This window comes from Microcebus murinus, chromosome 28 (assembly GCF_040939455.1).
Source record: "Microcebus murinus isolate Inina chromosome 28, M.murinus_Inina_mat1.0, whole genome shotgun sequence".
Classification (NCBI taxonomy): Eukaryota; Metazoa; Chordata; class Mammalia; order Primates; family Cheirogaleidae; genus Microcebus; species Microcebus murinus.
This window is the reverse complement of record NC_134131.1, coordinates 11,625,390-12,202,105: the sequence shown is the minus strand read 5'-3', so window position 1 is coordinate 12,202,105 and position 576,716 is coordinate 11,625,390. Positions and strand designations below refer to the sequence as shown.

General features: G+C 41.5%; 1 long non-coding RNA gene across 1 annotated transcript; it reads right to left on the bottom strand.

Annotated features, from left to right (window-relative positions):
- Positions 1–101,346: 101,346 nt before the first annotated feature.
- On the bottom strand, positions 101,347–553,126 carry LOC142865012 (uncharacterized). Its single transcript, XR_012915302.1, has 4 exons — positions 552,981–553,126; positions 397,023–397,096; positions 256,621–256,712; positions 101,347–103,482 (listed from the first exon to the last, which is right to left on the bottom strand). It is a non-coding gene; the product is annotated as an uncharacterized LOC142865012 (long non-coding RNA).
- Between the last annotated feature and the right edge of the window lie 23,590 nt (positions 553,127–576,716).

The following is a 576,716-nucleotide window of genomic DNA, read 5'->3' as shown; positions in this document are numbered from 1 at the left end:
CCCATTCTGTAAAGTGTTTAGATTTAAATCTGGAATATTCCAGCCGCCTGGGCTATAAGAGGCTTCAGGGAAGATGTGTATGAGTAAATCCTTTGGGAAAAATCTCCTCGTCCACTACATATTATTAATGGCAATTTCATAAATAAAGATTGGCTCCACTTTGGGAAACATAATGAGGTGATATCATCGTATTCTTTGTGTGGCTAATGTTAGAATCAAGAGAAAGTGAAGTGAAAAATGTGTGTCATTTGCCAGACTAATACTGTAACTGAAAACCACCAATTCCTGCAGAGCATTTTGTATCCTTCCAGAGCTAGGCACACGGATGATAAATTAATACCCTACAAAGCAACAGGCTTCCAGAACGAATGCCTACGTTGTTTAAGGAAAAGACAGCTTCAAGCATTATTTATAAGTATGTATATTTTCTTCCAAATATTTAGTGACTGCCACTTCTTCACTGAATTTCTAGAAAACAAAGCAATTTTTAAATCTACAAGTTAAATGAAACTACCACTGTGTTTATGCAGAATTGAAGGAGGCCGGTGTCAAAATGTTTTAACAAGATTGTCCTGGCTTTTTCTCCAAGTATTTCTAGAGGACTGGAGTGAAGGATGAGTGGACTATTTGGTGCTGTCTTGCCACCTTTTATGTTTTCCACCTGCAAGCATTATGGTGGAAATTCAACCTGTGAAGCAGAAAGGAGCCATTGAGGTAAAGCTGGCATCTAGGGTACTACCCTGGCACCTTGGCTTTGGCTATAAATAAGAGGAGGGTCCTGTAAATTCAGCAATGGACCCAAATACACCAAAAAATTCAATCCAGAACTTCCTTCCTTCTGAGCCAGTTTTTTCCCACTACCTGAACAGAATTTGTCAAAGACAAGACAGAAGAAAGATGAATAGCAATTTTTAGAGGCCACGAACTAACTAGCACAGACTATGTGGTCTTTTGCTTTCATAAAAGGCTTCCTTAGAATAGCTGGCTAGGTCAATACTATTCTTGTGGTGCACTTTTGTCTTGTGGTGCACTTTTTTTTTTTAATTTTAGCGTATTATGGGGGTACATGCATTAAGGTTACATATATTGCCCATGCCCCCCTCCCCCCTCGAGTAAGAGCTTCAACCATGTCCATCCCCCAAATGTTGCACATCTTGCTCGCTGTGGTTGCATATACCCCTCCCCTTCTCCCCCGTCCCACCTGCCCGACACCCGATGGATGTTACTCCTATAATGTCCACTTAGGTGCTGATCCGTTAATACCAATTTGCTGGTGAGTGCACGTGGTGTGGTGGCACTAATATTATTTTTCAGGCACACATTTATATCACATGGTGAGTTTCATTAGGTATCAATAAAAAAAAAATACTGGTTTACATTTGCATTAGTAAGTTGCAAAGCATGTTTCTCTTTTGTAAGATAAACTGCCCGAAGTAGATTGTGGGAATCCCCCTCCACGCAGACAACTAGAGGTCCGAGAGGTTAAGTGCACTGGCCAGGCCCCCAGGTAGCTGCGTGTGGACATGCATGGCTGCCTCCCACTGTGTGCTCTTTGTACCTCACACAGCTGCTGCTGAAGGTAACTGAACTGTCACTGAGCAGCATACATCATGTAGCGAACATCTAGGACATGAGTCCTTTTAATGGAGTTTCAAGTGGCAATGCATCTCGAATCAGCTTGGATTCACAAGGATTACGCAAGGATTTTGCAAAGCCACAGATGCATGGATCTCATGGAAAGTTTCCCTAATGTGCAAATAAGGACAGGTACGGCCAAGCCCACCCAGACTGGAAGCATGTGATTGGCTCGCTTCCCCTGTTCTCGTTTTGGTCTAAGAAGCAGGCAGACCAAAATCATCCTCACCTAAATCGGTTGCTCCTGTCTCAATTCAGCATCCCTGGCCTGTCTGACCTGCAGCCAGACGGTCATAACTTGTATCTAAGCCACCTATAAGACTCGGAAATTTCAGGCTTTAGCCTCATAACGGGGGATTTTCTTTGGAGATTTATCACTCTTACTGTGCAGGCCCTTGCAAGAATGATTTACCCTGTTGTTCTAACAGTACCTAAAGACCACAGATAAAAAGAAAAACATCCCTTTATTTTCTTTGGTCTGGAATTACTGAATTACTAGCCAGTAAAAGGAAAAAAAATTCAATTTTTATCCCAACCTCATAACAGTGGTCAGAGGTTACTGCATAGTCTTCAAAATGAAGAGTAACCTTGGGTGCAGAATTATAGACAGTGTTGGCTGACAGGAGAGAAACACTCCCCCCCCCCACACACAGACCATTTTCCTCTGGATTCATCCTCAGACACAGAGAGAGCTAAAAGAGCTTAAGATACAACTGAAATAAATGCAAAACTTTCAAGGAAAATCAACAGGAGTGGGGGAAGTAGAGAGAACAGATGGCAAAAAAAAAAAGAAAAAGAAAAAAAATAGAGTGATAAAATTGGACACTGCTATGGACAAAACTGCATCTGTTCTAACTTCTCTGGAACCCTCCCTACCAGATCGGAATATCATTACTTTCCAGATCATCAGGCAAGATTTAATGCATATCTGCTTAGCTGTTACATTAAGACAAAGACATATTGGCTGCATTGACTTCTTGTAATAGTGATTAACCCTCCCGTTCTGAAATCTATGTACTTAGAAAACTAGTAACAAAGTCTCTTAGGAGGCATTATGGGAGGCATTGATTAATATTTGCTGCCATGTAGTCAATGTTGATTATTTATCACGGCCACCTTCTAAATCAGCATTCGAGTGGATACGCGTACTCCAGGGGCCCTCTGGGTATTAGGTGACGGGCAATAAAACTTTGCTCTAACACAGAGTTTCTCAGGATAAACAAGTTAGTTTCTTTTTAAGATAGATTAGGGCTCTGTTTTTTACCCATCAGCAATGCCTGCTGTTTGTTAAGCGCTACCTATTAATAATAATATTTTGTCTTGCACATGATTTCAGGCCAGATAGCATTTTCTGACTTGAGTTTAAGATGCGATAAATATACCTGGGTACAAAGACAAGCACCGCCATTTATCATCTGGGCGACCTTCTGTAAGTCGTTTAACCTTCTCCAAGCCTCAATTTTTTAAATCAGTAAAATCTAGACAGTCACCACCTCTTAAGGTTCCTGAACAGATGAGTGGAAACACAGAAGATGAAGCCCTGAGCACTGTGCCTGGCGCACTGGAGAACCACCATGTTAACCGTTATGGGGGGCTTTGGTCGTTATTAGAAGGTCAACGTCTTGCTGCAACAGAGGTTTTAGTACACAGTGAAACTGAGGCTTCAGGCCGGGCGCGGTGGCTCACGCCTGTCATCCTAGCACTCTGGGAAGCCGAGGTGGGCGGACTGCTCAAGGTCAGGAGTTCGAAACCAGCCTGAGCAAGAGCGAGGCCCCATCTCTACTATAAACAGAAAGAAATTAATTGGCCAACTATTACATATAGAAAAAATTAGCCGGGCATGGTGGCGCGTGCCTGTAGTCCCAGCTAATCGGGAGGCTGAGGCAGGAGGATCGCTTGATCCCAGGAGTTGGAGGTTGCTGTGAGCGAGGCTGACGCCACGGCACTCACTCTAGCCTGGGCAACAAAGTGAGACTCTGTCTCAAAAAAAAAAAAAAAAAAAAAAAAGAAAAAAGGAAACTGAGGCTTCAGCACATGGATGACCTCATCAAAATTGATTATCAAGAACCCTTTATGGCTATATAATTTTCCATCCTGTATATGTACCACAATTTCTTCATCCATTCATCCACTGACGAGCACTTAGCTCAGTTCTGTGTCTTGGCTACGGTCAATAGCACGACAACAAACAACAGGAGTGCAGATATTTTTCAGTGTGTTGAACTGGGCGCTTGTTACGTCCTGCCCCATGTCTAGGTTATCTTTTCATCAGACCCAAGTTAGACTCCTCTGCTTTATCCTCCTGTCTGCTCTTCCTTTCCCGTCAACTCATTTCTCCCAAGGGGTCCAATTTCATTCCTTTCCTGCCTTCTTTTTTCTGGGATACCAAGTTCTTACAGTCCTGCTACCTCAGGTTTATTTAAGGTTGAGCCCTGTTTTTGCTTGAGATTCAGATTCTTTCAAACTGATCACCTTTAATACAAACAGCATGTTGACTCTTTTTCCCCAAACTCATCTCCTGGATGAAGGGTTTTTGAAGCAGAAAGAGAGAGACAGAGACAGAGAACCAGAGACAGAGATACAGAGACAGGGAGAGACAGAGAAAGAGAGACAGAGAGATAGTGAGGAAGAGAGACAGAGAGAGAGAGAGGAAGAGGAAAAGCAAGAAGAGGAAAAGGAGGAGGAAGAAAGAAGGAAGAAAGCAAGCTATACTTTTATGAAGTGTATGAAGACCATTGCTATTAGGTTTGAGATATAAAATTAATCATACACTCTCACTGTCCATGTGTAAAAGAAGAATGAGAACAAGCAAAAATTGCTTAGCTTCTTGCTCCAGAAAATCACTTCTGGATGATAAGACTTTAAATAAAATGGCATCCTTTTCAAGACTGACAGCTTGCTCACCAGTAGCCACTTCAAGAGCCTCAACTCACTATGCCCACAACGCCAAAGCCATTATGTCATGAACTCAGCCCAATGTCAAGGAGTTCTTTACCTTTCAAGATCCACCTTTAAGTCACCCAGGGCAGACCCTAAAACCCTATTACCCCCAAAACTCCTTTTCTAAGACACAACAGATGCTCTGTCAATATAGTGTTCTCCCTCACGCAGTAGGTTTAATACTCTGAGCTTTGCTTGATCCACATGTTTTTCTAGTGGTCTTTTGGAGAATGGGGATGGGTAGCCAGACTTTACATGTCAAAAAATAAAATAAGAAAAACATAACAGAAAAGGGCCAAGGGCATGGATGAGCTATTCACAAAAGAGAAGACTTTCAGTGCCTGTGAAGTCAAAGAATACATTCAGAAAAGGGAGAGCACTTCTAAGTAATGCAGAATGCAGAGGAAAATTCCTGGGGAAAAAAATTGCATCCAAATTCAGACTTTTTTGAAGAGCAGGATTTCCACAATCCAAATCAGAGGTGGAAATCTGGTACAATGCCAAAAAGGTCAGGACCACTTTAGGAAATTCAAATATCTGATGTGATTGGTAGACACATCTTGCGGGTCGAGGAGTATAAGCAAAGAGAAAGCTATACAAGGAGCTGAAGACCAGAGTGTAGAGTCTGGGGCATTTTGGAGACACGATGTCAAGCATATGACAGTCCTATATTGGTGATTCACTCTCAGTCGCTGTGTAACTCCATAAGGACCTCTGCCTCGTTTGCTCAAGTTGGCTCTGAGCTCCTCCAGGGCAGGGATTTTGCTGTGAACTGTATCCTCTACAGTTCCAAATCAGTGCCCTAAACATAGAGATTTGCAAGCATCAATTTAAAAAAATAAATAAATACAGGCCGGGCGCGGTGACTCACGCCTATCATCCTAGCACTCTGGGAGGCCGAGGCAGGCAGATTGCTCGAGGTCAGGAGTTCGAAACAAGCCTGAGCAAGAGCGAGACCCCGTCTCTACTAAAAATAGAAAGAAATTAATTGGCCAACTAAAATATATAGAAAAAATTAGCCGGGCATGGTGGCGCATGCCTGTAGTCCCAGCTACTCGGGAGGCTGAGGCAGGAGGATCGCTTGAGCCCAGGAGTTTGAGGTTGCTGTGAGCGAGGCTGACGCCAGGGCACTCAGTCTAGCCTGGCCAACAGAGTGAGACTCTGTCTCAAAAATAAAAAATAAAATAAAATAAATACAATAATCATCACTTTTTTAGTGTCTGATATTTGTGCAAGAAATTCATAGCAGCTCTGTGAGTCAAGGAACGTATCATTCCTTAACATATGAACAAGCTAACAAACTGTGCTTCAAAGAAGAAGAGGGAAGGCAATTATGGATCACCTACAATGTGGCAGTGTGTGCATGTGAACTCGCATGTGTGTAACTTATATGTACTGGTATGTACATGCATACACACACACATACTGGTCTTGTCAGTGCTCACGACTCTGTAAGGCAGGTGCTGACATTAGTGTTTCAGAAACAAAGAATCTGATGCATAGATTGAATATCTTCCCAACATCAGTTGGTGGGGCTGGTACTTGAACCCAGCTCACCTAAACTCTTAGTACGATGCTCACTTCCTTAAACCACGTTCTTGTCCTTCATTTGTCATTTCCCTGAGCTCTTTTCTGAGACTGCTTTTCTGACCCTTCCGATAGAGAAGCAGCAGCCCCAACTGTTGAACCCATCTCCCTTGACATGCCCTGGGTGATACTGTCAGTTGTGACGACTTATTTACAGCTTTTAATAGCAATGACCTTTCTACTGAGTGCAGACGTAAGATTCAGGAATACCTTGGCTTAGACCCAGTCCCCAAAGACAGCTGTGTGTAACGTGTAGCTCACAAGTAGAAAGGTAGGATGTGTATGTGCTATTCCTGGTGAGCTTAGACAAGATTCTCGTGGGACTCTTGTTCAAATCTCTGCCAACGCTCCTACCAAAAAAATATATATTAGTTTCCTGAGATGACAACTAACTCAAATACACCCCACTTCTTATAAAACTGGAAATAATTTACCTTCATTGGCATTGCAACAGATTTGAGCAGTAGGTCCTCTCTTTTAGGAGGGATATAAGTGCTATTTTAATAAGAATTTCTAATCACAGCAGCGTCAAACATCCTACTTATGAAAGAGCTTAATCAGTGAATCTCATGGATTCCACCTCTTCCTGCCTTATCTTGTTCTCATTAACTATCAGCTCTTTTATCTGCATCTTAAATTTTCCCTCATGAATGCATAATTCTTGGCGTATGGTAGGTTCTCACATATTTTTAAGTGGTATGATTAAAAAGCATACTATGATAAACTACCCTTTTCCTTTCCTAATTGAGCTCTTGAGATGATGGGCATTTCTCTATACCAATGACCTCAGTATATAAAAAAAAATGAGAAAAATATATGTCGATTAACGAAAAGGTTAATTTAGAAATGGCATTTTGATTCAGAATTTTAAAATACTGCCCAATGCATTTAAAAGACATTGGCCAACTCATCAACTCAAGGTCAATAATTATTTTGAGCTACCTGCTGAATATAGCCATAAGTAAACTTCAGTGCAATTTCAGATAAAAGCTGAGAATTAGAATATAGAAGGAGAATAGGAAATCTGATTCTCATCTATTTTTAAAACCACTGTAAGCTTTAATCCACACAACAGCAAAATTCTTTCTATATTCAAGGTTGTGTCTAGGCATTCAAAGCAAATTAGAAAATAGGACAGAGTTGTTGGATTTTTCTGGCCCTTCCTAACCTTGACACCTAAAATATGTAAAATATGAGGCAAAAAGTATAGGTCTGGAAGTTGCTAGAAAATCAGTTTTCTTATATACTTTATTGGGAGAATGCAATCTTTGACCACATTGCCACTGAGAAATTTTTGACAAGGGCAAAAACTTCTTTTGCTCCAGCATTTGTACTTGAAATTAAGACCACAAATACTTAAGCTCTGCAGCTAGACCCACATGCTAACAGGCAATGAGAAGTAAAGCTACCTCTACCAATCTGTGCTTGCAAACTATCCTGGCATTCCCTTTAATTTCCTGTGATTAGTCAAGTTAGTAGGAGAGCAATTTGACTTCTGCACTTATGTGTTTGGCTCAATACATTCATAGTGGAAATATTCATTGTGTACCTGCTAGATGCCCCTCATAGTTTTAGGCATTATTGCCACAGACTTGGTTCTTGTCTTCATGGCAGCAAACAAGCCCTTCATCATGTCTAGCACAGGTCTAGGGTTAGAAAGACAGTACAGCTGATGAACTCTTCTTCCCAGGCTACTTTTTCATACTTTGAGCTACTTTAGAAAGGCAAAAAATTAGTCCTAAGAGCAAAGAGATTCCAGTGGCTCCCATTAAAGGGCTATCTTAGGCTGATAATCAAGACTGGTGGGCACTTATTCACAGAAGGCATGCTAGTCCAAGAGCATTCGGAACCAGTGGACGAAGAAAAAGCACGCCACGCATCAGGCTTTTTGAATTGATTGAATTTACAATACCAAGAGTAGAATACCAAGAATTCATGTGCTTGTTTTTTGGGGGGCATTTTATGCAAATGGTGCACACACACACACACACACATGTGCATACATCTACACTAAGAAACACTGAATTGCAGGGAAATTTACTGCTCTCATGTGAGGGTACTCCCTGGTGGCCACGTGTAGACACTGGTTAACATATCCATGGATCACTATGGCCAGTTAGAAGCCCTGTGGCTCCTCGGACCACGTAGGGATAGTATATCCATATTGTAGCTCATACAGAAAAATGGAGATCACACACTACCATGTTTCCCCAAAAATAATACAGGGTCTTATATTTATTTTTTCCTCAAGAAGACACCCTAGGGCTTATTTTCAAGGGATGTGTCATTTTCCCCTCGAAGCCTCAGCTTGCAGCACACACAGGATGGCTGGGACCTGACAGGGGATCCGACCTTGTTGGTGAGGCTGCCCGCACCTTTCCCGTCACCTCTGGGCTAGCAGCTGTCACAATGGGGCAGATGAATAGGGCTGCTCGTGTTCTTTCCCGCTCCGCGACAACACGCATGGGTTGTGCAGACGCTGCGCAGCCACGCCCGTCACTAGGGCTGATTTTCAGGGTGGGGCTTCTATTGCGCAAGTGCTCAGACATCCTGCTGGGGCTTGTTTTATGGGTAGGGCTTATTTTCAGGGAAACACAGTACCTGGAGTTGCCAAGCAGAAATATGGGGGGGGGGGGTGCGTGTAAAAGAAAAATAAATCAAAGGTGTGAAAGGAGGGGCAAGACCTGTTTTGTCTAAACCTGCCATCTTCACACCAATTACAGTGAAAAGAAAACATGCAATAATGACATGAGCCGGGAAATATCAAGTCTATCATTTTTCACTTAAAAGGGAAGCCATTGGTAAGCTCCTACGAATTTCTTCCATGTAACAGGGCGAGTTGAACTAAGAAGACAGGATATTCACGGCCCTATTTAGCTTCAGGATTTATTTCTGTTTCCATGGCAATTCTGCCACATAAAACTGCATTACTCCTCTTGGTAAGATGCTTCTCATTTGTCATATAAACCTGTAGTAGCCCAAATGGTGCCTTCGACATCTGGGTCCAGTCCTAAATGCACGGCAAACTGGCTAATATATTTATTTTAAATCAATAGTGTCACTACATTTTAATAACAATGGCATTCTTATTTGGCATTTTATTTGCTACATCAATTCTAAAATCCTATTTTATTAGCTAGCATGGGCCTTCTGAGTACAACTGTGCTGGTGCTGCAAAAGTCAATAAAAGTCATAAATTAAATGTACCAGTCAGTCATTTTTCCTTTGCTCAGCTCAACAAATCCCCTCGCAACCCTGACAGCCTTGGAAAACCTATGCTAATGTTCTCCACTTATGTCACTGTTAAAAATAATAATAATAGAAGGAGACGCTGTTAGACTGGAGTGCGGCTTAAGAGCTATTTGAACCTCCACTGACATAAAGGAAAATTGCCATCAGGTTATTATTAATATTCTCCTGGCTCTTCCTCCGGTGAATGCTCACAATTGACCATTCCATTGTGAACCTCTGTCCGAGGGCCATTTGATCATCATTGTGAATGACATAAGTCACAATCATGGCTTTAGAGCTAAAGGGAGCTTGGGGCCTGTAGACTCCAATCTCTTCCTTCAAAAGGGAGGGTAGAAACCCTGTGAGATTAAGTGCTTTATGTAAAGTAAAACAGTCAGAACATTTATCGGGTGTCGGGCAGGTGGGAGGGGAGAGGAGGGGATGGGTATATCCAAACATAATGAGTGCAATGTACACAGCCTGGGGGATGGTCACACTTGAAGCTCTAACTCCAGGGGGGACGGGGAAAGGGCAATATACATAACCTTAACATTTGTAGCCCCATGATATGCTGCAATAATAATAAAATTAAAAGAAGCAAAGCTTAGAGGAGAACACAGGATTTTTTTTTTCACATCAGGGCAATCAATGCTAGATAACCCACAAGCACGCTGCTTTACTCTTGGGAAGGAGAATTTTAACATTCCCCCGGAGATATTTTCCTATCATCATCGGTAAGCTTTGAAGTTGTAAATACATTGTTTTGATCGGTTGAACCGAACTGTGCATTAGCGGAAATTGTTTGAATATCACTCAAATATAGAGTTTAATTGCATAGCGTAATTGCATGTATTAAATTCTAAAATAGAGTAATTGTGTTTATTGAATCCTAAAAGATGCTGAGTTTCCTATTTAAAAGTTGACACTTCCGGCAATGCTTTGTGTGACTAAATGTTTGGGTTGTATTGATGATGAGTATATATGAATGAGTACACATGAATTTGGTGATGAGTACACATGAATTTATTTATTGGGCTACCCTTGGGAAGCCCTAAAACTAGAGGCAAGACTACGTATCTGGCTGGCTAATAAGTCACCTTGAATAACCCGATACAAAGGGGACCCAGTCCCTATGAAAGCATTACACCCATCTTGACTAGATCTGTAAGCCTGGTTTAGATAACTTCACCTGATAAGAAATTCTTTCCTCTAACCCCTCTTAAGCCACTGGTGGCCAACTGCAGTATCCTTTGGAAGAGAGCAGTTGCCTAAACTTCGTGTTCCAGGGGAATACCATCCAACAAGCACTCATATTACCCTGGCCCCCTAATCTGTCTTCCCACTCACCTGGAGCTAGTTTCAGTATCCAGGGATGGTGGGTACCCCCATGCATTTGTTTGCTGCAATCAACATCATTTTAAAGGGCATCACTCCAGTGAGAAAGGCCTTTATCAAAAAGTCCCCAAACAATAAATGTTGGCGTGGATGCGGAGAGAGAGGAACACTCCTACACTGCTGGTGGGACTGCAAACTAGTGCAACCTCTGTGGAAAGCAATATGGAGATACCTCAAAGCGATACAAATGAATCTACCATTTGATCCAGCAATCCCACTACTGGGCATCTACCCAAAGGATCAAAAGTCACTTTATGAAAAAGACACCTGCACTTGAATGTTGATAGCAGCACAATTCATAATTGCAAAGTTGTGGAAACAACCCAAGTGCCCATCAATTCATGAGTGGATTAATAAAATGTGGTATATGTATACCATGGGGTACTACTCAGCTTTAAGAAATAATGGTGACAGGGCACCTCTTGTATTTTCCTGGATAGAGCTAGAACCCATTCTACTAAGTGAAGTATCCCAAGAATGGAAAAACAAGCACCACATGTACTCACCAGCAAATTGGTATTAATGGATCAACACCTAAGTGGACATATAGGAATAACATTTATCGGGTGTCGGGCAGGTGGGAGGGGGGAGGGGATGGGTATTTACAAACACAATGAGTGAGATATGCAATGTTTAGGGGATGGTCACACTTGAGGCTCTGTCTCAAGGGGGGACATGGACAATTTATGTAACCTTAAAACTTGTACCCCCATAATACGCTAAAATAAAATAAATAAAAACAATAAAGGGCATCATTTTGTAGGGGTGTGAAATGACTAAAGGCAAGTCTATAAGATCTCTTGGTACTTTTTCAAATCTGTGATTCACTTAATGTATCAAGATTCATAGCCCCCAAACAGTGAATATTTTATTGGGCATTACTGTGTTTATGGCAGCCCAATTCACAATTGCAAGGATGCGGAGGCAGCCCAAGTGTCCATCAGTCCATAAGTGGATTAATAGAATGCGGTGTATGATGTAGGCCATGGAGTTCTACTCAACTACAAGAAACGATGGTGATCTAGCACCTCTCGCATTATCCTGGATAGAGACTGAGCCCATCCTTCGAAGTGAGGGATCACAAGGAGGGAAAAGCATGCACCACACGTACTCGCCATCAAACTGGTACTAACTGACCAACACTAAGATGTTCACATGGTAGTAATTAATACTCACTGGGTGCTGGTCGGAGGGTAGGTTGGGGGGTAAACCCACAACTAATGGAAACGGAACACACTGTATGGGGGAGGGACCCACTTATAGCCCTGGCTTGGGTGGTGCAAATGCATTACATGTAACCAAAATGTTTGTAACCCCCATAATATGCTGAATAAATAAAAAAAAATTTTCAAAAAGTCACAATGTCACACAGAGGTTTAAGTTCTCAGCAAATAAATCCTAAGTAGCATAGACATCAATTCACCCCAAAAAGTACTAACTTTCCCCTAGACCCCAGAGAGTACACAGGAAAACACTTTTATGGTGCAAGATATTCCTAGTTTCTAGAGTGTAATTTATCTTTCGAATGTAACAATTTCTTCATCGGTAAAAAGGATTAATAATGATACCTGTATCATAGGTGGTTAGGAGGACTAAAGAGCGTACCATGTTTAGGGAATATGATGAGGGTTGTGTTAAGGTCATGCAACTAATATTGCTATTATTATTTATTTTTTCCTTGGGCCTCTTTTATACTTTTATGTGCTTCTGAAGCTGCACTGAATTAATTTGTATAATGTTTTTGTTTTATTGCTATATAACTCTATGACATTTGCAGGTTGTGCCACAGTTTATGTTATGCACATATTTAAGTAACAGTGGAGAAAAATAAATTAACCTGGATCTTCAATATTTTTCCACTAAAAAGGGCCTAAATCTACCACTTGACCATAAAAACTCTAGGAATGTAAAGATACATTTGGGTTCTTTTTGTATTCCCCTGTGCTTTATAGACTTCCTGGCACATAATAAATATTTGTGGAAAGAGAAAAGGAAGAGAGAGAAGATGATAAAGAAGGAAACTCATAGAACATCTTAAAGTATTAAAATGTTATACTGTCTTCCTTCTGCATTGTAATGTGGGAACCAAAGAAATGACTCTTAGCTGAGGTTGTGCAAAGCAATCTTAATAAATAAAGGAGAGAAATTACAATGCTTCTGTAACTTGTAAACATTTTTGTCAAAAACTCTCTTACTATCATTTATTATATAAATTTATAGAGAAATTAAAAACAGCAAAACTAATACATTGTATTTTAAAACATTAGAAACACTGAGAATTAAAATGTTCTATTTATTTATAAATAAAATGTATAAAGGCAGGACCTCCCCTTCTGGGAAGACAGAGTGGATATAATTTTTTCCATTTCCCCACTAAGTGCAAACAAAACCCCTGCAAATTACATATAAAGCAAGCATAAAGAAATTCTCAAAGGTGGTGGGAATGTAGGCCAATGTAGGCACCTTGCTACCCAAAAAACAACGTGGTGCAAGTTTCCTGGGTTTTCATATTGCCTTATATACCTCAGCCTGGGAGACAGAGAAGCCATGGCAAAGGCAAAAAACAAACAAAAACAAAAAATACACAGAAGAAAAAAAAAGGAAACGAAACGAAAAAAAAAAAAAAAAGGAACAGAAAAGGAAAAAGGAAAGGAAAAAGAAAAGGAGAAAGGAAAAGGAGAGAAGAGGATAAGAGAAAAGAACAATCTGTTCTCTCTGTCAAAGGATTAAGAAAGGGTCAACCTAGCAAGAAAGAAAGCTTTTAGACAATAATCATGCTACTCGAGCTCAGAAAAATCTATGACCCTTACAATTATAGCATCGAAGGCCAAAGGACAGCTTAGACCTCCACACTCAGGAAACCGTACCAAGGAACTCCAATTCTCCAATGAGGGTTGAATCAGAGAAGATCAACTAGGAAGGTGGGATTTCCATCCCACCTGGGAGTATGGCTTGCTCCCCTTCTCCCCACTGCTAGGATGAAGTCAGCAGAGAACTGATGGAGAATCAGAACTTTCACCCCCTCCCACCAATAAAAAGGAGCCTCCCCACCCTGGTTAGGTTCCAATAGTGGGTGAGTCTCCACTTGTCTGTGTGCAGCTGGACTTCTCATGGCAGTTAGCAAGACACCAGCCCTCCTTCCCTTGCCGGACCAGTGACAAATAAAACCACGCTAAGCCAAAAAAGTCTAAGTAAGATCCAGAGTGTCATGAGGAAATACACCAAACATCCACGTTTCAGTCAAAAATCATGCATCACATCAAAAACCAGGAAGGCCAGAGATGGAATTTGAAAAGGCAATCAACAGATACTAATATCAGGTGACAGAGGTGTTAGAATTATCTGACCAGAACTTTAAAGCAGCCACGATAAAAATGTTTCCAGAAGAATCTATAAACATGGTTGAAACAACCGAAAACAATAGAGAGTCTCTCCACAATGTCACAACACCGAAATTGTTTTATTTCAGTAAAACAATAGAAGATATAAGAACCAAATGAAAATTTTAGAGCTGAAAAAAACACAATAACTGAAATTTTAAAAAAAAGGAAGTTAATTGGATAATGGGCGCTGGCAGGAGGGAGCGGGTATCAAAGAACAGAGTATCAGTGAACTTGAAGACGGAGCAACCAACATTACCCTATCTGACCAGGAGAGAAAAAAATAAACTAAAATAAAAAGTGAAGAAGCTTCAGTGACCTGTGGAAGAACATTAAAAGATCTGATGTTTGCGCCATTGGAGACAGAGTGCAAGGTTAAAAAAAAAAATGCTCAAAGAAATGACTACTATCACTTCCAAAATTTGGCACAACGGATAAATGAAATTTAAAAAAACTGAGTGCATCCGACACATACCTAACTCAAGAAATCCACACCCAGATGTAGCTATCATGGTAAAACTTCTGAAAACTAAACATAAGGAACACAAACCCTGAAAGCTACAAGAAAGAAGTGGAAAATGATTTGAACAACAGAGGATTTCTCATCAGAAGCCATGGACGTCAGAAGGAAGAAAAAGCATGACATTTTTTTTTTCTTTTTACAACATTTTAAAATTTAATAACTGTAATAAAGAATACAGATATGGTTCTTCTAGTTTAACAGGAGAGGGATTCTCTTTGGGTCAGACAGAATTCAATTATTATTTTTTTTTTCATTGCATTTTTTTTTATTTCAGCATATTATGGGGGTACAGATTTTAAGGTTTCAATAAATGCCCTTCCTCCCCTCCCCCCACAAGTCTGAGTCTATATGCGCATGACATTTTTTAAATACTCAATGGAAAGAGCTATCAACCCAGTTCTCTTACACCCCACCCAGAGAAAATATTCTTCAGAAATGAAGAGGAAATCAAGTACTCTCAGATGGAGGAAAACCAAGATTTGTCAACAAAAGACCTACTCTAAAATACTGGCTAAAGGAATTTCTCTAAAAAGAGAGGAAATGATGAAAGAAGGGGTCTTGGAACATCAGGAAAGAACAAAGAGCACAATAAACAAAAATGTAGATAAATAAAATAGACTTTCATTGTCCTCTCGTATGATCTAAATCAAATCTGACATCGAAAGCAAAAAATAAAGCATTGTTTGATGTGGTTCAGATGTGAAAGAAATATTTGTAAATAAACATAATGAATGAGTGGTAAGGTTTTAACTCTTTACTTGAACAGGTCAGATGACTAAACCATACGCAGTGATAAGTTATGTATATCTAAAGAAAGTCTGTATATTTTTAGAGCAAGCACTAAAAAAAAAAAGCCTGGCAAAGAGAGACACTCAAAAACACTATAGATATTTCATAAAAGAATTGTAAAAAAAGAAAAAAAAAGTTCAGGTAACTCATAGGAAGACAGAAAAAATGGGATGTGCAACAAAACAGAGATAACAAACAGAAAAGAGTTAAACAGAATGACAGACTTAAGTCCCAATACATTACAGAAAATAAGTGAATAACTATGAACAACTGTACGTGCATAAATTCAGCAACTTAGATAAAATTGATCAATGCTTCAAAAAACACAGAACTTATCTAGATAATTTTAACAGCCCTAACAACTATTAATGAAATTAAATATTTAACTTTAAATTTCCCCAAACAGAAGCATCTAAATTGAGATGACTTCACTAGAGAATTCTATCAAATGTTAAAAGAATAATTGACACCAATTAAACACAATTTCAAAAAAATAAGAGAGGAGGAGTATACTCCAATTTATTTTATTCAGCTAGCATTACCTTGGTACCAAAACCAGGCAAGAGAGTACCAAAAAAAACCTACTGACCGATATCCCTCATAAATATGGAAGCAAATATTATTAACAAAATACTAGCAAATACAATTTAGTAATATATGAAAGTAATTATATACCATGACCAAGTGACCATGTGTATTCCAGGTATGCAAGTCAAGTTCAGTAATAATGAAATAAATCAATGTAACCCATCACATGACCCAGCTAAAGAAGAACCACATGATCCTATCAATCATTACAAAAAAGGCATTTGATAAAATTCCACACTCCTTCATGACTGAAAGTCTCAGGAAAGCAGCAACGGAGGGGATCATCCTCAACTTGATGAAGCACATACAAAGACTTACTTCTGACATTGTAATTAAAGCTTTAAGACTTAATGATTTCTCCTGAGACTGGAAGCAAGGCAGGGATATCTGCTCTCATTATTATTATTCAACATAGCTCTGGAAGTTCTGGCTTCAAGAAGCAGAAAAAAAAAACAGGCATACTGATCAGAAAGGAAGAAATAGAACTGTCCCTATTTGAAGATGACATTACTGTTGACATAGAAAAACTCAAGTCATCTACCAAAAGATAAAAAAAAATATATCTTCAATAGGTAAGTTCAGCAAGATTGTAGTGTGTAAGATAAATATCTAGAAATCAATTGTATTTCTATACACCAGAATGAACATGTGCACCCATGAATTTAAAAAAGAATACCATTTACAAGTGCTCAAACAATGAAATACTTAGATGTAAATCTAAAAGACTATGTATAAGCTTGAACGCTGGAACCACAAAATGCTGATTAGAGAAACCAAGGAAAACTTATACATAATGTATTCATGTATTGACTGGAAAAGTTACCGTAGAAAAGAAGATGCAAAGACACTAGGTCATTCAGAGAGTGCTAGTTGGCATGTAAAATGATATAGAAATTTTGGAGAACATGTTGGCAGTTTCTCAACAAACTAAACATACACCTATGGTATGACACATTCATTGAACCCCGGAGATAAATACCCCAGAGAACTGAAGACTTATGTTAGCACAAAACCTACATACAAATGTTTCTAGTAGCTTCATTTTTATTTGTAGTCGTCCCAAACTGAAAACACCTCCAGATATTCTTCAGTGGATGAAGGGTTAAACAAACTGTAGAAAGTTTCGCAGGGGCAGTGGCTTACGAAGTCTAAATATTGAGATGAAAGCTGGGAGATAGTAACAGAAAAAACAATTCGCTGTTTGCGATATTTGTCGAGAAGGTTCTTTCTGTGCAGTGCCGCAGCACATCACAGAAGTAATAGACTAGACATCGTGACCCAAGTCCTTGTCCTGACACTGCCATTTAACACCCAAAGGAATTTGGTCATGACATTTCTTCTCCTATAGCCTCAGTTTCCTTATTGAAATATAAGAATCATCATCCCAATCACTTCTAAATTAGTGCTCACACTTTAATATGCGTGGTGTGCCACACATGTCTGCACAGATGCTTCAGATAGGGGATTAGATTGATCTTTGCAGCATGTACACTTGGAATATACATCCATATTCTCCAGACATCCATGATATTACATTTGAAATACCTCACCCCTTCTAATTTGGAATACAACAAATGTAGCGGTTTCTGGACACATCCCATTCTCACACAACATCTCACGCCTATCGGAGATCTGAGAAATCTGGAGGCATGAATGTGTGGACAAGTTGCATACTTTATTCTGTTTAGCTTGGAGGAAGAGAAAGATAACTCTATGTGTTGTTTCAATCTGTAAGAGTAAATGTATGTAAATTAGCTAACATGCATAAAGAATTTAACAGGGAACGTCGCACCTAGTGAGCACTGGGTGAGTGGTGGTTATTACTTATGACAGTCTCTCCAGTTTTTGAAATGATTCTTTCTCACTGTTCGTCACCGGCTCTGACTCTGCGGTGCTCTCTCCCACGCTGCCTTTCTGAGAACATTTTGACGTGTCAGAAACTCCTCTTCCCATCAGTCAGCGTCTTCCAGTATCTTCGGCATTCCACCATCGCCATGACACAGAACCCGGTGGTGACCCACCACGCCCGCTTGGCTGATGACAGAAATGATGGTATGGAAGGAATCCTTGGAAAACTTTTAAATAATTGATGCTTCTTCCGTAGAGAGGAAAAGAAAAGAGAAAGCAGCTAATATCTCAAACTCTGGGAAGTGGAAATCGCAATGAATTATGCCAATCACGTAATGAATAAAGCATGAAAATGACTTAGTGATGAATGAAAATGCTGTAATATCCATCTAGTCATTTACAATGCTGATGGCCTCGTCTCTGTTATTCTGTCAAGCTTGGATGTACAGGATATATATAAAAAAAGGGATCTAGCTTGCAGGGAGTGGTAATGGGTGGAACGTCATATATATATGATGTCTATATGAATTTACTTCTATATTGTACACAAAGCAAGAGAGTGCTCTCTCAAGTTTTTTGTTGAAATACCTGGTGCAACAACTAATCCATGATATTTTCATCTTTGGCAACTGTAGTCAGTCTTGGATGGCTTCAACTAAATCAAGGAAATAATGATAACAACCACAAGGAACCATTATTTATTGGCAACTCACAATGCTTTGTGAACTTGAGGTCTGGTATTTCCTTTAAATAACAAAATGCTTGAGACGTATACCAAGAATCAGAGAGCTTGAACACTTTCCTGAAGATCACTCAGCATGTGATTTTTACATGGACTTTAAAGTTCTGATTTGACTCCACTTTAAAGATTGTGCTCTTAACCTGTACACAGTCCTGCTTTACATAAACCGTAACTCTCAGCCCAGATAATGAGCACTGAAGATTTGACTCTATTTCAAATAAATTACTGTATTCCTTAACATGAGGTCTTTATATATAATGTTTGTTTGTTTGTTTGAGACAGAGTCTCCCTCTGTTGCCCAGGCTAGAGTGAGTGCCGTGGCATCAGCCTAGCTCACAGCAACCTCCAACTCCTGGGCTCAAGCAATCCTCCTGCCTCAGCCTCCAGAGTAGCTGGGACTACAGGCATGCATCACCATGCCCGGCTAATTTTTTCTGTATATTTTTAGTTGGCCAATTAATTTCTTTCTATTTATAGCAGAGACAGGGTCTCACTCTTGCTCAGGCTGGTTTCGAACTCCTGACCTCCAGCAATCTGCTCGCCTCGGCCTCCCAGAGTGCTAGGATTACAGGCGTGAGCCACCGCACCCGGCCTATATATAATGTTTAAATTCTCAAGTCACCGATCTTGCCATTATAATAATATGTTTTAACAATTAACAATTGGGGACTATTCATTTTTGAGAAGCAAAACTACATCTTATCTTCTGCCAGTTTGAAATAATTGTTCTTATTTTTAATTCCTGTAACATTCTGTCCATATGCTCTTAATGGCATTTACTTTATTTACACCTTCAATTATGATGATTCATGTTACATGAATCTCTTCCCCTGGATTTTAGGCTCCTTTATATTCCCTCTTAGAGGCAAACTCAAACCATTGGTAATAGTTAGCTGGTCAAGAGAGAATGAATAAATGAAAATTATTTTTGTGGGTTTTTTTCTAATTGTGCTTTAATTATAATTTATCAATGAAAAAACTCTCACAAAATTTTAGCTGAGGCTTCAACTTGAATAATAAGTAAAATTCTCCAGCAAATAGAAAAATAACAACAATAAAAAAATTTTGTCCTATAGAACTGTGCATTCAGAGAATAGCTTTTGAAATATATTTTGAGTCTAAGGATGCTAGTTTTTCAATGGTTCAAGTCTGTCTTACACTAACTTAAGGCACTGTGCAAATCATTCCTCATCTGGTTAAGTCCCTAAATAAAACTTACGCTGGGTTCAATTTCTGAAATAAGTAAATAAATAAATTTGATATTTTTCTTCATAGCATAAAGAAATGGAATTGAAAATATGTTAAAACCTATCCAAAAAGTGACAGTGTGATAGCTCACAAACAATAAAGGATAATAGTCTTAGAGGTACAAAGATGTTCCTTCTCATTTGAACATTACCAATATATTGTATCACCAATCATGGAGATATATGGAAGTTCGTGGCACATTTATGTCATGCTATATATCCAAATTTTGGAGCTGTCTTATGACTGATATACCCAGTGGCATATTTTTGAACATGGACAAAGTAGAACCCATATTTGTTAGAACAGAGATTAAGACTAGATCACGTGAACTTTGAAAAATCCACCTGGGAAAGACTCTTATCTGGGAAAAACTTCCTACCTGGGAAATAAAAATGGATCAATTGCCACTAGTAAGGATTACTGAGTGGTTAGAAACACAGAAAATACGGTTGGGGCAGCTTTAAAATGCTAAGTAGAGGTTAACTTCTTAGGAACCTGTAGTGGGAGGGCTAAAAAATGTGCACCCAGGGTTTGGAAGCTAAAGAGTTGGTCTGAAGCTTCATGTTTGTAGGAGGTTTTGTTCTCCAATAAACCCAATTCTCTCTGACAAGTCTCCTCCCCAAGCTAGATGGCTGCGCCCTAATATTTTTTCAGTTTCGGGAACTCGACGATATTGGATTAACTCTATGAAATTGTGCTTTACCACCAATATTTTAGGAACTGCATCTGTTTCTCAGGACGGCTGTTCAGTGGAGAGAAATAACCAGTTGATTCCGTCATCATCAGACAATGACTGAGAGAAATGAATAAAGTTGACCGTAGTCAACTTTAAGGCCAATCTGGTATTGTGCAGGAAAGACAAGTAGCAGGAAAAATAGAAAACAATTTTTATTCCTTCTGTTTCCAATAGCATGAATAGATCGACTTAAATCCCAAGTATGTCCAGAATAGACTGGTAGGATTTAAAGTCTACATGCACTTGATTATTAGAGACCACTCTGTACGGACATCATTAATAAAGAACCTATGGGGAGAGGATCAATATTTCTGGCTTTCATCTGTTGAAATTTATGCTAATGGCTGTTAGTGGACTTGCTCGATAATTGAACTACAACATTAATGAACTGGTAATGAATGATCATGATACATGAGGCTGTAAAATCATAATTATGAGTGTTTATTGAGGTGCAGAGTCAGGCAATATACACTGATAGTGGCCAAAAGTGCATAAAGAATTTGAAGACGCAACCTGAATTTGGAGATCCACTGAATGAAGAAACTAGGGACGTACAGGGAATTGGAGGCAAGGGAACCGGCCTACATAAGGCAACAACACGGCTTGGTTTAGATAGAAGCTGACAGTCCCAGGGAAGCAAGTTAATATTTTAAGATTGGCTGAAATGGGCATTTCAGAGCTAGAGCGGCTCAGTGGGCGTTGGAGGCACTTAGACAATGCCACGGGGTCCCTGGCTCTCTGCTACCGTCCACAATGTCAGCTTCATCCTGAGGATGGCTGCACTCACAGGATTAGAATGGTTTTCAGCAGCAGTTGCGTTTGTACATTTGCTGTTTCACATGCGGAAAGAGAATATGTCACTCCCCACAATCTTTAAACAGAAGCTTTGCTCTTGCTGATCGGCTCACCTCTGATCCTTCCCCTGGGACCGAGTGAACAGCATGCACAGAATAAACCTTAGGCTTGGGTTGACTGCTCCAGTGATGACCCAGCGACCAGGAGGTGCTACTATGTTGGTAAATTTTGACCAGTTAAGTTTCACCTCCGTGACACGGAGTGGGTCCAACTCTATCACAAACGAATGCGGTAGGCTATTGATTTCAGAGAATATATTTCATAATGTCAATGATACTATCCCCTTCTACTCTCCAAGACTCAAGAAAATGTACCTGATAGAAACTTAAAGAACTGAGAGGTGAGGTGGGAGATATTAGCTATGCAGACGTAATTAACATCCAAAGGTGGTTTCTGCTACACGACCTGTGATTAAGAATGTCATTTCTCCCAACAATGTTAAACTCATACACATTCACAAATAAACGAATACATTCAATTAGAGGTTTAAACAAATCCACAGTTCTCAAATATCTTAAATGATATATATTTTTTTAATTTTCTAAGTGTCCCCTAGTTGATTTTATGATTTATGAATGAATAACTTCATCTCTTAAAAAAAAGACATGAATAGCCTACATTTCTGGGGATAATCACTTGAATGAACGAGAGATATCTGCTCAAATTATTTTCCAAATATAACCTAATATGACTAAGCAATATCCCATGGGAGACGTTTAGGAAATGTTTCACTTATAGCTCACATCAGTGAACACAGCCATGCGATTGAACCATGATTGGCTTTTCTCTACATGTTTTAGTTTGTGATTCAAGAACAGATTGAAAATGATTACTTTCTTCTTCAATTTTTATCAGACTCTCAACATTGTTATCCCTGGGTCAAGCTGTTATATGACTAAGTTGGCAAAATTGGGAGTTTATGGACACTACAGTGGAGCCAGCTCTTTCCTAGTTCTGGAAGGAATTATCTAAGAACAAAATTCTTAGATAGTCTAGCATCTCTGTCCTCCAGAGGTAGCCAACCGTTCTCAATCGAGTCTAGTGAGAATGAAGTCAGCACTTATCAAGTACTAATAAGTGGAGCTTAGGCCATTTTGTTTTTTGGTTGAATGAAGATTGTGGAGAAGATAAAAACAAAGAGCAAACACTGGCAAATTGAGGCAGCTTCCCTAATAAAATTTACGGTGAGCTACAAAGAATCTTAAAATAATTTTCGTTATTATGCAATTTATTTTGAGCTCTGTTGGATTTTTACCAAAGGACTTTAGGCTTCATTCTATCTTCCTTTATTTATTTATATATTTATTTATTTAGGAGACAGAGTCTCACTCTGTCGCCTGGGCTAAATTGCCATGGCATCAGCCTAGCTCACAGCAATCTCAAACTCCTGACGTCCAGCGATCCTCCCTCCTCAGCCTCCCAGAGTGCTAGGATTACAGGCATGAGCCACCATCCTCAGCCCATTTATTCAACATATACTTAAACACACTGCACCAAGTACCAAGGGGAAAAGTTATAAACCAACAAATTACTTGATTACATAAAATTTATAATTTAGCGGAGGAGACAGTTGTTAACAAATATCACAAACTAAATAACCAATTGCAAAACATATTGTAAAAGAAAAGCTGAAGGTGTTACAAGATAGTCTAACACAAGAATATAATTTTGATTAGGGGCAAGAAGAATAACCCTTAGAAAGAGTAAAATTTAAGCTGAATAAATAGTAGATAATAATGCGTAAATAATAGCTATTTGGGGTCAGAGTTTATGTGAAATGCAATTGATGAAAATAAAATTGCATGTCAAAGGGCCTCGAATGGGGAAGAAATTTGGGAACAAATTAATCAAGGGCATGGCATCATTCAGACAAAGTGACTTTTTTTTATGTTAACCTAATTGGTTATCCTAAGAGAATCCCTCTCTATTTTACTCCATAAGTCATAACAACCTGTATTCACTCATTCTATTTTAAATAGTTGATAAAGGCATTTAATGTTAAAAAGCACTTTACTTACAAATTCTGGAATGTTACAATTAGACTAGATGGGGAAAATAAGTAAGTGCTCTAATGAACTTGTCACGTGAAATTATACTTATGATGAATTTTAAATTTTTATGGGATATACCTTTTAAAAATGTTTCTACTAGTACAGCCCCCATAGAAAACAGAATGGGGGTTCTTCAAAGAGTTAAAAATAGAGCTGCAATATGATCCAGCAGTCCCACTAGAGGGATATGTATGTAAGGAAGATATATATATATAAGGAAATGAAATTACCATGTCAAAGAGACTTCTGCACTCCCACGTTTATTATGGTGTCATTCACAATACCAAGATAGACGATCAGCCTTAGAGTCCATCAGTGGATGAATGGATAAAGAAAATGTGGTATATACATGAGATGGAATACTATGCTGCCATCAAAAAAGGAAATCCTGTCATTTGTGACAACACGGATGAACACGGAGAACATTATATTAAGTGAAATAAGCCAGGCATAGAAGGACAAATACCACATGATCTCATTCATAAGTGGAACCTAAAAAAGTTGATCTCATAGAAGTAAAGACTAGAATAGTAGTTACCAGAAGCTGGGTTGGTTAAAGGGGAGGGAGGGTTGAAGAGAGATGTTGGTCAAAAGACACATAATTCAAGTTACATAGGAGGAATAAATTCGAGAGATCTATTTGCACAGCATAGTGACTATAGTAAATGATGGCGTGCTATATTCTTGAAAAACACAAAAACAGCAGATGTTAAGTGTTTCCAGCACAAAAATGATAACTGTGTGAGGCGATGCATTTATTAGCTAGATTTAACCATTCCACAACATACATGTACTCTTCAAAACATCATGCTATACATGATAAATATAATTTTATCTGCCAATTAAAAAAAAAAGACTTTAACAAATGTTCCTAATTCTTTCCATTGCAAAGATCTAGAGTCAAGGTAAACTCAGTAGCAAAACTCTTAACACCTGGAGTATGGTCTCTGCCATTTCCCATTATAGGAATTGGGGACCTTTAGAGAAATAGCCAGGGCAGAGAATGTACTAGACAGGACTGGAGAGTACTATTAAGCCAGAAAGAGAAGACATCAGCAAAGCTACTAGGGCCATGCTAAAGAACTCAACATCTAACTTAAAGAGATTTCCCTATGGCCAAAGATGTAAAATGTGAGTATAAATAAGAATACTTGCAATGATTGAAACACGTCAGATATTTTGCAATCCTTCAGTTCAAAATAATAAAAAATAAATCTCTCTTTTTTTTCTTTTGGAGAGGAATGATAGTGAACCAACTCATCATTTCAAAAAGTGGTAAAAAAAATGTTAGGGGCTAAAAGGGAAAGAATCAAACATGGAACCCATCCTACCTATATGAACTATATCCTAGGGTAGCTAAATACTTAATGAGGGAATGCCCTCTTTACAGATTGAAATAATTTAGCAGCCAGATCCTCTGTATAAACAGGATATTACCATACATGGTAATAATAATTGCACCCAAGAATTAGTGAATTCCTTACTAGGTACAGGAAACTACTAAACACTTTGCATTTTGTTATCACCTTCAAACTCCATTACAAATGGTAGGTGTCAGTCTCATTGTGAAAGTGAGAAAACTGTCATGTAGAGAATTTTTTCCAAGGTCATACATCTGTGAAATACTTGGGGTATGAATTAAACCCTTTAAACACTGATCATCTAATTCGATGGCCTTCCTTTTAGCTATCTGAAATAAGTATGATAGAAACAAGTTGAGAAAGTTACAAAAGAATGATATTGACCTGGTGCAGTGGCACAAGCCTGTAATCCCAGCACTTTGGGAGACCGAGGCAGGATTGCTTGAGGCCAGGAGTTTGAGACCAGCCTGGGCAATAGCGAGACCCTGTCTCTACAAAAAAAGAAACAAAAAAATTTGGATGTGGTGGTGCACACCTGTAGTGCCAGCTACTGAGGAGGCTGAGGCAGGAGGATCGCTTGATCCCAGGAGTTTGAGGTTGCTGTGAGCTATAATGAAGCCACTGCACTCAAGCCCGGGAGACAGAGTGAGACCCTGTCTCAATAACAAACAGCAGCAACAACAAAAAACAAAACAAAACAGAGAAAGTTATAAAACAAAGAGAAGCAGTACCTAATCCATGCTTGTGGGATAAAGAGAAGTTTCCAGAAAAAGTGAAGTCTAAGCTAAGATATGGGCCAGGCATGGTGGCTCACACCTGTAATTTTAGCACTCTGGGAGGCCGAGGCGGGCAGATTGCTCAAGGTCAGGAGTTCGAAACCAGCCTGAGCAGGAGTGAGACCCCCGTCTCTACTATAAATAGAAAGAAATTAATTGGCCAACTAAAATATCTACAAAAAATCAGCCGGGCATGGTGGCACATGCCTGTAGTCCCAGCTACCTGGGAGGCTGAGGCAGGAGGATTGCTTGAGCCCAGGAGTTTGAGGTTGCTATGAGCGAGGCTGATGCCACGGCACTCACTCTAGCCTGGGCAACAGAGCGAGACTCTGTCTCTAAATAAACAAACAAACAAACAAACAAATAAATAAGCCAGCCAGCCAGCAAGCTTAAATAAATAAGCTAAAATACAGTGGATAGTGTTACTTACTCACATAAAAATGGAGTGAGGGAGAACACAGAACGAGCCCCCCCCCAGGCAGAAGGAGCATGTGGATGGAAACCCACTAGCTTGAGAAAGGATGACGTATCAGCTTGTTATTGCTTGTGTAAGAAACCACCCCAGTTCTCAGGAGCACACACCAACAAAGTTATTCCTCCTACGCATGTGGATGCATCTAATCCACGCTCTACGCTGCTGATGTTGGCTGCGGACAGTCACGTGCCTGTGGGTTGACTGGGGTCTCTGCTCCTTGTGTCTCTCACCATTCACCCGGGGCCACGCCCTTCTCTTAGCCAAGGCGGGAGAGCAGGAAGGAACTCAGAACCAAGCCAGCCAGCACTCTTGAGGGCTGGAGCTGGAAATAGCGCTCTATCCCTGCTGCTTCACCCTGTTGGCCAAAGTCGAGAGTGGTGGAGAATTGCACTCAAACTACAGGGAGAAGCCCTGCAGAGCGTCCCAGAAAGGGTGCGGATTCAGAAGGGGTACGACTGGGGCCACCACTGGTGCACATGAACCACACAGAGCTAGGAGCTGCAGGTGGCTCGAGATGGCCATCACTGGAGATTTGGGGGAGCTTAGAAGCAAAGTGACAGTAGAATTTACCCCCAAGTGTATCTTAGTGATATTTGCAGGGGAACTCTAAGATGATAAATACAAATGTCGCCACGCCGGGGCTGTTGCCTTTTTGCCATCTCCAGAGTCCTTCTTCTCTCTCTCTCTTCTGGTAATGAATGATCGTCCTATTTATTTCTCGGATTTCTAAATTCTCCAGAAAGCAAAGAGTCCTTGAGGGCCCTGATTTACAGATGCACTTGATTGTGCAGCACTGCTAATCAGTGTCTCTGTCCTCCCCCTTCCACTGAGGGACTCTCAGCGTGCTCTTAGCGATGGGAAGAGGAGAAGGTATTTTCCGTTCCAACGGTGTGCACAGTATCCCCTAATTCAGAAAATGTCAGCCTCTTCCCGTACAGCCAGGTCTCCTGACCACACGCACCTTGGTTTGAAAATGACAGCACGACCCCTTCTTTCCAATGACTTCAGTTTGGGCAGGTGCTCTTTGATTTATCTAGATTACAGTGCGCATGAGCTGCAGGACCCAGAGTGTGATGAGTTTGCTCTCTCCCTCTCTCTAGCTGTCACGATGGAAACCAGCTTCTAGGGAATAGTAGCAGTTTAAGGCGGAGAATGAGAAAAAAAGATCCAGTCAAGTGTCATTTTCTGGGAGAAAATAGATTTTTTTCCCCAAAATATGTGCTATGCTTTAAACTCTGCAAATTCTATCACTTGTTCTGTGCAGAACACGAGCTTAAGTTTTTTTTAAATTATTATTATTTTTTATTTGCCCTAATGATTTCAAAATATCCAGAGATGAATGGAATTCCTTTCTCAAAAATCACAATACTCATCTGAAATCTTGGTCTGTTCCTTCTACACAGATCATTACACTGAAGCTGATTCTGTGACATTCCATCATTATTTGTGGTTTAAGGATGGAGAGATCGTCTCTTAAGCAAGGGATATTTTCTTTCCAGAAATCATTTCATGTTATTGTTTATGAAAGCAAAGTGAGTACAGACACATAGAACTGGGTTTAAAAACTTGTTACTTATGAGCTATTGAGCCATGAAAAGACAAGGAGGAAACTTAGACACTTATAACTAAGTGAAAGAAGCCAATCTGAAAAGGCTACAGACTGTACGGTTCCAACTATAGGGCATTCTGGAAAAGGCAAAACTAGAGAGACAAGGATAGGATCAGTGGTTGCCAGAGGTTGGTAAATGGGGAGGGATGAAGAATTAGAGCACAAGGAATTTTCTGGGCAGTGAAAATGCTCCATATGATACTATAATAGAAGATCCACGTCATTATACATTTGTCCAAACCCACAGAATGTACACCACCAATAACGAACCCTAATGTCAACTATGGACTTTGGGTGATAATGATGGATCCATAGGTTCATCAATTATAAATGTACAACTCTGGTGGGAGATGTTGATAATGGAGGAATTTACGCATGTGTGGGGAGAAAAGGTATATGGGAAATCTCTGTGCCTACCTCTATTCTGCTGGGAACCTGAAACTCCCCCCCCCAAAAAAATAACGTATTAAAAATGATTACTCCGAAGTTATATGAAAACACTTGAAAACATAGGCAAATAAAAACACATGACTAAGAGAAAAGATCAGAGTAGCTATCAGACATTTTCAAGCAAATTGTTAAAGCAATTCTAAGATATATAAATAAAGTGAAACCTGAATAAAACTTAAATCCCTGCATTTTTACACTCTTTTCTTTGTTCTAATTTTTTTTATTTTAATAGATTTAGTGAACACAGTGTTTTCTGTTACACGAATGAATTGCACAGTGATGACATCAGGGCTTTTAGCGTACCTGTCACAGGAATGACATACACTGTATACAACAGGTAGATTTTTATCCCTCATCCCCCACCATCCTTCTTCGTTTCCAATGTCTGTTACACTACTTAATAACCATATCTACCCGTCGATTAACCAGTTCACCAGTCCTGTTCCCTTCTCTACTTTGATCTAAACCAGGGGTCCTCAAACTTTTTAAACTGGGGGCCAATTCACTGTCCCTCAGACCACTAGAAAGTGCACACTGTGGGCCTGGGACGAGTCGGCTGCTAAGCAGGACAGGCAGCAGCAGCAAAAACACCCGGCGGGCCGGATGAATGTGCTAGACAGCCCACATGTGGCCCACGGGCCTAGTTTGAGGTCGCCTGGTCTCAACCTTCCCTATCCTTTATTCTCTTGCTCTTGTCTTTGTTTTGCTCAATGTTGATTCCACTCAAACTGTTTTCTTCATTTTAAGGCCCTGCCCCAGCCTGAATCCCAGCTGGCTCTTTGGTATTTCTCTGTTCTCAAAGATCTCGAGGCCATCAGATACTCCATTACTCCCCTCTGCCCCTTATTACCCTGTAGTATCGATGATTACCCATGCTTGCTTTTATCCATGTGTATTTTGGAATTTTTGAAAAGCCTCTCACTTGTCTTGTTTATAAATATTATAGGTTTTGTTATTTATTGGCACGGTATATTTTTATATAAGGATTTAGAGAGTGTAACAAACAATGCCTCACTTTTCACCATTTTCCCAGAATCCTGCTCATTGGTTTCTGAAAGAATCCAATTTGTTTGGAAAGGACTTTAAAATGTGTATATGCAAATGTGACTACTTAGAAATAATCGAGAAGACTAAATTTCTTCGAAGACCCGTATTTCAAATTTCTCTGATCAAAACTTAGTGAAAAAAGTTGGAATTTTAAACAATTTCTAGAAACGCAATCCTTATTTGAATTTCTACTGGCCACGTATGATATCCTCCAAAATAATCTAATTAGTGATATCCTATGATTTACTTGATGTAATGAACATATCTGGAAACTACTCGTGGCATAATTGATCATGTTTTCTGCACTGTGAAAAGAAATTACAGAAAAGTTTTGGAACAACCATTTAACTTTCCCCAAGTCATAAAATTTAGCTCTGAATAAAAGAGCTTTCTACCCCCATGTTGGTGATACCGTAATTGCTTTCTAAGTTCCTTCAGAGTTTTTTCTTTGTGTGTGTTTTCCTTTGTTTATGACTCGGTTTCCTGTTCTACAGAGTTACTTGTACACTTTCAGTAAACAAGATAGAAATCCTTAAATCTTAATTTATAGTTCTATAAAATGCAGATGGCAAAAAAAAAACAAATGAAATAAATGAGCATGACACTTCTGACTAGAAGTTAAATAATAGACTCGAGACATTGTAAAATTATTAAATACTTAATAGAAATGCAAGTAATTTCTGCAAGTGGCACTATTTCTGTTGATAATGGATTTCATGGAGTTCATGTTTATGTTCAATTCTTTTGAAAAGATGGCTTTTTGTAAATATGTTGTCATTTTTTCTGTGGTACCTGCTGATTCCAAATGGGGCGTTTCTAACTCACCTGTTTCTAAAAAAAATGTATCTTTATGTTTCTATGGAAACTTCTATAAGGAATTCAGGAAACCTTAGAAATATCGAAATCACCACAGCCTGGAAATATGGGGGCATTTTACATTTTGCCAGTGTCCTCCTAAGAAGTCAACGGCCACCACTGCAACTGCGATTTCAATAGAATTCTTTTCCCGTGTTTCACCGTGAAATCTCAATCTGCCCCCTATTTTCTATCTTCCGCTGTAGTGTAAAGACAGGTCAAATGAGTTTCTTTGACTTATGCTGAGTTCTATTCCATCCGTCTTATACTGCGTTCCCACTCGCCTCGTCTAATCAGCTATCCGCACACATTCTGCCTCTTTGTACATCACAGAAAAGACCTTTCTTCCAGCTGCTGTACAAATACTGCCAAGTTGCTCCCACGTAAAGACAGATCCCGTAAGAAGAATTCTCTGGGCAAGTTATCACACAGTCCCAGGACCGAGGAGTGGAAGAAAAAGCCATCAAGGGCCAGGCATTTGAGCAGGGGAGATACAAGCCCTCCAGGCCTGTGCAGACTTTTATGAGACAAATTAGACAGGGAGTGAACTGTTAAAAAGGGAATTCCTTTCTGGGTTGTTTTTACATGGCAGCTAAAAATGGAAAAAGCACCACTTTTTTAAAGTTCAGGTTCATAAACTCAGAAAAAATATATAATAAAGCAATCACCTAATGGATGGGTTTGTCTACACACACTGTACCCAATAAAACCAAATTCCCCAAATAAAAACATTAAAGTTATGTTAGATGAAAACCTAAGGAGAATGGTGGTGTTAACCCTTAGGGCCTCTTCCTTCCTTTCATTCATTCATTCATTCATTCATTCATTCATTTATTGGGGATTTAGGGAAAGTAGACTGGATTATCTTCCAGAAGCAGGACCTTTGAGTAAAAATAATCTTGCTTTATATACAGTGACAAGCGCTGAGTTGAATTCTTTTCCATCTATTAAATAAGATCAGTGAGAGTAAAAATTTAATTGTGATATTTTTTAAAAAAATATTACGGTCAGCATTCAGTAAGTTATTGCAAGTATGTGAATAATTTATCACTGATATGAACTTTGCAGTCATAGTTAAGTAACGCCATCATGCTAGTTCAGTTGAAAGCATGAGAGATCACAGCAAAAGTTTCTTCATTTTTAACCAGTTGGATGCCACCACTTTTTCCTACCAGAATTTTTTCAAGTTCTGCTACAAGCCACTCAGGCTCCATTGGCAAAGAAAATTCTTCATATTAAGTTACAAAGTAAAATTCTGTAGGACAAATAGTCCTTTATTTTCTTTTTAAATTTTGAAGCATAGCACACACATCCACTGGGAATCAGAGATGTTTTTCAGCTCAGTCTATTTAAGTCACCGTGGCAGCAGATCAGACCAAATCACCAACGAAACGGGAAACTGTGAAGCAAAAACAAGTATGTTATATAATACAACCTCCAGGCGCTGACCTTGCAAATTTTCTTTTGCACAACCTCTGCATCTTGCATTATTAATCTATCTCTCTGGTCATCACTTCTTTACATCAAGAGCAAACCATTTTATTATTATCCAGAATTTCCTTGAAATGTCACTCTCTTGTCCAGGTGAGATAAGCTTGCATAAAATCTCCCTTGAGGAATTTTTGTAATGCTCGGTTTCCCACCAGAAAAAGCGCATCCTCAGTAGGTAAACATAGCTAAACGTAGATTTCAACTGTCTGGATTGCTTTATTACTTGAAAGTGTTTCTTAAATCCTTCAGGCAACTTAAACCACTGTGATGAAAATTACTAGTCATTCTGAAATTTAACTCTTTTGTGCCAGAGCTCTGGACAGTAATTCCTTTATGAGACCTAGGAGATTCCTATAAAATTACCACATACAGAAATATAAAAAAAGAAAGCAACACTCTAAGAGGTAAGGATCACGCAGAAAGGCAAGTTCAGAGCCCGAATCTATACTTGCTGCTCCAACATTGCCAATATTCAGGGACTCACTCACTGGCTGATGTTTAAAGATCAGAGGAAAAGACTTCCGGGGTCAGAACATTAAGGTTTGACTCTTAGCTTTCCCACTCACAAGCTGTGAGTCTTGAGTTAAGTCTCAGCTTTCTTATCTACTGTGTTATAATTATAAAGAAATACAGATAAGAAATTAGGTTTTCCTACCTTTGCTCAAACAAGACATTCATATAGTCATTAGTCTAAAGATAGCACCCTCCAGTGGCATTTTTTCTGGAGTCCTTAACAGAGATCCAGTTGGCTTCATTGTGTTTTCGTCCTGCCATGTTTTTGTTCCTTTGAATATGCCTCTTCTCTTGCCAACAATGAGAGCACCAGGTTTTTACATTTCCCAAGTTCCTCGAGGCTGCCTTACTGGGGCCCCATAATAACCAAAGGCGACATTTCTTCTAGTTAACCACCAGGCCTGTCTTTAGAGGAGTGATTGCAACACTGACCTATGAAGGTTAAATCTCATCCACAGACATGATTCACTTTTGCCTTCCACAAAAGTTTAGAACTTCTTTAAAGGATTTCATTCTTTAAAACTTGGAATATTTTTTATTTTAATTTATTGCTTTACTGAAGTTTAAAGTTTTATTTTCTGTTAATTGAATTAAAAATATATATTCAAATATTTCATTTAAATTGATAACTTAAACATTTTTATTAAGTATGGATTATAAATTATTTAAAATAACAAAATGTGGTCCACTTTCTTTGGTTACCCTACATCTTAGTAGCTATCATTATCGATATGAAAAAATCTCAATTTTCAGCTTCTTTTGAAAAGTCAAAAACTCAGGCAACATCTTCCATGACGGTATAGGGCTGGTTCTACTTGGCTTTCATTCTTAATTTTTTTTATTTTTTTTGAGACAGAGTCTCTCTCTTTTGCCCAGACTAGAGTGAGTGCCGTGGCGTCAGCCTAGCTCACAGCAACCTCAACCTCCTGGGCTCAAGCAATCCTCCTGCCTCAGCCTCCCAAGTAGCTGGGACTACAGGCATGCGCCACCATGCCCGGCTAATTTTTTCTATATATTTTTAGTTGGCCAATTAATTTCTTTCTAATTTTAGTAGAGACGGGGTCTCGCTCTTGTTCAGGCTGCTTTCGAACTCCTGACCTCGAGCGATCCTCCCACCTTGGCCTCCCAGAGTGCTAGGATTACAGGCGTGAGCCACCGCGCACGGTCCTTGGCTTTCATTTTTTCAGACAGGACGTAGACTCTGCAGTTGCCCACGCTCTTCACCTGATCAGCTCCAGCATGGACATTATCTGTTGACTTATACGGACATTCGCATTTGCAGTATTCTTTTCAAATGGTAAGAAATGAAAGCCAAGCTAACTTCCATTCTGCATTTCCATTATTGCTCACACTTTTCCTCTTTGGAAAGAACTCCTAATTAGTTCATGAGGAGAAAATAAAATTTTTTAAATGTCAAAGCACGTTGAAAACACCAGATATTAGCAAAGGCTTCTTGTAGTGCCGACATGATGTACACAAGCTTAATGGTAACCTGTACGATTCAGGCTCGATAAAGACGGTAGAGCATTTGTGAATGAGAGATAGAAAAGGAAAACCTAGCCAATAAACCATCCAAATAAAATCAGGCAATAAACTCAATAGCAATTTTTAAACAGTTTCAATTCTAATGCTAACTATTTGTGTTAAGAGAGAGAGAGAGAGAGAGAGAGAGAGAGAGAGAGAGAGAAAATAAAGCCACAGGCCCTAAACCATCCAAGGACTGCTTGTGTTAATGTGGGCAGCACTGAAACATTTTCATGCATTTATAAATTATACCCATTTCAGAGATGCTGCATGACATTTAAAACAAATGAAACTGCCTTCAGAGAGACTTTTTGTGGTGCTTTAAGTAACACAGCAACAGTCAGAGATTGTCTAACAGAGACAGTCTCTGCTGTCTCTGGAATGCAGTTGGTGTGTGTTCACGTGGGGGTGTGTGTGTGTGTGTTGGTTCCTACGAAAATCCAGTTACTACCAGCGTACCAGAGTTGCTGTGAAGATTAGAACTTTTTTTTTAATGATCCCAGCATTTTCTGTTTACAATATACTTAGCTCTACAGAATTATGTCACAAGAAGACATTTGTAATATGGAATAATTTTGTGAAGCACTGTTTGCCGAATAAAATGAAAAGCCTCATTAGTAAACAGAAATCTAAGGATTCCCAGAAAGAGAACTAGGCATTTTTAAACATCTTCATTGAGATATAATTTACACACTGCACAATTTATCCATTTAAAAGTGGATAATCCAGTGGTTTTTAGTATATGCGCATATTTGTGCAAACTTACCACTATCACATTTAGAATACTTTTCATTGCTCCACAAAAGATCCCCACATCCCTCAGTGATCAACCCCTATTCTCCCTGTCCCCCAGGCCTAGGCTACCACGAATCTATTTTCTGTTTCCATAGATTTTCCTATTCTAAGTTCTTCGTATAAATGGAATCATATAATATGTGGTACTCTGAGACAGGTTTCTTTCATCTAGCATCATGTTTTCAAGGTTCATCTGTTTTAGTAAGTAGCAGGAGGTATTCATTTTTATTTAAATTTAAAATTTCTTCTTATATATTTCACTCCTTAATTTTCCATGTGTGAAATTGTGTGTGTGTGTATATATGTATGTGTGTGCACACATATATGCAGATATTTCAATTTTTTAATTATAGGAGACATTTTAGTTGATTTATGCAGTTATAAAATTAAACAATTAATGTATGATAGTCTCACATATATTATTATGCAAGATGCAGAGGAAAGAGTAATATAAATATTTAACTGCAAATAACAGATGTTGCCGGTGATGGAATGGACATGGACAATCTATGTAAAACAAAATAAAAATAAGAGAAAATACATCTGCAAAATGCAAATGGAAAACAGCAGGTGCCACGGACTTCAGTTCTGCATGGACTCTCGTAACGGTGATTAGTTGGGTAGAGGGTTCCATTCAAGGAACGGGAGGAGATTGTGCTATTCAACACCTGCACAAGCATCTCCTTCTGTAAATCACAGGATGTTTTCTGTTTAGAGTCTCATCTCTAGCCCAGCACTTTCAGTGTGTCAGAGCAAACGCAAACCACCTACACAAAATAGCTTTGATGTGCTATTGGATTAGAGAGATTTTTCAATTGCTGCTTTGGCCAAAGCTTAAACCGGTTTCAAGAAATTACTGATGGATACCTAGTATCATTTGAACTTAAAAGACTGTTTCCAAACTAAAGAAAGAACAGATAAGCCACCATGTGAAGCCAACTTTTACGTGTGTGTCTGCCATCCCGGAAACTGGTTCACGAGTACAGATTTTTTCAAGACAATAATACTTTGCTCATATTGCCTAGATATTCCAAACTAATTGAATTTTTTAAAAAAAATACCATAAAAGAATGGGGGAAATTGACACAGGTTGCAAGACATAAAAATTTACTTTACAAAATATAAAGCAAAGCATATTCTTTTTTGTTATTTTAAATTAAAAGAATAAGCAATAAAACGTGAAATGATTCAGATAGCTGGATCCATGGTCTAAATCATCGCCTTTGAAGTGTGTTCTGCAATTCGAAACCTGGTCACTTTCTGTTACCCACCGATGTCTGAGACGAAAAGCTTTCCAAGTGTGTCACTAGGATGTCCCTCTCTCAGTTGGAGCTTTGCTTTGACCGGACTCTCCCCTGGGATTACTGGAGCAAATGCTGGATGTTTTTGATCCAGTTCACACTCCAGTGTCCTTGTGAAGAAAACCCACTCCCGTGGTGGACTTTTGCTTGCGGGATAGTGGGAAGGTCTTTCATGAAGCCAGTGGAAAACACTGCTCTCATGAGTTAACCTGTGGGCTTCCTTTGAGGTCAGTTAGGCAAAGCCCGGGGGGCTCAGTGACCAGTTAAACTCACTCAACCGAGAATCCCCAAGACATCCTGCACTGATCAATTTCGGGTCAGTCTTTAGATGTGGAAAATGGGGAAACGTTTCATGGGTCATCAACTAGACAATTATCAAATGTCAACCTAATGAATTAGGCATGATTTTCCCCTTTTCACAAATGTGAATACTGAGGTTTGAAGTACTTGGCCCACAGCTATGCAGAAAAGAAGAGGTGTGGCCGGGCGCGGTAGCTCACACCTGTCATCCTAGCTCTCTGGGAGGCCAAGGCGGAAGGATTGCTCGAGGTCAGGAGTTCAAAACCAGCCTGAGCAAGAGTGAGACCCCATCTCTACTAAAAATAGAAAGAAATTAATTGGCCAACTAATATATATAGAAAAAATGAGCCGGGCATGGTGGTGCATGCCTGTAGTCCTAGCTACTCAGGGGGCTGATGCAGGAGGATCGCTTGATCCCAGGAGTTGGAGGTTGCTGTGAGCGAGGCTGACACCACAGCACTTACTCTAGCCTGGGCAACAAAGCGAGACTCTGTCTCAAAAAAAAAAAAAAAAAAAAAAAAAAGAAAAGAAGAGGTGCAAATATACATTTGTATCTAGGTCTGTAAAATTTCAAAACAAGCAAGATTATCATGTCCTACTTCCTCTCAAGACATTAAAAAAAAAAATGTCCCCATGGATAGTTTCAATTTGATTTTGCCTGACCTCCAAATTTGATATTAAACTTAAATTTGGTTAAGCTTAAATGTAGTAGTTTCTTCCATACACATACATATAAAGACCTTATAAACCAACTGGTCCAAATTTTAAACCCTTAGCCTGGCTTTTGGTTGAAGAATCAAACCATATGTGGCAAGGACTGTTGATCCCCTACATAAATCTATTCCTCCTCTTCTCCTTTAGACAAAAACAAAAACAAAAAAATTCATGACCCAGGACAAAGTCACCAAAGAGTAAAGCCACATTAATCTAAATCAATTAGCTCATGGATTTCGCTCCCATTTGTTATTGATTTGGGTGGAAAGAAAGTGGATAGGTGTTTTAAATTGACTCAGACTGAACAGAAAGAAATGCTATTGGCAGCTGTCTTGCAACCATGAGAGGAACCAGCCTTGGAATGAAGCCAGAGGTGAAAACAGAAGAACAATCTGGGTTTTAGTGATATTAATATACTTCAGCTGGTGACATGTCTAGTACCTGCTTTACCTCTATAACTCCTGTTTGGATATAACACCTTGATTTACTGCTAGGTCAGTTTGAGTCAGGATGTTTTGTTACTTGCAGCCTAAAACATTCTGATATGTCATAGATCAATGTTTGTTTTAGAAAACATAGCTGTTGTTTATATTTGCCGAATCATTTGTCTCTGTCTAGAGATGTTAAGAAAGAGAATTTTTCCCCCATTTTCTGACTCTTTAAAAATATTCAGAACACACTGCACAAAATTTAGCTGAGCAAGGAAACACTCAAACTATCAAACAAACAAGTTCTAAGTTTCTGATTCCAAGGTAAGAAATAAAGAGCTCAAAATAAAAAGTTGGCGACTCTGAGTCAGTACATAAATAATGGCCCGGAATGGCCTTCAAGGGGATCATTCACCCAGGCAGTATCTTTCAAGCAAAATATAAAACCAAAATTACTTAAGCTGCCATAATGCTTTCAGAGTTAGATATTAGCTAAGGGCCCTTGACAAATTCCTAGCTTGGGTATTCACAAGCCATCCACCAATAGTCTTACATATTCTCTTTTGAAAGTGACAGTATGTTGTTGATAGAAAATTATCCTCTGCATACAGATATTTTTCTGGTTACATCAATTCCTGTTGAATTGGGCAAAGCTATAGCCCTATATATTTCTACGCACGAATGGTAACCTTAACAGAAATAAAAGAGAAATAAAAGGGAGCAATATAGCATGTTATAACTCTTGCACCAAGTTTTTTTTTAAATCATAAACTGATACATAAACCACATTGAGAAGAGGAAGACAAATGATCCCTCCCCTCAATCTCCCAGTCCCCTTTTCCCCAACCTTGGAAACTCTCTGTTAAGCAAATATCAAATCTCTCAATAAAACTGTGGAAGGTGGATTTACTTTTAGGCCTCAGGGCCCCAAACCTATTACCTGGGATATAATAGGTAATCAGTAACATCAGACAATAGGCTCCATGTTCGTGGCAAACATACGTGTTCTTCACTGTGGTATTCCAAAGGCCTAAGCAATGGATACATGTAGATCCTAATAAACACATGTTAAATGTATAAGAACACTTACATCTGAGTAGATTCTCAATAATATATATTAGATTCATATAATATTCAGGGCAAAGCTTTCCACATTTACAAATTTGCTTGGTTGCTTTGACTAAGTTTATTAAATATCAACTGGCTTTAAGAACCAAATTGTTTTACTAAATATGCTAAGGATTCAAATAGTGTGTGCAGGGGGTGATGGCAATGAGATAAAGGTATCACGGTGTCTGGCAGGAAAGAGAAGACAGTTGCATAATAACATCCTTTTGTATATCCTCTCATCTTTAGAAAACTGAGATGTAATTCATAAGCCATATAATTCACCCGTTTAATGTGTACAACTCAATGGTTTTTAGTATTTTCACAAGGTTGAACATGCATCAAAAGTATCTGTTTCCAGAATATTTTCAGGACCCCCAAAAGAAACTCCCTGTCCATTAGCACTCCATCCCCCAGACTCCAACAAACATCTAGTCTACTTTCTATCTCTACACGTTGGCCTCGTCTGGACATTTCCTATAAATGGAACCCCATATGGACTTTTGTGTCTGGCTTCTTCCGTTTAACATAAATATTTCAAGGTTCATCCACGTTGTCAAATTCATTAGCACTTCATTTTTATGGCTGAATAATGTTCAACTGTATGTATATCGCACGTTTCTTTCCCTGTTTATCAGTTGATGGAAATTTGGTTTGTTTTCATGTTTTGACTATTGTAAATAAAGCCACCATAAACATTTGTGTTCAAGTATTTGTATAGACATATGTTTTCACCTCTCTTGGGTATATAAATAGGATCGGAATTTCTAACTCATATGGAAACTGTATGTTGAATTTTACTGAAAAACTGCACACCGCTTTTTAAATCAGTTGCACCATTTTATATTCCCACCAGTAATATATGAGGGTTCTATTTCTCTACCATCTATCTCATAAATACTTATTATTGTCTGTCTTTTTTATGGTAGCCTTCATAGTGGGTTAAAAGTGTTTGTCAGTGTGGTTTTGATTTATATTTTTTACATTTTCCTAATTACTAATGATGTTAAGAATTACTTTGTGTAGCTATTGGCTGTTTGTACTGTGACGAAATGTCTATTCAAATGCTTTGCCCATTTTTTAACTGTGTTATTTATCTTTTAATTTTGTCTAGATTTTAAGAATTCTTTATATATTCCGGATACTAGGTCTTTATCAGATACTTCACTATGTACCGTAGAGCAACAAGGTCTTGAACTGTGGGGTTCACTTGTACATGGATTTTATTCTGCCTCAGCATCCTGAGATAGCAGGAGCAACCTCTACGCTTCCTTCTCTTCCTCAGCCTACTAGACATAAAGATGACAATGAGGATGAAGAACTTTACAATGATTTGCTTCCACGTAATGAATAATGTATTTTCTCTTCCTTATGATTGTCTTAATAACATTTTCTTTTGTCTAGCTTACTTTTTTGTTAAGAACATGGTATATAATACATAAAACATACAAAGTATGTATTAATCAACTGTTTATGTTAACAAGAAGGTTTCTAGTCAACAATAGGCTATTATTAGTTAAGCTTTGGGAAAGTCAAAGTTATATGTGGGTTTTCTACTGCACAAGGGGTTGGTGTTCCTAGCCCCTGCACTGTTCATGGGTCAACTATATTTACAATTATCTTTTCCCGTTTTGTGGATTATATTTTCAATGTATCAATAGTGTCCTTTGAAGCACAAAAATTTTCAATTTTGATGAAGATCAATTTATCTATCTATTTTTTTTAAATTTGTTGCTTGTGTTTTCTGTGTCATATGTAAGGAACCATTGCCTAGGCCAAAGTCATGAAAATGTATATCTCTGCTTTTATCTCAGTGCTTATACTTTACTATAATGTTTAGATTTACAATCCAGTTTGAATCAATCTTTGTGTATGGTGTCAGATAGGAGTCCAGCATCACCCTTTCCCACATAGATATTCATTCGTCCCAGCATAGTTTGATGAAAAGACAATTTTTTTTTTCATTGAATTATTTGGGCAGCCTTTTTGAAAATCAATTGGCCATAGATTTATGGAATTATTTCTGTACTCATAATTCTATTCCGTTGATTTGTATGTCTCTGGCATAGGATAGGATGAGACTGTATTAATTACTATAGTTTTGCAGTAAATTTTAAAAACCATTAAGAATGTGTCATCGAAATTTCTTCTTTTTGTTTCTAAATTATTTAGGTTAATACGTGTGCATCAAATCTCCATAAGATTTTAAAATCAGCCTGTCAATTTCTATATAAAAGCAATTGTTATTTTGCCAAAAGCTGCCTTGAATCTTTAGATACATTTTAGGAGCATTGGTGACTTAACAATATTAATCTTTTAACCTATAAACATGTAATATATTTTATTTATTTAGGTCCTCAACATATGCTGTATTCTGGGGAACATTTATACACTATGTGTGGGTGTTTTTTTTATGTGTGTGGTCATATATGTGTCTGTTTTCCTAACAAGTTTAGGAATCACTGTGTCATAGGTTTGACAGGATAACCCATGGTACCATGCTAAGCACTTTTATGACTTTACTTGTTTCATCTTTTCAAGAACTCATAAAAGGTAGTATTATTATGAATGAGTAGACTGGAGCTGAGTATGTTTAAGTAACTTTATTAAAAGTATACATCAATTAAATCATGGAACTAATATTTGAATTCAAGTCTAACTTAGTGTTCCTCAGAGAAATCTCAACTGCTCAAGAAGAAATTCTAAGAACCCTCTTTTTTGAACACATTAGACTTCATTGATTTGGAAACTATAAAGAACCTACTATTGTCAAAGTTGAAATCTTAGAACAATGAACAAGATTGTTTACAGTACGGTTAGGGAGACAGATGTTATGCAAGTAATTATGCAAACAGTGTTGATATGTGCTATATAGAAAGAATGAGACATAAATGTGAAGACGTAATGTAGGGACCTAATTTAGATTGTGGGGTTAGTGAATGATGAGCTGAATATGTGACATTAATACTGAGATTTCAAGGGCAAGTAAGACAAAGCATGTAGAGAGGACATTGGTTTGGAATGAGTTCTTGATAGGCAAGAAAGAGAAAACTTCAGGATAATTGAAGCATTAGTGAGAGGAAGAAGGAGGACCAAGAGGAAGATGAAGAAATAGACAAGCAGAGATTATGCTGGAATTTACAGGCCAATATTTACTTTCCTAAGAAAATTAAGAAAACTCTAAAGGAATTTAAGCATGACGGTAACAAAATTAGGCATGCACTTTTGAAATATTACTGTCAAATACTTGCTGGAGTATTTTTGCAACTTCTTGGAGGTCTATATTTATTTCAAAAATCAAAGTTGTTGTTGTTATTGTTGTTTTAATGAGACACAAAGAAACAGAACAGAAAATATTCTTTTGAACTGTGAGAAACGAGCTGGGGGGGGCAGATAAAGTGGACTATGCAAGACCAATTAAGAAGCCATTGCAATGGTCCAGCCAGGGATAAAGATGACCTGGCCGAAAGTGCTAGAAATAGAGGTGGGGAGGAAGGGGTATATCTGAGATCCATGCCAGAGGAAGAAGCTGTGTAAAGAGGACTATCAAGAGGAACTGTCCTGTCCTTACATGGGTACCTGAATGGTACTCTTTCTCGAGATGGAGAAAAACTAGAAGATGGCCAATGTCACTGGAGGGAAACTAGAAATTAGACTTTTTCATGTACGATGTTTGAAATGCCTCTAAAACATCCAAACATTGATGCCAAGGAGACAGTTGGAACTACAGGTTTTAACTCAGAAGGCATAAACTTCCAAGTCTTCAAAGTATAGATGTATTTAAAATCATGAGAGTATATGAATTTACCAAGGATAAAAAAGCAGAGTGGGAAAAGAGACACAAAGCCAAGTTTTAAGGAACCACAATGCAGTCACGAGCTGCATAATGATATTTCAGGCAATGATAGGATAGTGGTCCCATAAGATGATAGTATTGTACCTTTTCTATGGTTAGCTATGTTTAGCTACACAGATACTTACCATTGTGTTACTGTTGCCTACAGTATTCAGTACAGAAACATGCTATACCTAGCAGCAAGAGGCTACAGTCTATGGCCAAGCTGGGCAGTAAGCTATGCCATCCAGTTTGTGTAAGGACACCCCATGATGTTTGCACAAAGACAAAGTAATCGCCTAATGATGCATTTCTCAGGATGTTTCCCCATTATTAAGCAAAGCATGACTCTGCATTTAAAAATGAGATAGATGGAGAAAGACCATCAAAGGAAGCTGAAATGTTTGGCTAGTAAAGGGTTTATATTCTAGGGCAAAAGATTCACTAGCCACAAGCAACCACTGGCCATGTCTAAAGGTTTATTTACCGTGATTGCATAGGAACCGAAACACGTAAAAGGGCCACAGGTTTTACCAGTATGTGTCGGTGTTCAAGATCCACAACGAAGAGCTTTCCCAGTGGGCAGAGTGGAGGAGGCTTTCATCAGCCTCTGGCTCTGGCAATTGTTCCTCAGAAGCACGAAACACTCAAGTGCCAACATCCCTTCAGCTGCTAAGAGTCCCTTCTGCTAGAACAGATCGAGAGATTGGAAATTGCTAATTTATTGCTTCCCGAGGCATCTTTGGACAGCTGAGGCTATTAGAAAAACTCTTCCTTGTGCTCAACTAAAATCTGTCATCCTGTGGCTTCATTCACCATCCTAGTTTTGCTCCTTGGGGCCACACAAAGCAGGATTCCCTTTGTAACGTGACAGTGTTTCAAGTGTCTGTACAAGACTGGTGTGTCCCACAGGACTTCTTTTCTCCAGGCAAAGTGTGTGACTGGTCCCTTACATCATCCCCCATAGGACACAGTTATGAGACAAATCAAGCATGCTGCGCTCCGATTTATAAAACAAATGCTTGTTGTGAGAGAGAACTAACCCTATCAATAGGCTGAGTCATAGTGATTCAAACTATTTACATTACAAAGATCACACTGATCTAGTAGTTTGACCAAAAGCAGGTAAGAATAATTTTTCCCCTCATGAGATTCCACTCAACTTAAAATATAAAACTGGCTTAATATGTTAGTATTATGCTATGGTAGGGGTACAAATAGGTAAACATAAGGAAAAAAAATGATTTGAAAGATAACTTAATGTTTCATCCCCTAGAATACACGAACACACCCTTATTTAAAACACAGTTAAAAATATTATTTATATATGCATATCATTAAATCACTTTCCTTTTTTATATCAAACATCCCTTCTCAAACATTCCATTTAGTTTGGTAGAGTAAATTACCTTTTGGCTCCTCTTAGCAATCTTTATCTCTGGTCTTTACAACTTACAACACATAAAATTTCACATAGATGCAAAAGTTGAAGTTGAGATCACCATGTCTCTAATTTTATTCCAACACACCCTAGAAACTTAGCTTAAGCTCCTCTACATCATATTCAAGGCAGCAAAGATCTGTGGATCATATGCTATTTTTCAGGCCCTGCAACTAGTGCTGAAAAATGCATTTGTTCTTCCTCTTACTTTGTTTCATTTTTATTCTAAAAACAGGCATTATTTTTCCCAATTTACAGATCAGATAACTGGAGCTCAGTGATGCAGAACTCAAAATCCTATCAGCCTTTATAATGCAGAAGTTGCTACAGTCTGTTCTGGAAATATATTATATCAGGGTGCAGGGTGTTGGCTAGTACTTAAAAGCAACAGCTTAGAAATATAAATGTTCTGTTTTTTAAATCAATGATCTAACAGTTGGTTACTGTACAATCTCCATCAAGTCACTCAACCTCTCTGTGTCTCAGCTTCTTCATATGGTGAACGGACTCCTAATATCTATGTCTTCATTTACTGTGTGGACTGATTTGCATGTGTGTAATGCAGTTCCAGACATTAAATTTCTCATGCATAGTAAGCATACAATACATGGTAGCTAAAAAGAATAAAAATTAAAAATTTTAGCCCTCCTATTGAGAAGTCTATTTTACATGCAAACACATAGAAAAGAAGATATAATTCCATGTCCCATCTCAGAAGCAATTCTTTTGTACAACATCTCCTTTTCCTATTTAATTCCAAGTCACTTCATTCTATCTTCTTAGGCTCTTACCTTAAAATATTTATGGGTACAACTATGTTGAAAGACTTTATACAAATTCACCCAAACTATTAATTTTTCCTTCAAATACTACATAATTCAGTGAACATAACTTGTTCCGAAGCATAACACAGTTAGGTTGTGTTGAAGTTTTGTTAAGTTCACTCCCTGATACTTAAAACAAAGGATTGAAATGCCCAAATGGAAAGTGAAAAATACAATCTAATCCTTTGTTTGGTATTCCATTAGGTTCCCTGTTTTAACTCAATCAAGTGACCAAATCTGTGGCTGCTCAATGTCCCATACATTCATCCAAATTAGGTGAGAGGGGAAACACTTAAACTGACTACTTGCAGTCTGTTAAACAAAACAATCTGGATGTTTCAATTTTCAACAAATGACACTGACATGAGTTAAATGCAGCCTGTCTAAATCTGTTGAATTGTGTTCCTGTAAATGCAACAAGACATTTTCGGCAGGTGTAGCCAAAGACTGCTACTGCAACCAGCCAATCATCTCCCCTTGCTCTCCTCTCAGGAGCTTTTTATAACTATTCCTATCCTTGGGAGATTTTCCTAGGTAACTAAAGGAGGAGAAGGGAGGTTTTAGTCAGGTTTAGGGCAGGGAGGAAAAGAGAGGTAAATAGACGGGTAAGTTTAACATCCATGAAGTCAGGGTCTTGCCTCTTTTGTTTGCTGCTATCTTCAGCACCAAGGACAGCGGCAGGCCGCCATAGTGAATGCTAGATCGGATTATCTATAGAAAGGTCCTCAGACTGTAAAGCTACAAAGATGAGGGGCTTGAGAGATGGATGAGCTAAAAGAACCAATTAAAAGGAGCTTTAGGTTCTATAGACAGAACTACTCTGATGCCCAGATAGCAAAGTATATCACACAGTTCATGAGGAAGCTTATCTCTCTACCTCTGAATAGAACCCATCACTCTTCTGATGTCCCTAAATTTAAAAATTTGGGGGACCATCTGGAAATAGCACCCTTCATAGAGATGTTGGCATTCTCCTAGTGGCCCAAGTTATAAGTTCTCTCTAACAGTCTTGGCAAATGAAACATGGAGTAGAGCATGAGTCAAAACACAGAGCAGACTCATGTTTTACTACACACATATAAGCATCCTTTGAGATAATCTCCTTCCCCCATCAAATTATAAGATCCTCTTAGGGAACCATTTTTTGGCAATCAAACTTTAGAAAGAGTGAGGGATGGCTCATGCCACAAAAATTGGAGTATATGAAGAAATAATAACCAAGTTTTTCACTACATCTAGCAATTTCTGGAATCCGGAGGCCTCATAATGTTTGCTCTTGGATATCCAATGACCTGGGAAAGCAAACCTGTACTTATTTTCAATTCTCATAGTGGAGCCTTGTGAATTTCTGAGAATTTCTAAGATAACATTCTCTGAACTGCCCGACTTTCCCTTTTGAAGCTCTCATGTTAATTTGGTGCAGAATTCATGCCTTAGTTCTATAATTCAAAGAACATTGTTACAGAAACAGTAACATTCCCTCAATGTCAAACACTTGAAAAACTTGGTTAAAATGTGGAAAGCATTTCTGAACTTTCAACTATAATGGGGCTATTCCTAGAAATACAATGTCACAAATGTTTTTTCTTGTTGTAGGAAACTTTTTTGCAGCTCTGCATGGAAAACATTGTTTTCTGAGGTTCTGTAGTGTCAGTTATTGGAAATGATAACTGACACAGATTAGATATGCTTTCAAAGAGACAATTGCCATTGCCAGTCACTAATTATAAGCCAGAAAACTTCATTTCTCCACCCAAAAGTTTGGCATATTGAGAACGATCACAGATTCTTTGCAGTTCTTCAAGAAATGGATATTATTTTCCCATCACACATTCAATATCGTGGCTTACAACTTTCTTTGAAGAACAGAATGGAGCATAATTGACTGTGTGAGGTCTGAGCCTAAGCCTCAAAACACCTTGAATTTTCTGTTTTTGCTCTCTTGGAATACAGAGGGCTGGCACATAAATAAGCCTGAGTGAACCTTCTCACATACAAAAGAACATGTGGAAAGAAACACAGCTGACACAGATGAGGCCTGAAACGTGTAAATGTGCACCTCTTAAAACTTCCATTTCCAGCTAAGCAACCCCAGACCAGAATAGCTACTCAGATAACCCATAGGATTGTGAGAAATAATGAACGTTGTTTTAAAACACAAAGTTCTGTGTTAGTTTCGTATGTAGCAAAAGCTAACTCATATCAGAGGTATAAAGAAAGCAAGGAAAGTAGGTAGTCAAGAATAGTTAGGTAGCTAAATTCTATTTTTTTCTTTCCTTCCCTTTCCTTAATTTTCCTTTCTCTTCTTCTCCTTTCCTTTTCTTTCTTTGCCTGAGAGTTTGAAGCACCTCTCACAGAAAGAAGGAAGGAAGGAAGGAAGGAAGGAAGGAAGGAAGGAAGGAAGGAAGGAAGGAAGGAAGGAAGGAAGGAAGGAAGAAAGAAGACAGACCAAGGGTGAGAGAGAGGAAGGAAGGAAGGAAGGAAGGAAGGAAGGAAGGAAGGAAGGAAGGAAGGAAGGAAGGAAGAAGACAGACCAAGGGTGAGAGAGAGGAAGGAAGGAAGGAAGGAAGGAAGGAAGGAAGGAAGGAAGGAAGGAAGGAAGGAAGGAAGGAAGGAAGGAAGGAAAAAAGAAAGAAAGAAAGAAAGAAAGAAAGAAAGAAAGAAAGAAAGAAAGAAGACAGACCAAGGGTGAGAGAGAGGAAGGAAGGAAGGAAAGGAAGGGAAGGAAGGAAGAAAGAGGGGAGATAGAGAGAAAGAATGAATTGTTGTTTTTTTCTCCCATTTTTGGCACCTACTTGATCCTCTCTTCCCGATAAGTGATCCAACATCAATATCAAGATGGTCTGTGTCCCTTCCTGTCCCACTGGCCTTCTCAAGAAGTACTTCAACTATATCCCTAAATCTCATCATTATTCCTAGTTGTTTGTCTAATTCTTGTTGGGATTAGCACTTCTAGAAGGATCTGAAAAACGATAAACTCATCTGGGAGAAGATACTGATTTTCTGTAAATCTTACATCTTTATTTTATCAGCTAGACTTCAGTTGATTGGGTTGAGAAAAACACAGTGTTTATCATCAAATAGATTTTGATTCAAATTTTAACTTTCCATGACCACTACCATCATTCTACCCCTCAGATGAATGGATTTGGTCAAGAGGCCTAAAATCCCTTAAATCTTAATTTTCTGACTTATAACAATGGGGATATTGTCTACATTTGGGGGGTGTTTGTAAAAATTAAACATGTTGAAGAAATATCCCAAGGGCCTGGCACCTTAGTGGTGATCACAAAATATTATCGAACTGTTTTCCAAATCAGTTATATAGCCATTTACTTTTCTATTGTTGCATACATAGTTTCCGTTTTCCCTAGTTAGATGGTAGGGTTTAGACTGTGATCATATTTGCTGTCTTTGTATCCCCAGTGCTGAAAAGTAACGGACACTTAATAAATTCTCAATAAATGTTTGTTGACTGACATCTAAAAATAGTAGAAACTTCAGGCATTATCTCCAAAGATATTTAAGCCTAATTATTTTCTGCTTCCTCCTGAATCGAGGATCCAATATTCGCCAAGACACTGCTCAATAAAAGTCACCACCATCGCATTTTCATTGACACTGACAAAGCTCATGTATGTTCATGTGTGCACATCCCACATACCACTTCATGCTGGTAGGGGGCTATAAGGAATTATAATGTGATTAACTTGTCAGGGTCAATAAATGCTACTGCCTGCATGATTTTGCTGTAAAGAAGCTGTGTCATAAATAAGCTATATGACACTGAACATGGAGAATAATTGGACAAGCTAAAAAAAGGCAGGCATTTTTTCTAGGTTATTGAAGTGAGGAGCAAATGTCAGATTCATAAAAATAATTGATCACAGTGAGAACAGACAGAAGCAAAAAGGTGTTTCATCTGTGTGATTAGACAAATCCATCTGGAGGATTACCCAGATCCTCGTCATAAAAAAGAAACGATGCTGAAGGGACTCTTGGTTCTGAGTATTGTCAAATGGTAAGCGATGTGATCTATAATAAATGAGGTTTGAAACACAATACGTGAGTGACAATATCCAATGTCTACTTAATTACATTTAAGCTTCAATAGGAACCTATCAGTCAGTTTCTAAATCCACACTCCACAAACCAGGAAATTTTAGCAAGTTCTTGGCTCCCCTCTGTCTGGTGATTAGTAATGAGACACGTTGCTTATAAATATGTCTTAGCTGAGTGGATTCATTTTAAGAAAATGTTATATAAGAAAAAAAATTAATTGGTGATAACAAGTATATTCACAGTGGGATTCATTTAAGCAGCGTTTGTGCAAATGAAGTATAATTCGATTTAACAAAATTGATCTACACAGAACATTTTTAGACATATAGTGCCAAAGTAACGTAATTGTATAAAAGAAAGAAATGTCAGACAGCGCCTTGGAAACCCTGTGATCTATGAGGGATCCATTAGAGACGCCTGCCATACTTGTAGGGCAGGGAGTCACGCTGTGGATTTTCTAATCCATTAAAAGTCCTTGCAAGTTTGCTATACTGTGGAGCTGTACCTATTATGACTGGCGTTCAATCTTTTGGTCTATTAATGCATTTTTAGAAGAGCATCCAAACAAAAAGCCAAAAAGGAGAAAGCCATCACATGACTAAGTGCTTGGGGTGGAGCATGAGCTCCCATTCTCGCTGGTCGGCAGACAGGGACAGGAGAGGCGGACATTGACCTGCTGCCGTGTGTGAGACCAGAGCGACCACACACCCCAGCTGTCCCCATGCCGCCACACCTTGCACTTGTTCTCCGGGCATTTGACTGGAATCATTCATTTTATAACAAATAGTATTAGGAAGAGTGGCATTAAAATAATCGTGGATGGCTTGGATAAACCTATACTTCACACCTCCAGCTTCTGCCAGGATTTGTCTAGTGTTGTGTGAATTGACCAGTGATCAAAGTTGTTGCCTTACCACGGACTTAAATTTGAAAGACCAACAGCATAACCCATCTTAGTTGCAAATGCCATTCATTATTTTACTTAAATGAACTCCTAGCGAATAATTTGAATACACAAGGAGACAGAGCCCAGAAGTCGAAATACTTTAAAATAATTGAAATTTAATTCAAATTAAAAAAATAACAAAGCCCAAGGCTGGACTCACCCAGGTTTGTTTTTTTTTTTCTCCAGAGATTAATTATCCTTAGGGATAAAACTAGAAAGTTCCACATCCTTGCTAAAACCCTTGAGCTACTAACCCTGAAGGACAGCATCCACATAACCATACTCTAAGCCAAAGGCATGTCATGTTCCATGCTAGGAATCATATTCCAAGAATGAAATTTTTGAAAGTGGGGCATTTCCAGACACGGGAGTCTGGATGTGTATCGTGAAACGACCTAAGTGCATACAACCTGGAGAACAGATTAAAGGATCAGCATAACTAGAAAAAAAAAAAAAAATTTGGACCCTGATCCAAATCCAACAGGCCACCCCAAAGTGCAATGCAAAGAGTTACTTTCTTTCTGTACTTACTCACTTGGCCAGCAAATATGTATTAAGCATGCACCACATGCCAGGAATTGTTTAAAGCCCTGAAAATGCAGAAGTGAACACGGCAAATGGGCCCCACAATTTCATGGAACGTTCATCTTAGTAAGGAAAAGAATGAACAGGTAAGACAGACAGACAAACTTCATTCATACCTAGTGCAGTGCTATCAAGCATGCAAAACAGCCGATGTAACACAGACAGACTGGCCTATGGGGAACCCTCTTCCTATCAGTGTTGTCAAGGAGGATGTTGATGAGGAGCCAACATCTGGGCAGGCACCTGCATGAGAAGACAGAGCCCGGCATGCAAAGATACGGATGCCAGTGAGAAGCATTGCAGGCGGGTGGCCCAGCCAGCCCAACAGTGCTGAGAAGTGTTACATAATTCAGAAACAACAAAATACTCTATCAGTTTAGGTAAGGTTTAGATTCTTAAGTAATAGGAAATATGACCAAAAGAGGAGAAATAATAATTTTCTTTTTCTTCCACAATGGTGTTTATGAGCTCCAAAGATATCTAAGACAGCTGGAGCGTTCGGACTATGCCTCTTCTAGAGTTCACGGGAAGCAAGATGAACTGATATCCAAAAGGCAAGGGCTCTGAACGCTTAACTTCTCTACTGATAAAGAGAAGCTTTCCCCTGCGTGCTCCCCTCTTTTATTGAACTGTCTCGTCCAAAAATCTCCTATTAACCCTTGCAGAGGTGGAGTTAACCGTGGCAAGGTTAAGGGAGAAGTTGCTGGAGCAATAGATGCTGGAGTTGGAAAACATGTCCCCTTGCCTCCCCTGTGGCCTCCACCCAGATTCACATTGTGGGACCCTCCATATAAAGACCACAGTGCTGGCCGGGCGCAGTGGCTCAGGCCTGTCATCCTAGCCTCTGGGAGGCCGAGGGGGGTGGATCGCTCGAGGTCAGGAGTTCAAAACCAGCCTGAGCAAGAGTGAAACCCCATCTCTGCTATAAATAGAAACAAATTAATTGGCCAACTAAAAATATACATAAAAAATAGCCGGGCATGGTGGTGCATGCCTGTAGTTCCAGCTACTCGGGAGGCTGAAGCAGAAGGATTGCGTAAGCCCGGGAGTTTGAGGTTGCCGTGAGCTAGGCTAACGCCACAGCACTCTAGCTGGGGCAACAGAGTGAGACTCTCTCTCAAAAAAAACAAAAACAAAAACAAAAAAGACCACAGTGCTCACGCTTTCACAAATTGCCTTGGCTGCAAGCACTTAATTCCATCACTACTGAGCATTCTTTTCAAACTCATGAGGGGCTGTTATATAGGGGAGCGAAGACAACCGACTCTACTAATGGTAAATAAATTTAAGCTAGAGGGTAGAATTTAAGTGCAGGCACTTTAGCTTGACCTTTCCAGAAAAGATCATCCAACACTGAAAACAAATTGTCTCATATGCGGCAGTAAATTTTCCATCCTTGGAAGTGGTAATGCCACAGCTTTTGGACTTATTGTTGATGTTGCATGAAACAATATTAACCTGAGAGAAAGGTTGTTTTAGATGAACTCTGTGGCCATTTCCATCTCTAAGAAGCAAAGAAACAGTTTATTATGAACTAGTTTATTGCAACGGAGTGATTCGTTGCTGGAGAGAGAAAATACAAATTTTCTGGGATGCCTGGGCTGTTGTCAAGACATCATAAACGCAATCTTTGTTTATCGATGATAAAGAAGATGATACTGGCTGGTTTGGAGGTTAATAAGATGCATGCAACACTGGATTCAAGTCTCGGTTACATTTTTTGGGTTCCATTGGGTCTTTCTGAAATGTGAGCATCATAAAGCCATGATGACAATTCCTGGTGCTTCTCTATTGGGCCAATGCCATCCTTTGATAATAAACTTCTTAGAAGTTTCCTCCATTTTATTGAAATGAGATTCAATATAACGTATCCTAGCCCATATATGTAATCTCAAAAACAAGTAAATAATGCTATCACTTTACTCAAAGGAGAAAAATAACAGCAGTTTGTGATAAAAATAATATGCATTTCAATATGTAAATAAATGGACACAACTACTAAAGACACGAAGTAGTCAGATGTATGTCCTACATGTAGAATCACCATGAACATGGCAGTCACAAATATAGACTGACCCTAGAGGGTTAGATTAATGATTTAAAATCCACAAGGAGGCTGGTCCAAAGGTAGTGAGTTATCTCACTTGATTGTTCACAGTCAGTTACAGACTGAACTCCTTGTTCTACTACTTTCCCCACTCCTCACTACTGCACTTGACTAGTCTTAAAAAAATAAAAATAAAAAATAAAATAAAATCCACAAGGAGTACTGCCATTGATAACTGATTTTTCTGTAATGATGAACAACTCTTGGTAAAAATTCCCAAACAAAACAAAATACAATCTCCTCTCAGTAGTTAGACTAGTTCCATTCTCAGAAAATGCAGTGTATTTTGAAACTAGGCAAAAATAGTTTTTCTGTTTATAGGCATGATGGACTTGGGTCCAGATAATTAGATAGAGTAGTTCAGTTGATATTCAAGATAGGGGAAAATTCTTTTTCATTCCTGGTTGTGCCATTCATTGTAGAACAGCTGGTACCCCTGGCTTCCAACTATTCAATGCTTCTCCACCCTGGTTATTGTGAAAACTAAGGAGAAAAATGCACACATTTCCAAAATAACACCTAGGTTGAAATACTATACTGGATAGTACAGAATAGCTGCATGGTGATCACCTTTGTTCCTTTCGCTACTGGAAGCTGCTAAAACCAAGTGGTGTCTGAAACAGGATTTACTGTACGGAATCACTGAAAGTCAACTGCAGCCAACGTACCACGGGAACACTAAGTCTCTAAAGTGATCCTAGAAGGCCCTTCCTTGGGTAAACTGCCCCAGATGTCATAACTCTGACCCAGAGATCTGGAGTTGGGCCCCTCAGTTAAAGGACTCGTGCTTGACATCAGCAAATGAGGGTTCATGTTCGTTCATGCAAACCTAGAATCCGGGCCACTTTGAAAATCATCTCTTTGCCTAGACCAGTTAGGTGTTTTATAGAGTGGTTGTTGTAGAGCTGAAAATGGGGACAGCCCGGCTTCCGCTGGGTTTGACTCGGCGACTTGATTTCATATTAAATTTAACCACAGCAAAATGTTTATTCCCAATGGGAATGTAAAGTGCTCATGATTTACTAATTTCAAAATCACCGGATGTCAGTTTTCTCAGTGAAAACACCACTAGGAGGTACAATAAATAAAAAGTTAATGTCTGAAGAAACTGCAGAAGATACAGGGGTGCAGGGAAAATTTGGGAAAAGAGTCACATTTTGCCAATATCTCATTCTCAAAAGAGCTTCAGAATTAATGGCCTACCACCCACTTCCGATTGCCTCTCTCAACACAAATATACTGTTTCAAACCGATGACTCCTGAAACCATTGGAGAAACTATTTTATTTTGCTCTAAATTCTGCCTGTTAGCAAACTGAGTTCTCCAGATTTGCACAGAAGGAACAAAACTTCAATGAATGCCTGCCAACGTTCAGTCAGCTGTTCTCGTTTTCAGCATTCCTGTCCAGATTTCTCCTCATTCCACCCACAGAGAAAGAGGAAATATAGTCAGAAGTTGCTTTTGTAGCAATGGACAAAATGTTTCTCCCAAAGGAGCATCATGGTGTGTGGGGGGGGGTATGTGTGTGTGTATGTGTGAGAGAGAGAGAGAGAGAGGGAGAGAGAGAGGGAGAGAGGAGATACACACACAGAGACAGAAAGACAAAGGAAGAAATCGACAGAGAATTACTTAGATAGCTCTTGGAAAGCAAAACATGTATTGGTATAGGACTGGATTAAGGAAAACCTTATAAAGTGCTAATGTCCTTATTGCAAAGCAGCTACTCACATAATCATGGTGATTTGCAGTTTACAAAGCAAATTCACAAACATAATTTCATTTCATCATCACTATATAACTGTGCTGGTGGTATTATTGTCTCCAAATTACAAGTAAGGAAATTGAAGCTCAAAGACATTTGTAATTGGCCTTACACCCACACATCCAGTAACAGGGCACCAAAAGATCAACTGTCCTGATTTCAGAGTTAATGTTCTTTTTACATGTTACTTATTCATACAAATTGAGTTTTTTTTTTAAATCAGCTGAGCAGAAAGGCCCAAATAGATAGAATATGTAAAAGTGTCTAACCAATTTTCAGATTATCATTTTATAAACACACTTTGAAGATAACTAATGTCTGTATCTAAGTAAGTAAAATAATACAACTATAAAAAATAAAATTGGAATTTGCTGAGACAACTAGTTGGATTAACTTGGGAACAAGACTGAAGACTTCAAACTCTTCCTATAGGGAAAGACAGGAGTAGGGTCACAAGTGTCCTGTGACCTTAAATAACATCCAGTAATAACGGTTAGCTTTGTGAGATTGTGCATGAAGCCAACAGTAATAAGATATGTAATGTATTTTTGTTCATATAAATCCTTTTACAATATAGTTCTGCAAAAGGCCATCGGGTGTTTTACAAAATACAGCTGGTTTCACTTAGTTTTCTACTCTACACATACAAGATGTCTACAAAGTATAGAAATCTCCTTGATCACATCTTGAATATGAGCTTGAGTAGAAGGGATGGCTCAGTATGGATGTAAAGGAAGAGAGCTTGGCTGATCTATTGGCTACATTGCATCCTAGAATTATAGGATCCTGAGGTTTCCCTCAACAGAAGCTTATTTTAAAGAATTATCATCCAAATGTCTGGTCTCTGGGACATTCCTAATTCAGGATGGGGAGAACTTCCAGTGGATAGCTGCTATTAACAGGGCACAATCTTCTCCAACGTGGCATGGGTTCTCAGAGTCAGCAGGTCTACTGCTCTCACAGGGACTTGGCCTGCTCTGTACATCCAAGAATTGTGCATCCAACAATCCCCACCACGTGCTGGGCATAGCACTGAGCACTTTCATGCATTTTCCCCTTATTTTTCCTCTCATATTCTTTTGGGGGTGATGTATTAGTTAGGGTAGCGCTAGCAGCTCTAACAGATAAAACCCATCATTTTGAGCATGATAGGATAGAGACTCATTGCTCACGGCAAAATCAGGCAGATGTTTCTACCATGACCAGGTTTCCTTCACAAGGGACTCAGAGATCAAGACTCCTGTTTTCAAGAGAGTCCAAAATCCTCCAAAGCAGGAATCAGCAAACTCTTGCCCATGGGCTGAGCCTGGCTGCCACTTGTTTTTCATGACCCATGAGCTCAGAATATGTTTTACATTCTAAAATAGTTTTTAAAACGCCAAAAGAGATATATCTTTGTGACACATAGATGAAATTCAAAGTGGAATGTCCTTAAATAAAGCCCCATTGGAACTCGATGTGCTCACTTGTTTGCACGTTGTCAGTGGCTGCTTTTGCACGCAAGGAAGAATCGAGGAGTTGCCATTAGAGATTGTTTGGGTCACGAATCCAAAATATTTACTATTTGGCCCTTAGGAGAAAAAGTTTGCTGACCGTGACTCCGGAGCCTCTTCAAAGACTGAATTCTACACATGAGAAGAGAAAAGTGGAGAAAACACTCCAGCATAAAGCTTACAGAGAGCTCCGTGGCTTGTCCAAGCACCTGTGACTCTCAACTGTGTACGCAGCATTCAACTACAGCTTTCTCTGACCTCCTGACCCCGAATCTTAACCTTATTTTTTTTACTATTCAATTCTTACATCTCCCCACCAGTGTATTTATTCATAAATTCTCATAATGTATGCATCTTTGAGAAACCAATGATGGCAGGCAAATACGCCCCATCACATTAAATTTAATTTAATATGCATTCAGCCCTAGCCATGTTATATTAATAACGCTGAAAAAAAAACAATGAGAAATATTTAGTATGAAATATAAGAACCCAAGTGTGGCCCTGCGCACTAAATGACTAAGTGCCAGCCAGTTAATAAATCTTCAGAACAATAGCGCTGCTTCCAATAATGTGTTATATTTCAAAATGATTCATTTTTAACAGTACTCTCTATCCCTTGTGTATAATGTCTCAGATCCCATGGGATAAGCAAACCGATCTCCATGCTACTCCAAAGCAGAAATAAAATATTATAGGGTTTTCTGATGACTCTGAGGAGTTGAATGGATCCTAAGGGACTGCAGAGTTAATTAAAATGAGCACAGAATTGCTATACTCTATTATGACACAGTTATGTTCTTCTTCTTTCCCCCACCTCCTCTGGAGAATTTGCAATGAGGTCAGAGGGAGAAGAATATAACTTTTTCCCCCAGATTTGCTTTTCAATGGGATGACTTTAGCTCTTTCTAAGGTACACATTTCTCAGAATCCAAGTCTTGTTTCCTTGGAATTCTTTGGCGATAGCCAGCTAATGTATCAGGGGATAAACTAATTTGGAAAGAAATGATCCTGAAATACTTGTCATCACCATTGCTTTAGGTATCCTCCAAGTTATATTTAGGCCTGCAGAACAAGCTTGGACACATCAGTGTGATAAAGTGGTAGAGACGGCATCCTGATTGTGGTGAGCAAGAACTGGGCACCTAAATAGGACTCTTTCTTTAAAATACTGTATTTAAAATTAGACTCCAGCTGTCTTTCCAGCATTTATAATGGCTTCCCCACATGCATGCTATGTGCCCCATAAATAAAATAAATGAAAGAAGGCTTTTATTTATTTGGGATAACTTATTTTAAGGTGCAAAGTAATAGTGGTTGCATGCACTTCCTGACATATACTCTAAGGTGCAAGTGATAAAGTGTCTTCAGTTTCTTAGCGCAGAAAGGCTGGGACAGAGGCTGGCTTCAGAGAAGAGCCAAGGCTGTTTTACAGGGAATGCTGTGCTGTGTCCTTTTGGGATTGGGTGAATTCCAACGTTCATGAGTGAAAAGAACTTACCTTCCATTCTTAGATGTTTACATGTCCTCTCACTTATTACTTGCAGCAAATCATCACTATTTTACACACGGGACAGCCAAGGCTCTAAGAGCCTGAATAACCCTTCTAAGAAAACACGCTCGATTTGTGGCAGACAGTGTGTATTTCTTACTTCATTCAGCAAATATGTGTCACATTCCAATCGTGCTTAGCCGATCTTGCAGGAACTGGGAACAGAGTGGTGAATAATGAAGATGGGAGTTCATTTTTTAAAATTTCTTTCTTATATAAGCGAGGGTCCTGGGAGCCCAACCTGGGCTTATATCCTGTGAGCTAGGACCGGGTGTAAAAGTGGGCTATAGATTTTTCATGGCCGGGGGGTTGAGACTCATGGAGATCCCAAAGTCAGCGTTCAAGGTCAAATAAAACGTTGGAACCACAGAAAACCCTGGAAGAGAGCAAAGGTCCCATGGTGCACCATGTTACCTCTGCCATGATAGACACTCATGCTCCGGCCGTGTTTCTTTCCATCCCACCCGTCAATCACAATAAGGTGTAGCCCGCTTTGGGGGCAGGTCAATGGTACTGCTCTATACCATTCAAAACCTAACCCATCAGAGAGCTCATGCTTGAGCACTATGTCAGTTGACATCATTTCAGTTCTAAGTATTGGGAAAATGAGCTCAAAGTAGATAAAATGATGAAGCTAATTCAGTGGCAGATGTCATTAGCAGAAGAACATACTTCCAAAAGGCTTGACTCTTGATGTCTCCAAGGACCTGGTCTTCTGTCTTTCTTCTCCACCTTCTGCAATGCCCATCCCATCCCAAAGTATAGTCCCTTTAACTTTTCAAGAAGAAAAGTAGAAACATCCAGAAATATGTGGCACCTATTTCACCTTGAAGAAGAAAGGAAGCAGCTGCATCTCAACAATCTTCACGAATCTCCCGAGATGCGTTTTGATTAGGCAATCTTAGATCACGTGCTCAAGCCCGAATTGAGCATTGCCTCTTGGGGATAAAACATGCCACCTGTTTGTGCCCCAGCCTTGAAGTGCAGGGAAATTCAATTTTCTGGAAACCACATGGACCCACAATAAACATCGGGGACTACAGGGAAGAAAAAAATGGGGGATGGATGCTGAGGAGCTGTATCAGTCAGAATAAGGGAGATGCTGCTGCGGTAACAAATGATCCCCAAATCTCAGGACCCTAAAACAGTGAATGTTCATCCTGTGCTAATTTTCCAGCCTTGCCCAGTGGGGGAGTTCTGTTTTATGTCATCATCACTCTCATTCCAGGATTTAGGTTGACAGAGCAGCCGTCTTCCAGAACACCGACAAATAGGCCAGGAAAAGGAAAAGAGAACGGAAGGAAGCAGCACCCACTTTTAAGGGCTACCCACATCAAATGTCACCTCAGATCATCGAGCAGAGGAAGTCACATGAACACAGGTAACTTCAAAGGGAGCGAGGAACCCCTGTGCTGCCGTGTTCCTGAAAGTGGAGCGCTAGACTATTTGTGAACAACCTTTATGAATGTTCCAGAAAATAAACAGAAAACAGCCACCATATCCACCCTGAGTTAGAGAAAGAGATGCTGTGAGTTCAAAGACCACCAAATGACATATAAAGAATAATACTAAAGACCTGAAGAACGGCAGCCCTCTCTAAGAAAGAGGGCGAATTGCTTCTTACCCTTTGCATTGATATTTCCATTGCATGATTATAGTGCATCACGTGGTTTAGACCAGGAGAACAAACTAGAATGAAAGAACTATATGAAGCTAGGACCACATCATAAAACTACTTTATCTCCACTGATATGGCGAGGCAACAGATTCAAGTACTCGACTGACATTTCTTTAGAACACATAAGCATTCCACTTACTCAAGAGCTAATGGGAGAGATACAATCGTAAGAAACCTGGGGCTAATTTTTAATTTTCACTCGAAACCACTAGTGATACCAAGATTTAAGAAGCTTATTTGGATGTTATCAGAGTGCATTGTTAGAGATCTTTTTTTTCCTGTTCTAACAATAACTGGGGAAAAAAACCCTCCTTTTGTGAAACCCTAGTCAAAAAAATTTAAGCTCTGTAATTCTGATTTAAAATCTATCTTGAGAAGCTATTGAGAGGATAAACAAAAATAAATGAGAAAAAGAATGGCCTAAAAAAAAAAAAAGAGGAAGAGTTCTGTGATATTGCCCAACAAAGAAATGTGGAGAGTAGCCTCTGATGAGATAAATAGGAAAGGAAAATTCTGGACTCAATCCAGTCTTCCTTTAAAAATAAGCAATAATGCCTACACAAGAACAATTTGATTTTCAAAGTTCCCATTTCCTCTCATAAAGGGAAATGAGAATCTTAATGACTTTGGGATGCCCCATCAGTTGAATGATGTCATACAGTTTTATGAAGTGGAAAATAAAATGATCAGAAGGTCTTCCCATGTATATGCGCTGTATTCAGGGTCTTAAGAAGTTTGATTATGTACTCTAAGATTCTTCTTTAATGATATCTATCTAATTAAACTGTAATAGCTTCCCCAAGTCTAGGAAAAATATTGTCTCAATCTTAAGCACTTAAAAGTGTGTATTTTTTACTTCATTCAGCAAATACTTGTCACATTCCAATCATGCTTAGCCAATCTTGTAGGAACTGTGGACAGAGTGGTGAATAATACAGATGGGAGTTTCACTTTTTTAAACTTCTTTCTTATATAAGCAAGGGTCCTGGGAGTCCAACCTGGGCTTATGTCCTGTGAGCTAGGACCCAGTGTAAAAGTGGGCTATATAGTTTTTTTCATGGTTGTGGAGTTGAGACTCATGGAGATCCCAAAGTCAACATTCAAGGTGAAATAAAATGTTGGAACCACAGAGAACCTTGAAAGAGAGCAAAGAAAAAAATCTAAAGGTCCTTGTTATTAAGATGTATAAACCTAAGCAAGAAGGCACAATAATAATATTAAAAATAGCCAATGATTACATCAAGCTGAGTAGGAGCTAAAGTACTAACTTGCATAGTACTAACCTTAGCAGAGCAACTCATTTCAACCTCACAAGAATGCTACGAGGGAGACACTTTAATTATCCCTACCTGGCAAATGAGAATACAGGTACAGAGACACAGAAACTAGGAGAGGAGATAACTTACCCAAGATCACTTCCATCAGTCTAGCCCCAGAGTTTGTGCTCTTAACAATGCAACTATCAGAAGCAAAATTGAGCAAAATGGTTAATTTCTCATTTGCCAGGGCTGGCCTCCATTAAACTTGTTCTAAGGAATTAGAACATAAGCCAGTTTTTCTCTTTCTTTTTTTTTGTTTGAAGTTGCCCATATTCTTTTTCCCCCTTTTGTTGTTTGTTTATTTCAGAATATTACAGGAGTACAAACATTTAGGTTACATATATTGCCTTTGCCACATCTGAGTCAGAGCTTCAAGCGCGCCCATCCCCCAGACAGTGAGCCCTGCACCCATTAGGTGTGAATATACCCATTTCTTCTACCCTCTTCCCACCTGCCTAACACCCAATGAATGTTATTAATGCTTCCATATGTGCACATACATGTTGATCAATTAGTACTAACTTGATGGTGAGTACATGTGGTGCTTATCTTTCCATTCTTGTGATACTTCACTTAGTAGAATGGTAGAATTAGTAGAATTATCCATCCAGGATAATACAAGACGTGCCAGATCACCATTGCTTTTTCTGGCTGAGTAGAACTCCATGTTATACGTATACCACATTTTATTAATCTACTTATGTATTGATGGGCACTTGGGCTGTTTCCACATCTTTGCAATCGTGAATTGTGCTCCTATATACATTTGGGTGCAGATGTCTTTAATACAGAATGTCTTTTTTTCCTTTGGGTAGATGCCCCGTAGTAGGATGTCTGGATCAAATGGTACTTCTACTTTTAGTTCTTTGAGGTATCTCCATGTTACTTTCCATAAAAGATGTACTAGTTTGCAGTCCCACCAGCAGTGTAGGAGTGTTCCTCTCTCTCCGCATCCACACCAACATTTGTTGTTTTGGAATTTTTTGATAAAAGCCATTCTCACTGGAGTTAAGTGATATCTCATTGTGGTTTGAATTTTCATTTCCCTGATGATTAGAGATGTTGACACTTTTTCATATGTTTTTTAGCCATTAGTCTGTCTTCTTTTGAAAAGTTTGTGTTCATGCCCTTTGCCCACTTTTTAATGGGGTTGTTTGATTTTTTTTTTCTTGCTTATTTTCCTAGTTCTCTATAGATTCTAGGTATCAGCCCTTTATCCGATGTATAGCATGCACATATTTTCTCCCATTCTGTAGGTTGTCTCTTTGCTCTAGTGATAGTTTGTTTGGATGCACAGAAGCTTCATAGAACAGTTAGTAATTTTTCAATGAGGCGAAATAAACAACAATTTTATAATTCCTAAATCAATTCAGAATGTCTTAGGATGCATATGGAGATATACCACATTGCTTGCTTCCCCTGTTTTGGATAGGGGTGGGGAAAATAGGACAGTCATACAGTGGTGATTCATTGAGAGGATTCATAAGATAAATCCAATGCTTCTCATTGAAAACCTACTCTTGGACACTCACAATTAATTTTACAACTTTTGCATTATTGCTAGTGCTCAAGCCCTGGAACCAAAACTAAGTAAAACAACAATAGCAACACAAAAACCTCATAGATATAAAGAAAAATGTTCAGGCTTTCGCTGTAGTCAATGGTACACATTTAGCCAAATGCACAAATTAACTATGAGCGCAAAGTTCCTGTAGTCTTAGGCTGTTCTGCCAGATGAAATACAGGATTCCCAGTTAAATCTGAATTTCAGATAAGCAATGAATACTGTCTTAGGCTAAGCATGCCCAAGCATCATGTGTGTTTTTATTTTCCATATCTGGCAATGCCAACACCAAGGCATAGGAACCCTGAGCATCACTGGGAGGGCATTGCAGTGCCAATCATGTGTGTCTGCCTGCAATTCTACCACCACCTGTAATTCAGCTACTCTAAGAGACATGGCCCTCCCTGAATCTCAGTTTCCTCATTCGCAAAGTGAGAAGAGTTTAACTAGTTGAGTTCTGAGGACCCTTTCTTCTCTAAATCTCCAGGTTCTGGTAGTCTACAACACACTGGGAGTATCTATGATATGAAGTAATTGTTTTTAAAATGCCCTGGGAGGCAGAGAAATACCTTATGAATCATGCACTTACCATTCTCTCCAAGAAGAAGTGAAAAAAAAATGACAAAATGAGCAAATGAGACAGAGGATGACACAGCTGCTGTCTACAGAGATTCAACCAGATAAGAGACTCACCCCTGAGGGGTGCTGATCTCAGGAAGTCTCCTGTTGCCAAAGAGATGGCAGTTCTCCTTGGAGGTTACCATTTGTTCCACCCACAGGGCTCCAAAATTAAGAACTGGCCTCTTTTGTGGGGAAAACATGATTTCAATGCATTTATAAGGAGCTCACAGATGCAGAGATGTAAGAAAAATGCTGTTCAAGACATATTTGCATTTATTTAGTAAATGGAGAACTGAAGGTAACTGCTTTAGCTCAAATTTTATGAGTTTTTTTCCTTTTAGAAAATTACAAAAAAAGCTGGTGGGACTGCAAACTAGTTCAACCTCTGTGGAAAGCAATATGGAGATACCTCAAAGCAATACAGGTGGATCTACCATTTCATCCAGCAATCCCACTACTGGGCATCTACCCAAAGGATCAAAAGTCACTTTATGAAAAAGACACTTACACTCAAATGTTTATAGTGGCACAATTCATAATTGCAAAGCTGTGGAAACAACCCAAGTGCCCATCAATTCATGAGTGGATTAATGAAATGTGGTATATGTATACCATGGGGCACTATTCGGCTTTAAGAAACAACGGTGATCTAGCACCTCTTGTATATTCCTGGGTAGAGCTGGAACCAATTCTACTAAGTGAAGTATCCCAAGAATGGAAAAACAAGCACCACATCTACTCACCGGCAAATTGGTATTAACGGATCAACACCTAAGTGCAAATATAGGAATGACATTTATTGGGTGTTGGGCAGGTGGGAGGGGGAGGAGGGGATGGTATACACAAACACAACGAGTGAGATGTGCAACGTTTGGGAGATGGACACGCTTGGAGCTCTGACTCGAGGTGGGAGGAGGGACAAGGGCAATATAAGTAACCTTAACACTTGTACCCCCATAATACATTAAAATAAAAAAAAAATTTAAAGAAAATTACAAAAAAGAAATTGTGGGGTAGTAGACTGTGGCAGGATACAGCTCTGCCACTGCCATTTGTCTAACTTGGGGAGGCTGACTCAGCCCTTGCGCTGCTTTCCCTGAGAGTCCCGTGAGAAAGATCGCCCCAGTGTCTTCATTGCTCTGCTGTTCATAATTGCCCTGCATTAAATTTCCCCATCCTGGCTTGGGATAAATCAGAAGTGCAATTAATTATGTGGAATATATATATATATATATATATATATATATATATATACTGAATACCAGCCATCCTTCCTTTTCTGAGCATTAAAACCACAATTCTTCACTCTCTATGCACTGTCAGCACCATTTCTTTTCAAAAGATAAAAGTACAAGGCAACCTCACATGTGGCAAGGAAATCTGGGGAAATCTTTTCATAACGAGACCATGCACACAAGGAGATGGGGCTAATTTGGGAGACTCGCTGTGTGGCCCAAAAGAGACCCTGTGAATTTTTGTATTTCATTAGGGAAGTACGTCCCAACCAAACACGATGTTTCCCGAGCTAGGTGGAGTCTTCCTCCAGAGACCATATTTTTTAGTGAAAGGTAGCCAGCTGAACCACGAATGAGAGTTTCTGCAACAAAAGGCCCCACAGCTGTCTGATTATCATGGAATAAAAGTTAAATGCAGGAGGCAGGCAGGGTTCACTTCTTCCTGGCCACTGGGGAGTGACGAGTTAAACCACGTACTCTACATTAAGCTTGTACTATTAGAGGATTATAATTTCATCTAATCTGATAAACTGCCCCGCAATTATCTTCTGTAAGCCTGCAACTCTGTTCATATTTCCTGGGCCATACACACAGGACAACTAACGATTCAGAAGATATAATTCTAAAACCGGGTTTCTCAATCTCAGTACTGTTAACATTTGAGGTCCAATAACTCTTGGCTAGGGGGACCACCCTGTGTATTGAAGGATGCTCAGCAGTGACCCTGGCCTTTACCCAGTGGGTGACTGTAGTACACACACCCCTGGTTGTGACAATCAGAAATATCTTCACACACTGCTAAATGTGCCCCCCCAAAAAATGGAAGGAAAACTCAGCCCCAGTTGAGAGCCACTGGTCCAAAGTGATGATCCTGTAGGATGGGTTTCAGACATGGAAGGAGGGATTTAAGACTATCAGAGACGGATTCAGACTCAGTTAAAATAAATCCCCAAAACAAATACACAGAAGGTGTCCATGTTTCTTTTCTCTGTGTTGTACCTTTGCCATAGTGATAAAGACAACTCCACAGAACTTGTACAGTTTACTGAGGCACCGTAAGTATTTAAAGCAAAAATGTATTAAGGGATTATAAGCGTAATTTTTCTGCCTCTAGCCCAATGCTTTATTTAAATATTGTCTTGATTATTTATCTTCAATTCGACCTATAACTCTCAATACAATAATTGCTTTGATTGGCCTGTACATTTCTCCAAGATCTAGCCCCTACCTACTGCTCCTTACCATGAGAACAGATGAGTTTGTTGAGAACAGATCCAGTGTGTTTCGTCATTTACATTCAACACTTCGCAGTCTCCAGCATGGTAATAGTCACTAGTTGCTAAAATAATAAAATAAACTAACCTTAAATTTCCCTAAACAATTGTTAGATGACATTACTACTTCTCCCAGGATGCAACTCATCTCTGCTTTTTTCGAGCATTTCCTCCTCGTAGTCAAATGTTTGGAACTGAGTTGATTCAAAGGCTAAGGTGTTCCCCATTTGCTTCCATGAAAACCTAGGACTCTACTTACTCATTAGAAAATAAAAGTGGGTTGCTTGAGTATTTACTGCCCTGATCAATTTCAGGTTTTCCATAGAAGGATCTGTTGTATAATGAGTCAGAGGTAAAGAATGAAAGGAGAAGCTCTAAGAACTCAGGTGCTTTAAAACTTCTCTGGAAATAGGTGGCTTGCATATGGCAGTAGAACAAAGAAAGCAGAGTGATATGAAGACAAAATGATGAGGTGTTTAACTTAAATAGAGCACATCAACCAAATACATGTAAATTTCCCGTGGAATTAACAGGAAAATCATTGTGAAAAATTAAGACACTTTACTAATTTGTTAGAATGGAATTCTATATTTTTCTTGTCAAAAAGGGCTCCCCTCTGAATTTCAAATTTTGAGAGCTATGCAGTGACTTGTGAGAATCCAGTAAAGCCAGTTTCCTCCTTTGCCCATGCAGGAAACAGGACATGCAAAGATTCTGGTTTTCAGATATATTAACATTCATTTTCCTCTCTCTCTGCCACATTAACAATATTTTGGTATAAGAGAGAATGGACTATGCAGTCTTCCTATAAATTCTCTGTAACGGTTATGAGCCAAGAAAATAATCTAAATAAAGTCCAGTGGCAAAGGAAGCATGAATCGTGAAGCACGGGAATGCCAAATGAAGCCATGTTTCATCAGTTCCCAAAATTAATCCTGAATTTCATCAACTCATGCAGACTGTGTCCAAAGAAATGTACTGGGAGTCACAGACACTAGAACAAGGAACTGAAATAGAATGCCAAAGTTGTGTTTTCCTTGTTCAACATGTGTGCTTTGCATTAGTAGGCAATAAAATGAAGGCCAACCTCCAGCTAAAACTAGGTTTGGCCTAAGAACCACTAGAGAATACTGTAATACAAACAATAACCTTTAATGTAGAGGTCAGTGAACTTTATCTGTGAAGGGCTAGTAAACAATTTAGGCTTTGCTGGTTTATGGCATCTGTTCTGACTATTCAACTCTGCACTTGTAATGGGAAAGCAGCCATGGATAACACTGTAATAAGTGAGTGTGGTTATGTTCCAATAAAACTTTATTTACAAAAACAAGCTGAGGGCCAGATTGGATGTGAGGGCCACAGTTTGTTGCCCATTGCTTTAATGTACCAGGTGATCAACACCGCAAACACTGATAAGGAACAGCATGTAGTTTGTTATTCAGTTCCTAATTTCTCAGTAGATACATGATTGCATTTAATGCCTTGCAATCATTAATTTAAAACAGAACCTTCAGTGACTCTGAACTGGCAATTAGTTAAAACAAGGTAAGCTTGTAAAGCACCTGTCAGTTAACTAGCTGCTCTGCATCAATCCACACATGTTAAGTCAGCGAGAAAGCAGGAATGTAATTTTCCAGAGCATATAACTCTACCGCTCTGCATGCTTCTAATGAGAAAAAGTTAATTATTTTATTATCTTAACATAAACCTCCCCAAATTAAATATTTCCAGGGTTATAAACTGTTTACCTCCAAGCTTCATTAAAAGCATAAAACCAGCCATTTTACTTTTGCAAACAACAGTCTTGGTCTCCTCAGGGCTCAAATAAAGCCTTAACACTTTGCAGAACCTAATTATTCTTACATAAAAAATAAGGCCCTACCCATGTTGTTCTCCTCATTGAGAAGAAAGGTCAATATCAGGACATCCTGCTGCTAGAAGGGTCCAGAAATGGGAAACTGGAACGGTCTTTATGGTTATCCCTTTAAGTTTACCCGTAAACTCATTACTTTCAGCTAATTTTTATTTGTACCTATTACACATTCCCATCATGCACATGTATTTATATCCACACATATATATTCTCCTCATAAAAGAAAACTGCAGCTATTTTGATTATAACTTTTTCTTCATTTTCCTTTCTTCCAAGCTAAATAGTCCAACTGTTTTTATTCTTCTTTCCCAATTCTGTGTTTCAAGATCTGCCAAAATTTGGCCTGACAACACCATTTGGGTAAGATGATGCTCTTTCTTTTTTAATCTCTTGGGATGAAATTTCAGGACACATAGTTGGAGAGATGAACCAGATAATAAATTTGGCTCTTCCATTTTCTGATCTATTATAAACCCTTAAAGCCCAGCGATACTCTGTTTTTTTTTGTTTTTGTTTTTCTTCGCTGCTCAAGAAGAGCCACACTTCTCTTAAGCTAACAAGCACATCTAAGTCATAAATCACTGTGCTGTGACCACCAGAGTTCAGTTCTTTCTACTGGGGGAGATACCAACTTCCAACTCTAATTCTCTGTTTCTGATAGCATGCAATCCTATTCTAATGTTTTCATTTCACCAAACTTTAAAACACCTTTCACTTGTTCTCTCTTTCTTTATTCTCCCCCCTCACATTTTGCTTTTTTGAGCTGCTCTTTATTTTTCAAAGTATTCAGTGTCAAGCCATGACCAAATACTACTGGTGCTCCCATTCTTGTTTGAAGTTTAAAGACTTCAATTACGTAAACTGCATAAGTTACCTTGGAATGTTGATGGCAGAGGACAGAACCGTGATTGCTACCTGCAACAGAGGCCCTGTCACAACAATGGGGCTACCATCCAAAGACGGGGTGTGCTCTCACCTACTTGATTGCTTTCCTCAGAGAAGAATTGTGGGCCAGGGGCAATCTAGTGCCGTGTTCCCCCGAAAATAAGACACGGTCTTATATTTACTTTTCCTCAAGAAGACACCCTAGGGCTTATTGTCAGGGGATGTGTTATTTTCCCCTCAAAGCCTCAGCTTGCAGCACGCACAGGATGGCCGGGACCTGACAGGGGGAGCCGGCCTTGTTGGTGGGGCTGCCCGCACCTTTCTGGTCACCTCTGGGACAGTAGCTGTCACGATGGGGCGGATGAGAAGGGCTGCTCGTGTTCTTTACCACTCCACGACGACACGCACGGGTTGTGCAGACGCGCTGCGCAGCCATGCCCATCATTAGGGCTGATTTTTGGGGTAGGGCTTCTATTGCTCAAATGCTTAGAAATCCTGCTAGGGCTTATTTTACAGATAAGTCTTATTTTCGGGGAAACACGGTACTAATTCCTTTACCTTATTTTAAAGAGAGGCTCATGGCAATGCCAGAGGGCCCCAATTTCTCCCATATAAATATATGTTGAGATTATCCATTCCTTGTCCAAATCTTCAGGTTTATTGTGTATCCTCACATGAGGGCCTCACTAACTGCTTGCAGGAGGAAGGAAGAAAGGAGGAAAAGAAAGGAATCACTTATGATTCATATGATGACAGTCCCCGTGGACCAGGATCTGTGCTACAAGACATACAAGACCAGTTGTATGTCTCCTTACAAGTTGCTTTAAAGTTTAAAATGCATGCGTGGCCATCTGGAGTGGCTTTTAGATTAAATTAGAAAGGAAGGACACGATGGTACACTTGTCATCATAATCTCATGAGTGAGAGTAGGTGATTTAAAGGAGGATATAAATGAATATCATTTTAAGACTTTCTCAATGCGTTACATTTTTGTTTCCAAGTCATTGAATGTTGTAAGTTAACCAAGCACCCAAATGCCGTGTCTTACTTTTTGTTGGTTTGTTGGTTTGACTGTCAGAAAAGGCCTCAAATTCGGGACGAGATGGGCACCAGGACATGTTTGAGGACAAGTGCACGTTGTTGGCAGGTTTTAGCATACTCAAGGTCAAGGATACACATCATTTCTGAATGGGAAGAAAAAACAGATGCTGGGAACCCAGCCTTAGCGTCCATTGCCCTGTCCAGGTGAAGTGGCCGCAGTGATGAACTTGCAGCCGTTTGTGAATCATGGACTGTTAAAAACTAAAAGGAATAAAACATTTTTTTTAAGTTAAGGAAAAAATAAAGAACTAAGAGGAACTTGGTGTGTAGTTTTCTTAAGTTCAAAGGCTTTATCGGAATTCATAAGACAATGTGAGCTCCTAGCAGGCAGAGCTCATGTCCCCCGGGGGTCCAGGGGGGCCAAGCTTTTGAAGCTGCTGCCGACTCCTCTCCACGAGCCCAGGCTTAACTTTAGGTAGAAGAAAGGAAAGTACAAGAGAAAGAGAGAGAATTATTCTTTAAATGTTCAGGAAAGTGGAGAGACATTTGCTTTATCATTATGAGTACGTCCACCAGCTGCAGGTAGTAAAATATAACACTTGGCCACACAACTCAAAAAAAAAAAAAATCCCTGCAGGGTCAGGAAGCCAACCTTGGAGGAAACTGACAGTTGGCTGGTCACGGAAGTGACACTCAAACCTCAGCCATGGTCCTGGTTCAAATACCATGTTTCCCCCAAAATAAGCCCCACCCACAAAACAAGCCCCAGCAGGATGTCTGAGCACGTGCGCCCTAGAAGCCCTACCCCGAAAATCAGCCCTAGTGCCGGGCGTGGCTGCGCAGCATCTGCACAACCCGTGCGTGTCGTCGCGGATTGGGAAAGAACACGAGCAGCCCTGCTAATCCGCCCCGTGACAGCTCTAGTGCTCTAAAGGAAACAGAGTTGCAAGACATTCAGGATGGGATTCGGGGTTTGGAGAGTGAGGATGATGTTCCAGAAGAAGATGACTTCACTCTATTAGAATCAATGTGGATGTTTGTCCTGTCCTTAAAAAAAATAACACATCCCCTGAAAAGAAGCATTAGGGTGTCTTCTTGAGGAAAAATAAATATAAGACCCTGTCTTATTTTCAGGGAAACACGGTACGAGGGAGATCCACCCCCGCTCCCCCACCACCATGGAGAGAAGAGAAGGTGCAGTCACCCTGTGTTTCATGTGTGTAATGGCAGGTCAGAAAATGCAGGGACCAAAATTGACTTGTAGAAATGATCCTTCATTATGAAATTAATCAACACAGGTCAAATCCATATTTAAGGGTAGAAGGCTCATCCCTGGGAACTAGAGAAAACATAAGATTATTTCCACCAACTTTTGTGAAATTGAACATGTGGTCAAGTAGTATTTAGAATCATTGGGAGGGAAAACAAAAACAATTTTTACAGACTAGCCTAGCACCTGGAATAGGTGCTGGAGGGAGGGGCGTGGATGTGAAGAAAAGAGGATAGACATGTTGGGATGATTTCAAATAATTATAAGACATGGTTCTTATTTGTAATGGGTCTGCATGTGATATATTAATAGCAGAGGAAAACCATGTGTCTATGCTGGAAAGCAACGGCCACACAGGGGAGGAGAACAACTTTAATTGGCAACCTGCCATGGGTCAGGCACTGCACTGGGCACTTAATATACATTATCACATTGGAACTATCCTATGTGTGGGTAAAAAAATATTCCATTTTTACTAATAAATAGAAATACCATTCAGAGTTGTTTAGGAAACAAATATACTTTGCAGGATGGACTAGATGTCAAGAGAATGTTACAGACTTTTAAAAAGAGAAAAGAAATTGATTCAGAGAGGAAAAAAATATATATATATGTTTTTCCATATATAATATGAATTCTGTGAAATATGCTTCTATCTTCTTAGTCATATAGATTTGGAGGGTCTTTATAACAGCTCTTTGCTATATGATAGCTCTTGTGGAGGCAGCAGCATGCTGCTTATGATACAAGTCACACCCTGTGGGTTCAAATCCCAGCTCTGCCACTCACTAGCTATGCATCTTTGAGTCAGTTATTTAACCTCCTTAAGTCTTAGTTTCCTCAACTGTGAACGAATGCTAATGGTTTCTACCCCATAAGGTTTGTGAAGGCTGAGTTAATATATTTAAGCCTCAGCCCTGTGACTAGCATATGCAAAATTAGTCAATAAAGTTAGGTATTCAATGCATCTGTTTTCTTTTCTGCTCTGTCCCCAATACTTTGAACGGTGTCCAGCACACAAGACACAATCAATGAATATTTGCTAATGGAATTTGTGGTTTATTATTCTCTCCCAAAAATATATGTAATATTTTCTTGTGGTTTTGCTTTTGCTGTAAAGATTGCTCACCGATTGCCCTGCATGGCAGACATGTGTAAAAGGCATTGAAGGGTTGCCCATGTGACCAGCTTTGTGTGAGGAGGTGCTAGCCATTCACTCTGGGTGAGAAAATAAGAATCAAACAACACATGAAGACAGGCAGCAGGCCTCAATGCTGAATGCTGGCTTCCCTGGCAATGTCTTCCGGTTCAAAGAACTCAGATTCCATTAACTGGAGGCCACTTTCTCTCACTGTTCTTCTATATATCTCCCCTCCCCAGGTCTGTATTTCCTGGACATTGCAGAGAGGAGAAGAGAGGAGAGGAGAGGAGAGGAGAGGAGAGGAGAGGAGAGGAGAGGAGAGGAGAGGAGAGGAGAGGAGAGAGAGAGGAGAGAGAGAGGGGAGAGAGAGAGGGAGAGAGAGAGGGAGGGAAGAGAGGGGAGAGAGAGAGGGAGAGAGAGAGAGGAAGAGAGAGGAGAGAGAGGGAGAGAGAGAGGGGGAGAGAGAGGGAGAGAGAGAGGGAGAGAGAGGGACAGAGAGGGAGAGAGAGGGAGAGAGAGGGGAGAGAGAGGGAGAGAGGAAGAGAGAGAGGGAGAGAGGGAGAAAGAAAGAAGAAAGAAAGAAAGAAAGAAAGAAAGAAAGAAAGAAAGAAAGAAAGGAAGGAAGGAAGGAAGGAAGGAAGGAAGGAAGGAAGGAAGGAAGGAAGGAAGGAAGGAAGGAAGGAAGGAAGGAAGGAAGGAAGGAAGAAAGAAAGAAAGAAAGAAAGAAAGAAAGAAAGAAAGAAAGAAAGAAAGAAAGAAAGAAAGAAAGAAAGAAAGAAAGAAAGAAAGAAAGAAATAGGGTTGTAACTGGCCCCATGAACCAACAGGACACCTCAACCTCATTATTTCACTCACAGGAGACGCTGGGTGAAGGAAGAGCATGTGATCATAAAATATCCCCAAGCCCAGAGTCCATAATTCTAATTGTTTATACAGAGATAATTAGCTGTCTTCCTTTGTCCTATTTAAGGGATTATAGGGCATTGCAATGAATTCTATTAAAATGTCTATTTAATAGAATTCCAGAATTCTATTAAAAACTCTTGGCTGGAGAGAAAGATAACATGTATTAAGAAACTTCCATGGGCCAGCATTTGTTTTGCGCACACTGTTGCACTGAATCCTCACAAAAACCCTTGGAAATGTTATGACTCCAGTTTTCAGATGTGCAGGCTGAGGCTCGGACGCATCACGTGAGCAGCTTGCTGGCCCAGCTGGCGAACGGCGCTATTGCTACAGCAGGTAGCTGGCTCCAGAGGTCCCATGGCTTAACTTTGTAACATGTGACCACGCAGGAATCTTGCGGTATCAATTAATTACTGTTTGAAAAGAGCAAACCTCCAGAGGATTTGACCCTCTTTCTCGGTATATGGAATTTTTATTCATGGTCATATTTGCGGTGAAGGGATGTTGATCTATACTTCATCTACACTCTACTCATTAACGAATGTTTCCTTGAGTGCCTTTTAGGGACCTACCGTGTTTCCCTGAAACGAAGACAGGGTCTTATATTTAGTTTTCCTCAAGAAGACACCTTAGGGCTTATTTTTAGGGGATGTGTTATTTTTTTATTTTTATGTATGGTACAACAATCTACATTGATTCAAATCTAGTGAAGTCATCTTCTTCTGGAACATCATCCTCACTCTCCAAACCCTGAATTCCATCCTGAATGTCTTGCGACTCTATTTCCTTTAGAAGCATGGCCCTGATCTCTCCTGTCGAGCCATAGAGCTCTCACGGGGCAGATGAGAAGGGCTGCTCGTGTTCTTTCCTGCTCCACGATGACATGCATGGGTTGTGCGGATGTACTGCGTAGACACACCCATCACTAGGTCTCATTTTCGGGGTAGGGCTTCTACTGTGCACATGCTTAGACATCCTGCTAGGGTTTATTTCATGAGTAGGTCTTATTTTCGGGGAAACACGGTAGGTGCCTGTCTAATCCCATTTGACTCATTAAATAAATCTGTCATTAAATGGATACACAAAACATTTACTATACATATATTCCTTTCATTTAAAGCAGCAGTTTACCATTCACATATTTATTATGATGGGCATTAATTCATTTAATTCCTAAAATGAATCCCTAGGGTAAATTTGGTTTTCTCCTGCCATTCTCTCGTGGAAAGCTTAGGTATACACACAGTTTGTTGATAGCGTAGCCAGTACCCAACTTCTTGTGCCATTCTACCTCGAAGCCCAGTGCTTTTTTCTCTGAATCACAGCAACCTGCTACCGATGACATTGCACTTGGAACCCGTCCAGCATACACCGTCCTCTCTGTTAGAGATGCCCTGTCAGCACAGGAGTGAAAGCATAGTTGCTGGGTTGGTGCTTCAGTGTAGCTAAATATTCACCATAATCCTGCACATTAACAGCCACACACAATAATTAAACCCAAATTAATATCCTCAGTTAATACATACCACCAAATTAAATTAAACCTCAACAGAAAACAGGGCAGACTGTAACTGTCAATCCTGCCAATGAAGTAACAATAATTATTTTGGCCTGCAGTTATTTCATTTGCATTTGCAATGTTACGTCGAAAATTTTCCCATGCTTGTGACCATTCTCTCTGCTTTGCCAGATCGAGAATTAAGAGGTATTAGTTCAGATTATCTGTCAGCAGAAATTTGCAGGGACCCAGTTTAGGAGCAAACCATTAACATTTGGAGTAGCCGGATTCACTAACACTGGTGCTGGAATTCACAATGGAATCCAGTAATTTCAAATGTGTGTGCGGAGTTAACAAATAGTCTATAAACAGCAAAAGACTAACTTTGTGATATATAGAATATGCCTACAAGTTGCATATGAAAGACTTCAAAAATTAATGTCTATTCTATGTAATTATTTTGGGGATCAATCATAGTTTTCTCTGATTAGAAAATTATGTTTATAAAATTAATTGCTTTATTTTTTCAATAAATTCTTATTAAAGATAGTGTATGTGTCCAGAATCATGCCAAACTGTGGAAATATCACAGTGTAAAAACAGGCAGAGCTTCTTTCTTCAGAAAGCTTGCTTTCAATGGGAGACAGACCTTTACAACTGGTAACTAACTAGCTAATACCAAAAGTGTAAAGCCAAATTCATGGGGAAAAAAAAAAAGAGTTTGAGAAACTAATATAAATCTGTCACTCTTTAGATTGCGAAATACTGGACAAATCATTCAACCTCTCTAAACCTCAGTTTCCTCATTTGTAAAGACTGATGTGATAGATCAAAAGAATAATGATAGATATATTAGCTTCACTCATTGTACACTCTCTATATGCCAAGGACTATGCTACTACTTTGTGTGTATTTCCTCATTATTTTCCTCACAGCAATCGTATAAGGTACAATTAATATTATCAATATAGCCAGTTTTTAGGGTTAGAGAGGTTAGTAGTACTCACACAGCTAGTACAAGCTAAAGGCGTGTTTAAGATTTGGTTAAGAGGACTCTAGAGATATTACTCTTCATTACTATTTTTGTCAATTAAGTACAGAATTCAGATTAGATATTAGCATACTTCTTCCTCTATGTAATCAGCAAACAGGACACTCATTGAAAAATTGAAGTGAGTAACCAATCTTTTTCCTTCCCAACTACCAACTGACTTTTTATGTTTTAACTGATAGCTCAGCTACAACCAAAGAAAAAGCATAATGAAACTTTTAATAACAAAAATACTGTCTCTAGTGAGTGCAGTGCTACAATTTTCATTCAAGCATATGTTATTTCTAGGAGAAACATATGTGAACTCCAGCACAGAGCTGTTTATTGGCAACTGATTAATATTTCCTTGGCTGTGAGTTTAATGAGGAGTTGAGAGTTCTTATAAATAGAAACTAAAAGATTGTCATCCACTCACTATTCAATTACCAAATTTTCTTAAGGCAGTAGAAAAAAAATCTGTGATTTGGGCTAGGAATAATAGCTAATGAGTCAATAAAGGGATTATCTGTCTTTATGGTGTCCTGCCAAATAAATGATTTTTTTTTTTAAGAAATGGTTAACTATTGAATTGGTTAAAAAATGGACATGGAAAAAAGAATACAATAAGCAAATCCTGGAGTCCTTTGACTGAGTATTTCACGGGTTGCAGGACATTGCTAGGATCAAGGTGATGCTTACGTTCAATGTTCCTATGAACCCTTACACACAAATCGAAAATGCGGCTACCTCATGGCTGAATCACTCTGTTACAGCCTATCTGTAAATGTGATGGCTCCCAGTTCTTATCTTATCAGAGGAGAAAGAGCTGACCTTCTGGTCCTATGCAGCACTTCTGCCTCCTTGGCAAGTCCTCTTTCTCCTTTTGAGTGTTTATTGGGGGACAATTATTCATTGTCCATGAATCAGACTTCCCCCAGTGGCTCCTGGCGTCTGTGTGGGAACCCATGTGGCCTCAGGCAAGTAAGTTCTTTTTTCTGGACTCAGGTGTAACGCAGGCAAGATGTGCCTCTCATCCTACTGGACAGCAGCGACTTAGGGCACGTGACCTAAACTGTTTTGAACAACACCGGGATGAAGCCAGCCATCCCGAGGTCAGATTGGCTGAGACCCAAAGTCAGCAGAATGGGAGCCCACTGCTTGTCCCCACAGTTAGCAGGACGCGGCTTGTGGACCGGCTGAAGGACCGTTTCTCCAGGCAAATCACCGAGGACCTGCGGTCTCTTGAGCGAGCCAGGGCTGTCTGGCATCCTGCACGTGGTACCAGGCGCTGCAAGACGGCTGAGGACCTGCGGTCTCTTGAGCGAGCCAGGGCTGTCTGGCATCCTGCACGCGGCGCCAGGCGCTGCAAGACGGCTGAGGACCTGTGGTCTCGACGCGAGCCAGGGCTGTTTGTTATCTCCAGCAGTAACAGACATCAAAGGCCCTGTCTTGCAGGAGGCCGTGCTTTTTTGCTTTGACTGGAAAGGCAGGTGCTGTTGGACCGTGGGATGTCGCGTACCAAAAAGTAGCTGGGAAAGTCGCTGGCGTGAGAAAATAGCTGCAGGAAGCTTGCCAACTTAACTGTATATAAATAAAACGACCGGCGCATTACAGTGCTGCAGTCTCTAACTGCGTCTCGTGTCTGTGTACTTTACTTTCTGGGACTGCAGCCAGCTGTCTGTCTGTCTGCATCGTGTGTATGTGTCTATGTGTTCATCCCCTGTCCTGTAATCGGGCCATGACACTGAGAAGTTCTTTTTCTCTTTTAATACTACTTTTTGTTTGTTTCTTTTGTTTTCCCTGGAGTGCAGGTACAGAGGCATTCTCTTTTTCCGGCTATGTGTGCAAAGGAAGCACTTGGCTCCAGGAGACACAGAAAACCTCCTAAGGACCCACAGAGAGCTAGCTTTAAAATGTAACCAAGAGGAAGAAAAGCAGAGAGGTACAAATATTAATAAAGAAAACAACAAAGGAACTACAGCCTCACTGTAATGTTCGATCAAGTCTAAAAGGCTAGAGGAACCAGTAGGTATTTTATTATTATTATTATTATTACATAAAACAAAAAATTTCCTTTATTGTTAAGCCAGCATTAGTCAGCTTGTCTGTTATGTGCACCATGGATATTCTTACAGATACCACCTCATACAAAAGTATATTTGAAACACCCATGAATCCGTAAATCCTTTCTTGCCTGGGATGAGCTTCCTGTTCCAAACTCTCAGATTCCAGAAGCCCATTTGATCTCCCCCCTCCCAACCAGTGGGTGAATTAAAATATCTGACCCATATAGGGCCCCAGCCTGTGTTATAGTCATGGAACATTGATGTGAACAATCAAGAATATTGATCTGCTTTCCAATCCAGCCCTTTTGAGGGACCAGCTTGTGATCAGCTTGTGTCACCTGTCTCTGCCCCAGTTCCTCCTCCTAAATGTATTAATATATTATGATTGTCTTAACTTAGTAGCTTAAACCTCGCAGATATCTTCTCCCCTCTGTTGGTCAGAACTCTCTTTTGGGTCTCACTGCCCTAAAATTGGCAGGGCTGCATTCCTTTCTTTCTGTAGGTGCTGAGCCGGGTCCATTTCCTTTCCCAGTGTCTAAAGGTCTCCTACTTCCTTTAACCCCAATCCCTTATTCCTTCTTCAGAAACAGCCTCATCTTTTGCCTCCTTCTTTTACATTTAAGAACCTTTGTGATTATGTGGGGGTCACCCAGGTAATCCAGGAAAATCTCCCTGTCATAAGATCAGTTGATTAGCCTAATTCCATTAATTAACCTAATTCCATTTTCAGCCTTAATTCCTCTTTCCATGTAAAGTAACATATTTACAGGTTCTAAGATTAGGATGTGGACATCCTAATCTTTGGGGGCCATATCCTGCTTACCACAGTAAGATGTACTTTCTTGCAGGCTTGTTATCTGAATTAAATGGTATAAAGCATGCAAAGAGGTTTGCACACAGTGAGTGTATTATAAATTACAAGTGATATTATTAAGCCATGATGCATTCATGAGGGAAGAAAGAAAAAATGAGATTCAGTTTGTTATTCAATCTTCCTAATACACCCTGTGGATTGGGGTCCTAAAATCCAGTGAGAAGTTTGCAAGGAGTTAGCACTAGTTCTCCCTGCCTTGTATGCTTCACGTCAGTCCTATTCCCAAGTGGTCAGCATCTTTGGGTTTCTCTCTCTTCCCAGTGCCAAGATTCCTTGCTGCAGGTCTCACCTGACCCCTGTTCAAACCCTTGGCATGCTGATTACAGATCTTTCCCGGACCTTAACAAAGCAAGCCTGAATTAATTGCATGCACTACAATAAATTATGAATCCAACTGGTTCATGATGATGACTGCTAACACCCTTAGACATGTGAATTACTACTTTTTAACAAAAAACACCAGGGCTATGGTTCCCTTGTTCCTTAACTCAGCTATCTGAATTTCACCTCTGTGATGTTTTCCATGGCATTACTATTACACTTCTGTAATTAGTAAGGATTTTTAAAAAGATTTTTGAAATTATTCCATTCCAATCAAACTTATTTTTAAAGAAAACTGTATCACCACCTAAAATAAAAACAAACAAAAAACCACTGTAACTTTCCATAAATAGAAAGCAACAAATAAAGATCAGAAAATGAAAACAATGTCAAATCCAGATGGCTGCTGTTGCCTGCCAAGGTTCTATGCTTGAGGGATATTAGAGTGGTCTACAAAGCCCACAAACCCAGAGATTTCTTAGGATGAATTGATAATAAATTGCTGTATAGTCATACAGTGGAATATGAAGTCCAACCCTAGAAGTCAGAGAGAATGCGTACACCACAACCCTACCATACAACACAGGTGAAACGCACAAACATAAAATTGGCTCATAAAAGACAGGCGCAAAAGAATACAGGTTGTATGACTGCCAGGCACTTGCACAAAGTTCAAAAACCAGGAAAAAGCCATTTGTAGTGGTAGAAGTCAGGATAGTGTTCATTCTAGAGGTGGTAATGCCCAGACAAGCATGCTAAGGACACATCTGAGGGTTGGAAAGGTGCTGTTTCATAACTCAGGTCCTTGTACACAGACACCGTTTATTTTATGATAATGCATCAGTTGTACACTTAAGATCTTTGCACTTCTCTGTATGTATGGCAGATTTCAAAGAAACATTTGCTTTACAAACATCATTTCCACAAATACACACTCTACCAACAAACTCAGCTGTACCCCTGGGTGGAACTTAAAGAACTCATCACCACATTTTTAAAAACACTATCTCGAATGAATGAGTTCTAGTGTTCAATAGAATAGTAGGGTGACTGTAGTTAACAATAATTCATTGTATATTGTAAAATGGCTAGAAGAAAAGGTTTGGGATGTTCCCAACACACGGAAATATAATAACAAATATTTGAAGTGATAAATATCATAATTAACCTGATTTGATCATTACACATCATATGCATGCATCAAAATACCCCATAATATGCTGGAAAAAATATCCCATAAATGTGCATAATTATTGTGTATCAACAAAAAATTTTTAATACAAAAAAATTTTAAAAAAATTAAAGACACGACGTCAAGTCTGAGAAATGCTGACTTGAGTATATAAGCACGGACCAGGGGACTGTCACCTCTGCCTACAGCCATGGCACCTGGGCTGGGTGGTCACTCCCCTCTGTGCTTTCAGAGGACACGGGGCTTGCTTGGATCATTGCACATGTCTCTTCGTATTCAACAGGATTGTCTCCTGGCCCACTTCTCTCCAAACGGTGAGCCCCATGAGGACAAGAACTGAGCTTGTAACTGTAGGGACTTAGCACCTACTGGAGCACCTGACAGATGGGGGCAGGTGGGGCGTGTGCTATAAACACCTGGGGAGTGAACAGATGAGAGAGTGTGGCTTCATCGCAGGCCAGGAGCTGGATCAAACTGGAAGAAGAGAGAGGGTAAGGGGGTACATCCTACTGAGGATAGCAATTGCACATACATTCTGACACCAGCACATTCATGGGCTTGAGGAGAAAAGAGGACTGGAGTGCAAATGATCAGCTCAGAACCCTTTGGAGGACAGCTGCTATTTACTTTGATTTTAAGGAGCCTTGAGTGGAACTGTACCGGGTCTGGTGCCTTCTACCACTTAAAGGGCCCGAGACGGTGCTAGAGCTATAATGAATGTCTGCAACAAAAGCGAATGTGAGGACTACTCAGACCTATGAAAGAGAAGTCAGTACAGGTGCTCTGAGAGTAAGTGCACATGGGGAGATGGAGCTGTCCATTTTTTGTCCTTGCTTACGATGAGCCACAGAAATAAGGATGTCTGAATTCCTCAGGTAAGAGCCCAAATGCCTTTCAGCCACCAGTTTACAATATTGTGTACTAGATGGAGAACCAATGCTTGGTGTGTGTAAAAATGCCGTATTTTATCTGATCTTCCCCTTTTCTGTTTCTCTCCCCACCCCTAGCAAGGTGCCTGGTATCAAGTAGACACTCAACACCTGCAAGACTCTGCCAGTTCTTACTCCGGTCTGCTCGCCACTGAGAACCAAAGGAGAAACCAAAGGAAGGGAGGGAGGGAGGACAGGAGAAAAGAAGGGCTGGGGCGGGGGAGAAACAGAAAGGGGGAAGAAGAGTGCGCATCAGAAAGTCAGCGGCTTCAAACAAAACATTTCGCAGGTTTTGCAAAAAGGAAAATAAGAAATCAAACTAACAGAATGAAGTCTAAATGTGTCCCATCATAAGAGATGATGTTATTAAGCGAAAGCTAATGATGCCAGCGCAGATCGAAGAGGGAGACACAAATGCTGATGGCACCTCATCGCTTTATTGTCCTGCACTGAGCAGATTTTTGCTCAAACGCTCCGATATCTGCAATGGCCTGAGCCAGGGCCAGGATCGAAGGAGGAAGCAGACTGTGGAGAGAGGCGCCAGACTGGAAAGCCATCAGCAATGAGGGTGGTTCCATCAGTGCTCTGTCCTTCAGGTTTGGGAAAACGTGAAATCAGAAACAAAGTTATTCATGCCACACCACGAGCGAGAATGTCTATGTCTTTATTTCATAGTGAGTTTTTTCATAAAAAGCGTGGTTCAGGTCATCAGAAAGAATGTCACCTATACTAATTCACAATTCCATACATCCTTGCTTTTGTATCCATTGCAGACAACCTGCTGCTGACCTTTGAAAGGAGCTTTCTTTTTGTTGTACATGATTTTGTACTACAGTTGAGAATGTAAGATAAATACAACAAGCAGAGTGATTAAATAAACGTGCTAGATGATGTATGGTTATGTTCCCGTGGTGGATCGTATTACTATTTGCCAAAAAATTCCTTCTTTAGTGTGCTTTGCCCTGAGGGGGGATTATACATTTCCACTCTGCTGAACTCAAGATGTTTCATTTCAGTTAATTGAAAGAAAGCAGAAGCAGCATATGCCTTTTCCAGGCTGAAGCACTGGGGCCAAGCTGTGGGTGCCATGTTTCCTTTCCCACTGACACAGCACTCAAAATGTTCCCCAAAGAGGCCGCTCCATCAACCTGGATCCTAGAGTGAACAGGACGTGTAGCAGACGGAGCCTAGGCTGAGCCACCAAGAACGCTGAGTTTCCTTTGTTTTTATCGGCCTCTGAGACTATCTAATGTGGCAGGATGACTTGGCCTGCTCTGAATGGCACCCAGATGCATGAAACAAAAATAAAGGCCAAACGTATAAATGCATTCATTGGTCCAGCAAATAGGTATTCTGCATGCTCCCCCATGCTTGTCTCTAGGTATAAAATGACAGACAAGGCAAGGACTTTATCTTGAAGGGCAAACAGACTACAATTTTAGAAACTCACAAGTAAAGAATCAACACGGATAGAAGAAATGAGATTTGCTGTTTGATAAATCAGTGGGGTGGCTATAGTTTACAATAATCTACTGTGTATTTCAAAACAGCTAGAAGAGAATAATTTGAATGTTTCTAGCATAAAGAAAATACAAATGTTTAAGGGGATGGATATCTCAATTACATTGATTTGATCTTTACAAAGTATACGAATGTATTAAATCATCACATGTTCTCCAAAAAAAATGTGCATCTATTATGTATCAATGAAAAAAAGTTTCTAAAGAAAAACAATTAAAAAAAGAATCAACATGGTTTCGAGAATTCTGGCGCAAGACAACACAGAGATGTGCATCTTGAGCAAGACTTTATTCGATAGGCGTGTTTGAGGAGGGCATTCCTTGAGGTGCTGGTATCATAGAACCACGTAAGCGGAGGCATAGCTAAAGAGGAGAACCTGTGTGTGGAGACAATGGGCAGGAAATTTAGAAACAATCAGGGTTGGGTCAGGGGAAAGAAAATATTATCAGACAAGCCTCTGGAGGCAATCGGACATTAAAATATTTTGGAGCATAATAAAATCAGAATTTTTAGGTGCTTGTGAAGAGATAAAAGATAACCTGATTGGGGTAACAATCATGGGACTGGAGCCAAGTCCACTTTTTTGTCTTAATATGATTTTATCAGAATTTTTGGTGTCATCCATTTAAAGCAAAAAAGTCATCCTGTTAAAGTTATATATGGAAGACAACATTTCCATTCTCATATTTCATAATCATTAACAATGTGTGTTATGTGAGATATCTATCAGTGCACTCTGTCTACCATGAATGCACCACATATGTTCAATGATAGCAAAAAATATCATATAGAAATATTAAAAGATACTAATTTGTACACAAGTCCTAGAAAACTGCAGTTTTTCCGGAAAAATTAATTTTCTTAAAAGTTAATGCCTTCTTTGCTCCCTTGAGTACAAATGTTCTGTGTGAAAGAATTGATTGGTTGCTTTCAGCATAAAACAAATTTAAGCGTGCTTACTCATTGTGTTTGTATATACCCATGTCCTCCTCCCCCCTCCCACCTGCCCGACACTGATAAATGTTACTCCTATATGCCCACTTAGGTGTTGATCCGTTAATACCAATTTGCCGGTGAGTACATGCGGTGCTTGTTTTTCCATTCTTGGGATACTTCACTTAGTAGAATGGGTTCCAGCTCTATCCAGGAAAATACAAGAGGTGCTCTATCACCGTTGTTTCTTAAAGCTGAATAGTACTCCATGGTATACATATACCACATTTTATTAATCCACTCATGAATTGATGGGCACTTGGGTTGTTTCCACAGCTTTGCAATTGTGAATTGCACCACTATAAACATTTGAGTGCAGGTGTCTTTTTCATAAAGTGACTTTTGATCTTTTGGGTAGATGCCCAGTAGTGGAATTGCTGGATCAAATGGTAGATCTACTTGTATCGCTTTGAGGTGTCTCCATATTGCTTTCCACAGAGGCTGAACCAGTTTGCAGTCCCACCAGCAGTGTAGGAGTGTTCCTATCTCTCAGCATCCACGCCAGCATTTATTGTTTGGGGACTTTACACTTGTACCCCCATAATATGCTAAAATAATATATATATATATATATATATATATATATATATATATATATATAAAATATATCTTGAAGTACTAGGAAAAAAAAACAAATTTAAGATCGGTATACGAAAGACAAGTAAGACACAGCGTGGGCACCTTTACCACGATGGGTGAACAAGGCAATGCTAAGTGTCCACTGCGTTGCTTTGTCAGGGCCCAGTGGACATTTCTCAGATCCCTTCACAGTTAGGCCAAGGTCATATGATCAAGGCAAGTTCATTGGAATCAACACAGCACTTTGCTTTTGTTGAATTTCAAGTCCATGAAGGAATCTCTTCTCTTACCCCGCAATTCCCTGGACCGACTGCTCAAGAGCATTAACTCAGAAACCTTACTTAGCACGTTGAAGGGGCCCAGGTAAAGAAAGACATCGAAGGCAAATCAAGAGAAAATACCTTTAGCAGAGCAAGAGTCAGATACCAATCAAAATAGTGAGGCTACTTGGATTCTAGATGTCTAAACATCTGGTATGATTCAAAATGAAACGTCATGCTTGCAAAATTAAAGAGAAGCAGCTTTATTTTAGGTACGTATATTTGTAAATTATAACTGTAGTCTCTTAAGGAAAAATATGTTTGAGGATTTCTGGAACCCCAGAATTATAACAAGTACTGTATTTATTGAATTCCAAGAGCATTCCCACGCTCCATCTCTTATCTTCGGAACAGCCCTAGCTGACAGGCATAGTATCGGCATTGCACGCTTGCAGCTCTGGCTCGGGTGAGGCAAAGGCAATATATGTAACCTGGACATTTGTACCCCATAATATGCTGAAATTAAATAAATAAATAAACAAACAAAGGCTAAGCTAAAAACAAAACCAAAACATAAAGCAAATAGAATCGTAGAGAGCTCAGGTAAACTACTGAGGTCCATGCAAATGGGAAGACGTAGAGATGGGACTCCAGTCCAGCTCATCTGACTCCAGAGGCTACACAATATAGTCTATCTTGTGGTCCCCAAGCCCTGGGCTGTGGCCTATTAGGAACCGTGCTGTGCCCTGCCCATCACCTCCTGAACTGCCCCAGACCCTGCCTTGGCCATCCATGCATAAATGGAAAATTGTTTTCCATGAAACCAGTCCATGGTGCCAAAAAGGTTGGGGACTCCAGGATCCGACCACTCTGCATTTCAAGGTCAGCTAACCTTGAAAAGCTCTTTTATCTAAACAGATGAGCCATTAATTCTCAAATTATTTAATAGTTTCTTCAGCATATGCTAAATAAGTGTCCAGAATATGATTAGGCATGAATTGTGGCCACTGATGATCCAGTTACATTCCCTGAATACATACAGCTTTCTGAATCACCACTTTGGCATAAAAAGTGCATCATCGTAAAGTCACTCAAAGGCACTACAACATGATATTCAGATACAAGGTAAAACACTCAAGGAATAAAAAAGCAGTTAACTTCAGATGGGTTAGTCTACAAGGGGGTGGGTGGGGAGAACACCAACAAAAATGGGAACTTTTGGGTACCTTATGGACCTACCGATTCCCAAGACCTCTATTTAGGACCAAAGAAGAAAGCATAGGGAACATAAATTAGTAGCATATCCACAATATTCAAGAAGCTGCAGCCATGATTTAAACACGCCCTTGCAAATGCTAAGTGGTTTATGCATTTTTATTCCTGAGCTCATGTCCCCTAGCAATGTTCAGAATGCTACTCTCACATTCACGGTACAGAACAGAGTCTCGGTTTCTATTTCATGGAAAGATGTGGGGCAAAGAACTCTATGTTTGGAGTTATATGGCCCTTTCGAAATCTTACAGGCAACTAAAACCCAGCTGGTTCATGAAGATGTGGTTCCTTAATGAATAGCTAAATTCAATCCAAAGTAGAAAGTATTTGGAAGGGCATCACCAACACCATAGGACTACATGTACCATTTGAGTGTAAATTCTGTGATAAACTTTCTGTAAAATCTTCTCCTTCCTTCTTCTTCCTTCCTCCTTCTTCCTCCTTCCTTCTGCCTTCTTCTTCCTTCTTCCTTCTTCTTTGTTTTTTTTTTTTTTTTTTTTTTTTTGAGACAAAGAGTCTTGATCTGTCACCCGGGCTATAGTGCAGCAGGGCCATCAATAGCTCAATGCAACCTCAAACTCCTGGCCTCAACTGATCCTCTTGCCTCAGCCTCCCAAGTAGCTGGGACTACAGGTGCTCACCACCATGCCTAGCTAATTTTTTTTCTATTTTTTTGTAGAGAAGGAGTCTCGCTCTTACCTAGGCTGACCTCAAACTCCTGACCTCAAGCAATCCACCCAGCTTGGCCTCCCGGGTTGCTGGGATTACAGGCTCGAGCCACTGCACCTGGCCTTATAAAATCTTTTTTAACAGTACAGTCAGTGACAGCATCTCCACTGGGATTTTACTATGACATGAAGCATAAAATGTGAAGCATAAATTACAGCTGGCTTCCTAGGAATGGGAGGTCCTTTTTCTCCTGGGTAAAAAGATATAAATGTCCAAGAAGTGCTTCCACTGAAGGCCACAGGCTTTAATGAGCACTCATACTATAGCAAACTTTCCTCTACTTTTATTCATTCTCCAAGAAAAATAAAACAAAAGTTTCCTTTAATGGATCAAGGCTTGAAAAGGTCACAGGTAAAAGGTCCCATGTCTTCATCGATTTTCTATTTTAAAATCATAAGAAGAAAACGACACTAACACCATTTTCAATGCCTTCCCAGGAGCAGACTGGGTTCTTTGAAAACTTGCAATGGATAATCCACAAAAGGATGCACCGCATATTGAAAATACATACTTTTCTCCGATTAATTGTAAAAGGTTGCCACACTCGTTTTCGGACTCCATCAGGGAGTACTTGTAGCCAGTGAGGAACTGGTGGCTGTGACGAACGTGAAAACATTGGGTGACATGGTGATAGCACAAATGGATCTAGGGGGACAGGAGTGGACAGAATCTAAATATGCCTACACCTGGCACCAGGTACCACCTGCTATAGCTTTTCAGGCCACGATTCACTCGTGTGTCCAAAAATTACAATCAGCTAAAAAAACCTGCTCCAGGTAACTTTTTTCAGATGAAAAATTTCTGCAGTTTGTGAATGCTTTAGTATCATTTAGGAACTCAGAATAAATTCAGTTAATTCTGTAATAAACATTTCCCTCATTCGCTCTTAGTCAAGTATGCCTTTTTGAGCGGGAGATTAAAAGGATAACACTGCAATCTTATGATGTGAAGGGAGTATATCTGTTTATATATGTAGATGCCAAAAATTATACGTATCACATTAGACAGAGTGCTTATTCAGCAGAGCAAGCAGCCAAGGGATAAAAGCCAGGACACATGGAGTTTGGAGTCTAAAAGGGCACAAGTTGTCGACATTACTCCACCACCCTGGACAGGTCAACGGCCATTCTTGGTCTTAGCAACATCCATTACACACTTGAAGCTCTGACTCAAGGGGAACGAGGGGACAAGGGCAATATACGTAGCCTTAACATTTGTACCCCCATTCTATGCTGAAAAAAAAATAAATAAAAATAAAATAAAATGAGAGCAGAAAAAAAAACCAAAAACTAGATATTTGGACCAAGGTTGCCAAGCTACGCCCAAGGGCCAAATCCAAATTGCTGCCTTATTTTGTAAATAAAGTTTTATTGGAACAGGTTGCACCCACTATTCACATGTTGTCTATGGTTGCCTTCCAGCTACCATGGCAGAGTTTAGTAGTTGTGACAGAGACCTGACTGGACCACAAAGCCTAAATTATTGACTATGCAGCCCTTTCCAGAAGAAAGATTATAGACCACTAAGGTAGACGATGAGTCCAACAAAATCGATGCTGGAAATTCCTTCAGTGTAGAAAGTAACAGCAAAGAGGACAGAGTGGTTTCTTCTCCTTAGGGGAAAAGACAGAGCTTGTCCCCTTTACCAGAATGTGACCCCTTTCTTAGGGGCATCGAGAGATGACAAGAGTTAGAAAGCTTGGCCATGTTATCTGGGACTAATTTTAACAAGTTTTTGCCTAAAGTTTATAGTCTCTAAAATTAGGGTGCTCAGCCCCACAAAATCACCATCTCCAAGTGCTAACTTCTACTCTTAACATCACGGTAAAATGCAAGATTGAGGGGAATCGTGAAATGACTTCCATAAAAACCCTTGAGCAACACCATTTGAGGCAGAAGAGTACAGGAAAGTCACCGACAATCTTGAAACCCTATGAAATCTTGATCTACAGGTCCTGCAGCACAGAACTTCAGAGTCAAGTAGTGCTCATGAACCTATTTTCGTGGTGTCTGTGATATTCTAATAATAGCAGCAATTTTTTTTCATCCAATTAATTATTGCCTGACCCATGGTCTGCCTAGAGCAGTGGCCTGACGTTTCAGGAGATCCATTCAGGCTCCCTGGATCTGCCAGGAAAGACTGTGTTCATTTACCTTGTATCGAGGGAAGGTTCTAGAGGATAGTCAAAGAAAAGAAGCTCTTAGGCATGTGACTCCAAGCAGAAAATCTGCACAATATTTGCTTCCATTGGAATGGGCAATTATCCTATCTGACTGCGTTGAATTCACTAGTGCAGTCACACTGTCATTCAAACAACTGGCTGAACTCTCTCGTTTTTGTCCCCAAGAATTGCTCATCTCCCTGAATAAAGCATGTTACTTAATAGGCCATCTCAGCTGCTACAAATATTGCTTATGTGATTCAAAGTAGAGATTCAGGAATTCGCACTGCATATAGATATGACACAGGTGCTTTTCAATTACTTCTGCAAGTATGTGCTACCAGTTCTTGCTCCCTTGGGGGAAATGGAATTTGGAAGCTCCTAATTATTTCTAAGACAATTCACAAAAGCGTTTCGATAAAGCCTGGCAAAATCACACACAAAACGTCGGGTGATTTCCTTCTACCACTATCCCTATTTATACACCACTTCCAGGAAGAACTTCCTAAAGCCCATCTCTAATTTCATCAGTATTAACCTCAGAAATCAAGGGCTCTTTAGTGTCTACAAATTAAATAGTGCCATAAAATACGGAGATGTAGTACAGTATAATGGTTAAGAATGTGGCCTCCAAACTCGGACTGCTTGCTTTTAAATCCTGTCTTTGCCCTGTATTGTTTGTTTGTACTTAAGCAGTTCATTTTATTTGTATTTGTTTTTAGTGTCTTTATCTGTATAGTGTGAGAAATTAAAACAATCTGTACATTGTGTATATATAATAAGCAAGTTGTATATATTACATATATATTTTAAGTATATATAATAAGCAAAACATGTATTATAAATATATAACATAATAAATGCATTAATTAATATGTTAATATATTAATTAATTAATATGTTATATATTAAATGTATAATACTTATATAATATGTAATATGTCTTGCTTACTATATATAATATAGTGCATGTGTGTGCATGTATTGCTAAAACATTACATCATTACATTGCTGGAAACAATGTAACAAACACTCAGGGAGTATCAGCTACTTTAAATTTGTAACTTTTGTGCCCAGCATTCAGTGTGGCCCAACTCTGGTTTCCTGGTTTCATCTGTCATGTCTTCCTCATACCCAGTCTGCATTCCAGCCAGACTGGCTAACTACTGTTCATCAAGGTCTCCACACCTTGCAGCCCCACACGCTTGTTCCTGCGCCTGGACTACCGAAACCCACAGTTCCCCATCAAGACGCCTCTGAAAACTCATCTATCCTCCTTAGGCTCACTTAAACATTACTCTTCCAGGAAGGTTTTCCTGCTCCGTTGGTCAAGCCATAAACTTTCTCCCGCCTTAGATCATCCACTGAAGAATGGCAAATGTGCTGCTACCTTTGATTCGCTGACAGTGGCTTCATCAAGACCCAGCAGAGAAGAAATCAGAGGCCAGATCTGACTAAGAGATAAACAGCAGCAAGATCGATTAGTGATGTCTGCCATGGGTGCCAGCAGGGAAGACATCACTCGTTTGCCACCTCTGCCCATTTCTCCAAGACACTCGGTTTTTATTCAGGTGCTGTTCGACTTTCATATTGGACCTGTCTCGCATCTCTTTGCTCTCCATGAAGGCACAGGCTCCACCTTACTCAAACCTGTATTCCCTGCCACTGTCTCGCACACCCCATGTCCTCCCATTTTGCTGAATTCGTCTGAGTTGTCCAATCACACATTCCCCTCATTTAAAATCTTTCACTTTTTATTTCACCTTGGGACTGATTCAGGTCTGAGCCAGTAAGCTTTTTCTCAAGAGACCATGTGGAGCCACATCACCTCACCTGCAGTCCTGCTTCCTTGCACCTGTGCCATCGAATGTCGAAGGTCGGGTTGATTCTGACAGCCTCCTAACACTTCTACTCACTCATCTTGTCTTTCTGTCCTACATATGCATCTCTGTAGTTCTCCTGGCTTATTTGTGTATTAACTGCATTTTCTTATTTTCTATACCGTGTTTCCCCCAAAATAAGACAGGGTCTTATATTTGTTTTTTCCTCAGGAAAACACCTAGGGCTTCTTTTCAGGGGATGTGTTATTTTTTTTAAGTACAGTACAACAATCTATATTTATTCAAATAGAGTGAAGTCGTCTTCTTCTGGAACATCATCAAAGCTCTCTAAATCCCGAATTCCATCTTGAATGTCTTGCGACTCTATTTCCTTTAGAACTGTTGGCCCGATCTCTCATGTCAAGCACTAGAGCTGTCACGGGGCAGATGAGAAGGGCTGCTCGTGTTCTTTCCCGCTCCACAATGACACGCACGGGTTGTGCAGATGCGCTGCGCAGCCACGCCCATCACTAGGGCTTATTTTCAGGGTAGGGTTTCTATTGTGCACATGCTCAGAAATCCTGCTAGGGCTTATTTTATGGGTAGGTCTTATTTTTGGGGAAACATGATATTCTTGATGCTCCAGCATCTGGGGTCTTGCTGACTACGGAGGAGTCATTTGTCCCAGTGCTATCGAGTCCTTAGAGATAGCAAATGACTTACTAGGAGTGTACATTTTCTGTGCAAACCAACCAATGCAGAGCCTATACTTCAAACCACCTCGTTCATCTGGCTCTTACACTCCAGGAGGCAATAGTCCCCTGCCTTAATCATCCCAGGGCCAGAAGCCAGAGAACGAGGGATAGCCTGTGTACCCCAGAGTCCGCTAAAATGATTCCAACTAATCAACTAGCCACCTCCAAGCCTGCTTACCCTGCCTTGCCTTGCCTTGCCCACGGAAGTCACAATAAAGGCACATGCCATGCTTTCTCCCCACACTGCTTTTGCCACCAGAGCATCCCTGGCACTTCCCCAAGTGGCTCTGCACAGGGTGACACTTGCACCCCCTTCCTCGTGGGAACTGGGAGTAACCAGTTGTCTTTTTCTGCTGGCCTCACCATACCCAAATAATCGTAAAACCCACGTTTTACAACAACTTGCCATTCTATACTCAACAATCCCCCTTTCTTTACCCAGTCTCCTAGTCCTCCTTTCAGGACACGTGAGAGAATCATTATGTTCCTTGAATGGCTGATTTTTAAGCCCTTTCTCCCACTAGCGAGGAGATAACCATACGCATCTTTCTCTCTAAATCACCTTAAAGGATTCTCTCGGCAGGAGCCCCGCCCTGGTTTATTTCCTCCTCAGATAATGCCATTAGAGATAATCACATTTCGGAGATACCATCTCCAAAGAACAATTGCCTTAAGAGTCCCTACTAAAGGATTTTTCATTTATAACAAGATCTTATGATAGTTAAAATTAAATACAGCACAGAAAACTGAATACCTAATGCCCTGAACTCTCATGCAGATCAACACACACAGCGTGTTTTTGGAAAACCTTCCATGAGATGTAAAAATTTTACAATTCTCTTTCTTTTTTCTTAGTTTTCAGGAGAAAAAAAAAGTGTGTTATTCTAACAATTAATGGACTTGTACATTTTAAAACAATTTTTTATCTGTAGTAATATGCAGAATGATTAAAAGTCAGTAAAATGTAATAAAAAACATATTGGAAAGGAACATTTATTTCCATTCAACCACAGTTCATCCCCCACCTAGTTCATCATGTTTAGCTCCTCTGGTATTTATTGCCATAGATCATAATATGTTCATATTGCTAGTTTTTAAATTTATTAAATTTAAACATTACATATTGACTTTATGTTATAATAAATAGTAATAAATAGGCTTTGCCTTCCTTAGGTACATCTTCTGCATCCTCTCTTTGAACGTCTGCTTATCTTAAGCCCATTCTTCTAATTTATTTATATCATAAATCATCAATGAAAGAAATCATCCGAATTTGGTTATATAACACTAAGCAAAATTCATTTATGAGCAAAATTATGCAGTATTATTAAACTTTCTTTTCATACAATGTTTTGATTACTTGGTGTTCATAACTACTTTAAAAAAAACAATTTTATATGTTTTTATGTAGCTATGTTAGATCTTCCTACAACATACACAAAGCATCTCCATATAGTTTCCAGTGATGTCAAATATATCATTTCCACTTTTGCCCTGGAGACTCACCTCCTAGAGCCTTCTGCTTTTCTGTTCCAAAGTGGACTGGTTTTTCTCCAGGCCTGGTAAAAAGTGTTTATCCTGGGTCTTGGTACTAATGTCAACTGGAACTTCCCTTGAAAATGCCTTTTCTTGAATGCCATGCTTTCCTTCATCTTCATTTATTCTCCTGTTTTGGTAGAGAGCATAGCCACGTCTTGGAGAGAAAAATGCAGGGAGTAAAAATGTCTGAGATCTTGCTTGTCTTACAATGTCCTTATTAAACTTACTCTCAAGTGAGAATCTAAGATTCTCCCTTAGTATAGTGAGAGCATTGCTCTGTATTTTTTTTTCAGTTTGCTGAATGTAATTCTGATACTTAATCTTTTGTATGTAACCTGTTGCATAGTCCTTCTTTCCTGTTTTTCTAAATAAAAAGTAGAATCTCTTTAATTTTGTTATTTTCAACTGAGAGAGATTTTCTTATATTATTTCTTTGAAATTTCATCATTAGGTTTTCTTCATTCTCTTTTCTTTTAAAACTGTTAAGTGGTTGTGGAGCTCTTTGGTTAACCCTATACATGCCTCATCTTTGCTCTGCACTAGTCCCATTGTATGTTTTCGACATCATTCTCCAAACTTTTTTACTATTTTAAATTTAAGTTATTACAATTATCATTACCAAGAGTTCTTTGTCATCGTTGTTCCCTGGTCTTCTTCTTATTTTTTGGTGGAAGATCTCTTCTTATTTCTCCAAAGATTTAAAATTAATGATGCAACTTCCTTTGTTACCTTTATTCCTCCAAGTTTCTTCTCCCCCCCCCCCCCCGTTTCTTTGTGTGTTTCTATCCCACTCACCACAAATATTTGGTGTTTTTTTGCCTTCCTTAATTTTAATAGGAAGGCACTAAGGCTATTTGGATCCTCATTGAATGTTGGCCAAGCTGTGGACTCTATTTCACTGCAGAGTGATCAGCAATGTTTCTGCTACTACGATTGGAGGGGACTCTCAATTTCTTTGTTTATATAATACCTCTATCTCTAGGAAATATGCGTCTGGCCATGGCATTTAGGGAAAGAGGTTTACGGAATCTCAGAGCTTGCAATGTGTGCTTAGTTAGTTACTCTTTTATAATACTGGTGCCTCAGCCATGCCCTCACCTGTACATGGCATCTCTCAGCTTTTCTGGGAGAAGAGAAGGGCAGACAATTATACTCAAGGAGTGGAGCTGTAGTCTTGGCATTTAACTTCTCCTTGTACCAATTTTCCTTATACAGATTTGGTGCTTCTAATTCCCGAGCATTTCTATCAGGAACTTCCCTGTAGGTGCTTAATCTTCTGCTTTCTCTCCTGAGTTCCATTCTCATCAGGGGCCATTCCTTTATTCTCATTTCATCTTCCAATACAAGTTGACAACCCTCATTGATATTGTCTCTTCTTCCTTTCTTGCTGTTTTAGGAGGACTATATTTACTTAATGCCTTTACTCTCATTTTATTAGGGTGTCAGCAGTAACCAGAGGAGATAAATGTGTATGTTCTTATACCATGCTCGATTCAAAGGTAGCTGTGTACATTTTAATGGCTAGGTTGTTAAAGAAATGAACTATAACCATGTTCGCCCATGGGAAATCAATGAGGCAAATGGAGAAATATCCATTCCAACTCATGGACCAGGGAGTCTCAAAAACAAGATATGGACCATTACATAATATCATTTAGGCAATTTCTTAAAAACAGAGTCCAGAGTCCTGGAGTTTAAGATTCAGAACATCTGGGCAATATCTAAGGATCGGTATATTTAACAATTCCTGAGTGATTTTTACATTCAGCCATTGATGTAGACAGGCTATCTTATCATTGAAAGCAAGAGAAAATTCCCCACTGAATTGAGTCATGCAATGAACAGAATAAGAATGCCTGTCATTGATTTAATTTTTTTCCACTGAGGTTTTTTTTAAAAAAGGTAAAGAAATTAACATTTATTGAGCCTTCTTCTATGTAACTTGTTCTATGTTACCCAAACACCACAGTGATGTAAGTAGGTTCTCAATTATATGGATGACTAATAAATGATCAGAGATATTAATAGGGCATTTGTCTAAAGTTATAAGACTAATTAGTGTTAAAGTTTGATTTATATTCCAAAGGCAGGGTCATTCCTTAACATACTTCTATTCAATCAATAAGATGCATCTTCATGCTTTAAATAATCAATTACAGTAAACTGATTGCATACTACATTTATCCAATTGAACTAACTGCTGTCAAAGATCAGAAAAGAAATGTGGTGTGTCCCTTGCCCTTTCTAACCTTGAGGATTGATTTGAGACTCAAAACAAATAGCCGTGAAATACTCAGAGTTTCGGTATCACATAACAGTTTCCAACTTAGATTCACAAGATGTTAGTATGTTTACTGAGTGGGGGGGAAGGGGGTAGTTTCCACGACCAATAAACTACAGGTCACAATGAGTTCAACAACTTTAAAGAGATGTGTATTTGTTTACTGTAGGGCTTCTCAGGATCTCAAAAGCAAATGTCTATCGTAAATTTCCACGTGGAAGATGGAACGTTCCCTACGTATACTTGGCCTGATAACTCCCATTCACATCTAAGACAACATCCCATAAAAAGAATTGGAAAATGCTAGTGTAGCACAGAAATATGTTGGCTGTCCAAAGAAAGTAGAGAGCTGATCAGGAGAAATCCAAGCTGATGTCCAGAATGAAAACATCCATGGATTTTTCTATCTAGCCCTTGAAAGAAATTGTCTAATGACACACAGACGGGAGTAAAGAGGCTGTGGTGACATTGGCCTGCTTCAGTTGAAGGGCTCTTAGTACCAGACTGAGAGCTAATGCACATGCCAACTAGAAGGACACCCAGAAATCTGGGGGCATGGCGAATGGCATGGAAACTCAAACAAAACGAATATGGAAAAATGATGTTGATAATCTTCCAGGTTAACCTTATCCATAATATTCTAGTATTTAAAGGATTGAATATGGTAACATAATAAGATAATTCTCTTCACTTACCAGGAAGCTACTCATGGGATCATTAATGTATTTTGAAAACACGGGTTTTGAATGTGTTCATTCACATTAGAGCTATATAATAAGTTAATAATACAGCAAATAGATATTGTTATTATTGATAATACTCTACTTTCTCAAAATAAAGAACATGGCCACTCATTATGTTTTACTTTCTTAATCTGTATGAAAACCTCTTGAGATGTATAGGACGGTTGTTATCATCTTTGATATTTCTGTAACTGAGAAAAGTTATGCATTTCAGAATTCTTTTGGTTGCAAGTGACCAAATCCAACTTAAAGCAGTGGAGAGAATTTATTAGCTATATTAGTTCAGAAGGGTATTAGGTCAGCTTAAAGGATTGGAGGAAATGATATGTTGGGGGAAAAATTTAGGGTTTTTTTTCTTGTCTTTTCCCCTTTATAAAGGGCAGAGATTTTGTTGGTCTTGTTCATATCTTAGCACTCCAAGTAGACCCCAACACTTTTGAGACATTAATTAAATTCTTACTGAAGAAATAAATGAAGAAAATATATTTCGAGTAACATAGCAATGACCATCTCCATAGACACCTATCTTAACCATAAACAAGATATACTTGTGTAAAAAATATTATGAAAAGAAACTATAAGCTTTTTCAATGAAAAATATGATACTGGAAAGGTATATGTGTTTTATAGAAATACTGATTTAAAACTTTCTGTCAAAAAGCTACACAACAATCAGTAAAGCTAACTGGAAAAATCATTAAAAAACTATAAAATGGGATAAATGCCCATCTTATACATCTGGCAATGATTGCTTACAGATTGTGAAATATCTTAAACACAAGAACTTTGCTCTGAGTGGAATTTAATTATAGTTGCAAGAAGATATTTTGGATTAAACTTTGCTCTTCCTTCACATCAATGGGAGGTTTAAGGTGGGCATTTCATGAGAGGAATGTTATCTGGGAGGGAAAGAAGAAGAACCAGAGGAGAAATGGAGAGAGAAAAGCTCCAGTTACATTTAGGTCCTGACAAGTAGCTCAGTTTCACAGGAAGCTTGAGGAACAGAGGAGAGTGAGTTCCAACAATGTAAAGAGAGTCGTTCTTCGGAAGGTCTTGAAGGCGAGGGTGACAAGACTGTTCTTGGTGGCTGTTCTTCACGGCCACTGAAAGATTTTCAAGCAGGAAATTGCTATTTAGGAAGAACAATGTGGCCAGGATGCTTGCAAAGGATTAATGTGAAGGACACAGCATCTATTGAACTAGAGACTATAGACCGTGGAAGCCATAATTGATTTCTGGGCTAGGGAAACTGGAGTGGGGAGCAGACAAGGAGATGGTTTTAAGAGACTGTGAGGGGATGGGCAGGGATGAGAAAGAAAAGGCAGTAGATGTTAGGTCAGGTGAGGATCTGGATGTTGGTACAACAATGGCCCACAAACTAGTCACCCTGGACTAGACACTCGGCGATTTTCCTCTTCCCAGTGACTTTTCACATGATTCCAGATCAGTGACTTTCCAATGATTCCAGATCCCCAATCCTGTTCACATAGAGAGCACATGACCCAGGCCTGGCCAATCACAGTACCATATTTCCTTGGCCTCCATGGTCACATGACCCAAGCAGAGCCAACTGGCAGCCTTCCCTGGGATTTTACATATTGTGCTAAAAGAAATTCTCTCCTCTTAGAAAAGGTACCTCTTCAGTAGCAAAAAACATCACAGGTAGAGGAGAGAGTCTTAAAAGAATTGAGTTACCAGATTGAGAACCAAGGTTCCCCTGCCTATAGCTCTTCCATGATCTTGAGATTTGCCCCCATATCATTCTTAGCTACGTGAGCTAATCAATTTCCTTTTGCAAGTTTAAACTTAATTTTTGCCCCTTGAAACCAAAACAATTCCCAATAAAGCATAAGCTCACTGGCACCAATTTCCTCCACTATGACTGACAGGACAGGAGTGTACCCCACACTCCCATTGTGAGGTGTTGCAAAGCTCACAATAGAAACCACACTCTAAACTAGTAAATACTGTAGGAGCAAAATTCTCTATTCTGAGTAGATGTTATTTTTTTAACCACAATTACTGAAAGATATTGTAGATGCACATTTATTTTGCTTTTTAAAAGGCATTCATGTACCTCAGCAAAGAGAGTAAGAATGATAATAAATATGATTTATTAGAGCAGCTTTTATTTGCACAGTGTTTCGTAGGGAAATTTAGCTAAGAAGTTCTAGAGCTGAGATTAACTCTTTGCACTCACTCGCTTTTTTCTCGATTCCTTTATTCTACTCGGGATTTAATTTTTTAAATACCCCAGATTTTACAAAGCGCGGCAGTAGAATAAAAAACTGGAGTTTCTTTTCATACAAACTTATTTATTTGGAATTTTTATATTTCAAACTATTGATACATTCAAAGAGTAATTTTAATCTCTATAATTTTTGCTAACCATGCCGAGTCACACTCGACATCTGAGTGCAAAGGGTTAAAACTAAGGAAATTTTATTAGAGAGTGGACTATTAACCAAGACTCTATCCAAACCATCTTCAGATGCACAATTTTTAAAAGGCTAAAGCATAACATTTTTTTCCTTAATATACATCCTGACTATATCAGATGACTTAGACTCTATAGTTTCAGTGGCTTAAAGATTAATACAAGTCTTGTATCTAGGATAAAGTTAAAAGTTTAAAGTCGTGACAAATGGTCTATTATAGTTTTTTTTAGCCTGTTCATGATATTGTTCAATTAGTAAGAGTAATTGGAATCAATACTCAGCTATCTCAGATTCTATTTTTTTCTTTCAATACAGGTAATTTCACCCTAGACCCTTTAACTAAGCACAAGAGATCAACTTATGGAAGACTAACTCTAAAACAGAAATTAATTAATCTAAAATTGTGTAAAACATTCTATTTTGAAGTACAGGAAAATCACCTATTATAGTAGCACTACCTAAATTTAGAGAACACAATTTATTCTGTCTGGTGTGTCTGCAAAAAGGGCAGTAAAAAAAAATAAAGTGTTTTATTGTTAATTATTGGGCTTGCTTTGAGATCTAAAATAAAGTTTTTGGTCAAAGAGGTATTGTTAAATAGCAAAATAGCAGTCCAAACCCATTAAATGTATATATATTTTTTCAATCAAACATTAAACCTCTCCTCCCTTTGTTAATTTTACATGCTTGCACAGGCAAAGAAATTATGAAATATTATTTGAATTGCTAATACAGGCAAACTAATTGTGCTAAAGAGAACAAATTCAGCCTGATGGCAATTATCCATGTGAAAAATTAGTTTTCTTAGGAGAAAGCATTGTGCAATTTGGTTCCTAATTGGTGTATGGCACCAATTAATGTCTAACAATGTATCTAGCAAATGAAAGAAAATTTACTGAAAATAACTAAGTAAAATGTCATGCTTTAGTAGTACATAATAATGACGGTGTTTGTCTCTCAACTCTTTTTTTATTAATATTTTAAAATATCTAATTTTTTTGCCTTGTTATTTCGGACTCATTTGCATTCTTTTCTGGCCCTGGTGATTTTTTTCTTGCCTTTGGTGGGTTTCCAACTTTGGTCAATTAACAATTGATAGGCATTCAACCTTGCTTGCTGTGTGCAGGCTCTGTGTTGATCCAATCAACATTTATTCTTGCTGTGATGTTTCAAGATCTCAACTCTGCAATCTCCCTTTGCCAGAAATTCTCCCTGCCACCCTAAAGTTAGTCCTGCCTCAGTGTTTCCAAAGTAAATTGTGGTTAGGTTTTGTAGAGATGATGATGATGATGATGTCTAATATTTGTATAAGGTTCATTATATGCCAAGTATTTTTCCTAACAACTGTATATACATTAACTCATTTAATTCTCGCAAACGTGTGATGTTAGTATTATTATCATCACATCCTCACTTTACAGAATAGAGAACTGAGGCATAGAAAGGTTAAATAACTTTCCCAAGGCCATGTTAGTACGTGAGAGAGTCATGCTTCAAACAGAGATTGCCTTCCTGTAGCGTCTGTGCTCTTAGCTATTGCTTTATAATGTCTCCTCTAATTCAGCCCCTTAACAAACCTCCACCTAACTGAATGGATAAACTAAATATATATATATATATATATATATATATATATATATATATATATATATGTACAAATGAATTTGAAAAGAAAAAAGGTATCCACTTCATGAGAATATAAATTAACATGAATGCTTTGGAAAGACAAAAAAAAGCAAATTACCAAAATATGCAGTAAAATTAATAAGAAAGAGACAACTAGAAATGATATGGACTCCCAATCAGAAGATTCATATGCAAAAAAATAACAAATGATCTCATATACGTTTATTTTAACCTGAAAAAAAACATAACATACATATATTTCTTAAGGTATAGATACATAATACATATATATGTGTATGTATATGATTTTTATGAATCCACTCTTTTTAACCAAAATACAATGAAATGACTCAGTTCCCATTCTAATCATGTTGGCTAACAGTGTCTTTACCTTGCTCAAACTAATCTGCGTCCTTGTGTCTTTCTCCCATGAGACTCTACACTGCTCATTTACACAATGACTAGCAATGTTTCTGTTACTATTTCTTTAAATAATTTTTCTACTCATTTGTTTTTATCTTCTTCCTTCTTAACTCCTATGTCTTTAATATTTGCTCTCTTGATGCTGTCTTAAAAATCCCATACAATTTCTTCCTTCCTTTTCACTCTTTACTTTTTTCCATCTGTATATATTTTTTTCTTTTCTTTTTTTTTTTTTAATTTCAGCATATTATAGAGGTACAAATGTTTAGGTTACATATGTTGCCTTTGCCCCACCTGAGTCAGAGCTTCAAGCGTGTCCATCCCGCATGATCATGTATGTTCAAATAACTTGTCTTCAAGTTTAAGGATTCTTTCTTCTTTTTGTTCTTCTCATTCTATTTAATTGTTACTCTGTATTTTCTTGAAGTTCACTGAGCTTTCCTAAAACAACTATTTTGAATTCTTCGTCAGGCTGTTTATATATCTCTATTTCTTTAGGGTCAGTCACAGGCAGTACTAACTGGTCTGTTTGGTGAAGTCATGTTTACTGGTTGTCCTTGATGCTTGTGCTTATGTGTTAATGTCTGTGAATTTGAAGAAAGTACTTACTCCAGTCTTTGCAGACGGGCTTTCTCTGGGAAAACCATGCAGCAGGTGCAGCACTGGGGTATGCCAGAAACCCAGGGCGTCTGCAGTTGCCATGGTGCTGTTAGAAACCCAGCACTTACTATAGCAGGCATACATAGTGCTGGGGCAGTCCAGAAGCACAAGGCAGTTGTGTCTGGCATGGCAGTGAGGCATCAAAGAGGCCACTGAGGGCTGTCTGAAGCCAAGAGCCACTGGCACCGGCGTGGCAGTTGTGTAGTTGGAGACCAAGTCCAACAAGAAGCCTGGAACTGCTGTGTGGTCCTGCCTGGCACCTGTGGGGAGTCTAGAGGCTCAGTAATCACCTACTGTCCTTGAGCACGGGCCATGGAGGTCTGCCCAGGGCTGGGTCTTACCGAGACAGGCTCAGTGTTGGAGTCCAAGGTATAGTCCTGTGCTCTTTTCCCTCTTTTCCTTCCCTCTCTTTTTCTCAAGTGAATGTTTCCTCTTTCTGCACTATGCTGCCTGGGCTTGGGGACATGGTGATGAAGGTAAAGTAAAACTCCCATACCTGCCCTCTTCAATGTATCCCTTCTTGTTATTGTGCTAAAACCAGGTGCTTTTATATCATCTGGTCTCCTTAGCTCTTGTGAAGGTATTTTGTGGATAGACAGTTATTTAAATTGATGTTTCTGCAGGGGAACAATTGCTGGAGGTCCTGCTCTGCCATTTGCTTCACCCCTGTCCAATAAAATATTTCTTTAAAAAAGAAAAAAAATATATAAAATGCTAATAATAGAGTTGAACTTAAAATATAAATCTAATTCAATTTCAATACCATAAAGATGAAAACTGAAGCCTAAATTTGCTCATCCTTACATAGTTTAATAACACTTGAGATAGAATTAATTTAAGAAAAGTAAAATAGAACAAAGTAAAAATACTTTGTAATCTACAAGAAAAGATAGAATGATACAAATTTGTACTTCCAAAGCCACTATATTTTCCTAGTCTTCTTCATTTGCTGTTTTGTCTAAACTGATGTTGGAATAGAGCTCTTTGGAGAGGAAAGAAAAAAATCAATATTGCTTTTGGACACATAATTTATTTCAGTTCTATCTTCATACATCTTAACTTAGACATCTTATATGTCAAGTTAAAGAATAAACCAAAACGGTGTTGCCTGAGCTGCCTGTCTGATGCCTCAGAACAGAAGTAATCTGAATGCTTCTAAATAAAAACACTTGCTTTGGGATTCAAAAGAAATCATCCAAATTTGGAGATGTGTGACAAATGTTTTGCATGTTATTTTCTCTAACAGGAAGCTGAGTCACACCGTCACAGTGGTTTCTAGACTTTTATTTGTAACACCTCTGTGATGCTCCATGAAATTTTCAAAATAAAATTTACTTCATCTCCATTTTTAAAAAATACAGCACTTTTGGGGCAAACGTGATTGGTAAAATAAAACCCTATTATGTTGGAATAGAGGATTTGAAATAGAATGTGAATCACTTCTGTGCTGAATGACTTTCTCTAGTCTTAGAATTAGGGATAACAAGGACATCAGATGGGTATCCTCTGATTTTATCTGCTTGTCTTTTGGTTCCTGCCTGGATCTTAAATTTCCCCCTGGCTGATTGGAAATGTAAAGTGTTCTCCAGGGCAGTGGCATTCCAAGTGTGGGCCTCAAATCAGCAGCATCTTCTGAAAAGGCATTTGAAATACAAGTACTTGGCCCTAACCACCAACCAACTGAATCAGAAGTTCTGGGGGTAGACTCGAGAAAACTGTGGTGTAAACATCCTCCAGATGAAACTGAGGTACAATAAAGGGCAAGAACAGCTGTTATTGTTCCTGATATGTGGGTATCTGATGAGATCTAAGGAATGAGCTAGGAACTTGGAGCCTACCAAAAATGTCCTATTACACAGGAAACAGATATAAAGTAACACAAGTGCATATCTATCTATACATATATCTATATATACATATAGATATCCAGGAAAATAGAACATGCTACTTTTCACCAGATGTTTCTAAATATCCAGGTGTGCATAATTGGATAGTGCAGAATTCTGAACAACTACGTCGATTTTTCATCTATCAGAAATAACACAAATGAGGAGTTACTTCTTATTAACCTATTCATTGTGATACCTGCCACCAGGAGTATTCTCTGTATTTATTTGGCCAGAGGGCGTTCCTTTTTGAGAATGGAGTGATCAGCTCCAAGTGTGCCCATCCTCCAGACAGCATGCACCAAAGGTGTACGCTGTGCATTTTGCTTAAATTGCAAAGGCAATTTCAGTGACCAAAGCGTGTGTACCCACACAATATCCTGAAATATAAACAAACAAATAAAAATAAAAGCTTGCGAAGTTGTTCTGCCAAAAAAAATGGCTATTATTTTCCTTTGTGTTATCTTGATGATAATAATTTCTACGAGTTAAATCAGAAACTGTCAGAACTCGTATTTCGCGAAGTTGCTCTGTATGCCACCATTTTGTTTGTCAATATAAAAAATTCACTGTCGTGGTCGTTTGCCCTATTTGTGCATTTGTTCCTTAATTCCAAGGACCCCCCCTTGAAGATCCGAATATTCTATAGGCACAGCCAGAACACAAGCAGATTGCAAAGGGACTTGTGTTGACTCATTAAATCCATGCTTGGTTTAAGTGCAGTTTAGGTTACGCTTGGATAGGGACAAGGGGAGAGAGAGTTGAGAAAATTCAAATTCATTTAAATAATGCTGCACTTGAGGAAAAGGCAAAGGTTTTGAGCTGATTTTCTGGTCTATTTCTATGCATGCACTCATGCATTCAATAAATTTACTAAGCTTATTGAATTCAGCACTGCTAAGGACTGCAGAGTAAAAGAGAGCTTAGACTTCAGTGGACTTAGAGAATCTGTAATTTGTGTTATACATCCATTGTACAGCTTGCCCTGAACCATATTTTTCCTAATATGATCCAATGATCTTTTGAAAAGTTTCTCCCTCTTAAATCATACTCATCCCACATTCTTTGGAGAAGGACTGAGCCTTCTTTAGGGATAAGCACATGACCTAAATCCTGCCAGTGATTAAAAGAATCACTCCAACCAGTCACACACACATACCAGAAATAGTAATTCTTTTAGGGCAGCATGGGATCCAAACCAACCTACTAAGACTGATTCCCAAATGTATTAAATAGGGTAATAATCATTGCTATTACTAATTAACCCAAAAATGTTAGAATGAGTCAACTAAGCCAACAAAATTTGATTCTTATACAAATGAAGTTCAAAAAGGGTTTTCCTGAGTGTTGGATCGTTCTTTTCCAAAGTAGTGATTCGAGGAAGTGGGTTTTATCCATGTTCTGGCTCCACCATCTTTAATACTTGTTTTCCAACATCATCATGTGGATGTGAAGCTAGAATTAAGGAGGAGAGTATGGAGAATTACAGTTGGAGGGATTCTAGGGGCTATCCTGGAAGTGACATGCATCACTTCTGCTCATTTCCCATTCACTAGTAGGCTACCTCCTGGCCTACTGAGGGAGGAGGTGGTAAATGTAGACTTCCTGTGGACCCACGGAAGAGAGGAATTAGATTTGGGAAACATCTAGCCAATCTCCAACATAGAGACTTCTCTAGGTTTATTGGCAAAAGGAAGCATCTTTTTGGAAGAGTTTCCAAGCTTGGAGATCATAGATCTAGAAACACCAATAACCACTGTTGCCACCTACACAGGAGAAAGTTAACATCACAGTTAACCTGAGATTGCTTACCCTAAGAAAGGCCTGCTTGCAAAGTTGGCCTTAGCATGTGGAGAACACCTGGGAACTTGGGTTTCAGAGAGTTCTCACCGCATCAGTTGGTAAGAGTGGCTCCATGTGCCTCGACCGCTTGTATGAACAACGCAGTTTCGGCTGATCGCTTACTTCCCTCTGGAATTTTGGTCCGTGCTAGGCAGAGTGACCAGCCCCTGGCAGAATCTTAGGCATGAGTTTCTGGTGAGTTTCCCTGGTAGACGGCATTTCGTGCCTGTCGTCGCGACTTGTCACTGGGGGAACGAAGGGCGTGCTGTGTGACTCCACCGGGAGGGGCTCTTGATGACTCAGACCTGGTTCCCCAGGACTTTCCCCTGGGCCAATCTTGCATTGTACAGTTTAAAATAAAATATAAAATTAAATTAAAATAAATAAATAATAAATAAAAATAAATATATAATAATATATAAATAATATATAATATATCTTATATATAATAATAAATATAAATAACATATTAATGTAAAATAGTAATAAATAATAAATAAAAATAAATATATAATAATATATAAATATAAATTATATATATCTTATATATAATATATAATAATAAATAAATATAAATAATATATTAATGTAAAATAGTAATAAATAATAAATAAAATAATAAATATATAATAATATAAATATATATCTTATATATAATATATAATAAATAAATATAAATATATAAATGTAAAAATAGTAATAAATAAAAATAAATAAATAATAAATAAAATAACAATAAATATAATATATAATGTGTCTTATATAATATATAATAAATAAATATAAATAATATATAAATGTAAAAATAGTAATAAATAAAAATAAATAAAATAACAATAAATATATAATATAAATATAAATAATATATATGTTGTATATAATATAAAATAATAAATAAATATAAATAATATATAAATGTAAAAATAGTAATAAAAAACATAAATAAATAACAATAAAATAAAATATAAAATCACTGTAATAAATTTGGCCGTGAGGACAAAGACATGCTGAGTCCCATGAGTCCTCCTGGGGAATCATCAAATCTGGAAATGACCTTGGGGACCCTCGATATACCACACCGGGAGAGGCTTCCTGAGATCAAAGCTAACGCAGAGGAAAATAATTAAGAGAGGCGGTCTCCTCCTTGCATTCTTTGGTCGCCCAAGTCAATCTGTATCCAAAGCCGAACTTAATCTCTCTGCACTTTTCAGTTTTCTGAACCAATAAATTCTCTTTTGTGCTCAAGTCAGTATGAGTTGGATTTTCTTTTACCTGGGTCGTAGGCCAGGATTGACCTATACAACTCGTAATCTAATATCTTAACATTTGAAAGTGTGGTTAGTTGCTTTACTCCGTAGGTATGGACTTAAAAAAAACCTCGAGCTCCCTGGAGCAGAAGTCTAGGAAAAGCCTCGAAAAGTGAGTTCAGACTTGGGAGATGGAGAGAGAGGTCAATAGCAGTCATAGAAAATGAAGTCACTGGAAAATTGGGAGGAAAAAAAAATTAAGAAAATCCAAAATCAATTCATGGCAAAAACAAGAAATCAGGAGACGGGCCAAGGGAATCTAGTGGCAGAATGACAGAATCTAATTGGTGCATAGAATCTCTAAGTGGAGAATCTAAATTCACTAGAATGTAGGCTTAATTAAGGCAGGAATTTTGGTCTATTTTATTAACAACTACAGTCCAATACCTAGAACATTGCCTGGCACATAGTAGGCCTGCGAAAACATCTTTAAATGAAGGAAAGGAAATGGAGTTGAAGAGAAAATGCAAGTCACCAGCTACTTTGAAACTGTGTCCTTAAAGCTACAAGCTACCATACCATGTTGTGTTAATTCTCTGATTTCTTCAGTGGTAAGTAAGAATGTCAGACAATGTCTAAGCTACATAAAACAGTATTAAATATCAAGAGACTAAGTTATTTGGAAAATAATAACATGTATGTAGAAAAAAATGATCATGAACAGAACTCATTGTAACATGGCAAGAGAAATAACGAACCACACCCATTAGATTCTCCTGGATCACTGAAATCCAACCATGACATGTTTTTTATCAATGAAAGAAACCACTGAAATCACATAACGCAGGGATTGCCAAACTCTTCTGCAAATCAGAACACTCTGGGAACATTTAAAAATCCATATTCCTGGGTCCTACAGAGAACTAGCAAATCAATAATAGTTTGGGGTGAGTGGTTGGAAGGAGGGACATGATACCAAGAGAGCAGTACCTTTAAGTGACTCTCACAGGGAATGCTGATGATGAATCAGTTTAGGGTACTCTAAATTTTATCTACTCCCTTAATAAGAAAACCAACACCCAAAGCCAAAGCTGGCTTGTGAGGGAGAAGGGATGGCATTTTGGTGCCACCAGGATCTGAATGCAAAGGTTCAGATTCACCTTGCATTGTCCCTGGGATACTTAAAGGAGCTCAGGAAATTTCACCCCATTATATGACTCCTTGATAGAAAGAGCATTTTGAATTAAAGGCCCTAAGAGATCAAGAGGCCTTTGGAAAGGGGCTTTCCTTCTATGTGCATAACCAGAAAAGGGCCCAGCAAAAGAACAATTGATTTCCCTTCCCCTCCCTGTTATCTCACTCTATTGCAGAAAAGAAGATCAAGAATGCAACAAGAGCTGGCCCAAATCATTTCGAACATAATACCTGTCTCTTAGGTTAATTTACAAGTCACTCTGCCCCCCCCCCACCCATTCATCTTCCCTAGCAACCATTTATTGCTCCTAGATAGAATCATCTAGATTCCCCATCCCCTCCTCCCCTATAAAAGGAGTGTATAAAAATATCTGGATCCCATTGGGATATTGGATAATCACTCTAAGGTTTTCACCTTGCACATAGCAAATAAAACTCTTCCTCTTATTAATCTGCCTTAATTGCAAGTTGATCTTTCAGAGAGCTTTGGGGGGGGGGGAGTTTTCCCTCACCCCAACATACTTCAGTATGAAACTCTGGGTCAGTGATCAGAACACTCAGACTCTGCTTTTCATGGGGCAGGAAACTTACAAGGAGTTAATGTGACCTCTCCAACCCGCTCAATCCATTCATGCTCCAGAGTTTAAAAAGACAAGACAAGAAATACAGATGTGAGTGATTCAAGATCTCTAGGAGGCCGTCCTCAACCAGGGATGCTAAATTTCTAATATCAGCATTCAAATGGAGGCCCATTCTCGGTGAGTGGGAAGACCGAGGCAAAAACATGAGACTAAAGCAAAAGTCCTGGACCACCGTGTCCCATCCCATCCTCAGACACCCGCACGTGCACACTTTGAGCAGTGCTCAGGGGCAGGTGAAGCTGGAAGGCACAGCATCACAGTGCCCTCATCCTGATTTTAATACTCACAGCCTGAAAACCCACTCCTCATTTACAAATTCATGTGCTCACCCCTTTTCCTTGTGGCTCAGTCCTAGCGTAGCTGATAAACCTCTAGGCATATCAACAGTTAAGTATCCTTGAGAATCTCAGAATATCAAATTTCAGGACAGGGGAGTCTATGAGTCAAACACTCTGAAACTGTCAAATCCACAAGAGTTACTGAAAGAATCTACTTCCTCTTACCATCTGCAGCTCCACGATGCTTATCCACCTCCACGATTAGAAAAGCAACAAAAAAAATTATTTTTTTCTTAATTCAGAAAGCCAATTAGAGGCCAAACAGATTGGAAGCCTTTTATTTTTGAGACTCAAATGAAAAATTGTAGTCTCAGTTTCTTGCTCCAACAGCACAAAACAAATAAGTTGGTCGGGGCCTCTTTATCTAAAGATTGGGTATTCCATTTTCCTTGAATATTAATAATTGTATTCAGTACAGGATAGTGCATCTGAGTTTTCTGAGAAATACTATTTATTCTGAGAAGGGAAAAAAAATGACATCAAACCACTAAATTAAGTGCTTACAAACAGCTCAACAACAGAAACAAAAGGCAGCAGGATTATGACTTTGCAATTGACTTATTCTTATGAAATTAGCACTTAACGTGAAAAAAAGATGAGGCTTGCCAGAGCCAATTCCACTGTAGACGCTTAATTCACCATGCCATCATCGATTATCTCATCAGAGGTCGTTCGGGTATTTCTTGTCATATTGTAACTGCTGGAATGTTCAGTTCTATCTTTTGTTCCTTGATTTACAGCCTAATTTACTTGCTATGAAAACGCATGTGTTCATGCATCTATCTGCCTGGCTAAGAGCCCTGGAGCCATTTGTCTAGCATATTCCACCTCTTCTTTGTAATTCAAAAGGCCCTTGGATAAACTAAGGGTCACTTCAACTCCTCAGTTTTGTATTTATGAACCACATCAGTCCAAAGTCATTCATAGGTGACACATTTTCCTATTCCTTTCAGAATCTAACACGATATTTGCTCACCACTCATACAGTCTGCAATATACCATCAGCCTATTATCATGTGCTCTATTGTATTCTCTAATTATTTTATTAATACATCTGCTAAGTTTTTTGGCCTAAATAAATTTTAAACTCCTTAAGGACAAGAGCTATTTCTTTGCCTCTTTTCCAGACTTAAGCAAGGGCTAGCTACATCATACATAATAAATAAACATCTATTGATTGAGTTCAGGCATTGCATATTGATCTAGATATTCACTCATTGGACAATTATTTACCAGAGTATACCACAACCCAGAATTATTCTAGATTAGATTTCACAAACTTCACATGCATCACCCGGGGATTTTGTTAAACTGATATAGGTATAAGGTAGGGCCTAAAATGCTACATTTCCAACAAAGTATGCTGGTTCATGGACTGCTCTTTGGAAGCAAGAAAGGTTAGAGGTAGGAAAATGTTTCCTATAAAGGGCCAGATAGTAAATATCTTAGGCTTGTATGATATCTTAGCCCTAAATATCTTAGGGCTATATGGTCTCTGTTACAACCAACCAATTCTGCCTTCGTAACACAAAAGCAGCCATAGATAATATGTAGATAAATGGGCATGGCTGTGTTCCAATAAAACTTTATTTACAAAAACAAGTGTCTTATCAGATGTGTCTGACAGGCTATAGTTTGTGTACTCTTGGCTCCAACAATGAAGCCACAGAAGAGATGGGCCTCCTGAAGTTCAAGTAGAGAATACTGATGGGCATCTACATTGTAAACTTTTTGTAAAATGAAATAGAGATTTTTCTCAGTGCCAGAACATCTTAATTTTGTCACATGATTAGCAATTTGCATACTGGTTAGCAATTTACCTGATGCAAATTGGTTTGCATTGGTCTCTCTTAGGTTGGGGTAGACTAGCAAAACAGAAAAATCATGAAACTGGTAACTTTTCAGTGTATCCAATCCATGACTCAATCATCTGATTTCAGGTAAGCATGTATTTTTTTTCCTTTCTTTGTTGTTGTTGTTGTGGTGGTGGTGGTGGTGGTGTGTGTGTGTGTTGGTTTAAAGATAACATCTACTTGACTCACCTACTACTAGGAAGAACTTTCATATGGTTGAGAAGATTTTGCGTTTTCAACTGGTCCAGAAAATGCCCAAGAAATTAGCCCAGCACTCAACCACCTTGTTTTATTTTTTTATTCTCTCCCCTGCATTTTGTAATATTTCTAGGCTGTCTTCCTTCTTCCATTCCCACTTTTGAAAACCTGGTAAGTGAATGTCAATACCTATTCACACCTCCCTATTCCCTTATTATAACTGATTTCCTAAGATCAATTATGTAAATGGACAGTTAATCTGGACTATTAACATGACATTGTAGATGATGTTTTAATCATCAGAAGTTGGTTCTGTATACACAGTATTTATGTTGTTTGTACTCATATTTTGTTCCTCTCTTTCATTCTTTTTCAGTCTCTTTCTCTCTTTCTCTGTCTCTCTCTCCTTAACAAATGATTGTTGAGCATTTACTACATCTTAAGTCCTGTAAGCAAAGAAGGAAGGAAGTAAAGCCTACCAAACTAAGTGTCCTGACATTCTAGAATCTTTCTCTTTGATTTCCAAATAACCACAAATTGTTTCACCTGCCAAGTGACTGATTAATCCAGTGCCCTCCCCAAGTGCTTTGGGCCATCCTTACAAAGCAGTTTGCACTGTCCCAGTTGTGTCCTCTCTTGTGACAAACTTCTGCTTTCAGCATTTTCTCTCATCACTCTGACAATCTCGTAATTGTCACCATATGCTTCTATTTTCTACTTAACTCATTTTGGACACACCTTTTCCTTGAATTCCTCAAACATCACTGGTACTTGATGGCCACTAGGTTGTAGGAAAGCCACAATTTACAGGAGGACAAAATTACAATGCAATGCTCCAAGCTATGTCTCAGAGAGAGGAAGATAATGTCAGGATTTATTGGAATTTGGAACTTCTGTTTATGGTGAGTCTTTCAACGACAGAGACTTAATTAGGATTAGGTATGAATCATGCTACAACAGTTCAAGATTAATGGACACAGCAAGATGAGTATTTCAAGGTGAGGAATTCAAAGAATCTTAGGGCAGCAACTTTTGATGCTTTCCATTGAATAATAAATACATATTTTGGAAAATTTCTATAATGAACAATCAAGCCATTTGCTTAGGCAGGAAAGTTGTTGAAGAATAAAACATGCTGATGAAGACAAAGAAATAACAAATGATGTCAATGTAGACAGCAGGGTCTGGTTTTTGTTCTAGATGTCTAGTTTGAGTGTATGGATGGATAGTACAGGTCTTACGGACCAACCAACCTTTAGAATATTTCTGATTCAGTGCTCTATATTAGTCCTCATGTAGATTCTTTGAAATATTTTAACTCTCCTGAAAAAATACCCAAAGGTCCTTCTGAGCCTGTGTAGCAAACATTATTTGCACATGGATTAGAATGTCAAAGTAGTACTGAGGTTTCAAACAATGGAGGAGAGAGTGCAAACACTCTGAGTTCCATATTTGACCATTCTTGGTCTGGTGGTGGAAGGCGATATTATGAGTTACCTTTGTAACTAAACTCTGCAGTGTTGTCGTCATGAGGACACAGGTTCATGACATTAATTGCTGTCATTAATTCCTTAACTAAATAAAGATGTGCTATGATTTGAATGTGTCTCCCAGAAAGCATGCGTTGGAAACTGAATCCTCTATGTATCAGTGTTGGGAGGTAGAGCCTAATGAGAAGTAATTAGGGCATGGGGTGGGGGTGAATAAATTAATGCCATTATCAAGGGCGTGGATTCATTGTAAAAGGGGAAACCCAGCTCTCTTTTACTCTGTCTCAGTCTCTAGCCCTCCTATCTTCCACCATGAGATGATGCAGCAAGAAGCCTCTCACCGATGTCAGACCCTCAATCTTGGACTTCCCAGGCTCTGGAACCATGAGGCAATAAATTCATGCTTATTACAAATTACCCAGTCTGTGGTATTCTGTCATAGCAGCATAAAATGGACTAAGACAATTTTTTTAAAAAATTAATTGCACTAAAGCATAAGTCCAAAATCTAGTTCTGATATCCCTGGATCTGAAGGCTCTGCTCTCTGTGAAGTCTAATGCAGGCTTGCCCCAGTGTTCTGAAGTTCCCACAGGTCCCCACCCTCTCCTTCCACGTGACAGTCAAGAGTGTGCTACTCCTGCAGTTACGCATCTAGGGAAGAGGTTAAGATCAAGCCTCTGCAGTCAGGCAGTCCCGGGATTAAAACCCAGCTCTGTTACAAACCTGATATCTGACCTTAATATCTTTACTTGAGCTATCTTATCCATCACATTGGGATAAGAATGCAAACTCTTCTATAGGGACTTGTAAATATTTAATAAATTATACTTGTAAAATAGATGTGAGGAATTAAAGTAGGCATCTATTGGTTTGGGGCTATCTAGCATATATTGAACCTATTTCTACTAGTAAACCTGAGATTTTACTCTGAAGAATCACCCATCCCTCATTTCTAGTCCATAGTTTTCAGGCTGGCCCTAACCTCTTCTTCCAGGGGTGAAGCGTGAAAACTAGGTATAAGGTAATCATCTCATTCCAGCATATTCACAACTTGCTCCAAGGATTTGCACAATGATCATGATCAAAAAGCCTGTCAGAGCTACCCCCGGCTTGTTCTTTAATTGTAAGGAAATGGCATTTGTCACTAGGTTTAAGCCAAAGCTGTGATGTTTAAGCTGCTAAAACCATCCTGGTCCCACACCTTCTTGTCCCTAAGTCAAGCTTGACATGCACCTGAGCCCTTGTTATGTCATTTGAGCCCTCAGTCCAGTGGTCTCTGATGTCTGTCCTATCCATGGCTTTTCAGTTCTCTGAGCCAGAAAATTCCTTGTTTCATTTGTCTTACTTGCAATGGCTAGAGACATAGCTGATACAAATGCCTGGTAAATAGTATTTAATGCCTTCTTTTACCATTATTATTTATAAGATTTCTTTGTATCTTTCAAGGTCTCTAACTTCAATTGTAACAACCTCTATGCAAACAACCAGAAGAAAATGTGTTATTTCTGTGTGTCTCAGTAGAAAACTTTCATTGCTAATTCCTCAGCTATAGATAGACACTTGTTGGCTTGGAAAACGAGACAGGAAGTAAAAATTACTTATACTTTCTCTACCAAGAAATGTTGTGGAAGGGGAATTTGTATTTTTGTAAGATATGACATTACCAAAGTTTTAATCAGATGACTCTACTTTCTGGAAATGGTGAAATTATAAGGTTCATCCTTTTACAATCTCTTAACTGAAAACAGAGCTTATTAATTACATTATTGATTTGTGCCCTTTCCGTTTTTGAGTCTTCTTATGTAAGTAAGAAAACCATGCACAGTTAGCTTCCCACGTAATAAATGCACCAGTCTCCTTGAGGTTGGATCCCATATTGGAAATTCTCAGCATTCAAACAGAAACTTGAGGACAAACTTCACTTCACAAGTGGATTTGTTTGCTAATTCTGCAGCAGATTGTTTTCCCTGATTTTCTCACTTAGGTTCCCACTGTGTATTCTGTAGATTTTATTTTGGTTAGAATGGGAGATATTAAGGAAATCTAAGGGAAGCAAGTATATATGCTGGGGATTTGGTGGAGTGTATTTGATACGGATTGAGCTGAAGGCATTTGTTCAACTGAATCAGCAAAGAAGTCAAGCTACTCACTGTTTAATTATCTACTAATGTGCTAATGTAATAATGGGAGGCAGTCAGGGGTCTTCCAATTATTAAATACAGGCCATCCCTCACTCTTCATTTTAGAAAGCACAAAATTTCTTAGATAATACTTTTCACCCAAGACAGCAACATTGTATCTTAGAATGTCCCACTTGCAGTGAAATACAAAATAGCAATTTCTGAGTTTAGACAGGGCCGAGGCAACCTCAGTGTACAAGGAGGGTGGGAGGAGGTATTCTTTGCCTTTAGGTTTCTTGAAAGAAAATAAAAAGTCACCCTGCATTTCACGCAGTGTTCGGGGCAGGGCCAGGTGTGAAAAGAGATAGCAACGCTCTAGCAGCCACGCGGCCCTGTTGACAGAATCTGCATTTACAGCTGAGAATGACGCTGGTTCTCCAAGGAATGCACTGTGGAAATAAAGCCATCCTTTAGAGGGGTCTGAGTTTTGCTCTCTGTCATGGAACAGAATTTTCAGGGACTCCCTTCAGTCCTATCCGCAAGTCTGTAGAAGAATAAGAGTCTGGTTTCTAATTAAATCGAATTGCTCATGTCAGTATGACAATGTTGAAAGCACATTAGAAAAGGGTAGGGTGACATTTCCTGGAGAGTCTATAAATCTGGAGCCCCGAATCATACTTTGAATTATTCAACTAATTCTGGGTTTCAAAAGTTAACACCTCTTTGTCCAGCAGCTGTTTGTGTGTGTGTGTGTGTGTGTCTCCAAACAATACACTATCTTAGTCAACTTTTAGGGATCAATAAAAAAGGCAAGTTGTCACACCTGTCATCCCAGCACTCTGGGAGGCCAAGGTGGGCGGATTGCTCGAGGTCAGGAGTTCGAAACCAGCCTGAGCGAGAGCGAGACTCTGTCTCCACTAAAATAGAAAGAAATTAATTGGCCAACTAATATATATAGAAAAAAAAAATTAGCCGGGCATGGTGGCGCATGCCTGTAGTCCCAGCTACTCAGGAGGCTGAGGCAGGAGGATCGCTTGAGCCCAGGAGTTTGAGGTTGCTGTGAGCTAGGCTGATGCCACGGCACTCACTCTAGCCTGGGCAACAGAGTGAGACTCTGTCTCAAAAAAAAAAAAAAAAGGCAAGTTAGCTAACATGATGAATTAAAGCAAAACTATATCTGGGAAAAATCTTATATGTAAATGGTGTTCAATAGGGGAAGCTTCTAAAAACCAGAAAAATGCTGGCTGCCTTTTAATATACTGTAGTCAAATATTGGTAATCCTAAGCACTTGGGTTCAAATAGTAGCTCCTATCAAAATAACTTGTGTTTGGATTGATATTTACCTAATGTAAATAAAGTGCCTGCTTAATTCGGCAATCCTTTGCCTTCTTGAGCCCAGGACACTAATGAAGAAAGAAAAACCTCTATCTTCTGTGTGAAATGAGTAGTAGAGTTTCTACTTAATAGAAAATCTGCTCATAGATAATCAGGAGGCAATTTCATACATTATTTAGCACGTTGGAGATTTGAGTATAAGCCCTTTTAAAATATCAAGTATGTACCCAGTTAAAAGACAAAGCTTTAACCACATTGGGCCCAAATAGCATAATTTTTAGGGGCAAAGTAGAAGTATAAAATTAACGTTTTTATGACTGTAAGATATTTCAATGTCCTTTTAATTTAGAACGTTGAGATAACTTCATCAAAGAAAAAAATCAAATAGTGAGCATTAAAATTATTTAAATATATAATTGAATATCCATCTAAATGGAATTTAGATTTCCACATTGGTTAGCAGGTCAGCGAGGGAGTTAAATACAAATAACGATCCGTGTGATTTAGTCTCCTAAATACCTTAGGCTATATAACGTGTTATTTGAATATACTGCTAGTTATGAAGTTTTAAAAGGTTTATTAACATTTTATGTTATTCACTGTGAACTAAAGTAACGGACCAATTATTTATATGGGACAAAGGACTTAAAGTGATTCACATTCCGAGTGACTGCTTTAAGACAGTACTAAAAAAAACACAACATGTTAATACTCTGATGTTAATACTTCTTTAGAAATGCTGTCTGTAGCACCCCAGAGCTTCGCCTCATTAAGCTTGAACTTCAGGCAAGAAATCTGACTTTATTTCCAAGTCTTCTTTCCTGGGTCCCGTACAACTGTTAAGTTGGGCATTGTTCCTTCCCTATTTTGACTTTACAAAAATTGATTCTGAATCGGGATCTTCTAGGTCTGAAGCTTCTTTGTGCAAACTGTGGTGTTTTGTTTTTGTTTTTTTCTCAGTCCACCTGGCAGCAATTGAATTGTCAGCTCTCTGAAATGCTGAGCTTTGCCTGTAAGTGCAGGCCTGCCAAGGCTTAGCTTCTGCAGAGGCTGGGTCAGCAGGAGAGTGGGGCCAGGGCACTGTATGGATTTGTGACAAGTACACAGAACGGCCTGGCTGTGGAATAGGCTGTCTCATTGCGCAGTCTCCAGTGGCTATCCTTCAGCTCCCAGATGTCAGCAGTCAGCTCCCAAATCTCTCTCAACTATCTAAAAAATAAACTTTCTACTTGGGAGGCAGCGTAAATCCAAGGTAAAGGCTCAAGCCTAGACCCAAACCAAACCTAGGTTTAAATCCACCAAGAACTAGCTGTGTACTCGCAGGCAAGTTACTGAACATCTTAGCCTTAGTTTTACCATCTATAAAATGGGAATAAAACTGGTACTTTCCTTATAAGACCTTTTCGAAGATTAAATATGACAATGCATTTAAGGCATGTCGCATGATGCCAGGCACATAGTAACCATTCAGTGAATCTGTATGTTTTTCAATAAGCGTGTATTATTGAAATCGATGATTTCAATAAATTCAAAGAAACCAATGATTTCTTTCAAACTCTAATTTAGATAGCCCTCATCACAAATCACTACTCTGTATTTCTTTTACTACAAATGTGTGTGGTATCGTGCTTGGTTTGAAGTTAGCCAACAAATTAATTTGAACGGTATCAATACTTGTTGCCAAAATAGTAGTCGTGAAATTAATTTAAAGCCAAAAGAAAATGGATGTTTAGATCATTCCCTATTTTGTCACTTGGTCACTGCTCCTCTCCCACCACTATGGGACTTGATAGTTAACCCTATGTCGTATAGATATTTGGGGAAATTGTATCCAGATGGGGACAATCCATGTCCATACCACCATGTGGGCACCATCTTGGCAAGACTTCACAGGTTCACAAGGGCACGAAGAGGCCCACAAACTCAATTCTGCATCGTTAGATGAGAGAGAGGTATGAAAAAGGACAAGATGCAGAGGGTACTAATTAGTTGCAGGATAGCTACTCAGGACACAAACACATGTCTCTGAGCATTTTGCCAACCCGAGGCACATGGGTGGAAATCAGTCGCAGCCGAATGTCCTATGTCTGCTGTCCCTGCCTGTAGCTGATTAGATCAGAGGCAGATATTTAACCTGAAATGGACAGTGGATTGGGGTGGACACCCTTTGGGGAATATTTCTAACTATGGATAACAGAGTCAAGGATCTTTTTCGGTCTCAAATTAAAGAAATGTGGACTCAGGCTCTAGGGGCCCACTCTCAGCTGCCTCGAGGCAGCGTGGGAAAGCAAAGAAAGCTCTTCAGAAAGAGAAGCGTGAAGAGTAGAAAGGAACAGTGTGCAGGGAATCTGCGAGAAGGCCAGCCTTTGTTTCTAAGGTGCCTGGGTCCTTTCCCTGCCCTCAACGGGGCCCGCCGGCAGCTCTTGTCTTGGTTCAATGCAACAGTCTCAAGTCCTCATGACAATCTTCCCCTCTTTTTGCCTTAAACCAATTTAAGTAAGTTTCTGTTTCATTTGACCAAATTTTGATACGACCAAAACACTTGTCCTGGCCACTTTCCTTTGCCCCACTGATTCAGAAAGTTGAGTGCTTCATTCGGGGATTTTGTTTGTTCAGTCCCAGTAAGAATAAATTATGCCTTAAGCCCTACATAAAAATGCAATGGTGGTGGTTTTCAAAAGAAAAGAAAAAAAGTGTGAATATATCTGTGCGTGGGTGTGTGTGTGCACCTATGTGTGAGTATATCATAGCCACAATAGGGAAGGGTATGAAAAATAATATGGAATGCATTTAAATTGTTTCCCTTATTTTGTAAGTTCTGGAGAAATATACCTCAAAAGAAAATATAATGTAGATAACTTACAAATCCCTGGGCTTTTTTCTCTATGCCATTATCTTTGTGACAGTTGACCCTCACAATGGCCCTAGGAAGAGGCCTGCTACATCCAATTCCAGGGTGAGGCATGAAAAGGCAAGTGAGCACACCAAGTCACAAATCAAGTAAGTCACCTGTCTAGGACATGACTCCAGGATATAGGGTTTTAAAGCCTTATTATTTCTTCCCTTTCTGTTGTTGCTTTTCCCTATGTTTGCCAAAATGTATTCTAGATTACACTGTTCACAAGGGACATTCCATGGTCCAATAAATTTGGGAACTGCTGAAGACTCAATCCCCCTCTTGGAGATTTACAATGTTCATTTATATATAGTCTGTAACCCAGGGCTTAACCAATATGTTTTCTAAAGAATCATTTGTCAAAATTATTAAACTTGTGTTGCCAAAAGAGCTATTAATAAATCGAAGCATTAAATCAATAGTTGATTAAAAATTAGCAAATGTTTTAAAATAGTACATGGCCTCTTTTCCTATGTATAGCTGGTGTTGCTTCTTAACAAACTATCTCCTAATTCTAAAACAAATGCTAAAATATATTCAAGCATAAAGACAAAAATAAAAATCAGCTAAAATCCCATGGATTTAAGACAACTATTAGCACATTTCATTGATCACACTACCACATATCCTTGTACATATCTTCATTCACTTGTAAATAACTTTGCATAAATCAAGTATCACAGGATGTTTCATCACGGCCATTCCCCCACCTTTGCTATTTTTCTCTGAATCCACCTGCACGACATACACCCTTGGATAACTGATGTTAAAAATTTGGTGAATATCTTTCCACGATTACACAGATGATAGATAAAGGGAATGGGACTGGTGGCTTTATAAGAAATAAGAGGAAGTAGAGGAAGAGAGATCTGAGGTCCATCACCACATGATGTCTTGGGCTATGTGGGATGCCACGGAGAGTCCCCACCGGCACAAAGGCCCTCACCAGCTATGGCCCCTCGACCTTGCACTTCTCAGCCTCCACAATTGCAAGGAATAAATTCCTTTCTTTATCAATTACGCTATTTCCGACATTCTGTTTGAAGCAACAAAAAGCAGACTAAGACAGTTTTGTATTAAAATGGCAGGTCTGTAAGCTCGGTGGCCAAAGTGACAGTTTCAGACAAGGACTCCATGGATGCACTGAGTGAAATAGACAGTGGAAGCCAAAATGAGAGTATCTCCATGATTTCAGGTCTTTAATAACCCAAAGAATGGGGTCTGGAGACTGAGGTGGACATTGAGGGCAGAAGTCCCTGGTCCTCATGTTTATGCGCCCCCAGCTGACCTAGAAGCTGCCACTTTTCACACTAGAGAGATCTGCTCCAGCCTTCAACGAATTTGTATTCTTCAAAACTTCTCTACTAAGCTTCTAGGGCTTTTGGTTCAATCAACTTTACGTGGAGTGAGAACGTGCCCCACTGAAAAGCGGTGGGCGGATGAAGCCCAGCTTGACTTATCCTCATTAAGGTAGAGAGCAGGAGGCGAGAAAGCCAATGACAGCATCTGGGAGCCCTGTGCCTCCGGGCTCCAGATAATGACTTCAGGATGGGGATGTGGACAGATAGCCAGGCTCAGCTTCTATGTCGCAGCCCATGAACATGAAAGGCGGCAGATTTCAGAGCAGCCAAAAGGTCCTGAAAGCAGCAGGGAGATGAAGTACTGGATAGGTGTGTCCTTCTAGTAGGCGGCTGTCAGGGACAACAGTCCCTGGTTGCTCGTTAACTGTTACCAAGGCATTGAAGTAGCGACGGCAACAGAGGCCACGTTAGAACTCAAACGCCGTTTCGCAGTCGGGATGAGTGGGTGAGTTTTATGAGAATAAACTCCACACTATATCCTACGAGGTCTAGCATTCTGAAGGCATCTCAGTCATGGAATGAAATGACAAAGAAAGTCAAGGAACATTTCATAAATTCACAAATGATCTTCTTAATAAGGGTCAAAGTTAGAAAAAGATGGGCCCACTGTCACTTGGGTCTATGGTCATTCCTTTCCAGAGGCCAATAAAAATAATCTTTAGTGTTGATAATATAGTTTGGAAAGGACCTCTGATGGCTTCCAATGTATAACCTCCTTTTGAAAACCAACCCACATATAAGACAACAGCATGATGATGTAAATAAAAGATCAAACAGGGCCTGGCATACAGTAAATATTTAATAGTACCATCATGCTTTTTTTTCTCTTCCTTTCCCTGAGTAACTGCCCTCTGAAGAATGCATTCTTCATTTATTAATTTACATTTATATTTATCTGACATGCAAGGATATTGTGTAACTATGTGCCAAGAAATCTTCCCAGTGGTTTTTATATAATAGCTACTTGAATACTCATCATGAGTATATAAGTTAGGCTCAATTATAATCCTCGCTTTAATTATAAGGAAACTGAACTATACAGTTGTTAAGTAGCTAGTAAATGGTGAAGCCAGAATTTGAAGGCCACTAATAGTGGCCTCTTTGGTTGTTGAGGACAGAGGAGAAGGATGTTTATGTCTGTTTTATTCAGGCACGGGCAGGCCCTAACATCTACAAAGGCATTTGGTAAATGCTCACTGAACATCAGGAAGACCCAGCAGTGAACATTTCTAGGTCCTGGAACCTATCTAAAGGGATTCAGATACCCACTTAAGGACCAAGAGAAGGAGCTTGAAGGAAAAAGCAGCCTCTTACTTGTTTGCTTCTTCAATCCAGATGCAGGCTGGTGAGCAAGTGTAATCATAGAAATGTATAGAGTCCTCATTCCATTTACTAAGCACAGAACCAAATTCAACTATATTCCATGATACCAAGTTGTGTGCAAATTGGATGAAACACTGTATACTCTCAACAATAGTGCGTATGTTTCAGTAGATCCACATTCTTGCTAGCATTGATGTTGAAATACTTTTCTTTTAATTAAATTTGCATTTTAGAAAGGTTTCAGATTTGCGGAAAAATCATGAAGAGAGCACAGAGAGCTCCCAGTATACCCCTCCCCCAATTTATCCTATTAACATTACTGTGATGTATATGTTATATTTAATAAGATATTACTGAAACATTATCATTAACAAAAGTCCACATCCTATTCATATTTCTCCATAGTTTTGCTCTAACATTCAGGATCCTATCAGGGACACCACATAAAGTCAACATGTCTTAGATTTTCGGCTGTGACATTCTGACTTTATTTTTGACAACCTTGAGAGTTTGGGGGACTGTTTTGTAGACTATCCCTCAATGGGGATATGTCAGATGGTTGTTCTCATGATCTTGTGATTACATCGAGACAATGTATTCTTGGGAGGAAGACCACAGAGGTAAAGTGCCATTTTCATCACATCCTATCAAGGGTACATGACTTGTCGCTGTTGATGTTACACGTGATCATTTGGCTGAGGTAGTGCTTGTCATGATTTTTCACTGTAGCATTATTCTTTATCTCCCTTTCCATTTGATACTCTTTGGATGGAAGTCACTATGTGCAGCTCATACTCATGGATTGGGGAGTTATGGTCCACCTCCTTGAGGGTGAAGTATATATAGACATAAATTATTTAGGAGTTTTCTGCATGGGAGATTTATGTATTTGATTAGTTGTTTACTTATTCAAACATTTATGTGTATCATTATGTATCAGGATAGAATCATGAATATTTATTTTGTATTTTGCTTAAAATCCAATGCTACTTTATTTTGTTGCTCAAATTGTCCCAGCTTTGGCCAGTGAGAGCTTTTTGAAACAATTTTTAATTTTGTCAAATTAGCGGGGGACACGTCATCTCCTTAGGGTTTCAACTTGCATTTTGGTGGTCTCTACTTTGAGGATCACTTTTGATAATTTTTCTATCGGATTGTTTTCCTTGGGGATTTCTTATTCTTTCCCTATGCTGGATACAATTTTTTAGTTACATGTGTTGGAGATAATAGTCTCCCAATTTTTGGCTTCTCTTTTATTTATGGAGTCTATTGATTTACTGACGTTTTCAGTATTAATGTAAATAAATATTGATCTTTCTTTTTATGTTTTGAAGAAGTGAAAGATTAAGAAATTCTTCAGCTCCTGAGATCACATGATATTCTTCAAGATATTATTCTATCATTTGTCTTTTACCTAAGTGAAATTCATTTGTGTATATAGTGTGAGGTAAGTGTCCAATTTCTATTTTTCTTACATAATTAATTGTTATAGCACCATTTATTGAGGAGTAACTATTTTGCCAATGATCTAACAATATTTTAGCTGTGTCATAAATTGAGTCTCCACATTTGTATGAGCCATTGTCTAGAATCTCTATTCCCTTCTTCAGTTGTTATCCATGTTGGAATAACACATGGACTCAATTATTACATCTTATTTACTTTTAAAATTTTATTTAATGGTGCAAGTCCCTTAAATTTGTCATCTTCAGGAGTGACTTGGATATGCTTTGTCATCTGCTCTACTGTATAAATTCTAGTATCTTTTTGTCCCACAAAAATCAAACCACAGTGTAACAAAATAGTTGATGGAATTTAATTAAATTTATAGATCAACTTGGGGGAAAATTGATCTCACTACAGTACTGACCTCCTTACAATGTTCCAACGCATATTTATGGCACACCTCTCTACAAAGCTAGCCTTTAATGTATTTTAATAAAGTTTTAGAATTTTCTTCCTAATACTGTTCTGGGTTTTTTCCTATCTCTATATACCTAGTACCTATTGAGATGATCTGAACCATAGCAGAAATTAAATAAATCTTTGATAAAAAGGAAGAAAAAGAAGAGAAGGAAGGAGGAAGGGATGGAGAGAGGGATGGAGAGAGGATAGGAGAGAGACAGGCAGAAAAGTAAATAGCCGTCATGTCTTACAGAGCCTTGAAAGCTAAGCTTGGATTTTGTCCAGTGGGTGAAAAATCAGTGAAGACTTTTAGTCAGTAAATAAAGAAATTCAAATATATCTGGCAGTCTTGAGAAAAGTGAACCAGGGAGGAGCAAGATTGAAGGTAGCAATACCAGTTGAGAGAAAATTGCCGTGCTCAAGTGAACCATTTGTAGAAAGTCTACCCTGTCCAGCAGCAACAGAAAGAAGGTGATAGATTTTTATGTATTTGGTATGAAAAGAGAGTGATTCATAGAAAAAGCAAATAATTTTAGTAGTATTTTACAAAATAAATGTTCTATAATTTTTAATCTGTTATAAATGCATTTATAAATGCTTAGTCATTCCCTCCATTCATAGTTTCCAGTTCTTCACTGACATTTCAAGGATTTGGACATTCATAGGATAAAACAACTTTAAAGGTGACCCAAGCAAAGTTGCTTTACCTCAATGGACTGCTTCCTCACTTTATATGAAATAAAGGTTTGATTAAAATGACTGCAGTTCCTCTAAATCATAAATGGTTATTGCTAAACATTTCCAGGGACAAGAATAAGCATGGTATTGAAATCCAAGACTGGCCTAATAGGAGCTAGTGAGGTTTAGAGTTGCAAATGTGGAGGCCATTCTCACTTTCTTTGGCTAGGAGGTATGGGCAAAAGGATGAAAATTCCTACAGATATGGGTGCATACCTATCTATTCCTGTAGATACAGAGAGGAAAGGTGTGTATCACACGTAGACTCCTATCCTTCCCTTACTCAAAGCTCCCATAATAGTTTTGACTCATGGCCCAATTAACATTCCAGTGCTGTCAGACAGCAGCGTAATTCTGCCATTACCTGAAACTCACTAAAGCAGGGCATCCATGTCTTATTCATCTTTGAGCTCCCAAGGTCTAAAATGAAGCTTCAACACGTAATAAGTCCCCGGCACAGTTGATGTTGCAAAGAGAACAGTTCCATCCTTTTACTTAAAAGAGCCAATCATTCATATAGCACTTGCTCAGTCATTCTCTGAGGGTAACTTCAGCTCTGCAAGTGGCTATTTCTGCATGGGCTTCTGGAATCCCTACTAGGTATAGAAGGGATCTTATTTATATCTGCTCAAAAATACCTTCAGAAGTCACCAAAATCGGGTCATCTGGGTATTGAAAAGTATCAGGAAGTGGTGACAAATTTGTGTTTGTACCACTTGCACAAATATCAAAAACTCCTTTGCCAGAAGATCAAAACACGAAGTACCAGATGTTTTTTCTTTTTTCTTCTTCTTCTTCAGAATTAACCTTCCACAAGCAATTCCTGTGTTGGTAGCCATGTAGTTGGAGTCAGAGCTAACTTATATGAGACAAATTTTAGCTGTTTTCCCCTCTTGAAATGAAATATTCGAGAAGCAATGTCACTACAATGCAGATCAAGCCACAGGACTAGAATGTTTTCAAGATTAAATTCTCGGCCAGGCGAGGTTGGCTCACGCTTGTCATCCCAGCACTCTGGGAGGCCGAGGCAGGCGGATCGCTCAAGGTCAGGAGTTCGAAACCAGCCTGAGCAAGAGCAAGACCCCGTCTCTACTATAAATAGAAAGAAATTAATTGGCCAACTAATATATATATATATAGAAAAAATTAGCCAGGCATGGTGGCACATGCCTGTAGTCCCAGCTACTCGGGAGGCTGAGGCAGGAGGATCACTTGAGCCCAGGGGCTGCAGGTTGCTGTGAGCTAGGCTGATGCCACGGGACTCACTCTAGCCTGGGCAACAAAGCGAGACTCTCTCTAAAAAAAAAAAAAAGATTAAATTCTCAACATTTTCAAACGTACAGCAAAAATGAAAGGATTTCACATTGATGCATAAAAATACCTACCCTCTAGATTCTACCATTAATATTTTACTAGATTTTATGACATAACTATCCATCTATCCATTTCTCCATCCGCCGTGCATTAATTATTCTTATCTGTAAGCATTACAAAGTCAGTTGCAGATATCAGTCAACTTTTCCTTAAACATTCCAGTATGCATATCACTTTCTAGAAAATTGTAGGGTGCCACATTGATCACCTCGGAGTATAGTGAGTAAGTGGTAGTTCCCCAAGGTGGATTGTTGGGCAAACAACATATACCCATCGCCAGAAAGGGAGGCAAGATTTTCTGACCCCTTAACCTTGATGACTAACACTGAGCCTTGCTTGATGAGTTGCACAGATCATAGTTACTATTGTGTTTCCTAAGATAAAGCAGTTCTTTGAAAAGAAGGAAAAACTCTCATGTACGGTATGTAATTTGGCTGATTCGTGACCCATGAGTAGGATTTCAACATTAGCACACATAGAATGGTGCTCTGCTCACAGGAAATGCTTGATTACTGAATCTTCAAATTTATTTTAATATTTTATATGCATTTCTCCCATATGCAATATTCGTCTAATATGGCTAAACTGAATTTGTGTAAACATCCTTTACTCTCCAAAGTTCTTGCTCACCGCCTCTTTCTCTGATGCTCAAAGATTAGACAATATAAAATGAATATTCAAATCTACTCCTTTCCTCCATTAGCAATGTACTTCCATTCTCTGCTTCTCATGCTGGCATATTAATGATTGGGTGTACGTATTTTAAGGTATAATATGTGTAATCTGATAACTTTTCCTTCACACCCTATTATTTTCAGAAGTTCTGGTTTTTGAGTAAAAGCAGAATAAGTATTAGGATAGAAATCTAGCTAGTTGTTTAAAAAAAAATCAATGTCCAGGAAATAGAGTTTGGATAACAAGGTTTTTTTTTTTTTTTTTTTGGCTGGCATGTTGACTGCACCTTTCAAGTGACAAGATGTTAATCCGTGCCTTGTCTGCCGCCGTTATGACTCCCAAAGTTGCTTTTAGTTTCTAGAGAATAAAATCTAATAGGCTGGCAGGGGACCCATCCAGAAATTGCCAGGTTTTTTTTTTAAATGACTGGGCAATACATTGATACTGAGGTAAGTCTTAGATACTCCAAGGTATGTGCGCTAAATTGCCTATAAGATAAGTAAGAGCAGGGACCGAGGCTGCTTTTGCCTATAATTGCCTGCTCAGTAGCTAGCAAATGGCCTGGTGCATAGCAGACATTCTATAAATACCTATGCATGTGTGTGTATTTTAATTATTATTTACTCTGATTGCAAACTCCTTTTAAAATATATAAATGTAACATGCTTTAATATTATAATTATATTGCAAATATAATAGCCTATAATAGTAATACCTGAAACCAAAACCTACAGCAGTACACAGAATAGGCACTGTTGTTAATTTCCTTAGGCTGCCACAACAGATCACCACATGCTTAGCAGCTTAAAACAAACAACAAAAGAAATGAAGTCTCTCTCATACACAGCTCTGGAGGCTGGGGGTCTGAAATCTAGGTGTCGGCAGTCCAGTGCTGCTTTCTGACGCTGGAGGAGGGGGGCCTCTCTTGCCTCTGCCAGCTGTTGGTGGCTCCAGACATTCCGTGTGGCTGTATTATTCTGATTTCTGCCTCCACTTTCATCTGGCCTTCTTCCTTGTGTCTGTGTCTCACTCTCTTCTCTCTGTCTCAATTTTCTCTCTGCCTTTCTCGTGTGAGGACACTTGTCTTTGGATTTGGGTGACCTGGCCCACCATAAAATAAACTGCATCTGGAGATCCTTAACTGATTTACATCAGCAAAGACCCTTTCCCCAAACACAGGCACATTCACCGGTTGCAGGAATTAGGACATGGACATCACTTTTGGGGGGACACCATTCAACCCCACTACTCAGTCGGTATTTTGTTATGTATTCACAATACTTGTTGTGTGACATAATGCAACTCAAGAGAATATAGTGCAGCAAAGCTTTTAACTTAACATATTATTATATTTAAGGAACTGTTGGGAAATATAACCAATATATTTTTAACTTAAGCTGCAATTTCTCTTTCTTAATATCTTTGCAGTCTGTAGCATATCTATAACTCAAATCATCCGAAAACGTAACGAACTGTTGCTGTAAGGAACATTCCACAATTTGCCACCAACAAAATTAAATTACAACTCTTCTAGATCCTAAAGCTACATTTCTAATTAAAACAATATTCTTTGGGGCAACTCCCCTAAGAAGCTGGGATCACGCAGTCCATCTTCAACAATTTCTATATTCACGGTTGTTGGCCATGGGGCCGAAATCAGCACAGTTAGAACATAGAGAAGTTAAAATAAAAACCATGTATCTGATGGCATAATTGATGCTTTTTGCTCCCTTCAATTGGAAGCATCAAGTGAAATGTATAAATTGAATACCTCTTGAGCAATTTTAATGACCGTTGAACTTGGCCCATTTTTAAAATTTATATGTAATCAGTAGTTTGAATTCAGATTAATTTAACTTCAAGTTTTTCTTCTTACCTTTTGACATTTTCTGAGCTACCTCTGGGTTAATGGCTCTATAGAAACCTAACACAATTGTTTGGGTGGCTAGTCAGAAAGCCACAGATGGCATGATATGAATTACATTTGATCTTAAAAAAAAAAAAAAAACTCATGATTTTTGAGCTATGTGACAACAGATGGCTGTATTTCATTTGGTGGACATTGGTCCCCAGATTGGTGCCTCTACAATGGTTGACCAATCATCTTAGTTTTTCATGCCACTCTGAGCTCCTTTTTCTGATCCTCCCTAGGCATTTGAGAAGGTTGTTAGCCAGATGCTGTCAAAATTTAAGCTAAATTTGTAGGGCTTTGATGTGTAAAGATAGGGGTAAGGTCTTTTAGGTGCAACAGGACAGAGAAACCAAAGATATCCAAGAGGCCTGGGCAAAGGAGACAAAAGGTGGAGGGAGGTCCGCATGGGTTACAATGCTTCCCTGCAGAACACACAGAGAAAAGGCTGGAACGTGGGGGATGGGGAGGAGGGGTGTGTGGGGGGAGGAGGGGTGTGTGGGGGGAGGGGGATGGTGAGGAGGATTGCAGAAAACGTGTAGAGTGAGTGTCTACTCCCTTCCACTATCAACCACCAAATGGTTGAAATAAATGTTCTATTTGCAAAGCTCAAAGGTGGACATTTATGTCAACCATTTAAAGTAGGGAGAGGTGGACATTTATTTCAACCATTCGAAATACTTTGTAGGGAGGACTACAGTCACTTTGTACCAAATGGTGTTCCAGCCCCATTGTCTAAGATACGAGGAAGCATAGTTTGCAGGTAGTAAAATGAGTTTATTCATTCAAAAGACATTTATCAAGTGCCCACTGTATCATCTATCTGGGAAAGAAAAAAAAACAACAACAACAAAAAACTACACATTTCTCCACTTTCTTCCCCCAACCGCCCCTCACTGGATGGGAAAGAATGACCCAGATCGTGGTATCTACATGTACAAAGGAACCAGGAGAGTGGGAGGGAGATGCCTTGCCTGGTTCAGCCCAAAGTGTAGCAGAGTTCAATTAGACAAGAGATAGAGTTTTTATTTCAGACCAGGCTGGACTTTTCAAATCCTAGGAGCTATGTGATCTCCCCAAGATTTGGTAGTACCAAGTGACGCTCGCAAGAAGGCACTTAAGAACAAGAACAGAGAACAACGAAGGAGCTGCTTGTTTGTATTCTACTGAGTGAGGCCCACTCTTAAGCACTGGTTACAATTTGCAATTATAACTGAAGATGAGTGCTATGAGGGAGATGAACGCAGTCCCAGGAAGCAGTGGCAAAGGTACTGGAGTTGGACTGGAGCTAAGAGAAGCCTTTGCTGAAGACGTGACTGTAGAACCGAAATCTAAAGAGTGAGTAGAATTTAGCAGTGCCAGGGGAGATTAGGGAGTTGGATGAGAGAGAATGGCCCTATGGCAGAAAAGCATGTGCAAAGGATTGGCAAGAAGTGGGAGATTGTTGGAGTCGAGGAACTGAAAACGACCAGTGCCACTAGATATTAGATAAGGGGTAAAGCAGCAGGACAAGAGGCTAGCGAGTTGGCAGAGACCATGACCTGCCTCTACCTTTAAGCCTTGAATAAGAATATCTGTGCCTAGAGACAGTACACATTTGCATGACAGTTCCTTTGAGCAGACAGTGGGATGGACCAAGTTAGGAAAACAATGCTATTCATCCAATGCATCTTGCCAAATACCCATTCTCCTTCCTTGGAGCCTTTAGGATAACTCGTTGTATTACTTTTAACTCACTTCATTTACCTTAATCTGTCTGGTGTTAGAGTTTTTTGTATCCTTGTCTAATCCCTTTCATTAGATCGTAAGCTCTGGGCCTAGCACTCTTATAATAAATATTCTCTGAGCTCAAAGAAAAGGCATTACAAATGCTGAGCTTATCTGTGGCTTTAGCAGGAGATCCCTGGGTCCATGGGGCCCTGGTGTCATTTCAAATTGCTGTGAAAATAGGGTGGAGTACATTTTTGGTCTTCAGAGTTTCTTGTCTTTTCACATATCAGCATTTTTCACAGTTGCTGTAATTATCTTTGTGGTGTTGGTTTTCTTTGTATTTTATGACATCTTTTCAAATATTCAATAACCCAGACTTTACATTTATTTATTCATTCATTCATATTCATGCATGCATTCATATACACGACACTTGGTACTAGAAAGTGTTTAAGGCACCACTGTAGTAATAAATTAAAAGTTCTTCCATCAACATGGGCATGTTACCTAGCCTTTCTGAATCTCAATTTCCAGATAGCAGCAGTAATAGCACCTACCTCTATCAGTTCTTGTAAAGGTTCCATGAGATCAATACTTGGAATATAGAAGCCCTGGATCAATGCCAGTAACTGTTATTTCTTGAAATGTTGGGATGATAATGTTTGTATTACTTAGGGTTCTCCATACCAACAGAATAAATAAGAGTTATATATATATATATATATATATATATATATATATATATACCATGTTTCCCCAAAAATAAGACCTACCCATAAAATAAGCCCTAGCAGAATTTCTAAGCATGTGCGCAATAGAAGCCCTACCCCAAAAATAAGCCCTAGTGACGGGCGTGGCTACGCAGCGCATCTGCACAACCCATGCGTGTCGTCGTGGAGCGGGAAAGAAGACGAGCAGCCCTTCTCATCTGCCCCATGAGATCTCTAGTGCTTGACAGGAGAGATGGGGGCCTATGGTTCTAAAGGAAATAGAGTCGCAAGAAATACAGGATGGAATTCGGAGTTTGGATAGTTAAGATGATGTTCCAGAAGAAGATGACTTCACTCTATTTGAATCAATGTAGATTGTTGTACCATACTTAAACAAAATAACATATCCCCTGAAAATAAGCTCTAGGGTGTCTTCTTGAGGAAAAATAAATGTAAGATCCTGTCTTATTTTCGGGGAAACACAGTATATGTATATATACAGGTATGTATGTGTGTGTATATATGTGTGTGTATGTATGTGTGTGTACATACACACACACACACACACACACATATATGAGAGAGAGAGACAGAGAGAGAGAGATTTATTTTAAGGAATTGATTGGTTCATGCAATTATAGAGGATGGCAAGTCCAAAATCTGGCAGGGTAGAGACCCAGGGAAGAGCCGGTGTTACAAGTTCAAGTCCAAATGCCATCTGCTGGAGAAATCCTTCCTGCTGGGGGAAAACCAGTCTTTTGTTCTAGTCATGTCTCCAAATGATACATGAGGCCCACCCACACCGTAGAGGGCAATCTGCTTCACTCAAAGTCTACCAAATGAAATGTTAATCCCATTAAAAAACACCCTCGCTGAATCATCCAGAAAAATATTTGACATAATGATCTAGGCACTGCGCTCCAGTCAAATTGTTACATAAAATTAACCATGACAAGTCTTTTCCATCTCAAATTGGCTCCCATGTATATTTTCTTAAACTGTACCCATACATAATCTCAAAAATATAATGAAGACAGTAATAAGGCCATAATCACACCTAGCATGATACAACCATTTTGCATACAACCAAAAATGCATTAACCCTTTCCTGAGAAGAGGATACAAAGTCTTTGGGTAGCGGTTACTCTTTTCCTTGATAGCTTGTATCTTAAATATTATTATGTAAGCTATGTTTAAATACTATGATGTCAAATCAATATAGCTCATGTAGCACGAGGAAAGGATAAAAGGAGGAAGAAAACAAGGTGTCTTCTTAATACACACACTTATTTATGACAAAATAAGGAAGAAATGTTCACGGCAGTTACAGTTCTCTCAACCCTGCAATGGTCACATGCATTATTTGATGTGGTATTCAAATAATACCTTCTTCCACCACCCATTCCTCATTACCTTTGCCCTCGCTGGTCCCGGTTTTTTTACCTGGCGGAGTGACCAAAGCCTTCATTCCTGAAAGGGCTGGCCATTTGTAGTCCCACCTGCATTGGGTGGCTGTAGCTTTCCACTGACCTTAGTTACAAGTCACGGCAATGCCAAGAGATGACCTCAGGTGTCTTCTGTATTCCAGACATGCCTTTCTTTACACCTGTTGTGGAGTGGCAGTCCAGTTTTCCCTGGGGTCAGGACCAATCACCCCAGCCACTGCTGTACCTCACTGTCTTGCCTGTTGACTCAGAGGCTTAAGGAACCCGTAGTGACTGGTCGGCCAGTGGTCTTAATTTCTTTGTTTAATAGAATCATTGTTATGTTTTCTGATGGAAGCATTCCTCCCTTTGGCACTAAGACTTCAAAGGTCAACAAAGCATAAGGCTCGTGGGGATGATGAGGAGGAGGAGGATGGCATTGACAAGGAGGTGGCACCAGTTACAGAATTGGTGTCTCTTCTGCGTACTTTATTGTTGGTGATGAAATAGGCAATCCTCGGTCCATCAGTAGTAATGAGCATGGCACTTTGGGCATTCTGAACCCCACAATTACTTAAATGATTTTAAATTACTACTACTAATAATGGCTACCATTTATTGAGTGCCTACTAAATGCATCATTTTGATCAGTGCTTTATATACATTAATTAATTTGTTTCAAGACAGAGAGGATCAGCCCCATTTTATAGTTTAGAAAAGTAAGGCTCAGGTAGCAATATGCCAAAGGCATATTACTTATAAATGGCAGAGCCAGGATTGGAAACTATGTCTAGCTCCATTTTCAAAAAAACTAGAATAATGAAATTTTGTGATTCCTTTAAACCACTTCAGAAAACACTCTCTATGTCTTCCTATGCTAGTGCACGACTTATTTTAGCAAGTTTCATAATATTAATATGTTAATATCTTCTGTTGACCCATTTTTTCCAATATTCTGATACTTCCTTAAAGACAAAGATTCTGGGACTTGCGTACACAACCTGTTTTATTTAGGAAAAGGTCGAACACATTGATCAAATGAGTGAGTGAATGAGGAGAAAGAATGACTAAGAGCCACATAAATAGCCATTCATACATCTAGTTTAATAATGTTACCTAGAAATGCAAATTTAGTCACTCGGTTCTAATGGCTTAGAAATCGTTATAAAAATGGTATGGTTGGAAGGCAGGGAGATATATTTCTTAACTGTCTTTCAGGAAAATTGGGATCTGGTCCTGGATCTTACTCATAAATATTTGTGATTCCAGATGAAGTTTTTAGCATCTATTTTCTTAGCACTAAACTAAAATCATAGGACTAGTTTAACTCCAGAAACCCTTCTTGTTTTTAACATTTTATAATCTGCAATTTAAAGCAGTTCCTCTCTCCTCCTTATACTTGCAGAGTACTCTACCTCCCAGACTACCTTGCAGATGGGTGGGAGCTGTGTGATTAGTTTTAATAGTCATCAGGGAGGAAAAAAAAGGATCAGATTTGGGATCTGCTCTCCAAAGCTCAATAACCTCATTAACTTGAGAAGAGTGGGCATGCAAAAGCAAAAATGAATAAATAAATAAAATTGTTTAAAAATCTGAGAACAAATGCTACGTGTGCTCACCAGCACATGGAATTAACTGGAAGTGGATGTATGAAAATCCTGCCAAGACTGTTGAGATCATTTTGTTGCAGAGAAATATGAGCCTGGAAGGAAGAAAAAGAAGAGAAAAGAAAAAGCTGTGACTTACTATGAGACTGAAGAAGGTTCTTGGCCCACCGGCCATTGCCATGAGATGAGAAAGGCATGTAGTCGCCAGTGAAGGCATATGCCTCAAAGTCCACTTTGAATGTGGCCAGGAAGTATAATGGGAAGAGTTTCAAGAGCAGGGATCCAGGGGCCATGCAGAACAATGCCAACTTTGAAAGCCAAGCGAGGAGATGGAGTCACAAGATGGAAGAGGGCGGGGACTTCTGGGAAGATGGGAGAACCACAGTGGCCGGACCTAAAGCCAACATCGCGAGAGCCGGGAACGCCCTTTGATGCGTTCAGGATGGATGTTGATGTGCTACTCAGCATAGCTTAGCTTAACCTGGAAGGTACTGCTATATCTTCCATTTATATGATAACATAAATTATTTCTTATCGACTACTCAGTGAGTCTCTGATTTTGTGCAACCCAAAAATGACAGCTAGTTCTCACAAGACCAGAAGATTCTCAGATAAAAGAGGAAGGAATCAATCCCTAAGTAACATAAAGCACGAGAGTTAGGTCTAATACACTTTTCTAAAACATCAAGGCTGGGAACATGTTTATATGTTACATGTTCATTTAAAAACAATTTTTTTTTTGTTTCAGCATATTATGGGGGTACAAATGTTAAGGTTAGGAATAAGCCCCCCTGCCCCCCCACCGACACCCGATAAATGTTATTCCTATATATCCACTTAAGTGTTAATCCGTTAATACCAATTTGCTGGTGAGTACATGTGGTGCTGGTTTTTCCATTCTTGAGACACTTCACTTAGTAGAATGGGTTCCAGCTCTATCCAGGAAAACACAAGAGGTGCTATATCACCATTCTTTCTTATGGCTGAGTAGTGCTCCATGGTACACATATACCACATGTTACTAATCCACTCATGTATTGATGGGCACCTGGGTTGTTTCCACACCTTTACAATTGTGAACTGTGCTGCTATAAACATTCGAGTGCAGGTGTCCCATTTGTAGAGTGTCGTTGGATCTTTTGGGTAGATGCCCAGTAGTGGGATTGCTGGATCAAATGGTTGATCTACTTGTATCACTTTAAGGTATCTCCATATTGGTTTCCACAGAGGCTGAACCAGTTTGCAGTCCCACCATCAGTGTAGGAGTGTTCCTAAAAACAATTATAATAAAACCTAGGTGAACTTTATGTAATTCTTTCTGAGATCAGGGCACATGAGAGAGTGTGTGTGTGTATCTGTGTGTGTATGTGTGTGTTACAGGAACTATGTTAATAAGTCTATTTACAAGAGGTGCTATATCACCATTGTTTGCACATATACTAATAACATTTATTGGGTGTCAGGTGGATGGGGGGCGGAGTGGATGGGTATATATATATACCCACTGGGTGCAGTGTGCACCGTCTGGGGGATGGACACATTTGAAGCTCTGACTCAGGTGGGGCAAGGGCAATATATGTAATCTAACATTTGTACTCCTGCCATATGCTGAAATTTAAAAAAAAAAAAATAAGTCTATTGACAATCTTTTAAGTCACTTTCTAAGCTAAGTCCTGCTACCACAGCATTCCATGAAGACATTACAAGATCAATGTGAGACCCACGTTCTAGCTATTGGAATGCAGCTCACCCTTTGGTGAGCATCCAGGTTTGTCACTCAGCAGTGATTAAAAGCTTAGGAGCTGCAGTGCTTACAAGTGGCAATGCTTCGAAGATGTCAGACCAAGAGCCTACTGGAGACCAAGCCCGTTAGCATGCAGAGAGCTCCTGAGACTCAAAGGTGGAACTCTTTCTTATCTCGCTGATGGGAAGCCCCAAAAGACTCACTTTCCAAAAAGTAAGGCTTCTCCCATTTATCACTGGGATCAAATGCATTGTCCCTTGTCCGCAGCAACTGGTGGCCTTCCTTGTTTGTCTTTTTTTCCACACGGCCTTTGAGAGGTTTGGGATATTCGCAGATGGTCAGTCAACGTCTGGGAAGCAAAGCGGGAATCTGTGTGGCAGATATCAAAGATTCGGCTGCACGAGTGGGTCAAACCAGATCCCTAGACTGTGTTTTAATTATCTTCCTTGAAACTGCACATTTCAAGGATGGGGAGCTTGGCAGGCCGGCTCATTTCAGGCTGCCTGCTTGTTGCAATGCTAACATCGTGCACACAGAGAAAAGCGTCAGCTTAGAATCCTCACTTTTCAGAGAGCAGCAGAATCGTAGCTACCACGTAGTGAGTGCTTAGTGCTGGCCACGTGTTGTTCTTCTAAGGGCTTTAAAATACATATTTATTTAATGATCATATTAACCTTAGGAAGCATTTGTAGTCACACTTTATAAATGAAGAAAAACACCAGCATCCACACAGCCAGGATGCCAGGCCTTTCTCCAAAAAGGTATCCAAAGATTAAATATGGAGCTGCCACAACAGATAGTATAAAAACAGACCGGAGAGTTGCAAGGATCGTGGGGAAAAAAATCTTTCTTTAGCCAGAATCCTCTGCACACAAAATTCCAGTTGTTTTAACCCAGATCAAGTATCTGTACCCTTACATCCTGGAAGAGAATAGTGCCTCGGAAAACTGACTGCAGTACGGTAGGCACTGAATGACTTCAGGAGCCTGAGACTGGGTAGACAATACCCTTTCTGAGTTTGAAATTGGCCTTAAAAAAAAAAGGTTTGCAAACATGCATTTTCAAAATAATTTATTCAGAGGATCTCTAAAGAATGTAAACATAAATTAAATATATTTGCTATTCTGTTCCCTTTAAATCAATCTGGATCTTAAATATAGGATGAATATTCCTTACCTGAAATGCTTGGGACCAGAATTGTTTTGAATTTCAGATTTTTTCAGATTTTGAAATATCTGCATATACTTACTGAGATATCTCGGCGAGGGGTCTCAAGTCTAAACACAAAATTCATTTATGTTTCATATCCACCTTACATACATATCCTGAAGGTAATTTTACCCAATATTTTTATATAATAATTTTGTGCATGCAAGAAAGTTTTGACTGCATTTTGACCACGGCCCAACACACGAAGTCAGATGTGGAATTTTCCCTTGTGGCCTCTTGTTGGTTCAAAAAGTTTCGGATTTTGGAGCATTTCAGATTTTGGATATTCCGATTAGGGCTATCCCTAATTAACCTGGAGACTGGAGGTAGGAGGGCAAGTTAGATTAGTGTGGCTTAGTTTTCTAGCAACTTCTCTGTGACATCACCTCCAGTCAGCTGTGTTTTTTCACTTAACTCAAGGTTTCTTTCTCTGTGTGATTACTTTTTTTTCCAGGTTCTCCTCCCGGGCCCTCATCCACTTGCATTTAGATTAGTAAAAGTGCCTCTGCTTTTCGACCACGCATTTTAGTACAATGGAAACTGCATTCCAGGATGGGCGAGGTGGCTCACACCTGTCATCCTAGCACTCTGGGAGGCCGAGGAGGGAGGATCATTTGAGCTCAGGAGTTCGAGACCAGCCTGAGCAAGAGTGAAACCTCATCTCTACTAAAAACTAGAAAGAAATTAGCTGGACAACTAAAAATATACAGAAAAAAATTAGCCAGGCATGGTGGCGCATGCCTGTAGTCCCAGCTACTCGGGAGGCTGAGGCAGGAGGATCGCTTGAGCCCAGGAGGTTGAGGTTGCTGTGAGCTAGGCTGACGCCACGGCACTCTAGCCTGGGCAACAGAGTGAGACTCTGTCTCAAAAAAAAAAAAAAACTATATTCCACCGCATCTTTATCAACAGTACCTTTGTAAATAACAACATCTGAATTTATTCTAATTTGAGTACACCATCTATCTTCTGTTGGGATTCTGAAAGGGCAACAAATATTTGCGAACAATAATCAAGACTTCGACATTGTCTTGTGATGACACAGTGGTTAGAGTAGGAAAGAGGGATTCTCAATGAGACTCCAACTGATCTTCAGTGACAATATCAAGAGCTATTCTATGTAATTACAGACTCTATTCACCAAGTGATTAAAACCATTGTGTTTCTCACCAGCAAATTCTCCCTGACAGCACGGAAAGAATTTGAAACCTACAAATATCCTTTATCACATTTCTGAGAATATAAAAATGTATGTTGTCTTCTCTTTTCCCAAATATTCCCCACTGATAATTTGCCCAAAGTAATTCCTAAATAGTGCAGCAGTAATACACAAGATGTGCTTTTGGATAGCCAACATATTAAACATTGATTATATTGGAGGGTTTATCTAAAAATCACTTAATCACAGCTTGTCATACTATCATTATTGATTTGTTACCAGCCATTGTTCATTAAAATGCTGGAAAGCAAGGAATTCATTTTTGGTGCTCTCTTCCAGATACCAGATTTTTATCTCCTAACAGTATAATTCAAGGTCAAGGGTATTTATTGTGTTTAGACAGAAAAGCAATCAATGTAGTTTGGGATTTAAAACACACACAGAGAGGGAGGTTTGCAGTTTTTGCTTACCCTGAGGATTGCTGCTTTGATCACAAAACTCGATCTGAAGAATCTCTGAATATTTGCTGAGGCTTTAAGGTTTAGAGTAGGAGGTGGGTTTTTTTTCCCCTCTTTCTTTATTTCACTAGTTACAGAAAGAGTGATAGTAATTATTGCCTTTTATTCCCAAGCAATTTTGCTTTCTGAGTGACTGCATTTTAAATTCTGTGATCTATCTCCAAGGTAATCTTAAAGTCAACAGACTTCTTAATTTGCCACTTTCTGGGGCAGATGAATCAGCTTAGTAATGTCAATAGCCAGGTTCTCGCCTAATCTTAACGTTCTCCCAAATTAAGGTGCGTAGCATTTCTGTATATGTCTGATCTCTATGAATCTCGGTAGACTTTTATTTGTTTATTTTTAATCTCTTTTAATTTTTTAAATAATATATTCTTCTTTCTTTTTATTTCTTAGAATTGAGTAATATTCCATTGTCCAGTAGGCTTTTAAATATATCAAGTCAAGGGTGGGAGGTGGGTGGGGGTGGGGAATTACTTAATAGGTACAATGTACACTACTGAGGTAACGGCTACACTACAAGTCCAGACTTCACCAATATGCAATATATTCCTGTAACCGCACTTCTACTCCCTGAATTTATACCACAAAAAGTATAACAAATCAAAAAGGTGGTGAAATAAATACCAGTACTCTTATGAAGAGACTATATCGTGAATTTCCCAGGGCTAAATGGATTAAAATTATATTTCCCACTTTGTGCAAATTCCAAACACGCCCTATAAATTGATTTAAAAAAAAGAGAGAGAGAGACACATCCCCATAGAAAAGGTTACAAGTAGGCAATTTTCAAAAAGAGAAGGTCAATGCATATATTAAGTGCTCAGGCTCATGAACAGTAGAAAGATGGATATTAAATGAAGAATAAGATAGTGTTTCTCTTGCCCATCAGAATGACAAAATTCATAAAAACAATAATCCAGTTCTGGGGAGGACACAGGATAATGAGTAATTTTGTCCACTGTTGGTGCAAAATAAATGTTATCCCTCTTTTGAAACCTGCTAATGTCTATGGCAAAAGAAAACCTAAAAATCTATTTTCGATCAGGTATTCCCACTTTTGGTAGCCTCTATAAAGACAAGAACACACATATGCAAGAAAGCACATATGAGAATATGCATTACTTTAGAGTGGCAGAAAACTGGAAACAGTAAGGGTCAAACAAGGGTAGAATAAATTTGATTTTAATGTCAGTTAAAATGTAAGGAGTGACTTGAGTCTATCTGTATCTACCAGTCTGGAGGAAGGGTAGTGATGTATTTTATGCAGGGGGGGGGGAAGTTGCAAATAAATATATATAGCATGGTTACATTTTTACAGAACCAGTATCAAAATCTCTCTCTGTGTGGGGGGCAGTTCGCCTCCAAGATGAGCCCCAAAGACCCCTGCCTCCTGGTATTTGCCCCCTGCGCAATGCATCGTGCCAGACTTGGTCTCTGGACCAATGGAACACAGCAGAGGAGACGGCACGTGACTCTCGAGCCTGGGTCATAAAGGGAACTGCAGTGACGCCTCGCTCTTCCTACCGAAGTATTCGCACTGCGGGGAACTGGCTGCCATCTTGGGAGGCCCCTCAAGCAGCCGTGTGGAGAGGTTTCTGCGGTGAAGCACAGAGGACTCCGGCTGAGAACCAGAGAGAAACTGATGCCTCGGCTGACAACCATGGGAGTGAGTGCCCGCTGAAGCAGATCCTCCGGCTACAGGTCAACCTTCAAACAGCAGCCATGATCAACAACTTTAACTGCAACCACGTGAACCAGAGCCACCCAGCTCAGCTGCTCCCGGAATCCTGACTTTCTATAATATAATACGTAATAAATATTTTTTTTTGTCAGTGCTAAGTTTCTGGTTGATTTGTTATGCAGAGATGGCTAACTAATACAATATGGACAAAGTTGTGGAAGGGCATATCATGGCATTATATTGTTTACCTCAGTGAGTTAGAGGCGAAAGTGGTTTTAATTTCCATTTTTTATATTTCGTGCTCTATAGTTGCCATGTGTAAGCAGTTCAAAGCTCCAGACGGCACCCTGGTGCATTTAACCAATAATCTATGCATTTAAGTATGCATTTATGCATCTATGCAACAATCTATGCATCTATGCATTTATGCATCTATGCAACAATCTATGCATCTATGCATCTATGCAACAATCTATGCATCTATGCATTTATGCATCTATGCAACAATCTATGCATCTATGCATTTATGCATCTATGCAACAATCTATGCATCTATGCATTTATGCATCTATGCAACAATCCATGCATCTATGCATTTAACCAACAAATACTGTAAATACCGACTAACACTCTAAGTCAGGCAATGCTATATGTAAAGCTTTAAAAATAAATACTATACTAACTGTGTCCTGAAGAAGACCACATTTTGATACAGGAAGTAAAATCTGATATCTCCCCCACCTTAGATCATAATAAATGTTATAATAAAACTACTATAGAATGTCATTGGAGCACACGGAGGGAAAAAAGGATCATTCTGTGGGCAGAAAATCACTGAAGCTTTTGTAGAGAGTCTTGCCTCTCAGGTACATTGATGTGCCAAGAGGACTTTTCCAGGAAGAAAACAAAAAAGGAGAGAGGGGAGAACAATATTGAAAAATACTGCAAGTTCGAGATTTATGTAAGCTCTGCTACTCTTTCAACACATACTTCTGTTCAGATCTTCGCCATCACAGAGAATGATAATGAAAAACCTGTCTTAAAAAGCATAAGACACACACTACCAAAACTCAAACAAGGAGAAATAAATGAGTAGGACTATATCTATGCAAGAAATTGAATCAATAATTAATAACCTTACAAAAAAGAAGGTACCAAGTCCAGATATGTTCACTGGTGGCTTCTATATTACTCTTCTTTTTATAGCTTTCTAAAAGAGAAACCTGGACTATTTCTTCTTTTCTAATATATGCATTCAATGCTATAAATTTCTCTCTACATACTGCTTTAGCTATATCCTACAAATTTTAATAAGTTGTATTTTCATTTAGTTCCAGATATTTTTAATTACCTTAAAATAATAAGGAGACTTATAATTTAAAAAAGAAAGCATAAGACAGGTTTAGCCTATTTAATTTACATATTGATTTCCCATGAGTGTTAACATTAAAGAAGAAAACCTGCTCTGTTATTCAGCTATAAAATCCATTTTGCTGGAATCTGATCATCTAGAGCAGAATTGTAGGACGTGGAGCTTCCTTCCCTCTGAGTCAGCCCCTGTACCATGCATGGGCAATGTCCACACAGAAGAAGTGTGCACGGATCTTACCACACTGGCTACTTCGGGGGCTGTGCTGCAGTTTGAATGTTTCCCCTTCAAAATACAGTGTTGTCAGCTTGCTAGAAGTGTTCACAGGTGGGGCCTGCAAGAGGTGATCAGCCATGAGGGCTCCTCCCTCAGGAATGGGTTTATAAAAGGGTTTGGCAGAGAGTTCACCCCTGTTAGCCCTTTGTCCTTCTGCCACATGCCATTTGAGGACACAGTGTTTCTTCCCTTTATATGATGCAATACTCAAGGCACCATTTTGGAAGCAAAACACGTGCACCCTTAAAATTCAACATAGACACGCTGTTGGGTTTTGTTATCATATTATACAAAATGCTATCTCCTCAAAAGATCATCTCTCCCTCCCCCCCACACACACAGAAATGTTTTAACTTTTGTTTATTCTCAATTAATTATAGTGTCTTAATAATTTAGTGGTGTGTGGGTAACAAGGTTATGAGTATATACCGTTGCTATGCATTCTGTTTTAAACATGTTGTGACCTTGCAAGTCATTTAATCCCTTTCCGTCTCACTTCTTTAAATTTAATGGGACATATTTCCTAAAATAGTTTCCAGTGCTAATATTCTCCCATTAAATGTTTATTTTTGAGAAATTCTGTTTTTTCAAACAAATTCACAACAAAGAGCATAAAAGTTTCAATACAAAAAAAAAAAAAAAACCATATACCCTCAGCAGACACTGTTGGTGCCTTGACCTTGGATCTTTCCAGCCTCCATATCTGTGAGAAACAAACTGATTGTTCATAAATTACCCTGACAGTAGGAAGCAGCACAAAATAGACTAAGGCAAAGCCTGAGACTAAGCGACTTGTAGGGTAATGGTGCTAAAATCCAACAAGTGGTGCCAATGGAGTGTTGCTTGTGCAGCTAGGCAGTTTGGCTGAATTCTGCTCATTGTTTTTCACAGGTCTTCTGGGGTTTCAAAAACATCAGTATTCATAAGCATCCCTAAAGTCATAAGTGTTTAAAAAAAAAAAAAGCCCTATTTGTAATTAAGTCACAAGTGTGCAAACTCTGGGCTCATGTTTTTAGCAAACAGAAGCTTGCATATCATATAGCACAAAATGACTTAAACACGTGAAAAGCTGCCATTCCTATTCCCATCCCAAAATCTCACTCTGCAATAATTAAGACCTTGGGGATCCATCTCTGTAAATTTTATTTTTTATGACATCCAATTTCTGAATTTAATGGAAATGAGAATCGTGTCTATTTTTATCGGCCTTATGCCATTTGGATAGGAATAATGGACCTGGAAATATAATAGGGAAATTGACATTGCTTCTCTCAATGCAGGTGTTACTGTTACATCTGCTAAATTTTGGCCATTTCGGCTCAGGTGAGTGCTACGGAGAACACCTGATTTTATGGACCAGTCACTTGAACAGGTGGTTCCCAAAATAGAGAACTGTAGGATGTTTGAACGCCAAGGAAGGAATTAGCCAAGTTTGGTGGGTCCTTTCTGTCCATAATCTGCCCCCCCCATCAGTTGGGTTGACTTCAAGACACTTGACTATGACAGTACCCAGGTGGCTGCTAAAGTCCCAGCCTTGTAGTCACTGAGGTTCAAATCCAGCAGCACACAGGACCTGCCTTCTTTCCCAGCATCTCCTGAGTGAAACAACAGGGTCGTTGGTTCTGATAGGATCGTTACATCCAACCCACCACCAGTCATGTGGCCCAGGGAACAGACTTCAGGCACGGGCCAGTTGTGGGGCCAACGTTCAGGTTAATACCACCATCAGAGAACTAGAGGGACTTCCAAACCGGAGACCCTGAGTCTTCTCAAATCGGCACTGTCTATAATGTTGATGAAAAGTACCAAAAGCATTATGAGGCCTCCAAGACTACATTAAGAGTTTGATTTCCAAACCTGTGTGTGAGAGACTTCCGTACTGCTTGTTTCATTTTGTCCATTTCTGTACCATGTCCTTACCTCCTGAGCATTCTATGAATAGATTCCAAAAAGGAAGGAGGAGGCATTTTAAGCCTGAGACACTCTGCTCAGATCTTGGATATCAATATTGGCCGAGTGCTCACACTTCTGTGTACATACCACTCTCTCCTTCTTATAGACAGTCTTGGACAGACAGTGGCAAACTACAGCCTGTGGGTCAAATGCACCCTGCCACCTGGGTATGTGAGGCATGTGGCTTAGTCTTTCAGTGGTTAAAAATAAAGTAAAAGGATTTTTCTCATGTCCCATGACACAGGAAAATTATATGAAATTCAAATGTCAGTGTCCATAAATAAAGTTTTATTGGAACGTAGCTATGCTCATTCATGTACATATTACTATGGTTGTTTTTGTACTACAGGAGCTGAGTAGTCTTGACAAAGACCAGCCAGCTATCTAGCTCTTTATAGGAAAAATTTGCCGACCAGGGTCTAAGGCAGTCCTTACACTTTGGCTACAACAGTTATCAGAGTTGCCAATATATGAGGTCCCTCTACAGAGTCTGATTCCAATAAGACTGGTTTATGCATTAAAAGCCCAGGAATATGCATTATAAACCTCTATGGGTGACTCTACGTACATCTTCTGAGTCTCACATGTCAGGAAAATCACAGCTTCCTCATGAAACGCTTTAAGCGTCAGCATGTTGGCACTGCTTGGGCTTTTCTTCAACACAGCATTGGTGCTAGAAGGCAACTTAAGGGCACTGGCAATTATGAAGGCAAAAATGAAAGCCAGAGGTTGCTTTCATTTTAATAATACCCACCCCTCAAGGGGAGTAGAAAATCGCTAGCTTCTTTCCTGTTCCATTCAGAGGGGTTTTTAGGGATGAGACCCAGACAGGCTGTGGTTTTCAAAATCGATCTTTTATGCTCCTCAGGAGCCAGGGGTTAAACAGAGGGGAGAAGACACGTTGACCATGGACTAGAGATGGTGGGGCTGAAGTACTGCAAGGCAGTCAAGAGAAGGGTCAGAAAGCCCTGAGCTCAGCTTCCCTAGGAACCACGTCAAGTAAGGGACAAGCATGCCAACAGCCACTTGGAATGACAGTCAGCCCAGCAAGGTGTCCTGAAAAGGCAGGTATCAATGGTAAGGAGCACAGTGGAGTCTGGGAAAACAAGAGGTCGAATAAATGGATCTTGGAAATAGACATTCCGTGCATGAACACGATCATCTGTTCACGGAAACAGTGGGGTTTTAGCCTACATTTTTGATTCAGGCATCTTCCCTTTCAACAAATATTTTGGCACCGCGTGCCAGTTCCTGAGCTATAGGAAAAGATCCGCGAGTAAGACAGACATGGACTCTAGGGTTTACATCACCTCGCTGCAAAGGTAAACATTAAGCAAGATGTACTATACGTACAACGCTCCAGCAGTTCTCAAAGTGTGGTCCCTACACCAGCAGCACTGATACTGCCTTGGAACTTGCTAGAAATACAAATTCTCTCGCGCCACCCCAGATCAAGAATCAGCCATCAGAAATTCTGGGGGTGGGGCCCAGCCATCTGAGTTTTTAATGAGCTCATCAAGTGATTCTGATGCAAGGATAAAAGTTCCGGTCCTCAGTTGCCACCTTTGGAACATGGGGTTAATAACACTTTACGTGCTTACAGATATAGCCCGCGTCACATGGGGCATTTTAACCAGGGATGCTGGGAGGACCCTGAATGGTGTTATGCACAACTATCCAAAGGTTCACAGAAGGCCATTTTCAATTCTCCTCTGATCCAAAGAGCCTCTCTCTACCTCAGGGACTTAAAAATAGCATCCTATCAACTCAGCACACAGAGATCACAGCCACAGAGCAGAACAACTCCAATCCATGCAAGAGAAAACAGGGAAATGCCAAGCTGCTGTTTTACAAAGTCAGTGTCCTGCTTAAAAAAAAAAAAAAAAAGACTCAGAACCTTCTGGAATCATTCACGAACCCCTGATACACAAATCAGATGTCCTGGTGCACGTTGTATGAGAAAACAGTGGTATCACATTTGTAGTTGAGTTTTATTCCTTCTGTCACCACACAGGTGAATGAGAAGCAATTGGAGACTGGAGCAGAATCCTTCACAAAGCAAATCCAGCATTGTTTTGTCCATGGGTATTGTACACGACATTGTAGAATATGCCACATATAATTTTCCTAACAAACTGACCCATCCTCATAAAAATCCTTTGATCATGTATGTAAACACCTGTAGCAGACACTGTCAATGCACATCTCATATCCCTCAGCTCACCTCTGAGGTCCCCTGTCCTCACTGGTGCCCCCTCCTCCCCAATCAAGTGTCAGTCTCTCTCTGATCCTCCACCTGGGGGCTGTCTGGGAGCTTGCGCATCTCCTAAGCAGGGCAGCTGGGCAGAACCTGGAATTCCACTCCCCGGGAGAAACTCTCGGTCCATGAGGAACAGGGGTCGGTGGACACACAATCCAGCTCCCCCATCCCTCCAAGGGGGCAATTCCAAAGCACATTCTACAGGGGACCTCAGAGAGACCCTGATGGATTCAGTCTCAGTGGCCCACAGCACAAACCAGTCACTAACACATCCCCACTGGGTTTTCCTTTTCTTCTTTTCCTGCTCTCTTGTCTGTGTTTTCTGGGAACACTTGCTAGATTGACTTCTTGCACCCAAGTTCATCTCTGGGTCAGCTTTCCAGAGAATGCAAATGCACACAGCTAGAGGACAGTGGACCCGTGATCCAAATCAAGGCAGCTCAGCCCCACAGCCTGTGCTGTTTTCTAGCACACCACACTTTCTAAAGACAGCACCTCCTTGAGTCTGCAGAAGCACAGATCCTTGTCCTTCGTAACCCAGGAGCTAAGAAGTTCAGTCTCCAGTAATCTAGTCCCCAGAACTTCACGAACTAGATAAGAAGTTATTGGGAAAATGCAATGTGTTCTTAATCACTAACAGAAGAATCACATTTTTTATTTATAAAACTATTGAGATGCTTCAAACATAAGAATGCCTCTATGTCATCAAACCAACCCACCAACAAGAGCACCGTTTGATGCATGTCTCTCAGGAGATTAGAAAGCACTGTAAATGCATTCCAGTTTTTCAAAGACGCTCAGCGTAACAAAGGAACATTCAATATTTCAACCCATGGAAACGTTGCTGTTTTGTTATGCATCTCTGCATTGCAGAGATAGCCATTTAAAAAGCCAACTTGAATCACACATATTTTTAAGAAGCTGAACTTCAACTCATCTAAATAGTTTTTATTGTGCAAACCTATAAAGTAAATAGCAGATTTCAGTAAGCAGAATAATCCCAGAGGAAAGTACCAGGAAGAAATAATGCTCTCAGCCATTCTCAGAGACAAGAAGATTAAAATGCCTTCTGAGATCCCTTCCATCTCTGTGATCCTATGATAAAAAGAGAAAGTGGAAAGAAAGCCTCCACATCCATCCATTAGCTCTACGTGAATCCCTTTTCTTGAGAAATCTTTCACTCGGAGACTTAACGAATCTCATCAGTCGACAATAATGGATTTGGCTTCGAGTTGGAAATGGCATACAGAAAAAAGAGTAGTGTGGACTCACTCTTTGGAATAGTTACCAATTATCATGTACTCACTGCCATTATTGAAATAGTTAAGCCGTTAATTTTACTCTACCGTATTATTTTTCTACATTACATTAAATCTGACTTGGAGATCCTTTAGATCGGGGTCGTAAGAAATCAATTTAACTCTCCTGTTGTAAAGTATTAGTTACCCTCGTTAGGTTGAATAAGCACCCAGGGACGTTGGGTGGTGTTTGGAAAAATAGATGAAGGGTCTGATGTCTTTTTTTTTTTTAAGCCAATCATGGTCAATGCCATGGTTAACACCAACCACCAATCATGGTTAACACTGATATGTAAAACATCCAGTGGGGTGCACCGGACACAGGCTGCTCCTCTGTGCCTGCTGTTGATCCAAGGGCTATTCCAATAAAGCTGTCAAAGCCACATCTCTTATGGCGTAGAGCCCCGGCAGCCCCTGTGAAATAGCGTGGTGTGGGAGTGAGAGAGTGGGCACTCGTGCTCTGCACTCCTAGACCTAAGTACCCTTTGTGTAGTCTGCAGAAGGCTCCAGAATCCCTGCTCCATTTCGGCCTCCTCTTTACTCAGCCTTTTCCTTCATCAATTCCCCTGGTTAAGAGAACTCTTCTTTCTTCTCCGTGAGCTTCTAGAAACACCAGTGCTAGCTCCCTTTCCTATGGTGGGAGGGAATAGTGAGAGAAGAAATAACAAAACAATCTTTTTTCCCCTCCACCTCACCCTGTTTCACTTGCAATATCTAATAATAGTCAAGAACAGTGTCTCATGTTTATTGATGATAATAACATGATAGGCACTTAGACATGCAGATATTACTTCACTTAATTCATGCATCAGTAACTACATAGTATTATCCATGCCATTTTGCAGATTACACACTAAAACCTAGAGAAGTTGAAGATGTGTGCAATTTTGCATTGCTAGGAAGATCTTGAGCTGGGATTTGATCACAGACTGCCCGATTCTAGGTATTTTATTCTTATTGATTCACCCTTAAGTCGAACCAATAATAGCTAACAATAAAATGTCTTCAGATTTAATAAATACTGAGCATTCTTACAGACCCTGAGGATACAGCAAGAGACTACAATTCTGCCAGCCTTGTGCAATACCAAAGACAACGCTTGGGGATCTCTTGAGAATTAAATCTAGAAGATTCTGATCAAAGAACTGCAGGGTCCAGCCCATGTGGACTCTCTAGTCAGGTGCAATGTAGAGGAAAATACGAAAGACATGGGTAAATAAGACATGGGCCTGGGTATTTTTCATTTCCTCTGAAAGAATTATACTGTTACTCTCTCTTTAAGTTTCTAATTAATGTATTTATCAATCTCCCAAAATACTTCATCTATGCGCTTACTTAATTTTTGCCTATTGGTTTCTATCACAGAATAAGCCCCATCAAGTCAAGAATGATGTTTTGTCCACTGCTGCATCCCCAGAACTTAGCACAGGGTCTGACACAGGACAGGAATTCAGCAGATACATGTTAGACACACGAATGAACGGATGGAGTGATGTCTGCACTTCCAGCACTCAAGTGCTGTTCACTAGTCATTCCAGTACAGCAGGAATGGCAGGCAGACGGCTCATTTAAGGACAGAGTGCAATCTACACACCCCAGGGGATCAGATCCAAACCTAACACAGTATTTTGTTCCAAAGTATCAGCCTCATCAAGGACAAATAACTGGTTTTGCCAAATGTTTACTTGACATGTGTTTTAGGTTTTTGGTTTTTTTTTAAACATATCAAAGGTGTTTCACATCCCAGTTTCTTCTACATCCTCTACCACCTGGGGTTTCAATTAGGTGGTTCAAGTTTTGTTTTGTTCTATTTTCTTCTTTATCTTTGCTCTCTTTATCTCCAATGGTTACAGTTTTCAGTTCTCAATTTTTTAGGCTTTTTGAAAGACAGTTCTGTTGCATCCATTAAACATAACACATTGCTAGCTTTTAGGATGATAGTCACTTGGTGCAGTTACTGGGCAATATGAGCTTCGTAGATGGCAGAATTTCATGACAATCTGCCTGTGGTGCATTTAGAAAACCGTGGAGGTTGGAAGGAATGATCAGTCCAAAGAGGCCATGCACTGACTTAGGCAGGAGAGAAAAGAAATCCTGATAAATTGCGGGAATACTAGGGAGTATATAAAATCCAACCTAATGCATAGCCTTTTAATTAACAGCACATGTGAGTCATTAAAATCACGACATGTTTATTGTGAGGATATTTATAGTAAATATACAAAGTGGATCATGGATAATGAGAACCAAATGAGCACAATCTTTTTTTGCTCGTTTTGTAAAAAAAAAAAAAAAAAAAAAAATTAATGTGATTTTCTGATGAAAAAATAAATAGACACAGATCAAGGATACAATAAGATTTGCAGTCCAGAATGAAAGAGTGCTAAAGTGAGTGAACTTGGACTGCCTGACACTTGTGAAGATGAGTAATGATTTGCATGGCTTTCTGAATGTCTGGCGATTGATAGAGCAAATCTTCCTCTTCTTAAAGTCTAGATGACAATGATGTTGCCTTTTATGCAGAAGCAGGTTAGAACATTTAATGTGCTTACTTGCTAAGCCATTTTCTGGCTTAGTTGACTGGACAGAATGCTTAAATGATGCTGTCTTAAAAGCTACATAAGTTCTATCCAAGGGTGCTAACAGCAATAGGTGCATGGGTAGCAAATGATTAATAAGTAAGTCTCCCACCTGAACACCAGGAAAACCAGACAAAGACAGCACCATGATCTCCGGCCCTGTAGGACAACGGCCCTCTGTTATCCCTCTATGTATGCAGAGGTTATGTTCTTCTCTGCTCTGTCTTGTTGAGATAAGGAACCAGCAGGCCCTGCTTGATAAGACCCGAACCAAGGTCTCTGATAAAATAGAAGTCGGTGGAGAAACTGGCCAAAACCAGCTAGAACCAAGATGGCCGTGAAGGTGACCTGTGGTCACCCTCACTACTCCTTATACGCTGGCCACAAAACCTGAGCGTGCTGAAAGAAACTCCCACAGCACCGGAACACCTTACAAATGCCATGGCAACTCCCGGAAGTTGCCCCACATGGTGTGGAAGGGAGTGGGACCCTTGGTTCCAGGAACTCCCCACCTCCTTCCCAAAAATCTTAGAAATAATCCTCCCTCTGCTTACCATGAAATTGAATAGAGGGATAAAATAAGACCCTGGAAACTCACAAAGGGCTAATCTCTGCTCTGTCTATGGGGCAAGCCTTCCTTCTGTTTCTTTGTTATTTCATTAAACTTGCTTTTGCTTTACTCTGTTGGCTCACTCTTGAATTCCTTCCTGTGCAAAGCCAAGAACCCACGTGGCCTTTAGGCTAGACCCCAGTTTTGGGATCTACTTTCCTGTATGATTATTTCCTTAAGCCTCTGATCTTAGAACATCAAGCTATGACCATTGAGAGGTAGAGAGAAGATAGAATTTCAGTAAAAGAGATGGAAGGAAGGGAGGGAGGGAGGAGAGAAGAGAGGAAAGGAAGGAGGGAGGAAGAAAAGAAGAGAAGAAGAAGAAAAAAATCCCATTCTTCAATTAAGTTACAAGCAGGCTTAAGCTAGTAAGAGTCTCAGAATACTTCCCACCTATTTAGGGTCAAGTTAGTTCTTAACTTAAAAAAAAAAAATAGCATCTGAAGAATGCATTATGCGGAGGAATCAAAATAATCCTTGTGTCTTTGGTTTAAGGCCACTTTAAGAAATGGTAAGTAAATGTGTCATTTGGGGACCAACAGGGTGCCAGTCCTTTTTTTGAGAGCACCTTCATGCATCTCACTGTGTGATTCTTTTTACATTGCAGAGTTTACCCAGGGAGAACTGGCTGTGTTAAAAACAGACTCTTTTTAGGACCCACAAAGATATATAAACATCTCACTTGTGTGTTCTTTAACCATACCCAGTGTGACTACACCCTGGTAAGACCTGACTGATGTGGAGGCCTTCACAGTTTCCCTTGATGGCCGGAACAAACCGGGAATTCCTACTTTGCTCCTCCCTTAGTCCTTATAGACCAGCCTTTGAGTGATGTCAAGTAGATCTGGGGGTTGTAATTGTTTGCAGGTTCGCTTACATGTCTGGGAGCTGATACCAGCTGTTCTCTGGAACCTCAGCTGGAACTCTGACCGGAACCCTGACACATGGGCTCTCCGTGTTGCCTGGGCTTCTTCTCAAGATGGTGGCTGGGTTCTCAGAGCAAGTGTCCCAAGACAGAAATCTAAGAGAAAGCTGTATCACCATTTATGACCTGGCCTCGAACATCAAGCAATGCCACTTCTGCTCATTCTATTCATTGAGACAGCAAAAAAAAAAAAAAAAAAAGGTCCAACTAGCTTCAAGAAGAGGGGAAAGAGAATCCATATCTTGATAGGAAGTGACAAAGTTGAAATGTGGATAATAGTGCTGTGATAAATATAATCTTCTACAAAAGCATTATAATCAGGCATCCTCAAACTATGGCCTGTGGGCCACATATGGGCCACCTAGCACATTTATCCGACCCTCCTGGTGTTTTTGCTGCTGCTACCTGTCCTGCTTAGCAGCTGACTCGTCCCGGGCCCACAGTGCGCACTCTCCAACGGTCTAAGGAACAGTGAACTGGCCCCTGTTTAAAAAGTTTGAGGACCCCTGCATTATATTATATTGGTCACTATAAACATATGATAATACTTTTCATGAAAGCTTCACATGAATGATGCCAATATTCTGACTCTGCAGACAACTTGTGCAGCGGTCAAGATTTCCTAATGGCCCCAGGACTGATGGCTTGAGTCCTCAGATCAAGGAAGTCACAGCCACTTGCTTTTTCTGTTTTTTTTCAGATTTTTTTCCAAACCTAATATGAAATGTCTATATTCAACTGCCGACAGTTCACTTTTTCAATCAGAGAACCTGTGTGCTATTATTAATAGAAACTTGGAACCAACTTGTAAGAAAAACCATTGGAAGAAAGCTGGCTAATCAATCTAAACCAAGCTGGCTAATATAGCTCATCTTTCCTGGGTAGAGTTTGGAACAGAGATGCCTGGGAGAGACATCCACAATGCTGCAACAAGTCCACCATGGATGGATTTAGGGACCACCAAAGTGGAGGGCAGATTTACTTTTGCTGTTACTCCTGCCTTCCCTGATCATAGAATGGCATACACTGCCTGCTTTTCTCCTGTCCTCTTCTACATAGACTTGAGAAGCAAAGAACCCGGGGTGAGAATGAATCTCCTCCTTCCCCCATGAAGGAAATAAAACACAGGAAGCTCCCAGGAAAGAGGAATAAAGCCCATCATTAGTTCTGCCAGGATGTAGTTTGGCAGGTGGTGTCCACAGAAGACAGACCCATGAAACACAAGCACAGAGACTCACTGTGCAGGGAGACAGACGTTGGAGACACAATCCTGAGTGTGATAAGGAAAGCGGGATCCGACTGTCCTTGCCACAAGCCTGGTTATTTTATTGGTTCGACACAGATAGTAGAGGCTGGGCACGGCGCCTCACGCCTGTCATCCTAGCACTCTGGGAGGCCAAGGTGGGAGGAACTCTCAAGGTCAGGAGTTTGAGACCAGCCTGAGCAAGAGCGAGACCCCCCCCACACACACCATCTCTACTATAAATAGAAATTAATTGGCCAACTAAAAAATACATAGGAAAAATTAGCCGGGCATGGTGGCACATGCCTGTAGTCCCATCTATTCGGGAGGCTGAGGCAGGAGGATTGCTGGAGCCCAGGAGTTTGAGGTTGCTGTGAGCTAGTCTGATGCCACGGCACTCTAGCCCGGGCACCAGAGTGAGACTCTGACTCAGGAAAAAAAAAAAAAAAAAGACAGATAGTAGAAAGCCAAGATAGGTTTGGAGAAAAGTTATGTTTCTCCCTGACCCTCTGGAAGGAATCTGCCATGTAACAGAAAGCTGTGACCTTTATATTAGAGGAAGGTCAGCGTTATCTGAAGGATGGAATGAAGGAGGTCCTCTCTGTGAGTTAAACCCAGTTCAGCTTATTTACAATTTCACACAAATCGTACTTAATCCGCATTTCTTTACCACATGGCCCGCCCTGGATAGACCATCAATTTTCTTTATCCTAAGGAAAACTGGAAAAGGCTGTATAGGGTGATGATGTGGGGACCTCTGGCCTTGTAATAGTCTCCATAGAGGCTGGGAGGTGTCGAAGAGAGAAAACTAGTATGCATGCTATAGCTATCACCCATCCACTCGTTCCTGCTCCTTTTTGATAGATCGGCTGTATGTAAACTTCAGGCTTCCTCTGCACGTATCTAGATTTTTTTCTGTCTTTTTAAGCTAGCCTCTATGCTCTTAGGAACCCACCCCTTGCCCACTCTTATGCCACGTGCTCGGGTGGTGGCAGGGCCTGCGACCATCGCTGATGGGTGTGTGATTCAGTATATGCTCAGCACGCAACACAGCAGCTCAAGTCAGAGCGAATCCTTTGGCTTTCTGGAGTGAATGTTTAACTTGATGCCGTGAAGAGGTAGACCTGAAGCTTCCAGAGAACCAAGGAAAACAGGCGAGATAGAGACTAGGTCCATGGAGCCTTTGGATTCAACTAGATCGGAAATTGCTCCCTCACGAATTAACTCCTCCTTCATACCAGTCTGAAATGTGCTTATTCTATTATTTGTCATTTGCAGAGCAGTTTATAGCCATGCCAGCCCTGATGGGGTCAGACCCGTTGGCCTCTGTGTAAATCCCAGCTCTCACATGATCCCCTCGTGGCTACGCTGGGTCTGATCCCATCTCTAGGGTTGAGGTTATGATTATAGCAGCAACAGGGTCTGGTTTTTTTCTCCCCTCATATTTAGACTTCAGCTTTGGCAACCAGACAATTCAGGGTCAAACTTGGGAACAAGCTTAGTTCCTAACTGCTTTTCAAACTTAGGAAATATTTGGAGTAATTGCGACCACAGGAAATAAGAAATGATGGCAAAAACATGGTGGAGCAAGCTTTCCTAATTGCTTATTGATTATCATAGCTAATTTGGAGAATTGGGTGCTATAATAGGAACAAAACAAAACACAAAACTCTTTCCTAATCCCAGTTGCAGATTTGCAAGCTGCATGATCTGGGGCAAGTCACTTGGGTAAGTTTCAATAACATGTTCTGATAAACTATGTATTGCTAGACATTAATGGTAACATCATGACTAATACCACTCTTGCTATCCAGTTACTTCTGACTATTTCCCTTTGGTCATCATTTTTAAAGTGTGGAAAATAATTTCACATTTTCGTTGGTTTTGTGATGAAAATTTTGCCAACATAAGGAAATCCGACATTGAAATGCATGAAGATACCACCTAGATATCTAGTTATTGTTCTATTACCAATAAAGTTGTGTTCATCTATCTGTTACCTATTACTGTCTTCAGAATCTAGAAAATACTGCTTTACACAGACATTGAGTTATTTTATTTTATTTTATTTTATTTTATTTTATTTTTGAGACAGACTCTCACTTTGTTGCCCAGGCTAGAGTGAGTGCCGTGGCATCAGCCTTGCTCACAGCAACCTCAGACTCCTGGGCTCAAGCGATCATCCTGCCTCAGCCTCCCGAGTAGCTGGGACTACAGGCATGCGCCACCATGCCCGGCTAATTTTTTATATATATATTAGTTGGCCAATTAGTTTCTATTTATAAAAGAGAAAAAACAGCCTTGCTCTTGCTCAGGCTGATTTCGAACTCCTGACCTTGAGCAATCTGCCCGCCTCAGCCTCCCAGAGTGCTAGGATTACAGGCGTGAGCCACCACGCTTGGCCCATTCAGTTATTTTTATGGGATTTTGCAATGTTCCTGAGAACCAAAGGAATCTAAAAGACCACATGACTTTGGAAGCAGACACTTTTTTTTTTAAGTAGACTCGTGCTAGTCTACACCATGGATCATCATACGGTATCATAAAATCCCGGAAACAGAACAAGACTTTTATCAGAATAGCCTAGAGACAGCATGACCCCATGTCTGCTAAATGCACGTCCAACGGGCAAATCATATTCTGTTTATGCAATTGCTATCTAATGAGAGGACCAGATAGGAATTATTTTCTGTAACGCTCTGTCTTTTTATATTTACTTGATTGGAAAGTAATTTCAGAGGAGCCAAAGATAATTAATGGCTCTGAGTGGGTGCACTGTATGTTGATTGAAGCAAGAAAAAAATAAAAAATAAACAAAAAACCCAGCCATATGAAGCCAAGATCTGAAGGGGAAGGAATAGCAGCTGCATTGCTCCCTCGGTGACTTTGGGAGCGTGCACGCGAACCTCTCCCGGCGCAGCGCAGACACGATGCCAATGGCAAACGACATGACATGCTTTCCTCTCCAGACCTGAGACCCGTCGGTCTGTGCGGATGTCGTCATCAAATAAGGCTCCCAAGCCTCTCACTCACCGTGAGAAAGCGGACCCGACGACTAACATCCTTCTGATGAGCCTTTTCTTTCACCATCAAAGAGGCTTCAATCCTTCAAGGAAGCAGTTTTTAAATAAATGAGGCACCTGTATTTAAAAGTCTCGGGACTCTGCTCGTCTCATGCAGTCAACTCCGTCTACAAAGCACACTCCCGCGTCTGCTCGCGCATGCAGGTCGCACAGAGCTGATTCTCGACGAAGACTGCTGACCCTCCCCCCTTTCCTCTGAGCTCAGGGACAACTGTGAAAGGCTGAGCCCTTTCTGTGACTCCACAAACCCAGTTCATCAGATAAACCCTCCAAAGCTCATCTCACCCCCTGCTACTCCTCTGGCTATATCCACCTTTACTCGCTAGTGCCCGGCTCTGTCCTTTCTCAGTGTCCCCACTGTTGCCAAAATCTATCCTCTATGCATTTCGTTTCAAATACAAACTTCTCAATATGATCTCTAAGGCCCTTTTGTGGTCTAGATCTTACTTTTCTTTTCCTTCCTCATTCTATTCTTGCTTTCTAACTAGTCTATTCCCTTTCTTTTGTCTCTTCGCACCGTTGCTCGATCACCTTCTCAACCTTCAGGATTCTCGAATGCTTTGTTTCCAGAAGGGACTTAACTGAGCCGTCTTCACGGCAAGCCACTGTGTTCTGCCATGGTCTCCCCGACTCCGCTCTGTTCCTTCATTGTGCTCACGTGATCTTTTCGTGTATTTGTTTCTGTGTTCATTATATGTTCCTCTCTAGACTCTGTTCCATGAGCTAAAATCCACCTGCATTCGATATCTAGCTACCTACGCCATGCTCAGCAAATGCTTGTTAAACTATTAGAATCATTTGCTCAAGCAAGGTCAAGCTCTCAGTCCTGAAGGGGAAGGGAGCTATGTATTGATATAGATCCTGTCGGTTCTATTTTGAAATAGACGGCTGTCTCACGTCCCAGGACACTAAAGCCAACCTATACCTCTCTGTCACCTCTTCTCCTGTCACCCCAGTTCATTTCTCAGTCTCCCATTTAGTGCCAGTGTGGCCGGGACAAGCTTTATTATCATTCTGATTGCATCTTTGGATACGTGGCAGTCGCATATCTGAGCTATGATGGTTCATTTCATGTATTAACTCGGCTAGGGATGATGACCAGGCGTTTGGTCAAAAACAAGTCTACGTGTTGCTACGAAGGCATTTTTGTCCTTGGTGGTGTTCTTGTGTGTCTAATGATATTCCACTTTTTCTTGCCTAAGATTTTAATAGACTTATTTTATAGAGCAGTTTTAGATATACACAGCAAAATGGATCAGAGATTTCGCACGTGCCCTCTGACCCCACAAATGCACAGCCCCTCCCACTGTCAATATCCTGCACCAGAGCGGTACGTCTGTCATGCCACTCCAGTGAACTGACAGGGACACATCATTATCTCCCAACATACATAGATTACACCAGGGCTCACGCTGGGGGTGTGTACGTTCTATGGGTTTTGACCTAAAGGTATTGCACGTGGTGCCCCTTTCCCTAATCTTTAGAGGCATTTACTATTTGTATGGATGAATAAGCGAAAGCATGGATATAGATGAACGGCAGATTATAGGTTGAAAGCTCTAACCCAGGGGTCCTCAAACTTTTTAAACAGGGGGCCAGCTCACCGTCCCTCAGACCGTTGGAGAGCGGGGCGCACATTCCACACATGCGCACTGCGGGCCGGGACGCGTGGGCTGCTAAGCAGGACAGGCAGCGCGGCAATGACACCCGGCGGGCCAGATGAACGTCCTCGGCGGGCCGCATGTGGCCCTCGGGGTCGGTAGTTTGAGGACACCTGCTGGGGGAGTTAGGAGAGGTGGGCATTTACACAGGCAGGAACACAGATGGGCGGATCTTCCTGCAAACTCAGGCTGCCCCGGTGCTGACTTGAGGACCACTGCGCCTTCATTTCCTGCGCCAGCTGCTGACAGGCTGCTCCTGGCACCGCCAATCGCGGGCCTCTTCGTGTCTGAGCCTCTTGCTCGCAAATGGGGAGCTTTCACTCTGAGAGAAGTTGCAACGGTCAGGCTGAGAGCTGATCAGAGAAAGGAGGACCGGCAGGTGTGCTGGGCCACAGCGCCCTGTGCTCCGCGGGGAAGGAGGGAAGGCGGCGGTCAGCGGTTCGGCTACGCCTTTAACCAAGTCAGTCAGGGCTGGCGGCTCTTTTGCCGTCAGGCACTTTGGAATCACCTGGGGAGTATTGGAAATATCATTACCATTTCATTAGACTCTCTGAAGTGGGCCCCAAGCATAGAGGTCTTGTAGAAGCTTCTTGAGTGACTCTCGTAAGAAGCCAGAAATGAGGATCTAGGGTAATCGGCAGCTCCTCACTTCTGATATTTAAGAGAAAATATCATAAGAAGAGTATCTCTCCTCTGCTGAATTTTTAACTATAGCAGTATAATAAAAATATACATTAAAAAAGATAGCAGCTGTGAACCTCAAGTTTGCAATTCTGCTATTATTTTGGGTTTCATATAGCCAAACGAGGAAAAATCTGAAGGGAAAACAATACATTGATGTGACAGTATGCATGAAGACAATTTCTCCTCATCAGCCTGCAATGACAACAGCTATAAAACACGAAGAAAACCACTTGGTCCCAGTGAGATGGTAGGCAATGGCTGTGATAGTAAGACTCACTCCGTGAGTCATGTTCTGTGTCAAAGAGAAGAGTTTTACTCGTGACGACTTTGTTCCTGTAGTTCAAAAAAATGTAAGTTCAAAAGGAGTTTGAGGCCGGGCGCGGTGGCTCACGCCTGTAATCCTAGCACTCTGGGAGGCTGAGGCGGGAGGATTGCTAGAGGTCAGGAGTTTGAACCCAGCCTTAGCAAGAGTGAGACCCATCTCTACTATAAATAGAAAGAAGTTAATTTGCCAACTAATATATATAGAAAAAATGACCTGGGCATGGTGGTGCATGCCTGTAGTCCCAGCTACTTGGGAGGCTGAGGCAGGAGGATCGCTTGAGGCCAGGAGATTGAGGTTGCTGTGAGCTAGGCTGACGCCATGGCACTCACTCTAGCCTCGGCAACAAAGTGAGACTCTGTCTCAAAAAACAAAAACAAACAAAAAAAAGGAGTTTGAGATCAATATGTCAGAGCTATATTTAGAAACCTGTCAGTTGTACATTTCTTCTTCACTAATCCTAAATTTTAAAATTCCTGAATTCTTGCATGTGTGTGTATGTATGTATATATACATGATTGGATAGATTAATGTCGAATTGTATTCAGTGGTGGTATATGGTCCAATTCTATGCCTAGCTTTCCACTACAAGATTTTTTTGGCCATTATAGAACTGATAGCCATCTTCCTTTCACAGAGATATACAGCCAAGTTACAGCAGATTAATCTTACATGAGTCACTAATTTGAGAGTAGAGAGCCACGCTCTGCATTTTCTTCGAGTACCTCCTGGTGACTCATTCTTAACAAGAGCAAAGCAACGTATCAGTGAAAGATGGTCAGCATGGGTTTCCTTTCCACCGAAATCCCAGCCAGCCCCCTTCTTCAAGGTACACAGCCCAGTAGAGGAGAGAGAAAAATACTCAAATGACTGGGTCACAAAACATATTTCACAGGACAGACAACGATGTCCAGCTCATCTCAGCCAGGATGGACAAATTTTTCTACAGGGACCTGGAAAATTCCTTGGGCCCCATAGCAGGCTTCCAGGCTTCCTTTAAAAAAATCAATGCAAGTTGCTGGTGCCTGATCATAACTCACCCTCTTTGCTTTTCTCTGCCCAACACAAACACACATGTGAGAGAGAGCCCCTGCCTGCTGTGAGAGATCCAGACAATCACAGGGATTTATGAAAGAGGAAGATTAGAAATTGCTAAAGAGTGAGGGGTGAAAAACAATAAATAATACATAGTAACACGCAGAGAGGCAATAAATTCCCTAAACAGTGAAGTCTGAAAAACCTGCCATATCACAGCCTTACCATGAATGGACTCTCTAGAATCTACTGACCAACGTGAGAACCAGATCCAAATACTCATTTTGAGAAGACATGCATAGTTTCTTGGATGTTTAGGATATTTACACGTAAGACATAAAAAAGTGAAAGATTGACTACAAACTTCTAATTCCTATATCTGGAAGAAAAATGGAACATCAAGATTCTATCCAAATCAAAATAATGATGAGCCATCCAGTATTGGTGGATGTATCAGTAAATTGTTTGCTTAATCCATTTTCCCCCAGTCCTAAAAATTAATAAACTCAACTCAATATATTGTGTAATGTATATCTTCCTGAAAAAGAATCATAGGAACAAAGTAGGGGAGGGGACTTGCCATAAACAAGTTTACAGAGCGGATCTTAAAGTTTCTTGGCAATGCACTCATTCCAAATTACGAATTTGTAAGTTCTAAATTTTATATATCAGATTGTTTTAACATGGGATACAACAGCACTAAGAACACACCATTTTTGTTTCTTAGACAAGTATTCAAATGAGGGGACTTAAGTAGAAGAGATTTGTCTAAATGTTTTGAAATATCAGGACTTCTGTTATTTCTAGGGTGCCATCCTTCAGGAGGAAAAAAAAAAGTGGCCATGTGACACTTTTCCTTTGTGTAGACTAAGATCATTCTCCAAAATAATTATTTAGTGTGTGTCTTCTCCAGGGTGTGGTCTTCAGCTCCAGGAAGGAAATAATAAGGAATGAAGCAGTGACTCAGAGCTTCCGGAAAGGAGTGCAGATACTTGCTGTTTCTTACAAAGTTAAATGCAGGTCTCCTTCTATCTTAGCATGCTTAGGTTGGAAGGACAGAAAAAAATACGGAGCAACATAGCATTGAGGAGAATGCCATTTAGGCTTCTCACCCAGATATGTAAATTATCTTTACTGATGAACTAGATAAAGAGTTCTATTAAAGGAGGGGTCAGTAATGCCCAGCACACAATATATTGAACACAATATATGTGTTCAATATATTTTATTTGCTTGATCCAATTACCATGGCACATGCTCTATTTCTGCTCCATTTTACACATCTAAACAAAGAATGAACTCTTCTAAGTATATTTTTAAATATCAAATCAATCAAGGAAAAAAGTGGAGGAAGAGTAAAATGAATGTTTTATTTTATTTAATTAATTACCAAGGAGTGCTATTTATATCCCCAGTGACTCATGCTATTTTTATGTGAAATGTTGGGACATAGTTTTAATAATATATTTAAATATTAGATTAGATAAATATATAACAGCATTCTGTACTTACTGCTGCAGATGCCTTTTAAATTAAATCTAGACAACTCAAAAATGATCAGTCAGTTTAAAGAAAAATATTGCCTTTATAATAGTGGAGACAATATGCTCAAATAATAGTGATCATGGTGGTGATTTGTAAATGACTAAAGTTGGAAATATATGTCTCAGTGGAAATAAGCAGGGAAACAATAGAATCTATGCAATAATCATATGTTTAGACAGGATTTGGCCAAAAATGTCCAGATTGTGACCAACAGAAACACAGGTAGAAACAGGTTTGTTCAGATTCTTAACAAACTGCTATAATCTCCTTTGGGTGACATCTTGCCTAGCAACCTGCAGAGAACTTCTTTCCATGAGCATGATTTTGCCATGGTATTCTTATCACAGAAAAACGACGTCAAGTACTTTTTCCCCACATCAAATCACCCCCCTGTTTCTTTCTAAGTAGGAAAACAGGAAACAATATTCTTAAATTCAACCACTGACATTCTGTAGAAGACTAGCATGCCACTTAGTTGAGCTGACTTAGCTCCTACCTTGGTAGTGAAGGCCAACTTTGTTTCCCTCTCTGAAGTCTCTCATGTGGCACAGGAGGTAAGAGATACCACTCAATGCCAAAGGATTACCTGCACTAAAATAATTCCCTTTAGGAAGTATAATGTCAGCAAGATAATGGAAAAGCAGGCTCCTTGCTTAGATTGCCCTGCAAGAACAATAATTTAGCAGCCATCCATGGACCCAGGTGGTTTTGTCATAGCTTTGGGATTAAAGTAGAAGGTTGCAAAATCCCTGGTTCCACCCAACATAAGTAAAGCCAGTTTGAGAAGGCAGCCACATACCAGGTGGTAGGTTTGGTGAATATGGTCCTACCTGTGGGTCCTGAAACAGGCTGGTAAACTCAGCTCCAGTCCCTCTAAGCCACAGTCCAGAAGCAGTCCTGCCAACCCAGACATCTGCTAGAAGACACACCCATCCATGCCTGCAGAGCTGGGTCTTCCAACATTGACCGGACTGCTAAATAGTCATATAGTTCATTGAAAATGATGATTTTAAGTAAATTAATACTTTAAAAAATTCTATCATCCAGGACTAGAAAGAAGACAAAAATGTCGCATGTTCTTATCATTTTTTTTGGTCACAGATAAATGTGGTGAAGTCTACATATATTATATCATATGTCTATATATTATATTGTATGTCTACATATTATATTGTATGTCATATATGTCATATGTCTATATATTATATTGTATTATTAATACATATATGTCAATATATATTGACATATATGACATACAATATAATATATATGTCTATATATTTCTATATATATTATATTCCTATATATGTCATATGACATATGAAAAAAGAAAAATAAAATGATTAGGATGAGGCCTTCCCTCCCCCCTTCCCTCATCCTAATCATTTTATTTTTCTTTTCTTTTTTATTTCAGCATATCATCATCCTAATCATTTTAACTCCTCAAGTTTACCAAAAAATTTAGAACATCCTTAATAAAGTCTCTGCCCATCCTTCCCAATCATACTACCAGGGCCGGCTTCACATTCTGCTGTTGCCATGCTGAAATCCTTACATTTTTATAAAAGGGCCCCAAACTTGCATTTTTTATTGGGTCCCCCAAATTAGGTAGCCACTGGTCTTACCCGCCCTATATCATCAACCTTGGTTTTGTTTTTGTTTTTGTTTTCTTTGGTCTTTGTATCTTCACAATTATAAAAATGTATTATTTTTTTCTGATGAAAATATAAACTCCATAAGAGCAGGGATGGAAAAAGTATTTGCTAAGTGGAACTTTAGCAATGAGTTAAGAGAAGTTTGCCTTTGTTTGAACGTCATGTCGCCAACCTTAGTACGTCAGGTCTGGGAACAAAGACAGAGACCGCACAGTGTCCTTGCTACTATGGTCAGTGTTGAAGGATTCTCTCTGGCTGTTCCTGAATTAAATGTAAGTGACAACAGATTCCAGATTTTTAGCCAACACATTTAATGCATGACAGAAATGGAGTTCAAAATCTCCCATGCTGTCTTCAAGATCAAAGCCAGCAACACATATACGATCAGCATTCCCAAGACATATGTGGCATTGCAAATACAGATGATGAATTATTCAAGAAAACGCAGCCTGAAGCTTTCCACAAACACAGAGATATTATAGTGTGCCAGTAGGCTGGGACAGTCCCATTACGTGAGAATAATCAAAAAGTAAGTTGTTACAGTTCTGAAAACTAAAACAGGGGAAACAATGGTTTAATCAGGAAAGAACCAATTCTTTGATCTATTAGTGTGGGAGGAATGCTAATTCTTAGAGTGAAAAAGGAGCTCTACTTCATACTGTATGCCATAATAGCTATGTATAATGCAGTTATTAAATATTCTGAGTCTACATAGTAATTATGTGATCTTATAGCCTGCTTATTAAGTAAACGTATTAGGGCCCAAATTAATGACTACATACTTTACTACTAAATTATGAAGTAAGTAATGTTATACTTATTTGTCCAAGGTCTCATTTTTCCCTTTCATTTCAGACTTATGACTCAGTCTTCAATTTCAGATCAGAACAAGCGCCTGTGGCTAAATTATACCCTAATTTAACTATGTCTGCTTCATGCAAATATGCATACAGGTACTACATTAGTTAACTTCAGAGACTTTTTTTTTAGCTCACTTGATTGGCATAGCCAGTAATAAATAAAATGAAAGAATAATAACACCTGGCTATTGTCAGCCTACTTGTCTTTCTGCTCACAACAGCAGTGAGGATGAGGCTACCAATCCAGAAAGGAAAGAGTTTCCAGAAAAGGTGGCAAACAGAGGTGGCATGCTCAGCTCAGCAAAGCGGCTGACAATGATAGAGTCTACAATGCCTGAGTCTATATGTCAATGGATCTTCGTGTGGTGCAAACTCTACTACAGGGAGTTTCCATATGTACTGATATTTTCCCAAGTTGCAGCTGAGCACCTGCTATATTATAGGCCTGTAATAAATACTTGGGTAGATATAGAGAGGGGCATGGAAAGGACCTTAGGCCACTGAAATACAAGGAACTTGGTACTTAACAGAATAAAAAATTGTATATTTTCAAAGACTGCTTTTTATCTAGCTAATTGGTTCTGTTTCTCTGTTGGAACGACAACTGATATACATACAAGGTTTAAAACTGAGCATATGGGAAGATACACCAAGCAGGCACTAATAAGCAATTCAGTGTAGAGCTATGTTAATTTGAGACAAAGTAAACTTCAAGACAAAAAGTACTGCCAGAAAGAAATACTATATTCATAATGATAGAAGGGTGAATTCAGCAGGGAGATATAGCAATCCTAAATATGTATGCATTTAACATAGTATTTGATTCAAACATAAGAAACAAAAATTGACAGAACTAGAAATAGACAAATTGATAACACAAGCATTTAAAATATTAATTAAAATATAGATGTGCACAGAACTACTAACCGAAGTATCTTATTCAACATTTTAGGACACTATGGCCAACAACTTCAGAATACAAGTTCTAGTCAAGTGCCAATGAAATTTTCACCAACACAGATGAGTGCTGCTCCATTTGCTGAATGATGCCTCAATCAACATGTGGAGCATGATCTCTAATACAACACGGTTCAACTAAAATCAATGACAAAATAATATAAAATAATCAAATGATAAATTAACTGATACACTTCTAAAAATTTCATAAATCAATGAAAAAAATTATAATAAAATTAAAATATATTTTGATCTGAAAATAATGAAAATATAATGTATCAAAATTTATGAACAGTTCTGTTTGCTTTAGATGCAGAAACAACAGAGAACATTGTTCCATTCTAACAACAAGAAAAAGTTAGATAATTTTTAAAGACATGACCTTTTTAAAGTCCATCAAAAACTTCATGTCGCAAGGCATACAAATGAACCAAATTCTGAAGAGTGAAAAGTTCGTCTCAGGTGAGACAGGATACACACATTGTTTTGCATTTGGCAGAACTTGGGAGCAGAAGGCAGGCACCATAAAAGTGGATAGCAAGAAAACAGAGAGTTTTAACAGCAGCAGAAAACGTCCCTATTCTAGATGATATAAATACCATAAAATGCCTGGAAATAAATCTAACAAAACACATCCAAAGTTGCTTTCCTGAAAACTACAAAACATTGCTGAAAATGTGAAATACCTGCACCAAGTTCATGTGATAGGAACACAATATTTTTCTAATATAGAAGTTTTCCTATAATTATTCCATAGGTTCGATGCAATCCTAATCAAAATTCTAGTAGTCTTTTTTTAAAGAATATAAATTGATAAGATAATATCAAAATATGGACAGGATATAGTATAACCAATATTATTTAAAAATATATAAAAGAACAAAGATAGTGGGCCTTATATGACTTTAGGCTTATTTAAAAGCTTCGGTAACCAAGATAATTTATGAATAGTGAAAATACAGATTAATGGAAAACAATAAAGAGGCTAGAAACAGACCTATAATGATATACCAATTACTTTTGGCAAATGTACCAAAGCAATTCAATAAAAAAAAGAAAAGATCTCTTAACAAATTGTGGTGGATCATGGGAATATAAATACAGAAAATAGTAAACATTGATCTTTGCCTGTTACCATGTAAGAATTAACTCAAAATGGATCATAGACCTAAGTGTAAAACCTATAACTATAAAACTTCTACACTAAAACACAAGGGAAAATCTTTACAACCTTAAATTTACAAAGCTCTCTTACATAACACCTAAAAGTCAAGAAACAACAACAAAAAACAATTGAATTTCACCAAAATTTAAAATGTTATCTTTCTAAAGAGCACATTTGGGAAACAAAAGACAAGCCACAGCTTGAGACAAAATATTCACAATTACATATATCACATAAAGAATTAAGTCCAGCATGTATAAAATACTCTGGCAACTAAAAAATAAGGCAAACAACCAAAAATGTGAGGCAAAGGATTTGAAAAAGCACTTCCCCCAAATGAGAAAGAGAGACAGACAGAGGGACGGGAAGAGAAAGGAAGAGACATTAACAGTCATTAAGTACATGAAAAGATTCCACACTGTTAGTCATCAGGGAAATACAAGCTACCCTAAAATTAAATACTAGTACACAACCATAAACTATCTAAAATTAAAAAGGTTGAGCATACAAAGTATTATTGAGGTTGTGGAATGACTATAATGCTCATGCAATGCTGTGGGAATATAAAATATTCATTATTTACAAACACTTTGGAAAAGAGCTTAGCATTTTCCTTAAAAAAAAAAAGCTACATATATACATATACCTCCCACACACACTACATAGTATGTAAAAAACTACATATGTAAATATACTGTATATGTAAATATACCATATTTACATATATATTCACATATGTAAATATACTGTATACTATATGTAAATATACTATATACTATATATTTACATATGTAGTTTTTACATATATACATATTTATGTATGTAAATATACTGTATGCTATATGTAAACATACTATATATTTACATATGTAGTTTTTACATATATGCATATTTACATATGTAAATATACCGAATACTATATGTAAATATACTATATACTATATATTTACATATGTAGTTTTTACATGTATACATATTTACATATGTAAATATACTGTATACTATATGTAAATATACTATATACTATATATTTGCATATGTAGTTTTTTAAAAGAAAAAAATATATATGTATATACCTAACATACAGAGCAGCCATTCTATTCCCAAGTATCCCCTCAAGAATAATAACATTTATCATCTAAAGATTTATAAATAAATGTTCATACTGGCCTTATTCCTTATAACTAAAATTTAGAAAAAATAACACAAATATCCATCAATAGATGAATGTATACACAAATTGTGGCATATCTATATAAAAGGCACTCACTCAGCAGTAAAAATGAATGAAATTTTTATACATGATAACAATGTGGATACATTTCAAAGTTGTTATGCAGAATGAGATGGTCTCGTGTTTTATGTGAAAAAAACTTCTCAAAATAAAAATTAATTTAAAAATGTGCTTCGATCAACCATAAGCGAAGATAGACTGACATATCTGATATCTGGCTATGTTATCTATTTAACATGAATATGCAAAGATTAACTTCAATAATGTTATTGACAAATTTGCAGAAGTCTCAAAAATTGAAATTGAAATTATTATCCACAATATATAAATAATAATACATAAGTGCAGGAGCCCAATTTGAAGTATAATGTTTCCTCTGTTTTACAACATATTTCCTTTTTTTAATTTCAGAATATTACAGGGATACACACATTTTGATTACACAATTTGCTTTTGTGCATTTTAGTAAAAGTTTAAATATGCCCTTCACCCAGATAGTGTGTATTGTACATGTTAGCTGTGAATTTACCCATCCCCTCCCACCTGCTTGATTTCTATTGACTTTTACTTCTGTATGTGCACATAAGTGTTGATCAATTAGTTCCAATTTAGTATTGAGTAAACGTGATGTTTGTTTTTCCATTCTTACATTACTTCGCTTAGAAGAATGGTCTCCAGTTTCATCCAGGCTGCCACAAAAGATACTAGATCACCATTTTTTTATGGCTGAGTAGTACTCTATGGTATACATAAACCACAGTTTATTCATCCACTGATGTATTGATGGGCACTTGGGTTGTTTCCACCTCCTTGCGACTGTGAACTGTGCTGCTATAAACATTCAAGTACAAGTATCTTTTTTATAAAACTCTTTTTCTTCCTTTTTTAAAAAATTATACTACTGTGATTAAAAGGTATTAATCTTTTATCTTTTTTCTTTTTGTTTTTTATTCCTTTAAATTGTTTTTATGAGCATTATTGTTTAAGTTCAATTACAAAACATTTTCACTGTCTGCATTTCTTTTCTGGTCATTATTACCACTCGTTTTAGTTAAGATACTTATTGAAAATAATTGTCAAAGAGATCAATGGGGAATATTAAAATATTATCTGCTCAGCTTATCAAATACGTTAACTGATACATACCAAAGTGTGGTAATTTTCATTTTCTTTAATGTGAAAAAAGTAGCAATTCTCTTCTGCCAATTTCTTGGCAGAAGTGAAACGATTGTGAAGGAAAACGAGCTCTCAGTTTAATTCCTGGTTTTGTCATTGAGTATGTAATCTCTGAGAATCCACTTAATCTTTTTGATCCTTTATTTTTCATAATTAAAATTGGTGTAATGCCTTCTGCTAAACAGGATGTTATAAAACACAGCTAATTAATGCTATCACAGTAGGACGAAATCCTTAGAGGAATTTCAAAAAGAACAATCATTGCACCTTTATTTTCGTCTCTTCCAACCTCCTGCGTTTCCCTACAAAGTTTATTCTGATATGTTTTTTGAGAGATTCAAAAGTTGGCAGGAAATTGAAGAATCTGTGTATGACATACAAAAAAATATTAGTTCTCCAAACTGCTGCATCAGATGTTCCCATTTAGTCGTGAGTCACTTACCAATAAGGATATCTTCTGAGACACACTGGTGGGCAATTTCACCATTGTGCAAGCATCAGAGCGTGTCCTTACACAACCTACCATGTTTCCCCAAAAACAAGCCCCACCCATAAAACAAGCCCTAGCAGGATGTCTAAGCATGTGCGCAATAGAAGTCCTACCCAAAAATCAGCCCTAGTGACGGGCGTGGCTGCGCAGCACATCTGCACAACCCGTGCGTGTCGTTGCGGAGCGGGAAAGAAGACGATCAGCCCTTCTCATCTGCCCTATTGTGACAGCTACTACCCCAGAGGTGACCGGAAAGGTGCGGGCAGCCCCACCAACAAGGTCGGCTCCCCATGTCAGGTCCCGGCCATCCTGTGTGTGCTGCAAGCTGAGGCTTTGAGGGGAAAACAACACGTCCCCTAAAAATAAGCCCTAGGGTGTCTTTTGGAGGAAAAATAAATACAAGACCCTGTCTTATTTTCGGGGAAACACGGTAGATGGTGTAGCCTGCTGCACACCCAGGCTGCATGGTGCAGCCCATTGCTCCTGGGCTACAAGCCTGTACGGCACGTGACTGTACTCAACACTACAGGCGATTTCAACACAATGGTAATTGTGCATCTAGACATATCTCAACATAGAAAAGGTGGTGTATTGTGCCACAACACAGATCTAGAGGGATGTTGGGTACAGGTGCCGCTTTGTTTTGTTTCTCTTTTTTTGTTTAGACAGGGATACACTTGTTCAGTGTGTACACATTGAGCAGTGGCACACACTTGTTCAGTCAAGTGTGAAATGGCATGATCCCGGAATCCCTGGAGCTTCTGTCACTCCCCTCCCCTCCTCCAGCTGCGATATCATTTGAAGAGATATTTCTGGAAGCCACGTCTGCAGCCTGTTCCACTAGCTCTCCGAATTTTGTCAGTACCTGATTCTCAATTTCAAATAAAATCTTTTTGCTGGAAGTTGCTACAGTGGATTCTGTTAGCTGCACCTAAATATAGCACTCAACAGAATGCATGTTTCAGTAGTTATTGCTCCTATAACGACTAATGTTAATTTACAGAAGCTGATTTTAGCCCCAAATAAGAAATTCCAAATAATTAAATTAAACGGAACGCGTTACCCTATGGAGATGATGAGGTAATGGCCTCCAGAGGTTTCTAAGCCACGTAGGCACAAAAAGATCTCAGAGAGATTCCCCATAAGGTACCCTGGCTTTTGCTGTGACCCCTGAAATCATTTCCAGTGTTGGGATTTAGTAATTCTATTTTTAAAAAGCGCTGCTGGTGAAACCCACAGGAACTGTGAGGGGTTTGAATAATTTTATTCAAAGAGATAGAAAGAGTGAAAATGAGTCCTTTCTTCCATCCCATCCTAACACCTGCCAATGAGGTATCTCCACCTGCAGTTAGCAGCTAGCACAGCATCAGCTCAAACACTGGAAAAATTGCTTCTTAACACTGACACGTAATTCTTGTCTGCATCAGGATTTTGGTTAGTTCTACTATCTGAAAATGTCTTAAAAATTGATTTAAACACCATCACAAATACTGTATGTTTTTAACTACATCAACAAATTACATAGAATAAGACATAATGAAATGGATTTAACCTATTTTTTATAAAATTTTACAGATGCAATTATTTATGTAGTCCACATAATTGAGCACTTATATGTGGCATATTATACTACACTCAAATTTATGGGAAAAAACTAAAGGAAAAGTAATCTTAAGTTGATAAAATGTCAACTAACTAGTATATTCCCAATTAACTGGAATCTCTACTCAAATCACGATGTTGTACTAAGAAGTATTAATAAACTATAATATAAATAGATTACACACACACGAACACAGTTGACCACTGAACAATGCGAGGATTAGAGGTAAAAAATCCAGGTATAACTTTTGATTCCCCCAAATTTACCCACTAATAGCCTACTGCTGACTGGAAGCCTTACTGATAATATAAATGCTCAATTAACACATACTCTGTATGTTATATGTATTATACACTCTATTTTTTTGCCTTTTGTCATCAAGTACTTCATTAATAGATAGCATACCAAAACAGAGGCATGAATCTAGAGAGCTGTTTGGATTCAAGTCCTAACTCTCCTGCTTATTGTATTGTCTTGGGCAAATTACTAAACTACTCTAAACCTTAAGTTCCTCACCTAGAAACTACTGATAGGAATATTCCCACTTCATGTGATTTATACACTATGTTTTTATTATAAAGTAAGCTAGAGAAAAGAAAATGTTATTAAGAAAAAAAAATCATCAGGAAGAGAAAATATACTTATTATTCTTTAAATGGAAGTAGATTATCATAAAGTTCTTTATCCTCATTATCTCCACATTGAGGAGGCTGAAGAGGAGGAGGAAGGTTAATATTGCCGTGCTGGGGGTGGGGGTAGAGATGGGACAACTATGTGTGCATGTATTGCCCCACGATCTCTCCAAGTTTGGCATATGTATACTTGGAATATATTACAAAGGCCCAGAGAGACTATCCACCAGACCTACTTTGAGAACTATTCTATTTAAACAAGGATGTAGGTAGGCTCACTCTACATTTATTATTGATAATAAGAGCTGAAATGAGGGAGGATTTCTTGCCAACATTCAGATTTTCAGCACAATACGCTATTTCTCTGGCCCTTTGTGATGATCAGCGTTACGTGAAAGACAGCATGGGCCCTGGCCTCAAAGGCTAACATCGATGGCAACAAGGCCACACAGAGACCCTTCTCTGCTGGAGAGCCAAGCAAGACCTGTGCAACGTAAGCTGCACAGGTGCTCTCCCAGACCCTTCCGTCTCTCTCCAGACTTTTTGCTGGAGTGCTCCCCCATCTTACTCCCTTCAGGTCTCGCCATAGGCAGGCCACGCCCAACTCAAATATCCAACATCGCGGCCGGGCGTAGTGGCTCACGCCTGTAATCCTAGCACTTTGGGAGGCCGAGGCGGGCGGATTGCTCAAGGTCAGGAGTTCAAAACCAGCCTGAGCGAGACCCCGTCTCTACCAAAAATAGAAATAAATTAATTGACCAACTAAAAATATATATACAAAAAATTAGCCGGGCATGGTGGTGCATGCCTGTAGTCCCAGCTACTCGGGAGGCTGAGGCAGTAGGATTGCTGAGCCCCGGAGATTGAGGTTGCTGTGAGCCAGGCTGACGCCACGGCACTCACTCTAGCCTGGGCAACAAAGTGAGACTCTGTCTCAAAAAAAAAAAATATCCAACGTCGCGATTGCTCTGCCAAAGAACAGACACACACACTTCCCTCTGCCCCGGAGATGTGGCTGCCCTGCTAGAGTCCCCACATCCTAGAGTGAATCAATCGTTTTTCCATCACGACATCGCCATGAATTTCCTAGGTCTGTAAGCAGCACCACTCTTCAATAATTAACACAAGCCAAGTGCTTTGAACCTGTCTGGTACATAGCCAGCTCCTGTAAATTTGTAACTGTTATTAATGTCATTATCTGGTCTTCAGACTTCCATTTTTGGAGTATTGGAGTCATTTGGCTCCAACCTCTTCCTTATAACCATTGATATGCACCAAGAATTTTGGGATCCTACTGTTATATATCACTTACAATTGTCTCCTACTCTCCAATCTTCCTGGACCCCTGAATTAGAACCATCATTACTACTTACTATTGAAAACTATTATAACACTAATAATAGTAGCTAACATTTGTGGATATATACCACATGCTACGCACTCTGTCAAGCACTTTGTCTACTTTTAGTATCTTAGGATTGTCTTCAGCTACATGGAGCAAACTCAACTGCAGTACTTTGAACCTAATATGAGTTTACTTTTTTCACATGGCCAAAAGTTTGGAAGTACAAACCAAGTCAATCTAGCTGATAAAAAAAAAAAAAAAAAGTGATCAAGGATCAAGGTTCTTCCTGCACCACCATTTTTAACTTTACCACTCACCCAAAAGAAAGGCTATTCCGAGATCCAGGCATCACTTTGGCCTCTGAAGCATAAGAAAAAGAGGGGGAAAGGCAAAATGCACACGCCAATCGAGCCTGTTGCGGAATCTGTCTCACATATTAGCAAACCAATAGCTTTCACAGAAGCTCCATCTATTCATCAGTCATTCGCTTACAATTCCTTGTCCATAACAGCTTCAAATGGCTACCCCCACACGCAAGGAAGCAAACGCATGAACTATTCTAACTGACAAAGTTCCTTTCTTTCCCACACCCCCAAATATGGTTCTGTTAGAAAGGCAAATTGAGAGGATTAAGATTTGTCGGGCAACAAATAGAGTCTTGCATGCTATTAACTCATTTAATCCTGACAGCGGTGCTATTAGGTGGGCACTCCGAGCCCCATTTACAAGAGGAACAAATGAGGGACTAGAAAGCTATATAACTTGCCATAGCACACAAATGCATCAGGTAGGAATTACTATATCCCTGTTTTACAGATGAGGAAATCGAGTCTTAAGAAGTGCAAGCAACTTGGTCGGAAATCCGGACTCGAGCTTGGTCTATCCAACTACAGAGGCATGCAATAATCCTAGACCTGTTACCTGGACAGCGACTGTGGTCTTTCTGTCCTCATTCTGTCTGTTTGCCTATATCCTGCTGCTAGATAAATCATTCTAAAACGTGTGTTTGACCGTGTCTTCAGTCTGCTATCAACCCTGCCATAACCCGTTTAGCAGATGCTTGTGGGGGCCCTGCCTCACCCCCTGCCTAGTCCCCCCTGGACTCCAGCCACAGGTGTGGTGGGTGGAGCCTGCGGATGTTGGTATCACTACACATTATGCACCTGCTGCATAGCTCCACTTTCCACCCTCAGGACTTTCTCTAGGGATGGAGGAGCTTGCTCATTCCAAGCCCATGGAAAAATGGGGATTAACACCCCTAGGAACAACCTTAAACAATGGAGAAAGCAAATTCGTGGTTAAATGCCTCACCCTCCCTTCCTTGGAAGGGGCGATGCTGAGCAAATCCGCATGGTTCCTGCGGTGGCCGTACAAATGCACCATGCAGACCTTGAACTTCAGTGTGCAACGTTGACTGAGGGCCCCAGCTGCTGTGATCTGAAATGCACCCCCACAGTCATGCTAGGTCACTCCTTCCACGGGCTGCTCCCAGCCAATGACTGAGCTCATGTCTGTTCCTAGAAGTCAAGGGAATCCTTTGACAGATGACTCTGACTCCAGGACTTCCCAACTGTGCTTTGCTGAAATTTGCTTAGACTGTAGCCTGGGGGGATGCACCCTCCTTGTGTTTTCACATAGACATTTCCTCTAATGAAATTATTGTGTGTGTAATGTTGCCTTCGTGCCTCCTTTTTGGGGGACATAGACCAACACAGCTGCTCACTTGGTCCCTGGTGGGTTGAGCTACGATTGCCCACAGCAGTAAACAGCTCAGCAATGCACCTGCTATTTCTTTCTACCTTTTATTTCTTGTCTCATTTGTCCTCTCCTTCACTTATGTCTGCTGGTATCACTTCCCAGATAAATTACTTGCAACCTTCAGGGCTCTCCTTTTGGGAATGACTAACCTAGAACAGACCTATTTCTACAGGATTACATTACTATGTAGACCTCTTGGGAACACATTCAGAGCCTGCCACGATTTTCCCTGAAATTACTAGTATTCCTTTGTACAATTTATCTCCCATCTTAGCATTTAGCCAACTTCTCTTATCCTCAATTTCCCTGCCCTCCCCTAGATATTTATCCTCACAACATTTCTAAATACAGCAGTGCTTGTTTATATCACCATCTGGTACCGTGGTACAGTGTCACTGTTCACCAAAAACCATTACCTTTCTGAAAAGGAGGGTTACACTTCCCCACCCTTTCAACTATGGGATGATCATCTTATTTGCAATGGATAATAAAATACGACAGAAATGATAGGCATCATTTGTAGGCAGACGCTTTAGGATCCATCACCTGTACACACAGGTAGCTTAATTGTCATAAGCCACTGAGATTGGGGGTCACCGCTACTGGAGCCAAGTCACCCTGTCCTGAAAGATGCATCATATTCTATTTGACCTAGATAGAACTGTACAGACAGACAGACTGGTCCATTTCTCCCCTAAAACATACCTGAAACATATTTCTCCAGTTATTCCTAAATCATCTTGAATTTCTTATGTTCCTTCAAGTTTTTCTCTCCATTTACAACCCATTTGCTTTTTTTTCTAATAATGTACACCTGGCATGATGACATTTAATTCTGCTTCAGACATACATTTTGCAAAATCAAATTTCAAATGGCTTTTACAGATAGGATTTTTTTTTTGTCTCATCACATTGTGGTAGAAAATAACTTTAACCCAATTGTATGCAGGTCACAGTGAAAAGTGCCGAAATGGAAGCAAATACTTTGCTTTGGGAAGTTACATCAGCATCTGAAAAATTTCCTCCTATTCTTCATTGTTTAAGAAATACGTAAGAGGGAAGGGTGATGTATTTAATGGAATAAATAGGGGTTTAGGTTCATTCTATAAATACAAGGGCACACAAAGTCACAAAAAAGTACTCTGGTGTATGGTCATAGAAATTTTCTCTGAGGCACACACTCACATCTCAATGTTAGATGTCAGCTAAGTTGCCACATTAAAACAGCAAACACATAACTAAATAAGAAAGAAAAAAAATGCAGTATTATTTTTGTTGTTTCCAATCAGTGCATAAACTTTATTACAGTCTAACTGTAAACATTCGTTGTTTTTAGAGTGTTATTTTTCATTTCCATTTTGTTATTTTTGTTTTTATGCAAAGATCAAAGTGCCTTGAAAAGCAGAATGAGTTTTTAAAAACATTTTTAATTACCAAAAAGAAATACACATATCTTGAAATATAAAGGGTACATGATGATGATTCATCTGCCAAGCGTGTGGGTGTTTTAACCTACCGTCCCCATAAGAAGAGTAGCCTACACAAAACTGAATGGGATAGGGTCTGAGTTAATCAGCACTTATTGTCGCTAATATTTCCATGTGCTTTGATTGATGCAGTTTCTTATGAGTCATGAGCCTGCTCTCTTCCCTGACAATGGCTGGGCTCCATCTATCAGAGTTTTGTCATAATTTCTACAAAGGCTTTACAATTCACAGTATTTCGCTAATAGATTATGAGAAGAGACCAAATGTCAGTAAGAAATACTACAATAAAACTACTTTTATCCTTAGGATAATTTTATTATTCAAAAGTATGAACTTACGAATAATCAGTCAGTCAACATTAGTCAAATTCTCAGTATGTGCAAAACACCAAACTATATTGTTAAGAAATATAAAAATACCTTGAAAATTAGTTTAAGTAATGGGGCATATATTAAAAATCCATGAGACGTGAGACATGATCAATTATTCAATCAATTAACTGTATTTTTCACTTTATTCCCTGGCACCTGACACAGTGTTTGACATAGATTAGGCACTCGGTAAATGTTTATTTAAAAATAAGTTGATGAGTTAGATCTTTAAAAAATAGAAACAAATTTTTTTATAGTTCTCTTAGCAGATTATACTTTCAAGCTTTGCAAAATTTGATTGCCTAAATTATTTGTTAGAATATGGGTTGAAGGACTATAGGCTATTTCTACAAATTAATTTCAACCACCAAGGAAAATGATTTGCACCCCTAGGCATGTTTGCAAGAATATATTCTAAGAGTGATTCCAAATATTCCAAAATGTTTTAAGTATCAGACAGAAGTACTGAAATAAGTGTTTAGAGCTCCAATTTATTATTTGTAAAAGGACACACTTTCATTTGAATAAGTAAATTCTGTCTTGTATATCATTGGCTCATATTGTAAAGTCCGGTTATCAGCTGTAATTATCTAATTAGCTGGACTTCCCAGGGATGGAATGAGCTTCTCCACAACTTAATATAAAATGCCATGGGTGAAATCCTGTGAGACATTACTGAAAGTATCACAGCAGATAGAAAGGGGGCCACTGATAATTTAGAAGGTGTTCCTAATCAGAAGCAAACACATGCCCAAGATTCTAGAAACAAAACCTTGAAAATTTACTCAGAGCGAGAAGCATCAAAGTCCTTGGCCTAAACACTGAAGAAAAGTTGAATGAAGATAAAGGATTCCCACATCTATTGATCATGGAGTAGCTTATTGATGATCAACTCTCCTGTTAAGGACTAGAATTTTTTTTTTTTTTTGAATGTGTGCAAGGTATTAGAGACCTCGCAAGGCAGCTAGCATCACAGAGAGAAGGAAAACACAGAGTCAGAAGATCAGGGCCATTTTGCCTCAAGCCATTTACCATTGGCACAGAGCTGAGACCCTAAGAAGCAGAGTGGAAAGTAGCGGCTCATGGACTGGAATGTTAAGGAGATTTTTCTAGATTCCCATAGCACCAGAGAAACAAAAATTGGATGGGTTCAGGGCATATACCCATGAGGAAGGAGTCTAATAAGGATCTAGATTTCAAATTAGCACTACAAAAAATTATTTATCACAAAGCCTGAAACTCTATTTCCAAAAAACTCAGCTCCAAACTAGATTAGGTGCTCTATCCCTGGTTTAACTGTCTACTAGAAAGCAGACCAAATATAACACTCTCCAGAAGAAAACAATATTAAGCAGATCTTCAGATAATCTCAACTTTTCAGATGGGAAATCTGGCATTCAACCAGGCTTCCCAAGAGCAGGGCCATATAAGATAAAAAATAAAACAAGAGAGGTAAAAACCACACAATAGAAACAAAACGTGGGAAGATCAAGAAATTGACTTTAAAATAACTCTAATCGATATGCTTAATATAACAGAAGACAAATGGAAAAATTCACTGGAGAAATAGAATTTATAATGAAGAATTACATGGAAAACTTAGAAAAGAAAAACAATAATGGATATTAAGAATGAAATAGAAAGGTAAAAAAAAACTTTTAGAGCAGCAGAAGAAATCAATAATAAAATATTTACTCTGAATGAGTAGAACAAAGAATGGAAAATAGAATAGTAAAAAAAGACATATGAGACACGCAGAAAACATCTAACATAAAGCCAAAGTACGTCCAAGAAGGAGTAGAGAAAGAGAATGATATGGAAACAATTATTGAAAATTTTCCCAAACTTATGAAAGTTATCAAGTTAAAAGTTCAATAGGCTTTAAAAACTTAAAATATTTAAAAACTTAAAATATTTAAAAATATCACACGTGGTATTTTTAAATGAAAACTAAAATAAATAAGCACATCTAGGCATATTATAAATCGAATGGCTGAAAACAATAGATTGGAGTGATTAAACTTTTTCTGTAAAATGCCAAATAGAGAATGTTTTAGGTTTTGAGGGCCATACTGTCTCTGTCATGACTATGCAGTCCTGCTGTAAATAGATATGGACAACATAAACAGTGAGGCAGATCTGTGTTCTAATAAAACCGCACAAAAACAGGTTGTGGGCCACATTTAACCCATGTGTCATATTTTGCCATGATCAAAGAGAAAATTTTAAAAGCAGCCAAAGAAAAGAATACATCATTTCAACAGAGTAACAATAAGATCAACAGCTGATTTCTCAGCAGAAGTGATAAAAAGTTGGAAGACAGTGAAAATGCATTCTTAATTTGCGAAGAAAAACAGCAGCCAAATTTCAAATCCAATTTGGCAGATTATAAACTATCTCTCAAAAAATTAGACAAAATAGAGATGTTTTCAGCCAAGCAAAAACTGAATATTTGTCAACAGAAGAATTTCAGTAAAAGAAATACTAAAGAGAGTACTTCAGGCAGCAGTAAAATGATATCAGAGAGAAGCACAAAATTAAAAAAAAGAAAAATTACTAAAGATGTTATATAAATATGTGGATAAATCCAAATGGATCCCTAAATAATATTAAGAAGTCTTATGGTGACTAAACTGTACATAAAATTAAAATACAAGGCAGTATTACATAGAATTCAAATACTTCAAGAAAACTACAGTGTTTAGCTCCTAAGAAAGTAGAATAAAACAAGTAATAGAGGTAAAATTAAAAACAATAAAATTGAACATAATTTTAAATATAAAAATCTAAACAGCCAAAACTTAGTCCTTTGGAAAAAAAAAATCCATAACAAATAGACTATCCTAGCACTCTGGGAGGCCTAGGCAGGTGGATCGCTCAAGGTCAGGAGTTCGAAACCAGCCTGAGCAAGAGCGAGACCCCGTCTCTACTAAAAATAGGAAGAAATTAATCGGCCAACTAAAAATATATAGAAAAAATTAGGCGGGTGTGGTGGCACATGCCTGTAGTCCTACCTACTCAGGATGCTGAGACAGGAGGATCGCTTGAGCCCAGGAGTTGGAGGTTGTTGTGAGCTAGGCTGACGCCACGGCACTCTAGCCCGGGCAACAAAGTGAGACTCTGTCTCAAAAAAAAAAAAAAAAAAAAATAGACTAATCAAGAATAAAAAGAGAGAAATCATAAATCACCACTAAAAAGAATAAAAAAACAGCCATCACTGAGATCACATAGGCATTATAAAGAAATAGGGAGATAGTATGAATAAGTTTATTCAAATAAATTTGAAGATACAGAAGAAATTGAAAGAAATATAGAAAAACAAGCTATAAAAACTAGTAAGACAAAATAAATAGAAAAGGCAAATAGTTCTATATCTACTTAAAAAATTGAATCTATAAGAAAATTCTTAGTGCAGAGGACTTCACCAATAACTTTTATCAAAACTGATTAAAGAAAAATACCATTCTAGGCCAGGTGCAGTGGCTCACACCTGTAATCCTAGCACTCTGGGAGGCCAAGGCAGGAGGATTGCTCAAGGTCAAGAGTTCAAAACCAGCCTGAGCAAGACCCTGTCTCTACTAAAAATAGAAAGAAATTAATTGGCCAACTAAAAAAATATAGATAGAAGAAATGAGCCAGGCATGGTGGCACGTGCCTGTAGTCCCAGCTACTCGGGAGGCTGAGGCAGGAGGATCGCTTGAGCCCAAGAGTTGGAGGTTGCTGTGAGCTAGGCTGACGCCATAGCACTCACTCTAGCCTGGGCAACACAGTGAGACTCTGTCTCAAAGAAAGAAAGAAAGGAAAGGAAGGAAGGAAGGAAAGGAAAGAAAGGAAGGAAAGGAAGGAAAGGAAGGGAGGGAGGGAGGGAGGGAAGGGAAGGAAGGAGGAAGGAAGGAAGGAAGGAAGGAAGGAAGGAAGGAAGGAAGGAAGGAAGGAAGGAAGGAAGGAAGGAAGGAAGGAAGGAAGGAAGGAAAGGAAAGGAAGGAAGGGAGGGAAAAATCCATTCTGACACAAACTTTTCCAGACTGTATCTACCACTCACTACCAGTTAAGACCGACTGGCTTACAGAGTCATGTGTTTCTCACATGAATGGATTTATGGGGAAATCCAAATATGGCAATACATGTAGGTATCAATTGTAATTCAGACTTCATTCAAAAAACGTATCAGTAATCTATTAACAGAGTCTCATTAACGGAAGTAGAAACAGTATAAATAAAGTGGAAGTTCTCCTTGAAGCCCGCTCTGACTCCTGGGTTCCACTGGCCCCTCCAGAGAAAGTCACTGGCACTGACTTAGGGCAGTCTCTCAAGCTCGGCACTGTTACTGCGGGTGAGAGGAGTTTTCGTTTTGTTTTGTTTTTTGCTGTCGGGCTGTTCTGAGAGCTGTTTAGTAGCATTCCTGTTTAGGGCATTCTATTCCCTAAATGCCAGTAGCATTTCCCTTGGCACCATCTGTAACAGGGGTCCCCAAACTTTTTAAACAGGGGGCCAGGTCACCATCCCTCAGACTGTTGGAGAGAGTGTGCACATTCCACACATGCGCACTGCGGGCCCGGGACGCGGCGGCTGCTGAGCAGGACAGGCAGCGGCCGCTGAGCAGGACAGGCAGCGGCCGCTGAGCAGGACAGGCAGCGGCCGCTGAGCAGGACAGGCAGCGGCCGCTGAGCAGGACAGGCAGCGGCGGCAAAAACACACCCGGCGGGCCAGATAAATGTCTGTCCTGGGCCGGCCACATATGGCCCGCAGGCCATAGTTTGAGGACGCCTGAATTCTATAACGACCAAAAATTTCCCCAGGCATTTCCAAATGTCTCCAGCAGGGGTGGGGTGAAGTCAGTCCTAGTGGGGAACTGCCATCTAGAGTGTGTCATTTGAGACCTTTTACCATGAATTTATATATAGCACTTTATATATACATTGAAATATATAGAGAGAGATTCGAGTATATACTTTTATTTTTTTATTTATTTTGAGACAGAGTCTCACTCTGTTGCCCAGGCTAGAGTGAGTGCCGTGGCATCAGCCTCGCTCACAGCAACCTCAGACTCCTGGGCTCAAGCGATCCTCCTGCCTCAGCCTCCCGAGTAGCTGGGACTACAGGCATGTGCCACCGTGCCCAGCTAATTTTTTCTATTTTAGTTGGCCAATTAATTTCTTTCTACCTTTTAGGGGTAGGATCACTCGAGGTCAAGAGTTTGAAACCAGCCTGAGCAAGAGCGAGACCCCGTCTCTACTAAAAGGTAGAAAGAAATTAATTGGCCTCCCAGAGTGGTAGGATTACAGGCATAAGCCACCGCACCCGGCCGTATACTTCTAAATATAAATGGTATACATATAATTCCTTTATTTTGATTTATTTCTCTTAATAGTAGGTCTTACAAATATTTGTTATTTTTATTCACTATGTATTATCCCTTAGTAGGGATATACTATTTTTTTAACCACTCCATTGCCATAGAATATTTAAGTTGACTTAGGTTCTTTCAACCTGCTAGACAAAGTGTTTGTTGTTTTTGCTCCCAGCTGCCCCAAGCTTTTCCAGTCTGTGGGAGATTCTCTTTTGCTTTCTATTTCTGCCAGACAGAATAAAAATATGCAGCACCAATATTTCAATATGCCCTCAGTCATCTCTTACATGTTTCCTAAAATCATAATTATTCTCCACCCCATCCTCTTTTTTTCTGATAAAGGAGCCACAATGTCTAGGTATAAATAGGCTTTGGGTTTTAGTCAGGCAGTACCTAGCACAGTCTGCTTTCTGTCCTTGGGCATTTGGAGGCTCAGTGTGATTGCAGCTATAAATCACCCACTCACAGACTCACTCCCCTCCAGGGGCCTAAGAGCCTTTCAGGCGTCCTGTATCTGAGAAAACATTGATCTGAGCTGGAAGCTACGTGGCAGAGTAAGAAAAACACGCTAGATCTGGAATGAAAAGAGCCATGCTCTGCTCTCATTTGCTCCAGACAAGTTTCTCTGCACACTGAGCCTCAGTTTCCTCATCAGGAAAGATTCGATTAAGATAGTATTTCAGCCTTGCTCCAGCATGAAGCTCAGAGCAGGGGTCCTCAAACTTTTTAAACAGGGGGCAGCGCACTGTCCCTCAGACCGTTGGGGAGTGCGCACTGCGGGCTGGGACGCGTCGGCTGCTGAGCAGGACAGGCAGCGGCGGCAAAAACACTCAGTGGGCCGGATAAATGTGCTAGGCGGCCCGTATGTGGCCCACGGGCCGTAGTTTGAGGACGCCTGCTCTGAGGTTTTATAACTTCTCTTACAGTTGAAGACCACTATTTTGTATAAATTTAATTCAGCTGTTAACTGGATTATTGGGTATTCCTCACGCACTCTGTATAGACAGAGTTGGGAGTTAGGGCAATTTCCTGTGCAACTCAGAGAGTCTAACGACTACAAACAAAAACACAGGTTCCCTTGCCTGACCTGAGCTATGAAATGAGATTTTTGCCTCCACTTTCAACTTAGGCTCCACCAGAAAATACCACCACCTTTTATCATCCAAAGTAATGATTTATTCTATCGCAGTACATACTATTTCTCTATGTATGAACTAGTTGGATATCTCAGAAGTTGAATTTAATTAATCATTCATTTCTCTTTTGAATGAAGGGAAATCTGGTTATTGCTCTGAATTCAGATAACCAGATATTCTGTAAATCACTTTGTGAATGTACAGATAACAGCCTTTTCATGCCAGTTGCAAAACATGACTTTTTGCCTCCAAAAAAGGAAAAACTCGTGCTGATAAAATATTGTTAACTCTTTTTGTGCATCTGATCCAGGCCGATGGTCTTAGATAATTTGCAGGCTGTACTGATAGCCCTATTCTTAACATTGCCCTTCTATGGTACAGTCAGAGGAAAATGTCCCTAAGGAATTCCTTAGGCAAAGGTGATCTTAATTTTTATTCTGTAATTCCAAACTTTGAACGCAGCTCATTGGACCGTGAGACCTAAAGGCATCCAACCCAAACACTGGGAAGTGACAAATGACAGGGTCTGCATGGAGACAATCTCCTCCACTGGGAATGCCAATGGCCGATCAGATCAATCAGAGCCTCCTTCATGAGGGTTTGCATTGGAAATACAGAAAATCTATTTGTAGTAGGAGCAGATTAAAAAAAAATGCATACAGACGAGAAAGTATATAAGTAGCAAGATAGAACCTAGGAAGAAATTAAAACTACAGGTAAACAGAGGTCAAAGAGGCAGCGAAGAGAATTTCGAAATGGAAGGTGAAGATTGTGGAACGGAAGTAACGACCAACGGAGTTGCTCTGTTGTGGAAGGATGCAGGAACTCTTGCTGATGAAAAGACAATGAGCTGGACCAAAGAGCAGAGTGGATTCTGTTTCTAAATTCTAGGTGCTGACATTGCAGATTCTGGGATCTCAGCTGTGCATTCTCGGACTGAGTAAACCATGGTACAGTAGGTTTAACCACGTGTACAATAGAGAAAAGCCTCCTATCCTAACAAGGACTACACATACCAAGCCTCAGCTGTGTTCTCTTCCCATTCTATTCCACGACTTTGAGCTAAAGAGAAGTGCTTTACCATATTAGTACGTGCCCCTAAAACTACAGCTCATAGTGAGATACAAATAACCTCAGATATAGTAGAAAGCAAGGCATGAGGTCACCCACACTGTAACTGCAAATACAACTTTTGGATGGAGTTGCCCACACTATGTATAAGCAAGGTAGCAGTAAATAAATAGCACAGCTCTAGATGTTGATGTTGGATGACCTTTCTCCAGTGGAGAGAAATAGAAATAACTGCTGATGAGTCCAATCGGGAATGAAAAATAACGCAAAGATCAGAAGAAAGTTCCCCGCAAACGTTTTGTGCTAAAGAAGATCTTATTAACCACCTACATTAAATAAAACAAGAGCTCCAATAAAAGGGTTTTTTTTGGCCGGGCGCGGTGGCTCACGCCTGTAATCCTAGCTCTCTGGGAGGCCGAGACGGGCGGATTGCTCAAGGTCAGGAGTTCAAAACCAGCCTGAGCAAGAGCGAGACCTCGTCTCTACTATAAATAGAAAGAAATTAATTGGCCAACTAATATATGTAGAAAAAATGAGCCGGGCATGGTGGCACATGCCTGTAGTCCCAGCTACTCGGGAGGCTGAGGCAGGAGGATCGCTTGAGCCCAGGAGTTTGAGATTGCTGTGAGCTAGGCTGACGCCACGGCACTCACTCTAGCCTGGACAACAAAGCGAGACTCTGTCTCAAAAAAAAAAAAAAAAAAAAAGGTTTTTTTTTTTATTTTTAAAGAAAGCTAAAAGGGGAAATAACAGAGCTAAAATAACACATTTAGGAAGAAAACTATATCAGGACATTGGGAGTTGAGTTTGGAAAAAGTAGAATGTTAGTTTTCTGATATTTTTTAGAATGAAGTTAAAAGAAAATTACAATGTCATTTAAAAACAATAATGATACCAATCTCTTCATGTTTGTCATAATGCTATTTTTTAAATTCAGAGGAAACGTTGAGAAAAACAATACCTAGTATGGTGAAAATCTCTTTGATATCCAATTCCTTCTATTTCTTTTATTTCTATTAAATTTGCATGAAATTAAATTAACAATTCTGTTAATTAGCATTTATACAATGATGCCATTTTTACAGAGTATTTTCTGGTCTTGTAATAAGATATTGTCTCTTCACATGTACACAGAGACCTTTGGAATGACATCGGTCAGAAGTTACTTTTAGAGAGCAAGATTGATTTTAGGTGACTTTTAAATTTTCTTTTGTGTGCTTTTTTACATTTCTTTAATTTCTTAATGCTAAAATGTATCAGTTTTGCAAAAATGATAAGTTCACTTAAAAAAAAAAATCATAATCAGGCAGAGTATGGCCCCAAATCTTGAGATGAAGCATTCAAATATCTTTTCTTTCTCTAGGTGTAATCACAGACAATTCCAAGGAACATTAGACAAGTAATGCAAAGTCTTTAGGTCTTCTCCAAAAATAAATATCAATATATTTTTGGACAGGCGCAGTGGCTCACACCTGTAATCCTAGCACTCTGGGAGGCCGAGGCGGGAGGATCGCTCAAGGTCAGGAGTTTGAAACCAGCCTGAGCAAGAGCGAGACCCCATCTCTACTATAAATAGAAAGAAATTAATTGGCCAACTAATATATATAGAAAAATGAGCCGGGCATGGTGGTGCATGCCTGTAGTCCCAGCTACTTGGGAGGCTGAGGCAGGAGGATTGCTTGAGCCCAGGAGTTGGAGGTTGCTGTGAGCGAGGCTGACACCACGGCACTCACGCTAGCCTGGGCAACAAAGTGAGACTCTGTCTCAAAAAAAAAAAAGATATTTTCATATTTTCTCACAGCAGCATGAAAACTTATAGAAATGGAATTCTAATGACTATCTGGTTCAAATTTTCAATTTGGCCTTTATATTTTTTTAAATTTGGGAGGGGGGTTTTGTATCCTCTTGAGAAGTTAAAGAACACTATGGATTTAGCTCAAAGAAAAGAGAGCCTGCTCTGAAATATTGTATTTCATACTGATTGAGAGGGTCCATGGGCCATGTGAAGCTGGCCCACAGCACCAGATGGCAGTCCTGTGTGTGCTGCATTTCTCTGCAAGTCTGACACTGTGGCTCCTAGAGTCATCTCTGCCCCCCCCCCCATTGTTTAGGCAATTTTCCTGCCATGTGTATATGCATGCATCTGAGAACACATATTATATATAATCAGAAGCATGCAATCCACGTGTCAAGAATGACGCATAGAACCAAAAGCTGGAAAGAAGATGCATTGCTGATAAGAAAAAAAAAATGTCTTAACCAAGAGCATAAATCAGCCAAATTACCCCCTAAGGACACAGGAAGCTTTATAAATGACGCACGGAAACACGCTAAGGTGATCAAGGACAGCCACCGAGCATTCTTTGTCTTCGAGAATCACAGTATCTCAAGATAGGAAAAAAAAACAAAACATGAGAACAAATGAGTCTGACTCCATTGCTGTCTTGCCACCAAACCTACATATTTTCCACCTCCAGTTTCAAATTCCCAAGGTGACAACGATTCTGTCATCTGCCTCGGGAGATGAGTCTGTCATCCAGTCCTGCCAGCAAGGCGTTGCTGAGAACACGCCTAAATGTTCCCGTTATTTTCATCCCATTACTCCTGGTTATCCCCTCCTGGGCCGGGTTAAATACTGCAATTTCACCCTCATCTGTTTTTATTTCTTTCAAATATGCACAGGCTATCATTATTTCCCCCAGAATTTGTCCCTAAGCTTTTTAAGCCTTTCCTCATCAATAATCCCCCTTCATCATTTTTTTCCCTCTGAAGACACAGTAGAGAGTATAAGAGTACCTTTAATTTTTTTTTTAATCATTGTATGAGAAAAATATGGGCCATTTACAAAAGTTCCTCAGGAGATAAATCACCTAGATGCAGGGGACATGGAAGGCTTGGGCAAGGCATTTTTTGTTCTACCAATAATGCTTGAATTGGAGGGGGCTGTTCTCATAGCATTGGCCTTCAGGGATCATTCCACACAGCCTAGGATGCTGACAGTATCTCAGAGACTTCTCCAACCGGCTGGCTTTGCTGATGCTCACTCACAGCAGCAGCTCTGTGAGCCAAGTAAGTCCCTGTGAAGCCATGAGCTTCCAAGTGGACGGCAGCAAGAAATTAATGGAACGTGTCACGGAGGGGAACAGAGAGTTTATGGGGCAGTGACGAGCTCAGTTTCAATCACTCAAGTGTTCATGAGGCTGCTCTGACCAACAGTTATCCATAAAACATAGTCTTTGGGTTTGCATTTGGGAAGCTTCCATGATTCCTCCTCTTATTTGGAAAGCTCTGAGACAGGCTATGGGTGATGCTAAAGGAATGCTTGTCATGCTCTCTGAGCTAGAAGAGATCACTACTGTTCCACTTAACTAATTCAAAGCAGACACTGGGGCTTTAGCTGCGTGTGTATCAAGACAGTGCAGCAGACCCCTGTGACCGTGGATTGGAGAGCTTCCGTCTGCAAGTCAGTATTTCCTCCCCACTCCGTATTTTTCACAATTGCGTCACAGAAGTGGATAAGCCATTGGTACCATGACTTCCATGAGCTAGCAGAACCCACAATGTAACAGTGGTTCCTAGAAAAAAGCCACGTTTCAAAGCCCAAACCCAACAAGAATATTCTGAAGAGGGACCTATAGCTATTCAAAAGAAAATGAAATTCTCCTAAGAAAATGATAAAGACCGTATGTATCATTCTCAACAATTCTTCAACATTCCCTGTGACTTTCTAGAATGTTGCATTACAGATTTTCCTCCTTGGCTGTTTGTTTTTATTTCTGTTTTTGTTTTACTTCCTTTACTACTTCTTCTGGTTCCCCTAAGAACACTGTTCCTAAACTGGATGTTGGATTTCTTATCATTTTCTCATTGTGGATTCATACTCACTTTCATCAATTAGCTTCGTAAGAGTGACTCCCCGATCCAGATTCTATCCCTGAGCTACATACATGTATATGTTCAACTGCTTGCTGGAAATCACTCGAAATCCTCAGCAGATAACTCAAAAGTGGAATAGCTCAAGCTAAATTAAATCAGCCTCTCGATCTTCCCAATTTTGCTTAATGGCTTCATTTTTCCATCTGTCACATCTAAAACCAAACTTCATCTTTGAATCTTCCCTCCTTTTCTGCATTTCTTCCTCCCCTAATAACCAAATTTGCTGCCTAGTACTGCTATATTTCCAAAATATAATCCTTCAATACATTTCCAAAGGTCTATTAAGACTTTCAATATCAAATGTGTTTGACAAATATGCACTAAAAAAGATATTTAACTTCAGGAATTCTTAGAGCTTTTTATATCATAACGTAGACTGTGTGATAGAATATGTAGTGTTTGCCGAACTTATTAACAATGTGATTTTTGGAACACAAAGCATGATGATATATATATCTACCTAAAAAGCACCTTTCTCTCTCTCTTTTTTTTTCCTTTTTTAGAAACAAGGTCTTCTTGCTCTGTCACCCAGGCTGCAGTGCAATGGTGCAATCATAATTCACAGCAGCCTCAGACTCCCAGGCTCAAGCCATCCTCCTGCATCAGCCTCCCGAGTAGCTGGAACTGCAGATGTGCACCACCATATCCAACTAAGTTTCCTTGGTTTTTGTAGATACAGGGTCTTGCTATGTTGCCCAGGCTGGCCTTGAACTCTGGGCATCAAACGATCCTCCCATCTTGGCCTCCTAAAGTGCTGGGATTACCAGGCATAAGCCACCTCATGTGGCCAAAATATTTACCTTTCAAAATATAGTTTTAGTGATACTTCTTTCTAGAATTCTCATTCTGAAACATACTGCCTTACAAAACACAATATCAACAGGTTTATATGACATTATTCTCTTTGCATACTTTAATAGAGCCAAATATTTAGTTGCCATTCTTTTGTTTTCCCAATTCTATACCTTCACTTACAACAGACCTTTCAACAAATACGTCTTTGTCTTCATCCCACCCCGTTACTTTCTGTCAAAATTTATTCATCTTTCAAGTCCCATATTAAATGCCACTCTTTACAAGATAATTTTTCAAAGAAAAGTTTTGGAGAGATGGACAACTACATTATTCATTTATTTTACAGGTTTATTGTATATATGCAACCACATGTGTATTTGTGTATTTTCTTCCCCCAGTTAATTCCAATCTCTCTGAGGGCCTGAAAAGTATATTATGCATTTTCACGTAATTCATAATGTCATCTCAAGATATTCAGAAGAATTTTTGTGTTGTTTTTTTTTCTGAGACAGAGTCTTGCTCTGTCGCTGGGGCTAGAGTGTCTTGACAAAAGGCTAGTTCACAGTGACCTGAATGAAACTCCTGGGCTCAAGCGATCCTCCTGCCTTAGCCTCCCGAGTAGCTGGGACTACAGGTATGCACCACCATGCCTGACTAATTTGTTTCTATTTTTAGTAGAGACAGGGTCTCGCTCTTGGCTCAGACTGGTCTTAAACTCCTGGCCTCAAGTGATCCTCCTGCCTTGGCCTCCCAGAGTGCTAGGATTACAGGTGTGAGCCACTGCACCTGGCCCAAAAGAATTATTTGATGAAATTCAAAATAATTTCATAATTCAAAAAATCCTAAAAATTTTGTAATAAAATTACATATCCGTAACCTGATAAAGGGTTTCTATTAAATAACAACAATGACAAATAAAATCCTAAATGGGGGAATGTTTGAAGCACTTCCTTTAAAATCAGAACTACAGAAAGAATTCACACCATTCAACTCAAGATTGCAGTGGATATTCAAGCCAGCAAAGTAAGGCAGGAGAAACACACTCAATGGATGAAGGTTAGAAAGGGGAAAATAAAATTTTCACTATTTACAGACAATATAATAATCTTTGTAAAAAATCCAAAAAAATCCCCAGATAAATTGTGGAGATATTAAATACAGTTCACACACACACACACACACACACACACACACACGCACAGCTGGGCTCTGTGGCTCATGCCTGTAATTCTAGCATTCTGGGAGCCCGAGGCAGGAGGATTGCTTGAATCCAGGAGTTTGGGACCAGCCTGAGCAAAAGTGAGACCCCATCTCTACTAAAAATAGAAAAATTACCTGGGTGTGGTGGTGCATACCTGTAGTCCCAGCTACTGGGAGGCTTAGGCAGGAGAATTGCTTGATCTCAGGAGTTTGAGGTTGCCATGAGCTATGATAACACACTGCACTCTAGCCAGGACAACAGAATGAGACACTGTCTCAAAAAAGAAAAAAAAATCATATACTGGGAAACACATGAGTAGATATTGATCTAAATAGTAGTAGGTGAATACAAACCAAAACTATGGTAAGGGATCATTTCATACAATTTCCATGGCTAAAAATGAAGAAATATAATAAAACTAAACACTAGAAGGAACATAAACCATCAATATTTCTTATATCTTGCTGATGAAAACATAAGTTGAAATAATCACTTTGGAAAACAATTTAGAACAATTGTGTAAAGTTAAACAGGTACATATCCTACAACCAAGTAATTCTCCTTTAGGTACATACTCAAGAGAGTATATGCACACAGTAAATAAACACAAAAATGTACAAAATTATAACGTTTGTAACATCAACCTAAACATCCAGTGAAAGGAGAAAGTGTATTTGAAATATTACGCAACAGTCAATATTTTTTTTAAAGCTATAGGCACATGCAATAACATGGGGAGATACTAACATTGCAATATGGGATGAGAAGTCTCCACAGATTACAAAGAGCCTAACCCCCTTTTTATAAAAATTTAAAAAAAGACAACACTGTAAGAGGTTTTGCAACATTTTCTTCTAGAATTCTTATAGTTTCATGACTTAGGTTTAAGTCTGTTATCCACCATGAGTTGATTTTTTGTGAGAGGAGAAAGGTGAGGATCCTGTTTTAGTCTTCTACATGTGGCTATCCAATTTTCCCAGCACCATTTATTGAATAAGGATTCTTTTCCCCCATGTATGTTTTTATCTGCTTTGTCAAAGCTATATGAGGATAGTTTTATATCTGCGTTCTCTGTTCTGTTCCATTGGTCTATGTCTCTGTTCTTCTGCTAGTGCCATGCTGTTTTAGTTACCATAGCCTTGTCTCCTAATTTGTTATTTTTGCTTAAGATTGCTTTTGCTATATGAGCTCTTCTCTGGTTCTATACAAAGCATAGAATTATTTTTTCTAGAATTTCAAAAAATTATGTTGATATTTTAATAGGGATTGTATTGAATCTTTAGATCACTTTGAGCAGTACAGACATTTTAACAGTGTTGATTCTACCCATAAGCATGGTATCATTTTCCACCTGTTTACCTCCTCTGCTATTTCCTTCCTCAGTGTTTCATATTTTTCCCTGTAGAGGTTTTTTACCTCCTTAGTTAATAATAATCATAAAAGTTTTAAAAAAGCACTAAACAATATGCTTTTTGGAATACTTGTAGATGTGATAAAATATAACAAGAAAAAGTGAAGAAAAGATTAAAGATAGTAGTTATTGTCAGATGGGGAAATAGGAGGATAGTATGGGGAAGGCCACAGACAATGTCATGAACCAAGGGACTATGAGTAATCCAATTCTGCTTATCTTCATTTAAGAGAAACAGACAAAAGATAGGAATTATAACTGAACTATATGGGAGAATAGGGGAAGGGACTCTCAGGTTTCTGGCTTGAGCAGTTCAGTAAATAATCATGCCATTTACAAAGATGGAAGAACAGGATTTTGTCTTGAGTATGAAACAATCAAATGGATAAGTTGGAAACTCAAAGTGGAACTGAGGCTCTCTTGTATGCAGGCTCTTGGAGGGGTAGCTGCCACTGCCCACCCAAATCCTTATCACCCCCTGTGCCTGGCCACATGGCTAGACTAAATGTCCCAGCCAGCCTTGCAGCTAGATAGTCATCATGTAACTAAGCTCTAGCCAACAAAGTGTGAGTGAAAATGTTATGACTCTTCCATTTTCTTGTTCCTCCTTGTGGCCCCAGAGATGGTGCAACCTTACAATGGAAGGAACCAGTATCTTGTAATCACTCTGAGCAAAGCCACTCACAGATTATGCCTGTCTGGAATGGACATGTAATCAGAAAATGAACGTCATGTGTGTTTGAACCACTTTTTTTTTTAGCTCTCTGTGTTAAAGCATTCTGGTCTATCCCATCTAATCCAGGAACTGGCACTTTCAAGTGAAGTACTGCTTTAACAAAAATGATAAAATGTGTAGCAATCTAGATCTCATTGGATCTACAACAGGCAGTACAGAAATAGATTTCATGGTCCACAAAGATTGAGACACGTCTGGTAAAACTGTCATGTGCAGTCACTTGGACAGCAGATCAAGTACAGACTGAGCCTCTTGCTCTAGAAGCAGCAGATGGAATGAACTAGAATATTAGTGCTTGTCGATTGCTCATTGCTGTTTATGGGCAACTAATTACAACAGATGGTTTGGAAGCACAAATTAAACAACTTTACAGGGTTGAAGAAGCAGATTTCTTCTGGATTACAAAGAATAGGAGACAATTTAAAGAAGGCCCATTAACATTTCTCAGTTTAAAAGAAAAATAGGAACTCGGCCTTGTGGGAAAGATAGATTAAGGGTGTTATATTTCTACCCAAGCTTTTGTTTCAGATAGCCTCAAAGTAAGCACCGTTAATTTGAGAGAGAGAGAGAAGCATGAGGACAAGAAATACGGGGGACTTATGTATGCAAAACCTTAGGCCATGCTTGCTGCCACCTAGAACTACCAAGAAGCAAATAGACCAGAAGCCTACTAAGTTCTTGAGACAACTGTATTATCAATGGAACTATAAGCCTGGCCTAAAGATAGATGCCCTTAACAACTCAAATCATAAACTATCTTAAAACTCTCACCAGCAGCAAGCATGCCCAAGTCTGGAAAAGTGCAGCGTTGAGTACCTATGAGCACTTCAGATGGGCCCAAGAAAGAACATCCCAGAGGGGAAAAAAATCCCACTGCTCAGTTGTACCACAGACCAATTAAGTACAGATCTCTAGAGAGCAGCAGTATTTTTTCTTTTTTTTGCAAAGCCTCCCAGGAGACCACAATATGCAGCCAGGGTTGGGAACCATTGTGCCTAAACAAGACATGCATCTTTGAATTTCTGAACACAAAGGCACTGATTTTACAGCAGGCTCCCAGAGGGGGTCATTTGCTGATTAAGGCATGGACAGTTGACTGGGTTTTATATCCCGTTGGTTTAAATGTCCAACTAATCTGCAAGTGTAGTATATTTCACAAATGCAACCATGTTTATATGCTGGTAAAACCTCAGAATTAATCGCTACATTACAATCATGATTTTGTTGTGTTCTCGATCCTATTATTTTTTTTTTCAGTTTACATTACACAGACCAGGACAGCAAAGAGCTTTTTAAAATCTAATAATAATGAAAAAAGGAGTGTGAGGCTGTTTTCTTTCTCCTCTGGCTTACTTGAAATATTGACATTATTGGAAAAAGCCACCAAAACGAAAACACCAGAGATAATAAAAATGCCCCCATTAGAAAGGAATTTATCACATCAAAATTAATGATTTTCAGCCAGTAACAATGCCACTCTTTGGCTGTCAAGTTAACTCAATTTCAATTTAACTGAGACACTCTATCATCTGAATCAGAGTAACAGACAGAGATGAATTAAGGCGATTCAGAGGCTGCATATACTATGTGCCCTGGATAAGAATTAATCCTGGGGAATGTTTTTATCTTTTTATTTCTCTCTCCTGCTCTTTCATGTACCTTTTAGATTTATCTTTCTTAATTGCAGTGATAAAGTTGTCATCCAATTTATCTTATTCAATTGCTGTGATGTTCATTTTCTTGGGGTTTTTTTTCTTTTGTTAAAAAAGCACTTTCTTTTTTTTTTTAATTTCAGCATATTATGGGGGTACAAATGTTAAGGTTACGTATATATTGCCTATGCCTCCCCTCCCCCCTTGAGTCAGAGCTTCAAGCATGACCATCCCCCAAATGTTGCACATCTCACTCATTATGTTTGTATATACCCACTCCCTCCTCCCCCCTCCCACCTGCCCGACACCCGATAAATGTTATTCCTATATGTCCACTTAGGTGTTGATCCATTAATACCAATTTGCTGGTGAGTACACGTGGTGCTTGTTTTTCCATTCTTGGGATACTTCACTTAGTAGAATGGGTTCCAGCTCCATCCAGGAAAACACAAGAGGTGCTAGATCACCATTGTTTCTTAAAGCTGAATAGTACTCCATGGTGTACATATACCATATTTTATTAATCCACTCATATATTGATGGGCACTTGGGTTGTTTCCACAACTTTCCAATTGTGAACGTGCTGCTATAAACATTCGAGTGCACTCTCCTTGACAGGGAAAATGCTACCGTACGTTCAGGGGATCTGCTAGGTGTCTCTCTTCCACCTTGCTTTAGGATCATTCCCCCAGCCTTCTCATGGAATCTATGGCTATTTTAACAGATACCTTAAACAAGTCTCCGTTCGATTCTTTATGACATTACAAAGCTTCCAGTCAATACTCAAAAACAGTCGCATAACTCCTTTTCTTGTGTGTGAGATGAATGAAACAAGGTGTAAAGGATTCACAGGAGGCTCAACTTGGCATTAATGGAGACATTCGTTCGGTCATCATTTCCTGAAGGCACAGACATCAAAGCGCCCTCTTGGCCCCAAGGGATACAAAGATGAACAAGGCACCGTACCCAGACCCAAGAGCAGGCGTCCTCAAACTATAGCCCACGGGCCACATGCCATCTACCGAGGACATTCATCCGGCCCGCCGGGTGTTTTTGCCACCGCTGCCTGTCCTGCTTGGTAACCGACTCATCCCGGGCCCACAGTGCGCACTCTCCAATGGTCTGAGGGACAGTGACCTGGCCCCCTGTTTAAAAAGTTTGAGGACCCCTGCCCAAGAACAATGTTAGCATCACTTGCTAAGTCTGACAGCAGGCACCAAAGACAAGGTCAAAGAACAGCCAGACTTCACAGCTGTGGAGAGCCCCTCCCTCCCCACCGTGTAGCTAGTTAGGCCCAAGGGTGGGACGGGAGGCCAGTGCCTGCACCATCGAGTATGGTCCCACTCAGGCCTCATCTCCACAATCAGGTAGTGAGCATCTTGAGAACCATCTAGTTTCTTTGGTACCTTTAATAAATTTGGGAGCTCTCATGTAGCTTTGCATTTCAGAAACTCTTTGTCCTATAAAAACAAAAATGAACGAAAAGTTCTGTCTTAGTCCATTCAGGTTGCTATTACAAAATAGCACAGATTGGGTGGTTTACCAACAACAAGCACTGGTTTTTCACAGTGCTGGAGACTGAGGTCCAAAATGAAGGTGCAGATTTGGTGTCTCCTAGGAGTCCATTTTTTGGTTCATACATGATGCCTTCTCACAGTGTCTCACATGGGAGAAAAGGCAAGAGAGCTCCCGGGGGTCACTTGTACAAGTTCTATCCTCATGACCTACGCACCTCCCAAAGGCCCCCACCTCGAAATGCCATCACATCGAGGATTAGGCTACAACATATGAATTTGGGGAGAACTTAAACTCAGTCTATAGCAAATTCCATTCTTTGAGTCTTTCCAAGACCATCATGGGGGACCCGTCTGTGACCCACAGCAATACTGCCCTGTATCTCTCTTCCTCCCCCGCCCAGTCTCACACCTCACCAAATCCCCCCACCCCAGTTTATTTCTTCCTCTCTACTCTCTGTCTCTCCCATTCCTTCCTCTCCCCATCTTTTCTTCAATTTTTCATGACCTACGTTGACTTAGTTTTCTTCCCGTTTCTTATCTTTCTCTGGTTTTCTTTGGGATTCACGCAAGGGATCTTCTGCTTCTCTCCGGCCTCTTTTATCTTCCTCTATCTATTCTCCTAATTCTGTTTCCTAAAAGTGTGGGAACTGGGCAGGCAAATATAGACAAGAACAAAAAGAGAAGGGCAGGGGACTCTTACACTTTGATCAAACACATTTCCACCTCCCATCTCTGAATCCTACAAGCTCAGGACAGTATCTTCAAAACCTGAGCTTTAGACCCCCCAAACAGAAGTACTTGGAGGGCTAGTTAAGGGTATAGATTCCCTAATTCTTTTGGTTTGAAATTCCAAGAGGAGAAGCTCATTCATCTGCATTTTAATGAGCACCCAACAGGGTTTTTAAACAATTTGAGAATCTCTGCTCTAGAAATGTGAAGGTGAAGGGAAAGGATTGAGAGCTGGAGTTTCCAGGGAAGTCTATATGGAAGGTGGCACTTTTGAGCCAAATCTGGAAGAGTGGGTAGGATTTAAATAAGTAGAAGATATAAAGGAGGTGCACGAGTATTCCAGAGGATTACATGAAGCAAAAAAAGTATGACATAGTTATTAGCCCATGCAGGTTATGCGAGGTGGGGGGTGGGGTGGGGAGAGAGAGAGAGAGAGAGAGAGAGAGAAAGAGAGAGAGAGAGAAAGAAAGGGAGAGAAAGGGAGAGAGAGAGAAAGGGAGGGGAGAGAAGGAGGGAGAGAGAAAGGGAGGGAAGAGAGGGAGGGAGGGAGAGAGAACAGGGGAGAGAGAGAAAGGGAGGAGGAGAGAGAAGGAAAGGGGGAGAGAGAGAAAGGGAGGGGGAGAGGGAGAGAGAGAAAGGGGGAGACAGAGAAAGGGAGGGAGAGAGAGAGAGAAAGGAAGAGAGAAAGGGAGGGGAAGGCCAGGCACGGTGGCTCACGCCTGTAATCCTAGCACTCTGGGAGGCCCAGATGGGCGGATTGCTAGAGGTCAGGAGTTCGAAACCAGCCTGAACAAGAGCGAGACCCTGTCTCTACTATAAATAGAAAGAAATTAATTGGCCAACTAATATATATAGAGAAAAAATTAGCTGGACATGGTGGTGCATGCCTGTAGTCCCAGCTACTTGAGAGGCTGAGGCAGGAGGATCGCTTGAGCCCAGGAGTTTGAGGTTGCTGTGAGCAAGGCTGACGCCATTGCACTCGCTCTAGCCTGGGCAACAGAGTGAGACTCTGTTTCAAAAAAAAAAAAAGAAAGAAAGAAAGAAAGAAAGGGGAGAGAGAGAGAATATGTGGGGGTGTGTTGAGACAGAGAGAGAGATTACTTCTTTGTAACAGAGAGAAACTTTTATGACTTCGTATGTGTCCAGTGTCTTTCAGACTCTGAATGTTCATCTTCAGCTTTCCCATCATAACTCATAGAAAATTATTCTTGTTTTCAATATCTTCGTTATTGTAGCCATTGGAAGGTACTCAAATGTTTAAGTGAGTAGATGAATGAATAAATGGATGCATGAATGTGTTGAATTTTTTTAATGTTGCCTGCAAATAAGGCACCCTAGCTACTCTCATCTTCTTATGACAACAATTTTCCAATGTATACAGTACGTGATAGTCAAAACTTCACCAGAACCTTTCTGTATTTTACAACCTTACCTTCAAAATAGGTCTGTTTAACACAGCTAGTCTATCCATAGACCTATGACTTGCACAAAAATTATTGAAAATTAAGTTCCAGACAAATTACCGAGCTGAGACTTGATTATGAGGACTACAGAGAATGAATAAAATTGTTCCCTAAATGTTTACTTTTTAGCTCATTGTTTGTTTATAACCTTCTTATACTTTTTCCAATTATCAGCAGAAACCAGATTCCCTCAAACAGTCCATTTGGCTTTCAAACTACAGAAGCTTCAGTCTGAAGAGCTTGTGTTTCTATAAATGTGGGTGTGGTGGAAGGGGGGCTGTTATAAAAGCTCCCCAAAGAGTCAAAAATATTCTTTGATTCCAGACCTTTCTTTTCCCCCATAAGTTGCTCAAACCCCCAATTTGCCCATGAAATGGTAAGGTCTAGATGAAAGGACCACTGCTTTTGAGTCAGAACACATTAGATTTCCTGATTTGCAAGAGAGACAATTCACAGCTTTATCATTTAGGATTTTTCCCTTAACACCCACATAAAATTGCCTGAATTCAGTTTTCTTATCTGAACAGTATAATGGAGAAGAGACTATATTTATGCATAGGAACCCCTGACCAGACATCGTGTTTCTCTGAAAATAAGCCCTACCCATAAAACAAGCCCTAGCAGGATGTCTAAGCATGTGCGCAATAGAAGCCCCACCCCGAAAATCAGCCCTAGTGCCGGGCGTGGCTGCGCAGCATCTGCACAACCCGTGCGTGTCGTCGCGGAGCGGGAAAGAACACGAGCAGCCCTTCTCCTCCGCCCGTGACAGCTCTAGTGCTCGGCAGGAGAGATCGGGGCCGGTGGTTCCAAAGGAAACAGAGTCGCAAGACATTCAGGATGGGATTCGGGGTTTGGAGAGTTATGATGAGGTTCCAGAAGAAGACGACTTCACTCTATTTGAATGTAGATTCTTGTACTGTACTTAAAAAAAATAACACATCCCCTGAAAATAAGCCCTAGGGCATCTTCCTGAGGAAAAACAAATATAAGACCCTGTCTTATTTTGGGGGAAACTTGGTAATCTCCTTTCTTATTCCCACTCGGAAATCTTAAAACATCCATTATTGTATGTATCACACTGATGTCATGATCATTGATTTACTTGTTTGAGTCTTTCGGTAGACAGTGAGATTCTAGAGCACCAAATCCTACTTATCTTTATAACCTCAATTCTTAAAATGGTGTCCAGCATACAACAGGCATTTAATAAATGTTTACTATATTACAATCTCATCTTTGCCTGCCCTCTAGAGCTCACACGAAGTCACCTAGCAGCAATTGGCACTGTGGCTTCCGAACACACTTACGAACCTATTTCCACGTTGGACGCAGAGAGCTTTCACGCCTGCACTGCTCTTTCTTTCCCTTGTACTTATTTGAAGTATTCCTACTTTTTAACATGTGTTCAAGGTCCACTCCTACTGATACAACTCCGGCCCCCTTCCTCTGATCTTCCTAAGTGCTTACAGTGGTGCCACATGTATGTCTCACCATGCCCTGCCCTGAATTGTTCCACATGCACTGTCCGTGTGCCCCATCATGATGCATGATGTCCTCTTCTTTTTTTTTTTTTTTGCACACGCCCCATTAATGCCCAGTGCTATGCACAGAATAAGAGCTCAAAGAATTCTTTTTTTCAAATCGAGTGTTCGTATCTCATAAACCAATCTCTTCCAGCAGTTGCAGTTGAAACTGCCTCGTGTAAAATTGAAATCTCAAGCATAAGGGTGTCTGGGACATTTGATCATAGCCATAACGCCAATTAAATAGATTCCTTCACTTTCAAAATCTTAAGAAACCAGTAACCGATTCAAAAATGTTAACTCGTGGCTCGATTATGAAACAAAACTAAGAATATTACTTTTTAAAATCTGTTCCTCCTTCCCCATCCTCCCTCCCAGGGTGACCTCATTGGAAGGTGTACTTTATGCAAAAGCTAGTCTATTTCTTTCTTTTCTCTTAATTTTTTTTCTAAATTTTAATTTAGAAGAATACTGTTTAGAACCAGTTTGAAAGACATAAAATTACATTGCCACGCTTTTCAAAGGGGGAGAAAATTGATTGATAGATCCCTTGTCTCTTCTAAAATCTTCCTTATCTCCTGTCTAATTCATTTATGTAATCATCACATTGCTTTTCTTCCTAGCCTTTCACTCTCTCTGTCTGTCCCATTCTCTCTTTAAAACCTGAAGGTCATTGTTCTGACCTTCCTTGGAGCAAATAGAACTCCAGTGAGAAATTTATGACTCCCAGAGCCTCAAAATAAATAAAGAAAAATGAAGGAAAAGAAAAGGAAAGAAAAAAACACTATGCTGCCTGTTCACTGCCTTCCTGCAGGTTGTTTTAGCCCCTGCCACTGATCTGAAAATCACTACAGGTCAGCATCCACAGGAAAGCCTATCGCTTCATTCCATTAGCAGTATACGAGTGCTCCAAGCCACAAGTTACAAAAATAGCAGACTTCTTCCAGTAATAGGCATGTCTGGGCCACAGCAGTACCCCTGCAGTACCCTTATAATGGAAATGAAAAGGAAAAATCACCATCATGTTACTATTTTCAAATGAAATAAACAACAAGCCTTGTAGCATTTAAATCTGAGCTCATCAATGCATGGGCAGGTCTAGACGAGAATAAACACGTCAAGGGCAGACTGTTGCTGGTTGCTGCTGCTAAAGTTGTGAGCGTGGAAATGCCTGGTTTCATTTATACGGGGTTCTCTTGCAGACAGGTCAAAGGCCAGGTACGCTTTGATAGATCACGTTGAACTCTACCAGCTCCATGCTGGGAAATCCCAAGAATAAACTCATCTCAAGTGTAACACACCAATCTGCAGGCAAATGTCATCTCCCGGGGACTAATGGGGGTCCCTAAGGATGATGAACTGGTAGAGAAGGAAGAAATAACTCAGAGGCAAAAGGAAGGAAGGTTGAAGGAAGGAAAGGAAGAAGAAAGGTGACTGCCATCTGAGATGAAGTTGCCCTGTAGACAAACATAGCAGATGGGCAAGAGAGAAGAGAGGATTAGGGTAGGCATGAAAGGAAAAGTCAGAGTAGAGGGTAAGAAAGAGAACAGAAGAGGATATATTGTGGAGAATTAATCAGTTAAATTACAGCAAATTTAGAAAATCACCTAGCTTCCAAATCCATTATGACTGTGTTTTCTCATATCTCTTTAATGAGGGACAGTCATGAATGGCCACATAGTTTCATGCTCGATTTCCTATTGAGTTCTGGGAGCTGCTCTAGAACTGCTAAATTCTGAAGGCCTCTGTGCTGGGGGCCAGGTGCAGACCCCTGTATGTAACTCATGACAGCGTCGTTAGAAAAGGGCAGAGGATTGGTTTTTCTTCTCCCTGCAAGGAAAGGACAAGTAACTTCTAGTTTGAGTTTTTTTAGTGCGAGGTGCTCCAGAGTCTGGCATGGTATCTGTTTAAAGGATTCAAGTCACAGTGAATCAGAGGATGAAAGCTTCGCTGGAGAGGTAGGCATGAGAAATCTCATCTTCTAAACCTTTCTTAGACGGGTTCCCTTCATGAGAGAAGGAAGAATAAATTAATTTATTAAACTAGAAGTTTAATATTAACCAGAAGTTAGTTAAGAATTAAACCAGAATTAATAAAGAATTAATTAATAAAGAATTAAACCAGGTTTCACGAGTGTCCGTCTCCGACTTAGGTTTCAAGAGGGACGTCATCCAGCTCTGTGGTTTAATGTCTGCCACGTGGCTGATAAACTAAATTTTGTACTTCAAGATAAGTGCTTTCTGTCTCTTCTATGTCATACCTGGACACTAAATAGAGTCTAAGATACTGGGCCAGAGAAACATTAATGAAAAATAGATGACTGAGGAATGAATGAATGTGCTGGAAATGGGGAGAAAGGAAAAATCAAAATGCATTAAAAAGAAGAAGAAGAATACAGGTCGTGTAATAAAGAGGATCAACTGGTGGTGAGGAGAAAAGTGAAGAGAAATTCAGTTAACCCTTTGCACTCGGGTGTCGAGTGTGACTCGACATGGTTAGCACCGGCAGCAGCTCACGCCATGAAAAATCATGGAGATTAAAATGACCCTTTGAATGTATCGGTAATTTGAAATATAAAAAAAATCCAAATAAGTAAGTTCGTATGAAAAGAAACTCCAGTAGTTATTATTTTGGGGTATTTAAGAAATTAAATCCCGAGTAGAATAAAGGAATTGAGAAAAAAAGCAAGCGAGTGCGAAGGGTTTTGAGTCATGACTGGGAACGGGGATCACTTTAGGTGTGCACAACCTGCACAACCGCACAGGGCCTGCGCTTAGAAGGTCCTTGCGCTTGCTTTAACACACGTCTGCCACCCTTTTTAAATCCTGAATGATTTTTTTTAACAAGAGGTATAACGAATAACACAGCTGGCCATGCTGGAGTCATATCTGTTTCCCATACTCCCTACCCAAATGGACGAGCTACTCAGCATTTGACCGACCTAGTCTCCCGTGTGAGAAGGGGTAACAGTGAGGATATTTTTAGCTCTGCAGGCTGCTAGGAAGATTCAGGAGGAACCTTGGTTCCTACTGAACGTAGGAATGTCCCCACTGGATGTATACAAAAGCAGTCATTCATGAGCCTAACAAATACTAAGTCTGCAATAAAGGTTGGCTTTTGTTTTTTATTATCATAGGTCACATCGGAGAGCGAGGCACAGGAGAAAGCCACCAACTATGCTGAGTGTTGGGCACACACGTCGCATCTATGTGGATAGCTGTAGCACTCCCAAATCAAGGCACGATGGCAGCGGTATACAGAAAACACGATCCAGGCCATAAGGACCATCTGCCTTGCTCTATGCAATCTTCTCTGGGGGCCCTTTGAACTCCCCGGCCCTGCAGCGCGTCCTACGCCTTCCTCCCCAACCTCCCGGTGGCACCAGCACCCACATTCTGAGCCACATGAACCCTCCACCATCACTGCTACTCTCGTTTACCTCTCTCTGCCAACTTTAACAAGCATAACAGGGCTGGGCCTGGCGGCTCACGCCTGTAATCCTAGCACTCTGGGAGGCCGAGGCGGGCGGATTGCTCCAGGAGTTCGAAATCAGCCTGAGCAAGAGCAAGACCCCATCTATACTAAAAAATAGAAAGAAATTAATTGACCAACTAAAATATATATATACACACACACACACACACACATACACACACAAAAAAAAAACTAGCCGGGCATGGTGGCGCATGCCTGTAGTCCCAGCTACTCGGGAGGCTGAGGCAGGAGGATCACTTGAACCCAGGAGTTGGAGGTTGCTGTGATCGAGGCTGACACCACAGCACTCACTCTAGCCTGGGCAACAGAGTGAGACTCTGTCTCAAAAAATAAAAGCATAACAGTTGCATTTCTACCCTGGTACCCTGGACTTAGAACATGCTGTCTGCTCTGCTGGGGCTTGGATGAGAAACCTGCCTTTCCAAAGTCTTATTGTTTAAAGCGATATTTCTATTTTTCACCTATTTTCATTGGAATTTAGCTTTATACCATGTTCTCTGGGGAAAAAAGAAAGAAAGAAAACTCGAGATGCCTCTGCTGTGACATGTCTTTATCTTCACCTCGGGCTCACTCACGCTCAAAGCCAAAGTCAGCAGAGGGGAGATGCTGAGGCTCGAGCTTCTGATTCCTTCCCCAAGACCCCAGGGTGACACATTCTTCCTCTCCCCATGTGGGCCAGGGCTCATGGGACCGTTGCCTGGTTGCAAGAGGCCCTGGAAATACAGCAGCATCTTTCAAATGCTTGAGACATAATAAGAAAATTCAACTGTTTGATTCGAGAAAAGATTGGCCCAGCAGGTAATATTAAAGGATGGTGGGAATATTGACAAGACACAGGCAAGGGGAGAGACACAAAATAAAAAAAAATAAAATGATACAGGATATTATGATTTCAGCTCTGTCCCGGCTTGGTGTGACAACTCTCCAGAAAGAATACTAATGTGAGACAATGAAAGTATCTGAAACTTCAAACGTTCTACTTTTCTTTGTGGAATGGTGCAAAAGGAAAATTACTTTTGATTATATAGCTGTGTCAGAATCTACTTTCTTATTCGGGGGTTGACACAGCACATTCAAAGTCTGGCAAAATAAGGATTTATGAAGCAAGCACAAAATATATATATATCTATGAAGCTGTGTAAAAATATAGTCTCTTAGACCAACAGAGAAATTGGTTAAATCCAGGTACCCCAACTACATTCTGCGCCTCAGACTTGGAGTTGGGGCTAGAAGGAACAATATGTTCCAAGTCTAAGTAAAATTCAATTACTGTCCCTTGATAGAACCAAGTCCCCCGTCCCCGACTCTTTGCTGCGGGACAGTTTATAGACAAATGTGATTTTCTTTTGACTCCATAAAGTTATTTGAAAAGCTATGTGTTAAACTGTATAAGGCCCAACTTATGAATGCCAAAGATTAAAGGATGCACACAAAACTTAAATATTATTGTGGTTTTAATTTCCTAAGCTTTGGAGACTGAAGAACTCAATATAAATTAGAACGTCTTCTAGAATTTCAGTTCACCGCTGAGTCTACATATCAAGGCCTAATCATTTTCTAAACGGATGATGCAAAAAAAAAACAAAAAAAAAAAAACTAGTTTTGACTTGAGCCTATAGTCAACTGGGATAGACCACAAGAAGAGGCCCATATAACAGACCCTTTTGTCTGTGTGTCTTTTTGCTTTGAACTCTACTGTAGAATTATTTTTATTGTCCTGTTTAATCAAATATCATACCCTGGGTAGAAGACAAACGTCAATAAAGGCAAAAGCATAACTTCTTCCTGCATATTCTTTTACTTGTGGAATTACCAAGTTTCAATTTGGGGGAGTAATAATCATTAGTTTGCAAACATTTTGAGATTGTAGACCTTTTGGTGTTCAAATACTTGTTATGTACCCTCTACTAAAAAACAATTACATATGTTCAGATGGAGAGATAAACTTCACATTGTTTCTATACCCGTTTAGGGATCAGAAAAAAAAATGTTTAGGGCTGGCTCTATTCCTTCAGAGCAACTCTGTAGATGGGTAATGTGTCCCAATGATAAAATGAGGGAGTTTTTTTATAAGCAGGGGTGCCAAAGTGTCTCAAGAGGGGAACATGCATCTTCCCACAGACTCACCCATCCCACTCATGGAATGTAGGAGATATCTTGGGAAGCAAATCCGTCTTTGTGATACTAAGTTGCATTTTTCTTCAAATCATTTCAGAGGGAAATACAGCTTCGGGGTACAGAGAGTGCAGATTGAAATGGCCAGCTCCAACCCTCTTCCTGGGGAGGCCTGAAGAAACTGTGTTTGTAGAACTCAAGGGGTAGGACGTCCACAGGAAAGGATTCCGAGACACTGAGCTCCACTGGAAGGCTGTGATGGAAACAGGTGAGGAGGAGGCCTTAAAGAAATGCAAGAGAACCCACTTGGGATTCCTTCCCAAATCATCCTCCTTTATAGCCTCACCTTCGGGCGATGGCTAATTTTATGTGTCAACTTCCCCGGGTCACGGAATACCCAAATATCTGGTCAAATGTTATTTTGGATGTTTCCATAACGATGTTGTTCTGTTTGTTTGTTTGTTTGAGACACAGTCTCGCTTTGTTGCCCAGGCTAGAGTGAGTGCCGTGGCGTCAGCCTCGCTCACAGCAACCTCAGACTCCTGGGCTCAAGCCATCCTCCTGCCTCAGCCTCCCGAGTAGCTGGGACTACAGGCATGCGCCACCATGCCCGGCTCATTTTTTCTATATATTTATAGTTAACCAATTCATTTCTTTCTATTTTTAGTAGAGACGGCGTCTCGCTCTTGCTCAGGCTGGTCTTGAACTCCTGACCTTGCGCAATCCGCCCGCCTTGGCCTCCCAGACAGCTAGGATTACAGGTGTGAGCCACCACGCCTGGCCAAGGATGTTGTTTTTGGATGAGTTTGGCATTTAAACTGGTAGATTGGGTAAAGCAGACTGACCACTCTATGGTGGGCAGGACTCATTCAACCAGCTGAAGGCCTGAATAGAACAAAGAGGCTGACCCTCTGCTGAGTAAGAGGGAACCCCCTGCCGGACAGCCTTGTGACCGCGCACTGGTCATTTCCTGCCTTTGGACTTGAACTGAAGCGTGGGCTCCTCCTGCATCCAGACTGCCAGTGTTTGCCCGGAACTCGCGCCGCCATCAGCTCTCCTCCAGCTCCTTGAACCACCCTGGGACTCTCTTGCCTCCATGCCCATGTGAGCTAATTTCTAATAATAAATCTCTTTGTATATCACATAAGCACACACACATGCACACACACAAATACTCATTTTACTGGTTTTTCCTCTTTCTCTGGAGAATCCTAATTAACACAAACCTCCCCCTGTGGATAATCATGGAACTTGTTATCTAATTAACAGGCACGGCTCCTAACACTCGGATTGGGCACTGCTTGGGGCAAGTACTTGAACATTCCCTCAGTAAAAAAAAACTTCTTAATCCAGTATTTCAGGTCAACAATTTATCTTCTCACTAAGAAAAAAAATCAATACTCTATAAGAAAAAGCATAATATTGTGATTTTGCTCTGTGGTCATGCTGGACACGAGATGAGCTCTTTGTGACTCACTAGCAGGAGATATGTAGACACCAGCAGAAAGTATCCCAGTGAGTAAGAGAGACCATGACAATTCTCTTTTTGTCTGTTATCTGCCTCATCTGTACAAAGGAAACTTGGAAACATCCTCTGTGGAACAGAAAGCACAGTGTGTGCTAGAGGCAGGTAACACTACTACTCAGGCTCCACACATACACTGGCACGGTCTCTTCCGTGATTTTTCATGGACTCCAGTTCCTGAACAACCTCTGCCTTATATATTTTGAAACCTGCCTTTGCCAATTTTTACCTTTCAGTTCTTCTCCAAAACGACCATTGCAATTTCCTAACATAGACTAGCCCTCCTGGAGTTTTATAAAATAGGGCTTTCTTATTTTTATTTTTCGAACAGGAATCTTAAAACCCGAGTCCTAGTGTCTCTCCTCAAAAAGATGCACAACCAGATTCAAGAGGAGGCACCCCCAAAAGAAGACAGGAAAGTGCGAGGTCCTCTTCTCTAAACTCTCATGCTAGCCCAACTTCAACCATTCTCCTCTCAGCTATCGCCTGCAGGACGCTGGCAAACACACATAAGCCACAGTGTTGCCCCCAACAGATCTCTGTTAATGAATAAGCCAGGTTCAGAAAGAGCCAGCCTTAAAATGGTGGCGACCACAGGTGAGAAGCCACAGAGGAGCAGACCACTTTATCATCTACACCTACATCCACCTTACAACTGGAAGAGAAACCTCTCAGATCTCAACTGTCCTTGGCCCTCTGGTGCAGACAGGAGCACTGGAATGGGAGTCCGGCCTGGACTCCTGTTCTCAATCCCCCTATCAACCAAAACAAAGGGATTCACATGAGCGGTGATCTGTTAAAAAAATTGTAGCACGTTCCTTTTTTCCATGAAGCTTCACACTAAAAATTCAGAATATAAAACAGATAAAAGTGAGGCAGTAGCCTAAACAATTGCCAGTAGCCTTTACCATGCTTCCCCTAAACCAGGCATCCTCAAACTACGGCATTTAGATTTTGAAAAGCTCTTTGCTGTCCTGGTCTGTTTAATGTAAACTGAAACATGCAGGTGTTTTTGCCCGTTTGGTTTTTTTTACTTCAAAATAAGATATGTGCAGTGTGCATAGGAATTTGTTCAAAGTTTTTTTTAAACTATAGCCGGCCCTCCAACGGTCTGAGGGACGGTGAACTGGCCCCGTGTTTAAAAAGTTTGAGGACCCCTGCCCTAAACAATTAGTACACGGTTCGTAAAGCAATAGGCTCGATTTAGAGCAGTTCCCAACTAGCTAAAGAGCCTTTTTATATACTGTGGATTCCTGGGCTCCACTCCAGATTAACTGACTCAGCATCTCAAGGGCAGGACCCTGAAAACTATACTTTCCACAAGCTCCCTGGGTAATTCTCACGCTGCCGGGATGGCTGGTCTGAACCAGCATTTGGAACCACGACAGTAGAATCTCTAACAGTCTTCCAAGCGCTCAGAACCACCCCCACCGCCACCAAATAAACAACATATGATTCCTTCTCCACAGTACCAGACTATTTTTATTAGCTCCGAGTTACCATATTAAAAACAGATGGCTTGTAAATTGCACCATCACTCCACCTGGGTTAGAGATGCTTAGGCAATAAAAGGCAAGTAATGGAATTTACGTGCAAGGATTTTTCCATCCCTATTGTCTTTGCAAAGCTTCTCCTTTCACAATCAAAAATTGTCCATCGGGCCTGGCACAGTGGCTCACGCCTATAATCCTAGCACTCTGAGAGGCTGAGGCGGGAGGATCGTTTGAGGTCAGGAGTTCAAGACCAGCCTGAGCAAGAGCGAGACCCTGTCTCTACTAAAAACAGAAAGAAATTAGCTGGACAACTAGAAATATATAGAAAAAATGAGCCGGGCATGGTGGCCCGTGCCTGTAGTCCCAGCTACTCGGGAGGCTGAGGCAGGAGGATCACCTGAGCCCAGGAGTTAGAGGTTGCTGTGAGCGAGGCTGACGCCATGGCACTCTAGCCAGGGCAACACAGTGAGATTCTGTCTCAAAAAAAAAAATAAATAAAAATATTGCCCATTGGTTCTTCCAAAGGATGTTATGTCTTTTGAGAGAATAAGAAGGGCTGCAAAAGCCCCTTGAAAATACATCCCACAAATACAGGAAGTGCATGGTATGGGGGCAAGACTTTCAAATGAAGGATCTGAGCCACGAATCCAGGGCTGGTTGCCAGAGTATTGAAAACTCATTGCAAGGAGGCACTGGAACCAAGAGAAAACTCTACACTGCCAATTTTCAAACAGGAGGTAACACAAGCACACCTCAGAGATATTGCTGATTCAGTTCCTGGCCACTGCAATAAAGTGAGCATCACAATAAAGTGAGTCATGCAAATTTTTTAGTTTCCCAACACATATAAAAGTCACCTTTATACTACACTGTAGTGTATTAAGTGTGCAATAACATTGTGCCTAAAAAAAAAAGTGGACAGACCTTAATTAAAAAATATCACATTTCTAAAACGTGCCAGCGGATCACCTGAGCCTTCAGCTGGTCATAATCTTTTTGCTGATGGATATTATTCCCTCAATTTCTTTTTTTTTTTGGAGACAGAGTCTTACTCTGTTGCCTGGGCTAGAGTGCCATGGCATGAGCCTAGCTCACAGCAACCTCAAACTCTAGGACTCAAGCCATCCTCCTGCCTCAGCCTCCCAAACAGCTGGGACTATAGGCATGTGCCACCATGCCCGGCTAATTTATATATATATATATATATATATATATATATATATATATATATATATTTTTTTTTTTTTTTAGTTGTCCAGCTAATTTCTTTCTATTTTTAGTAGAGACGGGGTCTCACTCTTGCTCAGGCTGGTCTCGAATCTTCCCTCAATGCTGAGGGCTGCTGACTGGTCAGGGTGCTGATTTCATGTCTGTGGCAAGTGCTTAAAACAAGACAGTGAAGCCTGCCCTGGCAGCTGGCTCCTCCTTGCTCTGTAGCGTGCAAAGCTGTTGGATGGCTTTCCCCACACCACGACTTCTTCAAAACTGGAGTCGATTCTCTCAACCCCTGCTACTGCTTTATCAACTAAGTGTATGTAATATCCTAAGTTCTTTGTTGTCACTTCAACAATGTTCATAGTGTCTTCGTTATGGAGCAGATCCCATCTCTAGAAACCACTACCTCCGCCTATCCATAAGAAGCGACCCCTCGTCTGTTAAAGTCTGATCATGAGATTGCTATAATTCAGTCACATGTTTAGGCTCCACTTGTAATTCTAGTCCTCTTGCAATGTTCACCACATCTGTGTTACTTCTTCGACTGAAGTCTTGAAACCCTCAAAGACATCCATGAGCACGGCGATGAACTTCTAAGCTCCTGTTGATGTTTTGACCCCTTCCCGTGAATCATGAATGTTCTGAATGGCATCTAGAGTGGTGGATCCTTTCCAGGAGGTTTTCAATTTACTTTGCCCAGATGCATGAGTAGAATTACTATGTATGGCACCTACAACCTTGTGAAATATATTTTTTAAATAGTAAGACTTGGAAGTCAAAATTACTTATTAATCTATAGACTACAGAATGGATGTTGTGTTAGGAGGCATGAAAACAACATTAATCTTTTTGTATTAGGTCATTAAACATGAAATGTCTGATATCGAATCAAAAGTTTAGTTTATTATATCTCCAACAAGAAGCAGTACAATTCATCAAAGTGTGCGCCTAAACTATCAACACGGTTTTGCCATCTTAATGGTAGTTTATTTATGGCAGCTACAAAGAAGCGTGGAGAGTGAGTGGCTATCAAACCAGGAAACGCGTTTTCTCACAGTTTGTTGAGGATTGAATGTTTTTCTTTGCAAGAAGTGGTCCAAAAAAAGCCTGGAAGAAGTGGTAGCCAGTTGGTGCAAGGTCTGGTGAATACGCTGGATGACAGAGGATTTCCAAGCCCAGCCTCTGTGGTTTCAGCAGCGTTGTTTGTGCAACATGTGGTTGAGTGCTATCTTGCAAAAGGACTGGCCTGTCTCTATTGACCAATCTCGGCTGCTTAGTAGCAAGTATCCTCATCATTCCATCCAACTGGTTGTAGCAGACATCCGCTGTGATCGATTGGCCAGGTTTCATGAAGCTGTAGCGGATAATACCAGCTCTGGACCACCAGACAGACATTATTAGCTTTTTTTTGATGAATAGTTGGTTTTGGACCGTGTTTCAGCACTTCGTCTTTACCCAACCATTGTGCTGAAGGATTACAAATTGTCAAAAAGAATCTGTTTTTCATCACACGTAACGATATGGTATAGAAATGGTTTGCCTTCATGTCATGACAGCAAAGAAAGGCAGGCTTCGAGACAATGTCACTTCTGACGCTTGTTTAATTCATGCGGCACCTGTCTAGCCAGCTTCTTTACCTTGCCAGTTTGTTTGAAATGGTCCAATATTGTTGGAATAGTAACATCAAAGCTTGCTGCTAATTCATGCGTAGGTTGAGATGGATTCGCTTCCACTACAGCTTTCAGCTCATCGTTACCTGCCTTGGTCTCAAGGTTGCCCACGTGGCTCATTTTCAAGATCAAAACCATGAGAACAGAATTTCTCAAACCATCAATGCACTGTGCGCTTATCAGCCACTTCCTTTCCACCCACTTTGTTGATATTTCAAGCTGTCTGCTCTGCATTTGTTCCAGGATGGAACTCATATTGGAAAAGAACTTGAATTTTTTAATTATTTGGTTTCATGAAAGTTGCTCTTAAAAAAATTTGACAGATAATCACAAGCCAAATCATGTGTTTGAAAGAATGAGGATGTACCTTCACAATAAAAATAAAACAAGCAGTGTCAAAAGTGAAATGTCACAGATATCAACTGTCAAATTTCATGTTTAAGGAAATCTGACATTTCATACTTAGTAACCTAATAAAATCTCCATCAGAGATCTTGAATTTTGGGTAACCGGGTGCACTGCCCATGTGCAGTAATATTTTGAAAGAAATATTTTTTTCTAGCAGTGGGTCTCAACAATAGGCTTAAAATAGTCAGTAACCCATGTTGTAAACAAATATGCTGTCATCTAGGTTTTGTTGGTCCATTTATAGAGCATAGGCAGAGTAGATTTAGCATAATTCTTAAGGGCTCTAAGATTTTTGAAATGGTCAATGAACACTGGCTTCAGAGATTCAGCCTGTCCTTTGAAGCTTTGAATTCAGGCATTGACTTCTCTTTTCTAGCTATCAAAGTCCTGGATGGCATCTTCTTCCAATAGAAGGCTGATTCATCCAAATTCAACAGCTATTGTGTAGTGTGACCACCTTCATCAATTATCTTAGCTAGATCTTCTAGATAACTTGCTGCAGATTCTATGTCAGCATTTGCTTCTTCATCTTGCACTTTTATGTCATGGAGATGGCTTCTTTCCTTAGACTTCATCAACCAACCTCTGCTAGTTTCCAGTGGTTCTTTTTCACCTTTCTCACCTCTCTCAGTCTTTATGGAATTAAAGAGAGTTAGGACCTTGCTCTGTATTAGGCTTTGGCTTAAGGGAATGTGTTGGTTGGCTTGATCTTCTATCCAGTCCACTAAAACTTTCCTCATATCAAGCTTGTTTCACTTTCTTACCATTTGTGTGTTCCCTGGAGTAGCAGTTTTAACTACCTTCAAGAACTTTTTCCTTTGCCTTTGCAACTTGGCTAACCATTAGGTGCAAGAGGCCCAGTTTCTAGTCTATCTCAGCTTTCGACTTTGTTTCTTCACTGAGCTTAATCATTTCTAGCCTTTGTTTTAAAGCGAGACGTGTGATTCTTCATTTCACTCGAATACTTAAAGGTCATTGTAGAGTTATTCACTGGCCTGACTTCAATATTGTTGGGTCTCAAGGGAACAGGCAAACCTCAAGGGGAGGGAGAGAGACTGGGAATGGCCGGTTGGTGGTGTAGTTAGAACACACGTAGCATTTATGGACTAAGTCCGCCGTCTTACGTGGGCATGGTTTGTGGTGCCCCAAAATAATTGTAAGAGTGACATCAAAGATCACTGATCATAGGACACTATAACAGATATAATAATAACAACAACAAAGTTTGACATATTATAATAATTATTAAAATGTGTCACAGAGACGTGAAGTGAGCACATGCTGTTGGAAAAATAGCACAGAAAGATTAGAAGCAGGTTTGCCATAAATCTTCAAGTTATAAAAAGTGCAATATTGCAAAGCACCATAAAATAAGGTGTGCGTGCGCATGTAAAGAAAGTGGCAAGGTTTCCGATACATAATAAGTTTTCAGTGAAGTTTACCTATTATTGTTATAACTGTTTATTGTCATATTTGCCATGAGCTAGGCTGACGCCACTGCCCTTATCCCTGGGCAACACAGTGAGACCCCTGTCTCAATAAAATAAAATAAAATAAAAATACATTTTTAAAAAGTAAAAAACAAAAAACCAATAGGAAGCCTATTCTTCCAGTGGCTTGATGATGGCATCTCTCTGTCCCCACCGCCACTCCTGCTGCCTGTGTCCTGCTGCTGCTGTTTCCAAACCAGTTAGCCCACGAGTCTCCACCGCATAATAGACACTTAATGCACATTATTAAATATGACTGGAAGAAAGAAGGAAGGAACAAACCAAGTTGGACTAAGGTAGGTCGAGTGAGCTTTCTGAACCCTTTTATTTTTCACCTAAAAACAAAACAAGACCAAAAAAATAAATGTAGTATATTTGCTGATTACTCTTGAGGGTAGATTTGAGGATTAAATGTCATGTAAATGTGCTTCTGAAAGTCGACAATAAAATACACAGATTCAAGATACTGTGATTAATGATGATGGGTAAGATTTGCCGGTTCTTTGCACAGAAGCGACCAAGGCATCTATCAACACGGCAAAATAGAAACCCAGCAATGCAGCCTGACTCACCTCTGCCAAAACAGCTCAACTGTCGTTACGATGCCATCCATTTCTTCACCTGAGCCAGGGTCTCTTAACCCTGGTCCGATGCATGAGTTACATGGGAGCTTTGTAACACTCGGCTACCTGGGCTCAAGCCAGAGATTCTGCTTCAATTGCATGGGCAGAGGGCCCAGGCATCTGTATGTTTTACATCTCCCCAGCTGATTTTTATGTGCAACCAGGGGTGAGAAGCACAGACCTCAGCTAGTTACAGCCTCATTAGTACCTAAATGTGTCTTTCTGGCTCCTGGAAATGGGCTTCTCAGTTGACTTCCAGTGAGTTTCTTAAAACTCCAGTACAGTCTATGAAATTGTCATCTCACTTATCTCAGCATTCTCCCCTTCCTAAACATGATAGGCCACTTTTGTAGCAGTCTCTCAAGCAGAAATTATCTTTCAATCTGTATCGTTTTTGCAGGTATCTGAACAGAGAAAATAAAACTATTTAACCATTTAGCTAAATTGATGGCATACACTAGAGATGAATTTTTTTTTTTGTCTAAGAGACGTGCAGTTATTAAAATTTACTCCTGCTTCCAAATACCTACCGAATTAAGAGAAAGAGCCTAGGAGGCTAATTTAATTAAAATCTGAAACCCCGAATTCTGAGTTCTAATTACAGAGGTACTCTCAATTTACCAAATATTCCTTGCAAAGTTGACTGGGGTGGGGTCGGAGAAGACAGATCATTTCTGTTCTGCGTTCAATTAATCTAAATAGTGTCTACTGCCTACTACATTCCAAGCAAAGTACAATTGCCGAGTTAGTGGGAGCCAGCAGAGCAAAGCAAAAGTAGGAAGCAAAGACAAATAGCCAGGCTTTATGCTGCCATGGGAAAGTTACGTTGACTGGTTTTTTAGGATAACATTTCTCAACTTCATCACTATCGGTACTTGGGCCAAACACTGCTTTGTTGGCAGATGCGGATGTCCTGTGCATTTTGGGTGTTAGCAGCATCTCTGATCTCACCCACTAGCTGCCCGTTACTCACATCCCCCTGCTCAAGTTGTCAGGACAAGAACCTCTCCAGACCTTTCCAAATGTCCCATGGGGGTGGGCAGCAGCAGTACCCCCAGCTGAGACCCACTGTTGTGGATTGACCACAGAATTACATCTTCTCCAGTTTAGAGAATATTTTTACAAAAGCCAGCAATTCATAGCAACAATGATAATAATATCAATTTCAGTTATTCCATCACTGCGTACTAAACACTGTACCGAGATTGAGTACGCATGTTTCCATTTAATTCTCACAACCGGGAGAGGTGAGATCATTTACTTATTCAGTTCACATTTATAATAATTGACAAAGCTGGGATTCAACTCCAAGCCCTTCTCCCTCTGGGGCTCTGTTTCTGGCGGTTTGTTCTGTTTATAAAGCTGGCGCTCTGAGAGATAAGACACGCACGAGACATAGAGGCGGACCACACCAACGGGCTTCAGTGTGTTTTGACATTGAAGCACGAGGTCTTTCATTTTTTTATTTTTTTGAGACAGAGTCTAGAGTGAGTGCCGTAACACCAGCCTAGCTCACAGCAACCTCAAACTCCTGGGCTCAAGCGATCCTCCTGCCTCAGCCTCCAGAGTAGCTGGGACTACAGGCTTGTGCCACCATGCCTGGCTCATTTTTTCTAGATGTATTTGTAGTTGTCTAGCTGTTTCTTTTTTTTTTTTTTAGTACAGACAGGGTCTCGCTCTTGCTCAGGCTGGTCTCCACCTCCTGAGCTCATACGATTCTCCCACCTCAGCCTCCCAGAGTGCTAGGATTACAGGTGTGAGCCACCGTGCCCGGTCTAAATTGGCAATTTTTAATTGGTAGACTGAATTCTGAGGGCCCTGAAGGGACAAAGTGCCAGGAGATATGAGTGGGCCTTGGGAATACATTAGAATTCCAATAAAATTTTGTTTAAGAAAAATTAATTCACTTAGAACAATTTGGTTTTAAGCCTGGCTGAGACTTGATGCTCTTTTCCCGCCTCCAGGCTCTGCTTTCTTCTGTTGGGTCCTCTGTCTCAAGTATGCTTTTCCCATACAGTGACTTCCTACTAAATTTATAATCCCCCTCTTTTCTCAGAATTCTAACAAAGGCCTGACATTGTCTTCATTCCAATGGACGTACGCTATCTCGGCCATGGCCAGGAGTTTGGAACTTTCTCATCAGCCAAGCTACTACCATGTAGTAACCATTTGAAATGTATAAATTGATAGTGGATGAAGGATAGTTTTCCAAAAGAACATGGAAACATCATTACAAGAATCTGGGGGAGTGGATTTAGAAGATTTAAAAAGATAAATATAGGTTTCCACTAGGGAACCAAGAAAAAAAAATCTCCCTTGTTTATATGTTTTTGGGGACAAATTTTCTTGATCATCTAGGGCATGGTACCCACTCATTGATTATATTGTGTTTGCTTCATTAAAGTCACTACAACTCTAAACACTTCCCTATATAGGCCAAACACTCTACTTCTAAGTCCAATAAACTTACTTTTTTAAACGTATGATTTATTGAACTTGGCTCTACACAAAAATAACCTAGATGCCTACTGCTTCTATTTATAAACCAAGATTCTACCCCTTTCCTTCTAAGATCTGACTTCCCTCAAGGTTTTTCTTTTTTTTTTCTTTTGTCGGAGTCTTAAGGGAGAAAAAGGTTGTATCATTCACATTTCAAAAGTGCCAATCCACACAAGCATCCTCAGGTAAGCCAGGAATAGCCGGATGAGAGCGCTCACACTTAACGGTAGGTTTTGGAGTTGGTGGGTAAGATTCACTGGACTTCAGCTTCCTCCCATCGCTGAACTGTCCAATACTTTTTGAGAGCATTGAGATCTCCTGACATGTTTTCTTGATGAAAAGCAACGGCATCTCCCCATTCAAAGGATGACAAGATAAAAGAGGCTCAGAGAGAAGAATTTGTAAAATTGACAATTAATGCATGATTTCATCTGCACGTAGGACTTCACATGTCTCAAGGGAGAGAAAGCAGAGTGGGCAGTAGGAAAAAGGCAAATCTCAATGAAAAGATGTCTCATAAAACAGACTGGTACTGATATAAAAAAACAAAAAACACCTACAAAATCAAAGTTCTAGGCAACCAGGGCCATCCAAAAGAAATGTCATTTGTGGTGATGTACAGCATGCATGTATGAAAAGCAGAATTAGATGCTGGGCTTTAGCAGATGTAATTATAGAGCATGATAAAGTAAGGCACAAGAGGAGTTGAACCACTCTTTCTAAATTACAAAGCTGTAAAACACTCAGCAGTCAAGTAGTAAAAAAGGAAAAAAAAAGTGTTTAACTTCTTTGATTTGAGTAACCTATTTTTCCCCTACGACAACAGGCCCAGGATGAGCACGGCGTTTAGGAGTTACAGAATGACTGCTCTCCTTTCCACTCATTTTCCAAATGATTTCATTTGCTCAATAAGATCAGTTATGGGATAGTGAGAAGCCCTTGTTAGCACGTGTTTTGGGGTTTTTTGTTTTTTTTTTTTCCAGATTTGCCTTTGTGACAGGAGAAACTATAAGTGACAGCAGTAAGGAAAAACAAAATCTCTAAATCAGGGTAAGATATAGACCAGGGTAAGAAAAATGCAGCCCCCCAACAGCCCATCTCTCCCCTCGTTGCATGTTTCAGTGGAGAGTGGGTTTTATCTGGTGTGTATGACCACTCGAAGTTGTCCACTAGACCACCTGCCACGAAAAAAATGCGAGCGAGCAGTGTGACAGCAAGATAAAAGAGGATGGGGAGGAATAAGGGGCAGGAGGGTGACAAAGGCCATTAAGAGGTGTTTGTCACCATCAAGACAAAGCCCCAGATGCATATTCACTCACTGTTGGGAGATATTTACAAGCTACGAATGTAAGCGAAAAGGACAACTGATAAGTTACGTAAATTGCCACTCACGAGGATAATAAAACTCTAGGGACTGGCAGAAAGACAACCCGTCTGTGAGTTTAAGGCTGGTGGCGACTGTATCGGGCGGTACAGGTGGGACATTTTATCACCGCAGTGCTGCTCCGAAGGGAGACTTCTTGAGTTGCAAAGAGGAGTGGGAAATAGTATTTCTTCTTAAATGCTTGATAAATATGATACTGACAGTCTTAACAAAAGGATGGGAGGATATGGAAGAGGGTGTTCGTAGTACTTTTGCTCGAGAAGTCGAAGAGGTGACATTTTTACCTGGAGTCATGTTTCGACAAATTGGAAATGGGGCGGGACAAAGCCCCAGGTTGGAGACCAAGTGGGCTTTATGTGCTGTCTTGCTTTGGTCTTCCCTGGGCCTGCTCCTGTGATTTCAGTGTGAGAAGATTCTACACCAGCAGAAATAAGTGTTCCAAGGATGAGAGATGCACGTGTTGGGGTCCAGAATCTGATACCCCAAAATGTGGCACTTTGACATGCTGAACTGAAGAAGCAGCTTCAAGTTCTCTCTGACCTCCCCTCCCTCACCCTCACCCCCTCTCTCTCAACCCTCTCTCTCAAAGCGCAGGATGAAGTTGTTCTCTCAAGTTCTCCTATCTGCCTATAGTCCACACCTGCCAAAAAGAAAGCAATTACCTCTGGACCCTTCTCTGAGTTTTCATTAACTGTACTCATATCTCAGGAAGAAAGACTGATGCATCAACACACCTGGACAGACTTTTGTTGCAAACAATTGTCTGCTCTGTAGACCCAAGAGACTGGTCCCAGACTGTTGTATGTTCTTTAAGCCCACTGAATTCCCTTAAAAACCATTTACTACCCCTCTAAAATTATCCACACTACCTCATCTCCCTTTCCCATAGGAAGCAGGGTGCATCAGCATCTGTAGTCTATTGAGATATTGGGTAATCTGTGATTTTCCCCCTGCATGCTAATAAATGTATATGCCATTCCTATTTTTAAAAGGAATGCATGGATTTTATTTATTATTTTTTTGAAGGACTGATACTTTCAAAAATGCATGGATTGTAAATGAAATACAGGGGCAACCATCCAAGTCATTCAAGCCAAGTTAGTCTTGAATTCAAAATTGCCTTATAGATGTCTTGATTTTTAGGTGTGTTTTTCCAATGAGTTCTTCTAATTGAATGCCTCCAGCCCTAACATTTTCTAAGCCTAGGTAATTTTGGTAACACTTGTCTGTGAAGGTCCCTAGAAGTCTTCATTGAACTATAAAAATGTTCTAGGAAATAATCCTCTACAAGGTCCTTTACTCAAATCAGACAATCACCCTCCTTGTCTCTCATCGTTTCCTTGATCTGAAAGTGTCTGCTTTCATGCTACATAGGGTTGTCTCACTTTTTATCACCACTTTGTATCTCTTCCTCAATTTAGTTTAGCTCAACCAACATTGCGTAGCGGTGGGGAAATCTACTGTCCCAGGCCTTGTGAATTCAGAGATGAACCATGTAATAGAGATGAATAATCTGCTCTTTAGACATTTATTGTCTTTGTATTATTATTTGTTTCAGAATATTATGGGGGTACAAACATGTTGGTTACATAAATTGCTTTTGTACCATTTGAATTGAAGTGTGCCCATTCCCAGATAGTGCGCATTATACCCATTAGGTGTGAATTTTCTCCTTCCTTTGCCCACCTCCTCCCACCTGCTTGATTTCCAATGAATGTTATTTCCATATGTGCACCTAAGTGTTGATCGATTAGTTCCAATTTAATGGTGAGTATATGTGATGTTTGCTTCAAAAGAAGATAGATGAATGGCCAAAAAAACATATGAAAAAATGCTCAACATCTCTAATCACCAGGGAAATGCAAATCAAAACCACAATGAGATGTCACTTAACTCCAGTGAGAATGGCTTTTATCAAAAAGTCTCCAAACAACAAATGTTGGTGTGGATCCAGAGAGACAAATACACTTATCCACTGCTGGTGGGACTGTAAATTAGTGCAACCTCTGTAGAAAGTAGTATGGAGAAACCTCAAAGAGCTAAAGTAGAACTATCATTTGATCCAGCAATCCCACTACTGGGTATTTACCCAAAGGGGAAAAAAAGGGATTTCTATAAAAAAGACACCTGCACTCGAATGTTTACAGCAGCACAATTCACGATTGCAAAGATATGGAAACAACCCAAGTGCCCATCAATACATGAGTGGACTACTAAAATGTGAAATATGTATACCATGGAGTACTACTCAGTCACAAAAAAAAAAATGGTGAACTAGCACCTCTTGTATTAACCTGGATGGAGCTGGAGACCATTCTTCTAAGTAAAGTACCACAAGAATGGAAAAACACTTGCAGTCTTGTAGAGACATGACATTATCATTATCACTCGCATTGATTAGGCACTTACTTTGTACCAGCCACTGCACTAGGGGCTTGGTGGACGTACACCATTGCAATTAGTTTACTACAGCAGCTAAATGCTTCAAGGGCAATTTTTATTCCCACTTTGAAGATGGGAAAACTGAGGATAAAAGATATGAAGACATTTTTCAAGGGTGTATACCTCTAGAGGGACAGATCCAAGACAAGATCACAGTTCTGACTCCAAAGTTTAGACTAGCGACTGCTACCTAATAATATAATATAAACAACAGAGAAGCCAATGATGATGACAGCTAACGTTTAATGAGCAGCTTTTCTGTGTTCCAGGCAAAGGGAAAGTCACCTGACATAGACTATAATCTTGTTCAATAGGAGCAATCAGCATGTGACCCCAACCCTGCTGCCACCCTTGATTATTAGGTGATAAAAGGTAAGGTGTACAGGAATTATGTCGTAGGAAAGGGCATTCCGTGTGGTCTTATTGAATAGGGTGGGTCCTTGTGCTAAGGTATAACCAGCGCTTCTAAATTTTACCTGGCAGGTACCGCATCAGCCTTTGGCTTCTGAAAATAATCAATAGAATAGGAAGAAATAATGTAGCAAACACACTGGCTGGCTCTGTTTTCTTGGCGTAATATGGAGTAAATAATCAAATAAAAGCAAACAAGTTACAAAAGAAAAATAACATCTCACACTAACACCTTTATAGAACTCCTTGGGGCTGTCACAGTCATTCAATTGTTAAATCAATAACTGAGATCTATTTTGTCTAATACTCCCCTAGAGCATCGCACCAAAGTTTGTTAGAGGCAACATAATGTTAAGGGGTCAGCTCCCGAGTAAATTGAGAGAATGCTCTATGTGTATTAAAACTCCCACATCCAGATGAATGTTTTGCAAATACCGTACTTAGTAAGCATTTGTTGCTTGCAGTTGTTCATGCTCAGCAATTGAGTGGTTAACTATTGGTTTCCATTGACAAAAGCACTCTTTCCTACCCCACAAGATATGTTTTGCGTTAGAGAAAATGGTAGCAGTTTGCGGTTGTGTTTGATCCATCAAAAATGTTGGTTTGTAATATTCTTCTTTTCCCATGAGATACCGTGAAACTTCCTTGAGAGCTATTAAATGATAGGGACATGATTTTTTTTAAAATGAAGATGATTTAAAAGGAGGAGACTGTTATCCTTATTGTTGATTTATTTGGCAAATACTACCAAGAGGCTGTTATGTGCCAAGCACTTTGCTGAATTTGCTGAGAGAGACAAAGATGTATAAAGACATATGGGTAATTCCGCCAGTAAACGCTAGTTGCAAGCTTCACTCTGCTGAGGATAAGCATCTTGTCTCATCTACAATTTGTTATCCACTTCAAGCTCCTCATTTGCAAAAACAATTAATGATCCCGATAGCAAATGTGTAAACAATGGCTATTAAATACATAAATACACCCATTTAACTACTTCTTTCCTTATGCTAATAAAATAAATCTTCTCTTCTCTATTAAAAAACTATTATACACAAAAGTAGCTTATAGATAAATTGTACTTAGATGTGAAAAAATGCCGAGTGTGCAGTGGTAGAAATGATATAGGTTTCTAGAAATAAGAGACACTAGAAAAATTAATCACATTCCTACAGCTCTAACTGCCTGTGGTCTTCATGGTAGCATTTATTAAAGAATTAAAAGTACATTCATTTTCGAGACTTTTGTTACAAAAATGATAGCTTTACTATACCTTTAGAAATTATATCTGCAATTATATTATTTCATACTTTGTTTTAATACATTTTTCTCTAGGAGATGTTTCTGCTCATTCAGATATTGGCTATAAAAACAAAATGAAATGTGGGCAGAGTTTAAGTTATGATAAAAAAAATTAAAATCCTATTGCTAAAAAGGGAGGAGTGGTAGTTTTATATTCTTATTGCCTTCTTTAAATAACTGTCCAATCTTCTACTTTACACAGGCAATGTAGGCAATGAATATAAATGCCTTATATTTGTAGAGCACTTGGATTTTTATTTGCAGTAGTAAGGCAGATGAGGTACTCTGGCAGAGTCAACTAAAATTAGAGTGTATGTGTGTGTATTTTTTTTACCTTATTGTGGTATAACATACACACATGAAAGTGTGTCGCGTGCACTAATCCTGAGTGTACAACTAGGTAAGTTTTTACATCTCTGTAACCACGACCAACATCAAAACCTGAAATATTTTCAGAGCCCATAAATTTTCTTCATGCCCCCCCCCCCCCGTCAATAACCAACCCCCCAAACTCAAGGTAACCAGTAACGTGGCTTCTATTGACATTGATTACTTTTGCCTGTTCTTGGATGTCATGTGTCATAAAAGGGGGACTATGCAACATGCACTCTTGTGTCTAGTTTTTTTCACTCAACAAAAAAAAAATATTGTGTGTAATTGGCTGTTGTATGTAGTTATTTCTTTTTAAATTATTGCTACATTGTATTATATAGTATCACTACAATGTGATGTATTTGCCCGTGCCTCTGTTGATAGATATTTGAGTTGTTTCCAGTTTTTGTGTATTATGTGAATGCAGCCTCTTAAATCAAACTTTTAAAAGATTATCAATAAGCTGAAACAAAGTAAGGAATACTCAAAAGACCAAAAATTAATATACGTAACCTTAACACTTGTACCCCCATAATATGCTAAAATTAGAAAAAAATTAAAAGAGACTGAAGCTGGCTTTAAACTTGAGGGTATTTGCTGATCCTGGTGAACCTCACCTTCAACTGTCACTGCCTCTCAGGTTGTACAGCACAGAACAATTGCCATCCAAGTAGCCAGAGGAAAAGTGGCTTTGATAGGAACCCCCTGCAGTAAGCTGGAATCCTCACTTTAGGATAAAGACAGTAGACGTGAACCTGGCTCTGCATTGGGCTGCAAAGAAAACCACCTAGCTTAAAATGCAGTACAGAGTGTAGGAGGAAAAGAAATGCACCCTGAAAGTATAAGGCCCCAAATCAGACCCTATGGGTTTTTAAGCCCAAATTGTACTTCCTAGAAGATCCTAAAAAACTCAAATCTAAAATACTATTTAAGGTTTTCCCAGGCTAACGGTGCCACCACCCACGTTCCTGGATAAAAAACAAATGCAAATTCTTTCTGAGGGAATTTACTTTCCACTGAGGCCTCAAAAATTCTCACAAAGTTAACTCAAAGAATATAAATCATGAAACACACAGGAAATAATGGCACCGGAGCAAGGACCCACAGAAATAGATCAGTAAAGGTATTCTGACATTTAGTCAGAGTTCCAAAAGGAGAGTAAAGAAAGAATGAGAGACAAATAAATATTTGAAGAGATGACAACAAAAAACTTTTTGGAATAGAGACAAAAGACAATGGGTTGATTTCACACTGCCAACAAGAAGAAAAGGGAAGCAAAGAAAGGAAATAATAATTAAAACAGAATTCATGTCTATATACATGATATTGACTATGCAGAACACAAAGACAAAAAGCAGATCCTAAAATCAATTAGAGAGGAAAGAGCTACTTTCAAATGAATGAGAAGTGAACTGGCAGCTGGCATCTCAAAAGCAGAAACCAGAAGGACTGTAATAACATCTTCAACATGGTAGAGTAATTAACGCTACTTAGAGTTGTATACTCATCAAAAAATATCTTTTAAAACATAGGTAAAATCAAGACCTATTGAAATGAATAAAAAACCCCAAGAATATGCCACCAGCAGACTTGTATTTAGGGGACTTCAGAAAAATGTACTATAGACAGAAGGGAAATGATTCCAGATGGAAGGTATGTGAGTAACAAATGCTGTGAACAAGCAGGCAAGTCTAAACAAACATTGATTGTGAACAAAAATATAATACAAAAAAATAACAAGAACTAATAGACAACAGTATTTTACAAATTAAGACAGAGTAATTGTAGTTGGTGATCTAAGGTCTTCCTTTTGGGTCGGGGTAAAGGTTTTGATTAGCTTTATATTTAATAATTAAATGTGCACATTAAGAGTCTAGAGAAACAGAATTAACTTCCAAACAAGTAGAAAGAAAAATTGAATGAGAAAATACAAAAGAAGGCAACTAAATAAAGAATGAGAAATAGAAAATGTGAGACAAAGAGAAAACACAAAATAACAGAAGTGCATTCCAAAATAATAGTTTAAATGGATTAAATGCTTTAGCTAAAAGACCTAGATTATCAGAGTAGACTAGTAAAAATCCTAGCCATCTGCTATTTTTAAGAGGCAGATCTAAAATATTAAAACACAGGAAGTTTGAATACAGGGGAATAGAAAATTTTATTGAGCAAATATTAATTTTAAAAAGCTGAAATATGTATATTGTTAAAAGAAAAAACCTTAGGCAAATTAAATTTAGCAGAGTTTAATTGAGCAAAGAACAATTGATGAATCGGGCAGTCCTCCAAACCAGAATAGGTTCAGAGAGACCCTGGCACTGCTAAGGGGTCAGAGAGGATTTATGGACAGAAAAAGGAAAGTGACATACCAAAAATGAAACTGAGGTTCAGAAACAGCTGGATTGGTTACTGCTTGGTATTTGTCTTATTTGAACAAGGCTTGAAGAGCCGGCCACCTTTGACTGGCCAAAACTTTGGTACAAGAGTAGGTTACAGTCTGTTTACATTCCCAGCTAGGTTATGTTTATTATACACAGAGAAACCTTTTGATCTGAAATTAAAATACAGGAAGAGGCAGCTTTAGGCTAAAATTAATTTAACAATATTAATATAAAACATAATGGACATTAAAGCCAAAAGAAATTATCAGAAATGAGGACAGTAACTACAATATGAAAAAAAAAAGCTCAATACATTGAAAAACAGCAATTCCAAATGTGTATGTACCTATAAATATAACTTAAAAATGTATTAAAACAAAAACTTAACAGAATTATAAAAAAAAATCCAGAAATAGACCCACATAAGTACGGCCAATTGATTTTTCACAAAGGTGCAAAATCAATTCTATGGAAGGAGGATAGATTTTTTTCAACAATTATTACTGGAGTGAGTGAATACCTATGAGGAAAAAATGAAGCTCAACCTAAACTTCACACCGGATACAAAACTTAATTCAGAAGGGATGGTAGATCTAAGTGTAAAACTTAAAACTATAATGCTTTCCCAGTTTTTGAGGAAAACATAAGAGAAAATCTTTAGGACCTAGGGTTCTGTTCTTAGGCATAAAAATGAAAGCATGTTCCATGAAAGAGAGAAAAAAAATCAATAAATTGGATTTAATCAAAATTTAAAATGTTTGCTGTACCGATAACCTTATTAAGAAGATGAAAAGACAAGCTACAGGCTGGGAGAAAATATTTGCAGTCCACACATCCAACAAACGACTCTTATTATCTAGAATACATTAAAACGGCCTGTAGGGTCCCCCTGTTCCCCCTGCTGTTTTTCTATGTCCCGATGAAGGTCACAGAGCATGCTGACCCCTCTGTGACCCAGCCAGTTGTAGGTTTTTCCCAGCAGACTTGAACCTAAACGGGGGCTTGAGTTTTCCCAGGCACTGATAAAGGTATCTAGGTTGTTACCCAAAACACTGAAACAAATCGGCCCCAGCCCTGAGCCAAATTCCTTAAATTCTCATATAAACTCCATAGCAGAACCCCCTTGCTGCAGACATACCTACCGTGTCTTCCTGAAAATCAGACAGGGTCTTATATTTATTTTTCCTCCAGAAGACACCCTAGGGCTTATTGTCAGGGGATGTGTTATTTTCTCCTCAAAGCTTCAGCTTGCAGCAGGCACAGGATGGCTGGGACCTGACAGGGGGAGGCGACCTTGTTGGTGGGGCTGCCCGCATCTTTCGGTCACCTCTGGGATAGTAGCTGTCACCATGGGGCAGATGAGAAGGGCTGCTCGTCTTCTTTACAGCTCTGCAACAAAATGCATGGGTTGTGCAGATGCGCTGCGCAGCCACGCCCGTCACTAGGGCTTATTTTCGGGGTAGGGCTTCTATTGCACACATGTTTAGACATCCTGCTAGGGCTTATTTTATGGGTAGGTCTTATTTTCGGGGAAACACAGTAGATAGCACACCTTTCTCTTATTGTCCTTTGTGAGGATTGCTACAGCACTCTGTAAGTAAATTTCCCTATAAACGGTTCGGACTGGTCACCCTGGCATTTAGTGCTTCTTTTTTTCTTTTTTCTCTTCTTTTTTATTTGGAATCCCAACAGGCCCCATCTCAGATGGTTTGGGGCATTCCCTTGTGGGAACTCCCTGAGCACTACTTTGGGGGCAATTCCAAATACAGATTTGGTGGGATGAAACAAACTCTAAAATCTCGACAGTGAAAATTAAACAATCCAGTTAGAACATGGGCAAAGGACATGAAGAGACATTTCAGCAAAGAGGATATACAGAGGTCAAATAGCACGTAAAAAGATGTTCAGCCTAGGGAAAAGTACATAAAGTACATAAAGACCATGATGAGATATCGTGGTCTATTCTGTTAAGAATAAAACGCTATCAGAAAAGCTAAAATTCAAAATATTGACAATACCAAATGCAGAGAAAGTAGAACTCTTATACATTGTTAGTGGAATGTAAAATGATACATCCTCTAATGGAAAATAGTTTGATAGTTTCTTTAAAAAATAAGCAAACACTTACTAAAGGACCCAGTAATCATACTCCTGGGCATTTATCCAGTACAGTAAGATGTGTGTCCACACCAAAACCTACACACAAATATTCATAAAAGCTTTATTTGTAATAAATAGCCCCAAACTGGGAGTGTGTCCCTCGATAGGCAAACGGTTAAACCAAATGTGGTCTATCCATACCAGGCACTACTACTCAGCAATAAAAGCAACAAAGTATTAACACATTCAACTTGGATGGGTCTCAAAAGGTGTTATCCTGAGGTTAAATAGCCAATCTCAAAAGGTTGCATACTCTTAAGATTCCAGTTACATATCATCCTCAAAATGACAGCATTATAGAAATGGAAAAGAGCTCAGTGGTTGCCGGGGGTTTCGGGATGGCAGCAGGGAGGAGATGAGTGTGTCTATAAACGGAAGCAGGGCAAGTTAGTGGTAACTAAACACATTTGTATCTCGATTATAAGGGAATCGATGGTGCAGTAATCCACACACGCAGCTGAAAGGCATAGGTCTATGCACACCTATTGCACCAATTTCAATCTCCTGGATCAGACAGTGCACTGTGGCTATGTAAAATGTAACCATTGGGGAAACTCAGTGAAGCATAGGCAGGCCCTCTCTGTACTGGTTTTTTTTATTATTATTTTTTGTAAATTCCTGTGAATTTATTATTTTAAAATAAAAAATGAATTAGATAAATACACCACCATAGTGGGAGGTTTTTCACATTTCTGTTCATAACAGACAGCTTAAACAAGCCAAAAGGAGAGAGAAAAGGAAAAGTGAAACAGAATATAGAGGATTTGAACAACTCAATTAAAATACTTGTAAAATGTGGTAGATGTATACATACCATGGAGTACTATTCAGCTATAAGAAACAAGGGTGATCCAGCACCTCTTATATTTTCCTGGATAGAGCTGGAGCCCATTCTACTAAGTAAAGTATCCCAAGAATGGAAAAACAAGCACCACATGTACTCACCAGCAAATTGGTTTCACTGATCAACACCTAAGTGGACATACAGGAATAACATCTATCGGGTGTCGGGCAGGTGAGAGGAAGGAGGAAGGATGGGTGTATACAAACATAATGAGTGAGATGTCCACCGTCTGGGGGATGGACACGCTTGAAGCTCTGACTGAAGATGGGAGGAAGGGCAAGGGCAATATACATTACCTAAACATTTGTACCCCCATAACGTGCTGAAATAAAAAAAAAATACTTGTTTTATGGATATATATACAGGTGACACTGAACTCAACTAATAAAGTATAATACTCTTTTAAAGCACACTTAAATCATTAAAAAACATGCATACACACACGTGCACACACACTTCTGGCCTCAAAGGTAACATACAGCAAATATCAACAAATTTCAAAACACATAAAAAAAATTTGATCTAGTATAAATTACATTCTTTAAGTGTCATATCATCAGTAAAAAAAATAAAACTTGGAAAACTATATATGTTTGGGAATTAAGAAGCATGTTTCTAAATAATTAATGAGCCAAATAAGAAATCATAAAGGAAATGAGAAAGAAAATTTTATCCTGGATCACATAGAAGAACTTAACCTTTCTGTAGCTTCATTTCCTTATCTGTAAAGTGGGGATGATGATATAATAATAATAATGGCATCTCACTGGGGTTTTGCCAGGGTTGAATAAGTTAACATACCTGGCACATTTAGAATGGGGTCTGGCACACGCCAGGCCTGTATGTATTGATTATGGTTGTAGCCCCAGACCTCTAAGAATTATTACCTGAGATACCTCAAGAAGCACCCCATTAAGGTGTGATGCTGACATTTTATTTGTGAAGTGTAAGCCCAGGACAATGAGGATAAGATTGAAAAAGAGAGAGAGAGAGAGAGAGAGAGAGAGAGAGAGAAGTGAGTCAAAGACAGAGGAAAGTAATATGAAGAATGTGTTTCCGATTGACAACAAGCTGCCAAGAGACCAACAAGACACTCAGCAGATACGTCTGCTTGTCGCATGGAACCTCTCCGGAAGGACTGCAAAGAAGAAGCACATCTTGGGCAGTCCACTCAAGAGAGAAAGGAAGGAAAATTAATCTGCCTATGTCTCTTCCACCTCCCATTTTCCACTGAGCCATCTTCCTCGCAGGCTGCAATGCCTGACTTTTAGGAAGCCAGACCTCACACCCTGTGCATCTGCGTTTCTTCCCAACAGCCTTCTCTTATATTCTACTTGCTATCCATGAAGCCATAGAATGGGAGCCAGAAACGACACTGAGGTTGCCTTTGGATCAAATCACCTTTTCTCAGCTCTCAGCATAGCGTAGTTGTTAAAAGTAAGGCTTTGGAGTTAGACAAGCAGTTTTGAGTTCTTGCTCTCCTACTTGGTAGATGTACAAGTTTTTCAAGCCGAGTCTTGGTTTCTTTACCTATAAAATGGAAATGTTAATATCTACCTCATAGAGCTGTTACAAAGGATGAACGAGGACTAAAGTAATGCAAGCTGTGATTGGCACATAAATGCTCAATAAATGTTTGCTACTACCGTAATTATCACTGCATACAAATGAGAAGACTGGGAGAGCCCATCCAGATCACTGCGAATCTGCTAGGATCACACTAAAAGAAACACATTACAGCCTACAGACACACAGGAAAATTAAAACCGAGTAATGCCCATGATGGATTGGATCAACACACAAAGCCTGAATAAATAATTCAGAATCCAAACTATATATTTCCCTCACTTGCCTGAATCATTCCAAAACTTGCCACTCCCCCCACCCCGCTTCAATTCCCTTTACGGAGACTGCCATGAAGTCACCTTCTGCCCATTTTTTGTTTCCTTGGCAGTCGTCCTCAGAAATGCGTCATCAGAAGCAAAAGGCATTGAACTTGGCTTTGTAAAAATCCCATTGTATTCTGCCAAGACGGAGCCATACGACAGGCGTTAAGACACTGATAACGGCATCGCAGTGAGCAACGACGCCACTGCCGTGTTATTGGTGGGAGCCCGCCTGTGAGATGCTCAAATTGTTACAATAGTCATCTTCCTGCAGATTGTGCCGTGCACTCCCTCGCTGCTTGCTTGAGGCTTCAATTTGGCAATTACTTGATGTTAAAACAGGCACGCTATACAAGAGACCTATTTCACATCAAGGCAAAAACAAAAACTTAAGAGTTTTGAACAATGCATGACACACCTTAGGCAGAGAAAGAAAGAATTAAAATCTTCAGTTTCCTTAACCTTCTCGATTTTTAATGGATGTTTGTTTTACTCCTCACTCCTCTTGCTTTTGGACACCTTCAAAGATTGAACACAGACAAACCAGAATTAAAGGGGACACAAGAAAGAAAGAAAAAAAAAACTCACGTTGATGTTCTTTAGGTTCCAATTACTAATGACACCAACAGTCTCAGTTGAAGCTCAACACATTCGCCTGCATTCCAATGAGTTTTCAAGAATATATGGTGCAACAACCAAAAAAAAAACACGTCACTCACTGTGTTGCAATATTTGCTCTGTTGCAGTGGTCACTAGCAAAATCTTCAAGATCTTTCAGATGTGGAAATATCTGGAAATATCACTACTTTCTGAATGGACACGAACACGGGAATCTAGAGCAATATCCTACAGACAGGTAGGTCTAGATCAGAGGTCCTCAAACTTTTTAAACAAGGGGCCAGTTCACTGTCCCTCAGACCACCATGGGAGGGCCATCGGAGAGTGCAACACACGTTCCGCACGTGCGCACTGTGGGCCCGGGGCGAGTCGGCGGCTAAGCAGGACAGGCAGCAGCGCAAAGACGCCCGGCGGCTGGATAAATGTCCTCGGCGGGCCGCATGTGGCCCGTGGGCCGTAGTTTGAGGACGCCTGGTCTAGATAGTTAGGGTGCCGTTCTACCACATGGATGGGCGAACATGAGCACGTGATCCTGCCTTCCACTGTCACCCTGTCTGCTAACAGCAGGTGAGTAGCTCAAATCAGCAGGCTCTCCTCTGAAGGAGAAATGAAGGAAAATAAGAGCAGAAGTCAAACAAGGAACAGAAGCATTTTTGTATTAGTAACAGAGGGCTAGGGCATCACCTTCCCCATATCATGTGTGTATGTATCATTTTAATTGCTAGAAAAAAAACAGGAAACATAATGTTTGTATTGCGTTTTGTTTTAAATCTATCCATCCTTTAAAACATTAGCTGTTAACTGTCCCCCGTGGAATTCTTACTTAGTTCTTTCACTTAGATATAATCTTGTGATTTTTCACTCCTGTGAAATATTCATGCATTGCACCTATGTCTCTTAAGTTATTACTATTCTCCTCTATGTTATGGATATTGATTTAAATAAAATTTTCCCATCATCTCTTGAGTGCTCGCAAATACTGTGTGATAATCACCACACTAAATGTAGGGCCTTATATGCAAATTAATAAATGATATATCCCCACCACCAGCCATACTATTAAATGGCATTCTTGTAGGGAATAAAGACCATAAATAGACAGCAACAAAAACAGTGAGAAGCTGTACACCACAGCTAATTCAAAACTAGATTTGGAGTTTTCAGTTTTGCAGAACTGATGAAAAAAACTATGCATAAGCCAGGGGTAGGTTTTTTGTTTTTTTTTTTTTTTTTTCGTTGTTTGGCGTTTTGATCTTGGCTATAAGGAGATGGAACTGATTTTATGAGGTTTGTGCCATTTTCTTTTGCTTTTTTAACAGAGTCACAATGTCAGCATTCTTTCTTAGTAATCACAGTCTCCTCTCTGGCTTTATTATCTTAGAAAATTCTCTTTAGCACAGAAGCCCTATTAAATTCTTTTTATTTTTATTTGCTTTCTCTTTTCTAGAACAGGTGTCAGTAAACTTCAGTTTATAGGCATGTGTCCTATTTTTTTTTAAATGAAGTTTTGTTGGGATATAACCATGCCTATAATTTATGTATTGCCTATAAACACTTTTGTGCTATAACAGCAAAGTTGAGAAGTTGAGACAGAGGTCATAAAGCCAGCCCACAAGCCAAAAATGTTTACTATCTTACCCTTGAAGAAAAGATTTGCTAACTCCTGCTCTAAACAAGGGTTCTATGAAGATGGAAACTACATTTTGATCAACTTTGCAATCTTAGCACTAGGCACAAGGATTAGAGACTCTTGACCTCAGATCCACCATATGTACAGGGATATATTAACCCCCACGAATTGCCTTGTATGTTGCATGTTGCATAGTGTATGTATTCATTTGCGCATACACACTTATGAGTATTAGGGAGGGATTTCTAGCTTGCTCATATTCTCAAAAGAGAATGGGCCAAGTAAGTCCCTATCGGGCCAAACCTTCCATAGACAACAGATATAATAAACTCGAGATGTCATTAAAAAAAAAAAAACTTCCTAAAGGCAGGCAGATTCTGGAAAAGAATCAAAATCTGAAAGAAGGGAATAACATTTAATCTCTCTCTCTCTCTCTCTCTCTCAGCTTTAAACCCATGGCAATCCATAGTCAAAGCCAAGAAGGATGCTGAAAACTCACAATCTAAGTGCAGTATCTCAGGAACGGAAAAACAAATGCCATATGTTCTCACTTGCAAGTGTGAACTAAATGATGGGTATGTACAGTATACAGTCACAAAGCGATACAATGGACATTGGAGACTAAGAAAAGGGGAGAGTGGGAAGGAAGTAAGGAATCAAGAAATATCTGTTAGGTACAATGCATACTATTTTGGTGATAGGTACACCAAAAGCCCTGAATTGACTATTACACAATTCATCCATCTAACCAAAAACACGTGTACCCCCTAAATCTATTGAAACTATATGTTTCAAACTATATGTTTGAAACTATATGTTTTCTTATGTTTCAAAAGAAAACCCACCATCTATCAGGACTAAATAACAAGAAGACTGGATATCCACAATATCTGGAAAGTGAGATGTGAGGTATCAGGGAAAGAAGGGAGCCAGAAAAGGAAATACCCAAATTCTCCACCAAATCTCTGACTCACCTCTGAGCCTCACATGTATGTGGGGCAAACACAAAATAATCCAGTTTAGGGTAAAATAACTAAACTGAGTTTTCAGCTGTCATCCAGGTGACAGAGTTTACACTTTGAGTCCAATCAAGTTAACTGCCTTGTAAAGCAAACTTTAACACTCTTCTGAGGAATATAACAGAATCTAGAGACTCCAATATATAACAACCACAGTGTCTTGGATAAAATTCAAAATTACTCAGCACGTAAAGAGACAGGAATGTGTGAACAATACTGAAAATAAGACAAGCACAGGAAACGACCCCTAAATTATCCAAATTTTTGAATGAGCAGACAATGACATTAAAGCAGCTATAACTACGCTCAGTGAGACAAAGAAAAAATATACTCATAATGGACGAAAAGTTGAAAAATCTCAGCAGATTTAAGGATAGATGATAAAATAGAATCCAAGGGAAATTCTAAAATTTAGAATATTCTGATGATATTTCAAAGAAATAATGGCTTCCTCCTCAAAATTAAACTTCACTGACTACTGGCTCACTCTTTATTTCATTTGAGAAACTTGACTGTGGTTTTCTCTGAAAAAGAAACATGCTAATAGAAAGAATCAGTCCAGAAACAGCATTAGGGTACAGTGATAGATGTGCAAAAAAGCAACCAGTTACTGCCTAAGTAAATCTACCTTAAGTGAGTTAATGTATTTTATTTTCCTTAGCTGAAGAACGGGCTTACTAATAATATTTCTATGCAGCATAATATTCTAAGCACAATTTCTATAACATGGTAAATTGTTCAATAAATGTTATCCCGTGATGATGATGATAATGATTTTTAACTGGGTTCTGAAAGTGCCTTCTTTTAAAAACAGGAGTTTGCAGGTAAGCGGCATGCTCTAGCTGGGTTTCAGGAGCTCCCAAAGAAACTAAAGCCCAGGATCAGTGGAAGTAACTTAAAGAGAAGTTTTCAAAAACCATATAATCTATTTCTAAAACTCAGCTCATAATCCTCTGTAGAATTTGTCCACTGCCAATTAGCTTTTGACATCTGTGCCTCCCCTCCCAGTGTAATGTGAGTAGTCTTTGTGAAATGATTCTGCCAAAATGTCTTGTTAACACTAAAATAATGGTGCAATGATTAGTTTTTTTAGGTACTGACTTGAATAACGTTAATCTCGCTGAAATCATTTGGTATGAATGTGACTGTCCTATGTATTTAAAAAGACTGAAAGCAACTGACTATTTTTGACCTGTCACACCACTGTATTTGACGTCCGGAGCAACTGCGGGGTCTGCTGTCTCGAGAGGCTTATTCCACATGTTTGACACTCAGGATCGCAGTTGCCATCGTAGTACGGAGGGAGGGGGGGTGGAATTTTCAACTGCTTCTCAGTCATGTTCTCCCTTCATCTTCCTCCCCCATAGGAATTGAGACGCAGGTTCAGAACATAAATTTAAATCATCTCCTGCCATTAACCCCAGGCAATTGTTCCAAGATGCAACTTAAATCATGGGAATATTTAGCGTGTGGCACTAAATGTGAAAACAGACTGCCTTTCTGCCCTCAGCCTCGTGCTTCTGGAAGAGGACTTCTGAAGGCTAAAGGAGGAAGTCCTACCTGTGGATCTGGGCTCACTCATGGAACATATATTTATCAGGTTAAGTTTGTATGTCAGTGCCTGTAATAGGTAGCATACAGAGGAGGGAGACCTGTTCCCATTATCAAGCTATCTCTAACTACCAGGGTAAGGAATTGAGTTTTCAAAACTTATTAACCAGGTATCTGCTATGTCATATATAAAAATTTGAATTATTCCTCGTAAGTATCCAGGTAACACAAGTATTACATTTTTCATCTCAAACTAGGGCAATTGAGTCTCAGAGAGAGTTTTATAAGTTAAAGAAAATATTGCTGTAGTCCAGGACAGAGATAACAATGGCCCAAAATTAGAGAAGAGCAATGGGTCCCATCCTTAGTGCATTTTAATAATTTATTAGTTCATCCCCTTGCAGGGTAATTAGCGAAGGATGGTTTGAGAAATTTAAAACCAAATCACTAGGTTATATATAAACATGAGTATAAACATGTAGATGCATGAGGAACCTTGTTTTGTATCTCTTTATCAATGCCTTGGGAATTGAAGGAATGTGTCATTCCTGCCATTGCAACAATTGGTGGCAATGCAAGAATGTTGAGTGCCCTGAGACCATATAATTCCTTCATAAGCTGCTTGACTACATATTTAGATATAACAGTGACTGGGAAGTAATTGTTGAAATGTTCAATTACTTTGATTTAAAAACAATGGTCATCTCTTTTGCTACCTCCTAACTCCGTATCCGGGAGTGGGATAAACATTTTACTTACACTTTCTAATTTAACACTTAACATCACCACCAAAAGGAAAAGACTAGAATCTTCATTTTGCAGATGAAATAGTTTCTGAATCTCAGGGACATTTAATAATCTTCCAAGATCATAGAGGTAGTAAGTAACGAAGCAAGGATTAAAGTTCATGTCTGTCTCACTGCAAAAACCACTGTTCGTAAATTCCACCTCCTTTGTAAAGCCAGTTCACATTTAATCCAGAAAGCAAGCATTGACTAAAGAGAGTGGGAGAAGGGTGAGAAGATTAATAGCCCCCAGAAGGAAAAATCTTTTCCATAATTGAAAACTTAAGTATACAGAAGTCAACTCTTTCTGACACTAGCTATTTGACAAAATTAGGCAGGAAACATACCTACTGCTGAATGACAACAGAAGCTATAACTCATCAAACAGTCTTATAATTCTTGTTTTCCACTGGTCAAACAACACCTGAGGTATTATGTCCGGTTTGGAGCATCTTAACAGAGAATATATTTGTTAATTTACAACACACCCAGATAAATGCCCTCCGGTCAGTAGCATGGTGCTCAAACCCAGCCATGGCATGCAGAAAACACTCGAATAATCTAGAAATGCTTAAATCTGGGAGGAGATAGTGTTAGGATGGGAGAGGAGAAAGGTTAGGAAAGCATGAGATTTGCCTCTAATTGTGATGTGCGGATATGCAGAAGAGAAAGATTTAATTTATTCTGTTTACATACAAAGGGGAAAACACGGAACTCTGGGTAGAAATTTCAAGGCAGCTGGACTCAACTCAGTGTAACATCTCTCTGTGTTGTAACTCTTCCATTATGGAAGTCTGCCACTTGAGATCCTGTTCACCCCATCACACGAGGTAGGCAGTGAGGCTACAATAAGTCACTTGCTAAACATGGTATACCGAAGATTCCTATTTAGATCAACTCAGGCTTCTGACTTCTGAAATTATAAAATCATGTTAAGATGCCTAGAAGGTAGTTGAAAGTACAATGAAGTGGTTAAAATGTGGCTAATCTCGTCCAACAGTTCTGGTCTTGTAATTTCTGGTTGTCTGAATGTCGCCAAATTATTTAATTTCTTTGAGCCTCATATTCTTCATCAAATAAAACTGGTGTCACGGTGCCTCATGGGATTACGGTGAGGAAAAAGATCATTATCTACCATGTTTCCCCGAAAATAAGACCTACCCATAAAATAAGCCCTAGCAAGATTTCTAAGCATTTGAGCAATAGAAGCCCCACCCCGAAAATCAGCCCTAGTGACGGGCGTGGCTGTGCAGCGCATCTGCACAACCCGTGCGTGTCATCGCAGAGCGGTCAAGAAGATGAGTAGCCCTGCTCATCTGCCCCATGAGAGCTCTATGGCTCGACAGGAGAGATCGGGGCCAATGGTTCTAAAGGAAATGGAGTCGCACGAAATTCAGGATGGGATTCAGGGTTTGGAGAGTGAAGATGATGTTCCAGAGGATGATGACTTAACTATATTTGAATCAATGTAGATTGTTGTACCATCCTTAAAAAAAAATAACACATCCTCTGAAAATAAGCCCTAGGGTGTCTTCTTGAGGAAAAATAAATAGAAGACCTGTCTTATTTTCGGGGAAACATGGTAGGTTAACACAAGGGAGGAGAGGACAGAGACCTTAGACTGCCTACGTGAATCCGACTTAATTATCTGTCCAGGAAATTCTTGTCCAGGAAGACAAGACTTTAAAGAAACAGAAGAACTTCACTATTTGTTCCAGGAGGTGATTACAATTCAATTTATATTAATGAACAGTTGACACATATGGAACAAACGGTTTTTCACTTAGACTCACAGATTGATTATTTGGCCAAACTACCCATTCTTGGAAAAGAACTAAAGACTCTCACCTTATAGTGTTTAGAAACCCTAAATTATTATTATATAACTTTACCCAACCCCAATCATCACTCTTTCTTGAAAGACCTGCCTTGACTCTCTTGAACCTAGACTTCGAAACCATAAAAATACTCTTCTCTGATTTCCCTTGTCTAAGGCACTCCTATGATTCTCTCAAGGTGCTGTTCTACCCTCCTTCAGTAAGTCCAACAAACCCAAATTTGCTTTATCAATAGGCTTTTTTGCAGGCTTTTTAGGGAACTGAACAATCCACAAGGCAATTGCCCAAATGTTGACTGAGCTCAAGAGAAAGTTCTTAAAGAGGTAAAATCATCTTCTTTGTTTTGGGACTAGGTCTGAGGAAGATTATATTATGGAAGCTTGCAAGGTGCACATTTCTTATAATTATTTTGTTCATCTTAACAGTAAAACAAAAGGCCTTCTCCCCATTACAGCACATGGCATGTTGGTTAGTGCATTTGTTTATGCTTTCTGTATAAAAGTCTTACCTGGTACCTCCGGTAGCATCAGTGTGTTGCAACTAGGAAGATAAATGTGAAGGGCTAAGTATACTTTTATCTAATAGCAATTAATGTCTATGGAAGGGCCCAGGATGTCTGTGAGCTTTAGCAGCCTAGGGACTATCCCAGAAATGTATTTACTTTCTTCAGTAAGTTTGGTGCTTGGGAATAATAAGAACCGTAGACTAGCTATAAAATTGTGCAACAAGACTCTACTGAGCACATTTATAATGTGATTTGAAAAGTAGATCTTGCATGGCATCCTTTAGACTTTTTGGCTGCCTTAACAATGTTCCTCAATCTCTAGTTGGATTTGAACAGCTTCAAAATATGTACTGGGTAGGATCAGGTAAAGCTAATACAATGCCGGAGGGACTAGTACCAGGGTTCTAGCTCCTTGGTGTGATGTTTACTTTACGAATGAGTAAACAATGGTCATGGATACGTGTGTAATTATGTAGGCTGCTCTCTGTACGTGGTCACCCAACTAAGGTGGCCTTATATCAGGGCTGAATATCCAGACTGCACATGGATCACCAACGTATATGCCCTGGCAAAGCGATGCATCTATCCAGAAAAAGGGGCTTATTTTTATAATTCACACAAAGGTGCCACATGGACCAATACAGATCTAGGTGTGACGGTGATTGCATTTATTTTGCTATACTGGTTGCTATAACATATATAATAAATTAACGGTAGCTTTTGGTGTCTCCGTGCATTTTGAGATATACTGAGGCTCAGAGCGGGTCATCTATTAGACTTTTTTTTTTTAATATTTGGAGGATAAAAGCATATCTACCCACAGAGTACTTCTCACTCAATAAGCCACAATTGGTTGTTCCTTCACTGAATGTTAATACCCTGGGTAGCATGGGGTCCAGGCCCCAGGGTGCAATTGTGACTCAGTCGCAGTTCTGTTCAAGGAGCTTGCTGGCTAGTGAATGTGATCAAGTAGGCTGAAAGCTATACTATAAAGTAGAATATAGCTAAAGTCATAAAGGTGGTGCAGACTAATGCTACTGAACAGTCTGAGGTCATATATACATTATATGTAAACGTCAATCAGATATCTCGTAATTATGCATTAATATTCTAAAGAACCCCTGTCTCTTTTCACTTCCGCCTCACTTAGGCAGATGCCCTTCCTCATACTGCTCCTACCCAAGTTACCATCATTGCTAACTTCAGATGACATTGCTTTCCATTTATTTCTGCTGTATCTTTATTATTTGTCGAGTGTTATATACATGTATGTGTATAAAATGAGATTTTAATCATAGATTTCTTTCCAAATTTTGAAGATTTTTTTACCTTCAACTTGTACATAAATTTCTATATGTTTTTTTTTAATTCTTCGGCCCCAAATTTTCTTTTAAAAAATGTTACTTTTAGAAAACCAGTCCCTCAACATTTTTGGAGAAAATATCCATACTGGAAAAATCAGTAAGAACCCCTGCCTATGCTCCTTAAAGCAACATCAGTCACCACTTGATCCAGAGGTGAGGCTCTGGAGAAGCCAAGATTCTAGGTGGACAGCGGTTTGCAGTCTCTATATGAACTGTGCTATCCACTATTGCACAAATTTTTCTTCCCTAAATCCAGAGAAATAATTTTAGAAAAAGTGATCAATTTTAGCAAAAGAGGGGTTTGTCCTGTAGGTCCGCTCTGAAGAATGTTAAGGTCCACGGCAAACTGATTTCATGATGTAACTTACAAATATGGAGCTTTCCACCCAGCTGCGAGACATGGCCTCGTGGGGGGGATAGCAAAGGAGGGGGGAAGGGAGCTAGGCAAAAAGGAAACGTGGGTGTCCCAGAGAGGTGGGAAAGGTACAGACAGAAGAGCACACTTGAAGAGTCAAGATATGTTTCAACTATCTTCTGGATTTTGAGATCACAGGAGAAATACAGCAGGCTTTCAGTAACAGATTGAGCCAGGTGTCTTTTTTTATTTTTTTTTAGCGTATTATGGGGGTACAAGTGTTAAGGTTTCTTATATCGCCCATGCCCCCCTCCCCCCTCGAGTCAGATCTTCAAGCATGTCCATCCCCCAAACATTGCACATCTTACTCGTTGTGTTTATATACACCCATCCCTTCTTCCCCCCTCCCACCCTCCCCCCGACACTTGATAAATGTTACTCCTATATGTCCACTTAGGTGTTGATCCATTAATACCAGTTTGCTGGTGAGTACATGTGGTGCTTGTTTTTCCATTCTTGAGATACTTCTCTTAGTAGAATGGGTTCCAGCTCTATCCAGGAATATACAAGAGGTGCTATATCACCGTTGTTTCTTAAAGCTGAATAGTACTCCATGGTATACATATACCACATTTTATTAATCCACTCATGTATTGATGGGCACTGGGTTGTTTCCACAGCTTTGTGATTGTGAATTGTGCTGCTATAAACATTCGAGTGCAGGTGTCTTTTTCATAAAGCGACTTTTGTTCCTTTGGGAAGATGCCCAGTAGTGGGATTGCTGGATCAAATGGTAGATCGACTTGTATCGCTTTGAGGTATCTCCATATTGCTTCCACAGAGGTTGCACTGGTTTGCAGATACAGAGCCAGGTGTCTTTCTAACGATTAGAGGAGGGATGAGGGCGCAACAGCCCTCCATAGGGCAGAGTGCAGCTACAGAAGAAAAATTAGACCAAATTTATTCAGCATGGAAGAATGCCCCTCACTGGCATTGTTCCAACCTTTTGCAACACGTATTATGTCCAGCTGGGATCTTGGGAGGCTGCAGTACCATAAAACGGGGCTGGGGAAAACATCTTTGCCAGGGAATCCAGAATTTCCTCCCAACTGCTACATGGGCAGCCGTCGTTGCTGGAGTCTGAGAATGCAGAAGACGGTACAGCCCGTCCCGCACGGGCAGAACCACTGTGGTGGGCAGACTTCCAAGGAAGTCGGAAGACGGTATGGAAGTTTGCATCGGCTCTACTACAATGCACTCTGGCGGAAGAAAAACATCCTAACCAAGTCCAAACCTGACGTGGGTGACAGAAAGAAAGCAAGGGAAAATAGGCTGGCATATTAAATATTTAATATCTATTGAATTACTTCTGATCTCTCGAGCACAGTGGCTAGTGGAGTGTTCGCTGCCCTCTTTTAAGCTTTTCCTGCCAGTATTTTCTTCACATCTTTTTATTCTGATATTAACGTAACACATACAATAAAAAAAAATAGGGAAAAAAAATTGGCAAGCATAAGAGAAAACCCAAATCATCTTTGAGTTAAGCAGTGTTAAAGTTTGTGTATCTTTTCTTGCTAGTTTCCACGCACATATTTTTTCAGCACAATTATTATCTTGAATATGCTCTTTTTATATCCTGTATTTATATCAGGTCACTTAGATTATGAGGATTTCTCCATCTTTGAGAAAAATATTTTAATGTCTGTAAAATAACTCATGATTTCATTTATAATAAATTATCTCAAACTTCTCTTGTTTTTTGGAACACTTGGGTTGTTTTCAAATTGTTATGATTATGAGTCACATTGAAGTAATTCTTCTTCATACATAAATTTATGAATTCATCTCTGAATAATTTCTTGGAATAAATTCTGAAACTAGAACTACTGTTTCAAAGAGTATGGTCATTTTATGCCTCCCAAATGAGTTTGGTCCATTAAAGCCAAACAGTAACATTGAGTATAAATTGGAAACAATACAACAGTACCTAAGGGCCCTGTTTTCAACAGAGACTATATCAAGATCAAAGTACCATTATTAGCTCTTCTTTCTCTGTGTGTTTACAAAATCAGAACTTTTATGAGTCCATCAAAGAGATATTAATATGAACATTTTTGTTGATTGCTTTGGTGTAGAGTTATTCTCTTATTCACTTGCTTGGTTTCATATAGCCAACAAAATTTAAACTCTCCGAGTTTATAATCATCATATAAGGGCAGCTTGGTCTACAGGCTCAGAGAACTCTAGTGTAGGGCATGGGCATAGCACATCTTGATTGAGTGCCTACTGTATGCTAAATTGTTTCACAAATATTATTTCAGAGATTCCGTCTCAGCTCAGTACTTCCAAAAAGCTGGGCCAGAGCTTATCAAGGAGATGAAGGCTTCATTAGGTGGTCCTGTTAGTAGTAGTAGTCATGTTAAGTAGGCTAAAAACAGCACGGCGAATTACTCCTGAACACACTCAGCCTCTCGTCTTCCCCTGGCCACTGTGTGGCTCCCAGCCTGCCCCTCTTACCTCTGCTTTCCTTCCCTTGGATCTTCGGAGTGCTATAATATGGAACTCAGGTAGAACTACCCTCCTCTCCTCCATCTTCAACACAGAAGTGGTATGGAAACGTAGCTGGTGCCTGTAGAGCCACCCTGGACCAACAGAGTGATGGAGTCAACAGGTAAATGCTGCCCCGTTCTCCTCCTGGGAAGATGGTTCTAAGGATCTTTCAAAAGGTTCTGGCAAGATGGAGCACCAGTTTCTCAAAGAGGAGGTGTGAGGAGAAATCTCAAAGAATCAGAAATTAATCTTACTGGCTTTCCCTTCTTGTAGGTGAATCATATTCCCAGAGGATCATTTTCCCAAACACATTGCCTGCATGTAAGCGTTCATCTCAGGTGAGTCTAAAAATCCAAGAACTTTTGGGCTTCTTCATTGGTTACTTTCCCTTTACAGCAGCCCTTCATGCATTCTCTCTGCGTATCTCTTTCTCATTCTCTCTGTCTCTTATTTTCTCTCTTTCTACACACACACACACACACACACACACACACACACACAGATTTTTAAGAACATTAATGGAATTAGAGTAAAACCTGAACATAGGAGTCCCCCAGTAAGTTAGTATATTTAAAAATTAGCATATGATGCTACAATAAAAATCATTGGCTAAATTTTGATCATCTAAATGAGTAGTTTTTAAAGCATGACTTATAAACCCTTGAGGCTCCCAGACCCTTTTAGAGGATCCATGAGGTCAAAACTATTTTCTTAATAATATTCAGATGGTTGCTGCCTTTTTCACTGGTTGACATTTATACTTATTAGTGCAAATGTAATTTAGCTTAGTGCAAAAGCAATGGTTAGTAAGAACATTGGCACCTTAGCACAAATCAAAACCCTGAAACTAAAGTTATAGTATTCTTCACCAAAACACACTTGCAATTTTTTAAAAATGCCCATTTCACCTAAGTCTATCCTTGACTAAGCAGTAAAAGTTGCTAAATCTTACCCCTTGAGTACAGATCTTTTTAACATTCAAATGATACACTTACAGGTACATTTACTTCTGTATACTGAAATATGGCAATTGGTTTTGGAGAAAGCTCCTCCACCCAGCTGAATTAGCTGCTTTTCTCATGGAGCACCAATTTTACTTGAAAGACCATCATATAGAAAACTATAATTATTCAGAACTGGGCATTGGATAGATATTTTCCAAAAAAATAATAAAGTAGCCTGCCATAGTGGCTCATGCCTGTAATCCTAGCACTCTGGGAGGCCAAGGTGGGAGAACTGCTTGAGCTCAGGCGTTTCAGACCAACCCAAGCAAGAGAGAGACTCCATCTCTACTAAAAATAGAAAAAATTAGCCTGTAGTCCCAGCTACCTCAGGAGGCTGAGGCAGGAGGATCGCTTGAGCCCAGGAGTTTGAGGTTGCTGTGAGCGAGGCTGACACCACGGTGCTCTACTCAGGGCAACGAATGAGTCTCTGTCTCAAAAACAACAATAATAATAATAAAGTCAGCCTATCAATTCAAAAAAAAATGCGCAGTATTTGGCCCCAGTTACAGAATTGAGCTTTAAAGTAAAAATTAGAATGTGGTAAACTCCACCACCATTGGGTTTGCAAGTTTAGTTGTGACATTAGCAACTGTGATTTTCTGAAATTATATAGTGAAAGGTGTAGACATTTGGAAGATGGTCACATAGACTCTCTCCTTGACCAAACTTCAGTCGGGCTCCTCTTAACCCCCTTCTCACTTAGTCCTCAGCCATGGCCCCCCATCCTTGCTGGACCTGCATTGCCTAGTTTTAGCAGGATTTCTGTTGAGTCAGTTTACTAAGAATTCCCCCCAGTTTTGATATCTGAACACCTCAATATCTGATTATGTTTTCCAGCCCCCGCCTTTGTTGTTTAATTCCTTGACCTGCCTTTAGTAAGAATCCTAAGTCCGTTTAGCAAGAATCTCCCTGACCTTGATGTCTCCTCTTCGTAAAATTCCATCCACTGACTCTGCCCATGGTCTGTAAATCCTCAGCCGTCTCTGCTGTATTAGAGTGAGTCCAGCCTCTTTCCCATAATGCAACGGTCTTGACAATGTATGTAACAGAATGTACCAATATCCTCTAAAAGATCAATGCCCAATGTTACAAAACTGGGTATGGGTAAAAGGTTCATTCAAAATACAAGAGAGATCAAAGGCTAATAAAACAGAGTTCACAAAGCTCATTGATAGGATTTCAAATGCCGTATTGCAAACAATCTTTGGGAAACTACAACCTGTCACATTTTGTTATAGTATCACAGAACGCTATCCACAATTTTTCTTATGCACAGGTTATTAAAATACTCATCTCCCTTATCCAACTACCTATGGGTGTGAGGCCTTATTTTATTCATACACCTCAACCAGAACAACATATCAAAACCAACTAAATGCAGAAGTAAACATGAATCCAGCTATCTTCTATTAAGCCAGCCATTAAAGAGATTCATAAAAATAGAAAACAATGTCCATCTTCTTACTATATTTTTTTGCTTTAGAATATAATAGGTTTATTCCTAATATGTTAATTAATGTTGCCATGTACTGTTTACATAATTTAAGAAATGAATAATTCAATTCCTTATCAGACTTAGTTTTTAATTTGATAAATATCAACAGACATGCCTCACACAGACTAAAGCTCTTTAGGGTCCTTGATAATTCTTAGGAGTCCAAAGGGTCTTGTGAACCCAACACTTGGAAACAACTTACCTACGTGCATCAGGGGTTCAACGCTCTGATCATGATGAAAGAGATGTTTGGAAGGAACAAACTGACAAGTCAGGTCTTTGTTATCATGTTTTTGTTGGATACAATCAGCAAAGATGATAATGTTCTTGGAAGCAAAGGCAAATATCAAGCTATCAAAAGGAGGCAGAAGGGTAACACACAGGCCAAGAAAAATAGACTTGGCCTTGGGAAATCTAATCACCAAATCAAATTGAATTCACTTGATCTCATTATACTACCCCAGGACATAAAAGTGTTATTGTTTGTTTTTTTTTCAAATGAAAGATAATTAAGTTCATTTGAATTTGTGTTAATACTACAATGAATTTATGATGCTCAGTAAATACAGTGATTACCAAAGTTATGTTTCAAGAGGCTGCCTTCATTGTGTTAATAAAATGTACTATTAACATTTCTAGAACATTTTAAGAAACCCCAAACAGCAGCAAACTCAAATAACTTTCTCTCAATAAACATAAAATCTTATACTGTGCCATTTCCAAAAATGGTACACTACACAAATGCTAATAGATTTCTGCAATTTCATATTTCATATTCATAGTAAGCTGTCTAGAACCCTGAATATCTAAAGAAAAAATAATTACCTCTAGGGGTTCAGATTTCTGAAAGACCTGAGGAGTCCAAGGCATAAAAATATCATAATCTGAAGCACAAAGAAGACATGATCATAGCTGTATGTAAAACAATTACAAAGTACTTTTGTTAGGGATCAATGCTTTCTGAAATGTATCCTAGTACAACCTCATCATGAGACTCATTCTCCCAGTTGCGGTAGTTCTGTAGTTGGATTCCATGGTACAGACCCAGCTTTGGAAGTATAGGCAGAATTGGTAGCATTAAAGAGCACCAAGTAGTCTATTTTATTACAAAACTTCAAATTAGCTATTATTGCCAATAGAATTCGGGTAACTCCCAGCATTCAACAACAGTCTATTGAAATATTTACATCACTGTAAATCGTAAAAACATTTTTAAATATCTGTGTGTATTCTTTTTTTTTTTTTTTTTTTTGAGACAGAGTCTCGCTTTGTTGCCCAGGCTAGAGTGAGTGCCGTGGCATCAGCCTAGCTCACAGCAACCTCACACTCCTGAGCTCAAGCGATCCTCCTGCCTCAGCCTCCCGAGTAGCTGGGACTACAGGCATGCGCCACCATGCCCGGCTAGTTTTTTCTATATATATTAGTTGGCCAATTAATTTCTTTCTAGTTATAGTAGAGACAGAGTCTCGCTCTTGCTCAGGCTGGTTTCGAACTCCTGACCTTGAGCAATCCGCCCGCCTCGGCCTCCCAGAGTGCTAGGATTACAGGCGTGAGCCACTGCGCCCGGCCTCTGTGTGTATTCTTGATTTAGCCAAACCTCAAAGAAATTGGATGTGTGTTCCAGTAGCTTACCGGAACAAGTTGAAGGAGATACGGAAAAGATTTTGATGTTCAGGGGATGTGGGACTGTTCAGTGTGAGGCTTACGGATCTCCTATTTTACTCACTCTGGCCTGATGTGGTCTGTGTTTAAGACAGAAGATTTATGGTTGGCTAGGTTGATGCAGTGTTAAAATCAGTCGACAAACATCCCTGCACTTTTATTTGCACTAGCAAAAAGTGGTAATAGCTGAAATGTTCAACGTAGGAAGATAGTTAAGTAAACTGTAGTAGAACTCTATGGTGGAATAGCTTGTAGCCATTAAAAATGATGTTATCAAAATATGTTTTCATACTATTAGAAGAAATATACATAGCAACATTAAATGAAAGAGTAGGAAGAAAAATCACACACATGAAAATAAAAAATTTATAAAAGCTGCAAATTTGTACAGAGGTCAGAGTCAATTTACACACAGAAGAACATGAATATTGATACATCATTGAAGACCTTTTGGTTATCAGCACCCAAAACCAATTCTCTTGAAACTGTAAATGAATGTACTAAAGGAAATTCAGTAAGCTCATGCAATCTGAGGAAAGTCAGGAATACAGTCATTATCAAGAAACTGAGTAGGAGGAATCGTTCTTCACGGATTGTCTTAAAATACTTCTTTTCTAAATACTTTCTGTTCTTAAGACTCAGTTCCTTGTAGGGAGCTTCAGAGGGAATTTGTGTGAGTCAAGTACCTACCTCTTAGTCAGAGAAGAAGAGGTGATTTGATTGACAGCACTACCCAAACAGGATGGAATGGGGGGAGGAATAGCAGGTTAAGAAAAAGCAGCATAGCCGGGCGCGGTGGCTCACGCCTGTAATCCCAGCTCTCTGGGAGGCTGAGGCGGGCGGATTGCTCAAGGTCAGGAGTTCAAAACCAGCCTGAGCAAGAGCGAGACCTCGTCTCTACTATAAATAGAAAGAAATTAATTGGCCAACTGATATATATATAAAAAAAAAATTAGCCGGGCATGGTGGCACATGCCTGTAGTCCCAGCTACTCGGGAGGCTAAGGCAGAAGGATCGCTTGAGCCCAGGAGTTTGAGGTTGCTGTGAGCTAGGCTGACGCCACGGCACTCACTCTAGCCTGGACAACAAAGCGAGACTCTGTCTCAAAAAAAAAAAAAAAGAAAAGAAAAAGCAGCATGATGTTTGACAACAGAAGTGAAAAAGTTATTGGGCACATTCAAGCTGCATGTCCTGCATATGCATATCTGATGCCATTGATAACAGCAGCTCCCATGTGAACACTTAACTGTGTGCTCGATACTCTTCCACTGTCTCTGTTTACATGGATGCTCTCATGTCAATCTCTTCGCACTTAAATGTAGGTTTTCTTATTAATTCCAATTACCGTATTTCCCCGAAAATAAGACAGGGTCTTATATTTATTTTTCCTTAAGAAGACACCCTAGGGCTTATTTTCAGGGGATGTGTTATTTTTTTTTTTAAGTACGGTACAACAGTCTACATTTATTCAAATAGAGTGAAGTCATCTTCTTCTGGAACATCATCATCACTCTCCAAACCCTGAATTCCATCCTGAATTTCTTGCGACTCTGTTTCCTTTAGAACCATGGGCCTTGATCTCTCCTGTCGAGCACTAGAGCTCACATGGGGCAGATGAGAAGGGCTGCTCATCTTCTTGACTGCTCCACGACGACACGCATGGGTTGTGCAGACGTGCTGTGTAGTCACGCCCATCACTAGATCTTATTTTAGGGTAGGGCTTCTATTGCGCGAACGCTTAGCAATCCTGCTAGGGCTTATTTTATGGGTAGGCCTTATTTTTGGGGAAACACGGTACATAGGTGAAAATTAGTGCTCAGAGAGATTAGATAAATTGCATAATGTCATACGAAGAAAATATGGCATCTCTGGAATTTGATCTGTGTCTTTGGCTGACTAGCTATGAAGCCCAAGAATTTGCCTACCAGAACACACTACAGATAATGATATATTTTTATCATCACTGAAGTTTTAATTTCTCTCAGTGCCACTAGGCCAAAACAAATGATGGACTAAGGATGGGAGCCTAATGCCTGTTTCTTTTAAGCAACACTTCTACAGTCCCTCACTCAAGAAAAATGTGTTTATCTCTGAATGTAGTTAAAAATAGTCAAACAACAGCATCCTAGAAATATATGCTTTGAATATTTTAACTTCAAAACTGTGTATCACGCACATTCCAATTGTTTTCTTGGGATAAAAAGAGCTTTATATTATATCACATTTCAATTAGTCATGAAGATTAACCACAAGTGATCCATTCCCCCAGAAGAGTTAAAATCCTTTGGCATTCTCAGAGCTCTTACCAGAGTGAGAAATAATGGGCCTTCTCACTCCAACAATCTTAGGCAGGCACCATGCCCTGGACATTTTATTCCTTATCTCCCAGAATGATTTCTAAGTTTTCAATATTAGCTATGTTTCATTTATTTTAAGCTATCCAAGATCTCAGAATTCCCCCTAGTTTAAACATTAGGACACCTTTCAAATGTCACCATCATTTATTAATAAAGCCTCAAACATTAGCTTGCATATTGATGATCTTGTAAGGGTCTTTAAAATGCAAATTCTTTGGCCCCTGCTTTAGAGAGCAAATTCAATAGGTCTTGAGCAAGACCCAGGTGTATGCATTCTGCTCAGAATCCTAGGGGATGCTAGTAGTCTCTGGACTACATTATTAATAACACTGGCTTTTATAATAGTTCAAATGCACGCTGAGAAAGAAAGAGTGAATAACAAGCCTACTACCCATTCTCTTTCATTCCTGCGTGGTAAGGGTAGAGAGCAAATCACTCAAGAAGGAAAGAAGGTAATAAGGCCAAATCTCCTTGTAAGCATGGACCTCCTGGCAAACACCACACTGGTATCTGTTAGCAGAAGCAGCCTTATCTATGGAATGCTCTCAGCAAGATGCACCTAGTTTGTCCAGGACCACTTATGCCAAACAAACTCAGAACACTATAAACATGGCTCCTTAGAAAACATGTAAACTATGTAACTATGTGATTTGAAAAACTGAGATGGTTTCTGGCCAAAATAGTTCCCCTTTGTGTAAATAACATAGCCACACCTATTGCTTAAAGACTTCATGCCTTGATCTGGACCAGACCGCTGTCCTGACCCAGCAAGAAAGGACTGGGGAGGGATGCTTATGGTCTCAGACTTATCTCATTTACACATTTGCCTCATGATTAACTGCATTCTTGAAATTATTAGTAAAACGATGCTGAGTGAGATTTCTGATTTTTGTGAATACGTGTGACATGTGGATCCATTGTACAATCTTATATACAAATCTTATATACAATCTTACATACAAAGTCCTTCGTGAGAGAGAGGAACACTCCTACACTGCTGGTGGGACTGCAAACTAGTTCAACCTCTGTGGAAACCAATATGGAGATACCTCAAAGCCATACAAGTGAATCTACCATTTGATCCAGCAATCCCACTACTGGGCATCTACCCAAAAGATCCAGTGGCACTCTACAAAAATGACACCTACCCTCGAATGTTTATAGCAGCACAATTCACAATTGCAAAGCTGTGGAAACAACCCAAGTGCCGATCAATTCATGAGTGCATTAATAAAATGTGGTATATGTATACCACGGAGTACTATTCAGCTTTAAGAAACAATGGTGATAGAGCACCTCTTGTATATTCCTGGCTAGAGCTGGAACCCATTCTACTAAGTGAAATATCTCAAGAATGGAAAAACCAGCACCACATGTACTCACCAGCAAATTGGTATTGATGGGTCAACACCTAAGTGGACATATAGGAGTAACATCTATCGGGTGTCGGGAGGGGGAGGGGAAAGGAAGGATGGGTATATACAACCACAATGAGTGAGATGTGCAACGTTTGGGGGATGAACATGCTTGAAGCTCTTACTCGAGGGGGGAGGGGGCCATGGGCAATATATGTAACCTTAACACTTGTACCCCCATAATATGCTAAAAATAAATAAATTAATTAATAATAAAATAAAAATAAATAGTACGAAAATAATAATAATAATAAAACAAAAAAGTCCTTTGCAGTCTGAGTCCTGCCTCCTTCATGTCTTCCCAAACCTTTCCTTCATACCAACATCCTCCAGCTGTATCATAGAACAGCAGAGGTTGTGCTGCCTCCTACCTAAATGCCTCTGTTGAACTATATTCCTGCTCTTCCCTTTGCCTGAAATCACTCCCTTACCCACTGCCAGATCCCACAAGACTCACCTCTCCAAGAAGTCTAAGAAGTCTCTAGAGGAGACCAGATCACTTCCTCCCCTGTGTTCCCCAGGACATGACACCTAGACTGACTTGCTCCATGTGTCCTCTGTTACCTTACTACACTTATTTATTCTTATTATCTATTTCACAATCTGGCATTATATTTACAGTAAGTATTCAAAGCTGTATTTATCATCAAATAATATGTACAGGCATTTACTTATCCCAGGTCCTCTCCCATCATCCAACCTCATTCTAGCCCAAAGCCTTGGGCTAGAATATAGAAATCGGATATAGAAATGTATCCTAGCGCAATTCATCATGAGACCCATTCTCCCAGCTTCTGTAGTTGGATTCCATGGTACAGATCCAGCTTTGGAAGTACAGGAAGAATTGGTACCATTAAAGAGCACCAAGTAGTCTATTTTATTACAAAATTTCAAGTTAGCTATTATTGCCAATAGTATTGGGGTATCTAAGCATTCAACAATGGTCTATCAAAATATTTAACATCACTGTAAATTGTAAAAACATTTTCAAATATCTGTGTATATTCTTGATATAGCCGAACCCCAAAGACATTGATTGTGTGGCTGGCAGCTTACCAGAACAAGTTGAAGGAGACATGGAAAAGTTTTTGATGTTCAGGGCATGTGGGACTGTTTACTATGAGGCTGAGGGATCTCCAATTTTACTCAGTTTGGCCTGATGTGGTCTGTGTTTCAGGAAGAAGATTTATGGTTGGCTAGGTGGATGCAGTAGCCAACTGCAACTCTTAGCTTGGTTATTATTTGTAATTTCTTAAATTTTTATGTTATACTGAAATGATAGATTCTTGTGGGTCCTCCCACTAAATAAGGCATATGCATACACACACACACACACACACACACAGATACATACATATGTATCTCACTTATTTTGTGTTCCCACTGCCTGGCACACAGAAGGTACCATGTAAGGGGGAGAGGGCAAGTGGGGGAGGGGAGGGGAGACTGCTCTTCCCCTGAACTTGACCCAGGGATTTCGCACACCAGTGGGGCTGATGGGAAGGGAGATGACTTGGATTCTATCAATCCCTGGGTAAGAGCCAGCCCCACAGCCACACAGAACTAAATGGTCAAACGAGCACAGCCTCCTGAAAAATGCACCAAGATTACGGACATTACAGTCAAATGTCATGCCTGCTGTGTGCTAGGGCCACAGCAGCTCTCCTGCAGAGACAACGGCATTATTGAGTGTCAAAACCAAAGTGGAATTTATAAACTGCAGCCTTGATCCTGCACGGTCTCTTGGGGAAAAATAAAGCCTTTGTGAACATATTCTCTCTTTCTGATTTGAGAAGGAGTCAGTTGCTATGGGCCAATTCTCAGGCAGCAGGATCAGAAGAAGAGCAATGGGACAGATTTGATTACGAGCAAGAGGCCAGCACATCATGGAAACACGAACCACTGACTGGCAAAACCCAGCCCGAGACTTCTGATAGGTCTTGCTGTTGGCAATTGCAATGTTTCCCAGAAGACCTGTTTCCAAAGCTCAAATGGAGCTACTTTGGGGTAGCTACTTTGGGGTGATTATGCAGTAGTTACAGCCAACAGGACTCCAGGGAGACTCTCGAGTTTACAGCTGTCACCACCAGACTGCAATGCCCAGGTTGGCCAAGAGTGTTTTTGTTCACCACCTTATTCTCAGCACCTAGCAAAACACCTGTCTCTCTCTCTCTATCTCTCTCTCTCTCTCTCTCTCTCTCTCTCTCTCTCTCACACACACACACACACACACACACACACACACACACAGCACTCAGTCCATTTTTATCGAAAGATAGAATGAATAAATGATTAGCCAGGAACAACTGCTCATGAAATGATTTGCTCAAGATACCTGGGTTAGCAGAAAATCCTGCTAGATGAAGCAAAAGGCATGCAAAATAAATATTTAATAGATAAATAAGTTTGGCAAATGTTTTGCAAACGGTTAGTTTTTCGATGGGATATGCCTGGAGGAGGAGTGATCACTGAACAGTGGCTAGGGACAGAAGCTGCCAGAATGTGAAACGCAACGAGCTAGGGGAATCCAAGCGTCCGATCTTTCCCTGCTAGAGAGTTGTGAATACAATCAAGGAGCTCCTAGAAGAAGCACACGCAGGATTATGGCTGTCACTATCCGCTGCAGTTCAGTCAAATTTGATATTTAGCTTCATGCATAAACAGGCATCTCATTGCACATAACAGGACGCTGGGTCTTTGCAGTAGACAGGCAAGTCTCTGCGAAGGCATCAAGCATTCATGTCACACCCTTGCAAAAAAAAAAATTAGTAGCTTCCCCAGCAGGAAAAGCCAGAATGCAGCCTAGAAGACAAGCAGCGTTTAACTCTTTCAGGCTTAAAGAGGATTCAGTGAGGCCAGACACTTGGAGAAGGGTTGGTAGGAATCACAAATGCATGCCCCTAACCCCTTCAGAGCTTCAAGATTTTTTTTAAACACCAGGGGGGCTCTTAAGGCTCCTCCCAGCTCTCACATCCCATAAATCTGAGAGCACACCTTCCTTTCACGGGGCCCCTTACAGATTTCAGAGTAAAATCCAAGTTACTTCCCATATAGTAAAAAAAAAAAAAAAAAAATCGATTATAATGAGCCAAAGAGAAAAAAATAAAATCTACTTTTTCTTTCCCCTGTCAAACTCCACCCCTGCCGTGTTTGCACACTGCTCTTGCTGGAGGTTTGCTAACATCAGGCTGTGACAGCTGTCTTCACCCAAACAGCCCAAGTTAGCCAGCAGCTGCAACCGAAATGACAAAAAAAAAAAAAAAAAAAAAAAAAATCCAGAGCGGCTGTCAGCCTGTTCTCTTCTCATTAACTCCTCTTTCTGTTCCCTGACATGAACCCACCTTCGCCTTGCCACCAATTCTCCACTGCCCTTGTTCCCAGACCCTGCTCTATCAGGTGACCACGCGGGTGGTCCCTTGCCTGCCTTCCCAACCCAGCACCCTGGTGACAGTCTCCCAGGAAATTCCCTGCACCCCCTTTTCTTGCTACCTGGGCCTCACACAGTCTCTGCTTCCAGAAGCTTGTGTCTTGCTCCTCCCTCGCTTTTTAGCACCATCATCTTTGCCACTTACTGTGACTTAGCAATGCTCACCTCCCATCCGGCTCCCAACCATGTGAGCAGTCCTTGCTGTTACCCTCCCTTCCTCCGAGTGGGAAGTGTGGGGGGGAGCGGTTTATTCAGGGAACCAAAATACTCTCAAGATGCCAATGAAATTCCAATGGAATTGGGATCCAATGCAGCGAAAATTCCAAATGCTGCCCCACTGCCAATTCTAACCCGCTTTCTTGAAGGCCACTGTAGTTAGAGAGTCTAGTTAGTTGTAACCCCCCATCAGGGAACCATCATGGTTAAAGACTTAATGCCAGAGTTGTGAAGCTGTCAACATAGACTGGATGCCTAAAACGCACAGGACGCCACCTATATGACAAAGCGAAATGAGAAAAACGCATGGCGATGACACATCACTGCCATGAGTCTATTAAATGGCAACAAAGGAGATAATTAACAAGAAGAGTTTAATTTAGCATAAAGCCCGAACATAGAAAGCATCCATCCAATTTTACCTGTTGTTGTTAGTATTATGATTTTTAATTATGTCAAGACTATCAGAATAAGGTAAGAAAACACTCTCTACTAAGCCCAGAGGCTGGCCGGGCGCTGTGGCTCACGCCTGTCATCCTAGCACTCGGGGAGGCCGAGGCGGGCCGATTGCTCGAGGTCAGGAGTTCGAAACCAGCCTGAGCAAGAGGGAGACCCCGTCTCTACTATAAATAGAAAGAAATTAATTGGCCAACTAATATATATAGAAAAAATTAGCCGGGCATGGTGGCGCATGCCTGTAGTCCCAGCTACTCGGGAGGCTGAGGCAGGAGGATCACTTGAGCCCAGGAGTTTGAGGTTGCTGTGAGCTAGGCTGACGCCACGGCACTCACTCTAGCCTGGGCAACAAAGCGAGACTCTGTCTCAAAAATAAATAAATAAATAAATAGGACTAGAGGCTGCAGCAAAGGAACTAGAGATGTAGACTGACCTGGAAATATAAAAACAGGAAAAGACTTAAAAAGTCTTGAGAAAATTATTTTAAGTGTTGGTGGAAGCGTGTTGGGACCTGCTAGGAAGAGCGAGTTTTGTGTGCAGAGAACTTTCTGTGGTGTTGGCCGGTGTATTGATCTGCTAACAGCAGCCCCAACAAGGTACCACAAACTAGTGGCTTAACCCGTGTACACTTATGGCCTCACAGTTCTCCAGGCCATCTTCTAAAATTGAGGTGCTGGCAGGGCTGGTTCTCCCAAGGGCTGTTCAGGAAGGATGTTTGTCAGGACTCTCTTTTTGGGTTGGAGATGGCCGTCTGTCTTCCCTCCATGCATCTGTGTCCAGTTTTTCCCCCTTTGATAAGGACAGCAGTCATATTGGACCAACTCCCCCCATCCTGCAGTGTTATCTCATCTTACTACACCTGCTAGAACCCTGTTTCCAGATTAAGGTCACATTTTGAGGGACTGAGAGCTAAGACTTTAACACACACATTTTAGGGGAACGCACTGCAAACCCTAACAACTGGTGAGACACGGCAAGGTGTTTGAAAATAGGCATAGCCTCAATTTCAAGTTCAATCCCAAATTCAAGGCACACAAAAAGGTGTGTAATAATTAGAAATTATACTGGATTTTTTTAAACTGAGAAATATGGAACTACCTCAATGAAAAAGCATGTAATGATATCGAGCTTGGTATACTTAATACAGCAAAACCTTGCACAACCCTCAAAAGTAATGTGCTTGAATATTTAATGAAACTGGAAATGTTCATGATATTGTGATGTAAAGAACCAGACATATTTATCTCAGATTGTGTGAACTAATTATGATAATATTTACATAAATTGGCCAATAGATTAACTGTCTATCTGGGAAATGGAATTATGAGAATTAGGAGTAAGATTTCTTAAGGATAACTATTTTTGTGTTTTCCGAGTGTTCTGTGTTTGTTACATTTAAATTGTTTTTTTAAAAGATATTTTAAAACATCTCTTTAAAACAAAAACACTACATCTTTAAACCATTCCTGGTTTCATTCTCACTTGGGTTTCTTCTTACGAATATCTGTCTGCCTTATGAAACTCTCTAACGCAGACGCTTATTTTAATAACTGTCAATTTATTTTACTGATTTCTAGACCAAAAAAAAAAAGATGACAAGTGTACTTTGTGTTCCTTGTCTCATTACACAGAAGTCACATTGCTGCTGTAATGATCATGCTACAATCTACCCGATGAAGACAGAATTAACTGTTAATTGATCCCTTTATTCAATTGTCACGTTGTGGCTTGTGCTGTCTCAGTGCCATGCCCTGTGCTGGACTCTTTGGGGCGCAAAATATCAATATTGTCAAGTCTGAACGGCATGAAGGGTGATGGAAAAAATATATATATATCTAATGAAAACTTAGATGCGAATTCCTTTTTGTGAAGACCTGTCCACGTAGATTTCGGCCTGCCTTAGCGTAGCCAGCTGTTTTTCTTTTACTGATGAAAGCTGTCCACTGTGTGTTTAGGTTTCCGTCTACGACACGCTAGAAGTGTGTTAAGGCCTATCTGTAAATTATTAGCATTTTCACTCTGCTTTCGTTTGACAACTTGAGTGGAATAAACAGTTAAAATGGTCCATTGGTTTTCTGTAGATGAAGGTAATAATTTCACACAGACTAAAGGTAATGGTGATATTGAGAAAAATTATCTTCTCTGTGACTGTTCTATTGGGATAGATGAGTAACGTTTGAGCCGTAATAGAACTCATGTAATTTCTCTCTACTGTCTGCCCAGACGAAGACGGTATCACAAACAGATGAACTGTGAGTCAACGCGAGACTCGTTTTCCTGCAGAGCGCTTGAGATTGTTGTGTTTCAAAAGCCCCGGCCAGATAAGGATGTCTCCTGCAGGTAAGAACGTTTTCCCGGCGATCTGTGTCACACCATTCGGAAAAATAGGTTAAATCTGCCTCTAAAATAAAGCAAACATTTTTAGCAACCTATAAACTTGTTTGTTTCATCTGTTGCATTTCATTTCATCCCTGGATAGGAGAGAAAATATACCTCTTGTGGGTGATTTTTATCATCGCCTATCCCCTTTAGTTTTCGAATCATATGAAGATTTCCTCATTCTTTCCAAAGAACAACTTGAGTAAGGTCAGAAATGATCACTAAGCGCATGAGGTATCATGAAGAGAAAATCATTCAGCGTAACCTGTATCTGGGTCTTTGCCTGCACAACCAAGCAAGGTGCAGATAAGCAGTAGAGACTTCAGTGACCTAAAGCACTGGTCCTGACCTGGTGCAGATCCCCCCACCCAGAGGGTATTTGGGAATGTCTGGAGACATTTTTAGTTGTCACACCGGGGGTGCTGCTACTGGCATCTTATGGGTAAGAACCAAGGATACAGCTAAATATCTTACAATGCACAAGAAAGAACTACCCTGCCCAAAACATCTATCAGTAGAGCTGAGAATCCCTAATTGAGATATTTCATTTACATGATACCAGTTATTACTTTTTCAAATTGTCAATGTCCTATTCACTCATCGAACAACTGGAAAGTTGAAAGAATCTTAAACCTTTTACCTGAACAAGATCACGGATCCCATTTATGTGAGATGTCCGGAATAGGCCAATTTACAGGGGAAAGAAAGCAGATTAGTTGGAAAGGTAAGTTCTACTTCAGCAACTCTCAATCAGGAGGTAAGTGACACAGTATTGTGACCTACCACTGTGGGTCACACTCAATTTTGAACCAGAAAGTGTTAATGAATCAAGTTAAAAAAAATTTAAGTGACTTATTGTATGTGGAGTAGAGAGAAGTCAAGGTTAATAATGCCTCACCTGTAACTGTGCAGGACCCGGTCACTGATGAGGTGACCACAGTCACATGAGTCGTCCCACAGGGCAAGAACACACTGAGAGCCGCTAGCCTACAACATATACAGCAACATCTAGAAAGCTCTTTTATTCTCCTCTATTTATTCAGATACCTGTGGATGGCTGAGAACTGTCTTTAGAAATTCCTCGCTTTAACAACTCATGTTGCCAAAACAATTAGGGTTCTCAGCACCAGAAGGCTTTAGAGGGATTTTCTGAATATTAATCTTTCTTGGGGGTTTTCTGCTTATGCCAGATTAGATAATGTGGTAAATTGATTCGAAAAGAATAAATCCGAAACTCATTAAGGCTTTCTATTGCCTAGGAATGTTTCCCTGGTTAATTGTTAGATAGCCCATGGTAAGCAAGTTATCAATTAATTGCTGGAAAATGCAGTATGCGTATTACTTTGGTCTTTAATTGGTCACAAGTTTTCTCGTTCATTAAATGCTAATTTAATTGTTTAAATAAACAAGGTCGTTAGAACACTACTCAATTCTTTGGAAAAAAATTGCTTAATGAAACACAACTTTCACTTATAATTATGAATCAATTCTTCTGTAATGAACAGACTTCAGAGTTGGACTTTTTTTTAATTATGAAAGTTGAATAGTTTGTCTCCAAGGATATGATATGCCTAAATCAGAGTGCTATGGTTTAGATTTGGTTTGTCTCAACCAAAACTCATGTTGAAGTTTAATTGCCAATGTAGCAATCTTGGGAGGCAGAACCTTGAAGAGCTGTGGCCTACAGGAGAAATTGGGTCAGGGGGGCTACATCCTCATAGATGGCTTGGTGCTGTTCTCAAGGTTGTGAGTTAGTGCTCTCCCAAGTCTGGATTGGGTCACTCACTAATAGATTAAATAGATTAATTCCCAAAAGAGCAGGTTGTTATAAAGCAAGGGCAGCTTTGTGTTTAGCCCCTCCACTTCCCCTTTGACCTTCTGCAATGTCATGACATCAGCAGGTCAAAGCCATCTGCAGAAGTCAGCGCCATGCCCTTGAACTTCCCAGACTGTAGAACCATGAGCCAAATAAACCTCTTTCCGTTATACATTACCCAGCCTCAGGTATCCTGTTATAGCAACACAAGAAGGACTAAGACACAGAGGAACTCTTTCTGGGTACATAAATTCCTCATTCTACTGGTGTGTATATATTTACATAATGTGACTCTCATTTATTTCGAAAATCAGTGAATTTTTGAAATAGATGTCTGTCTCTAAGCTCTCGTTTTAAAAGTGACCTGTTTGATGGAAACATAAAAAGTATTATAGATGCCCCTACTTTTGAAAGTAGGGAATTCCAAGCAAAACTTAATATTCTTTATTACTTTTACCAATCATAGTCATTGCTTTGTCACTGAATAGTCATTGCTTTTTTCCATCCTTTGTATGTTTCTTAAAGTCACAATGAGTTAGAAGGGATGAGGTTCATTTTTATAGCCATATGTCTATTTTTAAAAATTCTTTTCAAATTTATTATTTATTTAAAATTTAATTTTAAAAATTTCTATTAAGTTTGTGACATCCAACTCCTTTGTTCCTAACATGACCTCTTATCAGGAATAGTCCCTTCACAACATGGATTCCTAGATCTTTACTGAGTTAAATGGGAAAATTAAATGAAAGACCTCATGTTATTTCATGATTATAATACCAATATGGCTATTAAAAATATATCTGCATTTCCTTGTTACATCACCAAGATAACTAATCTCATAAATTAAAATAAAAAGCAACTCTTTCTTCTTTCTTTGAAAGCATCTTGTAGAAAGTTCAAATAATATCACAAGTTTTTGCTAAAGTATTTAAATTTGTATGTTCCTGACAAGACTAGATTACCCTAATAGTACAGGCCAGACAGTTTTGCATGATGTTTGACAAATAAGAAAATAATTTTTGGAATCCTGCAAAAGTTTTGTTACATTCACTTTATGTTCACCCTAGATACATGCATAAAGTTCAGATTATCCACATCATCAATATTCCAGATTAATTCTCTTTAGAATAATTCCAAGCTAACTTAAGACTCATACAGAGGGAAAAAAAGACAGCTTCATAAAAGAAATAAGTTAGAACCAGTCCCAGAAAGAGGGATAACTTGGAACATAGGGCAAAATAGTTCATTCTAGAAATATTTTCTGAAAATTTATGCTGGGAAAACAAGTATCAGTCACTCCCAGATTGTCTAAAGCATGATAGAAGCACATAAAAAGATGAATTACAATAATAATAAGTATGATTAGCATTAGGTCAAGTATGGACAGATGAATTGGAAGCCCATAGGAAGGAGACATGAACACATTCCTGAAACTGGGGATGAAGGTGGGGACACTTATAACAGGATAGCGAATGGTATCATGGTAAGGGAGAATTTTTAAGTAACTAACCAAATACTCTAGAAATTTAGGAAGAATACAATAAAGTCTTAAAAGTAAATCTAACAAAAAAGTGCATGACCTATAAGAAAGAATACATAAACTTTCATTAAATACGTAAAAAAAGACAAACTAATGAACAGGAATACTAGAAAACCCAGAAGTATAAAGTCAATTATCTCCAAAGTTATGCATAATTTCAATGCAATTCCAATATACATATTACTGTGTATTTCTGTAACTTAAGAGAGTTATACTAAATTTTATGTGGAAAAATAAGTGTGTAAGAATAAGCAATACAGTAATAGGAAGGAAAAATAAAGAGGAGCACTTTGGATAGCAGGTTGCAATGTCGTATTATAAAGAAGCAGTAATGGGAGCATTCTGGTTCTAGCAGAGAAACACTCAAAGACTAGTGGAAAAAGTAGAAGTTTCTTCAAATGCCAAAGATACAAGGGAATTTATCAAATGAAAAGAGGATCACTTGTTCAATGTATGATGTTGAAACCACTGGCTTTATATATGGGGGAAAGTTTTATCAATATATATCATATAAAAACTAAATGTTTAAACATTAAAAATATAAATATGAGATGATGTTTAATCAGAAAAGTATAAACATGAGAATAGGAGGACATGGAAGAGATATATAGGGGACAAGTTGACAGAATTGATTCAGTAAAAATTGTAAAACTCCCATAAATCAAAACATAATAAACAACAGGCAAATCATAAACCGAGAAAAACAGATGATACGCAATGAATCAATAGCCTTATTTTATAAAGAAGTGTTTTTTTAAACTTTTTGGTCACAGAATTCCTTTACTACTTTTAAAAATAATGGAGAACCCTTCCAAAAAAACTTTCACTTATTGGATTAAATATTGACTAGATTAGAAATTAAATCTGAAACTTTTAAAAAATATTTTTTAAATGTTTTAAAGTAACAATAAGCTCACTAAACAACATAATCAACACTTGTATAAAAAATGATTTTTCCAAAGCAAAACAATAATATTAATGAGAAGAATGGTCTTGCACTACATTTTTGCTAATCTCTGTCATGTTTGGCTTTATGGAAGACTGCTGGATTCTCATGTCTGCTTCTGTACTCAATCCAACATAATGTCCCACATCACGTGGTCTCTGCAGCCACTGTTGATAAAAATGAGGGAAAGGACAAGGAAAATCCAGAGACGCTGGCCTCAGCATCATTAAGGACTGGAACCAACACCAGCAAATACCCACCTTCAGATTTGCTATTAACAACTTTTTAAAATTCAGAGCAAAGAAGGGAGGAAGGAGGGAGGGAACGCAGGGAGGGAGGGAGGAAGGAAGGAAGGGAGCAAGGAAAATGAACTCTTACCGTTTTAAGCCGCTGCTGCTCAAATGGTGCTGGAAGCAATCTTAACAGTCTGGAGCCTTTTCCATGAACACTCCCACAACTTTCTGCAGAGCCTGAAAATAAGGTAAAATCAGAATACTTTTGGTATTCTGATGCATTCGGATGAGCGGAGACTCCAGATACCATTATTTTTGCATATCGTGTGATCTTTTTGGTGTCACAGGCCTGGTTTTATTGGGATTATACTGTTAGGGTGGGGTGATTTTGAGAGACGGCTGCCCTGGTTCTTTGGCCTCTTGCTTGGAAGAATCACAAGTAGGGCCAGGGGTGGTGATGGACACAAAGCACTTCCACACGAGCAGCTTTTATTTGCAAAGCAAAAGTATGTTCCAGAGAGATACCGTGTTTCCCCCAAAATAAGACCTACCCATAAAACAAGCCCTAGCAGGATGTCTAAGCATGTGCACAATAGAAGCCCTACCCTGAAAATAAGCCCTAGTGACGGGCGTGGCTGCGCAGCATCTGCACAACCCGTGCGTGTCGTCCCTGAGCAGTAAAGAAGACGAGCAGCCCTTCCCATCTGCCCCGTGACAGCTCTAGTGCTTGACATGAGAGATCGGGGCCGATGGTTCTAAAGGAAACAGAGTCATAAGACATTCAGGATGGGACTTGGGATTTAGAAAGTGATGATGATGTTCCAGAAGACAACAACTTCACTCTGTTTGAATCAATGTAGACTGTTGTACTGTACTTAAAAAAAATAACACATCCCCTGAAAATAAGCCCTAAGGTGTCTTCTTGAGGAAAAATAAATTCTCCTGTCTTATTTTCAGGGAAACACGACAGGAACAGGTCTGTCCCCATGAGTGAAGACCCTGAGTGTAAAGACAAAGTATAGCATAGTACACTTTCAAAGTCAGTAGAGAGCGGACCATTCCAATAATGAACAGTGCCATCCCAGGATTAGGGGCTGTCTTTCATGCTAATCCCTAATAATATGTTAAGCTGGGGGTGGAATATTCATGTCTTTTCAGGGAAGTGGGTGGAGATTTCCCCCGGAATCATGTACCCTCCCATTTCCCATCCTTGTATGGATGACTTCCGAACTGTCATGGCGCTAGAGGGTGTGATTTTTACTATGCTAATTAGGGCAAGTGGGACAAAGTTCACTTTGGGTCACAAGCTCCTAGCTTCTGCCTATGCTCCCAGTCTGGAAAAGTCCCTCACTAACCTCAAGTTCCTGCAGCTGTGGTTTCTACTCTTTATCCTCGTTGGCCCATGCCATTGGCATACCCTCACCTCTTAACCTAAGAATACTTAGAAGTGTCGTGCAAAACATAAGCAATAATCAAAGGCTGATCTCAGCTCACAGATCCAAAAAGAACACAGTCACCTCTTTTCAAAGCTCTGCTTCAGTGTGTCTCAGGGGCCATGTGGTCACAGTTGAACCATCCAGCTCCAAACTTATGTTTCTGGCAAGTTAAAGAGAGCCTGTCCTGGAGCAAGTCTCACTCTGCCAAATGAGAATCTCCTTCCAACCCATGCTTTGAGAAGCAACTGTCACATTTTGCTGTTTGCTATGCAAATCAAGCCTGTATTTACTCATGTGGTTACCAGCTGATAGAACCCTGAGACCAGTTCTCCTAAAATGCAAATAAAAAAAAAAAAACACTCCAAGCAAGAATGATGGCCTATGGAAATTGTATCACCATGTATGACAAAGGACAGAATCCCCTACTGTCTGAATAAAAGCACCACGGTAACTTCATAAGAGACCCTGAGTCAGAAACACCCAGCTAAGCCATTCCCAGTTTGCTCACCCTCAGAAACTTAATGATATAATACCTGTTTGTTGCTTTAAGCTGATAGCTTTTGGTATAATTTTTCTATAGCCACAAATAACTAAGATATGATTGTTCAATATTCGAACCTCATCAAGTTGAGAGAAGGTAGAAACTGATCTTTACTGTACTCACCAATTATATACCCAATGCCTCTGGCAGGGTCTGACATATAGTAGACACTTAATAGATGGCTGTTTAAGGAATGAAAAAAATGCATGGATAAATCAATCCAGATGACCTGGCCAGTCTATCAGAAAGGCAGTGGAAAGCCGCCCTTACTCCATTCCTTGCATTGCACTGGATGGCACGGGTCGTTTGCCAGCAAGCTCTGTTAACGTAACTTCAAATATAAACTACGTTACACAAGCACCCTAGGGAAGAAAGCAAGCGCTCATCCTTTTAGTTAATAGTCTATGCAATTTGACAACCTGAAAAAAAAAATAAGTTCGATGTTTTCAGATGGAACAGAGAATGGGAAAGAGGGATATTTGCACACAGCACAGAGCAGAGCCATTCATAACTTTATAAAAATTGAAGCTCCTGCCAGACATCAGAGGGTGGAAGGAGATGAAAAGCACAAGGTGAAAGTGAGGCAGAAACTTATTTGGAAGAAATTTACTTCCCGTCCATCATGGTGATTGATAAGTTTCTCGTGAAAATAGCTCAAATCCAACTGGTGAATTTTTTCCTCTCTTACTGTAGAGAGATAATTTTTAAATGATTTTCCAGATCCAGGGATGATAGCTAAATGGACCAAGAAAAAACCAAGAAAGCAACGGTTTTAGCATAAAACTTGACATCGAAACATTAGGAAAAAAAGTCAAAGTGAGACGCTAAAACATCAGCACCTGTCTTCCCTTGAAGAATGATGTTACCAGTTCAAGAATATCTGACACAAGCATGTAATCCAGCTCCTCGTCCAAGCAAGCAATGGATCTCTGTTGGTCTCCTCTATTGGACCAACTAACTCCTGGAACATGCCTCAAACTAATGGAAAATGAAAACGTACAAAACATGGAAAAAGAAAAACAAAAGAGGGGCATAAAACTTGGGATTGAGAACATCTGAGCAAAATCCCCAAGAGACGATGAAAGTAGGGTTTGCACAGCAAGCTTGAAAAGATCAAAGAATCATCATTTGGTAGAATGAATGGTGCTTACGGGCAATATTTGCACTCCTCTTACGTGGTCGCTGCTGTGACGCTCAGATTTTCATAGACTGACATCTTTGTGGTGGGGAGGCCCAAAGACAGGCAACCAGGTATGTATGTTCCTCTCTGCCCCAAGTTGCTGTTTCACCAACCCATGTCAGTAAGAAAACACAAGTCGAGACAAGATTTGACGAATAGAATGTTACAGAGAGAAAGGATCTTAGGTGTTGTTTATTTTTACATTTTTAAAGGAGAAACACTAAGACACCAATTGCCAGTTCCCTGATGCTATTTCTCCAGTCCCTGTTCTGATGACTTCCTAGATCCATGGACTCTTCCTTCCTTTGCGGGAAACTACAGATCACAGACGAAAAGTGTTAAAAGCCAGGCTGAGGAATTCAGAGGAACCAGAAGTACCGTGTTTCTCTGAAAATAAGACAGGGTCTTCTATTTATTTTTCCTCAAGAAGACACCCTAGGGCTTATTTTCAGGGGATGTGTTATTTTTTTTAAGGACAGTACAACAATCTACGTTTATTCAAATAGAATGAAGTCGTCTTCTTCTGGAATATCATCATCACTCTCCAAACCCTGAATTCCATCCTGAATGTCTTGTGACTCTATTTCCTTAAGAACCACCGGCCCCGATCTCTCCTGTGGAGCACTAGAGCTGTCACGGGGCGGAGGAGAAGGGCTGCTCGTGGTCTTTCCCGCTCCGCGACGACACGCACGGGTTGTGCAGACGCTGCGCAGCCACGCCCGGCACTAGGGCTGATTTTCAGGGTGGGGCTTCTGTTGCGCACATGCTTAGACATCCTGCTAGGGCTTGTTTTATAGGTAGGGCTTATTTTCGGGGAAACACAGCAGTGAAGATTTTTAGTCGGGATGTATCAGCTCTGGGGGGGGCAGTTGGTTCTGAAAGCAATATGTAAGGCAGGCTAACAACATAGTAAAAAGAGTAGAGTGATTGGGTTTGGAGGGAGGGAGATTGAGCAACAAAAATTGCCTTGGGGAAGCTTAAAATAAAGGACACTGAAAGGATGTTTGCTGGGTGGTAAACTCCAAGAGGAAGCTGAAGGACCGAGCTTTGGAAAGGCCCTGATCCAGGGCAGTTCTGGAAATCCGGGTAAACAGGACCTGATGGGCACTCTCTTCAAGGTCTGCCCAGTGGGAAGAATCAAGATCAATTATTTCTTTTCTTGGAGTCTCACTTCAGGGATCGAACTCCAAAGACAGTTTTGATTTGCATGTTCACTGCTGGACCAGGAAAGCGAGAAAACCCTGGCTGAGGGTTCCTCCAAGATAAAGTGTTTCCCACTTACCTTTAAAAAGCAGACTGCACACTGGGCAGGCAACCGCAACGCTGTGCATGTGAGGACCAGCAAGGCAGCTGCTGTCCTCACTCAGTCCGAGGAGGATGGGAAATTTACCGGTGGTGGGAACCAAGCCCAGGGTCACTGTCCAGCACGCTTCCTATTGTCTGAATTCAGAATCGGTTTTGATGCACGCATGCACAGAAAGAATCATCCATCTTCAAGATGGGGGGCAAGGAAAGTGTCTTTATTTTCTCCTGAATCCTCATTTCTTATGATTAGATTGCATTCGCAGGACTAGTCAGGGGAAATGCATCCAAGTTCCCTTTTCTGGTGCTGTCAGCTGGGCAGATCCCTGCCAGCCTTCTCTCAGTTTCCAGGCATTTTACCTTCCTGCTCAGCAGGGACTTGCAGTTCCCTGTGCGTTTCGCTTGCCAACCCAGGGGCCATGGCCAAGAAGAATGATCCTCCTTTCTGCTCTCCCTTCCTGTCTTATTTCCTCCAGGTGATGGACGTGACACTGGGGAATCTCCGCTCACATCGGGACGAGCCTGTCCAGGGGACTCCGCAGAGTGGCTTCACCCTGTTTCCCCTCCGGCTCCTGCTTTCTTCAAGAACGAGCTGGTCTGTCGCGGAGACGAGGAGAATGCCAAAGACACCTTTTGCTCTTGTTCATGGAAGAGCGATCATCCCCACAGGAGAGAAGAAGCAGAGGTTCTCAAACACAGCCAGCAACATCTCCACGGTCTCAGAGCTGCAGATTCCCAAGAGCGCCCAAGCACAGTGGCAAGAATGTCTCGCTGTCTTATGTCTGCTCCTTCCCCTGGAACATGACCTGAGATGACCAGAGAGGAAGCTAACACTTTATTCTCAGACCCACTCTTGTAAAATGGGATTTCATACCAAAATTTTCTTAATATTTAAAAAGGTGTTTGTAAAAAAAAAATGAATAAATAAATAATAAAGTGTGTGAAAATAACATAAAAAGAACAAGGTTTCGGTAAACATTTTATTTTGGTGGGCTTTTTTTTTTTTCTTCCAGAGAAAGAGAGACACCCTGTGGATTTCAGACAGAGCCCCACATAACTCAATTTACTTTAATTTTCTAAAAGGAAAAAAAAATAGTATTGCTTACAGAGCTTGTAGCAAAAGAAAGCAGTAAGGTAAAGAGGCAGCTAAAGTGACCAGCACAGATAAACAGATCGATAGCTTTGTTTGTGGTTTTGAGCAGAAATTTCTTAGGGACAGTTTTCCCTTCCTGTCTGGCAAAATAATGGAGAATGTGAAGAAATCCTACAGGTTTGTACAGTTTGAAAGTAAAAGAACGAAGAAAGTCAGAGCTCCAGGTAGGACGCACGTTTCCCTTCTTGATGTCCCGATGTTGCGGAGATCGACCTGGGAGAAGAAACACAGCAAGAGATGCAGTTGGGAAAGCAATTCGGATTCATCAGCTGCCCTTGTATCCTGGCCTCAGGGGCCGGATGACAGGCCCATTAGAGGATGCAGTAAAGTAAATATACTCCCAATCATGTCGCAAGTCACAGATACTTGGATTTGATTTGAATTAGCACTGCAGAGACCAGAACCTGGTTTGAATCTCATCTGGTCTGACACAGACAAAGATGTTAGAGAGTAGAAAGCAGTGTAGTTGCAGCTCCCTCTAGACAGCCTGGGAAATAACTGCAGAGGGAGGGAGGGCGGACAGGAGCCCGGAGAAGGAACTGGGCAGGCAGAGAAGAGGAACAGACTGTCTTCAAGGCTGAGCACGATTGAAAATGAGCCGTGTGCTTCCAGCGGAACTGGTGTTGGTACCCCGCCTGCAGCGGCCAAAGGGACTGAATGGTATGTGATTTAAAACTTCCCCCCAGAGACCTGCAAAATGAGGCAACATGCATGTTTGCCATGAGCCTCCCCTCCACGGTCTTCTAAGGGAATTCACAGTGTGACACTACACTAGGCTGGTCAGCTTGTCCTTTCCTCCCTGCATGAAAGACTTGCTACCTAGACCTAAGAAACAGTCTGTAAACACGAAGCAAAGCCAAATAGCATGCCAACATGTGAATGCAAGCATTCTTGCACTAAGAGACAAAAACACAGGGCTAGGAGAAACATCACAATGACTCTTATCACAGATTTAAAAAAAAAAAAAAAAAAACCCAAAATAAAAGAGACCAGAGAGGTCATGTGGCCAGGCTGAAGTCAGATGGCAAAAACTGAAACTCGGGTCTCTGGTATTAGTCGAGTATGCTTTCCATTACAAAATGTGCCAAGCCATTTGTCTATCGCTGTTACTATGACAGAATACCATAGACTAGGTAATGTATTTTTTTAAAAAAATGAAATTTATGTAGCTCATGGTTCTGGAGTCTGGAAAATCCAATAGCATGGCACTAGTGTCTGATAAGGGCATTCTTGCTGCATCTTAACACAGTAGGGGATATCACGTGGCAAGAAGGCAAGTGCAAGAGTGCCAGAGAGAGTTAACTATTTTTTTTTTAGAGACAGGGTATTGTTCTGTTGCTCAGGCTGGAGTGCAGTGGCTCAATCATAGCTCACTGGAGCCTTGAACTCCTGGGCTCAAGCAATCCACCCACCTCAGCCTCCTAAGTAGCTAGGACTACAAGCACAAGCTATCACACCCAGCTAATTTGTTTATTTCCTTTTTTTATAGAGATAGGGTCTTGCTATGTTGCCCAGGTTGGTCTTGAACCATTGGCCTCAAACAACCCTTCCACCTCAGCCTGCGGAGTCACTGGGACTACAGGTGCAAGTTGCCACAACTCAGCAGAAAATATTTTAAGGAAGAGATAACAGAGGAGTTATCAGCAGCGTTAAAGGAACAAACAAAAGACAATGAGGGTAGATCCCCAACAATGCTATTGCTGGGTAGAATGGTATTTCTGTATCTAGCTGTTTGAGGTATCTCCAAATTCTTTTCCACAGAGGTTGCACTAATTTGCAGTCCCACCAGCAGTGTAAGAGTGTTCCTCTCTCTCCGCATCCTCACTAGCATTTGTTGTTTTGGGATTTCTTGATCCAAGCCATTCTCACTGGTGTTGGGCATCTACCCAAAAGAGCATAAGACATTCTACTATAAAGACATCTGCACTCGAATGTTTATGGCAGCACAATTCACTATTGCAAGATCATGGAAACAACCCAAACGTCCATCAATTCATGAGTGGATAATTAGAATTTGGTATATGCTCACAATGGAATACTACTCAATTCTAAGAAATGACAGTGAGCTAGCACCGTTTATGCTATCCTGCATTAAGCTTAAGCCTATTATCCAAAGTGAGGCGACACAAGATCAAGAAAGTGGGATCCACATCTACTCGCCATCAAATTGGTACTGACTGATTAAAACTATGATGCTCAAATGGTGATAGTGCCCACCAGGGTTTGGGGGAGGGGAGATACACATCTTAGGGTTGTGGCGAGCATTGGGGGGGGGGGGAGGGAAACCCTTCTTACGGAAAGGCAAAGATAGACAATGTAACCCAAAGGTCAAAAAAAAAAAAAGAAAAAACAAACAAACTTTTATCAGGAGGTGGGCAGATGGGAGGGAGGAGGAGGGGAAGAATTTATACTTACAAAATAGGTGTGATGTGCACCACCTGGGGGTAGGTGATATAGCACCTCTTATAACAATATATATATCACCTATATAATAGGTGATGTAGCACCTATTATAGCAAACAATGGTGATCTAGCACCTCTTGTATTTTCCTGGATAGAGCTGGAACCCATTCTGCTAAGTGAAGTGTCTCAAGAATGGAAAAACAAGCACCACATGGACTCACCAGCAAATTGGTATTAACGGATCAACACCTAAGTGGACACATAGGAGTAACATTTATCGGGTGTCGGGCAGGTGGGAGGGGGGAGGAGGGGATGGGTGTATACAACCACAATGAGTGAGATGTGCACTGTTTGGGGGATGGACACGCTTGAGGCTCTGACTCGAGGGGGGAGGGGGGCATGGGCGATATATATAACCTTAACACTTATACTCCCATAATACGCTAAAATAAATAAATATATAATTATTTATTTAATAAATAACGCTTGATGTTCTGGTAAGGCAGGGGGCGGGGGGAGGAATGGCAGGGGCGATATATATAACCCTAACAATATTTGTACCCTCATAATATGATAAAATAAAATAAAATTACCAAAAAATATACTTAAAAAAAAAAGACAATGAGGGACCCAGGGACTAGAGAAGTTCCCAGCGCTAAGACTGAGAAGCCACTGCACACCAGTACAAGGGAAAGAAATAATGTCACTAAAATCTGGCAAGAGATACAACCTGGAGACGGTGCGTCCTCAGGAAACCTCCAGGCCTGGAAGGTCTTGTCTACTGAGAGAGGTGTCTGCTAAAGCAGCATGTCCCACCCTCTCTCTCCTCCTGCCCTCCAGTCTCCTGCCAGTGCCTCCCATGGGAAACCAGCTGGCAAGAAAGCTTGAGTGACCCCTTCCACAGGGGCCCAAGTCAAGGCAGAGACACTGGCTTTAGAGAGACCAACAGCAAACAACCAGGATGTCCATCACTTCTGACCCAAAATAACTTGATTTCCTACCTTTCCTACCATGCCCAATTACTGCTGCTTCCAGAAACCATACCTACTCCAGTTTGCAAGGGGGTACGCATTCCTGTGAGTTCAATTGTTTTGCTTTTTTTTTTTTAATTCTTCATGTATATTAAGCCATATCCTGCATGAACTGGACAGAAATACTTTGCTGGCTGGTGATCACAATTCCAAATGAATGATCCATTTTTTTCTAACTCATCTAAATCCATTCATCTGTAGGTGCTATACATAAAGTGCTTATACAATAACTTGCATACAGTAGGTGCTTAATAATGACTTTTGTAACTTTGTATTATGGTGACCCACTGTACTCAGAAATCAATGATTTTGATGAAATTACTGATTTCATCAATGATTACTATCATTGATAATGATAGTAATTGATAATGTCAGCACACGCCTGGCGTGTGCTGCTGCTGCTGGCACATCCGGACATCACCGCCGCGAGGCCACCCAACGCTGGAGTGACATCCAGGAGTTAGTCTGCCCTGCCAGCTGGTGCCATGCTGGAGAAGAGCACCACGCTGGGGGAAGCCCTTCCAAGTGCTGCTCACCATAAACGAAGTGTGCCCTCGCCACATCCCATCTGTGACAGAACCAGTGGCAATACAGTGGCGTCTTAGGGATTCCCTCATCAGGAGTAAGACTTGGCTCTCGTTGTGGCTTACTTTGACCTCAGCCACGCCACTCTACCTCTTGGAGGCCTCAGGTTCTTCATCTCAAAAATAAGCAAGTTGAAAAAGATCTCTGAATTCCAAACTTTTTTTTTTTTTTGCTTAAGTCAAGTCATCTTGTTATGTAAAATATTATAGGGACGACCAACCTGGGATGAAGGTGCTTGGAACCTTTCTTTCACCTCCCCAGTTCACCCCTCCCTCAAAATTCTTAAGGGACATGGTAGAAAAAAAAAAAAAAACCAAACCAGATGACTTCTAAAGGCCCATTTCCAGTCTCACTTCTTCCAGTATCCGTTTTCCAAAATCTCCTGGGGGCATAGGATGGGGAAATGCTTCATTTTGCTCCCATAAAGCATAAAATGTAGCAGCAAACTTTTATAGACTGCGGTACAAATAGTATAATAAGTTCACGGTCCCGTAGTGTCTGCTGCATAATTGTGTTCATTCCCTTTGTGTATTTTAGTAATGAGAGTATAATTGTCAGTGCTTATAATACATATAATCTCATTACTGTCACTCCCATTAGTATGCTTTCACTTCAGCCTATATACACAGGGTGTTCCACTTTCCCTCTCATTGAAATACATAAATGTATCTCCTCTTCAGAATCCAGATTTCAGTCTCATTCCTGCTTGTTACCGTGGCTAATCACTGAGACAGCGCTGCCTGCCTGGTTTTCAATGTGTGTGATCTACCATTTTTGACACAATGCCAAGAAGTCGGCACCGCATTCGTGTCCAACTGCCATGGCCACGTCCTTGCCTTTACTAGGATGGTGGGGACTTCAGCCGGAGCAGAAACTAATTTAGACATGCAAAGAAGCATGCTCCTGACAGTGACTTCACTTGGAGAGCTCTGAGGTGAGCCACAGCTATGTCATGTCTTAGGTTCATCATCTATCAAAAAAAACAGATGTCGTCTCTGTCATTCTCCTGGATGCCTGCCACTTCTAATAATCTTACTATCTGTAAAACACTCGGACCAGTAAAGACTTATCAAGAGAAGACAGAACAATGGCCAACAAACATGTGAAAAAAGGTTCAGCATCTCTAATCATCAGGGAAATGCAAATCAAAACCACAATGAGATATCACTTAACTCCAGTGAGAATGGCCTTTATCAAAAAGTCCCCAAACAACAAATGCTGGCGTGGATTCGGAGAGAGAGGAACACTCCTACACTGCTGGTGGGACTGCAAACTAGTGCAACCTCTGTGGAAAGCAATATGGAGATACCTTAAAGCAATATAAGTGGATCTACCATTGGATCCAGCAATCCCACAACTGGGCATCTACCCAAAAGATCAAAAGTCACTTTATGAAAAAGACACCTGCACTCGAATGTTTATAGCAGCACAATTCACAATTGCAAAGCTGTGGAAACAACCCAAGTGCCCATCAATTCATGAGTGGATTCATAAAATGTGGTATATGTATACCATGGAGTACTATTCAGCTTTAAGAAACAACAGTGATATAGCACCTCTTGTATATTCCTGGATAGAGCTGGAACCCATTCTGCTAAGTGAAGCGTCTCAAGAATGGAAAGACAAGCACCACGTATACTCACCAGCAAATTGGTATTAATGGATCAACACCTAAGTGGACATATAAGAATGACATTTATCGGGTGTTGGGCAGGTGGGAGGGGGAGGAGGGGATGGTATATACAAACACAATGAGTGAGATGTGCAATGTTTGGGGGATGGTCACGCTTGAAGCTCTGACTCAGGGGAGGGGGAACGTGGGCAATATATGTAACCTTAACACTTGTACCCCCATAATACGCTAAAATAAAAAATAAATAAAAATAAATAAAACTTTCCCTGGCAAAAAAAAAGACTTATCATAAATGTTTAACTTAGTTATTCTCTCAAAGTGATATGTGCGCACAGTTTTAAAAGCCAAACAGTATTAACAGGCCTATAAGAACTATCAGAGTTGTCTAACACGTCACTGCCCATTAATGGTCACCCTCTCGCCAGGTGCAATGACTTCAGTTCCTCTGAAATGTACAGATCTTTACGTGTCTCTATAACTTGCTGTTTTTAAATATATCCATTTTAGGCATCATCTCTTGACTTCCTATTTGGTAGGTGAGGATATATCCCTCTTCTACCACGTTTCTGTGTCTCCTTCCCCAAACTCCAATTACAGCGCTGTTGCAATTTTCACTAAATGGGAATTTTGCTACACATACGAGTAGTCTCAGTTCTCCCCTTGTGATCTTAGAATCTTACCTACTCAGCTCCGTTTAGTCAATTACCTCTATCCAGTTTCCCAATATTACGAATCAATGTCTATTTTTAAAATGTCCTTATAAGTAGATTTTAGTGTGTTTGGGGGAAGAGAGTGAAATTAGATATATAGGTTCAGTCTGCCATCTTAACGTGAAAACTCCTCAAATTTCCTCTTAGTCTATACTACCATAACACAGATCAATCATCATGTACTATTGAGTCTACCTTTTAAACAATTCTGAAATTCAGCCTCTCTTCCCCATACCTCTGCTATCCTCGTAGTTCAAGATTTTTTGGTTTTCCCCTACCCTAGAAAGTTAAAACTTCTTTATAGTGGTATGGGGGCACAAGGGATGTTTCACTCTCTAGCCTCAGAGATCTTGATCTTGTACTGTTTAGTTTCACCAAAATATAAAGGAAATAAGGCACCATCCTCTGTCTGGGGCAGGGAGTGTGTAGGGTGTCCTGGTGTTATTCCCATGTAAGATCATGCATTTACTCCTGCCAGGCAATCAATGAACCCAGTGCTGACTACAGTCAAAGCAAAGTCCTCTAAGGATGCCAACAGAAATGAAAATTCCTCATCTGCAGTCTGACATCCTCAAGAGTGCCCCATTAAGATAAGAAAATGAAAATTTAAGGTAAGACTATAGTAAAATGAAGATACAACAAAATCTTGAAAATAAAGGTGCATGTGGTTGCCACCACATTCAAATGACTTAGAAGCAGATAGATGAAAAAAACGAAAAGGTTTTACGAAAGTTATATCAACCAAACAAAATGCACCTGGGTCTAAACTAAATTTATGACTTTTCAAGAATTAAAACACATGTTGGCCTTCTATCATTCCACAGGCAGGAAAACAGGATGAATAAGATTTGCAGTCTGTAAGAAGGTTCATGCTTCCCAATACCCACTTGTGTTTTTAATTCTTAAGTAACACAAAAGGGTCCACTGTTGGATATAATGTGGAAACTGCAATGCCACATTACCCAGAGGTCCTGGAATTTGAACTCGGTGCAGTGACCAGATGTGATTGTAGGTTGATTCCATGAGGTGGTGGTGAATGTGTTTTCTGAGTGGTTAAAGGTAGCAAAGGGATATTTGGTGACCAGAAGGTCAAATGATGGCAGAGGTATTTACTGTTCACTGAATATTCATGTGGTTTCCCAATTTCCCAGTCACTTTGTAATTAAGTGGAACTCTGTGAATAGATTTGAGAGTAAAATGACTTGTGTCACTTCTAGGTCGAAGCATTTAAGAACTGTTATGTGCGGCCGGGCGTGGTGGCTCACACCTATAATCCTAGCACTCTGGGAGGCCGAGGCGGAAGGATTGCTCAAAGTCAGGATTTTGAAACCAGCCTGAGCGAGACCCTGTCTCTACTGAAAAATAGAAAGAAATTGCTTGGACAGCTAAAAATATATAGAAAAAACTAGCTGGGCATGGTGGTACATGCCTGTAGTCCCAGCTACTCGGGAGGCTGAGGCAGGAGGATCGGTTGAGCCCAGGAGTTTGAGGTTGCTGTGAGCTAGGCTGATGCCACGGCACTCTAGCCTGGGTGACAGAGTAAGACTCTGTCTCAAAAAAAAAAAAAAACCAAAAAAAAACTATTATGTGATCCTCCAGTTTTCTTTGCCCCGTCAAAACAATGGTGGAAGAACGAAGGTTGTATGAATTCTTGAGTTATTATGTGGAGGAAAGCTGCCCTAAAGAATCACCTAGATGTGCAGCAACCTTTGAATAAGAAAGAAATTGTCACATATTAAGCCACTGAGGTTTGGAGATTACTTGTCATTGCAATATGGCTTACTGACAATGAAGTGTATTTTAGCTTGATATAGAACCCTATAATAGTCAGAGATATCCAAAAGTGGCACAATGGCCCAGAAAGTAGTGGGTTTCCTGTCATTAGAGATGTGTAATCGGGAAAGACAAATGGCAGTCTTGGAAATGGGCATCTACTCATCCCATGAGAGATTTCCCATGAATTAAAGAGCTGCTGCATTCCTATGATTTTAAGATCTTTTGAAGCCCCAGGCTTCTAGTAGGATAACCATCCAAAGTTTAGGTTCTTCTAATATTTTGTCCTTTTAATGTGATTATCTTAATTCTATAGGAATAAAGTAAATTCTGTAGGTAGATGCAGAATTTCTAAGGGTCACTCAGTTGCAGGGTGTGGAGAGAGAAGACAGAGTTCCTGAAATAGGCAGGTAAAGGCAAGAGAAGCACTTGACAGCAAAGAGAAGAAGAGGCAGACATGGCATGGAGGCAGTGGCAGCTGGAGGGATGGTAAAGGACCTCAAACAGATTAGTGTAGGCAGATTAGTGTAGGCAGGTGGGATAGAAAGAGCAGGGAGCAGGGAATGATGGGAGCCTGGAAAGCCGGGTAGATTGGTTACTCAAAGACATTAAGGGAGAAGCTGGGGTTCAATTACTGAATAGGAGAACATCACTATAGACTGTTTATGGAATAGCAACTGATCCTGTTGGGGGCTGATTCTGGTGTTGTGCCTTATACTAATCATTCAGTATAGCCTGTAATCTACGTGTGCTGCATGACCCAGCGGTAGCCAGCATTTTCTCCAGACACGGTTACTGTCTTGGGACATAACAAGAGGCCTGAGTTTCTGCACGTAAGCAGATGATCCCCAGCTCCCACACGGAGGGCCCCCGTGGTGGGAGTCTGGAGGCCATAAAGATAAGAAGAACATTCCCAAGGTCCAGACCCATGAGATGGTTGGTAGTCGATGATGGGTAAGATTCCCCATGGGGGGGCGACCTAAGACAGGCACAACCACGGGGGTCGCCTGCTGGCTGGGAGAGAGCCGCTGGCTGGGAAAGAGCATGAGAAGTTCTTCTAATGGCTGCATTGTTCAATATTGCTTATCTCAGCCTTGGTTTTTGAGTTATGTCTGGCACTGATGCCTCAAGTAATCGTTTTGAGGTCTGAGACCATGGGAAATTGTCCCCTTTTAAAACAACTCTGGAATTGACTGATATCGCTGCTATGCTCAGATGCTCACGTTCAAGGAACTAACCTTGGGTCTGGGGGGCATAAAAATAAAGTGACCAGTGCATTGGTCACTCGAGTCATTGTCACGTCCATGTGCGTCTGTGTCGTTCTTTTATGTTCTGTGTTCATCCCCTGTCCTGTAATTGGGCCACATCATGATCCAATATGGTACTTAAGAAATGCTAATCTAAGTTACTTGAAATTTGCTTGGAAAATGGGACAAATACAAAACAAGTTCAATTTGGAAGTTACAGTGTTACATGCATTTTGATGATGGAATGTCTGATAGACATCAAAAGCTGGAAATCCAGAGTCCTGAAAGTAATTCTTGATACCATCATCCTACAAATCTGTCTACCACCCCTTTCTTTTATTTACTAAATATATCCATCCTGAATCCATTTATTTCCTTCTAAATCCACCACAAATACTGTGGTACAGCTGAAAATTATTTCTAGCCTGAATTACAGGTCTTCTTGAAATTATTTTAGCAATTTCTTTGTGATTTTTTTAATGCGCTATATGGCTTTTCCTCCCTCTAGAATATATTTTCCTTAAGGACAGAAACTCTGTCTCTCTTCATCACGACTGTACTCCTATCACCTAGAGCTAGTCCCTGGGACATTATGAGTGATCAATACTTATTTATTGATAGATTGTTTAAAACAGTTTTTCTTCCCTCCTTTCACCTAATCTTTCTATTTTTTCTATCCAATCATCATGCTCATCCCATTCTTAGAGTTTATCATAATTACACTACTTATTGTCCTTTTATTAGAAAATAAATATAAATGTATTTTATTTTATTATTATATAAATATTGTACTTTTATTGGAAAATAATTTCAGATCAACATAAAAGTAGCAAAATAGCTCAAAGAACTCCCATATACCCTTTAACCAAATTGCTCAACAGTTAAAACTTTCCACAATTGGTTATAATTCTCTCTTTATGTAATATGCATATTATTGTTTTTTTCTTTTTATAAACCACTTGAGTGTAAGTTACAAATACAGTGCCACCTTACAGCGAAATGCTTGTATGTTCCTTAGCAGCAAAGAAATTTTCTTATGTAACTAGAGGCAAAGAATAAAAATTATAAAATTGACATTTATATAACACCATTATTTATAGACTTTTATTCATATTTCAACAGTTTTCCAATAATTTCCTTTGTAGCAATATAATATATATATATATAATCATTCAAAAGCCATACAGGATCACACACGTCATGTCATTATCAACTTTCTTTGTGTCTTTTGACCTGGAATAGATCCTCAGTTTGTCTTTGTCTTTTGTGACTTGATATTTGTGTGTATGTTTTTCTTTTCTCGGACAGAGTCTCACTCTGTTACCCAGGCTAGAGTGCTGTGGCATCAGCCTTGCTCACAGCAACCTCAAACTCCTGGGTTCAAGCGATCCTCCTGTCTCAGCCTCCCGAGTAGCTGGGGCTATAGGCATGCGCCACCGTGCCTGGATTTTACACACACACACACACACACACACACACACACACACATTTAGCTGTCCAAGCAATTTCTTTCTATTTTTAGTAGAGACGGAGTCTTGCTCTTGCTCAGGCTGGTCTCGAACTCCTGAGCTCAAACCATCCACCCACCTTGGCCTCCCAGAGTGCTAGGATGACAGGTGTGAGCCACTACACCCAGCCCAAATAACTAACCAATTTCTGGTGGTTAATTTCATACATCAATTTGATTGAACCACAGGATTCCTGTATATCTTAACAAACATATATCTCTGGGTGTGTCTGTGAGACTGTTTCCAGATGAGACTGGCCAGTGACTCAGTGGACAGAGGAAAGCAGATGGCTTTCCACAAGGCATGGGCATCACCCATCCTGTTGAGCATCTGAGCAGAACAAAAAGCTGGAGCCAGGTTGGATTTGTCCTCCCTCTGCCTGGTTGAGCTGGGATGTCAATCTTCTCCTGACTTTGTCCCTTCTAGTCCTCAGGCCTTCAGATTAGAACCAGAATCTGCAGCACCAGCCCTCCAGCAATCGGCCTTAGAAATACACCACCAGCTTCCTCCTGTCCCCAGCTTGCGGATTGCAGATCGTGGGACTTCTCAGCCTTCATTGTCACTGAGCAATTCCTCATATAAACCCCTTGCTCTGTGTGTGTCCATGTGCGTACCTACTACTAGTTCTGTTTCTTTGGAGAGCCCTGACAACAGGGTTATTTTTCTAAATGCCCCTCCGTTTGCGTTTGTCTGTCTTATAGAAACATACGACCATGTTTCCTTATGTTCACAGTCGCATGATGAATTGAGGGCAGGAATACCAAGAGGTGATGTTTTCCCTTCTCAGTGTATTGCATCAAAAGACACATAATACTGGTTGATCCAGTTAGTGACATTAAATGTGATCATTTAGTTAAGGTGACAGAGTTGCAATTTTAAATTTGCGATTATTGTGCTAATAATTCATCATCGGTAAGTTCCATGAGTCAGGGAAAACAGCCACTTAGGTTTACTATTATATGCCAGAATCCAGAACAATACCTTCTCATAACTCTCAGTTAATACTGAGCGAATGGGTGATAAGTGGAAAGGAAAAATTGGCAAGCTTTGACAGAAGGTAGACTTTCAATACATGAGATAAAAACCACTGAAGCTATTTGCCCAACTGGTGTAAAAACTTTTGTTCACACAAAAACCTGCACACAAACATTTATAGCAACTTTATTCATAATCACCAAAAACTGAGAGCAAGCAGGATGGCCTTCAACCAGAGAATGGAGAAAGAAATTCTGGTACATCTATATAATGGAATGTTATTTGGCAATAAAAAGAAATGAGCTGTCAAGCCATGAAAACACAGGGATGAATCTTCAACGCATATTGCTAAGTTAAAGAAGGCAGTCTGAAAAGGCTGTGATTCCAATTACATGACATTCTAGAAAAGGCAAAATTAGATATAATACAAAGATCAGTGGTTGCCAGGGGGTCTGAAAGAGACGAGGAAGGATTGAACAAGTGCAATTATCTTATGGGATACTATAATTGTGCATACATGACATCATGCATTTGTGAAAACCCATATAACTTTATAACACAAATGTATGCAAATTTTTTAAAAGTCATGTAGGAGGATCAGGGCAGAATGCAGAATATGACAAACTACCATGTTTCCCCAAAAATAAGACCTTTCCATTAAATAAGCCCTAGTAGGATTTCTAAGCATTTGCGCAATAAAAGCCCTACCCCGAAAATAAGACCTAGTGAGGGGCGTGGCTGCGCAGCGCATCTGCACAACCATGCATTTTGTTGCAGAGCGGTCAAGAAGACGAGCAGCCCTTCTCATCTGCCCCATCATGACAGCTACTGTCCCAGAGGTGACCGGAAAGGTGCGGGCAGCCCCACCAACAAGGTCGGCTCCCCCTGTCAGGTCCCGGCCATCCTGTGCATGATGCAAGCTGAGGCTTTGAGGGGAAAATAACACATCCCCTGAAAATAAGCCCTAGGGTGTCTTCTTGAGGAAAAAAAAAATATAAGACCCTGTCTTATTTTCAGGGAAACAAAGTAAACTGTATTACAAATGTAGAAAACGATTTTGCCAAAAGGAGTGGGGAGGTAGCATAATCAATTTGGGGTGTAAGTAAATTCTTTAAGACTAAATGCAAACCAAACTGTGCAAAAAGCACGACAGTTGGTAACACTATTATCACGTGTTGGTGTAGGTTAACGGTTCTGATACGTCCATATATGCACACTAGAGTTGAACACTTATTAAATAGGTGGCAGGTGGTGGCAGCCAGGTTACTCACTACAGAAGTAGGAGTTTAAAGATAAGCAAGAGGAAGAGAGAGAATGATCCACCTTGTAATGGATTACAGTTGGAAATATTAGTGCAAATTCTTGTTTAATTTAATGTAGACACAGTTGGTTACAGGTGGAACTATTTATTTATACATGATTAGTATACACACATATATGCCCCTACTGGTTCAATCTGAGACAGCCTAGAATCAACAACACCTCAGAAAGAACAAGCACACCTAAGTGCCCAGATCTTCATTTCGAACACTGTTTCCCCAATAAAAAGCTGGCTACAGTAAGGACTCTAGTTAATAATAATATATCAATCTTGGTCCATAAATTATACAAACATAACATCCTAATACAAGTGAGTCAGTAACGGAGGATATTGGAGTGCAAGTTTCATGGGAATTCTCTATATTACCTTCATATTATTTCAGTAAATCAAAAACTTTTCTAAATATTCAAGTTTATTTTTTAAAAAAAAAGAAAATAACCCAACAACAAAGCCAATAATGCTCATGAAAAATTTCATATTTGGGGAGAAAACCCAATCATCTATTATTGAAAGCAAAGTACAAATATTATCAACTTCCACATGTTTTTTGGATAGCTACCATAAATGCAAGTAATCTAGCTGCACCACTGGGTTACCTGGCCTCACCCTGAAAGAAGCCCATTCTCAAAGTATTCAATTTGAGGGGCAAAAATGTCTATTCTATTTTATAGAAAATAACGAGGGTAAAATTCACCCTCCAAAGAGAATCAATAGCTACAAATATTGCAACTTTTCCCGCTTAAAGGAGTACAAAAAATAACACACATATCATCCCTGTTGAATCATCACCATAAGCCCTTTATCAGCCTGACAAAGAGCAAATGCAAGGGCATGTTTTAGACTTTACCCTCAAGAACCTCTGTCTCTTTATCAAAGCAACTTAAGATACTTCTCTCCCATAAACATTCTCATGGGAGTCCCTTAAATAACCTTTCCTTTGACCAGGTCACAATTAACTCTCACAGTAAGATCTATCAAGTCACCAAATACAGAGCTCAGGTGTCACCTGGCATTGTTAAAGAAGAAGGACCCTCCACCTCAACTAGCTAGAATCCCTTCAAGTGATTTTTTTTTCACATCGTCAAGGAGCCAGAAAATAAAACTCAAGCTTTGGTAGATGAAAAACCTTTGTAAGTAGTTTGGGAGTGGTAGTGTCGGAAGCCCTGAAGCCTTGAAAAGGGGCATGCAGAGGAACGGCCTCTGCAAAGCTGCAGGTAATAGGCAGTGTGAGACAGAGCGGGCCTTTCAGCTTCTCAGCCCTTGAGCTCTCTTGGCTGATAGCATCCTGAAATTATCAGGCCACGAGTGTCAAAGGAGTCATTCTGTAAATGGTAAATTCAATTTTAAGAAATAGAAAAGCTTCTCCAATACCTCTTCAAAGTGGAAGAAACAGCTATTAATGGAGGGAAAAAAAAAGTGCTTAGGGGTTATTACCTGCAACATCAATGGTTTAAACTTGCTTCATCAGCAACTTTATCAGGAATACTGGAAACTGGGATTACCAGAAATCTCTTCCTTTTAAAGAAGTGCAGCAAGATCTCTTACCACGTTGATTGCAATCTATAACTTAAGGAGGTACCGTTGGGTAGTATATAGCTAGTCCACTCTAATTACACATTACAGTTACCTGGGGAGTCCAAAAATCTTAATTTTCTTTGTCAAAGTGCATTAAAGTAGATACTAACATGCCCATTATCTCGCACAGCTGTTTTTCTGGGAAGAGTACCTAAAATCTACTTTCATAGAAAATTTCCAGCATACAAAATTATTAATTATAGTCCTCAAGCTGTACTTCAGATCTCTAGATTCATTCATCCCACAAAACTGCAATTTTAACATTCTGTAATATGCAGTCTGGGATGAGAACCATGAGTGTAAGAGAAACGAAAGGTTAAGTTGTTCTCTAAACCTTAGTTTCCTTGGGTGTAAAATGTGACGACTACTACTGATGGCACAGTGTGTTCTTATAATTAAATCAGATCGTCACTGAATAGTAAGTATTGAAGAACAGCATAAGACATATTGCTTTTTCCAACACTATCCCTACCCATTGGAATAGGCTATTTAGAAGACAGGACATGAAACACAAATGAACGAGCAATGGACTAAGAAAAATTCAACCACCAAGAACAAACTACAAGGAGGGATGGCCTGCCAACACACAACAATTATAATCTCTGTTGCCAGGGGTTTTAACTGCTGCTACGACTGCCAGTTAGAACTGCCCATAACATAATCAACATTTTGTGAAGTTTAGGGCCACTGCACTTTTTTTTTTTTACCTTGTCCACATAGCATAGGTTCTATCAATTACCTATTACTTTAAAATTTATATTTTTAAAACTTTTTAGTCTTCCTGGTATGTGCTACAGTTTTAGCCTCATACACATTAAAATATGTATAACATAAATACATAAATAATATAATATAAAGGTAATAAAATATGTAACACTTAAAATTTAAAGTGTTCAGTGTATCTAAGTACATCTCATAAACTGTTGCAATGTCTATACAATAGTTTGGGAAACATGATTACTTCTGCCCGTTAAGAAACTGAAAAAAAAAAAACATTAGTTCCCATGATGCATTGCTTCTCACAGCATGTAAGTTCAAGTCCCCCTGAGTCTGTTCACTCACCATCAGTCACAATCTTCTGGATAGCAACTGGTCTCTAAAGCTACATTCTTTAATTGTCATCTTTAAGATCATAGGATACTTTTTTATAAGTGAAAGGAAACGTGCTACCTAGCAGAACAAGAGACAACCAACCCACACACATAGTTATTGATTAGAAGAAAACCAGTTATTACTGCAGGGTTAGAGGATAAAGTTAATCCATTTAAACCAGAGATGAAGGGTTCTGCCTTTATGTTTATACAAATAGACAAACAACTTTAGGCTTTATAATACCTTATATTCATTCATTCATCTATACATTCACTTATTTATCTACATATATATATATATGTGAATATACACGTGTGTGTTTACTTATTCAATCATTTATCTATTCACTTCTTTGTCTATTTATTCACTAACCCATTTAGTCCTCCAGTCATTGATATGATCTTTCAGTTAAAAAATATTTACTGAATCCTTACTCTGGGCCAGGTACTTTTCTAGAAGCTTCAACAAAGAATTAAACAAAATAGACAATTATCTCTGCCTTCTTGGAGCTCACCTCTACAGGGAAAGACAAACAATAAGCAACCACAAAAGAAATGTAAAAAATATAGCAAATTAGTGAGTGAGTAGTGCATAGAAGGAAAAAAATAAGGCAAGGAAGTGGAATAGCAAATATCATGCAAGCTAAAGGCGGTGAAAATCTAGGTAGGGGGCCAAAGAAGTCTCACCAAAAGGTAAATTTTGAGATGACTTTTAAATCGAAGACTAAACAGAGAAAGAGATACAAATAAAAAATGTGCACATGTACATATATGTAACCACACACATATATGCTTGTGTGTGTGTGTCTGTACCACCCCCTCCTTCATTAAGAATGTATTAGGAAAAAAAAAAGTCAGCTTAATTAAACAGTGCTCAGTGACATTGTTGATTTGGACTGAGACAGGTTCTGCAACCTAGAGAGTACCAGTCAGAGTTTGTGGCCCGGCACTGACCACACGTCAAGTAGCACTAAATTAAGGCCTTGGAGGTCGAAGTAAGGTTTGTGGGGTGTACACTGAGTGAAATGGCGAACAGTCGCAGGATTTGGGGCAGAGAAGTGCAACAATCCTAACAATTTATCTTAAAAGTTTTGCTTCTGCTTCAAGAATTTGTGTTTCCTGAGACGCAAAGACAAAGGACCTTCACCCCCATCATCATCTCGTACTGGAGTAGCACAGTAACTGGGGACACATCCTCACACTCCAGGGGCACGGGACTCCGAACCAGGTGCCATATTTCAACGCCCAACTTTCTGGTGCCCAGACAAGCATGGTTAAAAAAAAAAAAAAAAAAACTGCAAAATAATTGAACCAGCTCAAATCCCTAGCACCCAGATGTCACTTGGATTGAATTCTCTGCCTTTCTCAGCGACACTGTCCCCGCGTCTCATTTCCATCTGCTCTCCTCTGTTTGTCCGGAACTGCGTTGGAAAGCAGCGGCGGGTGTCTCTGGCTTTGAAAACTGGCCTGCCATCTACAAAGTGGAGTTAATTACTTACACAAAGTGACTGAAGAACCAAGGGGACGTCCTTTGGATGGTGCTCATGCATCAGCTTTATTGTAGCAGGGTTTCGTTGGTCCCTTGATGAGACACCATATAATACACAAAAGGCAAATTTCAAGCTTAGAGATGTCAAAATAGCAGCCCGCCAAAGGAGCTATGACATCTTAATGAGCTATTTGGGGAAGCTCATGACTCCAGCAGTAGGATGGACTGAGGTTTTATTCAACGCTTAGTTCCTCAAGCTCCAAAATCGAGATTCGACACCTTGCGTAGTGTCTGTAGTTCACAGCACTTTTTGTACTCGAAAACAAAACTTGGCATTTCTTCATTTAACTCACCTCTATTTGAACTCTTATCCTCCAGGTAGCCAGCAGTGACGATGCTTCCCATGAAACTGTATCCTGGCTACTTACCTGCCAGAAGAACACTGAATTCATTCATTATCTGGATAAGAGTGGCCAACAAGGGACACAGAGCCACTTCCAACCCTTCCCTCCTCTGGTCCCCACCTCCTGAGAGTAGCTGTCCACAAAAATCATTCCTCAGAGAGGTTAACAGAATGAAACTTCTCTGGGATTTAGGGGAAAAGAGAAAGATTGGCTCTTATCAGGTGGATTGTGGTAGACAGAATAATTCCTCTCTCCTGCTCAGTATTTCTATGTCCTTATTCATCCCTAGAACCTAAGAATATAGTTACGATAAATGGCAAAACAGACCTTTGTAGATGAAATTAAAGTTATGGATCTTAGATTTGGAATATTGTCCTGAATTATCCCAGCAGGGTGCAGTGTAATCACACTGGCCCCTTTAAATTGGAAGAGGAAGGCAGTGAGACAGGGACAGACACAGGCCAACAGAAAAAGAGGCCGGAGAGATCAGATGCTCAGAAGAACTTCACCTGCCATTGCCAGCTTCGAGGGGAGCAAAAGGGGTCAAGGTGGGCCAAGGTGCCGGGGCAGCCTCTGGAAGCTGGGACCCACCCACAGCTGCCAGCGGAGAAACAGAGACCTCAGTCCTATAAGGAACTAAATTATTCCAACCCCCTGAATGAGTGGGAAAGAGATTTTCCCCAAAAAAATCCAGAAAAGCAAGCAGCCCTGCTGACGCTTCCGACTTTAGCCCAGTGAGGCCTGTGTCAGACTGTCGACCTACAGAACCTTGAGATAATGTGTGCGTGTTATCTTAAGCCACTACGCTTGTGGCAATTTGCAATGGCAGTAGTAAAAAACGAATCCATGGCCGATCAAGAGCAGATTCTTGGATGGTAGCCTTTCTCCAAACATTTGCAAAGGATGGCAATGAAAAAGCAAGCAAGCACAGTGCAGGTGCACCCTTTGTGCATTTCCTCTTGCCAACTTCCTTATTTATCGTGTTTCCCGGAAAATCAGACAGGGTCGTCTATTTATTTTCCCCCAAGAAGACACCCTACGGCTTATTTTCAGGGGATGTGTTATTTTTGTTAAGTACGGTACAACCATCTACATTGATTCAAATAGAGTGAGGTCGTCTTCTTCTGGAACATCATCATCACTCTCCAAACCTCGAATCCCATCCTGAATGTCTTGCGACTCTGTTTCCTTTAGAACCATCGGCCCCGATCTCTCCTGTGGAGCACTAGAGCTGTCACGGGGCGGATGAGAAGGGCTGCTCGTGTTCTTTCCCGCTCCTCAACGACACGCATGGGTTGTGCAGATGCGCTCCACAGCCACACCCGTCACTAGGGCTGATTTTTGGGGTGGGGATTCTATTGGGCGAATGCTTAGAAATCCTGCTAGGGTTTATTTCCCGGGTAGATCTTATTTTCAGGGAAACACAGTAATTATGCAAGCATAAGGCCAGGGGGAGAGAGAGAAAGAGAATAATTTCTACAGTTGTGGAATAGGGACACCCTGTGTCACTCTCACAGTGCGAGCATCTGAGCGTGACTCCAGAATTTAAAGAAACATTTTTTTCAGAAGAAAACACTGGCCCTTCAAGTATAAGCAAACCCCAGCAGCTGACACCCAGATAAAGAAAATATAACTCATTCCAATACTTAAGGAGAAGCCAACTATCTTCGGCTACATATTGCTTATATTGTTTTCCAATAGGGAACCTTGCTAAAAACAAAAAACAAAAACAAAAAAACTTAAAAGGATAATTGTCAAATCAATTTTTGCCTTAAAACCCAATTCTCAAGTAAAAGTGACTCTACTCCAAAGATAAATGGTTGGAGAGAACAGTATCTCCTATTCACAGAGATCTTGAACAGGGAATTTAGTTTAAGAAAAATTCAATTATTCCTGTTACAGTGTAATGGAGATGCAGCTGATAGAATCACTGGCTGCCAAGAATGAATCTTGACCTGAAGATGCCTTTCGAAGCCACCCACAGCCACACTGTGACCAGCCGGGCGGTTATGTGCCCACGCCTGACTATAAATTGTACTTTCCCTCGGGGCTGACCGGTGGCAGCTCGGTGACATCCTCCTACACTCAAGTTTGCTGCTGCTTCTGCTACTCCCACTCAGGGACACTTTGCTAACACCTGACCGCGCAGCTGCCTAAAGCGGCCCCACCACAGTGTAAGCCAATAAAGACTTAAAATGGCTATTTAATAGGAAAATGTCAAGGAAGAACAAGGCTCTAAAATGCAAAGGAGCATTCTTTTTCAGCTGTGAAACCCCAGCCACCTCGACAAACAGGAGGAGGTGTTTTAGAGCAGAGAAGCTTCTCAACACTCTACAAATCTCATCTCGTGATCATGATGCTTTGTTTGGGGGTATGAAATCACGCTGATGAACGATCTCAATGACATTGAAAAGGTATTCTGATCTGATCCCTCTCACAGACTGCTGGGAAATTTTAGGCTTGAAGGCATTCGAATGGCTCCGCAGTGCATGAGTTAGTGGTTTTACCTGCAGCCCCTATCATTTTCATTCATTAGTTTGTTCATCATTCACGTTTTCAGCCCATATGTAAAGAGCAGCAGCCACGCAATAGTTCAAGCACCAGAGACTTAGCCGTGACAACGCATGATGCCCTGGGATTATTTTGGACTAAACATCAGTCTTCTGACCCCCTGATGTTTCTGTAAACATATCTTTTAATTACCTATTTTTCCACTCAGTTGTTTTATATCTAACTAAACTCTTTTAAACATTCCCTTCATAGGCATCATAAGTAAGATACTCCTACTTAGAACTTCATGTCTTTGTATGGGTGTAATTTTTATAATCTGAGATAAATGGGCAAATGAGAATGTCTAAATATCAAAAAAACAAATTATTGCAGAGTGCTTACTACAGACAAGCATGGATCCAAGAGACCGTGGCCATACGATAAAGCACAAGACAGAGTCCTCTTCTTTAAAGAGGTCATAGTCCAGTTGGTAGCACAAGATAAACACCCTCAAAATGGAACACAGACATGAGTGGGAAACAATTACATGCAAACAAGAAAATGCAGGTCCTCTCCCAAAATAAATGCTAATATAGAGATGGTTGCCCAAAGAGAATGACATATGACCTGGATCTTCATGATGGTTGGAACAGGACCTTCCAGGAATGGATGTGTGAGGAATTTCTGAAAGGGAGATGAGTATGAGAAAAAGAAGTTGGGCGGTAGAAAAGCTTCAGGTGCATTTGGGAATAAGGAATGGATGGATCTGGCTCTAAAAGCGACTGACCTGTGTTATAATGGGCCAAAAAATAATGCATTACACCATACAAATTTGAGCAAAGAAGGCTTCTCTAAGTTGGAAGTGTTAGCTAGAAGCAACCTTGGGTCTTGCCTTCTCTGCTTTGATAGCTACCGCCCTTATCACCCCTAATGCACAGATAAACTCTTCTACCTCTCTTCTTCTCCAAGGAAGAACAAATTCTCCTTCCTCAACCTGACAGCCTTCGCCTTTACTACCACGGTTACCTGAAGCCATAATGGACATCACAAATCTTCTGTAGACCTGATGAAACCACATTCACTCTTGCATGCACACAGTTTCAAAGGTATGCAAATATTTTTAAACTTTATATATGGAATTCTTAGTATCATTTTGTCATTCTAATATTTTTTCCCCAATCAAGTGATTCCAAAGTAACTGTTATCATTCTGACAGGGTTGGGGTGTTGAAAATCTTAAGTATCTTAACTGCCATGACCACCAAGACAGATAGTTCTTGTTTGCCTGGCCTACATCACTGCAGTCTGTATAGATTGAGAAATATTCACTTTTGCCTTCTTTCATGGGAAAAATGCCAAGGGGAAATTATTCAAAAATCAGTAAACTAACTTCCTTTGAGAATTATGGTCCTAAAGTCAAAAGGCCGACACCAGGGCCAGCTCATGCTTTTGGAAGTAGGTACTTAAAGCTAACGAACATCACAGCCTGGGTTGGTGTTTCACCTCGCATTGCTTTATTTGCCTTCACTGAGCTTTCCTACATGACTACTTTTTCTGCTTCATCACTCTAGTAGAAGATATGCTAGCTGAGCATCTACAAAAAGCACCAGAAGTTTACTGTAAAAATCAGCCTCTTATCTCTATAGCTGGTCACCCCAAATGGAACGCATGAAGTTCATCTTTGAGCTCCCTACTTTTCATACCTTATTAATACAAGAACGGTACATTTTTATGAGGCAAACACATAATAGTTGCTCAAGTTTCCATAAGAACAAGCACAATGTATTTTAACCCTAAGACTGAGCACAGCAGATTTTAAGATTCAAAGATATCTGATATTTGCTCTATCCAGTCAACCTAAGAATATGATTGGTTCTGGGAGGGGAAAAAAAAGTCATAGTATTTTAAAAGATTGGGAACAGCTGTTTTAGTGCCTTCCCATTTGACCCAATTTCTCTAAGTACGTCCAGGTCAAAACTCATGCTCAGAGCAAAAGAGAATCTCAAACTCTAATTCCCAAGGGAAGGGGCTTCATACCAATTTTAGACTTTCCCCCTAGGCCTGCTGGGAAGCATTATACCCAAGATCCTCGTGGACAGGGCCAGGTTCATTGGCTTGCAGCCTGGGAATCTGCACATAGCTCTGTGCTTAGAAGGGTCCCTCACTAAGTTCAATACTCTGTTGTCACTGTCTTGAAATACTCAATAATTTTTGAATAAGGGGGCCCACATTTCATTTTGCACTTAGCCCCATAAATTCTGTAGCTGATTCTGTTCCTAAGAACCTTATATCAGAATGCTTTTGGCTGCCAATAAACTCAGCCAAAAATTGGCATAAAGCTTGGGGAAAACATCTCAAATAGCCAAGAAATCACAAATTAGGTTAGCCTCAGGACTGCCATAATTCAATAATATCACCAACCAGTGATAAAACAGTTATAAAACAGTTATAAAATCTTTTATGTACCTATGCTCTGTTTTCAGGCATCCCAATTAGGATAGGTTTTATATGAAAATTATATAAAAATTTTTCTCCAAGGTGGTAGGTGACACAGTATTTTGAAGGCATGACCAGCTTATCATATATTCAAATCAAATGACAGAGTTCTCTATGATGTTAATAGTGGAATATAGAACTAACAGAGAACTAGACCTTGAGTAGCACTGCAAGGTTACTAGGTATCTAGTTACTAGATACTTTACCTGGCTCATGCAATAGTGGAGGAGACTATATAATCTCTCTAGTCAACTGATTGTGCAATCGCCAATGAAGAGTTATTTCCAACGTCTCTTCTGCTAACTTGAAAACCTTCTCACATAAATTTTAGTAACACTATTTGAAATAATTTCATAGCCCCCTACATTGTGAGAGTTTGGGGGTTATTTCAGGTATAAAATTATCTTACACAAACACATAAAACTTTTTTATACTAATGTATTTTTGAGTAATTTTTCATATATAACGCATTCCTTTTTTAAGAGAGAAAGTCACTTAGCTATTTTCCTCTCAGTTCTCATCACCTCGACTTTAGGTACCTTCCCATACTTAACAATCACTGGCTAGATTCACCCTGGAAGCCAGGGCAGAGGGTCACATTTCCTGAAGCACCTGTCCAGTGCGAGGAGGATAGAGGGAAGAAGGCTCTAACAGAAAGGAGGTGGGGTCTCAGTGGTCCCAGGAAGAACAACTCATAGTAACTGCCCTGTCCCAAACTCCTCTTCCCACACTGGAAGACGATCTTGCCAAAGTCAACTCAGGTCCCGATACTCTTGGCCCTACAAGACATAGCTGAGTAAGTCCAGATGCTCACGAGGGACAGTTATCTCACAAGTTGGGGCAGGGAGATTGTAGATTTGTGCTGTGAGAGATAAGGTAGGTCAGAGACAGACCACTAGAAGGCTTGGGTATCAGTTTTTACGCTCTACGTAATTGTACCGGAAGAACATGGCAGCAGGATTCGGAGCCCAGAATTTCCCAACTCTGCTTCTGATCAGTTGTGTAGCCCTGGACAGGTCGTGTGAGTTCTCCGATGATTGGTTTGCTCATCTGCAAGGCAGATGCCATTGGCGTTGCGGCTGCCACACAAGATGCATGTGGTCATTAAAGGAAGAAAAGAACATGCCATGCTGAGCAGCATCCCACTCCCTGGTGGGTATTCAATTAATGTGAGGTCTTACTATTAGAAATTGGACAATAAAATAGCCATTGGAAGTGTTTAAGCAGGTGACTCAGTGTTTCCCAAACTTTGCTTCACATTAGAATCACCTGGGGAGCTTTTAAGACTCCCACTCCATGCCAATGAAATCAAAATGCCTTGGGGTGGGAGCCAAGTACCAGTGCTTTTCAAAGAGATCGCCAGGTGACTCTAATGAGCAGTAACGTTTGGGAACCGTGAGAGGCTTCATCTCAGCAGCACTTTAGTCAAGAAGGATAATTCCCCTTGCTTAGGATATGAGACAATTAACAGCACAGCCTTGAGTCATCTCACAACTGCTTCCCTTCTCATTGCACTCTTACAATTGGAGCGACGGCCTCAGGCCACACACACACAAGAAGGGAGTAGAAGGGAAGGGACAAGTCAAAAGGATTTTGTCTGCATTGACTCTTCGCTGTTGGGAGTAGTACTCAAAGATGGGGCTGTTTAAGAAAAACACTGTCCCTTAGTAACTCATCCCCAAAGGAATTGTCTTGTCTGTAAAATAGAAAGGTTGGACTAGAACAGGGGTCCTCAAACTTTTTAAACAGGGGGCCAGGTCACCGTCCCTCAGACCGTTGGAGAGTGCGCACTGTGGCCCCGGGACGAGTCGGCTGCTGAGCAGGACAGGCAGTGGTGGCAAAAACACCTGGCGGGCCGGATAAATGTCCTCGGTGGGCCGCATGTGTCCCGAGGGCCATAGTTTGAGGATGCCTGGACTAGAATCTCTTACGTAATCTCCTTCCAGCTCTGACATTCTGCTATTCTTCAAAGCATTTCCTTTTGATAATTTAACTTCACACTCTGTGTGCCCTGTGGTGCCACCATGTCCAGCACCCTGGCTCCACACACATAGAAGTGTGTGTGTGTGTGTGTGTGTGTGTGTGTGCGCTTCTAGTTGTATTCCCACCTATATTGTATAGTACACAATACCACTCAACTCCATCAAATATGCTCTACCCATGCTACATCGTTAGAATTTTTTACTATTAACTTCGTTTCCCAATAAGACAGGGATCTGCCTATGTAGAAGCAGCAAGGCCTAGAAATCACTCACTGACCCACGTTCACCAGCAAAGCCTGGGACAGAGGCTGGCTGTGTCCTATTGATCGGCCTCTGTCCAGAGTCAGTCACTCGCAGACAGAGAAAATGACTGCAGTGGTTCATCCTAAAACCCAGCTTCTCAACCTACTAGCGTGGTGACTGTCCAAGTTTCTTCCCCTCTAAAACGGGGACCATAATGTTATTTTTCAAGACCATCAAGAGGACTCAACGATACAATCCGTGTAAGCTTGTAGCACGATGGCAGGCACGTGGTAAGGGCCCCCGCAAATATTGGATGCTACAGTTGTCGCTCCATCTAGTTGCCTGTCTGTAAAATAGCAAGAATGCTTCCTGTCTTGCTGCATTGTTTTGAGAATTTAGTGACACAATGTATGTAAAGTCACTTGAATCATACCTGGCCCAGGGGAAACACTGGTTGACGATTTGGTTTCTGTTCTTTCTTATCTAGATGCACTTTTATCAATAGCTATTTCAATTGATAAGATAATTGTTCCTAGAATATTTTATTGATCCATAAGAGGGGAGGCTATTGTGCTCAGTATCTTCTCTCTTAAGTGTTGTACAATGCCTGATTATACTAATAGGTGCTTAATATACAATTAATATTTGCAATGCGCACCATCTAGGGGTTGGACGCGCTTAAGGCTCTGACTGGGGGGGGAGGGGAGGGAAAGGCAACACGTGTAACCTAAACATTTGTACCCCTATAATATGCTAAAATAGAAAAAGAAAAAAAAATAATGAAATACCACCCTAAAAAAAATGAATGGATGAACAAAATTTTTTTAAAAAGAAAAAGACAAAATCTTGGCCATCTCATAGAAACACAGCGACAATAAACAAAATAAATCATAAAATAAAAATAAACACATCCTTATTCTCCTTTAATTGCAAAGACTATAGAGCTCTCTAGATGAGAGTTTCCCCAAACACACTTTAAATGCCCACATTTAGCCCATCTCCCCATTGCAAGACAAGAGTTTGGTAGCATTCACCTCCAGATTTCTCACCCATAAAGCATCCTCTTTGACACAGAATCCCAGCTAAGCTCTGTGCTCCTCCACATCGAATCCCTGCTCCTCTCCCGCTCCTGTGATGCAAATCCGTGCTTTCGAGCACCTCTGGGCCCCATTTACAAGGCTATCTTAGCACTTCTTTAAAAGATGGATTGCCCCTGCCTTGGTAAATGTCAATAGTTCTGGAAACAGCCATTAAGACTGGGTGGGGAAAATCTCAGTGCACAGATTCACAGGTGATAGCCTGTAATGGATGATGCAGACCCAGGACGGGCTATCCTTTCAGCAGAAATGCTCACCTGGGGCCAGTGCTGAAGCAATCCTGGAAGGGGAGGGATGGAGTGAGAGAGAGAGAGCATGTGTACGAGAAATTGTGCGGTGTAGGTGTGGGCAGGGAGGTTGGGAGACTGGCAGGCGGGTTTTTCTTGTTCATCCTTAAAGGCAATTTATTGAGGTGCAACTAAAGCAACAGCTGGTCATTTTCAAATTTTCTGACACACTATTACAGATTAATGGACTGAAAAATACCCACTTCAAATGCTTGACTTACATGCAGAAAAATACTAGCTTAATATCTGACACTGGAATTTTTTCACATACTGACTGCTACGAAAGTTCAATAAACCATACATTACATTTTTTAAAGTCATCTTGGCATTTATCCCTCTGTGATCCCTTAGACTTAAGGGTTTACCAAGGCAGGGTTTTTTGGTTTTTTTCCCATTCAAATATCTAGTAGTCTGTCACCAAAACAACAAAGCAATCTTAATTATAGTTATTCAAACAATACCACTGTAATTCTCTATTTATTGCAACAAGAAAAATGTCAGAGGACAATAAAAAGATCATGTTTTCCTTCCAGAAAAACTCTAGATAATTCACTCATGTTTTTCAATACACTATTTGGAAGGCGTTTTCTAATTCAGGGTAATTAGACTTTCTCCTAATGAAATTTGAGACAAGACTGAACTCTAGATTTCATACTCAGAAAACATTTAGGGTCAACGCTTTTGAGTGCTGGTACAATAGTACAGACAAATAAGGCGTGTGGAGCGAAGCAGCTGGCTTTACAATAACTCAACGCAAAACTGAAATTAAACAGCTTATGACTTTGTTGAATCACTTTTGCCTTTCAGTCCCTGCCAAGCCTAAAGAGAACCCATCAGCTGATCTGTTATCATGGACAAAGACAATAAAGAAGTTACCAAAGATTATGAACGCCCACCCATGCCCACACATGCACGCACACGTAAAACACAAACGCGAGCCATTCTTTTCTGAAATGTTAATCCGTGCAGTTTTTGATCTTGCTTTATCTTGCACCCATGATCCCTTCCCGTACCCAGCCAGGTGGGACTGGCTTCACACTCCTTGCTTCGAGGGAATGGAGGGCAAGCCGAGCAATGAAATCTCTCCTCTTGGCTTTGCCTTCCAAGACTTTGGGTCCTGCAGGGAAAGAGAAGCGTCCTGGCGGGGACAGGATGGATTCGGGAAGACCCACGGTGAGTCAGAGTAAGGCTTTCCACCTCCCACAGACAAATGACGATTCTCCAAGTGGAGGAGACAGAGGCAGGTGTGGGAGGATGAAGAGCCGAGGACTCAAGTGGACCAGTGCCATCTAGGCTGAGCTTCAGAGATGGGGGAAAACACTCCCACACGGGTAAGGGAATGTTTTCTTCATGTTATAACAATATATGTTTCTGTATTTATGAAAACCAAGGTCTAGACATAAACAAATCATTTTGCAGAATAATGAGGCAATTTTTTTTTCTAGCCCTCAAACTAGATGGCATATCTCTGGAATTGCATGGCAGAGAGAGAGAGAGAAAGGTAACTTAGACACCAAGGGGTCTCCCAAAAAGTCCTGCATTTTCTTGTCCAGGAATAAGTCTCCTTTGTCTTGACTAGCACGTTCTAAAGACAACATACACTCAGTGATTTTGGGTGTTTCCTTAGCTGGGCAGTTGGCCCGGTGGGTGAATGAATCAATGAGCAGAAAATGGGGCTGAAAAAGCAGAAGTTGAGTAGCATAAATCACCAGTCCTTCATCTAAAAGTTAAATTCATCCCCCAATTCCATTTCTTGCAGCCTCTTTTGTTCTGGGCAACGTGGAAAGAACAGGAGATGAATAAATCATGGGCTGTGTCCTCAGGAGTTCACACTGAAGTGGGAAGGTGAAAACACCCACACAAAGCATCGAAATAACTTTGTGTGTGCCTGAGCCAAAGGGAGAGCTATTTTTTAAAAAAATAATAATAAATAAATGAACAAGGAGCTGAGAGAAAGAATCAGTGTGAGCCGAGGTGCTTGGAGAAGACATGAGTCCAGCCACAAATGCATGTAGACACTTTTTCAGTGTGGAGACAAGAGACGAGGCTGAGCAAGGCAGGTTTTGGGGACTCTGGGAAAACTGGCCCAGGTGTTAGGAGCTGAGAAACAGGGAAGAGATGCATGTGTCACCCATGTCATCCTGGCATCTACCATGTCCCTGCAAGCAGGCTGACTTCCACCTGCCATCCCCTGTGAGTCTCTGCCTGGAGATTTTCTCTGGCCATCGGTGCACGGCAGAAATGCTTGAAGATCAATACCCACCCGTGAGAACCTCTCAACTGACAGTGGTTGATGGATAAATGATCCAGTTCTCTCACCCCTCCCTCCATCTCCCAAGATTTCTCTGGCAGCGTTAGAGTCTAGTTGCCCATAGTGATAAGTGTGCTATAGATAAACATCTTTAACTGGCTTCCTTCCCAGCTCAGTCTCACGTCTCCAGTCCTCTATGATTGTTACTTGAGATCATTCCCTAAATAAACTACTTGCACTTAAACCCTTGTCTCAAGTCAAACCAAGACTTGGAAGATGATGGTTCAGTTCCTCATGGATTTCTTGAGCACCTTCTCCATGCCCACACTAGGCACCCACTGTTGAGGTCACTAGCTCCTGAAGTCCCTAGCGACAAGGATCATGCTTGACCTACCAGGGTGACTTCCTTGGGAATCTGTGTGATTCCCAGCACATGGTACATGCTCAACTACTTACTGAATGAATGAAAAGCATGACAATAACAATACAATACATTTAAGAATGTTCTATAAACCTTCCTGAGCTAAGTGATTTGCAGAAATAATCTCATTTATTCCCTCACTGAGATGCTTTAGATAGGAAACCTTATGCACACTGAAAAGATTTAAAAGCTGGGGTTCAGAGAAGTTGTGTCACTAGTTAGTAGGTCACCAAGCTGAGGGCTGACACAGTGCTATTTTATTCTGAATTTAGTACCCATTATAGCTATGCCATCCTGGCCTTCTCTCCCCTGTAGCCAGGTGAGCAGGCTGCAATTAGGAAGAAATGCAAGAGGGGAAATCTGGCTTTATGTCACCAGGAAGTCAGGCTGTGATGCAAAAAGAACAAAAAGAATGTGGCTATTACATTTCTTTAAACATTTCCCGGACTCCAACAGGATATTTGCTTTATTGGTTGTAAGCCTGACCTTCCTGAGAGAGGAGCAGTTACCTCCAGGAAAGAAGATACTCATTCCTTCACCTAACGACAGAAAATTAAGACCCAGAGACTGCTGAGAGTCTGGTTCCATTATTGCAAGTTATGGACGACAAAAGAGAGTCTCAGAGAGGTCACGTGATATGCCCATCATCATGACTGTTCCTGACATGCCAGTCTCCTCTAACAAGCTGAGGCAGGCAGCTATTACAGGTGAGGATAGCTCCCACCAGCTCCTGGGCCCGTAGGCTGCACCGAAGGTGGGGAGAATTCAGCCCTATGCATCATCTGGGGCAGTGCTTCTCAAACTATCTAGAGAGAAGAACTCTCTAGATTTCATGTTATAATTTTTTACATGCATATATTGTTAGTTATTTTAAAATAAATTTTACTGTATATATTTAAGGTATGCAACATGATGTTGACAAGATACATATACACAGGTAAAGAGTTAATATAGTGGAACATTAACATACCGATCATCTCACATGGGTATCTATATTTATGCCCTGCGGCAAAGTATAACTATAATCTACTCATTTAGCAAAAATTCTGAATACAATACACCATCGTCAACTGTGGTCCTCATGTCCTGCATTAGCCCTTTCTACTTGTTCACCCCACATATCTGCAACTTTGACCTTAGATCGCCCCATATCCTCACTGTACCCTCCCACCATCCTGGCAATCACTGGTGTATTCTCTATCTCTGCATATTTGACCTTTATTTGCTTTTTTAGATTCCACGTGTGAGATCGTGCAGTATTTTTTTCATTCTGTGTCTGGCTTATTCCACAATTTTTTAATGTCCGATTCACTGCAGACTGTTACCTCTGTAAAACACAATAAATATGAGTCACTACCTGTCACAGCAAGGTCAAATGGCTCTAAAAATTCCTGAACACTTAGTCTTGATTTCTACGCTCATCTTGATGTGGGCCAGCAATGACAGTTTGTGCTTTGGCCCTGGCCCTCTGACCACACACACGTTGAGCAGCACAACATGAAGGGGCAGGAAAGGAAGAGGGAATGCACATGAGGCAGCATGCCGTGCCCAGTTCTGCAGGCAGCAGTGTGCTGTCCCTCCTGTCCTTCACGCACAGTCCCTGGCAGCAGTGCTTCTCTGCACCACCTGTGACCCCCAACGCACACGGGCCTTGGTCCCCAGGACCTTCAACTCCTGCATGCCCAGACCTCCTTCCTTAGCTCCCTACACCTGCTACTGAAGCATTGGCTCTTGTCCCCAAGGCTGCATCAGAAGAATGAGGACAAGCGGTTTGAGGAGAAGGAGAGGGAGGTTTATTAACTTGCCAGCAAATGAGGAAGATGGAGACTGCCATCTTTAAGTGCCATCGTCCTAACTGTATGCAGAGATACAGAGCTTTTAAAGGGAGGGTTTCCAGCTTCAGGCTGTTGCTGTTTAACTACAGTTGGTGGTTCTGATCAATCCCTTCTCCAGCCAAGACAATCTAGTGATCCAGACAATTCCGTTGAGCCATCTCCTGTGGTACAAAGCACAAAGGACACTCCCCTGCCCCTCTGATTACTGACCTCGGGCAACGATGCAAGTTTTAATTCCCTGAAATAATAGGGGGAGTTTTAAAGAGACAACTTGTAAAACATTTTACTCTTTTCCATGCTGTTCCCTCTGTTATACACACCTCAATATCCCTGTACAACCTCAACAAGATTTACCCTGTGGCCCATCTCAGCTACGATTTATTCTCTGCTCAAACAGAACACAGGGTGATCCTGGAGGTAATATTCTTCAGTCCATAAAACAATGGTCTCCAAAGTAGAATGCTTACATCCTGTGGGGTGTGCAGAATGACCTACTGGACAATACGCCAAGCAAATGTCATTTCTATTCATACTTTTCGTTCACCCTTTAAAAATTTCTGCTTTTAAGGTGTCATGTATAATGCACTTGCTATAGCAGTATAGTACATAAATTAACAGATAACATGACACGGATGTCAGCTCTTTTTTTTTTCTTTCTCACAGCAGAACTCAATGAAAAAAATTGTTTTTTGAAGCTTTAACAATCTAAGACTCATACCTTGTTTAAAATGCAAATTGCAGGGTCACTGTAGATTCAGTTTTGTTTGTTCTATAGCTGGGCCCTGGAATATGGATTTTTAATAACCCTCTTCCCTCAGCAAAGTGGTTTTGATGCAATTGTTCCAGGTCCATCCTGGACCATCCTCTGTGCATAAAAGGCAGGATATTTTGTTAGAAGAAATTGATATAATATTTGTGAGATTTTAGGTGATGCTAATTCATCAGTAAGAACAGAGTGCTCATTTAACAGTGACATTTTAAAGTAATTAATTCCTACACTTGAAAACAAGGTCATTGTCTCCAAAACTCGATGCTCATTAAGATTCCAAAAGTAGAAATTAAGGGAGAGGAAGTCATTTATTCTGGAAAATGCAAACATCAAAGAGAAGATGCTGTTCTTTTTAGATGAGTCCAAATGAATGTCGTGTTGACCTGCAGAAAAACTATTAAAATGTGATATAAGGAAAGAATTTAAAACATGTTTTTACAGACTTAGAGATCAGTTGATGGTCAATCAGGCCATCATGGACATTCATAGGATTTGGTGAAGGAAGGAATTTCATTCACTGAACACATCACAGTGACGGGCATTGTGCCATAGAAGAGTAACATGGAGGTGCCCACATGGAGACAGGGTGAAGCAAGATATTTGAGCAATTACAAAATGAGAAATTCAGCCATTAATTAAATAGCAAAGACAGAGCTCAAGGAAAAACCTGTAGGGCTTTCTCTGACAGGCGAATCCGGCATTTCATGATTTGGTATAATACCATGTTCCCCCGAAAATCAGACATGGTCTTATATTTATTTTTCCTTAAGAAGACACCCTAGGGCTTATTTTCAGGGGATGTGTTATTTTTTTAAGTACGGTACAACAATCTCCATTTATTCAAATAGAGTGAAGTCATCTTCTTCTGGAACATCATCCTCACTCTCCAAACCCCGAATCCCATCTTGAACGTCTTGCGACTCTGTTTCCTTTAGAGCCATCGGCCCCGATCTCTCCTGCCGAGCACTAGAGCTGTCACCGGCGGATGAGAAGGGCTGCTCGTGTTCTTTCCCGCTCCGCGACGACACGCACGGGTTGTGCAGACGCTGCGCAGCCACGCCCGTCACTAGGGCTGATTTTCGGGGTGGGGCTTCTATTGCTCACATGCTCAGACATCCTGCTGGGGCTTATTTTATGGGTAGGGCTTATTTTCGGGGAAACACGGTAGTTCAACCCTCCACCTTACAGGGGAGACCTTGTGTTTAAGTCAAAATTCATAATGACACGGAGACAACCAAGAAGGTAAATTGAGCAACATCTCTTGAGTTCATCTACTTGTTCGTTTATTCACCGAAAACTTAGAAAACTTATTAAGTACCTACGAGGTATCAACTATTGTATGATGCACTAGAATGAATTTCGAGCAAAACAGTCATCATGGGGGGGGGAACCCAACATCAAATAGATTATCCCACAAATAACAGAACTGCAGTGGTGTTGAGCACGATGAGTGAGAAGCGCAAGGCTACGGGGGGGGCAGACAGGAAGGCAGGGCAGGTAGGTAGGAAGGTGGGCAGGAAGGAGGGCCTGGAGGTAACAGGAAAAGGGTGAGGCCACAGGGAAAGACAGGAACCAGAGTGTAGAGCTTGCAGAGAAGCCTAGAGGTTTTGAATTTTTATGGGGAGAGCAACCTTTTTATAATAGTTTAAGTAGTTTCAAAACACTATTTAGTAATATTTCTAACTGTTCTCCAGTAAAAAGTTCATTTTAAAAAAAAAAAGAAAAAAGGAGCATTTCCAGACATTCTAATTTGAATAAATTAAAGTTGTACTACTAGTGAATTACATTTTATAATTTTCTCATGGGGAAAATAAATGAGAAATAAAGCAAGATGCTGTTGGTCATTTCCTTTCTATTGTCCTGCCCCATTGCCTTCTACAAATGCAGCACTGGATGTCAGCCGATTCAAAGTCTGAATGGCCCAGTTTGTGCAATAAAGACACCAAGCTCATCTGTATCATCTTTGTGCCTTTAAAGAAACGTGAATGCGAAGCGATAGGAACACTCCTACACTGCTGGTGGGAGTGCAAACTAGTTCAACCTCTGGGGAAAGCAATATGGAGATACCGCAAAGTGATACAAGTGGATCTTCCATTTGATCCAGCAATCCCACTACTGGGCATCCACCCAAAGGATCAAATGACACTCTACATAAAAGACACCTGCACACGAATGTTTATAGCAGCACAATTCACAACTGCAAAGCTGTGGAAACAACCCAAGTGCCCGTCAATTCATGAGTGGATTAATAAAATGTGGTCTATGTATACCATGGAGTGCTATTCAGCTTTAAGAAACAATGGTGATCTAGCACCTCTTGTATTTTCCTGGATAGAGCTAGAACCCATCCTACTAAGTGAAGTATCTCAAGAATGGAAAAACAAGCACCACATGTACTCACCAGCAAATTGGTATTAACAGATCAACACCTAAGTGGACATATAGGAGTAACATTTATCAGGTGTCGGGCAGGTGGGAGAGGGGAGGAGGGGATGGGTATATACAAACACATCGAGTTAGATGTGCAATATTTAGGGGGGATGGACACGCTTGAAGCTCTGACTCGAGGAGGGAGGGGGAGCAAGCGCAATATACGTAACCTTAACACTTGTACCCCCATAATATGCTAAAAAAAAAAAAAAAACTATAGCTAGTGGCCGGGTGCCTTGGTCCATGCCTAAAACCGGAGCATTTTGGGAGGCTGGGAGGGAGGATTGCTTGAGGCCACGAGTTTGAGACCAGCCTGAGCAACAGTAGCAAGACCTTGTCTCTACCAAAAAAAAAAATAAAAATGTTTTAAAAAAACATTATCTGAGCATGGAGATGAATGCCTATAGATCCAGCTACCTGGGAGGCTGATGTGGGAGGATCCCTTGAGCCTAGTTCAAGGCTGCAGAGAGCTATGATTGAGCTGCTTCACTCCAGCCTGGGCAACAGAGAAGACTTTAAAAAAAAATCTAGGGCCGGTGTTTCTCAAAATGAATAAAATAAGCTGTATAAAGAATAACTATGTAGTTCTCTAAGCTAAAAAATAAAAGTTAAGATAGTATTTTATAAATAAAAAAATTAAGAAGTGCTTCCTTCCAATTTCCGATATACAAAGTGAAAACAATTCTGCTTATATAGCATTTTCATCCTAATATTTGAGTGTTCTTGATGGAGAATAGGCAGGAAGAGTAAACAGTGTGGTCTATCAGGAGACTTTCTTCCTCCTCCAGTTTGCTTTGTATTTTAGTTCTTCCCAAAAAATACTTCAAAAGTTTAGTGCTGTCAATATTAGAAACGGAGCACCTTCATTTATTTTAATCGAACAAAATTTGCACTCACCACTCGTCAAAAATATTTACGCATTTTAAGTTGGCCGAAAAAGAGGAAATCATTTTATTTTCCATTAAGCTTGTTTGTGGGAAAATAGCAAACTCTTGGCCTCAAAACTGCTTTTCATTTCCACCAACAAATCTTACCCTTGCCAAATTGTTTTACAATAATTACAGCTTTTCAAGTGGTTTTTCAGCAACACGCAAAGACCCGTTTTTTCCTGTGAGTACTCATTCATATTACAATAGTTGAAAAAACAATGTTAGTTTGCATGGTTCTAAACGTAAACAAACCTGGGGTAGAGAAGTAGCATTAATTTTCTTTGCACAGAAAGCAGAATGCCATCTTCACAAAATTTCTGCATGCTCAGTTTTCTAAGTCCACTGGATTGGGATGGCTATCCTATAAGAAACACGGCTGTCCTGTTCGCCGTTAAGTAGAGTGCCTTCTCCTAGCCACGCTACAGCATGCAACACTCAGCTTAAGTCGTCAGCACCCATCTGCAGACCCTTGACACCCACCGTTTCCACACTGGTACATAGCTTCTGACTGCACGTGGCCACCACTCTAAGCCCAATATGAAGCTTTCCTTGGCTACAGATGGATGTTCAGCCCTCACACCAGGCAGGAAGAATAGCTGGGAAGTTTCTGGTCCCAGAAATGACCTTCAACCCGTAACTCACACGAGTCGGTGGCTTCCTTGACTTCCACATGGTTGCCACAACTCTGAGCCACGATCTCCACCATCTCCCAGAGGGCCCACAGCCATAACCTGCTCATTAACCGACCTTGAACTGTCCTCCCTCCCATCCCTGCCTCAGTGCCCCAAACTCCCACATGGGCCTCCTGGGTTACCTTACAATAAAACCACTTGCTTTCATATCATTGTTTCAAATCCTTAGATTGTACGGAACTCACCTGACACAAATACGTTTTTCCAAGTAAGTTCCAAGCTGTCAATTTTATTTCAAAAACTACACACTTGAGTATCTGTGCAGAAAATAATGACCTTTACATTTTCACAGGCAATGACCTCAAAGACATGAAATGACAAAATCTTTCTGGGCTGCCAATATTGTATGCCAGATCCTAGGAATACAATGGTAAACAAGTGCCCAACCACTGCCTTTACCTAGGTATGGTTTTAACTCCATGACAATGAATCTCAGATGTACTGACTAATGATTTCAGAAGTGACGAAAGGTCTTGCATTTTACCTTCGAAAATGCCACTTTAAGGTTTCATATCCTTCCGTGAGAGACTATAAGACCAATGGCGATTACCCTTGCTTGCCATCACAAACGCCGATAAAAATCTAACGATATTCTTTCAGAAAAATTCACAAATGTAGAGGTTATGTACATGCTGCGTACAATTTCAGAGATCTCTCAGTCTTCCAAAACCCTACGCATGACATATTTAGAGGTCTTGGGACCCAGGCAAAAATGCTATGCCCCAGACCAGAGCTGTCCAATGGAAATACAATAAAAGATGAATGTAATTTTAATTTGCTACTAGTCGCATTTTACAAAAGCAAAGAGAAACAGATGAAATTAAGCTTAATACTATATTTTAATTCTCCTCATATATCCAGCTTGTTATGATTTCACTATGTAATCAATATAAAAGTTACCAATATAGGCTATTTTATATAGTTTTTTCAATCTGTCTTTCAAATTTCAGTGTAACAGTTGACCCTTATAGGACATCTCAATTCAGGTTGTCTACATTTCAAATGCTCAGTAGCCACCTACGCCCAGTGGCTGCCATATTGGATAACACAGCTCTAAAGGAAGAAGTACTGGAAGTTTGTTTTCCTGATATTCCTCTTTTCCCTTTACCATGACCTTCTGCCCTTGGAGCATCATCTAATTATAGAGAACTTTGCAATTTCCCACCTGGTCTCATGGCAAAAGTTATCTAATAGTCTGTCTTCTTCCTAGTGGGAAAGGCTCTTATCTGTCATGTTAGCAAGGACATAAAAACTTACCCATACTCTCATGTTAAGAGTTGACAAGTTTTAGAGCAGAGGTCCTCAAACTTTTTAAAAAGGGGGCCAGTTCGCTGTCCCTCAGACCGTTGGAGAGTGCGCACTGTGGGCCCGGGACAAGTCGGCTGCTAAGCAGGATAGGTAGCGGTGGCAAAAACACCTGGCGGGCCGGATAAATGTCCTCAGTGGGTGGCATGTGGCCCATGGGCCGTAGTTTGAGGACGCCTGTTTTAGAGTAAGAACTGCAAAGAGGCTTTGCTCAAATACCAATTATGATCATTTTCGTGTGGTTTCCAGTGTTGAGGAGGATTCTGAGTCCACGTTTGGACAGAGTACAAAGGCGTGTCATGATTGATTGGCCATGTTCCTTACTAGAACACAGATTAACGGACAGCATATAACCTACATGTTCCCTGACAAGAGGTATTCACCATTTATCCAATGTTCCTTAACCCAAAGAAATTATCCTTCAGTGAAGAAATTTCAGTCACGTGCACTTAGTGATTACTGACCTATGCTTTTGTCTCTGGAATCTTTAAGAAATCTGTAGACTATGCAACAAAGTAAGATATATCAACACGGATAGAGATATTTCTCCGAAAGGAAAGTAAGCTGATGTATGACACAGACAAGAACAGAATTTGGGGAGGAAAAACAGGAGCTAAAAGAAAGGTCTGTGGCCAAGTTCTGGGCTAGCAAGAATCAGCAATACCACTGGAAACTATCTGCTGCTCACTCCATTGGGTAGTTACAATGTGGGGCACTCATCCATCCACCACCGTCTAACTGGATTCTCATGACAACTGTACAAAGTAGGCTGCAGAAGAGAAGTTGCCCAACGGCCAGATGAAGACTCTGTGGACTGGGAGAGTGATTAGTGTAAAAATATACAGGACGCCGGGGGACATTCTTTCTACTAGACTCCACCAGCACCTCCTCCCTCCATCTTTTCCAAAATGGCAGACACTGACTGCCTATGGGAAGTTATCTTTTCTACCTTGGTTTGTAAGTGTTTGGAGTTAGAAACCCTACGAATGAATGGCCTTTCATTCTCAGGAGCAGAATTAGGTACTTAATTGTTTATAATCATGGTAATTAAATCCATTCTTTTTTTTTTTCCCTCCTTCATGTGAAAGGGGATATTTCCAGGCACCCTCCTCTCCTACCCCCCATAGTCTGTCAATAAATGAATTTTCTGTTCTGCCCCATTTTTGGCTTTTTTTCCTCAGGTTGTGCCAATGGAAAACATAGGTGGAAAGAAACGCTTTGGGGTTAAAGAACTAGAAACATTTGCTTCCTGCTGAGCTAACTATAGACCATTCTGTGCAGCAGAGAAACAAGCAGAGCCCAGATGTCAGCTGGGCTCACTCAGTCCTTGACAATTGAAATAAAATCAGTTAGGGTTCCACCTAATGAATAGTGGGACACGCCTACCTGCTGTCCAGAACACGCTGGGAATTTGAGAGGCGGTACGTATGTTTCTCATAATCATCGCTGTCTGAAAATTCCTTATTCTAATAAATTAGTCCAGTTTAGACCTCTCTTTACTGTAACATTTTTTGCTCCAGGATTCTGCATGCCAGACAGGACCTTCTATTTTCTTTACTTTGCCCAATGCTACAAGCACTGGGCTATGTGTACAGCAGGCAGAGGTTTAAGGCAGCAAGCTAAAGAAGAAAATGGTTTACACCAGGGGTCCTCAAACTTTTTAAACAGGGGGCCAGTTCACTGTCCCTCAGACTGTTGGAGAGTGCGCACTGTGGGCCCGGGACGAGTCGGCTGCTGAGCAGGACAGGCAGCGGTGGCAAAAACACCCGGAGGGCCGGATAAATGTGCCAGGTGGCCCGAGGGCCGTAGTTTGAGGACGCCTGGTTTACACCATAGTGAGGTTGCTGTGAGCGAGGCTGATGCCACGGCACTCACTCTAGCCTGGGCAACAAAGTGAGAGTCTGTCTCGAAAAAAAAAAAAATAGAAGTCCACCCCTTGCCAACTTAGCACCCATATGCGTCTCCTTAAACCATACTTAGTCCCCAAATAATGACAATAACAAGGTCACAATTTCACCTATTAATGACACGATACAACTATCCTGTGTACAATCGAAAATACGTTAACCCTTTGCCCAAAGTCCTTGCGATGTTTACTCTTTTCTTTAGAATCTCCAAACTGAAATAGTGTGATATGAAATTAGCAATACCTACATACTATGATATAAAGTCCATACATCTTACCTTGCACAGAAGGGAACAGAGAGGGAAAAAAAAACAATGATTTTTGCCACACATGTGTGTGTACATATATATGCACACACACATATATATCATATGTGTATATATACACATTCATAACAAAATTAGGAGATACTACTGACTATCACAGTCCTCATTTCTACAGCTGGCCACATGGCCATAGCTGGTATTTGTAGCTACCTTCTTCCACTGCCAATTCTGCATTCCCTTTGCCTTCAGCACACATGAAATTAACCACCACAGGCAATTCCTGGGCATTTGTGAGTACAAAGCAGCTCAAGGAGCCTGAGGAGGGAGGGAAGTCCTCCCAAGATGAGCTCTGGATGCTGGTTGGGAGACTCAAAAGTCATACAGGAAACGGGTGCATGAAAAGGTTAAACAGGAATCCGGTAGGAACCGGGTAGAGTTCCAACACTGTGCTCAACACCTGCTTCACAGGACATTTGTAACCAGTGGGAATTTTCTTGACATCCTGTTCCTCTGTATTTTCAGTGCTCTGCCCTACAGGTCCACGGGCGCCACCAGATCCAGGCCTGTGTTCTCTGCTCTGCACCTCTCCCTACACCCTTTGTTATCTGCAAACAGTGTCAAGCATCAAAGAGGCCCTGTCTTGTATCAGGCCATGGTTTTTTGCTTTGACTGGAAAAGCAGGTGTTGTTGGCCGTGGGAAGTCACATACCAAAAAGTAGCTGGGAAAGTAGCTGGCATGAGAAAATAGCTGTGGGACACCTGCCCAGTTAAACAGTATAAAAATAAAACGACCGGCGCATTACAGTGCTGCAGTCTCTGACCGCGTCCTGTCTCTGTGTGCTTTATTTCTGGGACTGCGGCCGACTCTGTCTGCGTCGTATGTCTATGTCCTATGTGTTCATCCCCCGTCCTGTAATCGGGCCACGACACCCTTCTATGGAAACATTGACCCCATTCAGGGTCACACAACCCTTGTGTCTTGCTGAGCCCTGGGCCACAGCTACAGCTAATCTGCTCTTCAAACCCATGTACCTGAACAGCGGCGTTTACTTCTCAAGTTACATCCGTATTTTGATTAACTCTTGCCCCAGAAAGTGTGTTTTTTTAAGGAAATGACACCTAAATGATGTCAAATTATACACAATGGAACACAAAATAGGACAACGTGGACTTCGGAATGGTTTCTTTGAAACAACAAACAATTCTACCTATGGCTAAGCTTTACGCAGAGTAGCAAAAATATAATAGGAGCCACACATGGCAGCTCACTCTCTGCTAAACACAAGCATGATGCTAAGGTAACTGTATCTTGTTTAACCGTCATCATGACCCTACTATGAGGTAAGCATTGCTATCCCCATTTTATACAAAAACGAGGAAAACTGTGGCTTAGAAAACTGAAGTGACTCACCAAAGAGTAGACTCTAAAAGGTAGCAGAGCTCCGATTCAGAGATCATGATATGTGAAGGCAAAGCCTTGCCCTTCTCCACAGTGCTCTCCTGCCCCCAACAGTGAACTTACGCCACTCTCAAAGCTCTGGGACAAACCACTAAGCAGACATCAGGGGAAAAGAAAGAAGCTGGAGAATATTGGCACTGTAAGGAATTCCTAGAAACTCTAACGGACAACTCAAATTTAAGCTTCTGAGTTACACAGAAATGTGTGCTTGTGTTATGTGTTGCTCTCTTGCCTACTGAATCTCTCCCTTTCTCTCTCTCACACACACCCCTAAACTCTTCACCCTCATCTCACAGGAATAAAAGATAAGCTCACATAGGAAGGGCAGGTCCAAAATAAGCTTTCTAAGAACACTTCTTCAGTCCTTAGTCCTGTAAGTGGACTAAGAGAAACTGAAGAACCTGAGAAAACTATATCCAACTTCTCCAGGGTTTTTTCAAATCTGAATCAAGGAAAAACTTACTACGATCTCTACAACTTACAGAAAACTCTACGAGCACTTGCAGGTTGTAAGTGTCTATCCATTCTGTAATTTCTCAGAACACAAAATTTCAGAAAAATCAGTCCATAAAATACTACAAAATAGAGAAGAATTGAGGTAGAATGTTTGTTGCTGCTACACAGTTGACAACTGCAAAATGATATGTAGGAAAGTGAAAAATGATTTCTGGAGAGTCCTCTGAAATGACACCCAAATGATAAATGTTTAATATGAATCCCATCAGTGTTAAAGAAATTGATTATTACTGCCTGACCTTTCACCTCCAACTGTCCTGTGTTTAATAAATGCTTAAAACATTTCAGAGGGAGCACGACAATATATTTTATTTTATGCCCTTTTAGTACTTTTCATGAAAACCTTTCATTTTGATGAATGGCCAAAGGAGAAAATATAGAACATGATTGTGAGTGTTTTAATGACATTTCTATCTGCATGAACTTCAGCCACAACTACCAGCGCTGTGAGACCGGAGGTTATCACTTGTCCATCAGAGATCCTTACGGTGATGAAGAAACAAAAAGTACCTGTAAAATGAGATCTCATGGTTTCCCAGATCTGGAAATAACAGTTGAAACTAAAGTTTTCCCACATTCTTATTTCTTAATCCTAATCTGTAACTAATACTTGCTTTCTAAAAGGGAAATATTAATGCAACTTAATAACCAAACGCTAAGGGGGAGCTTACGTGGTCATGTTCCTTCATCTTTGGTGGAATTTGAAGACAACAAAGGTACGAACGAATCTGTGTGTAGGGGATGGGATGGAGGAACAGAGAAGAAAAAAAAGTAGGTTTAGATCTTTCAGCATTCTGACAAACATAATCTTGAATTTCCCCAAGCACTATATTCACTGTGCTCTAGGTCTTCTGATTACATAATACCTTTTTCTCAAATGTCAGGTTATAAAGCAGCCATTCATTACGCTCATGATTTCTGCAGATCAGGAATTCAGACAGGGCATGGATATCTCTGCTCCGGATAGCTGTCTCTGGCTTATTCTTTTGAACTAAAGTTTTACTGGAATACAGCCACACTCATTCATTTATTCACTGTCTATAGCTGCTTTTTCATTACAACGGCGGAGGTGAGTGGCTGCAACAGAGACTGTCCTGCAAAGCTAAAAATATTTCCTACCTGGCACTCTACTGAAAAGTTTTCCAAACCCTGATCTATAGAAGAAAATGTTTGCCAGGAAACAGAGGGCAAGGCAGGAGGGAAACGCATATAGAAATGTGGAAAGCCACGAGAAACCCAGCACAGTTCAAGTAACGTCTTCAGAGCCTGTTGCCAAAATTAACCAAGAACTGTCCAAGTGTTGACTTTTTCAGGGCAATGTTCAGACATTTTATTTTACATCGAGAGTAATGAACATTTATCATCATGAATATTTATCATCAACATTTATCACCATGTAGGCTAACTTACATCTCTACATAAAGAATGATTCAGAGACTCATAGAAACTCAGAAAGAAACGCTTAATTATATCTGCCAGAGATACACAAAGAAAGAAAGGGAAAACAAAAAACAAACAAACCAAAAAAAAAAAACACCAACACATCTGCTAGATACTTGCGATACTGGACCCATGTCAACTTCTAAAAAACTAAAAGGTTTTGCTGATTTAGGAAGAAACAAATCACATTTTCCCTACTTATTTATTTCCCTTGTTTTTCCAATATTTTTTTCTCTCTCTAAAAAAAAAAAAGAAAGAAAGAAAAAAATAGCATGGATTCTGGAATCAGAACATACAGGCTTACATCTCAGCTCTACTACATACTACGGGATAATCTTGGGCAATTTAGTAAATTTCTCTATGCGCCTCCGTTCCCTGCTCGCTAAACAGGAGCAATGGCATATTACTTAGATATTAAGCATCTCAGGTGGAGCACGTGGCTTTAAAAGAGCATGAAATGAACGTCACTTTTGGCTCGCTGCCGTCTCTCCCCTTCTCCCTGTGGACGGCGCACTCTAGCGGAACTGGGGCTTCTTATCATCAAGAGATTCTCCAGGACCATCAAGTCTTAACTCCACGGATTTCTCCCTCATCCCTTCCCTGAACCATGAGCTCTCTCTACTAAGCCTTGGCAGTTTACAGCAGCACCGCCCCTCAGGTTCTAAGGGTGCTAACATTTGTGTCCTCTGAAAACATTGGTAGCGTTTTAACACCAGCTACAGAGCCTGCCTCTTCTCCAGCCCCACCTGGCCCACCTCAGTGGCTTCCCCCACCAGCGGCTCCAGCCTGCCCAGTCCCTCCCGTCCCTCCGTGTTCACCCTAAAACTCTCTCCAGAACACCCATCTTCCTCAAGGATGCCTTCCCTGCCCTTCCCTGCCAAACCAGATAGCAGCCCGTCTTGCCCCCTCTCTCAAAAACTCTAGCCAACAAAGACATTTTTCTTCACTCGGTTAGCTAAGATTTTGTTGAAAATTTTTGCATCTATATTCATTAGGGATATTGGTCTGTAGTTTTCTTTTTTTTGTTGCATCCTTTCCTGGTTTTGGTATCAGAGTAATATTCGCTTCATAAAAGGTGTCGGGGAGGTTTCCATTCTTCTCAATGTTGTGGAATAGTTTCTGCAAGGTAGGTACTAGTTTTTTTTTTTTTTGAGACAGAGTCTCACTCTGTTGCCCAGGCTAGAGTGAGTGCCGTGGCATCAGCCTGGCTCACAGCAACCTCAATCTCCTGGGCTCAAGCGATCCTCCTGCCTCAGCCTCCAGAGTACCTGGGACTACAGGCATGTGCCACCGTGCCCGGCTAATTTTTTGTATATATTTTTAGTTGTCCAAGTAATTTATTTTTATTTTTAGTAGAGACAGGGTCTTTCTCTTACCCAGGCTGGTCTCGAACTCATGACCTCGAGTGATCCACCCGCCTCAGCCTCCCAGAGTGCTAGAATTACAGGCGTGAGCCACCGCGCCAGGCCCCAGGTCATTTCTCCTGACCAGCCAGAAATGAGAACTATTTTTTATATCTTCACAATCCAGGTCATTGATCAACCCTCCACTAGAATAGCCAACAGTTCAATAGCTTTCTAGAATAATCCTTTGTTACAGGTGTATTACTAAATGAAGCAAAGAAATAAAAAATACTAACCAGGACATCACACAATAAAAAAAAAAGAGGAAATAAAAGAAAAAGTGGTTAAAATATCAACAAAAGCAAAAGTAATAGATAACAATTAAATCTTTGGTTTTGCTTGTCTTCTGTACTTTGCAAACTAAGATCCACTGGATTCCAATTTGTCTAAAACTTTATGCATCCAAAACACATCAGAAAACAGAAAAGGACCCAAGTGCCCATCAATTCATAAGTGGATTAATAAAATGCGGTCTATGTATACCATGGAGTACTACTCAGCTTTAAGAAACAATGGTGCACCTAGGGGTAGGACACACTTGATGTTTTGGTAAGGCGGGGGGCAGGGGGAGGAATGGCAGGGGCAATATATGTAACCCTAACAATATTTGTGCCCCTATAATACGATAAAATAAAAGTAAAAAAAAAAGAAAGAAAGAGACAAGGGTGATCTAGCACCTCTTGTATTTTCCTGGATAGAGCTGGAACCCATTCTACTGAGTGAATATCTCAAGAATGGAAAAACAAGCACCACATGTACTCACCAGCAAATTGGTATTAACGGATCAACACCTCAGTGGAAATACAGGAATAACATTTACCGGGTGTTGGGCAGGTGGGAGGGGGGAGAAGGGGATGGGTATATACAAACCCAGTGAGTAAGATGTGCAACATTTGGGGAATGGTCACGCTTGAAGTTCTTACTCAAGGGGGAAGGGGAAGCATGGGCAATATACATAACCTTAACACTTGTACCCCCATAATACGCTAAAATTTAAAAAAAAGAAAACAGAAAATGAATACTATTTAACTTAGGTAAACAGTCAAGTAAATAACTTAAAGAAAAACAGTATCACATTACTGATATCTATCTGTCGTTTTTATAAATTCATTTATCCTACTTGGTAGTCCATCTGCTTTTCCCCAATTTCCTAAAATACTGGTTTTGTAAGCACCCTCTTCAATGAGATGGAATTTTTGCTTTTGAGCACAGAACATTACCACCGACACCTCGTGGGAGACTAGGTAATGTACTTGCCGGGAAAATCATCATTTTAATAACCCATGCTGATGGACGTACCGTACAGAATACACTTCAGGCAGCAGTTTGAACTTGACAAGTGTCCTCTACCTCCTAGATGAGATCAAATCAAATAGCGTCCTTAAGTTCACCCGGGATTTGAGGGGAGGAGTAGAGAGGGAGGGCAACGGAGTATTATGATATCTTGCAGTCAAGCGCTAACTAGCCACAGTGCATTAGGTTTGGCTTACTCTGAACACTTTAATTAGAGTTTTCTCTGCCAAGTAACATACCCACATGACCATATGAGGAATAATCAACGTTCAGACTAACACTCCTGTTGAGAAATGGACCAGTAAAACTCACAGAGCAATCGGCGCACAGCTGGAATGACCTCCCAAGAGGTAACAGACTCTGGCCAAGCCTCCTAAGGCTGCCAGTCCATAGCAATTTGCTTTCTGGCAAGAAACACGAGTTGACAAGTCCAATCTCCGTGAAAGTGGAGCAAGTGAGTTTCAGGGCTGTCCTCCACCTGTCTTCCCCACCTACCCGGGCTGGCCTCCACACCATCCTCTGCACAAACATTCATTCAGCAAAGTCTCTGGGCCTTTGTTCATGGTGTTTCTTCCTCAAGAATATCATTTCTAGTGCTGATCTCCTCTGGCCTGTTGTCCTCCCCCAGGTAAATTTTTCTCAACTGGTTTAGACCAGCACTTCTCAAACTATCAGGGGTGATTAACTGGGTTTTTGTTTCTTTGCTTTATTATTTGAATCTCCAATCTAGCACAGATCAATACGTTTGTAGAACCCAATTCAAATGAACTACCAGAAGAATTATATTTAAAAGAGCATATAAAATACATGTTTAATTTTTCAAATTATATCAATAGACATAAATTACTCTGTTCAATTGCTATAAAGGTGTTTTCAAGCTTCCTCTCAATGTCTGTACAGATATTGAGTAAGACAGTTTGTAGACCAACACCAACCAGAGTGTGGTTGGGTAGAGTGGCTCTACCCTAGATAATACTGATATTTTCTTCTTTTCTTCTGTTACCTATAAACATCTTACCCACAGTCATTAGAACTCCTGAATGTGTCTTATAACCCTAACTAGAATCAATCCCCTTAAAGACAAAGACTAGACTCATTATCGGGACTCCCCAACTTCAGCAATGCAAGACAAAATAAAACATTTCCCTCCCCACTGAATTAACCAGATTCAGAAATATACATATATATATTCATTCCAGTAAAGATAAAAGGGAATGATTTGCCCTGTGATTCAATAAACATTCTGTCTAATACTACTTAGAGCAAATTCTGAAAACACTAGTCCCACAAGAGGCTCCACTCAAAGAAGGTTTATGAAAATTTGATGAGAGCTAACTTAGTCGCACCAGATAACAGCATGTTAAAAATTTTGAGGATGTATACGATAAGGAAGTTTAACTTAGGTCTGTTTTTTGAATAAATATTTGAAAATAACTTTTTATAATCAGTAAGTTATATTTTAGGCATAGCACAAATAGCATCGTGTTCAGAAAACCGGCACCTTTAAGCAATGCCAGTTTTCTAAGCAGTCACTGTTTACAAAGTACAAGGCAGTAGGAACGTGCAAAAATGAGCAAAACACATTCTCCATGTTCAATAAGGTAATGATAATCTGTATTGGGGTTCCCTGGAGAAATAAAACCAATAGGATGTGCATTTATAGAGATCAATTTATTTTAAGAAATTGGCTTGTGCAATTGTGGAGGCTAGCAAGTTCAAAATCTGCAGGGTGGACCAGTAAGCTGGAGACTCGGGCAAGAGCCAATATTGCAGTTCAAGTCTGAAGGCCGCCTCTGCTGCAGGATTTCCTCTTGCTCAGGGAGGGCCAGACTTCTGTGCCATTTAAGCCTTCAACTGATTAGACGAGGCCCACCCACATTATGGAAGGCAATCAATCTGTTTTACTTCGTCCACTTAAGTGTTAATTCTCATATAAAAAAAATACTCTTATGGAAACATTCAGAATAATGTTTAACCAAGTATCTGGGCATCGCGGCCCAGCCAAGTTGACACATAAATTAATCATCACAGCATCCTAATCAGAGCCATGGGTCATGTGTACACAAAAGATAATAATGCAGATGAAAATGAATCAAGGGCCAAAGATGGAACGAAGCTCCTTGCACCTTTCTCCTGTTGCTTACAGGATACAGTGCAGACCTGTAACCTGACCTTCAAGGCTTTGCTTAGTCTGGGGCCCAATTCCTGTCTACACTGGCCTGGCGTCAGTCTGTCCTTTGCTTTCTGAGCTCCATCCACGTGTCTTTGCTTCCGGTGGCTCAATCATTCCATGTCCCTTCCGGTCACTGGGCTTAAATCTGGTCCTCTCTGTCTGGAGCACTTCCGCCTCTGCCCCGCCACTCCCCGCAGCCCTTCACCCTTCCGACCCTGCACCTGCTACTCACCCACCCTGTGGCTCTCCAGCTCAAACTTTTACCTAGGCAGAGAATCCTCTCCAACCTTGAGCACTAGCCCCCAGTCCGGCCCGGAATCCTTTTCTCTAACCTTTTCATGAAACTGCGGTCCTCTTCGCCGCTGCGCTAGCCCCACTTTGCGATTGGAGACTGACTCATGACTTGGATGAGGTGATGACTGCCGGCCTCCCTCCGCTAGACTGCAAGTCCCACGAGGACCAGGACTCTCAGGATTTGGCCACTGTGGCATCCCCAGTGCCTTGGGTCCCCGTTGTGTTCTCAGGAGAGCAGGCACCTAATAAATACGTGTTGATTGGCTGAACGAACGAAGGAACTTCAGAAACAAAACAAAGTCTTTCACAGATTTGCATCGTTGTTCGGTATGAAAGGGAAAGGGAAAACTGAGAAGAGTTATTAGGGAAAAAATGGGATTTATATATCAAAATTGTAAGTAGAATTACTTTCTCATTTATCGGTAATAGGCTACCATAAAGGAAGGCACGTGTGAGTTCTAAATGTAAACCTAAGTGTGCCTATGTGATAGTAAAAATAAGTCCCCCAGAACAACTTCTTTCCCATCCCTCTCCCCTTTTCCAAGCCACTATTAGGTCATAAAGTCCTTCGAAATCCCTGGGCTTTGGTTTATTTATATTTTTAATTACCTTGTTGACATTCTGTTAGCATTGTTTAAAAATATGAATGCTAGTTAATTTTTGAGATTAAAGATATAAATCTGGAAGGTAACTGCATAACAACACTTCAACCAAATAAAACACATAACACAATAATATTAATGGCACACGAAAAGTATCAGCTATTGAGCCTGTATGTCAAAAGATGACAAGGATAATAAAACTCAAAAGTATTGTACAGTAATAACACACCCAGAAGAACAGTAAATGAGGCATCTTTAAATAAACTACTTTCAGAATAAGGACCTGTTGTTGCAAATTACAATATTAAGAATGCAGTGAAAGGAACGGAATGCTCTAAAGGTTTGTAAATTAAAGCAAAAATGAGAACGTTAAGTGTCGTTCATTATCCTGGTAGAACAGACAAGATTTGGAAAGTCAGTCACAATTACCAAGCTAAGTCGCAGAAAAATATCAGTAAGATTAAGGCCCCAAAAGAAAGTTATTGGTAATGGGAAAAAAATACCTCTAAAAAAACACCCAGAATTTTGTTAAGTCGAGATGGCAGGATTACAGATAATTTTATCCTCTTTCGTACGTCTTTCTACATTTCTTATTTTTCTAAATTTTCAAAAAGTGGAGAAATGATGAAAAAGCAGTTTAAGTACAAAAAAAGATACAACGTATCTTTACAGTTGTGAGAAGTTTCTAAGTCAATATTTTTCCAGATAGACAGAAAACACTTTCTATTCACTTTCATTTCCTGATTTGTTTGCTCCCCAGTTTCTGAGAGTTTAGTACTCCCTGGACGTTGTCCTGAGTCCTATAAATACAAAGATGCCAGCAGTCTCCTCCTGTTCCCTTTCCTCCAAGGCAGTAGATTACGAATACTGACAATAAATATGGGAATAAGCTTTCCACATGTCACCGCCCATAAATTTAACCAGCCACCATCTCTATTAAACACGCGCTGGGTAAGTAAACATTTATTTACTGAGTAGCAAGTTTGTGTGTCAAGCACTGCGTTAGACATCGTGAATGTAGCAGTGACCAGGAGAGAGACAGTTCTTCTTTGGGAAATCATTGCACGTGGGCTGCAGGTACATATAGTATAGGAACCCATCACGTTTTTAAAAGTTGCATCCATTTCTCAAAGCAATACTTTTGTGATGTGGCTGAGTATTTCCTGATAGCCCTGACTCTACCTAGTTCAATCCCCGAATGAAGAGTGCATCATCAGTTAGAATTCTATTTACACACGTGCAGCACAAAGCCCAATGGTGGTAGCTTACCCATTTGGTTCCCCGCCACCCCACATAGGAAGAATCAAAGGGCAATAAACTCAGAACTGCTAAATAGCTCCTTGATGACATGAACAACTCAGGCTCCTTCTTCCCTTCCATCTTGCCATACACTTGCTACCCTCAGAGATGTTTTTCTCTTTTTTTTCAGGCCAGGCACAGTGGTTCATGTCTGTCATCCCAGCACTCTGGGAGGCTGAGGCAGGTGGACTGCTCAAGGACAGAAGTTCGAAACCAGCCTGAGCAAGAGCAAGACCCCATCTCTACTATAAATAGAAAGAAATTAATTGGCCAACTAACATATATAGAAAAAACTAGCCGGGCATGGTGGCGCATGCCTGTAGTCCCAGCTACTCGGGAAGCTGAGGCAGGAGGATCGCTTGAGACCAGGAGTTTGAGGTTGCTGTGAGCGAGGCTGACGCCACGGCACTCACTCTAGCCTGGGCAACAGAGTGAGACTCTGTCTCAAAAAAAAAAAAAAAAAAAGAAATGTTTTTTTTTTTTTTCCTGCAAGAGGAGATAGTATCCAACAGTATTTTTTATTAACAGCAGTAGAAACCAGAGTCATGTTAACACTGACCTGTAAGAAACAGAAAAATCTAAAAGCCTAAAATTAATAATATACATGCCCCAAAGTGGAAAAGTCATTTTTCCTAGGAGTGAGGAAAATGAGGACAATAGTCCAGGTGACTTAAGCGGTACCTGAAAAAGACAAAACGTGCTAACGAGCTAGCTGTTCATGCATGGGTGGGTGCCACAGGTACAGATAAGCCATCAGGACAATTTAGGCCAGATACTACAAAGCAGCAATGGCAATTATGAAAATTGCTGGGCACTCGCTAGCTGACAGCACTGGGGCACGCTCACTGCCTGCGTTCCTTCCACTTACCCCACCTCAATCGGAGCAGTCAGGGCGCCAGCATGAATCAGAAGTTGTGTAGTCAACGGGGCTTCACAAAGGCAGTATTTACAAAAGTGGCAGCAGGGTTAAAGGAAAGGGACAAGGAGCAGTGCCTTAAATCAACCACAGCCAACCTTCACCATGCCTAGGCGGAAGGGATCCAGGGTGGACTGATATTCCAAGAACCCAGGATAGAAGGTCTGTCTGGAAGAAAACTCTAAGCACCAAGACGTGTGGTCTTTCAGAGAGAGGGACACAGCTCACTGCAGTGACCCACAGAAAATCAGCACGGGAAGACAAAGTCCTTATTTCACTCTCTTTCTGCACTTACATCTCCTGCGGTACTCCCCATTGGCTGAACTCAGCTGGAAAGCAAAGGACAAAAGGAGAGGTCGGCTTCCCGGGCCAGGTTGCAAAATGAAGAAGGCAGAAAACTAGGAACAAATGAGATCTCCAGCGCAGGCCCTGCGAGGGGGTAGGCATTGCTGTGGTTCCTGGCTAACAGATGTAGAAATTCAGAGAGAGAAACTTAGCAGGGGTCCTCAAACTTTTTAAACAGGGGGCAAGTTCACCGTCCCTCAGACCGTTGGAGAGTGCGCACTGTGGGCCCGGGACAGGCCGGGACCAGTCGGCTGCTAAGCAGGACAGGCAGCGGCGGCAAAAACACCCAGCGAGCCGGATAAATGTCCTCTGTGGGTGGCATGTGGCCCGCGGGCCGTAGTTTGAGGACTCTTGCTAAAGTAAAGACAAGTGATTCTCAAAGTCCGGTACCCAGACCAGCAGTACATACTGACGCACACACGCACTCCCGTCCCCAAACCTCCTGAATCACCAACTCTGGGGCGGGGGCGTAGCATCCTTATTGAACAAGCCCTGCACGAGCTTCTGATGCCCGCACAAGTGGACAAACCACCGCGATCGATGTGACATTCGTATCCTCCGCGTAGAAGAAAGAGCCTAAACACCCTGAGACCGCTCTTCAGCACCACTGGCAGCTGTTTCCCGTGGGGGACCTCATCTCGACACGCCCCAAGGCGTCGCGTCCGTTTGCAGATAGAGGAGACCCTGATGTGAATGCAGGCAAGCAGGGGCACATGCCACCCGCTGATGGGCCCTGATGTGAATGCAGGCAAGCAGGGGCACATGCCACCCGCTGATGGGCCCTGATGTGAATGCAGGCAAGCAGGGGCACATGCCACCCGCTGATGGGCCCTGATGTGAATGCAGGCAAGCAGGGACACATGCCACCTGCCGATGGCATGGCGGCTGCCTCATTTTTCAGCTCACCCAAAGCCGCCTAACTCATGAGAGAATCCATCGTAGTTGACGAAGAGAGGCAAACGGGAGGGTGAGTCCCCAGCCGCTCTAATCCCACCCCCAACGCGCTTTGTGTTTTGTCGCCGTCTGCAGTGACCGTTCCCCACCCACTTGGGGACAGGCCGGGATGTGCCACACTGCACGCAAATGTGACCGTCTGGAGTGGGGTCGCCGTTTCCAGACGCCGGGGCTGCCACCTAGCTGTGATCACGGTGACGGGCTCCTGTGGGTTAATGATCATTTTGGCGCCCTTCTCTGGCATGTGAAGTGCTTCTTAAACTGCAGAGCGCATCGGCACTTGCTCCAGAGCCGGCTAACGCGGAGATCGATCCTCGGGCCTCACCACCGCGGCTGATTCTGCGTGCCAGAGGGAGGGAGAGCTCAGGGATCTGCCGGTGGGACTGCAAACTGGGTCAGCCTCTGTGGAAAGCAACATGGAGATACCTCAAAGCGATGCAAGTGGATCTACCATTTGATCCAGCAATCCCACTACTGGGCATCTACCCAAAAGATCAAAAGTCACTATGAAAAAGACACCTGCACTCGAATGTTTATAGCAGCACAATTCACAATCGCAAAGCTGTGGAAACAACCCAAGTGCCCATCAATTCATGAGTGGATTCATAAAATTCGGTGTATATATACCATGGGGTACTACTCAGCTTTAAGAAACAATGGTGATCTAGCACCTCTTATATATTCCTGGCTACAGCTGGAACCCATTCTACTAAGTGAAATATCTCAAGGATGGAAAAACAAGCACCACATGTACTCACCAGCAAATTGGCATTAACGGATCAACACCTCAGCAGACATATAGGAGTAACATTTATCAGGTGTCGGGCAGGTGGCAGGGGGAGGAGGGGACAACCACAACAAGTAAGATGTGCAACATTTGGGGGATGGACACGCTTGAAACTCTGACTCGAGGGGGGAGGGGGGCATGGGCAATACAGGTAACCTTAACACTTGTACCCCATAATACATTAAAATAAAAAAAATAAAAAATAAAAAAAGATCAGGGAGGCTGATGATTGCAGTGAAGTCCTGCTCCACATACGCCAGTGATTCCAGTCATAAATCACCTTAGATGGAACGAGGAAAGCTAGACCTCCTACAAGAGCACATTGTGTCTTTAAAAGTGCACAAACTAAACTTTTAATCATTTTGCCTAATAAAAAGCTTTTAGTACATTTTACCTGGAACACTACATAATGTGATATTTCAAATAAACATCTACTCTTTCAAAAATAAATAAATAGGTTGGTCCGAGTGCAGTGGTGTTTACAACTAATTGATCACAACCAGTTACAGATTCCTTTGTTCCTTCTCCACTCCCACTGCTCCACTTGACCAGCCTATAAAAAAAAATAAAAAAAAATAAAAAAAAAAAAAAATAAATAAATAAATAAATAAATAAATAAAGATGCAGGCTCTTGGTCCAGGGATTGGACAAAGCTGGCTCCACCCCTTCTATGACACCTGTCACCTGCAGGACACCTCTGTACCTCTAATTCCTACTTTGTAACCTTGGGGTCATTTAAAGCACCTAGACCATAGACTTGTTGGTGAAACCTAAAGATAATCCACGCAAAGCTTAGCAGAGTGCCAAGCACGCAGTAATCACTCACAAAATACTACAAGTAGCCACATTTATTTCCGTGATGGTAATGGCGACCCTCCCCATCATCTAAATTACACTGATTGGAAAAGAAAGAAGATGGATCTGGCCTCTTTATTCTGAGAATGTTCTTTCGCTGGCTCTGAATGTTCACCTAGGCTGCCTCTTTGCAATACCTTTTCTAAGAAAATGAAATTAAATTTAAAACAGTAGTGCCCCCACCCCATTACGTAGGCAGGGGAGATAATGAAATGACTTATTAAGGGACTTCAGGAGAAAGCACACAATCAGCCCACGTCTCAGCTCTCTGCCAGGCTGGGGTGGGAGTAAGGGAGGTGGAACGAGAACAGGCACAGTGGGATCCTGCAAAGGGGGGGGGGTGTGGAGCTGCAGAGAGTGATAATGGCAGTGAACACGCTTTGGCGAAGTGCAAAGTAAGTGGAAGAGATTACTCTCACACTCCTTACGTTCACAGGAAACTCTTTGGAGTTTAAATAAAAGCTTTCAACATTTTGAACGACCCACATCACATCCCTATATTGCCTACCCCTTTCCCAAGAACTCAGGTTAAGAATATAAGAGGAATTGTATTTCGGAAGGCATGACTTTGAGATGCAAAACACGGATGTGTGGGGTTTTAAGTTTTTCTGAGATCTTTAATGACATTAACTCATTTTCTTGCAATGGGATTAGACCAAAAAAGCATTCTGCTTTCTTGCAGCGTATCAAGGTATACATCTACCGCACTCTGCACACAAAAGGCTGAGTCCTCTTCCTCTTCCTTGAGCCATCCTCAAAGGATATCCTCTAGTTCAGGGGTCCTCAAACTTTCTAAACAGGGGGCCAGCTCACTGTCCCTCAGACCGTTGGAGGCCGTTGGAGAGTGTGGTGCACGTTCCACACATGCGCACTGCGGGCCGGGAGGAGTGGGCTGCTAAGCGTGACAGACAGCGGCGACAAAAACACCCAGCGGGCCAGATAAATGTCTTCATTTTGAGGACACCTGCCTAGAACATAGTTCATGGCATATCAGGATTGCTAAGTGGACAGTCACAAGGCAAATCCCGCACCTCGGAAGAAAAATAGTGCCATGTACATGTGCCGCTAGCACGCAGGTGACTGCCTTTTCATTTCCTCCTTTGCAGGGAAAGAAAAAGAAAAAAGAAAAAGCTTCCCTGGCCTGTGTCAGCTGATTGCCAGAGTCCCCTTTGTCTCTGACCCCATATAAATATCTGCGAAAATTTCCCAAATAATGAGTCCTAAAACATTTTATTTCGAAGAAAACAATTAACCATTCAAACCCTTGGGTCATCTCGTCATTTGGTGGTCGCTGTTGCTCTCGCTGTTAACGGAGCCCTGTCGGGAAACAGCCAAAGAGGCGGGTTTTGGGGCTTATCGCAGGCTTGCGGCTTCCTTTTAACAAGGAAAACGGGAGGGGGAAGAGCTGGCTATTACAGATGCAGCCCAGGGTCTGCGCCACCCCCTTGGAGGCGAGCCACCAGCGGCGTCATGGTGTCATAAAACCGTATGCATCGAAGAGGCTCTGAAAAAGGAGCACGCGATTTCACGACAAGGCATCCTCTCCCAAGAATCGCTCACTCCCCTCGCGATTTCTCCTTAATCTATTGTCATTTTACTTTTTGTTTATCCTTTCTCCTGGACGTCCCACCTGGACGAGGAGAAGCGTGAGCTGCAGAAAGCACACAAAACACCTGCTGGCAGCCACCGTGCTTCGGACGGTGCTACGTGCAGAGCAGACCCATAAATAAGATGAACCGCGTGCAGCAGTTGATGTTCAGTGATTTTTGACCTTTCAAAGTAGCAATTTCATACGGCTCGACCTAACACATGCTGATTCCTCTGCCTGGAAGGCTCTTCTCCTCGAGTCTTTGCCAATTAACTCTCCCCCTCTTTCTTGGGAAGTCATTTTAATTCATCATTTCGGAGACCAGCCTTCCCTGACAAGGTCAATGCCCCGTGTGATGGGCTGCTGTGGTACCAACCGCCGCTCTTCCCAGCTGCGAGCATGGTTCTACTTTCCTATTTTTGCACGCACTTATTTTAGTAAAATCTCTTCCTCCCACAAGATGACAAACTCCATGAAATCAGAGACTGTGCTTTTTTTCCCCCACTGTTTTTCTAGTACAATGCCTGGCACATAGTAGGTATCAGTGTGTGTCTGTTAAATGAATAAATGGTTTCCACTACCCCACGTGCACCTGGTATGACCAGACTAGTTCCCCGCTGCGGTAGCATAAAAGCTATTCAGTGCTCCAGCTTTTCTTCATTTTCAGGCAGCTTACGAGAGTCCCCTAAAAGTTCAGACAGACAGAATGACTCAGTCATGATCTATGTGATATTTTAAACTCTTATTTGCTGTTTTTTTTTTTTTTCCTTTCCATGAATAGATTCTGTCCCTATTTTAAGCACTGGGATTAATTAATTCCCTTCTGAGCTCAGGTAGATCTAAGAAATTCTTAGCCTAACACAGTTTCGAACACTAATAAATCTTGTGGCTGAGCTTCTGATTCATCCATGATTCTCTGAAGAGTCGCCGCAATATTTTTTTAGCCAAATGCTTCCTGATATTTTGGCTGTCAAGTCTAGATATCTGTGCTGCTACAACCCTGTATATCTCTGATCTTTCTTTTTTCTTCTCTATATGCAATGTAGTCTTGGATGCCTGTTTCTCCACCTAATCCTAATCGATTAGGAATGAGAACCCCCTGTTCATAGGTAACAATAAGAGGCCACATGGACTCATCCCGTATGCTTAGTGGCATTTCAAAGAAGGGAAAGAGAGAAACTCACAAAGATGGAGTTGTAGTTCTTAGCACAGTTAGCTAAATGCAGAGAGAAAGAGCTTTGAGGCCTGACTTGCTCCTTTTGAACTTTAGGTAGTTCTTTAAACTTCCTAATATACTTATGTCATTAAGTTGTTGGGAAAATTGCAGAAGATAATGTCTGTGTGTCTAACACAATGCCTGGCAATATAATGAAGACAGACTAAATGGTAACTAGTTTTATTCTTGTTAATAGAGACTGTGACTATGTAAATTACACTTTCTTCCCCAATACCAGAATAAAAATTGTTTTCTCTCCAAACCCTTTATTGCCTCTTTCATGGCATTCAGTTTAATGCGTTTGACTGGCCTTGGTCATTAAAAGCACTGGAAGCTGTCTGTCTGAACTTTTAGGGGACTCTGCCCTTCTTCAGCAAGCTGCCTAAAATTAAAATCCTAATCCACTGAGAGTTCATCTCACGTTCCCACATCACACTCTTAATTATGGAAATTTATTCTATATCCTAATGTCTGATAATGCTTTTTATTTTGTAATATAAACTTTAGATCACCTTGTCCAGTTCAGAAAGAGAAAAAGTCACCTATTTTGGTGTTTTAGTTGGAATCATGTCTAATTTGCAAAGTCATTGAGAGAAGTTTGAGGTCATTACAACACTGTCTTTCTACTCAAGCGTAGAATGTGCTTTCCATTTGTTCATGTTTTCTTCATGCATAAAGATCATGTGTATTTCTTGTTAACTTGATATTTTATGTTCTGTGTTGCAATTGAAAACTAGAGTTTTTAACAATATATTTTTCTGTTTTGTTTGAATAGGTGGAAATTACTGATTTATGAATATGCTTTTTTAATCTCAGTAACTTAACTGAATTATTGTCTTTAGAGTTGATAGAGTTGATTCTCTTGTTTGTTTGTCCAGGCATACAATCATTTCAGTTGGAAATGAAGATATTTTACCTCCTCCTCCTAACACATTTTTATGTCTCTCATTTTGTTCTTGGCCTAATTACACTAGCTAGCACCTCTAATGCAACATTAAATAGAGCATGGCAATAACAGAACCTAACACTCACTGCTCCTGACTCCATTAAGGAAAACTTCTGGTGTTCTCCCAGAAGGTATCGAGATTGCTTATATTTTAACAACTGGAAGAAGAATTCATACATGTTTATTGACTGTATTTATTCTTTGAAGAAGTTGAATTTTATCAAATGCCTTTTTACATGAAGAAAGTCATGATTTCTCTCTTTAGGTCATGACCAATGTGGCTTAACAGTAGGAAACCTTTTAATAGTGACTCTATGAATGACTATTCATTAATTTATGAGTAGGTATTAAAATTGCAGTGAAGGAGCAACTTTCTCTCTCAACAATCTATGTCAGATTTTGGTTAATAGTTTTATATTCTCTCTTTTGAAAAAATTGAAAATTTCTATCAATCTTTTTCTGTGTTCTAAGACCACATTCACTGGCATTATCATTTTTCTGTTCTCCAAGTTTGGTAGAACTACCCCGTGAAACTGGCCTGGTACTTTTTTGTGAGTATCTTGAAAAAGACATTTTTCTTTATTTTTTTCCTGTGGAAACCGTTCTGCTTTTATTATATGTTTTTCCTGTGGGCACTTGGAAAATTATTTTTCTATCAAAATGTCCATTTAAATTATGTTAAGTTGTTCTAAAAAAATAAAACAAAATAATTCTAGGAAAACGAATGTTTTGTATGATTCTTTGCGGAGCCCCAGTCTCATTGGCTTTCTGAACCATCCTGGGGCCAGACAGTTCCCTGCCTTCACCTACTTCACTGGTTTCTACCTCAAATATTGCAAAAAGTAATACTACTTTCAGACTTTCACATTTTGTCTTTCACTTTCAAGAAATACATTTTGTTGATAGTTTCTGTGCTCTGCCAAGACTGAGTTCTATGTACTCTAATTCTCTTCACATATTCTCTTTGCAAACTCAGTTGTTTTTGAAAGCTTTTATTCCTACAGGTAGTTTCTGAGCTATGAACAAACCAACTTACAGCGTTCCGTACTTACAGATGGGCTCCCCATGGAGACAATCTATAATTAAATAATTGATAACTGGGGAACTTGTTTCTTCCACATACGTGAACAAACCCACACGGTATAAGCGGTTCATGGAGGCAGCATCTTTGCGCTAGTGGCTGGTCTCATAGATAGAGAAGCAGCTGATAGAAACACACAAGGATGAGAAGAATCAGGAGATCGAAGGCCAAGAAAGCTTGAGATAAAAGAATTAGCTGAAGCCTTTCGTCTCATTGAAGCAGGATTTGCTGAGCTTGGGAAGCAAGATCCCAACACTGAATAGTTTGCAAAGGTTAACCAGGTGGTTAGTGAGAACGTCAGCTGCTACAAGGCCATTTATGATGGAAAGAAAAAGGGCTGTGCAAACAACCCTAGATACCTCTCTCCAGCAACCGGCATAGTGGTCAGCTTCCCTCCTCTCCTCCAGCAACAGAATCAAATCCTGATTCTTCTCAAACACCCTCTCCATCCTCTCCAGCACCATCTCCACCATCATCTTCCGACTAATGGTTACTACCTTCTTCCCTCAAAAACGTCCCTCCCAATAATCAAGACATGGATGCAACATTAGGGAAGTGTTCACTTTTAATATTCCTTTTCGAAATTTCTCCTATCTCCTATCTATCCTTTTTTTATATGTTTTCATGTTCTGTTTGATTGAATTAAAAGAAAAAGCACAATAGATTGTATAACTGAGGATTACAGTACAAGGGTATTGTTATTATTATACTATTACACTATATTATTATTACCATATATGAGCCATGATAGTGCTGTTATTATCACTGTATATGCGCTATTCATCAGGGATCCGAGTAACTCCTAAATCCAACCTATAGACATTCTCAGGGACATATTTCATCAGTAACCCCTGGAATACCTATAGTTTGAATTCCTTTCCAGATTTGACCAAACTCCAGATTTGACTTTTTGTCTTTGTTTTACATTTTCCCCAGTTTTTTTGTTGTTGTGGTGGTGGTGGTGGTGGTGGTGGTTGGATGATTTTCAGAAGGGAAGCGGAGATGCTGAGTTAGGCAGGCATTTCTTATCAGAAGTCCACCTTTTCTCCTTCTATCTAAGCATTTTTTGTAGTGTTACAATCACTGCGGGTTCTATTGAAACTTGGAAATAACCGGAATTTTGTTTCAGAAAAAAATTAAAGTTATCTAGGAAAGAGACGAAAACCATGACACGTAAACTCCATTTTGAGACAGAACAAGTCTAATCAAATGACTGCTCAAGTCCAGGATCTCTGTGTTTACATAGAATGGGTGGCAAAGACTTACAGTGAACGTTAACAGAATAAGGAAAGAAAGCACCAAGAAGGATAGTTCTTATGGTGTCATTCTAAGGAAATTAGAAGCTGTTTGGTTGAACACAATCTTCCAAGTCTTAATAAAAAATAACCTTTTGTACCCTGCCCACACCCTCCCTCCAAACTCCAGGAAAAAAAATCTTCTTGCCTCCTTGACACTGATTAGTCTCCTAGCACCGCGAGACAATTGTCCCCTTCCTGTTGTTCCCTAGGTGCGGCTCTCAAATATAGCAGAAAATCTGAAATTCAGTCTCTGGTGGTGGAATGTGGGCTGTGCTTGTAAAGGTAAAGTGGAGATCACTCAGAAAGAGGCAGGAAATGAGAGATATTAGTGCATTTTATCAGGTAGCAGCAAGACATAAAAATTTCTTGACCCAAAAGAGAGACTAGAAGCAACCTGGTGGGAACAAATGCATTAATCAGGTTTTCTCAAAGGCCTATCAATCTCTTTCTACCCTATGCGTTTCCTGCATAGCGTGAACTTGCTGATTAATGGACCAGATTTTCATGGATCCTCTCGCACTCTCGTGGGCATAGTGGGAGGCCCAGCACTTCTCAAAATACCAAGAGGTACAGAATGTCCTCAACTTTGATGGCTACTTTTCAAAAATCACAAACATGGGTTGCTAGTTCTCCCACAGGTTATCCTATTTGGAAAGGACACTTAACTCCTTACTCAATATTTGTCACATCAACAGGGTAAGGACTGGAAGGCAAAAATAGATATCAAGACTGACATTTGTAACTGCTGTTGCTGTCATTTTAACCCAATAAAGTAAAAACGCTAAGTCACAAAAGAGGGAAGTTGGAGGTGCTAAGCATATTGATCATGAATTTTTTTTCTTTATAAAAGGATTCACTGCAGAAATTTTTCTAAAGATCCTAATTTTCTAATATACTGAATTTTATTTATTTATTTATTTATTTATTTTTTATTTTGGCATATTATGGGGGTACAGATTTTAAGGTTTCAATAAATGCCCATTTCCCCCCCCAAAAAGTCTGAGTCTCCATCATGACCATCCCCCAGATGGTGCACATCTCACTCATTATGTATGTATATACCCGCCCCCCTCCCCCCTCCCACCTGCCCAATACCCTATTACTGTAGTACCTATGTGTCCACTTAGGTGCTACTCAGTTAATACCAGTTTGCTGGAGAATATATCTGGTGCTTGTTTTTCCATTCTTGGGATACTTCACTTAGTAGAATGGGTTCCAGCTCTAACCAGGAAAATATAAGATGTGCTATATCACCATTGTTTCTTAGAGCTGAATAGTACTCCATGGTATACATATCATCAAAATATTTTCAGAACTTCTAACATCCATCTGAAATCCTAATTGTTGATTGTTGGAAGTCACGACTCCTTGATGTGTTGGGACTCAGTCTGTTTTGGGACCATTATAATCAGATCTGAATTCTATATATTTTCTTGTCTTTACCAAAAACCCTTTCCTCTAGTCTCTAGCCTTCTTAAGGACAATGACACATTCCCAGTTTGCGAGGCTGAAAACTATGCGATCATCTTCTAAGCGCCCGTGTCTTCCAATTTGTGGAATTTGTCGTCAAGTCCCAATGGCACTTTCTTCATGTCACCAGTCTGCTCCGGGTGCCATAAACCATAGGGTGCCCCACTGGCATTCACTTTCCCAGGCCCTTGCTCACTGGTTTAAATGCCCCCAGCCTGGTCTGGGCTCAGCCTATTTCACTTTCTCTTCAGCAATTCCTACTGTCTGTTGGCCAAAGCCTCAACGTCTAGACTTGACCTTCAAGTTCTCCGTGATTCACCCCTACTTCTCTTTCCGGCATCTTTCACTACTTTGTCTTACACCTCTTCCATGGTATAGTATATAGTCCTCCCTAGGTTTCCCCATTAGAGGGAATTTTATAAAACTTATAGCAAGAGTAGCTTTGCCATAAAGCTTGTGGATGCTTCTTACATATGAGCTATGAATAGGATGAGTACAAGAAAGAACATGGAAAAGGAAGGGCAACAACACTGGTACTTAAATCTTTCCTATATTGCAGGTGCTCAGACAGGATAAATATGTGTATATTCCATATATTTGGATTTCTGCACACATGTATAAAAACTGTATATAACAATTTTAAATTTAAAAAAGGCATCAGTATCTCCATTTATAAATGAGAATGTAAAATCCCAAAGAGGTTAAAGAATTTGCCAAGAGTCACACAACCAGGTCGATTTGAGTTTATGGCTACCTATCTTAGGCTCAATTGTATTTCATTTTATGCCACCATGCGGTTTAGCCTATAGGTGGGAGGCTCCTTTCCTTTTGTTCACAAAAGGTAACTGAGCTTGTGTTCATGTTATCTACTAGACGATAAAATAATCACAGCAGATCTAAACGCAAGGAGAGTGAAATGACTTGCCAAGCAGTAGCTGAAGAGTCAAGTTCCCTGATTTTTAACTGAGGCTGCTCTTTCCCCAGTTGGACGCTACCTTGAAGTTTTGTGAATCTGGAGAAAATCAATCATAACACCTGTAAGGCTTTGTTGTGTTAGGGAGGAATAAAGGATGTCAATCTGAAATCTATGAGCACCTGGCTCTGTTACAAGCTTGGGCTGCAAACTGGGGAGACATATACCACGGTCCAGAGAATCCAGCAACAGGTACATGCATCTCGATGCGGAAGAACACTGCTCACTGTCACAACAATTCTGTTGTTTGTTTTTGGCTTAAACTATTAAGACAGTTCCGTTTACCCCCCCCCCTCCTACTTTTGCCTACATAGATACCCAAGGAAAGAGTTAGGATGAGTGTTCTGTAAATGGATTGCCATGGATCATTTAAATCACTCGACAAAAGTTAGCACTTCAACCCATGAGCCCTTACCTTCATTAAACGCAGCTTTTCAAGCCTCGACGGGAAAAGAGGGGTTTCACAAAGTAAAAAGATGGAGTGAATGGAATTTGGCACTGATCCAATTACCAGTGCAGTGCAGTGTAAACCATATTAAACATGTGAGGTGTAAGGCACTCCAAGCAATACCAAATACTTTCCGAGAATGTGAGTAAGCTCCCTAGTTATTACGAATTCTCCCTTAAATGAAAAACAAGGAATTCAGTAGAATGGAAAATTATGTAATCACCCAACATACAGTCGTTATATTTTATGTTTCCAGAAAGTCCTATTGGAGAGGAAAGGGGATAAAATATAGGAATTAGGAGTCTCGATCACATGGCTCCCTGTATTGGATACAACAATGAAGAGAATGATTTGCCCTTTGTCAATAACATAATGGGCTGTGACTTTAAACCCCCTGTGGGGAATAACTGTGTTTTATTGTTTATCTGTAATGCAAAGACCCCTCTGAAGACTTTATACAGCATGTCACTCAAGCAGATGAAAAATGTACTCTGTAAAATAGATACCTGCACCTTCTTTGTAAAAATAGCTTTCAGCAAAAAAAGAAAAAAAAAACTGTACAAATATTTGTCATGCTTTTGACCCTAAGCAGCACTGACATTATAAGCAAATTATCAGCTAAACATGGACTTCTCCTCAAAGCAAATGGAAATCCAGGCATAATCATCTGTGAGAAACGTCACTGCCTAGAACAAAACGTTTGAGATTCTACCTATATTTACCCAAATAGATGAAGTGATTTTGGAATTCCAACGTGGACACAGTGGCTTAGTGTGGCTTTGGAGAGATGCCCCGGCCAGTGTTCTAGAAAACGAAGGATGTTGGGTTCTGAGATGGAGAAAAACATGATGCCATCAGGGCTTGGCTTGAAGAGGGTGGATCTAACAAACCACTTTCAATCCAGGATGCATTGTGGGACAATAGAGAAAATGTTTCATCTCTATATACAAATTACACCTTCAACTCTCTGGATGAAATTGGTATGAAGCATAATTCCCATATGCAGAAACCCAGAATCCGGGGTAAGCCATTTGACTTTTCTGCTAGGGCATTTGCATGGGGAGGGGTGGAGGGGTCTGTAATAAGGAGCGGCCACCCAACCATAGGGAACTGCCTCACTTGAAGTCCAAAGAGCAGACCACTCTGAGATGACAGGGCTTGGGGAAAATAGAGAACTCAGAAAGATGTGCCTAGAGTTACTATATTATCAAAGCACTTTTTAAATGAGAAATTCCCATATTTTAATCAAGAAGTAACTAGGATAGAATATATCTTAATTCCCCCAAATTGATAATGAACATGATATATAGTGACTCAAGGACTGAGCATACTCAATTAACCAGAATGATGAATCTTCATTCATTCACACAGATAGTAATTGTTGAGTACCTTCTGTGTGTTTAGCACTTGGGAAGTAATGAACAGGATAAAAACCCCTGCCTTTATGGAGTTTACATTCTATCATCTTACTTGTCCCTCAATAAACACGAGTCACTGCAATTAAACTTAAATCAATAAAGTTTTCTTATTTTCAGAACTTTATTTGGTAACAATAATTGATGTCCGATTGCTGACGTTTTCACCATTCTCAAACTCTAAGAACACCCATTCAGAAGCAGCAATTGATCACTAACTCTTCTAATACATCCTGAGCTCATTCATATTTTATAAACCTAGCTAACAGAAAAAAGTTCCCCCCTTAGATCCTCAAGGGTGATCAGTAAAAATAGAACCAACACCATAAAATCTCTCAATTCAGCACAGAAAGCTTTATCTTTTTTGGCAAATGGATGATCCCTTTCTTCCTACCTTATTGTAATGAAAAGTCTGAGCATTAGTTTGTTAAAGGTTTCCAAAGGAAGAGAAAACAGAGAGAGAGGAGAATGGAACAAGAGATAGAAACAGAAAAAGAGAGAGAAAGAGAGAGACACCGAGACAGAGACAGAACAAACCAAGCCCATCCCATTTATAGCTACCAAAAAAAAAAAACTCAACAGAGTTTCAGACAAGTGGGCAAGGGAGGCAGCAGCAGTAACCAGGACTCTTCAACTGCAAATGACAAAGTAGCCTCCCCACACAGGCTGAAGCAAAAGTGGGAATTTATCTGTACATATAAAAAAAAAAAAAAGTGTCAGAAATACTGTTGGCTTTAGACACGAGTGTTTTCAAATCCCATGTGATGTCACCTAGACTCAGTTTCCCTTATCCTTTCAGTTCCACCTTCCAGGCTGTTGGCTTTAGGCCAGGACAGCAGATCCAGGCCTCACATTCTCTTTGGTTCAATCCCAGCAAACAGTGACAATGTGTTGGCCACGACTGCCAGGAAAAGTTCCCACCCTACCTTCTCAGCTCGGATGGGATCAGGGTCCCCTGTGGCCAGGGGACTAGGATGCCAGGATTGACTTAGTTCTGGGTCATGTGTGTTCCCACGCCTGCCCAAACCCCTTTCAAAACTCTTGGGCTGAGCATGTAAGAGGGAGTGACTGTCCTTTTCGGCTACTAAAAGAAGGAGAAATAGATACAGAAAGGCCCAAAAAATAATTAATGTCCACTAAGAGATAGAGTTGCTGGGCACGTAGGTGGGAAAACTGAATTAGGATCCCTTTAAATTTATGCTGCTTGAAAAATAAGACAAAACCCAGAAACAATGACTTACAGAGAGATGCATGGATGGAAAAGGAAAGGGAAGAAGACTTTCATGTGAAGAAGGATCGCTTCTGCGCTGGCACACCTGTGCCTTACTAAAACGCGACTGCTCTGAATGGACAAATTGCCACCAGCACCCAGTCTGAGCGGGGGACTTACTGAAAGGTCCTGCTTTCCGTGGGCTTTCTTCGCAGCCAGCCAGGTGGAGGTGCGCTGGCCGGATTTCAGCACCTCCTCTGGCCAGGCACCTCTATGCAGTGCACAAGCTGACAGTCAGATGGGTGGGCCCTGCCAGGAATCCCTCTCTAGAGGAAAACTCATTGTTAGTGAATTGGGAGGGAGCTTTGCTTTTCATACCATGAGGAAAAGAAGCCATTGAAGAAACAAAAGCATTGCTCAAGACCTGATATTCAGGCATCTCGGGGCCTGCTACACTGTGAGAGAGATATGCATCATGTTTTGTCAAAAACCAAGACACCCCCACTGATAGTAAGGTTTAGCATTGCCTTATATAGCACTATGAAAGAAAAAAAAATGTCACCAATTAAACTGTGTCACAGTAGCAACTGTAAGATGCAACCGAACATCACAGATGTTAAAAGTGGAAAAAGTATATATCTTAGCACTAATAAGATATGGTTTTAAAAAAACAAGGTGAGAAGCCAACTATCAATGAAAATGAAGCATCTTCTAAATTAGACAGGCAAAGGTTATAAGTAAGTAGGGTGTATGACTCCGATCTTCAATAATCTTTAAATAATTAATTAGGACTATCTAACCAGGGGCAATGAGATGCCTAAAATTGAATGTGAGCTTCTATGTGTTGGATAACTGTGAATGCTTCTGAGAAGAAGAATCTTAGCTTTCATCAGACCAATTCTCATCAAAACAATTTTTCTGTGACCCTAAAAAGGGTGAAAGTCACTCCTGTAGAGCAAATATTTGCCTTAACCATAAAACATAAAAATTTAAATGACAGGAAAACCAGATGTTTACCAATAAAGGCCAAAGGAATTAGAATCCTTCGGTAACAATGACAACAGCGTCAGCAATGGTAATAATGGCTGACATTTATTCCATGCGCATTGTATGTCTGGCCATGTTCTATGTGCTTCTTTATGCGTTATCTCATGTAACACGTCTAGGCTAAGATGGAAATGATGTTCCCAAATGGAAGTCATAGGAAGATTTCACTAAGTTATAGCCACAGTAGTTCTGTTTCAGACCCTGGAATGCTTCAAGCTTACTTTCTGCCTTGGGCTCTGTACACACTCTATCCCCTATGGCCAGATGAGAATGTTCTTTTCAACTCTATGTGCAGACTTTGCATTTTTCAAATCTCAGCCCTTTCTCAAAGTAGCATTTCCATGCTACCTTAAAGTTAGCCTCTCCTTTTCACTTTCTCATGGATACTTCCTTTTTATTTCTGCATGTCGTTTGCCCTGTCCACTGAAGAAGGATGAGGCTCATGAATTTGGAGAGGAGAGCTGTATTTCTCATCAAGGGTTACAGCCCGTGGGGTGGCCATTCTGGCAGGCTGGGAAATGATAGCCCCCAACCAGAAGCCAGAAACACATACTTGGAGGAAAAGGCAACAGAACAGGAGTTTATGCTACGTGGCATGGCTGAACACACACATCTGACAAGCTACAGGAGGAGTCACGAAGAGTTATGAAAGGGAAAACATGCACACCTGCAACGGAGCTTCATACCCCTTCATAGGGTGCATGCACACACACAAAAATGGTGTTAGCATGATCTGAGGGTGGAGTTTTCAGTCCCCTGACATCAAAAGATAAAGCAGAGGATATGAACACCCTCACTGCACATTCTCAGTAGACTGGCCAGAACCATTCCACGGTCGGTGGCCCCTCATCAGGAAGGAACGCTGGTCGGTTGTTGGGACAAAACCACAGAACGGGAGGAGCAACATCAATTAGGTGGTTGATTGAAATCAACAATGGAGCAAGTCTTTTCAAAAAGCTGGTTCTGAATAACTCCTAGGAAAGAAAGCTTAACGGTGGCTAGTGAGGGAGGGGGTACAATAAGGTGTGTCTGACTTTCCATCCCATCATGGCTGGGCACCCAGTTTTCAGTTTCCTCTGGGGTCCCTGGTCAAGAGGGGTTCATTTCAGTCAGTTGGGGGGATTAGGATTTTATTTCTCAACCCCAACCACAATTTATATTTATTTATAAATATGTCTAAAATAACAAACACTACCACTTCGATTTACTATATGCAGGCAATATTCCAAGTGTTTTGAGTCTAGTATATCACTTTAGCTTCACAACACACAATAAGCTATTATCCCATTTTACATGCTTGAAACCAGAGGCATTGTAGGAGATTATGCAACTTGATGAATGTCATTCAGCTGGTAAGTAGACGCGCTGAGATTTGAAGAGCCTGACTCCTCAGGTAGTAACAACTTGTTTAATGTCCACGTCACTAGAGGTAGATCTCATGAGAGCAGAAAAGATGGCTTGCTTATCCTTGTTTTCTAGGCCCCTAGCACAGAACCTAGTATATGCACACAGTAGGCCGATAAAAACATTTGTTGAAAAAATAAGCATATACATGAACTGATCATAAAGGGAAGTGGTTCAGACAGCAAAGAGTTCAGAAAAGTCTAAAGGAAAGAGCTTGAAATTGAGAAAAGATATTCATTAAGTTTTCCCCTATAAATTAAAACTCTCATTGTCCACTTTTAGTGATGGAACACTTCGGTTTAGCTCACAGAATGCAAATTTTCTTCGCCAATATAGAGACACCGGACTAGATAAAATTCGGAATCCTGACAGTCTATGAATGTGATATACCTGCTTATAAATGGCGATTCCTGCCTGGCCCATGGGACAGTCCACATAGACCCTTGCTGAACCTGCCCCATGAGAAAGGAAAGTGCAATGTGGTCTCAAATATCTATACCATAAAGTGTACGGTCACAAAAGGCCTCATGAATGCCTATCAGAGCTTTCCCTGGGACTCCCTGAGCTGCTTCCATACCAATAAGATGGCACTGGGACACAGAGAAGTAATTCTATCAGTTCTTCGGGTTGCTGGTGGCAAACTCCAGCAGGACACACACTTGGATTAAGTAGCCCATTTTCCCTCTTTCCCGTTTTCAACGGCAGTGACCGCTCCAATCTGAACTTGGAGATCGATATTTATCATCCTTCCATTTTAACCCATTCAAGGATTCTTTAGAGACCATCCACAAAGACTATTCTCTGAGACCTATGGCATAGGTTAGGGGCCAGCAAGCTTTTTCTCCAAAAAATGACAAACATGTTAGCCTCACAGGCCATGTGTTCTCTGTCACACCTACTGAACTCTGCCGTTCTGGAGTGACAGTAGTCATAGACAGTAAGTAAACAAATGTTGCCATGTTTCAATAAAACTTTATTTATAAAAAAGAGCTGGATTTGGCCTACACGCCTATAATTTGCTGACTCCTGGCCATAGACCTTACTCAGTTAGCAATTTCTCTAGTCAAACTGTCATTTCATTCTAGTTAATTTCCATATCATTCTGGCTAAATTTTCATCCTGCTCCATTCTATCTTCTTTAGAAAGTCCCAGAAATAGTACAGATAAAAGAGACGGGGCAGATGTGGAGAATGAAATAGCATTTACATGAACCGCATAATCATTTCTATGGCTTGCTCTTTGCCTGTCAAACAAGACAATGTGTGTGTTGTTTTCTGAACAGACTAACTCAGAATTTTCCCCATTATATTCCCCAGAATTTCCCCATTATTTTCCCCATTTCATTCATACTTTAAATGAAATACAGAATGTTCATTATTGAATTTCTGTTCTTGCTAAGTACACTGATGCACAAAGAAATGAAGGGAATTACTATTAATTCTGTAAAGCCAAATTCTGAATTTACAAAAGATAAATTAATAGTCTAAGCCTTTTGAGTTACCGTTCTGCAGAAATCCCATTCTGTGGATAATTAACGAAACCAAGAGGTCATTTTAATTATGTGTCATTTCCATAAGACGTGATTCTTTTTAAGAGTTTTAAGAAGCTGAGGGAAATAGCCAAAGGATATAAATCTGTTTATCCACAGAAATAATAACCTCACAATCTCTTCCCGATTCTATAGGATGGTGTTAGCTGCTTAGAGAGGTTTTAGATTGACATAGTGATGACCTATCTTACTTCCACATACTTTTTTGGCATTTCTAAAGGATTACCAGTCTGCCCTTCTTAAAGCATTCCTGGGCCTGACTCTTAAAAATAATCCAAGACAAGACATTTTTGAAGGCTTCATAGATTCCGCCAAGCAGATCTTAATAATAAATGTCGACCACAACCACTAGGGTCCCCAGAGCAGAGCGTACCCACTGGAGAAATCCCAGTTGTACGAAGCAGGAATAAAAGGAAGAGAACTAGCACCCACTGAACCGCATTCTAGAAGGTACTGTGCCATGGTCTAGTTCAGGGCTCCTCAAACTTTGTAAACAGGGGGCCAGTCCACTGTCCCTCAGACCGTTGGAGAGTGGGGCGCACATTCCACACATGCGCACTGTGGCCCGCGGGCCATCGTTTGAGGACACCTGGCTCTAGTTACTTCTGGAACAGGATTAAACCTACTAAATATCAGAAACTTGTCACCGTCAAATGGCAGATGCTTCAGAGAAACAGTAGACATGATCTGAAAGACGTTTAAAATTCAATTGCCGAGGCTCTATATTAAAGACAACTGTTCTGCCCACTTGAGATGTGCAGATTTCTCAAGAAAATGCTGTCTATTTCAAATCACGGAAGAGAGGATTTCTGTGACTTCCCCCATAAAAGAGGAAGAGCGGATGTTAATCTTTGCACAAATATCATGCTGAGGCTGGGGATTCCCATGACTTCCTGGATTTCCTTGGAGCCTCCCTAAATTCTGGGGACCAGGGAAAGGAAAATCAGGTTAGCCAAACGGCAGCAAGAAGTAATCCACAAGGGACCCACGACCACTCCCCCCGCCGGATTAGTTTCAGAGAACTGTGATTAGTCACGTATCGAACTCATCGTGGCAATTCAGGCCAGGGTGAGCTCTCATCATTACTGAGGGTGGAAGGCAAGAAGGCACCGTCTTAGTTGGACACCTGTGTTAAACATCCTCAGTCGGTCCAAAGGTAGTGGGTTATCTCAATTGATCACTCACATCAGTTACAGATGGAATTCCTCCTTCTAACTCTTTCTCCCCTTCTCACTACTGCACTTGACTCGTCTTCAAAAATAATAAACATCTTCATGCCATCGTCACTATGAAAAGACTCGCTCTTTGCCTTTAGCCTGCTTTCTTCCTCATGTGTGAGAGCCGGACTTGTGCTCATTAAATGCAGGTGGGAGTGATGTACTAACAAAACCCGGACACGGAGGACTTAAAAAGCAGATGTTGATGTAGGCGGATTTGAGGTTTCTTTCTGGTGCATTCCCACGAAGACAGAAAAGACATTTCTGACATAATGGAGGATGAGTTACAGGAAAAAGGTGTCCCAGAAGCAAAGAAAATAGCAGGAGGAGATGATAAAGATAGCAAAGAGGTGGAAAGCAGAAAGCAATTTTTTTTTTAAGAAAGCAGAAAGCGCTACTGTAATAGTTGCTTGGTTCTCTTTCTATATTTTTGTATCTCAAATTCAGTCTGTCCCATTCCATATATTTATGCTGACCTTTTTTAGTTTGAGGAATATTTTTATTACCTCCACCATGGGAAAAATATGAATTATAGTAGCTAGAATGTGACCTGAATGGAAGTAAGAGAAAAGGAGAACCCAAGAAATGTCATACTCTCTTCCTTCTGATAATCACACCCTCCAAATAACAAAGTTTAATAAAATCAAAGGGGGGAAAAGTTGTCTTTCTTCAAAATTTAAGGTCAATTTTCCTTTTAACCTTTTGCACTCAGATGTCAAGTGCAATTACTCTTTGAATGTATCAATAATTTAAAATATAAAAAAATCCAAATAAATAAGTTTGTATGAAAAGAAACTCCAGTTTTTTATTCTACTGCCGTGCTTTGTAAAAATCTGGGGTATTTAAAAAATTAAATCCCGAGTAGAATAAAGGAATTGAGAAAAAGCAAGCGAATGCAAAGGGTTAAAAGCAGAACAGATTACATATGAATTTGAAAAAAATAAACTAACGTAATATTTTTGGAGGTGCCATCAAAATCAACCACCATTACTAATCTATTTTTTTAGCATGTCACATCTGGTAATCAGACCAGAAAAAAAAAAAAAGTCATCTTGAGAGCTACAGCAAGCTGGGGAAATGCATAAACACTTATATAATTAATAGGTATAATAGTGTCTGGTATAATGAGAACTATGTAAAAATTAACTTTAACACCAGCAAGGTTGCAAACATTTCGTTAAGACAGAAACGGTTCATTCTTTCTTGTGTCTGTTATCTTCCCTAATTTAACACTATTTCCAGTTCATGCTGACCTCTTGGAGGTAGAGGCCAATCCTTCTGCCAGACACACTTTACACACTGAGTTCTCAGAAACGCAGCAAACGAGAGCAATGGAGAAATGAAAAGGACAGAATCCAGGCCACGAGGGAGAAAGAACCACAGTCTACAGATGAGCCAGAACACAAACCAGGAAGGCGCAGGAGGTGAGTCACCAGGCAAAAAAAAAAAAAAAAAATGATCATTATGGTCCTGACCAAAATGGGAACAGGAGCAAAGTTTTTCAGATGTGAAGTTGAAAGTGAATTATAAATTGCCAAGCAGTGTTAAATCCCGACTGCACTCGCGAGAGACCACAGCACTCCTGCCCGGATACGCAGCGCCTGGAGGGGCCCTAGTGGTTGGAAGAAACTTTAGCATTGAGGGTAAACTACACGGTCTTTCTATATTTGATCCCCTAATTCCTGGCCCTTCTCTGGGAGCCAGTGTCTCTCCCGAGCTTTCCTCGCATGGTTTGACAGAGTTCAAGGAATAGAGCCATTGCATGTGTTCGTCCAATTCCAGCCCCACTTGGTGTTACCGTTTCATGATCAAGAAAAGAGAAGCGTTAGATGCTATTACAGACCTGGTCCAGAGGGTGACGCTGCAAAGCCGCCACCTGACCGTGTGCACGCAAGGATGTCCCCGTGGAGAAACAGCAGGTGGTTTCTCTTGGTGCCCGTCCTGCGAGCAATGCCCCTTCCCAAACAGACTTCCCAGGGGGCAAGGGCCGTGCTGTGCTTTCCCCTCTGCTCCTAGCCAGGCCTTGCCTCACGGTGCCCGGGAACTCTCTACACTCCCTCCCCACTCCAAGGCACGTGTTCTGGACCTACCCCCACAACGGAGTGAGCAAACATGAGCGCAGACGCCGGACTTTTAATGGGGAAAGTTGCAATCACCTCGCCCGGGTTACATTTGCACTCTGAAGTGTGTTCAGGGGTCCTGGCAGTATCAGCCATTGGCAGGTGGGGTGGTTACAAAACATCCGCTGGCATCCGCCAAAACTGCCGCATGCATGAATACCACTCCAGTATTTTAAGAGATGGCTTTAGGGATGTCTCCCAGAGGCTCGGGTAGGAAAACCTGAAAGCAGCTGTCCCTGGGTCAGACTGGCTGAGACCCAAAGTCAGCAGAACGGAAGCCCACTGCTTGTTCCCACAATGAGCAGGACGTGACTTGTCGACCAGCAGAGAGAACTGTTCCACCGGACAAATGGCCGAGGACCTGCGGTCTCCACGCGAGCCAAGGTTGTCTGGTATCCTGCACATGGCGCCAGGCGCTGCAAGCCGGCCGACGACCTGCGGTCTTGCACGCGAGCCAAGGTTGTCTGTTATCTGCACACGGTACCAGACGGTGGAAGATAGAATGGAAACATCTCCTTGTCGTGCTATGCAACTAAGCCAGGCGTCTTGTTACCCACACACGGTATGACACGTTGAAGGGCATCTCCTGTGCCATGACTGGAGGAACAGGTGCTGTTGGCCTGTGGGGAGTCACGTGCCCGGAAGTAGCTGGGAAACAGCTGGCGTGAGAAAATAGCCGCAGGACGCTTGCCCGATTAAACAGTATGGAAACAAAACGACTGGCGCTTTGAGGTGCTGCAGTCTTCCGCCGTCTCCGTGTCTGTGTACTTTATTTTTCTGGGACTGCAGCCAACTCTCTTGTGTCCGCATTTTATGTCTGTGCCTTTCTGTGTGTCATCCCCCCTCCTGCAAGCGGGCCACGACAAAAACCGGCTCACAGCCTGGTCAGAGAGCAGCAGCCCCACGTGAAGTTGATGTCGCTGCATAACTGGTCAATTTCCTCCCAGGCTCTTTTCCGGGAAGCCCCAGATGACTCAAAGTGGCCACGCTCTGGGCCACCCCTCAGAGAGACCTTCAGGCAGGGCCAAGAGTGTGTCTGAGCAGTCCTTCCCGGGTAGCTGCCCACTGGGATCTCTCTGGGCTGTTACTCTTTCCATCATTTCTCCCCTCCTTCCCTCCTTTTCTCCACCCATCCACCAACCCAGGAAACCTGCGGTGGCACTGCCAGCTTGCCAGCCCCCCCAGGGGTAGCATTGAAAACGCCAGAGAACGTCGCTGCCCTCAAAGAGTTTATGTTCTGCCCGGCAGGAGGAGGGAGGCCACGAAATCATTATAGAGTATATGGATACAAGGCAAATAAGAACAATAAGATAGGAAAGAAACCAGAGGGAGGTGAGACTATTTCCTAGAGAGTGGTCACAAGGAGGCCTCTCCAAGGAGGCAAGATGTTTGCCGGGACACAGAGAAGCAGGCCAGCGTATGGAGAACTGAATAAAGAATGTTCCAGAAGATGCTAGAGCTTATGGAAAGATCTTGAAGTGGAAACAGCTTTACCTGTTCCAGCAATGGAGCACAGAACGGAACGCCAGAGCATAGGAAGACAGGGTGGTGTGAGATGAGGCGGGGGAGAGTCACGGCAAACAGCACTCACGGAGCCCTGCAGACAGCGCAAAGACGACGGGCTGGATCCTCAGTGTCTCGGGAAGCCACCGGAAGATGGTGACGTGGGGAGGTACAACAAGGGATTTGTACTTTTAAAAAGATCCATCTATGGCCGGGCGCGGTGGCTCACACCTGTCATCCCAGCACTCTGGGAGGCCGAGGTGGGAGGATCGCTCAAGGTCAGGAGTTCAAAACCAGCCTGAGCAAGAGCGAGACCCCGTCTCTACTAAAAATAGAAAGAAATTAATTGGCCAACTGATATATATAGAAAAACATTAGCCGGGCATGATGGTACATGCTTGTAGTCCCAGGTACTTGGGAGGCTGAGGCAGGAGGACTGCATGAGCCCAGGAGATTGAGGTTGCTGTGAGCTAGGCTGATGCCATGCACTCACTCCAGCCAGGGCAACAGAGTGAGACTCTGTCTCAAAAAAAAAAAAAAAGATCCATCTAGTTACTCTGTGGTGGGCAGGTTGGGTGTGGGCGCCACTGGGCAGGTGTGGAAGAGAGGGGACAGACGGGAGGGGGTGGGTTCCAATCACACCCTGGAGTCAGAGACAGGAGGCTTTGCAGACTGACTGGGTGCAGGAGATAAAGGAAAGTGAAGAAAATCATGAGTCTCTGGCTTGAACAACTGGAAAACAAGTAGAAATGCAGGATTGAGGGAGAAAATCATGGAGTTAGTTTGGGCTGTGTTCATTTAGGAATGTCATGAAGAACAGAGACAGCGACCCACTTGAACAGCTGAGTCTGCAGTGTTGGGAGGGGCTGAGACTGGAGAGTCTCCTTCTACGCAGCTGCGAAGGTCTATGGGACTCTCTCAGCAGGTCTTAACCACCTGGGACCACGTTTGTTAGCTCCCTGCCTACTGTATACCAGATGCTGCAGGGATAGAATTGCTGAAAGGCCAGGGATGTAGTAACTGCTCTCAGAGAGTATACATATGCGGGCAAAAATGCGTATAATGTGTTGAGTGATAAATGAAAAATACAGTAAAACAGAAACAAAGGAGAGCTGGTTGGGAGGCCACAGCAAGAAACAGCGAGCATGAAATTCAGGAGACCCGAGTTTTGATCTTAGCCCCTTGCTGGGTGTGCTAACTTGAGCAACTGTTTTAGGCTCTCTAAGCCTTGGTCTCTCCATGCTGAAATGGGCACACCACCGCCATCCTCAACCTGCTGTTAGAACATGCCATGGCAAGTGCTTTGCCAGCGTAAGACTGGCATCACCAAAGACAGGAGCAACCAAGCAGACTTGCCGGAGGAGGTGAGATTTAAGATGGGCCTTGAAGAACAGGTAGAATCGAGAACAATGGAGAGGACAAAAGAAGGCAATTAAGTTTCCCCCACGGCACAACCATATTTATGAAACTCAGTATATTAATCTTTGAAATGGGTCTCAAGTAAACTGAGGTAAGTGATTATCTCCTCTTCAAAATGAAAGGGGAAAAAAATCACAATTTACCTTCATTACCATCCACTGAACCAGAAGTCACCAAAGAAAGAACTTGCAGCCCACTAGGGCTTAAAGTATAAGCTCAACATACAGTGACACAAATATAGAGAGGAGAGAGTTACACATAGAGAGAGACAATATACAGTTATACACATAGACCATATATATTAAACATAGTTTAAAATATATATATGGTTCAATATACATAAGGCTCAATATATTGCTCTATAAGTTCTTGATAGCATTCTAGGGTAAAGAATAAAAACACTATTTCTTGGAGGTCAGAGCGAACTTGGCCGTTAGAACGTAGTAAAACGTGAAGGCTGCAAGATACAAGTGGGTTTTGCTCAGGATTGACCCTGCAGTATACAGTTTTAATCTGCCAACCTTCTTTTACAGGCGTTTGCGCAATGATTTACAACTTCAAGCTAATCGATCCTCCTGAGAAAGGAGCCCCCACCTGGATGTTCCACCCTGCGTGGCACGTTGAGCCCTGTCTCTGGGGCTGCAGAAATGGAACTGTCACAGCATAACACTCTCCCTGGCTCTGTGAGAACAATATTTCCTCCCAGGGATAATCGTGAAAATCCTGTTTATTTGGAACCAATCTACAGAAAACGTGCAGAAGACTTAATTGAGGTTATACCATAAGAATGTGACTATCATCAGCCTTAACAACATGACAATGACAAATGCATCTGATGGAAACCGAGGGGGGGGGGATGAGGAAGAAGGGACGTGGGAGGTCTAGGGAACTGTCCCATTCCATCAGAGCTTCGTGATGCCACTTGATGTTGTAACGACGTGTTCTCACGATTATATAAAATCATGCATATTATTTTGATTGTTTGATCGTCAAATTAAATACAATAGAAAAACAAATCCTTGTTGAGGTAAACAACACCTCTGTTAAGTCAATGGTCATCCTTCCCAACTAACCCGACCCTACCTCTGCTAAGCAGAAAGCACTTATATTTCACGCAGTTGTGGAATGGTCACAACTATGAAGTCTGCTGTTGAATACCACCAAGGCAGACTCCACACACTTGAATACAGTACCTCTGAAAATGTGGTCCATGGACTACCTGCCATGGAATCACCTGGGGCCTCTGTTTACTAAAATATACCGTGTTTCCCCCAAAATAAGACAGGGTCTTATGTTTATGTTTCCCCAAGAAGACACCCTAGGACTTATTTTCAGGGGATGTGTTATTTTTTTTAAGGATGGTACAACCATCTACATTTATTCAAATATACTGAAGTCATCTTCTTCTGGAACACCATCCTCACTCTCCAAACCCCGAATTCCATCCTGAATGTCTTGTGACTCTGTTTCCTTTAGAACCACCAGCCCCGATCTCTCCTGTGGAGCACTAGAGCTGTTACGGGGCAGATGAGAAGGGCTGCTCGTGTTCTTTCCCGCTCTGCGACGACACGCACAGGTTGTGCAGATGCTGCGCAGCCACGCCCGGCACTAGGGCTGATTTTCGGGGTGGGGCTTCTATGGTGCACATGCTTAGACATCCTGCTGGGGCTTATTTGATGCGTAGGTCTTATTTTCGGGGAAACACGGTAATACCATCACCCCACTCACCTACTTACACACCATCTGATGTACAGATTTCTAATAGTAGAATCCAGAAACCACACCTTTGACACACACACCCCCAAGTGATGTTTATAAACGTTGCAGAGCTAAGAAGCATCTCCCTAGTGCTCTATTTCCCCCAAAGTATCCTCTCCTTGGGACCATGAATAATTCTTTTTGTAAGAACACAGAATTAAAAGTGAAGCCCCAAACTCTATCCCAAAGCTCCCAAAATGAAGGGGTTTATTTTGGTTAGTTTGGATAGGTTTGGTTTGTGTTTTTAAGAATCATACAAGTTTTCTGAAGCATAATAACCACAATGCTTCAAATTTATCCCTAAACAGAAGTTATATTCCATATATTTTACTATCAGCGTAGAAAAGCATAAAAGGTATTAATGGGTCAGAAAAAACTCAGACCACCATCGAAAACTGGCCAAGCCTCTACTATTTCCACTATTGTATAAGCCAATTCCTTAAAATCTTGACTTTAACCCACCCTTCTCTCCCCTTTCTTTGCATATATCCAGGTGCACACGCATATATGCATGTATGTGCAAACACACACACACACACACACACACACACATCCTGTCAGTTCTGTTTCTTTAGAGAACCCTGACTAGTACACTATGCACTTAGTAAGTGGTAGAGCCAGGCTTCAAACTTACATTTTCGGATTCTTACCCTTCACCCCTATCCTTTATAGCTTCCCTATAAATGCTTTGTTGGTATTAATTTGTGTAACTTTTTGGGATAATAATTTGGCTATATACATTATGAGCCTTTTAAAAGCTCATACATTCTAGGAGTTTCTTCTAAGTAAATAGTCAAATTCAGATGAAGATTTATGTACATAGCACTTTTCTCAGAGTAAGAAAACTTGAAGTCATCTAAATGTCCAACAGTGAGAACACTAAATAAATTATGATGCGTACCTAAGAGTAAATATTAGACTGTTATTAAATTATGTTTCCAAAGAACGATGCCATGGGGAATTACTCAGGAGATATCAAATTTTTAAAACAATCTAAATCATTATATATATGATGTGATCTGAATTTGTTAAAAATGAATGGGTATACACAGATACACAGAGTAAAAAGTGGAGATAATTGTATCAAAAAGTTCATAGTGTTTAATTTCTAGATAGAAAGTTAGTTTATATAAAGCTAACTTATAAAACTAATTTTTTCAGTGGGGGATTTTGGGCCAAGGCAACAAAAAGTAGCTATAAGACCCACAGATTTTTGTGAGAGACATTAGGGAAAACATGGTTTCTGGAGTCTGAAGACCTGTATTCTCATTGATGTTTCTTTGCCTAATTTAGTATCTGTGGGAACTTCCACAAGTCACTTAGACATGTTTAAGCCTCAGTTTCCTCAGTGATAAAATGGAGCTAAATCCACATATCTACCCAGCTACTTCCTAGCAAGCAGGAAGAGAGAGAATTTTGGCATTGAATGGCTCTAATTTATGCTCATTGCTTCATTAAAAAGTACAAAGCACAATTTGTAATGATTTTTTAAAAGCTCTATTAAGATGTAATCCACACACCGTACAGTTAATTTTTTAAAGTGTACAATGCAGTGGTTTTAATATGTTCTGAGTTGTGAAACCATTAACACAATAGAATATTTTTGATACTCAAGAAATCCATGCCCATTAGCAGTCACTCTCTGTTCTATACTCTTCTCAGCCCATGAAAACCATTAAACTATTTTATTTCTCTATAAAGTTACCTATTGTGGACATTTAATATGAATGGAATTGTACAATATGTGTCCTTTTCTGTCTGGCTTCTTTTAATTAGCATAGTATTTTCAAGGTCCATCCATGTTATAGCAAGTATCAATACTTTGTTCCTTTCATTGTCAAATATTCTACTATATTAAAATACCACATTTTATTTATTCATTGGTTATTTGATGGACATTTAGATTGCTTAAACTTTTGAGCTATTATAATACTTCTATGAACATTTGTGCACAGGTTTTTGTGTAAACGTATTCAACTATACAATCTTTTATAATTACCTACAAAATTACCTTTGCCAGTGCTCTTTGCTTATTTCTTGGATTTGAATATGAATCTGGTGTCACTTTGCTTTCAGCCTGAAGAACTATCTTTACTATTTCTTCTTAGATGTGTCTGCTAGCTGAAAATTCTCTCAGTTGTTTCTAATATGGAATGTCATTATTTCACTTTCATTTTTTGAAAAATAACTTTGCTGAATGTAGAATCAGTACTTAGCACTTGTTTTCCTTAAGCACCTTGACTACGTCATCCCAATGCCTTTTGGCTGTCATTGCTTCTCACGAGATGTCACCTGTTAATCTTATCGACGTTTGCTCATGCTGTGGTTTGACTGTCCCCTCCAAAACTCATGTTGAAATTTAAGCACCATTGTGATGGTATTAAGAAGTGGGACCTTTAGGAAGTGATTAGGTCACAAGGGCTCTGTCCCTGTCAATGGATTAACCCTTTGCACTGGATAATGTTGAGTGGATGATGAGAAAAAAGCAAGCAAGTGCAAAGGATTAATGCCATTATCATGGGAAAGGGTTATCACAATAGTTCAGCCCTGTTTTTCTCTCCGTCTCACATGCTCTATTCATCTCTTACCATGGGATGCCTTCTACCATGTTATAATGCAGCAGGAAGGCCCTGATCAGATGTGGTCCCTTAATCTTGGACTTGCCAGCCTTTGGAACCATGACTCAGATAAACTTCTATTCCTTATAAATTACCCAGTCTGTGGAATTCTGTCATAGTAACACAAAACAGTCTAAGATATCTCATAAGTGACTCTTTGTTTTCTTCCTGTTTTCAAATTTTTCTTTGTGACTTTGACTTTCAACATCTGACTTTGACTTTCAACATGATGTGTCGGGCAACTGATTATCTTTGCATTCATTCTACATGGAGTTCTTTGAGCTTTTTGGATTTGTAGAGTAATATTTTTCATCAGATTTGGAAAGGTTTAAGACATGATTTAAATATTTTTAGCTCTTTTCTCTGTATCCTCCTCCTGGAACTCACATTATGCATATTTGTTGTGTTTAATATTGTTCCATGTTTCTCTGAGGTCCTATTTATTTTTTTTATTTTTTTCTCCCTGTTCTTCAGACTGTATAATCTCTATTGATTTGTCTTCAAGTTGCTGCTTATTTCTTCTACCAGCTCACATCCACAGTTGAGACCTGCTAGTAAATTTTTCATTTCAGTTATCCTATTTTTCAATTCCACAACTTCCATTGGGTTATTTTTTCACAATTTTATCTCTTTATTAATGTAATTAGACATAACCAAAATGCATTCTATCAGTCTGTAAGCATATTTTCCTTTATTTCTTTGAACAGATTTATGATCTCTGCTTTGAAGTCTTTGTCTGCTAAATCTAGGCTCCCTTCCAGGCAAGTTTCTATCACCTGCTTTTCTCCCCTGTATATGAGTCATGCTTACCTATTTCTTTGCATATCTCACTTAATTTTTATAGATAACTTTTTGAATAATATAGCAACTGTGGGAACCACACCACCACCATCACTACCCCCTTTGTAAGGATTGTTATTGTATTCTTGCTTGCTTTTTATTTGTGGACTATTTCATTGAAGTCTGTTTCCTCCACAATGTACAACCTCTGATATCACCACTCAGAGGGTACAGCCCTGAGCAGGCACTCAGTCTTCCTGGATACCTGAGCTGGTGTTTCTGTTTTGGTATTACACCCAGCTGTCAGTCTGTATGAGTTGCTACCCAGTTTCTTTATTGTTTTTCACAATGCACTGGTGCATAAGTTGCTCCATTAACTTATACAATTGACCCTTTGCACTCACTTGCTTTTTTCTTGATTCTTTTATTTTACTCAGGATTTAATTTTTTAAATACCCCAGATTTTACAAAGTGCGGCTGTAGAATAAAAAACTGGAGTTTCTTTTCATGCAAACTTATTTATTTGGATTTTTTATATTTCAAATTATTGATACATTCAAAGAGTAATTTTAATCTCTGTAATTTTTGCTAACCGTGTCGAGTCACACTCGACATCCGAGTGCAAAGGATTAAGGTAGAGCCCATTTTCTAGGGCAGAGTTTCATCAGTCTTTGAGGCTTCTCAGACTCAGAAAGACTCTTCTTTAGCTATTTTTTTTTCTGTGTTAAACTTTTAGTCAGTCTACCATTTTACTTGCTGACATGAGTATCATGAAGCTATCAGCCTAAGGGAACCACCACTAATTGGTCACCACCAAAATCTTCATGGCTTTTGACAGTACCTGTATGCATGAACTTTCCCACTCTTTGTTCCAAATGAAGTAAGTCGGCCGGGCGCAGTGGCTCACGCCTGTAATCCTAGCACTCTAGGAAGCCGAGGCGGGAGGATTGCTCGAGGACAGGAGTTCGAAACCAGCCTGAGCAAGAGGGAGGCCCCATCTCTACTATAAATAGAAAGAAATTAATTGGCCAAATATATATATATTTATATATATAAAATTAGCCGGGCATGGTGGCGCATGCCTGTAGTCTCAGCTACTTGGGAGGCTGAGGCAGGAGGATTTCTGGAGCCCAGGAGTGTGAGGTTGCTGTGAGCTAGGCTGATGCCACGGCACTCACTCTAGCCTGGGCAACAAAGTGCCCAGGCTAGAGTGAGTGGCCTTTTTTTCTGTCTCAAAAAAAAAAACAACAAAGTAAGTCCCCCTAGAGAGATCTGTGGAGCTCTCCACTCCTATGGCCTATCTCTTTGGGCACAATCTCTGTTTCAACGCAGTGGAGCTGGGCATGGGCAGTGGCTGCTTCTCCCAGAGTGGCACCATTGCTCTGTGAGTAGGGCTCTATGCAGGATGGTGGCTCCTGGTGTCACCCTGCTCTACTGGAGTGGAACCCCCACTGCATAAGCAGGAAGGGGTGGGCGCTTCAGGGCCCGGGATTCTTGGCCTGTCATGCCTACGTAGGGCTCCTCCCAAAGGAGTAGGCACTGGGTGGGGAAAGGAGACCAGTCTTCTGCAAAGCTGGAGAGACAGGGGATGAGGAATGCCAGTGGCAGGCCCTCCCGGGACCCAACAGCAGCTCTAGACTAGGAGCTCCGGAAGAGAGAGACCCATCGTCTTGGCTGTACGTGCCGGGAGTAGAGTTTCCATCACACTGAGCCGGGAGGGGAGAAGTAGAGGTAGCAGATTGTGGTTCAGATGCCACAGAATCTCATTGTTCTTACCAAGGCTTAGTAGATTTTTCAACATCTCTACATTTTCCTTGTATCATTAGGAAAATTTCCAAAGATTTTTAATTTTTAAAAATAATTTTCTGCAATGAAATGGTCGTTTCACTGGATAGACGGTGCACTGTGCTGCTTAATACCACCATTCCAGAAGTCAATACTATTGAGTTTTATAAGAAAGGAAAAGTGGTAAGTACGTTGAAGTCAATATCACTCTGAAAAACTCGTACTGTTTGACTTCAGACTGCTCCAATGAGGAGTGAGTACATTTAATGGGAATGTCTTATTGTTGACAGCTTTTAATATTGGTGGGATATGCCACTGATCTCTCTTATAAACTTGGTACACCAATAAAAGGAAAGAATGCCACTGAAATGCAACTGAGAGTCGATCCAGAATTCTCTCCCGCCTTGGAAATGAAACCCTCAATACCTAGCTGTGGGAGTTAGCCACTGTGATTACAAGCACCTGCTAGAGGCTGCAGAGAATAAAGCCAACAAACAATTCCACTGAAACATCTCAGAATCAGAGTCCTATAAATTTGGAGCCTAAAAGCCTAACAAATCCACTTTGAAATCGCACAATTGAAATATCGCATGCAAAAAACAATACATTCCTTTCAATGGAAGCTCTCCAAGGCAACAATAAAAGGCCCATAGAGAAAGAAGTAAACAAACAAAAAAAAATATTTTAGGAAAAAAAAATTGGTAAACAAGTAACTTAAATGTCAGGCAGAAAACGCCAGGTTAGGCCATTTGGAAGCTTGTAATTTATTTGACATCGAGATCTCAAAATCGATTTTTTACTTTACCTCAAGTTAGAGAAGTTATCACAGCATAGGGGCAACATATTGGAAAACCTTCATCCTCCAAGTACTGTAATTTAGCTACAGAATGCTTACCTAATGGCAGACAAGCAGCAAGGAGCAGTACAAGGAATTACAGTAATAAAGGTATGGCAGACTGAAAATGCAAGAAAAGACTTCAAGAGCAACTGCCGAGAAAGCAGTGTTGGCAGGAAGGGGGCTGAGAAGGAAACAGTGTGTCATAAACAAGCATTTTTTGAGAAGGGATAGATGCACCCCCAACCCCCTAAGGAATTGGCTCTGGAGAAGAACATCAACATCACCTCAGGAAGCCAGAAGGAAAAGATATCCTCTTTGTTGCATCCCAGGGAGAACCTTCCAGAAAGTATCTGGAAACGAAAGACCTCCTGCTTTAACAGGAGCCATCATCATGATGGCAGGGGTCTGAGATCTGAGGATAGAGCTCTGGACTCAGATTCTGATCCTCCTCCACTCTATGTATTTCCTCCAAGTTCTTCACCAAGAGTTTAGCCATAGTCTCTTTTGAGGATGTAAATCCAGCAGAGTTCTTTAGAGGTGGTATTTAATGGTCTGACCATCTGCCTACTTCACCATCTTCATCCTGATAGGCCACCAGGCACCAACACTGTAGCCACAGGGGGCTATGTGCAGTTGGTCTTCAGCCTCCACGGCTGGGCTAGCTCTCGTGTCTGTAGGGCCCTTTAACTCTCATCTGCCAAGTTAAACCCTATTATTTTTATGGCTCCTCTCAGGCAGCCTATTTTAGAGGTGGTCCACGTTTGCATCAAGTTAGGGCTACCTCCGAGCTCACCCAGCACCCGGGGCTTCCTTCTGATACACCACTGTGTTGCAATCTTTAGCTTCCTCCTCTCTAGACACTGGTTTCCCATAGGTTCCGGCACCCTTCCCTCTATTTCACACCCAATCTATGCTTGTTTGTTCATTTGTTTTTTCTCTGTCATCTAAAACTTATCCTTCTTACTGAGATGCTCTGGCAGCTGGTTTCTCTGGTCAGCCGTCTTGCCTGGCACCTCAGGATTGTTTTTTATGATGCTTTTTTAAAAAAATTTCTTTTGGAGACAGAGTCTCACTGTGTTGCCCAGGCTAGAGTGCCATGCCATCAGCCTAGCTCACAGCAACCTCCAACTCCTGGGCTCAAGCGATCCTCCTGCCTCAGCCTCCCAAGTAGCTGGGACTGCAGGCACGTGCCACCATGCCCGGCTAATTTTTTCTATATTTTTAGTTGGCCAATTTCTTTCTTTCTATTTATAGTAGAGACGGGGTCTTGCTCTTGCTCAGGCTGGTTTCAAACTCCTGACCTCAAGTGATCTGCCTGCCTTGGCCTCCCAGAGTGCTAGGATTACAGGCATGAGCCACCACGCCCATCCTTTATGATGCTTTTAATTACATGCATATTAACACGGGTGGTTTGAGAATATTATTTTAAAATACAAAAATTAAGATGTTCAAGGAATGATGAAAAGAAGCAATGAATCAGGCATGATTCAAAGAGATTTTAGTAACAATGAAGATTCATTTTGAACAATTGTGCAAAGACATAGCCCTAGTCTAGAATACCTGGTTTTGCTTGCTATATAAAAGGCTACTGCCCTGAAATATATGAAAAGCACCAGACCTAAGGTCAGAGGATTTGGGTTTAAATGCTGTCTCTCACTTCTTGGACAAACCTAAGAAGACTGAGAAACATCTACTATAGTGTACTAACACAAATTTTAAAATTGCATTGCATAAAAGTTTACAACTCAGTAAAAGTGAAATGACTCTGACTTCACATGGAATCGAAAAATGACATATTCCAAAGGGAAATAATTGTGGCACTTCTTTGCTGCACAGCACTATCACTATTGTCAGCTGAAGTATTTTTCTAGAGGTTGGCTGATGCTTAACAGGTCATGGAAAAGTCTGGCATTCGGTTTAGAGCATGAAACCAAGATAGCCCCTGAAGGCCAATTATCAAATGGCCTTTAGTATTTTAAAAGCATAACATCAGTGCTCTACAATCCAATGCCTATTAGTCTAGATTTAAATTTTAATTAATAATTGACATTTTCAAATGTACTGTCTTGTGCCGTTGTTGATGTAAGTGCGCTGAGGAATAAGCATGTCCTTAGAAAAATTTTAAGCTGATTTTAAGAATAAAATTTAACATGGGCAGCCAATTAACCCCTCTCCACCACCATCATAAACTTCCTTGTCCAATGCAGCATTTGATGATTCCTATTAGTACGTAGCTAGCCACATTAGCATAAGTGTTTCTTTGCAAGTCACTTAAATCCCTTATTAGACAGAAAAACCTTTTCAATGAACAAAAAAATGTATCACGCATTAATATGTACAGGTTTCTTCACTAGGTGGGGGAGGGGCAGTAGGACCATTCACAAGTATCAATAGCTTGATGAAATTATTAAACTCTGTGTAGTATAGCCCACCCTAAAAAGACCCAGTGAGCAACTCTGTATACAGTTGCTCTTGGGATGTATCAACTATGGGTAACAACCAGTTCCTGAGACAAGAGACATGTTCATCCAGAGTGGTTAGAGAGAGTATATGTCTACATGAGAAGCTGAAAATAATGGTTCATGCCCCACCAGGTAATATCAACTCCCCAAAACAGTAGTAACCACCAGACATCCAGACATTCCAGAGGAAGGAGAACAAGTGTCAGTCCTTGATGAAGTCTCTTAAGTATTCTGTGTGTGACTTATCCAACTCAGAAGAGCCAGATAAGTGAAATGACAATGGACTAGTCAATAACTTCAGAACATCAGAAAGAGAGCCTCCAATGGCCAAATGAGAATTTTCAAGTCCTCAGACATATTTTAGAGAATCTTACAAGATTGGGGGATAGTCAGCCACAAGTTACCTGGCTAATAGATGTGTATTATTTTTATTTTATTTTATATTAACATTTTGCTATGTCTGTAAGCCGGGGCTAAGAGAACTTGTGAGATCAAGCATGTGGATAAAAATCACAATGTAAATATTAGGCAGAGGTCACATCTGCAGGCAGCAGATACAGGTCAGGAGGGTGGATCCTAGAGGAGGAGACGCCAAGAACCAATCAGGAGAAGAGACTGCAGGAAAACACAGAGTAGGAACTTGAGGTTTTGAGACCAGGGGTGGGGGTGTGCTGCAACTTTGTCATAAGAAGACCTGTCAATCATCCGTATCAATCATCTGGTAACATCCCACATCTGTAAGCCCTCCCCCAACCTGGCCAATAAAAGGAAACCACCCAAGAGTCCTTAACATCTTCCTCAACTTCTGGAGACTGACCCATTCCTCTCTCCAGAATGTATTTTCACTTTGTGTAGCTTCCTTCTTTTCTACAATTGTGTAGCTTTCTTCTTTCTTCCTTCTTTTCTACAATGAAATCTGTCTGTAAGAAAAGGCTTCCTGTCTATGTTCACTCCATTGCACCTGCCCTGCTTGCAATTCTTCCAAGCCAGGGGCCAAAGAACCAGGACATTTCTTTCAAAAACCCAAACTTGACAGTAATAAATACTTAATGGCCGTGCCACCAAAGAAATGTGATTTTTCTATGTGTAATATATTATAATTCTGGAAGACTGAGGTTCTCTCAATAAGGTTTTTTGAGAACTACTTTAGTAATATCTAGGCTACTTGCAAATGTCCTTTGCCTGTAATAAAATAACATGTGCCTTCTCAACTCTTCTAATTTCCAGAGGATTATGTTACCCTTCAGGCACTAATTCATTCTGATTTCCCAGGTGAGCTCCATATGATATAATCTTACTCTTTTCCATAAAGCCAATTCATTAAGTTAAAACTAAATGTCATTTTATTGTAAGCCTTTGTTAAGTTCTTCAGGTGAACAAACTCATGAATTGGAGAATAAGCAACTTTTTGATGACCATGTGCCCAAAAATACAATCATCACAAAAATATGAAGACATTTCAAGGTATAATGTAGTCAGTGAAGTAAATGATGCTTGTAAACATAGCTCTGAAGCTTCATAACTATGCAGCCCATTGACCGAGATGAACAATAGCCATTGGATTTGGCTCCAAGAATTTGTTTTCTACTTTCTCTCCAAGGGGTGAAAACTCATGTGCATAAGAAAAATGATGACAACTTTTAGCAAAAACTACCTGAAATTGTAGACTTCACAGAGGAAGATAGAATAAAGAGTATCCACAACAGGAAAGAGAGACGAAGGTCTTGTAACGACAACTGAGAATTGAATTCCCTAAGAAATTATCCAGTTAAGCCAAGATTTGTGGCTCAGTATTATCATCACCGAGTACCATTCCCTTGGTGACTCCAGGGATTTGCCAAGATACAGGCTGAGTGCTCTGTCTGCCCCTAAAATAAATGCCTGTTCTCATCCCTGACAGATATACAATCGTCTTATTTGGAAAACATTTTTCAAAGTAGCAAGCACTCTCCACAGACAGCAAGGGTTCCTGGGCAGCAAGGATGTGTCCATATTAAATGCTTATCTGTTTAAATAAAGGACTGCAAAGATGGGGAATAGGGCTTGCCTCACAGCAAAAGCCATACATATCCACAGAGTTGTTTCTTAGAAAGCCACAGAAGGGTGCCAGTGAGACACAGGTGTGTGGAACAAATATATCTCAACGAGTAATTTGCTTGGCATGCTGGAGTGGTTGTAGACAGCAAAGATCAAAGTAATTAATTAGAGTGGGCTTTCTACTAAGAAATAAGGTCCTTCTTCATTCTGCAGTGAGACCTCCTTTGCAACACATACTCCCAAATGACACAATTGGGACAGATGTCTATCTCTGCGTCTTTATTCACTGTGATAAGGGGACTATTTGTTGACAAGAAACACTAAAGGCAAAGAAGGAAAATGTCATCAGGCCTTTCAATAAGCTTACAGCCAGTTCTTAACACCCCAGTTTTTATCAACCAACCTGGTAACCTAGCAAGGCATGATCTTTCAATGCAGGGATGTCTACACGTAACGCCCATAGCATCATGAAGTGAAAGGAGACAGTCCTTAAGCATAGCTCCAATGACAGTCCCCACCTCCACAAAATCCAAGCACGTATTCACCCTTGGGCATCCCCGTGAGCTGCCCCAATGTCATGAGCTCCCTTGGAGACAGGTTGGTATAAATCCACAGGAGAACCCAGCAAAGCTCAATCAACACTCACATGGAAAATGAAGTAAGGGAGGATATAAAACACTGTCTAGAGAGAGCGACAGAAGACAGCTCCTTCAGAACCTTGAAGGCCCTGTTCTTTATCCTAAATTGGTGAGAAAGTATCGAAGGGTTTACTGTAGGGAGGGAGGTACACGATACACTTTGCCAACTTCCAAGAGGACTATGCCCAGGAGGGGAATGGATACAGTCACGTGCCCCACGCCTGTGCACTGTCCCTCCCTTCTGAAGCTCTTATCAACAAACAATGGATGCGTTCTTTTCTGAACATCCTCCTACCTTGACCGGAAGCCGCATGAGGGCAATAACTCAAGTCTTAATACTTTTTCTTGACCTCAATGACTACCTGAATGAAAAAACAAACAAACAAAAAAAACCAAATGTGATTCATTAATGGATGAGCTGTTTATATACAAAATGTTCAAAAAAGGGCAAGAGGAGACTGAATTGTTTCCTCCTATTGGAGCAGGTGTCCTCAAACTACGGCCCACGGGCCACATGCTGCCCCCTGAGGACATTTATTCGGCCACCAGATGTTTTTGCCACCGCTGCCTGTCCTGCTTAGCAGCCGACTGGTCCAGGGCCCACAGTGAGCACTCTCCAACAATCTGAGAGACGATGAACTGGCCCCGTGTTTAAAAAGTTCGAGGACCCCTGTATTGGAACGAGACCAACTATGTGATGCATGTGGACTCCTAATGTCTCTCCCCTGTGGAATGGTTTTCCATGTTGTGATAACAAGTCGCTGCTGAACCATGAACCTCTCTGCCTTGAGGGTCACCCTCTCCGTGGTCTATGTCCCTTCTGCTGACAAGAATCCTTCTACTGCCTCATTAGCCCCATGAATATCCCCACAAGCGTTCTCTCCTGGACCAAATTATAGACTTGCTCTTTTGAGCCTGACTAGACCCCGTGTGCGTGCATGCCTCTCAAAGGCTCAATGTTAGCAAGAATCCTACTAAGTCAGTTTGGCAAGATCCCCCACTCTTACTGTCTGATCGTAATTCATACCTAATTGTTTTCTTCCCTTCCACCATCCCCCAGGCAAGTTCTGATCACCCTGGCTGACCTTCAGCAAGAATCTTGTTAGGTCAGTTTAGCCAGAACACCCCTGACCCCTGATCTTTTCTCTTAGTAATTTTCCATTCACTGACCCCTGCCCCCCACCTCACTCACTCCTTGGCCACTTTTCCTTGTTGTATTTGGATGTTTCTCTCTGACTCCAAAACCCTATTGTGTATGGACCGCTACACCCTATCACAATAGTATCCCTGAATAAAGTCTGCCTCACAGTGCTTTAACAGGCATCATGAATAATACTTTGATGTAAAATAGGCAAGAGGAATTATAGCATCTTCAAAGTGCCAAGTCAAATCTTTCTCTTTTAAGGAAAAAAAAACAAGTTATAGTTTCTGATGAGAAAATAAAGGTCAAGAGGGAGAGCACTGGGATATATTTTAATGCTAGAACATATATAAAATAAACTCTAACTGCAATCTTCAATTAAGATATTCTGGACACAGGCTACACTCAGCCCACTATCTTATATCATCTTCAGCCCACCCCCCCCTATTCAGTGAGAATCTTACAGAGTAAGCAACCAGTAAATATTTGTCGACAAAAAGGAATCTGGGAACTGCAGAGCCTTTGAAGCGTCACTGATAATTTAAATGCATAATTTATTTTCATGGGCAGGGAGGCAAAGTGACACTCTTCAGAAAGATTTCCAACAAGATTTAAAGAGCAAACAGAAATGATTCTGGTTTAGTGTGAGGTAACTGAAAAATTCGGCTATCAAAAACATCCCACTTAATGTAAAATTTTTAGTTTATTTAAATTTTTCTCTATCAGTGAACAAGCGTATTTTCCTGTCAGATGTAAATTATTTAATAATACATTCTGAAGCATGCTATAGACATGAAAATGAAGCAGAAAGAGAAAGATAAGTGAGATTATAAGGAAATAGGGATGGAAGAAAACAAACACGCTTGGGCCAAAGAGACATTATCATGAATTCAAAGACTATCAACTCAATGGGGTGTTAAATACAGGGCAGCCCAAAGCCCTAATGTTCCGAAAAGAATTGTGGTGCTCACTTTCTGACTTACTACAACACTTTACTTTGGAATATTCCATAGCAGAAATCTTTGTCAGCTGCAGAAATCCCTTTATGTTGCCTTTTTCCCCCACGGTAACCAAGCGCTCCGATGAAGGTACCCGATATTAACGGATGGCTTGGTTCCCTTTGCTCTGTTCATGTGTTAACTGAAGACTGACCACAGTGTCAATCTCGATTACTTTTCATTTTGATAGGTGGCTTTTCAAAAACATTGCACACAAACTGCTAACCACTCCATTCACAAAGTTTACCGACTTGAGTGAAATTTTACTGCCATCCTTTGACCATGTATTTTTTTAAATAAAATAAAATTTTTTAAAAGACTTAAGAGTACTAGAAAGACAGGCCATAGGGAGGTTTGGGGCCTTTTAAACAGCTTAATTGATATAAAATTCACATACTGTATATTTTACCCATTGAAAGTGTACAAAATAAATGCCTTTTAGCATATTCATGGAGTGATATGATCACTACCATTTTAACACATTTTTACTATCCCCAAAATAAACCTACATATACTCCCCATTTTTCCTCTCTCCTTAGCCCCTAGCGACTGCTAATCTTTCTCTATACATTGGCTTATTCTGGACCCCATCTTCATATACATTCCATATACATAGAATCATACACCATGTGGTCCTTTGCAACTGGCTTCTTTCATACAACACAACATTTACAAGGTTTATCCATATTTTACCATGTGTCCGTATTTCATTTCTTTCTGTTGCCAAACAATATTCCATTGTATGGATGTACCACACTTCATTTGTCTATTTGTCAATTGATGAACATTTGAGTCATTCCTACTTTTGGGGCTATTGCGAAAAATGCTTCTATGAATATTCATAAACAAGTTTATGTGTGGACATATATTTTCATTTCTCCTGGGAGTGGAATGGCAAGATCATATGGTAACTGTGTGTTAATCATTTGAGGAGCTGTCAGACTGTTTTCTAAAAGGGTACACAAGTTTAAATTCCAATTTCTATGTGAAAGAAATTGGAACTCACGACTTCATATCCATGTCCAATATTTGAAAACCTATTAGAGTTTTAGAGAGATACTAAATATTTTAGGAAATAACCTATTTGCTTAAAAACTTTTCTTAAAACTTTTTCTCCACCAAATTTTACTTTTGCCTTTCTCCTTGAAGATCTATTACCTTTCAGAGAGAAGCATTTGGCTAAAATAAATCTGGATAAAGAGATGTCAAATAGGTTTCTGTTTTTCATACAAGTATTTCTTTTGCTAAATTAAGTTCAAAACTCCACCAACCTGATCCTCTGGAGTTTCATACTTTTTTTTTTTTTTTTTTTTTTTTTTGAGACAGAGTCTCGCTTTGTTGTCCAGGCTAGAGTGAGTGCCGTGGCATCAGCCTAGCTCACAGCAACCTCCAACTCCTGGGCTCAAGCAATCCTCCTGCCTCAGCCTCCCAAGTAGCTGGGACTACAGGCATGCGCCACCATGCCCGGCTAATTTTTTATATGTATATCAGTTGGCCAATTAATTTCTTTCTGTTTATAGTAGACACAGGGTCTCACTCTTGCTCAGGCTGGTTTTGAACTCCTGACCTTGAGCAATCCACCCGCCTCGGCCTCCCAGAGAGCTAGGATTACAGGTGTGAGCCACCGGGCCCGGCCTGGAGTTTCATACTTTTATTTCCAGACCATCCTTGGGTTAGCAATCACAATGCTGAAAATACTTATTTAGCAATTACACCTGTTATGTCATTTATTATCATCCACTTAGATTTAAATACATCAACACATATTGCAAGACTGATTGTTCACATCTGTTCTCCCCCCATTTTCTTCTGTCTTAATGTTTCTGTATTGTGATGCATTTGTTTGGTCACAGTCCTTTATTGTCAATATTATTTATATCAGTTTCATGAGATAGTATCCAAACCCTTTCCTATCTTAAAATATATTTCTTTCACTTGACATGGAGATGATTTTTTACTGTATATAAGAGCTCTTTTCTTTGGTAAGTTACTCTTCCTTCTTCTAAAGTCCAGTGTAGCAATGTAGATTCGGATGCCAATCTGAATTTATTGCCTTTGAAAATAACTTATTTTTTGTGTCTGGAAGATTTTAAGATTTCTTCTCTATGCTCAAAGCTGAAGAATTTTACCATGTGTGTGACTTTTCTCATTAATCCTGCCTAGAAATCTGGGAGACTTTACAATCTCTGATTCAAGTCTTTCTTTAGCTTGTGGATATTTTCTTTTATTATTATTTAATATGCTTCTTCTATCACCCCTCCCCCTCTTTTCTCACTAAAGGAGCCATTATTCCCCTATCAGAGGTCCTAGATCAATTGTCCAAGTATCTTACTGAAAGCTGGCCTTAGTAATAACCTACCTAACAGAAGAAAATACTTAACTAACAGAAAGTAAGGGAAATAAACTCACAGCACATAACTGCCCCTTTGAAGAAAAAAATCTAGAACACAACTACCTTTTGTTTAATTAAAACACCTGTGTCCTAACTAGTTATCTGTAAGAGTTTCATTTTCATAGCCTTGAAGAGCCCTAAGTGAACAGTAGGAGTACGAACTCCCCACTTCAGTTCTCACCAGCACCAGATTCGAAGGACTCAGATAAAGTCAGCCTCACAGAGAAAAAATAAAGAACACCCGCAACCACTTCACCACCACTTCTGTTATCAGCCTGCTGAAGTATTGGGGGGGAGCCATTTTTACCCTTTAAAAGCACCAAGAAACTTTGCTGAGCTGCCCAGCACCACCCTCTCTCTACCTTTTCTTTGGCACTATGGCCACACTCACACACACTCTCTTGCTTTCTTTCTTTCCCAGGAAAATAAATAAACTTTACTTCTGTATATCCTAATCACTGTGTGAGAAATCTCTCTCAGTCCACATATGAACTCCACACCCTAACACCTATCTATCTTTTCCCTCCTGATTTTGTGGGTGCAAGGGGAAACTTCCCCATCACCCTGGAAGTTTTGCTGAAAGGTCAACTCACAATAAGGCAGAGTAATAAAAGGAAAGATTTATTTACTGAGCACATGGAAGAATCACAGAGCAATGACTCAGTATCCCAATGGGTCCAGAGGTTTATACACCCTCTTTTTAGAGAGGAGGAGATGAAGACTATAGGTAACTCTGTTGAGTGGCAGACAGTGGTTATAGGGAGGATGAATGTTAACCCTTTGCACTCACTTGCTTTTTTCTCAATTTCTTTATTCTACTCAGGATTTAATTTTTTAAATACCCCATATTTTACAAAGCACAGCAGAATAAAAAAGTGGAGTTTCTTTTCATACAGACTTATTTATTTGGATTTTTTATATTTCAAATTATTGATACATTCAAAGAGTAATTTTAATCTCTATGATTTTTCGTGGTGTGTGTTTTTTTTTGAAACATTCACCCACATGAAGACCTGGTTTACATTCATGTGTTTCGCAAATATAAATCATCTCTCTTCTTCCTCCTTTGATTTTTCTGTTAGAACAGACAACACAATCTTTGTGTTTTTTGTTAGGGTGAGGTGTGATTGTATGGAGCTTTCCATCTAAAGGTTGCTCTAAGTCAGTGGATAATAATCCACCCCTGGAAGTTAGTGTACCGTCTCCGCATTTACATTTTATTTGTCCTTCCATGCTAATGAAAACAAGAAAAGATACTGGAAAAATAGACAAAAATCCCCCTTCTCCCCGTGGTGAAACTACGTGTCGAGTGTGACTGGACATGTGAGCTGCTACCGATGCCAACCGTGTCGGGTCACACTCGACAGCCGAGTGCAAAGGGTTTTAATAGATACTTGGGAGAAGGATGGATGGGGAGAAACAGATTGACCTGTAAATGATTTTCTTTGGAAATTAAATCAACCTGACAGATGGGTATTATATTTAAAATGGTGTGGGCCAGGTCTGGTTGCATCCTTGATCTTCTTTCCCATAATATATTTAGATAACAGGGAGGGGAAGGCAAGTTGACTGTTCTTTTTGATGGATCTGTTTCTTATGAAGAAAGAGGGAAAGCCACTTCCAGTCCCTTTCGATCTCTAAGGGCTTTTAATTCAAAATACTCTTTATGTTAAGGGGTCATATTTTGGGGTGAAATTTCCTGATCTCCTTCAATTTCCATGTGTTTGTAACATCCTTATGTTTTGTAATATTCCGTTAACTTAACCATCAAGGGCACTAAAATTTAAGTCTCTATAGTATCTAACCATTTGTCAATTAATGTTTTCATTTGGAAGCTGAGTGAGTGGGCATGTGTACATTCTGTACATGTGAGTTTGCCTGCTATCATGGAATCCGCATAAGTGCTCTGTTACTCACTTGTTCAAACTGGATTCCCTTTGTTGTGCTCTCAGGTTCCGGGTCTTTCTCGGGGCTCTTGAAGCTGGTCCCCAAGCCCCAAATACAGGTGACAACCATATCATCTGTCCAATATAGAGCCTAAAGCCTGTTTCTCTCCTCAGTCCTTCCTATCCACTGACCTAGAAATTTCTTGACTCAGCAAAGGGAGAAATAATGGCCTTTATCACAAGGTCCCCAAACAATAAATGCTGGCGTGGATGCGGAGAGAGAGGAACACTCCTACACTGCTGGTGGGACTGCAAACTAGTGCAACCTCTGTGGAAAGCAATATGGAGATACCTTAAAGCAATACAAGTGGATCTACCATTGGATCCAGCAATTCCACTACTGGGCATCTACCTAAAAGATCAAAAGTCACTGTATGAAAAAGACACCTGCACTCGAATGTTTATAGCAGCACGATTCACAATTGCAAAGCTGTGGCAATGACCCAAGTGCCCATCAATTCATGAGTGGATTAATAAAATGTTGTATATGTATACCATGGAATACTACTCAGCCTTAAGAAACAATGGTGATATAGCACGTCTTGTATATTCCTGGATAGAGCTGGAACCCATTCTACTGAGTGAAGTATCTCAAGAATGGAAAAACAAGCACCACATGGACTCACCAGAAAATTGGTATTAACAGATCAACATCTAAGTGGATATATAGGAGTAACATTTATCGGGTGTCAGGCAGGTGGGAGGGGAGAGGAGGGGGGATGGTATATACAAACATAATGAGTGAGATGTGCAACGTTTGGGGGATGGTCACGCTTGAAGCTCTGACTTGAGAGGGGCGGGGGGCATGGGCAATATACGTAACCTTAACACTTGTACCCCCATAATACACTAAAAGAAAAAAGGGGGGGGGATGTTTTGTAATAATGAAAGAATTTTTTCCATCAAAAAAATAATATTAAAAATAACAGCAATGGCTAACATTTCTGGGACCCTCAATATATAAGATACAGCAATAAACTAGAGGAGTTTTGTTTTTCCCCCATCAGGTACCTATTTATTCTTCATTAGTCAGCTCAAATGTATACAAGAGAAATTTCAAAGCAGACATAATATCTCTACAAAAAAAATAATAAGGCACAGAGCTGGAATAAATTAAAAGGTGACATGAAAAAATTTTAGCAGTTCCCTATTATGAGATTTAGAGAAACTCCCTACAATGGGAAAATACAATCAAAGGTACAGATTCTCAGGCTTAAAAGTACACGGTAATTAGTGTCTTAGAAAGAGTGAAAGCTTTGTTGTCAGAGAAACCTGGAACTGAATCCCTAGTAGACTTGACTTGACTCCATCTCAAGTTCCTTTTGTGAAATGGGAACCCCCCATGCCTTCTACAGGGGCTCCATGCAAGGATTATCGCAAAACATTTTCTAGGACCTCACAGGTGGGAGGTTCTCTATATTATCAGCTCCCATTCTGCCTACTTTCAAACTAATGTTTAAAACAAAGCCTCCCATGAGCAAGGTGTTTGCTTTGTTCAAACAAACAGACCTACTCCAGAGCTAAAGTACAAACCCCCGGGGGGTTGGTGGGAAATTTTGTCTGGTTCATTCACTGCCACGTTCCCAGGTTCTAGTATAGCCCCTGGCATGGAGTAAGTACGCAGCAAGTGGCTTTCGCTTTCTCTTGGGAGCAGCACAGTGGTCTCATTATTATCACCTCCAGTTTTTAGATGGGGAAACCGAGACTCAGGGAGGCAAAGTAACATCCAAAAATGGCAGAGACAGGAAAGAGTAAAGCTCTGTCTTCTGATTGCAAATCTGTGCTCTTTGCTTTCAGTTGTACCACCAGATACTGTTCTCTGATGACGTCCTTCCAGGGTATGAATGGGCCCCACTACAATTTTGATCTTTTTTTTTTTTTTTAAACAACCCATCCCAATGGGTTAGGAGGGACGGAGGAGCCAAATCACCAGCAGCTTAGTCGCTCAGCACTGCCGTTCCCTTTAGCAGTACAGAAATGGCCCGAGGCAGCTAAGAACACAAATACGTCACAAAGGAGAATTAAACTTTTCATATCCCAGGAGAGACTAGAAACTAGCACCAGCCTGGTGAGCTCAGACAGGAAAAGGTTACAGGATAAGTTGCTCCAGGCCGAATTTATTCATAGACCTGGAGGAAACGTTAGACATTCCTTCCGAAAGGAGGAAAAGCCAATGTCTTTATTTCTCAGAGGAGGAAACCGAGTTCTAGAGAGGTCAGCCACCTGCCCACGGTCACACAACAGGTTCCTGGGAGAACTAGGACTAGCATACACAGGGTTCCAATCTCCTAGATTATATCTTCATCATCATCAGAGCTATGATGGAGATGAAGGTGACGTGGTGATGAAGATGCTATGACGATGATGATGGTGGCTCTGCAATCCTGTACTGCATGCTTCCTATGCTTCGAGTCCTGCGCATTAGCACGTATTATCTCATTAAATCACCTGTAAGCTTCCCCAAATCTATAAGCTTCGATTTATTAATGCAAGTTGGAAAAAAAAAAAAAAAACTTGTCGACAGTCACATAGCTAGTGAGTACTAAAATACACATACCTTCTTACCCTGTGTTAAACGATTCTGAGAGCAAGCAAAAATACTCGCATTGTGTGCTCCATAATATCTTTCTTCTGAAAGATAATGCAATGAATTAGCTGAAATAGCATACTTTAAAGAACTATTGGCTTGCTTTTCCAGCCTTTTGTCCAAGACTCCCGCCTCACTATTATATTATAAACTGTCATCCAAAGGACCAAGAAGATGGTTAAAAAGTATAAAGGGGAGTTTTAGTGGTAATATCGGTTTGTAAACTGGGAAGAGACAGTCTCCGGTACAAAGTCTCTCTGTCTCTGAAGAGGGAAAGGAGAGGTTGGACTGTCCGCCTCACAGTGTCTGTATCACACAATAGAGCCATATTTATTCAGTAGTTCGGGGGGGTGGGCAGGGAGCTATATATATTTGTAAGGGGAGACGAGTACAAGTGTAGTAGGCAAATATATATATATATGTTTGATATATATATATATATATATATATATATATATATATATATATATATCAAACATTCCACGTTCACTTTGGGGCAGGGTTTTAGCATTAAAACGTGGTGGAATTTGGGTCTTTATGTCAAAATGTGAACTACAGCATACAAAGTATGCACTGAGCTTCGATAAACTGGCCAAAACTGGCTTGAGGTCTGCCATGGTTAATCAGCAAGGAATGTTCGTAAGGCCAGTTCTCTCTTCGGTCAGAGCTGTAGTATCCAAGGTTGTAAATCAGAGTTAGGAGGTGTCTGATGCTTTGCCTGATAAAGCTCCTATTTGTTAGGGAATTTAGCAAAGGCGTGATTTTTCCTGTAGCCATCGGAATTTAGGGACTTGCCATGCCAGCCAAAGTCCTGAGCCCTTGGCCTGTGGGTACTTTTTGTTTCCTTAACCTTAGGGTCCATGTTAGTTGATAATGGGGCATGTACTTTGGTCTCTTAGATCATAAAACTTTCTTATCTTAAGCAGTCCCCCAAATCTTGCAGGAGCAGCTTCACAATCACCCAGCAGCGGTGCTAAAGTGTGTTAAATGTCATCCTCTGATCTCCTCCTTCTGAGACACTATGAAGCCCATGGAAATAAGCAATTTAAAATCTGAGCTGTTGGGGCTCAAAATTATTTTGAGCCTTAAAGGAATGTGAATGAGAGGGCCTGAGTCACATGACAGGCAGCTAGCTGCAAGCTTGGCAGCTACAAGCTTTTGTTTGTCTGAATTGAGTCTTTTTCCTTACCTGCATTGCTCCATAAAATGTTCTAACTAGCAAAGGAAGAACCCTTCCCTCTTACTGCTAACTTTCGTTGTGGATTAAGCTCCCTCTTCCCTTTCTCACCCAAAGACTTCATGGCTATCACAGTGCCTGAAGATGGAATGTTAAACACAGTCTTTCAAATTGGAAAGGAAATGAAAACCGCCTGTAAAGAAAAGCAAGCAAGCTGCACAGAAATGAAAACAAACTGGAACTAATTAATTTGTTGTAACTCGTAAACCAGCCTTGCATAAAAAATTCTGTAATCCTATTAAATTTCTTTGTCTTCTTCCTACAAAGAAAAGATTTAGATTAAACTTTGGAGCACTCTTTCTCTCTCCATTTCTCCATTCTGGAATGGCCATTCTCAACTTTTTGCTTGAATAAACTCTTTCAAACTGGAATCTGGCCCTTTTGATTATTTTAAGTTGACAAAACTCTTTTAAGTTGATGTTCTCCTTATAGCAGTGGGTCTGATAAACCTGACTTTGATCAACAGATTACTGGGGCAATTTTAATGGGAGCATGTTACAGAACTCAGACATGCTGAAATACCAAGTCCATGTTACTAATCATTACAATACTATCTCCTTCTTCAACAAACTGCTACTTCATAATTAAACTCAAATGCCACCTGTTTTAGAACCTTCCCTAATTACCCAAGTCGTATTCAAAGGTTCCTGCCTCTTATGCCCAAAACATCTTCTGTTTTCCATTATCATAGTGAAGGAGCTCAGGAAATTTCATCCTAAGATATGACTCCTTGGTATAAAGAGCATTTTGAATCAAAGGCCCTTAGAGATCAATAGGCATTGGAAGGGGCTTCCCTTCTATCTGCATAAAACCAGACAGACCCACCAAAAACAACAATTGACTTCCCTTCCCCTCCCTCTTATCTCAATATATTACAGGAAAGACGACCAAGAATGCAACCAGACCTGGCCCACACCATTTTAAATATAATACCTGTCTCTCAAGTTAATTCAATTTGCAAAGAAAATCATTTACAAGTCAATCTGTTTCCCCCATCCATTCGTTCTCCCAAGTATCTATTCATACTCCTTAGTAACCATTTATTACCCCTAAACAGGGTACCTGTATTCCTAATCTCCCTCTTCCCTCTAAAAGGAGGGTATATAAACTTCCAGACCTCACTGGGATATTGGGTTATCACTCTGTGATCCTTCCCCTGTGTGTGCAGTGCGTGAATCTCTCTTTTTACTCTGCCTTATTGTGAGTTGATATTTCAGCAACCTTTGGGGGCAAAGGCAAAGTTACCCTTCAGCCCCGCAATAGCATGTTCGTCAATACACTCACACGGACACCCACTCCCAACAGGCTGTACGTTCGCCAAGAGCATCTTCATTTATTCATTCCCGCAACAGACATCCATTGAGAATCTGCCGCATGCCAGGTTCCGCGCTAGGCATTTATTCAAGACTGTGTTCCCATCATCTCGGCACACAGAAGGTGTTTAATAAACGTCTATTTTAAACATAAATGGGATACCTGAAGGGATAGATCAATGGGGCTCTAAAATAATCCTGCTTTGTAAAAACAAGTTGAAGATGTTCGGTGTTGGGCTGGGTTGCCTTTTGTACCCCGAAAACCCTTGCAGACCTTTGTGGGAAATGAAATAGAAGGAGAAACACTCATTACTTTTTTTTCCCTGCTAACATAGCACTGGTCACTAATGGATCTGCACAGAAGTATAACAACAGAAACATGAGACCCTGGTCCATTTCCTCCTTTTAAGACAAGGTGACAGCCCAGCAATTTTAGAGAAGGGACTCGTGTCATCCGTAGCCTTATTATAATACGGAACAGTGTCCCACGGTGGCCTTGGAAGTTAGGACACCCTTTTTCTCCTCATCTGGACTCACTGGTGGAGTCTGTTAGTGGTTTTCCTCCTCTCCGGGAGGAGGTGGGTGATGTGTTGAGCTACTCTGAGGTGTGAGCGTGAAGATTTGCTCAGGGTAAGGGTGACAAACACCACCCACCCCTTTTTCTAGTATTCTCAGCACCAGGAAGGTCTCCACCTTAAACCCCTCAAAAAAAAAAAAAAAAAAAAAAAAAACAGGAAAATGAGCTTGCAAAATTTGGGGAGAGTGTTTAAGTCATTTGCCTCTCTGCTTTCTCCAAATGATGATAAAGGAGATTGTCATAAAGAAACATCCAGCGCTAGAGACAGATGGTGAAATGGAATTGTCTCAAGTCACTAACAAGAAAATTGTAAAAAACTCCTGTAGTCCTCCCGTTCTTTTTGCACCTCCCTCGTTGGTGGTCATGAATGAAGAGGCTTTGCAGAGAACTTCTCACAATGGAAAATCCCAAAGAATGGTGTGTGTATCCCCAATTTCTTAGAACTCAGTAGCCAACGGTGCTGCGAATACCAGAAAACGAGCTGGGTAACGTCCATCACTCTCACCCCAAACAGATCTTCACGCTCACACCTCAAATAGACATAAAGATGCAGCTTACCACACCACTACCTCCCCTTCCCCAAGACCAGCAACAGCCGTCCAGAGTAACAACCACCTCCCTTTCTTACACTCTACCAGGATGGAAACAAGATTGGGTTTGCAAAGGTTAAGAGAAGAACAGTCACACCGGGTATGAGCAACAGGAAAGCCACAAGGAATAAATCTCAAAACAAACAACAACACAAACACACACAGCCGGAAACTAGCCCAGAATTTCAGCAGAGATCCCAGAGGTCCAAAGGTAGGTACTGACTTTAGCTTCTGCCTGGGATGCCGTGAGCAGAAAGAGCATGAGTCTCTCCGGCACAAGAAAAGCAAGACCCAGGACGCCCGGCAAATGCGCAACTTTCTTCGACAGTTTCAGAGGAGTGAGGGCACAGGGCAACGGACTAACCCAAAAGTTAAGGCAAGACAGGTGCCTGCAAGGAGAGACAGGGCAGTCAACTGGCACTCTTTATACCCGAGGCAGATGGTTCCAGACACAGGTAAGAAGAACTCATCTCAAGTGCCAACAAATTAGTAACGGCTCGGTATGGACTAGTGCAAACATAGAATCTCCGGGGTAGCAGATGTAACGGGAATTCGCACCCATGTGTAGGCGTTTTTCCCAGGAAAAAACAATTGGCAAGACTCCTGAGAAAAGCTGCCTTTGAAGTGCAGGCTGGAGTAAGAAAGAGCAGCCCCAAGAGAAAGGCCAGAAACCTCAGTGCCCTGACCAGAACGTCCGCGCCAATGCTGCTGGAGCCTTCCAGGGGCGGGGAGGGTGACAAACACTGTCACCAGGGCCACGTCACGACTTCCGTGGGTCCTAGGCACTTTAGCCTCTATGGGCCTCCTCCTCCCTAGAAAGTTATATTCTACCACTGTGTTGGTGTGAAGAGGAATGTAACCCAGGTTGCATACATTCTTCTATATTCATTATCAGTGCATCTGTTTTGCCTTATGATTTTTTTTTTTTTTTTTTGAGACAGAGTCTCACTTTGTTGCCCAGGCTAGAGTGAGTGCCGTGGCGTCAGCCTAGCTCACAGCAACCTCAAACTCCTGGGCTCAAGCGATCCTCCTGCCTCAGCCTCCCGAGTAGCTGGGACTACAGGCACGAGCCACCATGCCCGGCTAATTTTTTGTATATATATTTTTAGTTGGTCAATTAATTTCTTTCTATTTTTGGTAGAGATGGGGTCTCGCTCAGGCTGGTTTCGAACTCCTGACCTTGAGCAATCCGCCCACCTCAGCCTCCCAAAGTGCTAGGATTACAGGCGTGAGCCACCGCGCCCGGCCTGCCTTATGATTTTAAAATAAAGTTAAACCATTTATAGGGAGCCCCAAAAGTACGATGTGCCCCAGATGCCATGTCCTACTAGTAAGACTCATGCAGAAGTTGGCTCCACCCGGCACGTCTGAGGCACTGGGAGAGAACCCACTGCAACCGGGGAAAGGGCACAGGAGAAAATTCTCTCCCCCTCATGGAGCGATAGACCCACAGAGGGCAGCAGGAGCACCGAGAGCCACATGGGAGACCCAGGGGCAGGTGCCACCTGAACACGAGCCTTCATCTGAACCACAGAACTCCTCCACCTACCAACACTGCCGGGCTGACAGTCTAGCTAGTGACAGTGGCTTTTGGGCAAAAGCATGGGGGGGGGGGGAAATTCCCTAAGAAAAAAGGCAAAACTATAGGGTGGAGAACAGAGCGGGAGTTGCCAGGGACTGGGAGGAGGGGGGTGCTGACTCCAAAACAGGGTTCTTGGAAGGTGATGGAACTGTGCTATTATCCTGAGTATGGCAACACATATAGGGCCCCATGCATTTATCAAAACTCAAAAAGAAGTATATCAAAAAGAATGGATTTTCCTATACATTAATAAATTAATACAGACCGAATATATTAGGTTATTAATTATAAAATGTCTGATGTCCTTAAGTACTGAGTTTGACACAGTTGATATCGCTGACATTTCACTCTGACACTCCTTGTTTTATGTCTATAGTGAAGGCACATCCTCAGTCTTGCAAATGCAAACTTGTGATTATCTTTCGATTTTTTTTTTTTTTGAGCAAGTTTTGTGAAACCATGGATAAGTCAAAAACGCATGTTATTTTCGAGCGTAAGTTCCACTGTGGAACCAATGCAGCACAGACAGGTCAAGACAACGAAGTATTTGGACAGGGTGTGGCTAATGAATGCACCGTAAGTCAGTGGTTTGAGAAGTTCCATTCTGGTGATTTTAATATTGAAGATGAGCCACCTGGGCCACCTGAGACCAAGGTGGATAATGACAAGCTGGAAGCCGTAGTGGAAACGAATCCATCTCAGCCTATGAGTGAATTAGCGGCAAGGTGTGACGTTACTATTCCAACAATATTGGACCATTTGAAACAAATCAGCAAGGTAAAGAAGCTGGATAGACGGGTCCACGTGAATTAAACCAGTATCAGCAGAGAAATCGCCTCGAAGCTTGCCTTTCTTTGCTGTCACGACATAAAAGTAAATCATTTCTACACAGTATTGTTACATGTGATGAAAAATGGATTATTTTTGTCAATTGCAAGTGTTCAGCACGATGGCTGGATAAAGATGAAGTGCCGAAATACAGTCCAAAACCAAATATTCATCACAAAAACCTAATGATGTCTGTTTGCTGGTCCAGCGCTGGTATTATCCACTGCAGCCTCATGAAACCTGGTCCATCAATTACAGCGATGTCTACTGCAACCAGTTGCATGAAATGATAAGGATGTTTGTGCTTAAGCAGGCGAGACTGATCAATAGAGACAGAAGTCCTCTTGCAAGACAACACTCAACCACATATCACACAAGCAACGCTGCTCAAACCACAGCAGCTGGACTTAGAAACTCTGTCATGCACCATATTCATCAGAACTTGCACCAACTGACTACCAGTTCTTCCAGGCTTTGGACCACTCTTTGCAAGGAGAATATTCAGTTCTCAGCAAGCTGTGGAAAAGACCTTTCATCATTTCATTGCTACTTGGCTCTCCAGGCTTCTTTGCTGCTGGCATAAACAAGCTACTGTTAAGATGGCAAAACTGCGTTGATAGTTTAGACACATACTTTAAGTGTACTGCTTCTGCTTTGAGACATAATAAACTACACTTCTTTTAAATTCAGATATTACTGGGGTACAAATATTTTGGTTACAGGTAATGTGTTTGCCTTGCCCAAGCCGAGGCTGCAAGCATGCCTTTCCCTCATACAGTGTGCTTCACTTCCATTATAAACTGCACTTTCGATTTGAAATCAGACATTGCACATTTAATGACCTTAATACAAATGGACCGTGGCCAGATCACATGTAAAAATAGAACCCTGAACCACAACCTGTAGGAACCTGTCCAGAAAACCGACCCCTTATTCTGGAGCCCACCTGGAATAAGTCAGACTTGCAAAAATCCAAGTGATAACTCAGGAAGCTAAACAATAATGCCCATAACAATCTGTCTGCAATGGCCAGGAATTGATTAATAACTGATAGCTTCTTTAATTGTTTTTTTTGCTGCATTTTTCCATTTATTAAAGATCATATTAATGACAATAGCAATTGTGGGTTTTTTTGATTTTATGATGTCACCAGAAATTATGATTGCTAGTGTGAAATTTTTAGGTATTTTGCATAGAATAGTAAATGGTCTACGTATTACGACTTTCGTAACTCAGTGTGACACACATCAAAGAAAAAATCAACTAAGGTTAGAATAGTAATTGCTACTTTCTGACCACCTATTATTATATGCCAGGTAGCTTTTCTAATTGTTGTCCCCATTCCCACTTAGAACCAACCAGAGAAAGCCTGGCATGCACCCTTGCCCATCACGTAGGGCTCCCTGCTGCTAGCCGGCCTGCGTTCAGCTCCCCCAGGCCAGCAGCTTCCAGCCAGGGCATGCAGGAAGCCTTCCCTTGTCCACCATGAAGCTTCCCTCTTGCCCTGCTCACCCCGAGTCTTGGTCAAACACAAACGATAGTGGCTGAAACTCCTTTGATATAATACAACAAGCTCAATAGTTTTCTCCTGAGATTGGTCTTCATGTCCACCAAATGTGTTAAACGGTGACAGCTAAAAACACACTCATCCCTCTTCCCTAATTTAGGGAACTAAATTCAGCAGCATAACCCCTACAAGCAGGGGTCCTCAAACTACGCCCGTGGGCCACCGAGAACATTTATCCGGCCCGCCGAGTGTTTTTGCCACCGCTGCCTGTCCTGCTCAGCAGCCGACGCGTCCCGGGCCCGCAGTGCGCACTCTCCAACGGTCTGAGGGACAGTGAGCTGGCCCCCTGTTTAAAAAGTTTGAGGACCCCTGCCGCCCTACAGCATTTACCACTCACACTGCCATTTCCACCTGGCCTAACAGGAAGGAAAAATGTTAGAGGGAAAATACGAGAGAAAGACATGCCCTCCCCCCACCGATCACCAATGAAAAATTTTAAGTAGACAACATTAATTTAAGCACTGTTTATGCCTGAGACAAAGTGAGTCTGGGGTATACTACAAAACTTTTAAATACTTTAACTACATTCTTATCATATTTGTTGTCCAAATTCACCACTGCCACCATTCATTTACTGCCTGGATAAAGAGATAAAATGAAATTATTAATGTGCCTTTGCCATAAATAATTAACCTCATCATGGGGAAATGTGGGGAGCTGGTCTAAAAAAAATGCTTCCTCTAATAGTAATTGATATTTATCTCCTCTGTCTCTCTAACTATTAAAAGCTGCTCGTAACACTTATGACTGTCACTAGGGGAAAGAATACTTAATTCATCATAATTCCGGGTGATTTATACATGGATAGCAAAAGGGGGCAGTTCTTCTCTTTTGCCATTCATAAAACGATACGCTTCTAATAAATCACCCAGCAAAGACTTCCATGCAAGCTTAAAGGAACAGGTCCTCGATGCACCGACTATAAATCAAAGCCCCACGCATGTGACTGGATCCATGTGCTATTCATTAACAGATTGCAGACGCGAGTAAATATCCTGTTCTCCGCTGGGTCCGCTCAGGAACACAGCTGTCCATTCGTGAGAAATGCGAGCTTCCTCAGCCTTCGCCTGTATAAGGGCAGAGATGGAGTCACTTTACCCATGATGGCCCGTGGTTTACTGGCTCTTTCCCTCACCTGCCCACTCGGGATTTCCAGTCACCTGTGATAATCCACAGGCGTGACCCTCACACGCTGTCTCGCAAGGGCTCAGGGACGAGGCTCAGCTACTGTCACCAAGGGGCACCACTGCGCCCCCTCTGCGATCCAGCCCCTGTCCTGTGCCTGTGACGATATTGGAGACGATCTCACCGCCACCACTGTTGGGGGGGACCCACCATGGAAGTCCCACGCCATGCCAAGAATGATTCATGCAGCCAGGGCTCCCTAACCACCCATCCTCAAGGTGATCAAGGGCTTTCTCCAGCCCAGGGCCCTTCTCCCCCATCCTGGTTGACACCACGGGCTACAGTTTGAAGGCGTTCCATGCAAAAAGCCATGTGTTGAAACTTAACGGTCAATGTGATGGTATTAAGAGGTAATAAGGCCATGAGGGCTCCTGGCCCTTTCCTCCTCCCAACCCTTCTGCCACGTGGGACACAATGATCCTCCCTCCGCAGGACACGGCAGCGAGGCAGCGCCTTGGAGGCAGCCAGGAGCCCTCACCGGGCAACAGACCTGCTGGTTCCTCGGCCTTGGCCTTCCCAGCCCCCAGAACCACGAGAAATAAATTTCTGTTCTTTATGAATTACCCAGTCTACGGCATTTTGTTATAGCAGCACAAATGAACTAAGACACCATGCCATCTATTAACGAAGAATTATTCTGACACTTGTTAAAATGGTAAGGAAGAATTTATTCTAGATTATTGCAATAGGTGTCAAGCACATACAACACACACACACACACACACACACACAGGCACGCACACACACACAAAAAAACAAGTACAATAAGGATGAGTGGGGATTTATAGCCAGTGAGAAGAACAAGGGAGTTGGTGAACAGAGCATCGCCAAGAGGAGATATCAAGGGTAGAGAGGCACTTGCTAAACCAATGCTCAGTATTCTTGTTGGAGGCAGGGCAGGTGATCAGGTATCAAGGGTTGGGGATTCTCACTAAACTGACTTAGCAGGATTCTTGCTATGACTGGACTGGGCAGGCCAAAGACCAGCCCAAAAGAGGGCTCAAAGGAGCCTGTTTCCAGTTAGGTCAAGAGCCTTTGTCACATTCAAGTAGCTGCATGTTCTCTAATTCTCACTAAGTCCCTCACAGAAACCATTCCTTTCGATTCTCTCTATGGGTCCAAGCCCAGAGCAGACAAGTTGCTATGCTTTGCACCCTAAAACCTTCCCTCCAACCCAGGCTTTCCACAAACCTCTCCCCCTACCTCTTACAACCAAAACCCTAATGCAAAAAGCTTCTCAAAGAGTGTCCAATGGTTCAACAATCACATCTGAATTTCATTTGGGGCCCAAGATAGAAACGTGTGTGTGTGTGTGTGTGTGTGTGTGTGTGTGTGTACACTCATAGCCTTTAGTTTTCAAAGCCAGCTTCCACAAATACATTTTCCCCTTGCCAGTGAAATAGCCTGACCACTCTCTACCTTATTTGTGGTTTTATTTCGAATATGAATGAACATCAGGTGCTTAAGACAATGGTGATGGCATGTTTTTTCCCCCAGCATTCTTCTTTTGTAAAATACAGCCAGATTTAGTTTTGAAATCTAGCTATGTAATTTCTGATACTCATGCCCTACAATTTATAGCATGCTCACACGAACGCTCTGATAGGAGGCTCACCAAAAACTGAAAACATAAGGCATATAAGAAATACTATTTCGAACCCACCTGAGGAAACTGAGGCTTAGAGAGGCTAAATAACTCACCTGAGACCACACAGCAAATCTATCCTAAGTCTAAACTATACCTCGTCTGTCTATACATCCTCCCTGCTACTATAACTCAGGAGATCTCTTCTGATAGGAAAGCTGGGCCTTACGATCCAAATGGCATTAAGATATCCTATGATTGGCTGGGCGTGGTGGCTCACGCCTATAATCCTAGCCCTCTGGGAGGCTGAGACAGGAGGATCGCTCAAGGTCAGGAATTCGAGACCGGCCTGAGCAAGAGCGAGACCCCCATCTCTACTAAAAATAGAAAGAAATTAACTGGCCAACTAAAAATATATAGAAAAAATTAGCAGGGCATGGTGGTGCATGTGTGTAGTCCCAGCTACTCAGGAGGCTGAGGCAGGAGGATCGCTTGAGCCCAGGAGTTTGAGGTTGCTGTGAGCTAGGCTGACGCCATGGCACTCTAGGCCAGGCAAGAGAGTGAGACTCTGTCTCAGGAAAACATATATATGTATATCCTACGATTGCTCTGAGCCTTATACTTTTATTTCTTTCCCACTGCCTCTTGTTTAGTGTGATATTTAGGTTCCCAATGCTAAGGAAAAAGAATGAGATGAGCTTTCATTGAAGAATCTTAATTCTCAGCATTTCTAGCTAAAGCAGCGATCTGAAGGCAATCTTTTATGTAGCTTCTTGAGCAAGAGAAGTTCAAGAAATTGCCACTATTTCCTTATAAATGTAAAGTGGTTATTATCAAGCATCATGACTCTTAAAAATCATTTACAGCATTCAATAAAAATAATTTCTCAAAGGTCTTCGTGTCCTAAGTTGTATGCTGCCATAATGGTTTTTTCTTAATGTATTTTTAAGAAATTTTTTATCTTGATCTATACCAGCAATCCTGGTACAAATAAATAAACTCATTGCCCATGGAACAAGCTGTGTGCATTCTGTAAACACTTTGACATCTCTGTGATACAGAGATACTGCCATAAATTCAATACTATACTAAACGTAATCATACAAAGCCATGATTTATACATTTTATTTTTGGAATCCTGTAAAATAACTTCCACTTTCTAGCCTTCACTTTTCTCTTCTGTTCATAAAGGGGATTAGACTAGTCCTTCTTGAATGTTCTGTCATTCAAAGCTGACAATCCAAGATTAGAAATGTTAACATGGTCATTACTGACGTGTCCACTAGATGGCAGAAAAGGCAACTTGGCCATAGTCACAGGAGAAAAAAGGCCAAAATTCTAGCACAAGGTCTCCAGAAGAAAAATTTGGGATATGATCCCATCATTTTATAGGTGAGGAAACTGAGGCCCAGAGTGGTTCTATTCCATTTTTGTCTTTTCCTGAATCTGTGACACTAGACAACACACTTAAACTCCATAGTTTGTCATCTGTAAAACGGAGCTGTGCCTACCTAGTTGCAAGTTTATGATGAGAAAGTAAACATAAAGCACTTAATATGATGCCTGGTACATGCTTAAAAGAAAGTATTAGAATTATTTTTATATAAATAATTATTGTTATAACTGAAAATAGAAAGTATCCACTTTATGAAATGTCAAAATTATAAAGATGTTTAAATTATTAATAATCTGGGAAAGATATTACCACCTCCCATCTTGTCACTTTCTCTAGGCAGGTGTTTTATCTGAGCTGCATGCTCTGTGCTTCAGTTATTACATTTCTTCCCTTCCTCATCTTCCTGGAAGGCACTACTATTTCTTGAGAGGGCTATTTTCCTAATTTATAAGTTTCAAGTGTCTTTACCAATACCTACAGATACCTACACCTTGAATTTTCTGTCACCTGTTCTTCATGTGTTGCAACTTGGCAGGTCTCAAGGGCAATGAGATGAAGTGGCCTTAAGAAAGAAATTAATGGCATTGCCACCTAGCATTTAATGGGAGCTTACCTTCTACCAGACATTGCACTAAGTGCAAGGTTAAGTATCAACACAGTTGATCCTTACAACAAACCTTTGAAGTAGGTATTACTCTTATTCCATTTTACAGATGAGGAGCTGAAGCCCAGAATCGACATAGAAATTTAATACATTCAATCACATAACGCAATGTTCCAAGTAACCTCAGATTAATTCTTACCCTTAACAAAATATGTAAAAAATTGATCATATCCCCAAGATCAGACTTTCTGGAACAATTTTCCTTCCTCCAGTTAAGAAGCTGGTGTCATTTGAAATCACTTTGTAGGCCACCATCGAAAAAACATGAACTGACCTACCAATACATCGCGGTGTGGTCCTGTCTCAAGCATTTTCACAGACTCTCTAGTTGTTTCTTTTCTTAATGAGATAATTTATAAATGGTATAATTTTGCTATTATATGTATATGTTATATATATAGAAATTATAAATATTTATAATATTTAATAAAGACCATCACTCTTCACCAGCTGATGTGTTTTCTTACTGCTGCCTTATGAAAAAACAAAAATAGGTCACCTTCTCATAAATCTCTCTATTTTATAGCCCAATGCACTTAATCACACTGTGCTTTGCCCCCAAACCTCTCTACAAACGTCTAAGTCAGGGGTCCTCAAACTTTTTAAACAGGGGCCAGTTCACTGTCCCTCAGACCGTTGGAGAGTGCGCACTGTGGGCCCAGGACGAGTTGGCTGCTAAGCAGGACAGGCAGTGGCAGCAAAAACACCCAGAGGGCCAGATAAATGTCCTAGGCGGGCAGCATGTGGCCGTAGTTTGAGGACACCTGGACTAAGTGCATCTTCGTGTAGCTCTTAAAGCAAACTAGCACCTCTTCTTAGCTTTCCAGCCTGGGGCCACCTTGCATTGGTCTCTTCTTCTTGTCTTCCCAGACTTAAACTTCTTGAGAATAGGAATATTATACTGGTCTTCCTATTACACAAACATTTCCTGATTTGGATGAGACAATAAAGGACCAAATTGAAGAATATTAGGAACCTAAATCATCTAGAGACCATGTCATGGCTCCATAGCCAAAGACTATCAACCTATCACCCTCTTTCTTGATAAACATTGTCCAAGGAAAACTTGGAACGAGTTAATGCAATTAATAAGGACAGAAAGCCTTCCTTCAACAGTAAATTACAGATAAATATTTCGTTCATTTCAACCAAACATGGAATGAACAGGGCTGCATGCTGGCAACACAAAGGTGAGACACAGTTCTTGCCTTCATAACTACAAACCTACAAAACACACAATTAAAATGTTACATGTGAGTTGCAGGGTAGAGATCAATAATCCCTCTGTCTACTTTGTTCCTTCTCATCCTCACCTCTGGTGGTGAGGAGGTCTTTTGGTATAATGACACATCAAAGTCATGCTAGGAAGAGGTTCAATGAGTGCTATGGGTCAAATAGAGCAATTCCATGAAAAGAGTTTTGCGGACTTAAACACAGAGGGGCACGGTGAAGCTAGGAGCCACGGCAAGGAGATCAAAGGAAAGGGACCTCCAGTTACTCATGGGAAACAGGCTTGACAGGAGCTAAAAGAATAGCTTAGAAAGAGTGGAGTTTGCATGCTGAATCTCAGGCCCATTGGTGATCAGCTCGCAATGAGAGTGAGTTCTTAGCGGTGACTGAGTGGCCTGCACATCAATAGCCATATGTAAAGCATTATGGCAGATAAGTATCAGCACCACTCGAGATAGACACAACGCACAGAAGTAGTACCAAAGGGGGCATTGGTGACGTGGCTCTGAGGACTAGATGATCGTGTGTCCACCTCAGCACGAGATGGGATGGAATTCATCTCAGGTGAATTCGTACTGTCCCCTACGTGCAAGCTGCCACCACGACACAGGAAACTTAACCAGCACAGAAGCTGGCTTTGAACCTCCCCGTCAGCACCTGTATGCTCATTAACTGCCACCTTTATTCTAAACAGCTAAGGACAACTGCAGCCTTTTCTGAGAAAGCTGCCTTTCAAATCTCTCAATTATTACTGCCGTGTGCAATAATCATCACTGTAGGCATGCGGTGGCCCCTCCCAGCCCCTCCGGCCCTCTCACCTGCCTCAACACATTAAATTTCATTTTCCGTCTTGTCCCTACCACAAAACCGTATGTGAGGCTGTGCTAATTCATCTTGTAACATGCGCTTTCTCAGGCATGTCATCATGGGAGATCTACTGGCCTTTCTTAAAAACTAAACACACGAGAATGTCTTTAATAAAAATTTCATCCCAAGGTTCAACTCCACAGGGTTAAATATAAAAACAGAGGAAGCATTAAAAAAATAAATCACTTGCCTTAAATTATGGGATACATCCAATCAGTAATAAGGGTAAAATGTGTATTTTTTTCACTATAGAAGTATTTATGGATGGAGCCAGCATTTTCTGCCTCAGTATTCAGTTGCCTTCACTGTTTAGCAGAGGATAGGCCAAAATACCACAAGTGACTGTCTGTAGAGCAAGTGATTTTATGAGACAGAAGCCATTGGCATATTAAAATTTTAGATCACTTCCTTTTTAGTTGACTTCCCCAGCACGACCCTTGATGCTCTTTGAAAGAGAAAGACAGTATCTTATACTTCCTATTTAACCTTATCTCCTTTTTCCTCAGCCTCTAGCATGATCTAGACCCACAGGAAGAGAGCAACAAACATGGCCCAACCTATGAGAAACAGTGGACAACTTTGGCAGCTCTTTCTGTTGAACAGTAGAATGAAAACGTCTTAGCCATGATCATTAAAAGACTTAAGAGCAAATATTTTGGCTGAGGCATTGTGGTCTCCATGCATGCAAAAACAAAGCGCTCCTGCCAGAAAATATTTAAAACTAGACATTCAGATCATCTGTACTTGCCCCTCCCCCAAACTTTGTTTTCATCGAACCTTTATTTGGAAAATGCACGATGAGACTTCGTTGCATATTGCCAATATTATTCTAAAGCTTATAAAACAAGCAGTGTCACAGTGATATCTAAAAAGTAAGCTAAAATGTTTCTGCCATATCATTTTTGGAATAGATTCAGTGTCCCTGGCACTAGCCTGGTAGTTCATCACACTGGCTACATTTAACCCCAAGCCACGAAGTCCACATGGAGGGCTTCTCTAGATGGTTTGCAAAGAGAGGGGCTCTCTATCTATACGGCTCTCTATCCATCTATAGATACAAAGGGGCTATCTTTCTATCTATCTATCCATCCATCCATCCATCCAGCTCTCTCTCATATTACTTGATCATGGGAAGCCAGCTTTCCCACACTACCAGAATCGCCTTATCCATGCCCTCAGGGCCACTCGGGAGGTAGGCTCTGGACCCTCCACTGCGGTGTTTCATTCATGTCCAGAAGTAAAGAGAAAACCAGCTGAGACAGGACAGCCACCAAAGCAGAGAGTGAAGGAGTAGAGGCTGAGGAATCCAAGAATGTATACAAGGCTTGTGTCTCAACATAAATACTACTGAAAAATTAGCCCCAACAAAAAGTTAGCCTACAATAAATATTTTATGTATAGTGTTATATTTTACATATTTATATAATTATATTTATATTTTTTATATTGTATAATTATAATTATATAATATAATTATATATTATATAATTATATTATAAAATATAAAAATATATAAATTATATATAAAATATATATAATATATATTACATATAATATATATTATATATATAAAATACATAAATTATATAATTATATACAGTATATAATTATATATTATATAATTATAATTATACATAATTATATATTATATATTTATATGATTAATTATATATTATATATCATCTTTATATATGTTATATAAGTTATATATTTATATATAGGTAGTATATCTTTTATATGTACTATATAGTTATACTATAGTTATACTATATAAATATAAATTTATATATAAATTATTTATAATTCATTTTATTTATATGAATATATAAATATAAAAACAAATATTTATATGTAAAAATGTATATTTATAAATATTTATAGAAGACATGCAATTATACTACCTCATACATATGAATACATAAATTTTTTGGTATGTGTACAGTCCAAGAGACCAAGATAGGGTGTCCAGTAGCAGAACGAAGTATGTATAGGAATTTAATATATAGTAAGCAAAGTATCTCAAATCAAAAATATTTATATTAAAAAACTCAAGAGCAATCTACAAAAAGAAAAAGAAGGTTGGATTCCTACCTTACAGCAAGATAAAAACCTGATGGATAAAATAACTTAAAAGGAAATCATAAATGTACTAGAAGAAATCAGGAGAAATTTCTTTTATAAGGCCAGAATGGAAAAGTACCCTAAATATGACTTAGAGTCCAGAGTCATACAAGAAAAAATATCTTACTCAACTTCACAAAAATTTTAAATGTTTACACCACAAACACATCTAAACAAGATCAAAAAAAAATAACAGAAAAAATACTTACAACTCATATCACAGAGGACAAACTTATTTTGATCTACTAAGAATTTTTACAAGTCACAAAGTAAAACCAACAGTAGAATTGAAACATGGGTAAACAATATGAACAGCTGGTTCAGAGAAAAATACAGCTGTTAAACACATGAAATGATTCTTAACCTTTTGTTTAGAGAAATAAAATTATAAGGAGATAGCAAATCTGTTAGAGTACTAAGATAGAAAACGTGTTAAACACCATGTTGGCAGGGCTGTAGAAAAGATATTTTTGTAAGTGGCTCTTAGGAATGAAACTTGGTAGAAACTTCATGGACAGAAATTTAGAAACATCTGTATCGATCAAAATTTAAAACATACTCATTGGGGAATCTCATGTTTAGGAGTGTACGTACATACATACACATATTTATGAGGTCATGTGTACAACATATTCATCACAGCAGTATTTATAATGGCAAAACCCTGGAAGCAACCTAAATGTTCATCAATGTAGACCAGCTAAAAAAATTATATTACATCCACAAAATTGAATAATTGACAGCTGTTCAAAAGAAGAAGGCATCTTTGTGTCTACCAAAGTGGGAAATTCTCTGAGATACATAATTTCATTTTAAGGACTAGAGAAAGATGTTGTTTATAGCATGTACAGTTGTGTTTTTTAAGTGTATATTCTTGAATATACATACAATGTTTTCTAATTACAAATATAACAAAGTTTTAAAATTGTTACTTCTAGGGAAAAGAAATAAGCTAAGAGTTAAGGTTTAGATATAAATAAGACATGGATTGTGGATAATTTTGTTTTATTTTTCTTTATTTTCTTAACTTTGTATATAAAATAGGTATAATATTTTCATAAATAGTAAAAAAACAGTGACAAATAAAAATTTGTATGTGCTGCAGTTAAAATACTAGGATGGAGAAAAACATACCATGGTTTAATCAAAGAAAATTGAACCAACTGTATTAATTTCAACTTATCATGAAAAAGAGGGACATTACATAATTATAAAGGGGTCAATTCTCCAAGAAGATATACTAATTTTTAATGTGTGTGCATTCAACAACATCATATTAAAATATGTGAGACAAATCTGATAGAATTGCAAGTTGAAATATATGAATCCACTATTAACAACTAGAGACATCAATACCCCACTTTTAGTAATTGATAGATCAAGCAGACAGAAAATCAGTAAGAATAAAAATGACCTGAATAAATTCTATCATTCAACTTGATCTAATTTATAGAATACTGCATCTAATGAAAGCAGAATGCACAGTCTTCTGAGGCTCACATGGAATAGTCACAAGGACAGACCACATTCAGAACCATAATACATACCTAAACAAATCTTTTAAAAAATAGAAATTATGTAAAATGTGCTCTCAGGCCACAGTGGAATTCAACTGGAAATCAATAACAGAAAGGTAGATGGACAATCCCTAAATATTTGGTGATTAAACATACTTCCAAATAACACATAGGTCAAAGTCGTCTCAAGAGAAATTTAAAAATATTTTGAACTAAGTGAAAATGGAACTGAAGTTACCAACATATGTGGGATACAGTAGAAGAAGGGCTCACAGGGGAATTCATAGCATTAAATACATATATTAGAAAATATTAAATAATATAAACCAATAAGCTCAACTTCCACGAGCTGAGAAGGTCCTCCCTACCCATGTACCAGGCCTTCTACTATAATTTCCTCAAAAATAGAAAAAGAGTTGTAACATGACTAATTTAGTAGATAGAATGATAGCCATGGAACCATAGAACCGAGAGGCAAATAAATCATCAACACTATATTAGAGAGAAGAGAAGAGAAGGTATGAAAGATTTTTAAAAAAACAGCCCACAAACAGGGCAAACCATCATCCTAAAAATGGAAAAAGTTAAAAAAATTATACACACACATATCTGTATATATACATGTGCATGCATCCATCTGAATAGAGAAAATGGAACCCAATCCACAGTAGAACATAACCCAAAATAGAGAATATTCCCTCAAGTAAGGATATGAACTCAGTAAAAACAAGACTTCAAAGAGGATGGGATAGAATAAAAAAGGAGAAGAAAACGCAGACTCACGAAACAAATTGAAGACAAAAAGTATTATTGTCGTAGGACTAATAAATGAATTATAAATTTAAAAAATGAAAATATATAACTGAAAAGCAAATTTTGATTGATAGCCAATGCTTAATGACAAATAATAAATGTAGATCTAAAAGACCAGAAAAGTAAAGCAGATGGGGAAGACCAAATAGATGAAGAAGACTGACTAAAACTTATTGGTTGGTTATAAGAATGCAAATTATTGGTGTTCCTGAAGAATAAATACAAGAAGTATAATTAAATCATGAAAATTTCCCTAAAAAGAGTTGTTTCATGGGAACCTGACTCCACACGCACTTCATTATGTAGAATTTTTTGTTGTTGTTGTTGGTTGACCAATATTATTTTTTTTATGTATTTCTTTATTTCGGCATATTATGGGGGTACAGATTTTAAGGTTTCAATAAATGCCCTTTCCCCCCCTCCCCCCACAAGTCTGAGTTTCCAGCGTGACCATCCCTCAGATGGTGCACATGTCACTCTTTTTGATACAGAATGTTCAACACTGAACTCTCTTCTGGTTTGATGTAGCATACTCTAAACTTAAAGGAAAAATATTCAAGTTATCCAAGAAAAAAATGTAAATAATGCACTGGCGTAAAAAAGTCAGGCTGCCTTCACAATTCTTCACAAGCAACGTGGAAACGGTCAGAATTGTGGTTTTATAACAGAACATGGATATTCTACACCTGGACAACTTAAGAATAAGCAAGAGTGGTAAATCGAAAAGAGGAGATTGAAGAATGTTCTCATTTTCTTTCATTGCATAATATCTAAAAGGAAATTCTCTCATTAGTTCCAACCACTTAATGTTTTTCAAAAATTCTTACTCTTAGGAAGATTTTTAGGACTAAATAACCCATTAGCTCACCAAGTACCAAGGTCTCTGAACATGAATGTGTACAAGGTACAAATTGAGGGTTATCTCTAGCCTGTCCCATTGCTTTTGAGTTAAAGCATTTGCTTCCAGAACATGTACATGAAATTCGATAAATTTCCTTTTTTTTTTTTTTAATCTCAGGATATTATGAGAACTCACAAAAATCAACAAGAAATTGGATAAATTTTTAAGAAAAATTAACTGGTATCACATAAGTACATATTCACTGATTAAAGTTGCTTTATTACTCTAGAACAAGGACTGGAAAATGTGAAAAGGGCCAGTAGTAAATATTTTAGGCTTTCTAGTTACAACTACTCAACTCTGCTGCTGGAATGAAAAAGCCAGACAGACAATAAATAAATGGGCATAGTAGCTGTGTTACAATAAAATTTTATTTACAAAACAGGGAGCAGGCCAGATATAACCAATGTGTGGTAATTTGTGAATCCTTGCTCCAGAATTACAATTTTGTGTTTATCTTGCTAGAAAAAAAATTTTAAATTTTAAACAATTTCTAAAAACACTCTAACCCTTTGTCTACACTTTACGACAAATATATATTGCTAAAATATGTGAATGCTGTTGAAAACTCAGAAAAATAATGTTGTGAAAGGAAAATAAAAATTATCTATAGTTCCACTATCCAAAAATAGAGATTATTTAAGATTAACGTATTTCCTTGTTTTTGTGTATTGTTTTCCAGATGATACTACATTAACAAGTTTACATCCTGATTTTCATACTTAACATTCTATCATAAAGAACTCTTATAAAATTAAAACTTTTGCAAATATGATCTTTAAAAGACATGTAAATTCTATCATATAGCTATTGGGATTTACTTAAGTATTTGGATATTTCACTTTATCCTTGTAATATAATGCTTAAATGATCATCTATATCCTTAAATCGTTTTTGACATCTCTGGTAATGTTTTGGGATAGACTCTCGAAAGTTTTATTACCGAGCGTGCACATTTTTGAGGCTAGCAATATACTTTCCTAAATTCCTTTAAATTCCCACCTATAGTATCTAAGATGTGCCTACGGAAAATTTTAAAGTTACATGTGCTCATCTTATAATCAGAAACCACCCTCCCCCTCATAAATAGAAATCTAGATTACAAACTAATCTTTAAAATACTCCATCAGATACAAGCCATGCATCACTTGGTTAAAAGAACCTAAGTTCAACTGTTGTTCTACAGCAAGACATAAGACATTTATTTGCTTCAGAGCTGGAGCTATAGAGGAAAGCACCACAACAAAATCTAAGAGCAGTGTAATTAATCATCATGGACATTTCACTGTCAGTGAACATAAATCAAAAGGCAAGCACTTTTCCTCCCTGAGTGATGTGAAACCCACATAAACATGGAGCGAGGAATCAGATGCTTGTCAGCAGCTGATATGTATTTTTCGCTTCTCCTACAAATAAGTAGCAGAATGTTGCACATGAATACCTTCTACCCTGTGATTTATTTTCTCTACCAAGTATTACTCAGATGGAGGAAAACCTCAGCAAAACCTTTCTCCCAGCAGCTCCTGGCATAAAAACGCCAAAAGATAAAAAGAATCTAAATATCAACATGAATAGCCCAGGGACACATCAGACTTCAAATGATCCTGGTACAAGTGGCCGATTCAACTGCTTAGAAACATTGTCCAACCTCAAACCAGATGTGAGGACCCTTTGTACCACTGATTAAGCATTTAAGGAGACTCAAATAGCACAGAGCCTGAATCTCATAGACTCAGATATGAATCCTATCTCTGCTAGTTATTGCTGCGTGATTTGGGGTGATTTGCCTCTCCAAACCTGTTTCCTCCACGGCAACAAGGAGAAAATAATACTTGTCTCATAGGTCATCGTTGAGAACAGGTAAGACGATGTACACAGAGTGACTGCCATTGGTCCTGGGAACAAGGGAATCTTAATTAACGTTGGCTGAACCAGAAGCTCTTCCAAATGATCAAAATCCAAATGATCAAAAACTTTTATTACATCTCTCTCATTGATGTAGTTATCTCCCTTAATGAGAGAAAAGGTAAACTTTACCTATATATTTTATCACAGGCTTAAACAGGCTTAAACCTTATTCCAAATTGTTAGAGTCCTAATTATGATGCTTCGGTAACTCTGTTTAACTCCACTGAACATGGAACCAGATAAATAACTTTAAAGCCTCATGCTCCAGGATAACACTGATCAAAGTGAATTTTCAGATGAGCTACCAAGCTTCACATTTTCCAACCCTGTGTTTGTAGAAAATTCAGATGTCATTTTACTGTACACATTTTATATGTATTATTACCGTTTCTTTCACTTTTATTAAAGAAGGGAAATGATTAAAATCCCCATAAAATGCATATTAAGAACTCCCTAGAGTGAGTAGACCTCATATTGCATGAGACACTTATTGAATTCATCAGAATTGGGTATGATATACATATATTACAGAATTCTTAAAAAATGAATGTTGTTGACTGGAATTCAGTGCTTTAGTGGAAAAAAATTCCATTCGAACCTTTTAAAAATAGATACTACAATATCTTAAGATGTGCAACGTTTGGGGGATGAACATGCTTGAAGCTCTTACTCAAGGGGGGAAGGGGGAATGGTAACCTTATATAAGTAACCTTAACACTGTACCCCCATAATTCGCTAAAATAAACAAATAAAAAATAAAAATAGATACTACAACATCCTACTGACAGATAAGCAAGATGATAGGAAATCTGTTAATAACCATTATGCAAATTCACCGCTGGGTTTTGTGAGCTGGAAGTAGAGCAGGTGGCGACAGAATACTGGAGCAGAAGAGAGTCCCAACCTCTTTACAAATCCTGCTGTTTGTTACTGTAAGGGACGAGGAGGCCCTAAAGTGAGTCCACAGTGGCTTCCATTTATAAATCTGGGTATGTTTCAGAAACAAGTTCTCCCAGAAGTACAACCTGAGCCTATGGTTTGAGTATAATGACCTAAGAAAAAATGGTCTCAGAAGAAACCAGTAAGACAGTGTCCAAAGCAAAATAAAAAAGTGGGAAGAAGGCAAGAAGAATCTAACTTCAGAAACAGGTCCGGGAGCTCTGGGTTGTTGGCTTACACCTCAGGGTCTATCTCTATGAAGTTAACAGAGCTGGGCTTTTGCAGGAAAACACTGGAAGGCCATTTGGTCACAGGTAGTCTTGGGGAGAAGGTCAATGATGAAGCATCTCTGGCTTTCCCTAAGAGACCCTGAGGTTCTATTACTAAGACACAAGAGCCATCCTGTGAAGAAAGTCACAAGGGAGTGCTTTTAGCAACAAAATATGCAAAGGGTACGGAAGGGCTGGGAGAGGACTCAGATGGGCATGAACAAGGTTCTCTACAGGAGGCATGGTTTGCATTTAAATCAACATAGAATAAATGCATGAAGTACTTGTGTTTTTTTAAATCTAAAAAAAAAAAAAATAGAAATAGGAAAGTGTTTAGATCACAAAAATACAGTTTTCCCAATAGTGGATAAGGTTTTTCTTCGCTGTGTGAATTTATTTCCATGATGTTCTACTACCAAGTTCACCTACCCATTCAATATGTTTATTAAATATCTACTATCATTAGGAGTGCCAGTAACAGTGAACTTGCTTTTGACTAATCAAACTCTGGTCTCTGGTCACAAGTGCGTTCAAGTTTGATCCAAATTTGCCATGTCTGTTTGAGCTGATTTAACAAGACCAGGTAATTTATTATATAATGAAAACAAATGTATTTCTTGCCAGTTCCTGAGGCTGGGAAGTCTAAGGCCAAAACACTGGAAGGTTTAGTTCTCTTCTTACAAGACGGTACCTTGCACACTACCCTGGGGGTGGGGAAAGAAGGCTAGATCCTCATATGGCAGAAAGACAAAAAAAAAGGGGCAAAAGGGGCTGGCTGGACTTGCCAATTTATAAGGGCATTAATCTCAACCAGGCAGGCAGAGCCCTCATGATCTGATCACCTCTTAAAAGTGCCACCTCTTAATACTGCTACAAGGGTGATTAAATTTCAACATTCAAATCATTCCACCCCAAAATCGAAGGGGCGGATCCCCCAGGAGAATGTGAACTCACATCAAAGCCACCCCACTACGGACAAAGCTCACAAGGCATTTCCTGCTGACCATGAATCAACGGTGTTGGGTGGTATCCCAGTCCGTAGATGTGTAATTTCATCGTAAGAGAAAAATTCATCAGCAGGAATTTGAAAAGTAGAGGAATGGATGGTTCTAAAAACTCTCATAAATATGTATATGAAAACTCTCCAGGCTGCACCGAAGCCTTTACAAATCCCAAATACCTGTATGCCTCCTCTCTGCCTGCAGCCGACCTCAACTAATGACTAGTTGGGGCTCGATTTATCATTTATTTAGTGGTTCTTGGTTGAATTTGAGAAGCAACTCGCCCAGCTACTCCAAAAAACTTTTTCACTTAGCAAGTAAAATAGAGACCTCATCTTCTATCATCTGCACTTTATAATTGAGCACTAACATAGATTGTTTCCATCCTTAATTTTGTCATGTCCCTAAAGAGCACTCCTGGTGAGTAAAGGCTGTTTCATTAGATCTCATAAATATCAAGAATGTGGACCAAAATTGATTGTTCTATTTGTGCATCTATTTATTCATCCAAACAATATTTTTAGGACCTTCTTGGATTCCTACTTCAAGTAATGGTTTTATAATTTTCTGTATTACAATCCCTCATTTCATACCTCTTCATTGGCATACTTTCTACCTCTCTCACCTACCTCTAAGTCAATTGTGTATAGTATTTCTAATATTTTGACAAACCCAAAGCCATTTTCCAATACAAGAATGAGTTTATATTTTTGTAGGGTTGGGACAGGGAGAGCTGCTTCAGACAGTTTGCAAAAATCCTCATTCCTTTAAGATAGACGTCTTCAAACTACAGCACGCAGGCCACACTCGGGCCACCTAGCACATTTATCCAGCCCTCTGGGTGTTTTTGCCGCCGCTGCCTGTCCTGCTTAGCAGCCGACTTGCCCCGGGCCCACAGTGCGCACTTTCCAACGGTCTGAGGGACAGTGGACTGGCCCCCTGTTTAAAAAGTTTGAGGACCCCTGCTTTAAAACAAAACTTTTAACTTCTCAAGCTTCTATAAACATAGAATATAGAGTGAGTTAAGGCGATCCTAGAACTCTTCCTTTAGTAACGTAAACCAACAACTTGAGCACTGAGTGTAATGAGAATAAGCTAAAAACCACAGGGATCGGGTTAAGCCATCACACTAAAGCCACACTTTGTGAATCTGTTTACAACACATTCCTATTATATGTATGTTTCAGTGAAATGTCGACGTTTAATAAAATAGAGCAAAACATTTCATAAAAAGTTAGGGAGACAATATCTAACTAAAGTATGCAATTTTCTAAATTACTGTAATTGAAGTTATTGTTAGGTTGGGAGAGGGATGACTTCAAGAGCTCCCTAATTGGTCCCCAAGCATGCCAAGATTTCACCAGATAATGAAATGCTCCCATTAACCCATGCTCTCTTGAAGTCCCTAGAGAAAACTGCTAGTTTCCAGGTTGGTGGAGATGCCAAAACTTCTACTGCTCTGTGTTACTGATTGGTGAATTGATGCAGGGGAAAGGAAGGTTTACATGCAACTGCTTGTCCCAAACCATGGGCTTTTCTGAGGCTACCAATCACATGACTCCCAAAGACATTCAGGAAAATGTTCAGGGCCAACAGAGGCATTAACAGGTGTACAATTATACTGTTGGCAAAGATATACACTGAGTAATTCTATTTCTCTATAGCATCACTTCTATATTGACTGAGTTGCTGAGGAAGACAAGCACTGAGGAAAAAGTAATCTAGTTACATATAATACCGTGCTCGGAGTTCATGGCCGTATTGAGCAGAACTGTGCTTGTGTCTGTGAGCCTTTAGGTAAACCCATCTTCTCACTAACACCCAGCCCACGCCCCATACACCAGGTCCAAGATCCCACTAAAGAGGCAGAGGTATCTACATAGGTTAAACTCAGAAATGAAATGAGAAAGATGTAATGGAGAAGGAGTCCACTAATTATCTTCACATTTCTGTAATTATATTAGGATATCTCTCCCTATGATGCAAAATGGCCACATATTTAGAGAAAGATAAGAAATAAAAGGAAATGATGGGTGAGGCAGGGAAAGGGGGTAGGGGGAGATCATGCTGGCCTTATAAAGTAAGTGGAAATATTCCCTCTGCCTGTATTTTGAACGTTTGTATAGAATTGATATTATTTAATCCTTAAGCGTTTGACAGAATTAACCAGTGAATCAAGCAGAACCTGGAGTTTTCTTTGTGGGAAACATTTTTTCAAATAAATGTTTTATTTTAGAATAATTTTATATTTACAAAAAACTTGCAAGGATAGTCCAGCATCTCCATTTACCCTTCACATAGTTTTCCTATGTGGGTTTTTCCCCCTTGACATAATTAATATTTCAGACTGGATAATTCTTTGTGGTGGGGGGACTGTCGTGTGCATTGAAGGCTGTTCAGTAGCACGACTAAATGAACTGGGCAGATCCTCTACACAGAAAATAAGCAGAGAAATAATGGACTTAAACAGAGCTCTAGAACAAAAGGGTTGACAGACCTCTACAGTGCATCCCACCCAAATAAAGCCAAATATACATTCTTCTCATCAGCTCATGGAACTTTTTCCAAAATTGATCACATACTAGGCCACAAATCAGATTTCAACAAATAAAAAAAAATAGAAATACCATGTATCTTCTCAGATCACAGTGGTATAAAATTAGAGTTCAATTCCAACAGAAATACACACCACTTCACAAAATCATGGAAATTAAACAGTTTATTCTTGAATGTCTATTGGGTAAAGGAGGAAATACAGAGAGAAATCAAAACATTCTTTGAACTTAATGATAATGGAACACAAGTTATCAAAATCTGTTGGACTCAGCAAAATCACTCCTGAGAGGAAAACTAATAGCATTCAATGCTCACATCCAAAAGGCAGAAAGCTCAAACATTAACAATCTAACAAACAGTCTCAAGGAATTGGAAAAGGAAGAGCAAATCAACCCCAAACCTAGCAGAAGAAAAGAAATAACTAAGATCACAGCGGAACTAAATGAAATTGAATCTTAAGTATTCTTTCTACTTCAAAGAATATCTCATTTTCAGCAACTTCTGAATGAGTCCACCAACCTTCAGTGTCTTTCATTCTTTTCCTATTTGTGTGGTTTTTCAAGGTATCACTTGGTCTTATTGTCTACTTTGAGAAGCTCTAGATATTAATATGCCCATTTAATAGTAGGTCAACTGAGGTCCAGAGGACTCTGTAATTTTCTTAAGGTCATATAGTAGCAAACAATAAGAGGAAGTAGGAAACAAGAATAGCACTTATATCTCTGAATACTTAAAATAGCATCTTTTCTATTCCAACCCACTGGAGAGCAGAGGTTATTTAACTGATTATATATATATTTTTAAAGGAAGCAACCCTTAAAATAGAAAATCCTTAATTTAAATTAATGTCTTCAATCTACTCTCCCAGCTCACTCTCTCAAATCTTATCTCCGGAAAATGAAATGAAGTTTAAATACTCTGACTTTCTGTCAACCATATCCTTAAGGAACGGATTCCAGGGTCTGCTTTGTTTGAAGTGACTGTCATGGGTTGACTTGTAAAAAGTAATTGGCTCTATAATTTCATACATGTCAAAATCTGCTACATACCATTCCCTAATTGCCACTCTGTGTGTGCACACGGGTATAAAATCAATTTAGCTGCTCTGCTAGCTCTCCAGCACTCTTATAAGTCACAAAATAGTGAAATGCAACGGTTCTTCCTCGCCTGTGGCTCAAGCCCCTCTTTTCTCATCTGAATTATGTCGGGGTCACAAAGCCAGATGGGCCTCAGTTTCCCCAACTGCAAAACAGCAGCTGAAAATAACCGCCCTATGTAACTTCAAGGTTCCTTCCATTTATAACATATTTGAATTTTATTTTTAAGTAGGTTTAGATGGCACTGTATTGGCATCAACTAGAAACATGTATCAGTTGGCACTGTGGTCCCCAACGCCCACGCTGTGGCCCACTACCCGTCCGTGGCCCCGTAGGAAACCGGCTGTGCGTCACCACCTGAGCTCCGTACCACCTGCCCACCACCCTCGTCCGTGGAAAAACTGTCTTCCATGAAACCGGTCCCTGGTGCCAAAAAGGTTGGGGACCGCTGCATGTTCGTGCTTACCCAGTATGATGATAACCAAGGTTCCAAATGGTATCAAATTATTTAAATAAGAATGAGATACAGCATTTTCTGTACAATCAAAATATGTATCAACTTTAATTCTTTTAAAATCAGCAGAAACCTGCTAGAATGTTAGATATAGATAAGACACAAAGATGCCCAGAAGTTCTCAAAACATAGCCTGCATCAGAACCCCCACGGGGGCTCATTAAAACACGGATGGCTAGGGCCCAGCCCTCCAGGTTTCTGACTCAAGTAGATCCTGGGTAGGGTGGACATTTAAATTTCTAACAGATTCCCAGACAATGCTGACGCTGTTGGTCCTAGCATCACACTTCGAGAACCCCTGATTTGGCCCAACTCATGCTTTCCTCTCCCCCTAGAATTCCATAGGTAAAGAGACAGAGGTGAAGACAAGGTCATACTTTAACCCTGTCCCAGAGCCAAGTCCCCTGGTCACCAGGCCTTCGCCCTATTTCCATATGGTCTCCCATAGCCTCCTAATTTTTCTGTGACATTTAGGGACAGGTCCTGACGGCTGTTGTTGTGTTTTGCTGAATCACAACGCAACGCGGTGTTTACCTTTTGTAAACACAGCGGAATGCAGGAGCTATGATAGAAGGGCTTACAAAATAGGAAACGGAAAGCTCAGGGAAATGGTGTGTTAACTGGCCCTCAATCTGCTCAGCATAATTTGACATAAGCTTCAATTCAATCTATTATTTTTGGTTTTTGTGACCTTCCTGACTTTTCAAACATGTCTAATACTCATTAAACTGTCAGAAACATAAGTTAAAATAACCAAAGCCACTAATACTAATAATTTAGTATTTAAAACTAAAGGAAACTTTTTTTTCCCATAATCAAATATTTTTTTTTTTTGAGACAGAGTCTCACTCTGTTGCCCAGGCTAGAGTGAGTGTCGTGGCGTCAGCCTCCTTCACAGCAACCTCAGACTCCTGGGCTCAAGCGATCCTCCTGCCTCAGCCTCCCGAGTAGCTGGGACTACAGGCATGTGCCACCATGCCTGGCTAATTTTTTCTATATATATTAGTTGGCCAATTAATTTATATTTATAGCAGAGATGGGGTCTCACTCTTGCTCAGGCTGGTTACGAACTCCTGACCTCGAGCGATCCTCCCGCCTCAGCCTCCCAGAGTGCTAGGATTACAAGGGTGAGCCACTGCGCTGGGCCCATAAACAACTATTAAGAACACTATCTCTCCCATAAGCAAAGAAACAAAGAGACTTTAGCGGTGCATATTGTGGATGTGTCTCAAGATGGGAAATCCAAGAATTCTAACTCTAGAACTTGTAACTGTTACATGAGTATAAAGACAAAATATCTGTATTCTTTCAACAATGTGGTCTTGCTGTTGCAGCCTGGAAAACAAACACGTTCAATGGAGCTATTGTTTATGCCACTCTATTTTATAAATCCATCCCCTCCAACTTAACTTCTTAGAGGATATACCCCCAGGAGGAAGAGGAAATATAGGAGGGAGAGGAAAGGAAAGCGGAAGAAACATAGAAGGAAGAAAATACAGCTGCTCTCTGAGCCCATGAGACCCTGATAAGACTGACAAAACACGGAGAGGTTGGGCAAGTCCACAGAGCTGAAAAGGCTCTGCAGCCAGTCCCGATGACAGGCCACAAATGGGGACATCTCATGGTCACCTGTGTTCTATTTACACACTAAATCACAAGTCATGGGGATGCTGGGAGTTAGTAACCCCATGTCAGAGGCACCAGACCACACTAATAGGGTTCTAGAAGTTAGCTGATGAATTCAACATCAGTGCGCTCTAACCAACTCCGAAGTTTATTTCTGAGTTGTTGTTGTTGAGAGGGGAATGGGCAGTGGGTATTGATTGAGACCTGACTCACCAGTCCATAAAAGAACAGCAACCATTAGGCATACTACATAACTTTTATCTTTCTTCTTCTATTAGACCATTTCTGTTTTACGGCCTTTATGGCTAATTGCTTATTTAGAACAGTGACTCCCAACCCCAGCTTCCCATTAGCTGCACCGGGGGAGCTTAAAAAAAAAAAAATAGATGCCCAGGTCATAACACAGTTCAATTAAATGAAAATCTCTATACCCGGGGCCCCCTCTAGTTATTTAATCTCCCCAGTTATCCACAAAATGGAGATAAGAGTGCCCAGCTTATATGGCGGCTAGAAAGATTAAATGAAACAATTTATGCCATGGGCTCAGCATAGAGCCTGACTCACCAGTAAGCTCTTGTCGTAATTATTATACCCAACCTAAAAAGAAGGGTTGCGTTCATTATACACACTGTGTACATTATAGATCTGCAAGAAGATCTCTGATTGATCTTTATGTCTCAGGTGAGAGGGAACTTTTATCTCTACAGGAGGTCGCCAGTTCTTTCTCTAAGAGGGTGGGGTGCAGAAAAGGAATACCACCACAAAGAAATTGGTGAGACCTGAAACCACAGACCCCAGACATGCCTGGGAGAAAACGGCTCATCATCATTAAATGTCTGCTGTCTCCAGCCCAGGCGCAAGACAGCCAGAGGCATCTTAATTAAAGGCAGCTTGGCAAATTAATCTCCATAATTCTAATGCTTCAGAAATTAACCTCCGGTCTTGACAAGGTCAAGCTAAATGTCAGTCCCAGATGGAACCTGAAGGAGCAATTCAGGTTTAAGATCAACAACACAGTTGGCCACACAGCTGTGCGTTCTTCCTCCAAATTGCCATCGATCTTTCCAAAAGCACTGCTCTAAGGACATTCAATAAATAACAAACAAACAAACAAACAACGGATCTGAGGTGGAATTCTTTTTTATTTTTTTATTTTTCCTGTTTTAGTTAGAATACATCTGAAGACTCAATAAGAGTTAACTTTGGTTTTTTTGGTTTTTATTTTTTTATTTTTTGAGACAGAGTCTTGCTTTGCTGCCCAGGCTAGAGTGAGTGCTGTGGCGTCAGCCTAGCTCACAGCAACCTCCAACTCCTGGGCTCAAGCGATCCTCCTGCCTCAGCCTTCCGAGTAGCTGGGACTATAGGCATGCGCCAACATGCCTGGCTAATTTTTTCTATATATTTTTAGTTGGCTAATTCTATTTATAGTAGAGACGGGGTCTTGCTCTTGCTCAGGCTGGTTTCGAACTCCTGACCTTGAGCATTCTGCCTGCCTCGGCCTCCCAGAGAGCTAGGATGACAGGCTTGAGCCACCATGCCCGGCCAAGAGTTGACTTTGTATCTGACCTGAAGTCTCATTTTGAATGGGGAGATGAAAAGAGCAGAAGAACAGATTGGTTGGCTTTTGCAGGTCAGCACGACCAGGAAGAGTGTATCTGACACTAGCTGACTATACGGCACACCTTTCTTACCAGCCTGGGGGCTTCAAGATGGACGCCGCCGTCCTGATTTTGTAATTGCAGACACAAATATATTTAGCCTCTGGTTAGCAGCAAGGAAACATGGATGCATAAAAAATAATATGGCACCAATGGGTGCAAATGTCCCTGTGTTTACAAGTCAGTCGACACGCCAGCTATGCTCCTGAAGTAGCTGTCAAGTCAGGTCACATCTAATAAGAGAGGAAGCCAATAATAAGAGTATCGCTGTTTTAATAAGGAATGTTTGTGATTTGAGATGAACCTTTTTAAATACATACATTTTATGTACAATCATTAAGCTGTCAAGAATAAAATGTAAATAGTGTTAATGAGCCTAAGGAGGTAGATAGAGCCTGCTAGAAATAAAATTACCGTTACAGATCACCAAAAAGAAAAAAAGCCATGTGAAGCAACATTAAACCCAATGACAGGTCTGGAGCACTGCTGTATAAGCATCTTATATCAAACAGCAGAGCTGTTATAAGCAAATCCTACAAGAATCTCTTTCATCATCATCCTATTTTCAGCACTGAGAATTTCACTCCATTAACTGGCAAAACAAAAACAAATTGGCTATTGCTCTCAAGATAGTCAACCAAAGAACTACAGCAGAGTATGAGCCTGGGTCTTTTCCGGGGAGGGAATCATTTTTAAGTCTCTGATTCTTGATTTCCCTGTCTCTAAAATAGGATGAGAGACTACTCATTTCCATAGTTCACCTCTCCCCTCCCTCACCCCACCCCCTCCCAAAAGGAGTAACTACTGAATATAGAAGGATAAGAAGGAAAAAGTGGGGAGATTTGTATTACATATTTGCTTGCAAAGCACTTACACTTTTATATGGGGTATTTCAATTAACCTGCACAAAAATTTTCTTAGTAGGTTTTTAACACGTACTTTCTCCATGACAGAAACTAAAGCTCAACGAAGTCAAGCCATTTGTTCATACAGAGAACAGAGTTGAATCTGGGTCTTCTAAATCACTTCTTCCTTTGCATGGAAGGAACTAAGACAGAACTCAAGCTACGACTTGGCCACGCCATGCAAAACCTCGGGTAGACGTGAGTCCAAGAAAGGCATCTTCTGTCTGACCAGAAAAGGCATGTATATCCCAACTGCAAGCAAGGGTTTCTCAGGCTACATGCAGATTCATAGTTAGACAGAGGTACACAATGGATTAGCAATGTCCGCAAGTCACGGAGGTGTTATGAGTTGAATTATGTTCCCTCCCCAAAAGAAATGCTGGGGTCCTAACTCCTAAGTTCAGAATGTATCATTATTGGAGATAGAGTCTTTACAGAGGTCATGAGTCTAGAATGAGGTCACCAAAATGGGCCCTACAATATGTACACACGATATCCTACACCACCGGTGTCCTTATGCACAGGCGGAAATTTGGACACAGGGACAGACAAGACCATAGGGAAAACACCATGCAAACATTGTAGTTAAGCAGCCAGAAGCCAAGGACATACCAGAAGCAAGGAGAGAGGCCTGAAACAGTTCCTCCCTCGGCCCCTTCAGGGGGACGATGGCCCTGCCCACGCCTTGATCGCGGACATCCAGCCTCCAGAACAATCAGACAGTGGAAGCGTGCCACTTAAGCCTCCCCAGTTCATGATAATTTTTTATAGCCGTTCTAGGAAACAAATGCAAGGGGTGAGAATGCAGTGTCGTAAGAGCCATCGATTTACAATTCTCTATTAGGAGGTGAGTTACCCCTCACATCCGTGAGTTACCCCTCATGGACCTCTGAGTCCTTAGCATGGTACCTAACATAGCAGCAGCACATTAAAAAAAAAAAAAAGTTAAATTGAATAATCTGGGAACAGTGTAATGGCAGTTTGTCCCATTGTCAATGTCGTGTTGCAAAATCAGATCACCTTGATCTTACAAGTATTCTTTGGGGAAAAAAGAAGAATTAATGCTCACACAAAGCAGAAGAGGAAAGCTGGATGGAAGATCTCCAGCAAACTGTAAAATAAATAGATACATTGAATAAAGAAGCTCTTTCACAGTGTCATATGTGTAGGAGTCCATAGAAAAATTACTAATTAATTAAAATTACAAATTAATTAGTTAATTAATAATTAATTGGTAATTAATAAAAAAAATTTTGAGACAGAGTCTTGCTTTGTTGCCCGGGCTAGAGTGAGTGCCATGGCGTCAGCCTCGCTCACAGCAACCCCAAACTCCTGGGCTCAAGCCATCCTCCTGCCTCAGCCTCCTGAGTAGCTGGGACTACAGGCATGCGCCACCATGCCCGGCTAATTTTTTCTATATATATTAGTTGGCCAATTAATTGTTTTCTATTTATAGTAGAGACGAGGTCTCGTTCTTGCTCAGGCTGGTTTCAAACTCCTGACCTTGAGCAATCCGCCCACCTCGGCCTCCCAGAGTGCTAGGATTACAGGTGTGAGCCACCATGCCTGGCCTAATTAAAATTATTGATTTTGATAATTAATTAAAATTATCCTTATAATGAAGGATAAGATGATTATTAACCTGGGTAGGATATTTTTCAGTGGAGACTCAGGCAAACAATACATGCAGAATGCTAAAGATACAAATGTAATTTACTCTGTGATTGAATACCATTGGATGAAGGTACCCCACTCATTTTTAAACTGTCTCACTGTGTTCACACATTTTTCAGTACCATACTATTTGCATGAAATGTTTTCAGATAAATATCATATTTCAGCAATATGTTCATAAGCCACAGTTAATAAAAAAAAATGTAAAATTAGCACACTGGTAGAGCTTAACCATCATAGAGACAGGCTCCTTAGTTCTAAAAGCTAAGAAACGTAGCTAAGGTGGAGTGATCTCATAGCTTTGCAGAACCAAACTGACATGTCTCAGCTTTTAGATCTGCTCCCAGGAGATACTTGTTTACGTCTACACAGAGACCTCAAAGGAAATTCATGCTGGTGGCTTTCATGGAAATGGAAACTCTTAGATGTGACTAGAGCTGTTCTAAGCAGCTCTCACTAAGACAAACTTCCTTGAACAACAATAATTCTTATTGGCATTTGCTACCTAGTTGCTCCGTGGTCTGCTGAGTGTTCACTTGCATTATCTCATTAAATCACCATGAAGACCTATGTAATACTTGCAAGCTTCTAGAGAGACAGGAATTATTGTTACTGCTATTTTATAAAGAAGCTGGGACTCAATTAGGTCACGTAAATTGCCCAAGTTCATCCGGCTCTGAGATGACAGGCTCCAGGTTTTAATTTCTTAGAAAGCATAGAAAAATTCAGAGGCAGCAAGATCTCACCTTCAAAACTAGTTATTTTGGAGAAATGCAGGAATTGCTAATAATTCTAATTTTTTTCTGACTTTAAGACTGTCTTTGAAGAATGAAGACAGTTATGTTTAAAAATTATCAGGTGGGAATAAGAATAGTCTATCTCATTCTCCACTTAGAATACACAGGCTCTTTCTTAGTTACCTACTGCCTTAAGTTTTCACCCTATTCAGAACAGCAGAGTTAAATTACAACAAGAAAGAGTACAAATGCTCCTGGATTTGGTTCCATTTTCGTTCTTTCCTTTAGTCCTGAAAAATTCAAATTCAAGAATATAAAAGACCCAGACTGTGAAAGAGTAAAGATACTATCTACTTCCCCTGCCTCAACACATTGTCGTTCGTATATTTTATGGTGGTTACATTTATTAAGAATTTACAACATGACACACACACTTGCAGTTTATTCTTAATAAGTGCTAATACATTTATGTCGGTCTTGCCAGGCTTCCCCTTCCACAAACATTTGGCTTCCCAGATTATATCCATGAAAATTAACGATCTGTCACTGGGCTTGCCTCTGCCCTAATGAAGTAGTTACTCAGAGTGATTGAAGTCAGGTGTGAGAAACTTGCTTCTCCTGCAAATGATAAAAACCCTTTGCTCATTCTTTGCACACATTTAATTAGGTGAAAGCAAAAGAAAAAAAAGAAAAAATTAATTACTGCAACACAATGATTTTGCATTTTGCAATGAGTAGAAAAGTGTTTTGTTGGTGTTTGAAAGCTTTCCTTCACAGAAATGGCAATAAACAGAAGACATATCAAAAATTGAAATGCATGTGCAATGTCTTTGCTTTGTGAAAAGCAAAATGCATGATTCATAAAGTGAATGTCTTTATTGAGCACCTCATAATTCCCAGAGCAAAGTGCTATGAAAAATAAAAACAGGGGGGGTTTGATAAAGAGTAACTGCGGGTAGAAGCAAGAGGCTTAGCCTAAGTGGAGCGTCACAGAATGCCTTCTACAGAGATGGCATTCAAGTGGAAAGCCAGTAAGCACTGGCCAGGAGGAGGTACCGAGAAAAACAGTTGAGGCAGAAGAAACATCCGGCACAAGGACCCTGACACAAGAACAAGTTTGTCATGGGGGCCAGGGTTTCTCAGCCTCGACATTAGTGCCATTTGGGGCTGGGCTGGATAATTCTTGTTACTATCCATAAAAGAAAAACCTTAGACCAACGAAACAGTTTAATTGACCAAAGCATTATTATCCAGTCCTGCAACCTCCAAACCAGAAGAGCTCCAGGGGGACCCTGGCACTGCCACGCGGTCACAGATTATTTACGGACATGAAGAGGAAGGTGATGTACAGAAAAAGACGTGAGGGACAGAAACAGCTGGGTTGGTTACAGTTTGGCATTTGCCTTATTCCAACACTGTCTGGACGCTCGGCTGCCTGTGATCGGCCAAAACTCGGTCAGTGATGGTGGTGAGTCAGTGACAGCCTGTTCACACAGCCCACTAGCTACTGAGAAACCTTTCCAGGCGTCCTCAAACTATGGCCCGAGGGCCACAAGGCACCCACCGAGGACATTTATCCGGCCCGCCGGGTGTTTTTGCCGCTGCTGCCTGTCCTGCTTAGCAGCCGAGTGAAAGGGCCCACAGTGCACACTCTCCAACGGTCTGAGGGACAGTGCACTGGCCCCCTGTTTAAAAAGTTTGAGGACCCCTGCTTTAGACTGAATGCAAAATATGTTAGGACGGAGTTTTAGGCTAAACTTAATTTAACACTAGACATTGTCTTGCAACTTCATGGCATGTTCAGCAGCTTCCCTGGCTTCTACCCCTAAATGCTGGTAATACCCCCTCATCTCCTGTACTTGTGACAACCAAAATGTGTCCAGGTTTTGCCAAACATCCCCTGGGGTGCAATGCCACCCCTGATTGAGAATCATTGCACTAGAGAGAAAGACAAGGGAAGAATTAATGAAATCCACAGCAAGGGACATAAAATCAAGCCAGAGTTCACGCCTTCAGGCTAGCACCACTTCAAGCCTTACAACCTCAGAGATCCTTGCCATCTGGAACTAATGCAGGGTTCCTTGTCAAATCCACACTTGCCAAATTTCAGTTTGACAAAACAGGGGACTTGCCTATCTTAAGGAACAAGGGAACCCCAGTCTTTAGGGCCCTGTGCCTGTGTTCGCACCTGAGCATCCTCATCAGCTTATAGTACCCCCTTCCTTGATCCCAAGCCTTGTGACCGGGCTCACCACAGTCTGCCCTCAAGGACTCCGCCTTCCTGGTTTAAATCAAGTCAATCAAGGCATCGGTGACTCTGCGCAAGAGGGAAACCTTACTACCTCAGCAACCAAGAGAGGAGAATGCGCTAAGATAAAAATGGAGATCGTAGAAATTACCTTCTTAGCATTAAAAAAAAAAGAAATGTCATGAGCAAACAAGGACTACAGAATTTCTCGTATTTGTATGCATATTTTTGTAATCCATAGTCTTTCTTTCCATATTAAATGGGATCGCTTGTATTAAATTCCTGTTTAATCAACAGACAGGTTTAGGGAAAAAGTGGATTGTACAGCACACCCCTAAATAAGCCATTAAATCACAAACAAATTGGCGAGAGGGAGACAGAGAAGCAGATCGTACTGAAGCAGCAATGTATTTACTACCCATAGGAAGTTAATGTTGCTCCAGGATGAAAGAATCATGTTTACTTACAGAACATGCAGACTTGGGGGGAGTCAGTCACAGCTTTTCTTTGAGCCCCCAATCTAGATGATGCTCCATGAAGCCTGTGTGAGCAAAAAAAAAAATACATCATTCCAATCCTTTCTTCAAGTATTGAAGTGGATTTCAATTAAATAAATACACTTTCCATTTAAGAAGAGTCTATAAATAGTGCTGTTTGGGCATATTTATTTACTTTGTCCTAAGTCATACCTACTAGAATTCAAAATTTTATAGGATATTTTACAAAGGATTATGAGTACAATTGCAATTATTTTATCCTGGGCAGGAGAAAGCTGGTGGTCTTTTTTTTTTTTTTATGTTTAACTTATCTGGCATTGATTGTGTGCCATGAAGTGCTAAGCATTTTTCTCATGTTGATGCATTGACTCTGACAACAATCCCATGAGGCAGGTGCTATGATTTCCCCCGTTTGTAAGATAAGAACACATGGGACAGAGAGTCAGTGACTCAAACACTGTTGTACAGCTACTAAGAGCAGCAGCCCAGACTGGCACCCAGGCAGAATGGACGAGCCCACCTGTGCCTAAACTGCTTCTCAACAATGATTCGAAAGGAGGAAACCCAGGATTGTTTGCTTTTGTTTACTTGTTTGGATAGAAATGAGAAGCACATTTCTCAAACTTCAGAGTTTTTCTCATGATGTGTTACTTTTGGGGTGCACCAAAAATTTTGAAAAAGTTCAGTTCAAAAATGGGGTTTGAAAGAACACAGTAGAAATTCAGGCAGCGTTCTCTTCAGAGTTTGATCCCTCTTTTAAGTGGACCAGAAAAAAGACAAAGTATTACATATGAGCAGTGGAAGGTCCCTGTGTTTATTTCTCTTGCTTAAGGTTTTGGATTTTAAGTGATTCTAATAATAAAAGAGAATATTGTGTCCTTATGTCAAATTTTAACCCGGTACAGAAACAAAAATCATCAAACATATGAAAGAAAGTTCTATTTATTGAAGACCAACTCTGCCCACGTGTTTGTTATATTGTCAATTCAGGCTTATAATTTGAAATATAAATAAATAAAAGACAAGTCAAAAAAGAAAAAAAAGAAAGCAGCAGCACAATTCTCCTAAGAATCAAAGGACTTAAGGCTCAGAGAATAGGAAGTTAAGGTACACACAAGGAAAAAAATACCTGGCTATTTGGGTTCAAAGACACCACCCCAGACTATTGTCTAAGGACCCTATTCTCTAAAAATTTAAGAAAAAATAATTAATAAGTTGCTAATCATCAACTGCCAATTTCTGATCAGAAATGGTGGGGTCCCCGGGTAGGGTTGGGGTAGAAATGGTTGACCCCATAGAAGTCTTTCTGTTCGTTGGTTCACTTTCTGGTACGATCATGATTCCATCTTATGGAATCTGACATCAAGCAGAGAGACCTTCAAGTTCCGGCAATCTTCCCTCTGCACCCTCTGTTCCCTGCTCCTTTCCCTCTCAAGATTGCTGGCCCCATCTGTACCTTTCGTTTGCTTCAGTTCTGTGAGACACAATAAAGAGATGAGAGACACTGTGCAGATCAGTGTGTCCTGATAATTCTATTTCAGTTTTGGGAGGCATCAAGTAGCAAAATATATGGTTCTGTCACTGACACAAACATATTCCCTAATAAAATGAAGCATTACAGCTGTCCTCAGGGCAGTGCTGATGTGGCAGTCAACACTAAAAGAAGGAACATTATTTGGATAGAATTTGAGCTAAGGCCATGCGTGGTGGCTCACGCCTGTAATCCTGGCACTCTGGGAGGCCGAGGCAGAAAGATCGCTTGAACTCAGGAGTTGGAGACCAGCCTCAGCAAAAGGGAGACCCAATATCTACTAAAAATGGAAAAAATTAGCCAGGCGTGGTGGCATACACCTGTAGTCCCAGCTACTCAGGAGGCTGAGGCAGGAGGATCGCTTGAGCCCAGGAGTCTGAGGTTGCTGTGAGCTAGGCTGACGCCATGGCACTCTAGCCCAAGACTCTGTCTCCAAAAAAAAAAAAAGAAGAATGTGAGTTAAAATAACATCCAAAGTGGAAAGATGACAGGACTATACATACAATTCTTTTGTCAGATGTCAATGTAAAAGAATAATTAGCAGTTTTCTTGAGTTCCCTAACCATCAATCCTTTTTTAGACTCATAGATTATAACAATATGAAAAAACTTTTTTTCTTTTCTTTTTTTTTTTTTTTTTTTTTTTGCTTTTCCCCCAGCACCTAGCTGGACCAACCATTATGCAATTTTTAGAAATATATAAATGAATGACTGTTTAATAATGCATGAATGTTTTTACCAGAAAAGGAATTGCTGAAGGTTATTAGGTGATATATCTCTTTGTGGATATAATAAGAGAGAAGAATTGGTAGGCAGAGAGTTGAAGACGAGTCTTATGAATAATGCATAAACTAAGACCAGGCTGAACTCCAGAGCCCAGAACTAGCTCGAGACAAATGCCAAGTTCAATCCACAGGCCCTCATCAAGTGGCTACTTTGTTTCAGGAATTTGTTACATATTACAGTATGCCACTTAATCTTTACGATGATCCGATTAAACAAACATCGTTAGCCTTTTTGTTTTTAAACAGATTAGGAACCAAGTCTGAGAGAGAGGAAGTTTCTTGCCTCATAGAAAGCACATCTGGAAATCACGCACAGATCTCTGCCAGTGTCCCAAGTAGGAACCCAATAAAGGGGTACATTGGCGACACTGACCATGATGGTATGTTTCCATCTCAGTATTCATTTGTTTGTTTGTTTCAGCATATTATGAGGGTACAGATGTTAAGTTTACGTATATTGCCCATGATCCCCCTCCCCCAAGTCAGAGCTTCAAGGGTGTCCATCCCCCAAACATTGCACATCTCACTCGTTGTGTTTGTATATACCCATCCCCCCTCCCCCCTCCCACCTGCCCGACACCCGATAAATGTTACTCCTGTGTGTCCACTTAGGTGTTGATCTGTTAATACCAATTTGCTGGTGAGTACACATGGTGTTTGTTTGTCCATTCCTGGGATACTTCACTTACTGGAATGGGTTCCAGCTCCAACCCGGAAAACACAAGAGGTGCTCTATCACCGTTGTTTCTTATAGCTGAATAGTACCCCATGGTATACATGTGCCCCATTTTATTAATCCACCCATGTATTGATGGGCACTTGGGTTGTTTCCACATCTTTGCAACTGTGAATTGTGCTGCTGTAAACATTTGAGTGCAGGTGTCCTTTTTGAGCAATCCCACTACTGGGCATCTACCCAAAACATCATCTCAGTATTCTTATACAGCGACTGGCTCTCAATGAAGACTGTTGATGGAAGGAGCCAAATAAGTCAATTAAAACACACATGAATTGATATTTGGCACATAATAGAGCACAGGTAGACCTATGGAATAAGGGAAGCCACGTTGGCGTATCTAAATTAGCCATATATGACTTGAGCCGGGAGAAGCTGCTTAGTAGTAGGGAAGCCAAAATGCAGTTCCTTCTGCCTGGAAACTCTCTTGCTCCCCCCCTCTTCACATAGGGAACTCCTGCCCACCTTAAAAATCTCAGCTAGGTCCCCACTTCCTCACGCCCTACCCTCTTCCTTGACAAGACCCAATTCCCCTGTTGCTGGCTCTCACAGCACACAAACCTCCCCTGCGTAGAACTTGCCACCATCAAGCTCCGCATCTGATTGACTGACCCCAGGGCTGGCATCTCTGTCCCCAGGAAACCACACACTCCTTCCTCGTGCCAGGGATCACGCTGGGTTTGGAACACCCTTGGGGCCCTGTTGCGTGGCAAGGAGAAGCAGGCGCGCAATAAATAATTTATTGGATAGGAGAATAAAAGGTTTGATTCCCATGATGGAAACCCACCAGCAGAAAGCCATCCCCAGCTCTCGGATGCTCTTTTTAAGCAAACCCGGCTGTGCAGAAAACAACGCTAATGATATTTCCCCACGTCGGGGAGCACAAACTCTTGAGTCAGCATTGCGTGGCAGCTGCATCTCATTTCTCCTTCCGCTTTGAGCCTAATTTCTTAGATGAGCGAGTATTACTCTGCCCTAAGAGGCAAGCCAGGCTGCCCGAAGGTTGCTGGCACCCATCGCGGTGAATGCAATGAGAGCACCGGCTTCCACGTGGTTATCTGCCACTGATTGGGAGCAGCTTCTAGGAGCACTGGGGACAGCAGAGAGAGAGACTGTGACGGACAGTGACCACATATGCTGTCACCAGACCACGCTGGGCAGGTGCACACATACTGCCGCCTCCTTCCAGCTGGAAGCAAACTGGATCTGGTCGAGATACTGGGACGACGAGTGCTTCTCCAGCGCAGCCACTCGCAGCGTCCCTGAAGGAGAACCCGTCTTACTGCCCAGTCCCGCAGCAGCTTGCTCCTATTAACCGAAGCTGGTGAAGCTCCAGACACCACTTTCAGTTTCTGTTTTAACACAAGAAGTCTGTTTTTCCCCAAAAAAGATGATATTAAGCCTCCGAGCACAGAGGTTTCTTTACGACAAGCACTTCTTCACACAGCGTGTTCTTTCTGAATCTTGGGCTCCCTCTTTAAGCCAAGGATCAAGGAAGGTGGGGAGGCAGAAACAGGCTGCAAGGAAGGTTTATTTTGCTATGATATCCTCGATCACAGCCCTTTAGCTTTTCATGAGCTTCGTGTCTCATTTCGATATGTGATTAAACTTCCTGGACACATCCTGCCCAGTTCCCTCCCCGGCCCTCTTAGTTGCTGTTTGTCAGATCCTAACGTACTGCTCCATGTTTCTCCAATAACTCCCGCTCTGGGTCCACTTTGGCTTCCCATCTCCCCCCAATCGGAGCCCCTTGAAGGCACCCTGGGGCTTACACCTGCATTTCCAGCCCTGGGTGGTCTCTGACTTCAGAGAACCTGATCGGGCCTTTGAAAATTTCAGGTTTGAATCCTGGCTGCACCAACTATTCAGAAAGCTACACATTTTTACTATAAAAAGGGCCTGAAAGTCAACATTTTCAGCTTGGCATTGTGTAAGGTCTGACACGACTAGACTCTCTCGCTGTAGCACCAAAGCAGCCAAAGGATATACACAAATGTGACCATGGGCCAGTAAAACTTTATCCGTGGAAATGCGAATTTCATGCAGTTTTCACATGTCAGGAAATATTATTCTTTTAGATTTTTTTTCTCCAACCCTTTAGAAATGTTAAAAATAAAGAAAGATCTCTAGTTCTCAAGTCATATAAAACCAGGTGATGAACCAAATTTGGCCCTTGTAGTGTGTAGACTGTAGTGTGTAGACTGGTTCCTACACTTACTCATTGTGTGAACTGGACATAGATTGCATCTCTGTGTGTTAACTCAGTTTTATCATCTGTACAGTGATAGCACCTCCCCGATAGAGTTTCCGCAAAGATTATGTTAGTTAACTTAGTATAAACATTTAGAACATTACGTTGCACATAATATGTACTCAATAGCATTGCTGTTATACTCTATGTTTAATAAGTGATTTAAATGTATTTGAGTTCACAGCCTGCTATCTCTTCATATTCAATCAAGTACTGAATGATTCATTGTCTCTCTCTTAAACATCTGGTTTAAGGGGATTTGATAACTCTCCTTACCTTAACATGACCACCAAATCCTTTTTATTGGTCTCCCCACCCTCATCCCCCACCTCTAACCCATCTTTTCCATATTGACCATCAGAATGATCATTCCAAAACCCCAGATATCACCATGTCATTCCTTTATCATAAGCTCCCTTCACTGTTTCCCCAAAATGATCTCCATGGATCATTGATTCCAAGAGGCATTTTAAAAAATGTGTTTCTTCTTTTTCTTTTTTTTTTAAAGAGCTATTAGGTTGATGTAAAAGTAACTTGCAGTTCTAGCATTGTTGAAATTTGCCATTTGATATTGGAATACATTCCTAAATAAATGCGGCTATGTTAGATATCACTTTAATGCACATGGCTCGCTTTATGTTTTTTTGCTAATGCCTTATTATTTGCTGGGTTTTTTTATATTTATTTTATACCATGGAAATGATGTTAGGCAAAAAGCAAATTCCAGCAATTTTTCTTATTCATGTTCAAAATGAGTCGTAAAGCAGTGGAGACAACTCACAACATCAACCACACATTTGGCCCAGGAACTGCTAAGGAACGCACAATGGAGTGGTGGTTCAAGAACTTTTTGCAAAGGAGACGAGAGCCTTGAAGATGAAGAGCACAGTGACTGTCCATTGCACGTTGACAACAACCAGTTGAGAGCCATCATCGAAGCTGATGCTCTCACAACTACAGGAGAAGTTGCTGAAGAGCTCGACGTAGACTACTCCACAGTCATTTGACATTTGAAGCAAATTGGAAAGGTGAAAGAGCTCAATAAGTGGGTGCCTCATGAGCTGACCAAAAAAAAAAAAAAAATCATCACTTTCAAGTCCCAAACACGTCCCAAAGCCAAACATGCACCAAAAATAGGTCATGGTCACTGTTGGGTGGTCTGCTGTTGGTCGGATCCACTACAGCTTTCTGAATCCCAGTGAAACCATTACATCTGAGAAGACTGCTCAGTAAATCAGTAAGATGCATGGAAAACTCAACACCTACAGCTGGCATTGGTCGACTGAAAGAGCCCCACTCTTCTCCACGACAACGCCCAACCACACTTCGCACAACCAAGACTTCAAATGTTGAACAAATTGGGCTACAACGTTTTGCCTCATCCGCCATATTCACCTGACCTCTCGCCAACCGACTACCACTTCTTCAAGCATCTCAGTAACTTTTTGCAGGGAAAATGCTTCCAACAACCAATGCTTTCCAGGAGTTCATGAAATCCTGAAGCATGAATTTTTATGCTATAGGAATAAATGAATTTATTTCTCATTGGCAAAAACGTACTGATTGTAATGGTTCCTATTTGGATTAATAATAATAATCACCCTGAACTTTTCTGTATCCAATCCCCTAAATTCTTCTTTTGGGCTTCAGGAAGTTTGAGTTGGACCTTGGTTGCTAGAAATTAAAACCTCCAGATTAATACACATGGTGTGCAACTAGGGGCCCCACACCAGGATAAGATTGTGCAATAAAATTCTAGAATGAAGACTCTCTTGAGAACTATGTGACACTTGGCCAAGAGCATGCATTAACCCTTGAGATAGGCTTAAGATATCATACTGTGAATGAGGCCATAGGCTGTTGGTCTATAAGATGACAATAAGGTCTCCCAAGTTACAGCCAGTCTGGTGGGGAAAGGGGGGGTCTCTGTTTTCTTAAATTGCTGCAGAACTTCAGGGATCCTTGACCAACTGTTTCAGCCAGGGTTCTCCAGAGGGACAGAACCAACAGGTATATGAAAAAGGATTTATTGAGGTAATTGGCTCACCGGACTGCAGAGGCTAAGAAGTCCCATGATAAACTGCTTACAAACTAGAAAACCAGAAAAGCCAATGGCATGAATCAGTCCAAAGTCCAAGAGCATCAGAACCAGGGACACTGATTCTCAGTCCAAGCCTGCCTGTTTGAGCCCCAGAGGAGAACCAGGGAGGGGTCTGACATCCAAGGGCAGGAGGATAAGGGCATCCCCGTTCTGAGCAAGACAGAGCAAGAATTCCAACTTCCTTGGGCTTTTTGTTCCATCTGGGGGCCCAGCCAATGGGATGCTGTCCTCCCACACTGAGGGTGGACCCTGCCCATTCATTACACCAACTCCCACCCGGTCTTCTCCTGAAATACGCTCTCACACACACATACCTGGGGCAGCCCAAATGATCCGGTCAAAAGCAAACCCACCTGGTTTTCCCTTCCAGCAGAAGAGGCACAGGCTACATATCTACTGAGAATAAATACCCTCTCCCAGCTATCTGGGCATCCCTTAGTCCAGTCCAGTTGACATCCCAAATCGACCATCACACCAGCAAAACCACAACAAAGATATTCCAAAATCTTAGTCTTTCACGTGCCCCTGGCACTCCTTTGTCTATGCCTACGGGTAGCACAAACGGTCCCTTCTTCAGCTCACTCTCCCCTTTGGCCATGCAGCTCTCCTTTCCTAAACGTAAAAGAGACTTAAAAAAAATGCATATAAGCAAGTGTCTGCACCTTGCCTTGGGAACACCGCTTCCAGCTCAGAGAGCCTCTGAGATCTCAGAGAGTAGGCAAGGCTTCCCCAAGACTAGCGGCCACATTTAAGCATGGGGTAGCATCCTCCCAGCTGTGACAAAAAGGAGTCAGATTTCAAAACCCAGGGAAAGCTTAACAACGTCCATATCCCTACCTGTACGCAGAAATCTCCTCTACTTCAGCACTGTCAGTTTTCTAAATGTTATTAGGAAAAAAAGGTATACCTAAAGAAGACTAGCCCCACAGGATGGTAACAGGTAAAAATTCTCCATGGCCAAATAAGTGTTTGAAGTTTCTGGTTAAACAGAGGCAGCAGGTGTACACAGTACAGAACTGAGGTCTCTAATACGTTACGTGCAGGGCTGACCTTAAAAACGGACATCATCTATCTTCATCCGTTTGGGCTGCTGTAAGAAAATGCCATAAACCGGGTGGCTTATAAACGGCAGAAACTTGCTTCTTACAGCTCTAGAGACTGGGAAGTCCAAGGTCAAGGAGCCAGCAGATTCGGTGTCTGGTGAGAACGGCTACCTGGTCCGTAGTTGGGGACGTCTTGTTGTGCCCTCACATGGTAGGGTGGGCAGAGGGTCTCACTGGAACCTCTCTTAACGAGGCCACTAACCCATTCACGAGGGCTCCACCCTCATTCCCTAATCTCCCCCCAAACGCCCCCACCTCCCAATGTATCACCTTGGTGGTTAAAATGTCAACAGATGAATTTTGGGGGGGACGCAAACCCTCCGACCACAGCCATGTCACATCACAGGTTTAATATCCCTGATTCAAAATGCTTGGGATCAGAAGTGTTTCAGATTTTGCATTTTTTCAGACTCTGGGATATCTGCATTATGCTTGGAGCACCTCAAATGCCAAAATGTGAACTCTGAAAGACTCCAAGAGCGTTTCCTTTGAGTGTCATTTCGGTGCTCAACAAGTTTCGGGTCCTGGAGCACTTCCCGATGTCCAGACTCAGGATGCTCAATCTGTAGGATGTGTTTCAAACTCATCTGACGATGGGTTTGTTTCTGTTTGCTTGGGGTAGGCAAATCATGTCTTGGGACAATACTGTACAAAAGACCCTGTAAGAAATACAGGGGATCGTTCTTTAAAAATCCAAGTAAGAAAAGCTCTCTGGGTGGACAAAAATGGAGTACAATAGTGGCCTGGGTTGCACAATGGATACAGCAGGTTCACTCCAGCCTGCCCAAGCCTTTCTCACCTCCGTCTTGTTGAACTCCCACGGCAACCATCAGAGTCGATTATACAAGTGACAGCTGAACGCCCACCAGGAAACAGCTATGGTCTTGTGAGCACAGCGGCCCAGGAAGCCCTATCTTTCACTTACGAGGAATCACAAAATGTCATATCTCACCGTCAGATCACCAGCCTCGAGTGCCCACAATCAAGCTCCCCGAGCTGCAGCAAAACACATGGAAGCACCTCTCCCTTCCAGGTTGACTTTTATTGCTATTATGGCACAACTCGGTCTCATTCCACATCATTATATTTGATAACTGTCATAAACCTGAAATCACTGCTTTTTGATGTCAGCACACAAGTCTCTCCCTGAACTGAACCCTGCCAGGCCCAATCAACAAACCTTCCTTTAGCTCCCCTTTTTGCATGCATGTAAATAACCTAACCGGTCACTCCGGTCCAGAACACCAGGCAAAGGAATCCAAGCAGGTTCTCAGATGATCTCACAAACCAGGAGAAGCACTCTACCTTCATCTTTTTTTTTTTTTTAAGGGAAGGCCATAACAGAACAAGTTTTTGGGGTTGTTTTTTTTTTTGTTTTTTTTTTCATCCTATACTCAAATCTGATGTTCTGAAGTTCTGAACAAAATTAAAATATTTATAGGGTGCCTGACCAGGATCTCAAGAGGCACTTGTTTTGATCCTTAGATTCTTTTTTCAAAACCAGTGAATAGCTCGGTGGTTTCAGGTTCTAGTTTTATAAAGATTTCAGTCTAGGAATCAACATTCAATCCTCCTGTGGCCCTGTTAGCAAAATCCCAGAATAAACCGCCATTCCTCGGTGAAGAATAATATGCTGTTTCCCTCCCCTGCCCCTACTGAAGAAGGGAACTTTTGGCATCCCAGTAATAAGCCACATCTGCTGGGGAACATTTATTTAATATTTTCATATTGTCAGAATTAGTGTCTATTATTTATCACTGCAGGTAAGATATTGTGCATGAAGATATCAGGTACATATCAAATGTTTAATAAACACTCATTTCCTTCTTGTGAATTTTTTCTTCCTATAGAAAGTCACTGTGGTTGAGATCTATGAAAACAAGAACACCCTTGTCAGGGCCCCGACCCACGACATAAACAAAATCCCACTTCATTTTGCCTTACACGAACTTGGAAGTGTCGCCGTGAGGTTTCCCGTCACTCGTATCGAAAGATACAAACTAGAACACCCTGGACATACTAGCTAAAAATGTAGACTGTGAAGTAAGATAGGTCTGGACTTACATCCTAGTTCTACCACTTTCTACCTGTGTGGACTGCGGTGAGAACCTGCTGGGCCTCAGTTTCTTCATCTCTAAAATGGGGATATGCCGAAATAAAATTTTAAAAAAATCTAAAAAAAAACCCGAAATAATAAAGAAATATAAAAAATAAAATAAAATAGGGATAATATGTGAAACTGCCGCAAAGGATCACAGTAGGAAAAATAAGGCAAGCAAAACACTTTGAACACAGAACACAGTGCCTGGTGCAGAGTAAGTACCGAAGGAGCTCGAGGAATTTCACCCCAAAATGACTCCTTGCTATGAAGAGTATTTTGAATTAAAGGCCCTTAGAAATCAACAGGCATTGGAAGGGAGTTTCCCTCCTTCTTCATAAAAAACCAGAGCCATCAAAAGGAACTTCCCTTTCCCTCCCTGTTGTCTCAATATATTGCAGGGAAGAAAATCAGGAATGCAACCACGCCTGGCCCAAACCCATTTTAAAGATAATGCCTGTCTTACAGATTAATTTAATTTCTAAACAGAATCATTTGAGTCCATCTGTTTCATCCCATCCATTCATTCTCCCAACTACCGTGTTTCCCCAAAAATAAGCCCTGCCCATAAAACAAGCCCTAGCAGGATGTCTGAGCATGTGCACAGTAGAAGCCCTACCCCGAAAATCAGCCCTAGTGCCGGGCGTGGCTGCACAGCGTCTGCACAACCCGTGCGTGTCGTCGTGGAGCAGGAAAGAACACGAGCAGCCCTTCTCATCCGCCCCGTGACAGCTCTAGTGCTCCACAGGGGAGATCGGGGCCGATGGCTCTAAAGGAAATAGAGTCGCAAGACATTCAGGATGGGATTTGGGGTTTGGAGAGTGAGGATGATGTTCCAGAAGATGACGACTTAACTGTATTTGAATAAATGGAGATTGTTGTACTGTACTTAAAAAAAATAACACATCCCCAGAAAATAAGCCTTAGGGTGTCTCCTTGAGGAAAAATAAATATAAGACCCTGTCTTATTTGGGAGGAAACACAGTATCTACTTATCCACCCTAGTAACCATTTATTGACACCCAAGAGCATGATCTATATTCCTCACCTCTTCCTCCCCTCTACAATGAGGGTATATAAACTTCTGGGCCCCATTGGAACATTGGGCAATCACCCATCTGCGATTCTCTATGAATCTCTTTCTCTTATTAATCGGCCTTATTTTGAGTTGATCTTTCAGTGAACCCTCCAGGGCAAAGGCGAAGTTTCCCTTCTCACCCAAAGTACACAATAAATCAGAGAGAGAGACAGATTTCTTTGTCCTCAAATGATTGAGAAAATGGATGCTTGAGCCAGAACTCTTTGAGTCCAGATTCTGGTCCTACCACTTCCTTGCTTTGTCATCTTAAGCAAAGTAGTTAAATATGTGTGCCTCCGTTTCCTCATCTGTACAAATGAAATAATACCTACCTTGTGGTGTTCTTGGGGGAATAAATGAGTTAATTTTTGCAGAGGACTTCCCGGCACTCAGCAACTGTTGTTTAAGTGTTACCTGTTAGGACCTGAATCCATACGTGCAACCTATTCATCCTTATCTGCCACCGCTGAGAGAGAATCAAAAGACAGGTGTCTGCAATAACCATTTGTTTTTAATGATTTAAGGACACAACACAGTAGGCATCAAACATGATTAGAGATGCTTACTGGGCAAAATACGACTTTGAGCCACCAGAGTGGAAATACCATGAGAGTCTAAAAAATCTTGATTTCAGTCTACACACTTGTTCTTAGCTGCACAGCAGCCTGATGTATTTGGAAAAGGCAATTATCGTGTCTCCTCCAAAATCAGACAGGGTCTTATATTTATTTTTCTTCAAGAAGACACCCTAGGGCTTATTTGCAGGGGATGTGTCATTTTCCCCTCAAAGCCTCAGCTTGCAGCACGCACAGGACGGCCGGGACCTGACGGGGGAGCCGACCTTGTTGGTGGGGCTGCCCGCACCTTTCCGGTCACCTCTGGGATAGTGGCTGCCCTGATGGGGCGGAGAAGGGCTGCTCGTGTTCTTTCCCGCTCCGCGACGACACGCACGGGTTGTGCAGACGCTGCGCAGCCACGCCCGGCACTAGGGCTGATTTTCGGGGTGGGGCTTCTATTGCGCACGTGCTTAGAAATCCTGCTAGGGCTTATATTATGGGTAGGACTTATTTTCCAGGAAACACGGTATGTGTGGTGAGCACCATGGGGCTCACTGAGGTCCCCTCTGCAGTTTCTTGCCCTCGTCCTCTAGCTGTTGGGAATGTTGGTTGCTGTCAGCTCCCAGCTGCAAGGCACTGCCTCACCCAGAGCCACGCCCCTCCCAGAGCCACGCCCCTCCCAGAGCCACGCCCTTCCCAGAGCCACGCCCCTCCCAGAGCCACGCCCTCCCAGAGCCACGCCCCTCCCAGGGCCCCACTTGACTGTGGTCCTCTCAGCCTCTCTGCATCTCTCAGGCTTCTCCTAGACACGGGAAGTCATCCTAAGCCAGGGAGGGCAGGCTGCCTTATTCTGGGGTGGAACATTAGAAAGTCCACTCGCACACAGCATTTTCTCCACCACTTGACTTTAGCAGTACTAAAGTAACATTTGGGGTTCAGTCTGCCTTATTTCTTTTGTCTTATGTCTTAACTTGGATGCCTTAAACCCTACAGTTATAACATTAAAATCCTGGTTAGATTCTGAAATGGAAGTTCTGACAAGGTTATGACACTAGGTGTCACACCACATTGCTGACAGAGTTAAACATGACAATACAAAGCTTGACAAATCCCTGGAGGTCCACCTTACATAACTACGGAGGCAGAACCCAGTTTAACCCTCTACTTTGTTCCTCTTTGAAGAATCCACGCTTCCCGGGCATTTTGGAGCAAAGGGCAAGGTATAGGAGACAGTTGAGAAAGAAAAAAAAAATCCATTAAACCTCTTCTTCAATCAAGTGGGATATTTTAAATCCCAGAGGATCCGAGGAGACAAGCAGGCTCACTGGTTTACGCGGTCATGTTTTTATGGGATAATTTCCCTATGCACATAACTACAAGTTGCACTAGTCATTGCTTATAGGGTTCACTACACCCATAATCAAAAGTGTTTCCCTCCGTTCCTGGTCAGATCATTTATAAGGTAAATTCCCAGACAAAACTCTAACTCCCACTTCCTGTCTGGGAGGATTTTTTCAATAATAAAAAAGGGGAGTGAGTTCAGTTGGTAAAAAGTAATTTTTGACGTCTCAAGACATTTGCAAAAATAATTCACATAATTAGGGAAGGAGCAGATGTGATCTTTGTGAATCTCAGCCTCTCTGGAAGTCAGAGATTCAGTGGCCAAGAATGTGTTTGGGGAAGGGGGAGTTGAGTTATTCGTTGGTAAGATTTTGCCTTCTGCATTATACCAAACAAATGTTATAAAACTTAGGTATGTTTATGCTATTCAAATGTTAATTTAATATGTTTTATCTATTGGGATTTCACCTTTTTTTTCTAGGAAGAAAACAAAATTGTCTGCAGCTATAAAACTTAATGTCAGCACTTGACTGGATCATCTCTTAGGGTCTTCTGATGCAGGATGCAGAATCATACGATGCCCTGTACCATTTCAGCGCAGACGTTGTTTGCTATGTGAGTGGACAATTATTGCTTTTTAAACAAGTGTATTGTTCTCTGAGACAGGTAGGCAAAAAAATTCACTTTGGGAAAATGGCAGTATCCTGTATTACTCACAGATGCCAAAAAACATATAAACACATATACCAGAGCCGATGAATACACCCATGACTCTTGTTGGCCTTCTGAATCTACATGTGGTGAATTGCACTTGCAATGCCGGGGCTATTACTCTTAGATACACTACTAACAAAGCCCTTGAGATGATTAGACTCTCTCCTGCCTGAATAATTCCAGCAAGTTACACCAAATCATTTTACTCTTAACAATCAGAACTCCACCTGGAAAAAATTCAACAACGCCCTCTTCAACATCCCTCTGATTACTCTAGCCAGGATGATGAAGCACCTTGAACATGGACTGTTTAAAAGGTCATCATCATAACAGAAATTAGGTTGGAAGAAACTTCGATAATTGCCTCCAGAACAAGGCAATCATCAAAGAATCTCAAAGTCTCAGAAGTGATTCAAGCCAACCCTGTCCTGTTACAAATAAAGAAACTGAGGTCCAGAAAGAGGGCGTAGCTTCTTCATGCCCCAACTACCAAAGCTGTAAATAAGCTAAACTATAATGTTGGTCTCCCAGCCTTTCCTATTATGCTACATGTATTCGATTTACCTAATTGAGATCTAATTGAATCGCAGCATAGTGGAAAGAAAGTTCCACTTCTAGGAACTTGGATAAACGAAATGACCCTCTCACTAAAAATAACCAAAATTCGGATAAATACTTTAAAAATCGTCTTATGCAGAGATGATCAAGCAAAAAAATAAAGAACACTGAGGTTAAAACCTAAGTGAATGTAGGCAGAACACTGAATACAGCTTTGAACCACATAAGGACAATTATTAAATCTACTGAAACCGACCACTGGTTTCCATGTTCTTGCTGATCTCAAGAGACCATGCTGAGGAACACCCACAGTTTTACGCTGGACTAACCCTTAAAGCTAGAACTCCAAGAACTATCATCCCTTCAGTAAACAGGTGCATTAGAAAAGAATGTTCTCTCTACCAGGCGACCACAAGGCAGATTGCCTTACTGGAATATTGACACCAGAAGAAAAGGGCGGAATGCCGAGAATGTGTAATCCATCCGCTAGCTTTTGGGTGAGCTCACTGTCTGAAGCTTTGCACAATCCACCCTCATCCCAAACTGCACAGAACTTCTAATGGTACTATTTTGAAAAATATATAAGAATTCATTTAGAAATACACAAAGAAAAAGAAATTAGAAACAAACAACCCAACTGTTCTTTAAACAGGTGAATGGCTCATCCTTTAACGTCTCCTCTCTCATGACTGACCTGAATCTCTGCCTCGTTCTCTTTTTCTCTACACAAGAGGAGAAATTATCTAGAGGCTCAGCACCTTCATAATAGTCGGGAATTCATATCGTCTAGCGGTAGGCGTGAGGACTGATTCAACCCTTCGCACTCGCTTGCGTTTTCCTCATTATCCCCTCGACATCCCCTCCCTCGACATCCCCCCCTCCACATACCCCCCTCCACATACCCCCCTCGACATGACCCCCACTCGACATCCCCCCTCGACATCCCCCTCCTCGACATCCCCCTCCTCGACATCCCCCCTCGACATCCCCCTCCTCGACATCCCCCTCCTCGACATCCCCCCCATCATCCTCCTCCTCGACATCCCCCTCCTCGACATCCCCCCCATCATCCCCCCTCGACACCACCCACACTTGACATCTCCCCCCTCGACATCCCCCTCACTCGACACCACCCCCCCTCGACACCCCCCTCGACACCACCCCCCCTCGACACCACCCCCCCTCGACACCACCCCCCCTCGACACCACCCCCCCTCGACACCACCCCCCCTCGACACCACCCCCCCTCGACACCACCCCCCCTCCACACCACCCCCCCTCCACACCACCCCCCCTCGACACCACCCCCCCTCGACACCACCCCCCCTCGACACCACCCCCCCTCGACACCACCCCCCCTCGACACCACCCCCCCTCGACACCACCCCCCCTCGACACCACCCACCCTCGACACCACCCACACTCGACACCACCCCCCCTCGACACCACCCCCACTCGACACCACCCCCACTCGACACCACCCCCCCTCGACACCACCCCCACTCGACACCACCCCCACTCGACACCACCCACACTCGACACCACCCACACTCGACACCACCCCCCCTCGACACCCCCCTCGACACCACCCACACTCGACACCACCCCCCCTCGACACCACCCCCCCTCGACACCACCCCCCCTCGACACCACCCCCCCTCGACACCACCCCCCCTCGACACCACCCCCACTCGACACCACCCACACTCGACACCACCCCCCCTCGACACCACCCACACTCGACACCACCCACACTCGACACCACCCACACTCGACATCCGAGTGCAAAGGGTCAAAGGCAGTGGTCCTCAAAGCAGGGTCCCCCAGACCAGCATCATCTCATCTCCTGGGAACTTGCTGGAAAGGAAACTCTCAGGCCCCACCCCAGCCCTAGGTCCCCCCTCCCACTTTAACAAGAGAAGCCCCCCTCTTTTATCAGTTCCCTTATTGAAAACGTGGGAAAGAATCTGAATCCGAATCTCTGGGCGTGAGCCCCAGCGATCTGTGCTTTCATGAGCCCTGTTGGCGGTGTCGACGCATGGCAAAGTTTGGGAGCTACCGGTTAAGGGCCTCCAGTGCAATGTCGGGGAGCCGTGTCACCCAGAAACACGGTGGCACATTGCCAGTGGTGGGGAAGCAGGCTCAAATGGGCTTGCAGGAGTCAATTGTCAACGTTTCAAGAATTTTACAAGTTGATTAGAAATCTTTATACCATGAAAAATGGTAAACACTGTTATGGAAATTGGCAAACAAGCCGGTCATGGTAACACACGCCTGTGATCCCAGCACTCTGGGAGGCCGAGGTGGGAGGATTGCTCAAGGTCAAAAGTTCAAAACCAGCCTAAGCAAGAGCGAGACCCTGTCTCTACTAAAAATAGAAAGAAATTAATTGGCCAACTAATAAATATAGAAAAAGTTAGCCAGGCATGGTGGCGCATGCCTGTAGTCCCAGCTACTCGGGAGGCTGAGGCAGGAGGATCGCTTGAGCCCAGGAGTTGGAGGTTGCTGTGAGCTAGGCTGACACCACAGCACTCACTCTAGCCTGGGTGACAGAGTGAGACTGTCAAAAGAGGAAGGAAGGGAAGAGAGAGAGAGAGAGAGAGAGAGAGAAAGAAAGAAAGAAAGAAAAAGGAATTGGCAAACACTATAAATCAGAGGCCCCCTCTCCCTGGTAGAGCCTGTTTGCATTAGTACACAATTACAGCAATACTCTGATCACAGGTCTCAGTTCTCCTAAGAGGGCTGCAACCGAATTTCTAAAGTCAACCACCTTGAAGAGAACAGGCCTGCTTGATTACGCCAGGTGCTCCCCCTGCTCCATCCACCAGGAGCTGGAAAATGCACAAATTTCCTTAAAAATTTCAACAACTCACCATTGTTTTCAAAATAGAGTGCAAAAGTCTTAACAGGAATGAAAGGCACCACATAGTCTGGCTCTTCTTTGCCTTCCAGTCTCATTTTTTTTTTTTTTTTTGAGACAGGGTCTCGCTTTGTTGCCCAGGCTAGAGTGAGTGCCGTGGCGTCAGCCTAGCTCACAGCAACCTCCAACTCCTCGGCTCAAGCGATCCTCCTGCCTCAGCCTCCCGAGTAGCTGGGACTACAGGCATGCGCCACCACGCCCGGCTAATTATTTCTATATATATATTAGTTGGCCAATTAATTTATTTCTATTTATAGTAGAGACGGGGTCTCGCTCTTGCTCAGGCTGGTTTCAAACTCCTGACCTTGAGCTATCCGCCCACCTCAGCCTCCCAGAGAGCTAGGATGACAGGCGTGAGCCACCGCACCCGGCCCAGTCTCATTGTTAATCACCCTCCACTTCTACCCAATCTAGGATTGCTCCAAGCACACTGCATGTCGTTTCCCATTCCCCTTCGTCACCATCTCCACCTTGGCCATTGCACAGGGTATTTCTGCAGCCTGGAAGCCCTCCTCTTCCTCGCCCTGTAGATTCATTAGGTCTGAGACCTCAGGCACAGTCACCTCCAGGAAGTCTGACTCCATGCTCTTTCCTCCCAACCCTTCTCCTGCCCACTCTCCCCATCCCCAGCCTTGGACAGATTATGACACACCCTTCCCCCCGTCCTCCCAGTGCACCTGTGAAGTGTGTGTCAGCGTCCCTACACCTGTGTGACCAGTGGTAGGCTGGCTGCCTGTCTCTCTCTGTAACTAGAGTACAAGCTTCTTAAAAGCACAACTATTTTTTATTTTTTCTGAGACAGAGTCTCGCTGTGTTGCCCAGGCTAGAGTGAGTGCCATGGCGTCAGCCTAGCTCACAGCAACCTCCAACTCCTGGACTCAAGCGATCCTCCTGCCTCAGCCTCCCAAGTAGCTGAGACTACAGGCATGTGCCACCGCGCCCGGATAATTTTTTCTATATATTTTTAGTTGTCCAGTTAATTTCTTTCTATTTTTAGTAGAGATGGGGTCTCGCTCTTGCTCAGGCTGGTTTCGAACTCCTGACCTTGAGCGATCCACCCACCTCGGCCTCCCAGAGTGCTAGGATGACAGGCGTGAGCCACCAGGCCCGCCCCACAACTATGTTTTAATCATTATAGTATCACCACACCTATATAGTGGTTGATGTGTGATAGGTATTCAATAAATGTTTATTTCCATTAACAAATATCTTCCCTGGTTCTGATCTGCCTAAATATCTAAATGTTGGTGCTTCCTAGACTCCCCAAACATGCTACATACCAGCTTCCACTCACCATTTTGGATTTCTGGATATGGACAACCACCAATCGTTGTTATCCGTACCCATGTTCTGCCTCCCTAGTGACTTTTCTTTCTCAAGTTTGCAGCTGGACAGCTGGGCATGTTGGCTCATAGCTGTAACCCAGCTACTCTGGAGGCTGACACAGGAGGATTGCTTGAGCCCAAGAGTTCGAGTCCAGCCTGGGCCAGATAGTGAGACCCTATCTCTAAAAAAAAAAAAAGCAAGTATTTCCACTGTCCCATAAAGGTATTCTCCCCCCACCCCAGCCTGACTGTGGTCCCATTTCTCTCTCCGTGCTTGTCTCCAAAACCAGGATGTCTTTAAGATCTTAAGCATTATGATGCATGTATGTCATATTGCCTACAAGTTCGGCTCCTCCATGTGCACACCAAACAGAAGTATGCACTGTTATTCACCAAAGACATATACCAGGAAGAACATAGCAGCCCTATTCCTAATAGCCCCAAACTAGAACCATTTAAATGTCCATTCACAATAGAATGTGTAATAAACACAGCAGTGAGACTGACGTACAGCTACCTGCAAGGGAATACATGAATCCCATCAACATGATGCAGAACAGGAGAGACATAAAAGAATACGCATACTGCATAAATCCATTTATAGGCAGCTTCCAATGCAGGTGAAACTAACCTACGGCAGTAGCACTCAGGACAGCAGAAGGTAAATGACAGGAAGGAGGTACAAAGGAGCTTCTGGGAAGCTGGTAATATTCTGTTCCTTGATCTGGCTCCGCCATGACTCTGAGAACTCACTGATAATCCACTGATCACTTGTATACTTCTCCGTATGCATATTACTCTTCAGTAACAACTTTTCATTTGAAACGCTAAAATGTGTAAGAGACGTTGCAGTGGATGAAGTGTAAGGAGACAGAAAGTATCAGGCATGCATTCTCTGGTTGTCAGAGTGTTATGGAAGAGCTAAGACATGCACGTCTGAAAACTAAGCAATGTGGACTGTGAATGACAAGGAGAGCTCACAGTGGGGGGCTAGCGCTGGCTTGAATGAGCCAGTTGTTACCCACCTCTTCCCAGCACTGCACTGAATGACATCAGATTGACAGCTTGAAATCAGCCACATGGTAATATTTACACCACAGTAATGGGAAAATGCTACAAATCATAGCTACCACCCCTCCCCGCTCCCAACAAGAGCAGGGTGTTAAACATTTGCCAGCACACCAGTAGCGTAGAAAGCTAAATTATCGCTGAAATTCACACGGGCACCGGTATCTCAGTCATAACCACATCATAGTCCAGGGACAAAGAACGTAAGTCTTTACAAAGAATGTTCTAGAACAAATTTTTTTTCACAAGGTAATAAAAACAAAAGTGCCCAGAAACTCACTTTAGGATTCATCACCCTACTGCCCTCCCATGATAATATAAACTCTTACGTGCTTTTTGGAGACAGCATTCACCTCCACAAACTCTGGGCCCCACACATACCGTGTTTCCCCGAAAATAAGCCCTACCCATTAAATAAGGCCTAGCAGGATGTCTAAGCACGTGCGCAATAGAAGCCCCACCCCGAAAATCAGCCCTAGTGACGGGCGTGGCTGCGCAGCATCTGCACAACCCATGCGTGTCGTCGCGGAGCTGTCAAGAAGATGAGCAGCCCTTCTCATCTGCCCCGTCGTGACAGCTACTATCCCAGAGGTGACCAGAAAGGTGTGGGCAGCCCCACCAACAAGGTCGGCTCCCCCTGTCAGGTCCCGGCCATCCTGTGCATGCTGCAAGCTGAGGCTTTGAGGGGAAAATGACACATCCCCTGCAAATAAGCCCTAGGGCGTCTTCTTGAGGAAAAATACATACAAGACCCTGTCTTATTTTCAGGGAAACACAGTAGTCCTTGCTTTAGTTTCTGATGCCAATAGCTGACGACCATTCATTCTATAAATTCTGGATATTACAGAGGACTACAATTGATATATTAATATACAAAGCATCAGAATTTCTCTTGCCAGAATATGCAAGGATTGGAAACAAAATATCATCCAGAGACTCAAGAAGTCCATAAATCATGATATTGGGGAGAGCTGTACTTAGCAATCCAGTCTAGCCCAGCATGCTATTTACAAACTTATAAGAAAGCTTGTAGAATTTCAGAAATCCTACCGCCTTGTAAATAATGCATCCTGTTCTGTGAGAATCACAGTGAATAATACATCAGACACAGGGGATCTGAAACTCAGAACAAAGAACGGGACTGGGGAGGATTTCAGGTGACCTGAACTGTGTGCTCAAAGCTATGCAATATTACTAAGATTAACACCGCCTAAGTACATGGTGTATTTTTAAAAGAAGTAGAAGAAAAAGAAGAAGAAGAAAGAAAAAGGTGGAGGGGAACAGCTTTCACTTTTTAGAATTAAAAGAGGGACGATCTCCGTTTTCAAATTACGTGTGAAAGAATGCAAAGGAAAGCATTGTTGTGAAAGTATCAAATCCCTTAGACATAAGGTTATTAAAAAAGCTGGGACATTCATTTGTTGGTCTTCACAGTGCCCAGAGGAGTTGGGGAAAGCAATCTACAGCCGGCATATGGCGGAAGAGCAGGGGAAAGTTAAAGCAGTCTCCAAGCATTTTGATGAGCCAGCCTCAGTTCTCAAAATGTTCCCAGACATCCAAGCCCCAGGGCCCAGCTCAAACTGCAATCTGGTGTTCCTTTCACTCTTTCAAGGTGCATTGGATTTTAGGAGGTATTACATCATTTAAAAAAAAAACAAAAAACTGACAAGCAACCAGCCCAGGAAGAGGGAAAAGAACAACGTTGCCATGGTTTCTGTAGCCAGCTACAGGGAGGGGAACTTCCCCAGCCTGCATCTGGACGCTCGGGGCCGACCGGATGTGATGGATTACGTAGGTGTCCTTCTGGGCTGCCCCATGTGACTTCTCCTTTTTGCAGACTCAGCCCCTGGTCACAGAAGTGGTGTGTGACCCCAGTCTGGCCAATCGCAGCCCCCACGCTACGCTGGATGACATGGGTGCCCGAGGACTGGGGCCTGTCACCACTGCAGAGCCATCCAGAGCCCGTCCTTGAGCCGGTGAACGGATATTCAAAAGCAAAAACAGCCTCTTCTGTGGAGCTCACTGGACTGAGGGCATGTGAGGCCGAAACTGGGTGTGGCCAGGGGGGGAGATGTTTTGTCAAGATGCCCACACGGAGGGAAAGCGAGGCAAGAAATGGAGAGAGAGAGAGAGAGAGATGCTGAGCCCTGAATCCAGCTATGACAAAAAGCTAAAATGAACCCCACATTTCCTAGTTGTTGCATAAGCTCAAAATTCACTTAAGGTTTTTTTTTTTTTTTTTTTTTTTTTTGGAGAGCGTAGGGCACTAGAGCACAAGTATCAGTTGCAATGAAAAAACCTGAGAAACACTCTAGGGCAGGTGAGTTTATATTAGATACGACATAAATAGGTATGTTTTATCTGGATAGTGGCTTATCAGCCTTGAGCCAGGCCTTAATAGACTATGAGCTGGAGTGTCAAGCCTGCATCCTACCTGGTGTTTTAACTCACATGCTCAACCAGGTAGAATTTGGTCCAGACAGAGAGCCTGAGCCCAGTGCCCACGTCACAGCTGGAAGTCAGAGACACAGTCCTTGGTTTAGTTTCTGATGCCCATAGCTGACGACCATTCATTGTATAAATTCTGGATATTACAGAGAGCTATAGCATTGACAGACCATATTAATATACAAAGCATCAAAATTTCTCTTGCCAGAATACGCAAGGATTGTAGACAAAATATCATCCACAGACTAAAGAAGTCCATAAATCACAATGTTGGTGCAAGCTGTACTTAGCAATCCAGTCTAGCCCAGCATGCTGTTTACTAACTTAAGAGAAATACCATCTAGAAGAACTCTGGCTCTCTCTGGCCCTGGGTTTGTCAGTTACCAAGGAAGCAACAGCCAGGATAAATTGATTTTGGATAAATCCATGATGCCTAGGGTATGTGGCCAATGATCTTCTCAAAACGACTTTCAACACAGCCTTTCCAGAAAATAGACAAATGCCAACTTCCCCTCCCCAAAAGGTAGACCTCATGGATACAGTGTATTTTTCTCACCCTTGACAAACTTTTGGAAGTTGACTAAATTAGCTCTGCATATGGCCTTGGAAACCACTGTTACCTTTTGTGTATGCAAAAATAGTGATATAAGTCAGATGAATAAAAACATACTACCATGATAAGGTTATTACATGGCCAGTAAAGTTTTCTGTAAATCTGTAATGCATTCCTCAAATATAGACTCAGGTCATATGAAGCAAATAGCCCCAACCTTATTGCCAACAAAGATTTATAAGAAATATATCAAAATGGCAGCCCAAATTCCAACCCAAGTTACCAGATCTGTAAGAAAAAAAGAGAGGTGAGGTCTCATGTTTTCAAACTTTCAAATCCTTGGTTTACCCAGTCCAGAAAGACGGATCTGAGCTTGGGCTGCCTTCAATATCAAATTAAGGCAATATTTTAGTGCAGCAGGCATTGATACTTTACCTCCCCCCCCACCCTAAGCCACTCAGAGTTTACTAAGAAAACTGAGACTGCTCAATGTTTGTGATTAAAGCCCAGAGATTTTAAAAAATATTCAAAAATAGGTGTCTGCCATGGAAATCCTTCCTATTTCTGGCTTTATACTCCAATGTGACACCATGGTTTTCTGAAATAGAATGGGAAATAAACAGGAAAGTGTTAGAAATACTAATGAGTAGAATGCTGCGAATTCTCTTAGGTTTTTCAACCTCTATTTTGGAGTAAAGGCAATAACACTTCCAATTTTATACTCTCTATCTCCAGGTCTCCTAACAGCATCATGCATGACTGTTAAAATGAGGGGAGGACTAGACTTTCAGGTGGATAATGTTGCCAGGGAAACTGCCTACCTACGTCCCCATATGCGTATCACTGGTAGAACAGACAATTCTACTGCATGCCTCTTTTGTCTATGAGAAAACGGAGCTGGAAATCTGCCTTCAAAAATCTTACAGTTGCAGAGTCCCACAGAGAAGATGGGGTCTTTAAAATCCATGCAGAATGTTATTGCCATCCTGCCAAGCATTTTCCCAGAGGCCCACGGAGTAGCTTGCATCTGTAGGGTGGGAGAGAAGGAAAAAACGAACAGCAAGGGCTGGCAAATTCTAAGAGATCTCTCTAGAATGACCTGGAAGCTGCCAAGTCTGCATTCTACCTGGTGTTTTAGCTCATCTATGCAACCCAATGTAATTAAAAGCAATCTTTCTAAAGTGATAAAAATGACAGGAAATTCTCTTGTCCTTTTCTCCCCACTAAGAACAGGAGAATTGTAATGTGGAGGAGTTGTTTCTTTTGAGCTCTTTTTCCCCAACAGTTTCAAAGAAGGCAGAGACCCCAGTGGACAGTTCTAGCCTTTCCAATGTCCACTGTCATTTCCATCATCCAGGTGGATTTTCTGGTTCACCCGCTCTGGATAATGGAAATCTATTCCAGTCGTTTTTCATCACACGTGCCTGCTCTTCCTGCTGAATTTGGGGGAGCTGTGGAGCAGGTGAAAAGAAGAAAGAGAATGCTCAGAGCACCTGGGTTGAACCCCAGCTCGGGCACTTCCTTGCTGTGGATTGAAGACACTGATCCCCACTTAACCCTCACTCTCCTTATCAGTAAGATGAGGATGTCTACAGTAGCCTCACATTTATCTGGAGCACATATGAGACCACCTAACTATATGTGATCACTTAAATGTGAGCGTTTTTTTTTTAATTGTACCTATTCATTGTTTTATCGTCAACGTTGGAAGTCAGTCTATTTAAATGGGTATTAAAAGAAAAATGAGAAGCCCCAGGTCAAGTGAATGAGGAAAGGAACGAATATTTTATTAAATCATTTTTGTATCATCCTCTTTAAGGCTCTTTACAACTTTGTGATGTAAGGTTTATTACTCTTATTTTACAGATGGAGAAACTAAGGCTCCGACAGCTAAATACCTTTGCCTAAGGAATATAACTGATGAGCAGAAGAATCAGGATTTGAACCCAGGTCTGTCTCACCCCAAGACCAGAGATAAATCAGCCATATTAACAACCACCACCACCACTACATTATGCCATCACCCAGACTGACAGGTGATTAGATCCATTAGAAGTTGGAAGGGGGCCAAGAGGGCAGACTAGAAACAGCCTGCACTCGCCACTCTCAAGGACAGGGTCAAAGGTCGTGGGTAGAGATGCACCCGCAGATGGAGGGGGCATTGTGAACCATCAGAAGAGTGATCAGAGACGCTCAAAGTGTGAGGGAAGAGAGAGGTGGGGTGATCTGCTCAGCAACATGAGAAGGTACCTGGGAGAAGCATCCATGCACGGGAAGAGTCAGGAGGAAGACCCTCGGGCTGACACCCCCCAGCAGACACTGCAGCCCGAGCAGCTGCGAGGGGGCTCCCCGACCACATCAGGCCTCTGAACCAACTGAGGGAGCTTCTTGGAGACCGTGCAGCAGGTCCACACTGGAGAGCGGGCACCACGGGGTTCTGCCAGCTGCTGGCCCCGGGCTGCTGCAGCGACGCCACCCTGTGCTTTCAGCCCCAGAGCACCTGGTTGGCTCCACTGTGGCCACCTCCCATTGCTGCTACTGAAGCCAGCCGTCCCTGGGTCAGACTGGCCGAGACCCAAAGTCAGCAGAACAGAGCCCACTGCTTGTTCCCACAATGAGCAGGACGTGACTTGTTGACCAGCAGAGAGAACTGTTTCTCCAGGCAAACAGCCAAGGACCTGCGGTCTCGCACACGAGCCAAGGATGTCTGGTATCCTGCACGTGGTGCCAGGCTTTGCAAGACGCCGAGGACCTGTGGTTTCACACTCGACCCAAGGCTGTCTGGTATCTGCAAACGGTATCAAGCATTGAAGGGCATCTCTTCTGCTATGACTGGAGGAACAGGTGCTGCTGGCCCCTGGGAAGTCACGTAGCCACAAGTAGCCGGGAAAACAGCTGGCGTGAGAAAATAGCCGCGGGACACTTGCCTGATTAAACAGTATGGAAACAAAACGACTGGAGCTTTGAGGTGCTGCAGTCTTCCACCGTCTCCGTGTCTGTGTTCTTTATTTTTCTGGGACTGCAGCCAACTCTGTCGCGTCTGCGTCTTATGTCTACGTCTTATGTGTTCATCCCCCATCCTGCAATCGGGCCTCGACAGCTACCAGCCCAGGGAGAGAGCGAGGAGGGTGGGTGCCCTCACATGCATTGTGACTGGGTGCCGGGCACCCCCTCAATGCCCCCACTGGCCACCTCCCAGGGAAATGAGCAGAGTAGGCTTCCACCAGCCTTCCACATCTGCTGCCACCATCTCATCATCTCAATAGTGCTACCACTGTCACCGGCATAGCACCAAAGCAGCTGCCACAGACAGACCCAAGCAGAAGGAGAGCCTCAGCCACCATGACTCTCAGGCAGGACATCTCCCTAACCCTGACAGCCAGGGACGGCCCAGCCACTGCAGCCTGACAAACCACCCTACAGCTGGACACTGTCCCACAACCAACCCAAGCACCAGCTAAGGCCCTTCAACCTGCCCAGATGTTCACCAAGTTCCTGCAACCCATCTAGGCACCAGCCAAAGTCCCGTGATCCAGCGCCAGCCTACATCTCATGACTGGCCCAGGTGCTGGCCAAGGTCCCCCAACATGTCTAGGCATCTGACAAGGTCCAGCAACACAACCAGGCACCCACCAAGGTCCCACATCCCACCACGCCTCCAGCTGTGGTTGTGTGACATGTCCAGGCATGCCCCAAGATCCCACAATATGCCCAGGCACCCATCAAGGTCCCATAACCTGCCAAGATGCCAGCCAACATGCCTGCGTAGGTCCTGCAGCCCACCCAGACACTGCCAAAGGGCACACCACTTGCCTCGGTGGAGAGAGACTCACCTCGCCCCATGGCCTGGAGAACAACCCACCACTCCAAACAAATATCCCTCAGCATTGGCTCAGTCAGTGACAACCACAAGGGAATGGGACAAAACAGAACAGTTGCACTACAGGCTCTTTGTGTGCCTGCCCCTCCCCCCAGCCAGGTCTATATTCGAGTGTAGGACACAACAGTACTGTTTAGGGACATCTCCTTCTTTCAATAAGTAGGAGAGTTCCCAGCAAAGGAGAACAGGTGTACCACAAATCCTTCAGCCCTGAGCTGAGAGAAGAGCTTTCAGATTAAGAGAAACCAGCAAGCTGGGCGCGGTGGCTCACGCCTGTAATCCTAGCACTCTGGGAGGCTGAGGCAGGTGGATTGCTCAAGGTCAGAAGTTTGAAACCAGCCTGAGCAAGAGCGAGACCCCGTCTCTACTATAAATAGAAAGAAATTAATTGGCCAACTAATATATATAGAGAAAAAATTAGCCAGACATGGTGGCACATACCTGTAGACCCAGCTACTCAGGAGGCTGAGGCAGGAGGATCGCTTGAGCCCAGGAGGTTGAGGTTGCTGTGAGCTAGGCTGACGCCACGGCACTCACTCTAGCCTGGGCAACAAAGCAAGACTCTGTCTCAAAAAAAAAAAGAGAGAGAGAGAGAAAGAAAGAACAAAAACCAGCAAAATAACTATGGCAACATGAAAAAACAAACCAGTTTGACACCCCCAAGGGATCACAATGGATATATAGCAATGGCCCCCAACCAAAAGGAAACTGTCAAAATGTCAGAAATGGAATTCAGAATATGCATGATGAATAAAATGAATGAGGTTGAAGATACAGTTGAAAACCAAGACACACAAAAGAGACTAAAAAAATTTTCAGGACATGAATGAAAAAGAATACAGAATTAGACAACGTAAGAAAGGATATAATAGAGCTTAAAGAAATGACGGAGGCATCTAGGAAATTACAAAATACTGCAGAAAGCTTCACAACAGGCTTGACCAAGCAGAAGAAACCATCTCAGAGCTTGAAGACAAGGCTCTCAAACTAACCCTGTCAAAGATGCAGAAAAGAGAATGAAAAATCACTCAGAGAAATATTTAACTATGTGAAGCAAGCGAATCTACAAATTGTAGGTATACCTGAGGGAGACAAAGAAACAGAAAAAAGTATGGAAAGCCTATTCGAGGGAATTATCAAGGAAAACTCCCCTAGGATTGCCAGAGATTCAGATATCCAGATACACGATGGTCGCTGTACATTGGGAAGAATAGGAGCAAACGGGGCATCTCCAAGACACACGGTCATCAACCTGGCCAAAGTCAAAATGAAGGAGAAAATCCCACAAGCAGAAAGATGAAAATAAAAACTAACCTGCAATGGAAATCCCATAAGCCTAACACAAAACTTCTTAGAGGAGACCTTACAAGCCAGAAGACATTGGGGCTCCATTTTCAGTCTTCCTAAACAGAAAAACTGTTAGACAAGAATTCTGTATCCTGCAAAACTAAGCTTCATAGTTGATGGAGAAACAAAGCCTTTTCCAGGCAAGAAAACAGTAAGAGAATCTATCACTACTAAACTCGGCTTACAGGAAATATTCACAACTGCATTATACGTAGAACAGCACAATAGATGATCACCAATGTTATTAAAAAAAAAAAAGCTCTTATAAAATAACAACATAACAGGGAAAACAAAATAAGGCATCATCCAACATGAACAGAACAATATTCCATATATCAATACTAATACTGAATGTGAATGGTCTTAATGCCCCACTTAAAAGACATAGACTGGCTGAATGGTGGGAAAAAAATGGCCCAAGTATATGCTGTCTCTGAGAAACACACATCTAATTCACAAAGACTCACGCAAATTCAAGGTAAAGGGATGGCAAAAAAATTCCACACAAACAGAAACCAAAAGCAAGCAGATTTAGCCATTCTCATGGCACGTAAAACAGACTTTAAATCAACAATGGTAAAAAAATGTTTTAAAAAGACAAATAGGGTCATTATATAATGGTAAAAAGAGCAATTCAATAAGATGACATAACTATCTTAACCCTTTGCACTTAGATGTCGAGTGTAGATAAGGTCGAGTGGATAATGAGAAAAAAGCAAGCGAGTGCAATGGGTTAAATATATATGCACCTAACATAGGAGCTCCCAGATTCATAAAGCAAATTCTACTAGATCTGAGCAAAGAGATAAACAGTAGCATCATAATTGCCAGGGACTTCAACGCCCAACTGACAGAGCTGGACAGATCATCAAAGCACAAAATCAATGAAGAAACACTAGACTTAAACAGGACTCTAGAACAAATGGAACCAATAGACATTTAGAGAACAGTCTACCCCAAAACTACTGAATATACGTTCTTATCAGCACATGGGACATTCTCTAAATTAAAAAAAAAAATGAAATTATACCATGCATCTTCTCAGACCACAGCAGAATAAGACTAGGAATCAATTCTGACAGAAACTCTCAAATCTACACAAAGTCATGGAAATTAAGAAACCTACTGCTGAACAATCCTTGGGTCAATGATGAACTTAAGACAGAAATCAAAAGATTCCTCAAACTAAATGACAAATGGGAAACAAACTATCAAAATCTATAGGATACCAAAAAGCAGTCCTACAGGGAAAATTCATAGCCATGAATGCCTACATCAAAAAACACAAAGATAACAAATTAACAACCTAATATCACATCTCAATGGACTAGAAAAGGAAGAGCAAACCAAACCTAACGTCAGCAGACGAAAATAACAAAGAATTAAACAAAATGTAAGCCAAAGAAAACAATGCAAAGGATCAATAAAACACAAAGTTTGTTCTTTGAAAAGGTAAATAAAATCAATAGACCACTAGCCAGATTAACCAGAAATAGAAGAGAAAGGGCTCAAACAAGAACAATCAGAAATGAAAAAGAAGACATTACAACTGATACCACAGAAATACAAAATATCATCTGTGAATACTATGAGAATCTCTACACTCACAAACTAGAAAATGTAGAGGAAATGCACAAATTATTGGAAATACAAACCTCCCAAACCTCAATAAAGAAGAAAGAGAAATCTGAAACAGACCAATAACAAGTAGCAAGATTAAAGTGGTAATAAAAAAAAATCTCCCAACAACAAAAAGCCCAGACCAGATGGATTCAAAGCTGAATTCTACAAGATCTACAAAAAAGAACTGGTATCCATCCAACAAAAACCATTTCACAACATCAAGAAGGAAGGAATCCTCCCTAACTCATTTGATGAAGCCAGTTTCACCCTGATACCAAAGCCAGTAAAGGGCACAACAACTACAGAAGAAGAAAACTACAGACCAATATCCCTTATGAACACAGATGCAAAAATCCTCAACAAAATACTAGCAAACCAAATTCAACAGCACATCAAAAAGATAATCCATCATGATCCAGTGGATTTCATACCTGGCATGCAAGGATGGTTCAACAAACGCAAATCAATAAACGTGATTCACCACATAAACAGAAGCAAAAAGGAAACCAAATAATCCTCTCAATAGATGAAGAAAAAGCATTACATAAAATTCAGCAACCTTTCATGATACAAACCTTAAACAAACTAGGCACAGGAGGAACATTATTATAAAATCAAAAATCAACAGATGGTGGCACAGATGCAGAGAGAAAGGAATGCTTAATACACTGTTGGTGGGACTCCAAATTAGTACAGCTTCTATGGACAACAGTATGGAAATTCCTCCAAGAAAAAAATGTAGACTTACCAGTCAACCCAGCAACCCTTTGGTAAAGGAAAAAAAGTCATTTTATCAAGAAAGAAACCTAGACTCAAATGTTTATCACAGCAAAATTCTCAATCACAAAGAAGTGGAATCAACGTAAGTACCCACCGGTTGATGAGTGAATTAAGAAAATGTGAGAGACACACACACACACACCATGGAGTACCACTCAGCCATAAAAAGGAATGGAATAATGTCTTTTGCAGCAACTTGGAACTAGAGACCATTATCCTAAGTGTCTCAGGGATGGAAAACCAAACATTACATGTATTCTCTAATAATAGGAAGCTAATGATGGTCACACACAGGCACATAGATGTAAAAGTCATTGAGAAACAAGGAGGAGGGAGTGGTAAAAATTTCTCTGGTACAATGGACACTATTTGGGGGATGGGCACACTAAAAGCCCTGACTTATAAAAGGTAGCTATGTAACAAAAACATTTGCTCCCTTTTAGTATGTTGAAATAAAAGAAAAAAACTTATCCCTGGGTACAATGAACACTATTCTGGTGAAAAGCACATGAAAAGCCTCAACTTACCCGTTACACAAGGTATCCATGTAGCAAAAACATTTGTACCCTCTTCATATTTTGAAATAAATAAGAGTTAATAATTATTTTTTTAAAAAGGACAGGAATGTGACTTTATGATCTGTATCCAACTATGAACAGCTGCTCATTAATAAAAAGCCATTAAAGTCTAAGTCGGAACAGCAGGTCTAAAATTGTGTTTGAGGGGAAAAAAGTCCACCATTTGGTGAAAAGCCAGGGAACTGGGTTGGGGAGATCTGGACGCACAGGGCTGTTTGCTGTCTGTTCCTACCTCCCGGGCCGGGTCAGGTGACAAGACAGGACTCAGCCCCAGCTGGAGAACTCAGAACAGCAAAGCCCATATAGTCTTCGAAAGGGGAGAATAAGTGGTGGGTTGAGAGGAGATACTGTGAATAAACCAAGCTGGTGATTAGGCAGAGATCCTGACCAGAAGCTTCAAAGCGGGCAAAATGGTTTAGACACGGAGCAGGCAGAATTAACTATACTCCATGCAGTAAAAGCAAATCCAAAAGAAATCTTACATACATACATACAACATATGTTATACATACATATACATACATGCAACATACCAGGTTGTATCCCTTATGTTCCTCCCATCTGACATTTGGTGGTCACCCACCCCCACCCCACACAAGGTGTGAGCAGAAGATAGCACATTCCCAAGAGACGGTCCCCAAGCAAGCTCCCACCCTAATGACACCACGACCACCAGTTATGGGGTTCCTACTCAACAGGAAAAGATGATTTCAAAATATTTTTGAAGATGATTTTTAAAGATGATTTCAAAATATTCTTTTATAGGCATTTCTCAAGTAAGTTTCCAATTTGCGATCTCTAGCAAGCCCTGTTGTTTTCTGTTTGTTTGTTTTGCTATCGTGTTGGGAAACAAATACTCAGGAACTAATTGCTTGTGGGAAAAGGATGTACCTTTCGTTTTGTTTCATTTGGAAACAGCAAATTTTCCAGATGAAAATAAACAGTTAAAGAAAACTGAAGAATTAAGGGGGGGGGGATAGTCTTCTAGCGGCAGCTGACAGAAAGCAGAGATCCTACTGGTTGAGTGAAAAACAAAATTATTAGCTTCTATAAATGACATTTGGGGGTGGGATTCGCTTACGTCATAGTGAGATGCAGAGGGTCAAATGATGTCACCAAGACTGTTTCTCTGTCTCCTCGACTTTCTCAGAGTTGGCTCCAAGCTCAAATAATTTCCTTCCACGGTAGGAAGACGGCTCACACAGTGCAGTCTTTGCATTCCCTCAGCTCTGAAGACTAAGGGAGAGCAAGTCTACTGCTCTGAAGTCCTAAGTGCTCAGTGGGTCTCAACTCAGGCTGCTGTAACATAAATACCACACGCAGGATGGCTTAACCAACAGAAGCTTATTTCTCACAGTTCTGGAAGCTGGGAAGTCCAAGATCTAGATGCCAGCAGATTGGGGGCCTGGTGAGAAGTCACTTCCTGGTCCTTGTGCTGTGTCCGCACACAGAGGGGAAGGAAGAGAAATATTCCAAGTCTCTTCCTGTTTTTATAAGGGCACTAATCCTATTCATGAGGGCCTCGCCCTCCTGCCCTAATTACCTCCCAAAGGCCTCCCCCTACAAATACCATCCCTTTGGGTGTTAGGATTTCAACACATGAATTTGGAGGGAAGGGGAGGAAGAGAAACATGTGGTCCACGGCAACCAGACAGATGCCAAAATTTAATGACCTAGTAAGTCATTTAACGAGTTACAAGCAAGCAGCCATGGTTGCACGTTAAGACAGAGAGCCACAAAATTACAAGGCATTTATTTTAAAGGATTGAAGAAATGACTGGCACATTTGGATTGTTCTTTGCTGAGGCATGGAGATCCCGGAAATTGATCAGCGGGCCATGGCAGACACTTTCAGAATCACAGCTCCAGAGCACGCTGATTTCACTGCTGGAACTAGTAGCCAAAACCAAAAGAGAAAAAGACTCCTTCACATTCTTGGCCCAGTCCAAGAAAAAAGAAAAATGGAAAAAGGAACTGATGTATGAAACCCCATACATTTCTAAGGACTGAGGGGAAGGACCCTCCTGAGAACTAATGGGCATCTCTAAGTCTCCTCTGACTTCTACGTCTTTAAATTTCTGGAGTTTCACCTTGTTTCATTTTATATCCATATCACTTCCTCTGCTACCCCCTCTATATAAAAGTCTACAACCTCTATTTTGAGAATTTTAGGGTTTGATCTAGAGATAAGAGAAAATACTGGAAGCAGAGAACAAAACACATGTTGTAGCTGTTTCCCACCACCCAGAATTCTTCTCTGGAACTACTGTGATGCCCCATGGCAATCTTCAAGACTGCAGGAGAACACCACCCAAGGTGAGGTCCCCAACTCTTACCCCACGAGCCATGGCAACAGCCAACTCACCTTCCCGCACGATCAGAGGGCCACCACCTGTCTTCTGCCACCATTGACATAGAGAACATGCCCCCCTACAAATTGTTCCTTTACCAACAGTATCTTCACTTAAACAGAACTGGTTGACTTAGGGGACAAGATTGATCCCTAGGTATATCTGTCTGCCTAGTGTTACCGTGTTTCCCCAGAAATAAGACAGGGTCTTATATTTATTTTTCCTCAAGAAGACACCCTAGGGCTTATTTTCAGGTGATGTGTTATTTTTTTAAGTATGGTACAACCATCTACGTTGATTCAAATAGAGTGAAGTCGTCTTCTGGAACATCATCCTCACTCTCCAAACCCCGAATTCCATACTGAATGTCTTGCGACTCTGTTTCCTTTAGAACCATTGGCCCCAATGTCTCATGTCGAGCACTAGAGCTCTCACGGGGCAGATGAGAAGGGCTGCTCGTGTTCTTGACCGCCCTGCGACCACATGCATGGGTTGTGCAGATGCGCCTCGTAGCCACTCCCGTCACTAGGGCTGATTTTCAGGGTAGGGTTTCTATGGCGCAAATGCTTACACATCCTGCTAGGGCTTATTTTATGGGTAGGTCTTACTTTCAGGGAAACACGGTAGTACTGATAGGTAGGATGCCTTACTCTTAGTTGTGTGTACACATGCACACACTCCGCTCAAGATAAAAATCTCCGATGTGTGGTCCATAGCATTGTCCCAAGGGGAATAATGTCAATGATTTTGAAAGCCACCACCTCTTTGAAAATGTTTTGAAAGCTAATAAATCTTCTTAGAAAACGCCACATGACACAAAATCCTAACAGATGTGTGGACCCTAGTTGACAAATCCAGGTTAAAACACCCTAGTTCTAGGCTGGGAGCCAGCGCCCTCTAGTGGCTGAGGTGACAAGTGACTGCCTAGTACAGGAGAAAGGTATCTCAAAACCAGGGGTGATTTGCTTACTAAGACGTTTAGAAATGTCTAGAAACATTTTTGATTTTCAGAACTGGGGTGATGCTACTGGCATCCAGTGGGAGGATCTGGGCATGCTGCTAATCATCCTACAATACACAGGACAGAATTATCGGACCCACAATACCCATAGTGCTAAGGCTGAGAACCCCCGGCAGAAAAGGAATGGGAGAAACAGGGGGGAAAAAAACAGATGAATAGCAAATTAAAAAAAAAAAAAACTCATGCTAGAAGTCTACCTGGGCTTCCAATAAGAGCATGGGAGAGGAGTACCTACTCCAGGGCTGGGTGGGATGGTAGAAATCTTTCTCTTGTTACATTTACTGTTTACAGAGGCTACCTGGCTTAGCATGCACCACTGATTTATTTCCATATAGCAGACTCTCCAACCATCCACTCACCCTGCCAGGAATCCACTTAATTTAGCTTTAGCCAAATTTCCAAGTAGTGATGGCTACCAAAAATTAAAAAAAAATTTATTTGCTGCAATTCATAAGAAGGACCGTTCGTTTCCAGACGCTATTCTGTTAAGAAAAAAAGCACACTCAGGAAACCCTATATTTTACATTATATAAGTCATACTCCTCATGTCTCGGTTTCTACATTTCCATTCCCTGGATTTCAATCCCAACCACCTCAGGAGGGGCAGCCTAAGAAGGTGGTTGGTTGGGAGCATGGAACCTGGAGGCAAAATGATAGGTCCCATCCCAGCTCTCCCACTCAGTAGCTGTGCAGCCTCCAGCACAATATTCAGCCTCTCGGTGCCTCAGTCTCTTCATCTGCAAAATGGGATGACAATATAATAGTACCTACTTCATGGAGTTGTAAAGCATTAAAGAAATACTGAGTGCAAAGCATTTAGGTAATGACTGGACATGTTGGCTGTCTTTATTCGATCATCCTTATCCCCTCAGGTGTATAGAAAAAATTATACAAGACAAATAAGTCATTGTGTAACATTTTTTTAAAAAAGATTTTGTAGTAGCTACTTACCATCCAAAGGGTAAGGTATCCACTTTTAAATACATGTGTTTTTAATCTAAACTAGAATCGAACATATGTTCGCTAATTATCCCCTTTTATGTTTGTGGAAAGCTAGCTCATATGTCAATATTATTTTAGGAGTACGGCTCCTTCTGTTCACTCTAAATTGGGGGAAGAGGGAAATTAAAAGTCTCCATTAAAATGCCAAAGTGGCAAAACAACATAATCGGATTTGCTCAGAAAGGTTAAAAGGAATAAAAGTGATTCTCAGTCTTGTCTTCGCCGATTCTGTATTTTACTCTTCAAATTGTTTTGATGAGTCCCTGCTGGTCACGGTAGAAAACTCAAATAGTTTGGTCAAGGATACCACCATCTGGCCCACCCGCAACACAAACCTATCACCCGCTAGCCACAATTGAGTTTCTTGTCAAACTCCAAAGAAATCATTTAGCCTCCCTCTGCTACTTACATTTAATCTCTAAATATCTGATGCACTCATTTCTCTACCTTGTTAAATTTGATCAACCTTACTGTCAGATGCCACCTCCATCATAAAGAATTCTTGGAGTACATAATCCACCTCTCCTCCTCACCAAAACATGACAGCATCTTTTCTTCCTTTGAATTCCTACAATCTTTGGTTTACACCTGGCAGGTGCTTCTGAACCAGCGAACCTCACAGCACCATGCAGAGTATCGGAGATACACGTTTCCATTTGAGCCGAGGAAATGAGTCCTCTAATTCCCCCACTGCCGTAACGTACAGAACTTGGGAGAGTAAGAAATCAATTCCGAATTTGCAGTCTGGGGCTTGTGAGTCAAAGCCATTCCCTCTGGTTTAATCAATGGCTGAATGACACTGTTCATTTTACAAACTAAGCACCCAAGTCCTGTCCTCCAGAAATCAAAAAGAGTCAAAGGAAAATGTTGCCGGCAGCTTTACAGTCATGAAATCAAAGATGCAGCATCCTTAGGAAATCATCAAGTCCCTTCAGTTATTTGCAAGAATTGTCATTATTTGCAGACCCACGCAAGGTAAAATGTTAGCCTGTGGCCTGTGGTCCCTTCACCATTTTTTACTGGGCTTTCTCAAGTCTGCATCATTCCCCATTCCGTCTTCCATTTCCCCCATTACTTAGCTTAAATATGAGTTGCTCTAGAAGATCATTGGCAATTCCCATAAAATACAGTCCTGTTACTTTTCTTTTCTTTAAAAAGGAGCCTGATAATTGCAAGCTGCAACAAACGAAGCTGAAAATAATTCCCCAGGCAGTTGTGCATTCGAAATTAGATTAAAATGAGCCCAATTTATTTTTAAATGACCTGGTAATGTGTAGGAAAGATTTAAGCTACTTAAATTTTCATCAGTGGAAAACTGGGAGCCCTTGTGAAAATCAACTGTTGGTCACCGCGGAGGGAGAATGGACCCTTTCCCCGGGAGCCAGAGAAGTTGCATGGACGGATGGTTGTTTAAAGATTTACACCCAGGCAGCAACAGGAGAGAAAGACCTAATTTAACATGGGTTTAATCTGCTTTCAAAGTCTAAAATAAAGCAGGTTCAATGTCAGCTCACAAGCACACATGACAAAATCTATACTGGAACTAATTTCCTGATTAGGATTTGAAATCAAAGCCCTAAGAAGTTTCTTTGAGGTACTTCCTCTGCTTGCATTTGTGGTATGAAGGATTTGCTTCTCATTTCAGGGAATTAGGAGATATCAAACTTCTCCCATGCTCATTGCAACCTGGGTATCAGGACGGGGCATTGAGGCTGGGGTCTCAATATGTCTGCAGAGCCGTGTTCATTCACAGCCTTGCACTACTGACTGCATAAATGTTTCCAGTCAATCCCCACGTGGCTTCCTCCATAAAAATATTTATCTCCACCTCCCAACATTAACTGATATTGCCTTTGCACTCAAGGTAATGGCTGAATGTGATGAACTCTGGTATAAATGATACTAAAAATTATTAATCCAAATTAGTTTGCTCCTCACTCCCCCACACACACTTGGGAAGAGACCATTATAATTCTTCTATCATGGTGTACATATTTTAGTATAAATGTAAAAATCCCTCAAATGACTCATCTATGAGCACCATTCTTTATATTCCATGTACTCACCAGCAAATTGGTATCAACTGATCAACACTTAAGTGCACATATAGTAATAACATTCATGGGGTGTCGGGCAGATGTGAGGGGGGTGGGGGATGGGTGTACACACACCTAATGGGTGTGGAGTGCATAATCTGGGAGATGGGCACGCTTGAAGCTCTGACTTGGGTGGGGCCAAGGCAATATACACACCCTAAACATTTGTGACCCTGTAATGTTCTGAAATTAAAAAGAAAATTGAACGTTGTCCATTTCCCTACCTTCTTTGACAGTTTTACTTCATTTGGACATATTAAATGTTTATTAAAATTCTCCCACGAATTCATCTGACCCTGGTGTGTTGTGTTTTGTATAGAGGCAGCAAGGGTAGCAATTTAAGCCATTTACCTACAGCTTTAAAAAAGAATTTCTTTTGGAGGTGAGGAAATTGGTCTGCTTCGGTTTTTAATTTTGTTTTTTAGTTTTAGTAACTTATTTTCCTAGAAAATTTTTACTTTCATCTGACTTTTCAAATGTACTGGATGAAACTGAGCAAAGTTGGCTTTTATGGCTTTTAAAATTCTCTGTTTATGAGATAACATACCCAGAAGTACAAGTATAGAAGTTAATGATTTCTCCTATTTCAAGTGGGTGTTTTGTCTATTGGTGCTTACATCGCAAAACTTCTATTTTACAAATGTTACTGCTATGCTTTGTCGTTAACAGATACTTATAATTGTTATTATTTTATTGTGAATTGTCATCTTTTATATTATTTATTATTTTTTATTATTATTTATATTATTAATACTTTTGGGTTCTATGACATCTTTTTGATATTAAAACCAGAAATTTTGCTTTCTTTTTGTGTTTGCCTAGTATACTTTTGCTCATCTTTTAATTTTTAACCAAGATGACTTGTTTGGGGCTAGGATGGGGTATTAAGGCAATTTTTTTAGTCCATATCTAACTCTGGCCACTCAACCCTATAATTTATTAGAAAAAGATACTTTAAGTTTCTAGTGTGTCTTTCTATTATTACTACTATCATTGCTACCACTATTACTTTACCACTGCTATTGTTACTTGAGACTCTTACTCTGTAAATAACATCTCTAACTTTTTCTCTTGACTTCCTATTTATCCTTCTGACATCCCCTGTATTTCTTTTATGGGGGAGTATGTGGGTAGTTTCTTCTCAATGGACCACCCAGCAATGGCATGCAAGAAAAAAAAGTTAGAGACATTCTATGGCAATTAGTTGAGACAAATAGAAAAGCCAAAGCAAAAGCCTTTATGGGAATGTTGGGTCTGTCAAGATGCTTTCCTTGGAGGGGATAACATCAGATCTTTAATTTGTAAGCAAAAGAAGATGCTGAAGTTCTTCTATTTCCATAGTTTACTCCACTTACGTTACTTTGTGATTAATGTTAAGGTCTGTGTGTGATTAGACCTCTATAACCTTAACTCATTAACACTCTTCAACAAACGTAGCTAGCAGAGACTTGCTTGGGTGATGGTTGATAAAATTGTCACTTGCAGACATTAATTCATCAAGTGTGTGAAACTGAGATTTCTATTGTGCTAAGATTGTAGCTAAGAACATTGAATCTATTATATTCAAGAGCACATGATCTCCAAAACACAAAAGAGAATTGTATGGGAAAAAAAAACATACCAAGAAAATATTGGTTAAGATTACAGATATTCCCTTCTTAAATTTATCTTGCAAAATGTTTTACGGAAACTATGAGGAATACTTAATTCTTCTGTTCCTGTAACATAAAGACTTTCTAATTCTGCCACAGCCACACAATGCTTGCAACAGCAAATTTTTGCTCTTTGTGAGAATCTTATCAATTTAAATATTTGTATCATAATGCCATTCTCATTTTGACGTATTAATGTTAACAGGATGTTAATTTTTGATGTTTTCATCCTTTTTGTCATCTAATTAATTGTTCCTCCCTAATTTAATTAAATCGGTGCTGTCATAAGACTAATTATATCATATCTCTGAGTGATTTGATCTGTGAAATGACTTTAAAATGTGTTGTACTTGCTTCATATTGCCTGGGGGAAATTCACAATAAGAAAGGATACATTAATATCTCAGCAAATATAAATTATGCTGTGTTCTTCTAGTATCAAAGTAATTAGTTATTGGAGATTAGTTTGTGAAGCATTTGTTTAAAAAACTATTTAGAGAATGAGAGTTACAGAATATAAACCCTGAGTGATTTTAGAGTTTATAAATGTTGTCAACTAAGCTAATTTTGATGCTTGACACTTTGACCCTTTCCCAAGGAATGCTGGGATAGCTGTGCTATCTTACTTCTTACTTAGGTTTTTCAGTTATTAATGAAAGAGAGATCATTTCATTTTCATTTGACTCTGGAATTCTCACTCATATTTTTGAACATGTACACACACCTGCAAATACACAGCACACACAGTATTAAAGCATACTTTTTTTTTTTTAAACTATGCCAGAGCTGGTTTATTCTCTGTCTTAATGACATCAAGAACCTACGTATTTACAATCTTTCAATTCAACCAACCTCAACATTAGGAGACATTCTATGTCATGGGGGTGAAATGGCTTTTGAAAAGCGCTGTCTATGGAGCCATCCAGACTCAGGGTCTGACCTTGGCTGCGTGGCTTTGAACTTGCATCGTTCTGGGTCATTTCCTTGACTTGTCACTACCTGAAATTCTCATCTGTGAACGACAACTATAATGTCAACCTTACAGAATCATTCTGAGGATTAAATTAACTAATTTTTGTAAAGCACACAATGCAGTACCTGACACAGAAGCTAAACCCTATGCAGTCACGTGCTGCATAACATTTCAATCCATGATGGGCTGAGTATCTGACGGTGGTCTGATAAAATTACAACAGAACTGAAAATTTCCATCGTGGTCATCGGAACGTCAAAAATAAATAAATAAATAGCCAAAAAGTTTAAGCAAAAAATTCAAGAGTCTACACTAATGTAGACTTCATAAACACTGTACACTTAGGCTGCACTAAATTCATTTTTTTAAAAGCTTCTTCAATAATAAACTAACCTGAGACTTTATAAACACTATATACACTTAGACTACACTATGTTAATTTATTATTGAAAGAACTTTTTCTTTAAATAAACTTTTTAACTTTATAAACTCTTGAATTGTCTCATAATCTGTTATAAAGGTTAAATTAGATAATATTTGTATAGCATTTATTGATGGGATTAGTGGTGAATAAATGTTATAGCACATCTTGTATTTTCCTGGATAGAGCTGGAGCCCATTCTACTAAGTGAAGTATCTCAAGAATGGAAAAATAAGCACCGCATATACTCACCAGCAAACTGGTATTAACCAATATTAAATTAATATGGGTATTAACCAATTTAATTAATTTAATTAACCATTAAATATTGGTATTAACCAATATTAAATTAAGTGCTGACTTAAGTGGACACATAGGAACTACATTTATTGGGTATTGGGCAGGTGGGAGGAGGGGATGGGTATATACATACATAATGAGCGAGATGTGCACCGTCTGGGGGATGGGCACGCTTGAAGCTCAGACTTGTAGGGGGAGGGGGGCAAGGGCAATATACGTAACCTTAAAATTTGTACCCCCATAATATGCTGAAATTTTAAAAAATGTTAGATGTATTATTAGTCAGGGTTCTCCAGAAAGACAACCCATAGGATGTGTGTGTGTGTGTGTGTGTGTGTATACACACTCACTCATATATATACACACCCATACATACACACACACACACACACACACATTCTCATATATAAACACGTATGTATCTATCTATGGGGGGGGGGTTTCATTAGAGAGAACGAAAGCGAGAAAGGGGAAAGAGATTAATTTTAAGGAAATGGCTCACCCAATTGTGGTGGCTGACAAGTCCCAAACCTGCGTGCTAGGCAAGCAGGCTGGAGACCCAGGAAAAACCCAAGAGTGAATGTCTCAGTGTGAACCCAAAGACAGTCTTCTGGCAGAATTCTTCTTCTCTGGGATAGATCATTTGCTTTCGTAAAGCCTTCAACTGATCGGATGAGACCCACCGACCGCATGGAGGGAAATCTGCCTTCCTATCATAATTTCATTTCCACTAATTTAAATGACAGTTTGATGTAAAAAGTGTCTTCACAGCAACGTCCAGGTATGTTTGACCCCGTACCTGACACTGTAGGCCAGCCTCAAATTGACACACGAAACCAACCGTCCCATTAGCCATCCTTGGTACAGCTTTTCTTTGTGGAAGGCTTCAATTCTTTAACTATATTTCTTCACAGACATCATTTCACTTTCAAATTTTAATCTGAAGAACATTCTAGTAACACAGAACGGCAAGAACACTCCCCATATGAAGGGAACTAAGAGCGGGAGAGGGGGGCAGCAAAGGTGCCGCGGGCAGATTAGAAGCGGGAGCTGCCGTGTCCTGCTGCGGAAATATTTGGAACTGCTTCACAGAGGAAGCAATGCTCCAGATATCCCAGGAAAATGGGTGTGGGGGGGGGGTCCACAGTAAAGGGTATGCATGAGAAAGATTATTCTAAATTAAACAACGAACCCAAAACCTCACAGCAGGGTAAAGGCGGAGTGAGAATTCAAATGCAGCTCAGATGGTGCTGCTTCCAAGTGCCCCAGACTTGTCGTTGGAACGAGGAGTGTATGGACAAATGTCCCTGGATCTGTGACAGCAGCAATAGAACCTACACCCCTTGCTTGTCTGACCTGAGTCTTGTGACTTCACAAACGCGCCAGTCAACCAGACTACAGACTCTCTGAAGTGGCCCTGAGCCTTGTGCTTTTCCTTTGCATCCCTAAATAGTGTAACACACGCTGTTGATTCCTTTGTATTTATTCATTTATTTACTCTACAAATATTTACTAACTGCTTCCAATGAACCAGGCCCTGTAATAGGCCCTAACATTAAAAAATAAGAGGACTCACAAGAATGCAAACATGATGGTGATTATTGTGGCTGGATCATGGGTTCATGGGCATTTATTATGTTATCCTATCTTCTTCTTCCTCATATGCTTGAAGGTTTCCATAATAAAAAATTATTCATTTTTTTAAAAAAAATAAAAAAGAATTCCACTGAAGTCTGTCCTCATTTTCTTTGACAAATGTCTGCTTAAACCATTGAAAATACGGGACAGAGAAGTAGTTAGGCAAGTGGAAGGAAACCAGTGGAGTGTGGGTCCAGGAGCCCACGCCCTCTCCCGTTTTCCTCCCACCTCTCCCTAGCTGCTGCTTGTCAGGCACCTTCCCTTCCTGAGTCTCCGTTTCCTTTCTCCATCCTTTAAATGCCAGAGTTGTACCTGCCTGCATTGTCCCCTTCTTTTCTTCTCCCCTGACTCCTCCTTTCTTGCCATTCTCCTCTTCAGACTTTCAATAATACTATTCATAGGCTGAACCCCTCCCAATCAGTATTACCAGACCACATCTCCCTCCTAAACATCAGATAAGGATTGAAATAGTCCAGCTATTCTGGGGAATCTATTTTTAATTATTCCATAGGCATCCCCAAAACCAAAATATCAGAAATAGTCTCATCTTCCTCCTCCATCCAGGTCATTATCTATAACTGTTTCCAAGGGTTTGTTTCTTACCCCAGAGAAAGGAGCGATAACACAAACCCAAAATCATTCACCCAATCCTCCTAACAATCTCCCGAACTTATCCATTGTCGTGTCTTCTGCTTAATAAGTGATGGAAAGATGAATGAATAGAACTCAAGACCTTTCCCCAAATAATTCATTCTATAGAACAAAACACGGAATGGAATGTATTTCAAATACTTCATTCTATCTTAAGCTGACAAAATGTTCTGCTTTAAAAGTTGACTAAACGAATACGAATCCAGGTTAAGACTGTGAGAATCTTCCTACTGGCATAGTGCAAGAAGTACCCCAAAATGCTAGGCCCTAACAATCATATCTTATATGAATGATTTATTCAAAAACTGTTTCATTTAAAGTTTTGTGCTCAAGGTAAAAAAAAATAATAATAATAATCAGTGGTTTTGAGATGCTACTTCATCAATACTGGAAAGTGCTCAGTAAACTCGCTCACCTCAAATATAATCCACATAGATCGTATTGGAAACTTTCAGGATGCATCGAAGGACTCTAGCTCATCCACACATTAGAACCTCAGCTATTTGAAGTCAGTCAGCTGTCGCGCGGCTATGTTTCCACAGGGCTCTCTTCACGATAACAGTTTGACGGGAACTACACCAAAATGCATCTGAAAGCTTTCCTACTTCCTGTTAAACTGTTATCGTGAAGACAGCCCTGTCGAAACGTCAACCGCGCGGGACAGCTGACTTTAAACAACTGAAATTCTAAGGTGTGGACCAGGTAAACTCCTTTGACGCCTCTTTGAAGACCAAGTGTTTCCGACACAGTCACGTAACAGCTTAATTCAAGCAAAGATGTTGTCCCCCAGCAGAGACGCTCCAAAATAGCTTCCAATCTAAGCTGTTCTCACACACCCGGTGCAGATACTCTCAAAGCAGATGGAAGGTCATGCTGGAGGACCTCCAAGAATCCCTCCAATGATGAAACATAAGGGCTTCCCGTCCTGAAAAGATGGACATGCATATTAAAATGGTAGCGCTGTCATCATTCAAAACTGTCTCAAGAAACTAAAATATGTCCATTGCTACCATAACTGCCAAGCCCCCAGGGCCCACACACTGCCTTAAGAATAGAACGTGGCTCAAGGAACCACAAAATAGGCCATACTGAGATGTCGTCTAGCTGTCTTCTGTGCTCCCTGACCCTGGCAGTCTCTCCCCAGCACCCGGGGCCTGTCTATGGCAGCACTTTGGGCCTCTCCTCTGTCACGCTCAGCACTGGGTCTTCACGCATCTAGCTGAGTGCCCAGCAAAGAGCATGGCCTCATTGCTATTGGTGAAGTAAATGCGGAAATAAGTAACTTGAAAAAATTGGAGATCTTCCAAATAGAATATCATCAGTCTGAAAAGTCTGAGTCGTCAACACCCATGAAGAAATTCTGGGTAGCGAACAGGTAGGGAAAAAAGAAAAATCAAATGGCCTAAAAGGTTTTTTTTTGGTTTTTGGTTTTTCTTGGTTTTTGTTTCTTTGCAAATGAAAGGAAAATCTTGGCAATCCATATGCCTTAGAGCTTGGAAGAGAAATTCATTCACACACTTTATCTTCCTGGAGGCTGGTAGGTATTTGCATAATAATGAATTCAAAAAAAAAAAAGCTCCATCCCTCAACCATTAACTAAGAAGCTGAAACCTAATAAGGAGGTTTCAGAAATTATCATAGACCAAACAGGGAGCTGTTTTCAAACAAAAGGATTAGGCCCCCAGGCAATCCAAGAAAAATCCATGCAAGTTTTAATCATCACAAAAGAGGCACTAAACACTTATATCTCACAGGGGGGTCTGTGGTCTGCAAAGTACTTGGTGATCAGGAGGACTCAGTGACTTAAGGACTTCAGTAAAGAGTTTAGGAACCAGGGCAGTGGTTCGCAAGCTCAGCCTGCTTCAGAATGGCTGCCTTCCCAACACAGATGCTGGATCCAACCACAAAGTCTCTGATTCAGAAGGTCTAGGGTGGGAGGAATTTGCATTTCTAACAAGTTCTCAGGTGATACTGATGCTACAATGCTAGTTTGGGGACCACACTTTGAGAAACATTTACTAAAACTTTGGCAGAATATAAAGCAGAAACCCTAGGATGCAGGGTGAGATACAGGGTTGAACTTTCCCTTCTCTTCTCTCGTTCTACAGTACACCCTCCACAGTCTACTATATTCCACTTCTTGGCCTCCTAGTTCACACTCTTAAGTAAAGACGGCAGGTAGATCCAAGACAGCCCAGGGAAAGATTACGTCCTGCAGCTGCTTCATCTCCTCTGGACGACAGCCGTCCACAGGAGGCCAGCTCAGAACAGCCCAGAAGGGAACTGATTCTTAGCACACCTTTATTTAAAATGACAAAAATAGCTGCCACGTATTGAACACTGTTGTTAGTGGCATAAAACCCCAAACTCTGTAAAATAATTTAGAGAGGTTTACCGAATGTGTGTGACCATGGCCCAGAGAGCCATGTCCAAGAAGTCTGGAGTAAGTGGTCCTGATTTTATACATTTTAGGGAGACAGGAATTGTAGGTAAAAATCTTAAACCAACACATGGAAGATATACATGGGTTTGGCCCAAAAAGGTGGGACATTTCCAGGCAAGGGCTTACAGATCATAGGTGGGTTTACGAACTCGTTGATTTGTAATTAAAGAAACACAGTTTTGTTTAAAAGCTCGGAATGTTTTAAGTGAAGGAAGTCTGTTGATCAGAGACAAGCCATGCTATACCCACTCAAGTGACCTGCTAAGCACACTGATGGCATGCAGGGGATTTAACCTTTGCCCTGCATGGCCTCAGGTCCTGTCAATAATTTAGTATCTCATTGTCACAAGGAGTCTGTTTTATCAGTCTTATCTCCATTTTTATGTTAATGCTGGTTCATTGTTATATATAAACTCCGAAACGGAGGGAATATAACCCAAGGCATGTCCAACCTCCCTTCCCTTCGTGGCTGGAAACTCCATTTTAAGGTTTTTCTGGGGTTTCCTTGACCAACATGAGGTCTGTTAGTCAGCAGGGGGACTTGGGATTTTATTTTAGTTCACACTTTCCATGTGCTTCTCAGTAACACACTATATATACTTTAGTTTATCTGTACTTACTACAGGTATTCTATAGGTATTCTATAGGTATTCTATAGGTATACAGAATCAGCCCTCACTTATTCACAGATTCTGCGTATGCAAATTCACCTTCTTGCTAAAACTTATTTGTGATTCCAATCAATACCCATGGCGCTTTTGCAGTCATTGTCAGACAGGCACAGAATGATGAAAATTTGAGTAGGACGACACATGCATTCACAGCCGAAGTCAAACAAGGCAAAACTTTCAGTAGTTTCTTATATTTTAGCCCTTACATAATCAATAAAGTGCCCTTTTTGCAGTCTATTTATATCATATCTTTCACATTTTTGTGATCTTTATTGGTGATTTTGCTACTTAGAATGGCCCAAGCATGCTGTGGAAATACTGTCTAGTGTTCCCAAGTATACGAAGGACACACCATGTCTTAAAGAAAAATATTATATGTGTTAGATAAGCTTCATTTATTTATGAGTTATGGCACTATTGTCCAATGTTAATGAAACAAGAACGTACATTGGGAGATGACTTTAAAAAGAAACGCACATAAAATAAGAGTATGTGTTCATTAATTAGTTGACCATAATGTTGTGACCACAAGCTCATAGGAACCTAAACTTATATTTCTCTTAGGTGCAACAGTTCGGTATTTGCTAATTCACCATTCACAACTACTTTATAGAACATAACAGCAACAAATATCCAGAATCAACTGTACTTACAACAAAACTGGAGATGGCTTTTAATCTCTATTTTATAAATAAAGATAGCTTTAAGATGTTAGAATACCTGGCAAGGAAGTAGCAGAGTCTGCATTCTAGCCAACTCCAAAGCCCATGTCCAACCACACTGTCCTGCCACACTTTGGCACAGAGGAATTGCACAACATAATGGCATAAAACTCCGGGTTCAAATCCAGGCTCGGCCCTGGTGTGAGACTGGGCAGTTATCTCCCTTCACCTCAGTTTCTTTGTCCATAAAATGGAAATAATCGTAATTCATCAATGAATTAAGATGTGTAACATACTTAAAGCAGAGCCTAAGTTTCAAAACTGATATAGGATCGAGATCAGATCTTACAGTCAGACTTGAGGAAATCAAGCTGGCAGGTAAGGAAATATCAGCCCCATCTAACAAATCAGGCTCTCAAGTCTCAGGATATTTACATTCCTTGGGCATTGTGTGCCCACACATACAAGGACCAGAAAGAAAAAGCTACGGTTCTTTGTATATGGCAATGTATCATCTCTCATGCTGTTAAATGGCGGGAAGCACTCCGTGCATGGATTTTCAAGCTCATTCTCTCCATAATAACCAGGTCTGAAATAATTCTATTTGTCAATTCTTGTAAATCTATGGCTTTGAAATGTCACTAGCAAGTATCAGTTTCCCAGTCTTTTCCTAGGTGCAGAATAAGGTTCATTTCCACGTTCCAGAAAAACCAACCATGTTATGAAGATGGTGCTTGCTATGTCATTTGATTCTAAATAATACCAGGAGAGAGTCACTTAAAAGCAGAATCTTGGATTTTTCCCCCTTCTTTTTGGAAATATCCTAATACTGTCTTCAGTTTTATAGGATTATGTAAAGATCTAATGGAATGACACCTTTAAACCTCTTAAAGGACCTGACCAAGGACCCAGCCAAACATGGACCAAGGAGCATCCAGTACAGGCTAATTAATTAGTGTCCCTTCATATAATATTCTTCATATATCTGTTTAAACATGTATTTAAGAAGAGATGCTAAATGCCGCAAGGAGAGAAGGGTAGAGAAGAGGCCCCTGCTGGCCAGTCCGTCCATTACAAGAAATTCAACTCTAGCCTCAGACTCTAGAACTGCGTTTATCAACATGGGCACTATTGATGTTCCCAACTGGGGTAATGATGTGAGTAACGATGATGGGGTGATGATTTGGGCTGGGTAATGATGTGTTGGGGTAGGGAGTGAGGTTGTTCTGACCGTTATGGAATGTGTAACAAAAAAGCTCCTGGCCTCTATTCAATAAAGGCCGGTAACGTACCCACCAGTTGAGACAACCAACCACGTCTCAGATGTTGCCAACGATTCCTTGTTGGGTGGTGGGACGGAGGGAAGCAGGGAGGGCATTTAGCTACTTAGCACCAGTGGGATCGTGCTGATGTCCACTGCCTGCATCTGTGCTGTGTGGTCTACACCCATATCATATCACCCGTTCGGTACTTCTCATATCGGTCCTATGCCTGAACAAGTGGAGCAAGCCCCTTGGAGTACCACCTTCCATCATGAGCAACGGACTTGATATGCATATGACAAGACATGTATATGGCAACATGTCCCCCGTATGACGTAGGGGAACATCTCATAAACACATCTCTCTCCCTCTCATCTCACTTACAGGCTTGTTTCCATGCCCCTCATGAACTGGACTTAGGCACAGCACATCTGGCCTGCTGCTAAAGCCACCATGCTTAGCATGCTAGGTTTGTCACGTGACACCTCCCATTTTTATTATTCATATAACATTTTACTCCATAGCTATGTAATTTTTTGACCTGATGCTTTTGATTCTTAGAGTTTTGTTGGTTTGTTTTTTTTTGTTTTTTTTTTTTTTTTTTTGAGACAGAGTCTCGCTTTCTTGCCTAGGCTAGAGTGAGTGCCGTGGCGTCAGCCTAGCTCACAGCAACCTCAAACTCCTGGGCTCAAGCGATCCTGCTGCCTCAGCCTCCCGAGTAGCTGGGACTACAGGCACGAGCCACCATGCCCGGCTGATTTTTATATTATATATATTAGTTGGCCAATTAATTTCTTTCTATTTTTATGGTAGAGACGGGGTCTCGCTCAGGCTGGTTTTGAACTCCTGACCTTGAGCAATCCGCCCGCCTCGGCCTCCCAGAGTGCTAGGATTACAGGCGTGAGCCACCGCGCCCGGCCTGTTTTTTTTTTAATGCCAAATCCATCCACATAAACAGAAGCCAAGCAAACATCATTTCTATTATCTTTTTAAAATAAGGGCTCTGGTTGATACCCTGGCAGTTTCTTGAAACACTGGTGACAACACTTTATTTCTACTGTGTTTCCCCAGAAATAAGCCCTACCCATAAAATAAGCCCTAGCAGGATTTGTAAGCATTTGCGCAATAGAAGCCCCACCCCGAAAATCAGCCCTAGTGCCGGGCGTGGCTGCGCAGCATCTGCACAACCCGTGCGTGTCGTCGCGGGGCGGGAAAGAACACGAGCAGCCCTTCTCATCCGCCCCGTGACAGCTCTAGTGCTCCACAGGAGAGATCGGGGCCAGTGGCTCTAAAGGAAATAGAGTCGCAAGACATTCAGGATGGAATTCGGGGTTTGGAGAGTGATGATGATGTTCCAGAAGAAGACGCTTCACTCTATTTGAATCAATGTAAATGGCTGTACTGTACCTTAAAAAAAAAGTAACACATCCCCTGAAAATAAGCCCTAGGGTATCTTATTGAGGAAAGATAAATATAAGACCCTGTCTTATTTTCGGGGAAACACGGTAGATGAGTATGCACATTTCCTTCCTGTTCCGTGCAGCTGCAAATACCCATTGCATGCTAATTCAAACTATTCCTTGGGTGATGATTTCTCCCCCTGCTGTTCACAGACTGGACCTGAGAGTTTTGGCTTAGGACACAAACCTAGCTGCCGCCTCTCAAAGTGCCTTGGAGCATTATTTCATATGTAGCCTGGTGCTTCAGAAGACTAAAAGCATAAATGCCTACACCATAAATAACAAGCAGCCAACGCCATATGGCTGAGCAGTTGCAGCGTGGCTGTGCATCACGTCATTAGCCCTTGCATTAAACACCCTGATTAACAACCGAGCGATGCTGCCTCCTAGGTCAGCAAGGCAGTCAGGAACTGGGGAACAGCAGAAGGTAAACAAGCCACAAATTGCCCCACAAAATAGTCTGATGCTTTGCCATGCAAAACCTATGAGGAGTATTGCCTCCGATTGCAGTCAAAATCTGAAAGAAGAAATCTGCAAATATCATCATCTAGTCCAATGTGCATTTACCTCTGAGGATAAAAAAATAATAAGGCCTCTCAGAAAGGAGGTAACATCTGTGCATTTTCCCTTCTAGAAGAAAATTCACTTTCTTTTGTTATATTTAGCGAGCATCTTACATAAAATCACCTTTGCTGGAGAAAAAGAAATTAAACTAATTCAAGAAATTAAGTTTCAGTCACAGAAAAAGTGACAGTTGCCACAATGGAAGGAAAAGATCTGTCTTAATAATAGTTGGCCATCATATAGATAGTATTTGATGTGAGCCAGGCGTATTCTAAGACCTTATTAATATATTGGCCGGGCGTGGCAGCTCACACCTGTAATCCTAGCACTCTGGGAGGGATCGCTCAAGGTCAGGAGTTCGAAACCAGGCTGAGCAAGAGCGAGACCCCGTCTCTACTAAAAAATAGAAAGAAATTAATTGGCCAACTAAAAATATATGGAAAAAATTAGCTGGGCATGGTGGCGCATGCCTGTAGTCCCAGCTACTCTGGAGGCTGAGGCAGGATAATCGCTTGACCCCAGGAGCTTGAGGTTGCTGTGAGTGAGGCTGACGCCACAGCACTCTAGCCCGAGCGACAGAGTGAGCCTCTGTCTAAAAAAACAAAAAAAAAAAAACTATCAATATATTAATATGCTTAATCACCACCACAATCCAGGTGATAGAAGGGGCCTATTATTATCCCAATTTCACAAATAAAGACACAGTGGCTCAGGCGCATGGAGGAACTTGGCCAGCTAAGCGGCAGAACTGGAGTTTGAACCCAGTGAGCGCGTTCCCAAGTCCAGGCGACTGACAAGTGCCACAGCCTTAGGGTCGGGGCTTCTGCTTTTGAGCGACAGTCTCGGACGTCCGAGCCTTATACAGGGCAACGCTCGTCAATAGCAACCTTACTGGCGATCAAACCTGGAGAAAGTCTCAACTTTTTAAAAAAATTCGGTCTGCTCGTCTATACAACGGGAATAATGATAATCCTTAATTATATCAAGAGGTAATTTACCTCTGTGGAAAGTGATGTGGAGATACCTCAAAGCGATGCAAGTAGATCTATCATCTGATCGATATGGTCATCTTCCCAAAAGATCAAAAGTCACTTTATGAAAAAGACACCTGCACTCGAATGTTTACAGCAGCACAATTCACAATCCTAAAGCTGTGGAAACAACCCAAGTGCCCATCAATTCATGAGTGGATTAATAAAATGTGGTCTATGTACACCATGGAGTACTACTCAGCTCAGCTTTAAGAAACAACGGTGATCTAGCACCTCTTGTATTTCCTGGCTAGAGCTGGAACCCATTCTACTGAGTGAAGTATCTCAAGAATGAAAAAAAAAAAAAAACCCACCACGTGTACTCACCAGCAAGTTGGTATTAATGGATCAACACCTTAGTGGACACATAGGAATAACATTTATCAGGTGCCGGGCAGGAGGGAGGGGGGAGGAGGGGATGGTATATACAAACACAATGAGTGAGATGTGCAACGTTTGGGGGATGGTCACGCTTGAAGCTCTGACTCGAGGTGGGAGGGGGGCATGGGTGACATACGTAACCTTAACACTTGTACCCCCATAATTCACTATAATAAATAAATAAAATAAATTAAACAAAGGTAATTCACATAAAAATTCCAGACACAAATAAGATGCTGTTGAGTACCATGTCACACACGGTTAAAGACTTCGCAAGATTCAGAATGCCCGGTTTTGCTCAACATCAAAGAACATACAACAAGGAATATTTTGCGACATGAAAAAAAGTGTGCATATCTACTTCAAAAGGAACGAGGCTGAGCTCAAAGAAAATTATGTGAGCCTTGTGTATGTAAATATATACACAACAGTAGGTCTAGATGCAAAAATTACGTAAGTCGTAACATTTTTATAGAAACTTCATCTTATATAAATACACACACCCCCAGATGCCTGTGTACACAAATATATATGCGTATGTACATATACACACACATACGTATACATATCCTAGAAGCCTGCAAGAGTATAAGGGAAAATATTAACAGTGGTTATCTTGCAATAGTGTCTTTCTGTTTTCCAAACTGTCTGCAGTGATCAGATAACTGCTTGATAATTAGAAACATAACCAGAGATGTTAATTTCTAACAGATATTATATGCAGGTCAGCGAAGCCTCCTAATCCATGGAATCATCTATTCTGAAATAAGAAAATCAGGGTAGCACTGAAGCCGTAGATAAGCCCATTTTAACATGAGTAATGGGGAGCACGTCTCAACACTCACTGCCGAGCCGCTTACTTTCTGAGGTTTCTCAAGGCGTTATTGGAAACAATGATCTCTCCAAGGAGAAAAAAAAAATAGTCTAACGGAACTGGCAATAGACTGACGCGTTCTGTCCTGGGATTATACGCTATGTGAATTGGCACAGCCCTTGAGAGAGAACTTGTTCTGGTTGTAGGAACTGTTCCTGGAACATTATCAGAAAGCAGCTCGCTCCTCGTTCCCTTGCAAAAGTAGGTCTCAAATCCCAACACACTCTTGCCTGTTCATCTTTCTGTGGCTTAAAATAACCTCTGAGTTTGATGAAAACCATGATGTGCATTTTCAGCATCCTGTCTCTCTCCCCTAGTGCAATCAGTTTCATTTTCCTAGACTGCCGCGTGAGTCACACGACATCCTTCCCCAACTGCCTCCGGTGGCCCCCTTTACCTGCCAGACCAGGCCACCTGCAGGGCTCCCGCGACCTGGCTTCAACCTGCCAGTCCAGCCGCCTCCTCCTGCACCCGTGTCAGTAGTCTACGCAGGTTTCTCACTACTCTCTAGTTGCAGCCCCTCAACTCTGGACTCCCTGACCTTGTTTATTGGTTGTCCCTCCACCCGAAACGCCTTCATCCCCCCACATCCCAGCCCATCAAAACTCTACCATGTCTTCAAAGCCCAGCTCCACGGCTGCCTCCTCAATGAACCGTTTGACACCCCCAAAGAGAACTTTGTTTCCTCCTCTTTCAATCTCCAGCTCTTTGTACTGGTTCTTTCTTTGAGACAGAGTCTCACTCTGTTGCCCGGGCTAGAGTGAGTGCCATGGCATCAGCCTAGCTCACAGCAACCTCAAACTTCTGGCCTCAAGCAATCCTCCTGCCTCAGCCTCCCAAGTAGCTGGGACTACAGGCATGCACCACTATGCCCTATATATTTTTAGTTGGCCAATTAATTTCTATTTTTTGTAGAGACAGGGTCTCGCTCTTGCTCAGGCTGGTTTTGAACTCCTGACCTTGAGCGATCCTCCACGCCTTGGCCTCCCAGAGTGCTAGGATTACGGGAGTGAGCCACCTCGCCCCGGCCTATACTGGTTCTTTTCTTAAAACACTCGTTTCTCCACTTTATATTGTGGAGAGTAATTAGATACTAGGACATCCATCTTTTCTCCACCTACAGTGCCTCCTGTATAGGTTTTTGTTGAACTGAAGACAGAAAGAGAATAAACTAGCATTTATCTAGAATATTAACATACAAAGTACTTCCACACACATGATCTAACAAAATCTTTGCAGTCTTACCTGAAAGACTCACATTATTATCCCCATCTTGTAGAAGAGATCGAGGTCGACTTGCTTGGGTGACCTTAGAATTTGCCAATGGTATCCCTCCCAGATAGATCTGCTAACAATTTCCTCCAAACCGCCTCCTTGTTTTTGCTCCCTGGCTGTCAACTCACCTTAATTAACCTGCTTCTCCAAGAAGCTGGCCCTGTCCCTGCTTATGAGTGCCCAGAAGGAGATTACAGACCAGGCTCTGTGCTTGCTGGAGCCTCGGGGGAAGAGAAGCCACACGTCCCCTAAAGCTCACACCTGTTAGAGTGGCCATCAAGTCTACTCTCATGACCTAATCACTGCCCACCCCAATAAAAAGCCCCATCTCCTAAAACCATCACCTTGGGGATGAGGATCTCAATAGATGAATTCTGGGTGGACACGAACATTCAAACATAGTACCTAGGAAGGTGCTAAAACATTAAACTTGCTCTCACAAATCCCAATAAACTACTCATTACTAACAGAAATCCTTTATTAATTCACATTTAGCCAATAAAAATTTATTAAATATCTATTACTAGGGGCCAGACACTGTGCCATTTCACCTGACTGCACTAATAATAATAATAATAATAAAGGCCAGCCTATTTAATGCCTCAAGTTTTCAAATCTGAGCTGTCTTTTCCAAAGAATCCTTAGTTTTTCTCCCCTTTGCTACATCATGCTGCTGTTAAGAATCAAATCTCAATGTAAGAACTTTAACAGTATATCCTGCCACACGGTCAGTGGTGGAAGCAAATGAATGAGAAATGCATGCATTCCGGTCGGAACAGTATCGAGAGCCCCAGTTCCATGTGACTCTTTGAAAATACAAAGAGGAATCAAACGCCATGCTTGGGACCCACACTCAGATGAAGACAAATGAGAACCCAATGGGGAGGAGACAAACTCCAGCATGTGTTACTCGCTCCCCATGCAGATTCCTGAGCTGTCTGCCTTGGGGATTGTGGGTTGGCAGGTCTGAGGCAGGGCTCCAGATCCATGAGGTCCACGTGCCCCTGAGTGGACCCCCATACTGGTGGCAGAAGGGCTTGACGATTAGGTCAGGGCTCAAAAATGGAGCGGCTCATCAGAACACCCCTGGGAGAGGAACTAGAATATTTACAGATATAGTGACAGAAAAAAGAAAACATACATATATATATATATATATATATATTTTGCACTAAGTCTACGTGCCCAGAATGTTCCAAATGATGTAGTCCCATAATGAAAGATGCTAAAAGGAACAGGTCTTACAGCTGAAGACTTTTGTCAGGAGAAGAGAGATACGCTCCAAAAGGTTTCTCTTGCCCATCATCGCTACGCCTTCACTTTGCTGCAAAGGGAACTCTCAGGGTGAAAGGCCAGTTTCATTTCACCTCTGCAGTCCCAGTCTCTCCAGACCTTAAGGGGGAAGAGATCTGGTGATAGAAACGTGGTTGATATACAGCTTGTCTGTGTGCTCATGGGCTACTGCCACATGCCATTTCACATAGGTTACTCAACAACCCTTAGACAGCAGAACTCAGCTACTCTCAGACGGAGCTAAATGTAAAGCAGTGTCCGCAGGACAAGTCTATACGAGGTCGATAACTCATACTGAACCCTTGAAAGTCTCTTGCTAGAATCGCCTGTCTGCAGACAGAGTGGGAGTTGTTTGCAAGAGGACCAATGACTGGCCTAGGGCCTGCGTTGATCCATGTCACCAAGTCCTCTTCCTACTGGCATTGCAATCCTCAGCAGAGATTAACTCATGCCAACGAGGATGAATTCATTTTCAAATCATCCGGATTCATGGCTAGGTTATTTACCTAGTATAAATCCGGCCTGATATAAATTTGTCATTCACAAACCACGGTTCAAGCCAATCTTGTTTTTTCTTTTCTAAATTGGGTACTGATATGGCAGGACAATAAATATATCCTCAAATTCGCCCAGAGAACAAATTTACTGTTATCATTGCTTTCCTATACGTTTTCTCTTCCAGAGGATCATCGGATAATGGGTAATTTAATCTCCTTTTAAATAGACACCTCTTATAACTGTATTAAAGATAATCAAGTATATTACAGCCTCTTTTAAACAGTACTAATATTCTATTCAAATATACATCTATTAAGAAACACCTGTGTAGAGGATCACATAAATAAGATTCAGAAAACAGGGACTTTGGGACTTCGCAGCCATCATGCACATTAAAACGAAAAGTAACAAAATGGAAAACTATTTAACTCTGATTAATTAACCATATGGTATTAAATATTAAGTAAAATTCCCTAGCTGAAGAAAGGAAACAAAACGGGCAATTAGGATTCTATTATATCAACTTAACAAAAAAAAATTCCAGCCTACGTCTCTACATACGTATGTCAATTTAGTTTGTCACACATGCAAATCCTGAGTTAATAGACACTGAACAAGTGTTTGTAGAAAGGGAACTTACAGCTTCAAAACATACTTTTTTTTTTTTTTTTTTGAGACAGAGTCTCGCTTTGTTGCCTAGGCTAGAGTGAGTGCCCTGGCGTCAGCCTAGCTCACAGCAACCTCAATCTCCTGGCTCAAGCAATCCTTCTGCCTCAGCCTCCCAAGTAGCTGGTACTACAGGCATGCGCCACCATGCCCAGCTAATTTTTTATATATATATATATATTAGTTGGCCAATTAATTTCTTTCTATTTATAGTAGAGACGGGGTCTCGCTCTTGTTCAGGCTGGTTTCGAACTCCTGACCTCGAGCAATCCGCCCGCCTCGGCCTCCCAGAGAGCTAGGATTACAGGCGTGAGCCACCACGCCCGGCCCAAAACATACTTTTTAAAAAAAAAAAAAAAGAAAAAAAAATGCTTAGTCATGAAACCGGAAGATTAGGTCCTGGTGGCCAACTTGACCATTTTTTTAGCCACTTTAAGATCCTGGGAATGGAGAAGAGAGAAGGAACAAGAGGAGCAAGAGGCTAACCATCGATCATCAGATACTGGCAGAGACGACAAATTAAAGGCTTCTTTGGCCACTGTGATTCACCCACACTTCACCTCAAAATCTGAGCTAATTTGTGGATCCCCCTCACATTTCGTTGTCATGTCCTCCTGTGCTGCTACCAACTGACCCCCTAGATCCTGACGGAGTGAGAAATTCAACCTCCAGAAAGACTGAGTTTGGTCTGGAGTTTCTTCCCCTAACGTGGCTTTCTATGTTCGTGCTCTACACACGAGCTCGTCGTGGTGCAGTAAACCCTAACTCACAAGGGGTTGACTCGACGACTATTTGAAGTGCGCCCACCAAAAGTCAGACGTGCCTGTTAATCCTAGCACTCTGGGAGGCCGAGGCGGGAGGATCGCTCAAGGTCAGGAGTTCGAGACCAGCTTGAGCAAGAGCGGGACCCCGTCTCTACTAAAAATAGAAAGAAATTAATTGGGCAACTAAAAATATATAGAAAAAAATGTGCCGGGCATGGTGGCGCATGCCTGTAGTCCCAGCTACACGGGAGGCTGAGGCAGGAGGATGGCTTGAGGAGTTTGAGGTTGCTGTGAGTTAGGCTGATGCCATGGCACTCTAGCCTGGGCAACAGAGTGAGCCTCTGTCTCAAAAAAAAAAAAGTCAGACGTGGTTCTGGGAATGAGAATACAGCAGGAAACAAGTAAAAAAGACCCCAGCGCAAAGGGATTTGCTTAGAGGAGCACAGAGCTTTGGGATGGTTCCAGAGAGTAGCTCTGTGCCGTGAGGATAATAAAATAGGGTAAGAGAGAGGAGGAAGGGTCCACAGTCCCTCCAAGGAAGGCACAGGTAGGCTGAAATCTGAGTGATAAGAAGAACGTATGCAAAGTACCTGTGGTCGGAACTAGCTTGGAATTTCTGAGCACAGGTGGAACGTAAGTGGGACTAGAGCTTGTGAATAAATGGAACTGTGAAAAGGGCGAGGCCAAAGAAGAAAGCAGAGGCAGATCCTGTAGGGCTTTGCGGGCCATGATGCGGAGTTTGGATTCTGTTCCAAGTGTAACAGAAAGCCAGCTAAGCAGGACGGGGCTGGGCAGCCTGCATGAATTTATGCTGCACAAGCCCCCTCTGGCTGCTGCCTGGAGAACAGGCTGTAGGGGCAAGACCAGCAGCAGGGAAGGCCAGTTGGGGATTATCACAATTGTGCAGATGAGAGGTGACGGTGACCAGAACTATGGTGGCAGCAGTGGAGCTGGGGAGGAGTGGCCAGATTCTGGATATACGTGGCACTAGAATTGGCAAGACATGCCAATAGATGGGCTCATTCCATTAAGTTGCACCTGCTCACATCTGAGAACCCTTTAAGACAGGGGTCCTCAAAGAATGGCCCGAGGGCCACATGCTGCACACCGAGGACATTTATCCGGCCTGCCGGGTGATTTTGCCGCCGCTGCCTGTACTGATTAGCAGCCACTCATCCCGGGCCCGCAGTGCGCATGTGTGGAATGTGCGCCGCTCTCTCCAACTGTCCGAGGGACAGTGAACTGGCCCCCCGTTTAAAAAGTTTGAGGACCCCTGCTTTAACACATTGACAGAGTAGGGGTCCTGGGGCTACAGGCACACTCCCCGAGGCTGATGGTGCAGCCCCCTCTGCAGCTGAACTAGAGAAGCAGCTAAGCCAGCAACCAGCCGTATGGAACATCTGTAAGTAGTGTTTGCTAGAAGAACTGGGTGATGGTCTTAGTTCTGCAGGTAACCCTCTATATTACCTTAAGACAGAACTTTCTCCTCTCTGATGCTCAGCCTCCTGTGCATAAAACAAAGCTGTTGAACAAGGTAACTAGTAGATTCTCTTAACAGCTCCAGTACACCAGCAGCCTCAATCCATTGCACTGTCGTCTCTGCGCTTGCGATCTGAAGCCTCAGCTGTCACTAATAGAGACGGGAGCTCACATTTATTGGGCGTTTGCTATGTTCCAGGTACTGTAAGCATCGGTTTTCATGTGTCGTCTCAATTAACTCTTACCGCAACACCATGAAGGAAGTAGGATGATCCCCAATTAATGTTATTCCTAGATAATAAAAATTGAGGCAAGTGAAGTTGCAGCTGGTAAGAGGATAAGCTGGGCTATAGACCCAGATAATCTGAACCAGAACCCAATACTGCCCCCCAATAAACAGCCCACTTCTTCCTCTTGTATCTACTTGGGCTCCAAACCCTATCTCTGAACCATCGTGCGGTCCTTACCTAAGTTTTCCCTTCTACACGGCAAGCATCTCTACCTTGTTTAAATAAAGGGCTCCTAAGCTCCTTGAACTCCTCTCCTCCTTAGGAGGCTTTTTCGGTTTTTTGATTCCCCTTAAAATGTTGTGCCTAAGCATGGAGACAGTCTTCCACGTGTCCGGCCACATGGACATCACCGAGTTCCCTGAGGTTATTCTTTTCCATTGAACAGACATAAACTTCTTAACACTCACTGAAAGACTGCACTAGTATTTTCTCCTGGCTGTGGATAGTATCACGTAGGGGACCCCTGGCAAGGCCATGCAGGGTTGTGGATCGGCACATGGGTGCACAGACCAGAAATTGGGTGTTCGAGCCTCAGCTGTGCCATTTATCAGCAATGTGGCTTCTGGCAAAGTCACTTCCTATACCAGAACCTCCTCTCTCCCTCTGTGTGAGATGAGTAACACCCCCAACTCTGTGGGGTTACCGTGAGGATCAAAATGAGATAAACAAGGCGCAGGACTTGACGTCGTTCCCAAAGACCTCAAAAAATGCTAAATCTCAGCGAACCATTATTTTATGGGGGAAAAGACTACATTTGTCAACATGGGACGGGACATGGGGAATCCCAAGGCTGAAAATCAGGGGTCCTCAAACTTTTTAAAGAGGGGGCCAGCTCACTGTCCCTCAGACTGTTGGAGAGCGCGGCGCACATTCCACACATGCGCACTTCGGGCCCAGGACGAGTCGGCTGCTAAGCAGGACAGGCAGCGGCAGCAAAAACACCCAGCAGGCCGGATATATGTGCTAGGCAGGCAGCATGTGGCCCTCGGGCCGTAGTTTGAGGACCCCTGCTGTAAATGATCGAAGTGCATACGCAGTAGGATTATCCATTAATAACTCTAGTGAATAGGTCCCAAACCTGGACCTACCCATCACAAAGAGCATCCTGGTCTACCAGCTCCGACATTGCTCAGACTCACGCTTGCCCAGCTGTGAAACCTCAGGCGACTTATTAGATCTCATTTCCTTCACGAGAAGCGGAAATGGCAGGGTCCTCTAGTCACTGGGGGTTGGGAGAAGCATGTGAAGTAATGTACACGAAAAGCTCGTGGCATTGCCGGTGCGTAGCGAGGGCTCCATAGCTACCGGCCACGAGTGCTGCCCTTTATTCAGCCAACGTGTATTCACCGAGCACCTACCCTGAGTCAGAAATGGCTCTAGAAGCTGAGACACAGCAATGAACGAATTCCCTGCTGCCGTGTTGCTCGCATGCTCGTGGGAGACGTCTGATAACGAGCAAATAAATATGTCGGGTGGTCCTAAGTCCTATGAAGAGTAAAGCAGGGGTGGAAAGGATGGAGTGTGCCCTTCATAATCCAAGACACCTTGGATTACCGGGAATTGTCCCCAAGCAAGAGTTTTATCCCTGGTCCTGTTCTGAAGGCAGGAGTATAGAAATAAACAAATGCTATCCCTCGCACCTTAGTCTGGGCTTTTAATGTTTTCCAGAGAGGTTCACGGTGGTACAGCTTGTTAGCAGTCAAAAGATAATTTCCATTTGGCGACACTCTGATGAATAAAACATGGCTGGGAAGAGCAGGCAGGACGAGATCGGCTGGAGGCTACACACAGAGCATCGGAAATGAAAGGCCACCCCGACAGGCAGTGAGGATCACACACGTTCCGGGTACTTAAGAATGACGTTTCTGTAAGTGAGTAACACACCCTTGATCTGCTAAGCCCATGTGAGAAGTAAACTCTGTTTTTCAAATTAGCCAAAAGTAAACTAAGAGGAAAATGGACTTCGCTGGAACATCTCAAATGAGAAACCTTTTCATACTGAGGTCTTTCATGCCTCTGGCATTGGAAGTCTGGGAAAGCAAAGCTAATCTCAACTTTTTTATTTTCTTCAGCTGTATTACTTGGGCTTATAAGACTCTTCTGAGTTACCTATGGCATTGGCATTCCTATCAATCCAGCAGGCGTTTATTGATCTCCCACTATATAGCAGAATGTAAAGGTAGAATACAATCCGTGTCATAAATACACTCGCAGCCGCATAGGGGAGACAGCTGTATAAACAAATGATGGCGACCAAGCAGGATGAGTGAAATAAGAGAAGTTTGCTTAAAGTACAGGAAGGAAAGTAGGAGAGGGGGAGTGAAGAATGAATGCTCCTAGAAGTGGCACCTGGCTCGACTTTGAAAAATGACAAGTAGGCAAAGCAGGTGAGAAAATCATGCCAGATAGAGAGAGCAGCACCAATAAAAGCATGGCATTCTAAAACAGCACGGCACATTAAAAAGAAGCCGAAAATAGAGTTTCGGATTTCAGGGACATAAATGAAGAAGCAGGCCAATGTCAACAGGAAAAGCCCAAAACATAAAGGGGGATTGTCATAGCTCAAGGAATCTGGTTGCACTCTTTCTTATTTTCATACATTTCAAGAGGGTATTAATTGGCTGTGCATGTAAAAATAGCCATTAACAAATTCCATTACTTAATTTTGTTCCTTAGGGTCATTCACACGTTCACTTCCAAATTTTTTTTTTTCTGAGACAGAGTCTCGCTCTGTTGCCCAGGCTAGAGTGAGTGCCGTGGCGTCAGCCTCGCTCACAGCAAACTCAAACTCCTGGGCTCAAGCGATCCTCCTGCCTCAGCCTCCCTAGTAGCTGGGACTACAGGCATGCGCCACCATGCCCGGCTAATTTTTTCTATACACTTTTAGTTGTATAGAACTAAAAGTTCAACACTTTTAGTTGGCCAATTAATTTCTTTCTATTTATAGTAGAGACAGGGTCTCACTCTTGCTCAGGCTGGTTTCGAACTCCTAAACTCAAGCAATCCACCTGCCTCGGCCTCCCAGAGCATTTCTAACTTTAATAACTTGTTATTTGTGGCCTAAAATCTGTCCTTATCCTATACCCTCTAGAGTCACACCTTGATATATGAAATTGAATTTATGGCTAGTGAAGGGTAACAGATTAATAGCACTATAAATTAATCTATTCATCCATATACTAAGAATAGAAAACCTAAAAAGAGGCAGTTCAATCTAACACCATCTATTATGACGCCTTAAGACTCAAGCCCAGAGAAATGAGATGAAAATTTATAGCTCAAGACCGAAGAGCAGGGCGCATGCACTGGCTGCAGTTCTTGGTTTCCAGAACTCTCTCACAACACTTTCAAGCAGGAATTTCCTCGTTTAAAAAATGTATGTATGTGGCCAGGCACGGTGGCTCACACCTATAATCCTAGCACTCTGGGAGGCCGAGGCAGGAGGATCACTCAAGGCCAGGAGTTGGAAACCAGCCTGAGCAAGAGGGAGACTCTGTCTCTACTAAAAATAGAAAGAAATTAATTGGCCAACTAAAAATATATAGGAAAAAAAAAAAAAACTAGCCAGGCATGATGGTGCATGCCTGTTGTCCCAGCTACTCAGGACGCTGACGCAAGAGGATCACTTGAGCCCAGGAATTTGAGGTTGCTGTGAACTAGGCTGAAGCCACGGCACTCTAGCCCAGGCAGCAGAGTGAGACTCTTGCCCCCCCCCCAAAAAAAAAATATATATATATACACTATATATATACATATATATAGTATGTTACTTTTATATTGGGTCAAATATCAATGTTTCACTGTTTTGTTGATCTATAAGGGAAGCCATATTAAAATATGATTTATTCTGCAAATAATGCTAATAGAACAGTGACAGTAACAGTAAGTAAATAAATAAGGGACATAAAAGTTGTTAAGAATTTCTTTTTCTTTTTTGGAAAGAAAAAGAAGGAGGGGAAGGGAAACTTTGATAATCCCTCACTGGCCACGGCTTCCATTGGGGCCATCAAATCCACAGTCTACACCCCACCCCTCCACGCCACTCAGGGGACAGACGCCAACCGGTTGGGACTCTGTCCTGCGCCACCCTCAGCCAAGTGCCCTACACTGCTGCCATTGCCAAGCTGGCCACCGAGTGCTCCGCCATGGGCCACAGATTCCTGCCTTTTTTCTGACAAAACCAGATCCTCTTCATTCCAATCTACACTCCACCCTGTCTGTCGCAAGAGCTGTCTTCCTAACACTCCAAGCTAACCGGATCATCTTAGCCATGTTTCAAGCTCCCTTTGGCTCCCATTCCAAGGATAAACACACATTTCCCAGCATCGCCTAAGAGACCTTTTACCACTCGGAATCACATCACTCCTTTCCTGGCCTCCCCCAACAACTCCCTTCTCTTTCACAACCCTAACTCAGCCACCTGAAACGTTCCCCTGGCACCCGGAGCCGTGTAACAGAACCCTGACTTTGCACATGCTGATCCATCTCTCTCTCTGTGTCTTCACCTGGTAAGTGATTGTTCATCCTGCAAAGCACAGGTCAAAGGTCATCCCCCTGCCAAGCACAGGTCAAAGGTCATCCCCCTGCCAAGTGCAGGTCAAAGGTCATCCCCCTGCCAAGTGCAGGTCAAAGGTCATTCCCCCTGCCAAGTGCAGGTCAAAGGTCACCCCCCCTGCCAAGTGCAGGTCAAAGGTCACCCCCTGCCAAGTGCAGGTCAAAGGTCACCCCCTGCCAAGTGCAGGTCAAAGGTCATCCCCCTGCCAAGTGCAGGTCAAAGGTCATCCCCCCTGCCAAGTGCAGCTCAAATGTGGGTCCTCCTTACAGTGCAGGTCTGCCCACTCCATCCCCGTGCTTAGGACACGTCCCTCCCCACTCTCAGCACACGGGGTGCCGGAGAGGCTGTAGGACATGTCACGTGACCTCGCCTGGCCAGCTAGGACGGCACCACCCCGACACAGAGACGGGTTCAGATATGGACAGGTAACACCGGCTGGACCAGAAAACCACCTCCCCCAGGATTCTTCCAAACCTCTAAGAGGCACAAATAAAAAATCTGCTAGAAAGTTGTGCTGTAGCTGTCATGGATCATTTTTACCATTATCTGGAAAGAGCCTGCAGAGAAGACCAGAGCCTTAACCAAGAAAGTAGCAGTGAGACAGAGACAGTGAGAGGCATGTTGCTAATGACAGTTTTGAGTCTCTGGATTCCATTTTTTTTACCTTATTTTACATTGAATTGTATTTCATTGTTTGCAAGAAATAAGGACCCAACTGATACAGCTCGTTAGTGCCTCCCAGGGAGAATTAATCACTGTACCTACGTGGTCCCATACATCTCTGTTTAAAATCCCTGTAACAGCAATTATCATGTCCTATTGTAATTTATTTGTTTACACGGCTGTGTCTGCCACTACAGTGTGAGCATTGGCGGAATCTTATCCATCCTGGGGACCTCAGTGGCTGACACAGAGTTGGGGCAGGTGTCTGCTGACTGAATGGCCAGGCAATAAAACCTCAGCCCACACTTTCAATTGCATCGCCGTCTCAGGAAGTCTACAGCAGGACTTTCTACCCTCTCTTCAGTCTGCTCTCATAACTTCTAATGAAACAGAAGGTGATGATATTTCTACACTAGCTTATAAGTGTCTCAAATCATGAACTATATATTGCAGTGGAGTTAAGGCACTATAATGCCCATGGGCTGGCATGCTAAGAAACATAATATTAAATTTTTATTTTATAAGTAGAAAGTACTAAGAAATTTAATGTTTTTAAATTTCTTTAAATGTTTTTAAGTGTTATTGAGATATAATTGGCATGCAAAAATTTGTACATATTTAATGTATATGTCTTGATGAGTTTGGATGTATGCATATACCCATGATACCATTAACACAACCAAGGTCCTCAGCATGCCCATCACTTCCAAAATTTTCCTTGTGTTCTTGTATATGTGTGTTTTGTTTCTTTGTTTGGTAAGAACACTCACCACGAGATCTATTGTCTTAACATAGATTTAAAGTGCACCCTACCATATTATTAACTCTAGGTACCAGGTTGTACAGCAGATCTTTAGAATTTATCTCACACAACAGAAACTTTATACCCACAGAAGAAAAATTCCCCACTTTTCCCTTGCTTCAGTGCCTGGAAACCACCAGTCTATTTTCTGCTTCTATGAGTTTAACTATTTTCGCTACTATATATAAGTGGAATGGTGTAGTATTTGCCCTTCTGTGGCTGGCTTATTTCGCTTACCATAATGCCTTCTATGTTCATCCATGTTGTCACAAATGGCGGGATTTCCTCCTTTTTTAATGATAAATGATATAATATCCCATTGTATGTATGTGCCACATTTTCCTTCCCATCTTCCCATTCATTCTGGTGACTAACATCTGGGTCACTCCCAAGTCTTGGCTATTGGACATAAAGCTACAATTAACACAGGGGTGCAGATACATCTTTAAGATCCTGATTTCAATTTCTCTGGTTATATACTGGTTATATAGCCAGAAATGGGATAGATAGTTCTTAAATAGATTATTATATCAAACCCAATACACATTTCAGTATTTATGTACTATTTAACATACCATTTGCAAACAGAGTAAGCTTCCTGAAATAAAGAAGAGGCTGCAAAAATAAATAAGATACCATACTCACCCCTTGAGCAGCTCACAGAGCCACACCAAGAAATAGTGAGAGAAAGGTCATCTGCAATGGACGGAATGGTTATATCCCCCAAAACTCACATATTGCAATCCTAACCTCCAAGATAATGGTGTTAGGAAGTGATCAGGTCATGCAGGTGCAGCCATCATGATTGGGATTAGTGTCCTTATAAAAGAGACATGCCCCCTTGTTTTTACCATGTGGGGACACAGTAAGAAGGTGCCATCTATGAACCAGAAACTGGGTCCTCATCAGACGTAAAATCTGCTGGCGCCATGAGCTTGGACTTCCCAGCCTCCAGAACTGTGAGAAATAAATTCCCATTGTTCATAAGCCCCCCCTGTCTGTGGTACTTTGTTACAGCAGCTCAAATAAACTAAAACACCATTCATAGAGTTACTCTTTTCACCTAGAATATAAACATAGTGAAGAGGACTATCATGAACTCTAGGAAACCTTCCAGATGTCCCTCTAGTGATGAAGGAATTATTCCACCAGGTGCTGGAAGGTCACTAGAAGACACCCCTCCAACCATCAACCCTCTTTGCAAATGGCCTCTACTGAAGAAAACGGCCATGTCCATGGTTGTAGCCATCTACCCAAAGAGACCCACATCCAATAGATGGCCAATGACAGCATAAATGTCCTGGCCTCATTCCGCAGGTCAGGAGAGCTCTAAAGGAACCTACCCCATTAGATTCGCTAGAAATGTGTTGAGAAGAATTTCTCTTTATTTTCCCCAGTCTTGCTTTCGTCTCTCCCCTTCCACAGGTGTTGATCCCAAGAGCATTCCCTAATAAACATCCTCCATGCCTATCTCTGTCTCTGAGTTTCTTTCTGGGGAATCCACCATGCAACTAAAGCTAACGTAAAAAGCCTTGTTATTTTCATATATTCAATCAATATCTTTTGACTTCCGACCATATGCCAGGCTCTATACAGCCCACTCAAGTTTCCAAAGTGAAGAAAATGAGATACCCCTTGTCTCATGAAATCTAGTGGAGAAGATAAATATAGAACAAAAATTTATACCAATGAACATACAGCAGGTGTGCTCAAACTACAGCCTGAGAGTCGCATGCGGGCTGCCTAGCACATTTATCTGGCCTTCCAGGTGTTTTTGCCACCGCTGCCTGTCCTGCTTAGCAGCCGACTCATCCAGGGCCCATGGTGCGTACTCTCCAACAGTCTGAGAGACAGTAAACTGGCCCCTTGTTTAAAAAGTTTGAGGACCCCTGACATACAGAATATATAATAACAAAAATTATTGCTTTGAAGAAAAAGAATACAGCTCCAAGAAAGCCTGACATAAAGGATTGAACAGTGCTGGGTACTCTACTATGGAAAAGAGGAGCAAGAACTGTGAAGGCTCTCATGTTTTCCCTACTCACAGTTTCACTAATTACCCTGTCGTACTTGTACAGATGCTGGTAGAAGACACATGGCTCCTAGGGCAGAGATAAAGGATAGTTTATTACTCATAGCAATAGCAATAGTCTGACAGTCAGCATGTTTGCTCCATTTCCCTAAGCTCCAGTTCCAACGGAGTGACATGAAGAGGGTCAGATGGCACCTGCATGTGCAGTGGGTTGCATGACAGGACAGGAATTCTGAGCTTAGGGAGCTAAAATCTCTCCCAGTGGGCAATAAAAATGGCGGCCATTGTTCCGGAGGGAGACACTATCTCTATCTTCCAAAGCTGTTCACCATACACACACATCCTCGAAAAGTTAGTCTGGGACAGTAATTTGCAAGACATATGTATTCGGAAAGACAGAAATTTGAGAGACCCATAGAGAATTGTCCACCAACAAGCAGAATATGTAAACCTGCACATTTTCCCTTTGACCTTTCTTTGTTAGATACCCTCATTCTATATTTCCTTAATTAAAGTTTGTTAGAGATGTATTTATGAGGGTTGTTTGCCTTCTCCACAATGGAATCTTAGAGGGTCTAGAGGCATTGTGCATATCCTTTTGGTCAGCCATTGTTTTACAGACTCTTTGGAGTTACTATAGGATCTCAGAGTCTTCTCTTTTCTATCTTAAAAGAGTTAGGTAACTTAGATATTTTTTTTTTTTTTTTTTTTGAGACAGAGTCTCGCTTGTTGCCCAGGCTAGAGTGAGTGCCGTGGCGTCAGCCTAGCTCACAGCAACCTCAAACTCCTGGCTCAAGCAATCCTGCTGCCTCAGCCTCCCAAGTAGCTGGGACTACAGGCATGCGCCACCATGCCCGGCTAATTTTATATATATATTAGTTGGCCAATTAATTTATTTCTATTTATAGTAGAGACGGGGTCTCGCTCTTGCTCAGGCTGGTTTCGAACTCCTGACCTCGAGCAATCCGCCCGCCTCAGCCTCCCAGAGTGCTAGGATTACAGGCATGAGCCACCGCGCCCGGCTTAACTTAGATATTTTTATGTGTAAATGTTAAATGCTATGTGATATATAGGCTTGTAATGGTCCACTTGGACACCCGGAAGCTGGAAGCATTTGGTTGCAACAGAAATTTTTACAACCTAATTTTCAGCACCCTAGCTATAAGATGCCAAGGGCCCACAATCTTAGGCATTCACTAAGAGATATATTAATACATCTCTGTAGGGTATGAACTGGGAAGAGATTGAAAAGGGTACTATCCTATGGACCCAGGAGTACACTAATAGCACTTTTGGGAAAGATTTGTCCATTGAATTAGGCTTTCAGCTTTGCAGAGAAATATTCCTCTTATGGGAGTAGACATGGTGAGGCCAAAAAATCTTTACAAATCTGAGACGGTAAGATCTGTTTTCTGTATACTACTGTAGGGCCCCAGGGCAACCAATGGAACTAGAGAGTATGAAATTTATAATTACAGCACATGTTTTAGCGCTGTTCTAGCATTTTCCTACTCCCTGTGATGAAACACACTCCTGGGTAATCTCTGTCAAGGTAATTTTCATCATGTTTAGCTAAGATATACCCTACATAATAACGTACTGTGAAATGTGGCTTACAGAAACGTTTGAGAATAGCGATTCTCAAAGTGTGTTCCCTGCCACCCCCAGCAGCAGCAACCCTGCCACCCAGGAACGTGTTAGGTGCAAATTCTCAAGTCTCAGACCTACTAAATCAGGAACTCCGAGGTGGGGCCCAGCAATCTGTGTTTCAGTAAGCCTGCCAGGTGATTCTAAGTATGTTAAAGTAGAAAGTCACCGGTAGAGAATTATATGAGGATGTCTTAGAGATGAAAAGTACCATTTAATCCAGGATAAATAAATATCAATACATCTCATCAACACTCAGCCTCGTCCCCTTACCTTTAATCTGAACCTGTCTTCCAACAGCCACAAAAAAAAGTGGTCAACAACTTTTGTTTTATTTTGCAATTTCACAGCCTAAGCAATAAACTGCCTGAATTATCTTTCTTATCAAAACGAAGCGGATTCTGGCCGGGTGTGATATACAGTGGCAACCACCAGATTCAAAGAAAATCAATATGCAAATCAATACATTTAACTCCAAGTCCCGTCTGTCAAGTCTTTCATATAAACTAGCTTAATTAGGAGCTTGGTGAAGTGCAAGAATAGGCCTAACTCAATACCCCATCCCAAAGCTTTATCAATAATATATAATTTTCCAAAAGAGAACACAAGGGATCAATACTCAAGCCGCCTAACTTCAGGAAGTGGAAAGCTGAACTTCACTCAGAAACTATGTATTCACAAGTAGGAGCTGACAAATCCATGAAAATTTTCCTTCTATTTACACAGAACCCTTGTCATTACAAGTTGAGCTAATCTTTGAAAGCTGATACTCCTTAAGATTATGTTATCAAAAGAAAATCATCGCAACAGTTCTCAGCATGGGCTACACACCAGAACCACTCAGAGAACTGTTGCAAGGCCCCATGGCCAGCCCACACACCGAACACAAGTCGTGTTGAAATCCTCACATGCATCAGAATCAATGAGAAGGCTTGTTAAACCAGAGAGAACCACACTTTGACAACCATTGCTCCAGACCAGTTAAATCAGAACCCACGGGACTGCAACCCCAAGGACAGTACTTTTTACACTTTCCAGGTGATTCCATTGTAAACCCAAGATGACAATCACCAGCCCATGGGCCAACTCCACCTGGCCACATGCCCAAGATGTCCACTTTCTTCAGCATGGAACATGTGTGAAAACAGAGGAAAGGCAAACACAAGAAACACCTAGGAAATTTATTTGTGAGCCTAAGATGAGGGAGGGAGAGTCCCCAAAATGTCCAACAAAGTTCATAAATCCAAATAATAATGCGGGTTTCCAAATATTTCCAACCACTAGAGAACTGGTAAAGAAGGCTGGTGTTCACAGGGAACACAAAATGTAATCCTGATGGACCAGCCACAAAAGAAGACCACCATCTCAGCAGATCTCACTTGTCTATGGAATGAGGCCACCAAGTGGGCATTGAACCAGGACAGCTGGGCAGAGCACAGACTGTGAGCACCTGAGGATATGCCTATTGGTCTTCAAAGAGAGAAGGAAGAAGCTGTTGAGTGAAGATTCTAGGAAAAATAAAGAGGGCAATAAAAAAAAAAAATCAGATCTCCTGGGAAGATAAATATGCCCAGCTGCAAAATTGAGTACAAAAGCAATCTTAATATTCTATTTGGCCCACAAATCTGGGAGTGGTTCTCAGAGATACAATGATAACAAAAAGATGATGATCTAGAATGTATTGAGACTTTTTGATGGGCCAGACACAGTTCTTAGAACTTTACATAGATTAACTCCCTCCTCACAGTCTACACATTGGGGACCATCCAAGGCCCAGAGAGTTTAAGGAATTTGTTCGGGTCACACAGCTATTCGGGATGGAGCCGTGACTGGCACCCAGCAGGCTGGATCCACCGTTCGTGCTCCGACCACCACCAGAGCTCTCTGCATGCTTCTCTGCCTTCCATGAGGGCATCTTCAGAAACCAGCGACATGCCTCTGAGGTCATTAAGACCCTCTCTCATTACTATCAAGTTCAAGTGACAGATCTATGTATCTGTCATGTTAATTATATACCCTGAATATTTAAAGCACTTAGTATTTTCAGAAATCTCATTTTTTCCCTAACTACACAATGGCCGACACAGAAGATGGCATGAAGGCACTATTGCTCCTTTTCTACTCCGTAATCCAGGGGTCCTCAAACATTTTAAACAGGGGCCAGCTCACTGTCCCTCAGACCGCTGGAGGCCGTTGGAGAGAGCGGCGCACATTCCACACATGCGCACTGCGGGCCCTGGAGGCATCGGCTGCTAAGCAGGACAGGCAGCGGAGGCAAAGACACGCGGAGGGCTGGATAAATGTCCTGGCGGGCCGCATGTGGCCCACAGGCCCAGCTGTAGTTTGAGGACGCCTGTCCTAACCTATTGAAAAGAACAACAAACAGAACAAAAGGCAAGCAAAAGTCTTGAGTGATCATGACCTAGAACACAATAGGTGCTTACTAAGTATTCCTTAAGAGGATGGACCAAATTACCAAAAAACAAAAAGTTACAAGAATGTGCATGGCTGGGAGGAAGACGTTATAGTGACCATTCACGCTGCAGATGGTGCAAACATTGATACTAGCTTGGCCCTGTGTGTGAGGAGCTTTAAAGATATTCCCTTCCTACATTTTACTCAACATTCATACGTCTGTGCTTCTATTCCATAGAAAATGTGAGCTACTATTAAATATTCACTTACAAAGATGTACCATGCATTATTCATAAAAGTAAAAAATTTAAGACAACCTAAATGTCCAAAGGAGTGTAGTAGTGAAATAAATCATGGCACATCCACACAATGGAAGTTTTAATGACAGGAGAGAAGGCTTACAATGCAATGTCAAATAGAAGGAGCAGGAAAGAAGACTTTTTGCATACACTGTAATGCCAGGTACGTATGGATGTACATACGCGTACAGATAAGACGCTAGAAGGAAACATAATTTAATGTTCATAGTAGTTTTCTCTCCCTGTGGAATTGTGTGTGAGTTATTTTTGTCCTTATGCATTGTCAATATTTCTCGAGCTCTCTACGATTTATAAAAGTAATCCTTTTACAATTAAAAAACAAAGTAATTTCTTAAAAAGAAGAAGAAAATAGCTCACTTGCAACAAATAAATGATCACAACCAAGGAACAAGGCCAGTTCATAACATTTGCCCTTTTTTTCCTCATAGAAAAGAATAATCCTATTTAAAGTTTATTCATTAGGAACTCACAGACATAAGCACTTGACCTAATAGAAAAATACTTCTAATTTTAACACACCGATTGATACAGTTTTCAAACTTGTACTTTTCCTGCAATAGATTTGTCTTTTCAAATAAAGTTTTAAATGGAATATATAAAATGGACACATAACTGACCTGCTCTGAGTTGGATATGGCATTCAGAGTGTCAGGGCCACCAGCCTCCTCTTATCCCTATGACTACGTTGTTGGGGACCTCCGAACTCTTGCATAACAACTCAGAAGCGATCATTCCAGAAATTCGGCAACTAGAAAGTTTTTCTATGTAGTTTCTCAAAAGCTCGAACGAGGGTCCTTTCTAACCCACTGGCAATAAATAATTGTGCACCGGGGCTTTTTCTGAGTGACAGGTTTTGAGCTTGTGCCTAATAGCCACACAATGTCTTGCTGGTGTTGTGATCACATGCCTCTTTGAAACTGTCCACTCTAAATTTACAGGGTCATGGCCCTAAGGAACGGATGGATACACTGGCAAAGTTGCTAAGCTCTGGTTTATAAAGGGTTTCTTGGTGTTTCTTTTTTTTTTTTTTTTTAATTTTATACCATGACTATAGTGACCACAGCATATTCGAAGGAATGCAGTCTAGGTTAGCTGAATTTTTCTCACATGGACAGTTGGTTTAAAGCTGATTTTTAGGCAGGGCACGGTGGCTCATATCTATAATCCTAGGTCTCTGGGAGGCTGACGTGGGAGGATCACTCAAGGTCCGGAGTTCGAAACCAGCCTGAGCAAGAGCGAGACCCCGTCTCTACTACAAATAGAAAGAAATTAATTGGCCAACTAAAAATATATAGGAAAAATTAGCCGGGCATGGTGATGCATGCCTGTAGTCCCAGCTGCTCGGGAGGCTGAGGCAGGAGGATCGCTTGAGCCCAGGAGTTGGAGGTTGCTGTGAGCTAGACTGACACCACGGCACCCTAGCCCAGGTAACAACGTGAGACTCTGTCCCCCCCAAAAAATTAAAAAGCTGATTTCTGTAAGACCCAACTAAAAGGCTCCCCCTACCCTCAGCTTCAGGCCAATGGTATCTACATCCTGTGCCCTAGACTCCAGGAAGTGCCTGGGAACAAGTGTAGGGGAACTGGGGCATTGGGGGAGGGGGAGACGTGCTCTGCCCTCCTCTATTTCAATGAGAGCAGTTCCACCCTGCCCTGCCCTACATATTGGCATTTCATTGTATTTAATTTAGAGAAAGGGCACCACTGATAAAATCTTCACTTTGAAAACAATTACCTTAAGAGATGCCCATCTCTATGCATTCATACCCCCTGGGACTTACCCATGGAGGGATGGCATAAAGATGTAACTCTATGATCCAGAAATTACTCCTGCTACCATTTTGGTGTGTAACAGTCAAGCTTATTTCCTTTGTAGCTTGTCAAAAATATGGAGATATTTTTGAGTTACAGATATTTACCTGTAACTTTTGTATAAAACTTAAGAGCATACTATATATACTTTTAATTTCTGTTTTTTTCAGTTAACAATATATCTTGGATATATTTCATGCCATTAAATATAAACCTAGATTATTTGCAGCCTATAGAATTTCACTGGATGGGTCTATCCATAAAGCTGTCAGTTCTAAAAACAATTTTCTAAACCACTGAGTAGGCAGGCAAAGGATTTTGCTGGGTAAGAAAGAGGAAGGTCCTTCCCAATACATGAAATTATGGTAGAGTGAGTTACTCGATCTGACTCCACATAAAGCTACTTCTACTGCTGACCAATTACATAGCCTTCTGCAGCCATTTTCATGAATAACTATTTCTGCTCAATAATCAGTGTCATAGCAATTTGATATTTCCAGATAAATGGTTAAAGGTTTTGTTTCCTAGGCACAGCTAGTTTGGGCTACTGCTGTCAGATCCTGAGCTTCCTGACACTGAATCAGGTGTCGGATGGGAATGACTCAGAGAGTGTGAGCCCTCAAGCACGTGCCTACTTTGGAATCTCCAAATCTCTATCAAGTTTTTCAGTATCAGTGTCTCTACCTAGAGGAGCATCTTGCTACAGTACAGATGTTAAAGGCAAAACAATCCCCTGAGAAGAACTGCTTTGGCACTGGCATGTTTTCTGAGCAATAGTTCTCAAAATTCCATTCAGAATAACAATGACCCAAGCCTCCTCCAATATCCCAGAAAGCCTTCAATCGGGACCTTTGAAAGTGAGATGTTCTTGGGAAGATCTCTCTGGATAAAAGACTGAAACAGCTTTGAACAAATTGGTTGAACAAATGATAACTTTGGGGTATTTTAAGTGAGAACTTATCATCATTCAAGAGCTAGAAGGGCTGTGCCCCTCCCACCATTCTCCACCACCACGAGTCACTGCAAATTCACTCATCAGACAAATCATCTCACTCCCTTGCTCACAGCTTCCCAATGGCATCCCAGTGACATGCAGAAAGAACACTAAGGACAGGAGCTATAGGCCAAGGATGAGCTTTTGGTTCAACATACAGAAAAAGTGGCTGGGTGGTTGATGTAGAGAAAAGGAAAGAATGAGTGGGCAGAAGTGAGAATGGAGAATTATGCAGGAGCCAAATCATACAGACTTATAGGAAACACTAAGAATGTTGGTTTTATTCCAAGTGAGCTGGAAAACTCACTGGGTAAGTTTCAATTAGGTGAGGGACAAAAACTGACATATTTTTAAACTGTGACTTTGTGATTCTTTGAAGACAACAGCTTGAAGAATGTGCCATGTGTTTAGTTAGCCTCATCTGGCTCACCTGATAGGACTACAGAATTGATGGACCACAGGCTCATTCTTGGCTGCCCAGTTGCCTTTGTGATACTCATCAGTCCCTCTTTTTGCCCTGGGAAGCTGTCCTGTAAGTGTGCACCAGTGGTCATCTTAAATGGAATGATTTCCAAAGTGGGACTGCATCAACACAAAAATCAACCCCCATTTTTAGAGCAGCCAGGAACATAACCCCAAAAATATGACTACAGACTTCACTCATTCATGCATCTGAGAAATATTTATACAGTACTATGAGCCAGACATCATTAAGATGATAATTAAGCCCAACTTGTGCACATTGGCATATGTTTCATAGATCTTGTTAAGGTGATAACGTTACAACCCATGGAGTAGAGCAATGGTGGTTTCTATGGATGTTCCAGGTCAATGGGTCTTTTCAGAGAGATTCTGTACAAGCTCACCTTGGTTGGCAACAAGGTTTTCTCTTCATGCTATTCTCGATTTGTCAAGCATCAGAAAGAGGATTCTACTGGGATGAGTCAAATGGGAAACTGGGAAGAGTCTGAGCAGAAAAGAGTGTCACTTCTACCTGGACAACTGCAGCTTGGCCACTGGTCTCGTGGGTCAGGGGTTTTCAAGGAGGAGGACAACCCAAACTCCATGCAGCTTCTGGATACTAACTTTGGAACATCTAAACTGCTGGCATGGGGGGCCTAGGGGAGGTGGTGAAGGTGGTACAGTGACTCTCCACAATGTTTCTACCTCTCACATCCTCACTTCCCTTATAGCAGAAGGGAAAGTGTCCCTTATAGGGACAGAAAACTTTGCTTAAAGAATGCACCAAGGTCGGGCGCGGTGACTCATATCTGTAATCCTAGCACTCTGGGAGGCCAAGGCGGGCGGATTGTTTGAGCTCAGGAGTTCGAGACCAGCCTGAGCAAAAGTGAGACCCTGTCTCTACTATAAATAGAAATAAATTAGCTGGACAACTAAAGTTATATAGAAAAAATTAGCCGGGCATGGTGGCGCATGCCTGTAGTCCCAGCTACTTGGGAGGCTGAGGCAGGGGGATCGTCTGAGCCCAAGAGCTGGAGGTTGCTGTGAGCTAGACTGATGTCATGGAACTCTAGCCCAGGCAACAGAGTGAGATTCTGTCTCAAAAAAAAAAAAAAAACAAAAAAAAACAATGCACCAAAATGTTTCTGTCTCAACCTTAACGCCAGCACCTTTTTTGAAGTCTGATGGTCCCACCCAGTGTCCACTTGTTTCTGTTTCTACAGAGGGTGATTCAGTTCTCTCTGTGAGGGCAGACTCCTAGGAGGATCTCTAGGCAGAAATTAAGGAATTGAGGATAGGATGAGTGGGGAAATACTCCAATTAATACTTATCCTATTACACTGAAATCCCAATCAAGTACAGCAATGAAGGCACAAGGGCCTTTGTGCCCGCCTCAATCATCTGCGCTTCTGTGTCAAGAGAGATCAACAGATAAAAGAAAGCACTCCTCAACTGCTCTCTTTGAATGTAACTTAATCCCTGTTCTCACCACCTTTGGCTACTTGATAAAAGGCACCAGCCTCAAAAGTCATTTGCACTGAATAAACGTTTTCAAAATCCACCTTCCAGGTAACTAACAGCTACCATTTTGAAAATGCTGCTGCTCTCAGCTCAAAGGCCTCTCAGTTCAACAGGTCCCACCAGTTACCCAGCCGCCTGATCATGGAAAGCAGCAAGGTACATGGAATGCCAAGTGAGTACAAATCACACTGGTTGACACCTCTCTTCTCACTGGCCATCCGTTATTTCCAACAAATGTGTTTTTCAGGCACGATGGAGAACAGCAGACAAGGTCCCTGGCTCTCTGGCAGCTTACATCACAGCAGGGAAAAAACGAAACTCAAACCAAGAGGCCAATGACTAAACACGAAATGGAAAGCCAACACCGAAAGCCATGAATAAACATGGGCATTTCATAAACTGCTGCACGGCACTGTAAGAGGATAATGGGTGGACGCTGGCAGGGTGGGGCGGGGGCGTGGGTGCCACTTCAGAGAGAAGGGTGGATTCCTTTTCTAGGAACGGCATAAGAAAGTGTCACAAACCAGTGGCTTAACAGAAACTTACACTCATAGTTCTGGAGGAGGCTGGAGGTCTAAAAATCAAAGTGTCGGTGGAGTCATCCTGCCTCTACAGCCCCTAGGACAGGATCCTTCCTTGCCCTTTGCCATGCCTGGTGGCCACAGGTGTCCCTTAGCTTGGAGGTTCAGTGACAGCGTAACTCCCATCCCTGCCTCCGTCTTCATCGGCCATCTCCTCGGTGTGTCTCTGTGACCATATCAACCTCGTCTGATAAGGACACCAGTCACTGGGCTAGGGGCCAACCCTAATGAGCTCATCGTAACTTGAATACACCTGAAAAGACCCTACTTCCAAAAAAAAGCAGGGTAAATGAAGTCACGCTTTAAAGCACCAAGAGTGAAAATTTGAACATGCTCTCTTTGGGGGAGGGGATTGCAGTTGAACTCATAACCAGTAGTTGGAGAAAGACTCTCTGAGGGGTGATAGTTGGAACCAAGCTCCAAATGACAGGTGGAAGTTGACGTAGCTAGGATTTAGGTAAAGAACTTTCTAGACAGAGAGAACAGTAAGTGCACCTGGAGGCAGAAGCTTGGACGGGTTCTCAAGTGGAAAATAGATTTTATGAGGCCGTGAGTGATTTGAAGGAAGAAATAAAGGGTGTAAGAACATAATCATGAATGTGGGGAGACCAGTGTTTCCAAGTCCCTATGACAACATTCCTTATAATAGCTAAGAAGCAGAAACTCTCAGCAGTCAGGGAATGGTGCAGGAACCCAAATATGCCTGTTCTGCAGCCATCTAAGCTGACATTTATGAAGACAAAAGCAGAAACCTGGGGAAGTGCTTATAATAGGCTAACTAAAACAGTGGGATACATTCTCATATTTTTGGTTAAATTATGCAAATATACACGTTTATCAGATTATCATTAGACCAGAATTGCCATCATAGTATATCACTGTGGTTGTTAAGGCAGTGACATTATGCTTTTTTTTTGTTTTTAACTCATCTCTAATTCCTGCATGTTGGGGTTAATACTACTTTCTATAATAAAATTAATTTTGGAGAAAACAGTGACATTTAAAAAAAACGTTATTATGAAATAGTCGAATATAGCAATCATGTATCTATGATGAGATCTACCTCATCCCAACAATTTGCTATATCTGCCTTCACATATTTCAAGAAATAAAAGTATTATAAATACAGTTGAAGCCCCCTTTGGAAAGGCGGTGTTTTCAAACCACTCATGCAAGGCAAAGAAAATTTTCTCATAATATTCTTAAAACAATATGGCCTATGTAATCAATGCAGTTGTCATCATCTTCATCAACCAGCAAGGGGAAGCTTCTACTGCAATCAAAATCACCTTCAGGGGAAAAGCTATTGTTAATAGTTCCTGGAACAAAATAGTATCTACTGTACTATGAGAAATGTTATATACTATTCCATTTCCCACATTTTAAAATATGCCGCATGCCCACAGAATGATCAGGCTGTGTATATGTTCTTAGAAGAAAAAGTAGTGATTCCCAAGAGCTGGGGTTGGGCTGAAAAGATACCCTGGCTCGTAATCATAACTCTCAATCAGCAGTTTCACAAGCTGAAACATAAGGTTTGTGGCAGGGGAAAATTTCTTCGCGGTTGGGCAAAAGTGGGCAGCAAATAAATGTCATTTTAAGTATTCCATTCTCTAAATTTGTCTCTGAAGATTTTCATTGCAAAAGTAAATCAGCCTCCTCTGGTGATATGATAAAATATGTCTAACTCGGAGGGGAAGTAAATTTTTAAGGGTCAACTCTCAACAAGTCTGTTAACTCTCAATAGATCATAAAATGAAAAAGGTTGAGTTGCCTTCTTGAGTTAACAAATTTAAGAATTTGTATTTTGATAAAGTTGGTACTCAAATAAAGCAACACCAACAAGTGCTTTTACTTATTTTTCTAAATGTGGCCCAATCAACATTTTATACCATTTTGTAACGTTTTAAAGCCAGCTTTTATAAAAACCAATGAATCCAAATAGTCAGACTTTTCAAAAATAGATTAAAGTCTGCGGGAAACTTTAGTGTCCCGGGTCATTCACTATTTAATGTCCCAGATGGATCACTATTTGGTTAAGCGACCTTAGGCAAGCCATGCGCTATTTTAGCCTCAGGTTATCCCATCTGAAAACTAGAGATAATCATGCCTTCTTCACATGTCAGGAGGATCAAATGGAATACCATACATGAATTTTTTTTTATCTTGTAAAGTGTTATAGGAATATAAATAATGCTTACCACCCTCTAAAGGTGACAATGAGTGTTAGGCAATGAGAGAACTCTGCCCGGCTCTCTCTCTAAACCCTTAAAATTTATTGTGAGCCGTACAAACTGATCATGATGTTGGCATTCTCCCAGAAAGTAAAGGTCTTGCCTTGTCTCTGATATCCCTGTGGAATCAAATGTCAAATACAGTGTAGTAGGGATCCAAGCATCTCTCCTGGACAGTCTTGACTTGCAGTATTATAAGTTTCTAAGTTTCTTAATCATTCAACCTTTTAGGAAACCAGAAATTACTGATGAAGACTATATTCTGTATTCTACTCTGAACAGAGTTCCCCCTTCAGGCTCTTTAGCAAGAGTCGGGGGGAAAGGCCAAACCAAGGGTTTTTATCTTTAGGGACAAACTTTGTGAAAGTTGAACAAAGAAATGGCTTCTTTAAAGTATGATGTTTTTTACCAACCTGACGTATGATTTAAAAATTGCAGAAGATATGCATTCAGGTAAGTCATTTTTCCAGATAGTCCACTTGCCTGGCTACCCACTAGTTTCCACATGACTTTTGCAGCATGCAGTTTTAGAATTTTTCGTTTTGGAATCAGAATCATTTTAAATCTATATAACATTAGGGTCTTCACTTTCTCATCAAGCCAAATCATTCTTCATGTTCAACAACTTGGACATGGGTGACTTGGGTCTTTTCCCAATCATCTAATTCACCTGCAAAGGTTGACAGTTTGCCACCATTTTCAGTGTTCAAAAGAATGTACCAGGGGCTCTACAGATATTAGTTTAAGAGAAATTGCAAGAATATATTGTTCAACGCCAGCATCTTTGGAAAAAGTGATTACCTCTTGACAACAATGAAGGGAAGCTCACGATTCAATATATAAGCTCCAAATGTGTTTATTAAAAATTGATCACAGAAGCCATTCTAAAATGATGTTTTTGCAAATAACGTAAGAAAATGTCCGCGATATAATGGTACATGAGAAGAAAAACAGAACAAACACTGTATATTTGTTCTTTCAGGAAACCATTATTTACTGAACTCCTATGTGCCAGGCACTGTTTTAGACTCTGAGTACTCAGCAAAGGGCAAGTTTATTGTAATGTGCCCATTTTTTTATAAACAGATTCATAAAATAGCTCACATGTGACACACTATTCCAGGCTCTGATCAAAGCACTTAAGTAATTTATCATTTGGTCTGTGTTACAATACTACAAAGAAAGTGCTATTACATCAATTTTCCGATAAGGAAATTGAGCCACCCATTAGACAGAGGCATAGGGTCAGAGCTAGATCTGTAATATTATAGAATCTGCCTCTTTCTCTTCTTCTAACTCCGTGTTTCAGTCTGTCGTACCTACACAACACACTGTTCTAAATCAACCATAGTCCCCTCCACCCACTCCTCACAAATCCAAAATAATTCTTCAACAGCCTTTTCTACCTACGCAAAAAAGGGGACACATCTGAAAACATCAAGATCCAATCTTGTTTCCTGAATATCATACCAATGTTGACTCTTCTAGGTCTTTCTTCAATAAATAAAACAATAGCAAATTATCCCAGTAAACTCTGATTTTTGTCTTATGTATTTCATTTCTCACACTGTGCTTCCCTTATGCTTCCCAATTCCTCCAAAGACCCCCAAAGTCCCAACGACCCAAGACTCACTTGAGTCTTCCTTACTAGTACTCTAAGATACTAGTAAAGATCAGATTTTCTCTATCTTCAGATAAATCATTAAGTCCAAAAAAGATGTGCTGAACACATTTGGGATTAGAGATACATAGCTGATGACATTCCGTGTTACTTAAGGTAATGTTAAATGCCATAGCCACCAACCAACCCCGAAACTCAGTGACTGAACAGAATAGAAACGTATCTGCTACTCGAGGAAGGCCGAAGGCCTGTGTACCTATGGCCTTCGACATGGCCCTCCGTGCATCAAGGCTGCCTCCATTAAAAACAAGCACCCACGCACTCCCCACCAAAGTGGCATTAACTGATCAAGACTTAAGTCCACATACAGTAATAACCTCCATCGGGTGTCAGGCACACGGAAGGGGGGGGAGATGGATACACACACCCATCCGCACAACGGGTGCGGTGCCCACCATCTGGGGGATGGACACATTTGAGGCTATGACTTGGGTGGGGCAAAGGCAATACACGTAATCTGAACACTTGTACCCCCCATCATATGCTGAAAAAGAGGCCGCCTCCATTTTTGTGGCCCCATTGTTCTCTAATCCTTAGTTTTCCCCATTCAGATGGCAAATGAAGACAGACCGTGGAAAAGGCAAACCTGTTTCCTCCACTCCCACTGCACTGGGCAGAACCAGTCTTACAGTCCTGCCTGATGCAAAGGATGCTGGGAAATGGAGTCCTGGCAAGGAAGCCACCGACGAGCTAGGAGGGGCCCACGAATTTTTGGAGGTCAGGTAATACGCTGGCCGCACATCCCAACCAGATGTTAAGGAAAATTACCGTGGGAAGATCTACAATCCCACATGTGGGGGAATTGAAGGGCACAAGTCAAAATAAAGCCTGGGGAAAAAATAGGATCTGTGAGTAACGTGAGATACCTGAGAGTAGGAGAAGAGAAAGAACATCTTGGCCACCTGGAAAGGTAACATCCAGAGAAGGTGAGAGAAGACTCAGAAGTGAAATTGTTTGAAAAGAGGGAAGAGCTGAGATCCTAACTGTCTCAATCAATAATATGACAAAGGAAACTAATTCCATTTAAAACGATGTCCTGTTTCCAGAAACTGCATGTCACTTTACAAGCCGAGATGTGGCACACATTTAATTGCTGTTTTGTCAGAAGCACTAATTCCCTTGATTGTGTTGTAAAAACAAAACTACTGAAGAAAATGTTTTAAAAGCCCTGAAAGAAAAATTAATATTCATACACAGCTGTCCATTTAAAACCACACGAGGTTGAAGTTAATAATTAGCTTGGCCAGAAAAGTTCCAGCAAGTGGCCTTATATTGAGAGTTTTTCCATGTAAGTTTTTCTTTCTTAAATACATCTGTTGGGCATAGATGTGAGATGACAATAGTGGGGTGACTTGGCAAACCAAGTTCTCGTATGTAAAGAGTACATCATTCTAGAGACACCAACCATCTGGACTTGGGTTTTATCCAGTTAAACAAGGAAGATTTAAATTACATTTGATCCCTCATGCTACTTAGGTAAGGAGTGGCTTTGAGAGTCACAAATCTGACTTTTAGGGGTGAAAAGCAATTTTGCCATCATCTGATTCATGCCATTCCCCACTTCCCGGATGAGAAAATGGAGGCTTCGCGAGGGTATGCGTCAACCAAAGAACAAAAACGGTGATGAAACAAGTCCAGGACTTAGGTTTGCTGAACAGGGACAGTTCATTGAACAATAGCCCACACATCGGCCTTACCTTCAGACCTTTCTAGCAAAGGAGCTCCATGCATAGCAATATCCGCTGTTCCTACAACTCTGGGAGATCTGGCTTGAAAATTGGTCATTAGTACAAAAACAAGACAGATTTATCTCCATTATTGACAGGCTGATGAGAACAGTGACAAGATACCAGGCAGTGGGCCAGAGGGTGGAAGAGGGGACCAGGAGGCAGCTTCTGCCAGAGAAAGCACGGGGCTCCAGGGAACGCACAGGACTACAGATGGTAAGCGTCAGTGAACTTCTGATGCCCCAATAATTATTCTGTTTGGTCTTCTGACATTGTTCCCGCACCCATTTAGGACTCTGACCCTGCTCTAAGGACTGAGATTCTTCCAGATACCACTGTTTGGGAAAAGTACCCCATGTTTTAATTTATGGTGTTACTGCATTCATTCATACATTCATCCATTCCACAAAGCTTTCCTAAGTCAGGAGCCAATTGCAGGTGTAAGAAAGCCAATGGTGAATGCCATACCACTTTGCTCTTGAGAGGTTCACAGGGAACTGGAGGAGAAGGATACAGAAAAATACGTGATCACGGCCATACCCTATAGTTTTCCTACACATCCTCAAGTGGAGGCACGGGTCTTGACCAAGTTGTTTAAGAGGAAGGAAATATTCAACATCTAGAACTACATGGGAAACTCTGTTATCTCCCAAGGATTTAAGGTCCCAAGATAGGAAATTGCATGGTGTGGCATGAAGCCATCTCCTCAAAAGGTGGCTGGCAGCAAAGCAGAATGAGCAACATCTCAGAGATTGTTAGAAGTGCAAAATCTCCAGCCCTACCCCAGACCTAGTGAATGGCGACCTACACTTTAACAAGATCCCAGATGGTGTGTGTACAGAGTTTCATATAGAGCCCCAAATCTGGAGGCTAAAGCCATACCTGATGTTTACAAATCTCACAAATAAATATCACGACTTTACCCAAGACTCATCCTCCTCACCTGTCAAATGGGGATAATTATTTCTGTCTCAGAATCATTGTAGAAATTAAACGCGATATCAAAAGTAAAATTGTAGCCTACATGAAAATGGGCATGAAGCAATTAATCAGCGATGGTAGTCCTGAGCCTCTGCTGCTTTGGGGGGATGTTTAATGGTCTTACACACAGGAAGTGTCACGACACTTTGCAATGTGGGATCCATTTTCAGTCCAACCTCCAAACAGGAAATGATTCTTCCTACCCAAAGAGTCTAAAAGGGAAAAGGAACACAAATGAGAAGTGGAAGAAAAAGACATTGAGACGAAAATGAGGGAGAATATAAAAGAAAAAACTAGGAGATTAGATAAAGGATGAAGGCAAAAATAGATCCCGGCCCTCTGGTGCCCCATAATGGACTCAACCGTTCTTCCTAGCAATGCCTTTTAACTCAGTGAGTAAACTGCTTCCTTCAAGGTTTAGACTATCTGGTGACCCCCAACACTTTTTCAAGGCTATTTCTCTTCTGCATGTCATTTTTATACCCATACAGAAGATTTCCAACAGGGATGTTGTCCTTATCAGTTCTATTCAATGATGCTTTCTGTCTTGTCCATTCACAAGAGCACCCTAGAAAATGTCTTAGAGAATAATGGTATTTAATCACTAACACCAGCTCCAAGAACCCCAGAAGGAAAATCTAAAAGTATATTGGGAAGAAAACCAGGGTCACTAGTAGAAAATTCCAGACATAGCGTTAAGCCCGAAACACCAACCATTTTCTCTAGCTTTGCAGACTAGCTGCATGAATATTGGAGAGTGATGTGGCTTGTCTATATCTTGGCCTTCTGGTCTGTGAAACGAGCACACTCGGCGATAGGTTGTCTTCAGCTCTTTCCTGGCTTCGGGACTGTCTGTTTTAACTATTACGCACACCTAGCAATTTGCTGAGACTGTGTAGAGACCGATATGAAAAGAAGAAGAGAACGCTCACAACTGTGGGTGGATGGGAGGGGGACAGGGGGAATGAGGTCGGAGGGAGATGCAGGAGGACGGACATGACCAGTGCTCATGAGGGCACCATGTCATCCAAACAGATGGGCACGAATGTCGCCAGCTAAGGTCCAACTGCATCCTGCATGATAGTGAGGGTTGGTGCCCCAGCTGTACAAAGCAGCTGTCTGCCATGAGGCTGTGTACCCAGCTGAATGGGAAATCTTTTCTAGAATTGATGAGCCATACTCGGGCAGCAGCCAGAGCTCTGAGCTCCACATCAATCATGTCACCCCTCACACATTCACTTTCCTTGATGTAGACAAACACACACAAAGGGGGGCTGAACTTCACTTAAGTCCTTTCACCTCCAATTTACACTACACCTCTTGATGGTAACACTTTTCTCTCTCTGAGATACGCAATTTCCAGTGGAAATGTGTAGTGTCCAAAATTGGGAATTATAGTAAAAACTATTAACCCAAATCTCAGGGAATGACCTTAATTTTGAGTAGGGGAGGCACTCTCACAAATTGTAAATCAGGGTGCAGCTTGACACTGGGAGGCCCACGTGGATATCCTTTAAGTTTCCATCATTTTACAGACATGCAATGATGGATCGAGGTCTCACCATCAATGTGCGAAAGGACTGGCGTTTGTATTCAGGATGCTTGACCGCTACACTTTAGTGCCACGTCCACTACTTCCTTTGCTAAGATGCACATGAACTTCTCTTTGAAGTCCACCTCTGCCACTTACAGAAAGTGCGACGTCAGGAAAGTCCCCTAACCTATGTAGCCTCCGTTTCCTTATTTGCCAATGCAGATAATTGCAGCTATATTAAAAGAGCGTGAAGGTTAGTGCAAGGGCCCCCTGGATGTAATTCCTAGCACATAGGGGCCTTTCAGCAAATGAGAGAGGAAGGAGGGAGTTTTATTATTTCTGTACCTCCCTGCCGTGTAACCATTACTAATATCTTAACATATTCCCTCCCGGTATCTTTCCCCTTAGCATAATTTTTACTCACAATCACAGCTTACAGGTACTATTATCCTTCTGCACTCAGATGTCAAGTGTGACTCGACATGGGTAAGTAAATAAAGGAATCGAGAAAAAAGCAATCAAGTGCAAAGGGTTAAATATGTTGGTTTATTCATGTTTCTGTACCAATCTTCATCATCTCTCACTGAGTGGATTACCCTCTAAACCGGAAGCACCATGATCCTATCACATTAGCTAGCTTCCCCATTTTTGGCCTTGAGAAATTTTATTGCAATAAACTTCTTTATGCACTTAATTTAGTCCACATTGTGAGTGGGTTCCTTAGGCTCAATTTCCCAAAGTAACCACTCAGGGGTTTTTGGATATAAAGAACTCTCTTAAATTATGTTTCACTGTGAGAAATACTTAAGTCACCACAGAGTCACATACACATACGTGGTTTATCAAATTCAGATTCTTTCACAATATATATATATATGCAGAAAGAAAGGAAATGTAAACATCTTGGAGACAATGCCAGAATGTATTTGGATCGAAGCTATTTTGAAGGCGTAGTTAAAGCACATGGGAAGGACAGAACCTATATGGAAGGCGATAATTTTACCCTAAAGGCTAGAACGATAGAGACAAATGCAATGTGACTCAAAAGAGGAACGAAACATCCAAGAACTGGATTACAGGGATAGAACTAAAGGAATAGCTTGGTTCACAGCAGTTACAAGTTAAGTAGAAAACTCAAATGTCAAGGAACTTTTCCCATTTTCTTCCAGGAGTTTAATGGTGTCAGTTCTTACATTTAAATCTTTAAATCACTTTTGAGTCGATTTTTGTGTATCGTATAAAATAAGAATACAATTTCATTTTTTTCTTTGCATGTGCATATCCAGTTTTCCTAACACCCTTATTAAAGAGACTATCCTTTTCCCATGTGTACCTTGGCACCTTTGTGGAAGATTGGTTGACTGTACACACGTGGATTTATTTCTAGATTTTTATACTCTAATGGTCTATGTGTCTGTTTTTGGTCTATACTTCTAATGGTCTGTGTGTCTGGTTTTATGCCAGTAACATGCTGTTTTGATTACTACAGCTTTGTCATATAATTTGAAATCAGCAGGTATTCCCTATTGTTCTGATTGTTAGGACAGAAAAATGCCTTTAGAGATCTGGGGGGAAAGGTCTTTGGTGATGATGCAGTTGGAGTAGACAACTCACAGCAAGAGCAATAGCAGAATATAGCCACATCTCACTTCTCAATATTAAGATTTAAAAAACCCTGAAATAAATGTAATGCCCCTTTAAAACTCAAAACTCAAGATAAAACCTTCTAAACAATTCATCAAGTACACCCCAAGATGAGTTTAGGAATAAACATCAAAAATATTAACCCAACAACCTGAGAAGCACATGGAGCTACCCATAAAAACATTTAAATGTCATGCAGAGCCCTTCACAATAATTTCTCACTGGCCTGCTAAATCATATTGCCCACACCTTCCCAGCCTAACACCTCTGAGCCAGCCACGGCCAACTCCCCCATCATTCCAGAGCTCTAAGTCTCTGTAGGCATTTCCCACACCTCTCTTTCACCCTTCAGTATAAAATCAAAAGCCAAGTATAGTTGTTCCAGTCCTCAGAACTGATGACATACCCATTCGTTCTCTACTATAGGGCTTATCATAGTAATAGACAATCAATTGTTTTTGATATTTTGTCTTTCTCGTTACACAGGAAGTTCCACAAATAGGAGGACTGTGCTTTATTCTAGGTGCCAGTACAATGTCTGGCACATCATGGCCATGAAAGCCCTTGATGAAAAATGAAAACCAACACAACTGAGTGCTCATTATGTGCCAGGCCCTAAGCTTTAACCCTTTGCACTCGGATGTCCAGTGTGACTCAACACGGTTAGCATCGGTAGCAGCAAGATAAAAAAGCAAGCAAGTGCAAAGGGTTAAGTACTTTACGCCCCATTATCTCACTTAATCCTTACATCTACCCGAGGTATTTCATATTATTGCCATTTTACAGAGGTGCAAACTGAGACACAGAACTGGTAAACACCTTGACTTCAGCAACGAGTCATGCCAGGACTAACCTCAAGCAGTCCAGCTCCAAGTCTGAGCACTGATCACTAAGCTCAATGAGTAACAAGCAAGAAAGCAAATGAATAGAAGACATGGCAAAGTCGGATGATTTTATGCATCTATCCTTTCGACCCAAACATCCTAAGTTTAACATAATACCAAAATGCCATCTTTGATTCTCCCAGTAATTTTGCCCTTTCTCTTCCTGTCTAACCACTCTTTTTATCAGCGTGCCTGGCACAGATTGGATGCCTCAAGAAAGTCTGAAATAGGGCCGGGCGCTGTGGCTCACGCCTGTAATCCTAGCTCTTGGGAGGCCGAGGCGGGCGGATTGCTCAAGGTCAGGAGTTCAAAACCAGCCTGAGCAAGAGCGAGACCCCGTCTCTACTATAAATAGAAAGAAATTAATTGGCCAACTGATATATATATAAAAAAATTAGCCGGGCATGGTGGTGCATGCCTGTAGTCCCAGCTACCCGGGAGGCTGAGGCAGAAGGATCACTCGAGCCCAGGAGTTTGAGGTTGCTGTGAGCTAGGCTGACGCCACGGCACTCACTGTAGCCTGGGCAACAAAGCGAGACTCTGTCTCAAAAAAAAAAAAAAAAAGAAAGTCTGAAATAAATACAATGCCGCCTGCAAACTCAAGAGCTTGGATGTGTAGCCCTATAAGTGTGACTGTATCTATTTAGCACACGGATGGAAGGATGACTGATGGATAACCCAGCCCCCCCCAAAAGGATCCATCTTTGCCACTTCCCAATCTGAAAGGCCAAAGTTTGCCATAATAAATGACACAGAAAAGAACAAAGGTCGGCTTTGACTCTCAGATCCAGAGAGCAATAAGCTCTCCAAATGTTATTTTCGTTCTGGCTGCGATCTGAATGGTCAAGTTCAAAACACAAAACTTCGTAATATTCTTGGGTGAGTTCATGACCTGAGTTGAGTCACTGTGCCTTAAGTGGAAGGCTAGCCCTGATCCCATTCCTTTGGGGGACCGTCCTCAAATCACGATGAAAGGCAACATTTACTTGCAAAGATATGCGCACAGCCACTCTCTGAAGACTTCCCAAACACTTTCAATCACCAGAAACATAAACCTCCTCTCTTCCGATTTCAAAAAAGCAAATAAAGAGATTGTAAAGCAATGGGCGTCGTGTGCCCTGTAGGCACAGCACGGTTGCATGGCATCCGGATCGATAGTTTCCAAGAATCTGCTCTGTCTCGGCCTTTAAAAGAAAGGCAGCAGCACCAGGAAAAATTATTTCCTGAGCTCCTGTTATGTGGTGGGCTCTGGGCTTGGAGTTGAGGATCATGCAGCCAACGAGCCAAGTATAGTCTTTGTTCTTAGGGAGCTTATGGTCTCATGATAAATCAGCTATGAAAATCAGTGTGATGGGTGATATGAGATTACGTAACCAAAGATTCCACATAGTCTGAAAGACCAGGGAAGTCCTCCACTGGGAAGTGGCTGTTAAATTAAGCCCAAAGAATAAACGGGCATAGAACAGAACAATACTGCAGGGAAACAGTAGAGCATGAGCAAAAGTGCTGACGCTGGAATGAGCATCGAACATTCACTCTGAAAAAACGCCAACTATCCCGGAGCACAGAGAGGGTGGAAGAGAAGCAGGGAATTAGGAATTCCGGAGGATTCGTTACTTATTAACTGATCAATAAGAATGCACTGAGCTCCTAAAATATGTACATTTTTGTACTTCGTCTGGTTATAAAGCTAGAGGAGTATGAGACGAAAATAATTTTGGCTAGCTTTGGACTTTCTTCCTTAACTCCTTGACCAACCTCCAAATGCCCATCTACTGACTCAGTATACTGTGTGCCAACCATTGAGTGCTCTTAGTTTTCCACAAGTTTTGATATCCTGGAATAAAAGAACTCTTTATAAGGAGTCGGGTCTCTCTGTGCAGTCACACAATTTTTGCAGAAGTAGTATGCTTTCATAAAAACAAAATAACCCCCCGGAGGCATGTCACCTAAGCATATGGTAGTATTACTAACTAAATCTGTATTATCTCTTCTTAAACTCATTGTTTGGCTCTGGGTAATAAGAACAATGTCTTTCATTTGCATTTTTCTCACATTTTCTTTCATTCGGATCAGACATTCAACCTGGGAGGGCATTATTACGGAGGGGAACAGACCAGCAAGGTCAAGCAATTTCCCCCAGGCCAAATTAATGAGTGGAAAACCACAATTAGAACCATGGGTGGGAGCAGTGGCTCACACCTGTAATCCCAGCGCTTTGGGAGGCTCAGGCAGGAAGATCTCTTGAGGCCAGGAGGTGCCGGGCAGTTACGGTGAGCTAGGACAGTGCTACAGCACTCCAGCCTCAGAGACAAAGTGACAGACACCTTGTCTCAAAAACAAACATACAAAGAACGAACGAAGGCTTCTCTCAGTCCCATACGCTTTCTCTTTATAAAGTTTCTTAAGATGTGACCCACAGAACACTTGGTTGAAATACAGTTTCCAGGGTCTGGCCCCAAAACTACCATGTCAAAATCTCAGGAGTCCTCCAAAGGATGGGTAGAGCACCCTCACTCAAAGTTTTAGGACACTGCTATTCACCAAAATCCAAAAGAACCTACTTCAAATAATTGCCAGAATGTATTAAAATAAATATCACTGACCAAAATCCGCACTAGAATATTCATAACAGCATTACACATAATAACCACAATCTGGAAACTACCCAAATGCCCATCAAGTGTTGAAAAGATAAAGTGTTACATTCATACTGCATGTAACCGAGTGACAGAGCATGTATACACGTAATATTGATGACTCTCACAAGCATTACGTAAAATAAATTAGACACAAAATAGCCCATATGCTGTCTGATTCCAGGTTTAGGCAGTAAAAACAGGCAAAACAAATCCACGCTGTTGGAAGTCAGGATGGTGGTTACCATGGCAGCTGTGGGGCAGGTGGGGTCGGGGGGACCAGACGGGGATGCTCAGTGTACTGACTAGTGCTAACCCTAACCCTAACCCTAACCCCTGGCCTAGGTGCTGCTTCCATGGCTATGTGCACTTAATAAAAAACCCGGAGAGCAGCATCGTCAGGAGAACTTTTCTGGATCTGTATTATAATTCAAGAAAAATAAGAAGAAGACAGTAATCACCATTCCCAAGTTTTAAGACAAAAACTGGAAGTTGGTCTCTACTTGGCTGTGCTGTCCCTCAGAACCGGCCATACGTACGTGTGTCCCGCCTTCCAACGCACAGGACATCCGTCACTTCCTGGTCCTGCCTTGGCTGCCTTTGTTCTTTTCTGGGCAAGTCTCATCCTGGTCCTAAGCAACACAGTCATTACATATATACCTAATTATATTGATGGTTTTGCTGGTTGTAAAAGCAATACCAACTCACTGCCCGCCCTCAACAAAAGAACCAGAAAATAAAGCCAAGTATAAAATCAGAAAGCCCTATGCACTACTTCCCTTTTCCTCCTTGAAATCATCACTGTGGACAGTGTTAGTTTATTTCCTTTCAAGCCCTTTTGTCGGTGTATACAAATGTACTCGACACAATTAGGGTGGTCTAACCGGTCATTTCACATCCTCATTTTTTTCACTCAATATGATATTGTGAGCATTCTCTGAATCGTCACAAACACTTCAGATTATGATGTGGAGGGTTTTCTATTGACCAACTGATCCTTGAGAGTTTATTGAACTCCCATAACATGCGAGCCCCTGCCCGGCATGCAGTCATGGAGTTAGAGACACATGAAACCCAGATCATACCTTCAAGAGCTTTGAAGAAGATCATGTGTGATCTTGATTAAACTGCCCCTTAATCCCTCAGAACCCATTAAATCTAGGCGTCCTCAAACTATGGCCCGAGGGCCACATGCCGCCCACTGAGGACATGTATCCGGCCCGCCAGGTGTTTTTGCCGCCGCTGCCTGTCCTGCTCAGCAGCCGACTGGTCCCGGGCCCACAGTGCGCACGTGTGGAATGTGCACCGCTCTCTCCAACGGCCCCCAACGGCCTGAGGGACAGTGAGCTGGCCCCTGTTTAGAAAGTTTGAGGACCCCTGCCCTAATCCATAAAGTGGAGGTGATAACACCGTTGAGAGGACTGAGACAGTACCGTGGAATTCTCAGCATTTAGTAGGTAAATGGTAAACATGAATTCCTTTAGAGAGGAAAGTCACGCACCTCAAACAATGACTGATACTAAGACATAGACATAGAATTGGACATTCACCAGTTCCAGAGCAGGGGAGGTTCTGAGCAGGTTCTAGCCCAGGGGTCCTCAAACTTTTTAAACAGGGGGCCGGTTCACTGTCCCTCAAACCGTTGGAGGGCCGGACTATAGTTTAAAAAAAAAAACTATGAACAGATTCCTATGCACACTGCACATATCTTATTTTGAAGTGTAAAAAAAAAAAAAAAAAAAATGGGCAAAAACACCCGCATGTGGCCCGCGGGCCATAGTTTGAGGACGCCTGTTCTAGCCTATAGCAGAGAGCATGCTAGAGGCTACAGCCCTCTTGCTCCAAGAATGGCCCATGGACCCCAACCATCAGCACCGCCTGGTAGCTTGTTAGGCGAGTGGACTGTCAAGCCTGTCCCAGACTTACTGCGTCAGAATCTGCATGTTAGCAGCATCCCTGGGTGACACGGACGCCAATTAAGGCTGGAGGGGCGCTAAGCTAGGCAGGTTCTTGGCGATGGGTAAAAATCAGACACTCTGGGAGAAGATGGGTACAAGGGACATCCCATGGCTGGGGACAGAAAAAGGCATTTTGTAAGCCAAAACACTAAAATGCTCTTAGGAGAGAGAGTACTTGAAGCAACAGGTTTTGGGGGGGGCACCGTGAAAAATCGAAGTTGGACTTCAAAACCAGGGTTATATTTATTGTCTTGGATTCTACGCGAGAGGTTTTGCTATTATTCTTCCCTCTGGTGTAATGTGTTTGTATGTTTTTCTCACACATTCCTATTTCCAACATGGCTACAAACCTATAAAAAATCATTATTCTTAACGTATGAGCAGCTGAGCATCTAGCACAGAAACCCCAGGAAGCTGGCTGGAAATGCAGACTCCTGGCCCTGATCCTGACTTCCTGCCTCAGATTACTAAAGGGTTGCACATCCTGGAATTGGAAGTTTGAGGACCACCATTGTTATCCAGTGTTTATCATAAGGACACACCATATAATAGCCATGTTAAAATAAAAGTTTCTTTAGGATTCCATTTCCCAATTTTAAAAACAAGCACTAGGAATTCAATTCTGATGCATTCCTTAAAGATAAAGATGAGGATCAATTTTCTGTGTCCCCAGTGCCAAAAGCAGTGACTGAGTGACCAACAAGCATTTGTCGAATGAGTGCATGAATGCATAAATGCACAAATGACTAGGCAGATGCTTTGAGAGAGAACTCTGAAGGAAACAATCGTTTGTGTAAGTCACAGGTGCATTTTCATGCCGTAAGTAATGAGTAATGAAATTACTTATTTTCAGGAAGAATAAAATTCACAATTGCCTGCAACTTCTCACACACACACACACACACACACACACACACACACACAAACTGACTTGAATTTTATCAATATCCAACCAATAAAAACTTTTGACAAAATTGAATCTTTCCACTATGGATGGGAAAATATAATTTCAGTTACAGTAAACGGTAGTTAGTGTTGGAGTTTGGGAGATGCTGGAATCTTTCTGGCAAAGCCCAGCATGTATCAGAATGAGATTTTAACCAAATCAAATTGGTTAACTAACATCCTAGGAGATTTTAACCAAACCCCCTAGCTTTGGGGTTGGGGTTAAGCATTGGACTATTAGAATTCACCTGCATGTCACTAACTTCACTGTTCAAAAAAAAAAAAAAAAGCACAGAGTTATTGATGTTACCTCAGATTTTCTCAAATCATCATCTCAGGAAATATTACAAGAATGGAGCAGGCAAGAATTCAAAAAATTCAGAATGTGTTAGAAAACTGGACAAGATGAGTAACAATGTTTCTTCAAATTAGCAATGACGGATTGCACAGAACGAGAGGGAAATCAAGTCACTCTATCGAAACAGAACATTTTAAGTGTTGATGATGGTCAACTAGCAGTCTCAGCGCCCCGTGTAAGCAAATTGCAGCCTGGAAACCTGTCAAGTCCGTTTTCTGCTACTGTAACAGAATACCACAGACTGGGGAATTCATAAAGCAAAGAGATTAATTTGGCTCGTGGTTCTGGAGGCTGGGAAGTCCAAGTCCAAGGGCTCGTGTCTGGTGAGGGCCTTTCTGTTCTATCGTAACACAGGGGAAGATATCACAGGGCAGGACAAGAGAGGGAGAGATCATGCAGGACAGTGAGAGAAGAGATGCCAAACTCTCAAGGTAACAAACTACTCCCAACAGCATGAACCCTTTGCACTCACTTGTTTTTCTCATCCACTCGACATTATCCACATTCAACATCCGAGTGCAAAGGGTCAATCCACTCATGCGGGTGAAACCCTCATGACATCATCAACCTCTTAATACCATCCCAACAGCAATTACATTTCAACACAAGAGTTTTAGAAGGGCCCTCCTAACCCATAGCAGAGCTAACAGCAGGGGAAATTTCTTGTAGTTTAGATTAGTCAAGATGTTTAGCACTGCAAAGACAGAAAAGTCCAACTCAAACTGCTTAAGCAAAAATGAAAATAAAACCAAAAAAACAACTCCTATATCTGAAAACCACAGTTTCTCCTCTGGCTTTATGCAAAGCGCGATTTAGGCCTGAACAATGCCATCTCCCCACCCCGCCATGACACGTTTCTCCATCTTGGCCCCACTCTCAGGCTCCACGTAGGGCCAAGCAGCTCCGGACCAGCACCTTCCAAGGTTCAAGTCCAGCAGAAAAGAAGAGCTGTTCCTCCCTGTAGCTCCTGAATTCACTTCAACTAAACCAATTTGCCACATCAAAATAATCACTGAAACTCAAGTAGTGCAAGATTGTGCTGACTGGCTGGGCCTGGGCCATGCGCACACCTGAACCAATCTCCATGGTTACGAAGACACAGCGCTCTGGCGGGTGAAGCTCACATGTTCCACCTCTGGCACTACAGGCAGAGCCACACCCGAAAAACTCGGGCTGAGAGCGTGGATAAAGAGTCTCCCTGCAAAGGGAACTCTGGGTTCTACGAGTAGAGGAGGAGAATGGACCTTGGGCAGACAGAGACAGTCAACACATGGTTGACTCTTGATCCACATGGGTTTGAGCTGCAAGGGTCCACTAGACATGGATTTTTTCAGGCAAACACTGATGGAAAATACAGCATTCTGAGGACTCAAAACCTGCCTGTGAAAGGGCCGGCTTCTCACACAGGACGTTCTGCAGGGCCAACTACAGGTCTCGAGTATGAGCAGATTTGGCTTACGCGGACACCCCGGGACCAAGCCCCCACGTGTACCAAGGGACAACTGCACACTGAAAGGGTAGTCAGGTGGAAGCTTTTGTAGGCAAACCCGACACCGTTGACCTCAAGCTACCATATCTGACATGCACATACGAGGGATGAGCTCTAAGTATGGAGCAGTCGCCCTCAGCGGAAATCACGGTGCTTCCTTCCTTGTGTAAAATCCAGAGACAACTCAGGAGTCCACACCCTCAGTGAGGCTTCTAAGATGTCTGGGGAAATGGCCTCATCCTTCTTCTCTCTCTCATTCTGCGAGCTGTTTTTCCTTCTGCCGTGGATTCTGTCTCCTCCTCCAGGGCGACTTCTCCCCGTCACACATTCAGGTCTCCCCTACAGAGAAGCCCCTGCCCATGTCAGCCTCTGGTCATCTCTCCCACAGTACCAATATTCTCCTTTAACAGCCTCGCCCCATTTTATAGAAAATGCTTCTTTGAAAATGCCACAACTGTAGCATAGGGTCAGTAAAGACCGGCATGTTGCGTCTTCCTTTCCTTTTATTCTAGAGGAAAAGAAAGCTCCAGGGGGCAGCAGGGTGGCTCACGCCTGTAATCCTAGCACTCTGGGAGGCCGAGGTGGGAGGACTGCTTAAGCTCAGGAGAGTTTGAGACCAGCCTGAGCAAGAGTGAGACCCCGTCTCTACCAAAAACAGAAAAAATTAACCGGATGCAGTGGCACATGCCTATAATCCCAGCACTCTGGGAGGCCGAGCCGGGAGGATCATTCAAGGTTAGGAGTTCAAGACCAGCCTGAGCAAGAGCGAGACCCCGTCTCTACTGAAAATAGAAAGAAATTAATTGGCCAACTGTAAATATATAGAAAAAGTTAGCCCGGCATGGTGGCACATGCCTGTAGTCCCAGCTACTCGGGAGGCTGAGGCAGGAGGATTGCTTGAGCCCAGGAGTTGGAGGTTGCTGTGAACTAGACTGATGCTTCAGCACTCTAGCCCAGGCAACAGAGTTGAAACTCTATCTCAAAAAAAAAAAAAGCAAGCTCCAGGGAAAAGTATTAAGTGCTCAGAAAATATGTATAGGATAGATGGATGGACTGGTAGAAGGATGAAAGTTCAAAAAGAATATTATAAAAATACACATTAAAATATTTTAGCCTCACTCATTTATGTAGACATATTACAGCATTTATGTATAACTCATGTTTTACAGCATTGGATAATTTTGAAGGCCTACTCTGTGCCTCTCATGGTACAAGGCACTGGAGGGAGACATATCAGTGAAAACAGATAAAAATAACATGGAAGTAGACAATAGACATTTTAAGTAAGTTAACTAGCCAGTGAGAATATATTATATTAATCATAAGTTCTAGGCCGGGCGCGGTGGCTCACACCTGTAATCCTAGCACTCTGGGAGGCTGAGGCAGGAGGATCACTCAAGGTCAGGAGTTGAAAACAGCCTGAGCAAGAGCAAGACCTGTCTCTACTATAAATAGAAAGAAATTAATTAGCCAACTAAAAATACATAGATAAAATTAGCCAGGCATGGTGGTGCATGCCTGCAGTTCCAGCTACTCAGGAGGCTGAGGCAGGAGGATGGCTTGAGCCCAAGAGTTTGAGGTTGCTGTGAGCGAGGCTGACGCCAGGGCACTCTAGTCCGGGCAACAGAGTGAGACTCTGCCTCAAAAAAATAAACAAACAAACAAGTTCTATGGGAAAATACTGAGCAATGGGGTCAGGAAGGCTGGGCTGGCAGAACGCAATTTTTAACAGGGTGGTTAGGGCAGTGCCATTGAGAAAGTAACAGCTGAGCGACAATATTGGGAAGGCAAAGGGTGAGCCGTGCAATTGCGTAGGGAAAAGTGCCCCGGGCAGACAGACAGCCCCAGACAAGGGCTCCAGAGAGACCACACTGGATTGACAGGTGCTTCCGGAACTGACCCAAATCACAGACATCTTGGTACTAAGAACAGCAAAAACTACTTTTACCTAACTGCCAAAAAATTATTTTACTTTTTTTGGGGGGGCGGGGAGACAGAGTCTCACTTTGTTGCCCAGGCTAGAGTGAGTGCAGTGGTGTCAGCCTCGCTCACAGCAACCTCCAACTCCTGGGCTCAGGCGATCCTCCTGCCTCAGCCTCCCGAGTAGCTGGGACTACAGGCATGCGCCACCATGCCCGGCTAATTTTTTCTGTGTGTATTAGTTGGCCAATTAATTTCTTTCTATTTATAGTAGAGATGGGGTCTCACTCTTGCTCAGGCTGGTTTTAAACTCCTGACCTCAAGCAATCCTCCCTCCTCGGCCTCCCAGAATGTTAGGATTACAGGCGTGAGCCACCGCACCCAGCCTATTTTACTTGTTTTTAATTGTTTAATACCTCAATACCACAGTTCTGCTGGAACTTTTTATCATAGTAGACTTGCTATAAATCAAGAGGTTTTCCAAAGACTTGAGAAAATAAATAAAATACAAAAACATTTTCAGCCAGCATGTATTGACTTAAAAATGTTCATTTGCATTAACTTTATTCATCTGAGAATTTAATGGGCATGTCTTAATTATTCAGGGAGACAAATGCCTATTAAAATGTAGGAAGATTATGTAATGGCTATGATGAGTTTCTTTTTATTACTGCTTTAATAAACTTCAACTGGTACCCACAATTATATTACTATTAATGCCTGTTTTATTCATTAGAAGTTGAGGAACGCCTAAGCAGCTAGCTTGAATATTTTTTCCACCCTTAGTAATGATAAGCTTTCTTATTTGCCTTCTTCCCATCTGGTTTGCGTCAACAGAATGATAAAGAAAAGAGTGTAGCAAATTTAATTATGTGAGCCATGTTTCTGAGACTGATAGATACTGTTCTAATGAGGACCCATTCAGACTCATACTCCCAAACTTGCTTAAGCATTGGTTTCAGAATAAGCCTTTTTCTTTATTCTAACCTCCCCAAAATGATTTCTACAATTCTGAGCAAAAACATCTCTTACAACCATTGAAATAATATGACACAATAATAACAATAATAGCTTGTATTTATTCACGCTTACTATGTGCTAGGCGCTATGCTAAAATGATTGAAGCATAGTATTTCATCAAATCCTCGTAACCTTTCTAATAAAGTATGCACTGTTGTTATTCCCACTATCCAGATGATTAAACCTCAGAAGTTACTCTTTGGGTAGAGGGACGTGTGTGGTACTATGCAATCCTACACTCTTAGCCAGTATGGATTGGATCTGCACAAACACCTGATCAGAACAGGACTGATCAGACCCTTTCCTGGGAGAGATAATGAGTTAATTACTGTCTGCAGTTGGTTGGTGAAGGTTTTTCAGTGGCTAAAGAAACAGAGAGAAAGAGTAGGGGCCAAACCACGTGGCTTTATTTAGCGCTCCCGGATGAAGTTCTGGTGTCCTAAGGGGGTGGGGCCAAGAGTCACATCTGTTATACTGTTTGAGCCAGGCTAGGGACATTTGGTGGTCATTGAGAAATAGGAGGGGCTGGCGGTATTTGCAGAATCTAGGAGCCAGAACTCTCTTATCTGGGTGGACACCTGGGTGTGGTTCCTCTGGCAGTTTGTCCTTGGCGGGTCTGGTCTCGTGACCGGGCCCTTTTCTTTTTTGATCTAAGGAGAGGAAGGGGCCCTGCCACCAGCCTTACAGTTAGAACCTCCTGTAACCTGGAAATAGAGAAAAGTTCTCTGCTATGAGCACAGAAGGAAGCAGAGATGGGAGAGAGTGGAGAGAAAAGAGAGAGAAGCTTGGTTAGTTACGAATGCCTGTCCAGTACCTGTTCCCAGTCCATACAGAGGTTTGGCCTCCAGCCCCTGTGCTTAGGATGTGTCTCCCCTATACCGTGTTTCCCCGAAAATAAGACCTACCCATAAAATAAGCCCTAGCAGGATGTCTAGGCATTTGCACAATAGAAGCCCCACCCCGAAAATAAACCCTAGTGATGGGCGTGGCTATGCAGCGTCTGCACAACCCGTGCGTGTCGTCGTGGAGCAGGAAAGACGACGAGGAGCCCTTCTCATCTGCCCCGTGAGAGCTCTATTGCTTCACATGAGAGATTGGGGCCAACGGTTCTACAGGAAATAGAGTCACAAGAAATTCAGGATGGAATTCGAGGTTTGGAGAGTGATGATGTTTCAGAAGAAGATGACTTCACTCTATTTGAATAAATGTAGATTGTTGTACCATACTTAAAAAAAAAATCCCCTGAAAATAAGCCCTAGGGTGTCTTCCTAAGGAAAAATAAATATAAGACCCTGTCTTATTTTCGGGGAAACACGGTAATAGGCTCCCCATTGTGGCTCAAGCTATATGGGAAGGGTTTCTATTACTTCCATTGAAGCACATTCATTATGTTGATTCGAATTCATCTGAGAATTCAGTGGGAATACCTGTATCAGGAACCCATTAATCACCAACCGGGCGAGTAGAGAAGAAGCAGACCAGTCGGGAGGTAACAACTGGAAAATGAGCCCATTAGCACGGTCATGCCTAATTTTTTCACAATATCTCTCACATCCAAATCTTTATCTCAGCATTAACGCTGAACTCTTTCTAAAACGGCATCAGCGTGGCCGCAATGTTAATAATCATACAATTGAGTTCAGCTTAACCAACTAAGATCCCTGGGTCAGTCCTGTACCTGTTTATGGTCCAAGAAGAGAACGTTCAGTAGCCAAATCTCAGTGACCTCTTCAGTTCAAACATAAAACGAGAATGTAGTAGGACCATGTGGGTTCACTAAAGTGACCACGCCCAAAATATGCTAACAATTAGCCCAAGTCTAAAAGAAACAACATGAACAATTTAATCATTTTAAGAGTCACAAAATTCATACAACTTTGAGCCTACTCATATAAACCAACAGCTGACAGTATTGCTAAGAAACTGGTTTTCAGAGTCATTGCCAGTGAATATATTTTCAGGCTGACAGTTTTAAAAATATCCGATGGTTATGAATATGTAAACTCACCAAACTTCATCATAGGTGGGTAGAAAAATAACATTACTAATCACAGAGCAGTCTGATATTAAATAGTTGACGGTTTCATAACTCAAACGACTTTCCCTTTCTTTCCTCTCTCCAGTTCCCACCTTGCTATAACTTGCTGCAGGAAACTCACACTTCGCTCTTTTCATTCCCAGTTACTCGTATTAGAATAGATCTGTTAAAGTAAACATATGCTTCTAAGAATTTAGGATCGCTAACAGTCCTAGCGAACCCTTGAACTTCAGTGCTCCAATGGATGAAGGTGTAACTCGAGGGTTCAGTGTTAAAGCAAAAACACGCAGTACGTTTCTGCCCACTCTGGCGTGTAAACTCCAGGAGTTTTGGGTTCACAGAATGCAGCCCGGGGTGCTGGGGAATCTATAATGTCCCAACTGCAACAGCCAAAAGCAAAACCGCCTGGACAAGAGCCTTGCATAAACTGGCCCAGAAAGCTCTCCTCCCTTCCCTTTTATTTGATGAATTATCATGAGGGGGAAAGAGACTGATTCTTGTAGAGAAAAATGGGAAAGTTCTCTTACGAAATCCTCGTGCAGGCTTCTCTTTCTGAATCAGGTACGGATCAGAGCACTCCTTCCCTGTTTCCTTTGAAACAGGAGGCCTCAAACTAAGGCCCGCGCCACATGCGGGCCGCCTAGCACATTTATCCGGCAGCCCTCCGGGTGTTTTTGCCACCGCTGCCTGTCCTGCTTAGCAGCCGACTTTTCCCGGGCCCACAGTGCGCACTCTCCAGCGGTCTGAGGGATGGAGAACTGCCCCTCCCCGCCCCCCCGTTTAAAAAGTTTGAGGATCCCTGCTCTGAAATACCAGGTGTTATGCAACCGATAAATTCTTCTGAGATCCTCATGTAGGGTCTTTGTCCTGTCTTAAGTTACCCCCAGAACCTAGAATCTTCCAGAGGTCATGACTGCTATGGGAACGGTACGAGTATGAAGACGTATCTTACCGGATGCCATAAATGTCTTCCTGAAGATCTCAGTGGCAACGTGAGCTGGAAGGAAGAGTACTTGCTATGCAAGAGGATGCTATTATAAATTCACAGAATTTTACCATCATACTAAACAATCATCCCTCCATTATCTTTAGTCATCTGGTCTTGATGTCCCAGAAATGATTAAAGCATAGACATTTTGCCCCAAAGCTTATATTGCTAAAATATTGGGGAGACAGGGGAGATTCCCAACCACACAATACCCCCGAAGCCCACAGAGCTCAGGGATGCGTGTTTTCCTTAAGAATGTCTGCCTACCCCCCAAGGCATTTTTGTCAGCTCAGCACACACATGAAAAATAAAAAATCACATTGCGGAAAGAGAAAAGTAAAGGAAATCATTTACTTCTATTATACTTTGAAGTGTGGTAATTACATTTACCCTGAATGTATTGGACAAAGAAAGTCAAAAATAATATAAGCCCCAATTCCATTCTATATAAATCAGACTCACATGATCTCTAATAAAGGCATAAGCATATTTAACAGTTCAATCTTTCTAACATATAGTGATGATCTATTTTAAAGTATAGCAGCGTGCCACCTCCTGTGGGCACTGAATTATTGGGATCTCTTCCCTCCAGTGGCTCCCGGTTGGTTGGGGGTATGGAACCTGCACATGCCTCAGTATGGCTCTGATTCGGTTCAAACTTTACAAGCTCTAATCACATCCCTTCCCAGACTAAACTGAACACCCTTCACTTTCTAACCTCTCCTAACACAAGTCCTTAATATTAGAATTCCCTGTGCTGTAAAACACACACACACACACACACACACACAAATACCTAACCTCTCAGGTACAAATTTCACTTAAAAAGTCTTTTCCCCTCCCTAACTGAACCACCTTCCTGGAATTAGCATGCTTATGGAAACCAAACACCAGCTCCTCTTCTCTAACCGGCCAAGTCATAGTTATATGCTAATATTTTCACTTCTGGAATCATTTTGTAAAGAAGAAAGCTTGTCAGATGCGGTAATGAAGCCAACAGAGGCTTTACTATGACTTCAGATCCAAGCAAGTACCTTTTGATGATATCTGCATTACCTTATGATGCATGGAAACAGGATGGATTTGGCTACACCCCGTGGGGAGATGCATATTAGTTTATCACACTCTGTGCCATTAGCCAGGAAATAGAGTCTAGAGAAAAAGACATCGAGTTTATGAACTCAGTTCTGGATCAGGTTATTTTCACCAGACAAAATTACTGGAAGACCAGTCAGCCGTTTTTGGCTTACGCCACAGGGTCACTCAAGGTTGTCACTTCCTACAAAGCGGACTCGAGACAAGGATTTGAGGGCAAGTAGTTTATTTGGAACAGAATCCTAAGCCACACACCAGCAGGGCAATGGAGAGCGAGACAGGAAAACAAAAATAGCCAATAAAAGGCAAGTTGTGGCTGGGCCCGGTGGCTCACACCTGTAATCTTGGCACTCTGGGAAGCCGAGGTGGGCAGATTGCTCGAGGTCTGGAGTTCAAAACCAGCCTGAGCAAGGGCAAGACCCCGTCTCTACTATAAATAGAAAGAAAGAATAGAATTAGTTTGGCCAACTAATATATATAGAAAAACTTAGCCTGGCATGGTGGCGCATGCCTGTAGTCCCAGCTACTCGGGAGGCTGAGGCAGGAGGATCGCTTGAGCCCAGGAGTTGGAGGTTGCTGTGAGCTAGGCTGACGCCAGGGCACTCACTCTAGCCTGAGCAACAAAGCGAGACTCTGTCTCAAAAAAAAAAAAAAGGCAAGTTGTTATCAGAGGTAACTGGAGCTTAATATCCCCCAGGAAATTCTGGGATTTCAGAGTAACTTCCAAGTTATCCTCCACCCCCAACGGGTAAAGGAGCCATGGTGTTTATAAACTAACCCCACTAAGTCCCCGGATGGTGGCTGTTCCCAGAGGTCACTAATCCCTAGCACCATGGGCAAGGAACCAGCAAAGCAGCCCATGGGAAAACAGAAGCAGAAGGACCAACTGGCCACCTGACCCACGTGAACCATGGTAGAAAGTGCAAAGGGCTGTAGGAGGGACCCAGTCTCTGCACCCCACGGGCAATCAATAGTCAGCAAACCTGGGAGGGTACATGAAAACCCTACTCCGATCGTGACGCTGAGCCAGGAGCAATTGATTCACTCAAATAATAACCCTTTGCACTCGGATGTCGAGTGTGACTCGACACGGTTAGCAAAAATTTTAGGAATTATAATTACTCTTTGAATATATCAATAATTTGAAATATAAAAAAATCCGAATATACAAGTTTGCATGAAAAGAAAGTCCAGTTTTTTATTCTGCCGCCGTGCTTTGTAAAGTCTGAGGTATTTAAAAAATTAGGCCGGGTGCTGTGGCTCACGCCTGTAATCCTAGCTCTTGGGAGGCCGAGGCGGGCGGATTGCTCAAGGTCAGGAGTTCAAAACCAGCCTGAGCAAGAGCGAGACCCCGTCTCTACTATAAATAGAAAGAAATTAATTGGCCAACTGATATATATATAAAAAATTAGCCGGGCATAGTGGCGCATGCCTGTAGTCCCAGCTACTCGGGAGGCTGAGGCAGAAGGATCACTGGAGCCCAGGAGTTTGAGGTTGCTGTGAGCTAGGCTGACGCCACGGCACTCACTCTAGCCTGGACAACAAAAGCGAGACTCTGTCTCAAAAAAAAAAAAAAAAAAAAAAAAAAAAAAAAAAAATTAAATCCAGGGTGGAATAAAGGAATCGAGAAAAATGCAAACGAGCACAAAGGGTTAATTCCCTACTGCATGACAGAGGACAGAGTCATGAGCAAAACATTTACGGCCCATGGCTCTGCTTACCTTTCCCACTTTGTGCATCAGTCAGCAATCTGCAGAGAAACAGAACCAACAGGAGACATAGGTGTATAGAGATATGATTATTGATTGATGATGAAGAATTGGCCCATGCACTTATGAAAGAGGAGAAGTCCCACACAATCTTCCCTCTGCAAGCTGGAGCTCCAGGAAACCCAGTGGTGAGATTCAGTCCAAGTGCCAGGGCCTGAGACCCAGGGGGAGGTGATGATGTGAGTCCCAATCTGTGGGCGGTAGACACTGAGATGACATGTCCCAACTCAAGCAGTGAGGCAGGAATAAAAGGGGGTGAATGTCTCCTTCCTCTACCTTTCCTTCTGTTCAGGCCTTCGATGGACTATCCAAATGCCTGTCCACACTGGGGAGGAAGCTCTGCTTGACTGAGTCCACTGATGGAAATGCCAATCTCATCCAGAAACAATGTTTAATCTGGGCACCCCATAGCCCAGGCAAGTTGACATATAGAAATAACCATCATGCCCCTCCATGCCTTCTGCGCACCAACCTCAAGCAAGCTTCACGGGGCCGTGCATCCTCACAGGTTCTATTTGAACAACTTTCTCCCCTGCAAGACACCTTCTCCTCCTTCTAGGCTCAACTCGGCACACAGCAACCTGTGCCCTTGTAAAACGTCGTGTTTCTCTCCACTAACATCTGTCCAGGTGTGTATCATAGTTATTTCATCTTTTTGCTTCTACCAGGCTCTGGGCTCCACTCTTAGCACTCAGCGTAGAGTTGGTTACTCAGCAAATGTTTGAGTTGAACAAAAGGAGAGTCATGGAGGAACCAATCAAATCCCAATGATAGCACTTTAAACAATAAGGTAGAAAATACTTATAAACACAAATATGTTCAATTCTACAGTGCCCACAAATTATCTTTAATAAATGTATACATTTATACATAAATAAGTCAAACAGATAATACACAACTGCATTTTAACAGTGAACTTTGTCTTTTGGTTTATCTATATTTTCTAATTTTACTGCCACAAAAGCATATGAGCTCCACAATTTAGAAGTTAAATAGATCTTTAACCACTTTGGTACGGCGCTCACCAGCCGCGACACCTCGCCCACAGCGGCACTCACAGTCCACACGGTGGTCTGCGCTGCGCATTGATGATGCGTCTGTTTTGCTCTCGTGTGATGAGGAAAGCTTGAAAGCACTGGAAGCTTGTTTTACTTTACAGGCAGCTTTACTTATACGTATATGTTACTTATTCTGATTTACGTTACGTTTTCATTGTGTTATTTTTAAATGTTCACGATTTTATTTTGATAAATGAAAAATTAGAAAAGTCACATCACGGCTGTCGGCTAAAGTTTCAGTCTGTGGCTGTCGACCATAGCTGGCGCGCTTCATTAGTCAAAAGTGAGGGTTAGGCCAGGTACAGCTAGCAGACTTCCAGGCTAGCCAGGGAGGCCAGCGAGTGATCAGACAGGCTGGACACGCACACAAGATGATCTGGTAGGATGGATTCACGGATCAAGGTTCCTAGGAGGGCAGGATCCAGTGACTGGATCTCAGAGTGGGACCATCTGGGACCAGAGGGGGGCCGGTCCGTTAGGCTAAGGACATGGTAAGAGAGCCAGCAGACGGGGCCCAGGACACAGGAGGTGCGGGTGTGGGTCCCCACTGCTCCCCGATGCCTGGCTTCCTGGCCTTCAGCTTCACAAACTGAGCTCTCGACTGTCTGCAGAGCATCCAATGAACAAATAATCCAACTCTCGATCCACTTGTCTGTCTCTTAAAACACTGAAATATCAAGTTAGAAAAGACCTTTAGTGATCATCTTCTTCAAACATCTGGTTTTATGGATGGGAACATCGAACATCGAAGAAGAGAACCATTTTAAGACAGCAGTAGCTTTCAATTAACATTCCAACTCAGGTTGGGAGTAGCCTCTACAAGTGCTATTGGAGAAGGACTCCAATAGCCATCAGGGCCAACTAGAGAGAGTTGGGGTTGATTAGTAATGTCTGCCACAGGCAACGGACAGGGTATAGGTGGTCCGCATGCCATCCTCTCATTAAGCGCTTAAGCAGTAGCAGGATAATCCGGCACTTAGAAAAGAAGCCACACATGGAAGAAAGGTGATATGGCACCAAAGGCAAATTTTCTAATTTTATATTAATAATATAAGGACACTTTGAAAGACGAAATGATATGCTCAAACTAAAATGGTACGTGATAGGATAGGAGTTCCAAGTCGGGTCTGCCTGCCCCCCAAAACCTGTGTTCTTTCCCACTATGCTGCAGGGTCCCTCCTTGGTGACTGTCCCCTTTTCCATTAGCCCCCAAGGCTACCCGCCTGGCTCGACTCTGACAGCTCTTCTGAAAGAGCCTTGAGATTCACCTTCTTGTGATTTCAGTAGCTGCCGCCTCTTGCCTCCGAGACAAAGACACGCTGTCCCCAGTCCATCTTCTCTTTCAGGTCCAAAGGGTGTCATTTTCCGAGCCTTTTCCACAGAACGTCTCTGGCACGTCGCTTGGCTCCAGCCCCTCCCTTGCAACCTGCTTGATTTATTCAAATGTGGGAGAGTGACTCATCGGTGGCGTGAAGACAACCCCAGCTGTGTGCCAGAGATAATTATTTCAGAGTAATTAAAGCGAGCCACCGGGCTGCTGAACTAAACACCAAAACATGATTCTGCACTTTCCCTCTTATCTGCATGGTCTGTTTTCTGTCTGTCAAAAGCAAGTGCCCGCTGGGCTGGGGCTCCCCACCCGACACGTTCGTCATCACTCTTCAGCAGCCTTGCTCGGGGGTCATCTCTGGCTGGGAGGCCGCCTAGAGCTTGACAGGAAAACCCTGGCCTGAAATCAGAGAGCCCCAAGGTACCCGCTGATGTCGCTTGCTCTTGGTGAGCTCCCCCAAAGTCTGTCCCAAACCAGCCAGAGTGTCACACGCCAACAGGGGCAGTGGAGCGCCCACGCCGCCCCTGCCTAGCCCCTTGTATGGATGCTCTGCAGCCTCGGTTTTTAGCCCCCAGTATAACAAGCTCGAGCTTCTCCGTGTCTCAGGTTGGATCCACTCAAGCAGAGCTGGGACGGAGACCCTTGTCCGAGTGGCTTACTGAAGCAGCACTCTAGGGAGAAACTCACGGGGGCGTGAGGGCGGTGGGGGCAGGGCAGGGGAGCAGTGAGGCAAAAACGTGCTTTCTGGAAAGTTCTCGGCCTGATGTCACGAGGGCTCAGAAGCGTAAGTTGCATCACAGATTGTACCGCCAGGGCACTGGCTGCTGGAGTCTGTATTAGTCGTTGCCGAGGGCCACCCTGTGTTGGGGGTGGGTGTCCCACGAGCCGAGAAAGCAGGGCCAGGGTCAGTCATGAGCAGCCGACACCCGCAGCAGCTGCAAGGGGGGAGCCCCAGTGCAGAAACAGGGATCTGAGCGGCGCACGAGCAGCACCTGCTAAGTGCTCTTGACTTGTTTTATGGTGTTTTGACAAAGAACGTTCAAACCTACAAGGGAATTCAAATCACGGGTCCTGGACCTGGGTGGGGTCTATGGCCCCCAAAATATCCATGCTCGACTTCAGGGATTATATGATCCCACTGAAATGGTTTGCAAAATGTGCACAAGTACAAATGACAGGCACCAGGGAACACGGTCTCAGCCGATGCCCTGTGGCACGTATGACCCTCCTGGGTTCAGAAGTTCACCTCCAAGCCTGCTCAGAGCAGGAGAATCCCTAACTCAGCCTCTTCTACGCAACTTTCCCTGACTCCTCCTAGGAAAGGTAAATTGCTCCCTTTTTACCTGCCGCCCACCTCAGAGACAGATCCGGGGCTACCGGAAGTAGATAAAATACTACCTCCCATTTTCCTAAAGTAGCAACTTTTGGCCGGGCACGGTGGCTCACGCCTGTAATCCTAGCACTGTGGGAGACCAAGGCAGGAGGATGGCTTGAGGTCAGGAGTTCGAGACCAGCCTGAGCAACAGCAAGACCCCGTCTCTACTATAAATAGAAAGAAATTAATTGGCCAACTAATATAAAAAAAAAAAATCAGCCAGGAATGGTGGCACATGCCTGTAGTCCCAGCTACTCGGGAGGCTGAGGCAGGAGGATCGCTTGAGCCCAGAAGTTGGAGGCTGCTGTGGGCTAGGCTGACGCCACGGCACTCACTCTAGCCTGGGCAACAGAGTGAGACTCTGTCTCAAAACAACAACAACAACAAAAAAGTAGCAACTTTTTAAATTTGAAGATGGGGATGACAATGATTAAAGTTTGAGTGCCTGCCACGTGCCAGCTGCCGTCCTGAAGGTTTGCCTGTATGGTCTTACTTAGTTTGCAAGTAGGAATGCTTATCCCATTTTCTCTTAGGAGAAAACCAGAGCATTAAGGAATTAAGTAACTTGCCCAACTTCCAGGAGCGAGGAAGTAGCAGAACCGGGACACCTGGGCTCGGGCGGTCCCCGTCCAGAGCCACCAGGGCGCTGGCGGAAGCCGGGGAAAATCTGTGGCTGAGGCACAAGGGTCGGGTGCTGACGCAGGACGGAAGGCACACAAAGGGGACGGGGCTTTTAATGCTCCCGCTGCCCCACTAGAAGTCGCACAAGCCCAGCGCCCCCGGACACGGTCAGTCCTCAAGGAACTGGTTATATAAGTGAACCGACCAAAGATTTTAATAGGATAAATAGAGCGGAAAAGTTCCCAAGCGCGAATCCTAGCACCTAGTAGGTGCTCAGGAAGTGGTCATTTGCCTTCAAAAGAATTGTTCTTTTTATCCCCTTCCCACCAGACACTCCACAATGTCTCAGAAAATCAGCGCCGAGTACACAATGACGGAGTTGAATTAAATGCATGGCAGAAAGGGAAAGAGCAACATTCAGACGAGGGACTGGAGGGGTGGAGAGGAGGGAGAGGAGAACAGGGAGAGGAAAGAAAGAGGGGAGAGGAGAGGCCAGACTCTACTGCCAGAGGTGCCATCGCAGGCACCCACATCTGCAAACATTTGACGAGAGCGAGCCCAGTGCGGCCGGCATCTGTGACTGGGTTTCCCTGTGGGTGCCCGGATCCGAAAGGGAAGGTGCTCCCTGAATCGGAACACTGAATGAGAATGCATACTCACCCGCCCCTTCCTCTCCAAGCCAGTCTCCCAGCGCCTGCTTTCCCTCCACCGCCTGCAATCCTGACCCCACAGCGCCCCCTGCCGTCTCCGCGAGCGCACAGGCGAGGTGGGCGTCTGCGAGGACCACGGCCTGCCCGAGTGGCCCATCATCCGTCAGGCGTGGGACAGCCCCGCTCCGGCCACAGACACTGCCACTCAGCATTGCCAGGTGCACGCTCGCCCCTCCTCAGTGCCAAGCTCTCGTCCCTGCGAAGGCCTTTTCTCGCCACCAGAGCAAACGGGCAATTCGGAGAGAAGAAGAGTCTCCCGGACATCAGACCTGGTGCTGGGCCAGCCCCGGGGTTTCTCCTCCTTCGGCCAGGGTGATGTGTGGCTCAGAGGAGAGGCCAACGGAGCTGACGACTCCAGGAAGCGGCGGGCGGGCTGGCATGCTCCTCCTCCCTCTCAAGACCACACAGATGAAGACTGTTGCACTTGGCCTCAAGCCCTAAAATCACACCAGTCTTGCTGGGCGAGGTGGCTCACGCCTGTAATCCTAGCTCTCTGGGAGGCGAGGGGGGCGGATCACTCAAGGTCAAGAGTTCGAAACCAACCTGAGCAAGAGCGAGGCCCCGTCTCTACTAAAAATAGAAAGAAATTAGTTGGCCAGCTAAAAATATATAGAAAAAATTAGCCTGGCATGGTGGTACTTAGTAAGTACAAACTTACTATTTGCAGAGCCTCAGACAAGTTACAAACATACCCTGGCCTCAGTTTTGTCATCTGTAAGATGGACGTAATTATCGTATCCAACCCACAGAGTCGGACAGGGATCAAACGGTGGATGATGCACAAAGTGCTTTGTGCACGGTCTGCCACATACTTATTAATGGCTCCAGCCAAGGTTCTCCATTACTGATTTTAGTATTACTGTCCTCATCAAGTTTCCCAACGAGGAAGCATTTCAGAAGAGAAATTGCAGGTTCTGAGTTTATTCAGAAAGCTACTACCCCAGTCTAGGAATCCTGGAGACACACATGAAATTCCAACCAAGAGAAGCCTCAGGCAGGAGAGCTACAATGGATGAGGCAAATACCTGGTCCCACTTAGTCACTGCCCAGTATAAACTAGACGCTTTACATGCATTGACTCATTTAATTTGGACAACCAACTTATAATATGGGCATTCCTTTCTCCTTTAAACAGATAAGGAAACCAAGGCTTAAGAAGCTTAAAACAAAAAAAAACTTGCTCCAAATCACACCAGTAAAAGCAGTTGGCGAATCCTTGGCCCCAATCTGGCTGAGCAGTTCCAGAACCCATGCTCTTAACCATGAGGCTGCCTTGTAGAAAGATCGATAAGGTCACGGGCTAAGAGTGTGAAGAAAACGAAGCAAGGAGAGCTGTGTGCACGCACCATGCAGGAACAGAGAGCAAACAGGGAAATTGCTTAGCACGCTTCATTTTTGAACATCTAAGGACAGAGGTGTTTGCAGGAAGGCATCGTACGAGGCCAGGCAGCAGGGATGTCTCAGCAAACATCAAATAGCTTAGGCATTAGAGACTCAAAAGGCTTTCACCCCCTGGGGTGTCCTCTCAGTCTCTTGAACTTTGAAGGATTCCAGTATGAAGGAAGCCCACTGGGAAAGCTGGCTCCCTCGAGACCCTCCCCCTGCCAGGCACTCAGTAGCCAATTCCACACCGAGCACCAATAACTGACTCCGGCAATAAAAGCAGGCGCTGGGTCTCATGCACTGGGAAAATTGCAGCATGGTGCGGTCTGTACGTGAAAGTACATTGCAATAAGCTCACACCAAGCCCTGGGCTCGGGGCATACTTATTAGAAATACAATCTTCGTCTACAACTGCAGGAAATCATTGACCTTTGCTAATAAAATAAGCATTTCCCATACCATAAGCGACCCTGCCAAGGCCCAGTCCAATGGGGCCGTCAGAGCTCTGTAATGAGGATGGAAAGTGAGGGAGGCCTCTCGAACAGAGTAGCTGGGGAAAGGTCCCATGGGACTTGGGCAGTGCCAGAAATCGCTGCACAGCAAGCAAGGGACTGGAGGGAGAGTTCATGACACAGTTTAAAGACATCTCGGTTGTTTGCCTGCATTTTCTGGAAGAAATGGTTTTACAAAATGCTCACTGCAAAATCCCACACACAGCCACCTCTTACCCACCCCCACCCACCTTGTTGGTGGAAAGGACTTCAAGGCCCTAGAGGAGAACAAAGCCACAGGAGAGACTGCAAGAGTGAAAGATGACCCCCGACCAAGCACACGGAAAATGACTTTTAGGTTATAGCGATCAACATGACTAACCCTAAATAATACCCCACACATCCCAGATGCGGAACTCCCAACCCTGCATCCCTCTCTCCCTGGGTACCTTTGTGAAAACTGCAAAAGCAACACAAAGGAAACAGCAGGGTGGGTCTGGGAAATTCCTTCTGGGGCTTTCTGTGGGCTACGCCGGGTCATCAGTAGTGACCACAGCTTGGCGGTAGCACAAGGCAGGCAGCATTTCTGAGAGTGACAGAGAGCTGGACGCTTCCCACGAAGTAACCTGCCACTTTCAAAGCGTGCCAAGCAGGACGTGTCTCCTGCCTGGCCCGTCAGTCACACCCTTTCACGACAAACAGCATTTGTGCTGTGACTGTTCTCTCCCCCGAGAACATGCACACCGACATGACTCGGTAGCATTTTGAGGTCAGCAACATCAACAGCAGGTCGCAAACATTAACAAAGAACAAAAGAAGAACACGCCAACTGACCAGCACCAAGGAGTCCAGGACTAAGAAAGAAAATATTGTTTTGCTGACATTTGATCAGTCCAAGCACCAGAACAATCTTTCCCAGTGTCTGATACACTTACCAGTAATGGTAAGCTTACTATTTGCAGAGCCCTGGACAAGTTATAGAAATGGCCTCAGTTTTCTCATCTGTAAGATGGACGTGATTATGGTATCCTCCCACAGAGCAGAAGCAGAAAGTGGTATAAAAATGAGTATTTCTTTCTGTTTCAGTAAATTTTTATTTTTTTGTCACTGCCTTATGGCAAGCCTATTTTAGGGGTGGTGCTGGCTGCTCAAAGTGTCTATAGCTTGAATACAACAGAACTTCACATCTTGCTCACAGCAGTCTGCAGTTCCTGGTGCTGGAAGATTAGGAAACCAGGCTACTGCCATCCGTGGCTCTGCCCTTCTAGAAGGTCTTGGAATTGGGCTTCCAGCTCACGAAAGGAATAAAAGCACGTTTAACGTACGCACACTTGTTACAATTCTGGGCCCAGAGGCGACACCTCACACTGCCACTCCCATTCCGTGGCGAGATCCAGTCTTTGGATCACAAAGACAGGACGGGAAAATGTTCGTGAACCACCTTCTTGCTGTCGATAGAGGTGGCATATTTCCGTTCATCTCTTCTGCCCTCCTCAGAACAACTCTGTTAGTGAAATATTTGACAACAGGAGTTCAGATAGGTTTTTGGAGGGAAAATGAGCCCCTGGATGTTATCAGCAACACAGAAGGTGGGACTCTCTCTGCAGTATGGGATTTCTTTGGCTGTTCAGGCTGGTGAAGAGAAAACATTGGCACAGGCCGGGCGCGGTGGCTCACGCCTGTCATCCTAGCACTCTGGGAGGCCAAATTGGGAGGATTGCTCAAGGTCAGGAGTTAAAAACCAGCCCTGAACAAGAGTGAGACCCTGTGTCTCTACTAAAAATACAAAGAAATTTTCTGGTCAACGAAAAATATATATAGAAAAAATGAGCCGGGCATGGTGGCGCATGCCTGTAATCCCAGCTACTCGGGAGGCTGAGGCAGGAGGATCGCTTGAGCCCAGGAGTTTGAGGTTGCCGTGAGCTAGGCCGATGCCACGGCACTCACTCTAGCCCAGGCAACAGAGAGAGATTGCCTCAAAAAAAAAAAAGAAAGAAAAAGCAAACAATCTACAACCACAGGAAGTCCAGACCCAGGGGCACGCACAAGAAGGTCTTACAATCGTACTTTTTTCTGAACATTTGTCTGGTAATAATCTATCATTGGTTTCCTCTTTATCAGGTACATCTGCCTCTTCTCTGCTGTCTTTGTTAACATGGCTTCATTTATTACTCTTTCCCTCTGAGGGCTGTTTCTTTTGCTTCTCCCATCCACGTCCTGCACAAAACATCGCACTTTCCGGACAACTGTACTTGCTGGGTGTATTGGTCAATCTTTGCTGCAATGTAGTTGTGTAATAAAAATAACCTAAATTCGGTGGCTCACAAAAATAAACGTTTATTTCCCTCTCTGGGGCCTGTAGGTGGGTACGATCCTACTTGCACTCGGCTGAAATAGGCTGGACTCGGCCCCAGGCTGCATTCGGATCAGTTCCATGTGTCATTTTATCTCCGTCGACCAGCTTCCTGTCCGCGTTCTTCTAACGCGAGAGGCCCAGCCAAACCACACCAGAGCAGTTAAGGTCCTGCTTCCTATGGCGCCCTCTCCCCTCCCATTGGCCAGAGCAAGTCACGTGGCTGGGCTGAGTGACAGCGGAGTGTCGCCCTAGAGAGCAGCAGAGTCCCCTGGTGAAAAGTGCAGATGCATTGTTCTCTTACTGGGAGGGAGTCAAGAGTTGGAAAAAATAGCCCCCATCTACCATCCAGAGAAATTTTTACTTGCAAAGCACCCTGAGGAAACCCCACACACAGGCAGCCACCTCAGCTCGAGGGCCAACGAAGAAAGAAATGAAGATCTTGGAGGATTTGCTGTGAAACCAACCTGTGACCTCACTTGGAAATGACCCAGGTAGATCTGACTCTGCATCAGCTACTACCATTTGCATTCCATGAAGCTGTTCATACCAGAATATCTTGGAACTGAAGATAATAGAAAAGCTCATCTTCCCCCAGTCGACTCATGCTTCACTGGTGTGATCTCATCACACAGCTACACTTAGAAAGAAACTGAAGAGGAAGTCCCCAGGGGCCCCGCCATGAGCGGCGTTCGGAGGCTACATCTGGGCTCATCAGGAAAGCCTCCCCAATGCGTCAGGGATGTCTGAGTTTGTGGGGGGCAATGGCAGCCTTTGAAACCCACGAGTCGATTTAAAGTAAACAAACACATTGTAAATAACAGCACGGGTAAGTTTGTGACATGTCCATAATCTTGAGGCTAACTAAAATTTGGAAAGCTCTAGACCAGAGATTCTTGAAATACTGGGTCCAACAACTCCTTTGCCAAAGTGATAAATTTCACACATATTAAATTCTCAGGTTTCATTAATCCACGTTGTTAACTCTCAGGAATTTAACCTAAGAATATAATGCCCAAAGGAGATGGCTTTATAGCATAGACACAAATTGCAGCTAAGCAAGAAATCAAAAACTCAGAGCCCATTAACAGAACTATAGGTTTAAGATTAACATAGACAATGGTCTCACTCATGAAGGCACATTTGGAAAATTAAGTTCAGTTTAGATGCAACATTTTAAAATTACATAAGTGGCATTGTAAATACAGAGAACTAGAGAGACCCAGAATTCTACTATTCTAATAAATCTTTCAATTTCTCTTTTCTCTCCTTATTCACATTTGTATGTAATATTTACATAAATACAATCAATATAGTCAGAATTTTATTTTCATCTTCTTCATTTGACATGATTTTCACACATTTTCCCATGGTGTTACATTTTTTCACATTATAATATCTGCATCATAATCCATTAAGGTATTATTTGATATACTATAATACCACCTGCCCATGTTTAATATTTAAATCAATTCCCATTTCTTCATATTATTAACTTTTGTTGTTACATGTTTACTGAAATGGAGACCAACTTTTATCCTAATATACAGATCTAATAATATTATCCATAAAGCCCATTTCCATGCTTAAGACATGACTACTTGCCCTTTTCCCTTAGGGTTCAAAGAGGTAAACTGCTAGGTCTATCGTACCGGCATTCAAGTGTACCATCACAGTCAAAGCATTCCTCTTTAGGGAAGCAAAGACCAGTTCTGAAATGGAATCCACAGTGAAATCATATGTATCTGAACCTTTGACGTCATCTGGCACTAGAAATCACACCCCTGGCCATCAAAGGGAAGAAGATACCACTACTTAAAAATGTAGTTATGGGTGCTGAGGCCAATGTTGTCCACAAAGGTACCGGGGCTGAAGGGCCATCTGAGAAGGTAGCTGTGTTAGTTACCTATTGCTGCATGATAAGTCACCCCCAACAACAACTTAACCTACAGCAAACAGGTGTCATCTCACCATTTCTTAGGTTCCAGAATCTAGGGTGTGGCAGTTGAGTGGCTGTGGCTCAGGGAATCTCCTGAGGTTGCCATTAGTCCATCAGCTGGGGTGCAGGATCAGTTTCCCCAGTAGCTCACTCACGTGGCTGTTGGTTGGAGGCCTCAGTTTCTCACCGCATGGGCCTTCCTGGGCTGAACGAGACTCCTAACAACATGGCGGCCAGCTTCCCTGGAGTAAGGGACCCGAAAGAGCAGGGAAAGCACGCTGCCCCGAATGACCTAGCCTCCTAGGTTATACTCTCCTTGTGCTTGTCTGGTTTTCCTACTCATTAGAAGCAAGTCGCTGAGCCCAGCCCACACTCAAGGGGAGCAGAATTAGGCTCTGCCTCTTGGAGAACATCAAAGAATTTGAGGACACACCTTAAAGCCACCACAGTAACTATCAGAGAATAATGGGCAAAGTATGGATTTTACAGTCACAGAGAATGTCTCATAAAGTCTGGCTGTGCCAATTATTACCTACTTCAACGTTGAACAGACCGCTCAGTGCCCTCAGTGCCCTTGGCCTCTTAACACTAAGGCAGACGTTTACTGGTTGCCTGCCTCACGGGATTATTATGAGACTCAAATGACATCATTTAAAATGGTGGGGTTTGTTGGTCATAACTAATAGAACAAATAAAAATTGATTAGTACTAATGGCCACCATCAAAACCATGGCGATTACTCAGGACTCTTCAGGTGACAAATGACCTCACTGGAATCACATGCAATAGAGGTTCAGCCAAACATCAAACGTGTCAGTTCACATCACGAGAGGTGCACTTCAGGGATGCCTGGATCCAGGCTTTTATCGTATTGTAGAGCTCTTTTTCCTTCTATCCATCCCTGCCCTCAGTGTTTTAAATTTCTCTTTTTGCATTGGCTCCTTTATTTAAGAGCTATTACTGCCTTTCTTTATATGACCAGGAAGATGCGACAGTAGCTCATTCTGACATCTTCCTCACTAGCTCATGACCCCAAAGGTGCAGAAGTACCCTTTCTTTCCCAATATCTAGATATCACATCTCAGGGAAGTTTCCAATTAACCCTTCTTGGTCACTGCCATATTCAAAACCCTCCAATGTCTTCTCTTCACACATCTCATGAACCCGAAGTCCTCCCCATAGTCTATGAGCTGCTCCTGCGTGGTCTGGCCCCTTGTGACCTCTGTCCTTATTACCTGTCAATCCATCCTTGCTCTTGGTATTCTAGTGACCTAGTCTTCCTTGTTACAGCCTCAGGGCCTTTGCACTGGCAGCTTCCCCTTCCCCTGCCCCCAGTGCTTTTCTCTAGGTATTAATGCCTTATTGCTTCGCTTCCTCCATACCAAATGGAGGTACCAAACTTCTTCATAAAGTTCTTCCATGAACTCCCTTTCGAAAATAGCAGCCCACAAACCCCCGTCTCCCTCAATCCTATTTCATGCTTTTTTTAAATTTTTTTCCTTTTGAATTTTTTATGGGGGCGTTGGAGGGGTCCCTTGTTCAAGCTTTTGAGAACATTCCATGCTTTTTTAAAAATAATATTACCTGACATTTTAGTGTATTTCTGTTTACTGGATTCGTGTCTGTCTTCTCCAACTAGAAAATAAGGTCTACAAGCACAGAGATCCCATTCTGCCCACTGCTGTATCCACAACAATGCAAACCAATGCCTCACACAGGCTCCCTAAATATTGTTGGGTGAATGAGTGAAATTGAGTCACCCCCTGTAAATCATAGCTTCCTCCTACCAAGCACCTGATATTTCTCGCTAAACCTTGTACAGTGTCCCAAAACTTCATGGCTGTTCCTCAAGACAGGCGTCATCAGCACCGTTTTCAGGACGCGCCAAGGCTCGGTGACATTGAGTCACTCGCCCAACGTCTCACAATTACTATTTAGCAGAATGGAGAATTCAACTCTGGTCTGTCTGATTCAGTCTGTCAACCGATCACTGCGACCAGGGACTGGAGTATGGTGGCCAAAATAAATGACATGGCCCTTCCCAGGGGAGAATCGAAATGAATGGTATAGTAAGAATGTGGAATCGTGGCGGGTGGTGGCCTCCGACAGAAAAGCAAGGAAAAGCTTTGTGGGAAGCAAAGGGAGGAGACGTAGGGCAGGCAAAAACCCTAGCTACCCCCGATCGCGTTTACCCCAATCGCACGCCGAGCCCAACAAATAAATGTGAAAGGGGAGGGCAGAGCTGGATGGAGTAGGTTTTAAAGCTGTTATGTACACGACCCAAGGCCTATAACCAAGAGCCCCAATGAAGCTCATGCCTATTTCATAGATAAACACACACAACCAAAAACTCAATACAAGATTTATCACAAACGCCTGATACGAGCGGCCGCAGCCCCCAGCACTCTGCACGAACGACCATCAGTAAGTGCCACGGCATTAGAAAAAGTGAGAGGCGTTTTGTGCAAAAGCCGGCACGGAGAGGAAGACGTTAAATCAAACTGCAGTGCCACGGAAAGGCAAAGGAGAGAGGTGGAAAGGATAATTTCTCAAAAAGTAACTTTCTGACGGTGAGAATGGATTGATTGCACTATCGTGCTTTATAGGAAAGTTCCCAACAATGAATTTCCCTGTCATCATGATCTAATATTGGTTACCAGCTATTACTCTCATTCGTCATGTTCCACATCCGCGCGGCAACATAAACAATATCAGGGGTTTCTGCAGCCGTATTTCATGGCGCTTCTTGCAGGGGGCGGATTTTGTATTCAAGTGCAAGCCAAAGTGTTCCAAATCTATCTAGGCTCGTAAAAACTATAAATGACCTGGTTGGGGTGCACGAATGCCCAGCGGTGCTATAAAATGTAAGGCTGGTTTGCTGGAAGCCTCCCTTGCTTTAGAAAATTTACTTATCCCTACGTTCAAATTTAAATCAGGCTGCTCACTGAGACACTCCGTCCACACGAAGCAGATGGCCTCTGCTCACCATCAACGCCGTTCCTCCACGCTCCAAGGCAACCCCGCTCTCTTCTCCCTCTTTCTTCACTGCCCCCCATAAAATTATAGCTACCTGCTACTGAGCACCTGATATTTCCTGCTGAACTCTAGACGACGTCTCGAACCTTTACACAACAGTTCCTCAAGATGGGCATCACCACCGCCATGTTCAGGAGAAGCCGAGGTTCAATGACATTGAGTAGATTGGCCAACGTCTCGAGATTACTATTTAATGGAATCAAGAATCGAACTCTCATCTGATTGAAAAGCCCACCCTTTCTCAATTCTATGACATGCCCTCCCCCTGCCAGCGACGACATGCCTTCATGACGTCTCCCAAGTATTTCTTGGATTGAGGTTCTGACGACTCCATACCAATTCTGACTTTCATCACCTTACGTCTAAATTGCTGCCGTCACGTCCTAACTCATCCCCACAACCCCCGTGTCTTCTACCTCCAACATCTCCTGACGTCCTGCTATCCTCACATGAGGAACCTTAAGTATTTCCTCAATTCTTATCAGACCAGTGTAGACAATTCTTCCCGAGTTGCAGCTTTAACAGGACCTGCCATCCCTCTTATGTCTCCAGATGGGAAAAGCTGCCGTGATCTGGCCTTGCCTGCCTCGGTCAGGAGGCACTGCTTGCTGCCCCTACCATATTGGCATACCCCTCCGTGTCACCATGACAGAAACAGAGAGAGGTGCCGTGGGGGGGGGTGGTATATAAAGGAGGAAGAGAGTGGGGAGGGGGTAGAGAAAGAAAAAGAGCTGGGGATGGGGGGATGGAGAGGGAGGAGGCAGGGGGGGCATGGAAGAGTGGGGCAGAGAGAGACAAACAGATACAGAGATAGAAAACCAGAGAGATACAGAGATGCACAGAAACATGGGCATGGTTTCTCACAGTCTGTCACAAAAAGAGATGAGAAATGTAGTATGTAACTTCGTGTCCACGCATGTGCCAAATGCTATGGTGAAGATGTATGCAAAGGACTTTGAGAACAGCTAACTCAGAAAGTACAGGCCCACAAGCCCTAATCCTCAATCTTCAAACCCTGAAAAGTTTGACAAACCAAAATGGTAAGTTTTGAAGCACATAAAAATGTTTCTCTTAAGTCCAGCACCAAAATAATTTGTGTCAAAACCCAACCTGAACCCAAGTGTCAGTTGTGTACCAGTGACGGCCCTGCCAGTCGTAAACACCTCTGCAGGTCTTGGCTGTTTTTGTAACTCTTGGTTTCATTACACTGTGAAACTATCAGAAAGAACCGCACACATATGCCAATGGGTAATAGTGAGAATAGAAGTCACCGTGATCGGAAGCACAGCCCCTTTGCTCCAGCAGGCTCACAAGCTGAGACCTACTCAGAAAGTGGCCCCACACCTCCTCCCCCGAGGTGTTGTGGGGGAACAGGGGCGAACAATTTGGGGCTGTGCCACCTGCCAGCACTTTGCAGACTCACACACCAGCGGCTTAGAGAAGCCACTCTCAATGCACCTGAGCATGAGAGGGGTCCAGGGGGATGCAGAGGAGAAGTCTGAGAGCTGGACTCAGGCGGCGAGGAAGCCCTCCACACACACACTTCCGATGGGAGAGTGTAGTGGGGCGCTGAGGAACAGGAATCTGGGAGTGCACCCATACCCCCCATTGGAGAACCGCCATATTGGATAAGGGCGAGGCATTTGGAAGGGAATAGCCATGTCCCTGGCAACCAAATGCCTCACATTGGGGCATACCAGCTGATCAGGTGTTGAGGCCCCTCCTCCCACCTCATGACAATAGGGAGAGCACCCCAATAACAGAACTGGACAGATCCTCCTGGCAGAACATAAACAAAGAAACACTGGGCTAAAATGGGGCGCTAGAGCAAGTGGGCATAATAGACATTTACGGAACATTCTTCCCCCAGATTACTGAATATGCATTCTTTTCAGCAGCCCGTGGAACATTCTTTGATATTGATCATATGTTAGGCCACAGAACACGTTATTGTGAACACAAGGGAAAAGAAAAGCGCATATGGATGACTATGGTGAGCAAGTATCATTAAATCACAGGTGGTCTCTACAGTGTGTGTTTATCAGTGAGCGAGAGAGAGCGGATCAATGAACAAGCTGCTACCTGGATGAAAGCTTACGGTGAAACCAATGACACTGGAAAAAGACCATTTCAGGACTGTCAATTATAGAGATTACTTGATAATTCTATGTGGCTCATCATCAGATGTCCAAAGGCAAAAACTTATGTGTCATCCTCACAAAAACAGATTTAAGCAGTATTTGCTCAATGTAGTATTTGACTTACTCCAAACCTGAAAATATAGTCCATATTTATCAATGTATGGTCTGTATATTGTACTTTTACACGTTTTTACTATACACATAAATTTTAAAACTGATTTCAGATCCGTCCCCTTCTATGTGAATATTCTCATGTTTCACTGCCACACTTGCCACTGGAAATAATGATGTAAGCAAATTTATTTCTTTTCTAAGACACAAATTTTCCTAAATTCAAAAATGTATCTAGCCCTAAGAGTTTTGGATAAAGAATTGCGGACTTATATTTAATATGCAACTTTCCCTTGAAGGTTTTTATACTTCAACTTTTCTTTGAAAGAATTACATTGGTAGATTTTATAATGTTGAACCAACCACCTTGGCATTCTAGAACAAACCCTGCATTTTCATCAAGTATTTTTTGTCATGCTTTTCTGTGTTTGTTGATGTTAAATTTGGAATATTGTATCTTTATTCCTAAGTAGAATTTATCTTTTTGGCTTTCTTTTGCTAGCATCGCTATCAGGTTTGAATGTTAAAGTTATGATGCCTTCGTATTGTTAAGGGTAACAACAGCTGTGATTCCATGCGGTCTTTATACCTTTTTCAATGGCTAATGTTTTTATTGTCTTTCCAATCTCGTCTATGGCTGTTGATCCCAGTCATGTTTTCTTCTTGTTGTCAGTCAAGTTTGGTGATTATTAACTTGGCAAAAAAAAAAAAAATCATCTATTACCTCTAGGTTTACAGCAGTATTTTCTTATAATTATTTTAACATTTCCTGAATGTGTGATTATGGCTTCTGCCTAATTATCTTTTCTCTTTTACTCTTTTCTTCATTCTACCTTGTGTAAGCTTTAGTGTTTTATTAATCTTTACAAAAGAACCAGCATTTGACTCTAAATTTCTTTTCTACATTTCTGTTTTTTCTCCCTCATAATTTCAGCTATTAACTTTATTTCTCCCTTCCCAATTTCTATCTGCCTTGATACCCAAGACAAAAGTTTATTTTTTTTCTCCTCCTTAAATAATGCATATATTTAGGCAGGTATTTTTCTCTAATTAAAGATTTTTATTGTATCCATTTGGATGTGTTGTTTTATTATTACCTTTATCATAGCTGCTAGTATGTTTTTTATTTTCTGTTTAATCCAAAAATTGTCTAGGAATGTGTTTGTTAGCAACCTAGAAGTTAAGTTTTGGGTCCTGCTTTATTTTTAAATGTATTGTCTTATGCTTGGAGAGTTTCTGTAGTCCTGTAAAATATTACTCTAAAAAATTTGCTAGCATTTTTGTAGTGAAATACACAATAGATTTTGTTTCATAAATATAAGGGAGGAAGCTATGTTCTTTATTAGGGGGATTAAAGGTTCTCTCTGTACATTCAGTTTGTTCCTCTTATAACAAGACCACTGTTCAGATCTTGCAAACTTAAAAGAAAAAAAAAAAAAAAAAAAAAAAACAAGACCACTGTATCATTTATTTTTTCTAAAATCTGTTCAATTTGGGGGCATGGTGGTAGACACCTTTAGTCCCAGCTACTCAGGAGGCTGAGGTGGGAGGATCACTTGAGCCCAGGAGTTGAGGCTACAATGCACTATGGTCATGCTACTCCAGCCTGGGCAACAGGAGGAGACTCTCTGTAAAAAATAAATAAAACAAAAATCTTTCCAATTTTCAAAAAGCTATGCTAAAATCTCCTGGTTTGACTCATTATTTTAAATTTTCTTTGCATGTCTAATAGTTTTTGCTTTAAATATTTAGCCACTATGTTTAGCACATAGAGGTTTAGCATAACTATATCTTCCTAATAGATTTTCCTTTTGTTATGTGATGTCTATCTTTACCTGTTTAGTGCTTTCAACTATAAATTCTACCAAATATGGTATTTTTTCCTTTCTTATGTTTTCATTTGCCTATCACTCTTTCACTATTCCATTATCAGTCTATATTACTTCATATGTATGTTTTTAACTCAACCTATTAATGGATTTTGTATTACAACCTTATTTGGTATCATCTATCCTTTTAATGAATGCATTTAGTCCATTATTAATGGAATAATCAAAACACTTGATTCCTTCCTTAAAACTTTATGTTGTAAGTTATTCTACTTTGGGGTTTCCATTTTGTTTTTTCCTTATTTTTTCTGGTTTGAGCAAATAACTATTCCTCCCATTCTTTTGCCTCTTGTTAGTTGGCAAGTTCCACTGCATATTTCCATTTCTCAGAAATGGTTGCTTTCTCTTCTCTGACATAAACCTATTTCAAAACCATGGCAGAACTCTAGAAATTAGAAATACTTAACACACATCCAAGTTCATTTTTAGGCTAGCGAAGCTGGTTACTACTGTCAAAACACAGTCTTTTTTTTTTTTTTTTTTTTTTTTTTTTTGAGACAGAGTCTCACTTTGTTGCCCAGGCTAGAGTGAGTGCCGTGGCGTCAGCCTCGCTCACAGCAACCTCCAACTCTTGGGCTCAAGCGATCCTCCTGCCTCAGCCTCCCGAGTAGCTGGGACTACAGGCATGTGCCACCATGCCCGGCTAATTTTTTTTTCTATATATATTAGTTGGCCAATTAATTTCTTTCTATTTATAGTAGAGACAGGGTCTCGCTCTTGCTCAGGTTGGTTTCGAACTCCTGAGCTCAAACGATCCGCCCACCTCGGCCTCCCAGAGAGCTAGGATTACAGGCGTGAGCCACCGCGCGCGGCCCACAGTCTTTATCATAGTCTCGCACCAGCAGTAAAAATGGTGAGAAGTTACCTCAGTCTCTTAGATCCGCCTTAATTGACTAATATTCCACCTTCTGCTCCTCCATGATTTAATGTGAAACTTGAGAAAGTTACTTGAATTTGATGTATCATAAATTTCCCCCTCTATGAAACGGCTATAATACCTAATGTACCTTGTGCCAGGCTTGTGAGAATTAAATGACACCATGGCTATAAAAGCTTGTTATTAGAGATGAAACTGTGAGTATAATAAAACCTGAGTTCTACTTATCCCAAGACATATTCCTCAGAACACTACTCTCACAAGATAGTCGGAGGGGGAAAAAAATGGTTTCTGAAAATATGCTTCGAAAATGCTATCTCTATTCTACCTTTGTCTTGGAAATTTCAAATGCATATAAAATATTAAAAGCTTTGGGAGGTTCTTAAGTTTAAGAAAAAAAAACAAAACACCTTGTGATTAGAGCTTGGCACTAGGTTCAGAAAGACTTCGGTGTGATTCCTTAGCCCTCCTGTTTACTGGGTGTGAATTTTGAGCAAGTTACTTAACACCTCCCTGAGCCTCCATTTTACTCATCTACAAAATGGAAATGGAATAATTTCTCCCTCAGAAAACTGTTGGAGACTCAATGAAACACACGCAAAGCACTTAGCCTAATGCCTGGCACATGATAAATGCCTAATAAATGTTAACAATTATTTATTTTGCCTTATTAGTTCTAACAACATTAAAATTTTCTTAACTCAGCTTTTTTCGTACTCTTTTGGCCATGAAATGTTTATTTTCCTTTCTATTAACATACTTCCTCTCTCAGGACACCATTTGGAAAGCCCTGTCTTAGGTAATTAAAATAAAGTGTTTGTCTCTTCTGCGTTTCTTTTTCCCTCCTAAACTTTACAAGGTATAACCCTTCATTAGTCTTAAATCAACAATGAGTCTCTCCAGAGAGGAACTGTTCCTTTGCCTCAGGAAATGAGAGGATTCTTCTTGGAAATGCAAAATATTTCTAACAACACAGGACAAAGCAGATGAGCGTTTCTGAGAAGACGACCAGAGGAGGGAGTGATCTCAGGAGATAGAAATGCCAAGGGAAGGTGTATTGGAAAACGTGAGACCTAAAGTCACTCTTGAGACACGGTAGGACTTGGGAACTGTAGGAAGGTGTGTGTAGAAGAGGGAGGAATCAAATTTTAGAACTGAATGCAAGGCCCTTCAATGCGTAATTTTGCTCTAGACCACAAGGAAACTTGGGATTTTTCCCCAAGGGTAAGCCACTCGACTTGGCTTTTCTTCCCCCATATCTGTCACCCCTCCCCTCAATCAGCCACGGTGGTGATGCCCCATGTAGTGTCCGACTGCTTGGGTTCTCAGGAGAAAGGCCAGCGGGGCAGACAACCACTCGGAGGCTCCATTCCTGACAGAGGAAGCTTCTCTCCTAAGCCCTAAGCTTTTCCACTCTCACAAGCCAAGAGGAGGTGGGGGCGGGGGTCTCAGAATTTAGAATCCTGCAAACTGAGTACGTGTTTAACTCTTTTCAAAGAAAGCATTGTGAACTAAAATGCTCACCCCACCACCACCAGCTGACTGAATGGACCCCCTCATGGCCAAAGGAATATCCTAGGGCAAAGTTGCCTGCCAGGAGGAGGGAGGTCAGACAGGCCTTGTCATGCCCCCTCCCTTCTTGGAGACTTCCTTTGTAACCCATTAACAGGCCTAAGAGTATGCAAGACACACCTGCAGGTCCTCAATTTATGCAACAAATGGTGGCTTATCTCTGGTAAACAGTTTATGTGAAAACATTCCAAGTCTTTAGACAAAGCTTCATGCCTTTAGCCAATTACAATCTAAAGAATCTTTAAACCTACCTATAACCTGTAAGCTCCCCCCCACTTGAAGATGGCCCTCCTTTTAGGGCCAAACCAATGTATGCCTCCCACATATTGATTGATGGCTTTACCTGTAACCCTTGACTCTAAAAATGTGTAAAAACCAAACTGTGACCCAGCCACAACAAGTCCACTTACCCAGGGTCTCTTGGCAGTGGCTCCGGGTCATGGTCCTCAAATTTGGCTCAGAGTAAATCTCTTTAAAATTATTTTGCAGAGTTTGGCTTTTTTTCGTTGACAGGATCAATACTGGTGGTAATAGATACTCCAATTACCCATTACCTATTGTATGCTTATCTCAAAATATCACAGGTACCCCATAAATATGTACAACTATTATGTATTCACAGTAATTAAAATGGTTTTTTTTGTTACAGAGAAAAAAAGAAGCCAAAATATTTTGACTCCCATGTCAATTCCTGATAATTTAGGTGGCTGTTCTAAGCATTGTGTTGAGAAGGATGCTGAGGCCCAATCTGACCCAGCAGGGGAGGGTACTGTGATCAATTCAGGGATGTCTGCTGAGAACACAGGACGGGGAGAGGCAGTAAGAGCACCACATGGATCTCAGGCGTCCTGAGAACATGCCCATTCTCTTCTCCCTTGAGCTCCACTGGGGACCCCCAGAGTGGGGGGCCCTGGCAATGAGAAGCAGAGAGGTGCTCTTCCCCTTCTCATAATACCTGTGCAAATCCTCCTTCTTGAGGTTTAGCCGTACTCAACCTGGAAAAGGTAATGCACAAGAGGAGGTGGAAAGGAAGGGTGCCAAGAATAGCCTGCTCAGCTGGCCTTTTCCTTTGACTGCCCACAGGTAAGACTCTTACCCCAGCTGGAAAATAAGCCCAGGCTCCTCGTGATTAGGGATGACATCTGATTCATCTCTAACTGAGAACTAAACCTGTGCCTTGCTCACAGAAGGTAAGTGACAGCAGAACAATGATTAAGTGCTTAAATGCACCAAGAGGCTCTGCCAACTGGCACTGAACTCTTTGGATCTCTAGTACTTTTTCCCCGTATTTATCTTAATAGCAGCTCTTCTGGGAAACCTTCCCATGACCTTGCCCCTCGAAAGTGGATCAAGCTTTCCTCTGGACAACCTTTATATTCCCATTGCTCTTCTTTGCAAAAATATATGAGGCTTCTGTGGTTACGTCTCATCTCTTCTTGGATGGCCCTCTCCCGGGCAGAGACCATGTTTTATTTCTGATTCCTCCTGAGCTTAAGTTTGACTCTGGCACTTATTAGTAGCTCAATAAGTGTGCACAAAGGCATTGAAACGTAAAAGAAAAAGAAATCAATTAATCATTCAAAACCAGGAATGAGGAAACTCCTTCTAGTGGGAAAGTTCTTGGTTGTCGTTTTTGTAGGCAAGGAATCTTTAGTATCTTGAATTTATGGGATTCTACCATTTTATTCAGATTGAGAAGTGAGAAAATAAGCTGAACTAGAAAAGAGATACAGAGCCAGGAAAGAGAAACATGATAACTATCATCCCCAGTCAGACGCCTGAGATATGACATAATTCTTGTGATGCTGAGAATCATGAAAGACCCGGTAACAAAGGCCCAAAATCACAAACCCAAATGGACATCCAGAAAACATATGGTCTGGCTTAGAAAACACTAGCTTATAAACCTGTCTTTTAAATAGCCCAAAATAATCATAAATCCTTGGAGATTTCTGGCTTCCAAATTTGTTTGAAATCTTAGAATACACAAAAAAAGCATTTATAAAAATGAAATATGTCATTTATAAAAGACCATGCAGAGTGCTTTGGATAGAATGGGAGAGGGAGAGAAATCAACCACATGGCACAGAAACTTACTTTCAATGGAAATTCATTTAGAGAAAATTATCCCTAATAACAACAAACACCCATGTCTGCCAAAGTTATAAAAATTTGGACAGCCTGCAAATATCCATCTCATGATTATTGTTTTTGGATTTCTATGAAATCTTTCTGAAAAGTTGGTTTTCTCTTCAGTATAGTTACGACATGCATTCATTTCAATAACATAAGCACTGAATTCTAAAATAAAGTTAATGTGTTTGGATCATCAATGCATCAATTTGATTCTTTTTCTCATCCTGAACACCTGGCCTCTCAGATGATTCTCTTTGCCATGTCTAGCATGGATTTAAAAGTCAAATAAATTGAAGCTATTTCATATAAGAAAAATACTTCGGGGAACCTTCTAACATTTTTTGTAAATGCATTCTGAAATATAAAGCCCAACTTGAGTGTACCCTTAAATGTGAATCCTCTATGAACTTCTACACATTTCTGCAGAGTAAGAGTGGCCATTGACCAGATCTATCTCCAATCCCCTATCACAAAGGGGAAGGAAAGGTGGCCCAAAGTAGTTAGGAAATTGTCAAGGTTCACAGTAAAAGCCAGAGCCAGAAGAGGCTTCAAGCCCCTTAGTCCAAACCTCCTTCCTGTTTCAAAATATCAATCATACCCTAACGAACCACATTCTACCAACCAGGCCCCAATAAAATTTTCTAGGCAACCACAGAGTAAGGTTTGAGCTGTTATTTACTGTTTTTGCTAATGACAACAAATCACAACCCAACGTGAACTCCACCACAGCACAAGCGGGGATCGTTTCTGTTTGCCGTGGCATTCTCTAGCACCTGCAGCATGCCTGGCAAACAGCAGGCGCTCAACTGAGTTGTGTTATTTATTAAGAGTGCTCTATGTGTTAGACATGGGGATGAGTACTTCACACAGTACCTCATTTAATCATCAAATCACACGCACAGACTGAACGGTACCTACCCCCAAATTCATAGGTTCAAGGCCTGACCTCCAAGATGACTGTATTTGGACATAGGGCCTTTAAGAAAGTAAATGAGGTTAAATGAACTCATAAGGGTGGCGTCCCAGTCCGGATGGACCTATGTCCTCAGAGGAGGAGACACTAGTCATGCATGTACGGAGAGGAGAGGCCACGTGAGGACACAGGTAGGAGAGGCCACGTGAGGACACAGTAGAGAGGCCTCACCAAAAACCTCAATCTTGGACTTCCAGACTCCAGAATTGAGGGAAAACAAACTTCTCTCGTACACGTCAGCCAGTCTGTGGCATTCTGTTATGGCAACAGTAAGTCACTAGTACATACACCATCAGAATATTATTTTATCCCACTTTTCAGGTACAGAAACAGAGATTAAATAATTCTATTAACATTACCACTGCCGTCTCTAGGTTTTGGATGATTGGCAGACAATGGGTGTCAAAAGGGAAGGGAAGCAGACAATTCTTGATAGATTTCAATGCACAATGAGCTCTTACAGCTCTTACTGAAGGAATGCAGAGGGAAATTGTTCTGAGTAATAAGCAGCTCTTGGTTTCCCAATTTTCTTATTCTCCTCAAATTCAAGGTCATACGCAATCACGACCTGTTTTCCTTTCCAAGATGGTAGCGTTGGTTTTGGTGACAGTGCCCACAGCACTGCATTTTGAGCAGTAACAGGAGCGACTCTGACAGTTCAGAGAGAATCCTACTTAGCCAGCCCCACTCAGAACAGCAGACTGTCTTCTGGGTCTCCTTGTTTGATCAGCAACCAAGAAAGAACGTAATTCTCCACCTAAACCGACCAGCTAGCGAAACCAAGACAAATTATTGAGGGTCAAGTAAAGTGGTTTGTTCCTCGACGTTCAAGTACAGAATAATGAAAAATGCTTAAAATGCTTCATGTTGAAAAACTCTTAAGTAGTCATGTAGGTCAGTTTAACAACTACCAACACACACACACCACTGTAGGATCCATTGCAAGATTTTTAAATAATGGCTTATTAATAAACTCCAATTCCAGCTATTAAATAAAATGAGAAATCCTCACATAATCGTAACCCTGAGTCTGGGAACCTCCTTCCCCCGTGAAATGGAAGTCTGAATAGATCGTCTGAGGGGGAGATGAAGGATTTAGACTCACCCAGAAACAAGCCCAGAGGCAAAAGAACGGCCGATTTTACATGAGCACAATTCGCTTCCACCAACAAATCAATGCTTGGTAGATATTAAACAATAATCCAAAACTCAACCCGAGCTATACTACAATGTGACCTTTAAACCTGGCTAGAATCTGAACCTGGGGAAAAAGACAAAGAAAGGTTTCCTCCCAGGAAGCTTTTTGAAGACTCCGACTGGCAGGAAGGAAGCCAGCATCCTCACACGCTGTCCCCATTAACTGGCCTTGGTATCACTCTGCCACAGAGCAACGCAAAGAATCGCGTGTCTGAAAAGCACGCTCTGCAGAGCGGGGGAAGCAGACCGCCCAAGGGAAGCAACAAAAATAGAGGAGGCATTCTCTTACAGTGCAGGCTCGCGAAGTCCAATATTCTGCACGATTGCCTTGCGGAAAGTAAGGGAAAGCACCACTGAGGGGTCCCGCAAAATTATGGTAGGCTTAATATCCCTGCGCATGAAAACCAGAGGCAATGGCACACCACCACCCAGTGAAACAGCGCGCAGATTGAGCATCTGCTGAGGCCCTCCAGCCACCCTCTTACGGGAGGGTCCAGCCACCCAAGACCTAATGTTATGAGCTGGTAAAACCTCTTGGCTAAATGATGTTTACAGGAGATGTAGGATCACTATCCTCATAGCTAGAGAATTATATGCCAGTCCCCCCCCCAAGCTTATGGCAGTGAGAGTCTCCATTTTCATTTGAAATAAGGAAATAAACGTCTCTGCAGTTTAACATTATCCCAGATTCAGCATCACACAGCAATATAATTGGCATCCTTGCTTGAATAATATTGTGCTGAGAGAAGGAAGACATCCATCTTTTCAGCATGCTTTTGTAGTCCATTTACAAGCAGAGAACTGAGCGGGAAAGCCTCTTAAAGAGAAACCTGAGAGGGGACAGGACCTTAAGACCACGATTACGCTGTTTTACTAAGCTGCAAGCCTGCCAAATGGAATCTTCAAATTGGAACCAAGACCCCAACTACGAAGAGATTGCAATCTGTACCTCCCAGGAGACTAGCGTGGAAGCGTTATCATTGTAGAGGTCTATTATCCTGAATTAATACTACCTTGGTTTTTCCACTGATATAATTTAAACATACCTAACTCACTGGAGGAAAAAATACTTGAAACAGAGGCTTTTAATAAATTCCATTAATACATTGATAAATAAATCGTTAAAATGCTACATGAGTCCTCCCTGCCTCTTTCCTTGGGCCTAGCTCTCTACTCAGAAACCAGGGAGGTTTTTATTAACAGAACACTAGCTCAAAACTTAAGAAGTTCAAATCTATTTAACAGAATACTCTTCGGTAACATAAATGTTCAACCTTGTCTAATATGGCAGCTGCCCCCATATGCCTGCTGAACACTAGAAATGTGAAAGATATCTGAGGATCTGAATTTTAAATATTGAATTGTAATTAATTTTAAATTACGTAGCCTCATGTGGCTAGTGGTTACTATATCGGACAGCATAGCCCTGCATCCTATGCTCAAAAGCTATGCACCGTTGGATGTATAACTGCACCTTTCTATGCCTGTTTCCTCGTCCCAAAAATGGGGATAAAAACACTCCCTCTCAGAGTTGTTGAGGGGATAAAATCAGGTAGGGCGTGCAAAGCCCTCAGCAGAGCACCAGGGACTCAATCAGAGGGTTCTTTGGCAACATCTTTCCACTTGTCCCCTCTCTATGTCCCTTCTGAGGCTGCCTCCGTCCCTCTGTGTGTCCCCTCTATGGCTCACATCATCAAAAGACCCTCTTGATTCACCGTCACCAACCATTCCAGCAAAATGTAACCAGCAAGTCTTGTTTCTAAAATGCAGCCCTTAGCTTATCACCCCTCTGTTCAAAAGCCTAATAGCTGTGACCTTTCACACTGCCCCCACTCCCTGGAAACAACCCACAGTGCCAACAGGTGGGGCCGCTTGCCCTTCCTCCCATCAGCCATGCATATATATATATTTTTTATTTCAGCATATTATGGGGTTACAAATTTTAAGGTTTCAAATAATGCCCTTATCCCTCCTCTCCCCACAAGTCTGAGCTTCAAGCATGACCATCCCCCAGACGGTCCACATCTCACTCATTATGTGTGTATACACCCGCCCAATACCCAATTAATGCAGTTCCTATGTGTCCACCTAGGTGCTGCTCAGTTAATACCACTTTGCTGGTGAGTACATGTGGTGCTTGTTTTTCCATTCTTGGGATACTTCACTTAGTAGAATGGGTTCCAGCTCTATCCAGGAAAATACAAAGGTGCTAGATCACCCTTGTTTCTTAGAGCTTAGTAGTACTCCATGGTGTACGTACACCACATTTTATTTTATTCCACTGTTACTGGCTGAGAGCATTCCGGTCTAAAATGCTCAGTTCTTTTGCCTTTACTTCATCACGGTCTCTTCTGAGGCCGACCCCAAGACACCTCCATTCAAGAAGCTATCCCCTCTCAGTTGCTTATGAAAAGGACAACACATTGAATGATCGATCGCAGATGCTTTGTTTTTTATGGGTGCGGTTCTGGGTTTGCCCTCCACGAACAAAAGCTCCTTGAACATGGGAAGTTTTTGTGAATCCCCAAAAGTGCATGGTACATACATAACATAAAACATATATAACGCATGGTACATACATAAGTTAGGGGCTTTGGACAAATGTGATAAAGAAACCCTGCTAAACATGAACACAGACGCTGTTCAAATTGAAAGCTAGGCTCTCTGGAAATCTCTGCCATTCAAATCACTAAAGGTATTAGAAATTTCTACCTAAAGATAACTGCCTTTTTATAAACACATGGGAAAAAAAAAAAAACTAGGTAGATATTGATTACTAAACCACCGTCCACCTTAAATAAAACCCTCAAAATTCCCTGCTCTCCTTCTGAGTCGTCCTACAGAAACTTCCTTAGGATGGTCCACCCTTGTCCTTCGATCCTTTGCGGTATGAGCTGTTTGTAGGCTAAACGACAGCCACATCCGCCCACGAACTCCACTCCCCCTACCCTCTTCGACTGTACCCACACCTGACTTCTCCAACCCCAACTCCCTACCACCCCAACTTTGGAGAACACTTTCAAAGAAGGCCCCAGCCTCCTTATCTCCCACCCTTCAAAGCTCCATAAAACCCCATCTCCGAATATGTTCTCCTTATCCAGTGGGATGACCCTTTACACCTTCCTTTGCCGACAAACAGTTGGGAAAAGGGGAAGATGAAGGTGATCAGAGAGAAAACATCTTGAAAACTGACTTAGGTCATTGCATTAATAGTAGCTTCTGGCACAGAAGAGAGATCTTGGATCTCCAGGAGAGCTCTCTGCGAAACAACATGCCAGGCAGCTTCCTGTCATTTGCACTGTCATTTCAGACGTTCTCTACGACCGTAGTCCTCAAACTCTGGAGGGCATTAGAATCACCAGGAGTGCTCGAATGCTGATTCCTGGACATTTTGCTGCCAGGAAATCTAAGCCAGCCTGTCTGGGGCTACCCAGAAGTCTGCATTTTAATGAATACTGAGCTCACTCTCTCACAAGGTCAAGAGCAACTGACAAACAACGGACCTCCCCTTCCTCTCCAAGCCGGCCTTCTGTTCCCCCTCTTTGCACCAAGGAAACAGGAATAACTAACTGCAGCCAACAGACTTCCATCTTCTGGAAAAACAGAATCTTCCCAGTGAGGGTAATTAGGTGGAGAAGTGAAAGCAGAGAAAGGTTGTCAGGCGAACGCAGGGCTCATGGTAAGCAGAGGTCAAAGCAAATGGCAAGTCACGAATCTCAAAAGAAGAGCGAGGAAATGTAGTACCAGCAGACGGGGGAAAGATGTTATTATAAAGTCTTAACAGGTGTAGAGCATCATATTTTAATTGCAAAATGCCAATTTTTAGAGGGGAGACACACCACATTTTAACATCTAAGCTGAGTCAGACCGAGTTATATAGTCGCGGGCTCAGCTAATCAGGTCATTGCCCAAGATCAAAGAAGAAAGAAGAAAGGGGAATTTCAGAGCACATGGCCTGGCTCCTACCTTGGGGATCAGCAAAGAACATTTCCAGGAAATTAGAGGCATTGGTAGGTGAGAGAGAAGATCTTAATAGTACCAGGTAGGCTGGCCACACGTTCTGGAACAGAACCTGGATGATCCCTATTCATACCTTTCTCCCAGCGTAATTATTAATATCACTTCCCTTTCCTTCCCAAGAGTCTTGGTTTAGCAGTAACTGGCATAATCCCCTTGCTAATACCTAACAGGCACGTGCTAGGCATTGAGCTAAGTGCTTTACTTACATCGCTTAAACCGTTAACATTATAGGGTACCAGCATTAATACTAATTTATTTTTTTTTAAGACAGTTTCACTCTGTCACCCTGCATGAAGTGCATCATCATAGCTTACTGAAACCTCAACCTCTTGGGCCCAAGTGATCCTCCTGCCTCAGCCTCCCAAGTATTTGGGACTGTAGGTCCACACCAGGATGCCCAGCTAATTTTTCTATTTTTCCGTAGAGACGGAGTCTCGCTCTTGCTCAGGCTGGTCTCGAACTCCTGAGCTCAAGCGCTCCTCCCAGCTTGGCCTCCCAGAGTGCTAGAATTACAGGCGTGAGCCACCACGCCCGGCCAATACTATTCTTATACCCATCATTATGCCGAGGAATATTGGAGCCTGTTGGAAGTTAAATTAACTTGCCTAAGTCCCACAGAGTCAATAAATAGCACAATTTAAATTCATGGCTGCACAGGTAGTTCTCAGCACAAGACAGGTAAACTGCAGCCCACAGACCAAATCCAGAGCACCTCCTCTATTTAGAGATAGAGTTTATACTTTTAAATGTGGAAATTGTGGAGACAGCCACCCTGCTCATTTGCATATTGTCCATGGCTACTTTCACACTACAAAAGCAGAGCTGAGTAGTGACAACAGAGACCTTCTGGTCTGCAGAGTTGAAAATATTTATTATCTGGTCGTCTACAGGAAAGGTTTGCCGACCTGAGTTTTCCCTGTCAGCAAAATTCACAAACTTGGTTCTTCTACCAAGGATGACCCAAGGTAAAGGAAAACATGACAAGATAGACTCGTTTTCCCAGTTTGGTCTTGAACTTCTGATCTCAAGCCATCCTCTCGCCTCACCCTCCCAGGGTGCTGGGACTATCGGCATAAACCACCAACACCCAGCCAGTTTTCCCAATTTGGACATTTCAGATTTTGTTTTTTGGTTTGTTGTGGTTTTTTATTTCTTAAGGTATATAACACATTGAGTTGGAATGGTTACAAGAACCACAATATTTCTTACATAATAAAAAAAAAAAGACAGCACCTAGAACCAAGGCAGGGAACATACAAGGTGAGCTGGAAGCATTCTGCACTGCCCCAAAGCAAGGAGTGTTCCCAAGATGCCACAGCGATGAGGGGACACTAACGGGACACAGAAACCAACAGAAAGAGCTCCCAATGTCCAAAGCTAAGACAAGTTGAGCAAAAAAATAAAGTAGCATTGGATTATAACCCAAAGTATAGAATTAATATCTATGAGTCCCTAGTGATATAAATAAATGGTTGAAGAAATTAACAAGAGGGAAGAGAAAATTCTCGCGCAAAAGAATTCCAAATAATTTATGCAGAAACCTTACCCTAAAAGAAGGAGGGCATAATCCCCACTCCGTAAGTATGGACCACACATGGTAACTCCCTCCCAGCGAGAAAAGTAGGAAGGATGAGGGGACAGGGGAAAGCCATCTTACAGGGGAGAAACCTTACAAACATCACCTCAACCATGGGGTTGAGATTAGTATCAACGGTGACAAGTCAGCACCTGCCTTTAAGGTGAAGCGATAAGAATGGCATCTCTTGACTTCTGTGACTTTCCTCCTCAAAACCCGTAACTCCAGCCTCACCACGAGAAAAAAACAACACATCCCAAGTCAGGGGCAAAATACCTGACCGATGCCCAACACTGTCAAGGTCATCGAACACAAGCCTGAGCAAGGGTCACAGCCAAGAGAAACCTAAGGAGACACGGTGATTCAGTGTAATCTAGTGCTGACCCGGATAGGATCCTGATGCAAAAGACAGACATCGGTTAAAACTAAGGAACTATGCATCAAGCACGGGCAGCTAATAGTACTTACCAACATTTGATCATCAGTTACGACAAATTCCCCACCCTAACGTAAGAGGTTGAAAGAGGCAAAACTAGTGTAGGGTACGTAGGAACCTTCTGTACTACCTTTGCAATTTTTCTGACACCTGAAATGATTCTACGACTAAGTTTATTTTTTAAAAAGTTAAGAGGACAAAAAAATAGCACCTACTTTCCACATTTAAACTCACAGGAGGATCTCATTTGGAAGATTTCCTTTCCCCCGTGTGGTTTACATACTGTAATTCTAATTTTAACTGGAAGGTGCAAAACACAGATTTTTCAAATTATTCCCACATAAATAATTCAGTCTGCGATGAGTGCCGAAACAGAATAAATTAAACCGGGTATAGATTAGCAAGTCACTCTGAGCAAAATTCTGCATGAGAAAAAACAACAACCTGGGGTGAAGGGTTTCATTAATGCTGCTTACTGAAATCCTAGAAAGTACAACTGAGGCATCAACAACACAGACAGCCCCGTCTACTTTGCTTGTCATCTGGGCGAATACAAATTAGTGCTATGTCACCCACTGTTCTTTGAAAATGTGATCCTCCTCCTCCTTGGAGAGGAAAACTCTTCAGGGAAAAAATGTACCCAGCTTCAAACCTACATACCTTAGCAACATTTTCCTTACCCCAAGCACGTGTGTAGATTGCTCTACAGACCACGAGCGAGGGACATAGGGCATGCTATCCTAGGAAAACACAGATATGACCCATCTCCCAACTATCTCTCCAGCCATGATGAATTTTCTTCCATTGCATGAAGACACTAAATTCTCATAACATTGTCTTTTCATCTTTCCCATCATTTAACAAGATTGTAACAAAATGTTTGACTATGTAATTATTCATTGAATGCCCCGGTCCCATAGTGAACAGAAAGCTTTATGGTGACCACGTCTATTTTGTTCACTGCCATGTTCCTATGATGCCACATACCTAAACCCTAGCATGTAACAGGTTCTTAATAAATATTTGTCGAATGAATGGATGTATCAGTCAGGGGTTGTTGGAACACAGCTCAAGTGTACCGATAACCCGATTTCAAGCTTATACATTTACCCCAGCAGTTCATTTAACACCTATATATCCACTGTAATATCAAAATTTTGCCTTCAGCTCATTGGCTTTATAGGTGCTAAGTCAGCGTATTAGGTTCAAACAACTCAGCAATGAAAGACAGAAGTGATTAGCATTATCCTCATGTTCAAAGTGTCTGAAAAAACAGAAAGCAAAGAATCATACGTAAGCTTCCAACTGCACCACTGACTCCTATTAATGAATATATTTGTATGGAGGCTACTGTCTCCTGGGCCTGGGCTAATTTTTTAAGCTATTTTATTCCAAGTCTATGCTAATTCACACAGCTAGTTAAACCACACTCTTATGTTTTGAACATCTACCTCCCAACTAACACTGCATCCAACCTAGAAGAGTCATAATTTATAGAAAACTATGTTTTCAGTATGTTAAATTGGAAAGACTACACAACCCAAGTCTCAGAAAACGTAATTCTAGTCTTAGTTTAACTCCTAACCATTCATTAGCAAACTTTTACTGAATACCTTTAACAGATGCTATGCTAAGAACCATGTAGTTATAATCAAATCATAAGCAATCTAAACCATATCTCCAAATTCAGATGGACAGATTGGATCAAATGTAGAATAAACATGCAACCAACCATCCTGCCTACTCAAAATCCCATGAAAAAAGTTACTGGAAAACAAATCTGTAGCTGCTCTGTCGTTTGAGTACTATTGCTGGATAAGAAATTCTTCATTCTAAAATGTTGTCCACAAATTCTAGGACTTCCTGAATATAGGACGCATATAAAATCACATCTAAAGATATCCAACCCAGAGAAAAACGATAGACAACAATGAGATGTGCAAGAATGATGAAGACATATGTTCAGAAGAAGTCTAAATCCAGAGGTAATTGATGCAATGAGTTGTTTACAGAAGACGGTTAAGTGAGAAAGGAACCAGGATGGTAAATAGATACTCTTATATTTTATCCTATGTATTTAGGTATTTCTTAAATATATTCTCCTTGTAATCAAGAGTTATTTTGGGGAGGCCAGGTGCTGTGGCTTATGCCTATAATGTTAGCACTCTGGGAGGCCGAGAAGGGAGGATTGCTTGAGGTCAGGAGTTTCAGACCAGCCTGAGCAAGACCAAGACCCCCGTGTCTCTAGCAAAAATAGATAAAACTAGCCGGGCAACTAAAAATAGAAAAAATTAGCTGGGCATTGTGGTGCACTCATGTAGTCCCAGCTACTCGGGAGGCTGAGGCAGGAGGATCACTTGAGCCCAGGAGGTGGAGGTTGCTGTGAGCGAGGCTGACGCCACGGCCGGCACTCCAGCCCGGGCGACAGGGCAAGACCCTATAAAAACACTAAAGTAACCATATCAATAGGATTGAAGGCTGACTCATCCCAGATCTCATTTTCTCTTCTAAAAGGCAGAATCGCAAGAAAAATAGAAAGAACCAAAGTTTCCAGCAATGAAACTCCACGTCAGAAGCACGACCTGCTGTTTCCTCGCCCCACGTGGAGGGAAAGGGCAGCAGGCGACGCAGCTGCGATGCAGGAAGGCGACAAAGCGCCACACCACGGGAACAGAGGAACAGACCCCGCTCCATAGCGTCACGTCTCGGCTGTTCCCTCCTTGCAGTTAAACGTCCCCTCTACCAGCTGGGCAGAATCATACGCGACTTGCCCTCTCTCAACCTGAGTTTAATCCATGTCAGCAGAGGTCACGAGTTTTCTCCAACGAGAGACCTGGTGCAGGGCAAGCACGCGGACATTCCTTGTCCTCCCCCGTTCCAGGGCTCTCTTCCCAAAGGCCAGTCGCGCCCAGCGGGGCAAACCTCATTTCAATTAAGCTCTTCCTCTGATTTCAGCTCATCCCGCGCTATGGCTCCCAGAGAGTGCCACAGAGGGACGTCAAAAAAGAAAACTGGTATATGGTTAGAAAAAAGACTAAATCCTAGCACTCTGGGAGGCCAAGGCAGGCGGATTGCTCGAGGTCAGGAGTTCAAAACCACCCTGAGCAAGACCCCATCTCTACTAAAAATAGAAATTAATTGACCAACTTAAAATACATACACAAAAAACAAGCCAGGCATGGTGGCACATGCCTGTAGTCCCAGCTACTGAGGAGGCTGAGGCAGGAGGATTGCTTGAGTCCAGGAGTTGGAGGTTGCTGTGAGCTAGGCTGACACCATGGCACTCTAGCCTGGGCAACACAGTGAGACTCTCTCTCAAAAAAAAAAGAAAAGAAAAGAAAAGAAAAAGAAAAACTAAGTTAAGTTCGCCAGAGCATTATGTAATGCTCGTCCACGACTGAATTGTTCTTACAAATTCAATCCCTAAAATAGGTAGGAAGAATCCTGAACAGAAACTGTCCTCTGGCTGTCTTTTGCAAAAGGGTAAGAAAATCATGAGTTGAGGCTGAGATGGCTGGTTGTCACCTCTGCCTCCACTCCGTGGCTGTAGCTGTATTTCAACAATATTGCTAAGCTCCTGGGAGCTCAACAGGAAAAGGAAGCATTATGAAAATAAAACATGGCCCCGTGTTGTTACAGCAATAGACCAGGGAGAAGGGAAGGACGGAGGGCGCGGTGTTGGCGCCTGAGAGACTGAACAGCGGAGGCTGAAAACGCAGGGAAGGGAGACTTCCAGTCCCAAAAAGTGCAAAGAGATGGACAAGTCCATTCCATCTTGCCAACCTGCAACAGGTGGTAGTACTCAAAGATCCAAAATAAAACCCTCCCTTGATAATGCCGCACACTTAAATCAGTGTCACCCAGGGGTGAGGTTGTCGACTCCTCTCTCTCAAGACTGACACACACTCTTTTCCAGGAAGACTTAAGAACTGATTTTACCCTGCGCTAAATTGACCGTATGAGGCCTACTGCTTTATGCAAAGATCTCCTGTGTACTCACTTTCTCCGGATATATCTAAAATTCAGAGCCCAGGGATTATGTTGCCCTGCATAGCAATTATCGAAGACCTGGGATCACCCGGGGTAGGTGTGTATGTGCGTGTGTGTACATGCAACAGAATAATGATGGCTGGCTCCCTCTCTCTAAATAGGCCCATTCTTCCCAGGCAAAGGTAAGTAAGGGAGAGAAAACACTAACAAACAGCCTTCTGAGATGACCCTGAACCCTGCTAACCTCAAGGAACCAGAAGAATGAGCTCTCACCTTTTCTCCCTGTTTCCTTCAGAAGAACAATGCCAATAACAGAACAGAAATACACAGACACCAACGTAAGACCTGCACCGTCCATCTTGAGTGGAGCCAGCAGGTGGAGGAAGAAGTTAGCAGTATGGAGCAGTTTAAAACAACAGTCTCAATACAGTTCTTTTGTTTATAAAGCAAAAGATTTCCCTAAAGAGCTTATTCTCAATTTTGCATTCTGGACTCCATACCTTTGCCACAAGGTGGGGCGAATTAAACCAGGCTTGGCTGCAGTTGTAATTATGGTTTCCTGATGTGGGCATTATCTTTCTTATTGTAATGCCATTACCACAAGGTGGGGATCCCACTGACAAGGCAGCTAACAGCAGAGAGTACCCCAGGGCAGCCTTGACAAAGGCTTTAACTCCACTTGGTCATGTTCCTACCATGTCTTTGTCCTTCCAATGTCCCTATGTCTCCTGAATCTTGCAGCTGGTTCCATTCTGCGTTTTTCCCCCTTGTCTCATTCCTAGTTCTCTATTCTGCATGGCTGAAAAACAGAGCGGCTCTTGAATTTACTCATTTTATTTCTGCTAATTTTTTACTGCTACCATCTCACTTTGAATTGGGGGAATATTCCTTTTCCTCCCACACAAAAGATCCCCACTCTAAGCGATGTTTTTCATTAAATCATAAGTACTATAATTAGTTTATTATTAGACCAGTTACAATTTATTGAGCACTTCCTCTGTGCCTGGCACAACGCTAAATGCCGGATACGCCTTCCTTACACTACTTAATCTTCATAATAGTCACATGAGGAGGGGCCCATCATTGTCTCCGTTTGACGGAAAAGAAAACTGAAGCTCAGAAAAAGTCACTTTCTGGCCCAGGTTGTGGAGAAAAGAGAACCCTGGTACCCTGTTGGGAGGAATGTAAATTGGTATAGCTTTTATGAAACACAGCATAAAGTTTCCTCAAAAAATTAAAATAGAACTCCCATATGATCCAGTAATCCCTCTTCTGGGTATATATCAAAAGAATGGAAAACAGGATCAAAATAAAAAGAAAAGATAAAACCACTATCTCAAAGAGATACCTGAGCTCCATGTTCATTGCAGCACTATTCACAATACTGAAGTTATGGAAAAAACCCTCAGTGTCTAATGATGGTTGAGGGGATCAAGAAAACGTGGCATTATTTTTCAGCCTTAAGAAGGAAATCCCACTGTCTGAAATATCATGGGTGAACCTGAAGAACATTATGTGAAGTGAAATAAGCCAATCACAGAAAGACAGATACTGTAGGATCTCACTCATATCTGGAATCTAAAATAATCAAACTCTTAGGAGAAGGGGAAATGGGGACATGATGGTCAAAATGTACAAAGTTTTAGTTATGCAAGATGAGTAAGTTCTGGAGCTCGACTATACAGCACAGTGTCGATCACTAACAATATTGTATACTTAAAATCTGCCAAAAGGGTAGATCGTATGTTAAGTGTTCTTATGACATAAACAAAAAATTTTTTAATAAAGGAGGTAAAAGGGAAATAGATTTCTTCTATAGAAAAATGTACACATCTTTTAAAAGAACTATATTGCATTTGTAACTAAAAATGTATAAAGTGAATGAAAGATACAAGTTATTTTATCATAAGTGATATGGGCATTAGACATGAGAATGTCTTAACTTAAATTTATATAACCTCAAATAAAAAATAAAATAAAAGCATGTTATTTGTCTTGAAAAAAAGGAGGTAGAAGGAAACTTTGGGAGGCGATCGATATGTTTATGGTCTTGATGGCAATAATAGTTTCATGAGTATATACTTACCTTCAAACTCATGGAGTACACATTAGATATGTACAGTTTTTTATGTGTTAACCATACCTCAAATAAAGTAGTTTAAAAGAAAAAAAAATCACTTTCCCAACATCTGACTCTAAGACCAGTGCTCTTGACCAATACTACACTGCCCAGAGCAACTGTAAGGCCAGCATTTTCTTTTTATTTTCCTTTTCGGCAAGAGTATTTCATCTAAATGCATTCCTAGAAGTGATGTAACTGTGATGCCTTTGGGAGACATTTTATGCAAACATACACACATCTGAAAGTGATTTTTAAGTATGTCCTGATTTATGGTTTTAAAAATGTAGTCATCCTTGCACCGTTTCACTCATAGCTACAAATGTGCCCATCCCCACACAGCGTGTACTGTACCTATTAGGTGCGAATTTACCCATTCCCTCTCCCCCCCTCCTGCCCGACACCTGATAAATGCTACTTGTATATGTGCACATAAGTATTGATCCATTAATGCCAATTTGCTGGTGAGTACATGTGGTGCTTGTTTTTCCATTTTTGTGATACTTCACCTAGAAGAATGGGCTCCAACACCAGCCAGGATAATATAAAATTTTTTAAAATGTAGTCATCCTAAGGCTAAGATAGGCAGGAAAATGGTGGTATATAGTAGATCTTCGAGAATTATTTGTTCATTTATGCACAGCTTCAACCTAGAGTAGCTTATGCTCCACAATTTCTGAGATTCTTAGTAATTTTTTTCTTGCCAACAGGATTGGATTTGTCTGTGGGCACATACTACCTTCTGGTGTTCAGCAGAATGGGTACAGGGAAAGCAATATGGAGATACCTTAAAGCGATGCAAGTAGATCTACCATTTGATCCAGCAATCCCACTACTGGGCATCTACCCAAAAGATCAAAATTCACTCTATGAAAAAGACACCTGCACTCGAATGTTTATAGCAGCACAATTCACAATTGCAAAGATGTGGAAACAACCCAAGTGCCCATCAATACATGAGTGGATTAATAAAATGTGGTGTATGTATATACCGTGGAGTACTATTCCACTACAAGAAACAATGGTGATCTAGCACCTCTTGTATATTCCTGGCTAGAGCTGGAACCCATTCTATTATGTGAACTATCTCAAGAATGGAAAAACAAGCACCACATGCACTCACCAGCAAATTGGTATTAGTGGATCAACACCTAAGTGGATGTATAGGAATAACATCTATGGGGTGTCGGGCAGGTGGGAGGGGGGAGGAGACGGGTATATACAAACATAATGAGTGTGATTCGTACCAACTGGGGGATGGACATGCTTGAAGCTCTGACTCAAGGCGAGAGGGGGAGCAAGGGAAATATACTTAACATTTGTACCCCCATAATATGCTGGAAAAAATAAATTTTAAAAAGGCTGGAAAATAAAACAACAGAATGGGTACAGGAAGGCTTCTGATGCATGAATACCAAAAAAAAAAAAAAAAAAATCCTTCCCATTTGGACACCTAAAATTCCACCATGTGCAGGTAATTCTTTTGGGCTGAGCTTTTTTAAAATACAGATTTATTCACTGAGAAAAACAACCTTAAGCCACTAAGAGCTTAGTGTGAATGAATATTCTAAGTGCTTCCTGAGAGAAGGAACTGGAATGGAAGGAACGAGCACAGTTAGCTCCTTAGGATGAGAGTCACAGCCCTCAAATGGAGAAGGTCGTCCAGAAGGTCATGACGAACTTTTCCTTTGCTGTATTGACCTGGATCAGTCCGTGAAACCATCAGTGCTGTGTAAGGTCCCATTCACTGGAGAGAAAAAAAAAAAAAAAAAGAAACACGGGCCACAATCTTATCCATTGGGTCTATTTGGCCTCACTGTAGTAAAACCATAAAATCCAACTGAAAGATTGTCCAGGAAATGCTATGCCTGATCAATTCCAACTGTCCAAGTGAGAGCCACGCTGTAATACACTTGCTTGAAAGTTAATAGCATCCAAGTGTTTTTGTTGTTGAATCAAAGGAATAAAGCTGCTTTTATCCTAATTGAAATTATATGTCCTTTTGATTCATAAAACTTCAGTAACAATTTGAATTGCCGAGGTCTTTAATCACGAGATTATTTGCATCTCAGAACTGACAGTTATATTAAAAATCCCACCTCTTTTTATCCACAGTTGAGGGCTGCTCATTCAACCTGAGTCTTTGACTAAATACATGGAATTTTATTTTATAAGCTTAAAAGGAGAAAGAAAGCCTTCAGAAGGCTTTTATTCTTAGCTTCTTAAAAATCAGTTTCTTTAAAGCATCTCAAGGAGTCATTTCGTTATTTCTGACTGTAACACTCGAAAATATTAGACAGCCAAAGGGCCCAGAAAATCAGATATGTTCTTTCCTGTTCTAGAGGAAACATCCATTAACGCCAAAGTTATCACTGTTGTTTGAACTAGAGTCACTGAAACTAAAAATTAAAGCCAGACTTCAACAAATCGTGTAGGTCTTGGCAGCAATCTTCAAACTCAACAATTGTGCCTGAAACAGAGGTAATACTTCAGGACAAGCCATTATACCTTGATGTGAATCCGAACCCTACACTAAAATAAACATTCATGTACCTGCCGTGCCCACTTCCTTGGGAGGGGAAGCTCACTGAAATGATGTATGGGGGAAAAAAAAACAAACTTTCAAAGTGCTACCCAAACATAAGGTGATGTAGTTTGTTATAAAATTCAAAGTAAACATCTGACCTTGACTTTTAAAAATACCCTATTGTAGTGACTGAAATGGCCCACTTTTATTGTGTGGTTGTCCGTCACATACCCACAACCCTACAATGCCATCACATGTACTTTCCACTATCCCTGAAAAGTGTCCCCAGCAATTAATTAGTACTTCCTGAATCTGTGTTCGCATCTACTGTCCCTTTTGATATAATTGTCTTACTTTATTAAAGTTTTAACTACCGGGAAAGCAGCATTGAAAAGTGTGAATAGAAGCCAGAAAGCTTTTATTTTAAGAGTTCACAGGAGACAGGCGGTAACTAACATTTATGAAGTGATCACGGCTTTGGGCTCTTCTATGCACAAAGCTCTTAGTCCTCACAATGACCCTGGAAGGAAAATGCTGTTATCCACAAAGCAAAGACGAAGAAACTGAGGTGCACAGAGGTCGAGTTGAACTTGTGGAAGCTACTTAAATAGACATAAGTTATTAAAGATAAGATGGGACCGTTGAGCAATGTCACCTCTATTCACAATTAAGGAAGACAACTACATTTGCCCTTTGGTTTTTCTGTCAGTGCAGACCCCCAATCTGCACAAATGTGGGGCTCACTATCATATACTTATTAAGAGTACCTTATTTGTCGTTCACATATGTAAAGAAAGAGAGCAAGGGTCTTGCTCTGTTTCTTTGAGGAGAGGATCAATGGAGAGAAGTGTCTTTCTTAAATGAAAAGCCCTCATTGAAAAGCTTGAGGCTAGTTATTTACATGTTAGTGAGAATTGTGTTTAGTAAGTCATCGAATACCAACCTCTTATGAGCTACTGAACTGATTTATTTGGGTTAGTGAGAAAGCAAGCAGCAAAGGCCTTCCATCAAGAGGAAATGGGGGTGAATTTGGAGGTATGTGCATGGAGGTCAGAGAAAGGTCCTAACCACATGTCAGGAGAAAGGCTCTGGGTTGGAGTAATAGAGTAATAAAAGAGGGATCCAGAAAAATAAGGAAAAATGTGACAAACGCTGCAATTGGTTCATGGCCACCGATGATAGCTGAATTCATCCAGGTGGTTTCTGGTGAGTTATATATCACACGGGAACTCTGCATTCTATAACCAAGAATTGTCAGAGGAATGGTCGTAGCAACCAGGATTTATCAGGGCGTTTTATAAAGCCTCCCTGGAGCTAACCAAGCTGTGAGGGTTGAGGGCATAGCTATCCAGACTGCCAAGTCAGCCCAAGACTTCTGACGCCAACTCAAAGAGTCAGAGAGTCCAACTACGAAGGTAAAGGGAAGAGGCCACACAAGAACACCTCACTTCTAACGCCAACTACAAGTTCAGGGGGTTCTCAGAACCACCCTCAGTTTCAGTAATTCTCTAAGACTCACAGAATTCCCTGAAAGCAATTATGGTTATGGTTCATTATAGGATACAAATGAAAGTCAGCCAAAGGAACAGACTCGTAGGGCAGAGTCAGGAGGTGGTGGGTACCAAACATGAAGCTTCCATTGTCCTCAGGATGTGTTACCCTCTTGGCATTGAAGTGCAACAATATGCATGGACAACTGTCAACCAGGGAAGCTCACCTGAGCCTCTGTGTTCAGAGTTTTTATTAGGGCTGTATTAACTTCCTAAGGCTAACACAACGAAATACTGCAAACTGGGTGGCTGAAAACAACAGAATTTTTCCCCCACTGTTCTAGAGGCTAGAAGTCTGAAATCAAGGTGTCAGCAGGACCAAGCTCCCTCTGAAATCTGTAGGGAATCATTCCCTGCCTCTGCTAACTTCTGGTGTTTGTGTGCCTTCCTCAGCTTATCGCTACATCCATTGTGATCTCTGCCTCCATCACAACACAGCTTTCTCCCCACATGTTTCTCTCTCTTCTTCTTATAAGGACACCAGTCCTGGCTAGCACACTGGCTCATACCTATAATCCCAGCACTTTGGGAGGCTGAGATGGGAAGATTGCTTGAGGCCAGGAATTTGAGACCATACTGGACAACATAGCAAGACTCCACCCCTACAATATTTTCATTTAAATTAGCCAAATGTGGTGGTGCACACTTGTAGCCCTAGCTACTTGAGAGGCAGTGGCAGAAGGATTGCTTGAAGCCCAGGAGTTCAAGCCTGCAGTGACCTATGACTACACCACTGCACTCCATCCTGTTGACAGAGCTAGACCCTGTCTTCAAAAAAAAGAAAAAAACCAGTCATGACACACTAGATGACCAGATATCAGACACTAGATGACCTATCTTAACTAATTATATCTACAATGATCCTACTTCCAATAAGGTTACATTTGGTGGTACTGGCGTTTAAGACTTCAGTATATCTTTTGGGGGGTGCATGGTTCAACCTGAAACAGGTCTCCCTTACCCAAGTATGATTGACTGACTGTTCACATGGGTGATATCAGTTTCCAGGGTAATAGTGTGGCTCAAAGCCCCTACCCTAAATCGCATGGTTAGCCTTTCTGCCCTAAACAAAGACATGCCTATCACATATGACATAGATTACTTCTGAGAAAATGAGGGCAAAGTCCAGAGCTCTTTTCAGGCAAAGTCAAATTCTTTACCAATACACAAAGTTCTAGAGACATTCCACGGATCTGTCTTAAAGCATTAGATAAAGGTATCTGGTGTTTTAGAATATCAGAAGTAGAAAAGACTACAATAGGTATGTACAAATAATTAAGATAACATTACTTGTAGTATTTAGTGTCAGTGGTAAAAATGAAAGTTTCCTCAAATAAGCTAGAAAAAAGTGAATCTTTAATCCAAGATTTTAACAAAGTTGTTCTGAGATATTCAAACTAGAAATAATTTCATTGTTTAAGAAGTGCCAAGAAGACAGCAGTGAAGTCAGAGTGAAATATGTATATTTATGCATATTCTCTGTTGGAGAGAAAAATCTTCCTGTTACTTTTATAGCAATTACTATGACATTTATACTACAAAAAAAATTAAACCCTCTTTATCCCAATTTCATACTCATTAGGATCACAAGTTGGTTTGGAGCCTTAAGAACCTATTCTGACCTCAGTATCTTCCACAATACCCCTGAAAACCAAAGACTTCTCTAAATTTGAGGTACAATCACCTTACCTTAGTGGAAGAGAAGAAAGCAGGTGCTCATAATGCTGGCACTTGTGACTATATCCCAAATACAACCAGAAGAATTTTAGAGAAGAGAAAAATTCTCAGAATTTGGGGCCTGAAACAGACAACCCACAGAATGGGAGAAAATTTTTGCAAGCTACACATCTGATAAAGGGCTGTTAACTAGAATCTATTTAGAATTCAGGAAAACCAGCCAGAAAAAAAAATCAAACAACCTATAAAAAAATGGGCAAAGGACACGAACAGAAACTTTTCTAAAGAAGACAGAATGGCCAACGAACATGTGAAAAAATGTTCAACATCTCTAATCATCAGGGAAATGAAAATCAAAACCACAATGAGATATCACTTAACTCCAGTGAGAATGGCCTTTATCAAAAAGTCCCAAAACAATAAAAGCTGGGGTGGATGCAGAGAGAGAGGAACACTCCTACACTGCTGGTGGGACTACAAACTAGTTCAGCCTCTGTGGAAAGCAATATGGAGATACCTCAAAGTGATACGAGTAGATCTACCATTTGATCCAGCAATCCCACTACTGGGCATCTACCCAAAAGATCAAAAGTTGCTTTATGAAAATGACACACGCATTCGAATGTTTATAGCAGCACAATTCACAATTGCAAAGCTGTGGAAACAACCTAAGTACCCATCAATTCATGAGTAGATTAATAAAACGTGGTCTATGTATACCATGGAGTACTATTCAGCTCTAAGAAACAATGGTGATACAGCACATCTTGTATTTTCCTGGATAGAGCTGGAACCCATTCTACTAAGTGAAGTGTCTCAAGAATGGAAAAACCAGCACCACATGTACTCGCCAGCAAATTAGTATTAACAGATCAACACCTAAGTGGACATACAGTAGTAACATTTATCGGGTGTCCGGAGGGTGGGAGGGGGAGGAGGGGATGGGTATATACAACCACAACAAGTAAGATGTGCAACGTTTGGGGAATGGACATGCTTGAAGCTCTTACTCGAGGGAGGAGGGGGGCATGGGCAATATATGTAACCTTAAACACTTGTACCCCCATAATACGCTAAAATTAAAAAATTAGAAAAAATAATTTGGGGCCCGAAACAAAGCTATCTATTTGAAGGAATCTCTACAGAATTCTCCTTGAGAATGAGGAATGTTTTTAAATATACATGAGGCCAACTATATTCCAAATGAATCCATAGAAACAGAGTTAAACGGGGGAGAGGAAGAGTTCTCTGTACCTCAGGCAATGCAACTTTGACCAGGAAAACCATTTTCCAGGAATTAGGTTTGAGGGTTTTTACTATAAAGGCAAATGGATTTAGAAATATCTAAATTCTCTATTCTTACCTCTTCCCACGCTGTCTTAATCCATTTGTGCTGCTATAAACGAAATACCAGACTGGGTAATTTATAAAGAACAGAAATTTATTTCACGTGGTCCTAGAGGGTGTGAAGTTCAAGATCAAGGTGCCAACACTTGGTGAATGGTGGGGGCCCGTTCTGTTTCCAAGATGGTACCTTACGGCCATAACTCCAGAGGGGAGGAACGTTGTGTCCTCACACTGTGGAGAGGGTGGGAAGGGCAATAGCAGCTTCTTCAGCCTTGAGCACTTTTATAAGGGCCCCAATCCCATTCATGAGCTGAGCACCCTCACAACTTAATCACCGCCCAAAGGGCACACCTCTCAATACTGTTGCATTGGGGATTGAGTTTCAACATGAATTCAAGGGACCCCATCATTTAAATCATAGCACTCACACACCTTGAACCTTCTCGAGCTCTGAATCTCAGACCACCCCACCCCAGTAACGAGCGCTGCCATGCTGCACTGCCCAAGCACACGAACGCAAATCTCAGTTCAGTAGAGCTATAGATCTCTACATAAGAAAGCTTTCAAAAATCTTTTGAAAGGAAAGTTAAAAAGGCAGAATAATAAAGAGTTTGGGTCTGTCTTTAAATTGCTTACTGTTACTGGACAGCTAAAACACCCTTTGTCTGGCTAATTCCCCTTCACCTGTCAGGTTCTCAGCTAAGAAGTCATGGTTTCCAAGTGACCTTCCCTGATTCATGAGTCAAGCCCACCCTCAGAACAGCCTGGGCCCCCACCCTCTCTGCAGCACCCCATTCATTGGGCTTACCTGTTTATAGGATAATTACCTGTTTTATTACCTATCTCCCCAGCAGACCGGCTCTATCTAACCTTATTCTCACACTGTGTCTTCAGTACCTAATACCGTGCTTGGCATATAGTACTTAAGGGATGTTTGTAGAATGGAATAGGATAGAGCAACATGGAAAGAACTAGAATGGGATGGCACAGGACTTCCCTCTTAGCAGTTTTACTACCTCGACCTGCACCCCTAATCTACAAAGACTGCCTTGGGCAAAGAAGTGGTTGCAGCAGAACGAGCTGACAATTAAGAAATCCCATATTAGACCTGAAATAAGGATACAATCAACCATGCAACATGGAAAACAAACAAGCTTAAGAACGATATTGCTCCTGCCAGAGATGGTTGGCTTTGAGCATGACTACGATAACATGCAACAAATATAATTGTTCCCATGGCTTATTCAGGTAATTGGGGATTTATCTCCTTTATTCTACCTCAAAAGTTCCTAGAGCTTATTCAGGTAATTGGCATTTATTTCCTTCACCTGAAAAGTATCTCTCCTGGATCTTTGTCTATATACCTCCCAATCGCACACCACTTAGCACCCTGATGCATTCTCACCTTTCCCAAAGTCAAACAGTTCATCATGCAACCTAAAGAATCGTTCATGCATGCTATAATTATTTATTGAGTTCATATGACGTTAGAGGACTTATGCTAGCATGAGAGAATGTGACTATTCAGAGTATAGACTCTTGATTTGGAGAGAAATGGGTTTGAATGCTGGTTCCCACGGTAACTAGGCTCAGTGTCCCCAAGGCAATTATTGAAGCTCTCTGCACCTGTTTTCTGATCTATACGATAGGACTAATGACTCTTTCCTCACAGACAACACCACAGTATTACTACTGGGCATGTTGTGCAGCCCCGTTCATAGAAGTGTGGAAAGGAACCAATGAAATGCAAAGTTCCTGCCTCAGTTTAGCACTCTCAAGTGCCAGCTATTATCATCACACCAAGATGGATCACATACGGATCCTGTCTTCAAGGAGCTTCCTTCCAACCAAGAGTGGCAAATTACACACGTATAGATAGAAAGTAAAGCACGTAAGAAAATTGTTAGTGCAGATAAGGAACAACTGAGCCTGAGAAGAATATGACTGTGTCCAACCAAGATGACAACCTGGCAACTTCTGTTGTCATGCAAAATATTTGTGAGACATGTCACACTAAAAGGCAGAAAGTACCAGTTTGGAGGTTGCCAAAAATCAAAGGTGAAAATCCCAGAGGCCAAAATTAATCCTTGTGAATCTTTGCCTTCAGCGCAAAGTTCTTCTTAACGCAGATGCGCGAGTGCTACGTGGCACGTACCGACACTCACGGAGTAGCTGCGGATGCAGCAGGACTGGTCTGGGCACAGTTTGGTTAAAACCGAATTCGTTCTTACCAAGGGCCTACCATGTGTCCGTGTGTAAAACTCAGCCCGTGAGCGATTATTAATACTCCACACTGACCCCAAGTCAGGATGCTCAGCTTGGAACTGGAACTGCCTCATCCAGCGTGGGAACAATACTCTCAACTCATCTGGAGGGAAGAGCTCTAACTAACGACAGCAGGGCACACAGCATACCCAAAGACGAAGCATGGCTTTCAACTCCAGAACATGGAATCGTGCTCCTCAGGCTTTTTATATATGGGTTGAAGACTTACTTCAGCCCAAGATGGAAGGATATTGCTCTATTTTCATTCTCCTCAGCACGTAACTTCTTTTGCATTACTAAAACATAAGTAACATTTTCTAATTGCATGACAAAAATATTCCACACAGCAACTGCTCTTAATAATATACTTACAGTGGCCCATTTCATTACCTGGTAATTACCAGATCATTAGAGCAAATAATATATCCTTGTGGGATAAACTTATGGCAGTAGTTTCAGAGAAAAAGAATAGGAAATCTCTCCCAAAGTTACCAGCAGGCAATGTGCAGAATTAGCTACTGAACTAAATGAATATAAATGTACTTTAAAAAGGTAAACAGTAATACAATGCCATTTATAGCTAATTCTGGATCATGGAATCCAAAATAAAAGTACTGGGAAGTCCAACCTGTCATTTCACAGGTAAGGACAATGAGGCTGCAAAGCTGAACTGCCCCCGCAGGCTAATGGAGCTAATAGGAGCACAGCTGGGACAGGAACGGGTCGCTCAGAACTTATTTCAAAGGCCCTTCTTTTTAATCATGGCATCCTCTAAATGCAACATAGATTCGATTTTTAAATCTTGATGAACTAAGATATTTGGAAAATGTAGAATGCTAATTAATTAGATTTCCTAGGTAAGTTGGATTCTGCCAAAAACTAATGTTTTCTGACTCACAATCTGATGGTGGCCGGAGAGGCAAGATCTCAGCGTCAAGTCTCTCTCACCTAGTTCCAGACAGTTACCTTGGTCTAGGACACACTTCCTCCACTGCGCCTGGACTGCTCATCAGCTCCTATGGCGGCTTAAGCACCCTTCCTCGGCTGTGCTTTTCCTGACTTCAGACTAGATGAGCTGTTCCCAGACTCTGCTCTGGGGGGACAGGCTGTGTTACTATTAGTTCTGTCTTCTGTGATTAAATCACATCATATATACTAATACAATTGTCCATTTAATATTTGCTTTTCCCCCACTAGACCATTAGTCCTCAAACTCAACCATGCATCAGAATCACCTGGATGGCTCCTGTTTCATTTTTTTTTATTTTTTGAGACAGAGTCTCACTCTGTTGCCTGGGCTAGAGTGCCATGGTGTCAGCCGGCTCACAGCAACCTCCAACTCAACCTGGGCTCAAGCGATCCTCCTGCCTCAGCCTCCCAAGTAGCTGGGACTACAGGCATGCGCCACCATGCCCGGCTAATTTTTTCTATATATATTTTTTAGTTGGCCAATTAGTTTCTTTCTATTTTTAGTAGATACAGGATTCTCGCTCTTGCTCCGGCTGGTTTCGACCTCCTGACCTCAAGCGATCCTCCGGCCTCGGCCTCCCAGAGTGCTAGGATGACAGGCGTGAGCCACCGCACCCAGCCTCTCATAGAAATTGATAGGACTTTTCTTGGTCTTCTCCTCTTGCTGGAGGCGGCAGCCTGCAATGGAGTCCTAGGTAACGGAGCACACAGGGTCAGAAGCTTCCAGCAAATAGCTGCATCAGGCCTTTACACCTGTCACTGCGGCAGACCCCTCTGACTTCAGCGCCCCTGGACAGAAGGAAGAACAGATGCGCCGGGAGGATGCTCTTCATTATTCAGTGGACGTGTCCCGTCACCAGCAAATGACTCGCTGAGCGTCCGTCCTTTGTGAGCACGCAGGGCCTGCCTTCTGCAAAAGCTGACACAGCAAACACCTGTTGGGTGGAAGATTTCCAGGCTCTAGGAAGGCCCCTTGGCCCCCAAATATCCCTACCCTGCCTCACTCCACCTTGCCACTGGGCTGGGATTTCCCCCAGGAGAGGAAAGACCCCTCATTTTCAAAGTCTGGCCTCTCCGCACGATCTCTGTTAAAATGCCAATGTGGTAGCGCTTTTACGCATGATGCATCATTTTACCCCCAGATGGGATTCATTGATCAGACTTTTTCTCCAGCTTGACAGCCAGCCTCAGCAGCCCTGGGAAGGGGGACTGCAAGAGGCAGACCTGGGTACAGAACCTCAGGGCAGGACACGCAGGGGACCCGGGTTCCCAGGGAAGGGGCTGGCAAAAGGTCCTAGAAGGAAGAGGAGGAAGGGGCTGAATGTTTCCATAGATTAGACAACACATCTTTCCACTTCACTAATTCTTTCTGTGGCGGAGCAGGCGTGACATGCCTGTCTGCTGCCGAACGTCCCTTGACATCTAAATTTAAAAAATTTAAAGTAAAGAGAGCAAAGGAGAGGCGTCCTCTAGGTGATAGCCCTAGCTGTAGGGCATCTCCCCCCTTTTGTTTTTGTAAGTACATTTTGAGCATGCCATGAGCACGCTCCACGATGCCTTGCGCTTGAGGGTTGTAGGGGAGACCGGTACGGTGCTCCACACCCAAGCGAGTGCAAAACTGCTGAAAAGATTTTGAGGTATAAGCCGGGCCATTATCTGTCTTAATAGCCCGGGGCTTGCCCCAGGCTGCCCAAGCTTCTAGGCAGTGAATGATAACGTAACTTGCCTTTTCTCCAGCCAGAGGCGTGGCATGAAGGACGCCTGAGCACGTGTCTACAGACACGTGAACATATTGAAGCTTCCCAAAAGATAGGACATGAGTTACATCCATTTGCCACAGATGTAGAGGACGCAAACCCCTAGGATTCACGCCCGTATGAACAACAGTGCGATAAGGAGCACAATTTGGACATTGCAGTACAATCTCACGAGCATCTGCACGCGTGATGTTGAATTTAAGTCGTAAGGTTTCAGCTGGCACATGATAAAGTTTATGAAAGTCTATGGTGGCGGCATGGCCATCAGACACCCAGAGGGCGCGAGTGGCGTGATCAGCCATAGCATTTCCCGCAGCCATAGGTCCAGGTAACAAGGAATGAGCTCTGATATGCTGAATGGAAAATGGGTTCCTTCTGTTCTGAATAGTATTCCTAATTTCTGTAAATACAGAAAAGACAGTACTCTTGGCAAGAATGTGAAAGGAGTTCTCTAACTGTTTAACTGCGTTGACCACGTAAAAGGAGTCTGAGATGATGTTGATAGGTTCAGTGATGGTACTGAGAACCAGACCGACTACGGCACACTCTACTAGCTGAGGAGAAGAATAGTTAAACTGTTTGGTATACACCTTGTCCTGAATGACATAGCTCCCAATACCCGTCTTAGAACCATCGGTATACACATCTAAGGCATCAACCAAAGGTTGTAGTGAGGTTACCCTTGGGAAAATAAGCTCGTTCCGCATTGCAAACTGCAGCAAGGCATGTCTGGGATAATGGTTGTCAATACTCCCTGGGAAGGTGCATCTCAATATGGCCCATGCATCAAGAGTGGCACATAAGGTGTTCACCTGATTGGCAGTATATGGACAAATCAGGCTATCAGGGTGACGCCCAAAATGGGAAACAGCCAAACTAACACCCTTTAAAGCTATCTCGGCCACACAGGTAGGATAATGGCCAATCACCTTTCCTGGAGAGGCTTGAGGATGCACCCATAAAAGGGGGCCATCCTGCCAAAGCACTGCCGTAGGGAGCATAGGAGAAGAGAGTACACAGAGGGAGAAAGGATCGTGGTGCTGAATGCGCACCAGTTGCGCCTTCTGAATGGCTTCTTCTACCTTATGAAGAGCCTTAAGGGCCTCAGGAGTCAAAGTTCTAGGGGACGTAATGTGTGAGTCTCCCTCTAGAATCTGAAATAATGGCTTCAGTTCTGCTGTGGTAAGACATAGGAAAGGTCGAAGCCAATTGATATCTCCTAGTAGCTTTTGGAAATCATTTAATGTTTTTAAGGCATCTCTTCGGATGGACATTCTTTGGGGTACGATTTTGTCAGGGAGAATGCTACTACCAAGAAACGCGCCTACTTCTCCCTCTTGCACCTTTTCTGGAGTGACCAGCAAGCCCTTTTCCTTTAAGTGAGCCTGAAGGGACACATAAGCCTGGCGAAGTACGCTATCATCACAATGACACAAGAGAATATCATCCATATAGTGTATAATTTTTACCTTTGAAAACTTCTGCCTAACCGGCTGGATAGCCGAGGCCACATAATGTTGGCACATAGTGGGACTATTAGCCATGCCCTGAGGTAAAACCTGCCATTGATATCTTGCATCAGGCTGCTCATGGTTTATGGAAGGAAGCGTGAATGCAAATCTGCTTTTATCTTGTGGGTACAGGGGAATAGAGAAAAAAACAGTCTTTGATGTCCAAGATAATTAGACTCCAATGTTTAGGCAAAGCAGAGAGAAGGGGCAGTCCTCTTTGAACAGGCCCCATAAGCTGCATCTGGGCATTAATTGCTCTAAGGTCATGCAACAGTCTCCATTTACCAGACCTTTTCTTAATCACAAAAATAGGGGTATTCCAGGGAGATTGAGAGGGCTCAAGATGCCCAAGAGTAAGTTGTTCTTGCACTAGGTTATGGGCAGCGAGTAACCTTTTAGAGGGTAAGGGCCACTGAGGTACCCACACTGGCTCCTCTGTTTTCCAGGGTATGGGGTCGTGGCACAGGCTCTATAGGTTCAATTCTACCCTGCAAGTTCTTCCCAAGTCCTTTATCTGGGACACAGCCCATGCTCTTCATCAGCTTTTGACTTTGAACAGAATAGTCATTGGTCAATTTAAAGTCCAATTGCCGTAGCAAATCTCTACCCCAAAGGTTCACAGGCAGAGGTAGGACATAAGGTTGAAAACTGCCCTCTCTACCCTCATTATCCTTCCATCTCAGTGTCTGGGCGCTGATCACTGGAGAGGATACATATCCCAATCCCTTAAAAGCAGCGTCACTGTAGGGCGGCGGCCGATATCGCCCCGCCTCATACTTTGCCGCTTCCTCTTCCAAAGTAGCTTCCTCCTCTGAATCTAGCTCCTCCCCCGACCCCTCCCCTGAACTTGAGGAAGTGAGAGAAGAGGAAGAAGAGGAACCATCCTCAGAAATATCTAATTTCTTAAATTCTGACAGAAAAAGGCTATCTCCTCTGTCTTCTGTCCTGTCCTTTCCTTTGTCATTTTTATTCTTGGTACCTTTACATTTCTTTCTCTCCCTTTTCTTCTTTCTCTCCCTTTTCTTCTTTCTCTCCCTTTTCTTCTTTCTCTCCCTTTTCTTCTTTCTCTCCCTTTTCTTCTTTCTCTCCCTTTTCTTCTTTCTCGGCCTTCTCCCTTTGTCTGACTCTGAAGTCTACCTTGGTCAGCAAAGGTCCGAATTCGGTTCCGTCCCACGCGTCAGTTCTGAACTCACCTCTATCGAGGTCGTCTCCGCTGGTGCCTCAAAGTTGTTTCGGTTCCCGGGTTTCGGCACCACTTGTCGCGCCCGCCTCGCCAGCAAGGAAGACGCGGCAACCGGAGTTCTTCTGACAGCGCTTTGATGGGGATTGCTTAGCTGGTTACATGCGGAAGACGCCGAGGCGTTCTCGGCGGCTGCTTATATAGACAGTAAGTACACGGGGCATAACCTGATTGGTCGACACAGTTCAGGAGAGGAGGCAAGGCTTTGCACATGCGCTGAACATCTGTTTGTCAGACGCACAGTAGGGTGTGACCAGGAAGCGGGCGCCATCTTGGAATGGCGTTGCCACCGCGCCCCACAACTATCCGCCCTTATGCCGAGGAAGAAAAAAGCCAATTGCAAACGGTGACATAATATGCATAGATCCGCTTGGGTAACACTCTCAACATGAGGAGTTATAGAGATGGGGAGCAGATTAGCTGGGGATTGAGGAGGAGGACACCAGGGCGTGACAAAAAGAAGCTCTCTCGTGGTGAGGGGAGAGGACAGTGTTGAGATTGTGGCTCTGGTCACATAAACCTGTACCTATGATAAAACTGCGTGAGTCTTTACATACATACGCACTCACACACGCGTGCACATGAAAACTGGGGAAGGCTGAATAAATCCTGTAGGTGGTCCCAGTGACACTTTCCTGGCTTTGAAGTTGTGCTACAGTCAGGGAAGACGTTAAACTCGGTGGAGGAAGCATGTGCAGCCCAAAGCAATGACACCCAGAGGGGCCCTTACGTTGGAGCTGGGCGGGACCCTGCAGAGCTGGGCGAGCTCTCCCTGCACGTGGCCCCGGCCCCTGCACGGCACATGTGACACTCAGTGGAAAGGTCAGCAGAGAAGAGGCAGGAGCACGCACCGCCCTTGCCCCATGCACATTGCTCTTGCTCCCCAAAGAGCTCGAGACAGAAACAGACTCGCAGCAAACAATCGATTGGACCCCACAGCCTCGTTGCTCCCCGTAGAAAGGACTCGAGACTGAAGGGCAGATGTCCTATTGGCCACAACTCACAGCCAGGATCTTGTACAATGAAAGACATAGTGGAAGCATTAAGACATTAAACTTTTTAAACAGGGGGCCAGGGGCTGATCGCTCGAGATCAGGAGTTCAAAACCAGCCTGACCGAGAGCGAGACCCCGTCTCTACTATAAATAGAAAGAAATTAATTGGCCAACTAATATATACAGAAAAAATGAGCCGGGCATGGTGGCGCATGCCTGTAGTCCCAGCTACTCGGGAGGCCGAGGCAAGAGGATCACTTGCGGCCAGGAGTTGGAGGTTGCTGTGAGCGAGGCTGACGCCACGGCACTCACTCTAGCCTGGGCAACAAAGCGAGACTCTGTTTCAAAAAAACAAAAACAAAAAGAGAAAAAAATAATAATAATAAAGTAAACAGGGGGCCAGCTCACTGTCCCTCATACCATTGGAGGGCCAGACTATAGTTTTAAAAACTATGAACAAATTCCTACGCACACTGCACATATCTTATTTTGAAGTAAAAACGGGCCAAAGCCCCTGCGTGTGGCCTGTGGGCTGTAGTTTGAGGACACCTGCTAAGAGAATACATTAAATATATTTGAAACAATTTCTTAACCAAAGTAGCTACACCTTTTCTTCCTAACTTGCTTCTTTTGATAATTCCTACAAAGTTCTAAACTTAGTAGATCGGCACTGTATTCTTGCAGATTTACTCCATTTGTGTTAAGGAATTCTTCATTATTGTAGTAACTTATTATCAGCAACCTTGTTGCGTTGCATCATTTGTACTTTCAGAGCCCTCCCCGGCACTCAGATGACCTTTACGTTTCAAAATATGCCCCTGTCCCAGGACAATGGAGGCTGAAAACATCCCCAGGCGGATTGGAGGCTCCAAATGGCTCGATGCTACCTTTCCTTTGCACTTTTTAAGAGACAGGGTCTCACAATGTTGCTCAGGCTGGTCTCAAACTCCTGGGCTCCCACGATCCTCCCACCTCGGCCTCCCAAGTAGCTGAGACTACAGGTGTGCGCCCTCACACCGGCTCTGTGGGCTAGTCTTTAAGCCAGGGGTCCTCAAACTTTTTAAACAGGGAACCAGTCCACTGTCCCTCGGACCGCTGGAGAGTGCGCACTGTGGGCCCGGGACGCGTCGGCTGCTAAGCAGGACAGGCAGCGGTGGCAAAAACACCTGGCAGCCCGGGTAAATGTGGTGGCATGTGGCATGGTGGGTGGGATGTGGTCTGAAGGCCATAGTTTGAAGACGCCTGCTAAAAGCTATTATAAAAAAAAAAAAAAAAAAAGAGGCCCTCAACCTCTTCACTTATCCATTTGTTTCATTTCCCCTTGAATCCAAAATAAAATTAAAACGTTGTTCAATGCCTTTATCCTAGGTCTGAGCAAAGAATAAAGGTTCAGCACATTCTTATTAACGGACTGCCTCGCCCGTCACTGCACGATCTAGCCTCCCGCCCAACACCTGTGTCTTTCTAAACCCTGCTGGCATATTCCTGCCCCTTCCATATCCTTCGCTTGGTTCTTCTTAAAAATAAAAAATCCTTCCCCTTTTTTTCTTCTAGATAGGTAGGAAAGGATGGTGGGGTACAAGAGGCTGAAATGAAAAATCAGATTTCAAAGGGAAAAGGATGAGCAGAAATTTAACTGGGTCCAAAAAAAGATGTTAGATTGGGGGAAGCTGGATGAAGTGTCTGCGATTTCTCACTATACTATTTTTGCAATTTCTTATGAGTCTGTGACCATTTAACGATAAAGCGTTGCAAAGCACAATAACTGCATTTAATTCTCTACGTATAGTTGCCTAAATTCTTTTAACTGGTATCCTCACTTAAAAAAAAAATTCTGTGATAGATAATTTAATCCCACCCATTTAACAGGTGAGGAAACTGAGTCTGAAGTATTTTATGGTGGTTAATAGAGGAGTCTCCAGAGCCACAGAACCTCGACTCTAATTCCATAGCCACTGAACTATTTAACTTTGGGCAAGTCATTTTTCTGCGCCTCAGTTTCCTCATCTAAGAAATAGGGGATATCACATATTTAGTTCAAGGCACAGAGCCTAGACTATAGCAGTCAATCAATAAATGTTAAAGGTTATTATTAGTATTATCAGAAGTCACCCAAGATGAGAAGTGGCCGAGCTGCAGGTCAAAGGTAGGATTGTCTGATTCCTAAGACTCGTTCTTAACGATCACACGGTACTGGCTCCCCTTGGAATGGGAAATGAAGAAATGAAAGAATACAGCTCCCCCCCCCACACACACACACACACACTTTCCCTTTGTGAATCACAGGCTGGGCAGCTGAGAACCACAGAGACACTGACTCAGTGCTGGAGGCCAGAAACACCAACATGGAGCTGTCAGCAGGGCCAAGCTCCCTCTGAAACCTGCAGAGGGAAATCCTTGCTTGACTTTTCTCACCCCTAGGGTGGCTCTCTTCTAAGGACACCTGTCAACAATGGCTCAAGGGCCCACCTCACTCCAGCAGGACTTCGTGTTAACTGACATCTGAAATTACATCTGCAAAGACCCTGTTTCCAAATGAGGTCATGGTCGCAGGTACCAGGAGTTGGGACTTCAACGTATCTTTAGGAGGGGGGAGGGGGCACACCATTCAACCCAGAAGAGCCTCCTCTCGTGATTTCCAAAGTCACCCCAGCCCCCACCTGCCCCGTCTTCCACTCAGCATAGAAACCTCCTGTGCCTCCCCCGCCCCTGCCCAGGGCTGGCTTTCGGCCATCCGCTGTTTATGAAAACGTGGGGAGAGCTGATGGAAAGTTCGGAGCACAGATGGGCATCTCCCTTAAGAGCAAGTTCAGCTTTCTAGCGCAAAACCCACACGCACTGGGGGAGGGGGGCGTCGTGCCCTGTTGTCATTGCAAGCTGCTTAAGTGATCATTTATGGCAAGGCATAAAAATTATCGCTGCTTTGAAACAGACGCTAAGCTGGTGTTCTAGGTAACAATACCTCCGGGCCAAGTCATTATTTTTCAGGAGCCTTAATGATCTGCAGGGCACACTGTTGTTTATTAAACCCGTTCCGTTTTACAGACAGCGTCTGAGTAAGATGAAAGCGTCTGCTTTTCTGTCTATTCTCGGTTTCACGGGCTCTTCTCCTTTGCCCTCTACCCTGATCCACTGATGAAAGTCAAGTGCAGGCTCAGGGACAATGCGTACACAGTGACCTGCCCCTGGCTCCCGTGGCCAAGAATGCAGGCATCAGAATGAGAGACGCCCCAAAAAATAAAAAAAAAAAGAATGAGACCCACCAGGTTCAAGCCCCAGCCCCACCATTGTCATCTATGGGACACGGGCTATGTCACTTACTCTTCCTGAGTTTCTGGTTCCTCACCTGTTCCATAAAACAGGATAACTACCTTCTGCGGGAGCCTTCTATAGAAGAAATGGCATAAGGCACATGCAGGACTTAGCAGCAGTCCTTGCATATAGTTTCGACTGATGTTAATATTTTATTCAAGTTCAAAGACATTTAAAAAGCCTACTCGGGAGGCTGAGGCAGGAGGATCGCTTGAGCCCAGGAGTTGGAGGTTGCTGTGAGCGAGGCTGACGCCACGGCGCTCACTCTAGCCTGGGCAGCAGAGTACCTCAGAGTTCATTTCATTATCCTGAACAGAGAGGGGTTGCACATGCATGGTCTTAAAAGTGAGATTAGAGGCAGGACCAGAATCACGTTAGACGGAAACCACAAGGGTTCTTTTTTTTTTTTTTTTACCTTTCTCTCTTCAGTTTCAAATGAGATTTTAATGTTTACACTGCTGCCAGAGCTGGCTGTTCTCAGTAACCTTGAGTTAGGGAACTTTATCTCAACACCAGTAACTTAGCAACTGTAGCTTCAGGAGACAAAAGAGAAAATAGAGAGTTTAATAAACTCTATATTCTCTCATTTACTCTCTATTCTCAGATTGACCCTTTGAGTTTGAATTTTTGATATATTTTGTCCATCAGTTTAAACATGTGGACAAAAACAGAAATTTAAGAGTTTTAAACACAAGTCTAAGAACATTGTATCAGAGAAGTCTTCAAGAATTTTATCTCAAACTAACCAATACTTTTTAAACCAGGCGTCCTCAAACTACGGCCTGCGGGCCACATGCGGGTGTTTTTGCCCGTTTTGTTTTTACTTCAAAATAAGATATGTGCAGTGTGGATAGGAATTTGTTCATAGTTTTCTTTTAAACTATAGTCCGGCCCTCCAACGGTCTGAGGGACAGTGAACTGGCCCCCTGTTTAAAAAGTTTGAGGACCCCTGGTTTAAATGACCTGTCTTAGGTCCAACTGGCATAAAAATCCAAACAGCAGAGAAAGAGGATTTCCAGTGTGGACACATATATACTTGGAGTTAGTCAAAATGTTAAGTCTTTTCTAAGTGCCTAAGAAAGGAAGCCTATGGTGTCCAAGGAGTTGGGGATCTAACTTAACCCGAAGGTGTTTCCCAGTAGAGGGTAGGGCAAGGCGGGAGCACTCAAAGGAATGAGCAAAGACTTGATCTCCCAGTGAGCAGAAGGCCTATGGCGGTACAGGGATGGGGGTGTATTTACCATTTTTCCCCGAAAATAAGACCTACCCATAAAACAAGCCCTAGCAGGATGTCTGAGCACATGCGCAATAGAAGCCCCACCCCGAAAATCAGCCCTAGTGCCGGGCGTGGCTGCGCAGCGTCTGCACAACCCGTGCGTGTCGTCGCGGGGCGGGAAAGAACACGAGCAGCCCTTCTCATCCGCCCCGTGACAGCTCTAGTGCTCCACAGGAGAGGTCGGGGCCAGTGGCTCTAAAGGAAACAGAGTCACAAGACATTCAGGATGGGATTCAGGGTGTGGAGAGTGAGGGTGATGTTCCAGAAGAAGACGACTTCACTCTATTGGAGTAAATGTGGGTGGTTGTACAGTACTTAAAAAAAAAAATAACATTCCCTGAAAATAAGCCCTAGGGTGTCTTCTTGAGGAAAGATAAATATAAGACCCTGTCTGATTTTCGGGGAAACACGCTATCTGCCAATTCCAGTGATGGAGATAAGGGAGGGAATTGGAGGTCCCAAAAATTCAGGAAGAGCAGAGTAAGTGGCTTCAGTGTTGACTAGAAAACTGGCCTGTTTACCTGTGACAGAGAGAGAGTTGCCCTGGGCTCAGCCATCCTGATGTTGCAAGTGGAGTGTGGCCTCAAGCCAGGGTCCCTCGATCAGACTAGGGCAACCCCAGAAGACCTGGGGGGACGGAAGGTGCCGGCTCAGGGGACCCCACCAGTTCCAGAATGTGACCCTATTTTTGCACTGAGGACACGGGCCCGGCCGGGGGGCCCTGGGGCAGCTCTTGCTCCATCGCCCTGGTTGGCTGCAGCAAAAACAGGGCATAGTTCCCGGAGCAGGGCGTGGGCCTGGTGTCTTCTTGTTTGAGCCTCTAGGGTAGCTCCATCTCTGAAAGCCCTTCCTTTCATGGTAGCCACTATTTGGAAAGCTTCCTTCTGTTCCAAGAGCCATTGTTGGTCTCTCTTTTTTCCTCCCATCTCATCTCATCTCGGTTATTAAAGACCTCGAAGGCAAGGTTTAAAGTTCCACTTGTGTAGTCCGAGGCCCCTTTTCCAAGCTTTTGGAATTTATGCCGAATATCAGGGGCGACTGGGAGATGAAGTACAATGCTAGGATGCACTGTCCCTCCCTGGTGTCAGGACTTAAATTAGTGAAGAGGCAAAAAGGCTTTAGACCAGGGGTCCTCAAAGTTTTTCAACAGAGGGCCAGGTCACTGTCCCTCAGGCCATTGGAGAGTGCGCACTGTGGGCCCGGGACGCGTCGGCTGCTAAGCAGGACAGGCAGTGGCTGCTAAGCAGGACAGGCAGCGGCGGCAAAAACACCCGGCGGGCCGGATAAATGTGCTAGGTGGCAGCGTGTGTCCCGCAGGCCATAGTTTGAGGACGCCTGCATTAGACAGTTGTGAAAGAAAAGGGCTGGATGGATCGTGTGTCCTGGCTCTGAGTAACTCATGGCATCTTCTGACCCTGACCCCACAGCTTCCCGGGGAGGCAGCTGGTGCACAGGCTGGGCGAGAGTTTGCAACAGCCACCGCAGTGAATGTGGCCCTGTCAGCGCGGTGGGCATGGAGAAGAAGAAAGAAGGGAGCAGGGGAAGCCGAAGAAAACTTACCTGGAAAGTGAAGACGGCGAGAGAGATGCAGGGGTGAGAGGCAGCTGGTGGCGGGCAGAGCGGAGATCAGAGAGGCTAGCAAGTTTAAAGGAAATCTGGAGGTAGAGAATTTCAGACTCCTCGCTGGTCCAGCAGGGAGAGAAGGTCAAGTAGGAGTAGCATTATGATTAAGAGATCCGTTCTCGGGCCAAATGTCCTGGTCATTTAAATTACCAAACGTTTGGGACAGAGGCCAGGTAAGTCTCTGTTTCCACTGAATGTTGCAAAGATGGCAACTGGGAGGAAGAAAAGGGGAAGGACTTGGGGACAGTCATACATCAGGACAGTAACACTGAGCGTCTGAGCAGGGGTCCCCCACTGGACAACCATTGGGGTGCTGATCAGATATCGGGCTGCTCTGAGTTCTGAGTCAGACCTGAAACCAATTTAGGGCGCTGGCCAGAAAGAGGGCATCCCCAAGTCCTGGTCAGACCGAAATCTAGAGAGGAGCTGCCCCCAAGCCAGGCGTCCCTGGGTCTGGGTGAAGTCTGGGAGGAGGTGCTGGGATGTGTCTGTCCCAGGAACACTGCCAAGAGTGGCAGACCGGCCCCCGAGTTTCGACCACAGAGCTGCTGACTCTTCCAGTGTGTGGCCCTTTCCATAGACTTGCCCCGTGTACCGGACCTATTTTACGCTTCTCCCCAGATCCGCTCGTCCCCACCTCCCCCTGAGATCTCAGCCCCTTGCTCCACGGAGAACCCAGACCTCTGGCACCCAACCTCGCCTCCCGACACTGCCCCTTGTCTCAGCTTCCCCAGAGGAAGACAGACCAAATAGCTGAGACAGAGAAGTCTCCAAGGGGAGCCACCCAACCAGCATTAAACCGGAGCGTGGTTTCCTTGTTTTTGCAGAATAACCTAGCATCAGCCTGACTAAATCCATTTCCATTTTACTTTGCACTCTTCTAAGAGCTCAAGAAAAAAGGAATCTCTCTGACCCCAACTATCCCCGTGATACCAACAGGAATATGCAGTGTCGTGATGAGTCATAGTCCTCTGAGACATTAGAGTGGCCGTTAGCAACAGTGACTTTATGTCCCAGTAATATGCAACCTGTCTTGTTTAGTGGCAATCTCAGCCCCACAAGTTAGGGTGAATTTCCCCAGAAGGAGACCCAAGGCAAGGATTCCGGTGAATTTGTTCACCCAGGAAACACCGGTAACATGGTGGGGAAATGAGACGGGGATGGGAGAGAAGTCAATTTAAGGTGCATTAACGCTCACACCTGGAATCCCAGCACTCTGGGAGGCCAAGGTGAGAGGATCACTTGAGGTCAGGAGTTTGAGACCAGCCTGAGCAAAAGTGAGACCCTGTCTCTACTAAAAAAAAAAAGAAGAAGAAGAAGAAAACTTAGCAGGGAAACTAAAACAGAAAAAATTAGCCAGGCATGGTGGCATACACCTGTAGTCCCGGCTACTGCAGAGGCTGAGGCCGGAGGATCGCTTGAGCCCAGGAGTCTGAGTTTGCTGTGAGCTAGGCTGACGCCACAGCACTCGCTCTAGCCTGGGCAACAGAGTGAGACTCTGTCTCAAAAATAAATAAAATTTTGGCCGGGTACGGTGGCTCAAGCCTGTAATCCTAGCACTCTGGGAGGCCAACGCGGCAGATCACTCAAGATCAGAAGTTCAAAACCAGCCTGAACCAAGAGCGAGACTCTGTTTCTACTAAAAAAATAGAAAGAAATTAATTGGCCAACTAAAAACAAAATTAGCCAGGCATAGTGGTACATGCCTGTAATTCCAGTACTTGGAAGGCTGAGGCAGGAGGATCACTTGAGCCCAGGAGTTGGAGGTTGCTGTGAGCTAGGCTTATACCACGGCACTCACTCTAGCCTGGGCAACAAAGTGAGACTCTCTCAAAATAAAATAAAATAAAAATAGAAAGAAATTAACTGGCCAACTGAAAATATATAGAAAAAATGAGCCGGGCATGGTGGTGCATGCCTGTAGTCCCAGCTACTCGGGAGGCTGAGGCAGGAGGTTCGCTTGAGCCCAGGAGTCTGAGGTTGCTGTGAGCGAGGCTGACGCCACAGCCCTCTACCCCAGGCAACAGAGTGAGACTCTGTCTCAAAAATAAATAAATAAAATAAAAAATAAATAAGATTTTTTTAAAAGGTGCATCATTAAGGAAGTTAGTGCTGTGGGCAACTGGAGGTCAAGTTCACTGGGGAGCTCTGGGAGAGCTCAGAGCACACCCCAAATATAGCCTGACCAAGCAGCAGGGGTGCCGGAGCATGCATGCACCACGCTCCATGTGCCGTTAGCTGGAGTCTGCTCCCAGGGCTCGCTGCAGCACCTCCCACCTGCCCCTGTGCACCTGGGCCGAGAGGACACTCACCGCCACCTCCTACTCAGGCTGAGTCACAGGTGTCCTGTGGGTAGAAGTCAGAGCCAAAAGCACATGTGTGAGGCATGTGCCACATGAGGTCCCTGCTCTGTACCCAAATTACACCCCTGCCATACTCAGGCCTGTGCTAACCACCTGTGACATCTCACGACCAGTGATTTCCTCCCCCCCAGGTAAGACATAGTGTACGTCCCTGTATTGAAAGTGGTCTCAACAGCCCAAATTCTATGTCACAAATATGGAAAGTCGTCGCTAGCAAGGTGAGGGAGCCCCAGCTAGCATCTCTCCATCAACTGAGTGCGGATCACCAACCTTTCCGGCTTGGGGCATTCTCGCCGGGCTGAACATGCCAGTGTCCTGGCTCCTCACAAAAGGCCTCCTAACGAACTCCTTGGAGTCCAGATTTCTTGGCAGAATGTGGTCCTCCACAGAGCCGGACATCCTGCGGAGAAGCCATTTCTTGGAAGCAGCATGGAGGTCATCAACAGTGCTCCATTTTCCGGGCCGCGAGTCCCTCTCTCTCCACAATCCCCACCGCGGTAATGAACTGCCTCGTCCTGTGCACTCTCCCCGCAGAGAGGCGGCTGGCTCTGTCACCCTTGTTATTGTCTGGGGCGTCTCATTCTCATTAAAACGACCTCAGTGCTGCTGATCGCTCACCGGCCACTGCAATTATTCCCTGAGCCCCTGTGGGTTGAAAGACAAGCTGGAGATTGCTTTACCTTTGCTTCCCTACTCCTGAGTGAATCCAGGAAGGTTCTGGAGAAGTGCAGGAGTTTAAGCGTCCTCTTTTGAGCTTAGCATCGAGATTTGGGTGAGAGGGTGGAGGTGAGAAATATCAGCACCAGCTTCAGTTTTAATGAGACAACCGTGAACTCCGGTAACTCCTCAAGCTCAGCGCACCAGCTACAATGGCACGCAAGTGTCACTTTCCCCCAACATGGATATTCAAAAGTGATACTGAGATGACTTCTATACTTTTTAACTAGATAATTAAAACAAAAATAATTGATTGTTTGCAAGTGTAAGGGGCATGTCGGATTAAGCACCAGCGCTTAAAATAACCATCGATTCACCGACAATGGGCCAGCCCACGTTGGAGAGCCATATGGATGACACACTACAAAAAGGCACTAATATACAGTTTCATTTTTGATAAAATTGCCTCGTTAAAAAAAGAAAAAAAGGACTGAGTCATTTAATGATGTAATTATCTGGGAACAGGTCAGTCAACTCAGTGGTGCCACATACCGAAAGAGAGGGGTCGGCGGGGAAGGAAGAAAATATTGAATAAGCTGCCACCAGGCAGCGAGGACAGGGCAAGTTTCCAAGCTACGTGAGCTATGCTTCCTTGACAGCTTTGGATTATTAAGAAAACAATTGCCAAGACATAAACTAATATTCAGAAGCAGTTGCCAAATAGTATGTTGCCTTTCCAAATGTTAGAGTAACCTGTGAAAAGCCCTCTTGACAGAACCATTCTCCTCCAGGGTTGATTTACACAGCGCTACTTCCCAGGGAAAAGCAGTTAGTTTAATTTACGGTAACCCAGGGCTACCCAAGGAAGTGGAGTCAGCAGAGAGCTGGCACAGGAGTGAAAGACGAGCTCAGCTATTTGTGTAAATCTTCTCCATTTTTATGAACTACTGGACATCAAACGACCAGTTTCCCAGCTACTTATAAGGACCTTGCCCCTTTGGTTTTGCTCAAAATGATCAAGTCGCCCTCCAAGATCACCCAATTGGTCTGCAGCTCAGCCCTGCTAGCACTAGTACCTTATTTCCAGCTTAGGACTCTTTCCATCACCTTCTATGACAAAGAGCTCTTGAGCTGTGCAACACTGTTACTAACCACACCAGACTGAGTGGGTAATCTGTGCAGTGTGCATTGAGCCAACGTCCAACTATGTCCTTTGGGCAAATTAGGTGCATCCAGAAGCTCCTCTAATAATACTCAAATCATCAGGGCGCTACAGGGTACACTGATGAAGTAACTTATTAAGCAAAGTCACTGTGAAATAAACATCCATTGATTTTTTTTTCTTCCTGGTGATAATAGATGAGGCTACCAAGGGAGACTCTGGCTGCTCTCCAGGAGAAAATAAGTAGCTTCAGGTCGCACCTGTTTGCAAACAGAGACAGCGACCAAATGATCTCCAAACACTCCTGGTTCTAAGCTCTTATAAATTGAATTTATCTATTTCAAGGTTGAATCATGGTCACATTCCTATCACATAACCTCATAAAAATCTGACCTTCTAACTGGTCTAGCTCTTCACTGGTTACGGAGCATCTTCACGTATATAAACTCATTATCTTCTAATAACTCTGTGAGGCTAGAAAGTTAAGAGTAACATGTCTTGAGCAATCCTGGGAGGGAGAAAAGCACAAAGGTAAAAGGGTGTCAAGTCAAGGAGACTCAGATTTAAGCCTCGGCTCTGCTCCTCACCAGCCGTGACCCGATTAACTTCTGAGTCTCGATTTCATCAGTAAAGTGGGCATCGTTATTGCAAGGTGTGACAAGAGTCAGTGGTTAGTGACACACTGGAGGTCCCCCGAGTCCTATTACAGAGCGTTTCCTACGTATTCTCTGTATTGCCTTCTTTTCTGTGTTCTGATGCTTTGAAATCTGGGGTCTCGCTGATCCCAGATGGGGGACCGCCCCTCCCCAGGCTGGCCACTTGCTAGACCGAGCAAACTCCTGGCCTGAGCGTGTGATTTGCACGTGCAAACCAACCAGCCCAGAGCCCAGCTCCCAACATCTCATTCCTCAGGCTCCCCACACTCCAGACCCCTCTACCCACCCGCCCCGGTCACCCCACAGCCAGGTACGAGACAACGAGGGACACTGTGCCCCAGAGCCCATGGCAATTACTTAAACTAGCCAGTCCTGCACCTCCTCACCCTGCCCACCCCTCCCTTCTTGTAGAAACCAACATATAATCTGTTTGCCATCGTTTCCCCTCTGCCTTCTGACTGACACTGGGGCTCCCCCACCCCACCCCGCGTGGCCCTACATGACGACACGGCGTGTCCTTCCTCGTGGGAACTGTAGCAAACCATCCTCTCAGTGGCAGCCTCTCCTGATCTGCTGGCCTAGCGACACCTCGCGCCTTCTATTAATCCACTGTATGCTGAAGCACGCCGGCCCGTCTCCCAAGCCAGCACTGGTGCAGACGTCACACGCATGACAGTGACAGCGACGGTTGATTTTGTGTGTCACCTTGGCTGGGCCACGGTGCCCAGATATTTGCTCAAATATTATTCTACATGCTTCTCTGTTTTGGGGAGGAGTTTAACCCACAAAGCAGCAGATCAAAGCAGATTGCATCCCCAGTGTGGGTGGGCCTCATCCAACCGGTGGAGGGTCTCAGTAGAACAAGAGACTGACCTCCCCCGAGGCAGAAGAAATCCTACCAGCGGGTGACCTTTGACCCTGAGCTGCAACTTTTCCCTGGGTCTCCGCCCTGCCAGCCTGCCCTCGAGATTTTGGACTAGCACCTCCACAACTGCATGAGCGAGTGAGGAGAAGAAATGAACAGCTACACTCAACGTGGACAAATGTCCCAACTATTGAGTGAGGCAAAACTAATCTGTGGTCACAGACATCCTGGGGCAGGGGAGGCCTGGAGGGGCAAGGGGTGGAGGTGTGGACCCATGGGGTTTCTGGAACATTCCCAGCAATGTTCTGTTTCTTCATCTGGGCAATGGTCGCAAATGTCAACCGATTGGTGAAAAACTCACTGAGCTCAGATCCATGGCTGATCGGTGCCTGGCCTGTGTGTGTCCCACACTTCACTGAAGTTTACAAAGACAGAACAAATAAAACTGGTATTTTTAAAGTCACTCATGATTCCAGTCAGTGGCCTGTCTCTAAGAAACAGTGGGCATTCACATAATTGAACCTGAGATGATCTCTTGTGTCTGCACGTATTATATTTTCTTTAAATTGAATTTTGGAAGACACGCTGCAGCCTCTGTCTTGAACTGCTACAAATACTGAGAAAGTTGGGGCCTTGGAACCACCCTGGTAGGCACATCCAGCACTCTTTCATTTGCACAGGGGACACAGTCCCGTGCAGAACCTGGCAGAATAACCCTCTCAGCATCTAGGTTTTTATAGACAACAGAATTTCCCACTATAATTATCTCAAGTGTCTCTGGGCAAGCTGAATCAATTAGACATGCCATCTACACTGCACACTTCAACAGCTGCTAAAGTCACCCTCTATACTTTCTTTTTTTTCTTTTTTTTTGAGACAGTTTTGCTTTGTTGCCCAGGCTAGAGTGAGTGCCGTGGCGTCAGCCTAGCTCACAGCAACCTCAAACTCCTGGGCTCAAGCGATCCTGCCTCAGCCTCCCGAGTAACTGGCACTACAGGCATGTGCCACCATGCCTAGCTAATTTTTTCTATATATATATTAGTTGGCCAATTAATTTCTATTTATAGTAGAGACAAGGTCTGGTTCTTCCTCAGGCTGGTTTCGAACTCCTGACCTCGAGCAACCCGCCCACCTCGGCCTCCCAGAGTGCTGGGATGACAGGCGTGAGCCACCGCTCCTGGCCCACCCTCTGAACTTAAAAAAAACAAGCAAAGAAAACTAACAACAAAAAAAAAGAGATTGTGTTGCCCACACACAATGACAGCAAGTGCACTTGAACTTGGAGTTTGGGAGGCACAGGGGAGTGGCCGTGGGTCCAGGGAATGCATGACATTCAGCAGGACTTGGGGCAGGGGAAACGTAAGCCCGGGAGACCTGTCGCTGAGGCAGCTCTTGTCAGGCCTGGGCATCTGCAGGGTTAGATTACGCTCAGCACCTAGATTCACAGGGGTCCTCACACTTTTTAAACAGGGGGCCAGGTCACTGTCCCTCAGATCGTTGGAGGGCTGGACTATAGTTTTAAAAAAAAAAAAAACTATGAACAAATTCCTATGCACACTGCACATATCTTATTTTGAAGTAAAAAAAAAAAAAAACGAACGTGGCCCACGGGCCGGTAGTTTAAGGACGCCTGACCTAGAACATCAAAGGCTCAGGGGCTGGCTTTGCCTTCAGGATGAACGCGACGCTCCCCAAGCTGGCCCCAAGCCCCCTCCCGCCACTCCCCGCAGCCTGGCTCCAGCATCTGCAGGTCTGGGAGTCACGTGAGGGGACCAGGAGCCCTTACTCCATCCCCTTTGGAAACCCACCCTTTATTTGGAAAACTACACCAATGTGACAAACCCCTGCTCATCCCTCAAGACCCAGCTCACCTCCAAGAGGCTGTCCCTAACCCTCTGCTCCCCGTCTGCACCACCCGCCCCCCCTTCTCCCCCCACCTGTCAGCTTTGGTCTCGTAGAATCCACTCTTCCCCTAGCGAAGGACGTGGCTCTGGGGTCCGCCCGCCCACACCCTCATTACCAGGCAGGCTGAGGGGCGAGGGGGGAGGCAGAGAGGGATGGGGTGGAGGGAGAGGGGCGGTGGAGGGTGGGGAATATTCCGGATCAGTATGAAAAATCCTAGGGAAGAATGCCAATGAGTCGAGCTTGGCCACATTCCTTTGCTTTAGCCAGGGGTCCTCCGACTTTTTAAGCAGGGGGCCAGGTCACTGTCCCTCAGACCGTTGGAGAGTGCGCACTGTGGGCCCGGGACGCGTCGGCTGCTAAGCAGGACAGGCAGCGGCGGCAAAAACGCCCGGCGGGCGGGATCAATGTCCTCGGCAGGCCACATGTGGCCCTCGGACCGTAGTTTGAGGACGCCTGCTCTAGACCAACGACCACAACTGGGGGTGTGGGTATGGTACCCAGAGACCGGGTCTGATACTAGGAATAAAAGGGGAAGGAAACGTGCAGAATGAAAGTAACGTACACGCTACAAATAACGTTAGGATGACTTGGTATTCATACTAAATGTCAAGGCTACCCTGAAGGACAAGCTGCAGATGGGGCCGATTTAGCCATACCCATGCGTCTTGCACAAAATGACGCTTTGTTCATAAATGCCAGTCTGCAGGCTGTAAGATTCGAGAGCCAGGGATGGTCTGGGCCGTTCACGCCTCGATGGCCAGCACACGGCACAGGGCTCTGGAAGATCACAGGTGCTTATTAACCCCTGAGCAAAGAAATGAATGAATGAATCCTTAGGGCAACGTGAGGGCTTCTCTTCACTAAAAGCAGATCTCTCTCGACTCTCAGATCCACACCCCTACACCTCACGCAGGCAGAGGAAAATGGAACCCAACCGTTTGCTGTGGAGTCAGCCACCACTCCCAGAAGCAGCACGTCCTCGAAGTCGCCTCCAGCATGCCAAGCCGTGGGGGCCCGCCTCACCTGCAGCCCTGTCTTCTCGGTCTTTCCTGGGCTAACTTTCTGCACTTCAAGTGCCCGACCTAGCAACCCCACCCCCCAAACAAAGGAACCAGCCCCGGATCCCACCCGCCAAGTCTGGCCAAATTAAGAACGAATGATGCTCAGAACAAGGAAGAAAAACGCCCTTCTGACAGTTTCCTAGCTGCACGTCTGACCCAGGCCCAGGAAGCAGATGAAAGTCAGAACGAGATCTTTAGCAGCCAAATCTGCACAAATGAGGCTGCTCAGAGCAGATCACAGAAGCAAAACAGCGCCCTTTCTCTGGGCATCAGATCGTTTCTGGCACGGCGCCTTTGGAAGGGGCCTCTAATGATAGAGCAGGTGTTAGAAGGACCACAAGAAACTGAATAAAACATCAGCGCTAGGCAAGTATGGTGCATCGTGCAATGTATTAAACCCTGGAGTGAAGAGAATTGGCTTCGATCAGCTAAACACGCACATAGCCCGTTATTAGCTGGATGAAACCATCTTCCGACCCACTTCAGGGCTACCGTATTCAAAAACCAGGCAAGAGCACAACTAAAACCTCGACACACGCTCAATGCCAGTTCTTCCGGACGCACCTGCCCAGGCCTTGCCAGCTCTGATGCTGGATGCCCGAGGCACCGCAGCCCCCTGCCTCAGTTTCCACATCATACCTCTCCCACCCAGGGCAGGCCTGGCCCTCAGCAGGTGTTTCAAACGTGTTAGTTCCCTGTGTGCCAGAATGCAAGCCGAGAAACCCAAAACTTCATTTTTTTTGTTCCTGTTGCCTTTCAAAGTCAATGCACGCAGGAAACACCCCAGAGAGGTGGCACTTAGCACGAGCTCCCTGCCCCCATACTGACCACGTCCTCACTGAGACCAGACTGCGGACCCCAGGGACCCCAGGGAAGTCACCGATGGGGAGGCGGGAGCAGAGCAAGGCAGCAACAGGAAAAAAAAAAGCAACCAAGAGACTTAAAGAAAAGAGGGATGCTATTTTGGGGGTGGGGGAGGGGAGCAGGCAAGAAAAGCAGGAGAAGGAAAGCGGAAGGGATACAGGGACATAATTCTCTGTGTGCGGGTCCACGCCCTCTGCAAAGCGGAAGCCCAGGTGGGATTAAACACGCAAGGATTTTATTGAGGGAGGCGCTTGCGTGGGAGGAAAAGGAGAGGGGGCTGTCAGACCGAGACACACTCCTGCCCCCTAGTGACGCGAGCGGGGAGGGCGGCCGGGCCCAGCGGGCTAAGGGGTCCCCGCAGGGCTGGGCCCGCTGCCTGCGGGGGAACAGGTGAAACAGCAGATAACCGAGCTCGCTCCAGTCTGCTCACACATGGGCCTGTCTCGACAGCACAGGTCACGCTAAGAACCGCGTGCCGTGAGACAGGACACACCAAGCTCGGGCTAGCAGAGCTTGCTGGCAGGGTGAGAGAATCAGGATGCTTGTTCAAAATGGGAGGGCACTATTCAGCTCTAAGAAACAACGGTGATATAGCACATCTTTGTGTTTTCCTGGCTAGAGCTGGAGCCCATCCTACTAAGTGAAGTATCCCAAGAATGGAAAAACAAGCACCACATGCACTCACCAGCAAACTGGTATTAACTGAGCAGCACCTAAGTGGACACATAGGAACTACATTAATTGGGTATTGGAGGCTGGGTGTGGCGGCTCACGCCTGTAATCCTAGCTCTCTGGGAGGCCGAGGCGGGTGGATTGCTCGAGGTCAGGAGTTCGAAACCAGCCTGAGCAAGAGCGAGACCCCGTCTCTACTATAAATAGAAAGAAATTAATTGGCCAACTAATATATATAGAAAAAATGAGCCGGGCATGGTGGCGCATGACTGTAGTCCCAGCTACTCGGGAGGCTGAGGCAGCAGGATTGCTTGAGCCCAGGAGATTGAGGTTGCTGTGAGCGAGGCTGATGCCATGGCATTCACTCTAGCCTGGGCAAGAAAGCGAGACTCTGTCTCAAAAAAAAAATTTTTTTAATTGGATATTGGGCAGGTGGGAGGTGGAAAGAGGGGATGGGTAAATACAAACATAATGAGTGAGATGTGCACCGTCTGGGGGATGGTCACGCTTGAAGCTCAGACTTGTGGGGGTAGGGGACAAGGGCATAATTTGAAACCTTAAAATTTGTACCCCCATAATATGCTGAAATAAAAAATATATATATGAGTAATCAGGGGAGGGTCAGAGGGACCAGGGTTTGCTCCCGTCTTTATTTGGGTCCCCAAGAAGTGGAGCCTGAGACAGTGGCAGGTCGTTTGTTTGGGAGATGAACCAAGGAAGCGGGGGTGCGGGGGTGAGGAGGGAAACAGGAAAGCAGGTGCACTGCTGAGCTTTCCACAGCCAGTGGAAGCTTGCTTCCCTCCCAGACTCTGGGCAAACTCAGGGTGCCTTCCAGAAATGTCCCCTGAAGGACCAGCGTCCGAAGCTTTTATCTACTGGCTCTTCTCTCGCTGGCTGGGAATGACCCCCGGGAAATTAACTCCCCTAGTCTTCCAGGCTGGGGTAGTCCCCTGCGCGGGAGACCCTTGAGTGAGATACCCCCGGAGGCAAGTGAGTTGGAACCTGCATGAAACTGCCCATCACAGCAAAGGCCAGAGACAGGTGCAGAGTTGAAAATACGGGAGACAGCACAAGGCATTTGCTACGATTCCAAAGGCAACAATTGCAAAATACGTGACTTTGACCTCAGCACCTTGTTTCCATTCTCATGTTAAACACTCCCCATCACCCCAGGTCCCACCGACATAAAATCCTGCTGTGATGTTGCATATAACACTTGAGTTCGGTGTCATCTCCCACCCTGACCCTGAAGTCATTTGCCCAATAAAGAGGACAAGTTAATTCAGCTGGAGCCTCATCAAGTAAGAACTCAGAACACGGCTTCCTTTCCCCTACGTTCTAGTTTGGTTTCTCAACGATGAGTTGGTTGTAGGTAGATGGCTTTATACCTGGGTTCTCTATTCTGTTCCACTGGTCTATGACGCCACTTTTATACCAGTACCATCCTGTTCTGGTTTCTGTAGACTTGTAGGATAATTTAAAGCCTTGTACTGTGATACCTCCAGATCTGTTCTTTTTACAAAACACTGCTTTGGCTATTCTAAATGAAGCATAGAATTATTTTCTCTAGATCTGTGAAATATGATGTTGATAGTCTGATGGGGACTGTATTGAATCTGTAATTTGCTTTGGGCAGTATGAACATTTTAACAATTTTGATTCTACCAACCTATGAGCATGAGATGTTTTTCCATTTGTTTGTGTCATCTTTAATTTCTTTCAGTGTTTCAGAGTTCTTGTAGAGATCCTTCACCTCCCTGGTTTACTGTATTCCTAAGTATTTTATATTCTTTGTAGCTATTGTGCATAGCAGTGATTCTTTGACTTTCAGCTTAACTGTTATTACAATACAGAAATTCTACTGAGCAGACCACAACATACACTGAGGAAAGAAAACCCTATTTAATAAATTGGTGTTGGGAAAACTGAATAGCCACGTGCAGAAGAATGAAACGGGACCCCTATTCTCTTGCCATATACAAAAATTAATTCAAGACCAATAAAAGATTTAAATGTAAGGCATGAAACCATAAGAATTCTAAGCAAAAACATAGGAGAAACTCTTCTAGACATAGTCATAAATTTTTTGCCTAGGCCTAAGACCCTAAAGGCAAATACTGCAACAAAAGTAAGTATTAAATAAACGGAACTTGATTACAATATTCCCCTTGCTGTGCATAAGATTTTTAATCAGAGTAAATACACAACCTACCGAATGGGAGGAAATAGTCACAAACTACACGTTCAATAAAGGGCTAATATCCAGAATCTACAAAGAATTCAAACAAATCAGAAAAAAAAAAACATCAAAAAGTAGGCAAAAGACACAAACAGAAATTGTTCAAAAGCAGAGAGACAAATGGTCAACAAACAAATGAAGAAATGCTCGACATCACTAATCATGAGGGAAATGCAAATTAAAACCACAATGAGATATCACCTTAGCCCTGTCAGCATGGCCATTATTAAAAAGTCAAAAAACAATAGATGCTGGCGTGGATGCAGAGAGAAAGGAATACTTACACACTGTTGCTGGGACTGCACATTTAGTACGACCTCTATGGAAAACAGTACAGAGATTCCTCAAAGAAATAGCTGTAGACCTACCATTCAACCCAGCAATCCCACTAGTGAGTATCTTCCCAAAGGAAAAGAAGTCATTTTGTCAAAAGGACACCTGCACTCACATGTAGATTACGGCACAATTCACAATTGCAAAGGTGTGGAACCAACCCAAGTGCCCATCAATTAATTCATGAGTGGATAAGGAAAACGTGGGAGATGTGTAACCACGACGGAGCACCACACAGCCCTAAAAAGGAATGAAATGATATCTTTTGCAGCAACTTGGATGGAACTGGAAACCATTATACTAAGTATCTCAGTTACATAAAAACACATAGCACATGTACTGTCTAATAATTGGGAGCTGATTGATGGCACACATGGACACAGATATATACAAAGGTCATTGGGAATCAAGAAGGGGAGGGGGGAGAAGAGGAGAGGAAGGGGGAAATGGAAGGGGGAACGGGGGGAGGAGGGGGAACGGGGGAGGAGGGGGAACGGGGGGAGGAAAGGAGGCAAAAACCTACCTATTGGGCACAATGAACACTATTCAGTGATGGGCACACTAAAAGCCCCAACTTAAGAATAATAAAAGGCATTCATGTAACAAAAACATTTGTACCCCCTTAATAATTTGAAACTAAACACAAGAACTCAGTGTATGAGCGGTAGAGAGGGCAAAGCCAGGCCCTCCAGTCCACGAAGTCCTCCCTTTCTCTCTCTCTATTTTTTTTTGAGAGACAGTCTCTCACTCTGTTGCCCAGCCTCGCTCACAGCAACCTCAAACTCCTGGGCTCAAGCGATCCTCCTGCCTCAGCCTCCCGAGTAGCTGGGACTACAGGCACACGCCACCATGCCCAGCTAATATTTTCTATATATATCTTTTTAGTCGATCAATTAATTTCTACTTTTTAGTAGAGACGGGGTCTTGCTCTCACTCAGGCTGGTTTCGAACTCCTGACCTTGAGCAATCCGCCTGGGGACCTCGTTACTCGGGCCAGCAAGGCGTTCGGGAGGCTGCGGCCGCAGAGCCTGCATTTCTGATCAGCTCCCGGGTGGCGCCAGCACTGCCGGCCCGCGGGCCACCGCGGAGGAGCAAAGGCCTGCTGACCTGGGACTACTGGCCTCCAGGTGGCTTCCTCGGGGAGAAAGTGCAGGAGCAGCTTTGCTGGGGACTGTTTTTTTTCTCTTTTTTTCGGCATATTATGGGAGTACAGATTTTAAGGTTTCAATAAATGCCCTTTTCCCCCCTCCAATGACACTCTACAAAAAAGACACCTGCACTCGAATGTTTATAGCAGCACAATTCATAATTGCTGGGGACTGTTCTTCCCTGGTCTCTTAGCTCCCCACGGAGCTCATGCACCAGAGGCATTTTAGCTGCAGGTAGAGGGAAAAAATAATTCCTTCTGTGCTGCTGCCTAGCAAATTTGGGGTAATTTAGCAACATTTTTAACCCAAAAGATCCAAAATATTAGCATTTCAACGTGGCATCAGTACAAAAGGTATTAATGACATATGTTACCCTTTTTTGGTACTTAGTCTTAGAAGCGCCCAGTGCACGCCACCCTCACAGCCCAGCACGGTGCAAACGCCCAGCAGCCACGTGCTGCCAGTGGCCCTGCATCACCCTCTCGTGCCCTGGCTTTGTCGCCAATCTGAAAGTTCTTCCTCCGTCCAGCTGTGCGTTTCTTGTCGAGCATTTTTACGCACTGCTAGCTCCAGAGCTTGCAGCACCTCGTCCACAGAGAGAAGAAGTGCTCAAGAGTCCCTGAAAACTTTTTCTTTTCCTCTCTCTGTTTTCAGCCGCCTCCTGGGAAGTCTAGGGTGAGCAGCCAACCTGGTTTGCTGAGGACTGACCCAGTTTCAGCCCTGAAAGGCTTGGGTCCCAGGAGACACCTCCGTCCCAGGCAAACCAGGATAATTGCTCACCCTGGAAAATCTGTTCCTACACTTATGGCAACCCCCTGACCCCCTTTCTCCGTGAGTGAGGATGCTGCCCGGCACAGGTTCTGCCCAGAGAGGAAAATGTGTTCAAGTCCCCTACCAAGAGCGAAACGTCTCTGCACAGGAGTTGCCGCAGAGTCAGGCTCCAGGGCCCCTCCAGATCTTTGGGGCCCCGACAATGGGCACAGCCTCTCTCCGCTCTCATTTGCCCTGGCTCTGACCTTGATTCTGAGCCTTGGTTTATCTCCCTGGGGTTTTGTGGTCATTATAAGTTTGTGAAAACTGTGCGGTAGGACGTGAACATAGATTAGCACTTACTGAGCAACTACTATGTGCCAACTTCTCAGCTAAACAGGTTATCGAGTATCCAATGCCCAATTTCCTTAAGTACTAAGTTTGACAGTTGATAACTTTGACATTTCACTTTGACACTGCTTATTTTTGTTTGTTTGTTTTTTTATTCTAAAGGAATATCCTCGGTCTTTCAAACGCATGTTTTGGCTTACGATTATCTTTCAAATTTTTGTAGAGCAATCTTTGTGAAACCATGGGTAAGTCAAAAATTGGTGTTACTTTTGCACATGAGTTCTGCCCTGGAACCGATGCAGCGCAGGCAGCTCGAAATACCTGTGAAGTGTTTGGGAAGGGCGCGGCCACTGAACGCACAGCACGTCGATGGTTCGAGAAGTTCCCCGCTCCAGTGATTTTATTCTTGAAAATGAGCCACGAGGGCGACCTGAGGCCAAGGTGGATAATAATGAGCTGGAAGCTGTTGTGGAAGCGAATCCGTCTCAACCTACACTGAACTAGCAGCAACTATCCCAACAATATCGGGCATCTGAAACAAATCGGCAAGGTAAGCGGCAGGACAGACGGGGCCGCTGAATCACACGGGCATCAGCGGAGGAGCCATCTCGAAGCCTGCCTTTCTCTGCTGTCACGACATGAAGGAGAACCACTACTACACCGTGCTGTTACGCGTGATGAAAAATAGATTGTGGCAATCCCAAATATTCTGCTCAACGGTTGGATAAAAACGAAGTGCTGAAGCACAGTCCAAACCCGAATATTTATCAAAAAAAAAAAAAAAAAAAAAGGCTAATGGTGTCTGATTGGTGGTCCAGCACTGGTATTATCTGCTACAGCTGCAGGAAACCTGGCCAACCAATCACAGCGACGTCTACCGCAAGCAATTAGATGACACGATGAGGACGCTTGCAATTGGGCACTAGAGACAGGCCAGTCCTCGTTCAAGACAACGCTCGCCCACATGTCGCACAAACAGCGCTGCTCAAACTACAGCAGCTGGACTTGGAAACTCTGCCACCCACTGTACTCACCAGACCTTGCACCAACCACTCCTCCCGGGCTCTGGACCTCTGCTTAGCAAGGAAAAACACTCAATTCTCAACAAGCCGTGCAAAACGCCTCTTGCAATTCATCGCCTCTCACTCTCCGGGCTTCTTCGCCGCTGGCCTAAACAAGCCGCCCTTAAGATGGCAGAACTGTGCCGATGGCTTAGGCGCAGGCTTAGATCAATTGTACTGCTGCTCGTTTGAGCCATAATAAACTACACTTTTGACTCAAAATCAGACATTTCAGGTTTAAGGACCTAATGCTTTACACTCCTTGTAAGATTTAACCCTTACAACAACCTTAGGAGGCAGGTACTGGTATTGTCCCCATTTCACAGATGAGGCAGAGAGAGGTTGCGTAATTTGCCTGTGATCACACAGCTCAAGTGTCAGAGGTGTGACTGGAATC